The 562,500-nt window shown below is 43.6% G+C and overlaps 15 protein-coding genes, 1 long non-coding RNA gene and 1 pseudogene across 39 annotated transcripts; 8 read left to right on the top strand and 9 right to left on the bottom strand.

Annotated features, from left to right (window-relative positions):
- Positions 1–41,435: 41,435 nt before the first annotated feature.
- On the bottom strand, positions 41,436–90,668 carry rps6kc1 (ribosomal protein S6 kinase polypeptide 1). 2 transcript variants are annotated; one of them, XM_071413172.1, is made up of 16 exons: positions 90,466–90,668; positions 79,240–79,275; positions 63,754–63,874; positions 63,330–63,445; positions 62,820–62,913; positions 62,645–62,704; positions 62,104–62,535; positions 61,331–61,455; positions 61,095–61,193; positions 59,941–59,988; positions 59,106–59,238; positions 56,335–58,092; positions 55,365–55,454; positions 49,353–49,435; positions 46,279–46,374; positions 41,436–43,505 (listed from the first exon to the last, which is right to left on the bottom strand). In XM_071413172.1, exons 1-16 carry the CDS (start codon positions 90,565–90,567, stop codon positions 43,404–43,406), a joined length of 3,495 nt encoding a protein of 1,164 aa, XP_071269273.1. In that variant the 5' UTR covers positions 90,568–90,668; the 3' UTR covers positions 41,436–43,403. The 2 variants fall into 2 exon arrangements, with proteins under 2 accessions (XP_071269273.1, XP_071269274.1); XM_071413173.1 differs by lacking the exons at positions 79,240–79,275; positions 90,466–90,668 and adding an exon at positions 79,115–79,214.
- An 8,226-nt stretch (positions 90,669–98,894) lies between these two features.
- moxd1l (monooxygenase, DBH-like 1, like) lies at positions 98,895–105,102 on the bottom strand. The gene is made up of 12 exons (XM_071412333.1): positions 104,628–105,102; positions 103,716–103,862; positions 102,632–102,784; positions 102,041–102,124; positions 101,775–101,930; positions 101,570–101,672; positions 101,182–101,354; positions 100,900–100,991; positions 100,405–100,501; positions 100,112–100,302; positions 99,547–99,655; positions 98,895–99,458 (listed from the first exon to the last, which is right to left on the bottom strand). The coding sequence occupies exons 1-12, from the start codon at positions 104,892–104,894 to the stop codon at positions 99,261–99,263; spliced, it is 1,770 nt and encodes a 589-aa protein (XP_071268434.1). The 5' UTR covers positions 104,895–105,102; the 3' UTR covers positions 98,895–99,260.
- An 18,913-nt stretch (positions 105,103–124,015) lies between these two features.
- On the top strand, positions 124,016–159,515 carry snx9b (sorting nexin 9b). 6 transcript variants are annotated; one of them, XR_011676430.1, is made up of 20 exons: positions 124,160–124,323; positions 132,881–132,967; positions 137,033–137,107; positions 138,383–138,499; positions 148,305–148,382; positions 150,958–151,123; positions 152,336–152,459; positions 152,745–152,832; positions 152,981–153,106; positions 153,309–153,426; positions 153,608–153,738; positions 153,876–153,979; positions 154,069–154,172; positions 154,258–154,335; positions 154,460–154,536; positions 156,283–156,308; positions 156,822–156,911; positions 157,193–157,307; positions 157,457–157,548; positions 157,930–159,515. XR_011676430.1 is itself a non-coding variant. In XM_071413171.1 (20 exons), the coding sequence occupies exons 1-20, from the start codon at positions 124,312–124,314 to the stop codon at positions 157,975–157,977; spliced, it is 1,863 nt and encodes a 620-aa protein (XP_071269272.1). In that variant the 5' UTR covers positions 124,160–124,311; the 3' UTR covers positions 157,978–159,515. The 6 variants fall into 6 exon arrangements, 5 of the variants coding, with proteins under 5 accessions (XP_071269271.1, XP_071269272.1, XP_071269269.1 ...); XM_071413171.1 differs by lacking the exon at positions 156,283–156,308 and adding an exon at positions 151,566–151,601 and having other exon boundaries at positions 152,748–152,832; XM_071413168.1 differs by lacking the exon at positions 156,283–156,308 and having other exon boundaries at positions 152,748–152,832.
- Positions 159,516–164,790: 5,275 nt separating this feature from the next.
- On the bottom strand, positions 164,791–174,487 carry LOC139582353 (angiopoietin-related protein 7-like; annotated as a pseudogene).
- Positions 174,488–183,630: 9,143 nt separating this feature from the next.
- On the top strand, positions 183,631–191,269 carry LOC139582811 (pro-opiomelanocortin B). Its single transcript, XM_071413165.1, has 3 exons — positions 183,631–183,789; positions 189,414–189,546; positions 189,749–191,269. The coding sequence occupies exons 2-3, from the start codon at positions 189,427–189,429 to the stop codon at positions 190,307–190,309; spliced, it is 681 nt and encodes a 226-aa protein (XP_071269266.1). The 5' UTR covers positions 183,631–183,789; positions 189,414–189,426; the 3' UTR covers positions 190,310–191,269.
- A 9,472-nt stretch (positions 191,270–200,741) lies between these two features.
- LOC139582810 (protein EFR3 homolog B) lies at positions 200,742–262,394 on the bottom strand. 3 transcript variants are annotated; one of them, XM_071413163.1, is made up of 24 exons: positions 262,155–262,394; positions 261,332–261,481; positions 243,252–243,328; positions 240,601–240,728; positions 240,281–240,431; positions 236,246–236,367; positions 225,717–225,866; positions 221,863–221,997; positions 218,570–218,648; positions 218,048–218,183; positions 217,636–217,797; positions 217,313–217,424; positions 217,183–217,237; positions 216,851–217,023; positions 216,429–216,504; positions 216,140–216,301; positions 215,797–215,928; positions 215,637–215,704; positions 208,993–209,120; positions 208,557–208,648; positions 208,399–208,447; positions 208,124–208,230; positions 207,903–207,952; positions 200,742–206,832 (listed from the first exon to the last, which is right to left on the bottom strand). In XM_071413163.1, exons 2-24 carry the CDS (start codon positions 261,336–261,338, stop codon positions 206,727–206,729), a joined length of 2,457 nt encoding a protein of 818 aa, XP_071269264.1. In that variant the 5' UTR covers positions 261,339–261,481; positions 262,155–262,394; the 3' UTR covers positions 200,742–206,726. The 3 variants fall into 3 exon arrangements, with proteins under 3 accessions (XP_071269264.1, XP_071269263.1, XP_071269265.1); XM_071413162.1 differs by lacking the exons at positions 261,332–261,481; positions 262,155–262,394 and adding an exon at positions 259,903–260,602; XM_071413164.1 differs by lacking the exons at positions 261,332–261,481; positions 262,155–262,394 and adding an exon at positions 255,908–256,216.
- Positions 262,395–282,600: 20,206 nt separating this feature from the next.
- parp1 (poly (ADP-ribose) polymerase 1) lies at positions 282,601–295,876 on the top strand. Of its 2 annotated transcripts, none has more exons than XM_071413160.1 (21): positions 282,601–282,836; positions 284,301–284,463; positions 284,613–284,728; positions 284,961–285,175; positions 287,462–287,546; positions 287,718–287,834; positions 287,992–288,168; positions 290,146–290,308; positions 290,590–290,730; positions 290,868–291,107; positions 291,252–291,453; positions 291,672–291,867; positions 292,046–292,174; positions 292,318–292,524; positions 292,972–293,100; positions 293,205–293,303; positions 293,657–293,809; positions 294,044–294,171; positions 294,267–294,328; positions 294,460–294,574; positions 294,872–295,876. In XM_071413160.1, the coding sequence occupies exons 1-21, from the start codon at positions 282,714–282,716 to the stop codon at positions 294,951–294,953; spliced, it is 3,042 nt and encodes a 1,013-aa protein (XP_071269261.1). In that variant the 5' UTR covers positions 282,601–282,713; the 3' UTR covers positions 294,954–295,876. The 2 variants fall into 2 exon arrangements, with proteins under 2 accessions (XP_071269261.1, XP_071269262.1); XM_071413161.1 differs by having other exon boundaries at positions 282,608–282,786.
- On the bottom strand, positions 285,411–286,410 carry adorb1a (adenosine receptor B1a). The gene has a single exon (XM_071414871.1). It carries the CDS (start codon positions 286,344–286,346, stop codon positions 285,411–285,413), a length of 936 nt encoding a protein of 311 aa, XP_071270972.1. The 5' UTR covers positions 286,347–286,410.
- A 2,586-nt stretch (positions 295,877–298,462) lies between the features above and the next one.
- On the top strand, positions 298,463–315,056 carry lin9 (lin-9 DREAM MuvB core complex component). Of its 2 annotated transcripts, none has more exons than XM_071413155.1 (15): positions 298,463–298,557; positions 302,753–302,785; positions 304,933–305,018; positions 305,352–305,456; positions 305,703–305,833; positions 305,923–306,048; positions 306,335–306,492; positions 306,638–306,771; positions 307,059–307,184; positions 312,787–312,888; positions 312,975–313,055; positions 313,175–313,300; positions 313,598–313,780; positions 313,864–313,961; positions 314,120–315,056. In XM_071413155.1, exons 1-15 carry the CDS (start codon positions 298,530–298,532, stop codon positions 314,223–314,225), a joined length of 1,623 nt encoding a protein of 540 aa, XP_071269256.1. In that variant the 5' UTR covers positions 298,463–298,529; the 3' UTR covers positions 314,226–315,056. The 2 variants fall into 2 exon arrangements, with proteins under 2 accessions (XP_071269256.1, XP_071269257.1); XM_071413156.1 differs by having other exon boundaries at positions 298,475–298,557; positions 305,706–305,833.
- Positions 315,057–315,107: 51 nt separating this feature from the next.
- On the bottom strand, positions 315,108–316,505 carry mixl1 (Mix paired-like homeobox). The gene is made up of 3 exons (XM_071413159.1): positions 316,348–316,505; positions 316,029–316,240; positions 315,108–315,898 (listed from the first exon to the last, which is right to left on the bottom strand). The coding sequence occupies exons 1-3, from the start codon at positions 316,442–316,444 to the stop codon at positions 315,248–315,250; spliced, it is 960 nt and encodes a 319-aa protein (XP_071269260.1). The 5' UTR covers positions 316,445–316,505; the 3' UTR covers positions 315,108–315,247.
- Positions 316,506–319,619: 3,114 nt separating this feature from the next.
- Positions 319,620–328,499, top strand: LOC139582806 (Golgi resident protein GCP60-like). 2 transcript variants are annotated; one of them, XM_071413154.1, is made up of 8 exons: positions 319,620–319,958; positions 321,684–321,825; positions 322,234–322,374; positions 322,503–322,661; positions 322,803–322,977; positions 323,228–323,444; positions 324,311–324,595; positions 324,905–328,499. In XM_071413154.1, exons 1-8 carry the CDS (start codon positions 319,679–319,681, stop codon positions 325,117–325,119), a joined length of 1,614 nt encoding a protein of 537 aa, XP_071269255.1. In that variant the 5' UTR covers positions 319,620–319,678; the 3' UTR covers positions 325,120–328,499. The 2 variants fall into 2 exon arrangements, with proteins under 2 accessions (XP_071269255.1, XP_071269254.1); XM_071413153.1 differs by having other exon boundaries at positions 324,308–324,595; positions 324,905–327,923.
- A 3,839-nt stretch (positions 328,500–332,338) lies between these two features.
- On the top strand, positions 332,339–496,630 carry nhsl1b (NHS-like 1b). 7 transcript variants are annotated; one of them, XM_071413144.1, is made up of 8 exons: positions 332,339–333,184; positions 470,807–470,959; positions 475,624–475,748; positions 477,930–478,125; positions 479,448–479,579; positions 481,546–484,926; positions 486,941–487,064; positions 493,808–496,630. In XM_071413144.1, the coding sequence occupies exons 1-8, from the start codon at positions 332,848–332,850 to the stop codon at positions 494,472–494,474; spliced, it is 5,115 nt and encodes a 1,704-aa protein (XP_071269245.1). In that variant the 5' UTR covers positions 332,339–332,847; the 3' UTR covers positions 494,475–496,630. The 7 variants fall into 7 exon arrangements, with proteins under 7 accessions (XP_071269245.1, XP_071269248.1, XP_071269247.1 ...); XM_071413146.1 differs by lacking the exon at positions 332,339–333,184 and adding an exon at positions 409,971–411,359; XM_071413150.1 differs by lacking the exon at positions 332,339–333,184 and adding an exon at positions 430,404–430,776.
- Positions 496,631–497,918: 1,288 nt separating this feature from the next.
- On the bottom strand, positions 497,919–508,921 carry hebp2 (heme binding protein 2). The gene is made up of 5 exons (XM_071413152.1): positions 508,774–508,921; positions 508,456–508,591; positions 508,160–508,295; positions 501,687–501,867; positions 497,919–501,494 (listed from the first exon to the last, which is right to left on the bottom strand). Exons 2-5 carry the CDS (start codon positions 508,531–508,533, stop codon positions 501,311–501,313), a joined length of 579 nt encoding a protein of 192 aa, XP_071269253.1. The 5' UTR covers positions 508,534–508,591; positions 508,774–508,921; the 3' UTR covers positions 497,919–501,310.
- Positions 508,922–509,012: 91 nt separating this feature from the next.
- kif25 (kinesin family member 25) lies at positions 509,013–527,257 on the bottom strand. 2 transcript variants are annotated; one of them, XM_071413141.1, is made up of 16 exons: positions 527,149–527,257; positions 519,498–519,767; positions 519,166–519,231; positions 518,146–518,274; positions 516,623–516,764; positions 514,540–514,643; positions 514,334–514,419; positions 513,405–513,444; positions 513,227–513,294; positions 513,006–513,080; positions 512,520–512,663; positions 512,167–512,343; positions 511,526–511,680; positions 511,114–511,371; positions 510,814–510,969; positions 509,013–510,596 (listed from the first exon to the last, which is right to left on the bottom strand). In XM_071413141.1, the coding sequence occupies exons 2-16, from the start codon at positions 519,564–519,566 to the stop codon at positions 510,445–510,447; spliced, it is 1,821 nt and encodes a 606-aa protein (XP_071269242.1). In that variant the 5' UTR covers positions 519,567–519,767; positions 527,149–527,257; the 3' UTR covers positions 509,013–510,444. The 2 variants fall into 2 exon arrangements, with proteins under 2 accessions (XP_071269242.1, XP_071269243.1); XM_071413142.1 differs by lacking the exon at positions 527,149–527,257 and having other exon boundaries at positions 519,498–520,009.
- On the top strand, positions 527,162–529,796 carry ccdc167 (coiled-coil domain containing 167). Its single transcript, XM_071413143.1, has 4 exons — positions 527,162–527,321; positions 527,592–527,686; positions 527,757–527,809; positions 527,953–529,796. The coding sequence occupies exons 1-4, from the start codon at positions 527,274–527,276 to the stop codon at positions 528,057–528,059; spliced, it is 303 nt and encodes a 100-aa protein (XP_071269244.1). The 5' UTR covers positions 527,162–527,273; the 3' UTR covers positions 528,060–529,796.
- A 249-nt stretch (positions 529,797–530,045) lies between these two features.
- On the bottom strand, positions 530,046–546,122 carry cmtr1 (cap methyltransferase 1). Of its 6 annotated transcripts, none has more exons than XM_071413135.1 (24): positions 545,643–546,122; positions 544,972–545,085; positions 544,700–544,854; positions 544,403–544,561; positions 544,018–544,110; positions 543,856–543,927; positions 543,635–543,729; positions 539,657–539,729; positions 539,318–539,516; positions 539,092–539,210; positions 538,885–538,981; positions 538,676–538,808; positions 538,415–538,594; positions 538,275–538,331; positions 538,110–538,167; positions 537,879–537,947; positions 537,516–537,647; positions 537,257–537,382; positions 537,050–537,141; positions 535,758–535,826; positions 535,575–535,622; positions 535,356–535,468; positions 531,807–531,915; positions 530,046–531,466 (listed from the first exon to the last, which is right to left on the bottom strand). In XM_071413135.1, exons 2-24 carry the CDS (start codon positions 545,081–545,083, stop codon positions 531,331–531,333), a joined length of 2,496 nt encoding a protein of 831 aa, XP_071269236.1. In that variant the 5' UTR covers positions 545,084–545,085; positions 545,643–546,122; the 3' UTR covers positions 530,046–531,330. The 6 variants fall into 6 exon arrangements, with proteins under 6 accessions (XP_071269236.1, XP_071269239.1, XP_071269238.1 ...); XM_071413138.1 differs by having other exon boundaries at positions 544,978–545,085; XM_071413137.1 differs by having other exon boundaries at positions 545,911–546,122.
- A 9,953-nt stretch (positions 546,123–556,075) lies between these two features.
- Positions 556,076–556,595, top strand: LOC139582798 (uncharacterized). The gene is made up of 2 exons (XR_011676428.1): positions 556,076–556,319; positions 556,426–556,595. It is a non-coding gene; the product is annotated as an uncharacterized lncRNA (long non-coding RNA).
- Positions 556,596–562,500: the final 5,905 nt, after the last annotated feature.

The raw sequence follows: 562,500 nt of genomic DNA, 5'->3' as shown, positions 1-562,500 counted from the left end.
AACACCACTGGCCAGTCACACACACTAACACCACTGGCCAGTCACACACACTAACACCACTGGCCAGTCACACACACTAACACCACTGGCCAGTCACACACACCAATACCATCACAATAACATTGTCCAAATCAATAATGACCCCAATGATGACAACTACATGAACACATAGATGTACACATAGCACAAGATAATCAGGTATCAATATACTGTGTATCTCTATCTGTGATATAAGTATAATCACATGGACATTTTCTCTGATGTCTTCACATACATACCTGGTTAAAAACCTGTTCCCTTTCCATCTCTCCCTCCACACATTTCACTCCATGATGTTCTTAGATCACAGCGTGGTCTTATTCTGAGTGAACATCTCCTCCATTGTTTCCACTCTGTCCTTTTCCAGTGATACAAACCCACTACCTCACAAAGACCAAACTGGCTGTAGTGAAGGGCTACAATAATTGTTTTTAATAGACCCTCCACTTCTAATGACAAGGGTGCAGTGATGTGTTTTGGGGAGACGAGAGCGCGGGCTTTGTGCCTGGGTAATTTTCTTTCTCAGTGTAAGTGGTCAAGGTCCGGGCTTTTAAATGCAGGTGAGTAATATGGTGTTCAGCTCGTATTGTTTCAGTCGATAGACGGTTGTTGATGCTCCAACATCACAATCCCTGTCCGTTTGGAGTGCAGAACACTCCTGGGTACTTGAGGAACAATGGAACATACTTCAGAGACGCTGCATATGAAGGATGTTATGAGTGTACTTGGACAAAAGGACAGCGTTACACAAGACATGTGTTTCAGGATGAGAGAAATGAGGTGTGCTGAACCTTGACATTCACTGATAATTAAAACTCATTGACAGGGAGAGAGACAGATACACTTGTGATGTTTACAGCTCCACACACGTCATGAAAGGAACTGTGGCTGCCATTTTGAGATAAAGAGTCGGTTTGGAATTATGGACAAAACTATAATTAGTATAATCATTAGGGGTGATTTTGAGGTGAAAGAGTGCAACATTGGGGCGCGGACCCATGTTGAGTTAGCCTTTTGTTGTAGCGAAGAGCTTCAGATGTGACTATTGGCCAGGAGCTATGCCAAGGCACACAGGTGTCATTTGGGATCTGGTCCCATGCCACAGAGATGAGGCCTAAAAGCCTGGGGCTCGCCTAGAGGCATCCCCCTGTCAAGAGGTCCTCCTCTGTCCACAGCACTTAGAGAGGGGGGGGGGGGGGGTATGGACATAATGGGTGGGATGAAGATTAGAGAGGGATGGGGAAGGAGATAGCATTTATTAGAGTGACTGTGTGTGTGGTAGGGAGATAGAAAGAGAGAGAGAGAGAGAGAAAGAAAAAGAGGCAGGCTTTGTGGTTGCGGGAGTTCACCTCTGTCACAACTACTATCTGATTTTCATTATGAATTATTATGAGGGGGAAAAACTGTGAGGGTAAAAGAGAGAGAATATTTTTTCTTCCCTTCATTTCAAGGTTCACCCCAATTTGTTGGCCATTTAATGATATGTTAATGGTTCTCCGGTCTCTCCCGTTCCATCAAAGGTGTATATTTATACTGAGAGAATGAGAAAAACACAGCAGAAAGAACAAAATGCCTTTGGTTAGGTCAGAGTGTCTTCTAATGGCCCAATTTACTAACAACAGAGCCTTGAACCAGGCAGGCAGGCAAACACACAGCACAGCAAGACAGCCTTCATCCCAGTGTGATAGAGATAGGGGTAGAGGGGAAGGGAGGCAGAGAGAAATAGGGAGGAATAGAGAAAAAAGAGAGAGAATGTTGGGAGGAGAGAGAGAAAGAGAGAGAAAGACAGAGACACAAAGAGAGATAAACTGTGAGGGAAAGAGAGAGAAAGAGAGGGAGAGAAAAGAGAGAGAAAGAGAACTGCAATCAAACAACACAAACAGAGTGTCTGTGTGACTGCTCAACCTTGCCAAAGAAAATAGGTTACCTCTGTTCCTCGACGCGCCCAGGGGACTAAGAACTAACTGGCAGGAGAAGTGCCCCCGCTCCATCCTGTAAACATTTAACCGCAAAACAACAGCCCTGCAACCGCTAAACACTACAGACAACACTCTACTCTACTCCCCTCCTACTCCGCTAAACACTACAGACAACACTCTACTCTACTCCCCTCCTACTCTGCTAAACACTACAGACAACACTCTACTCTACTCCCCTCCTACTCCGCTAAACACTACAGACAACACTCTACTCTACTCCACTCCTACTCTGTTAAACACTACAGACAACACTCTACTCCCCTCCTACTCCGCTAAACACTACAGACAACACTCTACTCTACTCCACTCCTACTCTGTTAAACACTACAGACAACACTCTACTCCCCTCCTACTCTGCTAAACACTACAGACAACACTCTACTCTACTCCACTCCTACTCTGTTAAACACTACAGACAACACTCTACTCCCCTCCTACTCTGCTAAACACTACAGACAACACTCTACTCTACTCCACTCCTACTCTGTTAAACACTACAGACAACACTCTACTCCCCTCCTACTCTGCTAAACACTACATACAACACTCTACTCTACTCCACTCCTACTCTGATAAACACTACAGACAACACTCTCCAAATCTCCCCCCTACTCTGTTAAACACTACAGACAACACTCTACTCCCCTCCTACACTGCTAAACACTACAAATGACATTCTACTCTACTCCCCTCCTACTCTGTTAAACACTACAGACAAGACAATACTCTACTCTACTCTCCTCCTACTCTGTTAAATACCACAGACAGCACTCTACTCTACTCTTCTCCTACTTTGTTAAACACTACAGACAACACCCTACTCCCCTCCTACATTGTTAAACACTACAGACAACACTCTACTCTACTCCCCTCCTACTCTGTTAAACATTACAGACAACAATCTACACCCCTGCTACTCTGTTAAACACTACAGACAACACTCTACTCTACTCCCATGCTACTCTGTTAAACACTACAGACAAGACAAGACAAGACTCTACTATACTCCTACTCAGTCAAACACTACAGACAACACTCTACCCTACTCCCCTCCTACACTGTTAAACACTACAGACAAAAATCTACTCTACTCTACTCCTACTCAGTCAAACACTGCAGACAACACTCTACTCTACTCCCCTACTCTGTTAAACATTACAGACAACACTCTATGCCCCTCCTACTCTGTTAAACACAACAGACAAAACTTTACTCTACTCCCCTCCCACACTGTTAAAAACTACAGACAACAGTCTACTCCCCTCCCTTGCTACTCTGTTAAACACCACAGACAACATTCTACTTCCCTCCAACTCCATTAAACACTACAGACAACACTCTACTCCCCTCCTACTCTGTTAAACACTTCAGACGACACTCTACTCTACTCCCCTCTAATCTGCTAAACACTACAGACAACACTCTACTCCCCTCCTACTCTGTTAAACACTGCAGACAACACTCTACTCCGCTCCTACTCTGTTAAACACTACAGACAACATTCTACTCCCCTCCGACTCTGTTAAACACTACAGACAACACTCTACTCCCCTCCTACTCCGTTAAACACTACGGACAACACTCTACTCTACTATCCTCCTACTCTGTTAAACACTACAGACATCAATCTACTCTACTCCCCTCCTACTCTGTTAAACACTACAGACAACACTCTAGTCTACCCCTACTCTGTTAAACACTACAGACAACACTCTACTCTACTATCCCCCTACTCTGTTAAACACTACAGACATCACTCTACTCTACTCCCCTCCTACTCTGTTAAACACTACAGACATCACTCTACTCTACTCCCCTCCTACTCTGTTAAACACTACAGACAACACTCTACTCCCCTCCTACTCTGTTAAACACTACAGACAACACTCTACTCCCCTTCTACTCTGTTAAACACTGAAGACAACACTCTACTCTATTCCCCTCCTACTCTGTTAAACACTACAGATGACACTATACTCTACTCCCCTCCTACTCTGTTAAACACTACAGACAACACTCTACTCCCCTTCTACTCTGTTAACTTTTTAGGGATAGGGGGCAGCATTTTCACTTTGGATGAATAGCATGCCCAAATTGAACTGCCTCCTACTCTGTCCCAGATGCTAATATATGCATATTATTATTACTATTAGATAGAAAACACTCTGAAGTTTCTAAAATTGTGTGAATTATGTCTGTGAGTATAACAGAACTCATATGGCAGGCAAACTTCCAAACAGGAAGTGGAAATTCTGAGGCTGGTGTTTTTTCTACTCATCGCCTATTCAAATCCCAGGAAGATATGGATTTGTTTGCACTTCCTACGCCTTCCACTAGATGTCAACAGCCGGTAGAACGTTGAATGAAGTTTATACTGTGGGGTGGGACCGGATGGGAGGTGGTTTCAGTCAGTGGTCTGGCAGATTGCCAGTTCCTGGTCACACGCATTCCTCATGATATCGCCTTGCGTTCCATAACTTTTACAGACACGAAGGAATGCTCCGGTTGGAACGTTATTGGATATATATGATAACAACATCCTGAAGATTGATTATCTACTTAGTTTGACAAGTTTATTCGACCTGTGATATAACTTTTTGAAGTTTTCGTCCGACGATATGCGTCACTTGCACGAGCGTTTGGACATGTGTACCAAAAAGTAGCTATTTGGACATAAATAATTTACATTATCGAACAAAACAACAATTTATTGTCGAACTAGGATTCCTGGGAATGCATTCTGATGAAGATAATCAAAGGTAAGGGAATATTTTTGATGTAATTTCGTATTTCTGTTGACTCCAACATGGTGGAGAAATGTTATTTATATCTGAGCGCCGTCTCAGATTATTGCATGGTGTGCTTTTTCCGTAAAGTTTTTTTGAAATCTGACACAGCGGTTGCATTAAGAACAAGTGTATCTTTAATTAAATGTCAAATATGTATCTTTCATCAAAGTGTATGATGAGTATTTCTGTTATTTGACGTGGCTCTGCAATTTCTCCGGATATTTTGGAGGCATTTCTGAAAATGGCGCCAATGTAAACTAAGATTTTTGGATATAAATATGCACATTATCGAACAAAAAATACATGTATTGTGTAACATGATGTCCTATGAGTGTCATCTGATGAAGATCATCAAAGGTTAGTGATTCATTTTATCTCTATTTCTGTTTTTGTGACTCCTATCTTTGTCTGGGAAAATGGCGGTGTGTTTTTTGAACTTTGTGGTGATCTAACATAATCATATGTTGTGTTTTCGCTGTAAAGCATTTTTTAAATCGGACACGATGGGTAGCTTGGATGAAAGGTGCACAGAGGTGCCCAGATTTCAAAATAACTTTACGGAAAAAGCAAATCATGCAATAATCTGAGACGGAGCTCAGAACAATAGCCAAATTAGCCGCCATGTTGGAGTCAACAGAAACCAGAAAATACCTGATAAATGTTTCCTTACCTTTGATGAACTTCATCAAAATGCAGTCCTAGGAAACCCAGGTCCACAATAAATGCTTGATTTGTTCGATAATGTCCGTTATTTATGTCCAATTAGCTACTTTGGTTAGCGCGTTTGGTAAACAATTCCAAAGTCACAAAGCGCGTCCACTATAACGTGACGAAATGTCCAAAAGTTCCATAACAGTCAGTAGAAACATGTCAAACGATGTACTGAATCAATCGGCTTCCACTATTTGTGCTATTTGTGGCTCCTCTCTTTGGCTGGAAAAATGCCAGAATTTTTCTTTGAGTTGGTGGTGACCTAACATAATCGTTTGTGGTGCTTTTGCTGAAAAGCCTATTTGAAATCGGACACTTTGGTGGGATTAACAACAAGATTACCTTTAAAATGTTGGCTGTTGTCATATCGATCCCGTTACCGGGATTGCAGCCATATTAAGTTAATGTTTATCTTTAATTTGCTGTATTGGACTTGTTATTGTGTGAAAGTTACATATTTCTAAAAAATATTTTTGAATTTCCCGGGCTGCCTTTTCAGCGGAATGTTGTGGGGGGGTTCCGCTAGCGGAACGTGTGTACTAAAAAGGTTTTATACACCGCAGAAAACACTCTACTCTACTCTCTTCCTACTATGTTAAACACTACAGATAACACTACTCTACTCCCCTTCTACTCTGTTAACTTCTTATGGCTGGGATCCCGTTAACGGGATCGATATGACAACAGCCAGTGAAAGTGCAGGGCGCCAAATTCAAACAACAGAAATCTCATAATTAAAATTCCTCTAACATACAAGTATTTTACACCATTTTAAAGATAAACTTGTTGTTAATCCCACCACAGTGTCCGATTTCAAAAAGGCTTTATGACAAAAGCACACCAAACGATTATGTTAGGTCAGTACCTAGTCACAGAAAAACACAGACATTTTTCCAGCCAAAGAGAGGAGTCACAAAAAGCAGAAAAATAGATAAAATTAATCACTAACCTTTGATGATCTTCATCAAATGACACTCATAGGACTTCATGTTGCACAATACATGTATGTTTTGTTCGATAAAGTTCATATTTATATCCAAAAATCTCAGTTTACATTGGCGCGTTATGTTCAGTAGTTCCAAAACATCTTGTGATTTTGCAGAAAGCCACATCAATTTACAGAAATACTCATAATAAACATTGATAAAAGATACAAGTGTTATGCATGGGATTTTAAATCCACTTCTCCTTAATGCAACCGCTGTGTCAGATTTCAAAAAAGCTTTACCGAAAAAGCACACCATGCAATAATCTGAGTACAGCGCTCAGACAACAAAACAAGCCATACAGATATCCGCCATGTTGTGGAGTCAACAGAAGTCAGAAATAGCATTATAAATATTCACTTACCTTTGATGATCTTCATCAGAATGCAATCCCAGGAATCCCAGTTCCACAATAAATGTTTGAAACGTTCGATAAAGTTCATCATTTATGTCCAAATACCTCCCTTTTGTTCGTGCGTTTAGTACACAATCCAATCTCACGAGGCGCGGGCAAGTCCAGGCGAAAGTTCAGACGAAAAGTCATATTACAGTTCGTAGAAACATGTCAAACGAAGTATAGAATCAATCTTTAGGATGTTTTTATCATAAATCTTCAACAACACTCTACTCCCCTACTCTGTTAAACACTACAGACAACACTCTCCTACCCTGTTACTCTGTTAAACACTACAGACAACACTCTTATCCCCTTCTACTCTGTTAAACACGACAGACAACACTCTACTTTACTCCCCTCCTACTCTGTTAAACACTAAAGACAACACTCTACTCCTCTCCGACTCAGTTAAACACTGCAGACAACACTCTACTCCCCTCCCCTTCTACTCTGTTAAACACTACAGACAACATTCTACTTCCCTCCAACTCCGTTAAACACTACAGACAACACTCTACTCCCCTTCAACTCTGTTAAACACTACAGACAACACTCTACTTTACTCCCCTCCTTCTCTGTTAAATACTACAGACACAACTCTACTATACACCCTCCTTCTCTGTTAAATACTACAGACAACACTCTACTCTACTCCCCTTCAACTCTGTTAAATACTACAGACAACACTCTACTCTACTCCCCTTCAACTCTGTTAAACACTACAGACAACACTCTACTCTACACCCTTCCTACCCTGTTAAACACTACAGACAACACTCTACTCTACTCCTTTCCTACTCTGTTAAACACTACAGACACCACTATTCTCCCCTCCTACATTATTAAACACTGCAGACAACACTCTACTCCCCTCTACCCTGTTAAACACAACAGACAACACTCTATTCCCCTCGTACTCTGTTAAACACTGCAGATGACACAATTCTCTACTCCCCTTCTACTCTGTTAAACATTACAGACAACATTCTACTCCCCTCCTACTCTGTCAAACACTACAGAACACACTCTACTCTACTCCCCTCTTACTCTGTTAAACACAACAGACAACACTCTATTCCCCTCCTACTCTGTTAAACACTACAGATTATACAGATTACACCATACTCTACCCCTCTCCTACTCTGTTAAAAACTACAGACACCACTCTACCCTACTCCCTTGCTACTCTGTTAAACACTACAGACAAGACAAGACTCTACTCTACTCCCCTACTACTCTGTTAAACACTGCAGACAACACTCTACTTCCCTCCTACTTTGTTAAACACGACAGAAAACACTCTACTCTACTCCCCTCCTACTCTGTTAAACACTACAGACAACACTCTACTTCCCTCCTACTCCGGTAAACACTACAGATAACACTCTACTCTACTCCCCTTCTACTCTGTTAAACACTGCAGAAAACACTCTACTCTACTCTCTTCCTACTATGTTAATCACTACAGATAACACTCTACTCTACTCCCCTTCTACACTGTCAAACACTACAGACAACATTCTACTCCCCTCCAACTCCGTTAAACACTACAGACAACACTCTACTCCCCTCGTACTCTGTTAAATACTACAGACGACACTCTACTCTACTCCCCTCTACTCTGTTAAAAACTACAGACAACACTCTACTCCCCTCCTACTCTGTTAACACTACAGACAACAATCTACTCACCTCCTACTTTGTTAAACACTAAAGATAACATTCTACTCCCCTCCGACTCTGTTAAACACTACAGACAACACTCTACTCCCCTCCTACTTTGTTAAACACTACAGACAACACTCTACTCTCCTTCTCTTCTGTTAAACACTGCAGACGACACTCTACTCTACTCCCCTACTACTCTGTTAAACACTACAGACAACACTCTACTCTGCTCCTCTCCTACTCTGTTAAACACTACAGATAACACTCTACTCCCCTTCTACTCTGTTAAAAACAGCAGAAAACACTCTACTCTACTCCCCTTCTACACTGTCAAACAATACAGACAACATTCTACTCCCCTCCAACTCCGTTAAACACTACAGACAACACTCTACTCCCCTCCTACTCTGTTCAACACTACAGACGACACTCTACTCTACTCCCCTCTACTCTGTTAAAAACTACAGACAACACTCTACTCCCCTCCTACTATGTTAACACTACAGACAACACTCTACTCACCTCATACTCTGTTAAACACTACAGACAACACTCTACTCCACTCCTACTCTGTTAAACACTGCAGACGACACTCTACTCTACTCCCATCTACTATGTTAAAAACTACAGGCAACACTCTACTCCCATCCTACTCTGTTAAACACTGCAGACGACACTCTAGTCTACTCCCCTCCAAATCTGTTAAACACTACAGACAACACTCTACTCCCCTCCTACTCTGTTAAACACTGCAGACGACACTCTACTCTACTCCCATCTACTATGTTAAAAACTACAGGCAACACTCTATTCTACTCCCCTCCTACTCTGTCAAACACGACAGACAACACTCTACTCTACTCTCTTCCTACTATGTTAAACACTACAAACAACACTCTACTCTACTCCCCTTCTACTCTGTTAAACACTACAGACAACACTCTACTCCCCTCCAATTCTGTTAAACACTACAGACAACACTCTACTCTACTCCCCTCCTACTCTGTTAAACACGACAGACAACACTCTACTCTACTCTCCTTCTACTCTGTTAAACACTACAGACAACACTCTCCTCTCCTCCTACTCTGTTAAACACAACAGACAACACTCTACTCCCCTCCTTCTCTGTTAAACACTACAGACAACAATCTACTCACCTCCTACTTTGTTAAAGACTAAAGACAACATTCTACTCCCCTCCGACTCTGTTAAACACTACAGACAACACTCTACTCCCCTCCTACTCTGTTAAACACTACAGACAACACTCTACTCTCCTTCTCTTCTGTTAAACACTGTAGACGACACTCTACTCTACTCCCCTCCTACTCTGTTAAACACTACAGACCACACTCTACTCTCCTCCTACTCTGTTAAACACTACAGACAATGCTGTAATCCCCTCCTACTCTGTTAAACACTGCAGACAACACTCTACTTCCCTCCTACTCTGTTAAACACTACAGACAACACTCTACTCTGCTCCTCTCCTACTCTGTTAAACACTACAGATAACACTCTACTCTACTCCCCTTCTACTCTGTTAAACACCGCAGAAAACACTCTACTCTACTCTATTCCTACTATGTTAAACACTACAGATAACACTCTACTCTACTCCCCTTCTACACTGTCAAACAATACAGACAACACTCTACTCACCTCATACTTTGTTAAACACTAAAGATAACATTCTACTCCCCTCCGACTCTGTTAAACACTACAGACAACACTCTACTCCCCTCCTACTCTGTTAAACACTACAGACAACACTCTACTCCCCTCCTACTCTGTTAAACACTGCAGACGACACTCTACTCTACTCCCATCTACTATGTTAAAAACTACAGGCAACACTCTACTCCCCTCCTACTCTGTTAAACACAACAGACAACACTCTACTCTACTCCCCTCCTTCTCTGTTAAACACTACAGACAACAATCTACTCACCTCCTACTTTGTTAAAGACTAAAGACAACATTCTACTCCCCTCCGACTCTGTTAAACACTACAGACAACACTCTACTCCCCTCCTACTCTGTTAAACACTACAGACAACACTCTACTCTCCTTCTCTTCTGTTAAACACTGTAGACGACACTCTACTCTACTCCCCTCCTACTCTGTTAAACACTACAGACCACACTCTACTCTCCTCCTACTCTGTTAAACACTACAGACAATGCTGTAATCCCCTCCTACTCTGTTAAACACTGCAGACAACACTCTACTTCCCTCCTACTCTGTTAAACACTACAGACAACACTCTACTCTGCTCCTCTCCTACTCTGTTAAACACTACAGATAACACTCTACTCTACTCCCCTTCTACTCTGTTAAACACCGCAGAAAACACTCTACTCTACTCTATTCCTACTATGTTAAACACTACAGATAACACTCTACTCTACTCCCCTTCTACACTGTCAAACAATACAGACAACACTCTACTCACCTCATACTTTGTTAAACACTAAAGATAACATTCTACTCCCCTCCGACTCTGGTAAACACTACAGACAACACTCTACTCCCCTCCTACTCTGTTAAACACTACAGACAACACTCTACTCCCCTCCTACTCTGTTAAACACTGCAGACGACACTCTACTCTACTCCCATCTACTATGTTAAAAACTACAGGCAACACTCTACTCCCATCCTACTCTGTTAAACACTGCAGACGACACTCTACTCTACTCCCCTCCTACTCTGTTAAACACTACAGACAACACTCTACTCCCCTCCTACTCTGTTAAACACTGCAGACGACACTCTACTCTACTCCCATCTACTATGTTAAAAACTACAGGCAACATTCTACTTCCCTCCTACTCCGGTAAACACTACAGACAACACTCTATTCTACTCCCCTCCTACTCTGTCAAACACGACAGACAACACTCTACTCTACTCTCTTCCTACTATGTTAAACACTACAAACAACACTCTACTCTACTCCCCTTCTACTCTGTTAAACACTACAGACAACATTCTACTCTACTCCCCTCCTACTCTGTTAAACACTACAGACAACATTCTACTCCCCTCCAACTCTGTTAAACACTACAGACAACACTCTACTCCCCTCCAATTCTGTTAAACACTACAGACAACACTCTACTCTACTCCCCTCCTACTCTGTTAAACACGAAAGACAACACTCTACTCTACTCTCCTTCTACTCTGTTAAACACTACAGACAACACTCTCCTCTCCTCCTACTCTGTTAAACACAACAGACAACACTCTACTCTACTCCCATCTACTCTGTTAAACACTACAGACAACACTCTACTCTATTCCTCTCCTACTCTGTTAAACAATGCAGACCACACTCTACTTTACTCCCCTCCTTCTCTGTTAAACACTACAGACAACACTCTACTCTACTCCCCTCCTACTCTGTTAAACACTACAGACAACACTCTACTCTACTCCCCTCCTACTCTGTTAAACACTACAGACAACACTCTACTCTACTCCCCTCCTACTCTGTTAAACACTACAGACAACACTCTACTCTACTCCCCTCCTACTCTGTTAATCACTACAGACAACACTCAACTCTACACCCTTCCTTCTCTGTTAAACACTACAGACAACACTCAACTCTACACCCTTCCTTCTCTGTTAAACACTACAGACAACACTCTACTCCCCTCCTACTCTGTTAATCACTACAGACAACACTCTACTCTATTCCTCTCCTACTCTGTTAATCACTACAGACAACACTCAACTCTACACCCTTCCTTCTCTGTTAAACACTACAGACAACACTCTACTCCCCTCCTACTCTGTTAATTACTACAGACAACACTCTACTCTACTCCCCTCCTACTCTGTTAAATACTACAGACAACACTCTACTCTACTCTTACTCTGTTAAATTTGTATTTATTTAAACTTTATTTAACTGGGCAAGTCAATTAGGAACAAATTCTTATTTACAATGATGGCCTGCCAAGAGGCAAAAGGCCTCCAGCTGGGACGGAGGCTGGGTAAAAAAAACTTTAAATGTAGGACAAAACACACATCACGACAAGAGAGATACCACAACACTCCATAAAGAGAGACCTAAGACAACAACAGACAACACTCTACTCCCCTCCTACTCTGTTAAACACTACAGACAACACTCTACTTTACTCCCCTCCTACTCTGTTAAACACTAAAGACAACACTCTAACCCCTTCCTAGTCCCCCACATCTTTGGATATATTATCAACAACCTGCTACAGTACCTCGCATTCAAACACTTCACTGATTTAAAACACCTTCCCAATGGTCATGTTACCATACTGTGCATTTATCTGAATACAATTAAAACAATGATAGTGAAAATAAATCTCTGTCACTCCTCCCTCACTTCTCCTGCTCTGAGTAACAGTAAATACAATTCCCAGAACCATCCTTCCATCTGAGCGGCACTAAAGCCCGTCTTAATCTTCTCTTCTGCAATCACGGAACAAAGAGCAGAGTGCTGGCAAAGCACCTCACTGTTTTTATAACTAATGTCGATTACATATTTGATAAACATGCATTAGCATTAGCCGCGGTCAGGATTAGCGCCTTTCATCCTCAAACTGTTCTGTTCTGTCTCACTGCTGTCTGTTTGTAGATTTTTTTTTCTGGGTCTTTTTTGTGTGTTTGTGGCCATCTGAAATCCTAAAGGACACAACTCGACATGAGCTACGATGCTGGAGCAAATATTTGAGAGGGTGATTAAAAATCGTTTGGGAAAACAGATTATTGACTGTTCTTTTTTAATCAATTTGTAAACATAAACAGAATGCTTTAAGGAGTCAAAAAGGGTAAAAAAATAAAAAATAAACTGGACACATAAACAGAGATTGTTTCTGTCTGATGTTTTGGTTGGGTTTGTGGAAAGTCCTTTGCTGATGTTAACAACTTTTTTCTCCCTTCTGTTAGTAATGTTTACATTATTTTCAGGTGTCATGGAAACATTTTGATCCCTTGTTATGTTATGCAGTCAAATATTTGGAACACACAAAAATGTATATTTCATAAACTGTTGAGGCAACTGTAGACAAAAAAACTGCTTTGTAATTTATAGACTAAATGTCTTGCCATTTCCTAAAGCTTCTTAGTTTCTGAGTGAAAGAATTGAAAGGAAGAATGAGTTTACTCCTCAGACCCCGTCGGCAGCTCAGGAAAAGTTTCAAGTGCTTCTGTTGACCGCACACAAAGAAACTGATCTACTTAACAGCTTTAAAACCCTCTTCTACTTTCTGTTTCTCTTCATCCTCCCCCTTTCTATTTCATTATTTCTCTCTGCCTCTCTCTTCCTAAAACCCGCTTTACCCCCCACACACTCCCCACCATCCATCTCCTGAGCAACAGATCCTAAGAAGCTGCGAGGCCGCAGACGACGGGCCCAAATCATTAGTGGTCCTGATTGTGAATTAGGATCTTAAAGACCTGTCCCAGCCACCTATTAAACAGCTTACAGCACAGTAATGGAGCGTCAGACTCTCCTCCTAAACAAGCTTTTAAAAGACTAATTGTTTCTCCTGCCACCGAAGGTCATTTAATCCACAGGCTTAAGAGGCATACAGAGGAATGGTCTTTCTCTTTTTCTCTGGCTATTATAATAAGATCCTTCCCTGTATTAAAGACTCCTGGATTAATCATCCTTCTATTAATGCTAATCAAGCCTTTGTTTTAATTTCTTCCATTCTGACAGAGATACACTTTGTTTTTGTTTCTCTTTTCCCTACGGCTCTTTTTACGTTATTTGGAGTTAGAAACATGACTTCGTACTCATATTAAGCAATTTCAAGAAATAGAAAGAGAGAGAAACATGAAAAGACGAGAAAATGGAGCAATTTAGTGTATTTTCTTTCTGTTTATTGAGACCATTGAAAATCTATTGTAGCCCCAGTTTACACTTGCTGCTTGCTACAAGCTCTGCTTTTGAGAACTCAGGGATGAATTCAAGGCCTGCATTGGATCTGCATTATGAAATGCATTTCATTAGTAAAAACCATATGACATCGTTCTGCTCGGAACAAATCAAGGAGTTCATGCACGTCAGTGTTAATCATCCATTATTAGAGTTGTTCATGCTGACTCGTGGATAGCAAACTGTCTCTTGTTCTGAGGAATTAGTCAGTGACCATCTCCAACTGCACGTCCACTTGTCCATGGCTTAATTGGAGAGATGACAAAACACTGCTGTGGATGGAAGTCTGCTCATTGGAAGATGATTTAAAGGCCTGAGTTGCAGGGAGGAAACAGAGAAGAAACAAGGCATTCTCTCCTTAATTGACATTAGTTTGTCTCTTAGCTTTCCTGGCTGGGCCCATTACAGTAGTACCCACCCATTATTCTTATCAACGCAGGCAGCAAAGCTTACCCAAGATTCTTCCTAATCATGTAGAGATGTGACATGGAACACAAACAAAGAAACAAAGACATGGATTTGGTTGATTGAATTAAGCGCACCCATGAGTTTCTGATCTTTTTGGGGGTCTTGGGTAGGAGCTGGGGCCATGATGAGGGTTTGACTCATTAGCCTTTTGACCTGAGGACCGGCTGAGTATGTTCTATGTGCCACTCCACCCGAGCATGTAATGGTCTCCCTTTGGGAGAAAACTATGTTTGATTTCTCATTCATTCATTTGACTTCTTTCTTTTACCAGGTTTCCAGAGTAGTTGCTTCTTTTGAGAGAGAAACCTGTTTAGATGACAGCAGCATGTGACATACTGCAACTCTGAACCCAACTGGACTGTAGAAATTGAGAAACGGGGCCTAGATCATTCAGTCAGAGGAGAAATAATTAACAACGATAACTTGAGAGACATATTTGACCATTTACATAAAGACAAGTACACCTCAACCACTGTATTTCTGTCACAGAGGGACTTAAACCAAATAAAGCCAGTTGAGAGATTTTCAATTGTTCAATTAGCTCTCATTAAACGTGAGTGATTGGTCGAAATGAAATCCCGGCTCTCCGGTTGGGTCTCCGGGGCTTGGGTCAAGGGCTTTGAAAGAATGTGATTGGCTGTCTCCCTCCAAGTCTTCCAATGGCTGGTCCTTATGGTGAACTCTGACCCCCAGCCTCCTCATCCTCCAAACTCCACGGCTCCATTTGCAAACAGGATCTGGTAAAGGACTGCTAAGTTGTACTTCACCAGTCCTCCAGTCCAATCACTCATTTACCTCAAGTGATTTTATCACTCTCTAGAGATAATCAGAGAGGGTAAAAAACAAAGTGGTTGGTTGTTGCATCGGGATGAACAATTAACAGGTTATGGAACCTTGTCCTGCTCTTGTTGTTATGTTATAACATGTTAATAAGGCAATAACAACACAATTTGGCCAAAAACTTGCTGTATTTAGATTATGTTGTGTAAATAAATATTGTTTGGTTAAAACTACACATTAGACTCAACGTAATGGACAGTGAATATCCCCTCCAGATGGATTTCTCCCAGTCAAGTGGCTCTAAAAGGTTTTGGGATTTGTGGAGTGAGGAGGCTGGTCGGTGTGCGGTGCATTTTGGGTCCCGCTCTCACAGTGGTTGGTCTGAGGGGAGATTTTAAGAGGGGAATTATCAGGACTGGAGAGGGTGAAAGTAAAGGCGATTTGGGTGTTTGGTGTGTGTGAGTGTGTGAGTGCATGTGTGCGTGTGTGTGTGCGTGTATGCTCGTGTGTGCATACATGCAGGCATGGGTGCGTGCGTCCCTGCATGCGTGTGTGTGCTTCAGTGGTTCCTGTGGTGACTGACGTGTAGGCTGTCAAAAACCCACCCAGCTCCAAAACACCAGGGCCTTTTGAGAAGCATGCCTGCATCAGCTTTGGTCCAATCTGCTCTAATCCCTCCCTACTTGAACCTTAGTCCACCACAATCTGCATGCTAACAGATTAACACAATACGCAAAGATAATTCAGCCGAACCTCCCCTGGATGGACAGTGATCTCACAAATCTCTGAAAGGCCGGGAGAAGATGCCTCCCAAAACCCGGATGAAGTCCATGGATCTGGAGTCTTAGACCCTCTCAGGGCTTATATTAGCATTACCACTGGGCACTTTATATATTTATTATTCTGATTTTAAAAACAGATAATGCAGCCCAGGCCCGGTCAGCTGACAGTCTGACAATCTGGAGAGATGGATGGAGGGATGGGACAATATCCAGATTGAGAGAGAGATAGAGAGAGAGTGACAGAGTGAGAGACAGAGAGTGAGAGAAAAAGAGAGAAAGAGAGAGAGTGAAATAGAAAGAGAGAGAGTGATAGAGTGAGAGAGAGACAGAGAGAGACAGAGACAGAGAGAGAACTCTGTAATCCATATTATATGCTTCCCTGACCCAGGGAATTATTTAAGAAGGTCTTTGTTTGTCCTTTTCAGAAACAGTGATTTGGGGATGATCGGATGGCGGACGCTTCCATTCTGTAAAGATTATGTGATTTCAATTAAGAGGCTGAAGATTGAAGATTGGTGAATTATGCCTGATGTTGGCATCAAAAGAGACAGGGAAAAAGAGAAAGGAGAAAAGGCCGAAAAGGATAGGGAGGGAGGAAAAGAGAGAGAGAATAATATAGCGAAATTTAACAAATGAGAGTTAGATAAGAGAGTGCTAAAGGGAGAAAACAGAATACAAGACAGAAGGCAACAGTAAATAGCATTAGGAAGAACATTAGAGTGAGAGAAAGAGTTCGAGAGAGAGGCAGAGAAGAACAGATACTGCACACAGAACGGGATCCCAATCTCTCGTCGGCAGGCAGGCAGTCTCTAAGGGTACCAAACTCCAAACTCCAATTGGTGCTGAAGTTGCCAAACTCCTACCATTGTGTTTTCCCAGGCGGCGCTGTAGCTGCTGAAATAGTTGGAGAGCTCGTGGTGTTCCCGCGGCGCCAGGCTGCGGCCCTTCTCTGCCGCGCTCGAGGGCCCTTGAGGCGGCCATTATCTGGACGTCCGCCTCGCCGAGGCATATGGGTAATTACTGAGCTAATAGAGTGATGGAGGGAGAGGCAGAAGCAGGAGCCTCGGCCAATTAGATGATGCATTAGTGCTCTGTCTTTTGTAAGCACCTAATGTGTGGGGAGGGTGGGGTGGGAACGTGTCATTTTGGAAGGGTCAGGATCCTTGAGAGAATGCAAACAGTCTCGCTTTCCTGGATAGACACACACACACGCACATGCACGCGAACAGAAGGACACACACTCACACAAACACACTTACAGTATACGCTTTCCAAATATCCACAGATGCATCCCTCCCACCTTCCCACACACCCACATAGACACACAAACACACACACTCCGATCACCATGCTTTGTTTTGCTCTTTTCTCTAAGTGTCTAAAGAGTGTGAAGTTGTAATTATCACAGTCTCTCTCTCTCTGCTGACACAAACACACACACACACACTGACACTCCCTGTGAATACAGATGAGTCCAAACAAGCGGGGGGACCCTGCCCAGTCTATTGAGGTCTGATATAAGAATCCACTCCATCAATTACATTAAAGAGGCTCGTGTTAATGACGGCCACAGCTGTAATCACACAGCACAAGCTTTTGTCGTCGCACTGAACCATTTCTACTAGGACGCCTCTTTGTTTTGAGCTGTTATCGTCCAACCCACAAAAGAGAGAAATGTAAGCTAAAGCATCGGCTAAAGCATCGGCTAAAGCATTGGCAGAATGTTTTGAGTTTACTTTTTGACATTTGAGTTTTGGTTGTTGTCAGGGAGATTAAAGATGTTTGTTGGATAGTCAATTTCAAGACTGCGCGTGCTGTAGTCAAAGACAGACCAAAAAGTGCTTTATTGTATTTCCCTTCATGTTACATCTTTTACAAAAAAAACACAGCACATTCCTGACTAGCTTCCTGACATCCTAGCCTCATACAAACAGCAAGGGAATAAGTGATTCAATAAAACAACCTGGACTCTGAGCAGAACATTTATATGTTAATAAAATCCATGTACTCCATTTAGTATGATATATTCCGTTACGCTAGGTTACATTACAATAGAATACAAATCATAGGATGTATAGTATGTTGCGAATTCCAATTCGTATGTTACAAATTGCAATTTGTACAATATGTTACGAATTTGCAATACGTATGACATGTTGTGAATTCCAATTTGTTGTTGCTAACGTTAGCTAGGTGACTAGGTGGCTAATGCTAACGTTAACTAGGTCGAATTAGGGTTAGGGGTTACAGTTAGGGTTATGGTTTGGAGTTAGGTTAAAGGGTTATCAAACTTAACATATACTAAAACGGGTCAAATAATGTAACCTAACTTAACATATCATACTAAATGAAGTGGCAGGAAATTTCGTAACATATAATACGTTTTGCTCTGAGATCGGGCAGACTAAAAACACATCTAGCCGTAAATAGCAGTGTAAACATATTCACCTCAAATAAAGCTACAATTCTGTAGCATTACCCTAATTATTATTCCACTGTACAATTAGCATAAAAATAGACTCACCAATAGGTCGAATCAAACACATAAGACCGCATAGCGTGAGTTTACCTGCCGGGGCAGTAAAGCATATGATTAACTGTTCAAATGGACTTCATTGTTAGAGTGTCCGTAACAATAGGAAGAAAAAGCCTGTAGGTTCCCCTCAATATAGCCTTTCCCTGACCCCTGTCCACTTACACACGACCCCCACAATTAGCAACATATGTGTGTTCTATTCTAATAGTGAATAGTGCATAGAGACTTATTATTCATTCAGTCCCAACAGATGAAACTGTTGTAATAACCCAGTACTATTCATTCCTGTCAGAAAGACCCCCCACCCCCCCACATTATCAAACAAAAGACTCTATCACTGGTATCATTATCAACATTATTTTTGCTTTCAGCGTTTAAATGACTTTATTCCGCATGGCCCCTCCGTGATATTTTTCTGTTGTCGTGGAAGCCATGTAACTTTATCCCCAAAGGTCGGCTCACAGGCTTTGACCCCTGTGCTGTTGAGTGACAAGCTGTGGAGTTATGATTATGATTATATGGGTAATGGTAATACTGTGACATTTTTATCTCACAGCTTTTGTTTTAGCCAGAAACTGGAAACACCTTAATTGCATCTAATTCGGGTGTACCTTTGATGAAGAGGGATTTTCAGCAGCGCTCGCATATCGGCCGGCCTTTTGTGCAGACGGTACTTGCTTCAGGGGGGCTCAAAGATATCCCCGATCTCTGGATCACCTTGAGGAGGTTGCTCTAGGCGATCCTACCTCCCCTGACTGCCAAATGAGGGGGGTTGACACCAAAATATGGTGGAAAGAACCTCTAATTGGAACAAACTCAGTGACTACCACTAAAGCAACCCCTACTAACAGTCTCCACACAAATATATTGAACAACATATTGTATGTGTATTGAATAGAGCTGAATTTGACCACAGAGTGCCCAGAGGTATTGGATGATTTGACTGACTGAGTAAAGGCCTCCCAAAACGACTGAGAGCAAAACAAAACAAATGTAAATTGTGTGGCTGGGCTCTTAAGCACCCGGGTGAGACAGGGACGTGCGGCTCTCAAGTGCTGCCAACCTGGTCCTTACTCCATCAATGGGGGGCCCTCTCTCTATGCCATCTCCTCACATTCATACAGAGATCCATCTATCCATCTATCCTTCCCTCCTCCAGACAGAGGCCCTCTCCTCTCCTCCAACGCCCTCCACCGTGGCCCCTGCCCTGGGGAAGGCCCCGTCTCCCCATCCCTCAAGGGCCCTTCAGACGTCTGCTGAGAAAGAGCAGAGAGGCTGGGAAAAAGAGAGGAGAGAGAAAGGAGACAAGAAAGAAAAGCTGGACAGAAAAAAGAAAAGAAAAACGTTAAGAGAGGAAGAGTTAGTGAGAAGAGGATGGAGAGGAGATGCATATTGCATTGGGCCCTTGAGGGCGGTGGTCGGTTGGGGGGGGGGGTCATATTGTGTATTAATGTGTGAAGCGCTAGCATTCTCTGTCATGCTAATCTCCCTGTGTGTCTTTGTTGTGTTGGCTGGTCTCTGTTGGTGTCACAGACACTCGTCTTTCCTCTCTTCCCTCGCTTTCTTCTCTTTCATGTGCACCCCTCTCTTTTGGAGTGGATGATCAGAGGGAGTAATAGAGAATAAACACTGCTGTTGTCTAAAAGGATCACATTTGAATCACTAATACATCATTAGTATTAGCATATATAATTTAGAAAGGAAAAGGTGTTAGCCATTTTCCAAATCCGCACAGCGATACAGTATGGTAACTAAGAACTGCGTCCAGGAATTCTTGCACATTAAATACCATTAAATACCATGAAAAGGAAATTAATCTACACGCTCAAAGGGAAGTGACTTGGAGCCTCATTGATTCTGCGCACTTCGGTGCAACTACAGTAGAAAGTCTTTAACTGATGTTGCATTATGTTCTGGAAAGATCAACAGCACATTTTCTAGGTGGTACAGTAACAAACAAACCACTGCAAGCGGTCTACTTTTCATCTTGATTAAGCTCTATCAGGCTGAAATCAGCCAGGATATCTTAGAGGTTCTGTGGCACTCTGGTCTCTGTTGGTATGGATGGGGGGATTGAGAGAAGGAGGAAACCAGAGAGAATCTCTTCCTGCATGTTTATCCACAATAATCAGGCTGTGATGCTGGAGCTGGAGAGGCTGGCTTGGCTTGGCAGTAGGAGGCCACTGCCACATTAGAGAGGAATGAATACGGATGCATGGCCAAGCCTGGCCAGAGCTAGAGAACACCACCACATCAACACTGGAGACAGCAAGCATCCTTTCTGATTTGGTCTAACTTTAGAGAGCGGGAGGGAGAAAAAGAGTGGGCAGGGGAGAGAGAGAGAGAGAGAGAGAGACAGAGAGAGAGACAGAGAGAGAGAGAGAGAGAGAGAGAGAAAGACAGACAGAGAGAGAGAGAGAGTGAGAGAGAGAGAGAGAGAGAGAGAGAGAGAGACAGAGACAGAGACAGAAACAGAGACAGAGACAGAGACAGAGAGACAGAGACAGAGAGACAGAGACAGAGAGAGAGAGAGAGACAGAGAGAGACAGACAGAGAGACAGAGACAGAGAGACAGAGAGAGAGAGAGACAGAGAGAGAGAGAGACAGAGAGAGAGAGAGACAGAGATACAGAGAGAGAGAGAGAGAGAGAGAGAGAGAGAGAGAGAGAGAGAGAGAGAGAGAGAGACAGAGACAGAGAGAGAGAGAAAAAGAGAGAGAGAGAAACAGAGAGAGAGAGAGACAGAGAGAGAGAGAGAGACAGAGAGACAGAGAGACACACAGAGAGAGAGAGAGAGAGACAGAGACAGAGAGACAGTGGCAGAGAGAGAGAGAGAGAGAGAGAGAGAGAGAGAGAGAGAGAGAGAGAGAGAGAGAGAGAGAGAGAGAGAGAGAGAGAGAGAGAGAGAGAGAGAGAGAGATAACTTGAGACTGTTATTCTCTTGTGTAAACTAGACAAACATTTCAGTTGTGTTGTTGTTGTGTAGTTTTTTCTTCCTCTCTATGAACTTTAGCATCAAAGCGATGGGGAAGAACAAAAGGAGGCAGGCTGGGTTGACAAAGACGAGAATGGATGGTATGTGAACGCCGAGCCGCCATCTGCTCTGGAGGACGACCAAAATCTTGACACACTTCAGCAATCCCACAATCCCCTGCTCCAGGAGCGTTCCAGCTAGGCGCCCCATTCATACACTCCCCAGCTCCCAGAGTCGGTGTGATTTTTCCTTTTTCTCCTCCTCAATTAAGTCATTAATTCCTTTCTTCACTCCCCTCTTAATGACCACCGAGGCACAAACAAGCCCCGGTCGCTTCCTATTGAGGCCCTGTGATTGGCCGTAATTGCAGCGAGGGCCTAAGTATGGGGGAGTGGAATTGGGGGGGGGGGGGGGTTGTTTTTGGGGGAACTGGGGAGGGTTAGGTGAGACCCTTCCTCTCTTGACCTGTACTACATTAGTGTCACTGGTCATTTGCCAGAACCTTGATGGAGCCCATGAAGAAGATGAATTGATCAAGTCCAACCCCTCAAAAACAAAAAAGAAAGTACTAAAATTCTGCCTCCTCTGAAAACCTTGGGCACAGCATAAATTTGCATGTTAAACAGTAGCTCCTTTTGTCCGCCGGCCCTAGAAATTATTATGACACATCATGCCTTGTTTAGAACCGGCATCTTGTCAAACGCTTGTTGATACTGGAGCAAAAATCTTTTAGACTTATATTTTGTGTGAAAATGGAAGATAATTGGGCCACATGGCCACTAAATATTCTCTATGATTATTAATAATGATAAATCAAACATAGCACTTGGCAGGTCATAAAGTGTTTCATGTTGAATTCAAGTTGGGTATCACCATCAACTACAATATGCTACCTGAGGGATAAACGGCAGCCATTTTACATTTAAACTCTGACCACACTTTCATGTCCATTACCTTGGTTTGAAACACTCTCCCTCATTCTTTGGGCTGGGCCTTGTTCCATCTTCAGGACTGAATGCAGTTGGTGCTACTGGCTCCATGCTATTGGAGCCAGCTTGACTGTTTTGCACGTTATTTTGAAATTAATACGTGTCACATATCCGTTTGCAGACAATGTAAAAAAAAATACACAAAAATATATATAAAACAAAAAGAGGTATCTTTATTGAGTAAGGCAACTCCAAATGCAGGTGTTTCAGCCTAGCTCAGTGCTTTCTGTGGTGGTGGCGCAGCCAGCGAAAATACGGAGCTAGGCTGAAACAGCTGCATTTGGAGTTGCCTTATTCAATAAAGATACCTTTTTTTTGTTTTATATATATTTTTGTGTATTTTTTACATTGTTTGCAAACTGATATGTGACACGTATTCAGTAGCAGTGATTGGCTCAGTGTTCTGTCACTCATGGGGACACTACTTCACCGCCAAGTCTAAGAGTAGACTTAAAAAAATTCTAGCCCCTTGGGTGCTGCCATAGAGTTACATTAGAAGTGCCCATCCAAGAAGGCTCAAGGTCATTGGCCACAGATAAAATGACGTCAAATCACGATATACAGTATTGTCACGTCCTGACCATAGATAGTCCTTATTTTCTATGGTGGAGTAAGTCAGGGCGTGACTGGGGGGTTAGTCTAGTTTATTATTTCATTCTAGTTTTCATGTTTCTATGTTGGTGATTTGTATGATTCCCAATTAGAGGCAGCTGGTAATCGTTGTCTCTAATTGGGGATCATATTTAAGTAGTGTTTGTTCCCACCTGTGTTTGTGGGATATTGTATTTTGAGTAAGTGTATGTAGCACCGCTGTAGTCATGGTTCGATATTAGTTTTTTGTTCATTGTTTTTGCTAAGTTTCACTATTAATAAATTATGTGGAACTCAACATTCGCTGCGCCTTGGTCCGTTTCTACAAACGAACGTGACAAGTATGTACAGTAGCTTTGATTGGACTGATCATGTCAACATCATACTTTCAAAATCTTAGCTAGCAGTCATCATGAATCAAGTCAAAAACCTACTGGCAAATCCTTTTAAATTCTTGTCATATGAAGAGAAATAATGAAGAGAAATTATAGATAAAACGTATCAGTGCTCATCGGCCATTGGACATAAACATTACACAACAAGTTGGAAATCGCAAATTCAACAATGAGTGGTTTGGAAGGAATCAGTGACAGTGGCTATGTGGTCCCAAATCTAAGATTAAGGGTTTATTTTCCAAGTTTAAAATGATAAACATTCAACATTGGCCATGCTGTCAATGAAGCATAATTTGTGCCGCACTCAAAACAACTTAACTCGGAACTGCGAATAATTGACTTCAGTGAGTTCAAGACAACTGGGAAGTCGGGAATAAACGAGCTCCGACTGGGAAAATACATTTTGAACGGTCATCCAACTCGGAATTGTAAATCTGGCCTCTTTCTACAGCTACAACCTGAAGATCAATGACGTCATCACGATTCGACCTTGTTTTCCCCCCCAGAGTTCCCAGTTGTTTTGAAAGCACCATACATCCAGAGAATGCCAGACTTTGATGACAAAATTTGTCAGCGAAGGACAGCCGCGCCACCTTCCTGTTCAAGTGAGCACAGCACAACAAGGTGAGTCCAAAAATCTATTGTATGCTGCTTCATAAATGATGTAATATGCCAGGGAGATATGTATACTGTAGCTAAGAAAGTAATAATAAGTGTATGTTGTGTAGTAAGAGGTTAGTAGCCCATGTGCCTCACCCTAATAATTTGGTCTATTTACCCCTCTTAATTTTGCCTACTGTTCTGACTTAGTGGTGCACATGTAGCCTATAACCTGTTTTAGAGAAATGTAATCAAATCAAATCAAATTGTATTTGTCACATGCGCCGAATACAACAGGTGTAGACCTTACAGTGAAATGCTTACTTACAAGCCCTGAACCAACAATGCAGTTTTAAGAGAAATACCTAAAGAAAGTAAGAAATAAAAGTAACAAATCATAATCATTGAATATTGTAAGAGCTTTCATTGTCTGCTTATATTCCCCTTTTATTTATCCTACGGTTCTGACTTGGTGTACAGGGAGAACACTGTAAGAACGGCCCATGTTCTGAATTCTGTCACTGTACATTTCAATAGTGCTAAACAAATAGTTAAATTGACTCGTCCATCCTAGCTTGCTCATTAATGTCTTAATCGAAATTACGGATTGCCTCTTATCCGCTTGTCGTCCCCTTATACCATCTCAATTGTCATTAGAAACCACATTTGTTTAAGCAAGTCAGCCATATCAGCTATATTTTTTAAAAGTCCAAAATGAGGCTGAATTAACTGTTTCACTGCCAGACAAGGCTCCGCTGATAGCCAGGTGCAGCAGCGGTAAGACGTTGGGACTGCTGTTGGGACAGCTTCATGTAGGCCCTAACAGTTAGCAGGCACCGTCTGTCACCGTTATAGTGCCATTAATGTATTGTTTAGTGTTGTGTAGTGGCTTTGCTGGCATGCATCCCACTTTCTTTCTTTTTTTTGCCCCACCAAGATTTCCTTGCTAAAATCGCCACTGCTAACAGCTAGCGGCTAACAATATAGCATCTTCACCAAGGAAACCCTCCATGAGATAGGCAAGCAAGTCCAGCGCTCAACACTAAAATCAGCCGTCTTGTCTGGCTGATTTTGCATTATGTGACCATCTGCAAATGTGTGTGTGTGTGTGTGTGTGTGTGGGGTGGGGTATTCACAGATTGGTCCATTTACAGATATGAGACAGAGAAGCAGAGGGAGGGAGATGGATATAGAGATATAGAAAGAGAGAGGGAGAGAGAAAGAGAGAATAAATCTCCAGATTAGAGATTAGCCGTAGCGGCAGCTTTAACTGGGTGTCTGGGCCAGGGCCAGGGTGCTCAGGCATCTATCTGCCTTCTGCCGGCCTGGTCTGGCTCTAGCCATGGCCCTTCTAAGTAAATCACAGAGCAGAGTTGTACTATGTACTGCAGCACAGCAGCGCTGTGCAGTGAGGCCTCCTGGCTGGCTGTGGCTCTGTTCGCCACGCCTCACTACAGAAGACAAAAAATTGTGGAGGTTCTCTCTAAATAAGTCATAGACAGGGGAGGGAGGGGATAACGTCCACCCTTCCTGGCCCTATACTCACACATGCCAAGTTTTAGGGCTGAAACCCTTTCGCATGGTTTTTCCCTGAAATAAAACTGCAAAGCCCCCTTGCTAATGTCCAGATCAGAGGAGCAGTTAAGCACTACGACGGATGGCTCAGTTTGTGGGGGTTTTGAGAGGTGGGCAGAGGGAATGGAGGACTAGAAAGAGGAGGGGTGGGGTATTTACTCATTTTAAATGTGTGATGGAGGGCCAGGGAGGGCTTGCGTGATACAGGGAGATGTTCCCCCTGCTGCCTAATGATTATCTTTGACGTTTTTAGGCCTTAAGCACTTCTTATTAGGAACTAATTCCTGTTTTTACATGGGTGTAAGTAATCTGCAGTAATCAGCACACACACACACACACACACACACACACACACACACACACACACACACACACACACACACACACACACACACACACACACACACACACACACACACACACACACACACACACACACACACACACACACACACACACACACACACAGACTAGTAGAAACTACGTTAGGCTCACCCATGTGGTAAATCCTATTCAGGACCAAAGGTTGCTAGAGAGGGTAGAGGTTTGTGATATTTGATATTTTAACTTTTAGCCCCAATCGTTTAACCCTTTTACGTTGCTAAGCGGGTTGGGGTGTGTTTAAAGATAGACATTTGTGCAGCTGTTTTGGTACCCAAATCTCTCCCTTACCTCTGACATCATCGTCAACAGCTGGAGACAACTGTGACTAAACTGATACTTTCATTTGACTTGCAAAAGAGCTATTACACTAGGGTTAAGGTTAACAATTTAATCCGTTCAGGCTTTAGGGACATTCCATATATTTTTTTATCCTCATTGAAAATATATTGCACTTATATTACAGTAATATTATTATTATAATTTATGAGGATTTATTATTTATTATTTTATTATTTTCTTAAATTGAGCCCATCCCTATAGCCCAGACATTTATACCTGTGAGCAGGTATGTGTTGTCCTCTACATTCCGCTCTAAACTCCTCATGGTCCAGTCCTGGTTACACTTAGGGACGGGATCTTGGAGAGGCGTTTCCCTGGACTGGGAAAGCGCTCACCACTGATTTGTGAATAGTGCTTTTGGACGTTGGATCTGCTTTGGGGGTACGAGACGCACCCCTAAAGACGCAGAGACACAATGAGAAATCACAGCTCTTTCACTCGGCGTCCATCTGCCCGCTACTGAGCACGCTCAGTGTGTGCCACTTGGCTTAAATCTGTCCCATCAGCCATCACAAAAGCCCTGATCCAATCAGAGGCTGATCGAAGTCTGGCCAAGACCAGAGAGCAGGAGCCAAGGCCCAGACCAGAATCAACAACCTATTCTCCAAAGATCACAGACACAGAGAAGGAGGGGGAGAAAGAGAGGAAGGAAACATATTCACAGAGAGAAGAGATTCAGAAGATGAGAGCCATTGAAGAGAATAAAGAAGGGAAAGAGATGGATTCAAGCCTTGTCATTTACTGTAAACATCTACAACGGTCAGTCAGCACTAAACTCAACGAATGTCATGTGAAGAATGTGTATTTACAAATGAATCAGCTGGCATACAGAATCAAACCACAAATCCCGAACTCTCAGAGAACTCTTGTCTCTTAATCACAAATGGAAATGCAAAATCAAGTCTCTATTTCAGTTGAGCAACAATGTTGCTGTGCATCAAAGAAAGAAAATGTTAAATCAAATTCCGTCCCTGCTGCAAGAAATCAGATCAGCTGTGCAGTTCAGTATAATATTCAAAGGAAAGTAGTCCACAGAAGAGAACCCCAACATAAGTAGACCTTGGAAATAGCATTCCAAACGTTGGTCTTCAGAAGCAATAGTCCACAGAGGAAACTTCACATGATAATCAATACAATAAGGGCAACTGAACACAACAAAATTACTTCTCTGGTTGAAAACAGCCTATGTGGCATCAATATTAGTCAGAAACATTTACTCCGGAGCCAAAATTGACAAAATAAAAGTGTGAGTAGGATCATTTGTGTCATAAAGTCAGTGTATTCCAAAACTGAGTTTCGTGAGATTTGTCTAACTCAGGTCGTCACGATTTACACGAGGGTTGAGTTTGGATTACAATCATGCCCACTTGCCCACTAACACGGGATGGTAATGCCTAGGGAGAGTTGTCATGCATGGAGAACTAACTGCGGTGATTGCGCTCTATCTAATCATAACAGCCAGAGTCTGCCAGTGTTTGTGGCAAAAATGTAAGTAAATTCAAGACGACGCGCACTTGCATTCTAACAATCATGTTACAAAATTTTAAACCTATTCGCGAGCATCTTGTCTTCCACCGTGACCTGTTTTGTAAAACGATTCACTATGAAACACTGTCAGACAGACACTCTGGTAATAGAATAGTTTTTCATGCACACTTTTTTTAGACTGCACCAAACAGCCAAAATTAATAACAGATATCTTGATTTATCTTTACATTTTCTCCCCTTTTCTCCCCAATTTTCGTGGTATCCAATCGCTAGTAATTACTATCTTGTCTCATCGCTACAACTCCCGTACGGGCTCGGGAGAGACGAAGGTCGAAAGCCATACGTTCTCCGAAGCACAACCCAACCAAGCCGCACTGCTTCTTAACACAGCGCGCCTCCAACCCGGAAGCCAGCCGCACCAATGTGTCGGAGGAAACACCGTGCACCTGGCCCCCCCGGTTAGCGCGCACTGCACCCGGCCCGCCACAGGAGTCGCTGGAGCGCGATGAGACAAGGATATCCCTACCGGCCAAACCCTCCCTAACCCGGACGACGCTAGGCCAATTGTGCGTCGCCCCACGGACCTCCCGGTCGCGGCCGGCTGCGACAGAGCCTGGGCGCGAACCCAGAGATTCTGGTGGCGCAGCTAGCACTGCGATGCAGTGCCCTAGACCACTGCGCCACCCGGGAGGCCTAATTCTGACTATTTTGAGAACAGTAGTCGATATGTTATTGCTATAGTGCCTCAAGAGACAAAAAAATACAATAACCATAAATCTTCTTTTTCTTAATGAGCAGCAGAAAAACACATGCGGAATCGGTGAGTTCAGCCACTCTTTAAAAAAGTATTTGAGAATGTTATCCCTTGTATGGAGTTTAGAATCGAGTCTTTTAAACTATAAAAATGTTTCTACTGTAGTTACAAACATTTCTGATCACACATTCAATCAAGAAGGCTTCACCCTTCCTGGCAAACCAGGAAGTGCTTATGGGCATGGCTGGGGAGTGACCAGTGTGAAGCCCACAGTCTAAACTATACACATCTCAAGAAACTATGGAACCTTGTGGGTCACACATTTACAGTATGCACCTCTTCCCTCCTACCAACTAGGCCTACTCCCAAACCATAGATTTACATTTACAGTATGCACCTCTTCCCTCCTACCAACTAGGCCTACTCCCAAACCATAGATTTACATTTACAGTATGCACCTCTTCCCTCCTACCAACTAGGCCTACTCCCAAACCATAGATTTACATTTACAGTATGCACCTCTTCCCTCCTACCAACTAGGCCTACTCCCAAACCATAGATTTACATTTACAGTATGCACCTCTTCCCTCCTACCAACTAGGCCTACTCCCAAACCATAGATTTACATTTACAGTATGCACCTCTTCCCTCCTACCAACTAGGCCTACTCCCAAACCATAGATTTACATTTACAGTATGCACCTCTTCCCTCCTACCAACTAGGCCTACTCCCAAACCATAGATTTACATTTAGAGTAAATTCTAGGTAAATAAAATGCAAACAATATATATAAAGAAAAAGACAAATGAAAACGTCCACACATTCCCAGAAGGCGTGTGTCAGTGCAGGTCTCTTTCCGAGGGCAGTCCTCTCAGTAGCTGCTAATTGTGTGAGTACAGGTCATCAGCAGCAGTACATTACAATAATGGAAATAGATGGAGGAGTCCCACGGATCGGAACACAACTCATCATGTCCATTTCCATGGTTCTGTACTCCCGGACGATTATGTAATTATCAAAGACCTCTGTATGCATGTGTGCAGGGTGACAGGTGTGGAAGCAAAACCATTTACATCCAAGGAGTTCCAGAACTCTCCCTCTCTCTCTGCCTCTCTCTCTCTGTCTGTCTCTCTTCTGTTTCTTTCTCTCTGAAGGCTACATATAGGCTACAGTTCATTAGGTACACCACCCCATTCACGACAATAGATCGCTCCTATAAACAATGAGTCACGAGCCAATGCTTGCTATGTAAAGCAGGCAGACAGGCATCGAGGCATTAATTTACTGTTCGATTGAATGTTAGAATGTGTAAAACAAGTGACCTAAGCGACTTTGAGCGTGGTATGATCGTCGGTGCCAGACGCGCCGGATCCAGTATCTAACAAAAGGCCAGCCTTCTAGGTTTTTCACACACAACAGTGTCTAGGGTTTACAGAGAATGGTACGACAAACAAAAAACCTCCAGTCAACGGCAGTCCTGTGGGCAAAAACAGCTTGTTGATGAGAGAGGTCGAATGAGAACAGCAAGAATCATGCAAGCTAACATGAGGGCCATAAATTGACAAATAATGGCGCAGAGTGAAGAACGGCATCTTGGAGCGCACAACTCGAACATTGTCACGGATGGGCTATTGCAGCAGGCGACCACACCGGGTTCCACTCTTTTCAGCTAAAAAGGATAGAAGAAGCGGCTCCAGTGGGCACGCGACCACCAACACTGGACAATTGAGGTACAGCCGTCCAATCTGCAGCAACTGCGATATGCCATCGCGTAAGCATGTACCAACATCCCTGATGAACGTTTCTGACGTTGTTCAGGCTGTTCTGGTGGCAAAGAGGGGTCCGACCTGGTACTAGATGAGTGTAACTAATAAACTGTCCGGTGAATGTATGTACTCTGTTTTTCTCTCTCACTTTCTTGCTATTTGGTATTTATAGTGCAGCAGGAATGAGCTGCTCCAATATACAGTAGGCATCATAAATATTCACCCCCTTAGATTTTTTCATGTTTTGCTGCAATTCAAAGTGGGATTGAAATAGTTTCCATTATTATTATTTTTTGTTATTTATCTACACAAAATACTCCATAATGTCAAAGTGAACAGAAAATTCTACACATTTTTACAAATGAATATACAGTGGGGCAAAAAATGTATTTAGTCAGCCACCAATTGTGCAAGTTCTCCCACTTAAAAAGATGAGAGAGGCCTGTAAATTTTCATCATAGGTACACTTCAACTATGACAGACAAAATGAGAAAAGAAAATCCAGAAAATCACATTGTAGGATTTTTTATGAATTTATTTGCAAATTATGGTGGAAAATAAGTATTTGGTCAATAACAAAAGTTTCTCAATACTTTTATATACCCTTTGTTGGCAATGACAGAGGTCAAACGTTTTCTGTAAGTCTTCACAAGGTTTTCACACACTGTTGCTGGTATTTTGGCCCATTCCTCCATGCAGATCTTCTCTAGAGCAGTGTGGTTTTGGGGCTGTTGCTGGGCAACACGGACTTTCAACTCCCTCCAAAGATTTTCTATGGGGTTGAGATCTGGAGACTGGCTAGGCCACTCCAGGACCTTGAAATGCTTCTTACGAAGCCACTCCTTCGTTGCCCGGGTGTGTTTGGGATCATTGTCATGCTGAAAGACCCAGCCACGTTTCAACTTCAATGCCCTTGCTGATGGAAGGAGGTTTTCACTCAAAATCTCATGGCCCCATTCATTCTTTCCTTTACACGGATCAGTCGTCCTGGTCCCTTTGCAGAAAAACAGCCCCAAAGCATGATGTTTCCACCCCCATGCTTCACAGTAGGTATGGTGTTCTTTGGATGCAACTCAGCATTCTTTGTCCTCCAAACACGACGAGTTGAGTTTTTACCAAAAAGTTATATTTTGGTTTCATCTGACCATATGACATTCTCCCAATCTTCTTCTGGATCATCCAAATGCTCTCTAGCAAACTTCAGACGGGCCTGGACATGTACTGGCTTAAGCAGGGGGACACGTCTGCACTGCAGGATTTGAGTCCCTGGCGGCGTAGTGTGTTACTGATGGTAGGCTTTGTTACTTTGGTCCCAGCTCTCTGCAGGTCATTCACTAGGTCCCCCCGTGTGGTTCTGGGATTTTTGCTCATGATCATTTTGACCCCACGGGGTGAGATCTTGCGTGGAGCCCCAGATCGAGGGAGATTATCAGTGGTCTTGTATGTCTTCCATTTCCTAATAATTGCTCCCACAGTTGATTTCTTCAAACCAAGCTGCTTACCTTTTGCAGATTCAGTCTTCCCAGCCTGGTGCAGGTCTACAATTTTGTTTCTGGTATCCTTTGACAGCTCTTTGGTCTTGGCCATAGTGGAGTTTGGAGTGTGACTGTTTGAGGTTGTGGAAAGGTGTCTTTTATACTGATAACAAGTTCAAACAGGTGCCATTAATACAGGTAACGAGTGGAGGACAGAGGAGCCTCTTAAAGAAGCAGTTACAGGTCTGTGAGAGCCAGAAATCTTGCTTGTTTGTAGGTGACCAAATACTTATTCATTATAAATCCTACAATGTGATTTTCTGAAATGTTTTTTCTCATTTTGTCTGTCATAGTTGAAGTGTACCTATGATGAAAATTACAGGCCTCTCTCATCTTTTTAAGTGGGAGAACTTGCACAATTGGTGGCTGACTAAATACTTTTTTGCCCCACTGTACATGAAATAACAAAAATAAAGTCGTTGCATAAATATTCACCCCCAATGTTTAGACAAGCCTAAATAATTTCAGGAGTAAAATTATGATATAAAAATCACATAACTGACATGGCTCACTGTGTGAAATAATAGGGGTTTACATGATTTTTGACTACCCCTTCCTCTGCCCTCCATACATACAACATTTGTAAGGTCCCTCAGTCAAGTATTGAATTTCAAGCACCGATTCAACTACAAAGACCAAGAAGTGCAATGATTGGTAGATGGGTAATTATAACAAATCAGACAGTAAATATTTCTTTAAGCATGGTCAAGTTAATAATTATGCTGTGGATGATGTATTAAACCACCCAGACACATCAAAGATGTAGTCGTCCTTCTGAACTGAGCTGCAGGACAGGAAGGAAACTGCTGAGGGATGTCACCATGAGGCCATTGGTGATTTTAAAACAGCAAGAAAGTTCAATGGCTGTGATAGGAGAGAACTGAGGATGGATCAACAACATCGTAGTGACTCCACAATAAGGACCTAAATGACAGATTGTAAAGAAGAATACAAATATACAGAATATTCCAAAACATGCATCATGTATGCAACAAGGCACTAAAGTAATTTACCCAAGAAGACTCACTGCTGTAAACGCTGCCAAAAGTGTTTCTAGCATGAATTGACTCAGGTGGGTTAATACTTATCTAATCAAGGTAAATTTGTGTTTTTCATTCATCTTTGACATTAGAGTATTACAGAGTAAATAGTGTATTTTGTGTCGATCGTTGAAAAAAAATGACAATTAAATCCATTTGAATCCCACGTTGTTACACAACGTGAAGAAATCCAAGCGTGGTGAATACTTATGATAGGCACCGTGCGACAATCAACGTGCTGAGGCTATTTTGCAATTAAACTACAATAAGTTCCTGTGACTCGTAATATCAGGAGAGGAGCTCTTCCATGTTCCAGTTCTGTCTGTGCCTCAGGATGATCCCCCAGCCTCAGCCCACCACCTGGACCCCTCCAGCCCCACCGCCCGGTGACCCTGCTGAGCCGCAGGAGGAAGGAGCCCCCCCTGGTCTGATCTGCTGGATGGAGGGGTCCAGGTGGTGGGCTGAGGCTGGGGGATGGAGGGGCACACAAAAAGGAAAAAGATTTAAAAAAAATATTCAATGACAGCCTCTTCCCTCCTGTCCCCCCTCCACCCCTTTAACGACCGAGGAATGGCGGATGTAACTGGACCTCATTAGGAAGGCAGGACTTAAGACAACATGGCAGAGAGGAGAGGACATCGACCTCTGACCCCAGCATGTGTCCAGCGTATCCGGCGTACATGTCCGACACTTCCTGTTTCTCATCAAGACGGGGAAGAGCAGACCACCTGCACAACCTCCCGCTGTCACCTCGGTCATTCTGACTGGTGTGTGTGTGTCTGTCTATATTAGGTTCTTCCTTACGCCTTAAGCCATACATATACAGTACCAGTTAAATGTTTGGACACACCTACTCATTCAAGGGTTTTTCTTAATTTTTACTATTTTATACATTGTAGAATAATAGTGAAGACATCAAAACTATGAAATAACACATATTGAAATATGTAGTAACAAAAATGGGTTAAACAAATCAAAATACATTTTATATTTGAGATTCTTCAAATTAGCCACCCTTTGCCTTGATGACAGCTTTGCACACTCTTGGCATTCTATCAAGTAGCTTCATGAGGTAGCCACCTGTAATGCGTTTCAATGAACAGGTGTGCCTTGTTAAAGATAATGCATTTGAGCCAATCAGTTGTGTTGTTACAAGGTAGGGGTGGTATACAGAAGATGTTCTTTTACCAAATAGGGCTAAGTCCATATTATGGCAAGAACAGCTCAAATAAGCAAAGAGAAACCGCTGTGTCTTTGTGAGACGCAGAGTATGTGAATAGATGATCTCCGCGTGTGTGGTTCCCACCGGGAAGCATGGAGGAGGAGGTGTGATGATGTGGGGGTGCTTTGCTGGTGACACTGTCTGTGATTTATTTAGAATTCAAGGCACACTTAACCAGCATGGCTACCACAGCATTCTGCAGCGATACGCCATCCCATCTGGTTTGCGCTTAGTGGGACTATAATTTGTTTTTCAACAGGACAATGACCCAACACACCTCCAGACTGTGTAAGGGCTATTTGACCAAGATGGAGAGTGATGGAGTGCTGCATCAGATGACCTGGCCTCCACAATCACCAGACCTCAACCCAATTGAGATGGTTTGGGATGAGTTGGACCGCAAAGTGAAGGAAAAGCAGCCAACAAGTTCTCAATACATGGAACTCCTTCAAGACTGTTGGAAAATTATTCCAGGTGAAGCTGGTTGAGAGAATGCCAAACGTATGCAAAGCTGTCATCAAGGCAAAGGGTGGCTAATTTGAAGAATCTGAAATATATTTTGATTTGTTTAACACTTTTTTTGGTTACTACATGATTCCATGTGTTATTTCATAGTTTTGATGTCTTCACTATGATTCTACAATGTAGAAAATAGTAAAAATAAAAAATAAACTTGAATGAGTAGGTGTGTCCAAACTTTTGAATGGTACTGTACATATATAATAGCAATGCATTACATTCTTTGTTTTATTTTACAGGAATTATTTAAATAGTGACATGTACAATGGTATGTTAACGTCAATATTTATATTAGCGTTGATAATAAAATTGCCTCTAATGAATGTGAATAACAAGAGCCCATTAAAACCATTACCACAGTCTCCAGGCTTCTGGAGTGCCAGAGCTTTTCTGAAACATGCATTTATCTCAGTAACGCCAGGCATTGTTGAGGGAAGGTGTGAGGTCTTTTTTTGTATGAAACCTCTTAGCGTCACATAATCAGGAGTGATAATGTGTCTCATTCAATGCTAATGTGTGTGTTTTACACAGCAATCAGGTGACAGGTGATGATAGCACGCCGTGAGAGGTGTGTGTGTCTGTGTCTGCGTGTGTGTGTGTGAGACACCATTAGTGACTTCCCAGGTCCTCTTCAGGAATACAATGGGCGGTGAAATTGCTTTAATGGAAAAAGGCTAATGTGAGACACAATTCACACAAGCGCGTGCGCACACACGCACACACACACACACACCTCCTCAGCTACTCACTCAGGCTCGGAAGAGGAAGGTAACTAGGGGATGTATTACTTACAGAGAAATACTTAGAGCCGCTTCGGTAATATACAGCAGCTTTTGAGAGTGACAGTGGGCATGTGGGCTTGGAACCTACAGTCCTAAACTACTTAAGTTCACATTTCACATTCTGAACTTTGGCTCATTATTACCTAAATAACCTTTGTGACTCATTCTCTCAAGCTCACATCTTCAATCTTTTGCAACATCATGCTCTAAAAAGTACTAACAGATGTACATATTGGGAAGTGATTATTTCCTCATCAAAAATCCTACTGTATGGCACTGTGGTTTGTTTAAGCCATGTTTCTTTTGAAGGGCATTATAATCACACACACTCTCTCTCCTTCCTTGGTAAGACAAGGCACGTCCTCCCCTTCTAAACGGTCTCATCTGTGCCCTACTCAAGGCTGGCAGCATCTGTTTCCCTCCAGGCCATGCCATAAGGTGTCAGGGCACCAAGGAACCTCCGTGTTCCCTCAAGAACCCCCTCACGACTGCCCTCTAACCCCCACCTCCTGCCCACAGACGCAACTCACCCCCCACCAACCCACTCTTGCCCTCTCCGCTCAGCCCCCCAACTCCCCCAGGTTGCACCTTTCTCACTCCCTCCTTACCAGCCTCTAACCTCTGCCTCTCTCTTCTAACCTCCTACCCCACCCACCAGACACCCTCACCTCCTCCCTCCTCTCTAACCTCCTACCCCACCCACCAGACACCCTCACCTCCTCCCTCCTCTCTAACCTCCTACCCCACCCACCAGACACCCTCACCTCCTCCCTAACCTCCTACCCCACCCACCAGACACCCTCACCTCCTCCCTAACCTCCTACCCCACCCACCAGACACCCTCACCTCCTCTCTAACCTCCTACCCCACCCACCAGACACCCTCACCTCCTCCCTCCTCTCTAACCTCCTACCCCACCCACCAGACACCCTCACCTCCTCCCTCCTCTCTAACCTCCTACCCCACCCACCAGACACCCTCACCTCCTCCCTCCTCTCTAACCTCCTACCCCACCCACCAGACACCCTCACCTCCTCCCTCCTCTCTAACCTCCTACCCCACCCACCAGACACCCTCACCTCCTCCCTCCTCTCTAACCTCCTACCCCACCCACCAGACACCCTCACCTCCTCCCTCCTCTCTAACCTCCTACCCCACCCACCAGACACCCTCACCTCCTCCCTCCTCTCTAACCTCCTACCCCACCCACCAGACACCCTCACCTCCTCCCTCCTCTCTAACCTCCTTCCCCACCCACCAGACACCCTCACCTCCTCCCTCCTCTCTAACCTCCTACCCCACCCGCCAGACACCCTCACCTCCTCCCTCCTCTCTAACCTCCTACCCCACCCACCAGACACCCTCACCTCCTCCCTCCTCTTCTAACCTCCTACCCCACCCACCAGACACCCTCACCTCCTCCCTCCTCTCTAACCTCCTACCCCACCCACCAGACACCCTCACCTCCTCCCTCCTCTTCTAACCTCCTACCCCACCCACCAGACACCCTCACCTCCTCCCTCCTCTCTAACCTCCTTCCCCACCCACCAGACACCCTCACCTCCTCCCTCCTCTCTAACCTCCTTCCCCACCCACCAGACACCCTCACCTCCTCCCTCCTCTCTAACCTCCTTCCCCACCCACCAGACACCCTCATCTCCTCCCTCCTCTCTAACCTCCTTCCCCACCCACCAGACATCCTCACCTCCTCCCTCCTCTCTAACCTCCTTCCCCACCCACCAGACACCCTCACCTCCTCCCTCCTCTCTAACCTCCTTCCCCACCCACCAGACACCCTCACCTCCTCCCTCCTCTCTAACCTCCTTCCCCACCCACCAGACACCCTCACCTCCTCCCTCCTCTCTAACCTCCTACCCCACCCACCAGACACCCTCACCTCCTCCCTCCTCTCTAACCTCCTACCCCACCCACCAGACACCCTCACCTCCTCCCTAACCTCCTACCCCACCCACCAGACACCCTCATCTCCTCCCTCCTCTCTAACCTCCTTCCCCACCCACCAGACACCCTCACCTCCCCCTCTCCCCATGCACAGAATGTGAAAGATGTCACCTGCCTTCCTTTATAACCTCCCCCTATTTCCCCCTTCCATCCCCCTTGTATGTGAGAGGTGCCATCAGCTTCACTACCCTATCTCCTTTTCTTCCCCCTCTCCTCTCCTCCTAGATGTGTGAGATGTGGTCTGGGGCCCCGGCGGTGCAGTGACAGAATGCGTCTCGGCGCCAGGAAGAGTTCCCCTCGGAGAATCACAGATTAGCGCTGTGTCGCTCCCAGCCCGCCTTCCTGGGAATGCAGCTCCTTAACAGGCGTCACATTCCCCTCCAGGAAGCCTGCGGCACCCGCGACAGCCCAAGACACGGAGGGGAAAGTGATCTGATGGCACTCTCTCCCTCCCTTTTTCTCTCTCTCGTTCTGGCTGTCTCTGGAAGTCAAGGACCCGTGCCTCTGAGCCGTGACCGGCGACAATGACACAGAGAGGGGGGAGGAAGTGCTAACACGGGCCCCTGCTGCGGCCTCCTCAGCCCTGGCCTGGAGCGAGAGCAGAAAGGAGAGAGGCAGAAAGAGAGAGAGGAGATAAAGGAGGAGAGGAGGACTAATGAGCGGTGCTGCAGAGCCACAGAAGGTGTGTGTATCGGAGCGTGAGCAAGCTGTTGAGACAGCGCCGGGCCATTGAGTTGACCGGGAAGCTAATGCTATGTTACTGGGACGCTAACGGCATGCCTAAACACACCAGAGAGTGCTCCACACTCATCACACACACTGCCACAACAACAAAAGGAGACACCTCAGGTCTAGGGGGAGAGATTACTTGTGACACGTGTTTTGGGAGCCAGTTGAGACTTCCTTAACATCTGACTCAGTCCATATGACTCACGGATGGATATAGTATTATATAAAGTCCTCCGTCTGCATATTCAATGTGACACAGAAGGTGAGGTAGAATAACCAGCGCTCAGGGAGAAAATAACCGCCCTGTCTACCTGGAGTAGTTAGAGGACGTTTCACAGAGTACCCTGGTGTAACTCAGCTTGAAGAGAGCAGAGATATCTCCTAGGGTTAGTGTCTTGTTCTCTTTCATGCACAAACTGAAAAAAAGCGCAGCCCTGCAAGGTGTGTTTTAATTGGCATATGTAGGCATGTAAAGTAGAATACAATAATTTTGAGAAAAAAATGTATTCAATTGTGTCATTGCTTATGCAATAACCAATAGTATGATTTATTTTTCAGGTTACGAAGTGTGGCCTGTATAAGTATCACAGGTTCAATGGTCAAATACTGTATATCTATAAAGTATTCCACACCCAACATTCCTACAATTGCTAACAACGATGACCCGGACGACTTGTAATGTTTACGCTGAACTCCCTTTGACCTTGTGAAATTGTCTCCGGGAGCAACTAGTGATCTACACCGTGAGGCTAAGGGACTGTCACAGGGTCACAACGTGCCCTATATGTCCCTGTGCCCCAATGTAAGATGCTACCCTGAAGTGCAGTTAACAGTTAAGATCAAGGTCATGTTATCTGATCCTAGATCTGTGATTGGGCCAAATACTGCAGTCTTGACCCTGTCCTGTAATTGTTATAGTGAAACAGGGGAATGAGACAGTGGAACACCTGCTACTATACACTTGGTGCCTAACCTCAACCGTTTCTATTATACTGTAGTCCTGTAGAGCCCCCGCATCCTTCCTCATATCACTACTCTGACCATGTAGCATATATCCCAAGAGGTGGAAGTCGGTGTGAGTGTGATGGGGTGGATGGGGGGGTACATGGTGTGATGGGGGTACTTTGTGTGCACTTGTCAGCAGCTGTGGCATCACCAAATGTTCATCAATGGAGCACCTGTACCTACGGAGGGGTGACTCTTGGAGGGGACCGTCAGAAAGGCAGGTGTGTTGTCTGTCTGCTTTTAATGTGCTTTGAGATTCTTTTGAATAATAATGAATAGCGCTACACAAGTTAAATTCATTTTTTAAAATTATTACTAAAAGCTTTGCGTCTCTTCATTATAACATCATGGCTCTGACAGAAGCTGGAGAAGATGCCCGGGGATCGTAAGCGGCAGAACTCTTCAGCTGTGTGTCCCACCCTGGGCTATTTGGAGTCCTCCTGTGCTTTGTGGAGGAAAGTCAAACCACCAAAGACAAAAACAAAACCTGACCACCAGCAGTATGACGCAGAGGGCAAGCCAATTGGCTGCATGCATGTATGGGAGAGAGAGAGAGAGAGAGAGAGAGAGGACACCAGAAGGGAGTTACATACAAAAAGGAGAGGATGCCAGGGTGTAGGACAGAAGAACAGTGGATGCCAGATAGTGAGCGAGAGATGGATAGAGGGAGAGAAAGACAAAGAGAGAGAGGAAGAGAGGGATGAGTGGAACAGTAAGTTGCTGGGGATCAGAGGTTGATCTCCTCCCTGCAGGTCTTGGTGGCGCTCCGCTCTGAGGCTTGAGCTGATAGCATTCTGTTGCATCATGGGAGGACCTTGGCATGTCCTCTTAATCTAGCCCCTGACTAGATGAGTCCTTCCCTGTGGCACGCACAAACACACGCACACACACACAGGCATCAGGGTCCTTTGTGTGTGAGGAGCCATTGTTCCCAGGGCAAGGCGGCTTTGAGAGGATTCTAGAATGTTCCAAGGGCAGGACAGTTCAACAAACTATGCTGTACAACATGAAAACAATATAGGATAGCAATAAGGTCCATAAGGTGAGACATGTAGTAAGCACTGTAAGGAACATCATTTCTCTCCTTTGAAGACATCACACCTGGAAAGGCTTGATACACTTAGTGGATTGTGTCCCAACTGGAAAAGGGACTATATTCTGAGACTTTTGTAAGCAGTGGATAATTCCTTTACAGTCTCTCACACACACACACACACACACACACACACACACACACACACACACACACACACACACACACAGTGGTCAGTGCAGTGGAGTGAACCTCTCACCCTGTGTGTAACTAATGAGTCAGGTCTTGATATTAACCAGCAAAACCCATAATCAGTTCTTACTAAGGCACAGCCAGGAACTAGAGTCACTGAACCTGATACACTGGCAATTCTAAAAACTCCTTACTTGTGTGTGTGTGTGTGTGTGTGTGTGTGTGTGTGTGTGTGTGTGTGTGTGTGTGTTGGCTTCTATCAGGGTCAGGGTGATACTCAGCAGGACTGACAGCAGCTCTTTAGGAGTGTCATCACTCCTACTGATCAGAGAGAGGGACTGTATCCCCAGAAACACACACCCGGCAGATCCACCATGAACTGAGTACAAATGGCAGATGATAAACCACTGACTAAAACCACTTGTCCACTACAAAACACACACCCAGTTATATCCACACATACAGGACTAAGAAGCAGATCCCCACCACTGATAGATGATCCAGATGTGTGTTTATTAAGTTGTATTCCAGAGAAGACAGACTAATACATAAAACATGTGTAAGTGAGAATAGCTAGATACAGTAAGAAACATACAAAACCAACTATTGTAGGCATACATACATCTCTCACTGGTAGTGTTTGGCATCTCAGAGAATAGGTCATTGTAGGACATGGATAGTGACTAAGTGTACGGCTAACTGCTAGGTCCATGCCATGCCGTTAGTCAATCAATTAACCAGAGAGCCAGAACAAAATAGAGGAATCAATCAGGTTTGAATAGGGATTTTCAAATCATCAAGGTGTCCAAGTACTGGTCTATAGTCAGTTTTTCCTCTGAGTAGTTTATGGTTATATTGGGTTAGTGTAAGCTGATCCTAGATCTGTGGTTAGTTACAGGCAGTATGTGATGCGCAGGAGGCAGTATGTGATGCGCAGGAGTTACATTGGGGGTGACAGTGTTCTGCCATTTTAACAAGGCAGCATACAGTGGGACTTGTAATAGGCGGAGTCTGTCAGGTCATCCGATGGGAGCTCTACATTCATTGTAAAAAAAAATGTGTAGAGGCAGTGAGTGATTGAAAATAGTAGGTATTGGTCAGAGTAGAAGTGGACACCAATGAGGATTGGGTGTAAGACAGATGAATATAAATTACATTACAAGTTACCTTGACAACACACAGATGGGGAGTTTTAGGCTACATGACAATGGACATGACGAGATCAATGCATGAACATCAATTATTGAATCTATAATAGTTGTCTTTTCATTAAATATGATATATAATATATTATCAAATGCACAGAAGAACACTGATGTACAGTACAGTGGGTTTCTCTGGCTAAAAAAAAAACGCACCTTCGACTATACCATTCAGACAACCCTACAAAAACATTACTCAACCATAATCCAACCAATATTCACCCTTCATTCAACCATGGCAACTGTTATACAATGCATCTCCCGTGTACAATGCCAGTGTTTCCCCTATATTCATCTAGCAGTGGCCAATCGTTGTCAAAACTCCCAAAAATGTAGTTTTTTTTTTTTTATGCAAAAATTCAAATAACTTTCAGGATAAAATGTTTTCAGTGTAAACGGAAATGACTAAAACCAGATATAAAAGTAGGTAGAAAAGCTAAGAGCTATATATTTTAAAATAAGATCATCTTTGAGAACTAACAATCACCAAAACAAAAACTAGACAGTCCGGGAGAGTCTAAAAGTCAAAAAATGGCATGGGGCCCCCATAGATGTTATGTTTGAGTCACTCAAATGGCTTATGCCGTGTTCTTATGCTATGACAAAATGTGTAGAATTGCAGGAAACTAGCTTTAAAAGTAAAAAATGTTCTCACCGCCCCACAGCAAAATGTGTTGAATTATGTGTAGAATTGTAGTAAGTGTAGAATTGCAGGGAATTAGCTTTAAAACAGTAACATTTTCAGTTCGCCCCATGGCAAAGTGTAGAATTGCAGGATATTAAGGTTTAAAACAGCAACATTCTGGCTCTGCGGCCAAGAGGAGGGCATCTACAATTTTAGGTCGGAGAAAACAGTATGCAACCTATCAATACAGGGGAACGTACATGGACTGTGAAATGTCAGAAGACCGTTGGTTGTCTTGTTGAAATAATAAAACGTTTCATTGACTTTGTGAACCACCCTTCCATAAAAGCACTAGTTAGTTTATTGCACCACATGCATCATGTCTCAACAGTCTAAGCTGGTCAACATGAGGAAAAAGAGAACGTCAGTGAGAGTAACATGTACAAGGTAGGTGTGTAGACGATTTGACCAACTCCCCAACAAGAGTTCACTTGTTGACACTGGCCATGTCTGGGTGTACGTGTGTGTGTGTGTGTGTGTGTGTGTGTGTGTGTGTGTGTGTGCCCACCCTGTCAGCAGCTCGATCCGCCCAGAGCATTCATTTCTGACCTCCACCGTCCCACAATGCACTGGGCTTATTTGGGCCAGTCCACTCGGCCAAAGAAGGGATGTGATTTGATGTCCTCTGCTCCTGCCACCCCCGCCCCCAGCCTCTCTATGGGGTTGAACTGGAGAAGCTACACCCACAAAATATAAAAACAAACGCTATTAACACTCAAGCGGTGGAGAACAAACTATTTCGCTGATATCTCACATAGCAAACTAAGCAAAGTGAAAATCAGTGAAGAGAGCTTTCCTGATCTAAAACAGGTCATATAACGTGCACACATAATATACATCTGGGTGATTCCACGCCAGCATGAACAGAAAACATTTTTGGTATCTTAGATTGTTCTGGAAAAACTCACATAGAAACTTGTGTTTGACATGCTTTTTACATTTGTGTGTATATATATATATATATAAACCTGCAAAATCGGCAGTGTATCAGGAGAACAAGCATTTGATACACTGCCGATTTTGCAGGTTTTCCTACTTACAAAGCATGTAGAGGTCTGTCATTTTTATCATAGGTACACTTCAACTGTGAGAGACGGAATCTAAAACAAAAACCCAGAAAATCACATTGTATGATTTTTAAGTAATTAATTTGCATTTTATTGCATGACATAAGTATTTGATACATCAGAAAAGCAGAACTTAATATTTGGTACAGAAACCTTTGTTTGCAATTACAGAGATCATACATTTCCTGTAGTTCTTGACCAGGTTTGTACACACTGCAGCAGGGATTTTGGCCCACTCCTCCATACGGTCCTTCAGGTTTTGGGGCTGTCGCTGGGCAATACGGACTTTCAGCTCCCTCCAAAGATGTTCTATTGGGTTCAGGTCTGGAGACTGGCTAGGCCACTCCAGGACCTTGAGATGCTTCTTACGGAGCCACTCCTTAGTTGCCCTGGCTGTGTGTTCCGGGTCGTTGTCATGCTGGAAGACCCAGCCACGACCCATCTTCAATGCTCTTACTGAGGGAAGGAGGTTGTTGGCCAAGATCTCGCGATACATGGCACCATCCATCCTCCCCTCAATACGGTGCAGTCGTCCTGTCCCCTTTGCAGAAAAGCATCCCCAAAGAATGATGTTTCCACCTCCATGCTTCATGGTTTGGATGGTGTTCTTGGGGTTGTACTCATCCTTCTTCTTCCTCCAAACACGGCGAGTGGAGTTTAGACCAAAAAGCTCTATTTTTGTCTCATCAGACCACATGACCTTCTCCCATTCCTCCTCTGGATCATCCAGATGGTCATTGGCAAACTTCAGACGGGCCTGGACATGCGCTGGCTTGAGCAGGGGGACCTTGCGTGCGCTGTAGGATTTTAATCCATGACGGCGTAGTGTGTTACTAATGGGTTTCTTTGAGACTGTGGTCCCAGCTCTCTTCAGGTCATTGACCAGGTCCTTCCGTGTAGTTCTGGGCTGATCCCTCACCTTCTTCATGATCATTGATGCCCCACGAGGTGAGATCTTGCATGGAGCCCCAGACCGAGGGTGATTGACCGTCATCTTGAACTTCTTCCATTTTCTAATAATTGCGCCAACAGTTGTTGCCTTCTCACCAAGCTGCTTGCCTATTGTCCTGTAGCCCATCCCAGCCTTGTGCAGGTCTACAATTTTATCCCTGATGTCCTTACACAGCTCTCTGGTCTTGGCCATTGTGGAGAGGTTGGAGTTTGTTTGATTGAGTGTGTGGACAGGTGTCTTTTATACAGGTAACGAGTTCAAACAGGTGCAGTTAATACAGGTAATGAGTGGAGAACAGGAGGGCTTCTTAAAGAAAAACTAACAGGTCTGTGAGAGCCGGAATTTTTACTGGTTGGTAGGTGATCAAATACTTATGTCATGCAATAAAATGCAAATTAATTACTTAAAAATCATACAATGTGATTTTCGTTTTAGATTCCGTCTCTCACAGTTGAAGTGTACCTATGATAAAAATGACAGACCTCTACATGCTTTGTAAGTAGGAAAACCTGCAAAATCGGCAGTGTATCAAATACTTGTTCTCCCCACTGTATATATATATTTTTTATAATGATGAAAGTGGCCATGTTAGGCCCTTTTCAGACCTATACATACCTCCTGTAAGACCCTATGATCCGTACATGATACAGACAACATCTTGCTGTCATTATACTCCAAGATGTATCATGTACGGTTCACGGATCATAAGGTCTTAGAGGGCATATATAGGTCCGAAAAGGGCCTAAAATGGCCACTGTCATAATGATATTCAAAAAAAATTAACGCATGAAAAGCATTTCATAAAAGCATTTTGTAAAAAGCATTTCAGACATCCTTCCTCCCAATGAAGTTTCTATGTGAGAATTGCCAGAACAATACGAGATACTAAAAATATTTTCCGCTCACACTGGTGTGAAATCGCACATCTGCCATGTATTCATTAGCTCACTCATTATAGCATCTATGCATTCATTAGATAATGTATTTGTGACATAAGACAGTTTAAAAATGTGTGTAATGGCTGTTCTCCATGCCTATCATCACACCATAGGACATTCCATAGTAATCCATTATTAAACCCGGGCATGAGCCAATCAAAATGTCAGTCTGACTGTCATTAGATGGTGTCTTCTCACTTACGGGGTACCAATTGTGACTTTTTATCATAACGCATCACACACGCTGTATTAGATAGATAGACAGGAGCAGTATGAATGCTACCCAGTTTATATTAAACATTGGAATGAGGAATTAGCAAGGGAACTCTAGCCTTGTGCGAGCTACGTTAAATATAGGATGTATTTATACACAGTGCCTGTGTTTACTTTAGTACATGAAGTACTCATCAGTACAGAGGAGAATAGAAGAGATGAGTAGTCAACAGAAGGAGGAGCAGCCACAATGTGTATTATAGAACAGAAGAGTACTGACCTCCACCAGTAGCGACATGGCCTCCTCAGATACAAACTCAGGGACGTTGAGGGCCGTGTGGCGACTGATACCAGCTGGGTGGCACTGCAGCAGAGACTGGGGAGGAAGAGAAACGCACATTATGCACATCAAAAACATGCTCACACAATTACACGTATTTATTTGACACCCGGTCGGATCATATTATTCTAGCTCGGTGTCATTCAGACGGTGAAATGTTATCCAGCCTGGATCAACCTCCATGGTCTCAGATACACATCAGACAAACCCCAGTTTATTTATCTGTTTCCGTCACTACAAAAGCTGTTCAAGTTTCGGCTACTCTCTGTGTGAAGCTGCCACAGAGGCAGACAGAGACAGACCCCCAGCCTGCGGAGGCCACTACAGGAGAAAAGCTGACTGGATAAACAGAAGACAAGAGAGAGGGAGAAAACACCTGAAATAATACTGATCATAGCAGAGATAATATCAGTGTGATTTCACTGGGCTGTTGCTCTTCCTTGTGACCTAATGGAAAAGGTTGTTTTTCACATGGGGAGAGGTTAGTGGAAGAGATGGAAGGGGGAACTCAGACAGACAGTTATTCTGTTGAAGTCACTATAAACATGCGTTACAAAGGGAAGAGCTCTATGCAAACAGAGTCAGGCAGGTGGTAATGTAATTGGGTGTGTGTGCACCTACACCACAGGTAGTCATAATTACTGTGTTACAACAAGCCCTTGAGATTTTACTTAAAAACCCAACGCAGCCCTATTGTGGAAAAACATAAGCCAAGTAAATACACTGAACAAAAATATAACCACAACAAGTGTTGGTCCCATGTTTTATGAGCTGAAATAAAAGACCAGAAATTTTCCATTAGCACAAAAAGCTTATTTCTCAAATGTTGTGCACAAATTTGTTAACATCACTGTTAGTGAGCATAATCCATCCACCTGACAGGTGTGGCATATCAATAAACTGTTTAAACAGCATGATCATTACACAGGTGCACCTTGTGCTGGGGGAAACATAAGGCAACTCTAAAATGTGCAATTTTGTCACACAACACAATGCCACAGATGTCTGAAGTTGAGGGAGCGTGCAATTGGTATGATGACTGCAGGAATGTCCACCAGAGCTGTTGACAGATTATTTAGTAAGATAATTTGGCAGTACGTCCAACCAGCCTCACAACCGCAGACCCATCCGTGTATGGCGTCATGTGGGCGAGCGGTTTGCTGATGTGAACATAGTGCCCCATGAGGGCGGTGGGGTTATGATATGGGCAGGCATAAGCTACGGACAATTAACACAATTGCATTTTATTGATGGCAGTTTGAATACACAGAGATACCGTGACGAGATCCTGAGGCCCATTGTCGTGCCATTCATCCAGCGCCATCACCTCATGTTCCAGCATGATAATGCACAGCCCCATGTCACAAGGATCTGTAAACAATTCCTGGAAACTGAAAAATGTCCCAGTTCTTCCATGGCCTGCATATTCAGACATGCCACCCATTGAGCATGTTTGGGGTGCTCTGGATCGACATGTACTACAGCGTGTTCCAGTTCCCGCCTATATCCAGCAACTTCGCACAGCCATTGAAGAGGAGTGAGACAACGTTCCACAGGCCACAATAAAAAAAAACTATGTGAAGGAGATGCGTGGCGCAACATTAGGCAAATGGCTGACTGGTTTTCTGATCTAAGCCCCTACCTTAATATATTGTTTTAAGGTATATGTTACCAACAGATGTATATCTGTACTCCCAGTCATGGGAAATAGATTAGGGCCTAATTAATTTATTTCAATGGACTGATTTCCTTATATGAACTGTAACTCCGTTAAATGTTTGAAATGGTTGAATGTTGTTTATATATTTTTTCAGCATAAAATATTTGTATGTGTGCTTCCCCTTATACAGTCATTTGTGTGTGTGTGTGTGTGTGTGTGTGTGCGTGCGTATGTGAGATTAGCATGGAAAAACCCTGTTAGTTCATCAGTTAGATCGGTTGCTCTTTCCAACACATGCTGCAGGAGATATGGCTCAGATCCCAGCAACAGTCAAGATCGCCCTGGGCAAAATCTTATCCTGCAAGGATCAAGAGCTCCTCTGTGTGTGTGTGTGTGTGTGTGTGTGTGTGTGTGTGTAATATACCTCAACTAAAATCCTCAAAAGAGAAATCTGTGGGTTTGTTGAAGTTCTGCCAGTAAGTGTATTCACAATGTTAAAACAAACTTCCAACCTGGCTGTTCGTTTCATCTGTTTCAGCTAGTGATGGGAACTAAAGATCGTTCAGATGAAACTACGCCACTGGCAGTCAGTTAGGATTTATTCAAATTTAAGGACAATTAAAAGTTTGAGGAGTGTTCTGGACCTGTCACGAGTGTGTGTCTGTGTTCTAGAAGACAGTGATATCACCCTCCTCACCAGTACTCGTCTACCCCTGACCCAGGAACAGCCACAGCAGTACATCACCAAGAGATCTGCCCTGTTCTCCCACCTCTATACTGATCTAAGGTCAGTCAGCTCAGCCCAAGGAGTCCTGAGAGCTGGCTCTCTCTTCCATCCCAGCCCTGATCCAGGGACAGAGAGCCAGGAGAGGGCCCAGGGAGAGGTGACCCCCTGCCCCAGCAGATGGAGCCCAGGCTGGGGGAGAAAGTCACACCGCTGCCCCTGGCACCAGCCGAGAACCAGGGGGAGAGACGGGAGCCAAGACGCAACTACACACAGACACCTCCAAACACACACACACACACACACAAACAACAGACACACACAGGCATATATGTATGTATGTATGTATACATACATACACACACACATCCACCCTGGCACAGCTAGCCAGCCAGGGAGAGAAGGGAAGATCCAAGACGCACCTACACACAGACACCACAAAACACCTTCCACACACACACCTGACAGAGATAGAGTCACATGTCCACCCTGGCACAGCGAGAGCGATAGCCAGCGAGAGCCAACATATACCACCACACAGATGTCTTCACTGCCCCCGCACACACACAGGCATCCATCTAACACACACACACACACACACAGCCACACTGATGCCATTTGTCCTCTTACCTTGCCTATGAGCAGCTCAAACAAGATGGCTCCCAAACTCCACCAATCACACGCTGCCGTCTCCTCGCTTATACCGCCCACCTCTACAACAAAGGAGAGAGAAGTGATAATAGGACATGTAGCTGACAAAACATCAGTTCTGACTTGTGATTAGCGCGATTCCTTTAAATTCACTATCCCAAAATTAAAATAGCACATAATAACACTATGAAATGACAACGACTTAATATTTTATTTAATTAACATATTACACACACAAACCAGTGAGGAGCCAAATGTGTGTGTGTGTCTCGTAAAGGGGTGATTTGCATAATAAAAAAGCAGTCAAATTGAGGAAACCGTCTGTGCTGCAACTTCACACCATCTGCATGACCTGACCTCACACACAAAAACATTTGAAAAGCGCACACACACCCCTCAGAAACCCACAGTAACACACACACACAAACACGGTACCAACCAGACACTCCTTCAGAAATGCACACACTTCTCCAGTCCAGAGACACAATACATGATAATACACTTCCACTTAAAGCCTTCGTCAACATTTCCCTCCTGCCCTCCATTTCATCCTCATGTTAGTTCCAGCTGCCTTGTATTAAACATCACTGGTCTGTCATCCTGTCTGTTAGTTCCAGCTGCCTTGTATTAAACATGACTGGTCTGTCATCCTGTCTGATAGTTCCAGCTGCCTTGTATTAAACATCACTGGTCTTTCGTCCTGTCTGTTAGTTCCAGCTGCCTTGTATTAAACATCACTGGTCTTTCGTCCTGTCTGTTAGTTCCAGCTGCCTTGTATTAAACATCACTGGTCTGTCATCCTGTCTGTTAGTTCCAGCTGCCTTGTATTAAACATCACTGGTCTTTCGTCCTGTCTGTTAGTTCCAGCTGCCTTGTATTAAACATCACTGGTCTTTCGTCCTGTCTGTTAGTTCCAGCTGCCTTGTATTAAACATCACTGGTCTGTCATCCTGTCTGTTAGTTCCAGCTGCCTTGTATTAAACATCACTGCTCTGTCGTCCTGTCTGTTAGTTCCAGCTGCCTTGTATTAAACATCACTGGTCTTTTGTCCTGTCTGTTAGTTCCAGCTGCCTTGTATTAAACGTCACTAGTCTGTCATCCTGTCTGTTAGTTCCAGCTGCCTTGTATTAAACATCACTGCTCTGTCATCCTGTCTGATAGTTCCAGCTGCCTTGTATTAAACATCACTAGTCTGTCATCCTGTCTGTTAGTTCCAGCTGCCTTGTATTAAACATCACTGCTCTGTCGTCCTGTCTTCTATTGTTTTCAATTCAATGCTATTTTCCAGGCAGGTCTTCTGGAACTGCAAAAGCAAAACCAAATCCACAAACATTAAATTCCCACCTCTATACCGTATCTCTTGTTCCGTTAGTCTTTCTGTTCTACCACTGAAGACAAACCTCCATGTTCCCCCTACACTGTAAGACCCTGTCAAGGTGAACGTGGTGTCGGCCGTGCGTCCTTCCTCTAACCCCACCTCCCTCTCTCCCCCCCTCTCCCTCTTGTTCCATCTCTTCCTCCCTGGGCTCTCCAGGCCCCTGGCTCTCTCTCCCACAGAGGAGGTTAGGGGAGCAGGGACACACAGCCGGAGTGACAGGCAGGTCGGCTGGGGGGGCCACTGGTGCATGTGCCATTTGTGTGTGGTGTATGTGTGTGTCAGTGCTCTTGTCTGTGTGTTTGTATGTGGGTGTGTGTTTGTCCGTGCGTGTGTGTGTGTTTGTGCGTGCGTTCCACTGGGCACCAGATGGCCCCTTGTGTCTCTCTCCGCTCCTCTCTCCAGAGGGGGGCCTGGTAACCCTGGGGCCGGGGCCCAGGAGTCAGAGCGCGTGTGCCCAGCGACCAGGCTCCTCAGCTGGGGAGGAGGAGAGACAAAGCTCCCACTCCTCCAGGATGATCCAGGGGGTTCTCTTTCAGCCAAGGTTAGAGAGCCCCAGTTGGGGCTATGATACTCCTCGCTCTGGCCGCCCTTAAAGGAACATCCAGCCAGCGCTCGCTCACACGCTCTCGCTCACACGCTCTCGCACACAACTGAGCAACCAGTCTTCAGGGCTCCCCATGACCACCGTTTTGACAGCCAAGGAGAAGAGATCGTCATTGAACAGACTAGTGATACCTGCGTGGGTATGAGCTTGGGGGGAGGATACTGGACACACACGTCTCACAGCAAGGTCAATTGTCATCACAATGGATTAATGTCTGAGGAGCTGCAGGGAGAAGACAGCGGAGCTGGCTACACTTACCGCTCTGTCAGAGCAAGGCAGGAAGAGAGAGAGAGGGAAAGAGTGGGTCACTAACAAAACCCACTCGTACAGTATGCCTCCGTTTTATATGACTATAATACACACGTGAGTTCATTAAAAATGGCTCCTTTCCACCTTGTCTTTCTTATTTCATCTAAAGGGATGGGAGCCTCTGCTGATCTTTACAAAAAGAGTGAAGTCAAGGGAAGGCCAAGCCAGCTAAGAGACAGTGAGTGGAGCCACACAGTGTTCTCAGCCCAGGTGTGATGTCTAACGGCAGAATCGGAACACAACTTCCCTTTTCTCTACAGCAAAGGAGTTCCCTCTTCCTCGGTCAGTTGTTTAAGAAAAGCACTCTCTCCTCTCATCTCTTAGGGCCAGGAGGAACATTCTCTCTTCTCCTCTCTCTTCTCCACTTCCCCAAAACCAACCGACTGCCATTGTTCGAAGGGGAAGTGATGTAGGAGGAAGTGAAGAGAGGAGGGCCGGAGAGTCTGGAGCTTCTCACGCTTCAGGTAGAAGCAGTTAACGTTAACCACAGATGTACTTACTGTGGTGTTGAATACAATAGGGAGAAGGGGAATCTAAGGCCTATCTTTAAGTGAATCATACAATAAGTGACAATGCACATATTATTATCAAAACCATTGTCACTAAATAACATGCTGTTAGTTTGATGGGGAGGAGGGATATAAAAGAAAAATAATATTTTTGGGGGGGATTTTTTAAATAAACAGAAAAGCACTCTGGTGTTTACAGAATCAGTTCTAATCTCAGTTAAAGAGATAATAAACAACTAATAGATCAAAATAAAATAAATACTTTCCCAGTCCCCTCCTATGTTTTTGGGTGTGAGTGTGTTGAAAACATGTTGTCTCTCTCTCTCCCTCTTGACACAAACACACACAGCGCCCTGTCACAGCAGGCACCCTGCAAGCTCTCTGGCAAACAATCATAAATCTGTCATCAGGAATGAACCATAGCTGGGACTGACCCTGTCTGGGTAAACAGCAATACATAAGGGGGTGGAGTAAGTACATCTGTGGGAGGGGGATTACAGAATGACATTGAGGTAGATAGAATGAAAGACAGAATGGAAAAAGAGCGTGAGATTGAAAGAGAGTGAAAAGTACGAGTTAAAGTGAGACTTAGAGAGAGAGAAAATGAGTGAGAGTGAAGGCTATAAAGCAGAGATAGGTAAGTCAGACAGACACTCACAGACAGAGCATGAATCCCCCTGCTGGATCCTCATGGCTAATACAACTACCACATGCTGCCCAATGAACAGTGCTCAACCAGATGCGGAAGTAACCACCGACACATAAATGAGATGCACTTTGAGATCTGAGATACACCTATAATGGACCTACAAGTCCATCTACGCAGAAGCTAATCGGTAGTCACCACACCCTTTTAAAATAACCCAATATCTTTCACAAATGAAAGTAGTACAGCGAACAGCTGACCTACACACTCCCTAACCTCTGCCTGCTTATTCCTCCCTCATCTGTCCTTAGTGCCTCTCCTGCTGACCTCTGGGGCTTGATCATTTGACATACACTGAGCATACAAAACATTAAGAAAACCTTCTCTTTCCATGGCATAGACTGACCAGGTGAAAGCTATGATCCCTTATTGATGTCAGCTGTTAAATCGACTTCACCCAGTGTAGATGAAGGAGAGAAGATAGACTGAAGAAGGATTTTGAAGCCTTGAGACAATTGACACATGGATTGTGTATGTGTGCCATTCAGAGCGGGAATGGGCAAGACAAAAACGGGGTATGGTAGTAGGTGCCAGGCGCACCGGTTAGTGTCAAGAACTGCAACGCTGCTGGGTTTTTCACACTCAACAGTTTCCTGTGTGTATCAAGAATGGTCCACCACCCAAAAGACATCCAGCCAACTTGACACAACTGTGGGAAGCATTGAAGTCAACATGGGCCAGCGTCCCTGTGAAAGGCTTGACACCTAGTAGGGTCCATGCCCTGACGAATTGAGGCTGTTCTGAGGGCAAGGGGGGGGGGGTGTGCAACTCAATATTTGAAAGGTGTTCTTAATGTTTGGTATACTCTGTGTATGTCCCTCGGTGTCGATCTCCATTATAATGCCTTAACACACGGACGGTGTTCTGCTGCTCTGGACTGCCTGCCCGTCTGCCTGCCTGTCTGCCTGCCTGCCTGGGGCTTCTGGAATATAACATGAGTGGAAAGAGATGGAGCTTTGCTTTCATACATATTGCACTCTGCCATACATTTGGTTTGGACAAGAAGGATTGGGAGGAGGGGGTGGGAGAGAGAACTTAAAAGTATATAAAAGTATATACATCTGTCATTTTTGCTTTAATCCAAAGCGACACACACAGTATGTTAACTATATTTGTTGCACGTCGTCTGGTGTTCCAGTACAGCGTCATGCGCCATCAGTGTTGCACGTACGCACGCACACACATACAAGGTGCGGTAGAGTCTTGTGTGTAACAGCAGTGTGTTTAGTCAGCCTTTAAACAGCATGCCAGGGCTTCCACAGGCATGCTCAGGCCACAGGAGAGGTCAGTCACACCACACCAACACAGGCTGGCGCCATACTACCCTCTACAGGACACCCCAGGAACTACATTCAGTTCCTAAATCTATACATTTTTTTCAGTCCATTTTAAGCCTTTTAAAATATGTCAAAACTATAGATGACAGTAATCGCGTGTCATTAATACTCACAGAAAAGGTTGGTCTTCCGTGCATCTGTGACTAGATTTAATTCTCTGGGAAACGTGTTGGTTTAAAACTTGTTCATGTTATGAGGCGGCAGGTAACCTAGTGGTTAGAGCGTTGGGCCAGTAACCGAAAGGCTGCTGGATCGAATCCCTGAGCTAGGTAAAAATCTGTCGTTCTGCTCCTGAACAAGGCAGTTAACCCACTGTTCCCTGGTAGGCCGTCATTTTAAATAAGAATTTGTTCTTAACTGACTTGCCTAAAGGTAAAAAAAGAAAAGACATCACTGAATGAGAACTCTCAAGGCATGCACACCAAAACGACGTGTGTTATCTGTAGATCTACACGTATGAATGAATTGGCTCTACTGCCATTTAAACCCACTTTCCCGAGGCCCCACATACATAGTGAACTGTTTACGTGGCCTTGCTCCTGTATGAATGAGGCCTTTGTGGGAGATGGGAGGGAGAGTGGCCTACTTCTGCATAACATGAACCTCTACACAGCCTCACTACTAAACTACTGAGGCCTTCTGCTCTGGAAACACAAGCACACATTCTTTAACAATTGAGTACCACAGTCATAAAACCCGGAAATGGTTCCAATCGTTTTTTGCCTCTGGGATTTCAGAACTACTTCATATAATGTTTGTAGGCTTACCCAGGCGTGACGTTTTGAGAAGCGCGGAAATCTCTCTCGGATAAGGTCACTTCAATCAATAATTAGCATAGCACATTTTTGTGAGTAAATTCAGCCCAATATATTGATGAAAGTCACCTTGTCCGAGAGAATTACACGGCTATCAAAATGTCACGGCAAGCCTACACCAAACACACAAATGTATTTTTTCGTAAAATTCACAATGTGAAAAATGAACGGCGGAAAAACCATTGGAACCATTTCTGTGGTTTTATGACGCGTCCACTGAGGCGGACTATTAGGAAACACAACATGAATGCAGTCAGGTCAAATGGAGGAAACTGCTTTGAAAACTTGGCTAATGTGTTGCCTTGATCTGATCTCTCTGTGTGTCTCTCTCACCTGGTGCACTGTACATGTTAGCGATGGCCTCCCTGTCGTAGGAGTCCTCCACGTCACTCCAGCTGCAGAAATACGTCAGCTCAACATGGCCTAGGAACGAAGGAGCGAGAGAAAGAAAAATGAGTCATGTCAACAAACCCAAAAAAGAACCCTTTCCAACTTATGTCAACACGTACACACACACATCTCCAACTTCCAAAAACAGTGTTTGTGTCACCCTGACTCCCTCGCTCTCTCTGCACACAACAGTCCACTCAGCTGACCTCTAGAACACTTACACCCCTCTTTACCTCCTCTCTCTCTCTCTCGAACAGAGCTATTCCAGCAGCACACGGCCCCAGTGATTACTCCTGTTTAGCTGCTAACGGCTACCAGTATCATTAGGACTAATGTTGCCATTAGCTAGCCGGTGGCATCAGCCGGAGTTAACCAGACTGATGCACTACACTACTCCTAGGCTGTTGATAGCACTTCAGAACAATAATTACACACAGAGGGGAACACAGGGAGACCAAAACAGCCACTCAGATAATTAGACAAGTGTCCATAACAAGGTACAGAGAAATGATGGGACTAGAAAGGGAAGGAGAGATTCAAGCTTCGGTCGGTGTAAAACAAAGATAATGCTTTGGAGGGAGTTTCCAAACCACTGGTATCAGACAGATAGGCGTATGAGTGGCGTGTCCTATCTATATGAATATATCTGGCAGAACTTTAGTAGTTTAAGCTTTGAAGGAAAAGTGAAAGATAATGAAAATTCCCCACCAGTGTGAAATACTTAGTACTTTGCTTCATAACTTCTCTTCTAGTCGACAGAGGAACTTAGATTGAGGCCTGCATATTTCTCCTAACGCATATAACTGGGTCTACACAACACGTATGATGGGCGTTCACTTTTGATGGATAAACGCTATATACAAACACCCATCACAAAGCCCTGTTGCTTCAGTAGAGCTGTGTGACCTCTGACCTTTGCTGTTGATGAGGATGTTGTTGGGGTTGAGGTCCTTACAGACGATGCCCTCCTGATGGAGTGAGTCCAAGGCAGAGACCATGTCTACCGCCCAGCACCTCACAAACTCCTCTGGAATCCTGGCCTGGGACGCTACAGCAGACAACTGGTCAAGCTCTGCAAACAGCCGAGACACATCCTTATCTGACTCTACCATGTCCTCCACACCAAACACACCAGCCTTACAGGCCTGGAACTGGGACTCAACGCCTAGTGCACTCTCTGCCCCAGAGCTGGCCCCTGTCCCATCCTGACCACGGTTGGAGCCAGCTATCGTCCCGTCTGGGTTAAGAACCAAACTGTCAGGGTGTACCTGTGGGTTCAAAATGGCTTCTAATCTTTCAGGAAGTGAGCTAAGTGAGTCAGCGAATGGAATGTCTGTGTTGGAGGAAGAGAGCGGGGCTATAGACACAGCGCTGGCAGGGAGGAAGTCCTTATTCGGGAGTACAGGAGCTCCGGAAGCCATTTTGGCATCTTGTCCGAAGGCCAGGCCACAGTCGTCCCCCAGGGAGGCGCAGGGAGAGGAAGAGGTGGTGTGTTTGTCCCTCGAGGGGAGGGCCCGCACCACAGCCAGCTCCTCCCCCTCCTCAAGTTCATGGTGGAGCTGCAGCACGTCCGGCTGGGTCAACTTAGGGGAGGTTTTGGCCTCCTGGGCCAGACACACCCCCGAGGACACCAGCTCCTCCTGTAGGGCCTCCACTTCCCCAGTTACCCCCACCAACCCCTCCCCACCCATGACCCCAGGCAGGTTGACCAGGAGGTCAGGGGGTCGACCCTCGTCCTCCACCACTGCCTCTTTAAAGGAGATGACTGGTACCGACTCATTAGAGCCCTGGTCACTACCATCCAGACCCCACCGGTCAGACCCACCTCCATGACCTTTCACCTCCTCCACAAAGTCCGACAGGTCTGTGACTTCAGAGCCCAGGTCAGAGGTGGACAGGAAGGGGAGTGGCTTGGAAGGGTCTGGTTTGGGCCTCAGCTCGGCCGAGTCAGGACACCACGTCACCTCGCTAGCACTGTCCTTACTATCGATACGGAAGAACTCCATGGGGGTGCGTTTGGACTGGTCCAACGAGAGGGGAACGGCGGGGGAGAGCAAGGGGCTGAACACCTCGCCGTGGTCCTGCCCGATTTCCTGGCAACGCCCGTTGTTGTGATCCCCGGCCGTCTGAGTAAAGAAACGCAGCTCCTGGGCGCTGATTGGAGAGCAGAGGCTGTCGTTGCTAAGCAGTGAGCGAGTCCTGGAGGAAGTGGTCGTCGTGGTGACGGTGACATCCAGCGACGATGCTTCCTGTCCTCTCGACACACACCCCTCTCCCTCCTTCTCTTCCCCCTCTCCTAGAGCTTCTGGTTCTACCTTTTCTTGCTCGTACTCATTACAGAGATTCAGATAACTGTCGGTGCACTCCTCTAACTCAGAGGTCGCTCCAGAGTCCGGCTGGGGCCTAAGGCGGTCAGCCAGTCCAGGAGGCAGAGCACTCTTCTGGGGGAGGACAAGAGAAGATTCCTCTTGCCTCTGGAGCACACATTCAGAACCAGATCCAGCTCCAGGCCCAGACCCAGAGCTGCCAGAGTCCAAGCCCAGCTTGGGAGCAGCATGTTGGGCAGAGTAGACTGCCGTAGTGTGGCTTTTCTGAATGAAGGGAATGTCGAAGCTGTCCTCCGGGCTGGAGTTACGCAGGAACTTCCCAATGTGAGACCACAGCTTCCCACCTGGACAGAGGAGAGGGAGAAAGAGAGAAGAGACAAAGAGATGGGGAGAATTGAAACTTGTTTAATGATCAAAGTAAGAACGTTTTGGTTGGCAAGGTGGGTTGCTCAAAAGGTAAATAGAAGGAAAAAACAACATTATGGTGAAAACAGTTTAATTGTTTTGGGGACTCAATTACCTCAAGGGTCATGATAACATTTAGAAACTGTCCTTGGCAGGCAGAGACGGGCACACTCCTCCCCAAACACACACACACTCACACACTCTAATCCAGCTGTGGTGTGAGTGATTGTAGGACAGCATCTGTTGTGTATGATGAGACTGAATAGGGTGTGTGCTGCTGGCGGTGATAATGATAGTAGGGCAGCACGATCACTTAGGAGGAAAAACAACCACATGTTGGACTGGAGAATGTCACTCAGGTCACTGCCTCCCTCTGTCTGCTCTCAACTACTTTGCTGGCTGTTTGTCTGCTCTTCCCATGTGGGACAGATTCACTATACTGTAACGCACTAGTTTCAGCTGTGCTTTTCTTAGACTTGGATTGTATCTACCATTTGAAGCATCATATCATTTTATCTAGTTTTCCAAATCAAATATTGCGCCAGCCAATCAAATATTTGAATGCCATATGAAAAACGCATTCATTTTCTAAATGATGGTAAACAAAAATCAATAGGTGCATAACATTTTTTTTATTTTTTATAAATGTCTCTTTTCGCAAGTAATACAAGTGTGAGGATAGCAGTTACTCTAACTGCTATCAGAGTCTGTCTCTTTCACACACACACGTTGGTGAGTGGAAAATAAGGAGGCCCAGGTGTTAGCATAGCTAATGAAGCGCAGCACCACCTGGTATTCAGAATAATGACCTGTGACATACACCCAACTCTATCAAACATCTGTCTACAACAAGGGTAGGCAGGCAGGCAGGGAGTGAGTGAAGGGAGGGAGATAAAGGAGAGAAGAGATATGAAAGATAGAGTGAGGGAGACAAAAGAAGTGTGCATCATACCCTCAGCGTAATGTAGCAGAAGAAACACAGTGTCCTCTGAGACAATGAACTTCCTCAGCCGCACCATGTGGGGTACAGAGTGAGGCATGATGGTCCGCTTGGGTCTCCCACAGTCACTGCTCTTCCTCAAGCCCTGAGGGAGGGAGGCCAAGAGGAGGGATGAAGGAGAAACATTGCATTGAGGTTGTGCAAACATTGCCCTGCCAACCCGACTCCCTGTGTCTGTATTCATTAAGACGTATACAGTACATCTGAGTTATTCTAGGCTTCAGTGCAGAAATGAGTGAGAGTGTGTGCGTGTGTGTGTGTTTGTCGTCTGTGCCTGTGGCGTGCTGTTGGATGGCATCTGGCACACGTCTCGCCCCAGAGCAGGAGAGCTGACAGGGACACGGCCATTAGAATCAATTACACAGGTCACACTCAGGGCACATGGTGACTCTCACATACACACCGTTACACTCAGGGCACATGGTGACTCTCACATACACACCGTTACACTCAGGGCACATGGTGACTCTCACATACACACCGTTACACTCAGGGCACATGGTGACTCTCACATACACACCGTTACACTCAGGGCACATGGTGACTCTCACATACACACCGTTACACTCAGGGCACATGGTGACTCTCACATACACACCGTTACACTCAGGGCACATGGTGACTCTCACATACACACCGTTACACTCAGGGCACATGGTGACTCTCACATACACACCGTTACACTCAGGGCACATGGTGACTCTCACATACACACCGTTACACTCAGGGCACATGGTGGCTTTCACACACACACTAGTAGGACTACTAATTCACCACATAGACTTACTTTCAAAATAAAGGTCTCCTGGGTTCTCTTGTCCATAACCAGAAGAACCTGAGGGGAAAGACTAAATTAAAATCCAGACATAACATTGCAGTATCCCTCCATCTCTTCCCTGCCTCCCTCCCTCTTAAATCATGTCCGTTTCACCTCCCTGCACCCCCCCCCTTCCTCTCTCTTTCCTGACATCTTCATTTCTTTTCTCCTTCACTTCTCCTCCTCTCTCTGACATCTCCATTTCTCTCCTGCTCCCTCTCTCAGGGGAGAGCTGGAGCATATGTGGCGGGGTGTGTGTGTGTGTGTTTTATTCTCTGTGACCCTGGCTGGGCCCAAACAGGTGCAGGCTAAATGGATATGAATGGAGTTGTGAGTAAACAGAGTGAAAGTGCTAGCCAGGACGCTAATATAATTAACACACCAACATCAGGGACGGGGGAGAGGAGAGGAGGCGCAGGGGTGAGGAGCTCTCTCCATCTGTCCCCCTGTCCCCAATTAAAAGTGAGAGAAGGAGGGAGGAGAAGGAGAAGAGCTGTGTATGTCATTGTCCATTAGGTGAAAAAAACTGTTTTTGTTGTCTTTCGTTGGCCGCCATTTTTATATGCACAGAATAAGGGAGCAAATACCCGCAGGTGCTTAGTTGTGTTGCTGAGTTGTGTGCAAACATAGTATGGTTTTAGTTGTGTGTAGGGCTACACTAACACATGTGTTACACTGTGTCCATTTGATATGTGTTTGGTTGTGTAAAGAGCTGTGGCTCTGGCCTGTGCTGAGCTCCATTGATTCTGTGTTGTGCGATGTCCGCTCTGCCTGCCAAGTCATTTCATGCTCCAGTGCTGGAGTCACTTTGCCAGCAGCTGTTTGAGAGGACCAGTAACCTAAACTGACCTTGTGGCACCCCGACACACACACACTGGCTTCCTTTCCTCGTCTCCTTTCCTTGATCCTAGCTGATTTTAAAAAGACATGGATAGGTGAAAACAGGTAACACAGTAGTCTTTCTACTTAGTTCCAGGAAAGGACATGAGGAAACCACTTCAAACTGATGATAACTGCCCACAGGATGCTTATCTATAGTCTAAAGTGGCTTCCTCTCCATCTGCACCAACCTAAAACAAACAGTCTATATGACTGCTCTTCAACCCATCCTTCCCCAGACTGACCTTATCGATGACCCCCAGCACCATGTAGGCCCTGAGCTCCTCGGCTGGACTCTGCTGACCCCCTCTGCATGTGGCGGTAGAGCATTGTGCCCCCATGGCCTGAGATAGATGGACAAGATTGATTTTATATAACCTTATATAAAGCCAGGCAAGTCATTGAGAAGAAATGTTGTCTTTTACAATAATGATTATAAGGGTGCATCAGTGAGCCAATGAGATTGTTTGTAGCCACTGACCACGGTCTGTGTTGACCCTTGACCCATGCTGTTTCTCAGATGCTGATTGGATATCTGCTCAGCACGCATCAGATACTCAGCCGTCCTTCTCTTCACAGCCTCCCGCCTCGTAGGGCTGGGCTCGCCTGGAGAGAGAGGGGGAGATGGAGGGAAGGAGAATTATGTAAGATACAAACACTAGCCAATAGAACCAGCCAATTCAGATTGCAAAGCCAATCAATCAAATTGTGACGGCAGGTAGCCTAGTGGTTAGAGCGGTGGACTAGTAACCGAAATGTTGCAAAATTGAATCACCGAGCTGATAAGGTAAAAATCTGTTGTTCTGCCCCTGAACAAGGCAGTTAACCCACAGTTCCTAGGCCGTCATTGAAAATAAGAATTTGTTCTTAACTGACTTGCCGTGTTAAATAAAAGTTAAAATCAAAATGTAAAAAATTTAATCACGTGCCGCATTTGCACCAATACACAATTTCCCCCTAATCGGGCAGAACTCTGAGGGAGTGCAAGTGCTTGTATGAATACGAGCAAGAGCGAAGACAAGAAAGAAAGGGAGCGAGAAAACGAGAGAGTGTGAGAGGTATTGTGTAGTGTAGCAGTGTGTGTCTGGACTAAGAGCTGTAATTGACGTTTTAAGGGGTGTTGAGTTAATAACAGTCATTAGTGACAAATGGCTGGCCATCGCTTCCTCTCAACAGATTAACACAGCACAACAAACAAACAAACATATTGTCTCCTCAACAAAGTACCTAGTGTTTCCCTCCAAGGTACCTTACCTTGCACCCCTTGCAGAAGCAAATCCACCCCGCTCCTGTAGTAGGAGAACGCTGATTGGTAGTCCTGCTCTGCTTCCTTCTGCACAGCCAATCGGATGTGTTCGCTAGCCCTGTCCAGGTAGTCTCTCTTGGTTTCCCTGGCGTTAGCGTTACCTCTCCTCAGACTGGAGGGGAACAGCGCTGTCCTGCTGGTTCGGCTGACCTCGGGGGCTGGGGAGCCGGGGGCTGGATTCGAGGTGTGCTGCTGATGGTGGTGCTGCTGGTAGTCATACAGGGGGGGCAGAGAGGGGCTGCTGTGGGTACTGGTGATGGTGCTGGAGCCTCCCAGTGGCTGGTTGGGCGAGCTACGGCCAGAGGCCATGCCATCGTCCAGCTCAGCCAAAGAGTCTATGTCTACGGCCAGGGAAGTCAGGTCACTGTCACTGGACGGACCTGGGGAGGGGACACATAGACATCAGTACAGACAACACACAAATACAGGAGGGTAGACACACACACAGACAATGTTTGTAGAAACACACACACACAATATTGTTTTTACCTCCATATTCAGACTGACTGGTAATGGTCAAATCATCTACTCCACCGAGATCCCTCTGAACTGGGGAGAGAAACACACAGACAATGAGTGATACGAGGGTAGGTGTCCTTTTCCCTCAAATATGAGGTTAAACTGGGATGAAACTGTAATGAATACTCCTCAGGTCCCGCCCTACCTTCAGAGCCGCAGTCTGATAGGCTGTCAGCCAGGAAGTCCAAGAAGGGTTCGGCCGGACCAATAAGCTCTGAGCCGTCGCTGACCTCCCCTCCCTGAAACACAACCAACAACCAATCAGAGAGGGAGCCCATTGGACAGTGAGCCTATGAGGAGTCAGGGACAGATGTTTATTAGCAACGTGATGCTAGGTGGACCAATACCTTGAAGGTTTGTGTGTGTGTGTTCATGCGTTTCAGTGCAGTGAAATGCCTTTTTTGGCTAGCTCTAACCCCAACAATGCAGTAATCAATAACAATGTAATACTAAAACTAACAAGGTATAACAAAAACACACCAGATATAAAAAATAAGAACACAAGAAAGTAAGCATACTATATACAGGGTCAGTTCCAGTACCATGTGCAGGGATACTGGATCGATAGAAGTAGATATAGGGGTAAGGTGCCCACGCATCAGGATAAACAGAGTAGCAGCAGCCTTTATGATGAGTGTGTGTGTGGTGTGTGTACCTTGAAGAAGTCCTGAATGTGCTGGCTGCTGTAGAGGGCTGGGATGTTAGCAGAGAACTGGAGCAGATCTTCTGAGCACTGCCTCCTCTCCTCAATCACCGTCTCATCAAAACGACCTACACACACACACTTATTACACTGGGTTTATTACACACACATCACGTCATGTAATATGTTATTACACACATCACGTCATGTAATTACACTGTTTATTACACACGTCATGTAATATGTTATTACACAGTGTTTATTTTACACACACACACACACACACACACACACACACACACACACACACACACACACACACACACACACACACACACACACACACACACACACACACACACACACACACACACACACACACACACACACACACACACACACCATGTCAGGTAATATGTTAATAGCGGCCCCTTACCAAACACTTTGGCCTTGGCGAAGGGTGGGAAGAGCTCTGATTGGCTGAAGAGATTCCTGTGTAGCTGCCAGAGGTCGTGATGAAGTTTCCGGAAATCACTGTACCTCTTCCACACCGTGATCTAGAGAGAGGGAGGGAGAGGGGGAAGAAGAGAGGGAGAAGAAGAGAGGGAGAGGGGGAAGAAGAGAGGGAGAGGGGGAAGGAGAGAGGGGAAGGAGAGAGAGAGAGAGAGAAAGGTCTTAGCAAGAAAAAAAGTAAGACTCAATATCACTACTCTAGGAACACACACACACACACACACAATGAAACCTCCACACACACACAATGAAATCTCCACACACACACACACAATGAAAGCTCCACACACACACACAATGAAAGCTCCACACACACACAATGAAACCTCCACACACACACACACAATGAAACCACACACACACACACAATGAAACCTCCACACACACACACACACACAATGAAACCTCCACACACACACACACACACAATGAAACCTCCACACACACACACACACACAATGAAACCTCCCCACGCACACACAATGAAACCTCCCCACGCACACACAATGAAACCTCCCCACGCACACACAATGAAACCTCCCCACGCACACACAATGAAACCTCCCCACGCACACACAATGAAACCTCCCCACGCACACACAATGAAACCTCCCCACGCACACACAATGAAACCTCCCCACGCACACACAATGAAACCTCCCCACACACACACAATGAAACCTCCCCACACACACACACAATGAAACCTCCCCAAACACACACAATGAAACCTCCCCAAACACACACAATGAAACCTCCCCACACACACACAATGAAACCTCCCCCCACACACACAATGAAACCTCCCCACACACACACAATGAAACCTCCCCCCACACACACAATGAAACCTCCCCACACACACACAATGAAACCTCCCCCCACACACACACACACAATGAAACCTCCCCCCCCACACACACACACAATGAAACCTCCCCCCACACACACACACACAATGAAACCTCCCCCCACACACACACACACAATGAAACCTCCCCCCACACACACACAATGAAACCTCCCCCCACACACACACACACAATGAAACCTCCCCCCACACACACACACACACAATGAAACCTCCACACACACACACAATGAAACCTCCACACACACACACAATGAAACCTCCACACACACACACACAATGAAACCTCCACACACACACACACAATGAAACCTCCACACACACACACAATGAAACCTCCACACACACACACACACACGATGAAACCTCCACACACACACACACACACGATGAAACCTCCACACACACACGATGAAACCTCCACACACACACGATGAAACCTCCACACACACACGATGAAACCTCCACACACACACACACACACAATGAAACCTCCACACACACACACACAATGAAACCTCCACACACACACACACACACACACACACAATGAAACCTCCACACACACACACACACACACACAATGAAACCTCCACACACACACACACAATGAAACCTCCACACACACACACAATGAAACCTCCACACACACACACAATGAAACCTCCACACACACACACAATGAAACCTCCACACACACACACAATGAAACCTCCACACACACACAATGAAACCTCCACACACACACACAATGAAACCTCCACACACACACAATGAAACCTCCACACACACACACAATGAAAGCTCCACACACACACACAATGAAACCTCCACACACACACACAATGAAACCTCCACACACACACACACTGAAACCTCCACACACACACACTGAAACCTCCACACACACACACAATGAAACCTCCACACACACACACAATGAAACCTCCACACACACACACACAATGAAAACTCCACACACACACACAATGAAACCTCCACACACACACACAATGAAACCTCCACACACACACAATGAAACCTCCACACACACACAATGAAACCTCCACACACACACAATGAAACCTCCACACACACACAATGAAACCTCCACACACACACACACAATGAAAACTCCACACACACACACACAATGAAAACTCCACACACACAAACGATGAAAACTCCACACACACAAACGATGAAAACTCCACACACACACACACCTCTTATATAAATCTCCACACAAGAACATTCACATCCCCCCCTTCTGTCTCTCTACAGACAGACACACATTCACTAACTCCAGTAAAACCCCTCTACCCAACCTGAACAGCCCCAGACCAGCTCCAGACATCCAGGCCCAGGTCCAGAGGTAGTATAGGGCAGACAGAGAGGTCTGAACCCCAACTCGGACTGCTCTGGTCTGGGCTGCCGGTCCAGTGCGTGAGGGACACGAGACACAGCACCACTCCCAGAGAGAAGGACTACTCAACAATGGAGCTGTGTGTTTTCCCATTTCTCTCTCTCCCGACCACACACACAAAAGTAATTGGGATCATGCCTGCTGTATTAGAGCGGGCCTCAGGGCTGTGTGTGTACAGGCACAAGCTGCAACCTTTTCCAGCATATCTCCTACCTATAGTTCTATATGCATTAGCTGTGTGTGGGTAAAATCAATGGGGAAGCTAAGCCAAAAAATACAAATAAAAAGCCATTACAACCGGTGTTGTGATAATTGTGTTGTTTTCTCTATAACCTGTTAGTTCATATTAGAGGTCGACCAATTATGATTTTTCAACGCCGATACCGATTATTGGAGGACCAAAAAAAAGTCGCTACCGATTAATCGAACAATTTATTTATTGTTTTTGTAATAATGACAATTACAACAATACTGAATGAACACTTATTTTAACTTAATATAATACATCAATAAAATCAATTTAGCCTCAAATAAATAATGAAACATGTTCAATTTGGTTTAAATAATGCAAAAACAAAGTGTTGAAGAAGAAAGTAAAAGTGCAATATGTGCCATGTAAAAAAGCTAACGTTTAAGTTCCTTGCTCAGAACATGAGAACATATGAAAGCTGGTGGTTCCTTTTAACATGAGTCTTCAATATTCACAGATAAGAAGTTTTAGGTTGTAGTTATTATAGGAATTATAGGACTATTTCTCTCTATACGATTTGTATTTCATATACCTTTGACTTCCGTCCCTCTCCTCACTCCTACCTGGGCTCGAACCAGGAACACATCGACAACAGCCACCCTCGAAGCAGCGTTACCCATGCAGAGCAAGGGGAACAATTACTCCAAGTCTCAGAGCGAGTGACATTTGAAACGCTATTAGCGCGCACCCCGCTAACTAGCTAGCCATTTCACATCGGTTACACCAGCCTAATCTCGGGAGTTGATAGGCTTGAAGTCGTAAACAGCGCAATGCTTGAAGCAGAGCGAAACGCACGAAAGTGCTGTTTGAATGAATGCTTACGAGCCTGCTGGTGCCTACCATCGCTCAGTCAGACTGCTCTATCAAATCATACTTAATTATAACATAATAACACACAGAAATACGAGCCTTAGGTCATTAATATGGTCGATTCCGGAAACTATCATCTCGAAAACAAAATGTTTATTCTTCCAGTGAAATACGGAACCGTTCCGTATTTTATCTAACGGGTGGCATCCATAAGTCTAAATATTCCTGTTACATTCCTTTTTAGCGAATGCGCACCGCATCGATTATATGCAACGCAGGACACTAGATAAACTAGTAATATCCTCAACCATGTGTAGTTAGCTAGTGATTATGATTGATTCATTGATTGTTTTTTATAAGATATGTTTAATGCTAGCTAGCAACTTATCTTTGCTTCTTACTGCATTCGCGTAACAGGCAGGCTCCTCGTGGAGTGCAATGAGAGGAAGGTGGTTAGAGCGTTGGACTAGCTAACCGTAAGGTTGCAAGACTGAATCCCCGAGCTGACAAGGTAAAAAATCTGTCGTTCTGCCCCTGAACAAGGCAGTTAACCCACTGTTCCTAGGCCGTCATTGAAAATAAGAATGTGTTCTTAACTGACTTGCCTAGTTAAATAAAGGTGTAAAAAAATAATAAGTAAAAATAATTTTTAAATAAAAAAAATCGGCCAAATCGGTGTCCAAAAATACAGATTTCTAATTGTTATGAAAACTTGAAATCGGCCCTAATTAATCGCCCATTCCGATTAATTGGTCGACCTCTAGTTCATATGCCTTGCGACCGTGATATATAGGCCTAAGGCCGAGACAATAAGGAGACACACTGGCAGAATAAATTCAACCACACCTTTATTTCATCACAAAACCGGAGAGCCACATTTGTCCTGTGAAGTCCACAAAGCATATTGCATATAACAAAGTTACATCACCTACAGAATGTTCAAGCAAGTTAATGTTTCCGACATTTTTGTACCATTAAACAACTTGATTTAGAACCAGAGTTACCACAAGTCCCAAAGAAAATAGGAGCTGCCTCTGTAACAGTATAACTTTGCGTCCGTCCCCTCACCCCGACCCGGGCGCGAATCAGGGACCCTCTGCACACATCAACAACAGTCACCCACGAAGCATCGTTACCCATCGCTCCACAAAAGCCGCAGCCCTTGCAGAGCAAGGGGAACCACTACTTCAAGGTCTCAAAGCGAGTGACGTAACCGATTAAAACGCTATTAGCGCGCACCACCGCTATCTAGCTAGCCATTTCACATCCGTTACACCTCCACTATTCCAGCACCATTTCAAAGTCATAAAATCACCTCTGCGTAGTCTAATACAGTGACAACTAAAAGATACCAAAAACAATTCAGTCCAATCAACCAAAGCTAAATATGATGTGGCTGTCCATGATTTCTGTGCGTGCATGTAAGTAGAAAAAACATGTTGACTCACCCTACAAGTAGAGAAACGCCGATGCCATCCTCACTTTCATGTTGCCGAAACGGTCTCTGACTGTCATACAGCACACACTTTTAGTTGTTGTTGTCCTAGGCAAATCATTGTACCATCTAAACCCCTGTGAAATATATTTTCAGCTGTTTAAAGCTGGTGTACAAAACTAAAAGTAAAAGATGCCAAAACTAAACTTGAGAACGGGAAGCATAGAAATAGCGCACATAAATCAGATTTACCGCTTCTCAGACTTGCTTCCAATGAACATGACAGATCTATAACTCACATTTCTGTGGGAATTTGGTCGGTTCACCTAAAAAAAGTTAGATACTGCAGCTTTAACATTAATCTACATCTAGCTACATAGTGAACTTCCATTCTCTCAGGCCAGGGGCACAGTGTATGAATTTATGGTTGGATCAATCGCCGTTATAATCATTGATCAGTACGGAGAATTTTTTTAAATATATTTTTTTCTGTCAATAACGTTTGGCTTTTGATGTGAAGCAAAATCCAAAATGGCTATCCTGGACACTTTATTTTGTGTGCCAGGACTCAGTTTAGCTCAACGCTGATTGGCTATTAGCTTTATTTTTTAGGGAGGCCAAATTCGCTTAGCTTCCCTTGCATTCATTCAATGCTACGGGCGGCAACAATGTCATACTCTTTTTGGCCAGACAGCATCAGACAGATGGACTATACATACAGAGACAAAGGGGCACTGTTTTGCTCGCTCGGATGCAGCCACCGGTGAGATAAATTCAGTCTCTTGCGAATTGAAGGAAAAGTATAACAGAGACGAGAGCGACGAAAGATATAAAATTAAATGTCTTAGTACATTTTTGAAGCCTGGCTTCCCATGGCATCCATGAATACGCACCACCGTCTAAATAACAGCAATTGAACGTTATCTGCCCACAACTTATGGCCTTTATTCCCTCTTTAGGTATGCTGACGCTAACTTAGCGGTCACAGAGCTATATAGCTTAACCGCGAGACATTGATACTAACAGATTAAGTAGCTAGTACTAGAGTGGATGTATGTAAACACTTACTAATAGGCTCTGCTAAACCGTGACTCTCTGACTGACCAGGGTTCACACCAGGGTTGGAAATTAACACCCGCCAAATGCGGGTAGATTTTGTCATTGGCGGGTAACGGCCAGTGTACACTAGGAACTGGTAAATTTCTGCGTGCCGAGGCGGCCGCCCAGAGTGGCTCGCCTGTGGGCATGCTGGCAGCACGTTTGTTTGTGCATCAATAATTCAGTATAGCAAGTTTGTATGAAGGTCTAGTTATTAAATGGGTAAATAGTTTAATCCATCCTCCTTTTCATTAATTTATTCACAGTAATCTGCTCTAAACCACTCGATGACAAACTTACTTTCTTGCCCTGTTTCCAATCGTCCATGGCTGGGAAAACCTATCCACTTAAGTAAATACATTTATTTTAAAAAACGAACAAACATATTATTAGCTAGCTAGCTACAGTGCAGGACAATTCAAATGTGACTCGTTTCAGGAAACTAGGCGTATGTCGCGCATCACTACTTCACAGGAGAGGCATTTGATCTTTTTTTTTATCAAAATGCTTTTTTTGGCAGAATTACCTTCTGGAACCTTCTGAAATGTGACCTTTCATGTGCCTTAAAAACAAACTTGTATGCCATCTGTAAACACAAATAAAATTGTAACATTATGAGCCTAGCTGATTTAGCCCCAGAAAAAGTCAGGAACCTTCTCGCTAGCCATGATTGGCTGAGTTAATGGATGGGCTGGACATGCCGAGAGATGAGTTTGGATTGGTCTGCCATGTAGCACGCTTCAGTCTGTAACATGAGCTGCTTAGTATGTGCAGGTAAGCAGCTTTTTTGAGAGAGATCACTAACTGCACAAGTGTTGCTAATGCTCTCCACCTTCTGGAGGAGCGAGTTTTGAAATCAGTGCAATGCCCAGTGGAAGCAGAGCATGACAGCTAAGGAGATGGAGAAAATTCAGGCGTTTGATTGCAAATGGTTAGCTTTAGCTACCTGTAGATTCATGCAGGGTAGTATCGTTATGAGTTGGGATAATAGTTCATTGTTTAGCTAGCTAGCTACAGGTCTAAACAAAATACTCCACTACGCAAGTAACCATTTCACTGTACCGTTTACACCTTCTAACAAGCTAAACTCAGCAAAAAAAGAAACGTCCTCTCACTGTCAACTGCGTTTACTTTCAGCAAACTTAACATGTGTAAATATTCGTATGAGCATAACAAGATTCAACAACTGAGACATAAACTGAACAAGTTCCACAGACATGTGACTAACAGAAATTGAATAATGTGTCCCTGAACAAAGGGGGGGTCAAAATCAAAAGTAACAGTCAGTATCTGGTGTGGTCTCCAGCGGCATTAAGTACTGCAGTGAATCTCCTCCTCATGGACTGCACCAGATTTGCCAGTTCTTGCTGTGAGATGTTACCCCACTCATCCACCAAGGCACCTGCTATTTCCCGGACATTTCTGTGGGGAATGGCCCTAGCCCTCACCCTCCGATCCAACAGGTCCCAGACGTGCTCAATGGGATAGAGGTCCGGGCTCTTCGCTGGCCATGGCAGAACACTGACATTCCGGTCTTGCAGGAAATCACGCACAGAACGAGCAGTATGGCTGGTGGCATTGTCATACTGGAGGGTCATGTCAGGATGAGCCTGCAGGAAGGGTACCACATGAGGGAGGAGGATGTCTTCCCTGTAACACACAGCATTGAGATTGCCTGCAATGACAACAAGCTCAGTCCGATGATGCTATGACACACCACCCCAGACCATGACGGACCCTCCACCTCGATCCCGCTCCAGAGTACAGGCCTTGGTGTAAGGCTCATTCCTTCGACAACAAAAAAGCGACGTCAGTGAAGAGCACTTTTTGCCAGTTCTGTCTGGTCCAGCGACGGTGGGTTTGCGCCCATAGGCAACGTTGTTTGCCCGGTGATGTCTGGTGAGGACCTGCCTTACAACAGGCCTACAAGCCCTCAGTCCAGTCTCCCTCAGCCTATTACAGACAGTCTGAGCACTGAAGGAGGGATTGTGCATTCCTGGTGTAACTCGGGCAGTTGTTGTTGCCATCCTGTAACGATCTTGTTCAGTTATCGTTACATGTGGCCACTGTGAGGACAATCAGCTGTAAATTATTTCCCTGGCCACATCTGCAGTCCTCATGCCTCCTTGCAGCATGCCTAAGGCACGTTCACGCAGATGAGCAGGGACCCTGGGCATCTTTCTTTTGGTGTTTTTAAGAGTCAGTAGAAAGGCCTCTTTAGTGTCCTACATTTTCATAACTGTGACCTTAATTGCCTACTGTCTGTAAGCTGTTAGTGTCTTAACGACCGTTCCACAGGTGCATGAATTGTTTATGGTTCATTGAACAAGCATGGGAAACAGTGTTTAAACCATTTACAATGAAGATCTGTGAAGTTATTTGGATTTTTACGAATTATCTTTGAAAGACAGTTAAATTTTTTGCTTTTGAGTTTAGAAACGAACCAAAAATATTGTTGAGAAAGTTGCTTTTAGTTGCCTGGTTTGCTAGATTGACATATACTAAATTCATTTTTAAACCTGATGGGTTTATTGGTGTTAAAATGCACCAGTTATGCCATTTTGGACCCCCAGGCTGCTGATGTCATGCAGCCTGTCGTTTTTGTGTGTACTTTTTCCATAACGACAACTTTAATGTCGGACGACAATAGAATGTTCATGATGTCACTGCAACAACTGTATACAGACATTTCGATAGTAGTAGTATAAACCAGCCTTTAGTCATGAAATCTTTGGTTGTACACTTGTACTCACTGTTTAGCACATGGTCTCACATGTGAATCGTTAAAGAGATGGGTGGGGCTAAGGATCAAGAGGGTGTGAATGATGCTGAGTGGGTGTAGACAAAGAGCTCTCCAGTAGGTGTACCAAAACATTCAAAGGCACATTTTCTCAAAAGTGGTGTTACAAGTTTATCAACTTCCAAAGCAGAATTACTTTCCCATTTGTTCCTCAAATGCAGTATATGATACAATTTTCTATCTATGAGCCTCTACTTTTATCCAATGTAAATAACACCATTTCAAATTTTGCTACATAAGACCGAATCGAGGCGGTCGATCAAATTAGCTACTAACATAGCTAGCTAACTAGCCAACATTAAATACTGTATAGCTAGCTAGGTGAATTAAATAACTTCATATTAGCTAGCTATCTTGATGTATTTATAATTGTAAATTAAAAACAAACAAATGCATTTGTAGGTAGCTAGCTAACAGCCATGAGAGGGTGAAAGGGCAGCAGCTCCAGCTGTCAAATAAGTTTCTGCCTTAGCACTACAAATGATCAACTCATCAAGCTTCAAGTGGTATTTATGTATTAATTTTCCTTGATATGATCCTGCTGTCATATGCACACATGCATCTATCTATCCAATGTTATCATGATTTGTTATAAGATATATTATACTTTAGTAATACACAATGACCTGCTGATGTAAAAGTCTAATAATGACATTACCTTCCATATTCCTACAGATACCTTGCAACTGGAGATTCCTTCAAAACGATGACCTACAGTTACGGTGTAGGGGACTTCACAGTTGGGTGCATTGTCGCGAGTGTGACCAGGGCCACCTGGGAATGGTGGAATTCAGGCATGTGTGAAGGCTACCTGTGTCCTGCATAACTTCATGATGGACATTTTAATTTTTTATTTCACCTTTATTTAACCAGGTAGGCCAGTTGTGAACAAGTCCTCATTTATAACTGCGACCTGGCCAAGATAAAGCAAAGCAGCGCGACACAAACACAGAGTTACACAAACATACAGTCAATAACACAATATAAAAAAATCTATATACAGCGTGTGAAAATGAGGACCAGGAGGGGACATGCAGCTCTCCGCCGTGTGCCAGACCAGAGGTCTGCTGCTCTACAGGATGTTGCACGGACGGGGCCAACAATGCAACACGGGAGGCAATCAATGTGGAGGAGATCTTCACCTCCTACTTCTTCAAAGAGGGTGCTGTTCCCTGGCAACACCATAGACTACACTATGCACAACCAAAGGCTATTTTAAGAGACACCCACATTGCAATAAAGAGTATTCTTTACATTTAATAAGCTGTGTCAACTCCAGTTATTACAATTCCCAGTTTCTCTCCCTTTAATTTCTACTTCTCAGATAAGGGTGATGTCTGCACAAAAACAAAACAGGCTGTTAATAGTCACCCATACTGAAAATGTTTATCAACAATTAGACGCCCTACAACCCACACACTGGTATATCAATCTGATTGATGCAGTAAGCAGGTTCAGGTGTCCACCCACCTTCAAAGAATAGGCAAGAGGACCAACCATGGAGAATATTAAGACATCTCATTATTTATATTACTACGCTATATTGTTTGTCCTCGGGTGTCTGTGCATGTTTTTCAGTATAAAGTACTCTGGAGCCATTCAGTGTGGACACTGGACACCAGGTGAGGCCACACACACACAGATTCCTGTTGAACACTGTCTCTTTTGAACAGTCTCTTTTTATATGTGAACCCCTTCCACTTCTGAACTGCTTGACAGAGGGAACAGTATGATCAGAGCTGAGAGGTCACTTGGTCGGGTCAACATGAAGCACTATAAAATAGATGCTTTACATTGAAATACAGATAGAGATGTAGTAGTCCCAGAGTTAATGATCCATGGTCAGTTTTGCATTTCACCTCCTGATGATTATGATGACTGACATATTGTTAGAATTAAAAAGACTAGGCTTAATCATCCCATCTCTCTCTCTCTCCCTCTCATCTGCAGGTATCTTTTGATGTGAGAGAGGATACCAACCCCCAGTCGCATCATCACCACCTCACCCACATTAAGATAACCCTCGGGCCAACTGGGGGTCCAAGGATGGTTAGAGACGGTTAGAGACACTTAAGTAATTCTGATGACCTGAGAGAATGACGTTTGGTAGCACTGTAATTCATTACTCATGTGCAGTCTTCCCTGCTCCTCTGTTCTCATCTCTTTCCCCTTGTCGGTCACACTCACACCTCCCTCTCTCCCCACCTCTTTCTTCCTCTGTTTTATAATTCAGACCAGATGTGCATTGAAGTACCGATTGAACTTGTATTTATAAAATAATATTTATAATGCATGAATTATGTATTTATAACACTTGGATAAAGAACTTTTCAATAAAGCTTTTCACATTCTCTACTGGTTGAAATTAAGTCTCTAATTTGATTAAATACTACACCTATCCTGTGTCCTCAGATCAGTGTAGATTAAGGAAATGAGCTGGCGAGAAGAACCTATTTTACATTATTTATTTACATGATGCATAGGAAGTGTGGTGTACTGTTTTTGTAATTCTGGTCCTATATGTATGAATTACAAATCAGCCTTTAACTAGTTAAATAATCTGCTCTAGTCTAAGGCAATGTTACAATGTGTAACCATTGATGTCCTAGGACCAGGAATGGTAAACACTGTTGAAGTGTATAATTGTAATAAATACAGTGCATGCAGACACAGCATCATTCAAAGACTGGAGTTTGATACTCCTGGTTTTGGATATGACTGAAAAAAGAATGTCTCACAGACATTCATACCTGAACCACACCTTTATTTGCCAAGATAGAGTACAAGATCAGAGAATACATTCAATGTATGTGGGGAACTCATGCTTGGTAATAACTACATGTATATACGACTTGCATCCTTGGCACAACAAAGTTATATTATATTCTACTCAATCCATAGGCTTCATTGATGCCATTCAGAATGTCTTGAAGTTAATACAACCGGCTATGATTGCTGTGGTTCATAGCTAGCTAGCTAATATTGACATTATAATATTAGCATGTAACAGTCATGTTGTCACGTTCTGACCATAGTTCTTGTGTGTTGTGCTTGTTTTAGTGTTGGTCAGGACGTGAGCTGGGTGGACATTCTATGTTGTGTGTCTAGTTTGTCTGTTTCTGTGTTCGGCCTAATATGGTTCTCAATCAGAGGCAGCTGTCATAGTTGTCCCTGATTGGGAATCATATATAGGTGGCTTGTTTTGTGTTGGGGATTTGTGGGTGGTTGTTTCCTGTCTCTGTGTTTTCTCTGCACCAGATAGGGCTGTATCGGTAAGCCACATTTGTTATTTTGTATTTGTTTAGTGTTCAGTATTTACGTAATTAAAATCATGTTGAACACGAGCTACGCTGCGTCTTGGTCCGATCCCTGCTACACCTCCTCTTCTCATGAAGAGAGGGAAGGTTGCCGTTACACATGTGTGTAACAGTAATTTTCTGCAATTTCTTGGGGATTAATGATCAACTGGTGGAAGCAATTAAAATCACTGTTCTGAACTAATATGTATACCAAATGTTTTAGGGTCTACACACAGATCGGCTACAAAACTAGTTACACATCCATAGGCATACACCTGCATTGCTTGCTGTTTGGGGTTTTAGGCTGGGTTTCTGTACAGCACTTCGATATATTAGCTGATGTACGAAGGGCTATATAAAATAAACTTGATTTGATTTGCATACAGGTATTTTTATCCTCCACTACGCAATAAGAAAAGAGTTAGCTAACTACATTACTTTAGCTGCATTGCATAGCAAATATCAGCAAGACAGGCTTACAAAATTGTACTTTAAATTTGCAGTAAATGCTTTAGCTAGCTAGATTCTTTACATCGACTCTTTCCCAAGACAACAGCCTGGTTTTCTCAGGAATCCCAAAACATTCAACAACAAAAAACGCTCATAAAGCTACCTGGCTAACGTTAGCTAGTCAGCGAGCTTGCTAAAGATTTTTCCTAAATTAACTTTGACACAAATTCATGCATAATCGTCTCTACATTAACTTATTCCTCTCGACTGTACATTTTTTTCATAATTAGTTATGACATTATAATTACTTACATTTGCTTCCATTCTAGTATTTTTGTCAGCCATCTTTGCTGAAGAAAGTCTCTAGCGTTGGGTCGCAGAGAGTCAAATTCGTCATGGGAACCACTCGATATGATTGATCGTTGCCCAGCGTTAGCCGCTGGTGATTTCATAAAGTTGGGAAATGCATTACTTTTTCACCGCCTCCCACGGCACGTTCCCGCCACCCAACGGTCCCCAGACCACTCCGCTTCACACCGTGTTCCTTCCATTGAAAATGAATGGGAAGCGGGTTCACTGCACAGTGTACATGGGCCGTAAAAATGTAAATTTCACCAGCCACGTTGGCAGGTGGGCACATAAAGCATTTGCGATTCTTATATATTTCTTTTTAAGCCCACATGTAGAAGTTGGTCGAATTGACAAAGGCTACTAAAGTGTAACTTTGTTCTCATGTTTCTTGGACAGTTACATAATTTTGTTCACATGCTAGGTTGTATTTCAATGTAAGTATGAGTTTGCTGCAACTGTCTGCTGCTAGGAAGACATCGCAGTCAGATTATTTTCCATCACAGACAAGCGAGTGCCCAAGTTATCATGGTAACGGCCTGTCCATTAAAGTTCCAGTTGACAATGTGTCTCACCTAATTGTGCTTGATTGAGCATAGATCCCTCCTAAAAGTCATTGTTATCCTAGATGTATGTGTGTGCTTCTACATTTCTACTTAGGAGCACATCATGCACTCCTTGTAAAAAAATATCAGCGTAGAGACCTGAACTATACTAATAAATAGCCTGCATCACTCACTCACTTTTGTGACAGGGCAGGCACTTTGTTTACTCTTGATGGTCAGTTGTTGAAGTGCTTATTTGTTTTTATTATTGGATCTAAATGATTTATTTTAACTTGTTTGGGATAGGGGTCAGCATTTTCACTTTTGGATGAATAGCGTGCCCAGAGTGAACTGCCTCCTACTCAGTCCCAGATGCTAATATATGCATATTATTATTAGTATTGGATAGAAAACACTCTGAAGTTTCTAAAACTGTTTGAATGATGTCTGTGAGTATAACAGAACTCATATGGCAGGCAAAAACCTGAGAAAATCCAAACAAGAAGTGGGAAATCTGAGTTTTGTAGTTTTTGAACTCACCCCTATCGAATACACAGTGGGATATGGGTTCATTTTCCCTTCCTAAGGCTTCCACTAGATGTCAACCGTCTTTAGAACGTGGTTTCAGGCTTCTCATGTGAAGGGGGGCCGGATGGGAGCTGTTTTACTAAGGGGTCTGCCTACAGCCTCGTTCTCAGTCACGCGCTTTCACTTGAGAGTTAGCTCTCATTCCATTGCTTTTCTACAGACAATGGAATTCTCCGGTTGGAACATGAATTAACTTTTATGATAAAAACATCCTAAAGATTGATTCTATACTTAGTTTGACAAGTTTCTTCGACCTGTAATATAACTTTTTGAACGTTTCGTCCGAATCGACCAGATCGCGCTTTTGGATTTGTTTACCAAACGACCTAACAAAAGAAGCTATTGGACATAAATGGACATAAATGATGGACATTATCAAACAAAACAAGCATTTATTGTGGAACTGCGATTCCTGGGAGTGCATTCTGATGAAGATCAAAGGTAAGTGAATATTTATAATGCTATTTATGAATAATGTTGTCTACCCAACATGGCGGATATTTCCCTGGTTGGTTTGGGCTCTGAGCACCGTTCTCAGATTATGCTTTTTCCGTAAAGTTTTTTTGAAGTGTATCTAAAGTTCCATGCATAACACTTGAATTTTCATCAACATTTATAATAGAGTATTTCTGTGAATTCATGTGGCTCTCTGCAAAATCATAGCATGTTTTTGAACTACTGAACATAACACACCAATGTAAAATTAGATTTTTGGATATAAATATGCAGTTTATCGAACAAAACATACATGTATTGTGTAACATGAAGTCCTATGAGTGTCATCTGATGAAGATCAAAGGTTAGTGATTAATTTTATCTCTATTTGTGCTTTTTGTGACACCTCTCTTTGGCGGGAAAAATGGCTGGGTTATTCTGTGACTTGGTGGTGACTTAACATAATCGTTTGTGGAGCTTTCGCTGTAAAGCATTTTTGAAATCAGACACTGTGGCTGGATTACCGAGAATTCTATCTTTAAAATGGTGCCTAATACTTGTATGTTTGAGAAATTTGATTTATGAGATGTCTGTTGATTTGTATTTGGCGCCCTGCTATTTCATTGGCGGTTTAACATACATTTGACAGGTTTAACATACATTGGTTAAAAGACACAAGTCACAAAATGAAATGAAATTCAGCAATATACCACATTATTCTTACTGGTAATACATTAGAAAGCATACTCATTTTTGTGATTTTTTTGTGTAATTATGAAGAAAAATATTTTGTCTGGTAAAAAAAATCAGAGTGGCTGTCACAGTGGCTGGTGGACCAAAAATGTAATTGGTTTGTGATAACAGTTGTTATTGTCACAGCTACTACAAAGGTCAACATGGTCACCACCATTATAACCGTGGTCACTAACCTCTGCAACATGACCAGCCATAGGAGCAAAATCCAAAGCCCCTCTCTCGCACGCGTTCTCAGTTTTCCCTCTATCCCTTTTCTCACTTTCGTCCCATCACTGTCAGATAATCCTGTAGTTCTTACCTCTTGGACGTCCTCCGGGTTCTTTCTGGAGATGATCTGAGCAGGAGAGAAAAAGAGGGGTTAGGATCAGCAAGCAACCTTAAGCCCCACCACCATCATCGCCACCAAAAGTTATTCTTCTTCACTGCACTACAGACCGAAAATGGGGACCCTGGATGGATGGGCCCTGTAGAACTGTAGTAGACATTCCCTGTTCTGCTGTGGAGAGCGGAGTCATTCACAGATAGCGGAGGGGGGTTCAGAGTTCTAGCCGCTGGACAATGAGGACATTATACAGCGACACGGTGGGGGAGCAGTGCACAAACGAGATGTCACCACACGAGCGCGCACACGCACGCTCAGGGCACTATACATACACACACCACAAAGGGGCAGCAACTCCCCAAGATCGCTGGATGAAGGAAAACAGCTTTATCAAAAGGCACACAGACAACCTAAACATTTGTTTGCGATACCTTCAATAAAGAGTCATTGGTATCATGGAAAAAAATAACTGCTATACAGACATTATAGCATATTATAAACCGGGTGGTTCGATCCCCAAATGCTGATTGGCTGAAAGCCGTGGTATATCAGACCGTATACCATGGGTATGAACAAAAATGACTTTTTTCTGTTCTAATTACATTGGTAACCAGTTTGTAATAGCAATAAGGCACATCGGGGGTATGTGGTATATGGCCAAACAGCTATATCCAGGCACTCCGAGTTTGTCATGTTCACTGGACGTGGTACCTTGTCCCAGACCTGCTGCTTTCTACTCCCTCTCTCTAGGGTACCTGCCATCTCGAACTCTGAATGCTCAGCTACAAAAAGTCAACTGACATTTACTCCTGAGGTGCTGACCTGTTGCACCCTCTACAACCACTGTGATTATTATTATTTGACCCTGCTGGTCATCTATGAACATCTTGGCCATGTACTGTTATAATCTCAACCCGGCACAGCCAGAAGAGGCCTGGCCACCGCTCAGAGACTGGTTCCTCTCTAGGTTTCTTCATAGGTTCCTGCCTTTCTAGGGAGTTTTTCCTAGCCACCGTGCTTCTACATCTGCATTGTTTGCTGTTTAGGATTTTAGGCTTGGTTTCCGTATAGCACTTTGTGACATCGGCTGATATAAAAAGGGCTTCATAAATCAATTTGATTGATTGTCTAAGAACACTCCTTAGCCGTGGTATATTGGCCACATTTTTTACCAGCATGTCACATGTGCAACCAGAGAAAAAAATTCAAATAATCAAACACCAACTTTACTCCACACACAGAGATGCATACAAAGCTCTCCACCGCCCTCCATTTTGGCAGATCTGACCATAATTCTATCCTCCTGATTCCTGCTTACAAGCAAAAACTAAAGCAGGAAGCACCAGTGACTCGGTCAATATGGAAGTGGTCAGATGATGTGGATGCAACGCTACAGGGCTGTTTTGCCAGCACAGACTGGAAAATGTTCCGGGACTCATCCAATGGCATTGAGGAGTACACCACCTCAGGCATCAGCTTCATCAATAAGTGCATCGACGACGTCGTCCCCACAGTGACTGTACGTACATATCCAAACCAGAAGCCATGGATTACAAGCAATATCCACATCGAGCTAAAGGCTAGAGCTAACGCTTTCAAGGAGCAGGAGACTAATCCGGACGCTTAAGAAATCCCGCTATACCCTCAGACGAACCATCAAACAAGCAAAGCGTCAATACAGGATTAAGATTGTAGTAGGATTCACCGGCTGTGACGCTCGGATGTGGCAGGGCACGAAAACTATTACGGACTAAAAAGGGAAACCAGACGCGAGCTGCCCAGTGACACAAGCCTACCAGACGAGCTAAATGCCTCTTATGCTCACTTTGAGGCAAGCAACACTGAAGCATGCACGAGAGCACCAGCTGTTCTGGACGACGTGTGATAACGCTCTCGGTAGCCGATGTGAACAAAACCTTTAAATAGGTCAACATTCACAAAGCCGCTGGGCCAGACGGATTACCAGGACGTGTACTCAAAGCATGCGCGGACCAACTGTTAAGTGTCTTCACTGACATTTTCAATCTCTCCCTGACCGAGTCTGTAATACCTACATGTTTCAAGCAGACCACCATAGTCCCTGTGCCCAAGGAGGCGAAGGTAACCTGGTACTGCCCCGTGGCACTCACGTCAGTAGCCATGAAGTGCTTTGAAAGACTGGTCATGGCTCACATCAACAGCATTCTCCCGGACACCCTGGACCCACTCCAATTCGCATACCACCCCAATAGAGCTACAGATGATGCAATCTCAAATCGCACTCCACACTGCCCTTTCTCACCTGGACAAAAGGAACACCTACAGTGGGGAGAACAAGTATTTGATACACTGCCGATTTTGCAGGTTTTCCTACTTACAAAGCATGTAGAGGTCTGTAATTTTTATCATAGGTACACTTCAACTATGAGAGACGGAATCTAAAACAAAAATCCAGAAAATCACATTGTATGATTTTTAAGTAATTAATTTGCATTTTATTGCATGACATAAGTATTTGATACATCAGAAAAGCAGAACTTAATATTTGGTACAGAAACCTTTGTTTGCAATTACAGAGATCATACGTTTCCTGTAGTTCTTGACTAGGTTTGCACACACTGCAGCAGGGATTTTGGCCCACTCTTCCCTACAGATCTTCTCCAGATCCTTCAGGTTTCGGGGCTGTCGCTGGGCAATACGGACTTTCAGCTCCCTCCAAAGATTTTTCTATTGGGTTCAGGTCTGGAGACTGGCTAGGCCACTCCAGGACCTTGAGATGCTTCTTACGGAGCCACTCCTTAGTTGCCATGGCTGTGTGCTTCGTGTCGTTGTCATGCTGGAAGACCCAGCCACGACCCATCTTCAATGCTCTTACTGAGGGAAGGAGGTTGTTGGCCAAGATCTCGCGATACATGGCCCCATCCATCCTCCCCTCAATACGGTGCAGTCGTCCTGTCCCCTTTGCAGAAAAGCATCCCCAAAGAATGATGTTTCCACCTCCATGCTTCACGGTTGGGATGGTGTTCTTGTGGTTGTACTCATACTTCTTCTTCCTCCAAACACGGCGAGTGGAGTTAGACCAAAAAGCTCTATTTTTGTCTCATCAGACCACATGACCTTCTCCCATTCCTCCTCTGGATCATCCAGATGGTCATTGGCAAACTTCAGACGGGCCTGGACATGCACTGGCTTAAGCAGGGGGACCTTGCGTGCGCTGCAGGATTTTAATCCATGACGGCGTAGTGTGTTACTAATGGTTTTCTTTGAGACTGTGGTCCCAGCTCTCTTCAGGTCATTGACCAGGTCCTGCCGTGTAGTTCTGGGCTGATCCCTCACCTTCCTCATGATCATTGATGCCCCACGAGGTGAAATCTTGTATGGAGCCCCAGACCGAGGGTGATTGACCGTCATCTTGAACTTCTTCCATTTTCTAATAATTGCGCCAACAGTTGTTTCCTTCTCACCAAGCTGCTTGCCTATTGTCCTGTAGCCCATCCCAGCCTTGTGCAGGTCTACAATTTTATCCCTGATGTCCTTACACAGCTCTCTGGTCTTGGCCATTGTGGAGAGGTTGGAATCTGTTTGATTGAGTGTGTGGACAGGTGTCTTTTATACAGGTAACGAGTTCAAACAGGTGCAGTTAATACAGGTAATGAGTGGAGAACAGGAGGGCTTCTTAAAGAAAAACTAACAGGTCTGTGAGAGCCGGAATTCTTACTGGTTGGTAGGTGATCAAATACTTATGTCATGCAATAAAATGCAAATTAATTATTTAAAAATCATACAATGTGATTTTCTGGATTTTTGTTTTAGATTCCGTCTCTCACAGTTGAAGTGTACCTATGATAAAAATGACAGACCTCTACATGCTTTGTAAGTAGGAAAACCTGCAAAATCGGCAGTGTATCAAATACTTGTTCTCCCCACTGTATGTGAGAATGATATTCATTGACTACAGCTCAGCGATCAACACCATAGTGCCCACGAAGCTCATCACTAAGCTAAGGACCCTGGGACTAAACACCTCCCTCTGCAACTGGATCCTGGACTTCCTGGCGGGCCGCCCCCAGGTGGTAAGAGTAGGCAACAACACGTCTGTCACGCTGATCCTTAACACTGGGGCCCCTCAGGAGTGTGTACTTAGTCCCCTCCTGTAATCCCTGTTCACCCACGACTGCGCACCAAACACAACTCCAACACCATCATTAAGTTTGCTGATGACACAGTGGAACAGTGGTTCCTTCTTTAAAAGTAGCGTCATACTGCGGCACACCTTTCCTTTCTGTGAATTCACAGAATTCTATGGCACATCCTTAAAATGTCTGCCATTTTTTCTGTTACTGCAAGTTTTGACCACCAGAGGGCATCTTTGAGAAGCATTTGATAGTATTCCGTATTGGCATTACCAGAGAACGTAAAACCTTTTTTGTAATAACATTGTATATGGGATTGATTTAAATGTGGCTTAACTTGATTAATATTATGGTGTTTCTATTCAGAGAAAAACTAAAAACTAAACCCTTAGGGTTTCCGTTCGAATGGAATGGAAAATATGGTGCTGTACAACGTTACGGTAGAGTAGCCTACAGGAGTGGAGGATTCTAAATAGTTTGCCTTCATTAGACAACTTTGTTCCCATATTCCTGTAAATCAGTGATATTTATTCCCATAGTAATTTGTTATGGATCCATAACTAAATCAACATCTGCAATTTGAAAGAGTATTTTTTTATCAATATTTTATTAACGAAATGTGTTTATTTGTTTATTAGGCTACTGTGCAGTCTACAATACACACTGTAGTAAACTTGGGAAAGTGCCTAAATCCTTACATAAAGGAGAGCAGGCCAAGTCTGTACTACAGAATGGAGACAGTGTTATTTCATAGTTGTTGAAAATAGTAAAAATAAAGAAAAATCCTGGAATGAGTAGGTGTGTCCAAACTTTTGACTTGTACTTGCTTAATTAATTTGATTAATATTATGGTGTTTCTATTCCATGGGGGGGGAAAAAAAAACCTGGGGGTCACCATTAGGATGGAACAGAAAATATGGCGCTGTACAACGTGGCGCTCATAAATTCAGAGCATTGTCAGATTGTTTGTTTGTAAAAAATCAGACCGTTTCGCTCTCGGAGCGCACACTGGATGTTCGGGCCGAGGAGTAGGGTTGATTTGAGCGTTCTGGCCTTACAACGGCAGTCAAGCACCCACGCTAACATTGGCTAGCTTGCTAGCTACTTCCTAGACACAAATGAGATCACGCTGACCATTTTACGACCATATTGAACTGGTGTTGAGCGCTCGTAAATGTATTATTCTGCGCTCTGGTACACTCAGACGAGAGTGCTCTGAAATCGATGTAGATAGCCAGAGCGAATTTACGAAAGCACCCGAATGTCCATTGAGAACGCACAACAACTATAACATTTAGCTAAGCTAAGAATGACGGGAATAATCAAGTCAATAAACGTTGGATAGTTAGATAGCCTATAGTTAATATACTGGCAAGTTTGATGTCTAACTACTAACGTTAGGTAGCTAACTAACATACCGGTACATAATGCTGTAATATGCTCTGTGGTTCGTAAGGACAGCGTAGCTAACAAATTGTCAGCCAACATAACGTGTAAGGTAACTTATTTGAAAGGTCATTACTTTATTACATTGAGTAGCAAGCTACCCCCTGGGCATCAGGGCAAATCTGGTCTGTGATAGGGGGGGGGTTCACAACTAGCTCGGCTATTAGACTATTCTTCAGTAAAGCTTGAATAGTCTATTGTTCAGCTATTATCCCCTCTCCCCAACTTGCAACAAATTGTTGTTGTTCCCATCTTGTTCATCATTCTGCGCCTGAGTGGCTCGCTTGTGGGCGTGCTGGCAGGATATTGTAGCATCTTCGGTTGTGCATCAAGAATTCTGCATACAGTAGAGAGTTTGTATGAAGGTGTGGTTATTCACAGGCAAATTGTTATATGCTATGGAGGTACATTTGTGTATTTTTGTCGAGAGCAAAACTTTTATTTTCAATCAAAAATAATTGTTCTGAAAGCAACCTTTTTCCGACACAAAGGAAGTCATAGCGGACACCTACGAAGAAGGACTGTGTGATGATGGCATCTCAGGTAAGCAGCACTGGGCGTTCTTCCATCCAACTTTAACATAGCTAGTAGTTATGAACCGACACTGAATCGTTGGAGCTAACATTCTACTGTATTACATACATACCGTAGAATGATAAATCATGCAATTATTATTCTCAAGCTAACCAAAAGCATTTAGCTACGAACGCCTGTTAATCTAACTTTCTTTCATGGCAACTCATAAGCAGGCTATGTCATATGTTTCATAGTCGATATATAATCATATTTCATGACAGTGTAACGGTTAGCTTTTTTACAGAAGGATGAAAGAACACAATATGTCTGTCACGAAGAGTTAGTGAGTCTTTGCAGCGTGTAGATGGTGCAGGTATCATTGCATATTTCCCATCACTTAATGAACAACCACAATACCAGCCTGGTATTAAGCTTTCTACGCTGTATTGACGTATCCTGAAAATTACATCTGCTGCTTTAGATTGAATGGTCATATCTGTTATTGTTTTCATATCTACAAAAAATAAGCTATCTTCTTTACTTTCATAGAGCGAGCTGATCAAGGGGTCGAAATTGTAGATATTGCCAGATGTTCACTGTCCGAGGAACAGGCCGTGGAAGCTTTATTGCTGGCAAAAGTGTCCATAACCAGAGGTAATTAAACTGTTCTGTGTTCTTTTTCCCCTCTTCATCTCTGCCTGCCTTGTAGTACATGGAACCTGTCTCACATGCATTCATTTTTTTTTTTTTTACTTAAGATGTCAGCTGCTAATTTTCAAATTTACACCACATAAACACAGCCATTTTCACTGGACTATCTGTTGCTGCCAAGTCATGATTTCCCTGGGCGTTTGTTAGCATTGCAATAACCAAGTGGTGAGACACATAGCCCTCTATATTTAAATGTTTCAGGTTCACTCTGATAGGTGTCTGGGTCACATACAGTATCTTCTATTGACATTATCTTCTATTGTTTGTCCTCATGTGTCTGTTTTTCAGCATAAAGTACTCTGCAGCCACTTCGTGTGGACATCAGGTGAGACCACACACACACAATAACAGTCTCCTCTTCTTCACTTCATCCCTCTCCCCCTTCTCCCTAAATCCTCTAAGTTATATCAGCGGTTTTGGTGAACCCGTCCCTCATCTGAACTGGCTGACACAGAGGGCACTGCATTATAATAGGTGAGAGGTCACTTGGTTGGGTCAAAAATAAGTATTATTAAAGAGATGCTTTACATTGAAATACAGACAGAGGTTTTTACATGACCAAATGCATAATGAGTGCTCTAACTCCCCCTTGTGGTGGTCTGGAGCAATGACGCCGGGACGCTGGGTACCTCTAAGTCCCGCAGTGCAAGCACGCAACTTTTAAAGGAGGAAGCACTGTAGGCCTGATAACCAACAATGATGAGACAGCCTATAGGGAGGTCAGAGAACTGGCAGTGTGGTGCAAGGACAAAAACCTCTCCCTCAATGTGAGTAAGACAAAGGAGCTGATCGTGGACTACAGGAAAAGGCGGGCTGAACAGGCCCCCATTAACATCGACAGGGCTGTAGTGGAGTGGGTCGAGAGTGTCAAGTTCCTTGGTATCCACATCACCAACAAACTATCATGGTCCAAACACACCAAGACAGTCGTGAAGAGGGCAAAACCTTTCCCCCCTCAGGAAACTGAAATATTTGGCATGCGTCCCCAGATGCTCAAAAGGTTCTACAGCTGCACCATCGAGGTGCACCACTGATTGCATCACCGCCTGGTATGGCAACTGCTCGGCACCTGGCTATAAGGCGCTACAGAGGGTGGCGCGAACGGCCCAGTACATCACTGGGGCCAAGCTTCCTGCCATCCAGGACCTATACAATAGGCCAGAGGAAAGCCAATAGAATTGTCAGAGACTCCAGTCACCCAAGTTATAGACTGTTTTCTCTGCTACCGCACGGCAAGCGGTACCGGAGTGCCAAGTCTAGGACCAAAAGGCTCCTCAACAGCTTCTACCCCCAAGGTATATGACTGCTGAACAACTAATAAAATCGCCACTGGACAATTTACATTGACCCTCCCCCCTCCCTTTTGTACACTGCTACTTCTCGCTGTTTATTATCTATGCACAGTCACTTCACCCCCACCTACATGTACAAATTACCTCAACTAACCTGTACCCCCGCACACTGACTCGGTACCGGTGCCCCCTGTATATAGCCTTGTTATTGTGTTACTTTTTGTTTTCATCTACCTGGTAAATATTTTCTTAACTCTTCTTGAACTGCACTGTTGGTTAAGGGCTTGTAAGCATTTCACGGTAAAGTCTAAACTTGCTGTACTCGGCGCATGTGACAAATAAAGTTTGTTTTGACTTTAGCGTTTTTTGGGGTAACCTAAGTCCAAAGAGCGTAAAAAAATATGTTTTATTAATTTTCAGGATAGAAAAACACTGAGTTTCAACTTAAACCACTAAAACCAGTTATAAAGCATGTAGAAAAGATAATGGACATATATATTTTTTTGGAATATAACATTTGAGAACTAACAATCACCCAAATAAAAGCTAGACAGTCAGAGAATTGAAAATGCAAAAAAAATATGAATTTAGCAATATTCCTTTTATTATTATTGTCGAGCAAAAGAACAGCAATAGACATGGCAAAATGCAAAGAATTACAGGAAACTAGCTTTAAAATTGTTAAATTTTCTCTCAGGTGCATAGCAAAATGTGTAGAACTGCAGGAAATTAACTTAAAAATTTACTAAATATCTCAGCTCCATGGAGTAATAGTAGAATTACAGGAAATTGTCTTAAATGCAAAAATGTCTCTACAGCGCAAAGTTGGGGGCCTCAAATTCTTTCTTAAATGTAGCCGCGCAAACAACCAATTATGCTCATTGCCCTGCACTCTGCCACGCCCCCTGTCACACCCACCGCCTAAGCCCATTTCTGATACAGAAAAAAACTGCAGTAGTGGGTATGGAAGCATCTATTTATTCATTCTTTCTGTCCCTCTCCTTAGAACATTGTGGGCAGACTGACGACTCATTCTGTCTGATAGTGTCCCAGTTTCAAAACCCTGTAGTGTTCTGACCTCCTGCACCACTCACAGTGACAGAGCCAGACAGACGGACAACGGAGGAAATTATATAAACATTTCTCTCTCCCATCAGCACCTTTGAGACAAAAATCAACCCTTTTTCATTTGTATGGGTGCACGTGTCTGACACTGAACTGGTTGTGTGGTATTGTAGCCATTGGAAAAACTTGATATAGTTCCCTTTGGAGAATAATCTCTGATAGTGTTAAATCTGTGTTGCTGGGATGTGACCTTTCTGAATCGGATGTGAAATACAAACTAAAAGGTAGAGCGTCAACATCTCTGGGAGTGGGTCTGGATGCAACGATGATGATTACTTTTGCACAATGGGTAACTTTGGGTCGTTGCCATGGACTTCCTTTTGCTAGACAATAAATTGCATAAACTGCAGTTTCTCTCATGCTGCATAGACATACTTACTGAGACTGATTAGTAAAATGTATGCAACTAGATGCCCCAGTATCTGTGTATTAGAAATGTCGACGATGAATGAGTATGACGTGTCTCCTCTCTAACACTCAGGAAGCTCTGATTGAAACTCCCATTAGACAGCTCTGCAAGCGTCACGGCCAGTATGTACTTTGTACTTCCAAATAAGGTCTAAATTAAACTGTATAGGCACTCATGTCCCAAGGATTCTGAGGAGCAAAAACCTTACTGTTAAGCACAGCTCGAAAGTCTACAACACCCCAACACATTAGAGGTGTCGAGGATCAGTGGTGCAAAGTACTTAAGTCGTTTTTTGGGGGCAACTGTACTTTACCATTTATATTTTTGCTAACTTTTACTTCACTGCATTCCAAAATAAAATGTACTTTTTAATCCATACATTTTCCCTGACACCCAAAAGTACTCGTTACATTGTGACTGGAAAATGGTCCAATTCACTTATCAAGAGAACATCCCTGGTTATCCCTACTGCCTCTGATCTGACAGACTCACTAAACACAAATGCTTCATGTGTAAATTATGTCTGAGTGTTGGAGTGTGCCCCTGGCTATCCGTCAAAAAAAAAAAATATTAAAATGTTGCTGTCTGGTTTGCTTAATATAAGGAATTTGAAATGGTTTATACTATTAGTTTTGATACTTAAGTATATTTTAGCAATTCCGTTTACTTTTGATACTTAGGTATATTTAAAACCAAATACTTTTAGACTTTTACTCAAGTAGTATTTTACTGAGTGACTTTTACTTGAGTAATTGTCTATTAAGGTACTGTATCTTTACTTTTACTCAAGTATGACAATTTAGTAGTTCTTCCACCACTGCCAAAGAGGCATTTTTCAGTTGCTTGTAAATTTTTTCGGTTGCTTGACCTTTTTGGAAGTATAAACCAGCCATAACGGGAGTAAATTAAGATAGTTACTCAGCGAAACCCCATATTTGGTGAGTAACTAAAGTATTTTGACATTATAACGCATGCGGAGTTATCTAATGGAAATTTGAAATGGGGGCTTCCTGGGCTTTAGAGAGGAGACACGTCATACTCATCGTCGACAGTTCTAAAGGCTTGCACAGATACTGGGGCAGCAGTAAGTTAGATTTATAAGTGGCAGCTTCTTACTGGTCTCATGATTGCACACTTCAGTTAACTAACTGTTATTGACAATAAAGCTAACTGACGTTAGCTAACTACCTAGTTAGCATATAGTGGTATGACAGAAGGTGGCATTCAATGTAATCTCCTCTCTTGATCTTGTTATCACCGAGCTTGGCTAACTAGGCAGCTTTCTATCTCCATTGTCAGACATAAACGAGCTAGTTATTAGTTAGCGCAAGCTAGGCACTAGTTTGACAGCTAGTTAGTTAACGTTAGCTGAATAATGGGAGCAAGTTAGCAGGTGAACTGAAAAATGTCACACATATAAGCAGCCAACATAAGGTTTACAATGTCGTTATTTATCAACTACAACATATCCGTATGAATAGTATTCGCAGTTGTAGCTACGACAGGATAAAACAATGATAACGTTAGCTAGCTAGCTGCTAACTAACGTCACGGTAGCCGCCTGTCAACAACACAGCCTCTGTCAACTTACCCTTGCAGTGACTTTGTACACTGTATAGCCTTTCTTATGCTTTTTAGGGTCCGTAACAGTATAAAAACGTGCGAGTTCTCCTCGTTCCCGCTGCGATATCATTCTGATTGAAGCATAGCCATTAGCTAGCCAGTCTAAAAAGCCGGGGCTGCTTTGCTTCGTTCCAGATAGCCGCTGCTACACAGAGATAGAACAATGAGCCAGATAATTCACCGGATGTAGGAATGTGAAGTATCCGGTGGGCGTTTCCACTCACAACCAAATATTGGGACGAGAATAAACCCAACAACTGTGGTCAGCAGTGGAAGAATATGGAGTGAGATGGATTTTTGCCGACATTCAGATAATTTTCTCATCGATGAAACATTTAATCTCCATACAGTTTCCAAAACTGTTTCCGAAACTAAAATCTGTAACAAACAGATAAAAAAATGTGTCGTTTAGGAGTGCCAGGGCGAACTGAGTTATTGCACACGCACACTTCAAAGTAGGCGTTCCCTAACGGAAATTTGCGAATAAATGCCAATAGGATCTCATTAGTTCGTGCTTGGCTCTGCCCACCTCCTTGCTTGCATGGCCCACTATGACAGATTTTTATAACTATCTTGCGTTAGTTATTCAAATCTTTGGCTGCAAATCGCAAAATGACACACCGAAAGATCGGCCCCTCAAATTCTTCTTCTTCTTCGGTACTATGGCAGTCTGCAAACAAAAGTTAGAGCTGCATTCCCACACCAACTGGACCAGGGATGAAGGGATAAATTCATAAATTAAAAGTAAATTCCATTACAGGAAGATAAAAAATTACATTAATTCACAAAAACTAAAAAGTATTATCAGGAAAAATCTTCCCACTCCTTCAGTCATTCGATAACTCAAACTTCCCTACTCAGGCTGGGACTACTTGAGACAGTACTCCATGGAGCTCTTCAGATGTGAAATCTTTTAATCCCAGATATTGTTCAGCTGCAGAAACAATGATGTCGATTTTTCTTGACTTATTTCAAACTTGAGCAGTATTTACTACCATCTCATCTCCACCCGCTCCTTCAGCTATTTCCACAGCCTGCGACCTTCTTCACCCTTACAGGTAGTCCCAATGTGGAGATGCTTTCCATTGCCTGTCCAGGCTGTCCAGCATAGCCACGCATTATAACATAGAAGAAAACCCAAACATCCCTTGTCTGTCACAAATACTGAATACAATTACATTTGAATTTACTCTGTCGATTGTCTGTGGGGTTGGTTCTTAATCGGGTTGAAATTTGACAAAAACCACTTGAAACCCGTGAACCCCAAGGGACTCAGATTAACATTAATAACTTGGTTATTTCACGAAGGATAGAGAGGAAGGCTCCACACCACTTTCTCACTTGAGTATCTTGAGTATCTTATCTTTCTTCTGATAATCTCATTTTGCTCTTTTGTAGCTTTGTTATTAAGTGTGTGTGTGTGTTTCCTATCCCTGTTCACTTCTCTCCCTGTAGGTTGTACAGACACTCCCTACCCCTTGGCTACAACCCTTCTAATTTAGTGTATCCTGCTCGCACAACCCATGTGGAATTTCTAGTCCCCGGCAGCGTTTGGAACTGCCGATTTGCGGTCAAGAAGACTGAGTTAATCTCAGCCTATGTTGCCCATAAGTCCTTACACCTTTTGGCTCTGACAGAGATGTGTATTACCCCAGAGAACACTGCTACTCCACCTGCTCTCTCGTTATCTGACTATGTGTTCTCTCATAGTCCGAGAGCATCTGATCATTGCGGGGGTTGGCACAGGGCTACTTATTTCTCTTAAGTGGAGATTTTCTATTTTCCCACTCTCACCTGTCTATCTCCTCATTTGAATTCCATGCTGTCACATGTCCACTCTATTGCCAACCAGGTTCCCTTGGAGTGTTAAATTAGCTTGACATCTTGATAAGCTGATCCTGACGATGGCTCACCACTCATCGTACTGGGCGAATTCAACCACCCGACGCCTGACTTCGAATCATTTCTTTCCAACTTTTTCTTTTGTACATTGAGACTTGGGAAGTTAAAATGTGGATGTGTCAAGTATGACCCAGGATGACAGCCTCACACCCAAACCTCCCTGACCTCCTGACCAATGAGCTCAATGCTTCCTTCAATACTCTTCAATACAATGCGTCTGAAGGTCTGATCCTCCATCAGAGCCACGTAGTACCTTTCTAGACAATGTGCCGGATGGTAACTATAGATGTGGCGGATGTAACCAATGTAACTTTACGAACAAATGCACAATGTTTAATCACCCTATTACGAGCAAGGCCATTAAGATTAAGGGAATCATTACATGTCTCACATAAAAAATGGATATACCTGATCAAGTGTATTTGTGGTCTATGCTATGTAGGAAAAACAAAACGAGCTCTGAAAACAAGGATAGCAGAACACAGGAGTAATATCAGGACTAGAGGTCGACCGATTAATCGGAATGGCCAATTAATTAGGGCCGATTTCAAGTTTTCATAACAATCGGTAATCTGCATTTTTGGACACCAATTATGGCCGATTACATTGCACTCCACGAAGAGACTGCGTGGTAGGCTGACTACCTGTTACGCGAGTGCAGCAAGAGCCAAGGTAAGTTGCTAGCTAGCATTAAACTTATCTTATAAAAAACAATCAATCTTAACATAATCACTAGTTAACTACACATGGTTGATGATATTACTAGTTTATCTAGCTCTTCCTGCGTTGCATATAATCGATGCGGTACCTGTTAATTTATCATCGAATCACAGCCTACTTCGCCAAACGGGTGATGATTTAACAAGCGCATTCGCGAAAAAAGCACTGTCGTTGCACCAATGTGTGTGTACCTAACCAACAGCAATATTTAGACTTAGGGATGCCACCCGTTAGATAAAATATGGAACGGTTCTGTATTTCACTGAAAGAATAAACGTTTTGTTTTCGAAATGATAGTTTCCAGATTTTACCATATTAATGACCTAAGGCTCGTATTTCTGTGTGTTATATTATAATTAAGTCTATGATTTGATATTTTGATAGAGCAGTCTGACTGAGCGGTGGTAGGCAGCAGCAGGCTCGTAAGCATTCATTCAAACAGCACTTTCCTGCATTTGCCAGCAGCTCTTCGCAATGCTTGAAGCACAGCACTGTTTATGATTTCAAGCCTATCAACTCTCGAGATTAGGCTGGCAATACTATAGTGCCTATAAGAACATCCAATAGTCAAAGGTATATGAAATACAAATGCTATAGAGAGAAATAGTCCTATAATTCCTATAATAACTACAACCTAAATCTTCTTACGTGGGAATATTGAATACTGATGTTAAAAGGAAACACCAGCTTTCATATGTTCTCATGTTCTGAGCAAGGAACTTAAACGTTAGCTTTTTTACATGGAAAATATTGCACTTTTACTTTCTTCTCCAACACTTTGTTTTTGCATTATTTAAAGCAAATTGAACATGTTTCATTATTTTTTGGAGACTAAATAGATTTTATTGATGCATTAAGTTAAAATAAAAGTGTTCATTCAGTATTGTTGTAATTGTCATTATTACAAATATATATATAAAAATCGGCTGATTAATTGGTATCGGCTTTTTTGGTCCTCCAATAATCGGTATCGGTATCAGCGTTGAAAAATCATAGTCAGTCCACCTCTAATCAGGACCCTTGACCAGAGAAACCCTATGGCTGCGCAATTCATGGAGTCTCGTCACAACATTAGCTCTTTGAGATACATTGGCATCGAACATGTTTAGACTCCTGGGGGGGTACTGATAATCTATTATTTAGAAGAGAATTGTATTGGATTCACCATTTGTGTACCGTGTCTCCTAGAGGTCTGAACCAAGAGTTTGATATCAGACCATTTCTTACATGAATATGTCACTTTGATTTGTCTTGCCTTCCAGCTTACCCACTTGGTATTTTTGTAAATATATATTATTTTCTGGAACTACTACATGTACACATCTCAATGTTATTAAATTATTAGAGATACACAAATAGTTTTTGCAACTGTAACCGATGTGAAGTGGCTAGCTAGTTAGCGGTGGTGCGCGCTAATAGCGTTTCAACCAGTGACGTCACTCGCTCTGAGGACCTTGAAGTAGTTGTTCCCCTTGCTCTGCAAGGGCCGTGGCTTTTGTGGAGTTTTATTTTATTTATCTGTTATTTTACCAGGTAAGTTGACTGAGAACACGTTCTCATTTGCAGCAACGACCTGGGGAATAGTTACAGGGGAGAGGAGGGGGATGAATGAGCCAATTGTAAACTGGTGTGGGTAACGATGTGTGGGTAACGAGTGATGGGTAACGATGCTTCGAGGGTGGCTGTTGTTGATGTGTGCAGAGGGTCCCTGTTTCTAGCCCAGGTTGGGGCGAGGAGAGGGACGGAAGCTATACTGTTACATTGATGCCGTGACCCGGATCGCTGGTTGCTGCGGAAAAGGAGGAGGTCAAAAGGGGGGTGAGTGAAATGTGTATATTCTGGGAGCACTCAGTTTGTTGGACCAGACAAAGATCTGTTTCGGATCGGAACATTGTCAGTAAATCGGTGAATTGGGAGCTTTAACAGTGTGCGGGCCTTCTTGTTCTATACTTTGACCTCACTCTTTCCCAGTCCCCTACCACTCACAAGGCATGCAATATGCTTGACCTCATCTTTACTATAGGCTGTTCACCTACAAATCTCACTGCAACCCTCCTCCAGGTCTTTGATCACTACTTTGTTTATTTTTCTCACCATTTCTCCTCCAACTCTACCCACTCAGCCCCTACCCAGATGGTCATGCACCATCGCAATCTTTCCTCTCTCTCTCCCACTACGCTCCACTTCTATCCTATAATTTCTCCCTTCTGCTAATTCATTCTCCCTACTGTCTCTGCCTCTTCGATCCTACTCTCCTCCCTTTCCGCATCCTTTGACACTCACTGTCCTCTTTCCTCCCGACTGGCTCGGTCCTCCCCTACTGCTCCGTGGCTGAGTAACTCACTAAGTACTCACAGAACACGGCTGCAGTCATCTGAGCAGAGATGGCGGAACACTCCATTTCCGGAGGACCTATCATCCTTTCACTCCCTCCTCTTCCTCTGTATTTACTGTTAAAGCCGTTTTCTATCAATCAACATTTCAAGCCTCTGCCTCCAACCCTGGGAAACTGTTCTCCAGGGGTTGGAACCGGTTCAGGGAACAGAACAGAAAACCAATTTTTTCGAAGAACAGAATCAGCACTGGAAATGAAAGTGATATACACTGTTCCAGAAAATAAAAGTTATTTGAAAGCAAGGAAACCAGTTAGTCACTCTGTCACTCAGAAACGTATTCCAGTGTCTTATTTTAGCATAGTCTATTAGCCTACTACTGACGTTACAAGCGTGATTCAGTATTTAAGACAAGAAAGGATTAACTTTTTCAACGCTGGTTGAGTATACTACATTTCACATTAGATTTATTCACTTCAAAAAGGTAAGACGTGTTTTTATTTTAATTCTGGCGCCGCTGTGCACACACAAGCTTGTTAGCTATCTAGCTAGTTTTGGTCCATCGTTAAGCCAACTCTCTGAAGTTCAATGACATTCAAAATTCTTTCATAGAAGCCAGTCCTACGTAGGTATAATTCTGTGGGCGTAATTCAGATAATGCATGTCATAACAACAAGATGACCTCCATCCTCTCTCACTCTCTCCCCACTGCAAAATTTCAGTCACATCTCTTGCCCTACACTTCTCTGTCCAATGCATGTAAATAGCTTGCCCGCTCCATAGCAAGCTGCTCTATCCGCACTGATTGTGAAGTAATTTAATGTTGAGCTAAATGTAAAAAAAAAATAACAGAAAGGAACAATTCAACCTGTCAATTTTGGGGGTTTGAACTGGTTCAGAACTTTGTTTTAGTGGTCGGAACAATGGAACGGAACAAAAAAATATAGAATTAAACGATTGGAAAATTATTTTGGTTCCAACCCCTGCTCTTCTCCTCTTTTTCCTCCTTAATCCTCCACCTCCTCCATCTCTCAGCCTACTGAGTCCACTGGCCTCACTCACACAGTACTACCCTACGCCTTGACCTCTTTCTTCCCTCTCTCTCCAGATGAAATTCTGTGACTAGTGAAGTCTGGCCGCCCGACAACCTGCCCACCTGACCCCATCCCCTCCTACCTTCTCCAGACCTCTCTGCAGACCTTCTCACTTCCCTCATCAACTCATCCCTGACCATTGGCTGCGTTCCCTCTGACTTCAAGATGGTCAGAGCCGCTTCCTCTTCAAGAAAACAACACTCAACCCATGTGACATGAAAAACTATAGACCATTATCCCTTATTTATTTTCTTTCCAAAACACTTGAGTGTGCTGTCTATGACCAACTCCTTTGTTATCTCTCTCAGAATGATCTTCTTGACCCTAATCAGTCAGGCTTCAAGGAGGCTCACTCAACTGACACCACTCTCCTCTGTGTCACATAGGCTCTCCGCTCTACCAAAGCGGACTCTCTCTCCTCTGTTCTCATCCTCCTAGATCTGTCCACTGCCTCGCCACCGTTATCCATCAGATCCTTCTCTCCACCCTCTCAGGACTGGGCATCTCATCTCATCCTGTGTAATCCTGTGTCTGCACCATGGGTTCGTACTACAGGGCTCAGTTCTAGGCCCTCTCCTCTTTACACCAAGTCACTCGGCTCGATCATAACCTCACATGTCCTCTCCTATCATTGCTATGCGGATGACACTATTACTTTTCTCATCCTCCCTTTCTGATACTCAGGTGGCAACACGCATCTCTGCGTGCCTGCCGGACATCTCAGCTTGGATGTCAGCCCACCACCTCAAGCTCAACCTCGATAAGACAGAGCTCCTCTTCAATTCCACCGTGGGGAGGCAGGAATAGCTAGTAGCAGTAGCTAGCATGCCTTAGTTAGCTAGCCTGGTTAACATGCTTTGCAGTGTTTATCTAACCTTGTCTCTACAGTCTCATAGAACCAGATCACTGAGGCGAGCCGACCCTTCTTTGACCAAGTCTGGGAAATTAGGAAAGTGGTGCTTTACCAAGGCAGGCACAGAAGGCAGGGTGTCCCCACCGAACCTGGCCGACCTCTCCCTTCAAGAGTATCCTCCCGCAACCGGCGACAATGCGCACAAGACCCAGGTTAAGCGAGGGCAGCTTCTGCATGCAACAAGCCCAGGCTAAACAAGACATTTGATCCGACCAAAGACCCAAATCCATCCTGCATCCCTCAACTCAGACTCAGCCGAGGTACAGGCCTCCGGGAGAGGACGGTCACTATTGGAAACACCAAGCAGCCGGTGACAATGTGCACGTGAACTGGTTCAAGCAAGGGCAGCCTGAGCATGCACCAAGCCGAGACATACAAAACAACAAACATGAGTATCTTTTGTTGATATGGTGTAACCGCATGACCGGGCGCATGGTCGCTAACCTGAACCCGGTTTGTTGGCCTTTGTCGTTTCGTTCGCGTTAGCAATCTCACTCTTTGCTTTAGCCAGGCTTAGCAACCTGAAGAATAACTAATTGGTTGCTAGGTAGGAAACTATGAAAACAAAATACAAACTCTAGCACAGAACGTCCAAAGGGGGGCTCAACCACAAAAGGAGAGATTAGTTGGAGCAAAGTTTGATAGACTGTTTGTTTAAGTAGCTGAATTGTTCTGCTCAGCTCAATGTGAAGAGCAGAATTGAAGGAATGAATCAGAGCCTCAGTGTTATCACCTGTTGAAGGCGGGGCTTCTAGCGAGGCACGGCTTTCATTTGCCTTGTCAGGCTTGATTGTAAGTTCTTCAGTCGAGCTCGTGAGAACGCGACTCAACATAGTTCTGTGTTCTACTGAGGTAGCCTAGCGGTGAAGTGTGTTGGGACAGTAACATTGGTTCGAATCCCTGGGACGACAAGGTGGAAAAATATGCTGTTCTCCCAATAACGACTGCTCCCTGGGCATCGATGACGTGGACGTCAATTAAGGCAGCCCCCGTAACTTTCTGATTCAGAGGGGTTGGATTAAATGTGGAAAACACATTTCGGTTGAATGCATTCAGTTGTGTGTCTGACTAGGTATCCCCTTTCCCCTGAAAGGGAACAGATAGACAGAAAGAAGGAGGAAAGTCTATCATTTGGGTCAAGTGACTTGCGTCTACCCCTCCTGGCATGTTCATCATGCTTTATCTTGGCCAGGTCGCAATTGTAAATGAGAACGTGTTCTCAATTTGCCTACCTGGTTAAATAAAGGTGAAATAAAATAAATAAAAAATCATAAACCATGAAGCATCAATGTCTGACGAGATGCCAGAGATGACACCTTTAATCTGTGCTTTACTCCACTTAATGAGTCAATATTTTTCTCAGCCACAATGCACGTATGATTTTGATTTTTAGACCAATGAGATAAAACAGAATAGAAGACAGACACAAAGAGAGTCAAGGTGATGAAACACATTTTAATCTAATCACAAAAGTACAGAAATATGCAGTAAAATTGAATAGACCTACTTTACAGAAATAACATGGAAGCTCCAGGCTAATATTTATTGCCATGAATAAACAAAGACCTGTCATCAAAATCAAAGTTTGGTTGATTTAATGTAGCGCAATCAAAGAGCAATCAATGCTAAATAGGCATAGCCAGTGGCTATTTTGATTAATTGATTGTAATCATTAGAGCATGAATGGGGGCAAAAGAAATATGTATATAATGGACAAAAAAACATTCAGGGACCTACCCAGAGCAGGGCAAAATGTAATACATATGTTGATGTTTTTTCTCATCTTGGCCTGGACCGATTCTTATAGCATTGTCATCCAGAGCATCAGCAAGACACTTCCAGCAGCAGAGGTCACGACCCAGGAACTGCTTCCTCTGGGGGACGTGTTGTAGTTAAATGGCTTCAAGGGCCCAGCCTGTAAGGATGGATCACTCCTGCAACTCACTGAAAGAGTAGCTGTCATGTTGCGGATGTTTCCCTCATACATGGTGTAGTTTTTCTGTAGAAGGAACAAACATGACATGGATGGAGAGGATGTTTTGAAATGACAGCATGAGCATTTACATTTTTATTGAGTGGATGCTTACATTGACATCTATGATGAACCCAATCTGAGGGACCCTCTTCATTGTGGCCTCATGCACGGCAGTAGACGACTGGTCCCAAGCTGCAGTCTTAAACATCTCCTCAATGTCTCTGTGGGGCACACACAAAGTCATTCTGGTTTACATGAAACAACTTAATATAATATATGCCATTTAGCAGATGCTTTTATCCAAGCGACTTACATTAATATGATTTTACTGCTCTAGGGATGTAATTATTCTTTCGATTACCTTATTTACTATTATGTATTGATTTACTTATTATATATTTTTTCACCCTTTATGTGATGCACAATGCAGAGAACGCCGGAAGAAGAATTATCATTTAATTACCACAGTGATTTTTTGTAATGTTAGTTTTTGTGTCAAGTAATCCCATAAGGGATGGGTTGCCAATTTGACACAAAAATAAAATGTTATTCATTCATTTAATTAATTAATTCATTCATGCAGTCATGCGTAACTAGCCACTAAAACAAACAGGCACAGTACCAGTCTAAAAATGTAAATGTGTGGGTGTAAACTGTGACAATGTGAAGGCTCTTACTGGTTGACTGTCTTCCCCATCATGGCCATGTATGCATGCATGTCAGGGTGGCTGCAGCAGCTGGTGACGGGGATGGCTGGGTAGTAGAAGACAAAGGCTAGACACATCTCATCAGTGGTGGCAAGCCCTAACTGTGTGATTCCTTCGCGATTGGTTGTGTTATAGGTGCACTCCACAACAATCTCATCGCCCTGCAGTGGGGAAGAGATACTGCTTTAAGAAAGATCTAATGACTAACAATACCACTCATCCATGACAACCATTTGAAATACAGGAAGTACATGGATGCTTACTGGTTTGATGGTCTTAATATTTCCCAGATTGGTGGTCTGCTGCATCTCAAAGTTGAAGTTCTCATCCAAGCCCAGGAAGTCAATCTGCTCTCCATTCCTGTGGAGGTTAGAATCAAGAGCACATCAGTGGTGAGAGTGAAGAATCATCCAGAAAGATCATCAAAGCTTATCGCTAATTATCCAGACAATGACACCACGTATTGGTCATATCATAGGCTGGTATCATGATCATATTTTGGGGTGTCCTCTCTCCGGGGACACAACTTTGGTTTTAGAATTGGGGGGGACATATATATACATAAAAATATATATATTTGTTTGTTTTTTCCAGTCGGATAAACACTTCAAACAGCCTACCCAATCACTCAGAGGCGTCCGCATGGTCCTAAAGCGCACCGTTGCACTGTTTTGTATCACATTCCAATGATAGAACTGGGGGGGGGACAAAAATGCAATTTCCCAAGTAAAAGTTGCGACCCTGCCGCTCTCTCTCACCTGATGTGGCCAGCTTGCACCTTCCTCCCAGCCAGGTGAGTGTGCAGTGCCACGGAGAACACAGAGAGGTCAGGGACAGGGTCAGGCAGGATCTGGGGAAAGCCAGAAAGCAGGGTCATTTTGAACAAAATCCTGTTTTGTTGAAACAGAGATGGCTATGCATAGTATACCAGAAAGGAAAGAGTTAGCTGGCTCTTTCCTTTTTTGATGACAATCTGCTCTACAATGTCATCAACATCAGCCATCCTTCTTCAATCTAGTGTCAAAGGGCACTGAGCGTACGTCTGAGAAGTGTGATGTGTTACAGAGGCCGTAGCTGTGGAATGCTGGGGCATTGGGCGGGATAGTGTAGCCCCAGCCAATGGCCACCATTAGGCCTGTAGTCATGATGCCCACATCATGCTGCCTGAGCTGGGCAGTGTAGTACAGCCTCAGGCCTGAGCTATCCCTCCGGCCTGCAGGGGGAGACAGAGGAGAAGACGTGATGATGGGGGCTTTAGATGATCGCTAAATTCAATCAAAGTCCTGGAGAACCTCAGGGTGTGCAGGCTTTGTTCTGTTCAAGGACTAGCACATGGTTCACCTAATTATCAAGATTGGAGCAGGGTAAACCTGTTAATCCTATATTAGTGGATTGTAACATTTTAATTACTAGCTAGTGAATGGTTACCTGCTTCTTGGGCCAGGTTGTTGTAGTGGATTTCCAGCCTGTAGAACTCATCATTATTCTGTCCTCCAATAGGGATCCCAGCTATTTCTGGAAGCTCAAAAGCCTGGAATGGAGAAGACAATGTAGAGACAGAGATCAGACTAGCATGTGTGTCCATGCATGCATGCGTGTATATTAATGTTTTCAGAAGGGGGCAGTCTCTCACCCCTCCTCCCACCCCCCAGGCAGACACCACTCTGATGCAGTCCTCCCCTGATCCTTCCGTGTAGCATTTCTTCTCGTAGGTCTGGTTCACAGAGGAGGGGCAGCCATAGAGAAGCATGTGGTGGACCAGGTCCAGGTGCTCAATCACCGGCTCAATCTGAGCGACAGGGAGAGAGAAGCAGGGAGAGGGAAGAGATGACTCCAATGACAAACTTATGATGTAATTGCAAAATGATTAGACCATGAAATGATAGAGGGCTCATTTACCCGATAGATATGATTTTTGCCGTTGAGCTTTGGCACCTTCATGACCTTGCAGTGGTAGTATGTACGTTCGGCAGGGACAGTAACCTGCAATGGAAGAAGGACTACTGTGTTAACGATGCAGTCCGGGATCTTAAGTACAACAGATTTGTAACATATTGTATGAATTGGATTCATAACCTATCATACGAATTGCAAAAAAAATAACAGATGATAATAATAATTTGCAGGACATAACATATCATACAAAATGGATGAAGTAGTACACAAAAAACAGGGACCCGTCTTGGCTCGTGAGCACCACTTTCAAAACTACTGGCTGAAATTATACAGAAGTTCTGGAGCATCACTTTAATAGTATAAGTGTTGCCAGTCCATTCTGTTCCACAGTCACATGTTGTAGACTAAAGATACCACCTCCTGTATATTCAATATCACAATCTTAATTCAAATTCATTTAATTCATTAATCTTTGACCTGTTCCACCCCAGGAGTAAAGTAAAATATTTTACTTCAAACTAAAAGTCCTGCTGTGCCTGATCTAGAGGAAATAGATGATCCCCCTTCAGGACATGTGTGTGAGGTCACTCTTACATTCTCCACAACGAAGTCTAGATAGTTGCTGTCTGGGGGGCTGGATCTGGGCATGAACTTGAGTAGATTGACCTCCTTGGTCCCCCTTCTACTGGCATGGTACCTTATGTCATCAGACGTGCCATAGGCATAGATCAGCTTCACTGGACTGTCCTATGAGAAGAGGAGGGGGATGGAACAAAACAACATCAATTGACATAAAACATACAAGAGCACAGAAGAACAAAAATCACAGAGTGAAGACTAGGTGTGAAGAAAAGGCCTAGAAGCCAGTAGACACTTAGTAGGGTCTGCATCATTTAGTGACATTGGTGTTTTGACACTTGTTATGTCACCATTGTCTTTATTAATGCTGTTTTTGTGAACCATCTAGGGTTACAACTGCTCACTTTGAAAATGTTTGCCTGCCTCCCTGTGTATAGGCCATTGTTCCAATCACCGGATTATTTGTGTTGAATTACTCTAAATAAAATAATCAGTAGGTGCATGTAAACCAGAGATGGTCTCCAGAGTGCTTTCAAAGAGCAGGTACATTAGATTGAACACACTGAACAGAATATAAATGAATCAAGGGATTAGGAGGAAACTGGAGCTTTGCATGGAGGCCTGTAGTGAGATTATGAGAAGATGTAAAAGTACAAACAATGAAGCACAACAATGAAATGCTAGACCACAATATAGTGTAAAAAGATTGTGGTCCAAACAATGGAACGTATCACACCTTAATCTAGACATTGAACCATGGGAACGGCCATAGGAGCAGATCCTATTTCTCAGGGGTGTGAACGCCTAAAGACCATACCATTATTACCATGGCAACAGATGGGGAAGGATATTTTGGCCCACCATCACTTGAGAAACTAACGAACTCTATGTTTGTTATAAAGAATACATTTATTTAGGTTAAAAGGGAACAACTCTCAAACCCGGCTTAGGTTGCTTAGATATTTGTAAACTAACCTTTTATGAATAGAAATAGTCAATCATGATAACGGAACATGATCTTCCTCTTCAATCCTTTCAAGACTTTTAGTACAGATTACTTGTTAACAGTTTGTGTCTCTGTGTGAAACAGTTGACTTACGGTGATGTGGAAGTCTTCCTCGTCACAAGACTGGATGGACCTCCTGAAGGTCATGGTGGTTTGACCATCTGCTTCGGTCAGGGACAGGAGGGTGTAGCTCTGTTTCTTATCCACCAGGGGAAATGAGTTCCCTGTGGCATGATAATCCTGAAAGACAGACAACACAGAAATACTGAAGTTATCTGGAGTCTATATGAAGGTTAATAGAGTTCTGTGTTATTAAACAAAAATGTTGTGGCGTTTCTGAAGGAGCAACACATTCACAGGTAACTTTAATGAGTCATTTAATCTTCCAACGGTTTGCAGGTGTTGAAAACCAATACACCTACAACTCCTCCTTCTTTGGGTCGGCAGGTAGCCTAGCGGTTAGAGCGTTAGTCCAATAACCAAAAGGTTGCTGGATTGAATCCCCGAGCGGACAAGGTAAAAATATGTCGTTCTGCCCCTGAACAAGTCAGTTAACCCATTGTAGGCTGTCATTGTAAATAAGAATTTGTTCTTGCCTAGTTAAATAAAGGTTTAAAAAAACTCCATATGACTAGATCAGTGTTCCCCAACAGCGCACATTTTTGCTGTAGCACCCCAGACAATCACACCTGATTCAACTTTTCAACTAATCAAGTCCTTAATGAGTTGAATCAGATAAGCTTGTCCAGGGCAACAACAAAAATGTGCTGTTGGTGGTACTTGAGGACTGGAGTTGGGAAACACTGAACTAGATAATCATGATTACTGCTACTACTATAGCCACTTTACTGTTACAGTAGCCTACTTCTATCCCTACAATATAACTACTGCTATTCCTGCACGTAACAGAACAACAACTACTACAATACATTACCACTCGTTCTCTTGTGTCTAATAGTAATGATTAGAAACTAGTTAATAATAACAGGTTAATAGTTTAGATACCATGAAATAGGTGCCATTTGGTCCGACCCCTCCCATAACGATGTCCGATGCAGCCATGCCTCCATTTGGGCTGAACCCGAATCCCAACCAGCCAGTGGTCTTGACGGTCAGCTGGAACATGATGGTGCCCTGGACCTCACTGAACCCCCACTTCAGAATGACGTTACTGTCTGCGTCAAGGTTCTCCATGAAGGGCATGAGTGTGTCCTGCTGTGCCCCTGTCCCTGGAGGCCAAGCCAGGAGCAGGGAGAGGAGTAGAGGGATCATACTGTCTTGTCACCCACAGATAGACCCTGAGACCTCTACCTGATGAGAGACACACACTCCCAAACAAACAGCTGTCTAGCTACGGAGCACCGCTAAGATTCTAATACACACTCACTCACTCAAACAACAGAGTCCTTCAGGGTCGTTACACACTCACACACACTCCCTAGCTCTAACTTTTCTGAGATGTTCTCTCTCCTTTTGCCACCCTCCTCTCCTCCTCCTTAGTCGTTCCTACCTCCTCCCTCATATAAACCTGTTCCTACACAAATTACACTGTCAGTGGATTACTGGAAGTCCTGAGTCTGGAGTCATATACTGTAGGAGTGATATATGATATGAGGAGGAGAGGAGGGATGCCTTTGTTTTGGAGTTGGAGAACAGGTGAACAGTTCTGTAGGTTTTGATCCAAAAGAATGGAAGGAATTCCAACAAACATGTTCACATTGGGACAATGCACCTTTGCTCATAGGTTCCACATTACCCCCAAGGCATGAGCCGAGTGTGGGAAACCCATATCTGGTGATGGCAGCCCCCATCTTTTCTCAGTAAACATTGACACCAAAATTCTGTACATTGGCACTGTACAGAATTCCGCCTCCTGGACATTATGGGCATACAGTGTTTCTAGCCTCTGATTGGCCAGTTGGTCCGACCTATGCTCTTACAAGGTTATAAATAGATCCCAGTCCCGGACCGTCCTTTGTCGCTGTGTGATTTCTTGTGAGAGCATGGTCAGACCTATGCCTTTGGGATGCGTAGAAAAACATAAGTTCACTATTGTTGCTAGCATTGTTATTATTGCAGTGTGTGCTAGCTTAGCTGGGTTTATTTAGTTAATCCTTGTTGTTATTGTGTTATTGTTACCTTCAAAACAAAGTCGTTTGATATTGGGGACGCTGACGTAGATAGATGAAGTTAACAAGCTAGCTAGTTTCATAATTATTTTGATCGTGGTATATGGCGTTGGTGTTTGCTAGTGTGATATATTACTGGTTCACTGATTTGGCCATGAGAATGTTGTCATAGCGTTGATATTTTCCACGGCAAACTAAATTGTGTTAAGCCATAAGCACAGCTGGTTCTCTAACAACAACTAGCTAACTCAGGAACGCTTAACTCCGTTCTCTTATATTGAGGCGGTTCGGAAAGTATTCAGACCCCTTGACTTTTTCCACATTTTGTTACGTTACAGCTTTATTCTCAAATTTATACAATAATTTCCCCCCCTCATCAATCTACACACAATACACCATAATGACAAAGTGAAAGCAGGTTTTTAGAAATTGTTGGAAATTAAATCAAATTAAAAACAGAAATACTATATTTACATGAGTGCTCAGACCCTTTGCTATGAGACTCGAAATTGAGCTCAGGTGCATCCTGTTTCCATTGATTGCTATATAGAGTAGGCAGACAGTCATTGAGGCATTCAGTTACTGTTCGATTGAACATTAGGCTGGGCAAAACGAGTGACCTAAGCGACTTTGAGTGCCAGGCGCGCCAATTCCAGTATCTAAGAAATTGATGGCCTCCTGGGCCTTTCACGCACGACAGTGTCTAGGGTATACAGAGAATGGTGCGACAAACAAAAAACATCCAGTCAGCAGTAGTCCTGTGGGCGAAAAAAGCTTGTTGATGAGAGAATGGCAAGAATCGTTCAAGCTAAGAGGTGGGCCACAAACAGGAAAATAACGGCGCAGTACAAGAATGGTGTGCAGAACGGCATCTCGGAACACACAACTCGTGGGTCCTTGTCACGGATGGGCTATTGCAGCAGACAACCACACCAGGTTCCACTCCTATCAGTTAAAAACAAGAAGAAGAGGCTCCAGTGGGAACGCGATCACCAACACTGGACAACTGAGGAGTGGAAATCATCCCCTGGTCCAGAGAAATCTCAGTTCCTGTTACATCATGCAGAGTCAGGATTTGGCGTAAGCAGCTTAAGTCCATGGCCCCATCCTGCCTGGTGTCAACAGTACAGGCTGGTGGCGGTGGTGTAATGGTATGGGGAATATATTCCTGGCACACATTAGGTCCCTTGACACCAATTGAGCAACGTGTCCATGCCCCAAAGAATTCAGGCTGTTCTGGGGGCAACCTGGCCGACCCGGTACTAGATGAGTGTAATTAATAAACTTGCCACTGAATGTATATCAATATAAGAGAACAGAGGTGAACATTCCTCAGCTAACATCTAGCTAGTTAGACCTGTTTACAGTGAAGGGTCCTGAGGATCCCCATTGTTTTTTGTTGTATACTTGCCTGTGAAAGTGATTATCTAACTAACTCACCGTTTGAACAGTTTGTTGGTGGGTGGAGGAGGTCTTTTGTAATATTTTAGCTAAAACGGTGTTGCAGCTGGTAACGCAAGTACATTATTATTTCTGTTACAATCATATACATAACATAGCTATCCATAGCCTACACATTTGTATGATAGCTAGCTAGATCTATCCAGCTGGGCTGTTGGATAGAGCTTCAAAGGGAAGCACAACCGAGAGCTGCCCAGTGACACGAGCCTACCAGACGAGCTGAATAACTTCTATGCTCACTTCGAGGCAAGTAACACTGAAACATACATGAGAGCATCAGCTGGTCCGGATGACTGTGTGATCACGCTCTCCGCAGCCGATGTGAGTAAGACCTTTAAACAGGTCAACATTCACAAAGCAGCGGGGCCAGACAGATTACCAGGACGTGTATTCTGAGCATGCGCGGACCAACTGGCAAGTGTCTTCACTGACATTTTCACCTCTCCCTGTCTGAGTCTGTAATACCAACATGTTTCAAGCAGACCACCATAGTCCCTGTGCACAAGAACACTAAGGTAACCTACCTAAATGACTACCGACCCGTAGCACTCACGTCTGTAGCCATGAAATGCTTTGAAAGACTGGTCATGGCTCACATCAACACCATTATCCCAGACCCAGAAACCCTAGACCCACTCCAATTTGCATACCGCACCAACAGATCCACAGATGATGAAATGTCTATTGCACTCCACATTGCCATTTCCCACCTGGACAAAAGGAACATCTATGTGAGAATGCTATTCATTGACTACAGCTCAGCGTTCAACACCATAGTGCCCTCACAGCTCATCACTAAGCTAAGGACCCTGGGACTAAACACCTCCCTCTGCAACTGGATCCTAGACTTCCTGACGTGCCGCCCCCAGGTGGTAAGGGTAGGTAACAACACATCCGCCAAGCTTATCCTCAACACAGGGGCCTCTCAGGGGTGCGTGCTCAGTCCCCTCCTGTACTCCCTGTTCACTCAGGACTGCACGGCCAGGCACAACTCCAACACCATCATTAAGTTTGCTGATGACACAACAGTGGTAGGCCTAATCACCGACAATGATTCGACAGCCTATAGGGAGGAGGTCAGAGACCTGACCGTGTGGTGTAAGGACAACAACCTCTCCCTCAACGTGATCAAGACAAAGGAGATGATTGTGGACAACAGGAAAAGGAGGACCGAGCACCCCTCCCCTTTCTCATTGATGGGGCTGTAGTGGAGCAGGTTGAGAGCTTCAAGTTCCTTGGCGTCCATATCACCAACAAACTAACATGGTCCAAGAACATCAAGACAATCGTGAAGAGGGCACGACAAAATCTGTTCCCCCTCAGGAGACTGAAAAGATTTGGCATGGGTCCTCAGATCCTCAAAAGGTTTAACAGCTGCACCATTGAGAGCACCCTCACGGGTTGCATCACTGCCTGGTATGACAACTGCTTGGCCTCCGACCACAAGGCACTACAGAGGGTAGTGCGTACGGCCCAGTACATCACCAGGGCCATGCTTCCTGCCATCCAGGACCTCTGTACCAGACGGTGTCAGAGGAAGGCCCTAAAAATTGTCAAAGACTCCAGCCACCCTAGTCAAGCGGTACCGCAGCACCAAGTCTAGGTCCAAGAGGCTTCTAAACAGCTTCTAACACATATGGAATCATGTAGTAACCATAAAAGTGTTAAACAAATCTAAATATATTTTATATTTGAGATTCTTCAAAGTAGCCACCCTTTGCCTTGATGACAGAGGATGGAAGTTCAGTATGTAGCTAGATGTAGAAGGCTAATGTTAACTACAGTAGCTAACATTGCCCATGAATGGAAGAGACGCTTGCGAGCAAGCATTTTAGCCAGGTAGCCTAGGACAACAACAAATAAAAGCGTGTACTGTATGACAGAGTGATAGACGTTTCATCAACATGAAAGAGAGGCGGATGGCATTGGCATTTCTCTACAAGTAGGGTGAGTCAACTTGCTACCTGCATGAACGCACACACAAACACACACGCACACAGAAATCAGAACCATGGACAGCCACATCATATTTAGCTTAACGTTGATTGGACTAAATTGTTTATGGTATCTTTAGTTGTCACTGTATTAGACTAAGCAGAGGTGATTTGATGATGTTGAAATATTGAAGTTGAAATGGTGCTGGAATAGTGGAGGCAGTGCCTGTTTTCATTGCGACTTGCCGTAACTCTGTGGTTCTCAATCAATAGTTGTTTAGACCTGCCTAAGATAAATAATGGATTTATTGTGATGGTGTATATTCAACTGCTTTAATAGACTTTTAAAATGTAGATGTTCCAAAGGCGCGCATCAACGGCTTGTATGTGTGAAGGCCTGGAGATGCTAAACGTGTTTATGTTAGTATGTTAGTTAGTCTTTTGCAACATAATAACCGGCTGACACAATTTCATGGACTACCACAGCCCTACTCTGAGCTCCTTGACTACCTGGGTAAACAATGACGATCACTTTTTTTTTTTTACCTAAAAAAAAATATATATATACTGTATTATGGCCTGTATGTTTTGTTTATTCCATGTGTAACTCTGTGTTGTTTTATGTGTCGAATTGCTATGCTTTATCTTGGCCAGGTCGCAGTTGCAAATGAGAACTTGTTCTCAACTAGCCTACCTGGTTAAATAAAGGTGAAAAATAAAATAAATAAACTCAGTCACTGTGTTTCTCAAATACTTCACCATAACCCACCAGTGTTATTACTCCGTGAGGTAGACATTCATCATGCAGTCAATTCTCCAATCAGTCAGTGTTATGATTTATTATATGTTTCCTTAACTCAAGGTTTTTTGTCACTACCTAGATGCTAATCCATTGAAGTAGTACATTCTTCACATTGTTATTGATATGTTTCGTCATTATGTTGTCTCTCTTTCAGACTCTCAGGACAGTGGCTGTCTGTGCTTCTGTTTCTGTTGGTTACTGATCTGAGTTCTCCTTCGAGAACATCCTGTCCCTTTGTGAGTTGAATGGATGTGGGCGGATACTACTGTACAGTACACACACACACTCACATACGTAACACTCATTAGAAACACTCACATGTAGCCGACACACACAGCATGGAAAAAAACACCCATATCTTTACAATACCAGGAAACACAATGTATGCGGCTTGTATGTAAATGAATATACACTGAGTTTACAAAACATTAAGAACGGCTCTTTCTACGACAGACTGACCAGGTGAAAACTACAATCTCTGATTGATGTCACTTGTTAAATACACTTCAACTAGTGTAGATGATGGGGAGAAGCAGGGGCGCAACATTCAATGGGGTCATGTCCCCCCACATACTGAAATTGCATTTTTGTCCCGCCCAGTTTTATCAAAACAATGTGATACAAAAAGAGGCAATGGTGTGCTTTAGGACCATGCGGACGCCTAGAGCGGTCGGGTAGGCTGTTTGGAGTGTTGAGATGGCTGGATTTTGGACTGAGTGGACACCACAGAGTGGCTGATAGGCTGTGTGAAAGCAAAGCTTCTGGAAGTCTGGCTGGACCAGCAAGGGAGAGTTGAGCATAGTTCAGTGTGTATGTGTTGCGCTCTTTCACCGAGTTGTAAAAGTAAGCAGAGCAGAAACTGGCTACTCTTTAGTTGACTGCTGTAGCTGGCAAGATAACTGCTGTTTAACTTAAAACCTCTTAAGGATCGGCTCCTTTTTTTCCATTTTTGCCTAAAATGACAAACCCAAATCTAACTGCCTGTAGCTCAGGCCCTGACGCAAGGATATGCATTTTCTTGGTACCATTTGAAAGGAAACACTTTTAAGTTTGTGGAAATGATAAAGGAATGTAGGAGAATATAACACATTAGATCTGGTAAATGATAATACAAAGAAAGAAAAAAAAAACGTTTTTTTGTATTTTCATTGTACCATCATCCTCTTTGAAAAGCATGGCCATAATGATTTATTTATCCAGTCCAGGTGCAATTTAGATATTGGCCACTAGATGCCAGCAGTGTATATGCAAATTTTCTGTCTGATCCAATGAGACATTGCATTTCTGTTCAAAATTTTCCATCAAGACTGCCCAAATGTGCCTAATTTGTTTATTAATAACTTTTCATGTTCAAAACTGTGCACTCTCCTCAAACAATAGCTTGGTATTCTTTCACTGTAATAGCTACTGTAAATTGGACAGTGCAGTTAGATTAACAGGAATTTAAACTTTCTGCCAATATCAGATATGTATATGTCCTGGGAAATGTTCTTGTTACTTAAAACCTCATGCTAATCGCATTAGCCTACGTTAGCTCAACTCTCCCGCAAGGGACCCACCAATCCTGAAGAAGTTTAACAGAAAAAAACTAAACTAGTGTTTATTGACAGCGCTGAGCTAGTATTTTAACTGTCATGTAACGTTAGCAAATGTTTCATCCCCTCTCAACTGGGGAGAATGAATTAGCTACGCTAGCTAGTACAGCTACCACAGCCAGGTCTAGCCTCTAGCTATATGTCAGATAGCAATATGAGGTGGCTATTACTACTATCTAACAGCTGTTGTTTGTTTGGACATGCTTTGAATCCTTTGTTTTGTCCAGTTTCAACAAAAGTAAATGAACTTGGCTAGCTTTCGCCAGTTGATGTACAGTTAGAGAGAGAGCTGGCCAAAAGTTGGCAAACGTTAGCTATTATTTTTGCCACAATCACACTAGACTTGAATCAAACGATGAAACCATAGGCCAAACGATTGAAGATTGATATTGTGATGTTTTTTCAGTGCAATGTGAGTTTTTATTAGTCAGTATGGCAATGTAATGTTATTAATCTGTCAGTTTCCCCAGCTAATGCCCTACTTTTCACACTGACACAGTAATAAACAGCTCTAACTTTACAGGCTTCACTGTCATGGTGTACAGTAGAGGTCTGCGCCGGACCGATTTCTTCATCCTGCACCTGCCTGCACCTACAGCTTTTCATATTGCACCCGCAGACTTCCTGTCCAACTCCCACCCGCTACCTCAAGAACTGGTCCCAAACCCAACCACAGTCCCGCAATGTTATTTTAGGCGTATGTGACACAGCTCACTTGCCAGCCATTGTCCCAGCAATTTTGCGCCCTATAGGCAATATCAAATGCACAAAAATAACTTAATAAATAGGTTAAATTAACAGAGATTCTTACATGGCTCTTATATTTGGCTATCTGTATTAGTGGGCTAGATCAGTCAATATGCTGGAGGTACAGTACCAGTCAAAAGTTTGGACACACCTACTCAAGGGTTTTTCTTTATTTGCCAAGAGTGTACAAAGCTGTCTCAGGGCAAAGGGTGGCTACTTTGAAGAATCTCAAATGTAAAATATATTTTGATTTGTTTAACACTTTTTTGGTTGCTACATAATTCCGTATGTGTTATTTCATAGTTTTGATGTCTTCACTATTATTCTACAATATAGAAAATAGTAAAAATTAAGAAAAACCCAGGAATGAGTAGGTGTGTCCAAACTTTTGAATGGTACTGTATGTAATAATGATTTCTTACCTAGCTTGATGACTGTGGGCATTTTTACATTTAAAAAAAGGGCCAACACTGATTTTGAAGTTGCAGGTGGGGCTACCTCATTACGTGACCTTGAGCAACCATGACCGACTCATGTCCGCTACACACTGTATGAACTAGCTTGACTGATTTTGAAGTTGCAGGCGGGGCTACCTTATTAAGTAACCTTTTGGGCTCATGGCCAACTGTAAGGGGTGCGTAACTGGTGGCAGGGAAGTCAGACGCAGGAGAGCAGAACTAGGTAATAGCCGGAGCAGTTTACAACAAACAATTACACACAAAGACATGGGAGGAACAGAGGGTTAAATACACAACAATAAATGAGGGAAATGAAAACCAGATGTGTAGGAAAACAAGACAAAACAAATGGAAAAATGAAAAGTGGATCGACGATGGCTAGAAGACCGGTGACGCTGACTGCCGAACGCCGCCTGAACAAGGAGAGGAACCGACTTCGGTGGAAGTCGTGACACCAACACTGATTTTGAAGTTGCAGGTGGGGCTACCTCATTACGTGATCTTTTGGGTTAATGGCCAACACTGATTTTGAAGTTGCAGGCGGGGCTACCTCATTGCGTGACCATGAGCAACCATGACCGACTCAAGTCCACTACATATAAATTAGCTTGATTGCTAATTCCAGAAGTTAGATGTGTCGATTGTATCCCCTGAACTACTATCTTCAACCCCTAACTATGTTAGCTAGCTAACAGGCTAAGAAGCTAGCTAGCAAGTTGATTCACACAAATGTCTGTGGTCATTTAGCTAAATAGCTGCAGTGCAACATAACCAAAGCCAAAACCAACTTTTTCTAAACACATCAATCTATGAATATATATCCAGTAACAATATCATCAGAGTAGATTACATAACCTTGGCCTTAACATTCTTTGAGTAGTTGAGTTAGTCCTCGGTGAGGCAGTTAACAAAGCTGTTTCTTAACTCAATACTGTTAAAGCTGCAAGACATGAGGTGTTATTGCAGGTTTTTCCTTGCTAATGTAAACTGGAAATTGAGAGGCATAAAGCAGATAACAGTGTTCAATTAATTCATTGATTTGTCATGTCCATACCGATTTGTCATGTCCATACCGATTTGTCATGTCCATACCGATTTGTCATGTCCATACCGATTTGTCATGTCCATACCGTAGCAATCAGTCTGCACAATTAACCATCACAAATTATTTGATGAAGGCTGTACCCCTCACTGTACACTTGGAGATCTATGATAGAGACATTGTCCTACAGGTAACACTGTTGTTATTGTTCTTAAAATAATCACTGGTGTTCAAGAAACAGGTTAGAATTTCAACTAGTTTACCTTGATAATGATTTACAACATAAGATTGGAAGAACTTCACGAAAGAACAAGAACATTTTTGTATTGAAAAAGTATGTGAACCCTTTGGAATTACCTGGATTTCTGCATAAATTGGTCATGTAATTTGATCTGATCTTCATTTAAATCACAACAATAGACAAACACAGTCTGCTTAATCTAATAACACACAAACAATTATATGTTTTTATGTCTTTATTGAACACACCGTGTAAACATTCACAGTGCAGGGTGGGAAAAGTATGTGAACCCTTGGATTTAATAACTGGTTGACCCTCCTTTGACAGCAATAACCTCAACCAAACGTTTTCCATAGTTGCGGATCAGACCTGCACAACGGTCAGGAGGAATTTTGGACCATTCCTCTTTACAAAACTGTTTCAGTTCAGCAATATTCTTTGGATGTCTGGTGTGAACCACTCTCGAGGTCATGCCACAGCATCTCAATCGGGGTGAGGTCAGGCGTATTTTCTTCTGTTGATGCCATTCTGTTGTTGATTTACTTCTGTGTTTTTGGTCGTTGTCCTGTTGCATCACCCAATTTTTGTTGAGCTTCAGTTTGCAGATAGATGGCCTTACATTCTCCTGCAAAATGTCTTGATAAACATGGGAATTCATTTTTCCGTCGATGATAGCAAGTTGTCCAGGCCCTGAGGCAGCAAAGTAGTCCAAACCATGATGCTCCCTCCACCATACTTTACAGTTGGGATGAGGTTTCGATGTTGCTGTGCCTTTTTTTCTCCACACATAGGGTTGTGTGTTCCTTCCAAACAACTCAACTTTAGTTTCATCTGTCCGCAGAATATTTTGCCAGTAGCGCTGTGGAACATCCAGGTGCTCTTTTGCGAACTTTTGCGAACTCTCCTTTTGGAGAGGAGTGGCTTCTTCCGTGGTGTCCTCGCATGAACATCATTGTTCACACTTGTTTGGTGTTTTACGTATCGTAGACTCGTCAACAGAGATGTTAGCATGTTCCAGAGATTTCTGTAAGTCTTTAGCTGACACTATGATTCTTCTTAACCTTATTGAGCATTCTGCACTGTGCTCTTGCAGTCATCTTTGCAGGATGGCCACTCCTAGGGAAAGTAGCAACAGTGCTGAACTTTCTCAATATATAGACAATTTGTCTTAACGTGGACTGATGAACATCAAGGCTTTTAGAGATACTTTTGTAACCCTTTCCAGCTTCATGCAAGTCAACAATTCCTAATCTTAGGACTTCAGAGATCTCTATTGTTCGAGGCATGGTTCACATCAGGCAATGCTTGATGTGAATAGAAAACTGACATTTTGTGAGTGTTTTTTAACATTGCAGGGCAGCTCTAACCAACATCTCCAATCTCATCTCATTGATTGGACTCCAGGTTAGCTGACTCCTGACTCCAATTATCTTTTGGAGAGCCTAGGGGTTCACATACTTTTCCCAAGCTACACTGTGAATGTTTAAATTATGTATTCAATATAGTTTAAGCATATTGTGTTTGTCTGTTGTTGTGACTTAGAGGAAGATCAGATCACTTTTTTGACCAATTTATGTAGAAATCCAGGTAATTCCAAAGGGTTCACATACTTTTCCTTTCAACTGTATTTGCAGAATTATTGAACATGTGACTAATGGCTAACAAATTGACACTGTAAACTTGACTGAACACAGTTCAGTAGCAATGGATACCCTTACAAAAGTAAATTTTAGCTGCAAACTTCCAGCAAGTTTGTGGCAAATTTGCTGCAAACTAAATGATGTGCCACAAAATGTTGCCATAAGTTTGCAAATGTTGCCACTAGTGGTGAATCTGCGGCAAACCTTTGGCAACAATAAAATGTATTGGCACTAGTTGCAAACAGTTTGACATAGTTTTTTTCTGGCAAATAATTCTCTCGAGATTCTGTTTCAATCTGTGGCAAAAATGTGGCAACAATATGTATTGCCACAAGTGGCAAACAGTTTACCAGAAGTACACATGTGTTTCAAGACCAGTAACCGTTGACGACCAGTCAGGGGAGAAGAAAAATCTGTTGGAAATGTAAATGAAGTGATCTATGTACCTACCAAAGTTGTCAGGTGAGTGTCTAACTTATTCATTAAACTTCCCAATAAACTTTCAAATGTTATTGTCTGATTGATACATGGTTAGCAATGTCACATTTTATGGGATAGCGTGAAACTAAATGAGTTTCAACTTGTCTGCGCCACTGACTGGCTAGCTAGAGCTAGTTAACATTAGTTAACAAGTGCAGACCATTGGAAGAAGGTGTTTAGGGCACTAAGGCATTTTTCTGCCATTTTGGTGCCACTCTAGCCCTTGCTTCCCATGGGAGAGCATCCTCACCTGGCTGATGGGGGGCGGCTTGGTCAGCAGCATCTGGAAGGCAGGAGGGGGCAGTCTGCTGGAAAAGCTGCTGTGGTTTGCCTGCACACAACAATGACGTTAGCAGAGAGGAAGAGGCGAAGCAAGAGGTTTCACTTTTGAAAAAATCTGTCCAAAATAAGCCCAATGTGTTTCTATGGGCTTATTTTGGACCTATGGGCTTCTTCCCTGCCTTCCCGCTTTTGGGACAATGATTCCCATTGTTAGGGCGGAGACATAAACATCTCGTCATTATATAGGCCTACAGATCTTTGACGTTAGTCAGGTGAACCACTCCCTTCTCATAGTTTACAAAGGGTAAGATCACAAAATAGATGAGTTGAAAAGCACAATGTAAGGTCTGGACTGGAGCAAAGAAGTGAATATAGGAAAGGCTTTTCTTCCCCAAAAATGTTTTGTACCCTTTAGACAACAGAAATTCAGAAGAATCAGATTGATTACAGTCCATATCATAGATCAGTCCCCTTACAGAGTCTCTGGTATTGTCCACTGTGAGATATAATAACTCACTACTGTAGTGTTGACAATTGACAATATTTACTACTGTATGCAAACAGAAACTTTACTTGCAAACAAAATGTCACAAGAACTGTGGTGGAGGATGGGACTACAATAACCTGAACACTACCATGCTGTAGAGTAGCATTTACATCCAGAATATTTTGCTGTAGGCTTCAGCTACAGGACTAGGCATAGAAGGTGGTTGAGAGAGCACTGTAGGCTTCAACTACAAGGGCTCTTCTCCACCCTTCTCCTGAAGTGTGCATTTGCACACTCCTCGTCATGGATTTAAAAGCATAGGATAGTTTCCAGCATTGCTTTGCTAAATCTGTACAAGAAAGTGTGCTTTGGGAAAAAGGTGGGGAATCGGGATGCAATTCATACAGTAACATTACATTTAGGTCAAACTCATATTAGTACTGCCTATGAGGAGAATCAGTGCCAAGTAATGACTTGCAACGATAGAATTAGATACTGTAGACATTATCTACCTTTATCCTCCACCTCCTATCTATCCAAATAGTAGTAGTGAAGAAAAGGACTAGGGCAAGGACAGACTGTAAGCTAGTTTCAGGACTGTTGTTTCCACCATAGCACATTGGTCAGAATGCAAATGAGGAGATTGAGCAGGAATCCAGGTTTAGGGGTATTTATTACACAAACACACTTGAACACGTTAGAGGAGTTAGAGCCCAACATAGATAGGGCTCTAACTCCTCTAGCCCCACAATGAAATAGGGTGCAGGCCAGGCAGCAGGCTGTTAGCCAACCTGCCAGCTTAGTGGAGTCTGCCAATAGCACAGTCAGTGTAGTCAGCTCAGCCATACCCATTGAGACTGTGTCTGTGCCTCGACCTAGGTTGGGCAAAACTAAACATGGCGGTGTTCGCCTTAGCAATCTTATTAGGATAAAGACCTCCTCCATTCCTGCCATTATTGAAAGAGATCGTGATACCTCACATCTCAAAATAGGGTTACTTAATGTTAGATCCCTCACTTCAAAGGCAGTCATAGTCAATGAACTAATCACTGATCATAATCTTGATGTGATTGGCCTGACTGAAACATGGCTTAAGCCTGATGAATTTACTGTGTTAAATGAGGCCTCACCTCCTGGTTACACTAGTGACCATATCCCCCGTGCATCCCGCAAAGGCGGAGGTGTTGCTAACATTTACGATAGCAAATTTCAATTTACAAAAAAAAAAATGGCGTTTTCGTCTTTTGAGCTTCTAGTCATGAAATCTATGCAGCCTACTCAATCACTTTTTATAGCTACTGTTTACAGGCCTCCTGGGCCATATACAGCGTTCCTCTCTGAGTTTCCTGAATTCCTATCAGACCTTGTAGTCATAGCAGATCATATTCTAATTTTTGGTGATTTTAATATTCACATGGAGAAGTCCACAGACCCACTCCAAAAGTCTTTCGGAGCCATTATCGACTCAGTGGGTTTTGTCCAACATGTCTCTGGACCTACTCACTGCCACAGTCATACTCTGGACCTAGTTTTGTCCCATGGAATAAATGTTGTAGATCTTAATGTTTTTCCACATAATCCTGGACTATCGGACCACCATTTTATTACGTTTGCAATCGCAACAAATAATCTGCTCAGACCCCAACCAAGGAGCATCAAAAGTCGTGCTATAAATTCTCAGACAACACAAAAATTCCTTGATGCCCTTCCAGACTCCTTCTGCCTACCCAAGGACGTCAGAGGACAAAAATCAGTTAACCACCTAACTGAGGAACTCAATTTAACCTTGCGCAATACCCTAGATGCAGTTGCACCCCTAAAAACGAAAAACATTTGTCATAAGAAACTAGCTCCCTGGTATACAGAAAATACCCGAGCTTTGAAGCAAGCTTCCAGGAAATTGGAACGGAAATGGCGCCACACCAAACTGGAAGTCTTCCGACTAGCTTGGAAAGACAGTACCGTGCAGTACCGAAGAGCCCTCACTGCTGCTCGATCATCCTACTTTTCCAACTTAATCGAGGAAAATAAGAACAATCCAAAATTTCTTTTTGATACTGTTGCGAAACTAACTAAAAAGCAGCATTCCCCAAGAGAGGATGGCTTTCACTTCAGCAGTAATAAATTCATGAACTTCTTTGAGGAAAAGATCATGACCATTAGAAAGCAAATTACGGACTCCTCTTTGAATCTGCGTATTCCTCCAGGGCTTAGCTGTCCTGGATCTGCACAGCTCTGCGAGGGCCTGGGATCGGGAGAGACACTTAAGTGTTTTAGTACTATATCTCTTGACACAATGATGAAAATAATCATGGCCTCTAAACCTTCAAGCTGCATACTGGATCCTATTCCTACTAAACTGCTGAAGGAGCTGCTTCCTGTGCTTGGCCCTCCTATGATGAACATAATAAACAGCTCTCTATCCACCGGATGTGTACCAAACTCACTAAAAGTGGCAGTGATAAAGCCTCTCTTGAAAAAGCCAAACCTTGATCGAATCTTCCATTCCTCTCAAAGATTTTAGAAAAAGCTGTTGCGCAGCAACTCACTGCCTTTCTGAAGACAAATAATGTATACGAAATGCTTCAGTCTGGTTTTAGACCCCATCATAGCACTGAGACTGCACTTGTGAAGGTGGTAAATGACCTTTTAATGGCGTCAGACCGAGGCTCTGCATCTGTCCTCGTGCTACTAGACCTTAGTGCTGCCTTTGACACCATCGATCACCACATTCTTTTGGAGAGACTGGAAACCCAAATTGGTCTACACGGACAAGTTCTGGCCTGGTTTAGATCTTACCTGTCGGAAAGATATCAGTTTGTCTCTGTGAATGGTCTGTCCTCTGACAAATCAACTGTACATTTCGGTGTTCCTCAAGGTTCCGTTTTAGGACCACTATTGTTTTCACTATATATTTTACCTCTTGGGGATGTTATTCGAAAACATAATGTTAACTTTCACTGCTATGCGGATGACACACAGCTGTACATTTCAATGAAACATGGTGAAGCCCCAAAATTGCCCTCGCTAGAAGCCTGTGTTTCAGACATAAGGAAGTGGATGGCTGAAAACTTTCTACTTTTAAACTCGGACAAAACAGAGATGCTTGTTCTAGGTCCCAAGAAACAAAGAGATCTTCTGTTAAATCTGACAATTCATCTTGATGGTTGTAAAGTCGTCTCAAATAAAACTGTGAAGGACCTCGGCGTTACTCTTGACCCTGATCTCTCTTTTGACGAACATATCAAGACTGTTTCAAGGACAGCTTTTTTCCATCTACGTAACATTGCAAAAATCAGACATTTTCTGTCCAAAAATGATGCAGAAAGATTTATCCATGCATTTGTTACTTCTAGGTTAGACTACTGCAATGCTCTACTTTCCGGCTACCCGGATAAAGCACTAAATAAACTTCAGTTAGTGCTAAATACGGCTGCTAGAATCCTGACTAGAACCAAGAAATTTGATCATATTACTCCAGTGCTAGCTTCCCTACACTGGCTTCCTGTTAAGGCAAGGGCTGATTTCAAGGTTTTACTGTTAACCTATAAAGCGTTACATGGGCTTGCTCCTACCTATCTTTCCGAGTTGGTCCTGCCGTACATACCAATACGTACGCTACGGTCACAAGACGCAGGCCTCCTAATTGTCCCTAGAATTTCTAAGCAAACAGCGGGAGGCAGGGCTTTCTCCTATAGATCTCCATTTTTATGGAACAGTCTGCCTACCCATGTGAGAGACGCAGACTCGGTCTCAACCTTTAAGTCTTTACTGAAGACTTATCTCTTCAGTAGGTCATATGATTGAGTGTAGTCTGGCCCAGGAGTGTGAAGGTGAACGGAAAGGCTCTGGAGCAACGAACCGCCCTTGCTGTCTCTGCCAGGCCGGTTCCCCTCTCTCCACTGGGATTCTCTGCCTCTAACCCTGTTACAGGGGCTGAGTCACTGGCTTGCTGGTGCTCTTTCATGCCGTCCCTAGGAGGGGTGCGTCACTTGAGTGGGTTGAGTTACTGACGTGATCTTCCTGTCTGGGTTGGCGCCCCCCCTTGGTTTGTGCTGTGGTGGAGACCTTTGTGGGCTATACTCGGCCTTGTCTCAGGATTGTAAGTTGGTGGTTGAGGATTTCCCTCTAGTGGTGCGGGGGCTGTGCTTTGGCAAAGTGGGTGGGGTTATATCCTTCCTATTTGGCCCTGTCCGGGGGTTTCTTCGGATGGGGCCACAGTGTCTCCTGACCGCTCCTGTCTCAGCCTCCAGTATTTATGCTGCAGTAGTTTGTGTCGGGGGGCTAGGGTCAGTTGGTTACCTGGAGTACTTCTCCTGTCTTATCCAGTGTCCTGTGTGAATTTAAGTATGCTCTCTCTAATTCTCTCGTTCTCTCTTTCTCTCTGAGAACCTGAGCCCTAGGACCATACGTCAGGACTACCGGGCATGATGACACCTTGCTGTCCCCAGTCCGCCTGGCCTTGCTGCTATTCCAGTTTCAACTGTTCTGCCTGCGGTTACGGAACCCCTACCTGTCCCAGACCTGCTGTTTTCAACTCTTAATGATCGGCTATGAAAAGCCAACTGAGATTTATTCCTGATTATTATTTGACCATGCTTGTCATTTATGAACATTTTGAAAATCTTGGCTCTCTCTAATTTTCTCCTTCTCTCTTTCTTTCTCTCGGAGGACCTGAGCCCTAGGACCATACGTCGGGACTACCGGCCGTGGTGACTCCTTGCTGTCCCCAGTCCGCCTGGCCTTGCTGCTATTCCAGTTTCAACTGTTCTGCCTGCGGTTATGGAACCCCTACCTGTCCCAGACCTGCTGTTTTCAACTCTTAATGATCGGCTATGAAAAGCCAACTGAGATTTATTCCTGATTATTATTTGACCATGCTTGTCATTTATGGAAATTTTGAAAATCTTGGCTCTCTCTAATTTTCTCCTTCTCTCTTTCTTTCTCTCGGAGGACCTGGGCCCTAGGACCATGCGTCGGGACTGCCGCCCGTGGTGACTCCTTGCTGTCCCCAGTCCGCCTGGCCTTGCTGCTATTCCAGTTTCAGCTGTTCTGCCTGCGGTTATGGAACCGCCACCTGTCCCAGACCTGTTGTTTTTCAACTCTTGATGATCGGCTATGAAAAGCCAACTGAAAATTATTCATGATTATTATTTGACCATGCTTGTCACTTATGAACATTTTTGAACATCTTGGCATAGTTCTGTTATAATCTCCACCCGGCACAGCCAGAAGAGGACTGGCCACCCCTCATAGCCTGGTTCCTCTCTAGGTTTCTTCCTAGGTTTTGGCCTTTCTAGGGAGTTTTTCCTAGCCACCGTGCTTCTACACCTGCATTACTAGCTGTTTGGGGTTTTAGGCTGGGTGTCTGTACAGCACTTCGAGATATTAGCTGATGTACGAAGGGCTATATAAAATAAAATTGATTGATTGATTGATTGATTGAACACAGGAACAAACAGAGGCACGTTGGGAGAGGGTTTGGAATGGAGGTTTTGTAGGGCTTGTAAGGCCGGTGGGAAGGTTAGGAAGGATGTTTTAGGAGTGGTGGCTTGTAAGGCCTTGGAGATAGGATGTGGATAACAAGGATGTGATGATCTGGACGGAAGATACAAAAGGGAAACTTTATCAACACATAACATAGAAGTGCAGACATGACAAAGTAGTGCCAGGTGACTATGGGGAATTGGCTTAACATATAACATCCAACCCAGGAGACTGCCAGGATAAACATAACAAAGGAGTAATTCGCATTATCAAACTGATGACATGGGTATCAAAGGGATATAACGTAGGGCAACAAATATATATACTGTATATATATTATTATTTAGTGCTTACATTTCTCCAAACAGTACAATAACAAGGGGCACGTATTTCATCATATCACACACATTGGAAGGAGTAAGGATAGGGCCGCCCCGTGGCATCACCAAGCATAAACTGAACTGGGCTCAACGTTGAGCCGCCCCGTGGCATCACCAAGCATAAACTGAACTGGGCTCAACGTTGAGCCGCCACGTGGCATCACCAAGCATAAACTGAACTGGGCTCAACGTTGAGCCGCCCCGTGGCATCACCAAGCATAAACTGAACTGGGCTCAACGTTGAGCCTCCCCGTGGCATCACCAAGCATAAACTGAACTGGGCTCAACGTTGAGCCGCCCCGTGGCATCACCAAGCATAAACTGAACTGGGCTCAACGTTGAGCCGCCCCGTGGCATCACCAAGCATAAACTGAACTGGGCTCAGTTTCCCAAAAGCATATTAAGGCTACGTTCATCGCTAGAACCTTTGTTCTAACAGGAATAACTATTCAACTATTAAATTACTTTCCTCCCAATATTTGTATTACATTTCCAGAATCTACCTATAACTATTACTCAAAATCATTTTAAACAGTGGGACAAACTCCTGAGCAAACTCATCTAGGAAGGAAGAAACGCCTGTGTCAACCTTAAAACAATTTGAATGGGTTTCTACTGGACTGACACTGTAAATTCATTAGGCCTATGGACCTTTAACCATACTTCTGTCCAGCAGATGGCGACATTGGATTTTATTAGTCCTCTTTTGAACAGCGCCCTTCACACCTTTATGTCATGTGCTGTCAAACTGTCAAAACTTTTTCACAAGGATACATTGTAACAATTAAATTATTATATTGAAACATCATGGCACTAACCAATTCTTATTTGAATCTAATTTGACATACAATTAATGCTATTCACTGATCCTTCTGTATGATAAATACAATTTCAAAATAAAAGACAACATACCTAAATGTATTAAAATAAATTATTATTATTAGAAGTAGACGTAGTAGTAGCGCTAGTATTATGTTATTATTAGGCCTTACTATTATTGTTGTTGTTAGTATTATTATTATTATTATACGTTTGATTATTATTATTGTTTTTTAGCTAGGCCAAGGCTACTAGTGATAGGAGAGTCCTGACCTGGATCTGCAAACTCACACAACTAACTTGTCATATACATAGCCTATGGGCCTGCTTGTCTTGAGAGAACCATTGGACAGAGCCCACTATCTTTCCGGTTTCTTACTACCGGTAGGCTACAGGAATCTTGCTCCCCGGGCTCTGGAGTCAATTCAGCTATAAAGAAATGTCAAATTTGTGTTGACTGGATATACTCAATTGGGATTGACTGTCGCGGATTTTTTTCGCACTCAACCATTTTAGCTGTCTCTCTCAGGTTTGAGGTTAAAGGGCATCTTGTATTTAGTGATGTATTAAAATTTGTTCTGCGACGACTCGCCCCAAGAAGTACCTTGTTTTCGCCCAGTTGAGCTGCGAGGAAATGTCTGGCTGAGGATTTGTAACCCACGAAAACCTTGGCCCGTTTTGTAATGATAGATTAATGCACCGACAATGGCAAACAAGGTAGGATGACATCTTTACAGAAGTGTTTTTTTCTGAAAGCTGGCGATCTATCCATTTGAAATTATTTTAGCACCAGAGTTAGTCGGAGAAGGAGAATATCAGGGCTGGGAGAGTTCTATTTTCAGTCTGGCGCTCACCTCGAAATGTGTTACATTTGTGAACTATTTCCCCGGTATTAAGACAGGGGAGAAGACATTTTATTTTCTCTGTTGTTCGTACTTCAAAATGGCTTATGAACACTTTTATATAAACATGGAAAATATGTATCATTAAAAAGTGTCTTGTGACATTTTATTACCCTTCCAGTGCGGGTCATTTCTTTACGCTAAGAACTCTGGGAAGTGTAGTGCTTTGAGCACAGAACTTTGTGGCAGAGGGTGAAAATGTTAAACGCTTATTGATACACATAAAAGCCCACTAAAGATAACTAAGGTACCAAGCTACTAACATTGCACTATGCAGGGTACTAGGTAATCTATAGCTGTTATTATTATGTGCAAAATGCTACGATGAGGCTAGGCATGAAATGGACTGGCTTCCTCCTCTAACATTCTATAATGGAGCATCCTAGAATTCTATGGAGGTGTACGTTGTATAAAACATGCTGTCTTTTGAGTTCATCTTTGGTGATTTCTCTTGAGACTGCGTGCTTCCTTTTGGGGTAGCGTTTGAATGACAGAATTGAAATTGATTTCACATTCTAAGGAATCTTGACTATTTGGATCCGCCTTTCTATGGAGTATTCAACTGAAACATGTCAGCCATTCCTGTACTTTTATCATCAGCAAGAGGATGTAGGCTACACGAAGGCCACATCAAATAGATCCTATTATATAGCCTAAGTTCTGCATTCCATTTTATGGTCTGTCCAGACATTCCAAAGAATGTTGGCTATTTGCTTCCACCCTCTCGTCTCATTGTAATCCATTCTATGAATCATTAGGAATGTTGTATTAACCAACGCTATTCTCTTCCATCAGCTTCAGTGTGTAGCCTAACTGTAGATCCAGACACTGAGCTAAAGAGCAGCCAAAAGTCTTCTGACAACTTGCATTGCTGCCAAAACTGACTGACTCACTCTGTCTACGGTATCATTCTTTCTTCCTCTCCCTCTCTATCCCCCGTCTTCTCCCGGTCTCGTGGAAGTTGGCTGGGAGGCTAACATTAAAATAGACCTCTATTCAGAGGCTGAAGGTGTTAACAGACAGACAGACAGAGACCGAGACAGACAGGGGCATTTCCATCGAAAAGGACCCATGAGCACCAACATGTGAAATTCATAGGAGCATATCAAATTGGGTGTCAAATGAAAGTATATATTTTGGGGAAATGAAGGCATAGATATGGTTTTCAACCATTTTCCATCCTAAAAATGAGGAATAAGTAAGGCTTTGATTTCTGGATAAACAGATGGAAAATGGGTCTTAGAAAACATCTACCAGAAAGTCTTAAAAGGTATCAGAAATAGATAAAGACCGCTGTCAACTAATATCAACGCTTATATTTTGTTTTTGAGAAATTCCTTACCTTCTGTAAATTCAAGACCTATTGCCTTGTGCCTTTAAATTCCGTTACCAAAAACCCACATACTGTATCTTTAAAATATTTTCTAATTTCATGCCCTTATGAAGAGGGACAATAATGAAAGTTCATAGAAGTAACAAATACAGTGTCTTCAGAAAGTATTCACACCCCTTGACTTTTTTCACATTTTGTTGTTACACATTCTGAATGTAAAATTGATCAAATTTAGATTTTTTTTTTTGTCACCGGCCTACACAAAACCAGGGAAGTTTTCCAATGCCTCACAAAGAAGGGCAACTATTGATAGATAAATAAAAAATCTAACATTGAATATCCCTTTGAGCATGGTGAAGTTATTAATTACACTTTGGATGGTGTATCAATACACCCAGTCACTACAACGATGCAGGCATCATTCCTAATTCAGTTGCTGGAGAGGAAGGAAACCGCTCAGGGATTTCACTATGAGGTCAATGGGGACTTTAAAACAGTTACAGGGTTTAATGACTGTGATAGCCAAAAACTGAGGATGGATAAACAACATTGCAGTTATTCCACAATAGTAACCTAATTCACAGAGTGAAAAGAAGGAAGCCTGTACAGAATAAAAATATTCCAAAACATGCATCCTGTTTGCAACAGGGCACTAAAGTAAAATTGTAAAAAAGGTGTAAAAAGCTATTCACTTTTTGTCCAGAATACAAAGTAATGTTTTGTGGCAAATCCAAGTACCACTCTGCATATTTTCAAGCATAGTGGCTGCATCATGTTATGGGTATGCTTGTAATTGTTTAGGACTGGGGAGGGTTTCAGGATAAAAAAGAAACAGAAGGGAGCTCAGCACAGGCAAAATCCTATAGGAAAGCCTGGTTCAGGGTGCTTTCCACCAGACACTGGGAGATGTGCGCCAAATCTACACTGGAGTTGCTTACCAAGAATAGAGTGAATGTTCCTGAGTGGCCGAGTTACAGATTTTCCTTAAATCTACTTGAAAATCTATTGCAAGACATAAATGGTTGTCTAGCAATGACCAGCAACCAATTTGAAAGAGCTTGAAGAATTTTGAAAATAGTAATGGGAAATGTTGCACAATCCAGGTATTGAAAGCTATTAGAGACTTACCCAGAAAGACTAACAACTGTAATCGCTACCAAAGGTGCTTCTACAAAGTATTTCCTTGGCTGTGCATGCTTATGTGAATTAGATATTCTGTATTTCATCTTCAATACATTTGCTAACATTTTTTAAAACATGTTTTCACTGTCATTATGGGCTATTGTGTGTGTATATTGGTGAAAAACTCAAATGTAATCAATTTTGAGTTCAGGCTGTAACACAACAAAATGTGGAATCAAGTCAAGAGGTAGGAAGACTTAATGAAGGCACTGTAATAGTAGACCTACCAATTAGTTATAGAAATTTTACTGATAATTTTACTCCTCTTTGTTTGAATTATTAAGTGATTCATTACTAAATTGTTAACGGAATTACCAAAAAATCAGTAACGGAATTACTGCAACTGAATTTGCTACAATGGGAAATCATAATAGTCACAAACCACAGTTGGGTTACCTGTACTGTCCTCCCTTCCATTGGCATACTGTTCAGCTCATAATTGTTTTCTTTGAAGAATCTCAAATACAGCACCAGTCGAAAGTCTGGACACACCTACTCATTCAAGGGTTTTTATTTAATTTGTACTATTTTCTACATTGTAGAATAATAGTGACGACATCAACTATGAAATAACACATGGAATCATGTAGTAACCAAAAAACTGTTAAACAAATCAAAACATATTATATATTTGAGATTCTTCAAAGTAGCCACCCTTTGCACACTCTTGGTATTCTCTCAACCAGCTTCATGAGGTAGTCACCTGGAATGCATTTCAATTAAGTGTGCCTTGTTAATTTGTGGAATTTCTTTCCTTAATGCGTTTGAGCCAACAGTTGTGTTGTGACAAGTTAGGGGTGGTATACAGAAGATAGCCCTATTTGGTAAAATACCAAGTCCATATTATGGAAAGAACAGCTCAAATAAGCAAAGAGAAATGACAGTCCATCATTACTTTAAGACATGAAGGTCAGTCAATCCGGATCATTTCAAGAACTTTGAACGTTTCTTCAAGTGCAGTCGCAAAAAGCTTTCAAGCGCAATGATAAAACTGTCTCTCATGAGGACCACCACAGGAAAGGAAGACCCAGAATTACCTCTGCTGCAGAGGATAAGTTTGGTAGAGTTACCAGCCTCAGAAATTGCAGCCCAAAGAAATGCTTCACAGAGTAACAGACACGTCTCAACATCAACTGTTCAGAGGAGCCTGTGTGAATCAGGCCTTCATAGTTGAATTGCTGCGAAGAAACCACTGCTAAAGGACAGCAATAAGAAGATACTTGCTTGGGCCAAGAAACATTAGCAATGGACATTAGACCGGTAGAAATATGTCCTTTGGTCTGATGACTAAAAAATCTCAAATTTGGGTTCCAACCACTGTGTCTTTGTGAGACGCAGAGTAGGTGAACGGAGGATCTCTGCATGTGTGCTTCCCACCGTGAAGGATGGTGGAGGAGGTGTGAGGGTGCTTTGCTGGTGACACTGTCAGTGATTTATTTAGAATTCAAGGCACACGTAACCAACATGGCTCCAAAGCATTCTGCAGCAATACGACATCCCATCTGGTTTGCACTTAGTGGGACTATCATTTATTTTTCAACAGGACAATGACCCAACACACCTCCAGGCTATGTACGGGCTATTTGACCAAGAAGGAGGGTGATGGAGCGCTGCATCAGATGACCTGGCCTCCACAATCACCCGACCTCAACCCAATTGAGATACTTTGGAATGAGTTGGACTGCAGAGTGAAGGAAAAGCAGCCAACAAGTGCTCAGCATATGTGGGAACTCCTTCAAGACTATTGGAAAAGCATTCCAGGTGAAGCTGGTTAACCTTTTGTCAATAGGGGGAGCTGTTAGCATTATTTTTTTTTTTACATTTCCAAATTAAACTGCCTCGTACTCAATTCTTGATCGTACAATATGCATATTATTGTTATTATTGGATAGAAAACAGTCTATAGTTTCTATAGGAGTTGAAATTTTGTCTCTGAGTGGTACAGAACAATTTCTACAGCACTTTTCATGACAGGGTTCAGATTTCAGAAATTTTTACCTCTGATCTGGGGTCTGTTTATAAGGCCACAGTGAATGCTATGAAGAAACCGACACTACCTACGTCTTCCTCTGGGTGTCTGTACGTCATCACGTTTTCAATGAAGTCTATGGGACGTTCAGAGCCATTATAAATGACAAAAATGTACAGAGACCCCTCTTTCTCAACGTGCGCCTCAAGCGTGAAGGCCATCGGACCTGCCTCGTTCCAAATCGTTTTCTAACCAGCAGTATTTCTCCGGTCATGTTTTCAGTCGTTATAGTTGTTAAAAACATCATAAGGTAGTGAATTTTAACCGTTTTATAGCAATTTATATCCGTTTAGTGCGATTCTGAGGAATTTATTTGTCGTGCACTTTCTAGCTTTGGGAACGTTTCGCGGTCTCGGTCGTTGTTAGTGGACATTTCGAAGGACAGAGGACATCTATCGACCAAAAGACGTTTATAACATAGAAAGGATACATTGCCCAAGAATATGATGGAAGATCAGCTCAAAGTAAGCAATATTTAATATGATAAACCGTGTTTCTGTCGAAATATTTTAAACGCATACATCGCCATTTTGTTTGGTATAGCTTCACTTGGCCAACCCTGTATTGAAAAGTAAGGATAATTTTAAAAATGTAAATCAGCGGTTGCATTAAGAACTAATTTGTCTTTCGATTCCTGTCAACCCTGTATTTTTTAGTCAAGTATATGATTAGCTTTTAATTAAACTAGATCACTCTGATAGATGACGTCAGACATATTGAGGCTTGATTTCCTAGTATTTTCATTGTGTAACCACGGTTTTGTATGGCTAAATATGCACCTTTTCGAACAAACTGTATATGTATGTTGTAAAATGATGTTACAGGAGTGTCATCGGAAGAATTCTGAGAAGGTTAGTGAAAAAATTAATATCTTTTGGCGGTGATTACGTTATAGCGCTCTTTGCCTGGAATCGATGCTCTGGTAACGTTTTCACATGTGGTATGCTAACTTATCGATTTATTGTGTTTTCGCTGTAAAACGCTTAGAAAATCTGAAATATTGTCTGGAATCACAAGATCTGGGTCTTTCCATTGCTATGCTTTGTCTATTCTTATGAAATGTTTTATGATGAGTAAATTGGTCATACACGTTGCTCTATCTAGTAATTCTAGTGGATTTGTGATGGTCGGTGCAATTGTAAACTGTGATTTCTACCTGAAATATGCACTTTTTTCTAACAAAAACTATCCTATACCATGAATATGTTATCAGACTGTCATCTGATGGTTTTTTTTATAGGTTATTGGCTATCAATATCTTAGTTGAGCCGAATTGGTGATAGCACCTGAAGGAGTAAGAAACTGATGGAGTTAGAATAGTGGTGTATTTTGCTAACGTGTTTAGCTAATAGATTTACATATTTTGTCTTCCCTGTAAAACATTTTAAAAATCTGAAATGGTGGCTTTATTCACAAGATCTGTATCTTTCATCTGGTGTCTTGGACTTGTGATTTAATGATATTTAGATGCTACTATCTACTTCTGAAGCTATGCTATCTATGCTAATCAGTGTGTGGGGGGTGGGGGGTGCTCCCGGATCCGGGTTTCTGAGGCAGTAAAAGTTAAGAGTGTGCAAAGCTGTCATCAGGGCAAAGGGTGGCTACTTTGAAGAATCTAACATATATTTTCATGTAACACTTTTTTCGTTTACTACATGTGGGCGTCACTACAGACCCTGGTTCGATTCCAGGCTGTATCACAACCGGCTGGGATTGGGAGTCCCATAGGGTGTCACACAATTGGCCCAGGGTTGTTAGGGTCATTGTAAATAAGAATTAGTTCTTAACTGACTTGCCTTTTTAAATAAAGGTTAAATAAATAACATGATTCCATATGTGTCATTTCATAGTTTTGATGTCTTCACTATTATTCTACAATGTAGAATATAGTAAAAATAAAGAAAAACCCTTGAATGAGTAGGTGTGTCCAAACTTTTGACTGGTACTATATGTTTCACAAGTTTGGACAGTACAGTGAGTAGAGTACAGTATTGAGTACAATACTGTCAATAGAGCACTGTCAAATACAGTACTGAGTACATTACAGTACTGTACAATAGTGAGTAGGGCACAGCAATACAGTATAGTGAGTAGAGTACAGTCCAATGTGGTATAGTACAGTATATTGGACTGTATTGAACTATGCTCTACTGTACTGAACTCTACCCTACTCTGCTGTATTGTACTGCACTCTACTGTGCTCCGCTGCACTGGGCTGTGATGTCCAAAGTTACAGATCAGGGACCCATGATGTAATTCCGTTACCATAATTCTGTTGCAGGGTGTAAATCCACTTCACTTACTGTAGTTCAATAACCAAAATATATATTTTTTTACTCAAGGTGCCATGTCATTGCTGACACATCATTCTTTCTGCAGACATCTTTGAATCTTAATTTAGAGTACATCAAAAATCTGGTCCCATTAAAACCTGATGGAGATTTTACCGTAATTCCATTACCAAAGTTTGCGTTGGCACAGTTCTTCCACTAAATTAGTTTTTCTAACATTTTCTGTGGAAGTTATTAAGTTGTTGAACTTTGGAATCAATGTTTTATTTTTATTTTATTTTACATTTTAAAGTGAAAAAACTGAGTCAGTCTAATTCCGTTACCGTGGAATTGCCCACAGACATTTCCTTAGTCTGTCTAAGCGATACGCTAGCTGCCCAAGCACTGACGTAGCTCTGTGAATTCTACACCATTATGACAATAGCATTCCCTCTTCTGTCCGAGACTCTCATCCCCTCTTTTATCTTCTGTACATAGCATAGGCCAGGAGGTTTCCCTGACCATGTGATCTAACCAAGAATAACTCTTGGCCCTAGCTATGGCTTCCTAACTCTCCCAGAGGCCATTCATACTGAAATGCTACAACGTTCTTTGTAGTTACTGCTGTAGCCTTGGGGTTACCAATAGACCAATCTGTGCAGAGGTCAAGCTGAGCTGTCTAAAAACAGCGTCAGTGAAGAAGTGAAAGAGGTTAATCTTGGAGTGATATGATCACTTGTTTCTTTCTCACTTCCCTCTTAGAGAGGCGTAGAGGGAATTGGGGGGGGGTTACTGTTTCTTGAAGGAGCCCCTTGTCAAGAGCACTGTTCCCACTGTCAGATCCCCCCTGCACACGCGCTTATTTCTATGGGCACAAGCTCTGTTTATCTCACAAACTGTTCACACCCCTCTTGTTGGCAGAGAGAACATTTAGCAGGTTTAAAGCTTATTTCCTTTACATTTTGTCATGGGGTGCATAGAACATTTTAAAAATTTTAAGCTAATTCTGCACATTTTGCCAAGTCTAATGTGTATTCATGTGACATTTGAGTGACTCAAACATTACAACAATCTATGGGCAAAAAATCATAGCTAAATAACATTAACATGGGCTAGTTGACCTGGACATTTCTGACAAGTTATAAATATCTCTAAATATATAAGTATGCAATGACTGACATGACAAGAGGAACTGATTATGCACTACCCAATTTAGAAATTGCACCTTGTGCATTCTACTATTACAACTTTCAAGAGTAAGTATATAAACCCCCACCCCCACAGTTTGAGAACCACTGGTCTAGTGGACTGAGTCACTAGGGTGAGTTAAGGCCATCGAAATGGGCCTATCAGGGTTCAAGCTCTGTGTTTGAGATGTATATACAGGTGCTGAGGTCGAGTCAGCACAGCAGAAGTCCTTGGCAGCAGAACTAGTTCAGCTTGTTTGAGGTTGAGATTTCCTCAATCCACTCCTCAGCAGATAAACGATGATGTGTGTCTGTGTTTGGCCTGATTGCCCTGGCCCTGATTGTGTTGACTCTTGTTGTGTTTCTCTCAGGTACAGGTTTTGTATGACTTCACTGCTGAGCCTGGAAACAACGAGCTGACCGTGAGAGAGGGAGAGACAGTCACTATCACCAATCAGGTGAGCACGTGACTGACCCCCCCTTCATTACCCCGTTTCTCTCTTTCTATACCTATCGTTACCCATCTCTTTTTCTATCGCTCTCTTTCTCTTCCACATATCTCTCCATCTGTCTCCTATTTTTGTCCTCATACAGTATCTTTTTCTCTCGAACCCCCTTTCTCTCGTGCGCGCTCTTACCCCCCATCTAACTTTCTCTCATCTTTCCCCCTGACACCACACTACGCACATCATCAGTTCTCTGTGCATTTATGTGAGTATAAAAATATCATGTTTTGCTGGCTCACCTATATTCTGTGTCCTGTTGGAATTACATCAGCCCTGTAAAGTCACATGATCAATATCTCACATGATCACATAGACAATAAAAGCTCCTCTCTGTAGTATGAGCCAACGTGATGTCACTGTTATCATGTGGGGACGGCAGTTCAAAGGTCACTGCAGTGACTGTAACTGTATCATCATCAAATCCAACATCCGGCGCCGGAAAGAGATGGCCGCCTCGCTTCGCGTTCCTTGGAAAATATGCAGTATTTTGCTTTTTGATGTGTTATTTCTTACATCGGTACCCCAGGTAATCTTAGGTTTCATTACATACAGTCGGGAGGAACTACTGAATATACGATTAACGTCAACTCATCATCGTTCCTACCAGGAATATGACTTTCCCGAAACGGATCCAGTGTTTTGCCTTCCACCCAATACAATGGATCTGATCCCAGCCGGCGACCCTGTGCGACGCCGTAAAAGGGGCAAACGAGGCGGTCTCGTGGTCAGGCTTCGGAGACGGGCACATCGCGCTCCACTCCCTAGCATACTACTCGCCAATGTCCAGTCTCTTGACAATAAGGTTGATGAAATCCGAGCACGGGTAGCATTCCAGAGAGACATCAGGGATTGCAACGTGCTCTGCTTCACGGAAACATGGCTAACTCAAGAGACGCTAACGGAGTCGGTGCAGCCAGCTGGTTTCTTCATGCATCGCGCCGACAGAAACAAACATCTTTCTGGTAAGAAGAGGGGCGGGGGGGTATGCCTTATGATTAACGAGACGTGGTGTGATCATCATAACAACACACAGGAACTCAAGTCATTCTGTTCACCTGATCTAGAACTCCTCACAATCAAATGTCGACCGCATTATCTACCAAGGGAATTCTCTTCAATCATAATCACAGCCGTATATATTCCCCCCCAAGCAGACACATCGATGGCCCTGAACGAACTTTATCTGACTCTTTGTAAACTGGAAACCACACACCCTGAGGCTGCATTCATCGTAGCTGGGGATTTTAACAAGGCTAATCTAAAAACAAAACTCCCTAAATTCTATCAGCATATCGATTGTGCTACCAGGGCTGGGAAAACCCTAGATCATTGTTATACTAATTTCCGCGACGCATATAAGGCCCTCCCCCGCCCCCCTTTCGGAAAAGCTGACCACGACTCCATTTTGTTGATTCCAGCCTACAAACAGAAACTAAAACAACAAGCTCCCGCGCTCAGGTCTGTTCAACGCTGGTCCGACCAATCTGAATCCACGCTTCAAGACTGCTTCGATCACGCGGATTGGAATATGTTCCGCATTGCGTCCAACAACAATATTGACGAATATGCTGATTCGGTGAGCGAGTTCATTAGGAAGTGCATTGACGATGTCGTACCCACAGCAACGATTAAAACATTCCCAAACCAGAAACCGTGGATTGACGGCAGCATTCGCGTGAAACTGAAAGCACGAACCACTGCTTTTAACCAGGGCAAGGTGACCGGAAGCATGACCGAATACAAACAGTGTAGCTATTCTCTCCGCAAGGCAATCAAACAGGCTAAGTCCCAGTACAGAGACAAAATCGAGTCGCAATTCAACAGCTCAGACACAAGAGGTATGTGGCAGGGTCTACAGTCAATCACAGATTACAAAAAGAAAACCAGCCCCGTCGCGGACCAGGATGTCTTGCTCCCAGACAGGCTAAACAACTTTTTTGCCCGCTTTGAGGACAATACAGTGCCACTGACACGGCCCCCTACCAAAACCTGCGGGCTCTCCTTCACTGCAGCCGAGGTGAGTAAAACATTTAAACGTGTTAACCCTCGCAAGGCTGCAGGCCCAGACGGCATTCCCAGCCGCGTCCTCAGAGCATGCGCAGACCAGCTGGCTGGTGTGTTTACGGACATATTCAATCAATCCTTATCCCAGTCTGCTGTTCCCACATGCTTCAAGAGGGCCACCATTGTTCCTGTTCCCAAGAAAGCTAAGGTAACTGAGCTAAACGACTACCGCCCCGTAGCACTCACTTCCGTCATCATGAAGTGCTTTGAGAGACTAGTCAAGGACCATATCACCTCCACCCTACCGGACACCCTAGACCCACTCCAATTTGCTTACCGACCCAATAGGTCCACAGACGACGCAATCGCAACCACACTGCACACTGCCCTAACCCATCTGGACAAGAGGAATACCCATGTGAGAATGCTGTTCATCGATTACAGCTCAGCATTTAACACCATAGTACCCTCCAAACTCGTCATCAAGCTCGAGACCCTGGGTCTCGACCCCGCCCTGTGCAACTGGGTCCTGGACTTCCTGACGGGCCGCCCCCAGGTGGTGAGGGTAGGTAACAACATCTCCACCCCGCTGATCCTCAACACTGGGGCCCCACAAGGGTGCGTTCTGAGCCCTCTCCTGTACTCCCTGTTCACCCACGATTGCGTGGCCATGCACGCCTCCAACTCAATCATCAAGTTTGCGGATGACACTACAGTGGTAGGCTTGATTACCAACAACGACGAGACGGCCTACAGGGAGGAGGTGAGGGCCCTCGGAGTGTGGTGTCAGGAAAATAACCTCACACTCAACGTCAACAAAACAAAGGAGATGATTGTGGACTTCAGGAAACAGCAGAGGGAGCACCCCCCTATCCACATCGACGGGTCAGTAGTGGAGAAGGTGGAAAGTTTTAAGTTCCTCGGTGTACACATCACGGACAAATTGAATTGGTCCACCCACACAGACAGCGTTGTGAAGAAGGCGCAGCAGCGCCTCTTCAACCTCAGGAGGCTGAAGAAATTCGGCTTGTCACCAAAAGCACTCACAAACTTCTACAGATGCACAATCGAGAGCATCCTGTCGGGCTGTATCACCGCCTGGTACGGCAACTGCTCCGCCCACAACCGTAAGGCTCTCCAGAGGGTAGTGAGGTCTGCAGAACGCACCACCGGGGGCAAACTACCTGCCCTCCAGGACACCTACACCACCCGATGTCACAGGAAGGCCATAAAGATCATCAAGGACAACAACCACCCAAGCCACTGCCTGTTCACCCCGCTATCATCCAGAAGGCGAGGTCAGTACAGGTGCATCAAAGCAGGGACCGAGAGACTGAAAAACAGCTTCTATCTCAAGGCCATCAGACTGTTAAACAGCCACCACTAACATTTAGCGGCCGCTGCCAACATACTGACTCAACTCCAGCCACTTTAAAAATGGGAATTGATGGAAATTATGTAAAAATGTACCACTAGCCACTTTAAACAATGCCACTTAATATAATGTTTACATACCCTACATTACCCATCTCATATGTATATACTGTACTCTATATCATCTACTGCATCTTGCCATCTTATGTAATACATGTACCACTAGCCACTTTAAACTATGCCACTTTATGTTTACATACGCTACAGTACTCATCTCATATGTATATACCGTACTCTATACCATCTACTGCATCTTGCCATGCCGTTCTGTACCACCACTCATTCATATATCTTTATGTACATATTCTTTATCCCTTTACACTTGTGTGTGTGTATAAGGTAGTAGTTGTGGAATTGTTAGGTTAGATTACTTGTTGGTTATTACTGCATTGTCGGAACTAGAAGCACAAGCATTTCGCTACACTCGCATTAACATCTGCTAACCATGTGTATGTGACTAATAAGATTTGATTTGATTTGATTTGAAATCTGTCATCAGCCAATCACGTCATATCATGAAACCCACTTTCTTCTCACAAAGCCAATCACAGTCTCTCTTGTTGGTGTGTTTTGTTTCAGGGTGTTGGAGGAGGCTGGATAGAAGCACAGAATTCCAGAGGAGAGGTTGGACTAGTGCCAGAAGACTACATTGAGGTTAGGGAGTGGCTTGGAGTGTTGTTGATGGAACTAGCTTCATTTACACTTTATATCAATGTCTTATTCCTTCTCATATATTGTTTCACCGTTTTTAAAATATTCTATGTATAATTAACTTTAATTATAATTAACTATTTTTTTTACCAGCTGCAATCACCTTGTAGCCTGAACCTGTTAGTAGTTTAACTACAGTGTTACTACACATGGATAAGCAGCTTGTGTAGTGTTACTGGGATTTTCAATGGGAATGGGCTCAGGGTTGTGGAAGGGGGTCAAGGAAAAGGCAGCACTCGCCAAGTTTCTCTGTTTTTAGGAAACCAGGACAGGATATACCTCCTTCAGGACTGGGGGTTGTATCACTATGTTTATGTAATGCAGTGGTGTAGGGACCCTTCTGAGTGGTGTGTTTCTGTGATCCAGAATCAACCTCAGTATGGGGTGAGTCACTCTGTGGTCTTCTTAAAGACAGAGATGTGAGTTCTGTCCAGTCAGTCGATGGCAGAGAGAGGAGAGGTCTGCTAAACAGTTTAGTCTTACTCCAAACAGCACCGAGTAGTCACAGCATTAACAGATCACGCTCTGTGTGTGTGTGTGTGTGTGTGTGTGTGTGTGTGTGTGTGTGTGTGTGTGTGTGTGTGTGTGTGTGTGTGTGTGTGTGTGTGTGTGTGTGTGTGTGTGTGTGTGTGTGTGTGTGTGTGTGTGTGTGTGTGTGTGTGTGTTTGGAGGACCAGTAAAAACACATCACCCTAACTGCTCAGTGCTTACTTTCTTTATTCACAAGATGGAAGTGCGTGTTTGTTACTATTGGGCAGACTCCCACCAGCTATTTCACCCTTAGTTACCTCCCCAGCTGTCCTAGACAGTTTTGGTTCCACACAGGATCATAATATTCCCATTGACAACTGATATCCACATGCTGTTATTGTTCTCTTCAGTGAAAACAGCAGGACTAAAGTTCACTGTGTCTCTAAAGCAAGTGGTATCTATCTCCGTACACCAGGCTACAATCTGGGGGGAGGTGTATACAAAACAGGGCTACTTCTGCTGAGTCTAAAGAGTTAGTTAGGATTTGTTTTTGTTTATCAGTGTATGGCTACTCAATTAGTTTCACTATACCATTTCAGTGGCCTCCCAGGTGGTTAGCTACTCAACCTCCTATAAATCAACCATAACTTGAGCTTAGAACTTGAGGGTGTAAAATGTGGTTGTTTGTAAATATGTTTGTCTCTCTCTCTCTGTCTCTCTCCTTTGTCACTTCTCTTCTGTCTGCAGCTCCCAGGAGGAGGGGGAAATGTAGGACATGTAGCTGCCCCAGTAGCTGCCCACGCCCCAGACCTATCGTTCTTTGACGCCTTCGCTGCACCAGCCAACAACACCACTCAGAACCAGGTAGCACACAGAAGAAGTAATGACATGTTTATCCACAGTGAGAAAATATTTAATTTCAAATAGGAGCTAATGTCTTTTAAATCATCATAATTATGGTGTAACCTCATGTCTCTGTCTGCCTCTGGGTTTTTGTCACAATACTTCTTTATATCATACTTCCCTTGTCTCTTCTCCTCTGCTTTTACATGTGACTCACCCCTTACAATTCTTATCACTCTATACTAGTCCCTCCCTGCTACAGTGGCCTCTGTGCCAGCTAGACCACAATGCACTGCTCCCAACGATCCCATGGTGGTGTGATGTTTTGAGTGAAAAAGATAGCAGAATGCAGAATTGAGGGATGACCTCAGTCTTTTATTAATCTAATGAATATTATTCTACCCATCCGAACCTCGAAATGACGAAGCAAGAGCAGCTGCTGTGACTATTTCTGCACGGTTGTGGGTTTTAAATTATCCCTGTTTTTAGATATTGGTCTAGGACTCAACAAAAGACAAGGGTTACATTGTGTGATTGTGTATGTATTGAAAAATACAATAGAATGTCAGTATGAGTGAATGGGAACTACAGTGCCTTGCAAAAGTATTCACATCTCTTGGATTTAATTTTGTTACAAAGTTGGATTAACATTTATTTAATTTCCATTTTGTTGTCAATAATCTACACAAAATACTCCTGTCAAAGTGGAAGAAGAATTATATATATTTTTTGTAAATTAATAAAATAACTAAAATATAGTCATTGCATAACTATTCAGCTCCCTGAGCCCATACATGTTAGAATCACCTTTGGCAGCAATTACAGCTTTGAGTCTCCTTTGGTAAGTCTCTAAGAGCTTTGCACACCTGGATTGTGCAATATTTGCCTATTATTCTTTTAAAATTCTTCAAGCTCTGTCATGCTGTTGGGGATCATGGCCAGACAGCAATTTTCAGGTCTTGCCATAGTATTTCTAGCAGATTTAAGTAAAAACTTGGCCACTTACAGTAGGAACATTCACTGACTTCTTGGTAAGTCAGTGAAGATTTGGCCTTGTGTTGTAGGTTATTGTCCTGCTGAAAGGTGACCTCTCCCAGTGTCTAGTGGAAAGCAGACTGAAGTAGGTTTTGCTTTAGGATTATGCCTGTGCATAGCACCATCCCGTTTATTTTAATCCTGGAAAAACTCCCCAGTATTTGCTGATGTCAAGCATACTCATACCATGATGCAGCCACCACCATGCTTGAAAATAAGGAGGCAGTTACTCAGTGATGTGTGGTGTTGGATTTGCCCAAAGGCCAAAACGTGTATTCATTTGCCATGTTTTTTTTCAGTATTACTTTAGTGCTTGTTGCATACAATATGCATGTTTTGGAATATATTTATTTTGTATGTTTGTGTTCTTCTTTTCACTCTGTCATTTAGGTCATTTATTGTGTAGTTATTACAATGTTGATCCATCCTCAGGTTTCTCCCATCAGTCATTGAACGTTGTATCTGTTTTAAAATCACCAATGGCCTCATGGTATCATTCCCTGAGCAGTTTCCTTCCTGTCCTGCAGCTCAGTTCAGAAGGATGACTATCTTTGAGGTGTCTGGGTGGTTTAATACATAATGCACAGCATAATTATTAATTATACAACGGGTGGTTCTAATAGTGAATGCTGATTGGTTAAAACCACATTCCAGCCAGTGTCTATTCCACAAGTTACCACCGGCTAAATCTATGACTTTAAAATGCCTATTTACTCTTCCATCTGACTGCGCAATCCACTGTCTCATCAGCCCAGCCAGGCAATTTATAAACTTGATTTCCACTATAAAAAGTATCTAGACATTATCTCACATTTCTTTTAGACTAACATTTCGTTTTCAACAGCAGAGATTTGTATAACCTTGCTGTCTGTCTCTCTGACATTTGCAACATTGTTTCAATATTCCAATTCGATCTCCAGCTGTTCCATAGTAATAAACGTGTCGGGAGAAGAAACGAGACACAAGCAGGCAGCGTTTCTCAGCCAGTCGAAATCATGAATAAGCTGGCATCATATTTATGGATATATACAAAGAAATGTCAATTGATAAAAGGTAGAACATAAACGAAGGTCAGCTAGTTTGCGGTCTTTCCAGCTTCAGTTTGAAGTTATTGTGTTTAGGTGTGTTGTTGGCTAGCTCCTCTGAATAACGAGAGACCATATTTTCTATGCCAGGCGAAATCGTGCCTCATTAGCTAATTTTTATGGATGTATCCAAATAAATGTCACTTGAAAACAGCTTAAACAAATGCAGCTACTGTTGTTAATCTGTCTGCATTGTTTGATGTGACTGTAAGTTAGCCGTAATTTGGCTAGCTAGCAAGCAAGGGATAAGAACGTTGCCAGCCAGTATGGAAATGGAACATTTAGAACGAACGACTGGGTCAAAAGACTGAAAGACTGGGTCATGTCTCTGGCAACCAAACAAATAGAACGAACGACCAGCCGGCTTGGGTAGCAACCCTAGATTTGTTTCGGGACTATATCTTGTTGAAGGATGAAATAGTATGAATAAATTCATAAAAATAACGTTTTTAATGAAAATATGTCAGTCATTATTTGAATATGTTGGTAAACCGTTGTATAAAAGTGATAATGCCCTCGAAGATGGTGTTTAGAGGATATATTGGCACGGTTTGCCAGGACTCGACTTTGTCTCGGGCTTAACAACCACCATGCCAATATATCCTCCAAACACCATATTCGAGGGCATTATCACTTAAATAGACCATGCTTAAAGAGATATTCAATGTCTGATTTGTTAAGAGAAAGGGGGATACCTAGTTAGTTGTACAACTGAATGCATGCTGACCCCAATAAGTCAACTGGTCCATTTGTTTGGTTGATACGCTGTTGGTCGGCCAAGATTTCTTTTTTTGTCGAGCAGTAGCAAATGTATATTATATTATTTGTTTTATTATTTGTATTTTTTATGGCATACTAGACACTTGTCTTACTAGACACGCACCCATCTAGGTGAACTAATCGATTGCAGAGGCCGTGGGGATGGTACAGTCCAAGAAGAAGGGTAGTGTGGCTAAGATGCACATCTCTGTCCAGAATGCACTCTCTCCCGCCAATTATGCACTCAATAATTATGCACTCAACTATTCCAGTCTTTTGCTGTTCGCATTGTCGGAGTGGACATGTTGTTTCCAGAGTGCACAACCTATGCTACACTTGTGAGAAACACTTTTTGGTTCATTTCATTCCACTTACAAGTTGTCAATTTAGTCATTGTCTTTTGTTTGGAGTGCTCCTGTCAATGTTGATTACCCAAAGAACTAGGCCTATAGGCTACCTGGCCTGCGCACTAATGTAGGCATATAAATGTGCCAATTTGGGGATCTGATAGTAATTCTGATTGGCTTAATAAACCACCAGTAATGAGCTGTGGAGCTTCTCAAAGTAATGTTTTCCTCACCTCAAACAGCAAACAAGCGAAGTCTGTTTTTACATCCATTGAGAATGACAATAGTTCCTCAATGTATTTAAAAATGGCTTATTTGTTGGCTGTGTAGGCTATTTTTACGTAGTTGGCATGGTACTAAATGGTAAGATAAATTGGCATTCCACATGAGAAAGGTTGCAGTCACGGCAGAATCTGCAAAAGCCAGTAGGAGCGGGAAGAGGATGGTCGGGTCAGGCTAAGATTTTTTTTTCTTCTTCTGGTTATCTTAATCTCCGGCTCCCTCTTTAGTCATTTGTGTCTTATTTCATCAAACAGTGGGCTTAAAGCGTCAGACAAGCTCAATGTTGATTTTATTAAAACACAAAGGGTGTGTCTAGGGCTGTTGTGGTGACTATTACCGCCACACCGGCGGTCACAAGTCATGAAGGCAGTCAAATTCTACATTTAGTCACGGTAATTAGGCTTCTCCAAGCTCTGATGCTGCTGATGGTCATTAGTAGCCCTTCAAACTTGCTAACTGCCTGGTACTCAGCACTCTATTGGCCCTCTAATCACTCTGACATCAATGCAAATGGTATAGAAAATCAAATAAAACATGGGGGAAAGCATCCTCCATTCGCATTTTAAGTGCATAGATGACATGTATTTTTTCCCCGCTGCCCCTGTGCGTGATAATGGTCTATTCTATATCGAAACAAATGTCACACATGTATTATTTAGTATATGTAAAGACAATATTAAATCAAGAATAGTCTGATGGGTGACAATATTAGCCTATTACTGATATGATATATTATCACTTGTAAATGATGCCCAGCATAAGAATCAATGCCTTTTTTTGTGACTTTTTCTAATCATAGTCGCAAACCTCATGTAGCCTAGCCCACAGGCCAAATGTTTTAAAGGTTTGTATCACAACTAAAGTGGCCAAATAACTTCTTAAAATTATGCACGTTAATCTGCTTTACAAGGGGTGTAGAGCCTAACGTGTGAGTTTCAAGTTTGGGGAAGATAATTTTCAGCATAAAAATGCACCTTTTATAATAAAAGCATTACATGCATATTTGCATTTTGCGGTCACTTTTGATAATGGTGTTTTCCCGCTAATGGAAAATTTGCACTTATAGCCTACTACCATGTGCGCATTGCTGCGCTTTTAATGTGAAGAATTAGCCTAATAGTTTATCAACATTTTAAGCTAAATGTTCTGATCCGTTGCATTAGCCACATTGCATAAAACGTTTTTTTGATGCTATTGGTTATATTAATGTGGGATCTATCGCATCCCACAACTGTCTAATACTATGTTTGGAATATTTATTTATTACACAAAATAGAATAGGTCGACTTTTGTGCTATGGGGGATAGTAGATTGACATAGGCTAGTGCTTTTGCCGTTCGTTAGGCCTACTCATCTTGTTGGCTGACAAAGTAAATGAGGGCAGTTATTCTATTATCTTCAATATGCACCTCGGAATTGGATAAGGACGTGCGTAGTTGCGTTCCCGATGTGTCTGTCTTCACTTGTAGCCTGTGAGAAAGATCAGATCATGTGACGGAGAGCCATGTGAGTGAGAGGCACATCGGATTGCGCAGAAGACTCAGGGAGAAGGGAACAACGCAGCACTCCGGCCCGCAAAAGGCATGGATTTTTTTAGGATGCATTACGGCCACAAAGGGGATGCTGCTGTGAAATTCGAGGCATTATTATGTGCTTGTCAAATTGTGAATGAGAGACTATTGTGGTGTGTACAGCCTGCACAAAAAGCCTGTTCAGAAAAACAAAGCAGAGATCATGCCTTTCAAGCAACTTTTTTCAAATCATCATTTGTCTAATCATGCAGCCTTACAATGTATTACATTTTTTTTTTAAATATAGCCCAGCGTTTGTAGAACAACTAAAGTTACATTAATAACTCTATATTAAGCATATAGGAGTACCTATTTCTTTGTTAACACCTCAACACAGAATAGGCGCATATGCACACTCCCTCAAATCGTTTGGAGAAAATATTTATATTTTATTCCGCTTTGTTCAATTGTATTCTTCATACTATAAAAAAATGCCATGGAATTATAAGCAAATCTTGTCTGCTAAATGAACTAGTGTAGCCCACATCAAGACCTAACATAAGGACAACTCAGAGTATGCTATTCTTTTCTTCTGAATTAGACTACATTTTCGTCATATCATGCTTCTTTAGAACTGTCTAAAATAAATAATGGATTTATTGTGTAGGTGTAGACTATATTACATGGATTTATTGTGAAGGTGTAGGCTATATTACATGGATTTATTGTGTGGGTGTAGGCTATATTACATGGATTTATTGTGAATGTGTAGACTATATTACATGGATTTATTGTGGTGGTGTAGGCTATATTACATGGATTTATTGTGGTGGTGTAGGCTATGTTACATGGATTTATTGTGTAGGTGTAGGCTATATTACATGGATTTATTGTGAAGGTGTAGGCTATATTACATGGATTTATTGTGTAGGTGTAGGCTATATTACATGGATTTTTGTGTAGGTGTAGGCTATATTACATGGATTTTTGTGTAGGTGTAGGCTATATTACATGGATTTTTGTGTAGGTGTAGGCTATATTACATGGATTTATTGTGCAGGTGTAGACTATATTACATGGATTTATTGTGCAGGTGTAGACTATATTACATGGATTTATTGTGCAGGTGTAGACTATATTACATGGATTTATTGTGTAGGTGTAGACTATATTACATGGATTTATTGTGAAGGTGTAGGCTTTATTACATGGATTTATTGTGAAGGTGTAGCTATATTACATGGATTTATTGTACTTTTTAAAATGGCTTGCAGGCTGTGTGGAAACCAGGAGATGCTAAATGTGTTTGTCAATTAACGGTCAATTACCGTGAGACCGACAGTTATTTGCTTGACAATCACCAGCTGACCAAATTTCGTGACCGCCACAACCCTAGGTGTGTCCAATGTTCCCTCAATTGTTTTCCGGCACTGAGCAAATTTCAGGTATGCCGAGTGCAAACTTGAACGTTGTGAAAATTCTGTTCAACTTCCAGTGCGCGTTTACTGTGAACACTGAGGCTGTACCCGCTTTAAGTTACAGTTTTAACAGTGACCATGGCTATTTCATCATGATGTAGGCCTACCATAGCATCAAAAATAATGGAGAAAATGCATCCCATAACATTTTAACATGGAAATCATTCAGCCTACAGTAGCAGCCACTGTGTGGTGTTCAATGTAGGCCTACATTCCATGAGACTTTTGGGGAAAAAAGAATGCAGGGCTTGACATTAACCTGTTTATCCAGTTGTCCTTCAGACAAGGTGACTGAAAGTGTTGTGTGATGCAAGAAACCACTTTACAAAATAAAATGCATTATTATTCCCATACCATTATTACAGAGAATCAGACAAATTATGCTACCCTCTGCCTACTGGCCTCTTAACTTATTCAAGACTGTCTCAAAATACAACACTTCCTGTTTATGACAACAAAAAGCTCTTTACCTGTCTAGAAATGTACACATTTTGTGCTCTTGTAGGAAGCTATCACTCCCCTATTGCTGACTACAAATGATCTATAACTGGGCTAATAACTCAGTAACTAGCAAAGGATATGAACAAAATGTGCACACGTGGCTACATGCAGCTCTCACTTTGATCTCAAAACAAGCGCATCTACTCAACCGCTCATGCTGTAAACACAGTCCAGTTCAAAGTAAATAGCACAGATCCATATACAGTGCATTCAGAAAGTATTCAGACCCCTTCACTTTTTCCACATTTTGTTACATTACAGCTTTATTCTAAAGGGGATTCAATTGGTGAGGGAAAAAAACAATCTACACACAATACCCCATAATGACAAAGGAAAAACAGGTTTTTAGAAATGTTTGCAAATTAAACTGAAGTATCACTTTTACATAAGTATTCAGACCTTTTACTCAGTACTCTGTTGAAAGACCTTTGTCATCGATTACAGCCTCGAGTCTTCTTGGGTATGACGCTGCAAGCTTGGCACCCCTGTATTTGGGGAGTTTTTCCCAATCGTCACTACAGATCCTCTCAAGCTCTGCCAGGTTGGATGGGGAGCATTGCTACACAGCTATTTGCAGGTCTCTCCAGAGATGTTCGATCGGGTTCAAGTCCGGGCTCTGGCTGGCCCACTCAAGGATTTCAGAGACTTGTCCCGAAGCCATCCCTGCGTTGTCTTGGCTGTGTGCTTAGGGTCATTGTCCTGTTGGAAGGTGAACAATTCTCCCCAGTCTGAGGTCCTGAGCGCTCTGGAGCAGGTTTTCATCAAGGATCTCTCTGTACTTAGCTCCGTTCAGCTTTCCCTCGATCCTGACTAATCTCACAATCCCTGCCGCTGAAAAACATCCCCACAGCATGATGCTGCCACCACCGTGCTTCACCATAGGGATGGTATTGGCCAGGTGATGAGCAGTGCCTGGTTTCCTCCAGATGTGATGCTTGGCATTCAGGCCAAATAGTTAAATCTTGGTTTCATCAGAACAGAGATTCTTGTTTCTCATTGTTCGAGAGTGCCTTTTGGTGCCTTTTGGCAAACTCCATTTGGCCGAGCGTCTTAGTGGAAAATGCTTTATTCACTCAATATTAGAATAAAGGTGTAACGTAAGAACATTTGAAAAAGTTAATATGATCACACCAGTAATAGATTCGTTGTTGTATTACTTGTGAAGCACAGCTGAGTGAGCATTTAAATAATTCGCTTTTTATTAAAACTTTACTGGGCTGGTGGTGCCTGCATCTGATGGTCAGTCTCCGCAGAGGGAGAGAACAGCAGACTGAGGGTCCACTTCTCAACATCCCTCCACTCTTCCTTTCCTCCACTGACCAAAAAGGCACACTGTCTTCCAGCTGATGGCGAAACTCGAGTCGCACCGCATTATTTATGCCTCATCCACAGATTCATCTTGTTACTCCTATGAACAGAGAAAGTGAAATATTCCTCGATATTAAAAAAGACCCAAGCTGTTAATAATGCAATCCTATAGATACACTTTCCTACTCGTTCATTACTGCTGCAGTGCTTGTTGTAGCGCTGAGTGGAAATAGGAAGAACGTGCATTTTATGGTTTATTAAAGTGTTGAATACAAAGTGTTGACAGTGCTGAGTAAGAACTTAAACATGAGCTCACTCATAAAAACAGCAGCTCTTTGCTGTATTCGTTAACAGTCTCTTCTAGTCATGGTTTTAAACGTTGTGAAATCTCACTGTATCAACTTTGCTATAGCTTTCTTGTAATGCCTGCTACCTTACTGTAGACACGGTCATCTGAGCCATCCGATTGGCCAGCGGTAGGCCTATAGTGCACTTAATTTACTCTCTGGTCACGCCGGGAAGGCAGAGTTTGTACCTTCAGACACATGAAATGGTTCAAAATGGCAACAGTTCGCCTACCTGGCGCAGGGAAGCTAAATCGGGTGCACCTACCGCCAACAGCCTGAGACAAATACAAAAAAAAGAGGAGAACAAGGCTTTATCCTTTATTTTATTTTTTTACAGAAATGTTTGGCGATCGACTAGAAATTCCTTGGAGATCAACCAGTCAATCGCGATCGACATGTTGGTGACCACTGCTGTAGAAAGTGAAGTTTAATCTTGTGCTTCTGTCTGTGGGCTGGTATTTCTGGCCAGTCTTGGGCTACTGTTTGCACGTGTGCAGCTTGGAGGGCACATTGGGTGTGTCTATATATGCAAAAATACATGTTTTAAAATTTCAACCAATCGATTGTTTGAAAGAACAGACTACTTCCGGTTGACAATGATTTTTTATTTTTTTATGTTGTTGTCGGCCACAGCCCTATATTTGTTACCCATCTACCAATCTTATTATTTAACGCAAAGTGAATCCATGCAACTTTTTATGTGATTTGTTAAGCCAAATTTGACTCCTGAACTAATTTAGGCTTGCCTAAACAAAGGGACCGAACACTTATGCAACAACTATATTTTAGTTATTACATTTTGTATTCAGAATGTTTTTTTTTTAACTTATCCACTTTGTCATTACAGAGTATTTTGTGTATTTTATTGACAAAATCTGACAATTAAATCCATTTTAATCCCACTATGTAACACAATAAATCCAAGGGGTCTGAATACTTTTACACTGTATGCTAGATGCAAGCTATTTATTTTTCTTGGAAAATGGATAGCTATACAACTGTGAAGACATGGTACCCCTATTATAAGTTAGAGAGGAGTCAACAACAGAACATCAAATTACTCTCTCATCAAATATTCTTACTTCACTGTGGCCCCTGCTTGGGGTCCGCGTTGCCCAGGTTACCCTTCACTCGCAGGCGCTTTGTGATGATGTCACCCTCTCTCCCCTCAAGGTGGATGTTGGGGCTTGTAGTCCTCAGCCGGACACCCCCGACACCCCGGCCCCCCCTTCCTCCTCTTCCCCTGACGAGGTAACCAGCACTGAGCGGTGGTCAGGGGCACGAACATGGCCCCGTCCCCTACCTCCCATCTCAAATCTTCCCCCCTGCAACCCACCCCCAGCTCAGCCTGCAAGAGCATGATCTTACATTGTACCACTCCCACCCTCTCCTACACCCCACTCCCTAAACCAGGGTCCACTTACTTTCTGCCCATCAAACTACAACTGACCTGGAGCCAGTTGATAAGGGTAAATGTTAACTGGAACCTGCAAATCAGAGGCCGAATCAAGCCTACCGACCCCCTACACCTCCAGACACGCATCCCATCACAGATGAATAAACTTGATCAGCACATCTCTGATACAACATGCACCGCTATAGATCAATGTTTCTTATTACCAGCACATCTCTGATACAACATGCACCGCTATAGATCAATGTTTCTTATTACCAGCACTAAACACCAAACGAATGATCTCAACATTCATGGTTCCCTATAACCAATCAATTATTACAGTGATTAGTGAACAAGCTATTCCCACCAAGCAAGAGCCAGAAATCATTTGTCTCAATTCTACCATTGTTTTTATATGTTGTAAACAAAGTGTTGGACAATTCAGCAGAATAAGTCAAAACTCCTGCAGTTTGTTTTGTGGTAACACACTACAGCTGCTATGAGCCTGTGTTCCCCACCACTGTGGTCCTCTAATGTACTCTCTCTCCCTCTGTTTGTTTTGTGGCTTACTGTAAGTAGCCTATGATGGAGATGTTTGGTCAGCAACTTCCTATCCAAACGCGCACACATCTCACATACACACACACAAACACACCATCCACACAGGGCTCTCCAACCCCATCTTGGAGAGCTACCGTCCTGTAGGTTTTCACTCCAGCCCTATTCCTGGAGAGCTACTGTCCTGTAGGTTTTCACTCCAGCCCTATTCCTGGAGAGCTACCGTCCTGTAGGTTTTCACTCCAGCCCTATTCCTGGAGAGCTACCGTCCTGTAGGTTTTCACTCCAGCCCTGTTCCTGGAGAGCTACCGTCCTGTAGGTTTTCACTCCAGCCCTATTCCTGGAGAGCTACCGTCCTGTAGGTTTTCACTCCAGCCCTATTCCTGGAGAGCTACCGTCCTGTAGGTTTTCACTCCAGCCCTATTCCTGGAGAGCTACCGTCCTGTAGGTTTTCACTCCAGCCCTATTCCTGGAGAGCTACCGTCCTGTAGGTTTTCACTCCAGCCCTATTCCTGGAGAGCTACCGTCCTGTAGGTTTTCACTCCAGCCCTATTCCTGGAGAGCTACCGTCCTGTAGGTTTTCACTCCAGCCCTATTCCTGGAGAGCTACCGTCCTGTAGGTTTTCACTCCAGCCCTATTCCTGGAGAGCTACCGTCCTGTAGGTTTTCACTCCAGCCCTATTCCTGGAGAGCTACCGTCCTGTAGGTTTTCACTCCAGCCCTATTCCTGGAGAGCTACCGTCCTGTAGGTTTTCACTCCAGCCCTATTCCTGGAGAGCTACCGTCCTGTAGGTTTTCACTCCAGCCCTATTCCTGGAGAGCTACCGTCCTGTAGGTTTTCACTCCAGCCCTATTCCTGGAGAGCTACCGTCCTGTAGGTTTTCACTCCAGCCCTATTCCTGGAGAGCTACCGTCCTGTAGGTTTTCACTCCAGCCCTATTCCTGGAGAGCTACTGTCCTGTAGGTTTTCACTCCAGCCCTATTCCTGGAGAGCTACCGTCCTGTAGGTTTTCACTGCAGCCCTATTCCTGGAGAGCTACTGTCCTGTAGGTTTTTCGCTCCAACCCTAATCTAGCGCACCTGCTTCTAATAATTTGCTGGTTGATGAGATGAATCAGGTCAGTTACAACTGGGGTTTGAGTGAAAACCTAGAGAAGGGCAGCTCTCCAGGAACAGCCCTGATCTACACACACATGCTTGCGGCATGGCCAACGTCTGCCCCATACACATGGCATGCAGTTGTCCTGTGGATTGTCTTGATGCAATGACTGACTGACTGTAGAACGCATGAGATGTGTGTCTGTTCTGCTTGTGTTGTCCTTCACCACATGTAGTCCTCCAGCCATGGAAATGACTGGGAGAAATGCTTACAGTGACATGTTGCATCCTGCCGTGCCTTGGCATGATCTGAATGGTACAGTGCAGCACGTCACAATGCTGGACTTGAATACGAGGCATGAATTTCTCAATTATTTAGATAAGCGTGACAGTGGCATTGTGCGAGAGAGATGTTTTTGCATCATTTTGTGTGACTTGAGGAAACACTCTGTACCTTCAAGTCCAGGGTTCAACTTCCATACCATCCAACACATAACCACACTGTGTTGCCTGACTCTGTATTTTGAGTGGGATGTGTGGGGAGGGAGTCTGACAGGTAAGGGTTGGAGTGAGAACACCATCTTTTCTTCCTTGTTTCATGTTTTATGTCAATTTTTCTCAAGCAGTCTTATATTCAAATTTCTATCAAGTCAAGTTATATACCCTGTCATTTCTTTCCCTGACAAGTCATTTAAAACCAGTATTGGTTGATTGTTAAAAAGGCTGTCCTCTACCCCTACCTATTTTTCTCTCTCCTCTCTCTCGCTCCTCTAGGCGAGTAACGGTAAAGACCCGTGGTCGGTATGGAACCAGGACACCACGGGAGGTTCCTCCAACAACTGGGCGGCCCAGCCAGAGGGCACCGTTACAGGCAAGAGTGCTGCCCCTGACCCCTGGGGCTCCACAGCACCGAGCCATCCTCAGGCCTACCAGGGCCCAGGTAAGTCACTGTTCTAGAGGAACTAAATGGCAATGAGGGCCCCTTTATGGACCTTAACACTTTGGTAATAATTTGCTAGTAATACTGTAGTAAAGACCTACTTTAGCAAGTTTCTGGCAAAAGACTTGCAGAAAGATGTCTCCAGAAATGATTCCCCCCCTCTTTTTAGGAACTTAATCCATTGTTACTATCTATGTTTTGGGTTTTAAGAATATAGCCTTTGGCATACATGAAGAGTGGTGTTTTGCAATGCATTTTCTAGGTGTGGTCTTAAACAGGGGAGGGTGATGTCATCGATAGTTATGAGATCACTTGCCTTTGCAGAGTTTTTGCTGGCTTTGGTTTTTCACTTCCTGTTTTTACAACTATTTATATCCTGAGTAAAGAAGTGACTGATTGAATAAACGAAATAACAAAGTGCCTCTTCTTTTTCCTTCCAAAGATATCTATCCATATCCCTACCTTATTGACTGGTCAGGTATCCCACCATGCATTGCCTGCTGGGAGGGTTTCCCTGTTTGTGCGAGTGTTGACTATTTTTTGTTTTAAGAACATGTCTGGCATGTGTATAACCAGTAAATGTACATTATTTTCTCTATTGCAGGCATGTGTTTGCATTGTGTGTATTTTCTCTCAAGAAAGCTATTCACAGTATTTATAGCTTAACACTTAATTGGTTGGTTTTGAGGATATATCTAACTGATTATCTAGACTGATATAATAGGTTTGTTGTTTCTGTTTGGATACATACTGTACAGTATATTTATAATTTTTCTCTCAAAACATAGCACGGGGTAGTGCAGTGCAGTGGTCTTCAAACCTCTCATTGGGCACCCAAGATGTTTCGTTGTAGCCCTGAAGTAGCTCACCTAATTCTCTAATCAAGGGCTTAATGATTAGTGATTGGAATCAGGTGTGCTAGCTCTGGAATAAGAATGTCTGGGGGTACTCGAGGAGAGGTTTGAAACCCACTGGTCTAGTGCATGTTCTCTGATCTCGGTTTTAGGCTTTTTATGCTGTATGGTCTCTCTTCCATGTATTTGGTTACTAAGGGGGCGGTGTGTGTGTGTGTGTGTGTGTGTGTGTGTGTGTGTGTGTGTGTGTGTGTGTGTGTGTGTGTGTGTGTGTGTGTGTGTGTGTGTGTGTGTGTGTGTGTGTGTGTGTGTGTGTGTGTGTGTGTGTGTGTGTGTGTGTGTGTGTGTGTGTGGGTAGGAGCGGAGGACGATGAGTGGGATGATGAGTGGGATGATGTGAAGTCGAACTCTGAGTCTGGAGATGGAGGGGCCATCCAGAGAGGAGGGGCTACTGGCTCCTCCATGAAGATCTCCCTCAACAAGTAAGACAGCTGACTACTACTCCAAACCATCACACTGAACCCACAAACACTAGCCATGACCTAAAGACCACTTTTACCCAGATTTTACCCACGATAAACATTGAGTCAATATACAGAGTTTGGCCATCTTAGTTTGCGGTTTAGAATCTGAGACGTTTGGTGGAGGATAGTTAGCCCAACTCTGTTAAACCATTGCCGTTGGATTTCCAGACAGTCAAGTGGCCCTTTCTACCTAACCCCTGACACTTAACCCCTGACCTTTACCCTTGTTTGTTCCTCTTTGAGCAGGTTCCCCGGGTTCTCCAAGTCTGGTCCTGAGGTGTTCCTCCTCTGCAAGCAACCACCCAAGGGAAAGGAGAAGATAACCATCTATGTGAGTTGGTGGAGGACTTTCATCAGTACTGGACATTGAATGGAGAGTGGTTGGCTGTGTTGTTTAGCAATCTTTTGTACTGTAGTCTTCAAATTGCTGTAGGATTTATCTTGTAGGATTTAGTAGGGTTGTCTCTGCTCCGTCTCAGATGGGGGAGGTTGGTCCAGTGTGGTCCTATCCAGAGGCTCAGCTGGACTGTGTCGTAGCCGACCCCAAGAAGGGCACCAAGATGTACGGCCTGAAGAGCTACATCGAGTACCATGTCATACCCAACGTAAGTGTCTGTGGGACCACTACTAGTATCAATGTGAATGGTCATTCATGTTTCTGGCTTTATCATTTCTAGGGACAGATATATTGTCCAAATGCCTGATATAACGAGCTGTCTCGGAGAAAAGCTGCAGTTGCCGAAAGCCAATATTATGCCAACCCATTGGCATTATAGTGCATGTTAACTTTGTGTGATTGGTTTGCAGACCACAAACAGACCTGTCAATCACCGATACAAGCACTTTGATTGGCTGTATGAGAGGCTACTGGACAAGTTTGGTTCAGCCATCCCCATCCCCTCTCTACCGGACAAGCAGGTCACAGGTGAGAGACTGACCTGCTAACCTCTCCTCTTCTCTCCTCCACTGAGAAACCTTCTGTCTATCCTATAGGAGAGGAGTTCACTTAATGTAGGAAGGTATATGGGGAGCCTGGGGTGCTCCTTTCAATGCACACCGCTTATATCTGCTCTCTCTCCCTTTCCCCCTCCCTCCCTCTCTGCCAGGGCGTTTTGAGGAGGAGTTTATCAAGATGAGGATGGAGAGGTTGCAGGGCTGGATGACCAGGATGTGTCGGCACCCTGTGGTCTCCAACAGCGACGTCTTCCAACTCTTCCTGACCTACAAGGACGAGAAGGTACAGTAGGAGTCTTCCTCATCTCCTCCCCCAGGAACAGCAGAGGGGTGCAGTATCAGACTGGACATGGAGCTCTGACTGTACAGGACTGGTAGTGACACTGAGGATTGGCTACTGAGCACTGTGTGTTGTTGCAGGACTGGAAAACAGGGAAGAGAAAAGCAGAGAAAGACGAGGATGTGGGAGTGATGATCTTCTCCTCCATAGAGCCTGAAGCCCCCGACCTGGACCCCATCGAAGTGTGAGTGACATCACACCACTCTGCAGCAGACATACACAATATGAAATGTTATGGGCTGTTTTTCTTCATTTGTTTCCATTGCGTAACAGGGAGCAGAAGTGTGATCAGTTCAGTCGTTTCACCAAAGCTATGGATGATGGTGTGAAGGACCTCCTCACAGTGGGCCAGGAGCACTGGAAGAGATGCACAGGACGTATGTATACACTACATAAACACTACACAGCAGCTATGCAGGCTACATAGTTATGACACATGACCGAATCTGTGTATGTGCTCAGCTTTGCCCAAAGAGTACCAGAGGATTGGCAAGGCCTTCCAGAACCTCTCGTCTGTCTTCACCAGCAGTGGATACCAAGGTAGGCCTGCTTGGACAGACATTTACTCCACTAAATGGGATATATATAGATCTCTGTATGTTTTAGATTGTTCAATATAAGTGTTGTTGCGTGTAATGTAAAAAACAGGTTCTTGTATCTGCAGGAGAGGCCACCCTCACCGATGCCATGACTTCAGCAGGAAAGACCTATGAGGAGATAGCTCAGATGGTGGCTGAGCAGGTACAGTACCAGTACAGACGTGTCATAACCTGCAGTTCTCTCTCTTAACCCTGTATCTCCTCTGGGTTAAAAGAAATGATCAGAATGTGTGGTTATTTTCAGTGTCAGAATTGAATTTCCATTTTATTTTATTTTATCATTTAAAAAAAAAAGATACTGTTAGGTTCTGAACAAACAGAGTAAAAACTCAAACGGATGACTAGGAAAAATCTCAAACCAAGTTTATTCACCCACTGGGTCATACAGCTGCAAAGACAAAGCATGATTACACAAGCACATATATTTATAACATCCTACTAGGCAGGGTCAACTCCTTACACGTCTAGACAGCCAATACATCTCTGTCGCTAGGCAGGAACTTAATTGGTTTCTCTCACTGGTGTAGCCATGGCCCTTCCTGATGCTAGAACCTTGGTGGGTGTGTATGTGTGTGAGATAGGACTGTAGTAGGAGGGTCGTTGTGGTGGGCCCCTCTGGCCCCCCTCCCAGAGGTTTCTTCTCACTTCATCTGTTGACTTAACCTCGAGCCGAATTCCACACTCCTCTCTAGTTCCGCAGCTGGCCTGCCTTAACAGAGACTAACTACACTGTTGCCCTTTACCTCCCTCCTTAGGAACAGAATATGAACTTTCTGCACTCACTCAATAAATTTCCATACAACAGATTCCTATCCACCCTTTATTGACTCCAACATATACATTCCTTGTACATGTAAAGTATCAATACGTTTTAGTATAGTAAAATGAATAAGTATATTTCAAGCTAGAATCCAACAATATGCATACAAAATGATTGAATTGATTAAGAATCATTGAGGATGAACACAAAAAAGCACAAAGGTCTATGACTTATTTCCATTGTGGTCCTCTTTCATGATAGTGTTTTGCATAATGTGGCAGGATAAAAAAATATATATCTAAATTGGCAGGTCAATTTGGTTACTTAGTCATAAGAACACACTATACACAAAGGAACTCTATTTGGTCATCATCATTGGGCTAGGAGGGATTGTTCACATAAGCACACTATCCATTAACTAGGATTTCACCTTCCTTTTAATGCTACTCAGAGTGGGAATAGTTTTAACACAGACAGATTATTCCACTCAGAGGCTGCTGAAGAGTCTCCTGTTGAGAGTGTAGTTGCTCAAGGGCTGTAAATAAGTTTATTAGTATTTCAAAGGAAATGTGTGCTATACATCAGACGTAGCCTTGTTTTTTTGGTCTCAGTTGTTGTTGAGGCCTTGGAATCCAAAATAAGCCTTTGAGGGAATGTACACTTTGAGGAGCAGCTTTGGGCGAGGGGGGGGCAATTTCCTGTTGCTCTGTGTACTTCCTGTAGCCCCAGAGGCCTTGTGCTCTATTCCCGTTCCTTTGGTCTCTCTTTTCTCTTCATCGCCCCAAGCGGCTCCTGTCTGATGTCACTTCCTGGATGTCCGCGTGCGTTTCCTGTGGCTTCACAGTGTCTGTTTTATATCCTAGTTCTGGCCTTCTTTTGACCCTTTCACTAAGCATCCTGTGTGTGAGGTGTGTGTTATCTGAAGGGAAGAGGTCAAGACTTGTATGATTACTCCATGACATTCATTTAAGGCCACCAGCACTAACCAGAGCAAAATATGTTCCCTACGTTCCTCTGATAGTTCAGTTGAACATAATGTTTGAATATCAGTTCTCTGACTTATCTATGATGGTGTAGTGTGGTTTGTACTGAAATCAAAGCCCCACCCTGTTTTTGATGTTGTCGCAGCAGCGTCCACATGGAGGACTCCTCTGGTAAGCATGTGTTGCTCCAGTCCAGAGGTTTCTGTCCTTGGTCCAGACTCTGTTTGACTTCTTTTTGACCTCCACCAATCATTAGCATTAGCTGTGTACTTCCAGTCCTGGGTAGTTACTAGCACTCAGACACAGTGCTATATATATATATACATTATATATATATATATATATATATATATATAATGTCAGTTCCAAATGTTTGCATAATGCAAAAAATAGGAAAACACAAAAAATGATTGTTTTCCCTCCATGGTTCTTTATTATCTCTGTTTTTGGTCATTTTTCTATCGTTTTTTGTGTTTTCCTGTTTTTTGCAATTTGAGACATTGCTATTACATTTCTTTCTGATGATGTCACAGTTGTATTATTGTACTCATCTTGTTCATTGGCTTTTCTGTCTCAGTACTAAAAGTGTTATGCGAATTGGCTTTTGCTCTGTTTGCAGGGGATATTGGGTTGTGCGGCTGTGTGTGTGATTGATATGTAATTGTCCATGTTCTCTCCCTGTAGCCCAGGAAAGACCTGCACTTCCTCATGGAGAACAACAATGAGTACAAAGGCCTTCTGGGATGTTTCCCTGACACCATTGGAGTACACAAGGTAGGCTCCTACAGGGGAGGGAGGGAGAGAAGGAGGGAGAGAAGGAGGGAGGGAGAGATTGGTATTCACATGATACTGAGCCTAGGGCAGAGGAGAGAGAGCGAGAGAATAACAACCATATGAAAATAACATTGCTAAAAGAACAAAACCATTTTATTTTGGTTAGGACCTATAGTGTCTTTGCTATTAATGTAGATCCATGTTTAATCCAGTATAGCTGTAAAGTTGAATCCCTAGGATTTTGTGTAAAGCTGAAGACTGCTCTGTCTTTTCACTGTTAGGCGGCCATAGAGAAGGTGAAGGAGGGAGACCGGCTGGTGGCAGCTAGCAAGATCACCCCTCAAGACAAAGTGACCATGGCTAAACGTGTTGGCACCATGTCATATGCACTACAAGGTAAGGCTACTGGGCTAATGCTAAATGTGTTAGCGGTGGTTAAATGTGCTAGCACAAGGTACTGTAAGCCTGTGGCGTATAAAGAGATGGTTCCATCATCTATACTACATCACGTGACAGTGGATTTCCTGTTTTCTCCCCGCCCACAGCTGAGATGAACCACTTCCATAGCAACCGTATCTACGACTACAACAGGGTGATGCAGCTGTACCTGGAGGAGCAAGTGAAGTTCTACGAGACGGTAAGAACAGTCATCCAGACCACCCTGTACAAAGAAACATTCCCACATAGCCAGGAAACACAATTTTAGCTAAAATGTCAGTAGCTTCTTCTCAAATAGAAAACCTATGAGTTCTTTGCCTGAATGACAGTGGATCTAAAGCAAATGAGTATTGCTAGCATTGAAATTATATTAATGAACGGGTCATTTCCACATGCTTACATGCAATTGTCTCCGACCCTGGTCACAAGGTCCGCTATGAGAGGGACTGCTATGAATAGATGCATCTGTACATACAAATAGTAGTCCATCAACAATGCTCCAATCTGATGAATGTTTTTATTTAGGCATTCAGCACATGGCTTTCAATGGGATCTTTCTCTTTATTCCTGGTTTGGGCAGATTGCTGAGAAGCTGAAGCAAGCACACAGTCAATTCACCACCATGTAAACCTGCCTCCTAAGACTGAAAATGCAAGAAACAGCTCAACACCCAAGAGATCTCTCTTTTTCTATTTCTCACTCTGTTGCTTTTTCCCTTTGCGCTCAGTGCAATTTCATTTCCTGCAGTCGTTAGCTAATGATGCTAATGTAATCTGTTTTAAACAGTCTAGGAACTGTTTAGGAAGAGGTGTAGACAGTCGAAACCCAGATGGGTGGATTACAGCAGTGCCTGATGCACAGTGGGTGCCACATACAACACCAAACAGCCCAGTCCCACAGGAAACAACACTGACTTCTTCCTGTGTCTCAGGTCAGGGTAACATGACAAACATTCAGGCCCTCATTGAACATATTGCACAGTTAAGCATTGCCCTCACTGCCTCAGTGATTCACTCAAAATGCAGAGGTCAAAGAGCAGCTCTCTTCCCCTGGCAAAGAGGATACTGTTTGCATTTCCTTGTTTGACTGAATCCATGGGCTAGTCATGACTTCCTCAGTTCCACATTATAGTAAACCTACAGTTCCCTACCTTGGTTCCCTGGTAATGTTTGGATGGATGTGTTATGGATCTCTCCCATGACCAAGCACGCCTTTGTGGATGTTGTTTTTTGCTCCATGGTTCTTTATTATCCCCTGGTCATCTTTTGGACCTTATCACAGCATTTTTTAATCACAGCATTTCAACAGAATTTTTTTTTTTTTTTTTGTGTGTGATTGAAACACACTCACAGTTCAGAGTAGAGATGTTGCATTATGCCTTGTCAGTTAAGTTCCAGCAGATATGAGAGAGAATGTCACCACGCCCCTTGCTTGTGAGTGTGTCTGAACACTGCTGGCAGTGCCCCGCCCCTTCCTTCACTCACTTCCTCGATCTCTAACAGGAAGCTCGACCCTTTCCTGCCACTGTGCCTTGTTGACGTTCTGTAGAAAATAGAACTGCATGCTTCGCTCATTCCCCCCTGCCTGATTTTTTTATTTTTTTACTTTTCATATCTTTCCCAAAACATGGAGTTCTGCTTTTCTCCCTTCTGGAAGGACAGATTCCGATGGGGAATGTTAGAGGTTATGCAATGGGAGCCTACTGCTCGTCCATGGAAGCCAAACATCAGCGAGCCAATGTTTCTCCCAAAGCCAGTGCCAAACATGGTGGCTGGGTCCCAATACTCATAAATTGCTTCCTTGTTTTCTGTCCTTCAAAAACAGCTGAGCGGTTTCACAATGTTGCTTTCACCTATCGAATCCTTACATAGCAGTGGTTAGTAAGGAAATGTGTTAAGACAATTGGGACACAGCCATGCCTTTATCCAGGTGTCTATGACAGCTCTTCTCTGCCTCACTCCACTTAATACCGCAGTGCAATCTTCAATCATTATTTAATCTCCCTCTTTCTATTCTCGTCACATAAATACAAAGAAATCTATATTCTATCTGATGCATGTGCTTTTTGGTTGTTGAGGTATTTTATGTATAGAAATATTTGCGATACGTTGTCACCCAGAAAGAGGAGAAATTAAGTTTGATTTAATAAAAATGATTTGTACTCTCCGTGTACACGTTTGCATTTCTTTGAGTGTGTTTGTGGGAGTGAGTGTGAGTCATGTCTTGTTCTGCCGGACTTGTGTATTTGGGACGACACCCACCCACACACACTCATATACACACACAGCAGGCCCCTTATTCCCCCGTCTCAAAATTCTGTAGAGATGGATAGGAATGAGAATGAGTTGGTCTATAAGCAGAGCGGAGCGTCAAAGAGTGTGTTTGTGCTGATTATGAGGGTGGAATGAAAGAGGTCTTTCACCCTGTACTCTGCCTGCACCCAGCTCTGACTGAAATCAGGTGCAGCTGGGTCTCTATCTCTACACCCAGAAAGAGTTAAATATTTCACTCTATAAAGAGTTAAATACGCTATATATACAGAAGTATGTGGACACCTCTTAAAATGTGTGGATGTGGCTGTTTCAGCCACACTCGTTGCTGACGGGTGTACAAAATCGACTACACAGCCATGGAATGTCCATAGAAAAACATTGGCAGGAGAATGGCCTTACTGAAGAGCTAAGTGACTTTCAACATGGCAGTGTCATAGGATGCCACCTTTCCAACAAGTCAGTTTGTCAAATTTCTGCCCTGCTAGTGCTGCCCCGGTCAACTGTAAGTGGTGTTATTGTGAAGTGGAAATGTCTAAGAGCAACAACGGCTCAGATGTGAAGTGATAGGCCACACAAGCTCACAGAATGGGACCACCGAGTGCTGTAGTGCATACAAACTGTCTGTCCTCATACAAACTGTCTGTCCTCGTACAAACTGTCTGTCCTCATACAAACTGTCTGTCCTCGGTTGCAACACTCACTACCGAGTTCCAAACTGCCTCTGGAAGCAAGGTCAGCACAAGAACTGTTCATCGGGAGCTTCATGAAATGGGTTTCTATGACCGAGCAGCCGCACCACGCACACAAGACCAGTAGTGATTTTAGCATGTAAATCTTGATGGGGGAAAATAAATCAAAGTGGGATGCATGCCAGCAAAGCCACTACACAACACTACACAACACAACACTAAACAATACATTAATGGCACTATAACAGTGACAGACGGTGCCTGCTAACTGTTAGGGCCTACACAAAGCTGTCCCAACAGCAGTCCCAACGTCTTACCGCTGCTGCACCTGGCTATCAGCGGAGCCTTGTCTGGCAGCGAAACAGTTAATTCAGCCTCAGTTACTGCCTTTTAAAAAAACATAGCTAATATGGCTGACTTGCTAATACAAATGTGGTGTCTACTGACAATTGAGATGTACAAACTATGGTATAAGGTGATGGCAATCTGTAATTTCGATTAAGACATTGAGCGAGCTACAGTAGGACGGACGTAGTCAATATAACTATTTGTTTAGCACTATTGAAATGTACAGCGCCAGAATTCAGAACATGGGCCGTTCTTATAGTGTTCTTCCTGTATACCAAGTCAGAAGAACCATAGGATAAATAAAGGGGGCATATAAGCAGACAATGAAAGCTCTTACAATATTCAATGATTACATTTCTCTAAAACAGGTTAAAGGCTACATGTACACCACCAAGTCAGAACAGTAGGCAAAATTAAGAGGGGTATATGGACCAAATTATTAGGGTGCGGCACATGGGCTACTAACATCTTACTGCACAACATACACTTAGTATTACTTTCTTAGCTACAGTATGCATATCTACCTGGCATATTACATAATTTATGCAGGAGCATACAATACATTTTTGGACTCACCTTGTTGTGCTGTGCTCACTTGAACAGGAAGGTGGCGCGGCGGTCCTTCGTGGGCAAATTTTGTCATCAAAGTCTGTCATTCTCTGGATTTATGGTGCTTTCAAAACAACTGGGAACTCTGGGGGGGAAAACAATGTCGAATCGTGATGACGTCATTGATCTTCAGGTTGTAGCTGTAGAAAGAGGCCAGATTTACAGTTCCGAGTTGGATGACCGTTCAACATGTATTTTCCCAGCCATTTATTCCCGACTTCCCAGTTGTTTTCGCAGTTCCAAGTTAAGTTGTTTTGAGTGCTGCACAAATTATGCTTCATTGACAGCATGGCCAATGTTGAATGTTTATCATTTTAAACTTGGAAAAGAGCACCTTAATCGCAGATTTGGAACCACACAGCCACTCCACTGAATAGCAGGCTAGTGATTGGTTTGCAATGCTTGCCGTTAGCCACTGTCACTGATTCCTTCCAAACCACTCATTGTTGAATTTGTGATTTCTAACTTGTTGTGTAATGTTTATGGCCGATGAGCACCAATACGTTTAATCTATCATTTCTCTTCATTATTTCTCTTAATATGACAATAATAAAAAAATCTCCCTCACTAGCTTTAAGCACCAGCTGTCAGAGCAGCTCACAGATTACTGCACCTGTACATAGCCCATCTATAATTTAGCTCAAACAACTACCTCTTTCCCTACTGTATTTATTTATTTTGCTCCTTTGCACCCCATTATTTCTGTCTCTACTTTGCACATTCTTCCACTGCAAATCTACCATTCCAGTGTTTTACTCGCTATATTGTATTTACTTCGCCACCATGGCCTTTCTTTTGCCTTTACCTCCCTTATCTCACCTCACTTGCTCACATTGTATATAGACTTATTTTTCTACTGTATTATTGACTGTATGTTTGTTTTACTCCATGTGTAGCTCTGTGTTGTTGTATGTGTCGAACTGCTTTGCTTTATCTTGGCCAGGTCGCAATGGTAAATGAGAACTTGTTCTCAACTTGCCTACCTGGTTAAATAAAGGTGAAATAAAATAAATACATTTAAAAAAAGGATTTGCCAGTAGATTGTCGACTTGATTCATGATGATGACTGCTAGCTATGATTTTGAAAGTATGATGTTGACCGTGTTGACAGCCGAGTCAATTCCTGCCAGCCTGCACAGCACGATATCAACCCAGAGCATATCGGACTGCTTTTTCTCTACCACATCTCCGGATTACTACCACAAGCTCTGAACCTTTACACCGGATCATCGCAGCTAACTAGCTGCTATCCAAGTGGCTACTCCTGGCTAACGTCTCTGTCCGGAAGCAAGCACCAGTTAGCTTGGAGATAGCCTCGAGCTAGGCCCATCTCCTGGCTAGCTGAAGAGGTCCATCAGCCAATTTCTTGGGCTACAATACTTATTTTGCCAATTGGCCTGGACCCTTTTACTGCCGACACGGAGCCTCGACGATCCATCACAACTGGTCTGCCGACGTAACCTTCCGAGGCAGTCTCAACAGGCTCTACCGTCGCGACATCCCCAGAAGACCCTTCTGCTAGCCTGCTTTCCCCGGCCCGCTAGCTGTCTGAATCGCCGTGTCTCCAGCTCGCCTAGCTACTCACTGGACGCTATGATTACGATGTCTTATTTCGATGTAGAGCCTCCAGCCCTGCTCAATATGCCTCATCCATCCCTTTTGTTTCACTCCCCACCTCACCTGGCTTAAATGGTTCCTCGAGAGACAAAACCTCTCATCGTCATTCAATGCCAAGGTTTACCTCCACTGTATTGATATCCTACCATACCCTTATCTGTACATTATTCCTTGAATCTATTCTTCCGCACCCAGAAATCTGCTCCTTTTACTCTCTGTTCCGAACGCACTAGACAGCCAGTTCTTATAGCCTTTAGCCGTACCCTTATCCTACTCCTCCTCTGTTCCTCTGGTGATGTAGAGGTGAATCCAGGCCCTGCAGCACATAGCTCCACTCCCATTCCCCATGTGCTCTCATTTCTTGACTTCTGTAACCGTAAAAGCCTTGGTTTCATGCATGTTATCATCAGAAGCCTCCTCCCTAAGTTTGTTTTATTCACTGCTTTAGCACACTCCGCCAACCTACTAACCTAATCTACTGCAGAGAGAGCCTGCAGAGCTGTCATACTATCCAGGTCTGTTCCCAAACAATTCGGGCTTCTACTTTTAAAAATCCACCTTTCCAGAAACACGTCTCTCACCGTTGCTGCTTGTTATAGACCTCCTTCAGCCCCCAGCTGTGACCTGGACACCATATGTGAAATGATTGCCCCCCCATCTATCTTCAGAGCTTGTGCTGCTAGGTGACCTAAACTGGGATATGCTTAACACCCCGGCCGTCCTACAATCTAAGCTCGATGCCCTCAATCTCACACAAATTATCAAGGAACCTACCAGGTACAACCCTAAATCTGTAACCATGGGCACCCTCTTAGATATCATCCTGACCAACTTGCCCTCTAAATACACCTCTGCTGTCTTCAACCAGGATCTCAGCGATCATTGCCTCATTGTAAAACTGACTATCCTACCGATCCTTGACTTTGGCGATGTCATTTACAAAATAGCCTCCAACACTGTACTCAGCAAACTGGATGTAGTCTATCACAGTGCCATCTGTTTTGTCACCAAAACCCCATATACTACCCACCACTGCGACCTGTATGCTCTCGTTGGCTGGCCCTCACTACACATTCGTCGCCAAACCCACTGACTCCGGGTCATCTATAAGTCTATGCTAGGCAAAGCCCCGCCTTATCTCAGCTCACTGGTCACCATAGCAACACCCACCCGTAGCACGCGCTCCAGCAGGTATATTTCACTGGTCACCCCCAAAGCCAACACTTACTTTGGCTGCCTTTCCTTCCAGTTCTCTGCTGCCAATGACTGGAACTAGTTGTAAACATCACTGAAGCTGGAGACTTAAATCCCCCTCTCTAACTTTAAGCATCAGCAGTCAGAGCAGCTTACCGATCACTGTACCTGTACACAGCCAATCTGTAAATAGCACACCCAACTACCTCATCCCAATATTGTTACTTATCGTCTTGCTCTTTTGCACCCCAGTATCTTTACTTGCACATCATCATCTGCACATCTATCACTCCAGTGTTAATGCTAAGTTGTAATTATTTCGCTTCCATAGCCTATTTATTGGCTTACCTCCCTACTCTTCTATATTTGCACACACTGTACATATATTTTTCTATTGTGTTATTGACTGTACGTTTGTTTATGTGTAACTCTGTGTTGTTGTATTTGTTGCACTGCTTTGCTTTATCTTGGTCAGGTTGCAGTTGTAAATGAGAACTTGTTCTCAACTGGTCTACCTGGTTAAATAAAGGTTGCATTACCATTAGACTTGGCGGTGACATAGTGTCCACATGAGTGACAGAACACTGAGCTAGGCTGAAACACCTGCATTTTGGAGTTGCCTTACTCAAGAAAACAAAAAAGACACTGTGTTTGTATACAGCTTTATTAGTAACATGCTCCCCCAATTATAATTTTTTTAAATGTATTTGTTTTTGCTAAAAATGTTGGCCTCAAAACAGGTTTCCAGCATTTCCACTGCACAAGACTAAGATCACCATGCCAAGCGTCAGCTGCCCAAATGCATAGTGCCAACTGTAAAGTTTGGTGGAAGAGGAATAATGGTCTGGGGCTGTTTTTCATGGTTCGGTTTAGGCCCGTTACTTCCAGTGAAGGGAAATCTTAACGCTACAGCATACAATGACATTCTATATGATTCTGTGCCTCCAACTTTGTGGCAACAGTTTGGGGAAGTCCCTTTCCAGTTTCAGCATGACAATGCCCCCGAGATCCCTGACCTTAACCCCATCAAACACCTTTGGGATGAATTGGAACGCCGACTGCTAATCGCCCAACACCAGTGCCACTCCTCACTAATGCTCTTGATGCTGAATGGAAGCAAGTCCCTGCAGCAATGTTCCAACATCTAGTGGAAAGCCTTCCCAGAAGAGTGGAGGCTGTTATAGCAGCAAAGGGGGGACCAACTCCCATGTTAATGCCCATGATTTTGGAATGAGATGTTCGACAAGTAGGTGGCCACATACTTTTGGTCATGTAGTGTATCTCACTCTACACACACAAATAGTTAAATATCTCATTCTGCACACAAGGCCATAAACACCCACACTTCCTTGTGTTTGAACGCTAACTGCAGTTTAAGAACTGCGGCAGTTAGCCTGGATAGTAGTGTTGGGCCAATAACCGAAAGTTCGCTGGTTTGAATCCCCAAGCCGACTATGTGAAAAATCTGTCTGTGCCCGTGAGCAAGGTACTTAACCCTAATTGCTCCTTTAAGTCAGTCTGGTTAAGAGCATCTGCTAAAATGTAAGAGCGTTATATTTAAATTAATCTGAGTTTTGTGTTTTTCTAGTTGGGATTCAGCCCTTAGTCTTCACACTAACACACATTGCAGTTTAAACAGTTTAAACAGTGTATTTTCTCTTCTATATATTATGTATGGTATAATATATAGCATGGTATGTACTGTATAGTATATTGTCCACCTGACTGTGGATCTATAGGAGGGAAGTTCCCCTTCTTCCCTCCAGCAATAGGCTGTTAGTTTGGCACAGTCATGTTATTATAGTACAGGACTGTGGAATCTATATAACTCCAGCCATCTTCTAGACAGGTCAACACACACACAAAGGACTACTCGACGTGTGCCACCCCTTCCATTCAATACTTGTTTCTCAGAGTTCACTGGACAATATCTGTTGTTGTCTGTATTGGTCACAACATGCCACAGTATCCAGGACTGAGCTTCTCACTGAGCACAGGTGGCTGATGGTACCTTCATTTGGGAGGATGGACTCAGTAATGGTTGGAACGGAATAAATTGAATGGTATCAAACATGTGGTTTCCATGTGTTTGATACTATTCCATTCACGCCATTCCAGACATTATTATGAGCCGTCCTCGCCTCACCAGCCTCCTGTGCCTGTCAGTCTGTTGCTCTGTTTCACTGAACTTCAGGCTTATTGGTGGCATGGCCACATATGCAAATGTAAACATTATGCAAAAATATATCCACACACATTCAAAAATATGTGCACACTTTGAAAATCCATCTCCTTGTCCAGACCAGTGAGTAAGGTTACAGCACATTTCACTGTAAAAGTGTGGAGCATGTACGTCTGTGGTGATGTCATCAGATCAGACGGGCCATCATGGAGCCTGACTGTCATCAGGGGTGGTTGTCATGGCCATGCGGTGGTTTCTCAGGGCGACATGCGTGGGCGGAAGGTACGTGGGCGGATCATCATACTGACTTTCCTTAGAGAGTAGTAGTCCGAGTCCTTCCAGGAATACCACACGATTCCGTCTGGTCCTAGAGGGTTCTTCCCCTTGGGGGAATACCGGCCTCCCTGTGGGGTCACAAACACAGTCAGTCAGCGGTCAGGGTGGTAACAGGGAGGAATACCGGTGACCAGATACCTATAGGTCTGTAAATATCTGTAAAGCACTTTGTGACAACTGCTGATGTAAAAAGGGGATTATAAAAAACATTTGATTGTTTGATTGGTTATGAATATACTTTTGATTATCATTACACACATACCTCTATCAAACATTCACATACCATTCACATTCTATCTGACAAGGTAATTTATTGTGCAGTGTGTGTGTCTGTATGGGGAGGTTGTTACTCTGTAGTAGACTCCGTTGAGGTTGGCGTAGAAGCACTGGTTGTACCACCAGCCTCCGTGGGATATCTCAGCACAGATGTTGCCCGTGTCGGGGGTGCTGAAGCCCTGCTTGTCATGGTACCAGCTGAATGAGTCCTCCGTCGTCCCACTGAACCCAGACACATGGAGACAGTACTGGCTGTCCTCCCCATCCACACTGTATGGAGATACGGACACGGACAAGCAGAAGTTAAAATGCCACCCAAAAGAGAATGTCTAGGTCATTCCAAATCCCATTAACAGTGTGTGTTTTCATTCAAACAAAAATGGAAAATTCGCAGAAAATTACCATTTTGAAATGTCCAAAATTACCACTCAACCCCAAGATTTTCCCAAGTTTTCACTATTGTTGTAAAGCCCTGGTTATTTTGTTGCTTTGGACAAGTAATTTCTGAGGTTTTTACTTATTTAAAGTGATTAATTAACATTTGTCCCTCAGGTTTAAGGTCTACCCTGAAACGTGAACTGGACTCTCGTTTTAATATGGTAAAACTATTTATTTTGAAAAAGGAACATTGAACATTAATAGTCAAATCATAGTGTAGAAGCAGGTGAGATGGTTCTACAATTTTTGGGGTGTTTTGTGTTGGAAAACTGACTACATCGAGTATAACATGTCAACTCTGTTACCCATTATAGGCTAGAAATGTTTTAACAAGTTAAAATATTGTTGTTAAGCTTGCATACAATTCCCCTTCCTGTTCCACACAACAAGCTTCCATTCCCCCTGTCACATGGGGAGTTACGGCTGATAAAGATTCAATTGTCAACCCAGTCACTTTTACAGTCCGTTTTCTAGAATTTTTCTTAATTTAACGTCTTGAAGTTGGAAATGTTTTCTTAATGACAATGTTCAAATTACACTACCCATCACACTACCCAAAAGGCACTCTATTGGTAGAATGTTTGTGTGTGATGTGGATGCATGCCTAGGCGTGTTTGTCTCTAACCCCCACCTGAAACTCTCGTAGAGGACGTGTTTGTCTCTAACCCCCACCTGAAGCTCTCGTAGAGGGCGTGTTTGTCTCTAACCCCCACCTGAAGCGCTCGTAGAGGACGTGTTTGTCTCTAACCCCCACCTGAAGCTCTGGTAGAGGGCGTGTTTGTCTCTAACCCCCACCTGAAGCTCTCGTAGAGGACGTGTTTGTCTCTAACCCCCACCTGAAGCTCTCGTAGAGGACGTGTTTGTCTCTAACCCCCACCTGAAGCTCTCGTAGAGGGCGTGTTTGTCTCTAACCCCCACCTGAAGCTCTTGTAGGGGACGTGTTTGTCTCTAACCCCCACCTGAAGCTCTCGTAGAGGACGTGTTTGTCTCTAACCCCCACCTGAAGCTCTCGTAGAGGGCGTGTTTGTCTCTAACCCCCACCTGAAGCTCTTGTAGAGGACGTGTTTGTCTCTAACCCCCACCTGAAGCTCTCGTAGAGGACGTGTTTGTCTCTAACCCCCACCTGAAGCTCTCGTAGAGGGCGTGTTTGTCTCTAACCCCCACCTGAAGCTCTGGTAGAGGGCATGTTTGTCTCTAACCCCCACCTGAAGCTCTCGTAGAGGGCGTGTTTGTCTCTAACCCCCACCTGAAGCTCTCGTAGAGGACGTGTTTGTCTCTAACCCCCACCTGAAGCTCTCGTAGAGGGCGTGTTTGTCTCTAACCCCCACCTGAAGCTCTCGTAGAGGACGTGTTTGTCTCTAACCCCCACCTGAAGCTCTCGTAGAGGACGTGTTTGTCTCTAACCCCCACCTGAAGCTCTCGTAGAGGGCGTGTTTGTCTCTAACCCCCACCTGAAGCTCTTGTAGGGGACGTGTTTGTCTCTAACCCCCACCTGAAGCTCTCGTAGAGGACGTGTTTGTCTCTAACCCCCACCTGAAGCTCTCGTAGAGGGCGTGTTTGTCTCTAACCCCCACCTGAAGCTCTTGTAGAGGACGTGTTTGTCTCTAACCCCCACCTGAAGCTCTCGTAGAGGACGTGTTTGTCTCTAACCCCCACCTGAAGCTCTGGTAGAGGGCGTGTTTGTCTCTAACCCCCACCTGAAGCTCTCGTAGAGGGCGTGTTTGTCTCTAACCCCCACCTGAAGCTCTCGTAGAGGGCGTGTTTGTCTCTAACCCCCACCTGAAGCTCTCGTAGAGGACATGTTTGTCTCTAACCCCCACCTGAAGCTCTCGTAGAGGGCGTGTTTGTCTCTAACCCCCACCTGAAGCTCTCGTAGAGGACGTGTTTGTCTCTAACCCCCACCTGAAGCTCTGGTAGAGGGCGTGTTTGTCTCTAACCCCCACCTGAAGCTCTCGTAGAGGACGTGTTTGTCTCTAACCCCCACCTGAAGCTCTCGTAGAGGGCGTGTTTGTGCTTGTTGCTCCAGTCCTCCAGGTCGATCCTGAGGCTATAGTCTCCCTGGCTCGTAAGGTCATGGATGTGGTCGTTACCCAGCCAGAACTCAGAATGCAAATCACCAAACCCGTCCTTATACTCCCTCCAGCTCCGGTCAAAGGTCACAGAGCCATCCACACGCCGCTGGAGCATTGTCCAGCCACCACCTGGGAGAAGGAGAGAATACGTATACATTAAATATAACATACACTACTGGTCAAAAGTTTTAGAACACCTACTCATTCAAGTTTTTACTATTTTCTACATTGTCGAATAATAGTGAAGACATCAAAACTATGAAATAACACATATGGAATCATATCATATCATATACACCAAAAAAGTGTTAAACAAATCAAAATATATTGTATATTTGAGATTCTTCAAATAGCCACCCTTTGCCTTGATGACAGCTTTGCACACTCTTGGCATTGGTAGTGTACAAGGTATGCAAACACACATTATGAGGAAGCGTTATTGACTGATCAAACTGGTTCTTCAAACCAAAAACCAACTCTGTTCATGTGTGACACTTGTGAGTGTATATAACCCTCACCCTCTGTCTCCATGTCACAGTAAACCTCGACAGGCATGACCCCCAGTGAAGGCACCACCGTGTACAGACCAGAGCGCCTCACACCATTATAGTAGATAGACGCACAATCTATAGGACAGTTCCTCACATGCTGCACCTCTGGCGGACAGGGAAAACATAGAGTGTTTCATCAGTATTTGACACAAACTTAAAAATGCAGTATTTGAGCAGAGATGAACAGTGGGATATTGGGCTCAGAGAATACTTTTAAAGAGGCTTGTCTCCCCCTACTGGTAAATTGTAGACCTTGGCTCCAATGAATTGTAGATATGTTAAATAAGTCCAAAATAAGGCAATAAAATGTACTTATATATAGCTGATAGTGTGTGTGTGTGTCTGTCTGTTTATCAAGAATGGGTGTATGTGTACCTGGATGCAGGGCCTCCTCTGAACTCATCTGAGGGCTGGTACCGACAATGTTGATCATACAGCCAGGGTTCCTCCGTACGCTCTCTACCAGCCGAGACAGGTTATGGATCTGGGCCTAGAGAGACAGGCAACAAGCTCTCAACATGTTTGAAAAATGTACATAGATTATTACATTACTGGTACTATAAGATGTGTACTATACTGTGTACCTGAAGGTCGTAGATGAGGGTCCCTTGTAAGTGCACTAGTGTGGTGGCCTCGGCATAGTGCGTCTCCAATTCATGGAAACGATGCTCCAAGGATGAGTTAATACGGGTCTTCTCCTCGCTCTGATATATATATACACACACACACACACACATTAAGACAACAATGCATGGATATGTACACAGCAAAGAATAAACTCCACAGCTGGCCATTTCAAAATCCATTCAAGTAATGGAACAATGCTTGAAAGTGTTGATTGTTTGAAATATCTGGGTTTGAGGATATATTCTGAATGATCTTTTGAAAAGCACAATGATTATATTCGAAAAACAATGAACTATAAGCTTAGATTACAGATCTAAGAATTGTTTTACTGTATCCATTAGAAAGACCTTAGTAACCCAACTGCTGCTTCCTATAATAGACTATGGTGACATCATCTATAAAAACACAACCAAGACCTTACTTTATGAATGAGATGTCATTTATATCCATCTTTGAAGATTGATTCCTGGATGCCATTATAAGACACATCATTGCACAATGTGTGAATCACTAAATGGTCTGTCACTGTCTAACAGAAGACAACTGCATTGGTACCAATTTCTTTCTATATGTATCTATTTAAATCTCTCTGTATCAGTGGAGGCTGCTGGGGAGGAGGACAGCTCATAATGTCTGGAACGGAGTGAATGGAATGGCATCAAGCACCTGGAAACCATGTGTTTGATGTATTTGATACCATAAATTCCGCTCCAGCCATTACCACGAGCCCGTCTTCCCCAATTAAGATGCCACCAACCTCCTGTGCCCTGTATATACTCACTTTACAAGACACACTACTCCTTTCAACAACAGTAGCAATCACAAATTCTTAGGGTATATCATGAGGTTGGAGTAAGATCTTTCAGATACAAAGGTGCAACTGACTGGAATAATTTACATACCGAAATCAGGACATTACAATCACACAGTGAATATAAGAAAAGCCAAAAAGAACAAACTGTTTGTGTTTTTATGTAGTAAAAGCATCACTATGTGAAGATGTTTGTAAATTGTATCTATGTATTATAGGTACTTAGTTGTATTACTTGTATTAGTAGTGTTAGCAGTAGTTTTTATTAGTTGTAGGCCTATTAACTTTTTTATGGTGTTAATGTACTTTGTTTTGTTATTATTTCATTTTTATTATTTTTAGACCGTAGTTGCCATATTATTCTTGTTATTAAGTATTGTTTGTTTGTTTATTTTTTATTTTTTGGACACGAGATGGTGCATCTCAAGAGATTTCATCCTTGAAAATATCGAATAAATAAATAAGTACATTTTCATAAAACAAAGATGTTCTGTACATGCTAAGAAAAGTCTGCTATGCAGTAACTGCTATGCCCTTTTCCCCTGTAATAAAGTGAGAAGTGTTGGGATATAGTACTGGGGCAATATACTGTATGACCCCAGAAAAAGAGATTTGCAGAGAGAGTGAGAGAAAGGAGTAAAAAGGGAAATGACAGAGACAGACAGACATACAGAGGGGATTCAACCACATATTATGGTGGAAATTACAAGATTATGTTATAATACTTTTATTGCGTCAAATGGTTGTTTTATGCAACAGAATAAAGGATTTTTATAACTATTGTGTGTGTGTTCTACTGAGGATGGGCCTCTGGGAGATAACACTGACAGGAGATTTATGATGTCTTTTGGGTGATAAAACCTAAAGAGACTGCATTCCAGAGCATGAGTTAATGTTTCTGTTCTATATGCTACCAGGGAGAGATGACCCCAGTGCCAGACACTGGTCTCTACACAAACATAACTGTTTTTACAGCAGATACTGTCTGCTGTGAATTATAAGTATCTTTCATACAAATCTTAACCTTGTGACCCATTCTATACATCTGTTGTTTATCATGTAGGTTGAAAGGGGTGTATCTTAGCTATAAAATACCTTTGTACTTTTGTCTCAGGGCTCTCAACGAGTCATCTGAGGGTAACTCGACGACCAGCCATCATTATCGTAGATCATTCAATCGATTTACTTTATATGTGTGCGTTGTATTGACCTACACCCTTATTAATAAGTGATTAAATATTTAGTTTAAGTATAACTCTGACTTGTGTGATAAGTTTGTCTCTCCTCATTTGATAGTAAAGAAACCATCCCACCTACAGGTGCTATATTCCCAGCCCATATCCCAAACCACATCCCAATGGCACTACCCCCTTTCGTCAAAGACCAGGTAAAAGCCATGGTTAGCCAAAGGGCTGAGTCCCAGTGCCACAGGCACACGAGGCAGCACGTGGTGGAGAAGGGCCAGGAGAGCCAGGCCAGAGTACCCAGGGCTAATCCCCTTAGCGCCAAGGTCAAGGACTTGCTAGGAGGGAGGGACACCTGGGGAGATACCGTACGCTACCGGCTGCCACAGCATAGGGGGAGTAACAGAGACAGGTGTCAGTGTGCATGTGTGTGTCTACAGCATGTGTGTTAGTTGGCTGAAGTCCTCCTTTATGACGTAGGGTTAGAGCGTGTTCCGGAGGCTTTTACCATTCAGTTTAACGTAAAGTAATCACAGCAGTATCTCAAGAACAGTTGCTCACCTGCAGTTCTAGACCACTGGCACATGTCCTGCTCTGAGTCTGAAGCAGTGGCTCACCTCCAGCCTTACACTCTCATACAGAAACTAGAGCACTGTGTCTCAGTCATTGAACTTTTATTTCCATGAAGCTTTATAACCCTGGCCTACTTGTTTTTCCCTGAACTCTAGTTCTAGAATTTGAACACCATCTATTTCTCTACACCATTAGCCTATTCCTCCAGTTCTATCTCTAGAACCCACCTGCAGCTCCAGAACCTTGACACGGTGCCTGTGGTTCCTCAGCTCCTCCTGAAGCTCTGAGATGGTCTCCCTCAGCGACAGAATCTGCTGTTTCCTCTCCTCGTTCTCATGCAGCCAATAGGAGACTTCGTCTGTGCAACGGAACATGTCTGGACAGCGCTGGTCCTCAGTCTGGGGCAGGGTGGCCACCAGACGGCACATCCCATCCTCCATCACCTGGTTACTGTAGTCCCCGCACTGGGAGCCCCCGCCACCACCGCCAATCTGATGACTAGTAGGGTCTTCTCCATGGACCTCCCGGACCAGGAGGAGACACAGAGCCAGCCACAAGCCCAAGAGGGGGGTACAGTGAGGGGGTAGAAAGGCCATTGTTCTCCTCTGGTTGGAACGTCCTAGCTTGGTCAGAGAGAGTGGTCTGTCTGGCTCTGGAGACTGGCAGGTTCAGGTTCAGGTTTAGCTTTCTCTCTGTAGGAATAGCAAAAAAGCCTTAGTACTATAAAATCACTGCACACTGGTAGGCCTACATGTACCACCAGATCATCATTACATTACTTAGCAGATGTTCTTATGCAGAGCAACTAGGGTTAAGTGCCTTGCTCAAGGGCACATCAACAGATTATTATACCTAGGCAGCTCGGGGATTCAAACCAGCGATACTTCAGCTATTGGCCCAACGCTCTTAACCAATAGGCTACCTGCCGCCCCATCGTAGTCCAGACACTTATGTCTCACATATTCATAGTTCACACCAATGCCCACCTCCCAACCACAACCTTTGACCTGCTCTAATAGCGTGTGAACTCTGAGCACTGAAATGACTACTAGGTGAACCTACCATGTTATAATAGTTGAATTGCATCATAACTGATATACATGTTTTCAAATGACTGAGTAGCATTTACTGACACACAAATACATAGGCCAATGTATCTCAAACCCCCCTCCAAAACAACATACTATTTAGTCATTCTATTTATTCATACAACACAACACAATAAAACCCAACAACAAACCCAGTATAGAACCCCCCTGTGCATGTACAGAGTTAGCTACAGAGCTGCTGTAAACAAAGAAGTTTGGTATTTCTTTACCTCTCTCCTGGCCAGTCTCTCGCCCCTGTCCTTACACCATCCTGGTCGTAAGACCCTCCCCATTCCTCTCCTCTCCGTCTCCGTCGTTCCTTCTCTCCTCCAATCTCCACCTCTCTTTCTCTGTCTATCTCTCCGTGTGAAAGAGTGATTTAGAGCAGTGTGGCTGTAACACAGTGGACATCTTATCCCCATAATCCACCTTAGAGGATTCCCCTGAGGGAGAGGGAAAGTGAGGGAGGGAGGGAGGGAAGGAAGGAAGGAAGAAGGGAGGGAGATGCTGTGAAATTAGGATTAGGGATGAGCTGGGATGTGGACATGAAGCTAGGGTGAGGGGTAAGGTTAGGGATGAGCTGGGATGTGGACATGAAGCTAGGGTTAGGGTTATTGATGAGCTGGGATGTGGACATGAAGCTAGGGTGAGGGGTAAGGTTAGGGATGAGCTGGGATGTGGACATGAAGCTAGGGTTAGGGTTATTGATGAGCTGGGATGTGGACATGAAGCTAGGGTTAGGGTTATTGATGAGCTGGGATGTGGACATGAAGCTAGGGTTAGGGTTATTGATGAGCTGGGATGTGGACATGAAGCTAGGGTTAGGGTTATTGATGAGCTGGGATGTGGACATGAAGCTAGGGTGAGGGGTAAGGTTAGGGATGAGCTGGGATGTGGACATGAAGCTAGGGTTAGGGTTATTGATGAGCTGGGATGTGGACATGAAGCTAGGGTTAGGGTTATTGATGAGCTGGGATGTGGACATGAAGCTAGGGTTAGGGTTATTGATGAGCTGGGATGTGGACATGAAGCTAGGGTTAGGGTTATTAATGAGCTGGGATGTGGACATGAAGCTAGGGTTAGGGTTATTGATGAGCTGGGATGTGGACATGAAGCTAGGGTTAGGGTTATTAATGAGCTGGGATGTGGACATGAAGCTAGGGTTAGGGTTATTGATGAGCTGGGATGTGGACATGAAGCTAGGGTTAGGGTTATTGATGAGCTGGGATGTGGACATGAAGCTAGGGTTAGGGTTAGGGATGAGCTGGGATGTGGACATGAAGCTAGGGTTAGGGTTATTGATGAGCTGGGATGTGGACATGAAGCTAGGGTGAGGGGTAAGGTTAGGGATGAGCTGGGATGTGGACATGAAGCTAGGGTTAGGGTTATTGATGAGCTGGGATGTGGACATGAAGCTAGGGTTAGGGTTATTGATGAGCTGGGATGTGGACATGAAGCTAGGGTTAGGGTTATTGATGAGCTGGGATGTGGACATGAAGCTAGGGTGAGGGGTAAGGTTAGGGATGAGCTGGGATGTGGACATGAAGCTAGGGTTAGGGTTATTGATGAGCTGGGATGTGGACATGAAGCTAGGGTTAGGGTTATTGATGAGCTGGGATGTGGACATGAAGCTAGGGTTAGGGTTATTGATGAGCTGGGATGTGGACATGAAGCTAGGGTTAGGGTTATTAATGAGCTGGGATGTGGACATGAAGCTAGGGTTAGGGTTATTGATGAGCTGGGATGTGGACATGAAGCTAGGGTTAGGGTTATTAATGAGCTGGGATGTGGACATGAAGCTAGGGTTAGGGTTATTGATGAGCTGGGATGTGGACATGAAGCTAGGGTTAGGGTTATTGATGAGCTGGGATGTGGACATGAAGCTAGGGTTAGGGTTAGGGATGAGCTGGGATGTGGACATGAAGCTAGGGTTAGGGTTATTGATGAGCTGGGATGTGGACATGAAGCTAGGGTTAGGGTTATTGATGAGCTGGGATGTGGACATGAAGCTAGGGTTAGGGTTATTGATGAGCTGGGATGTGGACATGAAGCTAGGGTTAGGGTTATTGATGAGCTGGGATGTGGACATGAAGCTAGGGTTAGGGTTATTGATGAGCTGGGATGTGGACATGAAGCTAGGGTTAGGGTTATTAATGAGCTGGGATGTGGACATGAAGCTAGGGTTAGGGTTATTGATGAGCTGGGATGTGGACATGAAGCTAGGGTTAGGGGTATTGATGAGCTGGGATGTGGACATGAAGCTAGAGTTAGGGTTATTAATGAGCTGGGATGTGGACATGAAGCTAGGGTTAGGGTTATTGATGAGCTGGGATGTGGACATGAAGCTAGGGTTAGGGTTATTGATGAGCTGGGATGTGGACATGAAGCTAGGGTTAGGGTTATTAATGAGCTGGGATGTGGACATGAAGCTAGGGTTAGGGTTATTAATGAGCTGGGATGTGGACATGAAGCTAGGGTTAGGGTTATTGATGAGCTGGGATGTGGACATGAAGCTAGGGTTAGGGTTATTGATGAGCTGGGATGTGGACATGAAGCTAGGGTTAGGGTTATTGATGAGCTGGGATGTGGACATGAAGCTAGGGTTAGGGTTATTAATGAGCTGGGATGTGGACATGAAGCTAGGGTTAGGGGTAGGGATGAGCTGGGACGTCATCCTGGTCTCAGAACATTTCGTTTTATTCTGTACGTAAATACGTAACACTCCATTTCGTATTATGTTACATTTTTGACTCTATGTATTAATTTGTGGATATCCATCACCCATTTCTTATATGTTACAAATTACAATTCATATTATAAACTCAACAAAAAAAGAAACGTCCTCTCACTGTCAATTGCTTTTATTTTCAGCAAACTTAACATGTGTAAATATTTGTATGAACATAACAAGATTCAACAACTGAGACATAAACTGAACAAGTTCCACAGACATGTGACTAACAGAAATGGAATAATGTGTCCCTGAACAAAGGGGGGGTCAAAATCAAAAGTAGCAGTCAGTATCTGGTGTGGCCACCAGCTGCATTAAGTACTGCAGTGCATCTCCTCCTCGTGGACTGCACCAGATTTGCCAGTTCTTGCTGTGAGATGTTACCCCACTCATCCACCAAGGCACCGGCAAGTTCCAGGACATTTCTAGGGGGAATGGCCCTAGCCCTCACCCTCCGATCCAACAGGTCCCAGGTGTGCTCAATGTGATTGAGATCCGGGCTCTTCGCTGGCCATGGTAGAACACTGACATTCCTGTCTTGCAGGAAATCACGCACAGAACGAGCAGTATGGCTGGTGGCATTGTCATGTTGGAGGGTCATGTCAGGATGAGCCTGCAGGAAGAGTACCATATGAGGGAGGAGGATGTCTTCCCTGTAACGCACAGCGTTGTGATTGCCTGCAATGACAACAAGTTTAGTCCGATGATGCTGTGACACACCACCCCAGACCATGACGGACCCTCCACCTCCAAATCAATCCCGCTCCAGAGTACTGGCCTCGGTGTAACGCTCATTCCTTCGACGATAAACGCGAATCTGACCATTACCCCTGGTGAGACAAAACCGCAACTTGTCAGTGAAGAGCACTTTTTGCCAGTCGTGTCTGGTCCAGCGACGGTGGGTTTGTGCCCATAGGCGATGTTGTTGCCGGTGATGTCTGGTGAGGACCTGCCTTACAGGCCTACAAGCCCTCAGTCTAGCCTCTCTCAGCCTATTGTGGACAGTCTGAGCACTGATGGAGGGATTGTGCGTTCCTGGTGTAACTCGGGCAGTTGTTGTTGCCATCCTGTACCTGTCCCGCAGGTGTGATGTTCGGATGTACCGATCCTGTGCAGGTGTTGTTACATGTGGTCTGCCACTGCGAGGACAATCAGCTGTCCTTCCTGTCTCCCTGTAGCGCTGTCTTAGGCCACATCTGCAGTCCTCATGCCTTCTTGCAGCGTGCCTAAGGCATGTTCACGCAGATGAGCAGGAACCCTGGGCATCTTTCTTTTGGTGTTTTTCAGAGTCAGTAGAAAGGCCTCTTTAGTGTCCTATGTTTTCAAAACGGTGACCTTAATTGCATTCCGTCTGTAAGCTGTTAGTGTCTTAACGAACGTTCCACATGTGCATGTTCATTAATTTTGTATGGTTCATTGAGCAAGCATGGGAAACAGTATTTAAACCATTTACAATGAAGATCTGTGAAGTTACTTGGTTTTTTACTAATTATTTTTGAAAGACAGGGTCCTGAAAAAGGGCTGTTTCTTTTTTTGCTGAGTTTATGTTACGCGTTTGCAAAAATATAAAACATTTCATCATGTTTTGTATTTTATGAGACCAGGATAGGTTAGTTTTTTTACCTTTATTTAACTAGGCAAGTCAGTTAAAAACAAATTCTTATTTACAATGATGGCCTACCCCGGCGACACTGGGCCAATTGTGCGCCGCACTATAGGACTCCCAATCATGGCCGGATGTGATGCAGCCTGGATTTGAACCAGGTACTGCAGTGACTGAAATGAAGTGTCTTAGAACACTGAGCCACTCGGGAGCCCATAAAAAGGGTTAGGGGAAGGGAGGAGCTGTGATGTGGACATGAAGCTAGGGGTAGGGCAGTGGCGGCCCGTCATTCAGGGCAGGTGGGGCTGTTTGAACCCCACATTTTTTGCAAAAAATAATAATAAAATAAATGTTTTGTTAAAAAAAGTGGGTTTGCCTGTTTTGCATGTTATTTTAGAATTAATACGTGTCACATATCAGTTTGCAAACAATGTAAAAAGAAAAGTACATATCATTGAGTTAATAAAGCTGCATATAAACATTCTCTCTTTTTAGTTTTCTTGAGTAAGGCAGCTTCAAAATGCAGGTGTTTCAGCCTAGCTCGTTGCGTCGTGAATGGTTCAGTGTTCTGTCACTCATGGGGACACTCCATCACCACCAAGTCTAAGGGTAGAGCTAAAAAATTGTTGCCCCTTGGCTGCTGCCATTGAGTTACATTAGAACTGCCCATCCAAGAAGGCTCAAGGTCATTGGCCACAGATAAAATGACGTCAAATCACGTTATACAGTATCTACAGTAGCTTTGATTGGACTGATCATGTCAACATCATACTTTCAAAATCTTAGCTAGCAGTCATCATGAATCAAGTCGACAACCTACTGGCAAATCCTTTTAAATTCTTGTCATATGAAGAGAAATAATGTAGAGAAATTATAGATAAAACGTATCGGTGCTCATTGACCATTGTACGTAAACATTACACAACAAGTTGGAAATCGCAAATTCAACAATGAGTGGTTTGGAAGGAATCAGTGGCTAACTGTTAGCATTGCAAAGCAATCATTAGCCTGCTATTCAGTGGAGTGGCTTTGTGGTCCAAAGTCTAAGATCTATGGGTCTATTCTCCTAGTTTAAAATGATAAACATTCAACATTGGCCATGCTGTCTGATTTGTGCCGCGCTCAAAACAACTGTTAACTTGGAACTGCAAAATCTGACTTTAGTGAGTTCAAGACAACTGGGAACTCTGGAAAAATTAGCTACGACTGGGAAAATACATTTTGAACTTTCATCCAACTCGGAATTGTTTATCAGGAACTCGGGCCTCTTTCTAGAGCTACAACCTGAAAACCAGTGACGTCATCATGAGTCAACCTTTTTTCCGAGTTCCCAGTTGTCTTGAAAGCACCATAAATCCAAAGAGTGACAGACTTTGATGACGAAGTTTGATGACAAAATTCGCCCATGAAGGGCCGCCGCGCCACCTTCCTGTTCAAGTGAGCACAGCACAATAAGGTGAGTAGCCCATGTGCCTCACCCTAATAATTTGGTCTATTTTCACCTCTTAATTTCACCTGCTGTTCTGACTTGGTGGTGCACATTTAGCCTATAACCTGTTTTTGAGAAATGTAATCATAGAATATTGTAAGAGCTTTCATTGTCTGCTTATATGCTCCCTTTATTTATCCTACGGTTCTGACTTGGTGTACAGGGAGAACACTGTAAGAACAGCCCATATTCTGAAGACAAGGCTCTGCTGATAGCCAGGTGTAGCAGTGGTAAGGATTCAAGCCATGGTGCTGAAAATAAAGCTCTGCTGTTGGGACAGCTTTATGTAGGCCATACTGTAACATTGTGGGCATCATTTGTCACCGTTTTAGTGCAATTAATGTATTGTTTAGTGTTGTGGATTTGCTGGCATGCATCTAAAATAATGTTGGAGGGTTTGTCCCACCAAGATTCACACGCTAAAATCGCCACTGTGGTAGGATTTAGGGACGAGCTGGGATGTGGACATGAAGCTAGGGTAAGGGTTTAAAAACCTTAACTCTAGTTTCATGTCCACACCATGGTTCAAATCCATCCCTAGCCATAACCCCAATCCTAACCCTTAAAACTTTACAGGCTGTCATGTAAAGAAGGTTTCCCTATCCCTGAGTTTATAGGGCTCTTAAATCAACCTGAAATATTTTGTTTTGATGGCTCATAATAAAGCATATACAGGTGTAAGATCTTAATTTGATCAGTTTCTCACAGCAGGAAAATAATCATGCAGCAACAGGAAATGTGAATTATTATGTGAATTATAATTAATGGACATTTTTGTAGGGGTTGATACATTTTTTGTTAGGGCAAATCAAGTCTGACATTTTTAAGTGGGAATTGCAAAATTTAGAAGCCTTTTTAAACCTTGAATACACTACAAATGTGCAGAAAATTTCCAGCAACAACAAGGTGATCAAATTAAGATCCTACGCCTACAGGTTATGTTGGAGCATTTTGACATTTCCATGGGATCAATGTAGATTACCCACTTCACACTTAGTTCATGTTCAGACAAGCTTGCTGCTGAATAACTATTTGACAGAGCACAGAACAACTTTCCTAGAAATGCATGCCAAATATCAAAGTGTGTGTTCATCTGGTTTCATGTACATTTGAGTAACCAAACATTAAAAGCCTCCTAACCCAACCAAAACAAACAGACGCGCACGCGCACGCGCACGCGCACACACACACACACACACACACACACACACACACACACACACACACACACACACACACACACACACACACACACACACACACACACACACACACACACACACACACACACACACACACACACACACACACACACACACACACACACACACACACACACACACACACACACACACACACACACACACACACACCAAGTTCAGGTCTTTGAGCTAATGGTAGGCTTTTCAATTTAAAAAAAATCCATTTTGAAAGTGGCAATCTGCAGTAGCTACATCCATGTTTGGACTTGTAAATTAATTATATTATATTCGTTGAAATGTATCTTATACATGCCTCACACCCCATCAGAACCCCAAATATAAGCATGTTTTACTCCGATGTTTGTAAACTAGGTAAATGTAAACAAACACTATATAGCCTCAAAAACTTGGTTAAAACTCTCATTTTAATATCATGGATGGCCATAGCCATGCATCCATAGCTCTGTCAATGAATTTGAGAGTGGGTACATTTATCCAACCTCATCCATCCCTCAGCTTTCAACCGAATCAGAGGCGGAGGTAAGCTTTGTTAAAGTTTCAACTGCTGATGTCCCCTTTAAAGCAAAAAAATACAATTGTTCAATACTCTTTTCAATATACGTTTTGCAACATCAAAGCAACATTTTATTGGAGAGAGAAAAGCGTTATGTTTGGAATCCACCATGTCACCCTCTGACATTCTGTGGCTAGCCTAAAGTTCCCTTTCTGTTTACAAATCAATTCCAAATGTACTGTAAAGTGGGTAAAACCTTTGTTTCTAGAAAAATCTGTCAATAACTAAGTGTAATTGCTTTCTTTCTCCAGCCCCTAACAGAGATTTCTGTGGTATTTTTCTGTATCTTGTTTCCTTTAATTATATGGAGCAGTCACAATGGTGTATTCAGGTCATCATCCACTGCAATGGAAGCCATTGTTTTTCACAATGTGTGTGTAGCACAAGAGGTTGGTGGCACCTTAGTTGGGCAGGACAGGCTTATGGTAATGGCTGGAGTGGAATACATGGAATGGTTTGAATAAATCAAACACATGGGTTTCATATGTTTGATGTCATTCCATTCGCTAATTTCCAGCCATAATTGTGAGCTGTCCTCCCCTCAGCAGCCTCCACTGATGTGTAGGGTTACAAAGGGAGGGTATACTGTATTACTGGTAACTTTATAAGTTTATAACATGTCAAATAAATTACATCGTAAATTAACACAATTTTAATATTTACATTTTTTTTATGACAAAAGCTGTACAACATTATCCTAAATATAACCCATCAACTTTATAAATACCGTTGGTGTTAAAAGGGAGGGCTTCAGCATGAAATATCCTTAATATTTTGACGTGCTTTTACTTATTTTCATCTGTCAATATGTGTTTGCTGTAAATGCAAAATAGGGTTGCAGAGTTCATTGGAATTTATTTAATTGTTGATTAGATGCTTTTTTTAATTAATTAGGCTGTTTTCTCTTGATCATAATGGTCTATCCACTAAAAACTTGTGGACAATAATATGGACACAGATATAAATACATGAATACATGAATACATTTAAAATATATATATTTAAGAATAAATTCCTAGTTACCATAGATGGCCAAAATTATAGATAATTCTGTTTTGCAACCCTACAGTGTGTGTGTGTGTATGTGTATGTGTGTGTGTGTGTGTGTGTGTGTGTGTGTGTGTGTGTGTGTGTGTGTGTGTGTGTGTGTGTGTGTGTGTGTGTGTGTGTGTGTGTGTGTGTGTGTGTGTGTGTGTGTGTGTGTGTGTGTGTGTGTGTGTGTGTGTGTGTCTGCTTCAATCCTGCATCCCTCTACAACCCAACTTCTAAATGTTTATTAAGGTGTAGTAATGATGTGTGATCATCAATGAGTCAGATTTCTGATAAAAATTTGATCTGGCCTTAAATGTTATCCTTGATGAAAACCAATGGAACCAACTCAATCTGCACGCTGCCTGCTGCTGCCCTTTCTCCTATGAAAACATGTTACTCCACATCACTCCTACGTAGCTGATTAGGTAGCAGTGTTTAGCACCTCTTTGAGTATCCATCTACTGACAATAGGGGCTGGAGAGAACCTCAGATGTCAGTGTCACCTTTTAAACCCAGAAAGAGATGTGTCAATTTTCCAACGTACACATATGATTCAAAAACTGATTAACGCAAAGAAACACAACGTTAGTTGCTATGACATGACTCAACAAGTGGCAGCTATCTGCTAAGACCTCACCTGTCATCCTGTAACGTGAGCCAGCATCGATTAGAGAGAGAGGGGGAAAGTGTGTGAGTGTGGAATTTCCTATGACCTCCCCACCCCTAGCCCCCTACCCACCCACACGTGTCTTTGGCTACAGTATAAAAGGAGCTCCCACCTCACAGACATAGACACAGGACAAATTCCTACAAAGAAATTGATCAGACAACCAAGGGAAGAGAGAGAGAGAGAGAGAAGGAGTGATTCCATTCTGCGCTGTGAGATCCTGCAGAGTAAGACAGGAGACCTGTGGAAGAACAAAAGGAGAAAGTGAAAGAAGGTAAGAAAGATGAACCTGCTGAAGAGCAACAGCAAACTTCTGCATCCTTTTCCATTCATGCTCTGAATTAGCTGTTGTCTTATTTTGTTGAGAATTATTAGTAAGACTTAGCACTAGGTTGTGAGCATAAGTATGATTTTAGATAATTGCACAGGTCTATTGCATGTTAACATTCCTACCCTGAATATTAGCGGAGGTAAGCTGACTAATCTGCTTATCTGCAATATATATTTCATTATGTTTTAAATAGATTTGTTGGATAAATTTAAGGCTGATAATGTTCATCTCTATTAAACACAGATTAGTAAATTGGCATTTAAATAAACATCGAAAATGTACTGTATATCAACTAAGATAACTAATATTCCAATTATTTAGGACACAAATGATTGGACACATCCAACACTTGTACTATCAAATAATGATGAAATCAATGTTAAGTTATAAGTAAGAATTCAAATTTGGTAACGTTTAAAGTTTCCTGACAATTTAAACAAAGTTTAACGAAGTTCTTGCAAGGTGCATATCAAAGGTTTAATAAAAACTGCTCCTGATAATAATAATTTCAAACAATAATGTAATGCACTACTATACTGCTGTGTATGTGAGCGTCTCCTTGGAGAGCGAAGCTTAGTGCTAGAGGATGGTTTATAAAAGGTACATACTGTAGAAGGCACAGACTGTTACTGTGACTGTGAGGTCTGCCCACATACCATCTATTCATTACAATAGCGAAGAAGGTGTGATTATTCAATTCCAATACAATCAAATCTGTCTAATACAACACCAAATCATTCAGTGAGATTATTGTCGTAAAGTAGAGAGATGAGAAATATTGATTAGGTATCAATTGATCAGGGAGAGGAAATATGAACATGCATGCATGGACTACCAACTCATAACATCACTTTTTGTAGTAATAATAATAAAAAAAATATATAAACTACTTTGTTAGTAATTAGAAGAATATTGGGGGAATACTTATTTTACTGTAACTTTCGGACACAAAGGTATACTTGTGTGTTAATGTATTTGTCATCATCAATTGAGTAGAGTTGAAAAGTTACTGTAAAATCAATGGTAATTTCCCCCCAAGATAACCTTTTTTTGAGCAATTCAAAAGCAAATGGCATTTCCTCCTCTAGTCTTTCTGACGAAACAAGTGGCTGACCTTTCTGCAATGCAGAGCCTAACTTATTCTCAGCAAACCGGGAACATTCCCAGGACATTAGTTAACATTCCCATTCAATTCTTGTTAAGGTTTGAGTTAATCATCTGATACCATCCCACGTACATTCTAAGAATGTTTTTGATCACCAAATAGAGTATATCCTTGGAATTTTCTCCAACACATTCACTAACATGTTGTGCACAACACCTGTTAAAACTACTACAGAACATTCCCCCAAGGTTCTCATTAGGTTGCCAGGGAATGTAATAACACAATGTTCCGGTATATTCTTAGAACATACTGCCACAACAAAATGTGGGAGCAATAGAAAGGGTTCTGAGGAAACATTACAGGAACATTCTGCTTATTTTGATGGATATGTGAAAAAAAAAGAAGCAGGGAATATTTCTACAATGAATGGTCTCATAAAGTTAGTGTGACGTTATGACCTTATGTTCCAAAAGAATTCCTTGAACATACGTCAGGAAATTATGTCTGGATACAGTTGAATTGGTTATGAAAACATTACAGGGCCGTTCTGCTAATGTCCATGGAGACTCTCACATAGGTACAGTGTCATGTGTCCATTAGCGTTCCCTGAACACACTTCAGCAATAAAATGTAGGTGAAATAGAAAATGTTGGAGAACATTCCTGGAATTCAACTAATGTTGGTGGATATACAGTATTACTACTAACACCTACAACAAACAAACAAGAAACATTCCTGTGAGACTGTTATAAAGTTATTCTGCAAATTCATGACATGATGTTCCAATACATCCAGTACATCACTGAGCCGAGCTTCCTGCCATCCAGGACCTCTATACCAGGTGGTGTCAGAAGAAGGCCCTAAACATGGTAAAAGACTTCAGCCACCCATGTCATTGACTGTTCTCTCTGCTACCGCATGGCAAGCAGTACCAGAGTGCCAAGACTGGGACTCCTTAACAGCTTCTACTCCCAAGCCATAAGACTAATGACCAGTTAATCAAATGGCTAACCCCCCCCCTATATTTTATTTTCTGCACTGACTCTCTTGCACAGGCTTGATGTACACTCACTGGACTCTAACCACACACTCACACATGCACTACACGGCCAAAAGTACGTGGGCACCCCTTAAAATTAGTGGTATTGGCTATTTCAGCCACACCGTTGCTAATAGGTGTATAAAATCGAGCACATAGCCATGCAATCTCCATAGACAAACATTGACAGTAGAATGGCCCCTACTGATGAGCTCAGTGACTTTCAACGTTGCACCGTCATAGGATGCCACCTTTCCAACAAGTCAGTTCGTCAAATTTCTGCCCTGCAAGAGCTGCCCCGGTCAACTGTAAGTGCTGTTACTGTGAAGTGGAAATGTCTAGGAGCAACAGAAGCTCAGCCTCGAAGTGGTAGGCCACACAAGCTCACAGAACGGGACCGCCGAGTGCTGAAGCTCGTAGCGCATAAAAATCTTCTTTCCTCGTTTGCAACACTAACTACCAAGTTCCAAACTGCCTCTGGAAGCAACGTCAGCACAATAACTGTTAGTCGGGAGCTAAATGAAACGGGTTTCCATGGGCGAGCAGCTGCAAACAAGCCTGAGATCACCATGTTCAATACCAAGCGTCGGCTGAAGTGGTGTAAAGCTCGTGCCATTGGACTCTGGAGCAGTGTTCTCTGTAGTGATGAAACACGCTTCATCATCTGGCAGTCCGACGGACTAATCTGGGTTTGCCAGGATAATGCTACCTGAATTCATAGTGCCAACTGTAAAGTTTGGTGGAGGAGAAATAATGGTCTGGGGCTGTTTTTCATGGTTCGGGCTAGGCCCCTTAGTTCCAGTGAAGGGAAATCTTAATGCAACATTATACAAAGACATTTTAGAATATTCTGTGCTTCCAACTTTGTGGCAACAGTTTGGGGAAGGCCCTTTCCCATTTCAGCATGACAATTCCCCTGTGCACAAAGCGAGGTCCATACAGAAATGGTATGTCGAGATCGGTGTGGAAGAATTGTTCCAACATCTAGATTTTCCAACATCTAGTTGAACGTCTTCCCAGAAGAGTGGACGCTGGTATAGCAGCAAAGGGGGGACCAACTCCATATTAATGCCCATTACTTTGGAATGAGATGTTCGACGAGCACGTGTCCACATACTTTTGGACATGTAGTGTATCTCACTACACTGACACTCCAACACACAAACACGGGGACACACACATATGCATTTTGACGCCACACGCACATGCATTCACATTCTTCACATACACTGCTGCTACTCTCTGATTATTATCTATGCATAGTCACTTCACCCCTACCTACATGTACATATTAAATCGATTACCTCAACTAACCCGTACCCCTACACATAGACTCGGTACCGGTACCCCTTGTATGATCATTTATTAGGGTATTTTCCAAACATAGTTACAGCTTTTTTAAAGAAAGGTCATCAAGTAGAATTGAACCAGCAATCTGCTATCTTACAGCCCCCTAGGCTGCTTAGTCTGCTAAGCCACCAGGATGGAGCTGTTTCATTCTTTACATAAAGCTGTTCAGGCACAGACACAGCAGGGGTTCAACCTGTGGAACCCAATTCCTACATTTGAATATAAACATTTATTTTATCAAACAAAACTATGCTACATTTTATCTCTGGGACCCTCAGGATTAAAAATCAGAGCAAGATTACTGAATGTAAGTACATTATTTACCTTCAGAGGTGAATGTATCAAACCAGCTGCCGTGATAAAAGTTTTTTTTTGTTGTGCACTCTCCTCAAACAATAGCATGGTATTTTTTCACTGTAACAGCTGCTGTAAATAGGACAGTGCAAAATTAGATTAACAAGAATTTAAGCTTTCTTCCCATATAGGACATGTCTATGTCCTGGGAAATGTTCTTTTTACTTACAACGTCATGCTAATCATATTAGTGCACGTTAGCTCAACTATCCCACGGGGGGACACCGATCCCGTAGAGGTTAATCAAAGAATTATGTCTCATATTTGCCTTTGCAATTGAGATAGAAAAATAATTAATTTAATCGTCTCTTTCTTTCAAATCCTAATGTTTCCATTGGATTTCCCTTTGCAAGATTCAAATTATGGCTATAAGATTCCAACTACGGCTTACTCTTAGTACATATTCACATCTATTTACACCTCACCACAATCTATCATGCAATAATACAAATGTAATATGATTTCTGAAATCACGTTTGTAGGGAACTAAAAGTACTGTATATATAATTGATTGGTAGAGTAAGAAATAATAAAGGGTATAACATTCTGATTAAGGCGAGACAAGTTTCCACAGACGTAGATCTATTGAGTTTGTCAGAGAACTCCACAGCAGTAAGAATGCCATGACAAAACACTCACAGTTAAATTGTAACTCAATACTTTATTCATTTTTTCAGTCACTGTTTTAGTATGTTCAGTAAAAGTATGTTGTATGTTCAGTAAAAGGTGTTTCGTTATTATTTAAGGCAACACATTCCTGCCTTCATACAGTACCTGGTGTTAGTACAGTATGTTCGGAACATTCTTGCAAAATCAGAGGTATGTTTTTAACATCCTAATACAAAGATTGTATAATCATCAACACAACTGGACAGATTTTGTGTTATTATAATTTTTGAGGGGAATGTTCTTAATAATATGTTCTGGGAACATTTACAGAACCAGTTATGGTTTGCTGGGATCTTTTTCTGAATGAAAATACATAATTGGATGTTGTAGGTTCTATTATAGAACACCTGTATGGTTATCAGTGATGGGATGACTGAGGTACAGCCACAAGGTTAAGGATATAGGGAACAGGAGCAGTGGTTTGTCAACTTTAACATGTGCTAACTGCTAACTTAAAGATAACAGGGGGCAGTAGACTAGGGGAGATGCGTCACAAGGCCATTGAAGGCTGCCTCCCATTCAGAGACTTCCTTTGCACATCTTCCACAGTATTTTATAGAAAATGTTCCAGTGTATGTGTGGGACAGGTGCATGAATGAGCTCCATATCTGTGTTGTGTGTGTGTGTTCACAAGGGCACTGATATATAGGAGCAACAGATTAACAAAGGTCAGTGAAGTCATCCAAGAAAAGAATGTCTGAGCGTCACATACGTTGGGTGATAGAATTCCAATGGTATGGGTTCTAATCCATCCTTCTTATAGTTTGCCCTTCACCAGTTTACCTGTGAATACTGCATTCATTCACTTTTGTGTCATACATACTTTTTATTCAATGTAAGGGCTTATTTCAGATTGATGCAGGACAGGAATAAAGTTGATCAAGAGGAAGTAGAACTGCTGGTGAAATGACCACAGACTCAAGCCCTATTCCTCTATGCGCCTCATCATCTGCAGTCTATTTTCATGACGTGTTTCTGATCAGAATTCAATAATTGTACATGTCTTTGTCATTGGCTAATCCTCCCTGTGCCTCTGTGTGTCTTGTGCAGTGATAGGTTGAATATGGTGTGTGCGTCCTGGCTGTTAGCGGTGGTGGTGGTGTGTGTGTGCAACCCCAAGGTGGGGGGGCAGTGCTGGGATAGCTCCCACTGCAAAGACCTCCCTTCAGAGGACAAGATACTCGTGAGTCAGAGTTAAAATCATCACCTTCATTCATTAATCATCATCAAAATCAGTATAAGATTTAATCATCACTTATAGCAATTTTCGTCACTCACTATTCATGGATTGTTCTTTAACCCATCCATCCATATATCACTAAACACTGTTCCTGTCCATCCATTTGTATTGAACTCCCGTCTCCTGTTCTTCTTCCGTCTGGCAGGAGTGCATCCACCTGTTCAGGTCTGGGCTCCAGGACGAATCCCCAGAGCCCAGATCGGCTGCCCAGCAGTCCACTGAGGAGAGCCTCTCCCTGGGCATCCTGTTGGCAGCCCTGACCTCTGGAGAGAGAGCCCTGGATGCTGACCCTGAGCCCCACAGCGACAAGAGACACTCCTACTCCATGGAGCACTTCCGCTGGGGCAAACCTATTGGGCGCAAACGCCGCCCCATCAAAGTCTATGCCTCCAGTCTGGAAGGGGGGGACTCCTCCGAGGGCAACTTTCCCCTGCAGGCACGCAGGCAGCTGAGCAGCTGGGAGGACGAGATGGCGGGAGCTCTGGGTAACCAGGGGGCCAAGGCTCAGACCAAGGTAGTACCCAGAACCCTCACTGTGACGGGGCTGCAGGATAAGAAGGATGGGTCCTATCGGATGGGTCACTTCCGCTGGGGCAGCCCAACCGCTATCAAGCGCTACGGTGGCTTCATGAAGCCATATGCCCAGCAATCCCACAAGCCCCTGATCACGCTGCTCAAGCACGTCATCCTTAAGAACGAGCAGTAGAGGAGGGCAGCAAGAACAAGGGATAGAGGGAAGGGAGGGGAGGGGAGGGATGGGATGAGTGTAGTAAAGAGGAAAAGAGGAAAGATGAACTGAATGTTTTGAAGACCAGTGGCAACTGTTGAAAACTAAGGGTCGTATTTAATCTGTAGCCAAGTTTCCAGAGTAACACAAAAAACGAATTATAGCTCCGCAATATAAAACAATGAAACAACAAATAAGTCAAAATCATCTTTCTTATATACATTTCAGACAATTTATGGTATGTTACCTGTAAAAAAGATAAGGCAATGTTTATATGGCCCCCCTTTCAAACAGCCCCTTATTTACAACTTATTTGCAGGTATGCCCTTTTATACATATCAGTGGGTAACTGGCAAATTGGGAGGGTAGGTGGTGCCGTTAAACAATGGAAGTGTTAATTAATTTGCCTGCAAAGAAGCGGAGAACCATACTGTACACAGACCTGATAGCTGTATTTTGGTTAGAGGGTCTGTGAAAATACAGTAATCATGACTAGGTCTTTAGCTGGGTTTTAAATTAACATGTTTTTTTTACCCTTACCCCTTTCAGATTGACAAAAAAAAGCTTGTACTGTATAAAAAGCTGGCATGGTAAAAGTGGGATTTTTGTCTGTATATGAAAGGGATATTAGCATTGCCCTAGATAGCCCATAACGGTTTTGATTGAATAGGACCATTGATAGCTGTAGAATTCATTTATGGCCTTGGCTTGAATGCTGTATGAGAAAGTATAAATTGAAGGAAGTACTTAGAAAGTCTTCAGTAACAGTGACCATACTGAATACTGTGTATAGATGACAGACTGGGGTAGGGAGTGGGTATGAGAGAAGATCATTTCAAATGGAATACTATTTTTCCTCATTATTTTTATTGAGATAAATTGTACCATATTGTAAATGTATATATTAAACAGATACTGCTTTGTGGCAAGCAACACAAATGACTTCTTTTTTTGTACTGTACATTACGTTTATTTGAGGTCTACCAAACAAGCAACCAAGATAAAATCAATGGTGTTGTCAATATACAGGTATAACCAGTGGCGATTTTAGCATGTAAATCTTGGTGGGGCAAAAATAAACAAGTGGGATGCATGCCAGCAAAGCCACTACACAACACTAAACAATACATTAATTGCACTATAACAGTGACAAACGGTGCCCACAAACTGTTAGGGCCTACATGAAGCTGTCCCAACAGCAGAGTCCCAACAGCAGTCCCAACACCTTACCACTGCTACACCTGGCTATCAGCGGAGCCTTGTCTGGCAGCGAAACAGTTAATTCAGCCTCATATACTGCCTTTAAAAAAAATATAGCTGATAATGGCTGACTTGCTTAAACAAATGTGGTTTCTAATGACAATTGAGATGTATAAACTATGGCATAAGGGGGCGACAAGCGGATAAAAGGCAATCCGTAATTTCGATTAAGACATTAATGAGCAAGCTAGAACGGACATAGTCAATATAACTATTTGTTTAGCACTATTGAAATGTACAGCGACATAATTCAAAACATGGGCCGTTCTTACAGTATTCTCCCTGTACACCAAGTAAGAGCATACAATACATTTTTGGACTCACCTTCTTGTGTTGTGTTCACTTGAACAGGAAGGTGGCGCGGCGGTCCATCAAAGTCTGACATTCTCTGGATTTATTGTGCTTTCAAAACAACTGGGAACTCGGAAAAAAACAAGGTCGAATCATGAGGACGTCATTGATCTTCAGGTTGTAGCTTTAGAGAGGCCGGATTTACAATTCCGAGTTGGATGACCGTTCAAAACTTATTTTCACCGTCGGAGCTTGTTTATTCCCGACTTCCCAGTTGTCTTGAACTCACTGAAGTCAAGTTTTCGCAGTTACGAGTTAACAGTTGTTTTGAGCGCGGCACAAATCATGCTTCATTAACTTGGAAAAGAGACCCTTAATCCCAGATTTGGGACCACACAGCCATTCCACTGAATAGCAGGCTTGTGATTGCTTTACAATGCTTGCAGTTAGCCACTGTCACTGATTCCTTCCAAACCACTCATTGTTGAATTTGAAGGTTTATGTCCAATGGCCGAATACGTTTTATCTATCATTCCTCTTCATTATTTCTGTCACGTCTGCTCCCGCTCTTCCCTCCCCTGGCGCTTGAGGGCGCCAGGCTGCCCTGCATCACTCACTCCCGTCATCCTGTCGCGCCTCACTCCTCACTCCTGTCGCGCTTCAGCGATATTGGACTCACCTGGACTCACTTATTATCTGTTTATTACCTCCCCTATATTTGTCAGTTTCCCTGCTCTGTTCCCTGCTTATGCATCGATTGTTTTTTGTCTTTGTTTTCTTGTATGCTGATGCTGTTCCTGTCTCGTTCCATGTCCGTTCCTTATTAAATGTTTGACTCCCCGTACCTGCTTTGTCTCTCCAGCGTCAACTCATGTGACAATTTCTCTTCATATGACAAGGATTTAAAAGGATTTGCCAGTAGATTGTTGACTTGATTCATGATGACTGCTAGCTAAGATTTTGAAAGTATGATGTTGACATGATCAGTCCAATCAAAGCTACTGTACATATAACGTGATTTGATGTAATTTTATCTGTGGCCAATGACCTTGAGTCTTCTTGGATGGGCACTTCTAATGTAACTCTATGGCAGCACCTAAAGGGCTAGAATTTTCTAGCTCTACCCTTAGACTTGGCGGTGACATTGTGTCCCCATGAGTGACAGAACACTGAGACAATCATGGCGTAATGCTCCGTATTTTCTGCTGGCTTGCCCCACCACCACAGAATGCACAGAGCTAGGCTGAAACACCTGCTTTTTGGAGCTGCCTTCCTCAAGGAAACAAAAAAGAGACGATGTTTGTATGTGGCTTTATTAACTCAATGATATGTACTTTTTTTTTTACATTGATTGCAAACTGATATGTGACACAGTCTAACATTCTCAGGCCTTTTATATATACTCTACAGTTAGTGAAAGTCTAAACACCCCTTGCACAGTCTTCACATTTTGCTGTCTTAAAACTAAATCCAAAAACTGAATATATTTTTTTCCTACTGATCTACACAACCTACTCCACATTTTGTTCCTTAAAAGTTATGGGACCATACATTTTTTATTTCCCATTGGTTCTGGGAACGAAGCCATACAGTGCATTCGTAAAGTACTCTCAGACCCCTTGACTTTTCCCACATTTTGTTACGTTACATTTTTCCCCCCCATCAACCTACACACTATACCCCATAATGACAAAGCAACAAAAAAAACAGAAATATAACATTTACATAAGTATTCAGACCCTTTACTCAGTACTTTATTGAAGCACCTTTGGCAGCGATTACAGCCTTGAGTCTGCTTAGGTATGACGCTACCAGCTTGGAACACCTGTGTTTAGGGAGTTTCTCCCATTCTTCTCTGCAGATCCTCTCAAGCTCTGTCAGGTTGGATGGGGAGCGACGCTGCACAGCTATTTTCAGGTCTCTTTCCAGAGATGTTTGATCTGGATCATGTCCGGGCTCTGGCTGGGCCACTCAAGGAGTTTCAGAGACCTATCCCGAAGCCACTCCTGCATTGTCTTGGCTGTGTGCTTAGGGTTGTTGTCCTGTTGGAAGGTGAACCTTCGCCCCAGTCTGAGGTCCAGGTTTTCGTCAAGGATCTCTCTGTACTTTGCTCCGTTCATCATTGCCTCGATCCTGACTAGTCTCCCAGTCCCTGCCTCTGAAAAACATCCCCATAGGTGCCTTTTGGCAAACTCAAAGCGGGCTGTCATGTGCCTTTTACTGAGGAGTGGCTTCCGTCTGGCCACTCTACCATAAAGGCCTGATTGGTGGAGTGCTGCAGAGATGGTTGTCCTTCTGGAACGTTCTCCCATCTCCACAGAGGAACTCTAGAGCTCTGTCAGAGTGACCATCAGGTTCTTAATCACCTCTCTGACCAAGGCCCTTCTCCCTCGATTGCTCAGTTTGGCCGGGCGGCCAGCTCTAGGAAGTGTCTTGGTGGTTCCAATCTTCTTCCATTTAAGAATGATGGAGGCCACTGTGTTCTTGGGGACCTTAAATGCTGCAGAAATGTTTTGGTACCCTTCCCTAGATCTGTGTATCGACACAATCCTGTCTCGGAGCTCTACAGACAATTCCTTCGACCTCATGGCTTGGTTTTTGTTCTGACATGCACACATTTGTCAACTGTGGGACCTTATATAGACAGGTGTGTGCATTTCCAAATTATGTCCAATCAATTGAATTTACCACAGGTGGACTCCAATCAAATTGTAGAAACATCAAGGATTATCAATGGAAACAGGATGCACATGAGCTCAGTTTCGAGTCTCATAGCAAATGGTCTGAATACTTATGTAAATTAGTTATTTTCTGTTTTTTATTTGTATTAAATTTACAAAAATGTCTAAAAACCTGTGTTCGCTTCATCATTAAGGGGTATTGAGTGTAGATTGATGAGGAAATGCTTTAATTTAATCAATTTTAGAATAAGGCTGTAATGTAACAAAATGTGGAAAAAGTCAAGGCCTGAATACTTATTAACGCTTGTTCGCTTGCCCGGTGCAAGTAAAAAAAAAAAAGTAATTGACAAGAATAATATACATTTACGTTGTCCGGTGGACAAAAGCAACAATATCAAACAATTAGGCTACTCCGATCAGAATTGGATCAGTATCTTCCGAATGCAAAGGGTTGCACACTATTGTCCCAATCTCTGCAGAGCGCATCGGAGTATAATTATTGTAGGCCTGCATTGACAGGCTAAAGCGGCATTTCAATCATGGAGTCGCAAGATGCGTTTTTGAGATAAAAGCATGCCTAGTTTAGTTAGGTCAGCAATGAAAATCCTGGAAAAATCATGGTGTGTACGTCACCTGCGTGTGCGAGTGGGCCGTTGCCAGAGGAGAGAGAACGAGAGAGAGACATTGTGCTGGAGGTAAAATAATTATATACAACAAATAAAATAAAATGTTATTTGCCACATGCGCCGAATACAACAGGTGTAGACCTTAGTGACATGCTTGCTTACAAGCCCTTAACCAACAATGATTTAAAAAAATAGATAAGTAAAAAATAGAAAATAAAAGTAACAAATAATTAAACAGCAGCAGTAAAACAACAAGCGAGGCTATATACAGGGTGCACCGGCACAGAGTCAATGTGCAGTCGAGGCAATTGAGGTAATATGTACATGTAGGTAGAGTTAAAGTAACTATGCATTATAAACAGAGAGTAGCAGCAGCGTAAAAGAGGGGTCTGGGTAGCCCTTTGATTAGCTGTTCAGGAGTTGTATTGCTTGGGGGTAGAAGCTGTTACGAAGCCTTTTGGTCCTAGACTTGGCACTCTGGTATCGCTTGCCGTGTGGTAGCAGAGAGAACAGTCTATGACTAGGGTGGCTGGAGTCTTTGACAACTTTTATGGCCTTCCTCTGACACCGCCTGGTATAGAGGTCCTGGATGGCAGGAAGCTTGGCCCCAGTGATGTACTGGGCCGTACGCACTACCCTCTGTAGTGCCTTGTGGTCGGAGGCCGAGCAGTTGCCATACCAGGCAGTGATGCAACCAGTCAGGATGCTCTCGAAGGTGCAGCTGTAGAACCTTTTGAGGATCTGAGGACCCATGCCAAATCTCTTCAGTCTCCTGGGGGGGAATAGGCTTTGTCATGCCCTCTTCACGACTGTCTTGATGTGTTTGGACCATGATAGTTTGTTGGTGATGTGGACACCAAGGAACTTGAAGCTCTCAACCTGTTCCACTATAGCCCCGTCAATGAGAATGGGGGCATGCTCGGCTCTCCTTTTCCTGTAGTCCACAATCATCTCCTTTGTCTTGGTCACGTTGAAGGAGAGGTTGTTATCCTGGCACGACACGGCAAGGTCCCTATAGGCTGTCTCATCGTTGTCGGTGATCAGGCCTACCACTGTTGTGTCCTCGGCAAACTTGATGATGGTGTTGGAGCCATGACCAGCCTTTCAAAGCACTTCATGGCTACAGATGTGAGTGCTACGGGTTGGTAGTCATTTAGGCAGGTTACCTTAGTGTTCTTGGGCACAGGGACTATGGTGGTCTGTATTACAGACTCAGTCAGGGACTGGTTGAAAATGTCAGTCAAGACACTTGCCAGTTGGTCAGCGCATGCTCGGAGTACACGTCCCGGTAAGCCGTCTGGCCCTGCGGCCTTGTGAATGTTGACCTGTTTAAAGTTCTTACTCACATTGGCTACGGAGAGCGTGATCACACAGTCATCCGGAACAGCTAGTGCTGTCATGCATGTTTCGGTGTTACTTGCCTCGAAGTGAGCATAGAAGTAATTTAGCTCATCTGGTAGGTGTGTGTCACTGGGCAGCTCACGGCTGTGCTTCCCTTTGTAGTCTGTAATAGTTTGCAAGCTCTGCCACATCCGACGAGCGTCGGAGCCGGTGTAGTGCGATTCAATCTTAGTCCTATATTGACGCTTTGGCTGTTTAATGGTTTTTCGAAGGGTATAGCAGGATTTCTTATAAGCTTCTGGGTTAGAGTCCCGCTCCGTGAAAGCGGCAGCTCTACCGTTTAGCTCATTGTGGGATGTTGCCTGTAATCCATGGCTTCTGGTTGGGTTATGTACGTACAGTCACTGTGGGGACGACGTCATGGATGCACTTATTGATGAAGCCAGTGACTGATGTGGTGTACTCCTCAATGCCATCGGAAGAATCCCGGAACATATTCCAGTCTGTGCTAGCAAAACAGTCCTGTAGCTTAGCATCTGCTTCATCTGACCACTTTCTTATTGACAGAGTCACTGGTGCTTCGTACTTTAGTTTCTGCTTGTAAGCAGGAATCAGGAGTTTAGAATTATGGTCAGATTTGCCAATTTGGATTTCTTTCTCTCATTTTGTCTGTCATAGTTGAAGTGTACCTATGATGAAAATTACAGGCCTCTCATCTTTTTAAGTGGGAGAACTTGCACAATTGGTGGCTGACTAAATACTTTTCTGCCCCACTGTACAAATAACGCAAAAAAACATACAGAATAGCACAATTGGTTACAGGATTGTAAAATGGAAGCCATCTCATTCGGCGCCATTATGCTCAGACTAACTAGATAGGCAATTCAAAACATAGTGCAGTTTGGCTGGTTCTCTCGCTAGTTAACTATTTAGCATGTATCAATGTCATTGTCATGTCCGATGTCCTAAAATAACTTTCCACTGGCACTCGTGTATATCTGCAAATGGCAGACACACAGTTGATACGGGTGCGCAGTTGATGAAACCAATGCTGCATACGCTGGTTGTAAAGCAGTCTCTCCAATTCTCAAAATTTGCTAGGATTCTCCTTTAATCAATACTATGTAATTCTGACAAAGTAAAAAAAATCAAATCTTAGAATAGCCTAATTGACAAGTAACTCCTATGCTTTCAAGATCTCCCTTGAACACTGAATATTTTAACCTTACAAATAGATAAACATCTTAACTAGCTACCATAGCCATTTGATCCCTGGTTCATTGAATGAGGGAATTATTTTATAAACACAAAAAGTATTTGGTTGTAGTTGTAATGTTGCAGGGTGTGCAGGCCTTTGATCTAGCCCTGCTCGAACACACCACATTGTAAAAAATCAGCTGCTCAACAGGACCTTGATAAGCTGACTGGTGACTTTGAGCAGGGTTGGATCAAAAGCCTGCGCACCTGGTAGCTTTCCAGATGGAAAGTTGACGGACCGCGTGTTTTATACAGTAGTCAATCAGTGCAGTATTTTACTTTGTGGGGGGTTAAATGCCTTGCTCAAGGTCACAACGGCAGGTTATACTGTATAATACATGGGATCCGAGACTAGCAGCCTTCCATTGTCAATACCAGTGATAATAATGAATGTTATTTTGTGAAATGTTTCCTTGCATCATACAACACAATTTTCCATCACCTTTTTGGCCCATGGTGTTACAGACTTTAAATTGGGAACAAGTGACTTGAGCTTTTGGACAAGCCCTTCATAAGTTTCCTGACCGGTCAAACGGAATGTTTTTTAAACGCCAGTTCTGGAAATTTAAATGTTTTGGTTGCAGGGAAGTGTTTTAAAAATGTTTTACTATGGTCCTCTGAAAGTTTGCCTGGGAGGTTTTATTAATGTTAAGAGAACAGAAATTATAGGTTATTTGAAGGTAATTAAATAACTATCTGAGAACATGTTTCAATAATACTTTTAATAACACTGCTAGCTTAATTTAGGTTAACTGTTTTGAACTCCAAGCACAGCTACTGTAGGACACATGGGCTGCGTTTACACAGGCATCCCAATTCTGATATTTATTTCACTAATTGGTCTTTTGACCAATCAGATCAGCTCTAAAAAAAGATCTGATGTGAAAAGATCTGATGTGATTGGTCAAAAGACCAATTAGTGGAAAAAAGATCAGAATGGGCTGTCTGTGTAAACGCGGCAATGGAAATGAATTTGCTTAGGCATTAATCATGCAAACACATGTATTTTTTATTGTGGCACGGCATCAGTGAGGAAGTGAAGGAAACAAGCACTCATTAAGATCAGGTGTGGCCAATTAGTGGGCACGGCCAACACACTTCACAAGACAGAGGATAGAGAGTTCTGTTGATGCTGAGAACAGAATGTATACACTACATAATCAAAAGTATGTGGACACTTGTTCGTCGAACATCTAATTCCAAAATCATGGATTAGTCCCCCCCTTTGCTATTATAACAGCCTTTACTCTTCTGGGAAGGCTTTCCACTAGATGTTGGAACATTGTTGCAGGGACTTGCTTCAATTTATCCACAAGAGCATTAGTGAAGTCTGGCACTGATGTTGGGCGATTAGGCCTGGCTCACAGTCGACGTTCCAATTCATCCCAAAGGTGTTCGATGAGGTTGAGGTCATAGCTCTGTGTATGCCAGTCAAGTTCTTCCACAAAATCTCGACAAACCATTTCTGTAAGGACCTCGCTTTGTGCATGGGGGCATTGTCATGCTGATACAGGAAAGGGCCTTCCCCCAAACTGTTGCCACAAAGTTGGAAGCACAGAATCGTCTAGACTGTCATTGTATGCTGTAGCGTTAAGATTTCCCTTTAATGGAACTAAGAGGCCTAGCCAAAAGCATGAAATTCCTTCTCCACGAAACTTTACAGTTGGCAATATGCATTCGGGCAGGTAGCGTTCTCTTGGCGTTATAAGGCTATTATACTGCCAATGTTTTTCTATGGAGATTTCATGGCTGTGTGTTAGATTTTATACACCTGTCAACAACGGGTGTAGCTGAAATAGCCGAATCCACAAATTTGAAGGGGTGTCAACATACACTATATATACAAAAGTATTTTGTAAATAACATTCTTAAGACTGTTCTTTGAACTTTACTGTTTTCTTGTGGTTTTTATTGAACATTTTATTAATGTTCTGAGAACATGACATTAACTAGAAACATGAAGAAACCTGCAGAAAACATTATGCCTGCAGAAAACCGCAGAAAGAATTCACACCTAAGAAACATATGGTTCTCAGAATGTTATGTGCAAGCTTCACACCCAAGATAATTCTTAGCGGAAACAGCTTTGGCTGGCATTACCACCAACTTGGCACAACTCAGGATCAAAGGAAATATAAAAAGAGAAAAGCACAGATAAAAGTTTGAGGAAACCCCACCTCTGTCTTCTAAATAATTAACCCTGGTATAGTTATATTTTTCAGAGACAATTACAAAAAAATGTATGCCAAAGACATACCAGAATGGCTTCCCAATATTGCTTTCCATCAATGACTCCCAACCAAATTTACTGAGCAATTTTTGCAAAAACAATAGGTATATGTTGCCCTAAGAGTTGTGCCAAGTTGGTCAAATGTTATTCAAAATGATTCACAGCTGAAATGGCTACTAAAAGTGATTCCACTAAGTATTTACCCTGGGGTGTGAAGACATACACAATCGAGAAATTTGTTTAATTATTATTTAAAAAAAAAATTTTTTTTAAACATACTCTATAATTGTTCTTTCACTTTGAAGATGTGAAGTAGGTTGTGTACATCAGAAAAAAAAAATCTAAGTTAACAAATGTTTTGATTTCATTTTAAGGCAGCAAAATGTGAAGACTGTGCTGCAAAAGTTGTGTAGACTTACATCAGGCACTGTATTTCTCTTTTCCTCTGAAGCAGAGTACATTTTCACTAATGAGGTGAGAAGACCGTGTGCTGTACTGGTGGACAGTCTCTCATTCCTCAGAGACACACTCGTAATTATATTCTTAAATCCTTAGTCTTAAGAGTCATTCTTCACTCAGCTGTCAGATATACAGCAGGCTACCCAATAGAGCACTGTCCTACCCTCAGTGGGTATGGTAACACCCTTTAATGCTACAATATGCGTTAGAGCTGCTGCCATCAGGATTACCTTTACAGATTCAGAAAGAAACACCATACCAGCATATTTTGGCGACGCCAACATTCGTAAAGTTAATTTATTTGACAACCAATCAAATGACAATCAGGATGAAAAAAAAAAACAGCTGAGCAGGACAAACATTCAGGATCAGGAGGATACAGTCAGTCAGTCAGTTAGTTAATGCTGCACAGTAGTGTTTTAATAACAATACAAACATCACATACTGCAGTCTATCAACCTATGGAGAGAGAACACCTCACCTATAGTCTGACAATCAGTCACACACTACCGCATGCTGTTGTATTGTGATGGAAAAACCTACGACTGTTTGAAACACTGTAGCCTATTATACATAAATAATTCAATTTCATCTGAAAAAGCTAGGTGAAATCACAGGGAGACATTCTACCACAGTCGAGTCTCACTTCTGAGATGAGTTTTTCTCAGAGATAGAGGACTTATCTTTGTATCTGTGGCATTGTAGCGTCTGTGACAGCATGGGCAGCACCATTTTGAAGTAGTCAATTCTCTTCACGATTGTCTGATCTCTCCTGATCACCTGGTTGGACATGACTCCAAGAGTCACCAGGAGGGATCAGCCAATGAATTTGGACGTTCCACCCAGTTGACTACATTAAAATTGGGGAAGTCCTCAATGTCACTGCCAATGCTAAGACGGTCTCTTCTTTTACTAATTGGCAATGAACTATGCTGATTTCTACTACGTAGCTCTGTCTGTTAAAATGTTGCTGTATGTACACCAACTGTGTGGGCGTCCTACTGTATTTGACAATATGTCTACATCTTACGACATTGGTACTGAGAGACATGGTGCTTCTACAACAGCCATACTACATACAGTTCAATTAAAAAGTATGTGTTTTTCTTATAATTTCAGCAATAAAGGTTTCTTCGAAACAGAACATCTTCAGTGCAATTGGCAAAAACAAAATTAAATGTTTAATGGAAATTTGATCAGGAAGAAACAGTAACATACATATATTCAGCTAGACGGTCATTGAACTGTACGTAGCTACATCACTAGCATGCAAAGTCAGGTCCAGCACTCATCATAAGGCATTTTCTCCATGTACAAGCTGCCTCTGTCACTAGGGAATCCAGTTTAAAGTGCAAAGTTCACAGATTAGATAGTTTGACCTACAGCACTACAATGTAAAGAGCTACATTTACTATACAAGGAAAAGGAGATGAGTGGACAGAAAGGTGTAACAGATCTAATAAGCATTAGATTTACACCAAGCAGAACTGTTGTTTAGTTCCTAAGAAATGTACCCACATGAAAAACATAAGTTTACTATAGAATACTACAGTACTTACTATACTACACAATGTAGTATCCCCCGATCATGTGTAGTACTTACTATAGAATATTGAAGTACACTATAGTAAATACTACAGTATTATCCGCCAAAAAAACACTGTAGTGTTCATCTGTTACTGTGACTTGTTATTGGCTTCGTTGGAAGGATAGAGAGCTGCATGATGCTGATTACATTGTTCTTCATGAGAAGGAGGAAGAGGAGTTAATGGACTGGGTTGTAAACTGGGTCTGATCATTAGTTTGGTCTTGGGGTGATGACTGAATACACAAGCACACACATATGCACACACGAATGCACGGACGAACACACACAATGACAAAGTTACTCAGTAAACATGAACCTTGTAAAAATTGACACGTCAATGGACAATCCGGTAAACTACTGGCATGGGTTGACAGAGACAATACATAGTAGAAACAAAACCTACAGAACACTGCATAATGGGCAGTTAACACTAATCACAATATGACATTTTGTCAGTGACAGACATCAACTGGTTATGACAGTGACACATATAGAGCACGCCCAGTTTACACTAGCACAGTTTACACTAGCACAGTTTGGGAGTCAGTTTACACTAGCACAGGAAGGAAGGAGTCTCACAATGTCACGGGTACAGAAGGTGTCACAGTACCGTCCAGGTACAGAAGTAATTTATTAAAACACAGAATATGGACTATCTTCAGATGGGGCTATTTCAGCCTGGAAGGCCAGTCTGTTTCAGAGTTGGCTAAACTGGACTGTAGACTGCCTGATCTGGCTAGTTCAGAAAACCTCAAACCATCATAAGACTTATAATTATTGCCATTGTACTTCGTTTTGCGACAATCTGTAAGAGCATGAGCTGAAAGTACGAGCCCCAGACACACCGGCAGAGGCGTATTCTTAGGAAGCTACTTCTGTGACCAGTATCTACTGTCCAGTCCAGGCTCGTCTCTCTCCACTCACATACAAAGGGCTAACAATCATAATGATGACGTCATCAGTAGGGAAAGGATGAGGAGGACCTGATATAATAACGTGGCACTATCGTTGGACTAAACACACTGACTGTAGTTGTAATAAAGGATAATAATGGCAGTATGATTACAGGTAGGGGGGGTATGTTGCTAACTTGCTTTCCCTCCTGCAACATCTCTCTGGTGTATTACAGACGTTAAGATGTCTGAGGGAACTACACACTAGATCATCTCTAACGTCTCTGTTTTTAAAACAGCCTGTGTGGCATCAATATGAGTCAGTAACATTCATTCTAGTGTCAAAATTGATTACAAAGTGTAAATAGGATAAAACCTAGTTTATGAAGTAACTTCCTGAAGGGTTGGGTATGGATTAGGATCATGCCCACTAGCAGCCAGAACCTCCAGTGAGACAGACCTGCCAATTACGCAGCGCCTCAGATTTGTTTACATAAGACAACCCGTCAACAACGTTATGTTGAAATAACCATTGGCCCTAATCCCTTTAAGGACTGGCCACATGCGGATGTGTTTGAAAATGTCAAACCCCCGAGTCTGCCACTTTTTTGGGGCAAAATGAGAATTGAGACGATCTTGTATCGCACTTGTATCCCATCTGTAACTCAATTTTGAGTGACTTAATAAGCTGATTGTGGCCTGGCTGCTCAATACGCCTTCTAGCTACTACTTGCTAGCTTCATTGACAAACAGAGTTGTAATTTAGCTGGAAAGTGATTTTGGGCACTGATAAACAGCTTGCAGATGGATGAAGTTGAACACAAGTTATTGTTCTCAGAAATCAGTCCTGAGCTCACAGCCAGACTTTCCCGACTCGATAATGCAGTGCACGGACTAGTTTTTCATGCACATTTATTTACTTGAGATATACTGCATCAAACACCTTAGCTAGATCTAAAATTGCACGACTAAATTAATTACAGATGTTTTTATTGATCTTAAATTAAATCAGACTATTTTGAAGAAGTGGCTGTGTTATTGTACAGTGCCTCAGGAGGGTCAAACAACAGTACCTGTCAGGATACGATTAAGTGAACATAACACACCCACATCAATCCACACCCCTAAGACAACTCTCATTTGACATCAGCCATGCCCACTAGCATTTCTTAATGAGCAATCTTCAAAATGAGGCTACATCAGGAAGTGCAGTCGCCCTTTAATATGTCTGAGGGAACTACTCCCTAGATCTTCATCACTCTCCTCTCCACTGCTCTCTGTCTGGCAGTAACTCCAAACATAATATTACAGTCTCTTTACAGGCCATCCCTGTTCCAGTCACAGTCTGTCCTGATTTGATGCCATACTGGTTAGTTCTCATATATATACTCTTAAACATTTAGTAGAGATTTCCCTTAACTATGGCTAGTCAGTGCAATCTAAAATGATATTTATAGATCTATACACAAAACAAAAAAAACTAATTTACATCATGTTTATAGCTAGATATGTAATGTACTTCTCTGTATACACACACACAATCTTAATTTGACCCTGCTTCTCACAGCAGGAAAATAATCCAACAGCAACAGGAAATGTGAATTATAATTATTGGACATTTTTGTAAGGGTTGATACATTTTTCGTTAGGTCAAATCAAGTCACATTTTTAAGTGGAAATTACGAACTTTAGAAGCCTTTTTAAACCTTGAATACACTACAATTACCATTTCCTGCGACAACCGAGAGATAAAATTAAGATAGCAGATCTGTATATGACAAATAATAATGTGGGTTGATTAATTAGTCTATATGGGTCGTTCAACAAAATGAGCACCTTTTGAAATTGTGCATCAATATTCAATTTTAAAAGCCTGTTATAGTCAATGAAGTGCCATTTTTTATAGACCATATGGAGAACTAAATAAATATTTTTGTATATGAATAAAGACTTGCTAAAGTGCAAAAATTCTGCATTTTGACATGTCCTTCCATGCACCCTCTGACTTCCAGGAAGATTTTAACCTACTTAACCCCACAAAAGTTTTCACCATCAAAGCCCTTGTTGCTTTGACAAAGTCATTTCTGAAGATGATCATTTATTTCATGTGATTAGTGATTCATTTTAAGGTAAAAAAACAAAACATGCCCTCATTTTATGGTTAACCCTGTTATGTGAACTGAATATGGTGAAACTATTCCTTTGAAGAAAAAGAAAAAAACATCAAGAAATGTTGAACATCTAATAGTCAAATCATAATGTAAGAGCAGGTTAGCTGGTTCTACTCTTTTTGGCCATTTTCTGGTGTTTTGTGGTGAAAACTGAGTGGGTCGAGCATAACACGTAAACCCTGTGACCCATACAGACAGGCTAGAAATGTTTTAACAAAAAAATGTGAAGCTTCCATGCAATTGCCCCTCCCTGTTGCACACAACAAGCTTCCAATTCCCTTCTAACGGGATTTATGGCTGATTTAAGATGAAATCGTCAACCCTGTTACTTTATTTGGCACTTAATAGGCACTTACTATATATAGTATTATTATTATTTTTATCTCTTGCTCTTTACAACAATGTTAAAATTAGGTGAAATCAGAAGTGTTTTTTAACCAAGTTCCACATCTCAAAAGGCACCGTATTGATGGAACGACCCATATGCTAGTGTTTGAGCATGTAAACATAACTGTACACTCTTCAGATCCTTACAAAGTGGGAAAGCTATGACTGGTTTTATGAACGGTTGGACTGGTTGAATCTAGTTCTGCTGTCACCTGTAGGGCACTCTCACATTTCGGAGGACAGCACACACGTCACACACTTTAACCTTTGCAGTCAAATCATGGATTAAAATATACAACATTTAAAAAGGGGGTAAAAAATTGAAAATGAAGATAATTTGAGTCAGCATCAAAAGCACTCCCGGCTAACACGCAGCGATACAAAAAAATACTCTGGAGTTCTCACCCCAGAGACTTAAAATAAAAACCTAAAAAGACATGAAAAGCACCAAGCAAACACAATGCACCGTTGATTTAGAACTGAATGGTCTGAGAGCAGGGAGTGGGGATAGTGTTTCAGAAGTAGTCATCCCACTGAAAACTAAAACACTAGATTACCTACATTTTTCATTACAGCTTCCATTGCCAGGTACTTAACATTGTCCCTTTCCAGTACTGAAAAACAAAATAATTACAATACAATAAAACTAATGAGAACATTTGATTATGTTACATTTGGCAATTAGCCATTTTGTTGTTGGTGCACTTTGGGTAGTAATGCATCCAGTGAGGGATAAACTAGGACAACGACTAGACACTAGTAATGGGCTTAAGGGTGGTGTTTAGAGTGGTGGGCATGCAGCAAGTTAATCAGGGGGAAAAGGAGAAGGTTAAAACTGGGGATCACTATGTTCTCTCCTCCCTGTTCTATCCATCCTCAGTCCATCCATTGTTCTTCTCCACGGTCTTTCTGGCTACAGTCTAATCCAAGCCGGTGGCAGTCATATGGGAATTTTTAGGATGGGGGGAGGGGGTCGAGCAAAGGGTGAAGGGTCAATAGCTCACACTGCTGCCTTTTTGTTGGTCTATTTGATTTGTCTACGATCACAGTGCAAAAAAACACATTGTCAGTCATGTCAGTAGCTCTTGACAGAATGAGAATGGGGAGCAGGGGGAACAGGTCACAGTGTCTGTAGTTGTTTTAACACCGAGGGCTGCTGTAGCTCCACCCCCCGTTCCCCTCTCCTCCTAGGGTGACCCCTGACCTTTAGGGCTAGTAGACACAGAGGTCAGGGAACTTCATCTCGTAGACGGGCACCGAGCGGCTCTGGGTCTGGCCGTAGCCTGATGAGATGGTGCCAGACGGGCTGGGAGGGGGTCTGGGGAGGGCAGAGAGAGACAACTTCATCATCAAGAACATGGGGAAGGTGTTCTAAAACATTCCAAATTATGTTGCTCAAGTCATAGAGTGTGCCAGATATTTAACAGGACAGGTTGGAGGGTACAATTATATCATACTAAGTGCCTACGGGAATCCTCTGTTCTCTTGGCATGTGCACTGGCATACATTACAGTGGTGAGAAGTATGTATGTGTTTATGTGGGTGGGGAGGGGGTAAAGGTGTTAATTCCAATTGATGCTGTTCAAGTCATAGTGTGCCTACTTGTGCCCATACCAAGACTCCAGTATGCACCTAACATTATGATATAATTGTACCCTCCAACCTGGCCTGTTAAAAACATGCAGGTTGACATTTATTCAGATGAGTAATCTACCAGAGGCTGCACTATAGTGTTCAATAGCTGGCACAGCCACCGTGCCAGCTTAAACCTAACCCTAATACTTAGCCCTAACCTTCAATTAAGACCAAAAAGCACATTTCCGATATAGCCAATTTTGACTCCAGAGGAAACGTCTAAATTCTGCCTCCAGGGCAACACCCTGCCAATAAACGCTAACCTCCGTTAAATATCTGGCTCCTGAGCAACACCATCCCCCCCTCCACCCACACAAACACACTCCTCATGTCTACAATGTACACTCACCTCCATATGTATTTGGACAGTAAAGCTAAAATAAAAAATGTGTCTCTACACTCCAGCATTTTGGATATGAGGCTACAGTAAAGAATCTCACCATTTATTTGAGGGTATTTTCATGTCATAAGTACTGGGACACATTCACTCAGTGTATTAAAGTAGTCAAAAGTTGAGTATTAGATCCTATATTCCTAGCAGGCAATGACTACATCAAGCTTGCGACACTGCAAACTCGACGGATGCATTTTGCAGTTTGTTTTGGGTTACATTTTCACCCTAAGGAACTGAATGGTGAATGATAACTGAAGAAATGTTCTGAGTGAGTGGATGTTTCTGAGCACTTCTAAAGTGGGAATTACATCATCATAGCTTCTGTTTGGACTATTCTTTATTTTCTTCTTGTTTCTTACCGGATTGTGATCTCAAAGATCTGATTGAGTTTGCTCTGCAGCAATGTGGCCTGTAAAGAACAAGCAGAGACCAGCATCAGAGTCAGAAATAGAATGAAGCCACAAAATAAAAAATACAAAAGTAAGATAATGGATTGAAAAACTCAACAGTGATATTCAAATCATGCAACGGCAGAATTTAGGTTCTTTAAACATGGGGGTAGAATTATATATTTTTTTACCCTGGCACCGCAGTGGGCAGCTATCTCCTCGAAGGGGGCCTTCTGGAACTTCTCCACCACCTGCCTCCTGCGCTCTCTCTCCTGCTCCTCCATCCCCACACTGTCCACTGAGGAGACACACACACTTCGGTATTGTTGTACTACTGATACAATCACAATGTCCTTGGAGGGACAGATTGATAACGGTCCAATAGAACACTTTACTGTCTGCTAACTCAATGTCCTGCTGCCTGACCAAATGACTCATGAGTGATACAGCGCTGATGGGTACTTACCGATGGCGTTTTTCAGAGTTTCAAATGTGATCTCCTCTGCTGGAGTCCTCTGTAGAATGAGAGAGAGAGAGAGAGAGAGAGAGAGAGAGAGAGAGAGAGTGAGGGACAGAAGAGATGGGGGACATTTTTGGTGTGCATGTGTTTGTGTTTCTCCTTACCTCCTCTTTCTCTGGGCTGTTCCTAGACTCCACCTCCACCTGTAGTGAGATAGTCTCTCCAATGCTCTTCCTCTTGGACAGACGGTCCTCGTCTAGAAAGAGCACAACAATTTAGCTGAAAAATGACCCACGATGAGTACAATGGCTTGGGATTAAAGAGGCAATCTGGAATTCAATCAACAACTAAGTGGTCACCCAGTGACGAAGGTACAGTACACACTATTAACTCAGGTGCATTGTAGAAGAGGTGCAATTCACCTCTTTTTTATTTCCATTCACTCTACAGGCATGGATCAAAACACAGGCTGCGTGCATCGCTGTTCCAAAGGTTAACCATTTCAGTTGGATTACTCCTCATCACCCATCCTTATTGAAGCTACTGATCTTAGTAAGAGTTGAGCACATGTTCTCATGCATGTTGAAAGGTGTGTGTTACCTGTGAACTGAGGGATGTAGGGTGTGGCCAGCCTGTCTGTGTTGTAGCCGCTGCCCCCCAGGACTTCTGTGATCTTAGACTGCTGGAACAGAACATCCCCCTCCAACTTCTCCAGAGAGGCAGGGAGCCTGGGAGACAGGAAAGAAGAGACGCAGAGCACAGAGACCGAAGACAAACGGTAAGAGAGATGGGGGAGAAGAGAGATGAAAGAAGAGGGGGACAGGACAGTGACAGAAGACATGGAAAGACAGAAGGAAGATCAGAGAAGGACTAAACGAGAGGAGACTTCTCCATTTACTCCAGATCTTATTTACTCCACATCTTAAAAGACTGGGGAGATGAAGTATGAAAGCAATATATGGAGGAAAGTAACCCTGCATCCATAAGCTGCACCGCTTTCATCTGTAGAGTTCACAAAAGCCTTGAGGAAGTTCACAGAGCGACAAACAGCAAAGAGCACACAGATACACACACACACACACACACACACACACACACACACACAGAGAACTTAGAATAGCTCTCTTTAAATGCATCACTAAAAGGATTTACGGGTTGAGACGAAAAGGAAGGAAGGTCTGTTAAAAGCTGTGTTGACTGTGGCTGAATGCTTCATGAATCATAAGTGAAATGTCTTTCTAATGGAAAGAACACAAGAGGGCTGTGGGAAGAACAAGAACCCAGACTACTACTCCTATTCACTGAGTAGTGCTGAGCGATTAGTGAACTTCGAGGTCGGTTCGATTCAAAATTGATTTGAATTGGGGTGAACGCTGTAACACAGAATAAAACAATGAATAAAAGTCCCATGTTGGTAGTGACTGCCCATTACTGCTTATCACTAATTAACCATAATTTATTCACATTACTTTACAAAAATATTTCAGTTGTTGTGTATATTACATTTGTTTTAATTGATTAATTGATTATTTCATTCTAAGTCTCATATCTCATATCTATAGAGCTTTGGCCTATGCTGTCTGACAAAATCACAATTTTGTAGTTCTTCAAAGTAAATAAGGCATAACTTTTATAATCATGTATTTTCAGGTAGATACCTCGCGGCGCAACAGCTGCTCTATCTCCTCAAAATCTTGCATCCTTCTGTTTCTTCCGTAGGAGGCATAAAAGAAACACAGACCAGACAAGTAGATGCACAATGGATTATGCTTATTGTAGTTAATTACCACATTTTATGCGATAAACTATGTAGAATATTGGCCTGTTGGAAACTCCCATCGCACAGTTCAGGCTGGATCTGATTTATCTCTAGAGAAACTGTGCAATGTGTGAATTAAGCTTGCAGAAAAAAAGAGGATGAAATGGAATTCAAAATAATTGAACCAATGTCGGTCAATTAGTTGTTTAAAAAAAATTAAATAACAAACATTTCGGTTAATCGCTCAGAACTACCACTGAGACCTATAATATAATATCATACATTGCCTTCAGAAAGTATTCATACTCCTTGACTTATTCCACATTTTGTTGATTTAAAAAAAATCATAATAATTCTTACCCACCTACACATAATACCCCATAATGACAAAGTCAAAACATATTTATTTTTTGGCAAATTTATTGAAAATTAAATGCAGAAATATATCATCTACATAAGTAGTCACACGCATGAGTCAATACTTTGTAGAAGCACCTTTGGCAGCGATTACAGCTATGAGTCTTTCTGGGTAAGTCTAAGAACTTTGCACACCTGGATTGTACAATATTTGCACATTATTCTTGAAAAAATTCCTAAAGCAATTTTCAAGTCTTGACATAGATTTTCAAGCCAATTTAAGTCAAAGCTAACTAGGCCACTCAGGAACATTCAATATTGTCTTGGTAAGCAAACCATTGTATATTTGGCCTTGTGTTTTAGGTTATTGTCCCAGTGTCTGTTGGAAAGCAGACTGAACCAGGTTTTCCTCTAGGATGTTGCCTAGATGTCCACCACCATGCTTGGCTAGTACTCTGTGTTGTGTTGCATTTGCCCCAAACATTACGCTTTGTATTCAGGAAATGAAGTCCATTTCTTTGCCACATTTTCTGCAGTTTTGCTTTAGTGCCTTTTTGCAAACAGAATGCATGTTCTGGAATATTTTTTTCTTAGCTTCCTTCTTTTCACTGTCATTTAGGTTAGTATTGTGGAGTAACTACAATCTTGTTGATCCATCCTCAGTTTTCTCCTATCACAACCATTAAACTCTGTAACTGTTTTAAAGTCACCATTTGCCTCAAGGTGAAATCCCTGAGCGGTTTCCTTCCTATGAGGCAACTGAGTTAGGAAGGACACCTATATCTTCATAGAGTCTGGGTGTATTGATACACCATCCAAAGTGTAATTATTAACTTGACCATACTCAAAATGTGGGAAAGGTCGTAGGGTGTGAATACTTTCTGAAGGCACTGTAGATGCAAATGAATCACTAAATCACACAAAATAATTAATACACTTCAGAAATGACTGTCAACGCAACAAACGTGAGCAAGAAAAAGGAGCTGAACGTAGACTACAGGAAAAGGAGGACCGAACACGCCCCCATTCACATCGACGGGGCTGTAGTGGAGCGGGTCGAGAGCTTCAAGTTCCTTGGTGTCCACATCACCAACAAACTATGATGGTCCAAACACACCAAGACAGTCGTGAAGAGGGCGCGACAATGCCTATTCCCCCTCAGGAGACTGAAAATATTTGGCATGGGTCCCCAGATCCTCAAAAAGTTCTACAGTTGCACCATCGAGAGTATCCTAACCGGTTGCATCACCGCTTGGCATCCGTAAGGTGTTACAGAGGGTAATGCGTATGGCCCAGAACATCACTGGGTCCAAGCTTCCTGCCATCCAGGACCTTTACACTAGGCAGTGTCAGAGGAAGGCCGAAAAAAATGGTCAAAGACTCCAGCCACCCAAGTCATAGACTGTTCACTCTGCTACCACACGGCAGGTGGTACCGGAGCACCAAGACCAGGTCCAAAAGGCTCCTTAACAGATTCAACCCCGAAGCCATAAGACTGCTTAACAGTAAATTAACTGACTACCCAAACTATTTGCATTGGCCCCCACACATTTTTTTTTAATACACTGCAGCTACTCTGTAACGCTCGTCTTCCTCCTCATCTGAGGAGGAGCAAGGATCGGACCAAAATGCAGCGTGGGTTGAATACATAATCATTTTAATAATATCAACGAAGACGAAAAACACTTGATAAACTACAAAACGACGTGAACAGACCTGAACATGAGAACATAAAACATGAACGCACGAACAGGAACGAACGAAACGAAACAGTACCGTGTGGCGAACAAACACAGACACAGCAACAATCACCCACAAACAAACAGTGAGAAACAGTCTACCTTAATATGGTTCTCAATCAGAGGAAACGTAAAACACCTGCCCCTGATTGAGAACCATATCAGGCTAGTTGAATGAACCCAACATAGAAACACATAACATAGAATGCCCACCCAGCTCACGTCCTGACCAACTAAACAATACTAAACAAAGGAAATAAGGTCAGGAACGTGACATACTCGCTGTTTATTATATATGCATAGTCCCTTGTACCCTACCTACATGTACATATTATCTCGACTAACCTGTACCACTGCACATTAAAATCGGTACCCCCTGTTTATAGCCTCGTTATGGTTATTTTATTGTGTTATTTTTTTTAACTTTAGTTTATTTAGTAAATTTCTTAACTCTGATTTTCTTAAAACTGCATTGTTGGTTAAGGGCTTGTAAGTAAACAATTTACGGTAAGTTCTACCTGTTGTATTTGGCGTATGTGAAAAATACAATTTGATTTGAAAATAACTAGGGCTTTACAATGATGGTGAAAACTAGGGAGGAATTGTGGGTTTAAGTGGGTTAAAATCTTCCTAGAAGTTACACAGGGTGCAATATTGGGGAAACATTTCTACTTAAAATATCAAAGGGACGCAAAAGGCACTCGTAGTAGAACAAACCATATCTACATATACAAAAATATAAACACAACATGTGCTGTTCCCATGTTTCATGAGCTGAAATAAAAGATCCTAGAAATGTTCCATATGCAAAAACAGCTTATTTCTCTCAGATTTTGTGCATAAATTTGTTTACATCCCTGTTATTGAGCATTTCTCCTTTGTCAAGATAATCCATCCACCTGACAGATGTGGCATATGAAGAAGCTGATTAAAAGGCATGATAATTACACAGGTGCACCTTGTGCTGAGGACAATAAAAGGCCACTCTAAAAATGTGCAGTTTTGTCACACAACACAATGCCACAGATGTCTCAAGTTTTGAGCGAGTGTGCAATTGGCATGCTGACTGCAGGAATGTCCACCAGAGCTGTTGCCAGAGAATTTAATGTTCATTTCCCTACCATAAGCTGCCTCTAATGTCATTTTAGAGAATTTGGCAGTACGTGCAACTGGCCTCACAACCGTAGACCACATGTAACCACACAAGCCCAGGACCTCCACATCTGGCTTCTTCACCTGCGGAATGATCTGAGACCAACCACCCGGACAGCTGATGAAACTGAGGACTTTTTCTGTCTGTAATAAACCCCTTTTGTGGGGAAAAACTCAATTCTGATTGGCTGGGCCTTGCTCCCCAGTGGGTGGGCCTATGCCCTCCCAGGCCCACCCATGGCAGCGCCCCTGCCCAGTCATATGAAATCCATAGATTAGGGCCTTATGCACACTCTTGGCACTCTCTCGGATTTGTTTAACACTTTTTTGGTTACTACATGATTCCATATGTGTTATTTCATAGTGTTGATGTCTTCACTATTATTCTACAATGTAGAAAATAGTAAAAAATAAAGAAAAACCCTGGAATGAGTAGGTGGGTCCAAACTTTTGAATATACACTGCTCAAAAAAATAAAGGGAACACTTAAACAACACAATGTAACTCCAAGTCAATCACACTTCTGTGAAATCAAACTGTCCACTTAGGAAGCAACACTGATTGACAATAAATTTCACATGCTGTTGTGCAAATGGAATAGACAAAAGGTGGAAATTATAGGCAATTAGCAAGACACCCCCAAAAAAGGAGTGATTCTGCAGGTGGTGACCACAGACCACTTCTCAGTTCCTATGCTTCCTGGCTGATGTTTTGGTCACTTTTGAATGCTGGCGGTGCTCTCATTCTAGTGGTAGCATGAGACGGAGTCTACAACCCACACAAGTGGCTCAGGTAGTGCAGTTCATCCAGGATGGCACATCAATGCGAGCTGTGGCAAAAAGGTTTGCTGTGTCTGTCAGCGTAGTGTCCAGAGCATGGAGGCGCTACCAGGAGACAGGCCAGTACATCAGGAGACGTGGAGGAGGCCGTAGGAGGGCAACAACCCAGCAGCAGGACCGCTACCTCCGCCTTTGTGCAAGGAGGTGCACTGCCAGAGCCCTGCAAAATGACCTCCAGCAGGCCACAAATGTGCATATGTCAGCATATGGTCTCACAAGGGGTCTGAGGATCTCATCTCGGTACCTAATGGCAGTCAGGCTACCTCTGGCGAGCACATGGAGGGCTGTGCAGCCCCACAAAGAAATGCCACCCCACACCATGACTGACCCACCGCCAAACCGGTCATGCTGGAGGATGTTGCAGGCAGCAGAACATTCTCCACGGCGTCTCCAGACTCTGTCACGCCTGTCACATGTGCTCATGTGCTCAGTGTGAACCTGCTTTCATCTGTGAAGAGCACAGGGCGCCAGTGGCGAATTTGCCAATCTTGGTGTTCTCTGGCAAATGCCAAACGTCCTGCACGGTGCTGGGCTGTAAGCACAACCCCCACCTGTGGACGTCGGGCCCTCATACCACCCTCATGGAGTCTGTTTCTGACCGTTTGAGCAGACACATGCACATTTGTGGCCTGCTGGAGGTCATTTTGCAGGGCTCTGGCAGTGCACCTCCTTGCACAAAGGCGGAGGTAGCGGTCCTGCTGCTGGGTTGTTGCCCTCCTACGGCCTCCTCCACGTCTCCTGATGTACTGGCCTGTCTCCTGGTAGCGCCTCCATGCTCTGGACACTACGCTGACAGACACAGCAAACCTTTTTGCCACAGCTCGCATTGATGTGCCATCCTGGATGAACTGCACTACCTGAGCCACTTGTGTGGGTTGTAGACTCCGTCTCATGCTACCACTAGAATGAGAGCACCGCCAGCATTCAAAAGTGACCAAAACATCAGCCAGGAAGCATAGGAACTGAGAAGTGGTCTGTGGTCACCACCTGCAGAATCACTCCTTTTTTGGGGGTGTCTTGCTAATTGCCTATAATTTCCACCTTTTGTCTATTCCATTTGCACAACAGCATGTGAAATTTATTGTCAATCAGTGTTGCTTCCTAAGTGGACAGTTTGATTTCACAGAAGTGTGATTGACTTGGAGTTACATTGTGTTGTTTAAGTGTTCCCTTTATTTTTTTGAGCAGTGTATATATATTATTACATATTTCTGCCATTGGCTCAATGACTGGAAGTCTATGGGAAAAGCTAGCATGTCATTGTGCAAACGCCATTACCAAACACCCCCTCTCCCCCCTCCCCCCACTACCCTCGTCACCACTGCTGTCAAAAAACCTAGGGGAAACACAGCTTTACCTATACCAATCTTAACAAATACCAAAGTGATGTAAACCTACTTGGGGTTTTCTATGAAGACATCCTCAGGGAGAAGGAAGGGCACCTCCTTCTGTCTCATCTCAATCACCTGGGAGGGAGTGAGCAACACACAAGTCATTCATTAGAGGAGTCCTACATCTGCACATTGCAGGCAGAGAGTGGTCTGATGCACACAGGTACCTCGTGTATGTGCTGACAGAAGGTGGGGACGGTGGTGAGTTGACAGATGAGGTTGAGGTAGGCAGCAGAGAGGGCATGGACAGCACAGCGGTTATAGACTGACAGAGACTCCTCGTTGGTTTGAGCCAACTCCTACAGGAGAGAGAGAGAGATCACACTGATAACCTTGGTCCTGGGAGGCTTAAATGTGAGTGAGTGAGTGTGTGTGTGTAGTTACGAGTATATATATATATGTGTATGTGTGTGTGTGTGTGTGTGTGTGTGTGTGTGTGTGTGTGTGTGTGTGTGTGTGTGTGTGTGTGTGTGTGTGTGTGTGTGTGTGTGTGTGTGTGTGTGTGTGTACCTGCAGGGCCAGGGCCAGTCTGATGAGGTCCACCACCACCTCTTCGTTGGCCAGTTCCATGCTGATGAGGGCCAGCAAGGTGTAGAGCGTCTCAAAGTGCTGCGGACCACTGCTCTGCTCCTTACACGCCAAGTAGATGTGGCGGTACAACTGCTGTGCATGCTGGGCATTAGAGAAAGAGAGGAGAGTGAGGCAGGAGGGGGTGGCAGATGGAGAGAGGGAGAGAGAGAGTGAGGAAGGTGGAGAGAGATGGTGATAGAGAGAGCAAGCTGGTGATAGAGAGGTTTACCTTTTTCATGAAAAGGTTGTCCTGTCGAGAGCACTTATCCACTTTCAGTTTGAGAACAGAGATATCTGATATAATGCTGTAGGAGGAGACAGGAAACTAGCATTATTATATGGACAGATACAGAGAGAGTGAAAGCATAGCGCAGTGCTTCTGTAAGGACAGGTCAAGAAGACAAGATGCCTCAAAATGACAAGTGCAAGCCTGAGGAAAGAATGATAGTGACAGAGAGAGAGAAGGGATGACAATCAAAGAGAGACAAAAGCCTGACAGTGAGAGTGAAAGATAAGGACAGAGGGATAGAGAGAAGGACAGAGGGATAGAGAGGTCTGTCTGAGGGGCAGAAATAAAGACAGATTGGGGGGAAGCGAATGAGAGAAAAAGTGAAAGAGTCACAAAGAGCTTGGCCTGAGGAGTGTTCTGACCTGATGCTGGAGAACTTGGGTGTGTTGTCGTGTCTGTCTATAACACTGAGGAGGATGGTGAGCACCAGCAGTCTGACCTCCGGGTCCTCCATCAGAGAGAAGGACAGCAGCGGCTCCAGGAACGAGTTGGGCAGCGCCGTCAGCATGTTGGTGGTCTGGAACCCTGTCGTCACCTGGGGAGAGGGAGGAGAGAGCGTGGGGAGGGGAGGGAGGAGGAGGAAGAAAGATTTAAAGAAAGAAAGAGGAAGATTGATGTAGGCCAGTTGACAGAAACCTACACATGCACACATAGTTTGGTGACTACTGAGAAGTCTCTAATGTTAATGTCTCACCTGAACCAGTGACTTCAGCAGCATGATCTGGATCATCCTGGTCCCTTCACAACCCCTTCAAATAAAAAACGTTGTCAGGAAAGTGTGAGAGTGTGCGTGAGTGTGCGTGTGAGTGTGTGTGTGTCCTCACCCTGAGCCTGCGTTGGTGAGTGCGGGGTGTACCCCTGGTACAGGAATCTTGCCCATGATGAAGAGCATGACCTCGGAGCGCTGGTATGTAGGGAGGGTGTTCGCAAACGACCCTGGAGAGTTACAAATAGTTCAAATGAAAGTCAATATTTTGGTAGTTATAGATCTTGAAAACTTGACTGCTGACATGCAAAACATTTTGGGACTATATCAGCAATGGACTAATGAAACAAATACCAAACATTGTTTTTGGGTGGAATTTTTCTTTAAGGAGAGACTGGCTGCAAATCTAGTGTGTGTGTGGACAATCACACACACACTGACCAATAGTCCTGATGACGGCTTCCTGTAGCTGTCTCTCCTCATGTGTTTTGATGATCTTGATGCCAATGTTTCCGCTGGCGTCGTAGGAGCCAGTCAGCTCGTAGTCCACACTGAGACGCAGCTGCCTTAGCAGAGTGTTAAACACCTCCAACACAGTGGGGCCTGACACACACACACACACACACACACACACACACACACACACACACACACACACACACACACACACACACACACACACACACACACACGAGAAAGAACCCCATACACTTTCAATGATAACACACCTCTCTCTGGTGGACAGATTATAATAGTGAATGAAGTGTGAAGAAAATGTGATCTGGACACGCAAGCCAGGACAAGGTGTGTGTGTGTGTGTGTGTGTGTGTGTGGCAGACCTCTATCTACCCACCTACAGAGCCACTGGAAGCAATGGCTGCAGCCTCCAGGAGGACCTCCACTATCCCAGCACGCACTGTGGCTGAATTTTTACTGTTGGCATCCAGGTGACCTAGCAGCTGCTGGATGACCAGGTGAGAGTGCTGCGACTGGAGGAGGGGGAGAAAGTGAGAGGGAGCGAGAAGGAGCGAAACAGGGCAAAAGAGGGAGAGAGAGAGAATTAATTTCCAACCACTTTATTGGGTCAATATAAAAACAGCCGTACATCAAAGCAACACAGAGAGTGGGAGTGAGAAGTAACTAGGATTTCAGTTGAATTGGGGTGAAAGTATGAGGTTGTTCTGAGAGATGGGGGAGGATACAAAAAGCACTTTAGGTTGACTGACTTTTCTGCTATTTGACCATCCAAAGGTAACAGCTGCCAGAGAGAGGGAGGGAGGGAGCGAGAGGGAGAGAGGGAGGGAGGGAGAGAGGGCGGGAGGACAGAAGGAAGGAACGGAGAGAGTGAGGAATAGAGGGAGTAGAAGTGACTCACCTGGATAGAGTACATGATGATCTTAAAGCAGCGGACTGCAAAGGTCTTCCCCTCCCACAGAGAGTGGTTATCTAAGTGCCTGGAGTGAGAGAACAAGCGTGAGAGACAGAACAGAGACAGAAAGAGTCAACGTGAAAGTTACAAAGTACAGACAGAAGACAGACAGACAGAGAGAGAGATAACTGGCTCTTGACAGAACATTCCCCACAGAACCATGCTGCATCTTAGTCACAATGTGACAGCGATACACCGCACTAGTCCACTAATACACAGCAATAGTCCGCTAAAACACAGCACTAGTCCGCTAATACACAGCACTAGTCCGCTAATACACAGCACTAGTCCGCTAATACACAGCACTAGTCCGCTAATACACAGCACTAGTCCGCTAATACACAGCACTAGTCCGCTAATACACAGCACTAGTCCGCTAATACACAGCACTAGTCCGCTAATACACAGCACTAGTCCGCTAATACACAGCACTAGTCCGCTAATACACAGCACTAGTCCGCTAATACACAGCACTAGTCCGCTAATACACAGCACTAATCCACGAACTAATCCACGAACTAATCCACTAATACACAGCACTAGTCCACTAATAAACAGCACTAGTCCACTAATAAACAGAACTAATCCACTAATAAACAGCACTAGTCCACTTATAAACAGCACTAATCCACTAATAAACAGCACTAGTCCACTTATAAACAGCACTAATCCGCTAATAAACAGCACTAGTCCGCTAATACACAGCACTAGTCCACTAATACACAGCACTAGTCCGCTAATAAACAGCACTAGTCCGCTAATAAACAGCACTAGTCCGCTAATACACAGCACTAGTCCACTAATACACAGCACTAGTCCACTAATACACAGCACTAGTCCACTAATACACAGCACTAGTCCACTAATACACAGCACTAGTCCACTAATACACAGCACTAGTCCACTAATACACAGCACTAGTCCACCAATACACAGCACTAGTCCACCAATACACAGAACTAGTCCGCTAATACACAGCACTAGTCCACCAATACACAGCAATAGTCCGCTAATACACAGCACTAGTCCGCTAATACACAGCACTAGTCCGCTAATACACAGCACTAGTCCGCTAATACACAGCACTAGTCCGCTAATACACAGCACTAGTCCGCTAATACACAGCACTAGTCCGCTAATACACAGCACTAGTCCGCTAATACACAGCACTAGTCCGCTAATAAACAGCACTAGTCCGCTAATAAACAGCACTAGTCCACTAATACACAGCACTAGTCCACTAATACACAGCACTAGTCCGCTAATACACAGCACTAGTCCGCTAATACACAGCACTAGTCCGCTAATACACAGCACTAGTCCGCTAATAAACAGCACTAGTCCGCTAATAAACAGCACTAGTCCGCTAATAAACAGCACTAGTCCACTAATACACAGCACTAGTCCACTAATACACAGCACTAGTCCACTAATACACAGCACTAGTCCACTAATACACAGCACTAGTCCACTAATACACAGCACTAGTCCACCAATACACAGCACTAGTCCACCAATACACAGCACGAGTCCACTAATACACAGCACTAGTCCACTAATACACAGCACTAGTCCACTAATACACAGCACTAGTCCGCTAATAAACAGCACTAGTCCACTAATAAACAGAACTAGTCCGCTAATACACAGCACTAGTCCACTAACACACAGCACGAGTCCACTAATACACAGCACTAGTCCACTAATACACAGCACTAGTCCACTAATACACAGCACTAGTCCACTAATACACAGCACTAGTCCACTAATACACAGCACTAGTCCACCAATACACAGCACTAGTCCACCAATACACAGCACGAGTCCACCAATACACAGCACGAGTCCACTAATACACAGCACGAGTCCACTAATACACAGCACGAGTCCACTAATACACAGCACGAGTCCACTAATACACAGCACGAGTCCACTAATACACAGCACTAGTCCACTAATACACAGCACTAGTCCACTAATACACAGCACTAGTCCACTAATACACAGCACTAGTCCACTAATACACAGTACGAGTCCACTAATACACAGCACTAGTCCACTAATACACAGCACTAGTCCACTAATACACAGCACTAGTCCACTAATACACAGCACTAGTCCACTAATACACAGAACTAGTCCACTAATACACAGAACTAGTCCACTAATACACAGAACTAGTCCACTAATACACAGAACTAGTCCACTAACACACAGAACTAGTCCACTAACACACAGAACTAGTCCACTAACACACAGGACTAATCCACTAACACACAGAACTAATCCACTAACACACAGGACTAATCCACTAACACACAGAACTAATCCACTAACACACAGAACTAGTCCACTAACACACAGAACTAGTCCACTAACACAGCACTAGTCCACTAATACACAGAACTAATACACTAATACACAGCACTAGTCCACTAAGGCACAGCACCAACGCGCAGCACTAGTCCACCAACGCGCAGCACTAGTCCACCAACGCGCAGCACTAGTCCACTAATACACAGAACGAATACACTAATACACAGAACTAATCCACAGAACTAGTCCACTAAGGCACAGCACCAACGAGCAGCACTAGTCCACCAACACGCAGCACTAGTCCACCAACGTGCAGCACTAGTCCACCAACACAGCACTAGTCCACCAACGTGCAGCACTAGTCCACCAACACAGCACTAGTCCACTAATACACAGAACGAATACACTAATCCACAGAACTAGTCCACTAAGGCACAGCACCAACGTGCAGCACTAGTCCACCAATACGCAGCACTAGTCCACCAACGTGCAGCACTAGTCCACCAACACAGCACTAGTCCACCAACGTGCAGCACTAGTCCACCAACACAGCACTAGTCCACTAATACACAGAACGAATACACAGAACTAGTCCACTAATACACAGAACGAATACACTAATACACAGAACTAATCCACAGAACTAGTCCACTAAGGCACAGCACCAACGTGCAGCACTAGTCCACCAACGCGCAGCACTAGTCCAAAGTACTAGTCCACAAGTCCACAGGACTAGTTCACAGCACTAGTCCACAAGTCCACAGCTCTAGTCCACAGCACTAGTCCACAAGTCCACAGCCCTAGTCCACAGCCCTAGTCCACTAGTCCACAGCCCTAGTACACTAGTCCACAGCCCTAGTACACTAGTCCACAGCCCTAGTCCACAGCCCTAGTCCACTAAAACAGAGGGGACCAGGTCTTACATGAGTACTGGTGTGACAGCGTTCTTGATGTTGCCGTAGGCGGCCCGTCCCAGCAGCTCTCTGAAACAGCGCTCCGTCAGCTCTGCCGGACTCTCCTTCTCTTTCTCTGACGCCTGCAGGGGAGAGGGGGAGCGGCTAGAGAGACCGAGAGAGAGGAAGGGAGGGTGAAAGGAAGAAGGTGAGAGAGAGACCGAGGGTGAAGAAGGTAGGACGAATGAAGGAGAGGGAGAGAGGAGGCAGGGAGAGAAGGAGTAAGAGAGGAGGCAGGGAGAGAAGGAGTAAGAGAGGAGGCAGGGAGAGAAGGAGTAAGAGAGGAGGCAGGGAGAGAAGGAGTAAGAGAGGAGGCAGGGAGAGAAGGAGTAAGAGAGGAGCAGAAATATATTTGAGTCAACGAAAACACTTTCACACGCTTTCGACACACACATAAAAATCACACAAACAAGGGTGTTGTGTCCTTGCTGGCGTATACCTGCCTGAGGCACTTTTCCCTCTCTGTTGCTGTTTGTAATGAGGACAGAGTGTTTATGGTGACTGCACTTGAATTGGTGAGCGTGTATGCGTGTGTGTGTGTACACGTGAATGTGAAAGAGAGCAAGAGTGTGTGTGAGCATAAAGTGTTAATGTGCTTGTGTGTATGTGCAACAGTATGTTTGTATAATTTGCATTGAAGCCCTCTTCTCCCTCCTCTCTCTCCCTCTCAGGCTTTCCATAGTTAAAGCGTTCTCCTCAGCTGAGCGGAACTCTTCTCTGTTCTACTCTCTTCCACGCCTGGCATCAGGTGGTCCTCCAATAACATAATTTATTAACCACACACGCCTTTCTTCTCGCCCCCCCACCACCAGCACCACTGAAGAAGAGGTCATGGGACTTCCCGTCTCTGTATGGGTCCCGTCTCTGTAGAACTCCCTCATTAGCAGCCATGCTCTTACTGTAAACGTCCCCGAAAATATTAGATATCAAACATGCAATTGTAAATTATTCAAAACAAAACAAAATCTGCCACAACACATGGATAGCAGCATTTTCATCTATTCAACATGTGGGTAATGCTGTATGAAGGTAGAGAAAATAAAACGATATGTTCCTCACCATTAATGAACCAATAAATACACCAAGAGAAGGTACACAGCAGATTGGTATCAGCGACCTTTCAATAAGCCTAGCATTTCCTTAACAAGTTAAAAACAATCAGTGAGTGACGAGATAAATGTCTCTGTCCTCACGTTTACCTGTATTTATTTATTCATTCTGCAAGTCCGCTGAGAGGACAATCTCTTTCTTGTGGGAGACCTATTTCCAGCCTTACAATAAATTAAGATTTCTAGTTTGAATGTCCTTTGAATTACATGATCAAAGGAAGACATAACCACATTGTAGAAGTTAATTAGCTAGTGTGCTAGCCCCTGCAGGCCTACTAGAGCTGGCCGATAAGGACAAAAAATGATATCACGATAAACTGACAGAATTTTTTACGATACTGATAAATTGAATGATAAATGTATAACATGAAATGTGCACCAGTAACTTCTTTATATTACCATTAAAACGACTACTACTGGCTACTTTGAATGATGTGCTTTCAATTGTCCTGTTAGCAATAGTCCATATGAGCAGACTTCTTTCCTTTCTAACGCCACAGTCCTCTAATAAAGGCTACACAGATGACACAATCGCTAGTGCGCGCCACACTGCTCTTTCCCACTGGGACAAAAGGAACACTACAGACACTGGAGGGCTGAGCACGCCCCCATTCACATCCACCAAGTTGTGGTGGAGACGGTCGAGAGCTTCATGTTCCTCAGTGTCCACATCACTAAAGATCTATCATGGTGCAAACACACCAACACAGTCGTGAAGAGAGTACGACAACGCCTCTTCCCCCTCAGGAGGCGGAGAAGGTTTGGCATGGGTCTTCAAATCCTCATAAAGTTCTACAGCTGCACCATTGAGAGCATCTTGACTGGCTGCATCAATGCTTGGTACGGCAACTGCTCGGTATTCGACCGCAAGGCGCTACAGAGTGTAGTGCGTATGGCCCAGTACATCACTGGGACCGAGCACCCTGCCATCAAGGACCTCTATACCAGGCTGTGCCAGAGAAAGGCCCTAAAAATGGTAAAAGACTCCAGCCATCCAAGTCACAGTCTGTTCTCTCTGCTAGCGCCAGAAGCCATGAGACTGCTAAATGGCTTGCCGGACTTTCTGCTTTTCACCCCCTACCTACATGGACATCAATCAATCAATCACCTAACCAAACCTACATATTATCTCAATCAATCACCCCAAGTACCTCGTGCCCCAGTACACCCGCTCAGTGCCGGTAATCCTTGTATATAGCCTCGTTATTGTGTTTCTATTTTCTTTTGATCTATTTGTAAAAAAATATATAATAATTGAACTGCATTGCTGGGAAAGGGCTCGTAAGTAAATATTTCACGGTAAAGTCTACAGTTGTTGTATTCAGTGCATGTGACAAATACAATTCAATTGTATTTATCGTGGTTATCGATATCAGTAAAATGCCTGCGATAAACGGTCGGTTCTGTCAGTATTGATCATTTTTGGTTTATAGTCCAAGCTCTAAGACCTACTGCTGTTGTCTGTGGCCAGTAATAATAGTTATTAGCCAGTATCATAGTCCCAGTACTACTGCTGTTGTCTGTGGCCAGGAATAATAGTTATTAGCCAGTATCATAGTCCCAGTACTACTGCTGTTATCTGTGGCCAGTGATAATATGGAGAGTTCAGCAGGAGAGCTATTGGAGGACACAGCAGGACCAGACAGGGGACTGACGGATCTACTGAGGCCTAAGGAACAGAAGGAAATGGCCTAGGCTCTTTCTAGGTTAACTGTTTGCGCCATCTTTCCTTTGCTGACTATCTTTCATTCTTTCTCAAAAAATCTGAGGCTCTCTCTCTCTCAATTCAATTTCAATTTAAGGGGCTTTATTGGCATGGGAAACATATGTTAACATTGCCAAAGCAAGTGAAATAGATAATAAACAAAAGTGAAATAAACAATACAATTTAACAGCAAACATTACACTCACAAAAGTTCCAAAAGAATAAAGACATTTAAAATGTCATATTATGTCTATATACAGTGTTGTAATGATGTGAAAAAAGGGAAAATAAATCAACATAAATATAGGTCTCTCTCTCGGATTTATTGGCGTCAGTGTGATTCAGTGCATGTGGAGACCTGCCAAAAACTGGATGGAGGCAGTCTGGCTCTACACTACCCTCTCCATCCCCCTCTCCCTCTCCCAGCATCTCTGCCACATTGCTCCCTCTTTCCTCTCCAGGACTCATTTGCTCCCTCAGTATTGTAGATGCATTTAATTATTTGTCTCCATATTTCTTAATCACTTTGAGTCAATCATTACCTACCTCTCTCATCTTCTCTTCCTCCATTCCTTTCCCCATCCCTCCATCTCTCCCCCCCTCCCACGTTTACTCTGTTTGTCCTTGGATGCAGTGCTGAAGACATGGCCTTGAGGTAACTGGACTGTCAGTGACATCAATCACAGATGAGTGGATAACAGCTGGCTGGCAGTGTCAACACAAACACCACCTGACCTGGACTAGCACACATGCGCAACCACCCACCCAAAGCTACAATGACTCATCAACAGCAACTCCACTCTCCAGTCCTTGTAGGCCTGGACTTTCAAACCTCTCGCTCACAACATGGATGAGCTATTTGAACATAGACATATGTCTTCCTGTCAGGCGGTCACTTCTCTACAACCTCTTCGTAGTTTTCTAATATAATTAACTACCAAGGAAACGGTTACTAATGACCCTGCCCCTGACCGCTAGCCTCTTGATAACCCCTTACATTGACCCCTCACCTCTCAGTGCCCTCTCCACTCTGCAGGTTGAAGAGCAGTGAGGGAACGATCTTGTCCATGTGCTGGGGGTCCCAGATGTTAGACTGTAGGTCATCATTCACCGTCTTCCTCACAACCCCCTGCAGACCATTTATCCCAGCCATACGGATCCTGTAGAGAAGAGAAAGGGGACAAATGAATGAATCAACCAACCAATTAGTCAGTCTCTTGATATTAATCGAGGATAATTTAATCTTAAAATCACTCTCCCCATCAGGAAGATTTGTAACAAAGTAATCAAGTATAAGACAGTACAGGTACATCGATCAATATCTACAATAGGGCTGATCCCATTTAGTCAACTGGTCGATTGTTCGTTCGATAGGCTGTTGGTCAACCGAGATTTCTTTAGTCGAGCAGTTTTTCATGGCACACGAGACACCGGTCTGATTCACGCCCTTCTCTGTGGACTAATCCATTGAGGAGGCCGCGGGGATGCGGGGATGGTCCAAGAATAAGAGGAGTTTACCGTTCTCATTATCGGAGTGGACACGTTGTTTCCAGGGCTCACAACCTTTGCTACACTTGTGAGAAACAAGATTAGGATTATTTCATTCCATTTAGGAGTTTTGTCAATTTATTCATTGTCCTTTGTTTGGAGCGCTCCTGTCTATGTTGAGTACATTTACATTTGAGTCATTTAGAAGGCACTCTTATCCAGAGCGACTGACAATAGTGAGTAGTGAGAATACATTTGTATTTTTTTGTACTTTTCCATACTGTAACGACAAGCACCTGATTACACATATAGAAGTATGCCTAGGCAACCTGGCCTGTGCGCAAATGTAAGTCTATAAATGTGCCCATTTGGGGATGTCTGATAGTATTTCTGATTGTCTTAACTCACCACCACTAAATCAGTTGTGGAGCTTCTCAAAGTAATTTTTTCTTCACCTCAATTAGCAAGTAAACAAACTGTTTTTAGAATGACAATAGTTCCTCTAGGGCGGACCCCGTTTAGTCGACTGGTCGATTGTTTGGTTGATAGGCTGTTGGTCAACCGAGATCTCATTAGTCGAGCAGTAGCAAAAAAATATTATAATAATCATCATCACGGTGTACAAGAAACCTGTCTGATTCGTGCATGTCTGAGCGGACTGATCCATTGTGGAGGCTGTGGGGATGGCACAGTCCATCAGTCTAAAAAGCCATTGGTGGGCCTGTGAGGGCACAGGTCCACCCACTTGAGAACCAGGTCCACCCACTGGGGAGCGGGCCCAGCCAATCAGAATGAGTTTTTACCCACAAAAGGGCTTTATTACAGACAGAAATAATCCACAGTTTCATCAGCTCTCCGGGTGGTTGGTCTCGGATCATCCCGCAGGTGAAGAAGCCAGATGTGGAGGTCCTGGGCTGGTGTGGTTACACGTGGTCTGCGGTTGTGAGGCCGGTTGCACGTACTGCCTAATTCTTGGCTTATGGTAGAGAAATGAACATTAAATTCTCTAGCAACAGCTCTGGTGGACATTCCTGTAGTTAGCATACCAATTGCGCGCTCCCTCAAAATGTAGGCATCTGTGACATTGTGTTGTGTGACAAACCTGCACATTTAAGAGTCGTCTATTATTGTCCCCAGCACAAGGGGCACCTGTGTAATGATAATGCTATTCAGCTTCTTGATACGCCACACCGGTCAGGTGGATGGATTATCTTGGCAAAGGATAATTGCTCACTAACAGGGATGTAAACAAATTTGTGAACAAAACTTGAGCGAAATAAGCTTCTTGTGCATCTGGAAAATGTATGCAATCTTTATTTCAGCTCATTAAACATGGGCTCAACACTTTATATGTTGCGTTTTATTTTTTTCCTGTACACACACACACACACACACACACAACACAGTAGCAGTCAAACGTTTGGACACATCTACTCATTCAAGGGTTTTTCTTTATTTTGACTATTTTCTACATTATAGAATAATAGTGAAGACATCAAAACTATGAAACAACACATACGTAATCATGTAGTAACCAAAAATATATATATTTTAGATTCTTCACAGTAGCCACCCTTTGCCTTGACAGCTTTGCACACGCTTGGCATTCTCTCAACCAGCTTCACCTGGAATGCTTTTCCAACAGTCTTGAAGGAGTTCACACATATTCTGAGCACTTGTTGGCTGCTTTTCCTTCACTCTGCAGCCCAACTCATCCCAAACCATCTCAATTAGGTTGAGATCAGGTGATCGTGGAAGCCAGGTCATCTGATGCAGCTCTACATCACTCTCCTTCTTGGTCAAATAGCCCTTACACAGCCTGGAGGTGTGTTTGTCATTGTCCTGTTGAAAAACAAATGATAGTCCCACTAAGCGCAAACCAGATGGGATGTCCTATTGCTGCAGAATGCTTTGGAGCCATGCTGGTTAATGGTTAAGTGTGCCTTGAATTCTAAATAAATCACAGACAGTGTCACCAGCAAAGTACCCCCACACCATCACACCACCTCCTCCATGCTTCACGGTGAACCACACATGCGGAGATCATCCTTTCACCTACTCTGTGTCTCACAAAGACACGGCAGTTGGAACTTAACATCTAAAATTTGGACTCATCAGACCAAAAGGACAGATTTCAACCGGTCTAATGTCCATTGCTCGTGTTTCTTGGCCCAAGCAAGTGTCTTCTTCTTATTTCTGTCCTTTACTAGTGGTTTCTTCGCAGCAATTCAACCATGAAGGCCTGATTCATGCAGTCTCCTCTGAACAGTTGATGTTGTGATGCGTCTGTTACTTGAACTCTGTAAAGCATTTATTTGGGCTGCAATTTCTGAGGCTGGTAACTATAATGAATTTATCCTCTGCAGCAGAGGTAACTCTGGGTCTTCCTTTCCTGTGGTGGTACTCATGAGAGCCAGTTTCAACATAGCGCTTGATGGTTTTTCAACTGTACTTGAAGAAACGTTCAAAGTTCTTGACATTTTCCGTATTGACTGACCTCCATGTCTTAAAGTAATGATGGACTGTCGTTTCTCTTTGCTTATTTGAGCTGTTCTTGCCATATGGATTGGTCTTTTACCAAATAGGGCTATTGTCTGTATACCACCCCTACCTTCTCACAACACAACTGATTGGCTCAAACGCATTAAGAAGGAAAGAAATTCCACAAATTAACTTTTAACAAGGCACACCTGTTAATTGAAATGCATTCCCGGTGACTACCTCAAGAAGCTGGTTGAGTGTGCAAAGCTGTCATAAAAGGCAAAGGGTGGCTACTTTGAAGAATCTAAAATATTTGATTTGTTTAACACTTTTTTGGTTACTACATGATTCCATGATTGTTATTTCATACTTTTGATGTCTTCACTATTATTCTACAATGTAGAAAATAGTCAAAATAAAGAAAAATCCTGGAATGAGTAGGTGTGTCCAAACTATTGACTGGTACTGTATATCTACAGAAATTAGCCTGTTTGAGTGTTTGTTTAATATCCTACTGATTCCGTGAGCTCTAAGCTGTGATTTATTTAACTGCGATTTATTTACGGGGGGTTCTCATCATATGGCACGCTTGCTGCTATTTTGGCTGCGTGGTGATAACATTATTTTATGTTCCTAGGCTACATGTATGCAGTATTCAACATATTGATTTAATTAAGGGGTATACCTATGCTAAGATCAGTATTTCTAATAAAATAGTTTGAGTGCATCAGATAGCCAGATGTATTTATTTATTTTAGGCTTACGCCACGTTTTAATTGCACTGTGCAATCAATATTGACCAAATAGCCTACAAGTTCTCTTTCTGTTTGACCTATTCCGATATTTTGATGAGAAAAACGTAACAAGCAGTGGACATCTGATGCGCTGTTCGGGTTGGTTGAGCCAAACACAGAGCATATTGGACTGATCTTGGAATTATTTATATGTGCCCTTTCTGTAGGTAGGCCTACTGTAAATTCACTAGGAACGTATCTCCTTCCATTCCCATAAAGGGTTAAAGCACCCCTGGACCATTATAATAACTTGTATCGTTTTAGAATTAAATGAGGCAGGCTGATGTAGCCCTCTCGGTGAATCTAAACAGCGCGTGCATGATGTTCCCGGGGTGGCTCGTGACATTCTTAAATACCCAAAGAGGAAAGGGAATAATGCACCCCTCAGCCTTTCTGAATTCTAAGAGAGAAGAGGCCTATGTATGTTGCTGTTATTCCGAGCGTGAGGTCCTGTTGGTTATTCCGCTTTATTATAGACTGACTGCACTCTCACCAGAGCAGGCCTATAGTATAGTTTAAACATTTCCTGCACCGCATAAAATATAGGCCAATATTGAGGTTGCCTAACTAGGACAACACAATACTTTTCTGTCCAACCATGTTTATTGTTTTATTGTCTAAAAGGTTTCAGAAAAATATCTATAACTGAATTTTCTACATGTGAATTTGTGGTTGTCTACAGTAAAGCCCTTGTAGAAAACGAGGGTTCACCTGGTTCAGTATTTTTAGAGAGAGTGCCATGCAGCAGGTCCCCCAACCAGAGAGGACTGGTATCTCAAGTGATTCTCTGCCCCATTTTAACCCATCTTGAATTTTACATAATTTTTTTAAATCTTTGAATTACCCTAGTTTGCACCTCATTTGATATTTTCAAAATACCAATAAAGTTGTCAGATAAACAATTTCACAAAATTTGCTACGCTGTTATAAAGGCTTGAGACTTCTTTTCATTAGAACAGCCTCTCTGGTATTATTCATAATTTATTTAGTGTTGTTTACACTGTTCCAAATTGCCAGACATTGTTTATAATAATAAATAACCCTCCTTTTCCTTGATCTCCTTATTTTTTATTATCATCATCATATAATAAGAAATGTCATTATCATTAGTATGCTTAGTATAACCACCACCAAGCTACAGGCCTAAGAGTGATTCTGTTTAGTATTAATACCGTACCTTACTTAGGCCTATATTTCAATACTTATATACAGTTGAAGTCCGAAGATTACATACATTTAGGTTGGAGTCATTAAAACTCATTTCTCAACCACTTCACAAATGTCTTGTTAACAAACTATAGTTTTGGCAAGTCGGGTAGGACATCTACTTCGTGCATGACACAAGTAATTTTTCCAACAATTGTTTACAGACAGATTATTTCACTTATAATTCACTGTATCACTATTCCAGTAGGACAAAAATTTAAAGGCACAGTCAACTTAGTGTATGTAAATATCTTGGAAAATTCCAGAAAATGATGGCATGGCTTTAGAAGCTTCTGATATGCTAATTGACATAATTTGTGTCAATTGGAGGTGTACCTGTGGATGTACTTCAAGGCCTACCTTCAAACTCATTGCTTGACATCATGGGAAAATCAAAAGAAATCAGCCAAGACCTCAGAAATAAAATTGTAGACCTCCACAGGTCTGATTCATCCTTGGGAGCAATTTCCAAAACACCTGAAGGTACCACGTTCATCTGTACGTACGCAAGTATAAACACCATGGGACCACGCAGCCGTCATACCGCTCAGGAAGGAGACACGGTCTGTCTCATAGAGATGAACGTACTTTGCTGCGAAAAGTGCAAATCAATCCCAGAACAACAGCAAAGGACCATGTGAAGATGCTGGAGGAAACAGATACAAAAGTATCTATATCCACAGTAAAACGAGTCCCATATTGACAACCTGAAAGTCCACTCAGCAAGGAAGAAGCCACTGCTCCAAACCCGCCATAAAAAAGCCCGACTACAGGTTTGCTACTGCACATGGGGACAAAAGTCGTACTTTTGTAGAAATGTCCTCTGGTCTGATGAAACAAAAATAGAACAGTTTGGCCATAATGACCATCGTTATGTTTGGAGGAAAAAGGGGGAGGCTTGCAAGCAACAACATCAAGACATCAGTCAGGAAGTTAAAGCTTGGTCGCAAATGGGTCTTCCAAATGAACAATGACCCCAAGCATACTTCCAAAATTGTGGCAAAATGGCTTAAGGACAACAAAGTCAAGGTATTGGAGAGGCCATCACAAAGCCCTGACCTCAATCCCATAGAAAATTTGTGGGCAGAACTGAAAGTGTGTGCGAGCAAGGAGGCCTACAAACCTGACTCCGTTACACCAGCTCTGTCAGAGGGAATGGGCCAAAATTCACCCAACTTATTGTGGGAAGCTTGTGGAAGGCTACCCAAAATGTTTGACCCAAGTTAAACAATTTAAAAGGCAATGCTACCAAATACTAATTGAGTGCATGTAAACTTCTGACCCACTGGGAATGTGATGAAAGAAATAAAAGCTGAAATAAATCCTTCTCTGTACTATTATTCTGACATTTCACATTCTTAAAATAAAGTGGTGATCCTAACTGACCGAAGACAGGGAATTTTTACAAGGATTAAATGTCAGGAATTGAGTTCAAATGTATTTGGCTAAGGTGTATGTAAACTTCAGACTTCAACTGTAGGCTTCTGTATCAATCAATCACTTATTTGTTCATGTCATCACACAAGTCATTCACGATTTGAAACAATTAACATAAATAAATAGGCCTAAACCGTTCCATTTCGGGAATTGCATTCACAAAGGAATGCAACTGTTTTTAGTCTTCGCTGTAATATATTTTATTTTGTGTTGTTTAAATTGTTCCAAATGGTCAGGAAAAGTATATTGTAATCTAACAACACCTGTTTGGGACATCCTTTCGATAATCACGCAGCAATAAAAGGGAAACATGCAATGCTCTGATCCAGTAGAAACGTCAAAAAAATACCTCATTACTTCTTATCCCTTGCACAAATAACCTAGAGCTGTGTCTGTCCTGAGCTCACTGGCGTGGGAAACTGAGGGCCCAGAATATTATATACAATGTTGCAAGTTTGCTAGCAGGAGCTTCAGGCCGGACACAGTTGATAGTTACAATTTTTAAGTTCATTGCAGACAGGCCATGCGTAGCCTGTGTGATTTAGAAGATACTTTCTTCCTGCAGGCTGCAATGTTTTTATTGGTTTGCTTTATGTAGGCTATTTTTACATGGTTGGCAATAGAAGTTATTTTTATTTAGATTCAGATAGAATTTAGATTAACCACATGACAATGATTTTGAGATACAAAGACTATTGTAAATTAAATGAAACTGTCCCACAAAAATGTACATATGAAAATCATAACTGGCACGCAGATCAGCAGAAATTCTAAGATAAATTGGCACTCGGAAAAGGTTCAAATGGAAAAGGTTCAGGAGCGTAACAGCAGAATCTATGAAGGCCAGCAGCAGCGGGAGGAGGGTCAGGAACAGGTTTTTTTCCTTCTGGTTAAGCTATCTTGATCACCGACTCCCTCGAGTCATTTGTGTGTCTTAATTATTTAATCAAACCGAGTGCTTTAACCCTTTGGCGCGTACCAACACACGGGTGTGATCATGCTACAGTGGTCCCTGCCTGTGTGATTAGAACGCTTATTTAGAACGTCCAGTTTCCATTGATACAACAGTCAGCGTTTGAGATGGCAACACTTATTTTTTTCTCTCACAGAAAACAGTTTGGACAAAGTCATTACAACATTATGTCCTAAATGTGACCAGTACATTTTTGGATGCAATGTTCAGACATTCACAGACGTGGCAACAGCATAACACAATCATCCAAACAGGAAATGTAGGCTACATTAGAGGGAAGATTGACCTAACACAAGCGACCATATTTAGCAAACTCTTGGCTGAAATAAACCATAATATGAATTAGCCAATAGAAATTATTATTTACAATTCATCACGTCCCGGGTGAGCTCACCATTGATCTAAATAATTGAGCAAAACACTTTCTAAATATCAAAAGTAATCCGACGATAGGTAGATTGTGCGCGCTGCGCTGCCATGTTTGTTTTTTTGAGTCAACCAATGATAAGAGAAAACAAGATGAGTTTAATCTGTTTGCAGAATGAATGTTGAAGAGGGTGTGTCGTCTACAATCATTCACTTCCAGAAGTTTACTCGAAAGATGAGTGAACCATCCCTCACCTCATTTTGTTATAACATCTTTTGTCAGACAGACGTTTAATGTGACACCCAGAATGCATTATATAATGTCAACAAATATGGCCCCGGCAAATAGCTCAGCATTAGCTCATCATAATTAGTGCAACCTTCAGAAAAGTATTTTCCACACATCATACAGTGCAGTCGGAAAGTATTCAGACCCCTTGACTATTTCCACATTTTGTTACATTACAGCCTTATTCTAAAATGGATTTAAAAAATACAGGTTAAAAAAATCCTCAATCTACACACAGTACCCCATAATGAGAAAGTAAAAACCGTCTCTTAGAAATGTTTGCAAATATTTACACTTATTTACATAAGTATTCAGACCATTTGCTATGACACTCAAAATTGAGGTCAGGTGCATCCTGTTTCCTTTGATCATCCTTGAGATGTTTCTACAACTTGATTGGACATGATTTGGAAAGGCACACACCTATCTATATAAAAGGTCCCACAGTTGACAGTGGATGTCAGAGCAAAAACCATGCCATGAGGTCGATGGAATTGTCCGTAGAGCGCCGAGACAGGATTGTGTTGAGGCACAGATCTGGGGAAGGGTACCAAAACATGTCTGCAGCACTGAAGGTCCCCAAGAACACAGTGGCCTCCATCATTCTTAAATGGAAAAAGTTTGGAACCACCAAGACTCATCCTAGAGCTGGCCACTTGGCCAAACTGAGCAATCATGTGGAGAAGTTCATGTGGAGAAGTGCCTTGGTCAGGGAAGTGACCAAGAACCCAATGGTCACTGACAGAGCTCAAGAGTTTGTCTGTGGAGATGGGAGAACCTTCCAGAAGGACAACCATCTCTGCAGCACTCCACCAATCAGGCCTTTATGGTAGCCACTCCTCAGTAAAAGGCGCATGACAGCCTGCTTGGAGTTTGCCAAAAGGCACCTAAAGGACTCTCAGACCATGAGAAACAAGATTCTCTGGTCTGAAGAAACCAAGATTGAACTCTTTGGCCTGAATGCCAAGCATCACGTCTGGAGGAAACCTGGCACCATCCTTACAGTGAAGCGTGGTGGTAGCATCATGCTGTGGGGATGTTTTTCAGCGGCAGGGACTGGGAGACTAGTCAGGATCGAAGGGAAAGATGAATGGAGCAAAGTACTGAGAGATCCTTGATGAAAACCTGCTTCAGAGCACTCAGGACCTCAAACTGGGGTGAAGGTTCACATTCCAACAGGACAACGACCCTAAGTACACAGCCAAGACAACGCAGGAGTGGCTTCGGGACAAGTCTCAATGTCCTTGAGTGGCCCAGCCAGAGCCCGGACTTGACCCTGATCGAACATCTCTGGAGAGACGTGAAAATAGCTGTGTAGGGACGCTCCCCATCCAACCGGACAGAGCTTGAGAGGATCTGCAGAGAAGCATAGGTGAAACTCCCCAAATACAGGTGTGCAAAGCTTGTAGCGTCATACCCAAGAAGACTCGATCGCACCCAAAAGTGCTTCAACAAAGTACTGAGTAAAGGGTCTGAAATCTTTTGTAAATGTGATATCAGTAGTTTTTTTATACATTTGCAAAAATGTCTAAAAACCTGCTTTTGCTTTGTCATTATTGGGTATTGTGTGTAGATTCATGAGGGGGAAAAAACTATTTAACACATTTTTTGAATAAGACTGTAACACAACAAAAAGGTGTAAAAAGTCAAGGGGTCTGAATACTTTCCCAATGCACTGTATGTGTCCATTACAATCTACACAAGAATCAGAATGCATGATTTGTCACCAGAACTTGAAAACATAAAAAAATATATCTTTTTTAAATACATTATGCTCCATACATACATACGGTATGCTACAGTAGAAACGACAACACGATATACAGAAAATAAGACACTACCTTTGATTGGAACGCACACATGTCCAAAGTTATTATTTGTAAGGAAAACAACAGCGAAAGCAATGCGAGCACCAGCCAGAAAATGTGCCAGGGGGGAAAGTTTGTGCTAGACTGCGCAAATGTCTGCATACTTGATCTGGGGAACAACTGGTGAGGTGCTTGGGCTCTCAGAGAAGTTTGTCCAGTTCAGTAAAGCCTCAAACATAAATTGGCCGCAACAATGAAATGGGCTACTTCTATGTGAATTAATACAACTTGTTATGAAATAATTTCAAATGAACATGTTGAAATATAGCCTATAGATAATTAGCAGGCAGCGTGTGTCTTGGTTTGAGGGCAGTGTGGGTTGACAGTCCTGTTTCATAACAATCCCATTTTTGAACAGTGAGTGCATTCTGACATCACGCGCATAAAAAAAATCTCAGGCTGGGGCGACCGTTAGAGATATTTGGATGAGAAAAGGTTAAGCATCAGACAATTCAGTACATATTGTTGATTTTATTAAAACACATAGGGTGTATCTATATAAGGAAAAATATAAATTTAAAAATTTCTACCAATCATTTGGTAGAAAGAAAAGACGACTCTCAGTCGACTAAGATTTTTTGTCGGGGACAGCCCTAATCTGCAACATCAATTGATCATCCATATAACATCCACTCACTTGGTGCGGATGTCTGGGTCCTCGTAGCTGGAGTGACACATCTCACTGAAGCGCGAAACAAAGAAGTCATAGCTGCGATGATAAGATGCAGTGTCCTCCTCAATGTTGGCAAACTTCACAAACTGAGGGAGGGGGAGAGAGGGAGAGAGAGAGGTAAATTAACATGAATCTCCATCTCAACTGGAGAAGAACGCAATAAATTGGTGTGTCTCTCTAACTGTCATATTCTTCCGCTTTCTTTGTCTAATATAATCCCAAATCCCAAATTGAATTTTGCTATTAATTTCTGGGAAAAGAGTAGCACAAAAGCCTCGTATTGAACTGCCAGGCAAAGAACAGATTCTGACTGCCGCTTTCAACTTTAACATTTTATCATTTCGTTTCACACCACTCCCCAATTAACAACTAAACAATGTGCTCCTCTTGGGAACGGAAGCCTTCCTGAAGCCAACCTGTGGTGATGACTTTTTAATTAGATGCCTGATTAAACCCATTCTGATGGACAAACCAAGCTAAACAACTGCAGGTGACCTGGACCGGACCAGACCAGACGCAGAGGCTAAAATAGCACCGGGGTTGTGATGTACCCAGGGCACTAGGATATCTGGTGCCACTGTTATTTCAAGTATGACAATGCAATGTAGTCTAGACTAATGTGTAGTGTCCATTTAAACACAGATAAATACAAGGAATCTGCATACATAGAATGGATATTTGAATTGAACTGATTTAGGCTCAGTGTATTGAGTAGTTTTAGGTGAGTCCTAAACAGAACAGGAGACCTTCAGTAGCTATCCTAGACCACTATGACTGTGGTGATAATCTATTTCTAATCCTCTCCTCCCTCCCTTTCCTCCCTTCCTCTGACTCTCCCAGATAAACACCACAGCATGAGGAAAAGACTGATGTGCTGGCTGGTGTATTTAGTAATCATAGATAAACAGTGCGTCTGTGTATGTATCAGTGTGTTAGGCGACGTCCCCTTGTCCTGTCCAAACAACGTTGATATAAAGGACACATTGCTAGGCCTAAACAGTGTTAGGCCTAGTTCTTTTTTATCTAGTCTAGGCTGCAATGATTTTCAAATTGGTAGGGCTATGTTTCTGTTGTCCATAAAAATACTCAGATATCAGTTATATAAGCCTACCTTTTAAAAAGGGATATTATAACTGTATCAAGTGTATTCTATTGTTATTTCATCTTGATCATCTGGGTAAGTGCTTATGCAACATTCTTCCATTAGGCTACTTTCTGACAGTTTCAGACTGTAAAAAGGATTTCACTATTACATAGCCTGCCTTAGTAACTACAGTATAGCCTGCCTTAGTAACTACAGTATAGCCTGCCTTAGTAACTACAGTATAGCCTGCCTTGGTAACTACAGTATAGCCTGCCTTAGTAACTACAGTATAGCCTGCCTTAGTAACTACAGTATAGCCTGCCTTAGTAACTACAGTATAGCCTGCCTTAGTAACTACAGTATAGCCTGCCTTAGTAACTACAGTATAGCCTGCCTTAGTAACTACAGTATAGCCTGCCTTAGTAACTACAGTATAGCCTGCCTTAGTAACTACAGTATAGCCTGCCTTAGTAACTACAGTATAGCCTGCCTTAGTAACTACAGTATAGCCTGCCTTAGTAACTACAGTATAGCCTGCCTTAGTAACTACAGTATAGCCTGCCTTAGTAACTACAGTATAGCCTGCCTTAGTAACTACAGTATAGCCTGCCTTAGTAACTACAGTATAGCCTGCCTTAGTAACTACAGTATAGCCTGCCTTAGTAACTACAGTATAGCCTGCCTTAGTAACTACAGTATAGCCTGCCTTAGTAACTACAGTATAGCCTGCCTTAGTAACTACAGTATAGCCTGCCTTAGTAACTACAGTATAGCCTGCCTTAGTAACTACAGTATAGCCTGCCTTAGTAACTACAGTATAGCCTGCCTTAGTAACTACAGTATAGCCTGCCTTAGTAACTACAGTATAGCCTGCCTTAGTAACTACAGTATAGCCTGCCTTGCGCTAAATTATTTTTAAATGATGGCTGACTTGGGAAAGAAAAGCAGGTCTTCGGTTTCATGCCGAATGATAAAGGTGAGTCAGCAGACCTGACTGAAGTCACTTGCAGAATTTGCAAAAAGATGATCAAGGCAAAGGATGGACGGACAACAAACCTCCAACATTTACAAGTCCATCATCCTGCGGAGTTCGCTACTCTGAACATGCTGGTGTTCCTTACCAGAAACCTTTAGGTAGGCCTAAGACAAGGTCAAAAAAAATGTAAATACTAGCTGTGCCAAACCTTGAGACTTATTAACACTTTGTTTTTTGGCACTAATTTAGGTCATTTTTTTACTTATTTTGTTTAGGCTACTTTATTTTGTAACGTCTAGGCATATATTTAGGATTTGTACAGTTCGATAGCAAATGGCATATCCTAATAGGCCTATTCGTTTTAGAATTAGCCATTGTTAATTTGTTTAAGTGTTATAAAGAATATTATAAATAATCATTTGTTTTATCTGATTGTATAATTATGATTTGTACAGTTCAATAGGCACAAGACAGACAAAGGATAATAGGCCTATTTGTTTTTAGTCTAAGTGTTAAGCTATAAAGACTTATAAGCTACATAATCATTTGTTTTATTTGATTGTTGACATTTATATGAACGCACAATTTCTAAGCTGTTCAAAATAAAGTAGTTTGTGAGACATGTATGACACCAATTCATCATTTATTGATGTTTGTTTTCACTTACTGAAAGTGTTGCTGCGGGAGCTTATGCCACGATTGCCCGTTGTACAATTCAAGGATATTAATAAATATTTAGAAAATATTATACAAATAAAATGTATAAGTTTAACTTGTATTGACAGTAACCTATGTGTAGGCCTATATTATTGTCTGTTTGGTTTGCAAGGAGGGATTTTCCGACGGCACAATTTATTTTGCATACATTTTGGTCAAGTAAAGCAGAAACGTACCAGGTTTAAACAAACTTTCTATTTGATTAGTCTATCTAGCAGATGTTTGTTTTCTCTCTCATTATTACGAGTGTTTTTATTTTGGCTATTTGAAAAAAACTTTTTGAGATGGAACTCTGAGACCTATAGATTCATTCAATGGTTGATCATGAAATAGTAGGCTATGCCTATAACAACAAGTCACATTCAAATCGAATGGGGATTGGGGAGAAAAAGGGAAAACAACGGAGTGTTTGCTCAAAAAGGCCCATGATCATCCAACATTGGAAAGGACAGGGAACAAAACATGATAGGTCCCATCTGAATTTTTGCACTGCTTTGGTGCTCTCCGCTCTTTCTACAATCTACATTGTTCTCTTGCAATGTGTTAGTCTAACTACCTCATGTGTATTGAACATTTAGGCTATGGCAAATGTGGAATAGGCCATTTGGCATGGCGCCCTGCTGTGTGCTCACTGCGCTGTTGTGCGCTACCAGACTCCAAAGGTGCAGTCAAATTCAAATATGCTAAACCATCGTTTGTGAAATCACAATGTCGTCACCATCGACGATGGCTGTCAAACATCGTCGATAGACAATGTAATCGTAAAATCGTCGAACCCTAGTGTGTGTATGAGTGTGTGTATCAGTGTGTGTGTAATCCATGGTATCACTAGACAGCGTTGCCAGTGTGGTAAGTCTGTCTGTCTATGGATAATGTTATTTCCTTGATACTTCCTGTTCCCTCCTGACCCTGCTGCTCTGACAGCCCTGTCTGATAACACTGATAGCTGCTGCTGGCTGCTATTACACATCATCAACCAGATAACCATTCTCTCTCTATGCATACCCACGCTCTCCACCTCCTCCCTCCCTGGTAAAAATGTACATTTATGTTTAGATCACCGTCTGGCATCTTCTATTTACATGGCCGTTGCGACATGACATTTCCTACAGAATAGACCTGCAATTATATTTCTTTGCGATTCATTGGAGCCAGCTGCTAGTGTGTATTGTCAGATAAAACCAGACTGTTCATCAAGGTGGGCGTCTTCTATTCTACTCACAGAGTTGGTTCCCAGGATCTGTAGGTTGGGTTTGTCGGCCTCCAGCAGCTTACGGACCATCTTAAGGAAACTCTCCACAAACAGGTTGATGCTCTGACAGTGGCACGCCATCAGCAACTGATCCAGAGCCTCCATAGCTATACACACATACCTAAACACACACACGGTAGTTATGCCACACACCATATGTCTTAAGACCATTACATTCAACTAGAATGCAAATGAGAAAATAATAGCCATGGTGCATTTTGAGCCGACGACAGTTGACAGATGTCTGTGCAGTATATTCATGGCTCAGTTGTAACTGTGGTGTTGCTCACCCGTAGCGGTGCCTAGCCACGTCCCTGGAGAGCCTCTCTGACAGGTAGGCCCCGATACGGTCCAGCTTCTCTGGAGCTGACAGGGCATAGAACGTCAACTTCTCCATGTTAGCCTTCACCAACCCGTCCTACAGACAGACCGAGAGATCGAGGGTGTGTGGGGGGGGGGGGGGGAGAGAGAGGGAAAGACAAGAGAAAGGTGGAGGATGAAGGTAAAAAGGGTTAGGTTTGGGTTCTTGGTTCACTGTCTCCACAGGACAGGAATATACTCAAATCAAAATCAAGCTTTATTTATACAGCACATTTCAGACATGGAATGCAATGCAATGTGCTTTACAGGAAAAAAAAATTAAACAATGAAAATAAAAGATTAAACATTTACTACACAACAAACATAATATTTTTTTTTCCAAGAATGACAAACTGAATGACTAAAAAGCATCCTAATAAAATGCAAAGCTAAAAATGTGTGTTTTAAGTTCTCTTTTAAATCTGTCCACCGTTTCAGCCCCCCTCAGATTCTCTGGCAGGCTATTCCAGAGGCTGGGGTCATAATAACTAAAGGCTGCCTCTCCATGCCTCTTGGTCACTATTGTAAAGTGGCCGTTCCACTGGATGTCATAAGGTGAATGCACCAATTTGTAAGTCGCTCTGGATAAGAGCGTCTGCTAAATGACTTAAATGTAAATGTAAATGTCCTAGGCTTTGGGATAGTTAAAAGGCCAGTGCCAGAGGACCGGAGGGACTTACTGGGTAAATAACTTAAAAGCATGTCTGACATGTATTGGTGCACAATCGTGGATTGATTATAAACCAATAGAATAATTTTTAAATTAATTCTAAAACTTACAGGCAGCCAGTGCAGAGACCTTAAAAGCGGTGTAATGAGTGCTCTCTGGTCTTGGTCAGTACCCATGCTGCAGCATTCTGTATGTTTTGCAGTTGACTAATGGCTTTCTTGGGTAGACCAGACAGGAGACCATTACAGTAGTCAAGCCTGCTTATAATAAAAGCATGGATGAGTGTCTCTGTACCAACCTGAGAGAGAAACGGCCGCAACTTGGCAATGTTCCTTAGCTGGTAAAAAGCTATTTCGATTATATTGCTAATGAAATTTTGTACAGAATCTATAATAACACCTAGGTTTTTACCTGGCGTTTTATCTTTATTGCCATGGAATTAAAACGTGCGGCTCGATTCTCTCTCTATGCTTTGGCTCCAACAATAAGTACCTCGGTCATGTCTTGATTTAGCTGGAGGAAGTTGAGGGCCATCCAAGTATTTAAATCACTAATACAGTCTAATAATTTATCAGGGGAGCTAAAATCCTCTGGTGACACAGAAATGTAAAGTTGTGTATCGTCTGCATATCAGTGATAATCAATGCTGTGCTTTCTGATAACGCTGCCAAGGGGTAACAAATAAACTGAACAGTACCGGACCCAAAATGGAACCTTGTGGAACACCACGTGATATGTATTTTCTCAGAGTTATGTTCACCAAGGGTGACAGAAAAAAAGAAAAAGAGGACAACACAAGCATGCGGCCATGCCCACACGCTCGGTCACACCTACACACACCCCCTCCAGGTCAAACAGTCTGGGCTCAAGGACTAAAATCATCCACTCCAGATAGCCTCTCATTTACATTTAGACTAGTAATGATCCAATAAAATAGAATGAACTTTGCTCACAGGAATTGCCTCCATTGTATATTGTGTTTTGGTATTTTATTAGGATCCCCATTAGCTGTTGCAAAAGCAGCAGCTACACCTCCTGGGATCCACAAAACATAATATCAATAGACAAGAACAGCTCAAGGACAGAACGACATACTTTTTATAAGGCTTGAACTATAAAATGTGTGGTAAAGCATTGAAAATAATACACAGATAGAATTAAAATTCATTACCAGACAGAGCTATACATAACTCTATATGATAAACACATTAACCCGACTTTGGTCTATTCTCCCTGACTCTGGATTTAGTGTCTGACTCAACGTTATCTGAAGGCTCAGGTTGTACACTTAAGTCTTGCACAACACACACACATTTTGTCTCCACCGCAGCCGTGTGAATGTTATCGGAGAGCTCTGGTTAGTCTCACACACACATTCCAGACACACTGTTAGTGTGAATGAGTGGATGATAGAGGGTTGTGGGTTAGTCCCTGGGTGAGGGGATTAGATTAGTTACAGTCTCTGTTTCGGGAGCTTAGAACCCAAAATTAGAAACAGACTGGTTTTTGGGGCATGCAGCACACAATTGACATGCACACACAGCAGAGAAATTAGGTCTCTGCGTTCTGAAATCTCAGATGTGTTGCTGGCAACAGATCTGACAGGTAGACTGGGCTATTTTTATAACGTTCACAAATAAATGAATTCAATCAAGTCATTCTCCTTCACAGATATGGTGATATATGTAGAATATCTTCAATAGTGACTTTCTTCCTTGTCCTTCATATTCTCTCATTGTGACAGGACCGGTGAAAGTAATTCAGAGGTTGCCTGCCAGGAATTCACTTCTATCTGCCTTTTCAGATCAGTGAAGATGAAAAGAGACCTCTAGAAATATTGAAACAACAAAAAGGTCACAGGATGTAGAGAGCATTGCCACAGGAAACAGGAAGTGTCAGTTGAACTCTCACCTCTGGGTCCTCTGGGAAAATGTTGTCCACCAGTCTCTTGTAGCGGGGCCTCAGAGCCCCACAGCAACCACACACCCCTACAGCAGAGAGGGAAGGAGATACGGAGAGTAGGTGAGTGAGCGCGTGAGAGTAAGAGGTGGCAGAGAGACGTATGAATTAATAAATCATGTTTGCAACTGCAGATACCTGACCATGATAAACCATCAATAAAATAAGTCCTCCTTCAAAGAGAGTTAGTGAGACCACGGTAAACGCTCAGGTTGTTGCAGTTCTACATCAACGTCTGTCACCTAGTACACCTTAGTGTCAGCAGCATCCACCTCATGTTGACTGAAGAACACCGTTATTATTGACAAAGTTAAATAAGCCTTGCACAGCTCAAAGATTAATCAAGTTCAGACATCCATCTACCCATGGCTTGGGGGGGAGCGAGAGAGAGAGCGAGAGAGAGGGGAAAAAGCTTGGAAAGAACTACACAGCAGCGGAGACTAGAAAGCCTGTCCTTGCACAGTTCTTCAATACCAGTTTTTTCACACAGGCTGAGAAATAGATGCCTTTGTTCTAAGCTCCCTTTAAAAAAAGAGGTCAGACATCTGAAGAATGTGTCCACAAAGGCATTGGAGCACAAAGGCACACACTGAGACACGAAAGACTCACCAACATTTTTTTTTAAAGACATTGTACACACATTTTTCTCTCTCGAAAAGACAGTCACTCAGTGTGCGCACACACACAATCTATACATCACAGTCTCACAATTGACAACCTTCAGGAAAGTTGTGTAACACTGCGTGACTTTGCGGAGGGAACAAAGCTGCGAGAGAGAGAGAGAGAACGCGCTAGGAGCTGATTGGAGCAGAGAACTCGGCAGTGATGAGTCATAGGGCAGGGGCAGGCAACTAGATTCAGCAGCAGGGAGATTTTTTTCAGAGCGGATGGTCGGAGGCCCGGAACAGAATTAATCACAAAAATAAATTGTTATTTTCAAATACACCTTCATACCTTCATTACATTGAGACGAGATCTCATTTATTTTTTATTTGTGGGAATATTTGTGCACAGATTTCCTAAATTTAACTAATTCCTAGCTTAATTCCTGGTGAGTGTGACCCCCCCCCCTCCCCTCCCCTCCAAAACTACAGGAAGGAACATTCCAGTCCACCTGGATAAACACAGCTGGCTGACAATCCACTGGAATTCATTCAAAGCATTACCACTGGTTAATATATACGCTGTCAAATAAACAGCCTTTCTTATTCATTTTTTTGAAAATCTGCAGTGCACTCTACATAGGAAGACTTCCGGGGAGGCAATAGACAACCTTGAAATAAGCTTTTAACAATTTAAAATAAGCTTGCCTAACTGAATGAGAAAAAGATAGCTCCCAACAGTTTGAAGACAGTCAGGCTGTATACAGATCCTTCCTTCCCTTCCCTCATTCTATCCATCCTAGTTTATTTTCTTCCTTTCATGAAGATCTCCTTGAACTTTCCACCATATTGCTTTCACCTAGGCTACCCAATCATTATCAATTAATGGTTGTCAATCATCATCAGTGATCGCCTCATAGTAGAAAGATGCATTTCAAAATGACTCTCACTAGGCAACTGTTCTGTGTCTGTCTATCCTTCTGTCACATCTCTGAGGTGGTATCCTCAGTCATCCTAGCCTTGGGAGTTAAGATAAGATTTAGGCTTAGGGCCTCTGTCTGTGCGTCTGTCAGTAAAGTTTCTGTCATAGTGGTGTTAAACGCCCCCGTAAGGCTCTCCAGCTCTCTATCTGCCCTCCCTGCTGCTATTCTTAGCTTTCCTCCTCTCCTCCATCACTTCCAACTCTAAATGACTCTTCTCCTCTCCTTTACACCCTCCATCCCTTCCTCGCCCGTCTTGGCTGGGGGCCCTGGAGTAGGAGTCACCACTGAATTAATGACTGCATCAGGGTCCCCGGTGAAGAAAGCGGGGAGGATTGAGGGATGGGTGGAGGTGGGTCTTGTGAGTGAGTCACTGAGAAGTGCTACTGTACATTCTGCAAGTCTGTCCCCGGAGGAACAAACTTCGTGTGGAACACACACAGAGTAATATTACCAAAATATAATATCACGGTATTTAAAAAAAATTAAATACCGTCATAACGTAAATAATATATGTTTTTGAATAATAAAAGTTGTACATTTGCTTTATGAGTAGTGAGTGATCCTGGGGTATCAACACATACATTCTAAGTGATTTCAATGAGTCTTTCTCCATTCTGATTGTTTTTTTACTCTTCAATTCAACTTTAACCAAAAGTACATTTCTGTGTTTATCACTTCCTGCATTTCCTGCAATTATTTGAGAATTTCCACATTGCCATGTAGGGCTGCACGATATGGGCAAGCAACAATGTTGATGACAACAATGCTTTTTTCACTTTGCTTCTTAATATAAATCCACTGGTGCTCTATAATTACACTATTAGTTTGTGTTTTTTTACATCTGAAAATGGTTAGTTTGTCTTTTCTTAGCAAGTTGGACCTAATTTGTGTTAGCCGCTAATGCTAATCGCTAGTTACACTTTTTTTCCTACCCTGTCACAATAACTTCTCCCTGGCATTTTAATTCGCTGTCATGCCAAACAACTGTATTCAAAGTGCCCACTATTCTATAGAATTAGAATAATAATTCTATTTCCATGATTCCAACAGTTTACCCAAATGTTTTGCTCTAAATCACAAGTCAAATCACAATTGCAACATTTGGTAAACAATAAGGCCTAGATTGTAGCTGCATTGACCAGGCAGACTGAACACAAGTGTCTCGTGATTGAGGAACAACAAATGCACTCCTTGAGTGACAGGGGCGGGGCTAGATCTGTGTGGAAAGTGGCTTGGAGAGAGAGAGATCAGAGCGAGAGGACTCAAGTAGCAGAGTATACTACAAAAATGGACGTTACACACTTTGTGTCACATTTAACAAACCAAACATTCAAATACCGTTACAGAAGATGAAGTAAAAACCCAAACCAGTCCGTGCATTAATACCGGTATATAGGAAAATATGGTATACCGCCCAGCCCTAGCTGTGTGTAAGGGTGTATGTGTGCAGGTGCATAGTTTGGTTGGGGGAAAAGGGTTGCACATTGGGAAAGGGATGGACATCAGGGACTTCTGTTTTGTTGTTGAGGGGGGTGAATAAAAATGTGGTGAATAACAGTTCTCTTGACAGCACAGTGCAGCATATTGGTGGGTGGGCTATAGAGTGTGGGCTGGTTGGAGGCAGTACGGAAGAGGGAACTAGGAATGGTAGAATCGTCAGGAGAGTACAGGGGGTGGATGCTAGATGGTAGTTGTGACATTGCAGCACAGCGAGGGGTCTCTGGCTGTCCATTCACCCTCACAGTAAACAGCTTTATTACAGCTCTGCGTACGTCATGTTCCAATTCCATATGTTAACCCCCCCAGACGCACGCCATCAGTCCAGTAAAAAAAAAAAAAGCCAATTATTATGCTCACTTAGCTGTGCCTCAAGTAATACAACACATTATCTATTACCAGTGTTACCTTTATTTGTTTTATATAATTTCAAAATGGTCTGAGAAGAACAACATTGGAAGGGAAATTCAAGCATAGCCAATATGCAGTGATACAAAACTTTTTTAATTGGTTAACGTTACATAGTCTTAATGTTTTTTTTTTAATGTTTTTCTTTCTTTCATATGAGCGGTAGAGCTCAGCTTGCATTTTGACTCAGAAAGTAATCTAGAATCAGAAAAGGTTGCGGGTTTGAATCAGTGCAGAAGGAAATGAAACAAAGAAGAGGAGATGAGACCACTGTAGAGTATTGAGATGCAGCCCACTGGGAGCACCAGTGTGCTCTGCCTCAAAGTCTAACCTGACATGCGATACCCTGATCTTATATTCCTGCACACACTGCTGGGAGTGGGCAATTTTTTACATTTTATTTAACCAGGAAAAGCCCATTGCTACACAGGACAGAGGCTGTGACCTTTGAACTCTGTGGTAGAGGCTATGATATATCAGTTCTTACCGACAGCAGACGGAGATACAGATCTGGGCTAATATATATATATATACAGTTGAAGTGGGAAGTTTACATACATTTAGGTTGGAGTCATTAAAACTCGTTTTTCAACCACACCACAAATTTCTTGTTAACAAACAATAGTTTTGGGAAGTCGGTTAGGACATCTACTTTGTGCATGACACAAGTAATTTTTCCAACAATTGTTTACAGACAGATTATTTCACTGTATCACAATTCCAGTGGGTCAGAAGTTTACATACACTAAGTTGACTGTGCCTTTAAACAGCTTGGAAAATTACAGAAAAGGTCATGGCTTTAGAAGCTTCTGATAGGCTAATTGACATCATTTGAGTCAATTGGAGGTGTACCTGTGGATGTACTTCAAGGCCTACCTTCAAACTCATTGCCTCTTTGCTTGACATCATAGGAAAATCAAAAGAAATCAGCCAAGACCTCAGAAATAAAATTGTAGACCTCCACAAGTCTGATTCATCCTTCGGAGCAATTTCCAAACGCCTGAAGGTACCATGTTCATCTGTACAAACAATAGTACGCAAGTATAAACACCATGGGACCACGCAGCCATCATACCGCTCAGGAAGGAGACACGGTCTGTCTCATAGAGATGAACGTACTTTGCTGCGAAAAGTGCAAATCAATCCCAGAACAACAGTAAAGGACCTTGTGATGATGCTGGAGGAAACAGGTACAAAAGTATCTATATCCACAGTAAAACGAGTCCTATATCGACAACCTGAAAGACCACTCAGCAAGGAAGAAGCCACTGCTCCAAAACTGACATAAAAAAGCCCGACTACGGTTTGCTACTGCACATGGGGACAAAGATCATACTTTTTGGAGAAATGTCCTCTGGTCTGATGAAACAAAAATAGAACCGTTTAGCCATAATGATCATCGTTATGTTTGGAGGAAAAAGGGGGAAGTTTGCAAGCCACAGACCATCCCTACCGTGAAGCATGGGGGTGGCAGCATCATGTTGTGGTGGGTGGTTTGCCGCAGGAGGGACTGGTGCACTTCACAAAATAGATGGCATCATGAGGATGGAAAATTAGGTGGATATATTGAAGCAACATCTCAAGACATCAGTCAGGAAGTTAAAGCTTGGTCGCAAATGGGTCTTCCAAACGGACAATGACGCCAAGAATAATTACGAAGTTGTGGCAAAATGGCTTAAGGACAACAAAGTCAAGGTATTGGAGTGGCCATGACAAAGCCCTGACCTCAATCCTATGGAAAATTTGTGGGCAGAACTGAAAAATCTTGTGCGAGCAAGGAGGCCTACAAACCTGACTCCGTTACACCAGCTCTGTCAGGAGGAATGGGCCAAAATTCACCCAACTTATTGTAGGAAGCTTGTGAAAGGCTACCCAAAACGTTTGACCCAAGTTAAACAATTTAAAAGGCAATACTACCAAATACACTCAATTAGTATGTAAACTTCTGACCCACTGGGAATGTGATGTGTGACGACCCTCCCACTGTCTGCCGTATTCTCTCTTTGTTCTTGTTTCCTTATTAGGATGCCGGTGGGCGGAGTTGGGAGGGTCGTCAGCTACATGGGAAACACCTGGGGCCGGTGTCTCCCAGGATAAATACACCACTTCTCCATTCATGGAGTAGACTCTCTCCATGCAGACACCTTTATAGATTTTGTTGTGTTTCTTGGTGGTTTTTTGGTTGTTTGCTTTAGCATCTTTCAACACCCTGCATTATCACATTCATGCATGCAAAACACTCACTTACACTACTGATTACTGATTACACACACCATTGTATATTATACCTAGTTACTTTATTTAATAAATATATATTTTGTTACTCCTTATCTCCACGTTGTCTCCCTTTTGTTACGGGCTTTGAGCCGGTTCGTGACAGATGAAATAAATAAATAAATCCTTCTCTGTACTATTATTCTGACATTTCACATTCTTAAAATAAAGTGGTGATCCTAACTGACCTAAGACAGGGAATCTTTACTAGGATTAACTGTCAGGAATTGTGAAAAACGTAGTTTAAATGTATTTGGCTAAGGTGTACGTAAACTTCCGACTTCAACTGTATGTATATGTATGTGTCAGTGCATTCTGATACTCCTCATACTTTTCTCATTCGTTTGAGAAAGAGAGAGATTGGGGGGGAGGTAGAGAGGAAGAGGGGGATAGAGAGAGCTGGAGAGGGGTTGAAAGAAGGATAGAGAGAGCAGGAACGAGGGAGACAAAAATAGACAAATGGAAGAAGAGAAAGAGAGACAGATACCTAACCAAAAGAGAAATACATGGACTTAGTACAGACAGGGAGGGAATGTCATCAACAGCTCTTCTCGTTGTCTTATCTGCACCTGCTGTCACAAAGCTGCTCTGTGTTTTTCCAAAGACACGTGGCCTGCAAATGTGAGCAAGTATACCCTAGTCCCCATCAGACCTTTATCCTGCTATCAATATCAGGAAATAGAGAGCTTCTAAATCTCTCCATGGCTGTGCGTGTACATGTGTGTATGGTCTCCAAAGCCTTATCCATCTGCTACTTCAACAGAACTCACTCCCCTGCGTGAGATTGATTGTACTCTGCTATGTGTACGTCTTTAAATGTGTGTGTGTGTGTCTGAAGTCGACTATGTGAACTGGAGCGAAACTGGAGCGGAGCTGGAGCGGAGCGTGCCCAATTTGACTGGAGCGTGGAGCGAGATTCCCAAAGGATGGAGCCTCGGCCTTCTCGCCCGCTCCAATTTCACTCCAGTAGCGCTCACTTCAGGAGCTCAGGCATGCCCACCCCAGCATGCATTTGTAGTCTACTTGTGTGCTGCTATAGCCCCTTGCTTTAGCTACTGTCGTGGAGTTTGCTAAATATTTTCATAAAGAAACTGATAAAACACACAGGTGCTAAATCAAGGTGACATACAAAGATGATGACCAAGAGCAAGAGAGGGCGTGCAGTGATGTAGTGTCCACAACTAAAGAATCATTATAGAATCTGAAAAGACACTTATTAAATCTAATTTTATTTGAGCACCGAATGCAATAGGTGTAGACCTCAGTAAAATGCTTACTTACAAGCCCTTAAGAAAAATAAGTGTTAACTGCATTGTTGGTTAAGTATTTACTAAATAAACTGAAGTAAAAAAATCTAGAATGAACAATAAAATAACAGTAACGAGGCTAGATACAGGGGGTACCGTTAGAGTCAATGTGTGTGGGCACAATTTAGTTGAGGTAATTGCAGTAATATGTACATGTAGGTAGAGGTAAAGTGTCTATGCATAGACAAACAGAGTAAATTAACAGCCATTTGATTAGCTGTTAAGGAATCTTATGGCTTGGGTGTAAAAAAAAACTTTAAAAAAACACCTAGACTGCCACCGCCTGGTGTAGAGGTCCTGGATGACAGGAAGCTTGGCCCCAGTGACATACTGGGCCGTACAAATCACCTTCTGTAGTGCCTTGCGGTCGGAGGCCGAGCAATTGCCATACCAGGCAGTGATGCAACCAGTCTGGATGTTCTCAATGGTGCAGCTGTAGAACCTCTTGAGGATCTGATGACCCATGCCAAATCTTTTCAGTCTCATGAGGGGGAAATAGTCATTGTCGTGCCCTTTTCACGACTGTCTTGGTGTGTTTGGACCATGATAGTTTGTTGGTGTTGTGGACACCAAGGAACTTAAAACACTCAACCTGCTCCACTACAGCCCCGGCGATAAGAATGGGGGCGGACTCGACCCTCCTTTTCCTGTAGTCCACGATCATCTCCTTTGCCTTGAGCATGTTGAGGGAGAGGTTTTTATCCTGGCACCACTCTGCCAGGCCTCTGACTTCCTCCGTATAAGGCCGTCTCATCGTTGTCGGTGATCAGGCCTACCACTTGTGTCATCAGCAAACTTAATAATGGTGTTGGAGTCGTGCTTGGCCATGCAGACATGGGTGAACAGGGACTACGGGAAGGGACTGAGCACACACCCGAGGGGCCCCCGTGTCGAGGATCAGCGTGGCAGCATGGGAGGTATTTAGTCCCAGGCCCTTAGCTTAGTGATGAGCTTTGAGGGCACTATGGTGTTGAACGCTGAGCTGTAGTAAATTAATAGCATTCTCACGTAGGTGTTCCTTTTGTCCAGGTGGGAAAGGGCAGTGTGGAGTGCAATAGAGATTGCATCATCTGTGGATCTGTTGGGGCGGTATGTATGCTCACAGTACACGTCCTGGTAATCCATCTGGCCCTGCGGCCTTGAATGTTGACCTGTTTACTCACATCGGCTACGGAGAGCGTGATCACACAGTTGTCCGGAACAGCTGGTGCTCTCATACTTGCTTCAGTGTTACTTGCCTCGAAGCGCGCGATCCCGAAAGCATGATGGTTCGCTTACGTGCCCATGCTAAAAGAAAGGAACAAGGTTGATAGATAACTAAGTGGGTGTCATTGTACTAAAGTATTTATAAACAAAAAATGTGATCTCTGAAACGTTTAGTTAAATTTTCGTTCTGTTATCTATGTAACAGGCCATGATAGATTTTGGTCCAATAGGCCTGGCCTATTCCCACGTTCAAGGAGCTTTCCGTTTTGATTAGTTTATTTTGCCTAAAAACTTTTAGGCCTACGTATAATTATTATAATTTTTTTTAAATGTTCCTTCTCTGCATCTCTACCCAGAGTGGCCAAAAGGGTGTTTAGCATCCCCAGTGGCTCTGCCAGTGTAGAGAGGATATTCTCCACTGCTTGCCTGCTCTCCAGACACCATTGCATGAGCATGAAGCCACAGACTGGCCAAACTCGTGTTTCTAAAAATGAATTCAAAAAGGCACCAAGTTATTTTTTTGTTTAACTTGTATTTAATTCTAAGTCACAGCGTACAGTATATGCACAATTTATAGAATTATTTAATACAACGAAATGTTGATTAAATTCTGAGCTCTTTAGGTCCCTACCAGCCTATTGTGTCGCACTCGCAAATGCTTCAATGTATTTCTTTGCAGGCTATAGCCTTGAAAGAATAGACAAATAATTCATTTTCGTTCCTTCGTAGGCTCCCTGTCTGGCTCCTGACCGATTTAGAGTGTTTATATGCTGTTTAATATGACATGTAGCCCATTTGAAATGATATTCGCTTCTTAAAAATTCACTTTTTCATGTTTATTCAAATACTTTTCATTCAAATCCACATGGTTTGGCTTCAATACTTAAAAATCAATTGGTAGGTCCAGGTAGTCACAAAAATAGATGGGTGTTGGTTAAACTGTGATTTTAATGAATGGAACAAATTTGGAGCAGGAGTTTTTTTTCCTGTGAGAGCGGAACGGTTTTTAGCAGAGCGGTAGGAAAGGACTTGGAGCGCCAGAGCAGAGCAATGAGCGGGATTTCCAACCGCTCACATGGTCTGGTGTGTGTGTGTGTGTGTGTGTGGCAGGCCCATGTCCTGAGAAGTATCGTGACCAAATGACGTCATCACACACTCCCTACCTACTGTGCTCAGCACGCTTCACTGTAACCGGTGCATACTGCAAAGATAATCCAGCACATTATTGTATGCTACATGCATAGCAATCATATACACACTCTGTGCTCTGCTCACCATGATGGTTAAAAGCAGGGAGCCTTCAGGGCCATTACATAAGGAGGGAGGGGGGGGGGGGGGGGGGGGAGAGGGAGAGAGAGACACAGACCACTTCTTGCTATTTTTATCAGCACAGAGAGCAACCAAACGTCACTAAATCTACAGCCCCACCCACAGACCAAGTAGAGGAGAGTATAATGGTCTGTAGCTCCAGTCTCTGTTAAAGTCATTAATAGGAAATAGAGACAGAGTACCATTGAGTGCCACTCAGGCCACAGAGACAGACACAGAAACACGAGAGCCTCCGTCACTGTTTGACTTAGACTTCAGTGTGGCTTTTGACATTAATCGATCAAAGTCTGCTGCTGGAAAAACTTGTGTTATGGCTTTACACCCTCTGCTATATTGTGGATAAAGAGTTACTTGTCTAAACAGAACATAGAGGGTGTTCTTTAATGGAAGTCTCTCAAATATAATCCAGTTAGAATCAGGAATTCCCCAGGGCAGCAGTTTAGGCCCCTTGCTTTTTTCAATTTTTACTAACGACATGCCACTGACTTTGAGTAAAGCCAGAGTGTATGCGGATGACTCAACACTATACACGTCAGCTACTACAGCGACTGAAATGACTGCAACACTCAAAGAGCTGCAGTTAGTTTCAGAGTGGGTGGCAAGGAATAAGTTAGCCCTAAATATTTCTAAAACTAAAAGCATTGTATTTGGAACAAAACTCACTAAACATCAACTAAATATTGTAATAAATAATGTGTAAATTGAGCAAGTTCAGATGACTAAACTGCTTGGAGTAACCCTAGAATGTAAACTGTCATGGTCAAAATATATTGATGCAGTAGTAGCTAAGATAGGGAGAAGTCTGTCTATAATAAAGCGATGCTCTGCCTTCTTAACAACACTATCAACAAGGCAGGTCCCTAGTTGTCACACCTTGCCTACTGTTCAGTCGTGTGGTCAGGTGCCACAAAAAAAGGACTTAGGAAATTTGCAATTGGCTCAGAAATGGGCAGCGTTGCTGGCCCTTGGATGTTCACAGAGAGCTAATATTAATAATATGCATGTCAATCTCTCCTGGCTGAAAGTTGCGGAGAGAATCTTCATAACTACTTTTATTTATGAGAGGTATTGACATGTTGAATGCGCCGAACTGTCTGTCTAAACTACTGGCATACAGCTCGGACACCCATGCATACCCCACAAGAGGTCTCTTCACAGTCCCCAAGTCCAGAACAGACTATGGGAGGCACACAGGACTACATGGAACTCTATTCCACATCAAGTAACTGACGCAAGCAGTAAAATTAGATATTTAAAAAAACACCTTATGGAACAGTGGGGACTGTGAAGCAACACAAACATTGGCGCACACACACACACGGATTTAGTGCTGTAGATATGTGGTAGTGGTGGAGTAGGGGCCTGAGGGCACACAGTGTGTTGTGAAATCTGTAAATGCGTTGTAATGTTTTTAAAATTGTATAAACTGCCTTAATTGTGCTGCACCCCAGAAAGAGTAGCTGCTGCTTTGGTAGCAGCTAATGGGGATCCATAATAAATACAACATACTATCACTAGCAGACATTTCCACAACCAAACACACACACCCCGATCGTAAAGAAGATCACGGAACATACTGCACACCTCCAATTCACTGAACGTGTCAAATGCTGTGTGGGTGAGAGACAACATGCTGGATGAGCACAGTCCCTACTCTGAGCACAGCTAAACACGACACAATATCATTAGGCTATATGTACGTCACTCACTATCAGTTAAACTATGTACCTTCGGACCTGCATGAACATGATCCATACAGCTCTATAGTGTACAGTAATGCACTGAACTGAATGTGAGCTCAAAGAGAAGACTCTGCATGTGGCATTCATACCACAGGTAAATGAATGGCAGCATATTGAAGCACTATTGGAAAGAATGAAAAACATCCTGGATTAGCTAAATTAAAAGTGGATAGCCGTTCATTTAGCTAATGGACCAACCTCAATGGACCAACATCAATACAGTAATTTAGCTCAATAAACAACAGCCTCCTGGAACATAACAACCTCCACACACACACATCAATAGCCAGTGTGTGTGGTTGAAAGACAAAATGCCATATTAGCAGTACAGCTAGTAGGGCATGGAAATTGCCAGGGACCTAAAGATTCAATATTATCATGATACGATTTGTATTGTGATTCTCATGATTCTATATGTATCGCAATTCGATACTGCGATTTTATTGCGATTCGATGTTCCAAACACATTTCTCACCATATGTCTGTTGCAGAGGGACAAGAGAGCATGAGAAAACAAGTTGTATTCATCAGTCAGGGAAATACATAAAAGTGCAAACTATTTAAAAAGAAGATGGAGAATAATACCAGAGTTTTGGCTCAGGTACAGCAGACTAGCGCTAGCTAGCGCTCATATACATATATATATATTTTTTAATCAATACTTGGAGTCAAAGTACCAATATAATACTGTCCAAAAATAATATTGCGATAGGTAACTATGCATTTTCCCCCTGATCGTTCAGCAGGGTTGACTGTGTTAGGCTATTACACACACACAAACATGTATTAGGCAAGTGCAATAAGAGTGTGCATTACACACAAACATGTATTAGGCTAGTGCAATAAGAGTGTGTATTACACACACACACACAATGATGTGCCCACACACACACACACACACAAATATGTCAATATACTATAGAGCACCAGCAGACGTATACAACTTCAGGGACAGTATAAGAAGATGACGATAAGCAGCAACGTACATAGTTCACCTAGAACGTACATGATCAGACACAGCTGGACACCTCTTCAGTACCACCACAAAACTACAGTTAACGCTATTAGAGTACTATATTTTATACGGTTCCATATGCATACAAGTGACATACTAGTCTACATGCATAAGATATCCTACAGACTGTCCATAGCAGTGACCATCACTGGGAAGATAAGAAACCATGGAATTTAGCTCAACAGAGGATGATTGACATTGCGCAGGAGCACAGAGAAAGAGAAAAGGATACTTGGCATTCTTACCATACATCGATCACGATGCTGACGCGTTTCACTATCTGCCTGCAGCCTCTCTGATGCGGTCACGGTTATTCACACACACACGGCTGTGCAAACAAGACACCGAAAAATACACACACACGCACACAGTGTTCTCTGGGATTAATACATATGTGCACGGTCATATACACACACAGTCTTGTAGGCTCACAAGCTTGCTCCCTGCAATAAAAATGCACACACGCATGTACGAGAAGGCTGACAGACAGCATCAGCGAGAAGCGTGTTGCGATGACCTTGGATTTTCCCGTTTGCGCTCCCAATCGCTCAGTCTCAAGAGAACGACGCTGATTTCACACACACGCACACACACCTCCCATCCAATCACAATTCACACACAAGAGAGGGGAAGAGAGAGAAGGGGGGGGGGGGGGGAGCTCTGCACTTACAGAGGTTGTGAGGAAGAAACCCTCCACCCACTCACTCTTCTGCTCCCTCGCTCCCTCTCTCCGCCCTCTGCCTTCATCACCCCACCTCATCCACCATCAGTCTTTCCATTTCCTCACTTACAGAAACCCAGCTTAAAACCCCAAAGAGCAAGCAATGCAAATGTAGAAGCAACACAGATAGTCTATTATTGAACATGCAACTCCTGTAATGAAGCCGCTAATAAAACATCCTTTTCAAACATTTACCAAAAATGCAATTCTCAGGAACACACAATTGTAAACAGAACACCTAACGCGAGCAGTTCTGGGATAGAGATAAACATCTCCATTAGAAACTCCCTTAGGGATCTCATAGCAACAACTAGGATGGGTTGCTAATATGACTAGGATTGTGCCTTTGGCTTCTGGACAATGTAAGAAAGTTTATACGAAAACCAATAGAACAGGAGAGAAATTTTGGTTAATGGCATGGGGAAGTATTTTTAGAATAATTGCTTCCACGTTTCTATGGTTGGATTTTGACTAGACTACTTTGAAGCAAGGTAAGACACGCCTCATAATTTGAAGTAAAGTAAAACATTCAGGTTTCAGACAATTATACTGCCTCAAGCTGACATTGTAGTGGTGGGTGACGCACTGACTGCCTGCCTATCATTGTCTATAACCCATGGCGCTCTTTAATTACGAGTTCAGATAGAGAAATAAAAATAGCTCTTTTTAAATTGTGGCCATCTAAACAGTAAACATTGGATTGCATTTAGAATTGTTATTTGTTGCGCATTGACTGGGCTTATAAAAGCATGTTTCACTCCATTACTAGCTTTTTGAGGAGCTACTCTCGCGCTGTCTGACATGTGGTAGGCTATTCCGCTGCTCAAACTAGGCTCTGCATGATGTGCGTGTGTGATTAACAAGATACATGAAGACTAGGGATGCACGATATATCGGTGAACATATCGGAATCTAACAATATTAGCTAAAAATGCCAACATCGGTATTGGCCGGTGTCTAGTTTAATGCCCCGATGTGCAAAACCAATGTCAAAGCTGACGTGCATACCTATATAACGTAGGTACATGACGTAATGACGCCACATAAAATTTTGCGCTATATGTGCAACACAGCATTCCTAACCTAGCCCACAATGTCTGCTGTGTGGATCGAGCAGTCAACAAGTCGAGCAGTCATTTGAAAGAGGAACAAACTTTCAGCGAACCAACTCAAAAGGTGAAATCAATTAAAGCCAAGATAATGGAATTCATTTTCCTTGACAATCTACCGTTCTCTGTCGTGGGTGATGTTGGCTTTCGCCGACTGGTCGAACACCGGTACACACCACCCAAGTGCGCTATGTTTCAGATGTTGCCCTACCGGAGTTACACAGTGATAGCGTCGCTGCTATTAGCTTCATGACATACATACAATGGAACGCCGTTTGGGTCTTTGCATGTCAAAAAAGATACAGTAGCACTGTCAAAGCTGTACAAAAAAAGTCTGCAAAAAAGCAAAACCGGCCACGAACGATGTGTTTACAATACCACGTTGGTAATAAAGCATAATTTGTTTGACCGCAACTTCTGGGGTAGCTAGCTTTAGCTTGGTACCTAGCTAGCACCAATACAACCAGCCTGAAAACAATGACCAGTAGAACCTGCAGTCATTTTCATTATTCTTAGCAATGATTTAGGAATCCTTGTAAGTATTAGCTAGGTTGCCACTTGTTGTTCACCTATTGAAATTGAACTTCAATTCATGAAAATAAATAGCTAGTCAGCAACTTAACCCTGTTGCCCAAAGCTAACGTTATAAGCAGCCAGCTAGCTTCATCTGGCTAGTAAGGCTCGACCGCACCGGGTTATCGGTTGTGAAGCTAGCCACAACAAGGATTAGGCACAATAGTGGAATTTGAGGATTGCCTTCAAAATAAAAGTATGTCGTTGACAATAATGCAAATGAATACAAATAGTAGAATTATGCCATAGTTTTATTTTGAAGGCTAACCGCAAAGTCCACTATTGTGGCTAAACCTTATTGTGGCTAGCTTCACATAGATGGGTCCGACCACCATTAATCAAATAAGAACTGTCTTATAAATTAGGGTTATTTTAGATGATGACACCTAGCTATATAGTTAGCTAGCTAACCATAGCTACTGAAACAGATGTGTTATTTGACACGTCAATTAGTGTTATTTGACATGTATCTTTTTTGACACGCAAAGACCCAAACAGCGTTCCATAGAAATCTTGGTTGAGAATGAAACAACTGAACAACGAAACAGCACAGCAAGTAAGTGAAAGAAATAGGTTTTGATTATGCTTTACTGGTAATGGGGAAACACGTAAATGCCAACAAAATAACTTTTTGGTAAGTGTGGTGTAACCTTAATTTAACTAGGCAAGTCATTAAGAACAAATTCATATTTACAATGACAACCCGGACGAAGCTGGGCCAATTGTGCGCCGCACTATGGGACTCCCAATCACGGCTGGATGTGATACAGCCTGGATTCGAACCAGGGACTGTAGTGACACCTCTTGCACTGAGATGCAGTGCCTTAGACCGCTGCGTCCGTGTGTGTGTTAACTATTTAACTGTACTAGAATGCTTAAACGGCCGTTAAAATTGTGAATATCTGTATCGTTTTTTATGGCAAGGAAAATATCGGATATAGGTCAAAAATGTCATATCGGTGCATCACTAATGATGACTAATGAAAATACACCTTCGGCAATTTAATTCCACAAAATTATGACAATTAACCAATAGACCGATAAGCATGACCAGTCAAATGTATTTTGGGCAGTTAACCGATTAACATGCTTTTTACATTTATATCATAAACCATTTTTTCGAAAGTCATGATGAAAGTGGCCATTTTAAGCCTTTGAAGACCTACAGCATAGTCCTTATAGTGTGCTCTCAAATATGGAATGTCTAGATTCTGAAATACTATTTTTCAAATACATTAGTATGAATGTCTCAAAACAACCCTTTTTGATTTAGCTTCTTTTTTTTAATCTTTTTTTTATTACATTATATTGTTTGAAACAATATACTCTTCAGACACACAACATTTCCATAGTGGCTCTCTGGTTCTTTTAATGATATGACCTATTTTTCTTTTACATAGAAATGTATATTATAGGTTATAAACCAATCACAGCCCTCTTTAGGATTGCACATTCAGCAAATCACCAGCACAGGGAGTTCCCTTTGAATCCATTTACCATTCACTGTGTTGGTGGTTCTCATAAAATGGATCAGAACTTCAAAATTAGCAGAGAGCCCACTCTGCAAATGTGATGCACTTGTAGAGTTTACTGTTCCAAACAATACGTCTTAAAATGAACAGATTCAAAAAGGGTAATTTTGAGATATATTAATATTGTACCTGATTTATTTTTTTTAACTGCCCAGGTAAACAAGAAGAGAGTGAGTGTGGAAAAAGGCTGAGCCACAGTGAAACAAAAAGACAGTTGTAGGAGGAGAGAAGTGGGAAGAGAATAGAGGAACAGAGAAACAGAGAGACAGACACAGAGAGAGCGAGGTGGAGATGGGACCTCTTACCCCTGCCAACGCGATGATCCAGGAGGAAACGACAGTCCAGTGTCAGCCTCCGAGAGGCCGGGACTTCGGGCACAGGCAAGGGCATGGTGGGTACACACACACACACCGGCTCACACACACTCAAGCACACAGCCAGTCTCTCACACACAGAAGCAAATTCTTGCACAAAAACACACACTGATACGCTGGAACACATACAAACACATAGGCTAGGCTATATAAAATCAAGTTCCAATGACAAGAAAAAAAAAATACTCACTAGTCTTGCATACAAATCAGTCCTGTCGTAAATCTACACAACCGCTCAGAGCCTCAACCAAGCCTGTAGTGTCACTGACAACACTAACTAAAGACTGTTCATTTCTTAACACAGAAACACACATATCCATAACCCACCTTGTCAAATCCTTAACACATGGATTGACCACTAACAACACGCCCTTCACACATACGCACCAGCTTAAACCTCAGCAACAAAACACCACACACACACACCCTCCATAAAGCTCCAACCAATGTGAAGAATTTCACAGAAACACACTCACACAGCCCTTATGGCCTCTGCCGAAGACAACTTGTGTCTCCCTCAGAGTCTCTGTCTTGTGTTTCTTCTTCAGCTAGTGGAGGAGCTAACTGAGAGAACAGCCTGGGTGCCTTGGCTTTCAGTGCACTATGAGATTAGCGATTAGCCCCTTCTATTGCTGCTCTGCCTCCCTCTCTATCCCTCTCTCATTAATAAACATCTCACTAACACAATGGGCTTCACTATCCACCCTCTGTCTCTCTGTGTGAGAAAGAGAGGGAGGGAGAGAGAACAAGCTAGATTGCTAGCTGTTTGGGGTTTTAGGATGGGTTTCTTTATAGCACTGTGGCATCTGCTGATAAAAAAATGAAGCCCTTTTTATATTTAACTAGGCAAGAACAAATTCTTATTTACAAAGATGGCCTTTCGGGGAACAGTGGGTTAACTGCCTTGTTCAGGGGCAGAACAACATATTTTTATCTTGTCAGCTCGGGGGTTCGATCTAGCAACCTTTTGGTTACTGGCCCAACGCTCTAACCACTAGGCTACCTGCCGCCCCTCTCATAAATACATTTGATTGATTGATTGATCAGAGGCAGCCTTTCAGCTACTTGGCGAGAGGTTTGCCAGCAGACACCAACGCTGGGGAAACGTCTGGAAAGTTATCTTTGCATACACTGAACCTGTACACACAGACACAAATACATACACACTAGTACACACACAACCTATCACATAAGAGGGACAGGGGCACCTCCTTGAGTGATTCACTGAAGACTTTGATTAAGCAGCTCAGGGACTTTTCAGCCTCTGCAGCAGTTCAGCTTAGAAATGACCTCCACTGCATTCAGGATGCATAACCCTCTTGTGTACTACAGTATTAAAGCTATTGGGGAAATTGCTTACCAGTCATGTTCAATATTCGTCACCAGGCGTCGTTGTTCTCTACGAGCTGGTTCTGTCTAATCCAGTGTAGAGGTTTAGTTGGGAGAGACCCCCAAAGTAATGCTTTTCCGGGGGCAGACACAAAAGGAAAACCGCAGGATATCCTTAGGCCTGTGAAAAATGTTGTTAGGTTAGCCAGTAGCTAGGTTGTACAGTTGGCACATTACGCAACTACTGTAAGGAAATTATTGTTAAACATTTGCTATATGACAATCTGCCTTCTCTGTCCATAGGCTGTTTACACATGCACATTCTCACTGATGAACTGTCAGCTAAGCTAGCTAGCAGTTACTCTAACTGGTAACGTTAACCCATGTGTAGCTAGCTAGCATTTTAACAAGTAGGCTGGCAAGCTAGCTAGATTATGATTAACTAGAACCAACCACTTTATTAGCTAGCTATCTGACAGCATATTCGCTTGCAAAACAATTGACGTGAGATAGCTAACATATATTGACACATACGCTAGCCAGCTAGCTAGATGCTGCTGCTAGCCATCATTTGTCAGTTAGCTAATATTTTCCCCTCTTCACACCAAGTAACTAGTTAATATCAAAGACAGTACAGTAGGTTTGGAAACTCTGCTAATATTGTTAACGTCAATTTGCAAGCACCACGTTATTTTAGCAGTAGTTTGCTGAGCTTGCCACAACAACAGCATTCACACATTTGGCTAGCTAAGTAACGTTAGCTAGTTAATAACGTTAGTTCAAGCTGGCTCATTGAATCACTCAAAGACAACTACAATTGTGAATGAAGAAGTGGTCGTAAAAAACGTTCTCACCGTGGGTTGACTTGAGATCATGAAATTGATGACTAGCCGAAAAGTATCCCTAACTTGCTCTCCAGCTGCGTTGTCTATCTTGCTAGCTAGCTACCGTTTTAAATCCCCCGTAGCCTGAATTTGAAGAAGGGTCCACCCAGTTCATCGTGTCAGACAAAGTATACAGTCAAATTCTGTATGCATCCTTTCCCCAAACCGCTACGCACGCTCGAGCTTAGTTTACAAGAACAACGTGCACGTATTGGAGCAGTATCCTTGACATTCTTGACAGATGTTTTCAAGTCATAAATGGCTTTTTAAAACAAAAGTGTAAGATACATTGATAATAATGTAGATATTTAGCTAGCTGTATTATCCTGCAGCCTAACTAAGCATATTATTCGTTAGTTTTTTCTTGAACTTATTTAATTGTCTATCATAATATTTAGGATAAGAAAAATGCAATTGCTTTAGTTAATCTAATATTTATTTGGGCTGAACTAATGAAATGTGTATATGTCTGACAATACTGAAATACTGTATCTTCACTGGACCTTGGATGACGCACCACATCACTGACGGTACCTTGATTGTTATTCCAGCTGGGGGCAGTAGTGGGTTCAGCTGCTGCTGCTGCTGCTTCAGCTGCTGCTGCTTCAGCTGCTGCTGCTTCAGCTGCTGCTGCTTCAGCTGCTGCTGCTGCTGCTTCAGCTGCTGCTGCTGCTGCTTCAGCTGCAGTAGAGGTGGATAATAAGGATCCAAAAACACATAACACTGCCTTAATACATTACTGCTTAGTAACAGCATAGTAACTAATATAGACAGATATAGATATAGACCAATACTACACTCCTCCCCCATAGCTTTTAACTCCCAGAGAACAAGGTAAATACATTAGGGAAATACTAATGCATTATCTGAACAATGCATTCATAAACATTTGTCAACTACTGGTTTGAAGAAGACTTTCAAGAGCCCAGCACAAATCCAGGGGATTATTCTGCCCGGAAGATGGAATTTGTGTCCTAATAACTAGCCCAGGTAATGTCCTTTTTCTTTCCTTTTATTAAGTAAATGATAGAAGAATTTGTATGTTTAAGATAATGACTAAAGTATTCCACCCTGAAACCATATAATTGTATGAAATGTGTTAGAGTCATAATACAATAATGTGTGTGACTAGGCCATTGTGTTACTATTTCGCAATATGAGCTGGGTATAGTTGAGACATTCAAGGACAACTGAACTGTCGACTGGTGATAACGGTGAAACTAATAACTGGAAAGAGGCCTCCCCACCCTAGGGAGGAGAAAAACTGTTAGAAATGGCTAGGCTTGCAGAAGGGTGATAAACAATGTATGTGAACATTGGAAAAATACAGCCCACCTAAAGAGAGGTGGAGTTTCTACTGATGTGAGTTAATTTGTGTGTGTGTGTGTGCTATAAAAAGATTGTGTTCTCATTTTGAAGACAGAACGCTCTCTGAATAAAGAACTGATCATTGTAAGCTGGAACTCCGTCTGTTTCATTCAACCAGTACCTTACAAACTCTGGGTTACAGACTGAGTAGTTTATTAAAGTTGAGTTCAACCATTGAGATAGCAAAATTCTCGTGACAGTAAAGGTTAAATAAAAAAATAAAAAGTGTTTGTTTGTTTTACTGTTCATTACCTCCTGAAACAGCTCAACTCACAGGTCAAGCTTTTGAGGTGCCCTTCTCTGTCTAACAGGATATCTCCGCTCCTCCTGGGCTTCCGGTGGTGGGCCAGGTTCGGGTGGAAGGTCAGACTCTGTCTCTCCCGTATGTCCACAGTCAGGAGAATAGTCCTGGGGGTCATTATTGTTCTTGTTCTCTCGGCATGTCTCTGCTTGGGCGTTGGGCTGTAGCAGATGATCCACATGAACGTTGACATGGCGATGATCAACTTGGACTTGGTAAGTTAAAGGTCCTCTGCGTTGCAAGATCACACCTGAGTTCCACAGGCACCTGGGGTGTCTGAAGTCACGTATCATCACCCTCTCTCCCTTTTTGAATTCTCTGACAGTCTTTGTGTCTGTCATGAGCTTACTTCTGCTATAGCTGGTGCTTTGCCACAGTGTTTGACAAGTCTGATTTCAACAATGTCAGAGGGGTACGTGGTTGGAGTTTCGGAAACAGTTCAGCTGGTGTACGTTCCGTTACTGTGTGTGGTGTGTTACGGTAAGGAAACACGAAATGGGGAAGCCTTTGGTGGGTGGGCACAGACTGATCCTCGAGTCTAGTCCAGGCTTTCTTAAAGGTTTGCACGGCTCTCTCCGCTGCCCCGTTTGATGCCAGATGGTAAGGTGGTGACAGTATGTGCCTTACTCTGTTGTTCTTGAGAAACATTTTGTAATATTTCGGCGTGAAAGGTGGGCCGTTGTCCGAGACAAGCTCCTTGACTGGTCCAAAGTATGCGAACAGGTGTCTGAGAAGATTGACGGTCTTCTCAGCTGTGGTCAGTTGAGTAGGGAATACTTCCATCCACTTGGAATAGACATCGACGACAACAAGGAAGTTTTGCTTGTCAATCTCAGCGTAATCCACATGGGTGCGTTCCCATGGTGTAGCAGCCCAGGACCATGGATGGAGAGGTGCAGCAGCAGGCTTGTTGCAAACAGCTTCACAGGGTGAGCAGTGACCTACATGCTGCTGAATGTCCTGATCCATTCCAAGTCACCACAGATAACTGCGATCGAGCGTTTTCATTCGAGTGATCCCTGGATGTACCTCATGCCGGTCAGATAGCAGTCTCCTCTTGAATTTGTGAGGTACCACCACCTTTGATCCCCACAGAACACATCCTTGATCAGTAGACAACTGGTCTTTCTTGTCGATGAATGGACAAAGGTTTTGTTTACGAAGGTTGGCCAGACGGCCAATGTTAAGTCCAAGACTTTTGAAAGCACTGTTCGGAACAGGCCGATGAAACGGGGGGAAAGTTTACGGGACTCCACCCTTACCAGTTTCTGACTCCAGGTTGTAGGGTTGGCGGAGACTAGGCAGCGAAGAGTCGTTCCTAAGTTCTGGTTGGCCCGCTCCGACTTGCCGTTGGACTGGGGGTTGAATCCGGAGGACAGGCTGGCCGAAGACCCAATGAGCGTGCAGAATGACTTCCAGAACCGGGACGAGAACTGCGGACCCCGGTCGGAGACCATGTCCAAAGACTTGCTGCACCATAAGCTGGGCCATCTCCTTGGCCGAGGGTAGTTTGGGGAGAGGAATGAAGTGGGTGGCTTTGGAAAACCGGTCAACCACAGTCAAGATGGCAGTGTTGCCCTCAGATGGAGGGAGACCCGTGATGAAATCCAGGGATATATGGGACCAGGGACGGTGAGGGACATGCAGTGGTTGAAGAAGACCAGCCGGAGCTTGCTGAGGAGTCTTGTTCAGTACACAAACTGTGCAGGCGGCGACAAACGTGGCAACATCCAGAACCATAGTAGGCCACCAAAACCGTTGTCGCACGAAGGCCAGGGTTCGACGGGAGCCCGGGTGGCAGGCAAGCCTGGAGGAATGGGCCCACTCCAGGACCATGGAGGGGATAGCGTCAGGCACAAACATCCGGTTACCTGTCCCCCGCCCCCAGGGTTCGCCTGGGACCGCCGTGCCTCCCGGACCTGTTTCTATATACCTCAGTTGAGTGCCGTCGCCAGGCACGAGGTGGGAAGGATGGTCTCGGGCTCTGGGGTGGTAACCATGGGGTTATAGACAGGGCATCCGGTTTGACGTTCTTGGACCCCGGCCGGTAGGAGAGGGAAAAGTTGAACTGGGTAAACAGCAGGGCCCATCTCGCTTGCCTGGAGTTGAGGCGCTCGGCGGTGCAGAGATACTCCAGGTTTTTGTGGTCGGTCCACACAATAAACGGATATTCCGCCCCTTCTAGCCAGTGTCTCCATTCCTCCAACGCCATCTTCACCGCGAGAAGCTCCTGATTCCCCACATCGTAGTTCCTCTCTGTGGCGTTGAGGCGGTGGGAGACGAAGGCACAGGGATGCAGCTTAAGGTCCAGGGCAGAACTTTGGGACAGGACAGCCCCCACTCCGACATCCGAAGCATCGGCCTCAACCACGAACTGACAGGAAGTGTCAGGATGAACCAGGATAGGAGCAGTGGTGAAGCGGTGTTTGAGGTCCCAGAACACCCGGTCAGCGGCAGAGGACCACGTGAATCGAACCTTGGTAGAGGTGATTGCAGACAAGGGGAGGCCAGGGTGCTGTAACCCTGGATAAAGCGGTGATAAAAGTTGAAAAACCCCAGGAAGCCTTGCAGCTGCACCCTGGACGTAGACTGGGGCCAATCCACCACTGCTCTCACCTTCTCGGGATCCATCTGGACACTCCCAGCAGAGATGATGTAGCCCAGAAAGGGAATAGTGGAGCGATGGAACTCACAAGCCTTAACAAATAACTGGTTCTCCAAAAGACGCCGGAAAACCTGTTGGACGTGGAGCACGTGTTCTTGAGGGGAGTGGGAGAAGACAAGGATGTCATCAATGTAAACGAAGATGAACCGGTTCAACATGTCGCGGAGAACATCATTCACCAGAGCCTGGAACACGGCAGGGGCGTTGGTGAGGCCAAAGGGCATGACCAGATATTCGTAGTGGCCGCTGGCCGTGTTGAAGGCGGTTTTCCACCTGTCCCCCTCTCGTATCCGCACCAGGTGGTAGGTGTTTCGTAGATCCAGCTTGGAGAAAACAGTGGCCCCCTGGAGTGGCTCGAAGGCCGAGGAAATGAGTGGTAGCAGAAAACGGTTCTTCACAGTAATGTCATTGAGTCCCCAGTAGTCAATGCACTGGAGCAGGGTCTTGTCCTTTTTCTCTACGAAGAAGAACCCTGCGCCAGCCGGAGAGGAAGAGGGACAGATACATCCTGCAGCTAGGGAGTCCCCTATGTAGGTCTCCATAGCCTTGGTCTCTGGTCCCGACAGAGAGCACATTGTGCTAGGGAGAAAGTCAATCCCGCAGTCATAGGGGAGGTGCTGCAGAAGCGAAGTGGCCCAGGACTTGCTGAACACCTCCTGGAAGTCCTGGTACTGCGCGGGAATGGCGTCCCAGGACAGGTTGCGCCGACTTCAGACAATGGGCGTGGCAGAATGGACTCCAGCCCCTGATAGCACTCGTAGACCAGTTGATGAGGGGATTGTATCGCTGGAACCAGGAGAATCACAAAACCACAGGATTCTGGGGAGACTTGATGAGGAGGAATTGAATGGTCTCGCTGTGATTCCCTGACACACATAGGTTGATGGGAGGGGTGTTATGGGTGACCCCGGCCTATAGAGCGCCCGTCCAGCACTCTAACATCCATGGGAATGGAGAGGGACTGAGTGGAGACGTTCAGCTCGGAAGCCAGTGTGGCGTCCAAGAAGCTCTCATCAGCCCCAGAGTCAATGAGGACCCAGAGAGATTTGGACTGGTTTCCCCACAGCAGAATGGCACGAAAAGGGGTGCGAGTAATGGAAGCTGAAAAGTTTTTCCATATGGCCCACCAGAGTACTCGCTCCTACCGGTAAGCCTGGTCTTTTACCAGGCAAGAGGACACAAAATTACCAAAAGTCCCGCAATACAGACAACTCCTCGTGTTGATCCTGTGTTGCCGTTCCGCTGGCAACAGCCCAGTTCTGCCTAGTTGCATAGGCTCGAGAAACAGTGCCTTGTCCGTCTTTGGCGACTCACGAGAAAGGTCGGGAAACCTCGGCTGCTCTCGGCAACGGGACCGTCGGGGACTTCCAGGATGACTCGGAGGCGAGGTGGAATGCCTGGACGTGCGAGCGAAATTGAATTTCCTCTCCATACGTCGTTCCCGCAATCGCCCATTGATGCGGATGGTCAAAGCGATGAGGGAATCAAGATCCGTGGGTAACTCCCGAGCAGCAAGCTCGTCCTTAACCTCCTCCGAGACGCCGTGCAGTAACATGTCGAACAGTGCTTCCTGGTTCCACGCACTCTCCGCTGCCAACATGCGGAAATCCACTGCATAGTCGGCCACCCTGCGGGTGTCCTGCTGGAGCTGGATTAGTTTCCGGGCAGCTTCTCTCCAGGAGAATGGGGCATCAGAAATCTTCCTCACCTCTCCCACGAACCCCTCCAGACTCACACATATGGCCGGTTGTTGTTCCCATACGACGGTAGCCCAGGTGAGCCCTCCCAGACATCAGCATGATGAGGTAGGCTATCTTGGAGCGATCCGAGTGGAAGGAGGGGGGCTGAAGCTCAAAAATGAGGGCACACTGAGCTAAAAACACCCGACAGGTGCTCGGCTTTCCATTAAAACGTTCCAGGGGAGGTAAACGGGGCTCCCGGGAAGGTGGAGTGGCCAGTGGGGCGGCGCTGCTAACCGCTGAGTTACTGAGGGGCGGTGGGGTTACCACCGTGGCAGGTTGCCCCCCAGATAACCCGTGGAATTGCTCCAGCAGCATGTCCAACACCATGTCATGGTGCTCAGCTAACGTTTGGACCTCATGCTGCAGTTGACCATATTAGCAGACAGTAATCAAGATGGACAAGACCAGAGCCGGAACAACTCAGAGTCAGGACAGGCAAGGGCCAAAACCAGGAGGTCGAGAAAAGACAGACTGGGAAAAGCAGGAGCAGAGACAAAAAACGCTGGTTGACTTGACAATCAGACACACAGAGAATACAGGTATAAATGCACAGGGGATAATGGGAAAGATCGGCGACACCTGGAGGGGGGTGGAGACAATCACAAAGACAGGTGAAATAGATCAGGATGTGACACTTGCTCTTTAGTAGATGCTGTTTGCAAGTCTTGAATACTTCTTTGCATTGTTTTATTTGAATTAGTACATTTGTTATATTTCCTCCTTCCACCAGATGATATAGTCAAGGCAAAAACCAGTCTTTAGTTCTTATGTTTTTAAGTTTCTAACCAAACAGGCTGGTCTTTCATTATTTTTGGATGTTTTTACACAGTCGCTAAATCTATTCATTCCACGTTGGTATGCTAAACAAATAATTGGCATCTAGCTAGCTAGCTAGCAGAGTTTCAATGACGACAAGAGACAAAACCTTCAATAAATAATGATTTAATAAATAATTTATAAATAGGCAACAAAAACATCAACAAATAATGATTTGATAAATAATGTTTAAATAGGCAAAAACCAGCTGATTGTCAAGTCTATAAAGTTATGGAGAATAGCTAGGCTAACGTTACTTGGCTTTGCTAATTAGCTAGCCAACTGACGTTAAAGCTAACCCACAATCACATCAAGCAGCTGACATGAAAGAAAACTACAGTATGTGCATTTTCATTTGTTTTACCTTTGTTTTTATATATTGCCCTTTCTTTTAATATATCTATTATAATGATCCTAATAAATGAATTTGCCGCGCTCAGAGAAGCTGTCAGTCTTGTCACTTTCATACGCAAGGCACAGTGGAGATCAAAAAATGTATTTCAACATGTTGCACAGGTCAGATAGGCACACAGCGAGGGTACAAATCCAAGAGCTAGGCAAGATGCATGGGGAAATAATGTATAGATATTTTTTTCCGAAGAAGATTAAGTTTATGAATGCCTGGCTGGGCTATGGGACAGTGGATGCGCATTAACACTTGAAATGAAATTATGGCATTTGGTGGGAATTATCGTGAATAACTCCCTGCTATCAACCAATCATCATCCACGATTCAAACAACTGGTTTCTAATCATATATAATAGTTTTATGTAAATATTCTGTTCTATTTTTCAATAACTTAATGAGGGCAGATCAAGTTTTGATATCATTAATTGGATTCCTGCCTGTAAATTGATGAAAATCAGTGTTGTCAACAAGCTAGCTAATGCTAATTAGCCGGTGTGTGTTTTCATTTGAATTACACCTACTGACTTTGAGTTGTTTTTCACCAAAGTGACCCAAGAGGAGGCTATGCAAGCGGCGATGGCAGTGGGCAAGTTTTTTGATTGCTCTGGAGGATACTTCTGAAGTAAGGAGTGGGCTGTACTCTGTGGGGAGATAAAACTTAATCACAGAGTCCCAGTACAGAGAATCTGCAGAGGACGGAGAAGCCCTAATGACATCGAGCTGCCTTCCTAACTGCCTGATCTGACCACCACCGCCGCTGACCATCTGGCTATGTACTTCCAGATCCTTTCATGACCACAGCCGCCCATCTGCTGGCGGCTTCAAGAAGCACTCAAATTACTTGTTGTTTATTTTGCTTAACAGTTTAAGAAAATAAAAGTTGAATGAATTATTACTGGGCTAGCCTAACACTGATCTCATGATGCACATCGCCTAAGATCGAACATAAAAAACATGAACTTGTTAGTGTTTGTATGGCCTTTATCTACTGTATATCAAGCCTACATCTACAGGTTATCATCACGTTTTCTACCTGTGGCTGAGCAGTGTGTGTATGTATGTATGTATGTATGTATGTATGTATGTATGTATGTATGTGTGTGTGTGTGTGTGTGTGTGTGTGTGTGTGTGTGTGTGTGTGTGTGTGTGTGTGTGTGTGTGTGTGTGTGTGTGTGTGTGTGTGTGTGTGTGTGTGTGTGTGTGCATTTGTTTGTGTGTTTATGTGTGCGTGTGCCACTGCCAACCAATCAAACCCTGCCCGCTCTCACTCTCCTTCGGCATGACCTCACCACACACACATCTTACACTGCTGCTTCCAGGCTCAGAAATAGCCCTTTGTTATCCTGCTGGGCAGCAGACTGTAAGCAGGGCTTGTCTCGCACTTATAGGTCAGCTGGGGTTGCTTGGCCTAGGCTGGGGTGGGCAGGGCCAAGCTGGAATCCTGTGTATGTTAGAATTAGCTGAATTACGGACAGCTCCAATCCCATTAGCAAATAGACCCTGATGCTAATCAACTCCCCCTAGAGCCCCTCACAGAGCCTGGGTCGCTGGGGGATCTGCTCCGCCCTGACCCCACCCTCAGGGAGAGGCAGCCTCGGTAGGCCTCCAGGGAGAGGGAGATTAGGTTTTTATATGGATCCACATTAGCTTTTGCAGAACCTGCAGCTATTCTACCAGGTTTATACAAGTAATACAATAACAAAAATAATAGAAACAAAAAAATGATGTGTATGTTAAAGTGTGTCTGTGTTCGTGTGTGTGTCCCCTCACAGTCCTCGCCGTTCCGTGAGATGTTGTTTAATACGTTTTTTAAAGGTAATTTTCCTGTTTGCTTGGGTAATTGGCGATGGAAGGGAGTTCCATGCGATCATGGCTCTGCATAATACTGTGCGTTGCCGTGAAATCGTTTTGGTGTCATGTCTTGTGGTGTATGTATGTATAGGTGTCTGAGCTGAATCTTATTTGATTATGCAGACTCCGGCCTCCGAGAACTGGAGTTGCACATCCCTGATGCAGACAATCTGGAATTTTCCTCACCGTAATATTTCTCATAACAACTAGAAGAGATGCAGTTAATTTATCATCAACCCACAACCAGGAAAGACTGGTATGCATGTTGTTGATGTTAGTTCTGTGTGCAGAGAAAGGTAAGGCGTACTGCTCTGTTTTGAGTCAGCTGCAGCTTTGCTAGATCTTTCTTTGCTGCATTTGACCATATTACCAGACAGTAATCAAGATGGACAAGACCAGAGCCTGAACAACTATTACAGTTGATTTTTGTCTCAAAAAACACGGAACATATTTTGACATACCGCTCCCCATCTTCACAACAACTTTGTCAATATGACTTGATAATTGACCATCCAATGTTATACCTAGGAGTTTAGTTTCCTCAACTTGCTCAATGGTCACACCCTTTATGTACAACTCCAGTTGAGGTTTAGGTCTTAGAGAGTGTTTTGAACTAAACACAATGCTTTTATTTTCAGATGTATTTAAGACCAGTTTATTACCAATCACCCATTCTGATACTGATTGTAACTTCTTATTTAGATTTTCAGTGAGCTCACTGGCTTTGAATACTGAAATGTAGTGTGGAATCATACGCAGGCATACAGTGGTGTATAGTACTCGTGGACTACAGGAAACAGCAGAGGTAGCATCCCCCCCCCCCCCATCCACATCGACAGGACAGTAGTGGAGAAGGTGGAAGGTTTTAAGTTACTCGGCGCACACATCACGGACAAACTGAAATGGTTCACCCACACAGACAGCGTGGTGAAGAAGGCGCAACAGCGCCTCAAATTTGTCTTGTCATCTAAAACACTCACAAACATTTACAGATGCACAATCGAGAGCATCAGGCTGTATCACCGCCTGGTACGGCAATTGCACCGCCCTCAACCGCAAGGCTCTCCAGAGGGTAGTGCGGTCTGGCCAACACGTCACCGGGGAAAACTTCCTGCCCTCTAGGACACCTACAGCACCCGATGTCACAGGAAGGCCAAAAAGATCTTTGACAGCAACCACCCAAGCCACTGCCTGTTCACCCCGCTACCATTCAGAAGGCGAGGTCAGTACAGGTGCATCAAAGCTGGGACTGAGAAACTGAAATACAGCTTCTATCTCAAGATCATCAGACTGTTAAACAGCCATCACTAACATGGAGAGGCTGCTGCCTACATAGATACTCGAATCATTGGCCACTTTAATAAATGGATCACTAGTCACTTTAAATAATGCCACTAATAATGTTTACATATCTTACATTACTCATCTCATATGTATATGCTGTATTTTATACCATCTGTTGCATCTTGCCTATGCTGCTCGGTTATCGCTCATCCATATATTTATATGTACATATTCTAATTCCATCCCTTTAGATTTGTGTGTATTAGGTAGTTGTTTTGGAATTGTTAGATATTACTGCACTGCCGGAACTAGAAGCACAAGCATTTTGCTACACTCGCATTAACATCTGCTAACCATGTGTATGTGACCAATAGAATTTGATTTGAACAGCGCCCACAACCTTCTCTGTCATCGCTATCAACTTCGGCCTGGCCTCCACCGACATGGTGAGTACCGGCCAGGTTTGAGTCCATTTCATTTAAATTCAGTCATTTCCGGACTGGATTTTCAATTAAAATGCATTTATGAGCAAAATAATTATAAATAAATGGATGGCCTGGTATCAACTTATCATAGAAAGATATTATGAGCACCAATAGAGCTGAGAAAGATATGTGTGTTGAGTACTTGAAGGACAGAGTTTTACTCCTTTCATATCAGGAGCTGCATTACTCAATGTCCGTGCTTCACTCCTGCACCGCCCCACTCTTCTGGTGAAAATGAGAAACCTCATGAATTCTACTGACTGTTTTCATCATGTGTCTGATTTGAGGTCCAGCAGGACATGAGGATGGTGTTGTGTAGTTGACTGTCCTGCTTCACTCCTGTCTCTGTCTGCTCTGGTCCAGGTGTGGTGCATTCTGAGGGACTCTGCTGTAGCAGGGGACAGACAGGGCCAGCACAGATACAGACACACCCAGCCAATGGATTCTCACTGCCTGCACCTACCCAGAGGTTAGACAGACTTCTCTGAAAGACAAATGTGGAGTGTGGATTTATCACAATGTGATCTTACAAATTCTAATATATTTTCTCTAATATATTTTCACTGTTGAAGATTCACTACATACACATTTAGCCATTTAAGACAATAAATAACACTGTCTCTCGCTCTCTCTCTCCTGTGTTCTACAGTTTTTTTGTGCTGAGCGGGGTGATAGCCATGGTGACATGTGCAGTGTTCCTCAAGCTGAGTTCTCTGTTGAAGCTAGCTGTACTGCTATTGGTGGTAGCTGTCTACTCTTACTTTATACAGGTGGCATTCCACATCCTATATGTCAACGAGCAAGAGCAGGACCTCCTCCTACATAAGCACGCATACACATCAATATAACAAACATACCAATATCACATAGAAAGTATAACAAATAGCACATAACATATAACAAATATCAGGTATCAGGTGGCAGGTAGCCTAGCGGTTAAGCGCGTTGGGCCAGTAACCGAAAGGTCGCTGGTTTGAATCCCGGAGCTGGCAAGGTGGAAAAATCTGCCATTCTGCCTTTGCTCAAGGCAGTTAACCCTGCTGATGATGTGGGCGTTGGTTGGGTTAAATGTGGAAGACACGTTTCGGTTGAATGCATTCAGTTGTGCAACTGACTAGGTATCCCCCTTCACTCTAAATCAATATTGTGTGTGATTTGGCGATGAGTTGTCCATTACCATTTGAACACTTGGTTGATTTTTATCACTCAAATTCTGTTTCTGTCTCTTCCTTTGTGTGTCACACACACACACAGGTCTCCCTACCTCAGGAGGAAGGGCATCTCCATCCTCCTCATGACCATGTTTGTTGTTGCTGTGTTCTACAACAGAAGACAAGTAAGAAGACAGTAACACACAACAGTCCTTACCTTTTATTTCAGTAGAGCTCCCGAGGCATCTTATTGTGTTAATTAAGCAGTTATGTAGCTACAGCTGATGTGTCTAACTAATTCAAATTTATTGAGTCACCATCATCCCTCAGTAAAGTAAAGTCTATTTGTGATTGGCTGTTCCTTGTCATCCAGTGGGAGGCGACGGCGAGGCTGGACTTCCTATGGCGTCTGCAGGCTCAGCAGGAAGGGGAGGACATGAGGGAGCTGCGGGAGCACAACGGGTGTCTGCTGCACAACATCCTGCCATTGCATGTCACTAGACACTTCCTAGAGAGGTGCAGGAACAACGAAGTATAGAAAACACCTTGACACCGTATAGGCTACTGAATATCCTGATTCCAAACCAATCCCTTGCACATGTCCATTAGCCTGGTCCCAGATCTGTTTGTTTTGCCTTGTCAACTCCTATAGTCATTTTTTGGCAAGACAGCACAAACACATCTGGGACCAGGGTACCTATCCTCAGGTCTCTGTTGACTTCACATCACAGATCAGATAGGTTAAAGGAAATGCCAACAAAACAATCCAGTTCACAATCAACTTCTCAATGTGTGTACTATTTCCGTTCTTCAGGAGCTATACTCCCAGTCCTATGTGGGGGTGATGTTTGCCTCGGTTGCAGGGTTCACCGACTACTATGAGAAGAAGGAGAACAAACACGAGGGGGTTGACTGCCCCCGACTGCTCAATGAGATCATCGCTGACTTTGACGAGGTGAGGGGAGACAAGAAGGGGGTACGGCACAGGCAGAGTTTTGCAATATTTTGGAACACCAGATTTTTTTCTGTCACTTTCCATCCCAACAAATTAAGGTGGAACTGACAGCATTTTAACAACTTTGCAGATATGAAAAAAATATAGCTGTTGGACAGGTTCTATTTTCATGACATTGAGAAGATCAAGACCATCGGCAGCTGTTACATGGCAGCATATGGCTTATCTCCAGACAGACAGGTAGTGGAACATCCTTTAGTCATCTGGGTACCGAACCAAACATACATTTTTGGACGTGTCATCATAACTCTTCAAAGAGTGGTTGCCTCAGGGAAAGTAGAGAAAGGACTTTCCAAAAAATCTCTTTCCCTTATTGCTATCCTCTTGTTCTTTCTGTCCTGTCTCCCTCCCTCCCTCCCTCCCTCCCTCCCTCCCTCCCTCCCTCATACACACACACACGCGCACATTCAAAGTCGCAGTCCCAGTATGAATGGGTGGCACCACCTGAGTAAGCTGGTCCTGTTTGCCCTGGCCATGTAGGAGGCCCTGAGAGAGAACAACAAAAAATCTCACAACACCTTCCAGCTCCGTGTGGGTAAGAGACAACAGAATATACACAGAGAGACTATGCTCAGACAGACCTACGCAGACATATAGGCCTAAACTACATGTTTTATGATGCTCAATAATGATCGATCCGATGGTTGTTCTCTCTGTTTGAGATGATACAGTAGTTCAGTCAAGATGGCACTCTCTCTCACACAATACCCAGCTAGCGCACAACATTCTGAGAACCATATGTTTCTTAGAGTTTGGTTAGAACGTGGTTGTCCTATGGTTATTTTTGCATACAACCTTCCCACAACTTCTTGGGAATGGTGCAGGATAGTTGATTAGCTTTGGAACATTCTCAGCACATTTTGAAGAAATTGACAACCAAATATTATTTTCTTGCTATTTCAATACTTTACCAGAACATTTCCTAAAAGTTCAAAAATGGTTACATTTAATCAAATATTTGGTAATGTTCTAAGAAGGTTCTTCAACTGGTTTGACATTGGGTATGTTCTCAAATAGTTCAGTGAATGTAAAGAAACAATGTAATTCTGTGGGAATTTCACTACTTCAGTATAACGCTTCCAACAGATTTCCTCGTGGTTCTATTTAAAATGTTGTTCTCAAATTGTTCCAAGAGCGTTAAAAGAAAACGTTCCATTAAAACCTCAACTTTAGCAATGTTCAGAAAATGTTCTAAGAATGTTATTTAAAAACATATACATTCCATCAACAAAACTTTCTCTATCCTCTCTGTTGTTAAGTGTGTTCAGGTGTGTTGTCCACGCCCTCTAATTGGCCACAACTGATCTTAATGAGTGCTTGTTTCCTTTGATATGGATTTTAAAATGAACAGCTTTGTATGCGTAAAAAAACATGGCATGCTAGTTCCATCCTGGTGGTGCAGTGGATTAATTCCATGAATAGAGAACAGATTCAAATCTCACTGATGCTGTGTCATAATAAAAAAAATTATGTGTTTGCATGATTAATGCCTAAGGAATTGATTTTCCATGTGTCCTATCTGTGCTTGTAGTTCAAGAAAGTGAACCCAAAATAAGCTGACAGTGTTATTAAAAGTCTTATTGAAACATTTAGTGAACATTTTAAGGAAGTTACAAAAAAATTCAGAGCGTTAATAAAACTTCAGAGAAATTTAAGGAACCAGAGTAAAATGTTCCTAGAACCTCCCTGCAACCTCAAAATAAAAGTTCCCGGAACAGGCAAAATTTCCACTTATGTTCTCAGAAAGTTATTTTTTTTCTTTCAGTTTTACCAGTCAGGAAACATTTGGCTTCATTCCCACAACCAATGTGAAACCAAAAACATATGTTCCCACAACTTCCAAGGAACCAAATGTGCTAGCTGGGTAAATAATGATTACGGTGTAATAAGCTTAACTTTTACTAAGTCAATACTCATCCAATCAAGCCTCTCCACATTTATTTCTAACCACCACTCAGGCATCGCTCATGGGCCTGTGGTTGCCAGGGTGATCAGCGCAACCAAGCCTCAGTATGACATCTGGGGACAAAGGTGAACCTGGCGAGCCGCATGGACAGCACAGGCGTGAGCGGCCGCATCCAGGTGCCTGAGGCCACACGAGGGATGCTGGCTGCCTGGGGCTTCGTCCTGGAGCTGAGGGGACAGATCTACATCAAGGGGGTGTAGCTCTGTCCCCACCCTATACCCCACATTGTGCACTACTATTGTCCAGAGCCATATGAGGCTATAGTATATAGTACTGTACACTTTAAGAGGAATTCAGAAAATTAGGGTATTGCTTTCTATTCCTTTTATTTGTGTTATTGTGAGTGAGCGGCAGGGGAAGGTCCGGACTTACTTCATCTACAGCAGTCACACCCAAAGGGCCAGTAACGGGACTGGGGGGACGGTCAGGGGGGCAATCGGAGGGCAGGAACACCCTGGCAGTGGTGGTGTTTGGCCTGGTACAGTCCAGGAAGAAGGCAGAGAGTCCAACAGAGTGTTGTTCAGCTTGGCCCCTAACAGCGGAAAGTGCTAGCAGAAGATTCTAGAGAGACCACCAAAAGGCACTTCCTGTTTAGGGGGTCATGACTTCCTATGTTGTGAATCGTCCAGCCCTGGCTCTAAACACCACTGTGGTGGATTAGCTGGTTGATCCTCAGAGAGAGAGAGAAGATATACTGTATGAGATACTGTATGTAGTGATTCTCGTGAGAGAAAACTGTACAGAACATGGGACCAAGTACCCCAAGGGATTAAAGTATTTTGTTGGGTCGGTTCAAAGGACACATTGGGTGTCATATTAAACATTCTTCAGAGGACTTTCTATTTGGCCCACAAGACTCCATCTTGTTTTGAACAGGAGGATCCACTGTCAATCTTAATTCTACTGAGTTTTAACAATCACTGTTAGGATGATAATTGCTTTTTTCAATTATCTTATGCAGTACATATTTGTATCATGTGTTTTCATGTTTATTTATTACCTGACTGAGGCCAACACAGTGCACTACTCTTATAGAAATCACATCCGTGCAAGACAATTTGATTACTATAAGAATTCACTGTAAGCTGAGTACACTGTATTTACTTACTGATGTCAAAAACCCTGCAGTTTACATGTTCGATTAGAGTCCAGACCTCTAAGCCATGATAATAAATGCCTCACTTCATCATCACTGTACCGAGATTAACTGTGCAACATATTTTGTATCATAGACTTTCATTCGCTGGATTAATTTAGTGTAAATCGGTGCATTCAATTTTGTAAATGATACACAATTTTGTAATGTTTTTATTACGATGTATAATACGATTGTTAATCGAGAGAACACATTGTTTAAATACATTGTTTGATCTGTGTAGTGATAATAATAAGTGTATTTTGCTACACATTGTGGTGAAGAGTAATTCCACGATAACAGAGTGATGCTGAGACTCCGATTTGTCCCTTTAAAATGTATGTCAAACAAAAATCAATGATTGCAAAGTTAAACAAACCATACAACTCTATGCAAAAGGACTACTTTTAACATTTTCCACTGACATTTTTACAAAAACACATTACTTGAAGAACGGTGCAGATGCAAAGTTCGTAACAGAATGCTGGTTTGTGCTGTTGGTGCCGTCATTCTGTTACCACATTTTCAGTGGAAATTGTTAAAAGTCGCCCTTGTTCATAGAGTTGTATGGTTTGTGTTTGTTTGGGATACATTTTAAAGTGAAAAATCAGAGTCTCAACATCACTCTTAGTGTGTAATTGCCCTGAAGCTGATTTTATTTGGTTCTGTCAATGAGTGTAACCTCATTGGGCTTCCTTTACCTCTGTCGTAACGTGACTGTCATTAATGTGACGACTGCTATTTATCGAATAATTACCTACTACATTTAATTATTACTAGATTAAATTAATCATGTAACAATTAACTCATTAGGAATTTGGGGCACCACGGGAACAGTTGTTTACCAAGTTACTATCTCCCGATTTAAACTCTAAAGATTATCTAAATATCTCTTACATCAATAACAGTCAATTATGAATTATTACCTCATCAGTCTCATTCTGAACGTCGCATAATACTTGGATATCTGCACAAACCCTAACTTAAGTGATGAATCAGCGATACACAAATTGGCTTCATTGTTTATTTACTGACTAAATAATTAAAGAATCACACAGAAAAACAAACACACACACACACGCGGTATAGGTTATTGATTACTAACATAATGCAATGAAAATGGGTCCCTGGTGGACTATCAAAAGCATGACCATTTGGTTACGCAATGGAAAGGGAGGGGTGGTAAGGAGAGGGGGAGACAAAAAGAGTCAACTTATCGTACATACATTTGGAAGCTACGCTCACAGGAATATGAACATTTAGCACCCTAATAACCGCTCATTCGGATTAGAAATGCAATATAGATTTATGCGTAGATGTCTTTCTCTATCGTCTCTCTGTTGAAACCACTCGATCCGTCTATGGGGAGTAGTTCGAAGTAAGTCTCTGGTTGTCCACCAGAGGTCACAATGTCCTTCAGGTCATCTACAAGACCCTGCTAGGTAAAGTCCCCCCTTATCTCAGCTCGCTGGTCACCATAGCAGCACCCACCTGTAGCACGCGCTCCAGCAGTTACATCTCTCTGGTCACCCACAAAACCAATTCTTCCTTTGGCCGCATCTCCTTCCAGTTCTCTGCTGCCAATGACTGGAATGAACTACAAAAATCTCTGAAACACTTATCTCCCTCACTAGCTTTAGAGCAGCTCACAGATTACTGCACCTGTACATAGCCCATCTATAATTTAGCCCAAACAACTACCTCTCGCCCTACTGTATTTATTTATTTATTTTGCTCCTTTGCACCCCATTATTTTTCTCTACTTTGTACATTCTTCCACTGCAAATCTACCATTCCAGTGTTTTACTTGCTATATTGTATTTACTTCGCCACCATGGCCTTTTTTTTGTTGCCTTTAACTCCCTTATCACACCTCATTTGCTCACATTGTATATAAACTTATTTTTCTACTCTATTATTGACTGTATGTTTGTTTTACTCCATGTGTAACTCTGTGTTGTTGTATGTGTCGAACTGCTTTGCTTTATCTTGGCCAGGTCGCAATTGTAAATGAGAACTTGTTCTCAACTTGCCTAACTGGTTAAATAAAGGTGAAATAAAATTGTTCTTAGAATGGATACTTCAGGTTTTCCACACAGTGGTGAGCGGGACCTGTTCTTCCTTCTCGTCTTTGTCCTAGACTACTTTATGTACCCAGCTGCAGACTGTGAATGTTTGGTCTTTACCTTCTTCTCTCGTCGAAGGTTTCAGAGGGTCTTACCATTTTCTAGTCTTGTAGTTTTAGCCATTTCAACGTGTGGACCACGTCCTCACGTTCTCTGGTCTTGTAGTTTTAACCATTTCAACGTGTGGGCCATGGCCTCACGTTCTCTGGTCTGTATTTAAAATCTCAGCAAGTCCTTTGAAGCACTCTGGCCTGAAAGGTGGTTCCATCATGTTGACACGAACTCTGAGCTCACTTGGGCGTGGCTACGGACTGGGCACAAGTATGCAAGAAAAACAATTCTCATTTAGAAGGCTAAAATCACATTGCTATCTTTTCAAAAATAGTGTGAATAGGTGTGGTCAACCAGGTATATCTCACAGCTTATACTAACCGTACTATCTTTACTACAGAATTGTCCTTTGTACCTCAGCAAGTTGCAGCAGAAACATTGTGGCCAGTTTCCCCATTCTGCAGATCCTGATTCCTTCTGGCTGATTTAGGGCGGGGAGAAGGGTGCGGTATTCAGCATTGTAGTGCATTTCTGGGCACAGAAATGTTCCGTTTCTGCCCCATTTCAGCACAGTCAGCAATGTCCTGAAGAGCCCAGATCAATTTAATTTTCATGAAAAGGGAAACACTTTCCTTTGGAGCTACTCAATGACCAACAAGCAACAGCCTCCTATATAATAGCTCTTATGTTATTTGTTCCTGTTGATAGTGAATATTCTAGTCTGTGTTTTATATTGTTTTTATGATTTACACTTCAATGTTTGTTGTGTGTGTTGATATAATGTAATATGTTTGACAGTTTATCAACTGTTGATTTATGCCAATAAATATTTTGCTAAGAAATATTTCACTGCCTAATTTAGGATATTCATAGACATTCCAATTATTACCAGATTTCTTTGTTATACAATCTTTACTTGATCAGTATTTTGTTGGCTGCCTCTGATGATCCAGATGAGATATTGGTGAAGTGCGCCATCTAGTGGCAAATTATGTTTCTATTGTCTGCCATCACCATTCAGTACAAACAAACATAATTTAAAGCTAGAGTCCTTATTCAAACAATAACAATGCTGCCCCGCCTCTGTTTTGGTAAAAATCTGAGCGCTGGGCCTGGATAAATATAACCACTCTCAAATTCATAGACAGAGCTGTGGATGTAATGACTGACCATTCATTATATACAAATTGTAGTTTTAACCATGTTTTGAGGCCAGAAAGTGTTAACAAACATTGGAGTAAAACAAGCTTATATTTTGGGTTCTGATGGGGTACTGCTGCGTTCGTAACCAAGTGGGAAGTGGGAATTTACCACATATGATTGGGAAAAATCCACTTGAAAGGCCCTCCAAATGGTAATTACTTGTCGGAAACTATCATCCCGAACTCCCACTTTTTTATTTTATTTAATAAATTGTACCCCCTTTTCTCCCCAATTTTCGTGGTATCCAATCGCTAGTAATTACTATCTTGTCTCATCGCTACAACTCCCGTACGGGCTCGGGAGAGACGAAGGTCGAAAGTCATGCGTCCTCCGAAGCACAACCCAACCAAGCCGCACTGCTTCTTAACACAGCGCGCCTCCAACCCGGAAGCCATCCGCACCAACGTGTCGGAGGAAACACCGTGCACCCGCCCCACTTGGTTAGCGCGCACTGCGTCCCGAACTCCCACTTCTCCCACCTGCTGACCTCTGACATCATGTCACCTTCTAAGGAAAGGACCTCGATTACAGCCTTTCCAGGAGTTAAATGCAACAACAAAACATTATTTATAAAAAGCAATCTGTTCATGTTTTTTGAACACTTTTGGTCGGAACAATTCTTCAACCAGTAAGATTTTAGGTAGCTTTCTTCAACAATCAATCGGTATATATATTCTTAATTTATAAGTCCAAAAATAGATCTTTAAAATAAAACCTTAAATTACAAATACTATCATTAATAAAATGTTATTCTTTTGAAATAAAAATGTTTTTTTGAGCGTTGGTTATCGTACTCTGTATTTGACTTTCTATGTCTTTTAGTACATCTTCCTCGATTGCTCTTGTCTGCGTTTCTGCGCGGGTACTCTGCACGCGGGCTGCAACTACATTGTAGTGGCTACTGCCAAGCAAGTTAGATTTACATTCAATCAATCTCATTTTGCGTCTAAACTCAACAAAAATGGCAGATGCACAAGAGGACAAGCTTTACAAAGCTGAATATGCCAAAAGTGGACGTGCTTCGTGCAAGAAATGTAAGGAAAACATTGCAAAGGATTCGCTGCGGATGGCTATCATGGTGCAGGTAACGTAGCTAGAGCGTCTTGTGATTTCCGAGAAAACTGCATAAGTGTGGACAATCTCAGAATCACTTATACGGTTGTTGTTTCTGCACTAAACAGCCCATTATTGATATGTTGTGGATTTCCTTTACGAATATAGCATGTTTGTGTTGTCTTGATAGAACTCAATTGCGTTTAAATGGCTTCCGAAGGCTTAAATGAGAACGGGCTTTGATTCCTTCGCACCACCAGCGCATTCATTTTTCAATGATATGTCTCGGGCATGCATAGATGTGAAAGAAGTAAATGGAATGCAGACGGTGGGGAGAAGGAAGCAGAATTGTCGCAGGTTAAACATCTGTTCTAACAAAGTGGATATTCGTACAATCCGTCGTGATGTATGTATTGTAACAGGCCCGCAATGTGGCTACTAATATCCGATTAGGATATAATTGGCAGTTTTCGCTACATAACAGAAGTTTTCCCTTTTCTGGTTTAGAAGAATTGACTGCTAAGTCATTTCGCTTCGTATAAACTGGTAGCATAACTGTCATACAGAACTCGGTTGTGCTAGTCAAATTCGTTTTTATCTGTATTGCAGTTGATTGGTGACGATGCCATGAACATGTATTGGGGTTAACATCTGTGCAAGAATGATACTCTTTTTTTTTTTTTTTTCCTCAACAGTGTAAAATACACATCAATAACAGCCTAATAGGCTAATTTTGCTGGGGGCATTGAGGAGTTTCGTGTCTGTCCCCAACGGCATCTTTCCCAACGCGTTTCCATGGCAAATTTCCATTAGGTCGCGTTCCATTGACCTCTTTACCGCATCTATGCTACAGCTAGCGTTATGCCCTTGATTTCCAATAATTCAATTCAAGGACCTCTGGTAGCATCTGCCGCTTTAAAAACAATTCGGAACTTGGAAATCTCTGAATTTAGCGCGTTCATAACAACTGGTAACAACTTTTCTCCTACTGTAGAAAATCGTTTTGAATTGTCATCCAAGGTCCAACTCAGAATGCCAAGCTGGGAACTCGGGGCAGCTTTCTAGAACTCTGCCTTTCCGACCACAAGATCACTGGCGTCATGATTTGACCAAGTTTTTTCCGAGTTCAGTAGTTTTGAATGCACCATAGTAAGCTTGACCCATTTCCAAATTAGCTCAGGGAAAACTTCAGCAAGAGCGCTGAATGCAGTCATTTGTCATAATGACCGTTTAGGTACCTGTAATCTATACAATTTCTGAGCGTTGTGTGAATTGTGCCAAGAATTTCACATGAACCAATGTTTACACTTCACAAGTGAAATAAGTGACATAGCTTGCTAGATAAGATGGCAAGTGTGCCTGCTGGTGACAAGTTTTTTTTTTTTTTTTTTTTGTCACCCTGAGTCATATGAGCCTACCACCTGGACTATATATGTACAATGTAGTGTGATTTACCTTACCCACCATGACCCTCCAATTATTTTATTTTCCCCAGTCGCCCATGTTTGACGGTAAGGTGCCCCACTGGCACCACTTCTCCTGCTTCTGGCTGCGGGCGTCTGCCCATTCTCCTGCAGACATCGCTGGATTCTCTGACCTGCGATGGGAGGACCAGGAGAAGGTCAAGAAGGCCATCGAGACTGGGGGAGCTGCAGGAGGTCAGTCTTTAACCATTAACTTTTCTCCCAAGCGTGGAGTCATCTGTGTACCCCTTTGATGTCATTGAAATGGGACCCCAAAAAAATGTCATGCTCATTGACTGGAGGTCAGATTTCAAATAACACATTGTCTTCCCTCTTCCTCACAGGAAAAGGTGATGTGAAGGGTGGGGCCAAAGGAGAGAAGACTCTGAATGACTTTGCAGTGGAGTATGCCAAGTCAAACCGTAGCACATGTAAAGGGTGTGAGCAGAAAATTGAAAAGGTGAGGGATCAATATTTAGATCTGTTTATTTTTTTACATAGAGATGATCTGATATACACATGGCTGTAAAATGAATAGTTACAGTACAGCTATTCCTCAACATCTGTTCAGTGTAAAAAAATGAAAGTTTTAGAATAGATTGTCAATGTACATAAATACTTGAATAGGTATCCCACATAAACCCAAATATACACTATCATAACAGCCCGAACTCCTCTCCTCTGTGCTCCAGGACCAGATCCGTGTATCTAAGAAGACGGTTGACCCAGAGAAGCCCCAGCTGGGGTTGATAGACCGCTGGTACCATACCGCCTGCTTTGTGGGCCGCAGGGAGGAGCTGGTCTTCAAACCAGAGTACAGCGCCACCCAGCTCAAAGGCTTTAACACACTCAGGGTGGAGGACAAGGAGGAGCTAAAGAGAAGGCTGCCCGCCATCAAATCTAAAGGGTGAGGCTTTCTCTAATGAAGCAAATAAAGTAGTCTGGTGTCCACAAACTTTAACTTTACTGGAATGTACATAGTGGTATATTAACGTTAGAATATCAGGAACACATCTCCCATCTATCAGTTCTGTTTATTGTAAAAGACAGTTCTCTGGGCATAACGACCACCAAATGGTACATAATCCTCATCAGTTGAACATTAAGTAATGGCGAGTCAGACGGTACCAACGGGTCTTCGGTCAGGTCCGGTGGGTGGTGGTCCCCCCGCCATCGGCCGCGTCCTCCCAGTCCCCTAGAGCTCTACAGCAGAGGAAGATGGCCTTAAAGGTGTTCCGGAAGGTCTTCATCTTGTACGCGTACAGGAAGGGGTTAACGGCGGAGTTGGCGTGTGATAGGATAATGGCGGTGAGGAGGAGCTCCAGGGGCACAGGGCAGCCAGGGCAGAGCAGCAGGAAGCAGTTGATGACGTGCAGCGGTATCCAGCAGACAGTGAAGAGGAAGAGGACGAGGAACAGCGACGTGGCTGTCTTTATCTCCCTCTTCATGCTGGCCGCCCGGGCCGCCTGCCCCTCCGCACCCCCCACGCCGCCCCCGCGCTCTGCTGCGATGCGCCGTACCTGCCGCTTGACTGTCACGAAGATCTTGGCGTAGATGAGGAACATGACCACCAGGGGCGCCAGCACGCAGGCAAAGAAGTTGAAGTAGACCATATAGGTCATGTCCACCACGAACACGAAGAAGCAGTAGCCCGAGTCGGGTGGCGTTTTGTGCCAGCCCATGAGGGGCACCAGGCCAATGAGGAAAGCCAGCACCCAGGTCACCAGGATAACTAGGATAGCGTTGCGTGGCGTCATGAGCGTGTGGTAGCGGAAGGGCAGGAAGATGGCCACGTAGCGCTCCACAGCTACAGCTAGCAGGCTGAAGATGGAGCTCTGGGTTAGCATGATGAGCACACTTAGCATCAGCAGACACAGGTAGAGGTTGTGGCGGGGCACGCCAACGCCAGTGAGGATGGCGCAAGGGATGGCCAGTGCACCCACGCAGATGTCGGCTACGGCCAGCGACACTAGGAAGTAGTTGGTGACAGTACGTAGCTTCCTGTTGAGGCCAACGGCGGCACACACCAGCAGGTTACCCACGGTGGAGAGGGTTGCTATGATGAGTTCAGCCACCATGTACACAACGTTTGGGGACACCACCAGGTCAGGGGGAGGAGTGGTGGAAGCGAGGAAGGAGGAGGAGGAGGTCCAGAGGGGTTGAATGTATGGGGGGAAGGTTGAGTTGTCGAAAAGAAGGGAGGTTGAGAGGTTCAGTGATACTGTGATGGTCTCTGTCATTTTCCTGAAATTGAGAGAAAGGGAAGTCAGACTTGCTTACTGTAACATTGTGAAAATTGTCTTAAAGTGGTTCTGATTTTAAATGATTCCTTATTGATTTACTACATAAAAATGCAGTTTTGGTAAAGAAAGGGCTACTTACCAAACAGTAGCTAGTCAGAATAATGATGCTTAAAACGAAGAATGTCCGTCTTGTTCTGTGCCTGACTCTCCCTCTCTAATGAAGAGCAGTGTTTGTCAGGAGGACTTGTGAGAAAGGGAATGCATTAGTATTGATCTGCTGCCATCTCTACAAAGTACCACCTCTCTCCCAACAACTGCTACTGCTATGACCACACACAGGCTGAGTGTGTGCACAAGGCAGAGATGGGTCGTTTTTATAGATTCTATCATAGGAGGTGGATGTTTTTTGGTGTTTGTTTCCTGTCCTGTGAGTCAGGTGGTGACCACTATGGGACAATGTGTTTAAGGGGCAGTGATTGACAGATGTTTAGAGGGACAGGATAGGCCTCTGGGAAGCTGATTAATTTCCCTCCTGAAGGGGAGAGGTTGACCAGAGGGAGGGGGAGAGGGTGACAGGGTGACATCCTAATCACCCACAGAGTCACAGGGACTTGTAGTAACTTGAATCATCTCCAGAGACCGGGTGATGTGCGTCTCCACCGGGTGTCAGGACACTAATGAATCTCCCTGATTAATGAAGGTGTCAGGTTTATTTGACTAACCTTGGATAAGGCTCTGCTCCCAACAGGCCTCATTTACAAAGTTAATGGGGAAGTCAGTGCCTGTCAAGTTCCTTCAGGAAGTTTTCAACAGCAAAACTTTCTCTTGAATGATGAATTACAGAATGGTGTGATTTGAAATGTTGCTTGTAAATGTTTTGCTTGGTAGATAAATTGGTTCCTGCATAGAGAATGTAAACAAATAATTTATTTTCCCTGTTTTTCCCTCAGAAAGAGAAAGACTGATGAGGTAGATGGAGAAGGGGCATCGAAGAAGGATGAGGAGGAGAAGAAGAAAGTGGAGTTGCAGATGAAGGTTCACTCCTGAAAATTGTGGAAATGCCTTAACATTAATATTTCTTTACTTCATCAAATTAGTAACATAATGTCATTGTTGTCATTTTGTATGTGTGTATGCAACTATATGCCCATAGGTTTTGCGAGTGATGTTTTCCAAACCCCCTCTTGTGTGGTTGTGTGTGTACAGGAGCAGAGCCAGCTGATCTGGGGCATCAAGGACAAGCTCAGGCAGTTCTGTTCCACCAACGACATGAAGGAGCTGCTCATCGCCAACGGACAGGAAGTGCCCTCTGGAGAGTCCAATGTAAGGAGGCTCACTATGTATCTGTCTCAGTAGCTGTCTTTCTCTCTATCTGTCCATTTCTGCGGTCTGTCTCGTTTAACTGTGTAAACGTGTGTGGTTTGTGTGTTTGCGTGATGTGTCAAACAGCCAGTCAAATAGTGTGTTGTTTGATTGACAGGTGGTGGACAGCCTAGGAGACTGCATGGCCTTTGGCGCACTGAATCCCTGCGAGGAGTGCCAGGGCCAGCTGGTGTTCAAGAGCGACGCCTACTACTGCACTGGAGACCTCTCCGCCTGGACCAAGTGTGTGTTCAAGACCCAGCTGCCCAACCGCAAGGGCTGGGTCATCCCCAAGGTAGGCCCCCTTCTTTGGGTTCAGAGTGTCTGTAGAGTTTGATGTTCATGTACACTGCTGCTACTCGCTGTTTATGATCTATGCATAGTCACTTTACCTGTACCTACATGTACATATTACCTCGACTAACCTGTACCCCCGCACATTGACTCAGTACTGGTACCCCATGTATATAGCTTCGGTATTGTTTAGTTAGTAAATATTTTCCTAACTCTATTTTCTTAACCTCTCTGGGATATGTGGGACGCCAACATCAAGTGAAAATGCAGAGCGCCAAATTCAAATGAATTACTATAAAAAAAATGACTCATGAAATCACACATGCAATACACCAAATTAAAGCTACACTTGTTGTGAATCCAGCCAACGTGATTTCCAGATTTCAAAAAGGCTTTATGACGAAAGCACACCAAACGATTATGTTAGGTCAGTACATAGTCACAGATAAACACAGCCATTTTTCCAGCCAAAGACAAGTCACAAAAAGCAGAAATAGAGATAAAATTAATCCCTAACTTTTGATGATCTTCATCAGATGACACTCATAGGACTTCATGTTACACAATACATGTATGTTTTGTTCAATAAAGTTCATATTTATATCCAAATATCTCAGTTTACATTGGCGCGATACGTTCAGTAATGTTTTTGCTTCCAAAACATCCCGTGATTTTGCAGAGAGCCACGTCAATTTACAGAAATACTCATCATAAATGTTGATAAAAATACATGTGTTATGCATGGAACTTTAGATAAACTTCTCCTTAATGCAACCGCTTTGTCAGATTAAAAAAAAAAGCTTTACCGAAAAAGCACACCATGCAATAATCTGAGTACAGCGCTCAGAGCTCAAACAAGCCATACAGATATCCGCCATGTTGTGGAGTCAACAAAGTCAGAAATAGCATTAAATATTCACTTACCTTTGATGATCTTCATCAGAATGCACTCCCAGGAATCCCAGTTCCACAATAAATGTTTGATATGTTCGATAAAGTCCATTTATGTCCAAATACCTACTTTTTGTTTGCGCGTTTAGTACACAATCCAAACTCACGATGCGCGGGCAGGTCCAGGCGAAAGTTCAGACAAAGTCATATTACAGTTCGTAGACACATGTCAAACTAAGTATAGAATCAATCTTTAAGATGTTTTTATCATAAATCTTCAATAACATTCCAACCTGAGAATTCCTTTGTCTGTAGAATTGCAATGGAACGCAAGCTAACTCTCTCACGTGAACGCGCATGACCAGCTCATGCAACTCTGGCAGACCTCTGACTCATTCAGCTCCCATTCCCCTCCTTTACAGTAGAAGCATCAAACAAGGTTCTAAAGACTGTTGACATCTAGCGGAAGCCTTAGAAAGTGCAATATGACCCCATAGACACTGTATATTCGATAGGCAAAGAGTTGAAAAACTACAAACCTCAGATTTCCCACTTCCTGGTTGGATTTTTTCTCAGGTTTTTGCCTGCCATATGAGTTCTGTTATACTCACAGACATCATTCAAACAGTTTTAGAAACTTCAGAGTGTTTTCTATCCAAATTTACTAATTATATGCATATTCTAGCTTTTAGGGCTGAGTAGCAGGCAGTTTACTCTGGGCACCTTTTTATCCAAGCTAATCAATACTGCCCCCCTGTCCCAAATAAGTTAACTGCATTGTTGGTTAAGGGCTTGTAAGTAAGCATTTAACCGTAAGGTCTACTACACCCATTGTATTTCGTGCTTGTAACAAATAGAATTTCATTTATCTGGGTTGTGTTCAGTTGGGAAAACTATGCAAAAAGTTTTGCAACAGAAAATGAAAAAGCCATTTCTTATTGGACAAGTTCACATAGTACCTGCTTGTTTTGGACTGTTTTCTTCGGTGTCGTGCCTAATGAATTCGACAAAGATCTCAGATATAACTCACTATGCTCTTGTGAATGTCAAAAGCTAACATCTCCTCCTCTGATCTATTCCTCTGCAGGAGTTCCATGAGCTTCCCTTCCTCAAGAAGTTCAAGTTTAAGAGACAGGACCGGGTGTTCCCCAAGGTGTCTGCCGCCCCTCCCCCAGCCTCCTCTGCATCCGCTCCAGTCCCCAGTGCCTCCAGTGCTCCCAGTATACCCCTCCCAGAGGGAGCCCCTGCAGGTAAGCAGAAACCAGTAGGAGAATGTGGTGTAGTGGGCAAACTTGTTGGAATGACTTGAGTCATTATATCTTCTCATTGTGCTGAAGAATCTGGCCGAAATGGAGATGCCTCTTTTCGAGTAAAAGAACAATGATTTCACTCTATATTTTTGCTTCTCTATTCTACAGTGAATATATTCTCTTGTTCCTAAGTGCGATGCTAGAACATGACCAGCCCCATTCATAGTATTGGAATGGTAATTCTGTCTATATCGGTTCGTCTCCCCTCTCCTCCCCTGTAGATAAGCCTCTGACAGGGATGAAGTTGCTGACTGTGGGCAAGCTGAGACAGAACAAGGACGAGCTGAAGGCTGCCGTGGAGGAGCTGGGGGGGAAGATCACCGGCACAGCCAATAAGGCTACTCTCTGCCTCAGCACCAAGAGTGAGTAGCCAGTCAATCAGAGGGGGCTGTTGGATTCAACTTTTGCTCGCCCTTACAGTAACACATTTTCAGAAGGATAGGTTGGATTTCTTTGTTTTCCCTAGTTTGACATCTTTGGTGTGCTCTTTTTCTCACAGAGGAGGTAGAGAAGATGAGTAAGAAGATGGAGGAGGCGGAGGAGGCGGGCGTGCGCGTGGTCTCGGAGGACTTCCTCACTGACATCAAGTCCTCGGGCAAGGCCCTGCAGGAGCTGGTCTCCCTGCATGCCATCTCCACCTGGGGGGCCGAGGTCAAACTAGAGACCCAGGCTCAGTCAGCGGCCTCCAGGTCTGGAGCCATGGCTGGCAAGAGCACCAAAAGGGTGAAGGAGGAGGAAGGTATGGAATCGGAAGTAACATTGAGTAACTTAACTGACTGTTATCGTGGAGTATTTAGTTTTTACAGGCTGCTATGGTAGAGCGTATGGCAGTTGGGTCAATTCCACTTTTACAGTTGTAACAATCTAATTTCTGCTTTTTCAGGTGTTAACAAGGCCAGTAAGAAGATGAAGCTGACTGTGAAAGGAGGAGCAGCAGTGGACCCAGACTCATGTCTAGAGAACAGTGCTCATGTCCTGGATCAGAACGGCAAGATCTTCAGCGCTACGCTAGGTCTGGTGGACATCGTCAGGGGAACCAACTCCTACTACAAACTGCAGCTGCTGGAGGACGATGTGCATAAACGGTTAGTCTATCCTCTGGGTAAAAGGGTCCTGAAAGGGGGCCACTTCCTCTCATCCCTCTCTTTATCCTCCCCATTCACCACTCCTCTCTCCCTCATGCTACTCTCTCTGCTTTCCCTGTATTTCTCTTCCTCTTTCTCCCTTACCTCTTTCTTGTCCCCATTCCAGCTCATCTCACCCTTCTCTTTCCTCTCCCTCTGTCTTTCTTCTCTGTGTGTAGGTACTGGGTGTTCCGCTCCTGGGGCAGAGTGGGCACCACCATCGGGGGAAATAAGCTGGATAAGTTCCATGATAAGAACTCTGCCATGGACAACTTCCTGGGTGTGTACGAAGAGAAGACAGGCAACGCCTGGGGCTCTTCCCACTTCACCAAGTATCCCAACAGGTTCTACCCTCTGGAGATCGACTACGGTCAGGTACAGCTAGAACACACAGACACACACAGGACCATTTGTGTTCATATTTAAGAATTTGTGCATTTGACTTGACAGGCCTACTTTTAATTGAGAAATGTATACTGTGGCCTTCACTGGTTAACCCTGATTGGCCCATCCTATCTCTGTCCCATATCTGATTGGTTGTTTTCCCCACCAGGATGAGGAGGCGGTGAAGAGGCTGACAGCCAGTGCTGGCACAAACTCTCTGCTGGCCAAGCCTGTCCAGGAACTCATCAGGACCATCTTTGATGTGGAGAGCATGAAGAAGGCCATGGTGGAGTTTGAGGTGGGTACTGAGTTGGTGGAGAGTGTGTGTGTGTGTGTGTTGGTTTTTCTCAATGTGTATTTTTGTCCAAATGTGACCCCCATTTCCCCCTCTAATTTCTCTTCATTGAGAATGAGTCATTCATCTTTTGTCTTTCCTGTCAGATTGACCTGCAGAAGATGCCGCTGGGGAAGCTGAGTAAGAGGCAGATCCAGAGTGCCTACGCCCTCCTCAGTGAGGTGCAGCAGGCTGTATCGGACAGTTCCTCAGAGTCCCACATTCTGGACCTGTCCAATCGCTTCTACACCCTCATACCTCACGACTTTGGCATGAAGAAACCACCGCTGCTCAGCAACCTTGACTACATTCAGGTGAGGACACCTGTGTTCTCTCTCACGCTCATCCTCTCAATCAAATGAATTTATTAGCAATTGTCACAAAGTGCTTATACAGAAACTGAGCCTAAAACCCTAGAGAGCGAGCAAGGCAGATGTAGAAGCACAGTGGCTAGGAAAAACTCCCTAGAAAGGCAGGCTCTGAGGGGTGACCAGTCATCTTCTGGCTGTACCGGGTGGAGATTTTAAGAGTACGTGGTTATTAAGGCCAGAGTTTTCTGGCCTTAATGGCTCTCTCCCCAACCTAGAGAACTGGAATGGAGACTCGAGTCATACATTTTTCAGACCTCCAGCTCTAAGCGTACACAGTCAGTCAATTATCCTGAGGTACTTGAACCAAAGGAGTCTAGTTGAGTTTATTTCTATACTCTTTAGTAAGTGATGGTAGATGTTTTTAACCCTTTGTGTCCCACTACCGTCCAGGCTAAGGTCCAGATGTTGGACAACCTCCTGGACATTGAAGTGGCCTACAGTCTGCTGAAAGGAGGGGCCGAGGATAACAAGAAGGACCCTATCGACATCAACTATGAGAAACTCAAAACCAAGATTGAGGTACAGTAGGGCCTGGTGGTTTTTCAATGCTACTCTCTATTGTGAATACAGTGCTCTAAAAGTTATGAACTATGAATGTGTTGTATTTGTCATCCACCTTGCAGGTTGTTGACAAGACCACAAAGGAGGCAGAGATCATTCTGCAGTATGTCAAGAACACACACGCTGCTACACACAACACCTACACACTGGAAGTTGAGGAGGTAAGATTTTCCTGAGAAGCTCACACACACACATCACAACTGCTTCTACCAGACTCTTATTAGGACTGCTACATACTGCATAATTTAAACACTTGCCCCCTAATATCCCCTTCCCCAAAACACGTATAAATATTGGACTATAAGTTGTGCCTTCCTGTATTATACCTGTGATAAAATGTCTATTCTACTGAACCATTTACTCTATATTCCTATTCTTATATTTTATTATTTCTTACTGTTGCATTGTTGAGAAGGAACCTTCAAGTAAGCATTTCTATGGACGGTGTATACCATGTGTATCCCTTACATACGACTAATAAAACTTCTGTGGTGTCTCGCTTCCGCCCTCTCAGATCTTCAAGATCGTTAGGGAGGGAGAGTACCAGCAGTACCGCCCGTTCCAGGATCTGCCCAATCGACAGCTTCTGTGGCACGGTTCTCGTGCCACCAACTACGCTGGTATCCTTTCTCAGGGTCTGCGTATCGCCCCTCCTGAAGCCCCCGTGGTGAGTGTCCACCTCGCACTACAGCGCTAGCTAATGCTTGGGATGCATAGCGGAAGTTCCTCCTTTTGTTTTTTATTATAGCTGATCAACATGGTATTATTTTTAGCACCCGGTGACATGGTCTTGTATGCAGTCCATATTTATCATTATATGGCAACAGCTCCGGTTCAAATTCACCTTTACTACGTTGTGACATTTGAAAAACGCTCATGATGTTGTCTTGATACATTCCAGACGGGTTACATGTTTGGCAAAGGTGTGTACTTTGCCGACATGGTGTCCAAGTCGGCCAACTACTGCCACACCTCCCAGTCCGACCCAACTGGCCTACTTCTACTGGGAGAGGTCGCCCTCGGAAACATGTGAGTGACGGCTCAGGTTTATAGAATCCTTTTAATATTCCATATTCTCTGCAATCCCAACTATCGTTATTGATATTTGTTTATTTTTTGTACAGGCATGAACTGAAGAAGGCCTCACACATCACAAAACTACCCAAGGGTAAACACAGCGTGAAAGGTACGGCGATTTTAGATCATATTTACATAATTGAAAAGGCCGTATACAATCATGCAATATTTAGACACATTTATATTACTGTAACTTACTTGGCACTTAACTCATTATTTTCTTCCTTCTCTCCCTGTTAGGTTTGGGTCGAAACGCCCCAGATCCTAGTGCCACTGTCACTTTAGACGGGGTGCAAGTGCCTCTGGGAAAAGGAACCAACACCAACATCGACGACACGAGTCTGCTGTACAACGAGTATCCTTTGCTTCCTCTGAGGGCCTCTGCCTGTCTTCTGAATCTGAGTCTTATACTTTTGCCTATTTTCATCCAAGTGGGTTTGTGCACTGCCTTGTCAATAGAATTTAAAACCATCTCTACTACATTGTTATTACACATGTACGAGGTTGAGAGATAGATATGTGTCCTGTTATCAAGACGAGTTTACAATCTTTTGTTGTATTTCGGTTTTAGGAATGTAACTTGCATCGAATAATATGACATGCCCCCACACTGTTCCCTAGTTCCTATTTCGCTTAACCTTGCCTCCTCCAGATACATTGTGTATGATGTGGCACAGGTGAACCTGAAGTACCTGTTGAAGATCAAGTTCAACTACCAGAATTCCATGTGGTGAATGGGTTGTAGTTGACCACCACCGGCTCTCCAGAAGGATCCAGCCGACCACCCACCGCTTCCAGCCCCCACCCCACAACAAGAGACATTTTGAACCTTCCCAACCTAATACCGTGTTCTGTTTTCATTTTGTAGTTTAAAATCTTAGCCACTATACACATGGCTTATTGCAATAGCGGATAGCCTTAAATAGGATAGATGTATTGGCCTTGTTTTATGCACCTTAGTACCTGTTTGACTATACTAGGTTGGTATTGGTTATTAAGACTGTGGATCGTAAGGTCAGAGTTCAACAATCAGAATGGCTGAATTAAGGCACCTGTGGAAAGAGATTGTCATTGCAAGACAAGAAAAGCGATAATATGACCAACACTGGTCTGTTAAATGTTAGTTTTTTTTGGTTTACTTGTGTACCCATAGTCCAATGTAGTATTTGAGGTAAAAGCAATGCTGTTTTTTTTACAATTTTTTAATATTACTCTTAAAACTGAAATTTTTCATCTATGGTCAGTTTCAACGGGCATAATGAGATGTTTCCCAATGAGTCATTTCTCTTCACCCAGTCCACTTCATTCCAGCCAAAAGGTATTAGTTGGTATATCGGCACACCCTGTGAACACATACAAACCATGGATGACACTTTACTAGAACTTACTAGTAATAGAACTGTTAAGATAAATACTTTGTAGACTGTTCGTAAGGAGTCAATACTAAGTTTGACCTGTATAATATGCTTAGTTTTTTTCAGTCTCTCAATCTGTCTTTGTCAAGGTTGACCCTGTAAAAAATAGGTTTGTGCTGACAGCGTTTAGTCCACGTATTCTATAAATAAATGTTTGACTTGGAGTGGTGAGAGACTGTTGGTTTTGTTCTATCCACTGTATTTTTTCCCACCGCTCAGAATAAAGCATTTTGTTAATCTTACCTTCTTACAAATGGCAACTTTGAACTCCTGTATTTCCATTGTCTAAATTACAAATATTGTTGTGCAAAGCCAACCCATCACATGGCAGGCAGTCTTGTCATTACTTGCTTTATGATGTCTGGAGAATTCATGTTGGGAACTAATTTGTCATAAAACACCCCCAGTTGGCCCACTTACTTCATTTGGGTGTGTCCTCTGAGCCCTGTTTTACAAAGGGGAGGGGGGCAGATTTGTTTTCTTCTGCTCGTTGCTCTGCTGCTAATAAAGGACTAGTAAAGGCCCAGTGCACTACTTTTGTGCATTTGTAACTTGAGTCTGATAATTATCTGTACAAAACAGTTAATCCGATAATTGTGGAATATAAAAATACTTGCTTTATATTTTCAAGTGTCTTGAAATTAACTTATTTCTATGTGAGAACTGAAATGGTCTGTTCATTCCTTTTCCATTTTAGTAGATACTCTTATCCAGAGCAACTTACAGTAGTGAATGCATAATGTCATACTTTTTCATATGGGTCCCCCCTTGGAATCAAACCCACAACCTTAGCATTGCAAGCACCATGCTCTACCAACTGAGCCACATCACAAACCATTTGATTGCTCAATTACTGTTTTTGCATAGGTTTTTTTCAGTGATGGAAAGCCTACAGGTACAAACCTAGATGACCAGGCAATGTACAATACAGTAATGTATTACATTAAGTGGTTTATAAGGATGGAAAATTAATACTGCACAAAAAGTGTTTGTTTTCCATGTTATTTGATTAAAAAATATATATTTTGATGTGCATGTTTTGTGTCTTTGACCATAACTTTGCACCTTTTGATGTAAATGTTTGAGTACAGGGTTTTGTTATTTCTGTATTCCATTAGAATGACAGTTGCAGAGAAAGGGATGGGACAACGACTCTTTCAATTCCAACAACTGAATTCTGCAAGATACTGTTCTTAATTATACAAAGCATGCCAAAGCTGAGATGCTGAAATTTTTTTTTGCCTGCACTACTGACTTCTATATCGGTCCGCTAATACCAGTGGTGGAAAAAGTACCCAATTGTCATACTTGAGTAAAAGTATAGATACACTTTTACTTGAGTCATTTTCTATTAAGGTAAGTCAACCTGTAAAATACTACTTGAGTAAAAGTCAAAGTATTTGGTTCTAAATATACTTAAGTATCAAAAGTAAAAGTATAAATTATTTCAAATGACTTATATTAAGCAAAGCAGATGGCACCATTTTCTTGTTTTTAAAATGTACAGATAGCCAGGGGCACACTCCAACACTCAGACAAGTCCGCCAGTTCAGAGGCAGTAGGGATGACAAGGGATTTTCTTTTGATAAGTGTGTGAATTGGACCATTTTCCTGTCCTGCTAAGCATTCAAAATGTAACGTTTGGGTGTCAGGGAAAATGTAGGGAGTGAAAAGTGTGTTCTTTTTTTTAGGAATGTAGTAAAGTAAATGTTGCCCAAAACATAAATAATAATGTACAGATACCCCAAAAAACGACTTAAGTAGTTCTTTAAAGTATTTTTTACTTAAGTACTTTACACCACTGGCCAATACTAGTAAAGGCCTACTTTTGTGAAAAATATATATTTTTTTACATTTTTATTTTTTTATTCTGATTTTTCAGGGGGTGCTGCAGCACCCTAAGCATCCCTACTTCCCACAGCTATGGTTGATGAGCTTCTGCATGGTCCAGTAACTCATGAAGCCCTCTCATGAATGTATTATTGTCTTGTCAAGGTTAATTATACAGGGATATCTATGGAGTTTTTTCCCCTTCAGACAGCATGTTTAAGGTTAGCTCTCGAGAACTCCAAGGGGGCTTACAGCCAGTTCCCCTCTTGGGTTCTCAGCTGAAGGTATGGACCACAGCTGGCTCCATGTGAACTACAATCTTGACGCTCTGTTTAACATTTAGAAACGTTATTAATCCTCACTTGCGATACAGTTTTGGAAACCTTTGGAATGTAACTTTTATATAAGCGAGAACAAATATTTCAAATACAAAGATAAACTTAGTGTACTTGTACGTAGTTTAGCAAAGTTGCACCAGGCCTTGTTTTGACACAGCATCGGCTACGATACATCCTCATCTTGCCCTCGTATTTCCATTCTACCATTCCATTCAATATTTCCTGGTGCAATTTTGATAAACTGCGTACAGTAAGTGTATTTTTTGTATTTAAAGAAAATATATATTGCTCATATGAGGTATATTTGCATTTTAACAGAGCATTTGGCCAGGGCCGGGCATTTGCCTCATGCAGCATAATAGCTATGTGGAATGAGTGTTAGAGTCATGTGCTGCCACGCAGTCGAGGGTGAACAGGGAGTACAGGAGGGGACTAAGCACGCACCCCTGAGGGCCCCAGTGTTGAGGGTCAGCATGGTGTATGTGTTGTTTCCTACCCTCACCCTCTACCATTTCCATTGGCTTAGATAACTAAATGCATGTATTTGATTGCTACCCAATTTAAGCATCCCTTTCCATAAACAGTTTACATGATAATAATAATGTACCTGTTTATTATCAAGGTGTTAACATAAATTCAGTCCATAAAAAATTGCCCCGCAGACATACTGTCCCAGAATGCATCTTGACAATATGGTCTTTGAAAAAAGCAGCGCGGCTAATTCAAGATGGCGGAGATGGACCAGCTAGACGAGAGTAAGTAACAACACGAATTTAACAAGACTTTTAAACTACCAATATAATTATGTGAGGAAATGTTTACTTTAGAACCTTGTATGTGTAACTGTTATTAACTGAATACTTGTCGCACTTTTTCCCTGAAGTGTTTGTAAACTCGTTTTCTAGACGCAAAAGCTAGTGAGCTAACGCTTGTTAGCAAGTTAGCTTGGGAAGCTAGCTGCTTACCGAGCTAACAAGCGTTAGCTCACATTAGTACGCCAGCTAGCTGCTCTAAAAATAATTAGACGATTGTCATTATGGCTAACTAAAGGTTAGCAGGCTTGTTGCCCGTTAGCTAACAACCCAGAATTCTAACGTTAGCTAGCTGAGCTTTGTTTGTTTACTTGATTTCTGAATATTTGTATCTAACTTACTTAGCTACATTTAGCTAACTGTTAGCGAGTTACATACATTAAACACTGTTCCCTAAAATAAATCATTCGTGTAGGTGTCTTGCTGTTTAAAAACAAATCGCCTATTCAGCAGTCTTATCTGTCAAGACACTGACAGAACAGCCCTCTAATGGGTGATGTGAGGGGTCATACTGCCGGCTAGCTGTCATATTTTTCTGGTAACTGTTCTAGCCACAATAACTGCCAATTTCCTAGGTATTTAACAAACATCGATTGTAGAGAGTTGAAATATGAAAACTGTCCGACCACCTGCTATTCTTTCTATTTGTACCTAGCTAACTACCTTTGTCTAACAAAGTAGCCTTTCTCAATAATTGACCTTGGGTTATTGGGTTAATAAAGATTAAATTCTCTCCAATGAGCATTGTTTTGTCACAACACTTTTAGTATTTGCATATACAGATGCCCCTGGGCTATATGGGGACTGCTGACTGGAGCTCATCTCCTCCTCACTATGACACACCACATTTTGGATTTTCACAAATATGACATTTTATTTGACCTATGGGTTTTCTTATATAGTGCCTGTAGAAAGCCTACACCCCCTGCCCCCCTTTCAAAATAAAATGTTCACCTTTTGTTGAATTATAGCTTGAAAAAAATACATTTCCACCCCCATTGATCTACACATCCTACCACACAACTTCCAAGTGAGAGAAATATCCTGGAATGTTTTAGAAAATCAAACTCATAGATGGGTTGAATCTTAAATTAGCTCAGGTGTAACCAATCACCTTCAAAATCGCACACCAAGTTAATTAGCCTCTACCTGTGTTAAATTGTAGTTATTCATGTGATTTCAGGATGATTTCAGGATAAATTCAGCAGTTCCTGTATGTTCCCTCTGCTGGGTTGGACATTGCAGAGCAAACACTTAACCATGAGCACCAATGAGCTTTGAAAAGAACTCCAGGACAAAGTTGTAGAAAGGCACAGATCAGGGGATGGGTATAAAAATATCAAAAAAGTCCTAAAAAATATCCCTTGGAGCACGGTCGAGATGATTTTATTAAGTGGAAGGTGTATGGCATCGCCAAGACCCTACCTAGATCAGGCTTTCCTTCTAAACTGGATGACTGAGCAAGTAGGAGACTGGTCAGAGAGGCTGCCAAGAGTCCAAAGGCAACTTTGAAAGAGCTACAGGCTTTTATGGCAAAAAACTGGTCAAAGTCTGTAAAAAAAAAAGGGAAAGGGGATACCCTAGTCAGTTGCATAATGCATTCAACCGAAATGTGTTGAACACAATTTAACCTAACTCCTCTGAATCAGAGAGGCGCGGGGTGGCAAGAATGAAGCCATTACTCAAGAAAGCCCACCTTGAATCCTGTTTTCAAATCAAATTTATTTATAAAGCCCTTCTTACATCAGCTGATATATCAAAGTGCTGTACAGAAACCCAGCCTAAAACTCCAAACAGCAAGCAATGCAGGTGTCGAAGCACGGTGGCTAGGAAAAGCTCCCTAGAAAGGCCGGAACCAGGCTATGAGGGGTGGCCAGTCCTATTCTGGCTGTGCCGGGTGGAGATTATAACAGAACATGGCCAAGATGTTCATAGGTGACCAGCAGGGTCAAATAATAATAATCACAGTGGATTAGAGGTCGACCGATTTGTGATTTTTTTTTTTTTACGCCGATACCGATTATTGGAGAACCAAAAAAAGCCGATACCGATTAATCGGCCGATTAAAAAAAAAAAATTAATAATAAAAAATTATTTGTAATAATGACAATTACAACAATACTGAATGAACACTTATTTTAACTTAATATAATACATCAATAAAATCAATTTAGCCTCAAATAAATAATTAAACATGTTCAATTTGGTTTAAATAATGCAAAAACAAAGTGTTGGAGAAGAAAGTAAAAGTGCAATATGTGCCATGTAAAAAAGCTAAGTTTAAGTTCCTTGCTCAGAACATATGAAAGCTGGTGGTTCCTTTTAACATGAGTCTTCAATATTCCCAGGTAAGAAGTTTTAGGTTGTAGGAATTATAGGACTATTTCTCTCTACCATTTGTATTTCATATACCTTTGACTATTGGATGTTCTTATAGGCACTTTAGTATATAATAATACAATATAAATACATATATATATATATTTTTTTTTAATCGGCCGATTAATCTGTATCGGCTTTTTTGTCCTCCAATAATCGGTATCGGCGTTGAAAAATCATAATCGGTCGACCTCTAATCTCTACCGCTCCTGCTGTCTCTAGAGAGTTGAAAACAGCAGGTCTGGGACAGGTAGCACGTCCAGTGAACAGGTCAGGGTTCCATAGCTGCAGGCAGAGCAGTTGAAACTGGAGCAGCAGCACGGCCAGGTGGACTGGGGACAGCAAGGAGTCATCAGGCCAGATAGTCCTGAGGCATGGTCCTAGGGCTCAGGTCCTCTGAAAGAAAGAGAGAGTTAGAGAGAGCATACTTAAATTCACACCGGATAAGACAGGAGAAATACTCCAGATATAACAGACTTGGCCTAGCCCCCCGACACAAACTACTGCAGCATAAATACTGGCGGCTGAGACAGGAGTGGTCGGGAGACACTGTGGCCCCATCTGACGATAGGGCCAAACAGGCAGGATATAACCCCACCCACTTTGCCAAAGCACAGCCCCCACACCACTAGAGGGATGTCAAAGTGTTGTGGTCTGACGAAACTACAATTGAAATGCAAAGCGTTACGTTTATCAGGATGAAAGGAAAAATGAATCGAGCGATGTACAGAAAAGTCCTTGAGGGAAAACCTGCTGCCATCCGCAATAAAGTTGAAACTGGGATGGAAGTTCACCTTTTCAGCATGACATCACAATGACCCGATGCACACAGCCAAAGCTACGGTGGAATAAAAAGGTCAGCTAGAATTCTTCTGGGAATGGATTCTACAAAGTATGACTTTCAAATGTTTCTCAGTTGGTATCAAGGGACCTAAAGTGTGGCAGAAATGTTCCCCACGTGATTACACCATCGCTACCAGCCTGTACCGTCGACACCATTTAGGATGGGGCCATGGACTCATGCTGCTTATGCCAAATCCTGCCATCAGCATGACTCAATGGGATTCGTTGGCCCAGGCAATGTTTTTCCACTCCTCAATTGTGTTGATCATGTGCCCACTTGAGCCGCTTCTAGTTTTTAGCTGATAGGAATGAAACCCGGTATGGTTTTCTGCTGCAATAGCCATCCGGGACAAGGAAGGATGAGTTGTGCGTTCTGAGATGCCATACTGCGCCGTTATATGCCTGTTTGTCGCCCGCCTGTTAGCTTGCAAGATTATTGCCCTTCTCCTTCAACCTTGCTCATCAACATGCTGTTTTCGTCCACAAGACGGCCGCTGACTGGCGTTTTTTTTGATTGTCGCACCATTCTCGGTAAACTCTAGACACTGTCGTGCGTGAAAGCCCGGAGGCCAGCCATTTCTGAGATACTGGCGCACCTGCCACTGACCACCATACACGCTCAGTCTCTTAAGTCACTCGGTTTGCCCATTGTAACAGGCATCCAGTTACTGTTTGGTTGAACATCTGCCTGCTGTATATAGCAAGCCATGGTCACCTGACTCACTGTCTGTAGGAGTGAACCATTTTTGTGACTGGGGTGTACCTAATAATAAATCCAAAATCATGAATGAAGTCACTCAAGCCTCAAACCCCATTAAATGAGAGAAAGGATGAATAGGAATGCAGGATTTTTTTTAAAGTGGAGGACAAATTCCATGACAGTCTAGGATAATTCCCCCTCTTCTCTTGATTGCAGGCTCTTCAGCAGAGGCGCTAGTCAGTCTGAAAGGTACTGTAGCTTAACACATTGCATTTATTATCCCTGTCTGTGCATTTATTATCCCTGTCTGTGTATGTAACCTATGTATTGCATATAGTGCATGCCCACGTTGACTGTTTTTCCCAAAAGGTTGGAGATGTCAGTCCCTCATTGGATTAGGAGTCTTTAAAAGTCTAATTACAAGCTTAAAAATGCAATACACAGGTGATGTCAGACTCGGAACTAAGCCCATTTGAACTCTTAATTTGTCAATTGTGATAGTCTTAGACCATCAATGCGCTTTATTCACTGATGTCATTGTGTGATGTGGTAAGTATGTAGTTCTAAGTAGTTAACTCTCCTGTCCTGTAAGACTACTGATTGTAGAAGACTTAATAGGAGAAAACAATAATATGGAGACCAGTCCTTTCACCTATGGCAGGGCTTGACATTAACTTTTTTTAGCCATTAGTCCTTTGGACAAGTAGGACTGATTTTAGTTTTTTACTTGTCTGAAACCTCAAGTCACACCATGGGCCAAAAATGTGACAGAAAATGGTGTTGTATGATACAAGGAACCACTTCACAATAACATTCATTATTATTGACAATGAAAGGCTGCTGGTCTCTGATCCCATGTATAATACAGTATCTCCTGGTTATGTGGTCTTGAGCAAGGCGCTTAACCCCCCCCATAAAATACTGCACTGATAATCTGTCAACTCTCCATCTGGAGAGCTACCAGGTGTGCAGGCTTTGGCTCCAACCCTACTCAAACACACCAGTCAGCTTATCAAAGTCCTGTTGAGCAGCTGATTAAAAACATTTTTACAATATGTTTTTTTCTAGCAGGGTTGGCGTAAAAGCCTGCACACCCAGTAGCTCTCCTGGAATCTCCTGGAGGATGGTTGGCCACCCTGCAACATTACTTTTTATGTATTTAATAAAATAATTCCCTCATTCAATGAACCAGGGATCAAATGGCTATGGTGGGCGAGGAAGCGAACTGAGATGTTTATCTATTTGTAAGGTTAAAATGTTCAGTGTTCAGGGAAGATATTGACAGCATAGGAGTTACTTGTCAATAGGGTTGGGCACTATCCATACCTTCATACCGTGCCTTTTGCCACCCTGGGATATACGTTATTAATGGTAGTAATACCATAGGGGTGCTATTTTTGTATATTTTTTCAAATGTAAAAAAAAAAAAAGTCCCAAAAAGGTCACTTAACCGTATTTTTACAAAATGCTAACAAGTAACGTTACTTAGGAATCCCCATAGCGGATGCTATGTAAATACAGAAGTCCAGAGGAGGCATTTTAAGCCCTGTACAATACTTTGGCAGAATTACATGCCCAGTATTGAATAGAGGAGAATCACAGCCAATTTTGAGCGCTTGAGGGACAGTTTTACAGCTGGAGTAAGAAGCAATGGTTTCATCAACTGTGCCGTTTGCGGATATACAAGAGTGCCGGTGGAAAGTTATTTTAGGATATCGGACATGACAATGACATCGATACATACTAATAGTTAACTAGTGAGAACCAACTATACAATGTTTTGAATTGACCATTAGTTGAGTCTGTCATTATTTTACCTGCTACACAAATGGCTCTCCCTCTCCTCTGGCAACTGCCCACTGGCGCACACCAGGATTTTCATTGCTGACCAAAAATGTCCTATAACTGGGCAAATAACTCACTAATTAGCAATGGATATCAACAAATGTGCACACACTTTGATCTCAAACGCATCTCGCGACTGCATGATTGAAAGACCGCCCATGCCTGTCAATGTAGGGAGGCCTACAGTAATTATGCTCCGATGCAATTTGCAGAGATTGGGAGGACAGTGTGCAACACATTGCTTCCAGAGGATACTGATCCAATTCTGATTGAAGTAGCCACATGTAATTCTTTTCACGTTTTTTTGTTGCGTGAATTTTTACTTGTCCATTTGGACAACCATATTGCATTGTTTTTGTCTGACAATTTAATAACTTTTCCTGGCCAAGGGGACAAGTGTTAATTTTGAGCCCTGTATGGTCATGAAGTAAGGATACTAGGAAAGGAAGATATTTCTGAGTTTTGTGAAATAGACAATGAGAGAGCAGTGGTGATTTGTAAGATGCAAGTTTAATCTATTTTTGATAACGCCACATTTTGTGCATCTCCAGAGGGCAGTCTGTCAAATACTTTGAATGAGAAGCAAACAAAAGCTCACAACACGAGAGGAAGACACACCTTGGTGTCCATGGAAACGGTGAGATGGCCAATCTAGCCCTTCATCACATCTATCCTTTGAAACTCAAGGTCTCCTATTGATTTATCTGGTGATTCAATCACTGTTAATTAAGTGGACACTGATACTCTTATCAGCACTTCCCATGAACAGTTTGTCCAAGTTACCCTCAATGTTCTGATTTGCACAATCAGTTCTACCTTGACACTTAATTTTTGTTCTAAACAAATCAGTGCCCCTGTTTCATCATAGATGGGGTAGGTGTGTGCCATAAGCAATACTATCTGCACATTTGAGAAACATTTTTATTAAGCATTGACATTATTCTCACCGATATGCTGTCCCTCTGTCTAGCCCACACGGAGCTCCAAGAGGAGCAGACTGTTCAGAGAGGAGGAGGAGCAGCGCCTCCCATCCAGATCCCCTAGAAGGAGCCAGAGGGTCACCTCTGTACCCCAGGTATAGCTCCGGCTCACACAGCTGGGCAAAGCAAACCCTGTTGCTTCTGTAAAATAAATGCCTTCCTTTTGGCCAGCATCGTTGTCCTATCCCCCTCTTTGCAAATACACTGCTTTCTTTCAACCCAGAGGTGACAGCATTGCCTCCTATAGATCAACTTCTATAGCTCAGGATAACCCAGATGTGCTTTTGTAAACTATTTGGTGACTTCATTATTGTTAATTTGTTTTGATTGTTTTCTTTCAGAAGTTTGCTAATGTGACGACCCCAGATAAGAAAGTGTCTCAGAGAATCGGGCTGAGGTTGAGAAACCTTCTCAAGCTTCCTAAAGCACACAAATGGTGCATCTACGAGTGGTTCTATTCTAACATAGACGGGTAAGCTACACTACCACGACAGCTGTATAACTTACACACACACCCAGTGTGTAATTCCTTTGACCTCTGACACCTTTTCCTCCACCCAGACCGTTATTTGAAGGTGACAATGACTTCTGCCTGTGCCTGAAAGAATCCTTCCCCAACCTGAAGACCAGGAAGTTGACCCGTGTGGAGTGGGGTACAATCAGGAGACTGATGGGGAAACCCAGACGGTATTGTTCATTATTACAGCACATTCTCTTTTTAAAGACTGACCTTCCAAATCTGGTTTGCATTTATTTATTTTTCTGTTTCTTTTTGAAGTGAATAGATTGTCCCCATGAATATCCCTTTGTTTTTAATTATTTCGAGACACCAATGATACACATCTTATGGACACCATGGATTCTCAGGGAAATATCCTGGAATGTTAATTAAAGAAACCTTCCTTGGTTGTCTTTCACGCACACCAAGTATACCAACTTTTTGTGTCTGACTTAGTTAAATGTTCCCCTTTAGGTGTTCGTCTGCGTTCTTTGCTGAGGAGCGGACTGCGCTGAGACAGAAGAGGCAGAAGATGCGTATGCTGCAGCAGAGGAAGTTTTTCGACGTGGCACACTGCAAAGACCTCCCCGACGAGATCCCCTTGCCGCTCGTCATAGGAACCAAAGTCACCGGTAAAACACTGTAGTGATGGCAACCAAAATGACTTGTTAAATACCAGCAGCCCCTACCCTAAAAGTAGCTATCAGCAAACCTGTAGTCATAGCACCCAAAGTCCCCTTTTAAAGCTCCAGATTAGATGGATTCTGTGTGTTCCAGCTCGTCTTAGGGGAGTCCATGACGGCCTGTTCACTGGGCAGATCGATGCCGTGGATACGGGCGCTGCCACTTACCGTGTGACCTTTGACCGGAATGGGCTGGGCACACACACCGTGCCTGATTACGAAGTGCTGGTACGCCTGGTCTTCATTACTCATTCAGCATTGACATGTTAGAATGAGGGATTCTGACCTCGGCAAACATCAAACACACAGAGAAACCGGAGTCTGTCCATTACCAGCAGTGCTGTTATCAACTTAAAAAGCAAAACATTTAGAAAAATCCTTCAATCACACACATGCTACATGGAAATCAGTAGGAATTCACAAGGGAACAAGAAAAAGACGATGCCAATAAATTACTTCCTGCTGTATTACCAACGATATGGTTGATTTAATTATGTTGCTTTTTCCCCCTCCAGAGTAATGAGCCCAACGAGACCATGCCCATCTCAACCTTCGCACAGAAACTGAGACCCTCCCGCTTCCAGAACTTCATGACCCCTCCCAGAGTGACCTACCCCTCTGCCACCACACCAGTCCTCATGGTAAGAAGGAAATGGTGCACATTGTACAGCACCAGTCAAAATTTGACACACCTACTCAATACCGGGTTTTTCTTTATTTTTACTATTTTCTACATTATAGAATAGTGAAGACATCAAAACTATGAAATAATACATATGGAATACTGTAGTAACCAAAAAAGTGTTTAACAAATCAAAATATTTTATTTGAGATTCTTCAAATAGCCACCCTTTGCCTTGATGACAGATTTTCACACTCTTGGCATTCTCTCAACTAGCTTCATGCAGGGATACAAACTAGTCACCTTTCGGTGAAGTTCGCCTCAAAATAGGTGACCTACGTGATTCGTGTAGATCCGATGAGAAAAGTTTGTGCGTGGGTGCTTTGGATCACTACTGGCTGTAAGCGAACGAGTGATTCGCCTTTGGAGCAATACTGGCTGTATCCAAGGTTCAGCCAATCGTTCACATAACAATAGAATGCAGCATGCTACTGCGTGAGAGACGCGACAACCAATGTGCTAGTTACGGCATCAGCGCACGCTGAAAGAGCGGAGAGTGGCATGGCAATTTACCAGCTACAGCAGCGCTTCCCCTGAACGATAAGAGGTAGGTGAGAAGCCTGACCACCGAGATGGGGAGTGAGAAGGTGATGAACCGTACTTCATTCGCTGTAACCGAAAAACACCTGGCATTTGGAAAGTTTGAGCTGAGGGAGAAAGTGTGGCGGAACAAGTATTGTTTAGAGGGGAAAGAAACGCACACCTATTTAGGTGAGGTGATGGCTAGCGGAGTGGAACGCTTACAAAAAATAAAGGAGAGCCGCACACTAGGAGCTCAGATGCAAATATATTTATGTCCAGCGTTTCGACAGACAAGCTGTCATCATCAGGGTATAATGACAAACACTGCGGGATGACTCATTTATATAGTGTCAAAAGACACACAGGTGTCTAATCATGGCCGGGTGTGGTCTGATATCATTGGTTAATTCTCATATTAAAATAGCATACAAAAAACAAATGGACAGCGTACGATCATAGATACAATTTGGCTACATACGCCTACAAACATTTACAATAGCAAAATCACAAGAATGACTTCAGATCAAAGTCTACGTGGAGACTGAAGGGAGCAAGGGTCTTTAAATTAAAGATCCAAGCAGCCTCTCGTTTTAACAATAAATTGTCGAGGTCACCCCCTTTCCTAGGGAGGGTGACATGATCGATGCCAATATAACGTAGAGACGAAATCGAGTGGTTTTCTTCCAAAAAGTGGGCCGCAACTGGGTAAGTAGAGTTTTTGCAATGAATGGTGCTACGATGCTCCGAGATATGTACTTTTAATTCGCGCTTTGTTTTACCCACATCATTTTTACCACAAGGACAAGTTATAAGATAAATAACTACCTTAGTGGAGCACGTTATTACACCTTTGATTGGGATTTGTTTCCCTGTTTGGGGGTGTTTGAAGTATCTACATTTATAAGTGTCATTACATTGAGCACAGCCATTACACTCAGTCAAATACTTTCTATAGAACAAACTGCACGTCAGGATGGGCAACCGAAATTAATAACTAATGTATGTGAGTTATGTTAAACAGAGGAGGGAGTAAAATGTAGGCTGGGGGAGATTTTCGGCCCAACACGTTCCTCAAGTTATAACGTGTTAGTTGCATACTGGACCCTGGCAATCTGTATGAAATTTGGTCATGTTAGCGAACTATCTGTAAACTGTTTTCCCTCTACAGTATGTGGTTAATTTTCAGAATTAGAGAATTTGGTTAAAATGAGGCGTTGCTTGTGGATTCAGTGATGAAGTGGAGCTGGAGCTGGGCCTGGCTTAAGCTGGATGCCACTATAGAGTTGAATGGAACACCAAACACTTTCCCTCTTTCTCACTTTGTCAATACAGTGGATAAAAAGGGTATGCCAGGTGTACTCTCTGCCTGAAAGACATTAATTATGCCAACAAAGGGTATCTTGCTCTCTGGCACATTGTAGAATAAAGTCCAAAGGCAGAAAGTGTACGATGTAATGTGCATTGTAGCCCAAATATGTTTTTGTTGTGTTGAACTTGACAGTAACACTGTGAGGGGGGATTATTAAATGTTTTACTCTGTGAACATTATTTTTGCACACATGTAGCCTTGTGCACTTGATCGACATCTACTATAGTGGCAACTATAATAGAGCAAAAATAGAATGCCTGGTTAATTCTATTTCTACTTTAAGATATTTTTTTTCACAAGTGCAATATTTAGGTGTGTGTGGTCACAAGCGTTCTATTATAAAGGCTGTCATGGCTAACTGCAATATTAGTGTATTGTTTTTTTCTCAAGACTTGAGTGTCATTTGCAGTCTAGGCAACAAATAACATTGGATTGCTTTCTTTAAAAAAAATGTAGCTGTGAGTTAGGTTCACGTTAACCACTTTATTTTACACACAGACTGATCATGTAGATCCTATTCTTTGTTTAATTAGTTAACCTGCATTTCACCCTAGCAGAGATTATTTTTTTTATTTTTTTTGCATGTTTCAGTACAACAACAAAAAGTTGCCTTTTTGGGCCCTCACCAGTTTGCATCCCTGTTCATGAGGTTGTTGGAATGCATTTCAATTAATAGGTGTGCCTTTTAAAAGTTAATTTGTGGAATTTCTTCCCTTAATGAGTTTGATCCAATCAGTTGTTGTGACAAGGTAGGGGTGGTATACATAAGACAGCCCTATTTGGTAAAAGACCAAATTCATATTATGGCAAGAACAGTTCAAATAAGCAAAGAGAAATGACATTCCATCTTTACTTTAAGACATGAAGGTCAGTCAATCTGGAAAATGTCAAGAACTTTGAATATTTCTTCCAGTGCTGTCTCAAAAACCAATCAAGCGCTATGATGAAACTGGCTCTCATGAGGACCGCCACAGGAAAGGAAGACCCCGAGTTACCTCTGCTGCAGAGGAGAGTTACTAGACTCAGAAATTGATAAATGCTTCACAGAGTTCAAGTAACAGACATCTCAACATCAACTGTTCAAAGGAGACTGCGTGAATCAGGCCTTCATGGTCGAATTGCTGCGAAGAAACCACTAGTAAAGGACAGAAATAAGAAGATACTTGCTTGGTCCAAGAAACACAAGCAATTTACATTAGACGGGTAGAAAGTTATCCTTGGGTCTGGAGTCCAAATTTGACATTTTTGGTTCCAACCACCATGGCTTCGTGAGACGTGGTGTGGGTGAACGGATGATCTCATGTGTATTTCCCACCGTAAAGCATGGAGGAGGAGATGTTATGGTGTGGGGGTGCTTTGCTGGTGACACTGATTTTATTTAGAATTCAAGGCACACTTAACCAGCATGGCTCCAAAGCATTCTGCAGCAATACGCCATCCCATCTGGGTTGCGCTTAGTGGGACTATTATTTGTTTTTCAACAGGACAATGACCCAACACACCTCCAGGCAATGTAAGGGCTATTTGACCAAGAATGAAGGTGATGGAGTGCTGTATCAGATGGCATGGCCTCCACAATCACCTGGCCTCAACCAAATTGAGATGGTTTGGGATGAGTTGGACTGCAGAGTGAAGGAAAAGCAGCCAACAAGTGCGTAGCATATGTGGGAACTCCTTCAAGACTGTTGGAAAAGCATTCCTCGTGAAGCTGGTTGAGAGTGCAAAGCAGTCATCAAGGAAACGGGTAGCTACTTTGAAGAATATAAAATATATTTTGATTTGGTCATGGGTGAACCTCAGCCACGCTCAAGGTCCTTAACGATATAACTGCCATCGATAAGAGACCCTTACTGTGCAGCCGTATTCATCGACCTGCCTAAGGCTTTCGACTCTGTCAATCACAACAATCTTATTGGCAGACTCAACAGCCTTGGTTTCTTAAATGATTGTCTTGCCTGGTTCACCAACTACTTCTCAGACAGAGTTCAGTGTGTCAAATCGGAGGGCCTGTTGTCCGGACCTCTGGCAGTCTCTATGGGGGTGCCACAGGGTTCATTTCTTGGGCCGACTCTCTTCTCTGTATACATCAATGATGTCGCTCTTGCTGCTGGTGATTCTTTGATCCACCTCTACGCAGACGACACCATTCTGTACACCTCTGGCCCTTCTTTGGACACTGTTAACTAACCTCCAGACAAACTTCAATGCCATACAACTCTCCTTCCGTGGCCTCCAACTGCTCTTAAATGCAAGTAAAACTAAATGCATGCTCTTCAACCGATCGCTGCCTGCCCGTCCAGCATCACTACTCTGGACAGTTCTGACTTAGAGTATGTGGACAACTACAAATACCTAGGTGTCTGGTTAGACTAAACTCTCTTTCCAGACTAACGTTAAACATCTCCAATCCAAAATTAAATCTAGAATCGGCTTCCTATTTCGCAACAAAGCATCCTTCACTCATGCTGCCAAACATACCCTCGTAAAACTGACTATCCTACCGATCCTTGACTTCGGCGATGTCATTTACAAAATAGCCTCCAACACTCTACTCAACAAATTGGATGCGGTCTATCAGTGCCATCCGTTTTGACACCAAAGCCCCATATACTACCCACCACTGCGACCTGTATGCTCTCGTTGACTGGCCCTCGCTTCATACTCGTCACCAAACCCACTGGCTCCAGTTCATCTACAAGTCTATGCTAGGTAAAGTCCTGCCTTATCTCAGCTCACTGGTCACCATAGCAGCACCCACCCGTAGCATGCGCTCCAGCAGGTATATCTCACTGGTCACACCCAAAGCCAATTCCTTTGGCCGCCTTTCCTTCCAGTTCTCTGCTGCCAATGACTGGAACGAACTGCAAAAAACACTGAGGCTGGAGACTCATATCTCCCTCACTAGCTTTAAGCACCAGCTGTCAGAGCAGATCACTGCACTTGTACATAGCCCATCCAACTACCTCATCCCCATATTGTATTTATTTATCTTGCTCCTTTGCACCCCAGTATCTCTACTTGCACATTCATCTTCTGCACATTCTACCATTCGTGTTTAATTGCTATATTGTAATTACTTCGCCACCATGGCCTATTTATTGCCTTACCTCTCTTATCCTACCTCATTTGCACATGCTGTATATAGACTTTTTCTACTGTATTATTGATTGTATGTTTGTTTATTCCATGTGTAACTCTGTATGTGTCGAACTGCTTTGCTTTATCTTGGCCAGATCGCAGTTACAAATGAGAACTTGTTCTCAACTAGCCTACCTGGTTTAAATAAAAAATGTAATACTTTTGACTTCGTTAAATACTTTTTTTGGTTAGTACATGATTCCATATGTGTTATTTCATAGTTTGATGTCTTCACTATTATTCCAATGTAGAAAATAGTAAAAATAAAGAAAAACCCTTGAATGAGTAGGTGTCAACTTTTGACTGGTACTATAGTTTCATCACTTCTAATCATTCATTTCTGAATGATGTAATCTGGGATACTGGTTAGGTATTGTCTTTACAGTGTTATTTGTGATAATTTGAGATCACTGTGAATGGTACATGTACTTCTATTGCTATAACATGATTATGACTTACCCTTTGTCTCTCAATTGAATTCAATATTGCTTTGCTTATTTGCCATTGGAATTTACACATATTCCTGTGACAGGACAATGATCCCCTCATCAGCCAGTCTCCATGGAAAAACAAACTCCCTGGAGCGGACGGGGACACGCTTGGAGGGTTCCCTGTCAAGTTCCTCGTCCAAGTGGTCAGTCTTCCTGTCTTGGCTCTGCTTCTAGGATAATATAGCATAATGTGAAGGTAAATGTCCCACTAAGAATCTCTCCCTCCTAGACGAGGCTCTCCAAGATCCTCATGATCAAGAAAGAACACGTCAAGCACTTAAAGGATATGAACGCAGAAGCTGAAAAACTGGTAGAGTCCCAGAAAATACTAAAACCGTATTATGACAGAATATGTTCCTAACAGTGTATTCCATCATAGAAATTGTAAATATATACAACTTAACATTAAATTGTGTTGTGTGTTTGTAGAAGTCGTGCTCGATGCCTATAGGCCTAGAGTTCCAGAAGCGTTATGCCACCACAGTACTGGAGCTGGAGCAGCTCAATAAAGACCTGAACAAGGTGCTGCACGAGGTCCAGCAGTTCTGCTACGAGGTGAGGACACACTGGCACATCTTTCGGTCTTATCTCAGTAAAAGGGCTATATTTGATTTTCTTGCAGCTAGACGTGTAACAGATCGCCTTACCTCCTAGGAGTGTACTTAGCAAGAAGACATGAGACGAGCAAAACATCACCAATAGTCGTTTTTAGATTATCATCAATGAAGGGTGTCTAATGACTCTATACCGATAAATTGCATATTTTGTTTCCAAAGCTTAAATGAGCATCTTTCTCTTTGGCTGGTCCCAGAACAGTTTATACAAGAATGTATGTCCCTCTGTCCTCTCCAGCTGGCCCCAGATCAGGGCATGGCTCCTGTGGACCGGCCCACAGAGCTGCGTCAGCGCTGTGAGGAGGAGGCCAAGGAGATGGTGCAGCAGACCAACACCCTCCGTGACGACCAGCAGTGCGTCTCCAACGCCAGCCTCACACACCTCATCTCAGGCCTCACTGCCTTACTGCTGCAGATCAAGGTTAGTGTATGGTGCGCGCACACAGCATCACAGCACTACTCAATTTATTTGTTTGCCTGAGCATGTATTTGTTTGTGTTCCAGTGTCTGGCTGAGGGAGGAGACCTGAACTCCTTTGAATTTAAATCGCTCACTGACTCTCTGAATGACATAAAGAGCTCAATAGACCCCTCCAACCTCAGGTGAGTGCCTCTACAGTTCACATCCATTCTGCCCAATATTTCATCCTATTTAGTGCTATGAGGGGAGATGGATGACTGTGATGGAAGACTTCAGAGGAAGGGATAGAAGATGGTGGGTGCATGTTCACCTGGTCTTAATGTTTGTCCTGCCTGTGCAGTTGCTTCCAGAACAACGTAGAGATTCACGTAGCCCACATCCAGAGTGGTCTGAGTCAGCTGGGAAACCTACACGCCTTTGCAGCCAACAACACCAACACGGTCTGAACACACACAAAGAGAGCGGCCTGGTCAGCATCAACTAAGTGGAACATGCACACTATCTCGAGTGACTGAAAGAAGAGGTCGGTGTGTGGCTCCCCTGATCTGGCTCAACATGTAGGCTGTTTCTGAGGAAATATCCTTACTTTTCTCACAGCTGTTTGATTTTATTGTATATATGTCTTTGAAAATGACTTGTTTACTGTAATGAACACAGACAAAATGTCATGTCAAACCGACCCTAGTCTATAGACTAGACTTTGGTCACTGCAAGAATTCACAACCCAATTTCTGTTGTAGATTTATTCTATGGTCTCATGTGCCAAACAGTACTTCAAGCAGTTTCTATTATAATCCATATTTATTTTTAAGAGTTGGTGATAAAACAAGATTTACCATTTGGAGCTTCCCTTTGTGAGTCAATGTTTTGTGTTCCTTTACTCCACTGGTAGTAAGCACAGGGTAGGCTAAAGAATGTTTTGTAAAATTGTTTATTGTAGATATTTGTACAATACCTTTGAGTACTCTGATTTATCGTTAACATTTCTGTAACATACTCGGAGATGGCTTTTGTAATTGTGTGCACTGAAGAGATTTTTGTATTTTTGTAAAATGATAATTCTGGTTTTTGATGCAGTTGACGCAAATTGATTGGCAGCCTCGAATGGGGTATTGTTGAAGCATCAGACCGACATGTAACCTAAATTCAAACAATACTAAGGTGATAAATGTTTGTTTCCAGAATTTCTCCAGTTCACCTTTGTTTTGTAAATCTGTATATGGGAATTTGTAAATATTCCTTGCTCTCATTTTATATTAAACACATAGCCAAGAAAACTCATGATTTTGTGACAATTGATACGGATCAGTGAGGGAAAAAAATTGCACAGCAGGGGTAGATTAAATATAATATTTTATTTGGTAGCCTGTTTGAAAACGAAGACAATCAAAATAATATACAATAAATAAGTATCTTTATAACAAACTTACATCTGTTCATTTTGAAGTGATGAACCCATCAGTCAATTTCACATGAAGACACCAAAGCCAGACATGGCGCCATTTTCCCACTCTGAATCCGAATCAGAAAACTCTTGAGCCTTGCTGGCACGAATGGGAGAGAAGTGGCCAAAGTTATCAGGTCTTGTCTTAACCTGAGGATGCTGTACTTGGCACGCGATATGCTTTGGAGAGGACCTGCCTAAGTTGTTCTGTGAAGGAATAGGAGGGATAACAACTTTCATCTCGGGACCTATGGTCTTGTTTGGGGGAAAGTTGTCATATTCAACCAGAACATGTTTTGTACCTGCACTACCGCTTATGTTGCTCTGGGACTTGATGTAAAGTCCATTTCCCTTGTGATACGGATGAACGTTGTTGCACGGAACCGCAACGCTCAACTCATCTCGTTCGATTTGCTCAATTTTTCTTCTATTCCCATTTATGGATGCATCGTCAACATACGGGCTAATCGAGTGTTCGTAGTTACCCGTTTTCGTGGGTAGTGTGGTCTTGGCGTGCGTTTCTTCCGTCCGGGTGTGGAGTGATGGTCTGAAGTTGTGCATTCGGTGATGGAGTTGCGCGAATGGGGTCACGGGGGCGGCAACACCATTGAGCTTCATAGACATGGACGACCCTTCCAGGCGACGGGACTTTGCGCGTCGGTTCTGGAACCACACCTGTGGGAGATAACGTTTTTTTCGCATTTCAAGTTATTTTTTTGTGGGTAGGCCTAGAACATTTTGCAAAGATTTATCATGGAAACTCACTGTTTTGTGTCTTAGCAAACTTGTAAATCTGGTGCCATACCTGAATTCTGGACTCTGGTAGGCCGGTGAGAGCCTCAAGTCTCTCGCGAAGGTATATGTCGGGGTATTTGGTGTCGGAGAATACTTTCTCCAGCACCCCAATCTGCTGTTGGGTGAAGTTGGTTCTCTTCCTTCGATGGGTCATGCTGTCCGCTCTCTGTCCGGTGGCGTTTGCGGAGTTGAAGTAGTTTGCCCTATCCGCAGCACTATAATCTGTCAAAACCAAGAGCGATGCCATGAATATAAAATGTAACGAAGGTAGACAGTAAGATTGACAGAGATTGCGCTTAAAACTTGTGCGTAATTACACTGTAACCAACCTGAATGCGGCATGCTATTCCTCTCCATGTGTCCGTCGGGGTACATCGGGAATTGAGTTAGGTCTCCTACCCTCAGTTTTCCGTGGACGGCTGACATATTACTCCTCTAGTCTATTCCCAGAATCTGACTGACCACAACCGTCTGATCCCCGGTTTTATATCCGCCCTCATCTCCTTCTGATCAAAGGTGACGTCGGAATGTGTGAACTGCGCGGGCAATTAGCGACGGCTGGCACTGGAGACGAACATTGTTCCTAGCGCGTCTGATGGCTGGAGAAAGGTGTGAATCTGCGACACCCTGAACGGTAGTGGGCACAAGGTCGCTTGAAAAGGTCTACATGTCCAATACACAACTTGAGAAAGCATTTATATGCTTTTTGAAGAAATGGTGGTCCCCTTCTGAAGCAGTGATGGAGCAGTAGTCATCAAAGAGAGGATGTGAAAGGCTTCCACCATGCTGGGCATACACATTATATATATTTTCTGAAAAATATTTTTTACCTTCATTTAACTAGGCAAGTCAGTTAAGAACAAATTCTTATTTTCAATGACAGCCTAGGAACAGTGGATTAACTGCCTTGTTCAGGAGTAGAACGACAGAATTTTACCTTGTCAGCTCTGGGATTCGATATTGCAACCTTCCGGTTACTAGTTAGTCCAACGATCTAACCACTAGGCTACCTGCCGCCCATAATTATGAGTCCATACGTCTATATTCAGCAATGATTCCATTTTAACGGTAGCTGCAAACATTTGTTCACTTTTAAAATGTTTTTTTTTTTTTGCCCATTTATTTAATCTATTATTATATAGGTTATTACATTTTTTATTTAACCTTTAGCTCTGCAAGTCGGTTAATTAAGAACAAATTCTTATTTACAATGATGGCCTACCAAGGGGGGGGGGGGCTGGGATGAAAAACAAAACACACATGACGAGAGACAACACAACACTACATAAAGAGAGACCTAAGACAACAGCATGGCAGCAACACATAACACAGCATGGTCGCAACATGACAACAACATGGTAGCAGCACAAAACAGGGTACAAACATTATTGGGCATAGACAACAGCACAAAGGGCAAAAAGGAAGAGACAACAATACATCACGCAAAGCAGCCACAACTGTCAGTAAGAATGTCCATGATTGAGTCTTTGAATTAAGAGATTGACATATGGTGATGGAGGCAGTTTCAAACCAGACCTACATGGAAATACACTATAGTAAAATGTGTAGGCCTACTTTCTGTTGACCCAGTGGGTCTTATGAATTATAATGATGAATCATACCTCTAACTATCAACAAAGAGCATGTCAATACACAAACCCAGTTCAAAGGTGGTCATGAGGGTATGTTTGAGGTGAATGGCCTGCCTCCACATGGGCAGTAGGGGGTCAAGTCAAGAGGTCAACATCAAACTCACACTCATCCATATATGTGCACCAGTACAGAAATAGATGATTGAACGTATTTAACAACTTTGTTACAAATGCAGTTACCCTAAATCTGAAATAATTATGCATGTATTCTGAAATGTATTTATTGATCCATCTCACTTGGGCCCCCAGACAAGACATTGATTTGACATTGGATTCAAATCTGCTGGTGATCGAGTCCTATATATGGCGACACTTCACAAGCCAGGCTTTGTCTGAGGGCTCCAACTCCATTTGGTTACTGTCTGTCTGTGTGCCTCTAGAGTGTTATGCTAACATTGGGCTGTTGAGGTTCCTGATTTTGTGTAATGGCCTGAGTCAATGTTCTCAGGCTTCTTCTTGTGCATAATCTATAGTCTTCGTGAGGGACATATCTCAGATGTTTCAAAACGTCTCAGATCATGTTTCTTTTGCTTGCAAATCTTTGAATAATTCAAATTTCAGATACTCAAAAATGTACCTACACAAGACATTACAAAATTGGTGTTCTGCATCATGCAAGAGTCAGACACCCCAAGGCTAAAATACTTTGTCTGCTTTTGATGCAGATGTAGACCCCACAGCCATATGTAGGCTAACTATTCACAACAGACCTAACTGTCATACATTAATTAGGTTGTGAAAGTGTTTCGTAATGAAAAAAAGGAGGCCCATGAAGGAAGATTTAACAATTGTGTTCTTTCTTGTTGACTGTATGTCTAGCATAGTCAAAGACTGCCACTGACCCTACTGCTGATAAGATCTGTTAAATTAGATTAAAGGCTGGAGAAAGTTGATTAACTATTTTTTCTTTAAAACATCAAACAGCAGAGAGCGGCTGGCTGGTCCGAGCATCATGCTCAAGGCAGTGATCAGCTGAGCTGTGATAGGAGGCAGCCTTTGTAGATAGACCCATTAACACCCTGTCACCAGACAGACTGGGAAATGGACCACAGAGATTTACAAGGAAATGTCAAGCATCTTGATGTTCTGTTGTCTATTCTATTTAGGCTTGTAACCTGTGGGTGATGACATAGGATGATAGGATTCGTAGTTACTGCAATTCTTGATCTAAAACAGTACAACCAAAAGAGGACAGTTGATGTCATTTTATCCAAAAGTTCTTGAATGGGGTTAATTTGGATGCCTATTGCTTTTGGGGTAGGGGGGCGGGGGATTCGTAGAACTGGAAGTGTGTGTTGTGTCGTTTACGCTTTCCAGTTTGAATGGAGATGGACATTTGGGAGGTCTGGTTGCGGGAAATCGAATTCATAGCCCCAAGGTTCCCAGGTAGAAATAATTTAAAAAAGTAAGGCAAGTGCCCTGTTGTTTAGCTACCCGGTCTTGCGTCATTATTATTTACATCTTATAAAAGCCCTTACAAAAAAAGATTGCAGTTTTGAAACTGCAGTAAAAGTGCAGTATCTGCAGTCGATTGTGTTATTTTTGGTGCAGTAATTGCACAGTAACGGCAGTGTACTGCAGTTATACTTCACTGTAACTGCGCAGTTACACTTCAAAATTACTGCAGTAAATATATATATATATATCTATATATATATATATATTGGACGCAATATTTGAAGCATACTGCAGTTATACTGCACTCTTTCTGCAATATTTTTTTCGTAAGGGAGAATCTCTTTCCACTATTCACCACAGCCACAAAGTAAAAAATGGCTATATAGTAAACATTCCTGAAAACAAAAATGAGCTTTTTGGTCTTACTTTAAGGTAAGGCATAAGGTTAGCAGTGTGGTTCATTTTAGAGTTAAGAAGAGAAATTGAAGAAATGGGCGGGGTTTATAACTTTGTGTCTGTGGTAACTAGTGACGACCCAGAATCTCCAGGAACTTCCGCTAAATTAAATCGGAAGTAAGTACGTGGCCGCTTCAGGCAGCTCATATTCTGCATGATGGCGACAGAGGTTCAGAGCGGCGACCTCAACAATGGCAGTTCTAGCCGGCTCGAAGTTTCAATCGATGGCCTCACCCTCAGTCCGGATCCCGAGGGCGAGCAGGAGCAAGTCGTTGAACCGGACCCCGTGCCCGCGGAGCAGGAGACCGAGGACCAGAGCACCGCCGAAGCCACCGACGATGGGCAGGAAGGCGAGTCTGCCAAAACCACGATAGAGAGGAAATGGGGCTTTGGTTTGCTGGAGCTATACGGACTAGCATTGAAATTCTTCAAAGGTATTTTATATTTATTCGTATTTGATGCTAACAATGTAATGGAATTGAAATTGTGGTTTGGTATTACATGATGTGGCTAGCTAGCTGTTTCATCCCAGTTAATTTTTTTGTGCGGTACATTAGCTAACTAGCTAATGTTAGCCAGCTAGCCACTTGCTTAACTATGATGCCTAGCTAGCTGTCAAAATGCCACAGCAACTTGAAGATTTTAACAGAATCTCCGAATTATATATCTGCAAGATTGCTGGATGTTCTTTCAGGTTGTCTCTCGTTGACAGAATAGTTATTCAGACATCGAAAGAATAACGGCGTAGCTATGTCTAGTTTAGATGAGGCGACATTTAACTTGACATGTCATGTGTCGATATGGTCATGTGGTTCCTCCACGTAGCTACTAACTGCCAGTTTAACGTTACTCTAGTGAATGACAACCCAGTCACTAGCTAGTTTGACTGGTATGTAGCACACACCCTGTTATTAATACATCTATTCTCGCTACGGGCAGGGAGGCAGATTTGCATACAGCTCATAGACACAGATTTGTAGACGTCATAATACTACATTATGCTAGTGATTCATACTAAATAAACATTGCGATCAGCATACACACATGTTTACACCTGTCATTTCTGAGATCTTGAATTATTGATTACTGAACTAAAGCAGACAAGACGAGTCATTCAGGCATCAGCTAAAGTACACATCTTGCAAGCAGTTTACTTACTTGTACTGCTTAATTGTAGGATGACTGCCTTCCAATCTTCAGAATTCACATGCATTAACTGCACGTGGCTCCATCAAAATAAAGTGCTTAGGTTTCTTTTAATGGGCCATAGACTGCAGACTACACACACATTTCACAGCCAATGGATTAGTTTGGAAATGAGTCTGTGCAAATGCTATCACCATCACTTCAGATGTACACCTTCAATTGAGTAACAATAATTTGTCATTTTTAAAGCACACATGAATGCATTCTGCCCTGATTCACTGCTCCTCTGACAGGACTGAATAGCTAAAACAGTGTGACCGAAACAAGGTGAAGCTATTACTTACCTACACACCTACTCAATCATCTCAGATCTACGCTTGTGGAGTGAACAATGGCAGAGGGGATGGGATACATTTCTGGAATGAAATGCAGCCTAGATATGTAGAGGGAAGAGAAAGAATAAGGAAACATTGAAAGAGTAGTTTATTTCTCCCACATGGGTGTGTTCGCTAAGTAAACACTTTTGAATTGCATCCACCATTTCAAACATCCAATCCATTTTTACTGCTGGATTATTGTGAGAGCCCTCCAGGTGACTCTGGGCATTGTGCAAACTGGTTCTAAAACTGGACTCCTCCTATTCTTCAGTGAAGTTGTGCATTGCATGCATTGTTGATTTCTCCATGCATTTGCAATATAAGGGGCGGAGAAGGTAGAAAAACATGCTTTATGACCAAGCTCAGACATGGCTAAGTAGCTCCTTCGCTGACTGTACACAATAAAAGGGACATTTGTCAGTCATCATTCGCCAGCAACACACCAAGCAACAATCTATTCTGGAATGAGGAAAACAAAACAGAACATTCATTTTTAATGATCCATTTTATAGAGTGCCATTTCCAATATAGGCCTAAGTGTCTAGCAATGAATAATTGGTTAAATGATCAACAGATGACGTATTTGCCTTGCTAGTGTATTGCAGTATGGAATCTAGACTATTAGTTTGTCCTCAGATAAGGATGGGAAGGCCTTTCACCCCACCTATGAGGAGAAGCTTCGTCTGGTGGCCCTCCACAAGCAGGTGTTACTGGGGCCATACAACCTCGACGCCTCTCCAGAGGTGGGCTTCTTTGACGTCCTGGGCAATGACCGCAGGTAACCCCCAGCCCCCCCCACCCTCCCCATTGTGTGTGTATGACCTTTGAACTCCAGCAGCAGCTCCAGCCCTAGTGCTGCTGCTGTGTTCCAGTAAACAGGAAATATGAGCGAACAGATTGTGGAACAGATCTTTTCCTCCCTACATTTTATCAAGTTTTCACAGCTCAACACACACTTATCTACTGCCTTTACTGTAAATGTGCACCAATTGATGGCCCATGCTGACGCTCAGTGGTTGAACTCTTTACCCCTTACTGCATAATTGATGGCCCATGCTGACGCTCAGTGGTTGAACTCTTTACCCCTTACTGCAGACCACGTAAGCAAACCTTGGACTGAACTTTTTTTTCTTGTTATTTGTCCTAAGTCATTGTCCCATTGCCGCCAACTCTCTTCCTTCTGTAGGAAAGAGTGGGCTGCTCTGGGTAACATGGAGAAGGAGGAGGCCATGGTGGAGTTTGTCAAGCTGTTGAACAAATGCTGTAATTTATTCGCTCCTTACATCACCTCCCACCAAATAGAGAAGAAGGAGCAGGAAAGGAAACGGTAAGATGCCCAGGAAGACAGACATTTCTGCCCATGAGACAGACATGATGGGAACTTTACCCTAGTTTAGGATTTAGGGAATTCTCAAGTTTGTCTGGTTTTTGTCTCTTTCCTTCATCTCACCTCAGGAGGGAGGAGGAGGAACGACAGCGCCGGGAGGATGAAGAGCGGGAACAACAGAGACAGGAGGAGGAGAGGCGGAGGCTTGAGGAGGAGGAGAGGCTGAAGAGGGAGGAGGAGGAAAGGAGACAGTTGGATGAGGAGAGGCTACGGGTGGAGCAGCATAAGTGAGTACTGTGTGTGATAAGTCTCACGATCTAGATCTCTAGCTTCAGCTTTACCTCTATCTACTGTGTGTAGGAAGCTTTTTATTTGTTGAATGGTGCTGCATTGATGGTCTCCTCCATCCTCCCCCTCCCTGTCTGCAGACAGCAGATCATGGCAGCATTGAATGCCCAGACAGCGGTGCAGTTTCAGCAGTATGCTGCCCAACAGTATCCAGAGAGCCCTGAGCAGCAGCTGGGTCTCATACGCCAGCTGCAGGAACAACACTACCAACAGTACATGCAGCAGCTCTACCAAGTCCAGCTGGCTCAGCAACAGGTACACACACACACCCCACAATGTCCTATGCACTCCACATCTCAACACATATTTTTCAGATATAAGGTAATAAGCAGTACTAAGCCATTTTAAGTGTTCATTAAGTTGTTGCTCCTTTACGTCTTTCATTAGAGATGTCAACCAGGGTTTACCTTTTTATTTTCATGAGGAGAATTCAATGTAGAGATTATACAGAAATGTCTTTGTCATGTTGTCTTCCAAGTCATTGACCCTCGTCCTTCCCCTCCAGGCAGCCTTACAGAAGCAGCAGGAGGATGCGGTGGTGCAGGCTACCCTGGAGGTCACCAGTGAGCCTTTAGCTGCAGTGCCCCCGGCTAGAGAGGTCCCCATGCTCAACGGCCAGTCAGACTCCCACTCTGAGAGCATGGACAAAGAGCCAGAACCTTTCCAGCCTGCCGATGAGGTCACTGAGAATGGGCCCATGGGTACACTCACGCATCGACCAGGTACCAACACACACGTGCACACACACCGGCCAGGTATCATCAGCGATCACTCGAGTATGATTGTCCTCAATGCGCTTTTCTATTTGTCGGTCTTCAGATGGCTGTAAAAGCTGATGCGGGAGCCACATATTTTGGTGCAGGGGTGAGGTGTGGTTGGACCTTCCTGGTGTTGTCCATGCATAGCACTCACACCCCACAGACCAACCGGTATAGCTTCATTCCAACCGGGTATAGCTTCATTCCAACCGGGTATAGCTTCATTCCAACCGGGTATAGCTTCATTCCAACCGGTATAGCTTCATTCCAACCGGTATAGCTTCATTCAACCTGTAAATGTGTGATACCTTACACTCTGTCCTTGGGCATCAGAAAGGGAGGCATAGGTGTAAGGGATAGGTGAATGACTCCACCCTAACCCTCCGATTGGCTAAGAGGAGTTCCTGCCCATTGTGCTCTCATTGATACAGTTCTTTCAGGTCTCTGATGGAGTTCTCAAGGACAGAGGAGGCCAATTTCTGGTTTGGAATCAAGCCATGGAATTCATTAATCTTTAACAGCAGAGTATCTCTTTCTACTCTGTTCATGTGGGATAGAACAAGGAGACAGTATGCCAGTGTTGCCCGAAAGCCATTACTGCCTCATCGAGTTTCTTAAGATGCCACTCTATTTGAGAAAGGAAGTTTTATTTGAAAGTACTCAAAAGCAGAATTTTAAAACTATATGTTTTTATCCTCACTGAATCAGATTGGTCTTTTTCTGAAAATGTCTACCTGAGAAATGTATGTACATGGTGCTCAATCTGCCTGTTATATTTACACACCCCTCTGATACCTTCCTCCCCCCACTTTCCCTTCTCCATCCAGCAGACTCTCCCCCGGTCATCGCGGCTCCCTCCATGTGGACGCGGCCCCAGATCAAGGACTTCAAGGAGAAGATCCGACAGGACGTGGACAGTGTGATCACGGTGGGACGTGGCGAGGTGGTGACGGTACGCGTGCCCACCCACGAGGAGGGCTCCTACCTTTTCTGGGAGTTCGCCACGGACCACTACGACATTGGCTTCGGAGTCCTCTTCGAGTGGACTGATGCCACCAACGCCTCGGTCAGCGTGCACGTCAGCGAGTCAAGCGACGAAGACGAGGATGAGGAAGGTGAGGTGGAGCACTGTTAGATAGGCTGCTTGTGTTCTAATAGGATGTTACGTGTTGTTTAGTGAGACCCAGGATGCATTTCTACTGAGATGATTGTCCTAGCTTAATATAACCATTTAGTTAGTCCTCACCTTAATGGGGTTATTCCTGCTTGTTTGTCAGGGCTCATGTTCTTTTTGTATGTTTCCTCCTTATTGTTGATGTGTACGGTCCTTTCCTTTCACACATCTTGAATGCCACCTCAGACATTATGAATATTCAGTAGCTACAGACAGCCCTCCTGACGGTCTGTGTTCCCTCTATCTTCAGGGGAGCCTCCCAGGGAGGGGGTGAAGCATAAGAAGGGGGCAGGGAAGCCCCAGGTGGATGAGATAGTGCCGGTGTACCGGCGGGACTGTCACGAGGAGGTCTACGCCGGCAGTCACCAATACCCTGGCCGTGGTGTCTACCTGCTCAAGTTCGACAACTCCTACTCTCTCTGGAGGTCCAAGAGCGTCTACTACAGAGTCTACTACACCAGATAAGCCTGGAGATGGACTTGGGGAGGGTGGGGTGTGTCTGTACGTTAAGAGAGGAGGGGGGGGGGTGAGAGGATCTGTTCTGGACAAGACCACCCGAGGGCGACAAATGTCAGACTCAGTTTGGAGATGGGACTTCTATCTGTGTGCTGTGTGTGTTTGCATACACCTTGTCGGAGTTTGGGAGGGAGTTAACGCTGTAGTCTATTTGCCGACCTGTCTTTTCTCAGAGGCCACCTCTAGGACTCTGTTGTATTAATGTCTGTCTTCCCTGCCCAAACGTCATCTAACCCACAGTCTATGTTCTGTCATGTCATTGTTATGGCTGTGCTTCTATCTGACTGAGACACTTCTTAATCGGAGTTTACATTTTTCAAGCCCACCATGGGTTAACACAGAGCTGAAGTTCATACAGGGTTTTGTCCAATGAGGAAGTCATGGACAAATAGAGTCCGAACAGAGTGACACGCTACACTACAGCACCATGCCTTTGTACTATAGCAGGAGTCCCTTATAGACCAACACTGAGTAACACACTCAACTGAACACAGTCAATCGCTCCTGTAGTGGCAATACTGCTGCGGAAAGAGCTACACCCAGATCCACATGAACGCCTAGCCCCTACCATCTACACCCTTCTGGGATCTGAGACGGTTGGATTATAGGCATAAGCAATACGGCTTGCCTATCAGAGAGCAAGGTTATCGTATTGTTATTATCTGTGCAAACCGTACACATCTCCACAAGTGCATAGGGAGAAGGGGCTAGGGGTAGATTGGCCGCTATTCTACTGAACGAGGGATCATTGAGAAGTGGGGATAGGGTTAAAAGGGGAAAGGGTATTGGTGGTGGAAGAGGGGATATGACATGTACATTGGAAAGTATGGTTGAGGCCTTGTAAATTTGGGCATCGAAATGGAATGCTGAAAAAAAGTGATTGTCTAAAAATGATTTATTTATTTGCCCTTGCTATTCTTGTAGAGTAGGATAATTTTTTTTGTCTGTATAATATTTGGGTGTATTTCATCTCCAGTCGCCTCCCTGCTTCAGGAGACATGTCTCTAGTCTTTAGATCAGGGTTCCCAAATAGGCGGCCTGCAGATGATTTTTATTTTGTCCCCTAAGTTTTTCTGCTGTAGGACAGAAGACTAAAATCACCAGGAAATCAGCTCAAAGTGATTTTTAATTTAGGAAATCTGTTCCCAAGTATTCCCACACAAATATAGAAAGGGATACGATCACATATGCCAATGTAATCAAGGTTGAAAATATTCAGTTTGTCAAATACTTTATCTGTTTTGGATTCTTGCAGTCAATTTGCAGTGTACAAATTCTAACTATGTTCGGCCCCCCGACCATCCGCTCAAGGAGAACTTGTCCAATGGCTGAATGTAATAGGGACCCCTGCTTTAGATGCTTGCTTTTCTTTATGGCCGCTGGTCTCAGGACATGACAGGTGAAAATAAGGATGGAAACCTATTCTTCTTTCCCTATAAGAGAGCAAGGAAAGCAAGCCAGTAAAGAGTATTGGGACATACCGCATGTCTATTCTGAGGGAGACTGGACACTGTCCTATTTACCCTTCTGTGTGTTGAGTTTTTAACTAATTTGATTTGACTCATACATACGAGCTGACAGCTAACAATTCAATAAGATTTTTTCCTTTTGTTTTGGTCATTTCACTGTTACATCTCCAGCATTCTATCTTTCAGAAGTCCACAGCCAAACACAATATTGGCTGTATTTATATGTCATAATTTGATGGATTGATTCTGATTTGTCATCTCAAATATGGCTGTGGACTATCGCTAATGAACTCTGATCACGTCTAGCTCTCTGGTCATTCATGTCTCTGGTTCAGACTAATTAGTTATTGAGCTCAGACTGAGCTCAAAGTGTTTTTTAACTCTTATGGTTTCTCAGTTTATTTTGCTGGCATTATTTGGTATTGTTCAGACTGTTCACCTACCTTACATCTGCATGCTTTGTGTTTCACTTGAAGTCAGATGGCCACCAGGGTTTGTTGAGTTGTTCTTCTTTTGAAAGACTTTTCGATGAATCATACTGTTTGGTTTCTGATGGATTACCAAGTCTCCTTTCAAATGAGAGTTGTACAGGGGTCAGACTTTGGCTTGTCGGTAGGCCTGACTCTAATCACAACTCCCTCTCCTAGTTGGGTGTTCCTCCTGGTTGTTTTGTTCATTTGTTTAAAGTACTTTTGCTCACCAACTAGTAGCCTAATGATACAGATTGTTCGAGCCTTGTATGTAAATAATTATAAATGGAGTTTAAGTGTGGGTTCGAGAGATGGGGGAGGGGGGGAAGACAATGGGTTGAGAAGTAATGCACTGTAGTATGGTGAATGAGATTATGTATATTGTTTCCCCAAAAAGTCAAACTCAAGTGTAAACTGGAAGACAATGAAATGTGGAAAAATGCTCATCCATTTTTGTATTGCTTTGACTGTATGAGCTGTATTGATCTGTATGAGTTTGAAGAATCTGGGCATATATTTAACCTTGATTACATTTATGCTCATCTCTATTACCTGAATGTCTTCTCTCTTTTTTTTTTTCTTTTTTTTTTACACAATGTAAATGTTAAATTTTAGAGGTAAGTTTGTTCTACTTTTTGTTACAGTCCAGGTGTTAAGATTATGTAGTAGACCTTCATCAGTGTCATTACAGATGTTTTTTTTGCAATCTTTTAGAAATTATCATTTTATAAACGTTGCGTACACTCTGTCCCAAAACATGTGTGCCAGTTTTCATGCAAAATGTGTCATTTATAAAAATGAAATTTGAGGTGAATGTGCTTATCCTCCCTTTAGACAATGCATGTGCATAGTTTCTAGTGGTTCAGGTCTTGCATTGCAAGAAGGCAAAAGTAGTCTTGTGCAAATGGGGAATTCAGGATGAAACTCCTATTTATAACAAAAGAACAGATAGGCCTAGCTAAATATAATAACTTTCTATCAGTGAGAAGAGTAAAAAGTTATCTTTGCGTTCTAAAATAATTAGAATTATTTCCTAATTAATTTCCATGATCGTTGCAGAATAAATTCCTCACATTTTCTGACAGATGGTTTCATAGGCTACTTTAAAAAATAGTCTACAAGTTCGGAAAAATGGTATCCGATCTCTCATTTAAGTGACCCACTTCACAGTAAATAGATGAGCTATTTCAAGCAGGCTTTTTTTGTTGTTGTTGATCTATGTGCAGTTTAATGGTAGACCAGACGGTTCAGCTTTTCCATTGACGTTTGTAGGCTACATCTGAATAATGTAATGTGACATTTCTTAATTAATATGCATAAATACAGTCGTGGCCAAAAATATTGGCACCCTTGCACTTTTTTTCAAATAAATGCCCCATTTCTTCCAGAACTGTTGAAATTAAAAAATCTTTGGGTATCCACATATGTATGTCTTAGCTTTGCAGTTAAACCAAACAAATAGGAATAACTGACTAAATGTTAGCTTATTCCACAAAGAAATCCTAAAATGGCCCAGACAATATTATTGGCACCTTCTAGAAGTAGTTAGAAATAATTTGATTTCAAGCATGTGATTCTCCTTTACCTTGGAATTGATCTCACCTGTGGTGAGTTGGTGCCTGCAATATAAACATCACTCATTCAACCAGTTAGAACAGAGAAAAGGACTCATTCTCCTGTTTTGTGTCACTGTGTACTGCAATGAGCATGGAGAAAGAAAGAAAAATAGAGGATTATCTGAGGTCAGACACAAGATTGTAGCCAAGCATGGGCAATCTCAAGGCTACACGTACATCACCAGAGACCTTGATGTTCCTGTTTCCACCGTACGTAATGTTATCAAAAGGTTTAAGGCCCAAGCCACTAGCCAGCCGCACTGGACGTGGCCACGAGAGAGAACTTGATGGAAGATTGCACCGAAGGATTGTTCGAATGGTGGAGAAAGCACCGCGATCAACTGCCACACAGTTTCAAGCTGCCCTTCAGACAGAAGGTACGACCGTTTCAACTCGCACCATCCGTCGCCAACTCAATGAAAGGGAGTTATATGGTAGGAGATCCAGGAGGACCCCACTGCTGAGAGAGAAACATAAGAAAGCCTGACTGCAAATTGCCAAAACACACCTGAACATGCCAAAATCCTTCTGGAAGAATTTCCTGTGGACAGATGAGGCCAAAATAGAGGTTTTGGTAAAGCACACCATCTCTATGTTTATAGAAAACAAAATGAAGCCTTCAAAGAAAAGAACACCTTCCCTACAGTCAAACATGGAGGCAGTTCAGTGATGTTTTGGGGTTGCTTTGCTTCCTCTCACTGGGTGTCTTGAAAGTGTGAATGGCATCATGAAATCAGGAGAATACCAAGGGGGTTGGTGCCCCCCCTTGGGTTGTGCCGTGGCGGAGATCTTTGTGGGCTATACTCGGCCTTGTCTCAGGATGGTAAGTTGGTGGTTGAAGGTATCCCTCTAATGGTGTGGGTGCTGTGCTTTGGCAAAGTGGATGGGGTTATATCCTTCCTGTTTGGCCCTGTCCGGGGGTATCATCGGATGGGGCCACAGTGTCTCCTGACCCCTCCTGTCTCAGCCTCCAGTATTTATGCTGCAGTAGTTTATGTGTCGGGGGGCTATGGTCAGTCTGTTATATCTGGAGTATTTCTCCTGTCTTATCCGGTGTCCTGTGTGAATTTAAGTATGCTCTCTAATTCCCTTTCTTTCTCTCGGAGGACCTGAGCCCTAGGACCATGCCTCAGGACTACCTGGCATGATGACTCCTTGCTCTCCCCAGTCCACCTGGCCGTGCTGCTGCTCCAGTTTCAACTGTTCTGCCTGCGGCTATGGAACCCTGACCTGTTCACCGGACGTGCTACCTGTCCCAGACCTGCTGTTTTCAACTCCCTAGAGACAGCAGGAGCGGTAGAGATACTCTCAATGATCGGCTATGAAAAGCCAACTGACATTTACTCCTGAGGTGCTGACTTGTTGCACTGTCGACAACTACTGTAATTATTATTATTTGACCATGCTGGTCATTTATGAACATTTGAACATCTTGGCCATGTTCTGTTATAATCTCCACCTGGCACAGCCTGAAGAGGACTGGCCACCCCTCATAGCCTGGTTCCTCTCTAGGTTTCTTCCTAGGTTTTGGCCTTTCTAGGGAGTTTTTCCTAGCCACCGTGCTTCTACACCTGCATTGCTTGCTGTTTGGGGTTTTAGGCTGGGTTTCTGTACAGCACTTTGATATATCAGCTGATGTAAGAAGGGCTATATAAATAAATTTGATTTTGAAATTTGATTTTAGGAGCGCAATGTTGGAAAGTTTGTTCTCCGTTGACGGTCATGGGTCTTTCAGCAGGTCAATGACCCCAAACACACTTCAAAAAGAACCCAGGAATGGTTCAAGACAAAATGCTGGACTGTTCTGAAGTAGCCAGCAGTGAGTCCAGATCCAAATCCCATTGAAAACTTGTGGAGAGATCTGAGAACGGCAGTTGGGAGAAGGCACCCTTCAAATATAGGAGATCTGGAGCAGTTTGCACAAGAGGAGTGGGCCAAACTGCCAGTAAAGAGGTGCAGAAAGCTCATCGATGGCTATAGGAAGCACTTGATTGCAGTTATTTTGACCAAAGACTGCTACCAAATATTAAGTCTAGGATGTCAATCATTTTGTCAATGCCATTTCTGTTTATTTTCTGATTTTAAATTGATATATTAACTTCTGAATCAAAAACTAAGGTTCTGTAATATTAACAGTGAAATAAAGAATTGTGGAGAACAAATTCTTTGGTCAATTTCAACTTATTTTTAAGGAAATTTGTAAGATATCTTTTGGCCACGACTGTATTTCACAACCATTGTAGAATAGTTGACCCCCCCCCCCCCCCCCCCCGAGTAGACAATGTTTCAGGCAGTGCAGCATGTTTAGGTTCAGGAAAAAGTGAATGCAAAACATTGCATTCAATCGATCTGTTTACAGGTTCACGACAATCTGCAATTGATTTTGTCTTTCAGAAACTGTCAGATACAGCAAATGTCACTGCAAAAGAACATTCTGCCAACACCTCCACAGATATTTGATCAAGTTCACCATCCTTTAGATATTGTCTTGGCCTAATTCCAATACTTCCAAAGTATACAGCAAATAAGGGAGTTATTGTCACCATAAAAGGTGAATGATCGGCGTTTTTCAGGCAGAGTTATAATGCTCGTTCACTCGCGCAGTTTTACGACAGGTCTGATTTATAATGGTAAACATGGGTATTTTTGTGGTTGCGCAGTTTTTTACAGAAATGGCGCACGCAGATATGTTGTATTAAATTTACGCAATGGTTATAAACGAGGCTACTGGAGTTGTGTAATTGTCACCCAGTACATTGGTATTTTATGGCGCTCATTGGGTTTGGCCTTGGAGCATGTTTCTGGTCCGGTGACAGATGCGTCATCCACATTCTGTATTCCAGCTAAACCTCCTTTACTGTAGGGAGGATACAGGAGGGGAAGTGACTAACATTAGAGCCATTCAGACATCCTTTCCATATTCAACTAGGAAATTGCTACATAGATAGAAATGTCACCAGGAAAGAGAAGTGCAGAGTAAGCCTCCTGTGAAATCCTGTCTTGTTGGGTTGGCAACTTTTGCACAATTAGTCATGTTGATGTTGAAGACACAGCATTGAACATTGTTTGTTGGTTGATTTAGAATTAAAGTCGACATTTGGCAACATACCATGAACAAGTATGGCAACTTGATCTACCATAGTGCCAGTCAAAAATAATATGGTTCTCTATGCTGTTATGTTTGCTTGAAACCACAAGGGGGCGGATGAGGTGGACACAACTCATGTTTAAATAGTGATAGGAATGATTGCCAACTGCCAACTGGACATTGCGCTGCTCAGTTGAGGCTGCGTTTACTCGGGAAGCCCAATTATTATATTTTTTTCACTAATTGGTCTTTTGACCAATCAGATCTGCACTGAAAAAAAATCTGATATGAAAAAAATCTGATATGATTGGTTTAAAGACCAATTAGTGGAAAAAAATATCAGAATTGGGCTGCCTGTCTAAAGTCAACCTAGATATTTTACTTCTTCTGTGGACTCAGACAAATCTGAATGACTCTTATCAACAATAGCCTTGGAATTATTGTTGGATGTGAGTTTGGGCTTAAACCTTCTAGGGAAACCAGATGGTAGGAATATTGCCTACAATAGCCCTGGACATACAGTATGTGAGTGAAACAATGTTCCGAGAATGTTTAGAATTTTTCAAGTGTCCAATGTCTATCTTCACATTCATCTTTGAAACGGGCAAAAACCAAATGCACATTTCCGTGGAAAATAAATACTGTTGTCCTTCACATTGTACAGGGAATCCAGACCGGATTTTCCGTCCTGCTTTGGCAGCAGGGGAGGCAGGTAAACGTTTCTTACACATCTCGCAGATACAGAAAGCAGACTCCAGTTGCCACAGGTGGTTGTATTTTTCCGTGTTTTACTCGTACTTTCCCCCTACTTTGCTCGGCGAGTTGTTTTTCTATGCTGGATCTCGTTGGATTTGAATAGACTTTGGGAGCAACGTCTCCGTACGGCGGAATTTCGCATCTTTGAAAAATATGGCGGGATGTCAGGATCATGTAGCTTCACAAACAATAGCAGCATTGAATCTGTTTCTTGAGGTTTAATGTAGAGACCTTGTGACCGAAGTTTTATTGTTTTGTCTTCCCTGGAATTCGTAAAAATGCCGTTCCACCAAAGAATCGTGGAGCCGCGGCATTTGTCTCGGTTGCCCAGGAGGGATGGCAAAACTTTGGGCGAAGAAGATGGGACTTTCATAGTGGTGGATGGACGCAAACTTCGGAAGCCTGTTTTATTTACAGCCTTGGATGAGGTTTGCTCTCATACAATGATAAACATACTTCACCAACTTTCTGACCTATCACGAAATGCAAGCGACATATTTCTGGGGATTGAGATGGAGGCTGGAATGGTATTTCAAAGATCCTGCAGGATTCAAGTGCGCCTGGAAACTTTACACAATGCTGTCATCAAGTTCGATCACAAGAAAATCAAAATCCGTAAGTGTGATTGTGATGTTTTTTTTGGTTGTCGTGCATTTGACACTACATATTTTTGTTGTTGAAGCAATTTTTTTTTTGACTACCCAGTCAGTCCTAATGATGTTTAAATAATTGGTCAGTCTTTGTATATAGTAGTTTAGATTAATTGTTCAAAAGTAATACGTGTATCCATATGCTGTGTGTACAGCATCATAATAATAGTTTTGTAACAAAATGCAGCCATTAAAACGAGGTATTTTAATTAATCATGAGGAAGTGTTACTTTAAACTCTTAACGCAGCAAGCTACTTGAGGATAGCTAACGGGTTTGTTCATATTTGAATGAATTAATAACAGATTGTCACATAGTATTGGTAAAAACAAGAGGAGGGCGTGCCACTGTCGAGTAAACACATGGCGTGTGTTTGAGTTAAGTTTGAAGTTATGCTAATACCGTTATTCTACGGGCGTGAGTCCTGTCATATGTGATCGATTTCCAGCAACGCACTGGCCATCTGCGCGAGCTGGGGCGCCTGTGGCGTGGGGGCTTCAAAGCATGCTTCATAACGACATTTGGACCTCGGGGCGGGAGCGGCAACGACCAACCTTCACACAAGCCGAATCCTTCTGTCTCTAGTCCTCAAAGATGAACTTGAAATCAATTCCCTTTTTGATAGCCTAATTGTTGACTCTCCACAATCCACACACTATCTTATTTTGAGGGTAGGGACTTATGTTGAAGCTGACTCAATTGTATCTTCGATTTTTTTTAAATAGCATATGCTCGTATCCAGAGCGACTTAAGGTACTGAGTGAGTGCATACATGTTCGTACTTTTTCGTGCTGATGCTTGTCATTCACTTTGGCATGTTTTGCTGCCTTGTGCCAGCCAGGCAGCTATGTCACGATTGCAAAGATACTTGCCATCCTGCTGCACCGATATGGAGGAAATCCACTGAGTAAACAAACTGCTGTAACACTACTTTTTAATCACAGCAAACTACCTGATTGATTGCCTACTAGTAGTGTGTAAATGTTTTAGAATCTGCCAGGGAACTGTATCCCTGTTTTGTATTTATATTATTTTACCAAAAGGCAAATATTTTGATTCATTTACATTTCTTCAGCAGCTTGTTGGGGAACAGAGTTGACCACTTCAGGAAACATTCGTTGTCAGGTTGATGAATTTCCTCCTGGCTTTTACACATCACACACCTCTTTATGTTTGAATCTACATCCCATGCCAAAATCCCGGGTGAATCCTAATTCAATTTCCTCCCAGCAGTGTAAAACTTAGTCAAGAGGAAGTACAGTTTAACAGTCTTTTCTTTGTCTGACTTCATCTACTGAAACACCAGACATCATGACCACGTTCCTTTTGAGGAGGACTTATTCACCAACAGCTGTAGACTGACTGTAGCCTACTGCTTCCCCTCAAAATGCTCTGCTGTGTCCTCCGCCCCAGTGTAACACACACACACCACACACGAGTTAGACAGTTTATAGAGTATGTATGATGAGTAACAGACGGTAGGTTACATGCTGAACTTGATGGAATCAGTCATCATAATGATACTGAAAGGCAAGTGCTCCAGCTGGTATAAATCTACTGACATATAACATATTCACTCCCTAATACCAAAGACCAGATTCAACTTGTTGTCAGAAAGCCTTCTTAATTAAACCTCTATCAGATACCCCACCTTATTAACACTTTACACAGCCTGTGATACCAGATACTCTACTCACTGGTTAAGGCAACACACCAGAGAGACACTTTTAATAAACTTCAGATACCACATGATACTAAATACCACCACATAGCCCAAACTGTTATTACCCAACCTCATTCTCCCAGGGTGGAGGTTTATAGTTATAACCCAACCTCATTCTCCCAGGGTGGAGGTTTATAGTTATAACCCAACCTCATTCTCCCAGGGTGGAGGTTTATAGTTATAACCCAACCTCATTCTCCCAGGGTGGAGGTTTATAGTTATAACCCAACCTCATTCTCCCAGGGTGGAGGTTTATAGTTATAACCCAACCTCATTCTCCCAGGGTGGAGGTTTATAGTTATAACCCAACCTCATTCTCCCAGGGTGGAGGTTTATAGTTATAACCCAACCTCATTCTCCCAGGGTGGAGGCTTATAGTTATAACCCAACCTCATTCTCCCAGGGTGGAGGTTTATAGTTATAACCCAACCTCATTCTCCCAGGGTGGAGGTTTATAGTTATAACCCAACCTCATTCTCCCAGGGTGGAAGTTTATAGTTATAACCCAACCTCATTCTCCCAGGGTGGAGGTTTATAGTTATAACCCAACCTCATTCTCCCAGGGTGGAGGTTTATAGTTATAACCCAACCTCATTCTCCCAGGGTGGAGGTTTATAGTTATAACCCAACCTCATTCTCCCAGGGTGGAGGCTTATAGTCCCCTGTTAGCAGCTCAATCCCCAACAGATTTTCCCATAGAACCTGGAATTCCAACCGCGTCTGACAACACCTCCAGTTGCTGGCCAGCCTCTCCCTTTCCATCCTTTAGTCTAGTGTTTCCCAACTCCAGTCCTCCAGTGAATCAGCTGAGCTTGTCCAGAGCTACATCAACAATGTGTGCTGTTGGGGGTACTGGAGGACTGGAGTTAGGAAACACTAGTCTAAGCTACCTGCCGCTCCTAATGGGAAAACACCTGGCCCTACATCAGTCTACCTGTGGTGGTGTTTAAGCCCAACTAAGAGGTTAGTGAAGCCAGTGCAGGTCTTTTCTAGTTTGAGCCAGGAAGTTCTAGACAAGCTGTGAGAGAGAAGACTGGAATGTGGTTACATAGGGGAGCTTTAGTGTCCAAGAGAAGCACTGGCATGTTTTAAATGCCTGCCTTAGGTTCTATTACCCCCCCCCCCCCCACACACACACACTTTGTACATATATTAAAATAGGCTCGTTATGACAGTTCTTATTATTGAAATATTAGACTGAATAAAGTTGACCATAGTCTGTGCTCTCGCTAGGAAACTCTAGAGTCATTTAGTGCTGAGGTAGGCATTTATGCTACGAGAATGATTTTGTAAAGACACAAAGCCACTGTTGCTATGCTAAAGCACCCTGCTCTGGGTGCAGGTCTGCGTACAGAATCTCTGCATGGGAATGAATCATGTTACTCGTCAGGCGCAATAGAATAGCAACAAGCGGGGCCCCTAGCTGCTTGGTGCTTGACATTTAGGGAAGGGCATGTGTGTTTGTATGTGCGTGCGGACACGTGCTCCTGAGTTTGTCTGAGGGTCAGAGTTCATTGTAGTGGCATGGTCAGTGGTCAGCCTCTGTCTCTCTTTCTGGAGGGAAACACCTGAGTGAATCAAGAGTTAGGTTCAGCAAAGTCAAGTAGTTTATACCTGTTAGCACTTCAACCTTCAAACAGGTCACTGCCACGCCTCAACTTCAACCTTCAAACAGGTCACTGCCACGCCTCAACTTCAACCTTCAAACAGGTCACTGCCACGCCTCAACTTCAACCAACACAATAACAACTTCTGTCGCTTCTGATGGCTCAGTAGACATGGAGTTGTTGTATTAATTCCCACATGGGCTATACTCAATGATATGTTATCTATAGGCCCAAGTTGGGTAAAGATAAAAGCATCTGCTTAATGAACATGGAATTATTTTGGAGCTGTGCTGAAATTGGCACCATGTAATTAGATGGAATTAAATAGTGCATATCTTTCCCATTCATTCCCCTCATGCATCTAGCTAGATCAACGACACCACAGATGGCGTGGGAAATGGACTCCTCTTAACCGTAGATGACTTTTTATGGAGACTTCTGAGTGTGATTTAAGGGAGAACTATTTCTTTAAAGGCGCTACATGTAGAATGTCTCACCCACGTGGGAGCTAGGGAAATTTGAACAACACTTAGGTTGAATATAAACAATATTTGTGAATATTAACAATATTTGTTGTTATTGAAAAGATTTTGTTGTTATTGAAAAGATATTTCACATCGATTTAGATGGTGCAATTATTCCCAACAATATTCAGTGCTTGTTTTCTCACATAAACTGAAATTGAGCGAGGCGTGTAGAATTTTAGCAACCAGGAAATGACAGAGCGATGTCTACATTGGCCGCTTGCGCCGGTCTGCCATTGTTCGATGTGCTCGGTTAGGAGATGACCAGGCCTGTTAGTGAAGCCCATGTTATAGAGGGAGGGTGCAGTTTTCCCATCTTGATAACAGAAGCTGGCATGGCTTTTGTTGTCAAATCTAAAGTCTTCATTTTCAGATTGCGATTTTGCATTGGTCCAAAATAATTTTTATTTGTGAGAAAATAATTCTACTATTACTCCAGATACATTATGGATATTTACTGAAATTACAATGCAAAAATTCTACATCTAGCTCCTTTAAGTCTACCACATAATAAGCCAATTTCTGTCATTCGTTAGAAACGGCTCGGCCGAATATAGAGGGTTTGTCTTTGAGTAGGGAGTTGTGTGGGCTATTTTAATATGGAAAGTGTGTCAAACAGTATTGAAGGTTAATTGGAGTGTAGGCAGTGTTAGGGCCTCCCTTTTCAGATAGCTTAGGACACACACACACACTCTACTAGACTGCCTAGACACACACACATATTCAGATGCCCTGCTGATCACAACTATCTCACACACACATACACACACACACACACACACACCAAAGCGGTCACATTCCTCCCCTTATCCCTCTCTGATATTTATAGATGTGTATGTCTTTGCTCGTTCGCCCCTCTCATCTCTCACACGCTGTCATGTGGAGTGCGTGTGTCTGCCTGTGTGCTTCTCAAGGACCTTTGTGTGTCTGATTCTTGTCATGGAATCACTCTTGCTGAAGGACATGACAGCAGGTCTGGGCTCAGTCTGGTTCAGTCTAAGTTTAGACAGCTACTGTACTGCGTCTCTACTGTGTGCACACACTGTGGCCTATAGTACACACATACCTGCCTAATGGTAATAATAACGTAAGTGTTTTTGATAGATTGAGATGAAAGTGCTCTCTAAAGTAATGGTTATAACATAGTAGAGAGGAACACTGATGTGGCTCTAATTTGTTGTTCATGTTGTGAACCTTGTTTTCATAGTCCTGTACGCCCACCTGTCCAACTGGTTTCACATTCCAACCACACACACACACACACACACACACACACACACACACACACACACACACACACACACACACACACACACACACACACACACACACACACACACACACACACACACACACACGAACGAGGGTTAAGGGGCTCCTTCTCTCCTCCTGTTGACCTACAGTATTGGGGAAACGAGGTAACGTGATGTTATCCCTCTCTCACCCTTCTGTACCCTGGCATGGCCTGGATCCCTCTCTCACCCCTCTGTACCCTGGCATGGCATGGCCTGGATCCCTCTCTCACCCCTCTGTACCCTGGCATGGCATGGCCTGGATCCCTCTCTCACCCCTCTGTGCCCTGGCATGGCCTGGATCCCTCTCTCACCCCTCTGTGCCCTGGCATGGCCTGGATCCCTCTCTCACCCCTCTGTGCCCTGGCATGGCCTGGATCCCTCTCTCACCCCTCTGTGCCCTGGCATGGCCTGGATCCCTCTCTCACCCCTCTGTGCCCTGGCATGGCCTGGATCCCTCTCTCACCCCTCTGTGCCCTGGCATGGCCTGGATCCCTCTCTCACCCTTCTGTACCCTGGCATGGCATGGCCTGGATCCCTCTCTCACCCCTCTGTGCCCTGGCATGGCCTGGATCCCTCTCTCACCCCTCTGTGCCCTGGCATGGCCTGGATCCCCCTCTCACCCCTCTGTGCCCTGGCATGGCCTGGATCCCTCTCTCACCCCTCTGTGCCCTGGCATGGCATGGCCTGGATCCCTCTCTCACCCCTCTGTGCCCTGGCATGGCATGGCCTGGATCCCTCTCTCACCCCTCTGTGCCCTGGCATGGCATGGCCTGGATCCCTCTCTCACCCCTCTGTGCCCTGGCATGGCATGGCCTGGATCCCTCTCTCACCCCTCTGTGCCCTGGCATGGCCTGGATCCCTCTCTCACCCCTCTGTGCCCTGGCATGGCCTGGATCCCTCTCTCACCCCTCTGTGCCCTGGCATGGCCTGGATCCCCCTCTCACCCCTCTGTGCCCTGGCATGGCCTGGATCCCTCTCTCACCCCTCTGTGCCCTGGCATGGCCTGGATCCCTCTCTCACCCCTCTGTGCCCTGGCATGGCCTGGATCCCTCTCTCACCCCTCTGTACCCTGGCATGGCATGGCCTGGATCCCTCTCTCACCCCTCTGTGCCCTGGCATGGCCTGGATCCCCCTCTCACCCCTCTGTGCCCTGGCATGGCCTGGATCCCTCTCTCACCCCTCTGTGCCCTGGCATGGCCTGGATCCCTCTCTCACCCCTCTGTGCCCTGGCATGGCCTGGATCCCCCTCTCACCCCTCTGTGCCCTGGCATGGCCTGGATCCCCCTCTCACCCCTCTGTGCCCTGGCATGGCCTGGATCCCCCTCTCACCCCTCTGTGCCCTGGCATGGCCTGGATCCCTCTCTCACCCCTCTGTGCCCTGGCATGGCCTGGATCCCTCTCTCACCCCTCTGTGCCCTGGCATGGCCTGGATCCCTCTCTCACCCCTCTGTGCCCTGGCATGGCCTGGATCCCTCTCTCACCCCTCTGTGCCCTGGCATGGCCTGGATCCCCCTCTCACCCCTCTGTGCCCTGGCATGGCCTGGATCCCTCTCTCACCCCTCTGTGCCCTGGCATGGCCTGGATCCCTCTCTCACCCCTCTGTGCCCTGGCATGGCCTGGATCCCTCTCTCACCCATCTGTGCCCTGGCATGGCCTGGATCCCCCTCTCACCCCTCTGTGCCCTGGCATGGCCTGGATCCCTCTCTCACCCCTCTGTGCCCTGGCATGGCCTGGATCCCTCTCTCACCCCTCTGTGCCCTGGCATGGCCTGGATCCCTCTCTCACCCACCCTGGGGGGTCTGAGGTAGCGTGAGATGCCCACATGGACTCTTTCTCCCACTGCCCCCCAGAGCCATGGCTCTGCTGCTCCCTCCATTCTGTCATTGGACCATGGTTGCATTTTAGAACCCGTCTGGCTGCTTCCATTGGCTTCCATTGGTGGGAAAGGATTTGTGTATTCTCAAAACGTCCTGACTGTCTTTTGTCCCATTAGAGATGGCAATGACAGCATGGAGTGAAGTGAGGCCAGGAGACATGGAGTTAGAAAGAGGTGTGTGTGTGTGTGTGTGTGTGTGTGTGTGTGTGTGTGTGTGTGTGTGTGTGTGTGTGTGTGTGTGTGTGTGTGTGTGTGTGTGTGTGTGTGTGTGTGTGTGTGTGTGTGTGTGTGTGTGTGTACACAATGGGTCACAATGTGGAAAAGAAACCCAGCCGTCACCACTGGTAAAAGGGAGAAGTGACCCCAATGACTTTTTCTCTCACTTCCATGCTAATCTTTTGACTTTGTCATGTGACATTTCCTGTTCCTAACGGGAAAAAACTCCTAATCTGTCTCATCGGAAATTGATTTTATGCTGACGTAGGATGGCTGAACCGTGACGCTGTACTGTATTGTAAGACTTAAAGTAAATGGAAAGCCGTTTCCCCCCTTTTCTTTTGATGTAAGTATTAAATCCTAGTGTGTGTGTGGAGACAGTCCAGTAGAAACAGTCTAGTGGTAAGCCTGTGAGAGCTGTAGGATTAAGGGTTGGATCTAAACATGTATAGTTGTAGAGAGTGAGGGTGCCTTGCCTATGTCTTTCTATCGCTGTTTCTCCTGAACGTTCTCTCTCCTGAACGTTCTCTCTCCTGAACGAACGTTCTCTCTCCTGAACGAACGTTCTCTCTCCTGAACGAACGTTCTCTCTCCTGAACGAACGCTCTCTCTCCTGAACGAACGCTCTCTCTCCTGAACGAACGCTCTCTCTCCTGAACGTTCTCTCTCCTGAACGAACGTTCTCTCTCCTGAACGTTCTCTCCTGTCTCTTTTCTGAATCCAAGTCTGTCTTGTCAAACTCTGTCAGTGAGGAGATGGTCTTTTACGGTGAGATTACGTAGTGCCTACACACATTGTATGGATAACACACACACACACACACACACACACACACACACACACACACACACACACACACACACACACACACACACACACACACACACACACAAACTTTAACAAAGTGTTCTGCCATCATCCAGTCCAGATGCGTGCACATCAACATTGTGTCAACATCCGGCAGGGACACACACACACACACACACTCATCCCTGGTTCTATCCGTGGTTGGAGTACCAGAGCCAGGCTGACAGACCTAGAAGGGATGCTGACCAGTGTGTAATCTGGGGCTTTACACAGCCCAGGGGAGATGAGCATGATTTAATCCCCTCTAGGGCGGCCTGTCCCTGGGGTAGGAGCCAGTGAGGGAGTCGGTCTACTTCCATCTAGTCCCGTGTAGTTCAGTTGGTAGAGCATGGAGCTTGCAACACCAGGGTTGTGGGTTCAATTCCCACGGGGGACCAGTATGTAAATGTATGCACGCACTACTTTAAGTCACTCTGGATAAGAGCGTCTGCTAAATGACTAACATGTAAATGTCTCCACAATCACTACAGCGTCAATGTTTTCTCTCGCGTTTATCATACTCACTGTCACACACACACACACACACACACACACACACACACACACACACACACACACACACACACAGCTCATTGAAGGGTTGGTGTTAGTTCACCAAGGGTTCAGGCTACTTTGTTCTCTTATCCCTTTTCTAGAACTAGTGTCTTTTAGTGAAACCGACACAAGTAGAAAAACCAAAATGTCCAGATGTTCAAATTGATAACATTTGGGATGAAGACAGAAACAAACAAATACCAGAATGTAGAAAGAACATTGTTTCAAGTGTATAGCTGTATTACATAACTGCTATGCTGCTCCCGTAAATACAATATTTTGACTGTTGTTCGTCAACAGTGTATAATGTGTATAACACACTCTCCTTTTCTTCAGTAGTGTCCTTTTTTTTAAGTGCATCAATCGTCAATAAATCTAATTTATTCTTTACTCTATCCAGATCTGTTTTGAAGCCTCTCTTCCCCTCTCCCTGTTCTTTCATTTGGCTTCCAGGCCTGTCTCAGCTGTGTCTGTCCATCCCTCCCTCTGCCTGGAGCGTTGACGTCAGAACTGATACAGCCACTCTGGCCACTACAAAGACATAACAACAGGACACTCTTCCCTCCCCTTCATCTGTTCAGGCACTGAATGTACTGTTTCTCTCTCTTTCTCTCTGCCAGGTGCTGTTTGTTTGTCAGGTGTGGACGTTTGGTAGCAGGAAAGGTTCTCTAACTTAGGTGTGTGTGTTTGCCTGTGTGTGTGTTCGCCTGTTTCCACCAGCATGTGTTTCAGCACCTCTTAACCCTGGCTATTGTGACCGACTGTTTTACAGCTGAAACTCGCCCACGTTCCTCCATTTTTATTTCCCCTCAAAGACAACATGAGTGTGTTTTTCCATAGCTGTGACCCTGAGCTCTCTTCTGGACCAGTGACCTGTCTCAAGGTGTTGAGGGATGCTGATTGGTGCCTTGACTCAGTGCTCACTCATTCATCATTGTGCTCTGTAGCAGTGCCTTCAGGAAGTATTCACACACCTGGACTTTTTCCACATTGTGTTGTGTTACAGCCTGTATTTAAAACTGATTACATTTAGATGTTGTATCACTGGCCTACACACAATACCCCATATTGTCATATGTTTTTAGACATTTTTACAAATTTAATAAAAAATGAAAAGCTGAAATGCCTTGAGTCAGTACCTGTTCAACCCTTTTTGTTATGGCAAGCCTAAATAAGTTCAGGAGTAACAATGTGCTTAAGTCACAACTTGCATGGACTCACTCAGTGTTTATTTAATGGGGTTTTAACAGGATTTTTAAATGACTTGCCCATCTCTGTACCCCACACAATTATCTATGAGGTCCCTCAGTCGAGCAGTGAATTGCAAACACAGATTCAACCACAAAGACCAGGGAGGTTTTCCAATGGCTTGCAAAGAAGGGCACTTCTTGGTATAGTATTTGTCCGATTTCACACATGTACAAGTATGTATTAAAAAGCATGTGTGAATTGGAAATGTGTTTCCTGCATGTCCCAACTCCCCCAGAGACACCGTCGGAGAGCGGGGTCACGGCCAGGGTCTGTACATAATACATGAGATATGATAAAGGATTGTCACCCATGAATAGACAAGTGGATCAGGGAAATGATACCTACTGATTTTAAGATACACTGATAAAGCAACAAGTCGTGTGTGTGTGTGTGTGTGTGTGTGTGTGTGTATATATGGTATGTATCATTGGTTTGTACAGAAAACACTATTGTCCTGCCTACTACTCAGTTCAGAAAATAGGGATTTCATTATTTTGTTGCTAAGCAGCTAAATAACAGAAGTACTGTTTCCTCGACAACATGTTCAGTCATATGAATAAAAGCATTTGACTTTAAACCGAGAGCCACAATACGACTGACAGCTGATAATGGTATCACACAGAGGATTGCTGCTCCATTAGTGACCACACCGAGTTGTCGTGTTGTGACATTGCATCTTGTATTTATTGTTTCTCCAGTGTGTGTGCCTCTGTCCATACCCACTACTACTGATGTAGCTCATTTGTCCTGTGTTCATGTTAAAGAGAGGCTGACCACATGGAGGTGAACAGTGCTCTCAGAAGTCCAAACACTGGCACCTGTAGTCCTGTCTGTGTGTTATCTCTCTAAGTGCTTAGCCTGCTATTAATAAAGTTACCCTTTAAATAAGCGCAAACACGGTTAGACTCTGACCACACCCTGCTGTGATTGATCTCTCTCACACACACACACACACACACACACACTGCCTATGTGAGGTGTTGCAGTAGGTAGCTCATTTAACGTTATCTCTGTTAACCAGGAAGTAAAATCTTGAGTAATTTGACCAGCCGCGTGATTAACGTCTGAGTTCCGGTAAAAACCATGTCTCCACCCTTTCAAAAGGAAACTCCAAGCCAAAGCCTCCCTCCCAATCCGTGTGGGCACACGTGAAGCACATGAGGCGAAGCAGTTTATGCACCTCCTTCTCCCAATCCTGATACTTCCAATTAACCAGTAACAAACCCCAAAAGCGTAACTAGTGCTGGTCGTTATCTCATGCGTCCCATTCAGTCCCAGCTGATTCTTCGGTCTACACGCAGGATCTGCCCACGGGAGATTCATCTTACAGAAACACAAAGCTTCTACACTTTACTGCTTTTATGCATAAGGGAACACTGTAACAAACACACACATTGTGGACCCCAGGAAGAGTAGCAGCTGCTTCTGCAAAAGATAATGAGGATCCAAATACACACACAGATACACACACCGAGTTGTCGTGTTGTGACATTGCATCTTGTATTTATTCTTTCTCCAGTGTGTGTGCCTCTGTCCATACCCACTACTACTGATGTAGCTCATTTGTCCTGTGTTCATGTTAAAGAGAGGCTGACCACATGGAGGTGAACAGTGCTCTCAGAAGTCCAAACACTGGCACCTGTAGTCCTGTCTGTGTGTTATCTCTCTAAGTGCTTAGCCTGCTATTAATAAAGTTACCCTTTAAATAAGCGCAAACACGGTTAGACTCTGACCACACCCTGCTGTGATTGATCTCTCACACACACACACACACACACACATACACAGCAGGTGGAAGCTCATTTTACGGAAACACAAAGCTTATTGTTGTCATCCAGCTTCTATACTTTACAGATTTGATGTACAAGGGAACTTACTGTACACCACACACACTAGGGTTGGCACAATACCAGTATTGAGATGTAAAGAAGGTCCTAAACAGTCCTTATGTTGGAAAACACCAGCCTTATGTTGTCACATTTAGTTTATTATTCAGATTTCAGGCCCAGTGCAGTCAATTCCCTATCCCTGTCTTTTGTGTGATATTGTACAACAGCTCATGAAACAAAAGTGTGAAAACATTTGATCAGTGTTATTTCCTGATAGTTGCTGGTATAAAAATAATACAATCTACACAGGACCTTCTGATCAGCAGGTTTGCATGGGCGGGAGTTTGGGCTTTCCATGGTGATATCCACATGCAGTCAATTGGTTAATAGACCAAAAGCAAAGAGATCCAAACCTCTCTGCCAATAACAGTTAGTTTTCAGTTTTACCCTCCCAAATCTGACCACTCCCAGACAGTCCTAGCTAAATTCTTGCTTGAGAGAGTTTTTTTAGCTAAAAAGCCTTTTTTGCCCATTTTTTTAATGAAACGTATTACAATAAGGTACTTAATTGTTACCCAGAAAATATGTTTATATTGATATAAAAACAGCTGCATTGGGCCTAATTTAGTTGGGCCTTATCACTTAATTCCTCAATTGTAAACAAGGTCCAACTGAAGTTTGACTACAGCTTTTTCCCAACCCCTCTGAAAGACACGCCTACATGTACAGGTTGGAGCACTGGGCTGCCACACAGGGCGCCTATGGAGCAGTAGTTGTGGGGGATTAAGTGCCTTGTTCAAGGGCGCAATGGCATCTAGGATTTGATAACAGCAACACTGGTTGCCAGATCTTTCCCATCAGACCCGGGATTTGAACAGACAGCCCTTCAGTTTCTGGCTCGCCTCTCTAACCTCTAGGCTACCTTTGCAAGGTATAGCTCTACAATATTTGACATAAAGTAGGTTTTCAAAGGATCATGAAGTTAAGTCTGCTTTGCCAAGGAAAATCTGGGATTGTAGTATCGGGATACTGGTATCGTGACAACCCACACACACTGCTGAATGAGGACTGGCTCAGGATAAATAAACAGGGATTTTCTGCCACATCTGTCGCTAGTGCTATGACCCCCCCCTACCCTCTTTCCCTCAAACTCTGACACACACACACACACACACACACACACACACACACACAGAGAGAGAGACATCATATCCTCATGATTCGCATTCGAGCCTGTATAAACACACTGTAGTGAGCCTCGTCCTACTGTGCCCTCAGTCAGAGGAAATACCATTACATACACCACAGTCTATGGACAGGCTGTAAGGCCAGTTCCTCCTCTTGTACACGTTATTGAACTATGCTTTAGTCTTCAGTCTTCACTTCATTGGAGCTTGAGCTCCAGTGTTCCGTTGATATTACTGAATTGGTTCAGCTGTGATCAACTTCCTGGTTGAAAATGTATGTTTTTCCATCTCTCGTAACTTTGGTATTTCAGCTCTCGCTGACTTGTCAATGAGTGGGTCAGATGGGCCTCTTTGGCCACAGAGGGAGAGGGTAACATTATAACCTCCCCCTTTTTCCCGTGTAGTGACATGACATGATGACAGTCAGTGCCAGGGGGTTAGTAGTTGTGGAGTGTTCTCCCAGACCCGTGTGTGTGTTTAAACAGTCCCCACACCAAACGGTTGTGTGTCAACCAGGACAACACCCAGTGTGATCTGAATGCCTCCACTTCTCCAGGTCAGCCATGATGTTAGGAAGAGTAGTAGGCCAGCCCTCACACCATAAACCAGCATTGGGCTGAGGGCTCTATAGCTTAATGGGATCCTGCCTTTGTGTTAACAGTGCATGTCATGGATTCTCATTCACTAAAGTGATGAGTAGGCTGTCGTGTCGTCATGGACTGGGTAATTTGAGCAGTAACGCATTGTAATGTATATGTAATTGTAATGTTATACAATGGGGTTAGTAATGTGTTAGGGTTGAGGAAGACTGGAGTATAACTAAAAGGGATTGTAATAGGTTGGTATTGGCAGCTCTGCAAAGCATCTTCACTGACTATCAAGTCTTCCGGGAAAACATCCTCCGGAGGTCCTCTCTGACACAGAACACAGCTGTGTGTGTGTGTGTGTGTGTGTGTGTGTGTGTGTGTGTGTGTTTTGAGCGAGATAACGTTTGAGAGATCCCTTTCAGCATTTCTGTTGGCCAGATCCTGTCTTTCTGTCTCAGACCTTTTTTATTCCCTTGCTTTCTATTCTATGGGATCAGGATGGGTTGGACTAAAAATAAAATACTAGCTTGCCCTCTGTTTCCCTCTCTCTCTCTCTTTCTCTCGCTCTCTCTCTCTCTGCTGTGTTGTTTTATGTGAGTGTTTCCCTCTGTTCTCTCTCTCTCTCTCTCTCTCTCTTTCTTCCATCTCACTGGCCTCACTCTCTCTGTTTCCTTGGCCTGTGTGTTATACTGGAGGGGTTGAGGAGTGTGTTTTGTTTGGAGCTCTTTGACTGCAGCTGGACGCTGTCGTGTTCTAGGAGAGGATGGAACAGGGAAATTGGTGACAATATAGAACAGGATAGATTAAGATGCTATATAAAAGTGCTGGTAATCAATAGTTGAAGTTAAACCACAAGATCTCCCAGGCACACTTCATTACCTGTGGTATACGGTTTATTATACTGGGCTCCCGAGTGGCGCAGCGGTCTAAGGCACTGCATCTCAGTGCTAGAGGCGTACCTACACACACCCTGGTCCGTATCCAGGCTGTATCACAACTGGCCGTGATTGGGAGTCCCATAGGGCGGTGCACAATTGGCCCAGCGTCATCCGGGTTTGGCCGGTGTATGCCGTCATTGTAAATAAGAATTTGTTCTTAACTGACTTACCTAGTTAAATAAAGGTTAACAAAAATAAAATAATATAAAGAAATATATACCACGGCTGTCAGCCAATCGGCATTGAGGGCTCGAACCATCCAGTTTACAATATGCTTTGACTGCACTAAATAGAGTCAAACACTACTTGTTTCCAACTCTTTTGTTGATAATTCCTTGGCCTGAGGCAGAAACTGTCCCTGTCGTCCATCATGCCCCCCCCCAGAACACTGAGAACTCTGTGCGCTCCAGTGTGTATTACCTCGTATCTCTGCTGAGAGAATAGGGCTATATGACATACTCTAGGAATCTCTGTGTGTGCTTATTGTCTGCTTCCCATGTATCATACCCAGCTCTGTCTCTCTCTACAACGCCACTGACATAGTGCACCATTCTGTCAATGTCAAATCTGCACCTTGCTCATAGACGGGTTGGCGAGGCGTGCGCAGCTATGGGCCAAAACACACGGGGTTGGCTTGAATTGTTGACCTGTAAACTATATTTTGTCTCCAATTTTTTCATTGTGCAAATGAATTTTTGTTTTCAATGAGTAGATTGTTACTGTTGTTGGTTAGCTAGCTAGTGAATTTGAGCCATATTAGCATTGACAAGAAATCCGTCAACACCTGAAAACAAGACATTGTTTCATCTTGTTCTTGATACCATCTTGCTAGTAATCTGGCCATCAAGAATCACAACAACACTCTGACTTCTGCCCCATGGAAGCATGCACATTGCTTTCATGACGTTGGCAGCTAACCCACAGAAAAGAAGTCTGCTTAAACCTAGAGGAATTATTTTGACCTGTTGGCATGTTTAGCTAGAAACAGCTTGACCTCAACAATAGAGAGAAAACAGTCTGATTAAATCTGGAGATTTGTTTTGATCTCTATGTGCTTGACTTGTTGAGCTCCTAACAATCTGGCAGGATTGACCAGTATGTTACATTATGTTTGGCATGTGTGTCTGTAGGAGCTGGTCTGAGACCATGGTTATGTCATGTCTCTGGCAGGTCTGGCTGTCATAACTGGCCCCAGATCAGTGGTCATTCCTCTGCAGGGGTTTACTGACTGAGTGATGTGACGATGAAAGCAGATGTCTGTCAGTCCGCCCTATCCAAGCACTGGTCTTTACTACAACCAGATGTTCACTATCCTCTCTCTTTCTTGCTTGCTCTCGTTCTCTCTCTCTCTTTCCTTTCTTCCGTTATTCTCAGGCTTCCCCTGTCCTGTTCTTTACAACAACCACATGAGAGAGAGAACTCTTCGTTCTGTCTTTACTTGCATGCCCAAATGGCTAGAAGATGACTGAATGTATTTGTTTAGGAGTTTCCCTAATTACTGAGTGTGTAACATACTCACTGTGAATCTCTTCTCTGCCGCTAAGGCCCTGGTGTCTGGCGCGTAACTTTAGCGCGCTACACGTCGTTGATGAGTGTGGAAAAGAAAGAGGAAAATCCAAACCACCTGCTGCTCCCTGTAATGGCAACGACACACAGAAACAGGACTTTATAGGATGTAAGCGGAGAACGTTTATGGTTGTGATGCAGTTTATTAAACATGAAGGGACCATAAAGGACCGTGGAGGCTTAGAACCGCAGAGGAAAACATAGTGGTTATAATACTGAACTGTCGTGGCTAACACACACACACACACACACACACACACACACACACACACACACACACACACACACACACACACAGCATTTACAGAGCAGGACCGTGACGTAATAACTCACATTGCATATGCAGTGATCCATGTCATAACTCACAAAATGTCTCAAGTCTACTGTATCATAATAACCCGTTAAGTATATGCTGCTAGCTGGTTCATATTCATAATAGGCAGTAGCGAAATGGTTCTTCCTCTACAATGGAAATGTTTTCCCTCATTGTGCACTGAAGGTTGGGTCTACACAGTCAATCACACAGCGCTACCCTACAGCTTGTTGTTTTTCTGTAGGCCATATGTGAGATCCTTTAGCTGGGCCCTTCCAGGCCTTAAGTGGGGATTTTCAGAGCCAGTGGATGGAATTATGAATATGATTCTATAGAGCAGAGTATTGTTGATCTCCAGGACTTAAGCCCTGGTACAAGTCCTGTTACAGCATGTTGCTGAGGATGGCATGGCACAGAGGCATTAGAATGGGCTTTCATTCTTTACCTGTGGAAAAGTGGTGTGGTGAAGTGCTGTTGCTCTAGGGTGATGGCTCCTATTTGTTGATTTTGAGAGGTGTGTTCAGTACAGGCAAGAGTTGCTTGTTAAAACAAGAATAAGTAACCAACAACTGTTTCCACCAAAAACCCAGGCTAGACAATATGTGAAAGTGGCGTGTCTCATTTTTGGCGGTTTAAGTATAGTAGTTGTCTCACGTAGCTTTGAGATATGACCAGCTGTTTGTGTGTGTGTGTGTGTGTCTTTTGAACTTGGCCAGACTTTCTGTGTCTCCCAGATGTTTTATCCCCTTGGTTGATTCTGTGGGATGAGAATGGGTTTGACTAAAAATAAAAAACTGTGCTTTTCTCTGAGTCAGCTGGCTCTTTTTTATTTCAGCAGTTTTTCCCCTCTTTCTTTCTCTGCCTCGGTGGAGGTTTCTATTTGTTTGAGTTGGACTCTCAGACTTCAGGTGTTTCCTTCTGTGTAGAATGAGGGTCAGTTCCACTTAAGTCAGGAGTTGTCTTAAGGTGAAACTGAACTGTCCGGTATTGAAACTGAACTGTCCGGTATTGAAACTGAACTGTCCGGTATTGAAAAGGAACTGTCCGGTATTGAAAAGGAACTGTCCGGTATTGAAAAGGAACTGTCCGGTATTGAAAAGGAACTGTCCGGTATTGAAAAGGAACTGTCCGGTATTGAAAAGGAACTGTCCGGTATTGAAAAGGAACTGTCCGGTATTGAAAAGGAACTGTCCGGTATTGAAAAGGAACTGTCCGGTATTGAAAAGGAACTGTCCGGTATTGAAAAGGAACTGTCCGGTATTGAAAAGGAACTGTCCGGTATTGAAAAGGAACTGTCCGGTATTGAAACTGAACCTTTGAGAAAGCGTCAGGAAACTAAATGGAATTGAGCCCAATGCTGGTGTGTGGCCAGTGTGTGTGTGTGTGTGTGTGTGTGTGTGTGTGTGTGTGTGTGTGTGTGTGTGTGTGTGTGTGTGTGTGTGTGTGTGTGTGTGTGTGTGTGTGTGTGTGTGTGTGTGTGTGTGTGTGTGTGTGTGTGTGTGTGTGTGTGTGTGTGTCACTAACTGCCAAGGTTACAGGTGTGTTTGGCAGCAGTGATTTCAGCACCATATTTATAATACTGAAGGATATGATTCCTCCATCAAGAGTTTGGTTTTTGTCTGTTCTAGAGGATGGAATGAGTATTTGTGGGTTTTGTCTGTTCTAGAGGATGGAATGAGTATTTGTGGTTTTTGTCTGTTCTAGAGGATGGAATGAGTATTTGTGGTTTTTGTCTGTTCTAGAGGATGGAATGAGTATTTGTGGTTTTTGTCTGTTCTAGAGGATGGAATGAGTATTTGTGGTTTTTGTCTGTTCTAAAGGATGGAATGAGTATTTGTGGTTTTTGTCTGTTCTAGAGGATGGAATGAGTATTTGTGGTTTTTGTCTGTTCTAGAGGATGGAATGAGTATTTGTGGTTTTTGTCTGTTCTAAAGGATGGAATGAGTATTTGTGGTTTTTGTCTGTTCTAGAGGATGGAATGAGTATTTGTGGTTTTTGTCTGTTCTAAAGGATGGAATGAGTATTTGTGGTTTTTGTCTGTTCTAGAGGATGGAATGAGTATTTGTGGTTTTTGTCTGTTCTAGAGGATGGAATGAGTATTTGTGGTTTTTGTCTGTTCTAGAGGATGGAATGAGTATTTGTGGTTTTTGTCTGTTCTAGAGGATGGAATGAGTATTTGTGGTTTTTGTCTGTTCTAGAGGATGGAATGAGTATTTGTGGTTTTTGTCTGTTCTAGAGGATGGAATGAGTATTTGTGGTTTTTGTCTGTTCTAGAGGATGGAATGAGTATTTGTGGTTTTTGTCTGTTCTAGAGGATGGAATGAGTATTTGTGGTTTTTGTCTGTTCTAGAGGATGGAATGAGTATTTGTGGTTTTTGTCTGTTCTAGAGGATGGAATGAGTATTTGTGGTTTTTGCATGTGTGTTGGTGAGAGTTAGAAAATGTATATAGGTCTATTTGTGTGTGTATGTCAGTAAGTTTGTGTGCCTTAATGTGTGTCAGAGGCCTAAACGATGAAACACTCATCCTGAATTTAAACCTTTCACCTTTGAACTAAATTCCCCCCCATCACCCCTCCCATCCTTACCACATCAAACCCTACCCACAGCCCATTCCCCCTCCCATCCCCATCCGTTATCTTAACTCACTCTCTATGGTGCCTGAGGCCACCACATAAAAGCATATCACCCCCACCCCCTGCACTCAGCCCAGCACAGCCTCGATCCCCTTCAATGAGAGAGAGTGTGTGTGTGTCTGAGCCCCCAGAAATGTCCCTCTATGCCCCTATCACATTTTTTTTTATTTCTATTCAACCTTTATTTAACTAGGCAAGTCAGTGCACTGAATACAACGGGTGTAGACTAGAGGTCGACCGATTTAATCGGAATGGCCGATTAATTAGGGCCGATTTCAAGTATTTTTGGGCGCCGATTTGCCGATTTGATTTAAAAAAAAATATATATATATTTTAACACCTTTATTTAATCTTTATTTAACTAGTCAGTTAAGAACACATTCTTATTTTCAATGACGGCCTAGGAACGTTCTGCCTCTTCAGGGGCTGAACAACAGATTTTTAACCTTGTCAGCTCGGGGGATCCAATCTTGCAACCTTACAGTTAACTAGTCCAATGCTCTAACACCTGATTACATTGCACTCCACGAGGAGCCTGCCTGTTACGCGAATGCAGTAAACTAAGGTAAGTTGCTAGCTAGCATTAAACTTATCTTATAAAAAACAATCAATCAATGACTGTCATTGCTCCAATGTGTACTTAACCATAAACATCAATGTCTTTCTTAAAATCAATACACAAGTATATATTTTTAACCTGCATATTTAGCTAAAAGAAATCCAGGTTAGCAGGCAATATTAACCAGGTGAAATTGTGTCATTTCTCTTGCGTTCATTGCACGCAGAGTCAGTGTATATGCAACAGTTTGGGCCGCCTGGCTCTTTGCGAACTAATTTGCCAGAATTTTACGTAATTATGACATAACATTGAAGGTTGTGCAATGTAACAGGAATATTTAGACTCATGGATGCCACCCGTTAGATAAAATACGGAACGGAATAAACGTTTTGTTTTCGAGGTGAAGTTTCCGGATTAGTCAAAGGTGGTTGGTTTAGAGAGAAATAGTCGACGCGTTATAATTCCTGTAATAACTTGCGGCTGAACTTGAAAGGGGTTCCTTCGTTATTTTACCGTTCATGTCTTCCATAGAGAATGTCTTGATCTTCTTCAAATAAGGTCTGTGTTTCGTGCAGGCTTAAACCGCCTCGGCGTTTTGATACCCGTGTAAATCTCACTAAGGATAAGGTAACGTTTGTCAACAGATTTTCATATATCCACTCTACAAAAAAAATGATCTTCGCTTATATTTAGCCAATATTGATCAGAGTTACCTTGTCCTATGGATATCTACACAGTTATAAAATTGGCAAGGTGGTTGGTGTAAGCCTACACGAAACACAGACCTTATTTTAAGTGAATCTAAAAATATCCTATGGAATAAATGAAGGAACCGCTTTTCAGATTTTGCTAGAAGGTGTCATGGGAATTATGACTCGCACTTTGGTCGTCAATTCTTACCATGCCCATTATTAAAATAGGATTTCCTGCATATAGAAATTACAGTTTTTGTTTTCAACATTCATCACAGGTAACTTAAACTCTATTTTTATTCAAACAGTTGAGAGTATTTGTCTCCTAAGCAGACTCTTCAGTATCATTGTCACTTCAGAGCTGTGTGTGTGTGTAACGTTCGTCGTCTGGAGGAGAAGAAGAGGACCAAGATGCAGCGTGGAATGTGTCCATAATGTTTTAATAATAAAACTGAACACTGAAACAAAACAATAAACCGACAAACGAACAGTCCCGAAAGGTGAAACACAAAAACACTAAACAGGAAATAACCACCCACAAAACACAACAGAAAACAGGCTACCTAAATATGGTTCCCAATCAGAGACAATGACTAACACCTGCCTCTGATTGAGAACCATATCAGGCCAAACGAGAAACCCAACATAGAAACACAAAACATAGATAACCCACCAACTCACGTCCTGACCAACTAAAACAAAGAAATAACACAAGAACTAGGGTCAGAACGTGACAGTGTGTGTGTGTATTTATGTATTATATTAAGTTAAAATAAAAGTGTTCATTGTTCATTCAGTATTGTTGCCATTGTCACTATTACAAAAATGTGTGTGTGTGTGTATGATATATATATACAGTGGGGAGAACAAGTATTTGATACACTGCTGATTTTGCAGGTTCTCCTACTTACAAAGCATGTAGAGGTCTGTAATTTTTATCATAGGTACACTTCAACTGTGAGAGACGGAATCTAAAACAAAAATCCAGAAAATCACATTGAATGATTTTTAAGTAATTAATTTGCATTTTATTGCATGACATAAGTATTTGATCACCTACCAACCAGTAAGAATTCCGGCTCTCACAGACCTGTTAGTTTTTCTTTAAGAAGCCCTCCTGTTCTCCACTCATTACCTGTATTAACTGCACCTGTTTGAACTTGTTACCTGTATAAAAGACACCTGTCCACACACTCAATCAAACAGACTCCAACCTCTCCACAATGGCCAAGACCAGAGAGCTGTGTAAGGACATCAGGGATAAAATTGTAGACCTGCACAAGGCTGGGATGGGCTACAGGACAATAGGCAAGCAGCTTGGTGAGAAGGCAACAACTGTTGGCGCAATTATTAGAAAATGGAAGAAGTTCAAGATGACGGTCAATCACCCTCGGTCTGGGGCTCCATGCAAGATCTCACCTCATGGGGCATCAATGATCATGAGGAAGGTGAGGGATCAGCCCAGAACTACACGGCAGGACCTGGTCAATGACCTGAAGAGAGCTGGGACCACAGTCTCAAAGAAAACCATTAGTAACACACTACGCCGTCATAGATTAAAATCCTGCAGCGCACGCAAGGTCCCCCTGCTCAAGCCAGCGCATGTCCAGGCCCGTCTGAAGTTTGCCAATGACCATCTGGATGATCCAGAGGAGGAATGGGAGAAGGTCATGTGGTCTGATGAGACAAAAATAGAGCTTTTTGGTCTAAACTCCACTCGCCGTGTTTGGAGGAAGAAGAAGGATGAGTACAACCCCAAGAACACCATCCCAACCGTGAAGCATGGAGGTGGAAACATCATTCTTTGGGGATGCTTTTCTGCAAAGGGGACAGGACGACTGCACCGTATTGAGGGGAGGATGGATGGGGCCATGTATCGCGAGATCTTGGCCAACAACCTCCTTCCCTCAGTAAGAGCATTGAAGATGGGTCGTGGCTGGGTCTTCCAGCATGACAATGACCCGAAACACACAGCCAGGGCAACTAAGGAGTGGCTCCGTAAGAAGCATCTAAAGGTCCTGGAGTGGCCTAGCCAGTCTCCAGACCTGAACCCAATAGAACATCTTTGGAGGGAGCTGAAAGTCCGTATTGCACAGCGACAGCCCCGAAACCTGAAGGATCTGGAGAAGGTCTGTATGGAGGAGTGGGCCAAAATCCCTGCTGCAGTGTGTGCAAACCTGGTCAAGAACTACAGGAAACGTATGATCTCTGTTAATTGCAAACAAATGTTTCTGTACCAAATATTAAGTTCTGCTTTTTTGATGTATCAAATACTTATGTCATGCCATAAAATGCAAATTAATTACTTAAAAATCATACAATGTGATTTTCTGGATTTTTGTTTTAGATTCCGTCTCTCACAGTTGAAGTGTACCTATGATAAAAATTACAGACCTCTACATGCTTTGTAAGTAGGAAAACCTGCAAAATTGGCAGTGTATCAAATACTTGTTCTCCCCACTGTATATATATTTAAAAAATATTATTATAATTTTTTTTTAAACCGGCCGATTTAATCGGTATCGGCTTTTTTTGTCCTCCAATAATCGGTATCGGTATCGGCGTTGAAAAATCATAATCGGTCGACCTCTAGTGTAGACGTTACCTTGAAATGCTTAATTACGAGCCCTTTCCCAACAATGCAGAGAAAAGTAAAAGATTAGCAAAAAATAAAGGAAATACTAACACAATAACAATAACAAGGCTATATACAAGAAGTACTGGTACCGAGTCAATGTGCAGGGGTACGAGGTAGTTGAGGTAAATTAGATAATATCTACATGTAGGTAGGTAGGGGTAAAAGGGACTAGGCAATGAGGATATACTGTATAATAAACAGAGTAGCGGCAGCGTGCGTGCGTGCGTGTGTGTGTGTGTGTTAGTGTCGTATGTGTGGGTAGAGCCTGTGCAATAATCAAAAATTATTGAATAAAGGGGGTCAATGAAAATATCCCATAGTTGTGACTGGAGAGGGTTGTGCTTGGTGCGGAGGTGAAGAAGTAGGAGGGAGGTGAGCTGGGTTAATAAGCCCAGGACATGCTCCTGATCCTGGGGGAGCTGTGGTCCTCTGGGCCCCTGTACCCTGGAGGTGTGGAGATGGGGCTGGCTCTTTTGTGTTCTAAGACGGGAGGTAATGAGAGCCGCTGATTTAATGTCAGCCCCAGGCAGGGAGAAAGATCCATTCCTCTCTCTTTCTCTTTTATCACTTAATCTTTTATTCTCTTTTTCCTCCTGGCTGTCTCTGTCTTCCTCTGTTTGTTTTTCCCTATCTTCCTCTCTTCCCCCTCCCTTCTCTCTCTGTCATAAATAAATATGTAGGACAATGGAACACATACTCTGTCAGCCATGTGGACTGACGGATGGATGGTTTCCTGCTTGTCAGGGTCAGTGTGTGTGTGTGTGCGTGTGTGTGCCATTATGCTCTGGCACTGCTTCCCATCCTGTCTCGTATGTGCACACACACACACACACACACACACACACGCACACGCACACGCACACACAGGAACTCAACTCAACTGTAGTATGATATAGCGTCCCTATAAACAAGACTAGTGTCTCCAGCCTCCCCATGTTAGCAGAACTCAACACTCCCACACACAGCTCTGGCACGACAGACAGCTACTGGACTGTCTCATAACCTCTCTCTCCTCTGTCTCTTCCCCCCTCTCTCTCTTTCTTTCTCTACACACACTGAGTGTACAAAACATTAAGAACACCTTCCTGATATTGAGTTGCACCCCTATCCCCTTTTTCCCTCAGAACAGCAAGTGACTGTGTGACTGGCACCCGTTGTCTCTCTCTCCTCTCTGCTGCAGTGACCACCACACAACATCATCAGTGTTTATCGTGCTGACCATGTTGCTAAAGCTGCAACATAATTACAGCCATTTCTGACTGAAAAGTTCTGCTACCAAAATCACTCATTTGTTCAGGAAAAACATTCCCTATTCCCTCAACCCTTGCTCTCTTCACATGACTCATGTATGCATCACATGTGACCAATTGGGCCTGACCTATAGCATATCATAATCACATCAATAAATTGGTTATAACAAACTCTGAACACTGTAACACATGCGACAGCAAAATGGATGCAGAGGATGTGACAAACTCGAAACGGGAGAATGTTTACTGGTTGCTCAGGAGGTAAAGGGGAAGTCAGATGTGTGGAATGAATTTGACTAGTTGTGGAAAATAGTTCAAGAAAAATAAGGTGCAAGCTCTATGTGTACGAAACAGGTGCAGTTAGATTACAATATACTTTTTCTGTCCATTTGGAACAATGTAAACAACACTAAATACAGTTGAAGTCGGAAGTTTACATACCCTTAGGTTGGAGTCATTAAAACTCGTTTTTCAACCACTCCACAAATTTCTTGTTAGCAAACTATAGTTTTGGCAAGTCGGTTAGGACATCTACTTTGTGCATGATTTTTCCAACAATTGTTAACAGACAGATTATTTCACTTATAATTCACTATATCACTATTCCAGTGGGTTAGAAGTTTACATACACTAAGTTGACTGTGCCTTTAAAAAGCTTGGAAAATTCATGGCTTTAGAAGCTTCTGATAGGCTAATTGACATCATTTGAGTCAATTGGAGGTGTACCTGTGGATGTATTTCAAGGCCTATCTTCAAACTCATTCCCTCTTTGCTTGACATCATGGGAAAATCAAAAGAAATCAGCCAAGACCTCAGAAAAAAACTGATTCATCCTTGGGAGCAATTTCCAAACACCTGGAGGTACCACTTTCATCTGTACAAACAATAGTACGCAAGTATAAACACCATGGGACCACGTAGCCGTCATACCGCTCAGGAAGGAGACGCGTTCTGTCTCCTAGAGATGAACGCACTTTGGTGCGAAAAGTGCAAATCAATCCCAGAACAACAGTAAAGAACCCTGTGAAGATGCTGGAGGAAACGGGTACAAAAGTATCTATACCCACAGTAAAACGAGTCCTATATCGACATAACCTGAAAGGCCGCTCAGCAAGGAGGAAGCCACTGCTCCAAAACCGCCATAAAAAAGCCAGACTACGGTTTGCAACTGCACATGAGGACAAAGATCGTACTTTTTGGAGAAATGTCCTCTGGTCTGATGAAACAAAAATAGAACTGTTTGGCCATAATGACCATCATTATGTTTGGAGGAAAAAGGGGGAAGCTTGCAAGCCAAAGAACACCATCCCAACCGTGAAGCACGGGGGTGGCAGCATCATGTTGTGGGGGTGCTTTGCTGCAGGAGGGACTGGTGCACTTCACAAAATAGATGGCATCATGAGGATGGAAATTTATTTGGATATATTGAAGCAACATCTCAAGACATCAGTCAGGAAGTTAAAGCTTGGTCGCAAATGGGTCTTCCAAATGGACAATGACCCCAAGCATACTTCTAAAGTTGTGGCAAAATGGCTTAAGGACAACAATGTCAAGGTATTGGAGTGGCCATCACAAAGCCCTGACCTCAATCCCATAGAACATTTGTGGGCAGAACTAAAAAAGCATGTGAGAGCAAGGAGGCCTACTAACCTGACTCAGTTACACCAGCTCTGTCAGGAGGAATGGGCCAAAATTCACCCAACTTATTGTGGGAAGCTTGTGGAAGGCTCCCCGCAACGTTTGACCCAAGTTAAACAATTTAAAGGCAATGCTACCAAATACTAATTGAGTGTATGTAAACTTCTGAGCCACTGGGAATGTGATGAAAGAAATAAAAGCTGAAATAAATCATTCTCTGTACTATTATTCTGACTTTTCACATTCTTAAAATAAAGTGGTGATCCTAAGACAGGGAATTTTTACTAGGATTAAATGTCAGGAATTGTGAAAAACTGAGTTTAAATGTGTTTGGCTGAGGTGTATGTAAACTTCCGACTTCAACTGTAAATGATAAGAGTACCAGTGAGTCTGTAATGTTTTTTTGTAAAACCTTAATTACAGCAGACTAAAAACAGCTGCATTCATTCGTGAATGCAAATTAGAGATATTTAATGTTTGCGCTAATTATCCAATGGTCACTTTATTTTAAAACTAAAATAATTTATTTGCATTTCAAATCATGAATGACTCGTATGTAGCCTATTTAAGAATTTAAATATCGTCCGAAGTAAGTTACGGTATTAAGACTAAACAGGGTGCGCTCTTAGGCCTACAGCTTGATAGTGGTTATACAAGGCTGCTATACTAAGCCTACTTATGATAATGACTTTACTTATTATTAGTAATAAAACAATAGGGAGATCAGGGAAAACTGAGGTATATTATTCTTATTATAAGTAAATAAATATCAGACATTTTGGAACAGTGTAAACAACACAAAATAAATGAGAAATATTATCAGAGAGGCTGGTCTAACAAAAAAAGAGTGTAAAGCCTTTATTACAACATTGCGCAGATTTAAAAACAGCCAAATTTGTGAAATTGTTTATGTGGTTGTGTGAGGCTTGGTGTTCACGGAATTAGTAGGCTATTAAACAGACACTCAGATCCTACCTCTGTTGCCTGTTTGTCCTATTTCTGTACACATACAGAACCAGTCAAAAGTTTGGACACACCTACTTATTCCAGGGTTTTTATTTTTTTAAATGTTCTACATTGTAGAATAATAGTGAAGACATCAAAACTATTAAATAACACATAGGGAATCCTGTAGTAACCAGAAAGGTGTTAGAGGTGGTATACAGAAGATTATTTGGTAAAAGACCAAGTCTATATTATGGCAAGAACAGCTCAAATAAGCAAAGAGAAACAACAGTCCATCATTACTTTAAGACATGAAGGTCAGTCAAAGTTTCTTCCAGTGCTGTCTCAAAAACCATCAAGCGCTATGATGAAACTGGCTCTCATGAGGACCGCCACAGGAAAGGAAGACCCAGAGTTACCTCTGCTGCATAGGATAATTTCATTAGTTACCAGCCTCAGAAATTGCAGCCCAAATAAATGCTTCACAGAGTTCAAGTAACAGACACATCTCAACATCAACTGTTCAGAGGAGACTGGGTGAATCAGGCCTTCATGGTCGAATTGCTGCAAAAAAACACTACTATAAGGACACTAATAAGAAAAAGAGACTTGCTTGGTCCAAGAAACACAAGCAGTGGACATTAGATCGGTGGAAATCTGTCCTTTGGTCTGATATGAGATTTTTGGTTCCAACCGCCATATCTTTGTGAGACGCAGAGTAGGCGAACGTATGATCTGTGTGTGATTCCCACCGTGAAGCATGGAGGAGGAGGTGTGATGGTGTGGGGGTGCTTTGCTGGTGACAGTGTCAGTGATTTATTTAGAATTCAAGACCCACTTAACCAGCATCGCTACCACAGAATTCTGCAGTGATACGCCATCCCATCTGGTTTGTGCTTAGTGAAACGATCATCTTGTACTGGGTCAGTACTAGTACTGTTTTCACCCACAGGACTGCCGCTGACTGGAGGTTTTTGTTTGTTGCACTATTCTCTGTAAACACTAGACATTGTCGTGCGTGAAAAGCCTAGAAGGCTGGCCGTTTCTGAGCTACTGAATGATCATACCACGCTCAGTCGCTTAGGTCACTTTATCCTTTTCTATCGTTCAATTCGAACAGTAACTGAATGCCTTGATGCCCGTCTGCCTGCTTTATATACAGTGCCTTCAGAAACTATTTACACCCCTTGCCTTTTCACATTTTATTGTGTTACAGCCTGAATTTAAAATGGATTGTTTGTCACTGGCCTACACACAAAACCCCCGTAATGTCAAAGTGGAATTATGTTTTTAGAAATGTTTAGAAATGTTATAAAACATGGATAGCTGAAATTTCTTGAGTCAATAAGTACTCAACCCCTTTTGTTATGGCAAGCCTAAATAAGTTCAGGAGTAAAGATGTGCTTAACCAGTCACACAAGTTGCATGGACTCACTCTATGTGCAGTAATAGTGTTTATCATGATTTTTGAATGACTAGCTCATCTCTGTACCCCACACATACAATTGTTTTTAAGGTCCCTCAGTCAACCAGTGCATTTCAAACACAGATTCAACCACATAGACCAGGGAGGTTTTTTAATAGATGGGTAAAAATAAAGCAGACATTGAATATCCCTTTGAGCATGGTGAAGTTATTCATTACACTTTGTGTGGTGTCTCAATACATCCAGTCACTACAAAGATAAAGGTGTCATTCCTAACTCAGTTGCCGGAGAGGAAGGAAACTGCTCAGAGATTTCACCATGAGGCCAATTGTTACTTTAAAACAGTCATTGAACTTTTTGTCCTGAATACAGTGTTATGTTTAGAGCAACTCCAATACAACACATTACTGAGTACCACTCTACATATTTTCAAGCATAGTGGTGGCTGCATTATGCTATGGGTATGCTTGTAATCGTTAAAGACTGGGGAGGTTTTCAGGATAAAAAAGAAACAGAATGGAGCTAAGCACAGGCAAAATCCTAAACGACAACCTGACTCAGTTTGCTTTCCACCAGACACTGGGAGATGAATTCACCTTTTCAGCAGGACAATAACAGAAAACACAAGGCCAAATCTACATAAAAAATCTTTTATAAATTTTGAATTCAAGCTGTGACATAACAAAATGTAGAATAAGTCAAGGAGTTTGAATACTTTCTGAAGGCACTGTAGCAAGCCACAGCCACGTGACTCACTGTCTGTAGGCGCAAACCATTTTTGTGAACAAGGTGGTGTACCTAATAAACTGGCCACTGTGGTGTGTGTACACTGAACAAAAATAAAAATGCAACATGCAACAATTTCAAAGATTTGACTGAGTTATACTTCATAGAAGGAAATCAGTAAATTGAAATTCATTAGGTCCTAAATATATGGATTTCACATGACTGGAATACAGATATACATCTGTTGATCATTGTGGAAGTCCTGGGCTGGCATGGTTACACGCCAGCGTGGTCTTTAGTTGTGAGGCTGGTTGGACGAACTGCCAAATTCTTTAAAACGATAGAGGCGGCTTATGGTAGAGTAATGAACGTTCAGTTCTCTGGCAACAGCTCTGGTGGACATTCCTGCAGTCAGCATGCCAATTGCACACTCCCTCAACTTGAGACATCCGTGCCACTGTGTGTGACGTCTGCATATTTTAGTGCCCTTTTATTGTCCTCAGCACAGGGTGCACCTGTGTAATGATCATGCTTTTTAATTAGCTTCTTGATATGCCACACCTGTCAGGTGGATGGATTATCTTGGCAAAGGAGAAATACTCACTAAGAGGGATGTAAACTAATTTCTGCACCAAATTTGAGAGAAATAAGCCTTTTGTGCATATGGGACATTTCTGGGATCTTTTATTTCAGCTCATGAAACATGGGACCAACACTTTACATGTTGCATTTTTATATTTTTGTTCAGTGTATATGATATCTGTGTTATGAGTCAGCAGCAGGTGTTGTCAATCAGGCATGACTGGACTTGACTGTACCTTTCTATCATACCTGAAGACAGACAGACACACAGATGGTACACTATCATTTAAATCCCTGTTTCAGTGAATACTTCAATTTCAAACTTGTTGATGAACTAGTAGCTTGCTTCCCTCCCTCCCCTCTCCTCCCTTTCTCTCATTATCTCTGTTCTATGGTCCCTTCCAACCATGTGTTTAGCTCCTAGTGTGAAGGAATGGGCAGCCAGTCTTTGGTCTGGTCAGTCAACAGGCTGAAAAAAGAGAATCATTTATCTTGGCAGGCTAACTGGAACACAGAAGGTGTAGGCCGTCATTGTAAATAACAATTTGTTCTTAACTGACTTGCTTAGTTAAATAAAGGTTCAATAAAAAATAAATAAAAGAAGTTAGGCTATTCTACCAAATGTTACACTCCATTGATTTCATCAACACTGGAGAATGAGAGACAGAAGGAGGATAAGGTAGATGGGAAAAAGGAGGGAGAGCTGGGGATAGAGAAAAAAGAGGACGAGACCGAGGTAGAAAGAAACCAAGAGGAGGGAGGGAGATGAAGGGAGAGAGAAGTTGAGAGGAGGGTTTATGGTAAACAGTCACTAACGACATAACAGGGTGTCCTAATTGGCCTGTGTGTGTTGGTTAGGTGCTTCAGTGAACAGCTGGCTATGCGGCTTCTTTGGGCTGAGGGCAGCAGGGTCATGGAGAACCCCCTTTACTATCTCTCTCTCGCTCTCTCTCACACACACACACTGTCTCCGCACCACATGGGACCCACCCAGTAGGTTTTTTATGTGGTTGGTAAGGGGAGGTCATTTAGGGGAAGGCGGTCAGATACAGCACCAGTTAAGTCTTCACTGTCTTCCTCTCCTCTTTCTCCCCCTCCACTTCCCTCTTTCACTCCTCCTTCTTCCTGCTCCTCCTCCCCCTCCACTTGCCTCTCCTCCTCCCCCTCCGCGTCCCTCTTCTTCTCTCTGGTGTTATCGATAAGTTTCCTGTTTGAATTGGTTAAGTATGACAGTGTATTTTGGGTTCTGTAAGGAATTGTTCTGTTCCTCTCCCCCTGTTCTCCTTAGTCAGGGAGGGGTGTTGATGTGGCTGCAGTAAGTGATGCCATGTGTGGTTTTACGTTTACAGTTGGGCTGAAGGTAAAACAGGAGTCACTCGGTCCACACCTGGAGAACATCAGTCAGTGCGGTTTAGATAGCTACAGTATGCTATCAGTTGATGTCTCTCTCTCCATAGTATCTTGACCTGTAGCCTAGCCATATGCTACGCTAGCAGATATTTCACCTCTATGAAGTTTAGTCTGCAGCTGCTCATAGACAAAACAGGTCTCTTTCTCACACACACACACACACACACACACACACACACACACACACACACACACACACACACACACACACACACACACACACACACACACACACACACACACACACACACACACACACACACACACAGTAGCCTCATTGTGTTAGTTGAGGTCCCCCAGACAACCGGTCACACACACGTACACACATGCGTACGCACACACACATTGTCTGTGACTCCTCTGTGGCATCCTTGTCACCGAGTCTCTTTTAAAATGGGCTTTAAAAAGACTAACACACACAGGAATATTATACCTGGTTTCTGTGTGATGATATCAGTCCACCCTGGGTCACTCTCTCTGTGTCACTGTCTTTGATTGGCTCTCTGACTGGTATCCCATTTCCCCCTGCAGCATGTGTCTAAAACCTGACCACAAGGGATTCTGCATGTAGGTTACCCTCTCTTTCTCGCTCTCTCTGTATAATGTGTGTCTTGTGACGTATAGTACAGCAGCCATAACTGCCATGTCTTACTGGGCTTCTCTGATCCTTCACAGACACCACACAGCCCTGCACTGTGTCTCAGCTGTTCTCTGATCCTTCACAGACACCACACAGCCCTGCTCTGTCTCAGCTGTTCTCTGATCCTTCACAGACACCACACAGCCCTGCACTGTGTCTCAGCTGTTCTCTGATCTTCACAGTCACCACACAGCCCTGCTCTGTCTCAGCTGTTCTCTGATCCTTCACAGACACCACACAGCCCTGCACTGTCTCAGCTGTTCTCTGATCTTCACAGACACCACATAGCCCTGCACTGTGTCTCAGCTGTTCTCTGATCTTCACAGACACCACATAGCCCTGCTCTGTCTCAGCTGTTCTCTGATTTTCACAGACACCACACAGCCCTGCTCTGTCTCAGCTGTTCTCTGATCTTCACAGACACCACATAGCCCTGCTCTGTCTCAGCTGTTCTCTGATTTTCACAGTCACCACACAGCCCTGCTCTGTCTCAGCTGTTCTCTGATCTTCACAGACACCACACAGCCCTGCACTGTGTCTCAGCTGTTCTCTGATCTTCACAGTCACCACACAGCCCTGCTCTGTCTCAGCTGTTCTCTGAGCTTCACAGACACCACACAGCCCTGCACTGTGTCTCAGCTGTTCTCTGATCTTCACAGACACCACATAGCCCTGCTCTGTCTCAGCTGTTCTCTGAGCTTCTCTGAGCTTCACAGACACCACACAGCCCTGCACTGTGTCTCAGCTGTTCTCTGATCTTCACAGACACCACACAGCCCTGCTCTGTCTCAGCTGTTCTCTGATCCTTCACAGTCACCACACAGCCCTGCTCTGTCTCAGCTGTTCTCTGATCTTCCCAGACACCACCCAGCCCTGCTCTGTCTCAGCTGTTCTCTGATCTTCACAGACACCACACAGCCCTGCTCTGTCTCAGCTGTTCTCTGATCCTTCACAGTCACCACACAGCCCTGCACTGTGTCTCAGCTGTTCTCTGATCCTTCACAGTCACCACACAGCCCTGCTCTGTCTCAGCTGTTCTCTGATCTTCCCAGACACCACCCAGCCCTGCACTGTGTCAAGCCTCAAGTGGCTGTCTGGTCTCTGTGGCTGAGGAGGTGATGCGTCACTGCTGAGTCACTTTCATGATAAAATGGTGACCTTGTGTTACAGGTGAAATCCGAGGGTGTGTATTTCCTTCGATGCTCTCCCAGTCATGTTATGTACGCTTGTCTCTTCCTTTACCTCATTACTCACTCTCTCACTTCACTTCTAGTGTAAGTGGATCCCTCTACCAACTGTCTCTCTGTCTCTCTCTGAGTTTTGATCTCAGTAGCTGCTGATATCCTGAAGCTATGGTGGATCAGGTTATAAGAGTGCACTGCACAGCATGATTGCCTTTGATTATTGTGTCAGTATGTTGAAAAGTATATCTGTACGAAACTGAGTCAGTATCACTGGGGTCACAAAGGGAGAACAGGTTTAAGGCAGGATACTAGTGTGTGTGATTTTGTGCGCATGGATGGGTGCATTCTGCAGTCTTTACAACCCTGTTTCTAATGAGCATTTTAAACGCTTCTGAGACATTATGTTCCATTCTTCATGATGTAAGGTGAAACCTTTGCCCCATTTGATGTTGACACATAAAATCACGCACTGCAAACACAGTCTTCTCCAGTTGAGGTTTTTGTCTTGGAGGCTAGATGGGGGTTAAGGTTAGCTTTTAGGTTTATTTAGGTCATTCTCAGCATTCCCTGTGGTTACCATGGTGCCAGCCTTCTAGTCTGTAGTCCAACCTAAAGCCTGAAAACGGTTATGTGTGAGAGAGAGAGTGTGTATTTTGCGCGATTTAGGATACCAATGACGTTTCTCATGCTACTAACGCCTGTTAATTAGACATCAATTGGTTTGGACTGTGTGCAAGGAACTGATGGTAACAAACAAACACACATACACATACTGAGAGAGCATAAAGTAGCTGGTGGAGACACAGGAAAACCCATGTGGCAGTGTTTTCTCCCCTGCGCGTCGACTCATGCCTTCCCAACCACAGCCTGCTTCAAAGGCCGTCACTCACTGTGTGTGTGTGTGTGTTTTCTTACATATTCATACTCTATGTATTTGTTCTGGTTTTTGTTTCTGTAATGTATTCTAAGGCTGTATTTGCCTTTGTGTGCTTGTCTTTAGTGAATGAGGGTCTTTGTCTGTCAGTTGTGTGTGTGTGTGTATTATATGAGTGTATCCATCCATAGAAGAAGACAGGCGGTAAAGTGTCTCCCTAAGCTGTTTTTTGTCCTTGGGGGATTGAGGGATCACTGAAAAGACGTGGGAAACGTCCGAATGAAAAGGAAGGAGAGGAAGAAGGAGAAAAGGGAGGAAGTCCTTGTTCTGCATGCTATGAGTAGGTCCTGTTGGAACGTGTGTGTTGGCACAGTCGTTGCAACTCCGTCCTGCTTTTGGCACGTCCCAGACTGCTGGCGTACAACGACAGAGAGAAGTAGCAGGTGAATGTGAGAAAGGAGGAGTGTGAGACGGTCGCAGCTAAGGAGAGGGTTAGAAAGGAGCCTGAAGAAGTATGGAAAGAGGGACCCAACATAATGGGAAAGAGAGAGTGAACGATTGGGGGGTAAAGAATGCTAGAAAATGGTGAGAGAGGTGGATAAACAGCCCTGATATTGTGTGAATGAGTGTGAGGCGACAGTAGAGGTTATTAGAACTAGGAACAGTGTGAAAGACAACGTGCTGGTGTGAATTAGCGGGTTGAAATCAAGGAACTCTTAACCTCCCTCCCTCACTCTCTCTTTCCATGACTCTTTGTCCCTTTTTTTCTTTCTCCCCCTCACTCTGTTTCACTTTCCCTTGTCCCTTCATTTATCTTTCATTTATATGCCTTATTTCTCCCTCTCTCCTTCCCTTCTCTCTCACTCCTGTTAGTTGTTTCACCAGTCCAGAGAGACCTTCTCCTCCAGTGACATGTCTACCTACTTTCCCTCTGCTCTGGGTGACTGGCCTGGCTGGCTGCTCCTATCACTGACATCCTGTCCCCCCCAGTCCTAAACCTGTTTCCTCCCCTGTCCCTAAGCCTGTCCGCTCTGCCCCTCACCAGAACACCAGACCCCATACACACTCAAAAGAGGAGGTGCTCTTAATCTGACAGCTGTCTCAGCCAAACAGATCGCTCAAATCCCCCCCTTTGTCCCTGTCTGTCACAGCTTTCCGTGATTGTTACCTAGCACAGGATGTGACACGTGTTCACTGTCGTTTCCTGTTAAAGGGAAAATCCACTCAAAAATTATCTTTTGGTATTTTCTTTCATTAGTCCACTGTTGATACAGTCCCCAGATGTTTTGCATGTCAGCAGTCAAGTTTTCAAGATATTGGACTTTCAAGAAGCGAAGTGTCACCGGTCACATTATCATGATGATGCAGAAAAGAAGGGGGAGCATGGTGGAGTTAGGAAAATGGATTCAATAGCTTTAGGAAGTTGTCTTGTCTGTCTTCCTCCAAAACAACTCGTCTGTTCTGAATCTCTGCATATCTAACGAGACATGGGGTCTGCTGGTTTCTTCGATTGTTTTTCTGAGTCGGACATTGAGTGGTGTTCTCTGAGGCTGAGTGCAGTTTGAAAGCCGTCTAATTTGATCAGTGTGAGAGCACTCTGTATGATATGAAAGACGGTCTGTCTGTTGTGGCTAAGGAGGAGAAGAGGAGGTTGATGATAGGAGAGGATGAGAGGAACTACTTTTGGTTGACCAACGCTTGACCGCCAAAAAAACCTGCTTATCCTTTATCCCTGATATTGTCAACAACACACAGCCCACACTAACCTAATTAGAAAAGTGTTAAAAGAGTGTGAGGTTGAGGGGACGGGGTGCGCCCCTCATAATTGAAAGGAGTGCAGGGGGAGACCCCTTCAGCCTCCGTAACCCAATTAAGGAGGCGACGAGCTACACCTCATCCCCTTGACAACAACGGATAGCAACCACATCACCATAGCAACCTGGGGATTGGGGGGGTCACTGGTCAGGTCCTCTTGAATGTCCCACCCCCCTCACACACACCCCTCTGTATGTTACGGCCTATTTGATTGGCCTGTGTGTGTCAGTGTAGTGTGTATGGGATCTCGGCACGCGTGTGGTGAGGCGGCACAGAGGTGGCCAAGTGTGGAGAGTGTGTGTGTGTCTGTGTTGAGCACTGAAAGAGTGTCTGTTGGAGGGAAACTCTGCAGCGTTAGTGTTTGAGGCTACTTGGTGTGTGTGTGTGATTGTGCTAGGTTTTAACAGTACATGATGTCTATAACAGAATAGTGTGTGTCCCCTCTGTGTAGCTCAGTGTGTGTGTATATGGGCTTAGTGGACACAGTCATGCCTGCTAGAGGGATCAAGATTTGGGGCCACAAGAAAAGGAAGAACTCCTATGCAGGTAGGAAGTGTTTGCGTGCCATCTGTGAGCACACCTTGTTGTTGTTATGTGTGCCACTTGCTGTGGTGTGTACTACCGTGCTTGTTAACACATGTTCACAACATCACCAGAGTTTTGCCTTAGATCAGAGATGTAAATTAAGATGTTCACAGACAGACAGTCAGCGTGAGAAAGTGTGAACCAGAGGGAGAGGTAGATGGAGGAGGAAGAGAAAGTGTGATATGAGAGAGAGAGAGATAAATGAGATTAGCACTTAACGTATGTCTCAGTGATGCTGAGAGACTAGCTTGTGAGCTTCAATATGTAGTGTTGTTGGTAGTATGCAGTCATGTTCATAGTAAATGGAGTTACATTGATGTAGCTGTAATATTTACTTTTCTATTAGAATAGTAGTAACTTTCTTTGTGAGTGAATGGATTTGCACAGGGATGACGTTGAGTTTGAAGGAAGACACTCACCTGACATTGGAGGTAGGCTTTCACCTTCATTTACAATTAGACATCATCTGTTATAGACACCTTTTAACACACAGCTTTCAGATTCTAGCCTGCTATCTAAGGAGATATGATATTTTTTATTTGATATTTGTTGGAATATTATACTAAAATCTGCCAATAACTTTTTCTCAAGTCATGTTGTAGGACTTAATTTCATTTGTTTGGCCTAGAAGATGTGGCTACTATGTTGCAGTGAATGTTCTGGTCTGCTTGGTGATAGCCTTGAGATGGGCTGACTGTCCACTGCAGAACAGTACACATCGTTCTGTTCTGAGCACCATCATGGACAATACGGTGCCTTTAAGCTTTTCCGTATTAATTTGGTAAACATAACTAATTAAGATGATAAGGTTGGTTAACTGTATCTCTTTGTAAATAATGATTACTGACAGATTAAATAGATGTATGTGCAAGAATACAGTACATAAATTGATTTCTCATTGATGGAGTCTCAACAATAAACCTGAATGACTGGCTGTTGAGGGTCTCACTCTCAGGGGCAAGTGTGTGTGTGTGTGTGTTGGGATGATTTTATATAGTTAAATAAAATATTGTGATATTTGAAGTTGACAATATACAGTACCAGTCAAAAGTTTGGAGTACTCATTCCAGCATTTTTTCTTCTTTATTTTGACTATTTTCTACATTGTAGAATAATAGTGAAGACATCAAAATTATGAAATAACACATATGGAATCATGTAGAAACCAAAAAAGTGTTAAACAAATCAAAATATATTTTATATTGGAGATTCTTCAAAGTAGCCACCCTTTGCCTTGATGAAAACTTTACACACATCAAGGCAAAGGGTGGCTACTTTGAAGAATCTCCAATATAAAATATATTTTGATTTGTTTAACACTTTTTTGGTTTCTACATGATTCCATATGTGTTATTTCATAATTTTGGTGTCCAAACTTTTCACTATAATTGAACTTTACAAATCAAAACGGTTCAGTCTTATCAGTTAGGTTGTATCAATATGTTGATACAGCCTGACTTATTTTTTAAACCATATTAAGATTATATAATGAAAATATGACTATAATATCGTAAATAAAATTTAATAACATTATTATCTAGTTATTAACTTCGCAAAACGATTATACTGAATATCGCCATATTTTGAGTAGCGTATTGTAGAAGAGGTCTGCCCAAATCTCAGCCAACCCTAGTGTGTGTGTTTGTGAGTGACACACTGCTGATACCTCTTTTGTGTGATGGAGGAAAAGTAGATATTTGACTGATCTGACGTAGACAGCTTCACTCACCCCCCCCCCCCCCCCAGCATCCCTCAATTATCCCACATCATCTTACCCCCCCAAGCATCCCTCAATTATCACACACACACACACAGCTTTGTCCCTTCCATGCTACACTCCTGTAAGGTCTGTGATTTCTTGTCTATTATTGTACAGTGGTGTTCATTCATTAGTACTTCTAGTATCTCTCTCACTCACACCCCCTTCTTTTCCCCCACTCTCTCATTTACAGTGAGCTCCAAAAGTATTGGGATACCCCGCCCCCCACAAAAAAATGCTAACTTCTCCTGTTATTGTGATGGTGAGAGGTTAGCATGCCTTGGGGGTATGAAATTTGTGTGTCTAACTTTCTCACTCATCATTCTTCACGATTCATTCAGGACTATCCGTAATCATGGTAGCATCCACATTAATGTAGAAGTGTTAAAAGTGACTCAAATGGCACAATACATTATTTACCATTCATTTCTATTGGGCACAAAATAATCTGAAGCACAACCAAAACAAACAGCAAATGCATCCAACAAGTTTGTAGAGTCACAAGTTTGATGTAATCATTGTTTACTTGGAATATGGGACCAAATGCTAAACTTTTGACTATATATGGTCCCCTAAAATGGGGGGGACGGGACACTATGTACAAAAAGTGCTGTAATTTCTAAATGGTTCACCCGTTATGGATGAAAATACCCTCAAAATAAAGCTGACAGTCTGCCCTTTAACCTACATTTAACCTCCCGTTTTTGCATAATTTCAAATCCAAAGTGCTTGAGTACAGAGCCAAAACGACACAACATTTGTCCTTGTCCCAATATTTTGGAGCTCACTGTGGTCGTTCTTTTCTCCTCATGGTTCTCATTCTTTTTACTCTCTTTCTGTATTTATTTCTCTCCCTCTCCGTTTCTTTCTCTCTTCATGCCTTTTTCTTTGCATCTCTGTTTCTCTCTCTCTCTGTTTCTCTCTCTCTCTGTTTCTCTCTCTCTGTTTCTCTCTCTCTGTTTCTCTCTCTGTTTCTCTCTCTGTTTCTCTCTCTGTTTCTCTCTCTGTTTCTCTCTCTCTCTGTTTCTCTCTCTGTTTCTCTCTCTCTCTCTCTCCCTCTCTCTCTCTCTCTCTCTCTCTCTGTTTCTCTCTCTCTCTCTGTTTCTCTCTCTGTTTCTCTCTCTGTTTCTCTCCCCCACAAAGAAAGACCATGTGTCAGTCAGTAGGCACTAGTTTATTAGTACAGCATTACTGTATGTATGTATCATGATTCCAACTGAAAGCAATGAGAAGTTTTTTTAAATATTTTTTTTATTTAACTAGGCAAGTCAGTTAAGATCAAATTCTTATTTACAATGACGGCCTACCTAAAGGCGCCTGCGGGGACGGGGGCCTGGGATTTAAATAAATAAATAAATACTATATAAATATAGGACAAAACACACGTCACAACAAGAGAGACAACGCTACATAAAGAGAGACCTAAGACCACAACATAGCAAGGCAGCAACACATGACAGCACAGCATGGTAGCAACACAACATAACAACATGGTAGCAACACAACATGGTAGCAGCACAAAACATGGTACAAACATTATTGGGCACAATCAACAGCACAAAGGTCAAGAAGGTAGAGACAACAATACATCACACAAGCAACCACAACTGTCAGTAAGAGTGTCCATGATTGAGTCTTTGAATGAAGAGATTGAGATTAAACTGTCCAGTTTGAGTGTTTGTTGCAGCTTGTTCAAGGCACTAGCTGCAGCGAACTGAAAAGTGGAGCGACCCAGGGATGTATGTGCGTTGGGGACTTTTAACATACATTTAGAAGAACGTGGGGCCTAGGATTGAGCCTTGGGGTACTCTCTTGGTGACAGGCAGTGGCTGAGACAGCAGATTTTCTGACTTTATACATTGCACTCTTTGAGAGAGGTAGTTAGCAAACCAGCCCAAAGACCCCTCAGACACCAGTACTCCTTAGCCGGTCCACAAGAGTGGAATGGTCTACCATATCAAAAGCTTTGGCCAAGTCAATAAAAATAGCAGCACAATATTGCTTAGAATCAAGGGCAATGGTGACAACATTGAGGACCTTTAAGGTTGCAGTGACACATCCATAACCTGAGCTGAAACCAGATTGCATACCAGAGAGAATACTATAGACCTCAAGAAAGCCAGCCAGTTGATTATTGACAAGTTTTTCCAACACTTTTGATTAACAGGGCAAAATAGAAATAGGCCTATAACAGTTAGGATGATGATCTCCCCCTTTAAATAGAGGACGAACCGTGGCTGCCTTCCAAGCAATGGGAACCTCCCCAGAAAGGAAAGACATGTTTGGCGATGATAGGGGCAGCAACCTTAAAGAAGAAAGGGTCTAAACCCTTGTTCCCAGATGTTTTTTGGGGGTCAAATTTAATGAGCTCCTTTAGCACCTCGGACTCAGTGACTGCCTGCAGGGAGAAACTTTGTAGCGGGGCAGGGGGAAAAGAGGGAGAAGCATCAGGGATAGTCGCATTAGAAGGGGTGGGAGATGAGGAAATGTTGGACGGGCAAGGAGGCATAGCTGAGTCAAATAGGAATCCTGACTTAATGAAGTGGTGATTAAAGAACTCAGCCATGTGCTTCTTGTCAGTAACAACCACATCATCAACATTAAGGGACATGGACAGCTGTAAGGAGGAGGGTTTTATTCTCCAGATCACTGGAGAATAAAACTTTAACAGTTTTCCAGAACTTCTTGGGGTTAGACCCACAGAGATGTACTGGGGAAGTGATCTTGTCCCACTTCCCACACATGCTGGCAGATAATTTAATAGTCACATGTACAGGGCTCCCGATGTAATTACCATGAAATTCTTGGGCTCTGAGCTCCAACATTGCAGGACAAAGTAAAATGAAACAAAAATATAATGAAAATAGATCATAATAAAATTGAAACAATAATATATATACATTAACAATTGTGCAATGATTAATCTGTTGAGAGGGGGTGTGAAATCTATATCGGGGGAGCGGGTGGGGGGGTAAGAAGACTGGGGGGCAGGAGGGGGACAGGGGGAGCAGGTAGCTGACTATTGGTGGCTGTTCAGCAACCTAATGTTCTGGGGTTAGAAGCTATTGGCTAGCCTTCCAGTTTTTTCCATGATGTTCCTATACTACCCACGTACGTAGTATATGATGAAATATAGGATGAAAAAGAATATATATATATATATATATTCTTTTTCATGTTTCACCGAGTTGTGGCCGAAAGACGACATTAATAACATACAGCTGGCGGGGTTTACGCTGCATCGGCAAGATAGAACAGCCGCCTCCGGTAAGACAAGGGATGGCGGTCTGTGTATATTTTAAACAACAGCTGGTGCACGAAATCTAATAGTAAGAAAGTCTTGAAGTTTTGCTCGCCTGACGTAGAGTATCTCATGATAAGCTGTAGACAACTCTCTTGGTAAATAGTGTGTTCATCTATATTCTTCGGAGCTGTCTATTTCCCACCGCAAACCGATGCTGGCACTAAGTCCACACTCAATGAGCTGTATACGGCCATAAGCAAACAGGAAAACGGTCACCCAGTGACGGCGCTCCTAGTGGCCGGTGACTTCTACCAGCATGTTAAATGTGCAACCAGAGGAAAAAAGAATTCCAGACCATGCGTACAAATGCGTACAAAGCTCTCTCCCTTGCCCTCCATTTGGAAAATTTGACCATAATTCTATCCTCCTGATTCCTGCTAACAAGCAAAAACTAAAGCAGGAAGCACCAGTGACTCTGTCAATAATTGGTGAGATGACGCAGATGCCTAGCTACAGGACTGTTTTGCTAGCACAGACTGGAATATGTTCCGTGATTCTTCCGAATGCATTAAGGAGTACACCACATCAGTCACAGGCTTCATCAATAAGTGCATTGATGACGTTGTCCCCACAGTGACTGTACGTACATACCCCAACCAGAAGCCATGGATTACAGGCAAGATCCTCACTGAGCTCAAGGGTAGAGCTGCCGCTTTCAAGGAGTGGGACTCTAACCCGGGAAGCTTATACGAAATCCCGCTATGCCCTCCGATGACCCATCAAACAGGCAAAGCGCCAATACAGAACTAAGATTGAATTGTACTACACAGACTCTGACGCTCGTCGGATGTGGCAGGGCTTGCAAACTATTACAGACTACAAAGGGAAGCACAGCCGCGAGCTGCCCAGTGACACGAGCCTACCAGACGAGCAAAATTACTTCTATGCTCGCTTCGAGGCAAGCAACACTGAAGCATGCATGAGAGCATCAGCTGTTCCGGATGACTGTTTGATCACGCTCTCCACAGCCAATGTGAGTAAGACCGTCAAACAGCACGTGTACTCCGAGCATGCACTGACCGACTGGCAAGTGTCTTAACTTACTTTTTCAACCTGTCCTTGACTGAGTCTGTAATAACACCATGTTTCAAGCAGATCACCGTAGTCCCTGTGCCCTAGAACACTAGGGTAACCTGCCTAAATGACTACCGACCCATAGCACTCATGTCTGTAGCCATGAAGTGCTTTGAAAGGCTGGTAATGGCTCACATCAACACCATTATCCCAGAAACCCTAGACCAACTCCAATTTGCATACCACCTCAACAAAGCCACAAATGATGCAATCTCTATTGTACTCCACACTGCCCTTTCCCCCCTGGACAAAAGGAACACATATGTGAGAATGTTATTCATTGACTACAGCTCAGCATTCAACACCATAGTGCCCTCAAAGCTCATCACTAAGCTAAGGACCCTGGGACTAAACGCCTCCCTCTGCAACTGGATCCTGGACTTCCTGATGGGCCACCCCCAGGTGGTAAGGGTAGGTAACAACACATCCGCCATGCTGATTCTCAACACGGGGGTCCCTCAGAGGTGCGTGCTCAGTCCCCTCCTGTACTCCCTGTTCACTCATGACTGCATGGCCAGGCACGACTCCAACACCATCATTAAGTTTGCCGATGACACAACAGTTGTAGGCATGATCACCGATAATGATGAGACAGCCTATAGGGAGGAGGTCAGAGGCCTTGCAGTGTGGTGCCAGGACAACAACCTCTCCCTCAACATGATCAAGACAAAGGAGATGATTGTGTACTACAGGAAAAGGAGGACCGAGCACGCCCCCATTCTCATTGACAGGGATGTAGTGGAACAGGTTGAGAGCTTCAAGTTCCTTGGTGCCCACATCACCAACAAACTATCATGGTCCAAACACACCAAGACAGTCGTGAAGAGGGCACTACAATGCCTATTTCCCCTCAGGAGACTGAAAAGATTTGGCATGGGTCCTCAGATCCTCAAAAAGTTATACAGTTGCACCATCAAGAGCATCCGGACTGGTTGCATCACTGCCTGGTATGGCAATTGCTCGGCCTCTGACCGCAAGGCAGTACACAAGGTAGTGCGTATGGCCCAGTACGTCACTGGGGCCATGCTTCCTGCCATCAAGGACCTCTGTACCAGGCGGTGTCAGAGGAAGGCCCTAAAAATGGCCAAAGATTCCAGCCACCCTAGTCGTAGACTGTTCTCTCTGCTACCACACTGCAAGCGGTACCGGAGCCCCAAGTCTAGATCCTTAACAGCTTCTACCACCAAGCCATACGACTCCTGAACAAGTAATCAAATGGCTACCCGGACTATTTGCATTGTCGTCGCCCCCCCCCCCCCCCCCCTTTACGCTGCTGCTACTCTGTTTATTATCTATAGTCACTTTAACTCTACCTACATGTACATACAACCTGTGCCCCCGCACATTGACCCTGTACCGTTATCCCCTGTATATAGCCTCGCTACTGTTATTTTACGGCTGCTCTTTAATTATTTGTTATTTTTTACTTAACACTTTTTCTTAACTTTGTTGTTGGTTAAGGGCTTGTAAGTAAGCATTTCACTGTGAGGTCTATGCCTGTTGTATTTGGCGCATGTGACATACGATTTGATTAGATGAAGCGGAGAGAACAGGACATGGCTCAGGTGGCTGGGGTCCTGTAGATCACTGTGAGGGCCCTCGGGGACCTCAGCATCCTGATGTTGAAGAGGCTCTGTTGTGCCTTCTTCACCACGTGTAGTTTGGCCATTTCAGCTCCTCGGAGGGGTGTACGCCAAGAAACTTTAAGTTTTTGAACGTCTCCACGGTGGCCCTGTTGATGAGGATGGGGCGTGTCCAATCTGGTGACTTGTGGAGCTTTGTGGAGAGCTTAGAGGGCACTATGGTATTGAAGGTCGAGCTGTAGTCGACGAATGGCATTCTCACATAGGTGTTCCTTTTCTCCAGGTGGGAAAGGGCAGTGTGGAGTGCAATGGCGATTTGCCGTCCTCCATGAATCTGTCAGGGCGGTAGGCGAATTGGAGAAGGTTGAATGTGTCGGGATGGAGTAGGTGGTCTTTGACCAATCTCTTGAAGCACTTCATTATGACGGAAGTGAGTGCTACTGGTTGGTAATCATTCAGTTCAGTTACTTTCCCTTTCTTGGGCACAGGGATGATAGTGGACATCTTGAAGCAGGTGGGGATAGCGGCCTGAACTAGAGAGAAAATGTCAGCTGGTCTGCACATGCTCTGACGGCGTGCTCTGATATATACACACAGAGAGAGAGAGACAACACAGCATTCATTGTGTTCATCTCAGCCTGTCAAAGCTTCCTCTCCTGTTCCTGACCAATGTCCAGACAACGGCAGTTAAACATCTGACTGGATGACTGTTTCCGTAAATGCCAGTTACCGGAGGACATTTGCGGATTGAAGTTTGTTCAGGAGATCGTAAAAATGATATCCTGCTATTCAATGTCTATTAACTATTACTCTCCTCATGCTCCTCTCGGACCTGACCCTTGCCTGACCTCTCTTGATCCCGACCAATCTTCATCTGTATAACTCCGGTAAGTGCTTTTTGGGGAGAACAGCCAGTAACAACTTCACCTTTCACCCCTCCCAGTTTTTTTGGTTTATTCACTAGGGCACAATATTACAGAACATTTACTGTACGTTTACGCAGAAATACATAGAACTGACATGATTCTATGTCATGTCTCTTCTATACATTCCATGTCTATCTGCAACATTGTTATTCCCCAGAATATGTGACCCACCACTTCGATTCGGTCTTATGTAGCAAAACTTGAAACAGTTTTTTACATTGGATAAAAGTAGACTCAGAGCTGCGAAATGGTTTATCATACACTGCAGTTGAGGAACTGTGGGAAAGTAATTATGCTTTGAAACTTGATAAACTTGTAACCCCACTTTTGACAAAATGGCCCTAGAAAATGTTGGTACACCTACTGGAGAGCTCTTCTTTGTCTATACCTATTCAGCATCGTTCCCACCCTCTTAAGCCTTAGCCCCACCCATCTCTTTAAGGATTCACATGTGAGGCCAAGTGCTGAACAGAGTGAGTAAGGTAGTGTAGTAAACAAACAAAGTTTAAGACTAACAGTTGTGAAAGTAGTAGCCTATAATAACGAAACATTCCAGGTGAAAATACTTTATTTTGTCATTGGCCTGTATCCTAAGATGACTAAAGATTTCATCATTATTAGATGATGCTTACCCAGACACTTGTCTAAATTGATGGGTCATGTGAAATAAATGCTATAACCACCCCCAGCCACATCTAGCTAAGTGGATATTGTCTAGACATGTACACATGTTCATGAAATACAATTGAGGCCGTAATCACCCCTAGACACACAACTTGATGGGTCATGTAATCATTCACTTGTGAAGTGGAGTCTTTTGTTTAGACATGTAGCTAGCTAGCTAAACAATGAACCATAATCCCAACCCATAGCTACAGTACAAATTGATTGTTATAGCTAGCCACTATACATGACATTCTTAAGTATGAATTTGCAGGTAGCTAAAGGTAGCCAGCTAGGTTTAAAGTTAGCTAGCAATGCAAATGGATTTCTGAGATACAAATAATATTACTACACAGATCATACACGTAATGCTAGCGAACAGCTAGCTAGCGAACAGTATGCTTTAATTTGCAATGAAAACGGCTTTCTGCCAAAATTAGAAATGTATAATATCTGAAAATGTAGCTAGACTCTTACCCGTAAACATGGATGAACGCTTCAGGACAGCATGTCTTTTCCGTTTGGTTTGTAGCTACTACAGCTTGTTTTGCCCGTTGGTGTGTCAAGTCACTCTGGTTCACACTGAACTTGTGCAGAAATAGTCCATCAACTTTTTCCCACAGATCTTTGTTGATGGCACCTACTAAATTCAGGGCAGCAATGTTGTTGAGAGCAGTAGCAACACTTTTGCAGATCTCCATGGCTAACGTTTTATCTTTCAAAAAAGCTGCGGTAGCAAGGATTAGCTACACACACTGAGCAATTTTGACAATTTTATTTGTATTTACAGATGGCATACAAGTTTGTTATTAATATTTTTATTTGAATGTTTTACCTTTATTTAACTAGGCAAGTCCGTTACAATGACGGCCTACACCGGCCAAACCCGGACGACGCTGGGCCAATTGTGCCCCGCCCTATGGGACTCCCAATCACTGCCGGTTGTGATACAGCCTGGATACGGACCAGGGTGTCTGTAGTGACGCCTCTAGCACTGAGATGCAGTGCCTTAGACCGCTGCGCCACTCGGGAGCCCAGAGGAATTTCTGCCGAAAATAAATAAAAAACGTTCAAATGTCTGTTCTGTGAAGTAGTGCAACATACCCGTGCAACATACACCTAGCTTCTTGAAACAGGTCACAGTATTTAAAAGTAGAAGCCCCTGGTCTCTGTAGGGGTGTTTATCAAGAAGTGAAGCTAATTTCCCGGTGTGTGAACGGTACTGATGCAGTCAACATGATTTATATGTCAGGGAGCAGAAAAATGTATGTGGGGGAATGCTGTTGAGGAGGTGTATGTGCTTGTGCGTGTATATGCTGTGTGTGTGTATGCGAGCACATGAGTGTGTGTGTAACTGTCTACCTCTGTGTGTATAACCGGAGGGGTGTGCTCCTAACGTGGGAACACCAGGTGAAACGGTGTGAGATCACTAATCTCACTGTCTCCACAGAGCCCTGAGCTACACATTGACCCCTTCACCACTCCCACAGGGGAACATGACCTCATAACACACACCTAGAGGAAATGGAGATCCCGTGAAATACACCTTGAGAAGCTAGAGCTCATATTACCACTATCACCTTTATGACCGACCTATAGGCTCCATATAGAACGGCTCTACAGAGACGTTGCTATAGGCTCCATATAGACCGGCTCTACAGAGATCGTTACAATAGGCTCCATATAGACCGGATCTACAGAGACGTTGCTATAGGCTCCATATAGAACGGCTCTACAGAGACGTTGCTATAGGCTCCATATAGACCGGCTCTACAGAGATCGTTACAATAGGCTCCATATAGACCGGATCTACAGAGACGTTGCTATAGGCTCCATATAGAACGGATCTACAGAGATCGTTACTACAGGCTCCATATAGAACGGCTCTACAGAGACGTTGCTATAGGCTCCATATAGACCGGCTCTACAGAGATCGTTACAATAGGCTCCATATAGACCGGATCTACAGAGACGTTGCTATAGGCTCCATATAGAACGGCTCTACAGAGACGTTGCTATAGGCTCCATATAGAACGGATCTACAGAGATCGTTACTATAGGCTCCATATAGAACGGATCTACAGAGATCGTTACTATAGGCTCCATATAGAACGGATCTACAGAGATCGTTACTATAGGCTCCATATAGAACGGATCTACAGAGACGTTGCTATAGGCTCCATATAGAACGGATCTACAGAGATCGTTACTACAGGCTCCATATAGAACGGCTCTACAAAGACGTTGCTATAGGCTCCATATAGACCGGCTCTACAGAGATCGTTACAATAGGCTCCATATAGACCGGATCTACAGAGACGTTGCTATAGGCTCCATATAGAACGGATCTACAGAGACGTTGCTATAGGCTCCATATAGAACGGATCTACAGAGATCGTTACAATAGGCTCCATATAGAACGGATCTACAGAGATCGTTACTACAGGCTCCATATAGAACGGATCTACAGAGACGTTGCTATAGGCTCCATATAGACCGGATCTACACAGACGTTGCTATAGGCTCCATATAGAACGGCTCTACAGAGATCGTTACTATAGGCTCCATATAGACCGGATCTACAGAGATCGTTACTACAGGCTCCATATAGACCGGATCTACAGAGATCGTTACTATAGGCTCCATATAGAACGGATCTACAGAGATCGTTACTATAGGCTCCATATAGAACGGATCTACAGAGATCTTTACTATAGGCTCCATATAGAACGGATCTACAGAGATCGTTACTATAGGCTCCATATAGAACAGATCTACAGAGATCGTTACTATAGGCTCCATATAGAACGGATCTACAGAGATCGTTACTATAGGCTCCATATAAAACGGATCTACAGAGATCGTTACTATAGGCTCCATATAAAACGGATCTACAGAGATCGTTACTATAGGCTCCATATAAAACGGATCTACAGAGATCGTTACTATAGGCTCCATATAGAACGGATCTACAGAGATCGTTACTATAGGCTCCATATAGAACGGATCTACAGAGATCGTTACTACAGGCTCCATATAGAACGGATCTACAGAGATCGTTACTACAGGCTCCATATAGAACGGATCTACAGAGATCGTTACTATAGGCTCCATATAGAACGGATCTACAGAGATCGTTACTATAGGCTCCATATAGAACGGATCTACAGAGATCGTTACTACAGGCTCCATATAGAACGGATCTACAGAGATCGTTACTATAGGCTCCATATAGAACGGATCTACAGAGATCGTTACTACAGGCTCCATATAGAACGGATCTACAGAGATCGTTACTACAGGCTCCATATAGAACGGATCTACAGAGATCGTTACTATAGGCTCCATATAGAACGGATCTACAGAGATCGTTACTATAGGCTCCATATAGAACGGATCTACAGAGATCGTTACTATAGGCTCCATATAGAACGGATCTACAGAGATCGTTACTATAGGCTCCATATAGAACGGATCTACAGAGATCGTTACTATAGGCCCCATATAGAACGGATCTACAGAGATCGTTACTATAGGCTCCATATAGAACGGATCTACAGAGATCGTTACTATAGGCTCCATATAGAACGGATCTACAGAGATCGTTACTACAGGCTCCATATAGAACGGATCTACAGAGATCGTTACTATAGGCTCCATATAGAACGGATCTACAGAGATCGTTACTACAGGCTCCATATAGAACGGATCTACAGAGATCGTTACTACAGGCTCCATATAGAACGGATCTACAGAGATCGTTACTACAGGCTCCATATAGAACGGATCTACAGAGATCGTTACTATAGGCTCCATATAGAACGGATCTACAGAGATCGTTACTATAGGCTCCATATAGAACGGATCTACAGAGATCGTTACTACAGGCTCCATATAGAACGGATCTACAGAGATCGTTACTATAGGCTCCATATAGAACGGATCTACAGAGATCGTTACTATAGGCTCCATATAGAACGGATCTACAGAGATCGTTACTATAGGCTCCATATAGAACGGATCTACAGAGATCGTTACTACAGGCTCCATATAGAACGGATCTACAGAGATCGTTACTACAGGCTCCATATAGAACGGATCTACAGAGATCGTTACTATAGGCTCCATATAGAACGGATCTACAGAGATCGTTACTATAGGCCCCATATAGAACGGATCTACAGAGATCGTTACTATAGGCTCCATATAGAACGGATGTACAGAGATCGTTACTATAGGCTCCATATAGAACGGATCTACAGAGATCGTTACTACAGGCTCCATATAGAACGGATCTACAGAGATCGTTACTATAGGCTCCATATAGAACGGATGTACAGAGATCGTTACTACAGGCTCCATATAGAACGGATCTACAGAGATCGTTACTACAGGCTCCATATAGAACGGATCTACAGAGATCGTTACTATAGGCTCCATATAGAACGGATCTACAGAGATCGTTACTACAGGCTCCATATAGAACGGATCTACAGAGATCGTTACTATAGGCTCCATATAGAACGGATCTACAGAGATCGTTACTATAGGCTCCATATAGAACGGATCTACAGAGATCGTTACTATAGGCTCCATATAGAACGGATCTACAGAGATCGTTACTACAGGCTCCATATAGACCGGATCTACAGAGATCGTTACTATAGGCTCCATATAGAACGGATCTACAGAGATCGTTACTATAGGCTCCATATAGAACGGATCTACAGAGATCGTTACTATAGGCTCCATATAGAACGGATCTACAGAGATCGTTACTATAGGCTCCATATAGAACGGATCTACAGAGATCGTTACTATAGGCTCCATATAGAACGGATCTACAGAGATCGTTACTATAGGCTCCATATAGAACGGATGTACAGAGATCGTTACTATAGGCTCCATATAGAACGGATGTACAGAGATCGTTACTACAGGCTCCATATAGAACGGATCTACAGAGATCGTTACTATAGGCTCCATATAGAACGGATGTACAGAGATCGTTACTACAGGCTCCATATAGAACGGATCTACAGAGATCGTTACTACAGGCTCCATATAGAACGGATCTACAGAGATCGTTACTATAGGCTCCATATAGAACGGATCTACAGAGATCGTTACTACAGGCTCCATATAGAACGGATCTACAGAGATCGTTACTATAGGCTCCATATAGAACGGATCTACAGAGATCGTTACTATAGGCTCCATATAGAACGGATCTACAGAGATCGTTACTATAGGCTCCATATAGAACGGATCTACAGAGATCGTTACTACAGGCTCCATATAGACCGGATCTACAGAGATCGTTACTATAGGCTCCATATAGAACGGATCTACAGAGATCGTTACTACAGGGCCAGGAAGTTGTCCTGAGCATCTGACCTGACTTTTCTCTCAAGGTGTATTTTGAACTAGAACTCCAATCAACTAGGAAGCTTTGAAGTCTCACCTGTGTGAACTGTAGCTTATAACTCTTGAAACGACTAGTATAGATAGAATCTGTTACAAGCAGACGTGTGTATGTGTGCTCATTGGCTGGTTGGGGGTCCCTTAGGGCTAGCTTCCATCTTAAATGAGGTCATTGTGTGTGTGATGCTGTAGGCTACATTTTGACTCCTATTCTCTCGGTCCAACACGTTGTTAACTCATATATTATCCTTTATCTCAACCTTGGGGCGAGAACTAAATTAAGAACGCTTCATTCTCTCTTTCTCTCTCTCTCCCCCGTCTCGCTCTCCCTCCCCCTCTCACCTCATGTACGCTAGCTACAAACAAACCAGGTGATGGTTGAGTAACATCCCTCAGACAGTCTGGTGACGCAACAACAATCCTCTCACTGCTCACAAGCTTGACTTGTTCAATAATTCAAGCTACACTGAACAAAAATATAACGCAAAATGTAAAGTGTTGGTCCCATGTTTCCATACGCACAAAAAGCTTATTTCTCTGAAATGCTGTGCACAAATTTATTTACATCCTTGTTAGTGAGCATTTTGCCTGTGCCAAAATATGCCACACCTGTCAGGTGGATGGATTATAAAGAAGCGGATTAAAACGCATGATCATTACACAGGTGCATCTTGTGCTGGGGACAATAAAAGACCACTCTAAAATGCACAGTTTTGTCACAGCATAAATTCTCAGATGTCTCAAGTTTTGAGGGAGTGTGCAATTGGAATGCTGACTGCAGGAATGTCCACCAGAGCTCTTGCCAAATAATGAAATGTTCATTTCTCTACCATAAGCCGACTCCAATGTCATTTTAGAGAATTTGGCAGTATGTTTCAACCGGCTCACAACCGCAGACCATGTGCAACCACGCCAGCCCAGGACCTCCACATCTGGCTTCTTCACCTGCAGGATCGTCTGAGACCAGCCACCGCTGATGAAGCTGTGGGTTTGCACAACCGAGGAATTTCTGCACAAACTGTCAGAAACCGTCTCAGCTCATCTGCATGCTCGTAGTCCTCACCAGGGCCTTTACCTAACTGAAGTTCGACATTGTACCTAGTTCAGTGGGCAAATGCTCACCTTCGATGGCCACTGGCACGCTGGAGAAGTGTGTTCTTCACGGATGAATCCCGGATTCAACTGTACCGGGCAGATGGCAGACGTGTATGGCGTTGTGTGGGCGAGCAGTGCCCCATGGTGGCGGTGGGGTTATGGTATGGCAGGCATAAGCTAAGGATAACAAACACAATTGCATTTGTTGATATTAATCTGAATGCACAGCCATACCGTGATGAGATCCTGAGGCCGATTGTCGTGCCATTCATCCGCCACCATCACCTCATGTTTCAGCTTGATAATGCACGTCTCCATGTCACAAGGATCTGAACACAATTCCTGTAAGCTGAAAATGTCCTAGTTCTTCCATGGCCTGCATACTCACCAGACATGTCACCCATTGGGAATGTTTGGGATGCTCTGGATCGACATGAATGACAGCGTGTTCCAGTTCCCGCCAATATCCAGCAACCTCGCACAGCCATTGAAGAGGATTGGGACAACATTCCACAGGCCACAATCAACAGCCATCTGATAGACTCTATGCAAAGGAGACGTATTGCTGTATGGACTTCAATGACATTGTTATTGTGCAGTGCATTCGGAAAGTATTCAGAGCCCTTGACTTTTTCCACATTTTGTTACATTATAGCCTTACTGTAAAATTGATTTAAAAAATGTTCTCACCAATCTACACACGCTACTGTAACGAACGTCTACTTCGTCCTCCTCCTCAGACGAGGAGAGGCGAGAAGGATCAGAGGACCAATATGCAGCGTGGTAGTTTGACATAATTAATTTATTAAACAAGACGAAAAACGAACTACACTTGATAATTAACAAAATAACAAAACGACGTAGACAGACCTGGACATGAGAACTTACATACAACGAAGAACGCACGAACAGGTACAGACTACAAACAAACCAAAACAGTCCCGTGTGGCGCGACAAACACAGACACAGGAGACAACCACCCACAACAAACAATGTGAAACAACCTACCTTAATATGGTTCTCAATCAGAGGAAACGTAAACCACCTGCCTCTAATTGAGAACCATATCAGGTAACCCAACATAGATACACATAACATAGAATGCCCACCCTAACTCACGCCCTGACCGACTAAACACATACAAAACAACAGAAAACAGGTCAGGAACGTGACAGCTACCTCATAATGACAAAGCTAAACAGGTTTTTAGAAATGTTTCCAAATGTATCAAAAAATATAAACTGATATGACATTTACGTAAGTATTCAGAACCTTTACTCAGCACCTTTGGCAGCAATTTACAGACTCGGGTCTTCTTGGGTATGACCCTACAAGCTTGGTACACCTGTATTTGGGGAGTTTCTTCCATTCCTGTCTGCAGATCCTCTCAAGGTCTTTCGGGTTGGATGGGAAGCGTTGCTGCACAGCTGTTTTCAGGTCTCTCCAGAGTTAGAGGTCGACCGATTTAATCGGTATGGACGATTTTAATTGGGGCCGATTTCAAATTTTCATAACAATCAGTAATCGGCATTTTTAGACGCCGATTATGGCCGATTACATTGCATTCCACGAGGAAACTGCGTGGCAGGCTGACCACCTGTTATGCGAGTGCAGCAAGGAGCCAAGGTAAGTTGCTAGCTAGCATTGAACTTATCTTATAAAAAACAATCAATCTTCACATAATCACTAGTTAACTACACATGGTTGATTATATTACTAGGTTAACTAGCTTGTCCTGCGTTGCATATAATCAGTGCGGTGCCTGTTAATTTATCATCGAATCACAGCCTACTTCGCCAAACGGGTGATGATTTAACAAAAGCGCAATCGTTGCACGAATCAAATCAAATGTATTTATATAGCCCTTCTTATATCAGCTGATATCTCAAAGTGCTGTACAGAAACCCAGCCTAAAACCCCAAATAGCAAGCAATGCAGGTGTAGAAGCACGGTGGCTAGGAAAAACTCCCTAGAAAGGCCAAAACCTAGGAAGAAACCTAGAGAGGAACCAGGCTATGAGGGGTGGCCAGTTCTCTTCTGGCTCTGCCGGGTGGAGATTATAACAGAACATGGCCAAGATGTTCAAATGTTCATAAATGACCAGCATGGTCAAATAATAATAATCACAGTAGTTGTCGAGGGTGCAGCAAGTCAGCACCTCAGGAGTAAATGTCAGTTGGCTTTTCATAGCCGATCATTGAGAGTATCTCTACCGCTCCTGCTGTCTCTAGAGAGTTGAAAACAGCAGGTCTGGGACAGGTAGCACGTCTGGTGAACAGGTCAGGGTACCATAGCTGCAGGCAGAACAGTTGAAACTGGAGCAGCAGCACGGCCAGGTGGACTGGGGACAGCAAGGAGTCATCATGCCAGGTAGTCCTGAGGCATGGTCCTAGGGCTCAGGTCCTCCGAGAGAGAGAAAGAAAGAGAGAATTAGAGAGAGCGTACTTAAATTCACACAGGACACCGGATAAGACAGGAGAAGTATTACAGATATAACAAACTGACCCCAGCCCCCCGACACATAAACTACTGCAGCATAAATACTGGAGGCTGAGACAGGAGGGGTCAAGAGACACTGTGGCCTCATCCGATGATACCCCCGGACAGGGCCAAACAGGAAGGATATAACCCCACCCACTTTGCCAAAGCACAGCCCCCACACCACTAGAGGGATATCTTCAACCACCAACTTACCATCCTGAGACAAGGCCGAGTATAGCCCACAAAGATCTCCGCCACGGCACAACCCAAGGGGGGGCGCCAACCCATGTCCCTAACCATAAACATCAATGCCTTTCTTAAAATCAATACATAGAAGTATATCTTTTTTTACCTGCATATTTAGTTAAAAGAAATTCATGTTAGCAGGCAATATTAACTAGGGAAATTGTGTCAGTTCTCTTGTGTTTATTGCACGCAGAGTCAGGGTGTATGCAACAGTTTGGGCCACCTGGCTCTTTGCGAACTAATTTGCCAGAATTTTTCATAATTATGACATACCATTGAAGGTTGTGCAATCTAACAGCAATATTTAGATTTAGGGTTGCCACCCGTTCGATAAAATACGGAACGGTTCCGTATTTCACTGAAAGAATAAACATTTTGTTTTCGAAATTATAGTTTCCGGATTTGACCATATTAATGAGAAAGGCTCGTATTTCTGTATTTATTATATTATAATTAAGTCTACGATTTGATATTTGATAGAGCAGTCAGACTGAGCGTTGGTAGGCGGCAGCAGGCTCGTAAGCATTCATTCAAACTTTACTGTGTTTGCCAGCAGCTCTTAGCAATGCTTGATTCACAGCTCTGTTTATGACTTCACGCCAATCAACTCCTGAGATTAGGCTGGCAATACTAAAGTGCCTATTAGAACATCCAATAGTCAAAGGTATATGAAATACAAATGGTATAGAGAGAAATAGTCAACGCGTCATAATTCCTATAATAACTACAACCTAAAACTTCTTAACTGGGAATACTGAAGAACTGGGAATATTGTTCAGAGCAAGGAACTTAAACGTTAGCTTTTTTTACATGGCACATATTGCACTTTTACTTTCTTCTCCAAGACTTTGTTTTTGCATTATTTAAACCAAATTGAGCATGTTTCATTATTTATTTAAGACTAAATATCGGCGTTCAAGTCCGAGCTCTGGCTGGGCCACTCAAGGAAGCCACTCCTGTCTTGGCTGTGTGCTTAGGCTCGTTGTCCTTTTGGAAGGTGAACCTTCTCCCCAGTCTGAGGTCCTGAGCGCTCTGGAGCAGGTTTTCATCCAGGATCTCTCAGTACTTTGCTCCGTTCATCTTTGCCTCGATCCTGACTAGTCTCCCACTCTCTGCCGCTGAAAAACATCCCACAGCATGATGCTGCCACCACCATGCTTCATTGTAGGGATGGTGCCAGGTTTCCTCCAGACGAGCCAGAGCTCGGACTCTTTGGCATTCAGGCCAAAGAGTTCAATCTTGGTTTCATCAGACCAGAGAATATTGCTTCTCATGGTCTGAGAGTCCTTTTGGTAAACTCCAAGCGGGATGTCATGTGCCTGGAGTGCTGAAGAGATGGATGTCTTTCTGGAAGGTTCTCCCATCTCAACAGAGGAACTCTGGAGCTCTGTCAGTGACCACGGGGTTCTTGGTCACCTCCCTGACCAAGGCCCTTCTCCCCTGATTGCTCAGTTTGGCCAGCTCTAGGAAGAGTCTTGGTGGTTCGAAACTTCTTCCATTTAACTATGATGGAGGCCACTGTGTTCTTGGGGACCTTCAATGCTGCAGAAATATTTTGGTACCCTTCCCCAGATCTGTGCCTCGACACAATCCTGTCTCGGAGCTCTACGGAAAATTCCTTCGACCTCATGGCTTGGTTTTTGCTCTGACATGCACAGTCAACTGTGGGACCTTATATAGACAGGTGTGTGCCTTTCCAAATCATGTCCAATCAATATAATTTACCACAGGTGGACTCCAAATCAAGTTGTAGAAACATCTCAAGGATGATCAATGGAAACAGGATGCACCTGAGCTCAATTTCGAGTTTCATAGCAAAGGGTCTGCATACTTATGTAAATAAGGTATTTATGTTTTTTTTTTTATTATACATTTGCAAAAAATTCTAAAAACCTGTTTTCGATTTGTCTTTATGGGATATTGTGTGCAGATTGCTTAGGAAAAAAGTGTTTCATCCATTTTAGAATAAGGCTATAACGTAACAAAATGTGGATAAAGTTGAGAGGTCTGAATACTTTCGAAGGCATTGTATGTGGATCGTGTACTATGTTTGGCATGTACTTTTGTGATGTGCAATTATATATGGGACTGAGGTTTAGGATTTGAATTGGAGAAAAACATTTTTCTGCGGTGACTCGACACGGAGTTTCTCTCATTCTACATCTCCTTGGGAAAAGGAAATCTACAGCTCTTTCTCAATACTAGGGCGTTGACTTTGAATGGCATATTGTATACATCTGGTTGTCTTAACCTATTCCTTATCAGTCCCTGAGAGGGCTTTAGGTTGGAATGTGCTGCTATGTTGTGTTCAGAGGCACAGACAGACATTCCTCTCCTGTGTGTCCAGACCAGCAGCAGTTATCCCTCATTTATAATCACCTCATAAATCCTCATAAACAAGGAAGAGAGTAACTTTTGAATAGGGCTTTTCACAGCTCTTCAAGCACTGTGCCATAGTTCTGACTGAAACTAGCCTAGCAGTCCTTTGTCATTTAACAATTCACAGCATTTGAGTTGATGGCATCACAAAAGGCTGTAAGAGTTGGACATTCTAAGTCACAAAGGACTGTTCAACATAATGATGTGAGCACAAAAGGTTTTGAAATGTTACTGTTTCAGTTCTGGTGTGGTAATACAGTACACACAGCTATTTGTGGTCTAAATATGCACACAGAGGTTATGCACACAGAACAGGACCAACAAACCAATGGGCAAAGGTGTGGGGTGGGATAATATGTAACAGACACCAGTTGGTTTGGCTACTGTACAATGTGATGATTTGATTGGGATAAAAGTGTCCAGACACATGCACAGGCCTACACACACACACACACACACACACACACACACACACACACACACACACACACACACACACACACACACACACACACACACACGAACACACAGACACAGCCAGTCTCAAGAGGCTCATTTCATAGTGGGTGGGGCAGTGGCCTTTGGCTTTCTGTCTGAGGTGGGACGAGAGTTTGTCCAACTCCCCCTCTACATGGACACAAAGAAACACTGTGTTTGAGAGAAAGAGAGGGAGGGGAGAGACTTGGTGAAAAGGGGAGAGGGAGAGAAAGAGAGGGATGGGAGAGACTTGGTGAAAAGGGAGAGGGAGAGAGAGGGAGGGGAGAGACTTGGTGAAAAGGGAGAGGGGGAGAAAGAGAGGGCGGGGAGAAACTTGGTGAAAAAGGGAGAGGGAGAGAAAGAGGGAGGGGAGAGACTTGGTGAAAAAGGGAGAGGGAGAGAAAGAGAGGGAGGGGAGAGACTTGGTGAAAAAGGGAGAGGGAGAGAAAGAGAGGGAGGGGAGAGACTTGGTGAAAAGGGGAGAGGGAGAGAAAGAGAGGGAGGGAGGGGAGAGACTTGGTGAAAAAGGGGAGAGGGAGAGAAAGAGAGGGAGGGGAGAGACTTGATGAAAAGGGGAGAGGGAGAGAAGCAGTTAGAGGGAAACAGAGGGATAGAACATTGGAGGCAGAGGAAAAGGAGTGAAGTTAGAACTGATGGAAGGAGAGAGTGACTGGAAGAAGAGGAAGACAGAGAGGTTCTGGTCTGGGTGAAAGTGAGGGGGAAGGAATGTGGAGAGAAAGAGAAAGACAGGGAAAAAAGAGGGAGAGATGGAGGGTGGCCAGATGGAACTCAGCTCAAACTTCTGACAGCTTGTGGGAGGAATTTCTATGGGGGTGTCTATTTTAGATCATCCCCGTGTGTGTGTGTGTGTGTGTGTGTGTGTGTGTGTGTGTGTGTGTGTGTGTGTGTGTGTGTGTGTGTGTGTGTGTGTGTGTGTGTGTGTGTGTGTGTGTGTGTGTGTGTGTGTCACAGACTTGTGTATGCTAGCCCATATAATAATAAAACCAAAACGGATATGGAATCTCTGTGCCACGCTGTGTATGTTTACTACTGTGTGTGTCTTACACCCTTTGTTGGAGTGCACAGTCTGTTCACTATGCAGTGTATGTGTGTTCTGCTCCACATTACATACAAGGCTTCCCTATAATCTGCCTGAAAACCTCTCTTTATCTGTAGAATCCAGGCTGGCTCTGACTGGGATACCACTGATCTGGATTCAGTTTTAAATAACTCCATGTAATGTAATGGTTCATAATGTAGTTTATTTTGCTGTTCTAGAGTCTGCATTAAGGCAGGTGTAATCCTGTGTCAGTGGCTTATGGAGATTTGGCTGTTCTCTGTACAGTTTAGTTGGGAGGTTTGTATAGTGTAGTACAGCGGTTACCAACCTTTTCCGTTCCAAGGACCACCATTCATGGAGAAGCGGAAATGTTTAACATGAAATATCTTGGCAGTCAAATTTAGTCAATCTTATCAGTGAGTGTAACAGATTAAAGGATTTAATAATAATATTATTGTAAACAATTAGCATTGTGAAAGTAATGTAAAATTGATTATAATACCATTAATACTCCCAAATGTTATTATTTTTGGAAGATTTTAATAATTTTTTAAAAATAAATAAAGATAAATAATAATAATACAAAAATTGCGTAACTCCTGCAGTACCCGTCGGACCACAGGTTGAAAACCACTGGTGTAGTGTCTCCTGTGTTGGGGATATCTGCTGTAGGATTAGTTGGTGTGAGTGTGGCTGAGAGGGATGAGCACTATGCAACGGAAGAGCCTGCCGTATGAACGGTAATGTGTGTCTGTCTGTGTGTTCAGAGCAGACAGCACACAGCTGTAGAGGGCAGAGCGCCAGCCCCAAGTCAGCATCCCATTGTCACGGTAATGGCTAGGCCTGCCGACCAACGTCTGCTCAATCAGCATAACAGACACTCTCTCTCTCTCTCTCTCCAACTCAGTGTTGATGTGCAGGCTGAGTGCCTGGTCGTGTGGGGGAAGAGGGAGAGTGTGTTTCTGGGGGAACTAACTATCCCCATCCCAACCCTCTCCCCTCTTCACATAGTCTCATGTATTTACACAGGCCAGAGGGGTTGGGCAGGCTAGAGGTACTGCTACTGATTCTCACAGCTAGGGGTTTTATGATTGCTAGAGACTTTTGCTACTGCACCTCATAGCGACACACACTGACTGCACAATACCAGAAAAGAGAGAGAATCAATATCTCTCTTTTTGTGTCTCTGGATCTCTCAAGCATTCACACAAAGCTCTGCATTCACTGCACACAGACTCACACCTCCCGTCAGAGCCGGTTGGGCAGACTGCAGCACCTGTAAACTCTCCAGAGGGACTGTCAACAAATGTACGGAACCGTGCTTCTTTGCCAGACTCATTCTCCTCAAGATTCCGAAGACTGGCCCTCTGGGCAACTGCTCCTTTAGTATGTTAATCCCAAACCAATGCTGCATCGTTTATAATCTGTATTTTTACAGTGACAACCACACGAATACACACGCCCAAAGCACTTCATATGTGGCACGAAAAGACAAAAGAGATATTTTGGTCTCAGTGTATTTAGACAAGGATTTGGTTGTATGTGTACAGAACACCATGGGAGATGGATGTGGAGTGGACTAACCTGCTCTCTGTGTTTTTGTCAGCAGTTTAGGTTTGTTGAGGAATCTTAGCTCTGTGTTTTCACAGCTCGACAGAAGGAAGTGGCACAGCATAAACCACACACACAAGCAAAACATGGAAACTTTCCAGAGGCTAAAGTCATGGTCTTTGTGTGTGTGTGTGTGTGTGTGTGTGTGTGTGTGTGTGTGTGTGTGTGTGTGTGTGTGTGTGTGTGTGTGTGTGTGTGTGTGTGTGTGTGTGTGTGTGTGTGTGTGTGTGTGTGTGTTAAGCTCCCCCTATGGTGGTTGTCAGTGGAACTGCTGATGTTGCAGGTGTAAAACACCCAAACAGCATGGGACTCGGCTACTGTTGACTACCAATGGGAAACAAACAGGTTTTTATGTACCAAACACAGCTGAACACTGACACTTGTGCAGCAATATTTCAGCTATGTAGAGGACACTGTGATTCACCTAAATGCATGACTCCCTGGTCCTCGGCCTGATGCTGTGGCTGATGGGCGTAACGGGGAGCTGCTACACTGACTCACCTGCTGTCTATGAGCACAGTGACCTGGGCTGGGTACTGTGTGATTAGTACTAATGTCAACATTTTAAGGATTACTGTGGAAGAGTAAAATACAAAGACCTGAGCACTGAACTGTTCCAATATGATAGGTAGGGCTGGCACAATTGACATAAAACCATGCAACCAACGGTTATGCATGAAGACTGTCATTAAAATACAATAACCGTCCTAACAGTTTTTAGAAAAAAAGACGATATGATAAATTATATCATTTTATGTTGCTGCCCTTCCTTTTGGCTCACCAATAACCAAGATTCCATGATCGTCACAGCCCTCATGATAGGTTACCTTTGTTGAAGCAAGACACTGTTCTGATCCAAATGGATCTTTGTCAGTGGAGAATAGTGACTTTCAGTCCCATGATCCCTAATCTCTTCTGCCGGGCAGGCACCCTGTTGAACAGGTAACAGGACGAAGTTACACACTCTTAGTTAATGTTGTCTAGGCTAAGACTACCTGTAAGGGGTTAATGCTGGTGTTGTCCTACAGGCTTCAGGGTCAGTCCAGTGTAAAGCATTGTGGAGCTGAAAGTTTGCAACCTGACTCTTTTCAGCCACCCCAAGTCTTTTTTGACTGGTTCCTCTCGAGCGTGACTGATCAGGAATTTACTGAGGGGACCACACCCTCTCCCCCTGGGCCCCAGCCTCCAGTGCGCGTGCGTGTTTGTGCGTGTGTTCATGTGTGTGTGCAACTGTGCACGTATGCAGATTGTTTCAAAGCCCTCCTCTGATTACTGCTGCTCATTTGTCTTGCACGGTTTCTCCTCCTTTCTCTCTCCTCCCCCTGTAGTATCAATCTGTTCTTTCTTTCTCTTTTACACCACTGTACAATATCTCAATCTATCCGTTCTCCTCCCCCTGTTTGTCCTCATTCAGACGGACAAACTCCTCATCGTATACGTCTACAGCAGAGCGAGGGAGGAGTTCTCCTCCCCCTGTTTGTCCTCATTCAGACGGACAAACTCCTCATCGTATACGTCTACAGCAGAGCGAGGGAGGAGTTCTCCTCCTCCTGTTTGTCCTCATTCAGAAGGACAAACTCCTCATCGTATACGTCTACAGCAGAGCGAGGGAGGAGTTCTCCTCTCCCTGTTTGTCCTCATTCAGAAGGACAAACTCCTCATCGTATACGTCTACAGCAGAGCGAGGGAGGAGTTCTCCTCCCCCTGTTTGTCCTCATTCAGACGGACAAACTCCTCATCGTATACGTCTACAGCAGAGCGAGGGAGGAGTTCTCCTCCATGTGACTGCACTCAGATGCTACACACACTCAGTCATACGTTCGTATGCACAGGTACCCACACAAATGCTTACACACACATAGACACACATACACATATCCGGGCATGCATACATACAGATGTTCTGCAGGCCTAGTCCCTATTTACACATGTAAGTTGGTGAGTATTAAAGTATTGTGTGTATGTGCTAGAAAGGCTGTCTGGTTGTTTTTTAAATGCATTTTCTCTGCTGTCACTAATGACAACATCCTCTGGAATCACACACACACACACACTGATAAAGCCTTACTTGCGGTTTGGGATTAGGAAGCACTGCTGCCTGGGGTCAGGATAGAAAGGTCAGGGTTCAACACCTGCTTCACCTTTCCTTTGTCTCTTTAGTTAAGCTGCTTCCCAGAAGAGGCGCCATCTGAGACTCAACACACACACACACACACACACACACACACACACACACACACACACACACACACACACACACACACACACACACAGAAGAGGCGCCGTCTGTGACTCCACAGAAAGGCTCTCTTAGCTAAGCTCCCAGCTTTTGTATGGAATAACGGTATTAAGACACACACACACACACACACACACACACACACACACACACACACACACACACACACACACACACACACACACACACACACACACACACACACACACACACACACACACACACACACACACACACACACACACAGCTTTACTATGCAATAACAGACTTGAAGCACGTGGACAGAGGAATGGAGGGGATTGGAGTGTTAACTTTCATGAATCCTCAAGTTGACAGCATTTTCTTTTTTACTGAGGCTCAGCTGTAACAACCCCTCTGGCTGTACAGTCAGCCAGCTCTGGTAGGGTTCCACAGTCACTGCCTATCTAATTAGATCGATTTTAATCTGATTTAGCCGTTTATTTCTAAACCAGTCTGTGTGGCTTGTTTGTTCGGCGGCCTGGTAAATGAATGGCTTTGTTTATTGACTGTAGTGTGATAGCAGGGAGACAAACAGCCTTCTTTCCGGACCATTTCAACATGTGGTAATGACCCAGAGTTATCAGAGACAACCTGCTGAACAGACAAGAGACTCTCATTGGCTGTTATATGGCGCTCCCCTGTGGTACATAAGATCCATTACAGTTTCACTGTGAGTCAATTAGGCTTTTTGTTTATGGAGATTTTGGGGGAGGTTGTTCCCCACATAGCTGTGCTTTTCTTGTTTTATTGTGGGTTGTGTGGCCTGTTCAAGATCTTTACATTTGAGATTTTAATTACCTGAAGGTTTTGTAGTTTGTGACTGAATGGATTGTTTTATTGGATATTCTCCTGTGTTTCAAAAGGTTTCCCAATGACCTACAACCCTCTCTCATTGAATGCATTCTGTAATGTATGTATTTATGTCTCTCCTAGTAACTGGCCCGGAAGTTTAAACATTTATTGCTGAGAGCAGTAGAGCAGTCAGGCCTACACAGCTGGAGGCCCCAGAGGATCCAGGAGCCACTACCACAATGACTCTCTTCCCCGCCACCAGAGGGCCGTTGCTGGGCTACATCATCCTGCTTGGCCCTGTTCTGCCCTGCTCTCTGGAGGTCTGGGGTTGCTAGGCAGCCCTTCTAATAAATGGAGATCCGGAGATGACCTGTTAATTATTTGTGTTATCCCATTTACCCTTTTTCTCATGCTCTGTTTGTCTGCTCTCTTCCCTCTCTCCCTCCTTAAGAAGGTGTCCATTTTTAACTTACCTGTACAGTAAAGCATCTTTAATATGCATCTGTCTCTCTGTGCAGTGTCCACTCTCACACCACTTTAGTAAATGGTCTGGTAAACATTGCTACACCTTTCAAACTCGCCCAACCCCCAACATCTCACGGTTGGTGGCAGTTTGAGTGCATCAATGTGACCAGATTAGGTCCCTTATGGTTTGTGGGGACCTACGGGACCCTATGGGGACTGCTAATTCACTGAGTGGCTCCTCTGCCCCCAACCTGTCAATCACCTGTCTGTCACGCCCACCCCCATAGCCCCCTGGGTAATGCTGTCAGCATGGATGACACATTGCAGCACCGCAAAGCCACATGGGAGTCCGCTGAAGTGACGACCCCCACACATATGTGCACACAGACACGCACACACACTGGTGACAGTCTGACCCCAGCTGGGGCGATCTGTCACCTGGAAGGGCGATCTGTCTTGTGAATTACATTAACCTTTGTTCACTTAGCAAACAGAACGACTTATAGGCCAATGTGAAATGGTCTACATTCTTTCAGTGGATACAATGCTAAAAGGAAGGGGGGGGTTAAAAATGTTTTGATCTCTCCATGTTTTGTTGTTAGGTGTTCAGTAAGAAATGCGGTACTCAGAACAGAAGTGGGAAGACATTTTAGCTGGAGTAGTACTTGTGTTAACATTGAACAGTGCTACAGTGAGAAGAATCATAATCTGTGAATCTTAATATTCATGTTATTCATATTCATCTTTGACAGAACACTTAAATTACCTCGGCTCCCACCTTTATAACGAGATGGGGATTTTACCTCGGCTCCCACCTTTATAATGAGATGGGGTTTTACCTCGGCTCCCACCTTTATAATTAGATGGGGTTTTACCTCGGCTCCCACCTTTATAATGAGATGGGGATTTTACCTCGGCTCCCACCTTTATAATGAGATGGGGTTTTACCTCGGCTCCCACCTTTATAATGAGATGGGGATTTTACCTCGGCTCCCACCTTTATAATGAGATGGGGTTTTACCTCGGCTCCCACCTTTATAATGAGATGGGGATTTTACCTCGGCTCCCACCTTTATAATGAGATGGGATTTTACCTCGGCTCCCACCTTTATAATGAGATGGGGTTTTACCTCGGCTCCCACCTTTATAATGAGATGGGGGTTTTACCTCGGCTCCCACCTTTTATAATGAGATGGGGTTTTACCTCGGCTCCCACCTTTATAATGAGATGGGGTTTTACCTCGGCTCCCACCTTTTATAATGAGATGGGGTTTTACCTCGGCTCCCACCTTTATAATGAGATGGGGTTTTACCTCGGCTCCCACCTTTATAATGAGATGGGGGTTTTACCTCGGCTCCCACCTTTTATAATGAGATGGGGGTTTTACCTCGGCTCCCACCTTTATAATGAGATGGGGTTTTACCTCGGCTCCCACCTTTATAATGAGATGGGGTTTTACCTCGGCTCCCACCTTTATAATGAGATGGAGTTTTACCTCGGCTCCCACCTTTCTAATGAGATGGGGTTTAACAGCATAGTCGAGGGATGGAAGGAGGGAGCGAGAGCGGGATTCTGTGAGGTGTTTAGTATCATGTCCAGTATTCTACCTCTCCCAGGCTGTTAAAAACACGTGATCCATAAAGGTTTTCTTGGGTGCGTGAGATTGAGTTTTTTTTTTTTTTTACACTACTGTATAACCAACCAACCTGGCTTTTATGTAGCATTTTATGTAGAACTGGTTTACTGGGTGTGTCCACATGCCAATCTGGGTTTTATACAGGCATATATATATATATCTCAGCAAAAAAGAAACGTCCTCTCACTGTCAACTACATTTATTTTCATCTCAAGTATTTGTATGAACATAACAAGATTCAACAACTGCGACATAAACTGAACAAGTTCTACAGACATGTGACTAACGGAACTGGAATAATGTGTCCCTTAACAAAGGGGGGGTCAAAATCAAAAGTAACAGTCAGTATCTGGTGTGGCCACCAGCTGCATTAAGTACTGCAGTGCATCTCCTCCTCATGGACTGCACCAGTTCCCGGACCTTTCTGGGGGAATGGCCCTAGCCCTCACCCGCCGATCCAACAGGTCCCAGACGTGTTCAATGGGATTGAGATCCGGGCTCTTCGCTGGCCATGACAGAACACTGACATTCCTGTCTTGCAGGAAATCATGCACAGAACGAGCAGTATGGCTGGTGGCATTGTCATGCTGGAGGGTCATGTCAGGATGAGCCTGCAGGAAGGGTACCACATGAGGGAGGAGGATGTCTTCCCTGTAAAGCACAGCGTTGAGATTGCCTGCAATGACAACAAACTCAGTCCGATGATGCTGTGACAAACCACCCCACACCATGACGGACCCTCCACCTCCAAATCGATCCCGCTCCAGAGTACAGGCCTCGGTGTAACGCTCATTCCTTCGACGATAAACGTGAATCCGACCATCGCCCCTGGTGAGACAAAACCGTGACTCGTCAGTGAAGAGCACCTTTTGCCAGTCCTGTCTGGTCCAGCGACAGTGGGTTTGTGCCCATAGGCGATGTTGTTGTCGGTGATGTCTGGTGAGGACCTGCCTTACAACAGGCCTACAAGCCCTCAGTCCAACCTCTGTCCGCAATAGGCTGAGAGTCTGAGCACTGATGGAGTGATTGTGCGTTCCTGGTGTAACTCGGGCAGTTGCTGCTGCCATCCTGTACCTGTTCCGCAGATGTAATGTTCGGATGTACCGATCCTGTGTAGGTGTTGTTACACGTGGTGTGCCACTGCGAGGACTATCAGCTGTCCGTCCTGTCTCCCTGTAGCGCTGTCTTAGGCATCTCACAGTACCGACATTGCAATTTATTGCCCTGGCCACATCTGAAGTCCTCATGCCTCCTTGCAGCATGCCTAAGGCACGTTCACGCAGATGAGCAGGGACCCTGGACATTTTTCTTTTGGTGTTTTTCAGAGTCAGTAGAAAGGCCTCTTTAGTGTCCTAATTTTTCATAACTGTGACCTTAATTGCCTACCGTCTGTAAGCTGTTGGTGTCTTAACAACCGTTCCACATGTGCATGTTCATTAATTGTTTATGGTTCATTGAACAAGCATGGGAAACAGTGTTTAACTTTTACTTGGTACTCATCCCGGATCCGGGAGCACCCCCCACAGTAAAAAAGCTGACTAGCATAGCCTAGCATAGCGTCACAAGTAAATACAAGCATCTAAATATCATTAAATCACAAGTCCAAGACACCAGATGAAAGATACAGATCTTGTGAATCCAGCCATCATTTCTGATTTTTAAAATGTTTTACAGGGAAGACACAATATGTAAATCTATTAGCTAACCACGTTAGCAAAAGACACCACTTTTTTTACTCCACCAGTTTTTTACTCCATCAGTAGCTATCACTAATTCGACTAAATAAAGATATATATAGCCACTAACCAAGAAACAACTTCATAAGATGACAGTCTGATAACATATTTATGGTATAGGATATGTTTTTTTAGAAAAATGTGCATTTTTCAGGTATAAATCACAGTTCTACATTGCAGCTGCAATCTGAAATAGCGTTGGAAGCAGCCGGAATAATTACAGAGACCGACGTCAATTACCAAAATACTCATCCTAAAACATTTCTGAAAAATACACAGCCTACAGCAATTGAAAGACAAAGATCTTATGAATCCAGCCATCATTTCTGATTTTTAAAATGTTTTACAGGGAAGACACAATATGTAAATCTATTAGCTAACCACGTTAGCAAAAGACACCACTTTTTTTACTCCACCAGTTTTTTACTCCATCAGTAGCTATCACTAATTCGACTAAATAAAGATATATATAGCCACTAACCAAGAAACAACTTCATAAGATGACAGTCTGATAACATATTTATGGTATAGGATATGTTTTTTTAGAAAAATTTGCATTTTTCAGGTATAAATCACAGTTCTACATTGCAGCTGCAATCTGAAATAGCGTTGGAAGCAGCCGGAATAATTACAGAGACCGACGTCAATTACCAAAATACTCATCCTAAAACATTTCTGAAAAATACACAGCCTACAGCAATTGAAAGACAAAGATCTTGTGAATCCAGACAATATTTCAGATTTTCTAAGTGTTTTACAGGGAAGACACAATATGTAAATCTATTAGCTAACCACGATAGCAAAAGACACAACTTTTTTTCTCCACCATTTTTTTCCTGCATCAGTAGCTATCACTAATTCGACTAAATAAAGATATATATAGCCACTAACCAAGAAACAACTTCATAAGATGACAGTCTGATAACATATTTATGGTATAGGATATGTTTTTTTAGAAAAATGTGCATATTTCAGGTATAAATCACAGTTCTACATTGCAGCTGCAATCTGAAATAGCGTTGGAAGCAGCCGGAATAATTACAGAGACCGACGTCAATTACCAAAATACTCATCCTAAAACATTTCTGAAAAATACACAGCATACAGCAAATGAAAGACCAACATCTTGTGAATCCAGCCATCATTTCTGATTTTTAAAATGTTTTACAGGGAAGACACAATATGTAAATCTATTAGCTAACCACGTTAGCAAAAGACACCACTTTTTTTACTCCACCAGTTTTTTACTCCATCAGTAGCTATCACTAATTTGACTAAATAAAGATATATATAGCCACTAACCAAGAAACAACTTCATAAGATGACAGTCTGATAACATATTTATGGTATAGCATATGTTTTTTTAGAAAAATGTGCATTTTTCAGGTATAAATCATAGTTTACCATTGCAGCCACTATCACAAAACTCACCAAAGCGACTAGAATAACTACAGAGAGCAACGTGTATTACCTAATTAATCATCCTAAAACATTTCTGAAAAATACACAGCCTACAGCAATCGAAAGACACAGATCTTGTGAATCCAGACAATATTTCAGATTTTCTAAGTGTTTTACAGCGAAAACACAATATATCGTTATATTAGCATACCACATGAGCTAACATCACAACAGCATTAAATCAAGGCAAAGGGGGCGATAACGTTATCGCCACCAAAATATATTAATTTTTTCACTAACCTTCTCAGAATTCTTCAGATGACAGTCCTGTAACATCATATTACACAATGCATATAGAGTTTGTTCGAAAATGTGCATATTTAGCATCACAAATCGTGGTTATGCAATGTAATCTGTCAAAACATGGCATGCATTCGGGCCGGCGCCATCTTGGAAAGGCACCTATATTTACGATTATTTATCGATTAGATTGACAAAAAAAATACAGGTTGGACAGCTAATGAAAGATGCATTGGTTATTAATGCAACCGCTGATTTAGATTTTTAAAATTTACGTTACTAGACATACATTGTGAGTTACAGCCAGACTAGTGCCGCAAAAAATGGCTGACAACTGCGTTTACATTTTTCCACATAAATACAGAATAAAATCATAAATAACTCTTACTTTTGGACGAGCTTCCATCAGTATCTTGGGCAATGTGTCCTTTGTCCAAAATAATCGTTGCTTTGTTGTAAAACGACCTCCTCAACTTCGGAACTAGCAGCTAACGATAGCTACACGGCACACACATGCCCAAATCCTCAAACGCAATACTAAGGAAATTCAGAAAAATAGCAATATACTCGCATAAACTGATATAAATCGGTTTCAAATAACTTCGTTATGATGTTTCTAACACCTATATCGAATTAAATCACAGACGGATATATCTTTGATCAATAACGAGAGCTTTTGAGCATGCGATTCTGATGTCCTCCCTTGCGTCCTGGCGAGCGTCCAAAAGAAGGGACATCTCACTCCATTCCCTTTTAAAAACTCTGACAAACACGTAGAGACACCATTCCACTTCTCATTGGTTACTGACATCCAGGGGAAGGCGGGTGCAGTTCATGTCAAGCCATAGGGCACACACAGAGTTTTAAACTGATCCGAGATCAGAGACTATTTTTCAGAGCTTCGCATGTCCTGTCATGAGTTTCGCTGTAGAAAGAGTTCTGGTTCACCCACAGACATAATTCAAACGGTTTTAGAAACTAGAGATTGTTTTCTATCCAATAGTAATAATAATATGCATATTGTACGAGCAAGAATTGAGTACGAGGCAGTTTAATTTGGAAATGTAAAAAAAAAAATTATGCTAACAGCTCCCCCTATTGACAAAAGGTTAAACCATTTACAATGAAGATCTGTGAAGTTATTTTGATTTTTATGAATTATCTTCGAAAGACAGGGTCCTGAAAAAGGGACTTTTCTTTTTTTGCTGAGTTTATATATAATGACTTGCATACCAGATAACTAGATGATAGACCTAGAGGGTTATGAGCCTTGTTCAGTTGAGACGTGGCAGAGCTGTCACAGCTGATCCAGGATCTGTCAATGGACGCGTGTGGAGTAGTGACACATTTGACACAGCAGAGGATGAATACGAGGATACATGTGACTCTCTCTGTCTCTCTTCACCATGTGTATAGCTTTACTCCTGTACCCTGTAATACAACATGCTGACCTCACTGCATTCTACAGGAACCTGCTTTGGCTTACACCTGCTCTCCAAGGGCAAGGAGTGGGGGATAGATATGTTGAGAAATGGAGGGAAGGAGAAAGCAAGTAGAAAGATGGAAGGAGAGATGGGGGGGTGGCAGATACAGAGGAAGGGGAGGGGGGGAGCCTCCTGTGATGAAAGTTAAGGTTAGTACTCGTGTTCAGAAGGAAGGTCAGAGGTCATGGGGGTCAGTCTGTTAGGCTGCTGTTGAAGATGGTTTTGTCATGCTTGTCCAGGAGAGATGAGAGGATTTTCCACCTCGCCTTATTCTCACTCCTCTCGCTTCTCAATCTTTTTCTCTCTTGAGTTCCTCTTCCTTCTCCAATACCGCAGTCTCATTAAGGCCTTCCCATTCTCCAGTCTATACTGTCTACTATTTTCCATGACGCTCTGATTTTCTCCTGTTAAAGCTGTGTTGTCCTTGTTGTGTTTTAAAGAGCTGGACGCTTTTCGGTTTTATAGAAATGTGATAGTCTTGATTAGACAGGTTCTGGCCAACTCTGGATTGAGGGAGAGAGAGATTGGGGGTCAGGGTTGGATGGATGGAGGGAGAGAGGGGGGGGGCAGGGATGGAGGGAGAGAAATTACAGAAGAGAAAAATGTGTTCATTAAAATTGTTAATGTTGCCCTCATGTCACAGATGCTCCCCTCCCTTCATCATTCCATACAAACGGATAACTAAACCCAATACAAACTGTGAGAAAGAGGGAGTAGTACCCTGGTCCCCGGCCTCTACCCTTTCTATCAAAATACCACCAAAATACCAACACCTCCTCCTAGACCATTAAGAGTGCTCCATGTGGCCTTCAAGCCACCACCCAATTTAGATAGTACACACTCAACCACATACGTGAAAACACACTCACGCACACACACACTTATAAACCCCTTGGGATGGAGACTAATAAAACTCTTCCTTTATGGCGTCTCCTAACCCCCTGTATTTAGAGCATTCATTAAAATGTTATTTCTGTGGCCAGCACAGTGTGCAGCTCCACTTACTGTGGAATGGAGGTTGGCACTAGGGCTGTTACGGTGACCGTATTACCGCCACACCGGCGGTCACGATTCATGATGGCAATCAAATTCCAGGTGACAGTTTAGTCACTTTAATTAGGCTTCTCTAACCTTTATGCTGCTGATGGTCATTAGTAGCCTACCAAACTTGCTAACTGCCTGATACTCAGCGCTCTATTGTCCCTCTAATCACTCTGACGTCAATGCAAATGTATTCAAAAATCGAATCAAACACTTCATGAGAGCCCATGAGCTCACGTTGCACAACATTTCTGTAGGCTATGCAATTGTGTGATAAAACACCAGTGATGGCCTCTATTAAAAATAGGAGGATCCCATCAACTTTCTATAGGCTAGGCCTACTATATTTTTTTCTCAACTTTCCTAATATTAAGCACATTGCTTCTCTTTAAAACAGGAGTATAGTCTACCTGACTAGCGTGAAAATGAACCACGGGAAAAGCATCTTCCATTTGCTATTTAAGTGCATAGATTACATGTATTTTTTCCCGCTGCCCCTGTTCCCGAGACAGGTGCATGATAATGATCCATTCTAAATCCAGACTTATGTCATATATAATTTAGTATATGTGAAGACAACATTAAATAAGGAATAGTCTGATGGGTGACATTATTAGCCTATCACTTGTGATTTTTTTTTATTTTTTTTATTTCACCTTTATTTAACCAGGTAGGCTAGTTGAGAACAAGTTCTCATTTGCAACTGCGACCTGGCCAAGATAAAGCATAGCAGTGTGAACAGACAACACAGAGTTACACATGGAGTAAACAATAAACAAGTCAATAACATGGTAGAAAAAAAGAGAATCTATATACAATGTGTGCAAAAGGCATGAGGTAGGCAATAAATCGAATAATTACAATTTAGCAGATTAACACTGGAGTGATAAATCATCAGATGATCATGTGCAAGAAGAGATACTGGTGTGCAAAAGAGCAGAAAAGTAAATAAATAAAAGCAGTATGGGGGGTGAGGTAGGTAAATTGGGTGGGTAGTTTACAGATGGACTATGTACAGCTGCAGCGATCGGTTAGCTGCTCGGATAGCAGATTTTTAAAGTTGTTGAGGGAGATAAAAGTCTCCAACTTCAGAGATTTTTGCAATTCGTTCCAGTCGCAGGCAGCAGAGAACTGGAAGGAAAGGCGTCCAAATGAGGTTTTAGCTTTAGGGATGATCAGTGAGATACACCTGCTGGAGCGCGTGCTGCGGGTGGGTGTAGCCATCGTGACCAGTGAACTGAGATAAGGCGGCACTTTACCTAGCATAGCCTTGTAGATGACCTGGAGCCAGTGGGTCTGACGACGAACATGTAGCGAGGGCCAGCCGACTAGGGCATACAGGTCGCAGTGGTGGGTCGTATAAGGTGCTTTAGTAACAAAACGAATGGCACTGTGATAAACTGCATCCAGTTTGCTGAGTAGAGTGTTGGAAGCTATTTTGTAGATGACATCGCCGAAGTCGAGGATCGGTAGGATAGTCAGTTTTACTAGGGTAAGTTTGGCGGCGTGAGTGAAGGAGGCTTTGTTGCGGAATAGAAATGATCCCCAGCTTATGCAGTAAGGCAAGAAACAGTGCATGCTGTTTTTTTGCGATCTTTTTCAAATCGTAGTAGGTTTGTATCAGGTTTGTATCATAACTAAAGTGGCCAAATAACTTCTTAAAATTAAACACATTAATCTGCTTTACAAAAGGTGTAGAGCTTAACTGGCATACATAAGCAGCGCGTGAGTTTCAAGTTTGGGGAAGATCATTTTCACCATAAAAATGCACCTTTATAATAAAAGCATTACATGCATAATCACATTTGCAGTCACTTTTGAGAATGGTGTTTTCCTGCTAATTGATTGCATTATGGAACATTCAGGCTTATAGCCTACTGCCGTGTGTGCATTTCTGCGCTTATGTGAATAGCCTAATAGTTTATCAACATTTTAAGATAACATTTCTGATCTGTTGCATCCGACACATTGCTTTTAAACTTTTTTTTGATGCTAGTGGTTGTATTAATTTGGGATCTATTGCATTTCATAACTGTCCCAGACTATGCTTGAATATTTATTTCTCTCACGGAATAGAATAGGTCAACTTTTGTACTATGAGGGATAGTATATTGACATGGGCTAGTGCTTTTGATTTTCGTTTGGCCTAAATCTTGTCTGCTAAATGAACTAGTGTCGCCCACAGCCATATGGCATAGCCAGATCAGGACCTAACAGGACAACTCAGAGTATGTTCTGTTCATCTAAAATATAAATTTTCTTCATATCATGTTTGTTTAGACCTGTCTAAAATAAATAATGGACTTATTGTGATGGTGTAGGCTATATTACATGGATTTATTAGACTTTTTAAAATGTAGATGTTCCAAAGGTCTGCATCAGTGGCTTGTATGCTAATGCTTGGAAGCCAGGAGATGCTAAATGTGTTTATGTTAATTAAGGGTCAATTACCGTGAGACCTGCAGTCTCATAGTATATTTTGCTTGACAATCACCGGCTGACAAAACGACATGACCGCCACAGCCCTTGTTGGCACTACCTGATTTTTCAGTTCCTGAATAAGAAGTTAGTCACTTTCTAAAATGGAATTGACTCCAACACTGTGTAATGCACAGCCATGGTCATTTCACTGCAGGCGTAGGCTGACTTTCTGAAGATTTACACATGTACTGTATGTTGTGTAATGGTCGCATATATTAATGGCATGCGCTCTCCACTGATGTCTGGTTACCAGGCAATCAGACCCTGGTGCTCTCATCACCTAGACACCTACCCAGAGTCATGCCAATGGTTTCTCACTGCCACAGGGTGTGAGTGTGGTTTAAGAGAAGTATGTTTCTGTACTTATACCAGCCAAAGTTCCTGTCCTTTCCCTCCGTTTCTCTCCTCTTCCCTCCACCCCTCAGCTGTCCCTGTGGTGTGTATGTGTGGAATGTTCCGACCGGGCCAGAGAGGGAGTAGGGCTTCACAACAACATGTTGGGGGTCACCAGCTAGCATTCCTCTAAGCATCATTACACCCCCCTGATGGTGCATGTGTTTACATGCAGGACCCACCAACATGATACTACTCTATAACGTAGCTGCTAGCGTCTGGAAGCTGCCCCACTGACTGAGACGGTAACATAGCTGCTAGCATCTGGAAGCTGACGAACTGACTGAGACGGTAACGTAGCTGCTAGCGTCTGGAAGCTGACCCGCTGACTGAGATGGTAACATAGCTGCTAGCATCTGGAAGCTGACGAACTGACTGAGACGGTAACATAGCTGCTAGCATCTGGAAGCTGACGAACTGACTGAGACGGTAACGTAGCTGCTAGCGTCTGGAAGCTGACCCACTGACTGAGATGGTAACATAGCTGCTAGCATCTGGAAGCTGACGAACTGACTGAGACGGTAACGTAGCTGCTAGCGTCTGGAAGCTGACCCGCTGACTGAGACGGTAACATAGCTGCTAGCATCTGGAAGCTGACGAACTGACTGAGACGGTAACGTAGCTGCTAGCGTCTGGAAGCTGACCCACTGACTGAGATGGTAACATAGCTGCTAGCATCTGGAAGCTGACGAACTGACTGAGACGGTAACGTAGCTGCTAGCGTCTGGAAGCTGACCCGCTGACTGAGACGGTAACGTAGCTGCTAGCGTCTGGAAGCTGACCCACTGACTGAGACGGTAACATAGCTGCTAGCATCTGGAAGCTGACCCACTGACTGAGACGGATATTCAATATTTTTTTGTGCTAATGTATTTCCTCCACTCTCCTGGTTCATAATTTGTTTTGTTCAGTCACTGTTCAGTGGTTTTTAAAATTCTATATGGGGGGGGGGTTCAGTTCAGCTTTTGGGGAATGTCTGTTTGGGGGAGGGGGTCAGGGGATGAAGCAGGAATAAAGTTGACCTTTATACACCGACCTTTCACCTCCCTTGGGGGTCAAACAGCACTTTGCTTAAAACAGCTCTCTGTGTTTGAGGTGAAATCAATACTCTCCTCAACGGTCTCTCAGCCTATACACGAACACTTCAGTCAGCATCACTTAACCTATAGGACACCTAGGCTCAACACAGCTATCCCAGAGCTAATTTTGAGCGCATTGAATCTCCTTTTCACAGTGCTCTGCTCAGCTGCTCTGGACTAGTGGACACTAAAAAAGTGTTTGTGGTTCACTCCCATTCAGAAATAGAGGCTAGGGAGAGTAGAATAGGTTTGTATCTGAACTTCCACAGGCCTGTGTATTTCTTTAGTATGCATCGGTACACTTTCAAGACATCCATCTTTTATCCTTCCATCCCTTCATCCCAGCGCTGTGGGAGAGCAGGGCTGGTTAATTATTAAAGGAGTGTGACTGGCCTTTGGTTTCACCGATGGGGACAAAGGTTCACACACTCAGCAAGCAGTGTGTGTGTGTGTGTGTGTGTGTGTGTGTGTGTGTGTGTGCGCAGTCCTACGTGCGTGTTATAACACCAGCTTGTGTGAGTGTGTTTGCCAGAGAGAAAGGAGGTGGTGTTATTGCTAGTGTTTTATCAGGTAAACCAGGACCCAGTCGTGTAGCACGCAGCAAACTGCCAGGGATTAGTTGTCCCAGGTCAGTCAATATGTGTACATCAGAAGTGCTGGCACCATAGATTCTTTTCACTGTGGGAAAATGAAAAGGGGAGCAAGGACAGAGGGGAGGAGGGGTAACATTACGTGGTGTTATCTATCTCTCTGAGAGTTAGTACAGGGTAGGCTGGGACAACCCGACACTGGAGTTGCATGGAGAAGACACCCCACGAGGGTGTGTGTCCTAGGAGGGTGGTACCGCAGTGAGGGCTGTGACTGGGGGATTCAGTTACTCCATGGAGAGAAGAACAACCCTGCCTCGCCCTTCTCCTGGGAGCTCATTGTGGTGTTGGAGGAACAGTGTGGGTACCTTGGAGGGAGAAGGGCCCTTGAACCGCCTCATACACACCCCGGCTCCGTGGTTTGTTTGTGGTCCCTCCTTGGTAGTCACACAACAAAAACTACTGGGAGGTGTGGCTTTCCCACCCATGTGTGACCACAAACAACCCTCCATGATGCCTCTCTTACTTGTCAGCTTACACTAATATCCTGTAAAGACAGGCCACTGTGGACAGGGTTGATAAATTATGCTGTGTCAGCCAGGCTGTCAAACTTCAAAATGCACCTGTTGTTTTTCTGTACCTTCTCTGTTTCTTCTCTGCTTCTCTGTTGTTTTTCTGTACCTTCTCTGTTTCTTCTCTGCTTCTCTGTTGTTTTTCTGTACCTTCTCTGTTTCTTCTCTGCTTCTCTGATGTTTGTGTCTTTAGGGCACTGTGTACACTGTCTGCTCAACCTGTTTGGTTGATGGTAAGACTGTGTGTTTCTGTGAGCTACATGCCCTAGACTCTAGACCTCAGGGGACAACACAGACAGAGAGGGAGGGAGAGAACTGGAAAGAGGAGAGCGGTGGATGAAAGGAGTGGAGAGGTGGAGAGCCCTCCCTCCAGCCCCTATGGTTGCCATGCCGGCGAGCGAGGGGAGGGCCACAGATCAGAGATCAAAGTGGAGCGAGGGAGGGAAAGAAGGAGAGAGGGATGGGCCTTCTCGTGTTTCAGCCGAGTGGCTGGGGTTGGGTGTAATTCTAACCCCACAAACACACAGAGTCCCAGCCCTTCAGAACACACACAGTACATACACAGAAGGACTACCAGTGGAGCAGAACGTCTGGATGACCCTTGCCGTCTCACACAGTAACTCCAGACGGTTCGCCAAGCTAGCCTTCGTCCACCCTTTCCCTCTCTCTCTGTCTGTGTGGGCAGCAGGTGAGTGAATCCCTCGGTCTGTCTCGCTCCCTCCTTTCTCTCTCTCTCTCTGGCCATGTGGGAGTAGAACAGATAAGAGGTCTCAACGGTTGCAACTGTTCTTAGATATCGCTCTCTCGCCACCTGAGCTACTCTCTCCATGCCTGATGAATGTAAATATAGCAGACCAAGATGCCAAGGAGTGTGTTGACGCCACACACACCTTATTGTGCCACCCCTGACCTGGAGAAGAAGAAGAACGAGTGACTACACACAATCCTCTGGAACCCACATGCAGTGACATCACTTCTGGCGGAGTGGCGTGAGTCAGCGTATGACGTGCGACAAAAGGTCTCTGTGAGTGTGTGTGTGTGTGTGTGTTTTAAGCAAATCAGCCTGGGACCTGGGAATGGATTGGAGGATGCTGAAACTGCATAACCCTTCGTCTGCTGGCTGTCGGCCTGAGTGTCAGCTGGTATACACAGATAAACTGAAACACTGATAAACCGCTGGAGGACCGTTGGCTTGTTGTTGTGATTTAAACCCAAACGTGACCAGGAAGTCTCGCCCTGCCCTGTTACACCCCAGAGGAATACCTTCGTCTTTACCGGCGTGTGTGTGTGTGTGTGTGTTGGAGAGCAGGAGCAGTGTTTTTCCAGATCGTTGGATTGCCTAATTGCCTCTTTGGATTTGGGAAGTGCGCCCTGGATTTTGAAACACAAAGGACGAGAGTAAGGGAGGAGTTTATCTTGTTTGGCTCAATGATAGAAGAATGAAATGGAGCGAATTTGTTGAGATATGATTGGGAAGCAGGACTGTGGAACTACTGGAGAAGAAGACAGCAGGAAGAAACTGTCATGTCAAATGACCTTTTACTATCACATATAGGGAAATTGACTTTGAATTAGATTGTTCCTTCTACAGCTCCACTTTGGATGTGGGACTTTGGATTCAGCCTCTATTTTTGTTTCTTTTCAAAGTATTTTTTTGTCTCCCAGAGTGAGGATGAGGAGGGACAGGAGTTCGGGGTCTTTCCGTAAGGATCGGAAGGAGAAGCCAGGGGGTCTCTCCAGAGCTCTGAGCTGGCTGAGTGTATCCTCTCTATCTAGACAGACCCGACGCATCTTCCGCAGCCAGTCAGAGCTGCACACACACTTCCACACACATTCCCGCTCACACACACACCTGCACCCAGGGGAGGCAGAAGATGATGAAGACTGGGTGTATGAGCCGCAGCATCGCACAAGAACAGGTGAGACCTGAAGGGTGGCAAACCATCCGCCATGTTGGCACCAATATCGGGACATGACAAGTCTTAAATGACATGGTGGAAACCTGTCCAGCCCTTTCACATATCAGTGGCCACTGGCCAAAATCCCCAGTCTGTTTGTATGTAGTCTGCATCTCTCTACTTTGACTCTACCTCATTTGAATAGATTTCCATTATCTCCCTCTGCCTTCCTCTGTACTAGCATCAGGAAGTGAAGGAGATAGTTGTTTACATGTGGAGACAGAGAAGTGGGTCACTGTCTTCTTACGGCCCATTATTGCCTGCCTCTTTGCCACAGGGGGTCAAAGTGCAGTGTGTGTGTGTGCGCGTGCGGGTTGGTTCTTCTATCCTTGTAAAGTCCCCACAAGGATAGTAAAACATGGGGGAAAAAAGCTATTTTAAGCTAGAGGTTAGGGTTACAATTTAAGTTTAGGGCTAGAATTAAGGTAAAGGGGTAGGGGTAGGTTTATGGTTAGGGAAAAAGTACATTTTAATGGAAATAGATTTAAGGTCCCCACGAGGATAGAAGATTGTGTGATAGTAATGTGACTTTCCGGAAGTGGGTGATGTCATGGGCTGGTGATGTCATAGGCTGGTGGTGATCTGAGCGCGTGGTCCTGTGCCAGGGAGGGAGAGAGAGACTGTTTGTGAGAGTGTAACATAGTGTTTTCCACATTATTGAGCAGAGAGACAAAGAGCACAGGCTAGTTCTACATTGTAGAATATTGATATTATTGTCTCATTCATATTTATCAATATGTTATTGATTTGTTATGTCAGAGAATAGGTTTTCTGGGGTGAGGTAAGCATGACATCTATTTATAGTTCTACCAGTGTAGTTTATCCTGATTGACGATATTATCAGTTCATTAGCTTCTTGCGTGTCGCACATACTGTTACACTGCGTACGTGAATGTGTGTGTGCGCGTGAGGTCATTGTTGTCAGTGAGTCGTTGGGTACATTGGTTGTAACTCAACCCTTGCCATCACCTGCTGATGGAAAAACACCAGCACTGCACTATTGTGTTAATGTGCACCAGCCACCATTAACACTGACCTGGTCAGGGCATCCCAAAATACTGGCATGGCCTTCAGTCAACTCTTCAACCAGACAGACGGGTAGAGGAATAACACAATTAAGCTCTGTGTGTTTGTGCACGTGTGCATGCGTGTAGATATCTGCAGCGATCTTGTCATCTTCAGATCTGTGTCTGTATACATATTGTTCCTCTGGTTTGATCTCTTACGTAACGTTATCCAACTTTTGGTGTCCACCTTGATCTGGCTCCCTTTTCCATATTTCATCTGTGATCTTTTTGTTGTGTATTTTCTCATCGCTATTCTCAGAAAAGCTTTGCCAAGCTAGTGGTCATAGTTTTCCATTTTCATAATCTAGAGAGTATTGATTATTAGCGATTTAGATATTTAGTCTGATTTATTCTCTATTGAATGTTTCACGGTCTTAGAGGGGAGTCCTGATTAGTCAATGATACTGTGGTAAATCCCATTGGGAAAGACGCAAAGCTTATTGTTCATTGATTTAAGGAAACAATAAAACATAACAGGATATCATGTTGGTTATATGGGTCGATTTGTTTTTGTAAAACAACTGTGAGAAGCTCAATTTTTGTGATTTTTTTTAAACTACATTTTACTCAAATGCATGAAAATTAAATGATGTTGGCGCCATCTGAAATATAACTGATGCGCACCACTACACTGTAGAAGGGAGATGATGAGCAAGTGGTGGCTGTGCGCTTGTGGCTCTCATTCGCGCTACTGCTCGCTCTGTTTGCTACAAATATTTTGTTGTTGTAACTAGTCACTAATCTTAAAGGGATGAGGTGAGATTTGGCAATAAACCCTGTTTCTACTTACCCAGAGTCAGATGAACTCATGGATACCTTTTTTTATGTCTGTGTGCAGTTTGAAGAAAGTTGAAGGTAGTCCCCTTTTCATTCGGTCACTCGGTATAACATACTATGAGGAGTCAAAGACCAATCTTATTCACCTGAAAACTGAAATTGCGCCCAATGGACCAATGGATGCCTAGCCCGCCCTCAGAAGCCCCGCCTGCCTGGTTATAATTCCGGGGCTCGCATTCGTTTCCTTAATTCTTTGCTCTTCAGCTCGCCTGAAGGAAGAACTTGTCACGCAAATTATTAACTTTTAAAGCACACGAAGACTATGAGATTCGGCTCCAACTTAGGTGTCTGTTAGTGGGTAGAACGTACTCGTCCCCCTAGGTCCCTCAAACTCACCTGGATCACGAAGCCAGTTCCAAAGCATTTTTTCATTGTTCCCCTCTAATCAGGTACTGATTTTAGACCTGGGACACCAGGTGTGTGAGTTTTGGGTCTTGGTATCGGTTTTTGGTTTCAACTTGCGTTGGGCTGACTGTGAGAAAGATTGTGGCTGCTGGCGAAAGGTCTTCCCTACTTGGCTATAGAGAGTTTTCAGTGCGAATCGGATGACATCAGTCCGGGCAGCCCAAAGTCCCGGCTTTGGATTCGGTGGGGGAGAGTGAACCATTGGTGGTTAATGCGCCTTTGATGGAGCTGTGTCATAGGGCTGCAGATCACCTGGCGGTGGATTGGCCGTCTTCTCCCCCACAGCAGAGTTCCTTCAGGTTTGGGGGAAGGTATTTATCTCCTGTCCGTGCAGCGATGAAGTGTCGCTTACACGTTTAAAGATTTTGCCAATGAACTAAAGGCGATCTGGGATTCCCCTCATTCAGCCAAGTTGGTGCTACCAGGTTATGGCGAGTTCATGAATGTAGAGGTTATGGAGGATGGACGTGTGGCTTGTTAGCAAACCGCCGATGGATGGAAAGCTGGCGAGTTACTTCATTCCAGAGGCTAACAAGGGGGCTAATCCTAGCATTGGTGGGATTAACAACAATATTCTATTTAAAATGATATAAGACACATGAATGTCTGAGGAATTTTAATTATGAGATTTCTGTTTTTTGAATTTGGCGCCCTGCACTTTTTCTTTTTTGTTTTGTCATATCGATCCCGTTACCGGGATTGCAGCCATAAGAAGTAAAGTTTTTTTTTTTGGTATCTGTACTTTACTATACTATTTTTATTTTTGACAACTTTTACTTCACTACATTCCAAAAGATAATACTGTACTTTTTACTCCATACATTTTCCCTGACACCGAAAAGTACTCATTACATTTTGAATGTTTAGCAGGATGGGAAAATGGTCCAATTCACACACTTGTCAAGAAAACATCCCTGGTCATCTGCCTCTGATCTGAGAACTCACTAAACACAAATGCTTTGTTTGTAAATTATGTCTGAGTGTTGTAGTGTGGACCTGGCTATCCATACATTTAAAAAAAGAAAAAGAAAATGGTGCCATCTGGTTTGCTTAATATAAGGAATTTGAATACTTAAGTACATTTTATCAATTACATTTACTTTTGATACTTGAGTATATTGAAAACCAAATACTTTTAGACTTTTACAAGTAGTATTTTAGTGGGTGACTTTCACTTTTACTTGAGTCATTTTCTATTAACGTCAGAGGTGTAGACTCGAGTCACATGACTTGGACTCAAGTCAGACTCGAGTCACAAATAAGATGACTTGCAACTCGACTTTGACTTTAACACCAATGACTCGTGACTTAACTTGGACTTGAGCCTTTTGACTCGAACTGACTTGATACCCTCCCCAAGCCCAAATATAAAAAGTGTGCTCTTAAAAAAAGTGTGCATCGCATCAACTCTTGATTTTACGGATTACAGTTTGAATCGGACAGCAGCCAATCAAATTTTGCCAGCTGAGAAAAAGTTGTGCGTGGCAGTGCAGAGGAACGTTGGCGGGTGAATTCAGATGGAGCCCTTGGAAAGATGATACTCAAAATTATTATTTTCGGATATAAAGACTACGCTGTATCAACAAACAACGGATTGCAACTTGCAACACATGCAGGAAGAAAATGACAGATGGAGGCGCAAGAACTTCCAACTTTGTTCGACATTTGAAGCTGCACAAAGAACGCTAAGTCATGGCTAATAAAGCCGACAGGTATATCATTCATAACTTTGCTAGTGTAAATGGTTTAGTGTAGCATGTTGGCTAACGTAACGTTAAATCAATGAGCCTCCACACAGTCAGTCAGTGCGGGAACGTGATCATTGCACCCAAGATTAGCTACAACTGGTTAGGCAGTTGGTAGCCTAAATCCTGCCTGATGTTACTGCTGTTCCTAAAGCAATTGACATACGTTAGCCTACTGTAACCACACACACAGTGTGTGTGTTAAGGTTGGGCGATTGTGTACAAGCCTACATCGCCCGATTGCGATCCTCGATCGTCGATCGCTATTGGGAGGGGGGGGCTTTCTTATGGCTACCCATGTATTTCCATGGAAATATAGTTTATTTGGAAAGTAAAAAATATATTTTTAAAGCATTTATGACTTGGAACTTGAGTGCCAAGACTTGAGACTTGTGACTTGTAAAACAATGACTTGGTCCCACCTCTGATTAACGTATCTTTACTTTTACTCAAGTATGACAATTGTGTACATTTTCCACCACTGCAATTAAGTGCAGGAAATGTAGTGCTGAAATGTGTTTTGGTTCAAATTGAATTGAAGAGTAAAAAACAATCAGAATGGAGAAAGACTCATTGAAATCACTTAGAATGTACAGTGGGGAGAACAAGTATTTGATACACTGCCGATTTTGCAGGTTTTCCTACTTACAAAGCATGTAGAGGTCTGTAATTTTTATCACAGGTACACTTCAACTGTGAGAGACGGAATCTAAAACAAAAATCCAGAAAATCACATTGTATGATTTTTAAGTAATTAATTTGCATTTTATTGCATGACATAAGTATTTGATCACCTACCAACCAGTAAGATTTCCGGCTCTCACAGACCTGTTAGTTTTTCTTTAAGACGCCCTCCTGTTCCCCACTCATTACCTGTATTAACTGCACCTGTTTGAACTCGATACCTATATAAAAGACACCTGTCCACACACTCAATCAAACAGACTCCAACCTCTCCACAATGGCCAAGACCAGAGAGCTGTGTAAGGACATCAGGGATAAAATTGTAGACCTGCACAAGGCTAGGATGGACTACAGGACAATAGGCAAGCAGCTTGGTGAGAAGGCAACAACTGTTGGCGCAATTATTAGAAAATGGAAGAAGTTCAAGATGACGGTCAATCACCCTTGGTCTGGGGCTCCATGCAAGATCTCACCTCGTGGGGCATCAATGATCATGAGGAAGGTGAGGGATCAGCCCAGAACTACACGGCAGGACCTGGTCAATGACCTGAAGAGAGCTGGGACCACAGTCTCAAAGAAAACCATTAGTAACACACTACGCCGTCATGGATTAAAATCCTGCAGCGCACGCAAGGTCCCTCTGCTCAAGCCAGCGCATGTCCAGGACCGTCTGAAGTTTGCCAATGACCATCTGGATGATCCAGAGGAGGAATGGGAGAAGGTCATGTGGTCTGATGAGACAAAAATATAGCTTTTTGGTCTAAACTCCACTCGCCGTGTTTGGAGGAAGAAGAAGGATGAGTACAACCCCAAGAACACCATCTCAACCGTGAAGCATGGAGGTGGAAACATCATTCTTTGGGGATGCTTTTCTGCAAAGGGGACAGGGCGACTGCACCGTATTGAGGGGAGGATGGATGGGGCCATTTATCGCGAGATCTTGGCCAACAACCTCCTTCCCTCAGTAAGAGCATTGAAGATGGGTCGTGGCTGGGTCTTCCAGCATGACAACGACCCGAAACACACAGCCAGGGCAACTAAGGAGTGGCTCCGTAAGAAGCATCTCAAGGTCCTGGAGTGGCCTAGCCAGTCTCCAGACCTGAACCCAATATAAAATCTTTGGAGTTAGCTGAAAGTCCGTATTGCCCAGCGACAGCCCCCAAACCTGAAGGATCTGGAGAAGGTCTGTATGGAGGAGTGGGCCAAAATCCCTGCTGCAGTGTGTGCAAACCTGGTCAAGAACTACAGGAAATGTATGATCTCTGTAATTGCAAACAAAGGTTTCTGTACCAAATATTAAGTTCTGCTTTTCTGATGTATCAAATACTTATTTCATGCAATAAAATGCAAATTAATTACTTAAAAATCATACAATGTGATTTTCTGGATATTTGTTTTAGATTCTGTCTCTCACAGTTGAAGTGTACCTATGATAAAAATTACAGACCTCTACATGCTTTGTAAGTAGGAAAACCTGCAAAATCGGCAGTGTATCAAATACTTGTTCTCCCCACTGTATGTGTTGATACCCCAGGATCACTCACTACTCATAAAGCAAATGTACAACTTTTATTATTCAAAAACTAAAAATACCGTCATACCGTCCAATTTAAAAAAAAAAAATACTGTGATATATTTTGACCGTATCACCCAGCCCTAATGTCTGGGTCTGGGAGTGGGTGTTAGGCAGTGCGCAGGTCGCACATTTACCCTGGTTACCACAGTTGCCTGGGGGTGCAGCATCAATTAGTGTGCATTATCAGGGTTACCACAGTGTCCTGTGTGTTTGAGCCTCGGGCTGCCGTGGCAGCGTGCGAGTACACAGTTTCCAGGTTACAGCAGGTTTCCTGTGGGTTTGAGTCTCAGGCTGCCATGGTTCATTGACTCTGGTTGATTCTATGCAGCGCTTGTCATGACAGGTGTTCTGTTGTTTTGGACTTGAGGTTCCTTGTACGAGTTCTGACATTTCAGGCTCGCAAGAAAGTATTTTTCTTGGAACCGTGGGGTCTATGGACTTTTGCGCATAGCCAAGTTGCAGCAGGTTTGGTTCCCTATATGGGGCTCTGACAGGCTTCTCGGGTAAGTATTAGGAAAAAAGGTGGCTTCTGTAACCCGTTTTTGGAGCTGGTTGAACTTGTGTGTGCTTGGGCTGCCGTGGACCTCTTAGTTTGGTATCCTCTGAGCTGGCTTGGGGCATGATTGTATGTCCCCATAGTATGTTATACCGTGTGACTGACTGAAGGGGAACGTACAGTTATGAATATAACTACTGTTCCCTGAAGGAGGCAACGAGGTATAACATATTTGGGCCCCGAGCGTCAGGGGATTTGGGCTTGCTGAAGAGCGGTACTGAAGATCCTCCTTCAGGGACCAGTAGTTATATTCATAACGGTATGTTTCGCAAGACATTGTTAACTAGCAGTAGCATAATGACTAGAAGTCTACAGGAACAAGTAACGCTAGTTAGCAATTGCGCTAACGCTAGTTAGAAACTTCCTTCAAACTGCATTCAGAGACATAAAAATGGTATCCATGAGTTCCATCTGACTACGTTGGTCGAAAAGTGGCTTAATTGCCACAATCTCGCACAATCCCTTTAAAAGCGCATCTCGACAGAAAAAAAACAACAAAAAAAACTATATTTTTCAGTCAGAATAAGTGTACTTATATATAACATCTGGCAGTGACTCCAGCTTCCCTGCCAGACCAGTTAAAGCCCTATAGGCTGCCACGCACCGGGCCTGTGTGTGTGTATATATAGCTCCTAATGACTGGCTCTGGGCTGCTGTTTGCAAAGCAGCAATTACAGCGCGGTTGCCACCGGTGATCGGTTGGATGTTTTCCTTGGTTGCCATGGCAGTGGTAGGAGGCGGTGCAGACAGCGAAGCGGAGAGTTCTGGTGCTGTTCCGTGTGATCTCCCTATTGTGAACTCACTCAGCCAATCAGAGCCGGAGAGACACACCCTTGTTGTCATTGGATGCACCAGGGAAGGTTGAATGAACTAAAACTCAGAATAATGAAAGGAGCCTAGCTATATCCAGGACATATTATGTAGATGTCGTATCTATGCTATTAGTTTTTATTGTTACACATTATAACACATGGCCTAATGTTTTGCACACTTTCTTACGTTAACATAGGTTGAGAGCACTAAGTCAGCTGTTTTTCCAAATAGGATAGAAATTACCAAGTGTCATTATGCCAGGGGCCTGTAGGTGGCGACAGTGAGCTGATAGTGTTGTCCCATATACTTTCAGCTCATCTCTTATCTGTCCATTAGGCCTAACTCTTCACTGTCCTTATCACTGTCCTTATCACTCCCATAGCCACCATGTTCCCACTTTCACTGGACATGGACAAACCAATCACCTCAATCATTTACATTGAATACCAACTTGCTTTACTGGACTTCACTAATGAACCAATCAAGGACCGGACATGTTCAGTAGAGAGGGATCTTGTACAGAAGGATTGAACACTCAGGCTCCAAAAGCCAATATCTGTCTGGTGCATCATCCTGGGAGGGACCAAGCCAGAATAAAGACAAGACCAGTCCCATAGCTTCTCCATGTTAGCCAGTCAAATCTCCTTTTCCTTTTAGTAATATGAGTTTTCTATGTAAATCGTAATATGGGTTTTACAGTACCATGTTAGCCGCAAGGCTAATATGGGATTTGCAAGTGTGTCAATGTTTGGGTTTACCAATCTGAATGAACGGTGATTTGGGATAGCACAGCACATTAACCCAAATAAACATGCCAAACCAGAATTGGGTCCTACCATGTTATGAAAGGTTATAAGTGGGATATGAAAGGTATTTAGGTTCATATTCTATGTTGGAGTGATCTGCTGTAACTCCTGAGAGGCTTGTGATGATGCCCTCATAATTGTCTTTTGGTTTTGGACAGACAAGCACATGTGCGTGCACACACATACAGTACATGTACACACACACACACACACACATACAGTACACACACATTTTGGGGTCTGTGGCCCAAGCCCAGTTGTCCTGTAATTCCAGATTAACAGAACTCAGCAATAGTGAGACAACATTGGCCCACTACTCCTGGCCTAGCTCTGATGTTACAAGACTGAGCTGTCATTAAGAGATAGACGTGTGCCATCTGCCACTGTGGCTCGAGACCTAGGACCAAAACACACACACACACACACACACACACACACACAGTCACACACACACATAGTCACAGTGCAATTTGATAAGGCTTTCCTCTTCTGACTAAATTATAACGGGGCTGTCATATGCCGTATTGTATTATATTACTGATGCTGGCTGAGTATACATGGTCTTTAACGACCTCTCTTTCTCTCTTTCTGCCTCTTCTATGTGCTGATAATGATGACTGACTGGGGATCATATTCAGGTAAGTCAACCCTCTCAGTTTTAACCTCTCCAGCAGTTCCTGGATTGGTCCTATGTGACATTTCAAAGCCCTAAGCTCCCACAGACCATGATGGCTCAACTGTTATCTGTCATTTAAGAGCGTTACTCCCATTTGAACCAAACTGAAGCTTTCCCCTGAGCCATTTGCTAGAATTACACTCAACTTACGTAACAGGGCACCTTTTCATAATCATAACTCCACATCTTATTGTCTGCTCCCTGGCATCCTCTTATCTTGGTATTATGGGATGTATCCATGGACGCCATGACTCGGACCTGAAAGAGGATCATCAACATTGTGATAAAGGGGATAGGGGAATAGGCTTATGTTTGGTATTTGGTATTTTATTAGGATCCCCATTAGCTGTTGCAAAAGTTCCTGGGGTCCACACAAAACATGAAACATGACATAATACAGAACATTAATAGACAAGAACTGCTCAAGGACAGAACCACATACATTTAAAAATGGCACACACAGTCTACATAGCAATACATACACACTAAATATCTAGGTCAAATAGGGGAGAGGCATTATACCGTGAGGTGTTGCTTTATCTGTTTTTTTTAAGCCAGGTTTGCTGTTCATTTGAGCGATATGAGAGTTATATGAGTTAATATGAGAGTTCCATGCAATAATGACTCTATATAATACTGTACGCTTTCTTGAATTTGTTCTCGATTTGGGGACTGTGAAAAGACCCCTGGTGGCATGTCTGGTGGGGTAAGTGTGTGTGTCAGAGCTGTGTGTAAGTTGACTATGCAAACAAATTTGGAATTTTCAACACATTAATGTTTATTATAAAAATAAGTGATGCAGTCAGTCTCTCCTCGTCTCTTAGCCAAGAGAGACTGGCATAGATAGTATTTATATTAGCCCTCTGATTACAATGAAGAGCAAAACATGCCGCTCTGTTCTGGGCCAGCTGCAGCTTAACTAGGTCTTTCTTTGCAGCACTTGACCACATGACTGGACAGTTATCAAGATAAGACAAAACTAGAGCCTGTAGGACTTGCTTTTTAGAGTGTGGTGTCAAAAAAGCTTCTTTTTTATGGACAGACCTCTCCCAATATTTATTACCATTGAATCTATATGTTTTGACCATGACAGTTTACAATCGAAGGTAACACCAAGTAATTTACTCTCCTCAACTTATTCAACAGCCACACCATTCATTACCAGATTCAGCTGTGGTCTAGGACTTAAGGAATTATTTGTACCAAATACAATGCTCTTAGCTTTAGTGATGTTTATTATTGGCCACCCATTCCAAAACAGACAGCAACTCCTTGTTAAGGATTTCCGTGACTTCATTAGCTGTGGTTGCTGACACATAAATGGTTGAATCATCAGCATACATGGACACAGTCTTTATTTAATGCCAGTGGCAGGTCATTGGTAAAAATAGAAAAGAGCAGAGGTCCTAGAGAGCTGCCCTGCGGTACACCATGCCCAAGATGTTTGACATTAGAGAAGCTTCCATTAAAGAAAACCCTCTGAGTTCTATTAGATCGATGGCTCTGAATCCACGATATGGCAGAGGTTGAAAAGCTATAAAACATGTTTTCTCATCAACAGGTTCTGGTCAATAATATCAAAGGCTGCAGTGAAATCTAACAATACAGCTCCCACTCTTCTTATTATCAATTTCTTTCAACCAAACTTTATTCATTTGTGTCAGTGCAGTACATGTTGAGTGCCCTTCTCTATAAGCATGCTGAAAGTCTGTCAGTTTGTTTACAGAGAAATAGCATTGGTATATATATTAGTGCCATCGTAAAGTATTCAGAGCCCTTGACTTTTTCCACATTTTGTAAGGTTAAACTTTTTCTAAAATGGATGAAATAAATAAAGATCCTCAGCAATCTACACACAATACCCCATAATGACAAAGCGAAACGGGTTTTTAGAAATGATTGCAAATGTATTAAAAATGTTTAAAAAATATATTATTTACATAAGTATTCAGACCCTTTGCTATGAGACTCGAAATTGAGCTCCAGTGGATCCTGTTTCCGTTGATCATCCTTGAGATGTTTCTACAACTTGATTTGGAGGCCACCTGTGGTAAATTCAATTGATTGGACATGATTTGGAAAGGAACACACCTGTCTATATAATGTTTCACAGTTGACAGTGCATGTCAGAGCAAAAACCAAGCCATGAGGTCGAAGGAATTGTCCATAGAGCTCCGAGACAGGATTGTGTTGAGGCACAGATCTGGGGAAGGCTACTAAAAAATGTATGCAGCATTGAAGGTCCCCAAGAACACAGTGGCCTCCATCATTCTTAAATTGAAGAAGTTTGGAACCACCAAGACTCTTCTTAGAGCTGGCCACCCGGCCAAACTGAGCAATTGGGGGAGAAGAGAAGGGCCTTGGTTAGAGAGGTGACCAAGAACCCGATGGTCACTCTGACAGAGCTCTGGAGTTCGTCTGTTGAGATGGGAGAACCTTCCAGAAGGACAACCATCTCTGCAGCACTCCACCAATCAGGCTTTATGGTAGAGTGGCCAGACTCCTCAGTAAAAAGCCACTCCTCAGTAAAAAGCACCTGACAGCCCGCTTGAAGTTTGCCAAAAGGCAGCTAAAGACTCTCAGGCCATTATAAACAATATTTTCTGGTCTGAAGAAACCAAGACTCGAACTATGATTAAACTCTTTGGCCTGAATGCCAAGCATCATGTTTGGAGGAAACCTGGCACCATCCCTACAATGAAGCATGGTGGTGGCAGCATCATGCTGTGGGGATGTTTTTCAGCGGCAGGAACTGCGAGACTAGTCAGGATCGAGGCAAAGATGAATGGAGCAAAGTACAGAGAGATCCTTGATGAAAACCTGCTCTAGAGCACTCAGGAAATCAGACTGGGGCGAAGGGTCACTTTCCAACAGGACAACGACCCTAAGCACACAGCCAAGACAACGCAGGAGTGGCTTTGGGACAAGTCTCTGAATGTCCTTGAGTGGCCCAGCCAGAGCCCAGACTTGAACCCGATCTAACATCTCTGGAGAGACCTGAAAAGAGCTGTGTAACAATCCTCCCCATCCAACCTGAAAGAGCTTGAAAGGATCTGCAGAGAAGAATGGGAGAAACTCCCCAAATACAGGTGTGCCAAGCTTGTAGTCATACTCAAGAAGGCTTGAGGCTGTAATCGCTGCCAAAGGTGCTTCAGCAAAGTATTGAGTAATGGGTCTGAATACTTATGTAAATGTAATATTCCTGTTTTTAATTATTTATAAATTAGCATACATTTCTAAAAAACAATCTCAAGGATGATCAATGGAAACAGGATGCACCGGAGCTCAGTTTCGAGTCTCATAGCAAAGTGTCTGAATATTTATGCAAATAATATATTTCTGTTTTTTATTTTTAATACATTTGCAAACATTTCTAAAAACCTGTTTTTGCTTTGTCATTATGGGGTATTGTGTGTAGATTGGTGAGGAGAAAAAAAAAGATTTTTAATATATTTTAGAATAAGGCTGTAACCTAAAAAAATGTGGAAAAAGTCAAGGGGTCTGAATACTTTCTGAAGGCACTGTATGTATAAACATCTTCCCCATACGCATTCCTGTCTCTTCTATTAATGTTATATCCTTGTATTGCTACTGCTGTATCATCAAATGAATTTTCTAAGTGAGAATCAGAAATGGCTAATATATGAATGTTATCTGATATTAACAAGTTATTGATTTCATTAACCTTATTTCTAATGCTACATATACAGTGGGGAGAACAAGTATTTGATACACTGCCGATTTTGCAGGTTTTCCTACTTACAAAGCATGTAGAGGTCTGTAATTTTTATCATAGGTACACTTCAACTGTGAGAGACGGAATCTAAAACAAAAATCCAGAAAATCACATTGTATGATTTTTAAGTAATTAATTAGCATTTTATTGCATGACATAAGTATTTGATCACCTACCAACCAGTAAGAATTCCGGCTCTCACAGACCTGTTAGTTTTTCTTTAAGAAGCCCTCCTGTTCTCCACTCATTACCTGTATTAACTGCACCTGTTTGAACTCGTTACCTGTATAAAAGACACCTGTCTACACACTCAATCAAACAGACTCCAACCTCTCCACAATGGCCAAGACCAGAGAGCTGTGTAAGGACATCAGGGATAAAATTGTAGACCTGCACAAGGCTGGGATGGGCTACAGGACAATAGGCAAGCAGCTTGGTGAGAAGGCAACAACTGTTGGCGCAATTATTAGAAAATAGAAGAAAATAGAAGAAGTTCAAGATGATGGTCAATCACCCTCGGTCTGGGGCTCCATGCAAGATCTCACCTCGTGGGGCATCAATGATCATGAGGAAGGTGAGGGATCAGCCCAGAACTACACGGCAGGACCTGGTCAATGACCTGAAGAGAGCTGGGACCACAGTCTCAAAGAAAACCATTAGTAACACACTACGCCGTCATGGATTAAAATCCTGCAGCGCACACAAGGTCCCCCTGCTCAAGCAGGCGCATGTCCAGGCCCGTCTGAAGTTTGCCAATGACCATCTGGATGATCCAGAGGAGGAATGGGAGAAGGTCATGTGGTCTGATGATTCAAAAATAGAGCTTTTTGGTCTAAACTCCACTCGCCGTGTTTGGAGGAAGAAGAAGTATGAGTACAACCCCAAGAACACCATCCCAACCGTGAAGCATGGAGGTGGAAACATCATTCTTTGGGGATGCTTTTCTGCAAAGGGGACAGGACGACTGCACCGTATTGAGGGGAGGATGGATGGGGTCATGTATTGCGAGATCTTAGCCAACAACCTCCTTCCCTCAGTAAGAGCATTGATGATGGGTCGTGGCTGGGTCTTCCAGCATGACAACGACCCGAAACACACAGCCAGGGCAACTAAGGAGTGGCTCCGTAAGAAGTATCTCAAGGTCCTGGAGTGGCCTAGCCAGTCTCCAGACCTGAACCCAATAGAAAATCTTTGGAGGGAGCTGAAAGTCCGTATTGCCCAGCGACAGCCCCGAAACCTGAAGGATCTGGAGAAGGTCTGTATGGAGGAGTGGGCCAAAATCCCTGCTGCAGTGTGTGCAAACCTGGTCAAGAACTACAGGAAACGTATGATCTCTGTAATTGCAAACAAAGGATTCTGTACCAAATATTAAGTTCTGCTTTTCTGATGTATCAAATACTTATGTCATGCAATAAAATGCTAATTAATTACTTAAAAATCATACAATGTGATTTTCGGGATTTTTGTTTTAGATTCCGTCTCTCACAGTTGAAGTGTACCTATGATAAAAATTACAGACCTCTACATGCTTTGTAAGTAGGAAAACCTGCAAAATCGGCAGTGTATCAAATACTTGTTCTCCCCACTGTATATTGACATGGGCTATTTTCCACCCTTTCTTCGGTAGCTTCTCAGATTTAAACATGCTCCTATGAACTTCCTATGTTGCTGCTCATGGGTCCTTTTACATGGAAAATAACAAAAGAAGCCTTTTCAAACCTCAAATACACTACAAGTTCTCCTGCAACAGGGTGGTCAAATGAAGATCCCACATCTATAGGTGTCAGAGGATTATACCTGCCTGTAAAGACAGGATGTCTGACCTGATGATGTCATACAACATGGATGACATTATGTAGGTTTATTCAGGTTTACTGAGATGATAAATCCTCTATGATTATCTATTAATTCTCTTGATTTAATCTTTATTTATCTAGGTTAGCCTCTTTGAGATAAAATGTCAATTTCAAGAGAGAACTGTTCAGATAAATCCTACCAATGCCAGGTACTGTCTCTTTGTGTGACAAGTTATGTTACTAACCAGAGCGCTATATCAGTTAAGCAGCTAAATGTCAGCTACAGCTAGCCCAGCTAAGCCTCGTGCAAGGCTACTTACTTTACTTACTAGCTCATCTCTTATCTGTGTGTATTAGTGTTATCATTTCACATTGTTCCCTACAGAAATACTACACTGTACGTTTTATCTGTGAATGTGCATTCTGGTACAGTACTGTACAGTACAATACAGACGTCTGAGATAGGGACATGGTAATTATTGTTGTTATACAGGGCCATTGGAAGAGGGGCAATTCCACAGTAACGGAAGATGGGCAATTCCACAGTAACGGAATTGCGCTGCCAAACAAAAAACATTGATTTCAAAGTTTAACAAATCATACAACTCTATACACAAGGACTACTTTTAACAATTTACACAGAAAATTGTACAAAAACACATTTACTGGAAGAACTGTGCAGATGCAACGTTTTTGTGTCCATGTTTTCCAAAACTCAGAATTAAGATTTGACGATGTCTGCCAGATATAATGGTGTGTCATATATGACGTGACAGACTTTGAAAAAATCTATTTTGGTTATTGAACTACAGTAAGTGAAGTGGATTTACACCTGGTAACAGAATTGCGGTAAATGAATGTCATTCCTGATCTGTACTGCACAGAAATGCGTCATGATGGATATGAAGGTCATTCTCTTCATGGTGATGTATCCTAAATAGGAACACAACGGTAGAAATGTACAATATCCTCCTTTGCATATTTGGGTATTATTCTACACACTGGCTATTCATTTAATGAGCTCTGCCCCCAAACAAGACAACGGACCAAATCTGAACAAATAGTAGACGTCTATGTTTCACAAATTTGGACCTCAAAGTAAAGTATAATAGAGTCACAGTATAATAGAGTCACAGGAAATTGGTGGCACCTTAATTGGGAAGGACGGGCTCATGATAATGGTTGGAGTTGAAACGGTGAAATGGCATCAAATACATCAAACACATGTTTGATGCCATTTCATTTACTCAATTCCAGCCATTTTATTATGAGCCCTCAGCAGCCTCCTGAGTAGAGTACAGAGCACAATACATTATAGTGTACTCAACTCTAGTGTGCTCTGTGTACTATACTGTATTGTGCTGAACTGTATACTACTTTGCTGTACTGTGCTGTCCAAACTTGTGAACCCAACTGTGGTTTGTGACTACTATGATTTCTATGTAACCAGTTCAATTGCGGAAATTCCATTTACCGATTTCTCTGAAAAACACTAATTAATTGATAGGTCTACCTTTACTTGTAGGCTCTGTGAACTTTCATTATCCTCCCTTATGAGGGAGAGAAATTAGAAAATATCTTGAAGATGTGTAGATTTTTGGTAATGAAATATCAAGGCACAAGGCAATGTTTCTTAAACTTACAGAAGGCAGAAACATTTATTAGACACTGAATATATGTGTTGATATTAGTTGCCAGTGGTCTTTACTTCAACATTGTTGTTTTGATGTATTTCTGATACCTTTTAAGACTTTCTGGTAGATGTTTTCTAAGACCCCTTTTCCATCTGTTTATCCAGAAATCAAAGCCTTTACTTATTCCTCATTTTTAGGATGGAAAATTGTAGATTTTTTTTATATGCCTTAATTCAAAAAAGTATATATATATACTCTTAGCTTTCATTTGACACCCAATTTGACATGCTCCTATGAACTTCCTATGTTGCTGCTCATGGATCCTTTTACATGGAAATGACCAGAGTTAGATGTTGTGACGATCAGCTAGAAATATAGGCTGTTGGACTGTCTTTAATGCATTCTTGCTTCCTCCATTCCTTTAGTGAACCACTGATCTGTACATGATTGGATTAGAAAAGAGATTTCCACACCTCCAAACCTATTGCCTTTCCCCCATTCAGCCATGTCAGATCAGTGATCACTTTCAAGGAGGATGCAATTTTGAAGGTTTGAGCAGACCCCTGTTCAGTTTCCATTTTGGAAAATTATGTCTCATTCGTGGTACATTTTTACTGGTGTGTTTGTTGGTCTGTTCCAAGTTTGTGTATTTGTAGCGGTGGGTTATTTTCAGGGTTGTGTTTTTTGTGGAATTCTCATTTCACACACTCGCTCATGCAGAAGAGCCCTCTCACACACACGAATCAGACGGTAATGGACAGCACCTGGTACTGGCAGACGTATCACAACATGCAACCTGCGCCACCGTGGGATTGACACACACACAGGACCTTTTTCTCACAGGACAAATCTCATGTGACATTTTCTGTGTGAACACACACACACACACACACACACACACACACACTTCTTTACAAAATAGGACACAACATTTTGACATTGTCGTGATGTGAGCACAGTGCTTTGGGCTTTTAGTCATTGATTTCTCCTCTTCCCCAAATCCCCCTCTGGGTGTGACAAACCATTCCACAAAGCATGCCCACAAAACCTTCTCAACTATTCTGATTCTAGGAGGATCCATTGTGCTTCTCTACCATTGTGGTTGGCGCAAACTCATTGTTGAGTGACATTAGCATTTAAGATAGAAAATTAGCATTTAAACTAGTTTAATACCCAAACCAGTTGATTATGTCTGCATCTGGTTATTTCTCCTAACCGACTAACTAATTAATTGTGAATAGTGTTGTGGAGCTCTTAGCTCGCATAACAAGCTGCTGGTATAGCTTCACCTCTCCACCATGTTAGAGACAGCAGCTAATGGGTTCACGAGTCTAAGAGAAGGCCATTAGAGGTTCTCATTGGAAATCAATGTCTTGTCCAGTCAGCGTTTTAGTCCACAGGCAAACACTGTTTTAACCGACAGTGACACTCCATGATTCATACACTATTTTTCTGTTTTCATCTTTGTTCCTGGCTGTTTAGGATGCTTGCCTTAGTGTCCATTTATGCCCATTGTAGATTGGACATTTTTACTGGGTCATGTTCCATCCCAAGGGTGCATATTCGGCTTCTAAGGTCTCAGCTAGAGAATGGATGGTTGTTTTGTCTCGATGAGGATGCAAGTGTGGATGTTTGGTGTCCTAACGATGCTTACTGTTATGTCCGCTATGCCTCATGATATACACCACTCAGTCCCCTTCCTCTGAAGGGCGAGAGTGTGTGGCATTCCTCCGATCAGCTTTCACATGCCACAGCCAGCTGGGGACGTTTTGTCACAGCACACCAAGGTACAGTAGCTGTCAAAGGTGAACCCTCAGCCTTTCTAGTGGACCTCCTGAGGAAAATAACCAGAAAATGGAATCAGTCATTGATAAACTAACATGGTCATAAATTTGTACAGTACCACAATACCACATTATGTTCAGCCAAAATATTGTGGCAGAGAATATTAATAACCCTAGGCTATTGGGTATACTTTGGACACATCTTACACACTCAGGCTAACATTAACTGTCAATACGAAAGGAAACTAGTTGAATCCCAGGGTTTTGAGACGGTCATGTGACCACGGTCAATCAGTGAGTCAGTAAGTACTGTCTCTATTGCTCGTGTGGCCAGGCTGTACTCTGTATGTTTGGCTCTGAGCGCTGAGGTCCCTGGATGCGGCAGTGGACGTGGCTGGTTTTGATAACAAACAGTTGAGTTGGGGGGATTAAGCGATTATGTTTGATCACAGCACAATGGTCAGGCTCGAGCCGGGCCCCCTGCCAACTGCTGACGGACCAACTTCAGAACAATCACACACCCCAGCCAACCCCAATGGTTGTGCGTGTGTGTATGTCTGTGGGTGTGTGTGCGTGCGTGTGTGAATAACTGGTGTGTGTGTTTGTGTGTCCAAAGTGTGTTTGTCGCATACACAGTTTAGCAAATGTTATAGCGGCTACAGTGAAATGCTTGTGTTACTAGCTCCTAACAGTGCAGTAAAATGTCAAACAAGTACACAAATAACACTGTGTGCTTAAATGTGTGTGATAAAAGGGGGATGGGATAGTTGGAGCTTTGAGCCTTCTATCTGCCTACTTTTTCAGTTAGGGGGAGGGGTAGAGATAGGTGGATTGTCAGTGTGGAAGAGGGGGAGAGCGATGGGAAGGGGAGAGTGGGGTTTGTAAAGCAGTTTCCTGCGGTGCATGCGTTGGCTGGCTGCCACTGTGTGTGTGTGTGTGTGTGTGTGTGTGTGTGTGTGTGTGTGTGTGTGTGTGTGTGTGTGTGTGTGTGTGTGTGTGTGGGAGAGAGAGAGATGGGGCGAGAGAGAGAAGAGAGTGTGTGAGTGTCTGGGTCCGTGGGTCTGTGTGTAAGCACTTTGACAGAGGGGTGCAGAGTGAGGGAGAGCGAGTGAGAGAGGGAGGGAAAGGGAGGGAAAGAAGGGGTTAAAGAAAAAGAGAGGACAGAAAAGTAGGGAGTAGCTCAAGGACTGGGTCTGACCACTTCATTCAACACCACTGTGGATGTCTGTGGAACTTAAGGAAAAGCCATGTTCTGTCTGAAAGGTAGGACCAATCGTGTGTGTGTGGAGCGGAAGATTAACTTAACGCAAGCTGAGTGTGGAACTTTTTCATCCAAGTTCGTAGACAAAGGGAAGGTTTAACCCCATCTCTTTTCCGGATGGAAAACTTCTCTCCTTTCGGTCACAGTGGTTTCTTCTCCACATGTCTTCCTTTGTTTTCCTTTATACTGTAGGGAGTTTACTTTCTTTCCTTCTCTCTTTCTATGTCATACTCTTTCTCCATCTCTTCCTATATAGAGGGAAGTGAGGAAGAGAAGTTGAGTAGATTCAAGTTGTAATCTATTAAGTGTTGCTTTGATCAGTTGTTAGATTTTTATGTGAACATCTGTCTAGTGTGTCTGTTTAAACTTGAAAGTACGTTTCAGCGCTGTCTACTATGGAATGTGTTGTGTGTGTGGTCAGCATATGTGTGTTCAATATGTCCGAGTTAAGTAGAATGGAGGGTATTTTAAGTGTAGTGTGGACTGTGGAGTGTGTGTTCCTCTTTCACATTGGCAGCTGCCAGGGAGGGAGGGCAGCAGTTGCTGTAGTGCTGTCCTGTGCTGCAGAGTGGCGCCATGTGTTGGCCAGGCAGCGCTGGGCTCAGCCGGGCAGGGCAGAGCAGCAACAGAAAGGACAACAGAAAAGCTCTACACTCACAGCTCTCTGCTTTCTCTATAGATCGGTCTTTCTCTCTCTCCTTCATTCAGTGTTTTTTTTTATACCTCTGTCTCATTCTCTAATTGATGTCTTTTGTATTATCTTTCTCCCTCTCGCACTCTTTTTTTGGGTCAAATTTCTTTCTTTTTTTCTCTGTTACAAACACACTGCCATAGCGAGGCAGAGCAGACATGCGCAGGCATTGATTTGATTGGCAGTAGGCACTGGGTCATGTAAAAACTGGTCACACTGGCAAACTAGTGGCACCTCGGTTGGCACCTCCTGTGGCACATGGCCCAAACAGTTCAATGTTTCTGAATGGCAGCGTCTGCCACCTCTGTATCTGAAGAGGCTGAGCTGTGATTGGCCGAGGTGGCAACGAGGTCACCATCATCTAATCCTGCTTTGATTTTAGAATGTGAAGTACTCTTAAACTGTCTGTCACAGAACCCCAATGTACTTTACATTATGACAACAAACCAGACGTTATCAGTAGCACTGTACTGATTATCTATTCTACATCACCCGTCAGCTCTTCCTCTTTTCCGTCTACTTGGACTGGCCCCACCAGTCTGGGTTTGAGCTAGCTGACTTAACTCTACTCCATGGTGAAGGAAGTTTCTGATTACCTTTCCCAATGGCGTGGAGACGAGACCAGGCTTTGTAGAATTTGGTTCCGACTACATCGATTCACCCATGGTCAATACTTCAAAAAATGTAAATCATGAAATGCCCAACTTTTCCTCTGTCCTCTGTAGTTGTGTGCCTTTGTTTCCTGAAATCCATACCTTTTCAATAAACTTTAAACAAATAGAACCACTGACTGTTTGCTCATTGCTGTTGCTCTAAGATGGCAACTCAGTGCAAATGTGCCAATTAAATCTCAACAAGGGAACGGTCGGTGGTTGTATTTGATTGACGTTTATTGAAAAATTATGGATTTCAGCAAACAAAGAAAGGCACGCAACTACAGAGGACAAACATAGATACAAGGTGGGCGTTTCATAATTGTACGAATCGATGTAGTCGGAGATCGATTCCACAAAGCCTGGTCTCTGCTCCACACAGTTGGTGAATGTTCAGAGCCATTTGGGTTGCCAGGTTAGAGCCATATGGGTTGCCAGATTGAAGATGAGGGGTGTTTGGGGCTGTCGCCCTACATCTTTCCACCCCAGAGCAGGAGTAAGGCTGGTAATGTTAGTTAAAATGCGGTTATCTATCCTGACTTGACTTTACCCCTCAGTACCACGGTAAATCCCAGCTCTTTAATTTACTGTAAGCTCTTGGCATGTTATGGGGAATGGTTGGCTTCATAAGTCTGTATTTATCACATTACCTACCGTGTCTCGTACAAATGTAATATGGTGGTTGTGTAGGGGTTAGGGGAATGGACTGGTGGCCAAGGAGTTGATGGGTTTTATGTTAGACCCCATCAGGCTGTTGTATCCTAGAATTGAACATTTACAGCAAGTAATCCAGAAGCTCCAGGTTGAGCATGCAACATGTCTGCCTTGTAAAGTGAATCTCATTTTTTGTAGAACTAAGATGTCACCAGATGTTCCAATCCAGATGGTACTGAAGGCAAATTATTCTGGAGGCTCTGTCCAGGCTAGGACAACAAGTGAAACTAGATGAGACTGGCAGCTCTGTCCAGACTTGGACAACAAGTGAAACTAGGACCATATTGCTCTTTTCTCACCAATCCAGGCCTTTATTATGTGAACACCAAAGACAGAAGGGGCTAGGGACCAAAAGGGAACTGGTCTGTGCTTGGTGTTGTGTTTTTAGTTGCCATCTAATTAAATCTGTCTATTTTACTTTGATTGGGTGATGTTTCATTAATCCTGCTGATGTGGCGGTCTGGTGAGCGCAAAGAGAGGGCAGATGTTCCCAGTAAAGGAAATACAGGAAATCTCTCTCCTCTGCCCCTTCTGCCATGTGGGTTAAGCTGTCTAGTGGCTATTATGTAGGCAGGGAATAGTTAAGATGGGTTTTATGTAGGGATGCAAGATATATTGGTAAGCATATCGGAATCGGCCGATATTAGCTAAAAATGCCAACTTTGGCATCGGCTCTATGTATAGTTTAACGCCGATGTCAAAGCTGACGTGCATGCCTGTATGACGTAATGACGCCACGAAAAGCATTCCTAACCTAGTTCACAATGTCTGCTGTGTGGATCTATTTTGAAGTTTCAAAGGAAGATAACAAAAAGGCCATAAGCAAAATTTGTGCTGCTATTATTTCCTGAGGAAGGGAGAAAGTGAAATCTTTCAATAACACAAACCTAATTACTCATTTGAAAGTGCTTCACCCCCAGACGTTCAGCGACTACGTAGAACAAAAGCAGTAAAAAACTAAGCACACACTTCCAACAACTAAACAAGTTCAAGTCCAGCAGTCATTTGAAAGTAAGAAAATTTCAGCGATACAACTCAAAGGCGAAATCCATTAACGCCAAAATGGATGATGTTAGCTTTCGCCGACTGGTCGAGCACCTCGAGCCCTGGTACACACTACCAAGTAGGCGCTATTTTTCAGATGTTGCCCTACCGGAGTTACACACTTGTTGAAATGCACATCCATGAGCTACCTGCTATTAGCTTCCCGACTGACATTTGGACCAGCGATGACAGTCTTTGTAAGAATGAGGAGTCGACAGTTTGCCATGCATGGCACACACGCTGCTACTGGCTGTGAACGAAGGTGTTTTGGCCCAACGCAGCATATCTGACACAGTGGCAACAGGTAGTAAGATAGTGCGTCATGTTAAACACTCACAGCTAGCATACAGCCAACTGCAAGCAATACAGGAGCAGCTTGGAGTGAAAACGAAAGCAAGACGTTTCCACCAGATGGAACAGTACTTTTTACATGGAGAGCCTGCTGGAACAAAAACGAGTGCTTGGCGTGTACACAGCTGACTGAGTTACCTGCAACCGTCAGTATAAACCAGTGGTCTATCATTGAAAACATGAACACACTCCAAGCTCCATTCGAACAACTGACTAGAGAAATGAGCTCAACAACTGCATCTACAGCAGACGTGATACCCTCTGTCATGGCATTGAAACTCCTGAACAACAACTGCCGACACAGACCGTGGGGTTAACTTGCAAAAGTACTCGAGGCTGTGAACAAGCGATTCGGTGCCATTCTGTCTGAGCCTCTTTAGTGTCGCCACCATGCTCGATGCTAGGTACAAGGACCGCTACTTCAATGCAGACAAGAAACAGGGTTTACGTGAAATGTTACAGACACAGCTGGACAAGATGGAAACGGACACAGTGACAGTGCTCACCAAGGAAGAGGACCCACGACAGAAGAGACCATGGACAGACAGAACTAAATCTTCACTGCTTGACATGTATGATGAAATCCTGGTTGAGAATGAAACGACTGAACAAATGAACAACGAAACAGCACAGCAAGTAAGTGAAAGAAATAGGTTTTGATTATATTTTACTGGTAATGGAGACAAATGTAAATGCCAACAAAATAACTTTTTGTGTGTTTCAACTATTTAACTGTACTAGAATGCTTACATTTTAAATATCCGTGTCGGGTATTTTGGCATGAAAATATTGGATATTGGTATCGGCCAAAAATGTCATATCAGTGCATCCCTAGTTTTATGCTACTATGGTTAACCCATTGTATTAGTGATCACAGCTTAGACCAACACTGAGTGTAAAAAACATTAAGAACAACTTCCTGATATTGAGTGGCACCCCCCTTTTGCCCTCAGAACAGACTCAATTCATCAGGGCATGCACTCTGCAATGTGTCAAGCGTCCTACAGGAATGCTGACCCATGTTGACTCCAATACTTCCCACAGTTGTGTCAAGTTGACTGGATGTCCTTTGGGAGCTGGACCATTCTTGATACACACGGGAAACTGTTGAGCATGAAAAACCCAGCAGCATTGCAGTTCTTGACACAAACCGGTGCGCCTGGCACCCGTTCATAGGCACTTCCATCCTTTGTCTTGCCCATTCACCCTCTGAATGGAACACATACACAATCCATGTCTCAAGGCTTAAAAATAATTATTGAACCTGTGTCCTCCCCTTCATCTACACTGATTTGAAGTGGATTTAACAAGTGACATCAATAAGCGATCATAGCTTTCACCTGGATTCACCTGGTCAGTCTATGTCATAGAAAGAGCAGGTGTTCATATGTTTTGGACACTATATTTTTACAAATTAATTCAAATGTATAAGCTGAAATCTCTTCAATCAATAAGGGAAAGGAAAGGTGGATGCCTAGTCAGTTGTCCAACTAAATGTATTCAACAGAAATGTGTCTTCCGCATTTAACACAACCCCTCTGAAGCAGAGAGGTGTGGGGGGCTGCCTTAATCGACATCCATGTCTTCGGGGAACAGTGGGTTACTGCCTTGCTCAGGGGCAGAAAGACAGATGTTTTTACATTGTCAGCTCGGAGATTCGATTCAGCAACCTTCCGGTTACTGGCCCAACACTCTAACCACTAGTGTTCAACATCTTTTGTTATGGCAAGCCTAAATAAGTTCAGGAGTAAAAATTTGCATAACAAGTCACATAATAAGTTGCATGGACTCGCTCTGTGTGCAGTATTGGTGTTTAACGTGATTTTTGAATGACTATCTCATCTCTGTACCCCACACATACAATTCTCTGTAATGTCCCTCAGTCGAGCAGTGAATTTCAAACACAGATTCAATCACAAAGACCAGGGAGGTTTTCCAATCCCTTGCAAAGAAGGGCATCTATTGGTAGATGGGTTAAAAAAAGCAGACATTGAATATCCCTTTGAGCATGGTGAAGCTATTAATTACACTTTGAATGATGTATCAATACACCCAGTTACTGTAAAGATGCAGGTGTAATTCCTAACCCAGTTGCCGGAGAGGAAGGAAACCGCTCAAGGATTTCACCATGAGGCCAATGGTGACTTTATAACAGTTACACAGTGTAATGGCGGTGATAAGAGAGAACTGAGGATGGATCTACAACATTGTAGTTACTCCACAATACTAACCTAAATGACAGAGTGGAAATAAGGAAGTTTTAGAGGATGAGGGATGAGTTTTAGAGTGATGCGTTTTAGAGGATGAGGGATGCGTTTTAGAGGATGAGGGATGCGTTTTAGAGCATGAGGGATGCGTTTTAGAGGATGAGGGATGAGTTTTAGAGGGATGCGTTTTAGAGGATGAGGGATGAATTTTAGAGGGATGAGTTTTAGAGCTATTAGAGTGACCCGACGTGTTGATAAGCTTTGACTTTGTTTTTATTTAGCTTATTCACTTTCAGTTCACCATTTTAAGATGCTACAGAAAGTAGGTTAGACTACTGAGGTGAAGTTCCAAAGACAATGGATTACTTCTGAGTTCTGTAGAACAAGTTCTACCTATGGATGAGTCCTGTAGACTACGAAGGAGTTCTAGATAATGGATGAGTTCTGTTCGCTACAGTTGGTTAGAGACCATGGCTAAGTTTTCCATAGTCCTCCTGTAGACAATGGATGGAGTTTTTTTTCCATAGTCCTCCTATAGACAATGGATGTTTTCCATAGTCCTCCTGTAGACAATGGATGGAGTTTTTTTTCCATAGTCCTCCTATAGACAATGGATGTTTTCCATAGTCCTCCTGTAGACAATGGATTGATTTTTTTTTCCATAGTCCTCCTATAGACAATGGATGTTTTCCATAGTCCTCCTGTAGACAATTGATGGAGTTTTCCATAGTCCTCCTGTAGACAATTGATGGAGTTTTCCATAGTCCTCCTATAGACAATGGATGTTTTCCATAGTCCTCCTGTAGACAATTGATGGAGTTTTCCATAGTCCTCCTGTAGACTGGATGGAGTTTTCCATAGTCCTCCTGTAGACTGGATGGAGTTTTCCATAGTCCTCCTGTAGACAATGGATGAGTTTTGTTAGCCTGAGCTCCTTAGACAATAGCTGACTCTAACAGCGGATGATTCTTCAGACAAACAGAACACAGCATGCAGGTGTTTTCCCACTCTCCCTACATTCAGCCCCTCTGGGTCTCCCTGGAAACCATTGTCCCTTTTCTCTGAGACTTCCGTAATATCCCCCTGTACAAACACACACAAAGGCACTCACGGGCACGTACACACACACACACACACACACAGTGGATGAGCTCTTCCCAGTGTGGACCCGCGTGGGCATCAACAGCATTGTCTGGGAGGTGTAGTCACACACACACACACACACACACACACACACACACACACACACACACACACACACACACACACACACACACACACACACACACGCTCACCTCCTGACTGACTACCCATAATCCCCATTCAGAACCAGTGGGCTGTGAGAGCCCGGCCGCCCTGCATGTTGGGCCGGGGGGTTACCTACCCATGCAGTACTGAACCCTGACTGACTCACACACTGTCTGTCAGGGTGTCTGTGTGTGTGTGTGTGTGTGTGTGTGTGTGTGTGTGTGTGTGTGTGTGTGTGTGTGTGTGTGTGTGTGTGTGTGTGTGTGTGTGTGTGTGTGTGTGTGTGTGTGTGTGTGTGTGTGTGTGTGTCTCTCTGTCTGTCTGTCTGTGCCGGTCACTGTGTCAGTTTGAACCCCCCACTGTTTAGTTAGTTCTGTCAAAGGCAAGGCTGCTAATGTGTCTGTGTGTTGGTCCAAGTGACCCATATTGTGCTGATGCTACCACTAATGTATGTGTGTCCACTATCCGCATCACTCTATACCCCCCGCTGGGCATGTGAAAATGTTGAACCTAATGCACGCAGAGAGAGTGATTGTGTATCTCTCAGATACGTAGCTACATGACCGAGGGACAGAGTATGTGGTTTCCAACACCCCTCTGTGTTGATGAAACTGTATATGTGTTTGTTCTGTACTTACATGGTTTAGAATGGGAACAGAGGGAGGGGTTAAGTACACAGTCAGACGTGCCTTTTAGTTAGGTGTTTGGCTGTGGTATTAGTGTTGTCAGTGTGGCTTCGCTATGGAAATGATAACCTCTGTTAATGGCTCTGTGAACCCGGCTATCTGCTGTGGGTTTGGCAGGGCACACACTGACCATACTTCCATATGGTATTTGACCTTTATCCATCGTTTCACTCCTCTCTATATTTGTTACTGTTCAGTCTGCTTGTTTGTGTGTCTTTACAAGCTAATCAGATCCTTTGACAATGTAAGAATACTGGTTTCCTGTTCAGTGTCCTGGAGCTAGAACCATGTCTGTCTGTCTGTCTCTGTCTGTCTGTCTGTCTGTCTGTCTGTCTGTCTGTCTGTCTGTCTGTCTGTCTGTCTGTATCTATGCATGTCTGTCTGTGTCTGCGTCCATGCATGTCTGTCTGTCTGTCTCTGGCTGTGTCGATGCATGTATGTCTATATCTGTCTGTGTCCATGCTTGTCTGTCTGTATATGTCTGTATCCATGCATGCATGCATGTCTGTCTGTCTGTCTGTCTGTCTGTCTGGCTGTCTGTATCCATGCATGCATGCATGTCTCTCTGTCTGTCTGGCTGTCTGTATCCATGCATGCATGCATGTCTGTATCATGTCTGTCTGTATCATGTCTGTCTGTCTCTGTTTGTCTGTCTTTGTTTGTGTGTCTGTCTGTCTCGTCTCTGTCTGTCTCTGTGTCTGTCTGTCTGTCTCTGTCTGTCTGTCTGTCTGTCTGTCTGTCTGTCTGTCTGTCTGTCTGTCTGTCTGTCTGTCTGTCTGTCTGTCTTCTCAGAATCAGAACCTCACCTCACCCTTACTTTACTGTACCTTATAAAGACAGACAGAGGAACTGTCGGGAGTGCCCATTAAACACACACTGCTAGATGAGGTTATAGTGGAGTTACTTTCAGTGGGAGTCCGGTTTCTCTACCACAGTACTCCATACATGGATCCTTGAAGTGGCGATGCGATATTGTACCACTAGATGGAGCTGCTGTGTGGTGTTTGTTTTTTCTCATTTAGTTACTACTGTGAATCCCTCCCTGCCTCTGCATTTCTGTTTCTATCTGCCCTTTCCTTTTCTGCCTTGCATCAGTTCAGGGTTGTCAGTAGTCTTTTTGAAGAGGCTCTACCCGCAACATTTTGGTGTATGTGTGCATGCATTTGTCTATGCTTTTATATGTTTTCTAATCTGCCTAGTCATCATTGCTGTGGTGTAAATAGAATAAAGTCTGTGTGTTTCCCTGGCCAAGCATTCTATCTCCTCTCCCCCTCTGCTTGTCAGCAGCTCTGTCACTGCTCTAAGCTCCAATGCCCCCAACAATCTGATTAGTAATGATTGATCCATATGATACACACAACTCTATGTGTAGTGGCCTAGTCTAGAATAACACACAACTCTATGTGTAGTGGCCTAGTCTAGAATAACACACAACTCTATGTGTAGTGGCCTAGTCTAGAATAACACACAACTCTATATGTAGTGGCCTAGTCTAGAATAACACACAGCTCTATGTGTAGTGGCCTAGTCTAGAATAACACACAGCTCTATGTGTAGTGGCCTACTCTAGAATAACACACAACTCTATGTGTAGTGGCCTAGTCTAGAATAACACACAACTCTATGTGTAGTGGCCTAGTCTAGAATAACACACAACTCTATGTGTAGTGGCCTAGTCTAGAATAACACACAACTCTATGTGTAGTGGCCTAGTCTAGAATAACACACAACTCTATGTGTAGTGGCCTAGTCTAGAATAACACACAACTCTATGTGTAGTGGCCTAGTCTAGAATAACACACAACTCTATGTGTAGTGGCCTAGTCTAGAATAACACACAACTCTATGTGTAGTGGCCTAGTCTAGAATAACACACAACTCTATGTGTAGTGGCCTAGTCTAGAATAACACACAGCTCTATGTGTAGTGGCCTAGTCTAGAATAACACACAGCTCTATGTGTAGTGGCCTAGTCTAGAATAACACACAGCTCTATGTGTAGTGGCCTAGTCTAGAATAACACACAGCTCTATGTGTAGTGGCCTAGTCTAGAATAACACACAACTCTATGTGTAGTGGCCTAGTCTAGAATAACACACAACTCTATGTGTAGTGGCCTAGTCTAGAATAACACACAACTCTATGTGTAGTGGCCTAGTCTAGAATAACACACAACTCTATGTGTAGTGGCCTAGTCTAGAATAACACACAGCTCTATGTGTAGTGGCCTAGTCTAGAATAACACACAGCTCTATGTGTAGTGGCCTAGTCTAGAATAACACACAGCTCTATGTGTAGTGGCCTAGTCTAGAATAACACACAGCTCTATGTGTAGTGGCCTAGTCTAGAATAACACACAGCTCTATGTGTAGTGGCCTAGTCTAGAATAACACACAGCTCTATGTGTAGTGGCCTAGTCTAGAATAACACACAACTCTATATGTAGTGGCCTAGTCTAGAATAACACACAGCTCTATATGTAGTGGCCTAGTCTAGAATAACACACAGCTCTATATGTAGTGGCCTAGTCTAGAATAACACACAGCTCTATGTGTAGTGGCCTAGTCTAGAATAACACACAGCTCTATGTGTAGTGGCCTACTCTAGAATAACACACAGCTCTATATGTAGTGGCCTAGTCTAGAATAACACACAACTCTATGTGTAGTGGCCTAGTCTAGAATAACACACAACTCTATGTGTAGTGGCCTAGTCTAGAATAACACACAGCTCTATATGTAGTGGCCTAGTCTAGAATAACACACAGCTCTGTATGTAGTGGCCTAGTCTAGAATAACACACAGCTCTGTATGTAGTGGCCTAGTCTAGAATAACACACAGCTCTGTATGTAGTGGCCTAGTCTAGAATAACACACAGCTCTATGTGTAGTGGCCTAGTCTAGAATAACACACAACTCTATGTGTAGTGGCCTAGTCTAGAATAACACACAGCTCTATATGTAGTGGCCTAGTCTAGAATAACACACAGCTCTATATGTAGTGGCCTAGTCTAGAATAACACACAGCTCTATATGTAGTGGCCTAGTCTAGAATAACACACAGCTCTATGTGTAGTGGCCTAGTCTAGAATAACACACAACTCTATGTGTAGTGGCCTAGTCTAGAATAACACACAACTCTATGTGTAGTGGCCTAGTCTAGAATAACACACAACTCTATGTGTAGTGGCCTAGTCTAGAATAACACACAACTCTATGTGTAGTGGCCTAGTCTAGAATAACACACAGCTCTATGTGTAGTGGCCTAGTCTAGAATAACACACAGCTCTATGTGTAGTGGCCTAGTCTAGAATAACACACAGCTCTATGTGTAGTGGCCTAGTCTAGAATAACACACAGCTCTATGTGTAGTGGCCTAGTCTAGAATAACACACAGCTCTATGTGTAGTGGCCTAGTCTAGAATAACACACAGCTCTATGTGTAGTGGCCTAGTCTAGAATAACACACAACTCTATATGTAGTGGCCTAGTCTAGAATAACACACAGCTCTATATGTAGTGGCCTAGTCTAGAATAACACACAGCTCTATATGTAGTGGCCTAGTCTAGAATAACACACAGCTCTATGTGTAGTGGCCTAGTCTAGAATAACACACAGCTCTATGTGTAGTGGCCTACTCTAGAATAACACACAGCTCTATATGTAGTGGCCTAGTCTAGAATAACACACAACTCTATGTGTAGTGGCCTAGTCTAGAATAACACACAACTCTATGTGTAGTGGCCTAGTCTAGAATAACACACAGCTCTATATGTAGTGGCCTAGTCTAGAATAACACACAGCTCTGTATGTAGTGGCCTAGTCTAGAATAACACACAGCTCTGTATGTAGTGGCCTAGTCTAGAATAACACACAGCTCTGTATGTAGTGGCCTAGTCTAGAATAACACACAGCTCTATGTGTAGTGGCCTAGTCTAGAATAACACACAACTCTATGTGTAGTGGCCTAGTCTAGAATAACACACAGCTCTATATGTAGTGGCCTAGTCTAGAATAACACACAGCTCTATATGTAGTGGCCTAGTCTAGAATAACACACAGCTCTATATGTAGTGGCCTAGTCTAGAATAACACACAACTCTATGTGTAGTGGCCTAGTCTAGAATAACACACAGCTCTATGTGTAGTGGCCTAGTCTAGAATAACACACAACTCTATATGTAGTGGCCTAGTCTAGAATAACACACAGCTCTATGTGTAGTGGCCTAGTCTAGAATAACACACAGCTCTATATGTAGTGGCCTAGTCCAGAATAACACACAGCTCTATATGTAGTGGCCTAGTCTAGAATAACACACAGCTCTGTATGTAGTGGCCTAGTCTAGAATAACACACAGCTCTGTATGTAGTGGCCTAGTCTAGAATAACACACAGCTCTATATGTAGTGGCCTAGTCTAGAATAACACACAGCTCTATATGTAGTGGCCTAGTCTAGAATAACACACAGCTCTATGTGTAGTGGCCTAGTCCAGAATAACACACAGCTCTATATGTAGTGGCCTAGTCTAGAATAACACACAGCTCTATGTGTAGTGGCCTAGTCCAGAATAACACACAGCTCTATATGTAGTGGCCTAGTCTAGAATAACACACAGCTCTATATGTAGTGGCCTAGTCCAGAATAACACACAGCTCTATATGTAGTGGCCTAGTCTAGAATAACACACAGCTCTATGTGTAGTGGCCTAGTCTAGAATAACACACAGCTCTATGTGTAGTGGCCTAGTCTAGAATAACACACAGCTCTATGTGTAGTGGCCTAGTCTAGAATAACACACAGCTCTATGTGTAGTGGCCTAGTCCAGAATAACACACAACTCTATGTGTAGTGGCCTAGTCTAGAATAACACACAGCTCTATGTGTAGTGGCCTAGTCTAGAATAACACACAGCTCTATGTGTAGTGGCCTAGTCTAGAATAACACACAGCTCTATGTGTAGTGGCCTAGTCTAGAATAACACACAACTCTATGTGTAGTGGCCTAGTCTAGAATAACACACAACTCTATGTGTAGTGGCCTAGTCTAGAATAACACACAACTCTATGTGTAGTGGCCTAGTCTAGAATAACACACAACTCTATGTGTAGTGGCCTAGTCTAGAATAACACACAACTCTATGTGTAGTGGCCTAGTCTAGAATAACACACAACTCTATGTGTAGTGGCCTAGTCCAGAATAACACACAGCTCTATATGTAGTGGCCTAGTCTAGAATAACACACAGCTCTATATGTAGTGGCCTAGTCCAGAATAACACACAGCTCTATATGTAGTGGCCTAGTCTAGAATAACACACAGCTCTATGTGTAGTGGCCTAGTCTAGAATAACACACAGCTCTATATGTAGTGGCCTAGTCCAGAATAACACACAGCTCTATATGTAGTGGCCTAGTCTAGAATAACACACAGCTCTATGTGTAGTGGCCTAGTCTAGAATAACACACAGCTCTATGTGTAGTGGCCTAGTCTAGAATAACACACAGCTCTATGTGTAGTGGCCTAGTCCAGAATAACACACAACTCTATGTGTAGTGGCCTAGTCTAGAATAACACACAGCTCTATGTGTAGTGGCCTAGTCTAGAATAACACACAGCTCTATGTGTAGTGGCCTAGTCTAGAATAACACACAGCTCTATGTGTAGTGGCCTAGTCTAGAATAACACACAACTCTATATGTAGTGGCCTAGTCTAGAATAACACACAGCTCTATATGTAGTGGCCTAGTCTAGAATAACACACAGCTCTATGTGTAGTGGCCTAGTCCAGAATAACACACAACTCTATGTGTAGTGGCCTAGTCTAGAATAACACACAGCTCTATGTGTAGTGGCCTAGTCTAGAATAACACACAGCTCTATGTGTAGTGGCCTAGTCTAGAATAACACACAGCTCTATGTGTAGTGGCCTAGTCTAGAATAACACACAGCTCTATGTGTAGTGGCCTAGTCTAGAATAACACACAACTCTATATGTAGTGGCCTAGTCCAGAATAACACACAGCTCTATGTGTAGTGGCCTAGTCTAGAATAACACACAGCTCTATGTGTAGTGGCCTACTCTAGAATAACACACAGCTCTATGTGTAGTGGCCTAGTCTAGAATAACACACAGCTCTATGTGTAGTGGCCTAGTCTAGAATAACACACAGCTCTATGTGTAGTGGCCTAGTCTAGAATAACACACAACTCTATATGTAGTGGCCTAGTCCAGAATAACACACAGCTCTATATGTAGTGGCCTAGTCTAGAATAACACACAACTCTATGTGTAGTGGCCTAGTCTAGAATAACACACAGCTCTGTATGTAGTGGCCTAGTCTAGAATAACACACAGCTCTGTATGTAGTGGCCTAGTCTAGAATAACACACAGCTCTGTATGTAGTGGCCTAGTCTAGAATATCACACAGCTCTGTATGTAGTGGCCTAGTCTAGAATAACACACAGCTCTATATGTAGTGGCCTAGTCCAGAATAACACATAGCTCTATATGTAGTGGCCTAGTCCAGAATTACATACAGTTGCACCATTGTTGCAGAAGAGGCAAAACCTTTAACTGTTGTCTAGATGTGTCTGTGTGTCTCTTTGTCTGTTTCTGTCCTTTTTTGTCTGTCTATTTGTCTGTGTTTTATCTGGTTCTATTTGTATCCTCCAGGTCACACTTGTAATGACTGGCAGTTGTCGTCTGAGGTGCCACACACCAACACACGCTGGCAGGCTGACCGTTACACCAGGGTTAATTAGCAGCAGGATGGCGTCCATCTGTAGTGCTCTCCGTGTCTGCTGTCTCTGTAAAGGGACTAGGACTGGATAATCTGGAATTACAGATTAGTCCTATAAAGGAGAGGAGGAGGGGGGAGAGGAGGAGAGGCCAAGGGGCAAAGCTGATGGTCAGTTGGAGAGAGAGAAGAAAAGGAGGGGGAGAAACTCACCTCACGATACTCATCCTTCACACACTTTATGCTGGAGAGTTGCTACTCATCTATTCACCAGGGGTATCTCTTTTCATCATCTCTTGCATCTGTTCTAGAGGGTGTCTCCGTCCCACATACACCCTGACTGTGTTTGAGAGAGAGACTTTTGAGTTCTACACACTTCGTTGGAGTATTGAAAACCACTGAGGAGCGTTTTGGAGAAAGTAAAAATTGTGACGTGAGAAGAACCATGTTGTAACCTCAGCTATTTCCTGCTGGGGCGTGCAGACCTTTGTTTAAACACTTTTACACATCCTCAGAATATTTCACCACATTTCTCCTGGTCTTTTTGGAATTGGCGTCCAACTTTCTTTTTTTTTTCAAACCCAAACTCCCGACTTTGGGTTTTTGCTAAGTCGGATTTGGTGTTGATGTTTTTGAGGTGTGCTGGATTTTGGAAGATTCACCGTATTTGTTTTGGAAATTGAGCTTGTAATCTGACACTGCATATTCCTCCCTTTTGTCAGGCAAATAAATGCAAGTCAATAGAAGCCCCTGAGAGAGGGAGAGACAGACAGAACAAAAAGAGAGGAGGAGAGTGGGAGGGGGAGAGGCTGCCTTTTGGAGATTGTGGTCTGGAGGGAGGAGAGTGTCCCCTGCGGGTTGCAAAAACTTAAAATCATGAAAACCAGCCCCTCCCATCCCTTCATCCTTCCTGGAGAGAGGGGGGTGAGAGAAGGGGGAGTCCTATTGAGGGTCTAGGGGCTAGAGAGAGAAAATAGGAGGGTGACACACACACGCACACACAAGCCCCTGTCCCAAGTGGGAGGGCCAAGAGGGGGGCTCGAGGGTCTTAGAGACAGAGAGAGGATGATCGCATATGTGCAGTGCCTTTCCTCCAAGCCGGTGGTCAGCTGCTGGCAGAAGGCCGCCTGCTATGAGGACTCGGGAGGGAAGAAGGCTTTCCACACCACCTCCGAGATGGGCAACAACCTACCAGTCCAGCCCCATGCTTCAGGGCCCATCCGTAGGCCCGAGGGCAGCCTGCGACGACGCCTGCTCTCCACCAAGGTTCACCAGAGACAGGACTCTCTGTGGACGCCCAAACCGGGACTGCTAGGACCCGAGACCAAGGGCTCCTTGGGGGACACACACACCTACCAGGACGGCCAAGGTAGAACTTCTCGCCAAGGTAGAACTTCTCGCCAAGGTAGAACTTCTCGCCAAGGTAGAACTTCTCACCAAGGTAGATCAGAACACACTACTCAGACTGGAGTCGGTCGGCTTTAGAATGAGGGTTTTACTGGTTGTTATGTGACAGAAACAGTAGTGTGTTGTTGGGTTCAGGCTGTTGTGTGCTGTTGAGACACACGTGGTTGGAACTGTTGGACTGCAATGGTAGATTACACTGCTCTTCTGCCTCTATGGACTGGTCTCTGGGCTTTAGAGTGACTGTTTTTCTAGTCAGTCCTGGCAGGAGGAGTCTCTGGGGCTTTGGACTTGTCTGTAGTGCTTTGCTTTATATTCTAATCTATACTATAGTGTGAATGCAGTGTTTCCCCTATATTCCACCGCTGCTAAATCATTGCTGCCACTCCAAAAAATTGGGATGGTAAAACATTTTCAGTGTAAACTTAAACTACTAAAACCAGATATAAAGTATGTAGAAAATATTGTAGAGTTATATATTTTTAATAAGAGAGAACTAACAATCACCAAAATAAAAACTAGACAGTTAGGGAGAATCTACAATTCCAACAAGGTAATGTTCCCCCAAAGAAATTGTCACTCAGGTAGCATAAGCCATTGCAAAATGTGTAGAAATTATCTTTAAAACTGCACATTTTCTCTCAGCCCCATGGCAAAATGTGTAGAATAATTGCAGAAATTAGCTTTAAAACAGCAACGTTTTGTTTCTGTGGCCAAGAGAAGGGCCTCTAAAATGTTGGGTCAGAGACCGCCCATTGGCTACGCCCACTTCGACAACCCCTCCCCATACCCTACGCTAACTTGCCACTGCTGCTGAAAAAAATCCTAGGGGAAACACTGGAATGCTCATAGTGGCTTTGCTACAGACAGAGACAAATCTGTTGTTGTGAACAGATCTTGGCAGTAATGTTGTTTTAGACTATCCTGTTTGAACAGTGTTAGTGTGTTTCTATGGGAGACATGTGGTACAGCCACTCTCAAGCCGGTGCTTTGTCTCCTCCCATTATGTGATTTGTAGTAGTTGGAATTGTGTGATCTGTGCCGTCTGTCCTTGGTTTGTGTGAGGGTGTGTGGTGTGTGAGTCAGAGCGAGTGTGTGACTCCTTTGTTGGGGGTCATTTGTTGTGTCATCAGGGTGTGCTGTGGTGACCTCTAACCTTTGACCTGTGAGTGGTGGCAGAGGTACTGGCGGCCGAGCTGAGGGCATCAGGGAGTTAGTTACACGACCTCTGGGAGCAGAACCCAGATATTATCATTCATTGATAGCACATAAACATCCCATCCATGATAAAAGTCAGTCTTAGTATTTTTCTTTCTAGGCCTTTCTCTTCCTAAATTCTAGAAATATGCTGAATGTTTTGCAGTTACTGTAATGTATGGGTGCCGTGTGTGTATTTGAACCCGAACATGTCAATGCGTGCTGAGTGCAGACACCGGACATCAGAATTTACAGTAAGATACACAAATAAAGAAGCACCCGTCCACCCCACCCTTGGGAACCCTGAACATTAGCCAGCTGCTGGGGGTGATGGGACATCCCTGTGTTGGACTGTGACAGAGATGACAGGATGTGGTGACGTGGGGGACAGTAGTAGGTAACAGAGGTGACTGACTTTCACCTTGGAGAGTTAATAAAGAACCCATCGAATGGGGTGAGGAGAGAGGAGGTTTTTATAGTCATTGGTCAATAAACAAAATGTTGTTGTCTTTTAACGCAGCTAGCCTAATACTGTACTGAGTCTTTATGATATTGCGCTTGTGTGTGTGCATGCCTGAGTGTGTGTACAAGCGTGTGTGTGTGTGTGTGCACGCCTGAGTGTGTGTGTGTGTGTGTGTGTGTGATGAATCACTTATTCTTATGCGTTTAGCGTAACAATGCGAGCCAGACTAGCGTCCCTGCTCAGGCCTGTTTTGGTTAATGCGCCGTGACAGCTCAAGATGTTGCCCACATTGGTACAGTATTGTGCCTGCGCTGTACGTTGTATTAACACTCTAGTCACGCTGTATTTACACTACGGTGAACAGATGGCAGCTGACACAGAGCTTTGAGGCTAGGTGTAATTCATTCCTGTCTCTCTTTACATCTCTCTTCCTCTATGCTCTTCTTCTCTCTTTACAGCTTCCACTTTATTCACCGTTTTCCTTCCTGTCTTACAGTATCCGGTCTCTACCCATTCTATCTGTCTGTCTCTCCCTCCCTCCTCTCTCATGTTCTTTAGTTACCAGTTTAGATGTGTAGCAGGTGTTCTCCAGATCCTCCATAAGCCCCCCAGTGGGCATACACACGCAGGTCCAGGGTTTGACCAATCCCAGCCAACAGGTCCCCTGGGGGCCCAGAGGACCTCTGAGTGGCAGAGGAGCAGGCTTCCTTCTGGAATAGTAATGGGAAATGGAAATAGGCCCTAATGAAATTAGTGGGATTTTTTGAGAACTAGAGGGAGGTGAGGGAAACCTGCATGGGGAATTTGACTGCGGTTAGTGTAAATGAGAGTGCTTTGTCTCGTATCATGCCTTACATATACATAACATAACTCCGGAAAAGTATTTGCCCCCTTTCAAATGTTCAATTTTTGATACTGAATGTTATCAGATCTTCAACCAAAACCTGATATTAGATAAAGGGAACCTGAGTAAACAAATAACACAACAATTACCTATTTATTTCATAAACAAAGTGATGCAACACCCAATTCCCCTGTGTAATTGCCCCCTTAAAGTCCAGACCTAATCCCAATTGAGACGTTGAGGCAGGACTTGAAATGAGACGTTTATGCTTGAAAACCCACAAATGTTGCTGAGTTAAAGCAGTTCTGCATGGAAAAGTTGGCCAAAATTCCTCCACAGCGACGTAAAAGACTGATCAACAACGACAGGAAGTGTTTGGTTGGAGTCATTGCAGCTAAAGGTGACACAACCAGTTATTGAGTGTAAGAGGGCAATTACTTTTCAAACAGGGATGTTGCATAACTTTGTTAATTCAATAAATAAAATAAGTATAATGTTGGGGGTATTTGTAAACTCATGTTCTCTTTATCTAATATTAGGTTTTGGTTGAAGATCTGATAACATTCAGTATCACAAATATGCAAAAATAGAGAAAATCAGAAAGGGGGCAAATACTTTTTCCCTGCTCTGTACATCTCCTTTTCTCTCTGTGATCTGGTTCAGACTGTAGAGTTCAATTTACCTTGACCTAGTTAGTCATATCTCTGTGACATGACTGAGGCTGACTCCACGCTTTAAACACGGTCAGCAACACACCTTACATCGGACCGCATTACCCGTTTGGTCAAGCACCTCTCCTTTATCTAGTCATGGATTAGCATGGTTTATAGCTATACATACACAGCTATAGAAGAGGTGATCGCTGAGGAGATGGAAACAGAGGTTGAGATGAAGGATAAGAGGATTTATTTCATCGTTGAAAACTAGACAATGGTGTCAACCCATGCCCCAGAAGTGTGTGTGTGTGTGTGTGTGTGTGTGTGTGTGTGTGTGTGTGTGTGTGTGTGTGTGTGTGTGTGTGTGTGTGTGTGTGTGTGTGTGTGTGTGTGTGTTTAGATGGCCCCTGCTGAGAGAGGGGAACACAAAAGTAGTTGTCCTTCCTCTGCCTGATTAACTGTGGGATTTGAACAGGAACAGTCACAAAGACACATTGTTACACATTAGTCCCACCCCCTACAGACACACACAGTTTCCCTGAATCCCACCGTTGGCAGGTTGAGGACAAAGTTTGAGAAAGTGTGATAGCTGATCTTGGTGGGATAGAGGATTTAGCCCAAACAGTTTATTTTTCTCTCGCTCTCTCTTCCCCCCCCCCCCCCCCCTCTTATTCTCTCTTGCTCTTTGTCTTTGTGTCTGTCTCTGTGTTTCTCTCTCCCCCCCCCACACACACACACAAACAATCTTGACTCCAAAGTCACGAATGACCCATAATGGAAGATGTTTGTTCATAAAATCTTATAATTTCCCCAAGCTTACATGTCTCTGATGAAGTGTGTGTGTGTGTTAACCCGCCTGTGTGCCTCACCAACCCCACGTCCCTTCAAGCCTAATTCAGTTACCCTGGCTCTGCCCCTCGGCATTGAATGAAGGAGTAATTGGTGCTGCATGGTTAGTTCTGTGAGTAATGGAGGGACGCCTGCCTTGTTAAGCTCTAATAGGTGACAGTTCCATCATGTGTGGCTAAGACCTGAGTCCTCCTGTTGGTCTGTGACAGGTAGTGGGGCTGCACACTGTCACATCTGTGTGACTTTTACTTAAGGAGTTGATTACATTATTAGGGATAACCCTGTGGTTTATTTTCTAAGCTTGGCTGATACCCCTGTAAAGGATGGAGAGCCGTAAAGGATGGAGAGCCCCCTAGTGGTGTAGTGTGTGTATGGCTGGAGCCTGATCTTATGAATTATATTTAGACAGCGTTGCAGTGATGACATACAAAGGGCTTTGGGTAAGTCAGACCCTATCGGTATAATATAATAATATATGCCATTTAGCAGACGTTTTCATCCAAAGAGACTTACTCACGCGTGCATTCATTTTACGTATGGTTGGGCCCCGGAATTGAAACTTCTACCCTGGTGTTACAAGTGCCATGCTCTCTGCCAACTGAGCTACAAAGGACACCCTTACCCCTTGGGGTCTCCCTCTACACCTCTACCTCTTTCACCCCCTCCCCTTCCCCCTCTCCTGGGCTGTGCCCCTATCACCTGTCTTGTGTTAAGTGGGGATGTTTTCCAGATGATCGTGTGTGAGGTGACATTCCATTCTGCCCAGCGCTGACACATTGCAGAGAGGGTTGAGTTGAAAGGCCATACAGAGTTAATCTTTACTGACCTGCTGTCTAATAGTATTAACAGCCTGAATATGTGTAGCTAGGTGGAGAAGCCTGTTTACTGCTTGTGTGAGTTAATTCCGAGTGCATGTGTGCGCGTGTGTGTGCGCTCAAGCATGCAGTCCTGTTTTAGGCCTGTAGTGTGCTTTTTGGAGCTTCATTTCCAGGAGGCTAGTAGTAATAGTAGGCTGATAGGATGGAGTCATTAGTGCAGTTTACATGTCCTCACTAGTACAGCCCGAGCCATATTTAATTCAACCGTAGTGCTGTGTGTTACCCTGTTTAATTTAGGCCTAGTACAGGATAACAGTGTTTAAGCACTAAATGGCCTGGCTCAAACTCATTTATTTAATTACTTCTCTGATCAGCTTGGGCTTTTATCAGCTCCAAGCTGCTTCCACTGAGGTCTTTCTGGGTTGCTCCCAGTCCTACCCCTCATACAATCAGATTGGGTACTGCATGTTTTAGTGGCTACAATTGGCTTCAGAGGAGAGTTGCATGATTATTCACAGTTGCGCATTGCCCTTTAATAAGGGGGTTGAATAGCATAATATTATCTTGTCTTATTCTTCATTCTCAACCCCGGTTCCATAGAGCCCCAGCCCTTTTCCTAGGTCCTCAGTCATAGAGCCCTAGTCTTAGATCCTCAGTCATAGAGCCCTAGTCCTAAGTCCTCAATCATAGAGTCCTAGGTCCTCAGTCATAGAGCCCTAGTCCAAGGTCCTCAGTCATAGTACTAGGTCCTCAGTCATAGAGCCCTAGTCTTAGATCCTCAGTCATAGAGCCCTAGTCCTAAGTCCTCAATCATAGAGTCCTAGGTCCTCAGTCATAGAGCCCTAGTCCAAGGTCCTCAGTCATAGTACTAGGTCCTCAGTCATAGAGCCCTAGTCCTAGGTCCTCAGTCATAGAGCCCTAGTCCTAGGTCCTCAGTCATAGAGCCCTAGTCCTCAGTCATAGTCCTAGGTCCTCAGTCATAGTCCAAGGTCCTCAGTCATAGTCCTAGGTCCTCAGTCATAGTCCTAGGTCCTCAGTCATAGAGTCCTAGGTCCTCAGTCATAGAGTCCTAGGTCCTCAGTCATAGTCCTAGGTCCTCAATCATATAGCCCTTGTCCTAGGCCCTCAGTCATAGAGCCCTAGTCCTAGGTCCTCAGTCATAGAGCCCTAGTCCTAGGTCCTCAGTCATAGAGCCCTAGTCCTAGGTCCTCAGTCATAGTCCTAGGTCCTCAGTCATAGTCCTAGGTCCTCAGTCATAGTCCTAGGTCCTCAGTCATAGTCCTAGGTCCTCAGTCATAGAGCCCTAGGTCCTCAGTCATAGAGCCCTAGGTCCTCAGTCATAGAGCCCTAGTGCTCAGTCATAGTCCTAGGTCCTCAGTCATAGTCCTAGGTCCTCAGTCATAGAGCCCTAGTGCTCAGTCAGTCCTAGGTCCTCAGTCATAGTCCTAGGTCCTCAGTCATAGAGCCATAGTCCTAGGTCCTCAGTCATAGTCCTAGGTCCTCAGTCATAGTCCTAGGTCCTCAGTCATAGTCCTAGGTCCTCAGTCATAGAGCCCTAGTCCTCAGGCATAGAGCCATAGTCCTAGGTCCTCAGTCATAGAGCCCTAGTCCTCAGTCATAGAGCCATAGTCCTAGGTCCTCAGTCATAGAGTCCTAGGTCCTCAGTCATAGTCCTAGGTCCTCAGTCATAGAGCCCTAGTCCTAGGTCCTCAGTCATAGTCCTAGGTCCTCAGTCATAGAGCTCTAGTCCTCAGTCATAGTCCCAGGTCCTCAGTCATAGAGCCCTAGTCCTATGTCCCCAGTCATAGAGTCCTAGCCCCATCACAAGCCTTAGAACCTGGATCCCCTGTACCCTTGTTTCAAACCCCAGCCATAGACCCTGTACCCTAGGGCTGGGAGTTGCCAGGGACCTCACGATACAATATTATCACAACACTTAGGTGCCGATAAGAAATGCATTGCGATTCTTGCGGTTCGATACTGCGATTTGATGTTCCAAACATATTTCTCACCATATATCTGCTGCGAAGAGACAAGAGAGCATGCGAAAACAAGTTTTGATCAGTCAGAGAAATAAATGTGCGGAAACATCTTGGCTGGAGAACACGCTATAGAAGATGGACAACGAGCTATAGAGTTTTGGCTTAGGTACAGCAGACTAGCGCCAGCTACCTCTACTTACAGTAGCAAAAACAATACAAAATAGACACTTGGAGTCAAATATCGATATAATAATGTCCCAAAATTATATTGTGATATGTAATTATCAATTTCCGCCCCCACCTATCAATACTGGACCCCCTACCCTTGTTTCAAACCCCAGATTATCCTCGGCCCCAGGCCCTTTATGAGTGAATCAGCTGGAGGCTCCATTAAGCCAAGCATCCTGAATATGCTGCAGCTCCCCTTTACGCTGTAGAGACTCATTAGAACAGAGGAGAGCGGGAAAGAGGGAGGGAAGGAGGAGAGTAAAGAGGGGATGCTGCTGTGTTTTTAAGAGGCTCTTTTAATTCCGCCGTGCTAATGAGCCATCCTCACCATGGCAACCCTCTTTTGAGGGCTTCCACGCCTCATGTGTAAATTGATTATGGTGAAAATCGTTGGGGTAAGAAAGAAAAGCACATTTGGTTGTCAGTGCAGAGGAATAGGCACACGTTATTATGGCCATGAAACTACAGGGACTCAGTTTACATGACTGAAGTTGGTGAAATAGCTGTAGCTTAATTAAACTACTTTTAAATGTTTTTAGATAACTTTAAACTTTCCAATTTTTTCCCACTTGATTATAAACAATGGAATTGCGTTCAGTACTTGTCGTTCCATTGGGTCTGCAGTTGCATGTTTCTACCACATGGTGGCACTACTTAACTTAACAGCAGCACCATTGTAGACTGCTCTTGTGTAGGGATAGTAGACCACTGTTGTCAAATGATTATAGTGCTGATGGGCTAATAGTGCTGATGGGCTAACCATGTGTAGCAATAAAGCATTTGGAAAAGCACCTTTAATTCACAGAAATGATTAATATAATTGAATTAACATATTCATAACATTATGTTAACTACCTTAGGTAATTAATCCAATGGTAATTTTCTATCAAATAGAACTACAGGTTTTTATAATTTAACCCCACACAGAAGTTTGGCGTCATGTCAAATTTAATTTCAAAACAACAGGGTCTTTAATTTGGGATGTTTGATCAGTGAATTACCCTTGTTTCCCTGGGGGACCATTATGGGGTCACACTCATTGTATTTGAATGGTGCCTTTCTCTATTAATCCTTCCATCCATAATGACTTGGATGTGACAGTGGGGTGTGAGGGAGGGAGCAGAGGGAGGAAAGGGTGAGAGGTTTTTTATTAAGCAATTTGGGGGTTGAATATGGAGAGAGAAAGGGAGGGACGGAGGGAGGGGTTAAGTGGATTTTAGGGGCTGCCTGTTTCCCAGACAAGGTCTAAGGATCCCCTCCCCCGCATCACACACACACAGAGAGCACCCAGACATAGATCCCCCTGTCACTTTGGACAGATGACACCAGTGATCCCAGAATGCTTTTAGTGTGCATGTTCAGTGATACTGATTCCATGTCGATGTGGTCCCAGGAGCTCTAATCTGTCTCTGGCCAGAAACACTCACTGACGTCACTATGTTACAGCCTGCTGGTACTACACCTGTGGTACAGTATGTTACTATACAGGTAATGGGCCCTATAGTCTTATCTGGGTTGTTACTGTGACTATTAGACAATCTCAACCCCTATGGTCCTAACATCAGGCTGACCTGGTTAGGTTCTGGTCAGATTCACACACACACAGATGGGTATAGAGACAGAGTCAATACAATACTGTATTTACAGTGTGGGCTGGGTTTGGCTAGACGGCTACTGCTGTTGTGTCCTATAATGTTACCTAATAAAGTGAGTGCCGTCAGAGACAGTGTAATCTGTTCCTATTTGCTATGTATGGGGACTGTATATGATGGGGGGGCTCTGCTAGGGGACTGGAACACTGGGTTGTTGTGTAGGAAGTGATCATTATGGGTTGGTTTTGGGTCATATCCTGTTGGCTGTATAGGCCACACACACACACACACACACACACACACACACACACACACACACACACACACACACACACACACACACACACACACACACACACACACACACACACACACACTCAGCAGGGGGGGTGTCAATGTGATAGGTTGGATAAATCCAAGGTCACACACACAGGATGACTGTCACAGACAGATCCAGCAGGGAGGGGTTCAATGTGATTGGCCAGACAAATCCAAAGTCAATCAAGCACATGGAGAATTATGGGAAATCAACACTGGTCACTGCCGGGCCACCAGACCCAACATCCATCCCCACTGATTGGTTGAATCACACAAGTAGGAAATTATCTGAATGACAAGCTCTCTTCCTGGTCCTGCGTGGATTGGTCCTCGTGTGGTAAAGGGGATTGTTGATTGGTTGTTAGGCCTGGTCCCCCATGACCGCCTGTTGTGGCTGATGAGAGGTGAGATGCCATGTTAAACTGGGTCAAATGAAAGTGCCTGCTCTCCCCTAACAAAGACACACCCACAGGATCTCCCTTCCTCTCTCTTCCTCCTACGTTGAAATGCCGTGCAGCCCCAAGTGGCTTGCTGCTCTGTGTCCTTGAGCTAGTGGAGGCACTTACCCTAAAGTAACCCAGTCTGTCTGGCTCAGTGTATGAATGAGACAAACGTCTCACTGTTAACCATGGAAGCTAACAGGCTACCTTGCTGTGTCCTGCATGGATACAGTAGTCTAAGCAAGGTCATCTATAGCTAGCTTGCTGACCACACCAATGATAGCTATGATAATCTCACTAATCATGACTCCCACTAATGCAATGATAATCACCTATGGGGCACTGGACAGTGTCAACTCTTACACATGCAGTATAATACTCTGTCTATACATTTTACATTTACATTTAAGTAATTTAGCAGACGCTCTTATCCAGAGCGACTTACAAATTAGTCATTTAGCAGACACTCTTACCCAGAGCGACATACAAGAGCAGTTAAGTGCCTTGCTCAAGGGCACATTGACAGATTTTTCACCTAGTCGGCCTGAGGATTCGATCCAGCAACCTTTCGGTTACTGGCCCAACGCTCTTAAACGCTGGGCTACCTGCCACCCTAAATGCTGTTCCAGACCCTGTAGACCCATACTAAAGCACTCATATCTGTGTGTTTGTATCAGATCAAATGTATTGTAGTGTGTGTGAGGTTAATTCAATGAATCTTGTTATGAGGCCCACCTCCCCTATGGAGAGTAGAGTTGACAGCAGTAGACTACATATAGACAGACGGAGCTGGTGTGAGATGTAGGTCAGCATCACTACAGCCAGCATACGCCCCAATAGAGAGAGGATGGTGTGTGTGTGTGTGTGTGTGTGTGTGTGTGTGTGTGTGTGTGTGTGTGTGTGTGTGTGTGTGTGTGTGTGTGTGTGTGTGTGTGTGTGTGTGTGTGTGTGTGTGTGTGTGTGTGTGTGTGTGTGTGTGTGTGTGTGTGTGTGTGTGTGTGTGTGTTATGTACAGAAGGAATGACAAAAGGGAGCCAAAAGAGCGATGAATCTGGTATGATTCTGCATAGTGACAAGGACGTGTTAAGACTGGGTTGCCGGTGGAAATGGAAAATGAAGGAGATTACAGAACTTGCCACAGACAAACACACACACACACCTCGTCTTGTCTTGATGTGATCAGTCCTAAGAGGATAGTGTAGTCATATTGATGGTTCTCAGATCAATATCTATGGAGCCAGACTGGCTGGCCAGTAATGTAGACTGGGCCTCTTTATGGGGTTTCTATGTCTTTATTGGACTAGATGATGCTCTAATGTAATAAACCAGTGTTAGACTATATTACACGGCCATTGGACTATGGTAATGGTCATTACGGAATAATAACAGTAATGCATTTTGTTTTAAGACACACTTCAAGACATCCAAGGAAACTGCTTTGTAAAATACAGCTCTAAACCACTGCAGAGGCTATGGACCACTCTGCATTGGAGCAGGACTATTAGGCTGCGTTTACACAGGCAGCCCAATTCTGATCTTTTTTTTCAGATCAGCTCCAAAGTAAATAAATTCTGATATGATTGGTCAAATGACCAATTAGTGGGAAAAAATGTCCGAATTGTGCTGCTTGTGTAAACGCAGCCTTAGAGCCTCCTTATTTGACTAGGCTACTTGCATGTGTGATAGTAATTGGCCTGGATAGGAGCGCTAAATGACTGAAATAGAAATGGTGGAAGGAGGACTAGTAGGATTAGGAGTTTCCCACCAATCCATTTTGGGGTCAAGAGGGGAATAGGCAAATGGGGTTAGATTTACATTCTCTAAAAGAGAGGGGGAGAGGTATGCACAAATCACGGGTGACGGGGGGCCGGGAACAGAACTACCAGCCTTTCCACTGGGACCGATACTGCAGATGGACAAAGCAGCCAGCTCATAAAATAACATTTTGAGAGGCTGCTTTACACAGGGACACATTTAAAGTGCAACACCTGTTTTATTTGACTCTATGCTAACATTTAAAGGTCCCCAGGTTTGAAAGTGTGTGGGACCCATTTAGGTGTTGTGCACCTCCCTGTTACTCTTGGTTGAGAGTTAACATTGTTTGTGCTTTTCTTTTCCAGACTCAGGGCATTGGAGCCTTGAGGGTTAATGTGATTCAGCTCATTGCTTGATTACACTAACGAGCTTCACGGTCTCTCCCTCAGGTATAGTGGAGTGGTACAACCTAGGTTTTAAAAAACAGTATCAAATCAAATGTTATTGGTCACGTAAACATATTTAGCAGATGTTATTGTGGGTGTATTGAAATGCTTGTGTTCCTAGCGCCGTAATGGAGACTGTTGTCCAGGAGAAGTAGAGGTGTTATAGTAGGCATTCTCTGAATGTCTAGCTAGTGATTGTAGGTACAGAAGTATTCCATTGGGAGTGGAGCGGGAGAGTAGAAAGAAGGTCCGTTGTTAGATAAAGCCCCTTTTTTGGGAATGAGGGGATCTGATACAGATCCTTTGTTCAGGGTCTCCCCAGAGAGAGATGGAGGTTGATGAGGAGGGGGAAGGAAGCTTGTTGGAGAGAACCCACTTTGGTCTGGATGGATGGATGACCATCCACCATGTGTACTAAATACCCAGGTGACCTTTAAATACCCTGCAGTCACCCATTGCACAGGCATCCACCAGGTCACACACACACGCACACTAGCTTGAATTACAAAGGGTCTGTAGGATCTGCTTGGGTCAAGAATTGATGGACAGCAATGAGTCATGAGCACTGACCCTGCTGTGTGTGTAACCCAGTTCTCACCTTTTAGGCTACAGGTGAGCGAACCCAACTCTATTTAACTAAGGTGGTGACTTGTTTTTTCACACTCATTCATGCAGACAAGCTTTGACCAATCTGTCTGTCTTCCTTCCAGTCCTTCTCTGTACAGGCCTTACCTCTCCTCTGACCTCTCTCATTCTATCCTCATTCCTTTCCTTTCTCTCAGTACACATGGCTCCTTTGTTCTTTTCAGCACTGAGTGCTTTTATGCCACATCAAGAGAACCTTGGCTTTGAAGTTTGAACAATTTTGCACTTATGCAGCTTTCCTCTGGTCTCTTCCTCACTCTTTTTTCCTTTTGATTCCATCTCTTTTTCAACTCTTTACGTCTTTACAGTTGATGTTATGTTTCATGTTGTTCTTTTACTCTTCAAAGGAGCATTTCATCTGTTCATGCTCACCTATTTGTGAATAGTTTTGTGTTTGAACAGACACAAAACATGTATCATTTATCTCCACTGCACCAATGGCTTTCTCTGTAGGCTAGATGAAATCCCCTCACATGCAGCTGCACATATGGAGGGACTGAATATGTTAGTGATGGTGTCTTTGGTCTCACGCTGCACTCAAAGCAGGGTGTCCTTGTCTGGAAGGTTTTCTCATGGAGTACAATAGAGGGGAGGCCTATAGAGGGAGGCCCCTCTCCCTTTCATAGAGAATAATACACACAATGCAGCCTCCACTATTGACTTGAATGCACATAAAACTCTCTAATTTGTACCAACTCAAGTAGCAGATAATATGTTCAATCTCTTCTAGCATTGCAACACACACACACAATGCGGCCTACTTAATCAACCTAAGCGCACAAAACAACTCCTCCACTGGAATGAAATGTTGGTGGTCTGAAGTAGATTTTCGCTGAGAGTACACACACACACACACACACACACACACACACACACACACACACACACACACACACACACACACACACACACACACACACACACACACACACACACACACACACACACACACACACACACACACACACAAACTCCCAGCATCCATCCTCTTCAAATGCCTGCTATTTCCAGAACATAGTACCTCCCTCTCTATAGTTATTCAATAGGTGGTGATAACAGATGGGTGTGTTCATAGGTGGTGATAACAGATGGGTGTGTTCATAGGTGGTGATAACAGATGGGTGTGTTCAATAGGTGGCGACAACAGATGGGTGTGTTCAATAGGTGGTGATAACAGATGGGTGTGTTCAAAAGGTGGTGACAACAGATGGGTGTGTTCAATAGGTGGTGACAACAGATGGGTGTGTTCAATAGGTGGTGACAACAGATGGGTGTGTTCAATAGGTGGTGACAACAGATGGGTGTGTTCATAGGTGGTGATAACAGATGGGTGTGTTCATAGGTGGTGATAACAGATGGGTGTGTTCAATAGGTGGTGACAACAGATGGGTGTGTTCAATAGGTGGTGACAACAGATGGGTGTGTTCAATAGGTGGCGACAACAGATGGGTGTGTTCAATAGGTGGTGACAACAGATGGGTGTGTTCAATAGGTGGCGACAACAGATGGGTGTGTTCAATAGGTGGCGACAACAGATGGGTGTGTTCAATAGGTGGCGACAACAGATGGGTGTGTTCAATAGGTGGCGACAACAGATGGGTGTGTTCAATAGGTGGCGACAACAGATGGGTGTGTTCAATAGGTGGCGACAACAGATGGGTGTGTTCAATAGATGGCGATAACAGGTGGGTGTGTTAAATAGGTGGTGAAAACAGATTGGTGTGTTAAATAGGTGGTGAAAACAGATTGGTGTGTTCAATAGGTGGTGAAAACAGATTGGTGTAATGCAGTGTAAAGACCTGATCTTTACTATGGTAAACACTGAAGAGTTTGATCTGGGCTATAAAAACACACAGTCACTGAGGAGCGAATGGCTCCACTGTGATTTGTAAACATGTTTGGGTGTTTTGGGTGACGTTAGGGTGTGTGTGGGGATGGAGGGGGGATGACAACATAATGATGTTTGTTTCAAAAATTAGGGCTGTTTTCCTAAAGAAGTTAAATCCGCTTCGTGTTTTGTTTCCTTACCACGATACTAACGAATATTGCGATACTGGTATCGTCCCGGCCCTGCTTACAATATGTCCTCTTCTCCTTATTTCATGTCAGATCCCCCTGGCTCACTTTGATGACATCATCCTATCCCCAGACACCCAGGGATACGGTCTGTGTCCTCCTGACTCACTCTGTGTCCCAGCCTGGTTTTTCTTTGGTTTCCCCTCTTTTTGTCCAACAACCAGCCTTTGAAGTTTTGTGAGTGTGTCGTGCGTGCAGTGCGCACATGTTTGTGTACGTGTGAGTGCTGACTGTGATGGAATCCCAATGCTGACCTCAGCCTGCACAAAAGAGCAGGTCAGTTGGAAAGCCCAGAAAAGGGGGAGAAAGGAGTAGAAGGGGTGAAAGAAAAGAAGAGTGGTGGGGACGGAGGGGAGAGTATGGACTAGGGGTCACTCACTGACCTCTGTCTGAGTGGCTTGCTGAGAACAGAAGGACATGTCACTCAAAATGGACTTTGAGAGAGGTGGTATAGCGTTCTACTCAGCCTCTTTGGTTAGGCCTATTTCTTTCTTGTGAATACCGTCCAAAAATGTTCAATTGTGTGTTTATTATGGTTGAGTGTTTCCAAGAGAGAGGGTGGGTGTGTTGTGGATGCATGGGAACCTAGCACCATGCTAAAGTCATTAACAGGAGAACAAGACTCATCAGAGAGCAACAGCATGTTTATTTACCTGGCCTGTGTGTGTGTGTGTGTGTGTGTGTGTGTGTGTGTGTGTGTGTGTGTGTGTGTGTGTGTGTGTGTGTGTGTGTGTGTGTGTGTGTGTGTGTGTGTGTTCCCTCAAAGTGTGTGTGTGTGTTCCCTCAAAGTGTGTGTACATGCGAGAGAATGTAGCCTAATTTTATTGCAACCTTCTCTCCCCCTCTTCTCTTTCTCTCTCCCCTCTTCTCTTTCTCTCTCCCCCTCTTCTCTTTCTCTCTCCCCCTCTTCTCTTTCTCTCTCCCCCTCTTCTCTTTCTCTCTCCCCCTCTTCTCTTTCTCTCTCCCCCTCTTCTCTTTCTCTCTCCCCCTCTTCTCTTTCTCTCTCCCCCTCTTCTCTTTCTCTCTCCCCCTCTTCTCTTTCTCTCTCCCCCTCTTCTCTTTCTCTCTCCCCCTCTTCTCTTTCTCTCTCCCCCTCTTCTCTTTCTCTCTCCCCCTCTTCTCTTTCTCTCTCCCCCTCTTCTCTTTCTCTCTCCCCTCTTCTCTTTCTCTCTCCCCCTCTTCTCTTTCTCTCTCCCCCTCTTCTCTTTCTCTCTCCCCTCTTCTCTTTCTCTCTCCCCCTCTTCTCTTTCTCTCTCCCCCTCTTCTCTTTCTCTCTCCCCTCTTCTCTTTCTCTCTCCCTCTTCTCTTTCTCTCTCCCCTCTTCTCTTTCTCTCTCCCCCTCTTCTCTTTCTCTCTCCCCCTCTTCTCTTTCTCTCTCCCCCTCTTCTCTTTCTCTCTCCCCCTCTTCTCTTTCTCTCTCCCCTCTTCTCTTTCTCTCTCCCCCTCTTCTCTTTCTCTCTCCCCCTCTTCTCTTTCTCTCTCCCCCTCTTCTCTTTCTCTCTCCCCCTCTTCTCTTTCTCTCTCCCCCTCTTCTCTTTCTCTCTCCCCCTCTTCTCTTTCTCTCTCCCCCTCTTCTCTTTCTCTCTCCCCCTCTTCTCTTTCTCTCTCCCCCTCTTCTCTTTCTCTCTCCCCCTCTTCTCTTTCTCTCTCCCCCTCTTCTCTTTCTCTCTCCCCCTCTTCTCTTTCTCTCTCCCCCTCTTCTCTTTCTCTCTCCCCCTCTTCTCTTTCTCTCTCCCCCTCTTCTCTTTCTCTCTCCCCCTCTTCTCTTTCTCTCTCCCCCTCTTCTCTTTCTCTCTCCCCCTCTTCTCTTTCTCTCTCCCCCTCTTCTCTTTCTCTCTCCCCCTCTTCTCTTTCTCTCTCCCCCTCTTCTCTTTCTCTCTCCCCCTCGATCTGTCTGTCTCTAGCTTAGCTGATAGATTATGAATGACGTTGTCCATTTCTCTAAGGGCTGGAAGGCACTGCAGGCTAGATCAAGTTCCTGTTTACTAACAGCTACACTTTCATTCAGAGACAAAAGGAGGAGGGGGGGGGGGGGGGGGTGGAGAGACGTCCGGCATACTATAAATAATTCACACAGAGAGAGGGAGGAGGGATACTGAGGAGAGTGGTCCGTGGTTTTGTTACTGTTCAGAGATATCAAAGTATGATATTGAATGTAGGCCTATCCCAGAGTTAAACATTATACCATATGTCATAAAGTTAGTGTCATTTGAGTCATGTGTCTGATACCGGGATCTACTTTCTATGGTTTATCAAGGTCATGTAGTTTCAGAGATACGGGATAAGAGCTGTAAAATGAACACAAGTTCCCCCCTCACATTTTCTTGCTTGTCTGTTTTCCCCACACCATTTTTCCTGGAGTTTTTGTTTTGCTGAAGAGGGGATGCAAGGTCATGGTTAGAGCAGGAGAACAGAATAAAGGGGGTGAAAAGAGGAGAGGAAGGAATCGATATAGAGGACCTTAGTAGGAGAGAGCGAGAGAGAATGCATGAAGGTGGAGATTGAAAGAAGGAAGGAGAGAAGGTATGGATTGAGATGTGACATTAGGTGATTGAGGTGGAGGATCCAGGCTACCTCGTGGTTTTAGGGCTCAGTGGGTCCTCTTCTCTTTTAGTCCAATTACAGAAATAAAGCTGCGCTCTGACAGTGGTGGGGGGCAGGGTGTGTTGAGGGATGCTTTGGGCATTTTACTGGAGGTTTTATAGTCTATAATGTTGAATGGGAAGAAGAGGGGGAGTTAGGGGGGGGGGGGGTTGGGTTCAGGGGTTGACTGATAGAATTGGGACTGGAGGGGATGGGGATTGAGGTTTGCGAGTTTGTCTGGGTAGCAAGGGGGTGCAGGAAGAGAGAGAGAGTGTGTGTTGCTGGAGGTTTCATCTCATTACTTGCTGCGCGTGCATGAGCACTGGGTAGTTGTGAAGACACGTCTGTCGGGTTGCGAAGGAGATCCAAATGAGGTGTGAAAATGGGACGGAATGAGGGAGAAATGGAGCGAGAGAAAGTGGAGCAGAAGACGGTCATCATTCACTTCAGCTTATTATCCATCTGTCAGCTCCACGTCTTTATGACTGCGGTTCATTCAACAATACTTGTTTATCTCTCGCTCTCTCACTCACTCACATCCTCTATTGTTCCTTATCGTTTGTTTAAGCAAGTGTTTTCCAATAGGCCTACTTTCTCAACATCTTGGGCTGTAGGCCTATATATCGGCTTTTAGTCTAATATTAATGAATCTGGTTTTATAAAGGGCTTCTCAGAAAGACTGAAGTTCTACACTTAGTCAGTTAGGAAGTCAATAGAAAACGTCAAATGAAATATTGTACAGTCAATGGTTGACATGTTGTGCCTTTTGGAAGGCGTCTTTCTCGGGTCTGATCAGCACCTCAGTCTGAGGTCCATACCTGATGCTGTGTGTTTGTCAAGCCGCGTATCAAAAGCAATCTCATTTTATTGGTCGCATACACATGTAGCTGATTTGCGGGCATAGCGAAATGCTTGAAGGATTAATATTCGTGTTGTTTTGGAGCGTCTCCTCTCCTCAAAGCATGTCTGTGATAGAGGGATGAAGCGAGGGATGAAGGATGGATGAAGGATGGATAGACGGGTGGATAAGCCTAATCCAGGAGATGTCTAGTTTTCTCCTCATATGGCAGATCTGTTAGCCGTGTCTACTGGTCCCTCTGTGTTCAGAACAATAGGTCCTGTAATCACTGCTGCCATGGCCAGCTTGCGTTTGCATGTTATCTTAATACTGTACGCATGCCAGATGGTGTGATGCTCACCCCAATCACAGAACAGGCCAGGAGCCCCACACCAAGCGTGGGGAGTCAGAGAGAGGGGGAGAGAGAGGGGGGGAGAGAGAGAGAGAGAGAGGGTAAGGTTTGCTGAGGAGAGAGAGAGGAGAAACTTGCAGAATGCTTCTCTGTGTGAATCTGGCACAGCCATTGCAGAACACTAGAGCATGGCAGTGAACCTGTCAAATACACAAACACACATACTCTACACACACACACACACAGCATTGTGAATGTACACTGCAAAAAGGTTCAGGAGAGGAGGAGACGAGGTTGGAAGGGGGGGACCTTTTACCCACAAATTCAACAATCATTTGCAATCCCATTCAAGCTCCAGTTTCAGCCCCCTCCCATCTCCATCCCCCATCCATTTGGGAAGACATAAAGGAATACGGGGCAGTAGTAGGGGCAGGCAGAGAATTGAGTTTGTGTGTGCACTTGTGTGTGTATCTCCATAGTGCTTTGTATGTATGTACGTGTGTGTGTCTGATAGAAGCTGAACAGAGTGGACAATAGGCGGATTGTATGTGATCTATATTCATGTGGCACAGATTCAGTGGCCGTGTGCTAACAGCAGGCTGGCTGATCAGAGAGAGGGAGGGAGGGAATGACGGAGAAAATGATCAGAGTTGTGGTGAGATGAAAAGGGACATACACACAGACATTCAGTCAGGAACAGTTGTTGGTCTCTAAGAAAAGTCAACAGTCCTTTCTTTGTGCATCAGAGTACAAAGCAGGTGGTGTCCCTAACTACTAAAGTCTACTACAGGAGAGGAAATATCAGACCAGCATAGGCCTCCTGGGGAAGTGAAGAGAAACTCACAGCAGAGAGGAGATGTGAGATTCAGACATGAGAGAGAGAGAGCGCGCTTTGGTAGGTCCCAGAGTGGGAGTGGTGGAGAGGGAGAGAAACACAGTAGGCTAGCCTATTTATTCTGTATTTATGAAATCCATATACCTTACAGTTAAATATAATTACTCCTGGTCATACTGTTACATCGTGTTTGAATCTTTAATCTTTAGTCCTGCAGAGAGAGAGAGAGAGGGAGAGAGAAAGAAAAAGAGGGAATAAGAGAGAGAGAGAAAGGGATAGGGAGAAATGAAGAGAAAGGGTGAGAGAACACCATGGTAACCAAAGCACAAGGGAACAGATTCTACACCCCTCCCGCTGTGTGTGTGTGTGTGTGCGCGCGTTCCTCAAAGGTCTGGGCAGCGCCTGAGATGGGAGGGGGTGGGCAGTGTGTGTGAGGGGGAGAGGCTCATTGTGAACACAGCAGACACACACACACACACACACACACAGAGCTGAGCCACCATATAGAGTGAGTGGAGAAGAGCGGCGGCAGCACTCGTTTGTCCTGTCCTCCTCCTCGTTCCCTCGCTCATCTGCGTCGCCTTTACAAGACCTTTCTATTAATATTATTATAGGAAAATAAAGACTGACTGGAATAATGGTGTTTATCGGGACCTCGTTAAAATCTGTCATTAAATACTTCAAGAGGAAGGGTAAGAGAGACACTTTGGTTTCATTTTCTCTGCCTTTCCTTCCCTTTATTAAATATATCATTCATTTCCCAGTTATGACAGATCAGGTGTCACTTTGAGAGGACTTTTCATAAAATGAGTTTTAAGTTGTGGATAATGTTACACAGTACGTTGTCATGGGGGGGTGTTTCTGTGATCTGACTGAGTACATACTGTTGTTCTCTGTTACCTAGTAACCAGTGGGAGAGGCATTTAAAGGGTTAACGTCTCGGCTAGAGTTAAGTGCCCTCTCTTTCATTTGAAGCACTCTCTTGGATTTTGTAGAAATTGGGGCAATTCTGAATGAATTTAGGATAGTAGGGTCTGTGTGTCAGGGGATTGGGGACGTGCATGTGAGAGTGCGCGAGAGGTGACATGCTCTTACTGAAAGCTGTTTGTGCTTATCCTAATCTCAGGTGTATCCTGTATTACCACTGTGTGTACTGTAATTCTCAGATCAACTTTGTTAATCCTTACCTCAGCATTTTCAGACTCCTTCCACACACCTGTGTAGGTAGAAAAGGAGGCGTGAACACTGATACAGTAGGTAACCTAAACTACAGAGGGGTGTTTTATGGAGTGATACGTTGCATGGATAGAAGCACCTTGCAGCTGTCACCAGACCCTATCAATGTGATGATGCAGAGTAATCAGTAGTAGATGATATCAGCCTCTGGCCCTGCTGCATACCTCCTCTCTATTCCTCTCTATCCTGCACATCACATGGGATTGTTTCTCTGTATGTATTGGTAGGTTATAGTGCTATATACAGGATTATAAACTGGGTGGTTTGAGCCCTGAATGCTGATTGGCTGACAGCTGTATACCACGGGTATGACAAAACATTTATTTTTAATGCACTAATTACGTTGGTAACCAGTTTATAATAGCAATAAGGCACCTCAGGGGTTTGTGGTATATGGGCAATAAACCACAGCGAAGGGCTGTGTCCAGGCACTCCTCGATGCGTCGTGCGTAAGAACAGTCCATAGCCGTGGTATATTGGCCATATACCACACCCCCCCCGTGCCTTATTGCTTAATTAGAAGTTGTCAATATGCACAGATTCTTTTTAAATATAGATTCTAAGAGGACCATGTTTCTGTGTGTGTTTCTGCAACTTTTGATTTTCTTTCCTCTCTGCGATAATTGTGTGCTGGTAGTGAGGGAGGTGTGCTTGGGGAGGTTAGGTGACAACTGAAAAGAGCCTGATGTGGACATTGTGGTAGCATGCGTGTTTCTGGGTGAGTGTGATGGGGTTCGGGGGTTGTCTGGGGCTGGGGGTATTGTACTAGTGAAAGGCCTGATGTGGAGGCTGATTCTGTGGGACAATACAGGCTTTATGTCCATAGTCCCAGTGGCCTTGGTCTGGCTCTGTGGCTCTGTGGCTCTGTACTGGCTCTATTCACCACATCAGGCCCCAGGGTGGGGGGAGAGCTAGCTACCTGCATGGACTGGGCTGGAGGATACTCCCAGCTGTGTTTGTGTATGAGACAGTGTTTTGACTAGGTTGTTTGGGACTAGTGGATACAAGTGCGTAACTTCATTTGTGTATTTAGAGTTGTGTGTAGGCCTATCTATGCACTGTTAGTCTGGTGCAACAGTAGCCCTTATGTGAGTGGTTAGGCATGTTTGGGTGTCTGTTGTCAACTCCTTCACTTTATGTGAGTGTATATTTGGAGTGTGTGAGCGTGTATGTGCACGTTTGCGTGTCCCGTTCCCTCTAGCTCTGTTCTCCTGTCCAGCGTTGTCCATTGGTCAGTGGTGTGGTCTTGTGATGTGCTGTCCGGTCAGATTGATCCTTTTTACGAAGGTCTTACACACTGGCACAACAGTGTGATGGTGATATGCAAGGATACTTATACACAGTTGGTCCGTCACACACACTGAGAGCTCACACACACTGCCAATGTGGCTGACATGTGGCAGCAACGGGTGTCATTCACCCTCCGATGATTCTCCCACTTCTCAACCACATGGTATGGTGGGTCTCCGTATTCTCAGGGTTTCCTTTTCCTACATGAGAAGGTTTAGCTGTGTGTGTTTGAAGAGGAGAACGGAGAGCGATGTGTTGGCGAGATGTGCCTAGCTGTTTGTAAAGAACAGTTGGTTAGCAAAAGAGCAAGGTCATGAAGGAATACAAAGGCTCCTCTCTCCCTGCCAAAGAGGTAGTTAACCGGCCATCTAAGAGGTGTCAACTTTAACTGCTGAAGAGAGGAACTCCAAACAGACGTCACGTCACACTCCAACGGTCGGCCCTGCCACCTGTGGTCCCTAGGGACTGGCACACTGGATGGCGCCTTCACACCTGTGGAAACATATAACCCCTGCCTTACACAAACACCCCCCCTCCCAAGTCCCTCATCTCATTTGCCTTTCCCTCAGGCCTTTTGCACCGTTCAAATGGCAGTTCAACTGTTGACATTTGGACAGGCCCCGGGGCCTTCTAATGGAGGACGTCAACCTGTTTAAACGTACAACATTTGAACACCATCCACCCCAGGGGATTCCAAGTGTTTCCGAGACTTTCTCCTTGGCCTTTTGGGCTCTCAACAGAGCCACTCAAAGGGCTGTGTTGGGGACAGGGTGGTAGTTGTAGGGACAGGACACACATTTCCTCTAATGGTCCATTAGCACATATGGGAATGAATAAGGGTCAAGTCAAAAGGACCCTTCACCCCCCTCAACCCCAAAAAACACACACTACCTCAGATGGCCCATTTGCACCTGTGGGAAGACTCCTTCATGCACCCCGCATCCCCACACACACACACCTCCTTCCTTAGCCTGCCCCTTTCCAGGATCCTCCCAACTTTCTCCTCTTTCTGTTCTTACTTGTCTGACTTTTTCCTGAGATAGATGGTCATGTTGTTAGTCAGTACAGGCACAGAACTAGAGAGTTTGTTTAGAGGAATGGAGATACGTGGTCTCCCAATCCCAGATAGTACTTTAGTCTGGATACAATCGCTCGGTAAGTCCAGTGTGTGTGTGTGTGTGTGTGTGTGTGTGTGTGGTGTGTGTGTGTGTTTTCTTGAAATGGGCAATGTAAACAGCAGATGGTGGCACTACTCGTTGTGTGTTTTTGTACCCTCTCTATTTCCTTATTGTTGAGATGTTGTGCAGGATGTGACCTGAGGATTGTGTTTGGACAATATTGGGTGACCAGGAAATAACCAAACAGGGTGAACAATGATTAGTCTGTGCTCCCGAGTGGCGCAGTGGCCTAAGGCACTGCATCTCAGTGCTAGAGGCGTCACTACAGACCCTGGTTTGATCCCAGGCTGTATCACGACCGGCCGTGATCGGGAGTCCCACAGGGAGGCGCACAATTGGCCGGGGTAGGCCGTCATTGTAAATAAGAATTTGTTCTTAGCTGACTTGCCTAGTTAAATAAAATAAATAAATAGGTAGAAACCTTCTTTGAACATTTGAGAAGTTGTTTGAGAGGCAATGTTTTGGAAGGTCTTCTTAGCTTGTTCGATTGGCAGTAGGCTAGTGTCTGAAACAATGCTCTTTGTGGGTTTTTGTGTTGAAGCCTGGTCTCTCAGTGGAGAACATGCTGTTTTGAAAACTACATTGAGTGTACAAAACATTAGGAACACCTGCTCTTTCCATGACAGACTGACCAGGTGAAAGTTAAGATCCCTTATTGATGTCACTTGTTAAATCCACTTCAACCAGTGTAGATGAAGGGGAGGAGACATGTTAAAGAATGATTTTTAAGCCTTGAGACAATTGAGAAATGTATGTGTGCCATTCAGAGGGTGAATGTGCAAGACAAAAGATTGAAGTGCGCAACTCAATATTAGGAAGGTGTTCCTAATGTTTTGTACACTCAGTGTCTATTGTAATGTTCTTCAGTTGGAACTTCTGACTAACCTTCCCTCCACTTTCCATTGCCCTCCACAGTTTAGTCATTTAACAGACTCTCTTATCCAGAGTGACTTACAGTAGTGAATGCACACATTTTCATACTGGTCCCCGTGGGAATCGAACCCACAACCCTGGTGTTGCAAGTGCCATGCTCTACCAACTGAGCTACACGCGACCATGCATCACAGTGGAGTGTTAAAGCTGTTTGTGTGTAGGGTCACACCTTCATACAAATGTCACTCCCTCCTTCCACTCCAACTCAAACAAGATTTATTAGCATTCCAACCTCCAGATAAATAACAGCTGGCCTATAGGCTGGGTAAGGTGGCAGGTAGCCTAGTGGTTAGAGCATTGGGCCAGTAAGCGAAAAGTTGATAGTTTGAATCCCCGAGCTGACAAGGTGAAAAATCTGTCGATGTGCCTTTTGAGCAAGGCCTTTAACCCTAATTGCTCCTGGGTCGCTTTTGATAATGGCTGTCCCTGGCCGTGACTCCACGGTTTAGAGTATATATTGAAAACAACATGGGGGGTTTCTGCTCGTTTTTATTTCAAAATGGAACATGAATTGCACCAGTGTGTCCTGAAGTTGACGGCTTGATTGAAGAAGAAGAAAAACATTTCCAATGAAATAGAACAAATATAAGCACCCACCAAGTTCTTATTTATTTCAAAGCATCGGTCCCTATCCCTGACATACAACAGTACCAAAACACATCTAGCCTATATTGTTAAACACGACTGCCTTTTTAAACTGTAAATCATTTAACTTCCTTCCCTCTCTCTCCTCCCTCCGTAGCGGTGTCTAACCTGGATGAGGAGAGCAAGTGGACGGCCCACTACACAGCCCCGTGGCACCAGCAGGAGAACGTGTTCCTGCCCGGCAGCAGACCGCCCTGCGTAGAGGACCTCCACCGCCAGGCCAAGGTCAACCTCAAGACCGCACTGAGGGGTAAGGACCACGACCATACACAAACATGACCATACACACACACACATACAGACACACACACACACAAATACAGTGTTTTTGGAATGTCACCGACCACCCATTGCATTTCATCACCCTCAATATCTCTTGATACTTTATTGATGTTCACGACGTTCCGACAACGTTGTAAAAAAAGAAAAAAAAGAAAAGAAACGTCCAAAGCGTTTGTTTGCCTAGCTGCACAACACACCCGTGTTAAGCCCTCCTGTGGTGTGTCCAGTATCTTTGAGGGGTGAACATGAAAGGTTCTCCCAAAGCAGCCACAACTAGTCACTTCCTGGTCTGTTCCCAAAGAGAAAGGTTCAGGTGTGGGAAAAGGCATGGGGGAGGAGTTGAGTTGGAGTGGGTGTGGATGGGGTTGGTCTGTGCTAGTTTGTGTTGATCAGTGTAAATGACAAGACATGCGGTCTGCCGTTCGTTCGCTTGCTGACGGCACGGTGTTATAGAGTCTGACTGACAACATTTTGGACCGTTTCTACGTGTAGAATCTGGTTGCACTCGGTTTTCAAAATATGGCTGCCATTCTATTCAGGGGTGCTAAGTTCTCTCGGCCGGCAAACGTGATCGGTGTGTCCGTGCCTTTAGAGAGATTCTCTGGTACTTTTGTATACTTTTTAGCCAGTAATTCTGAAAGTAGCACTGACTCATGAGCCAAAAGTGTGTACCACGTCACATATGTGCACCACGTTATTGCTCTCTCCCTGGCTCTGCTGTGTGAGCGTCTTGCTAACTGTCACTCAAATGGTGAGGGGCTGAACCACATTGGCTGCCTGGAACTCAAATTGCTATGGAGCTGGCCCATGTGGGGAAAATGTAGGGACAATGGCACTGCACCATTGCCAGTAAACAGTCGCTTTCAAACTAGGGATTTCGTGGCTAATTGAGGTAAGACTTGTAATTCTGCTCATAGATTATGCATGTATGAACTACACATTGGCACATCCAGCCCAAAGCGGGAGGTTTAAAAAAATACTTAGTCGCCAAAGTTCTGTAGCATGTCTTTAAGGATGGTGTGTGAGTAGGTGAGTGTGGGGCGGGGGCTTGTTATTTATGTGCTAGGTGAGCTTGTGTGCCAAGCAGAAAAAGAGAGAGAAGATAAAGGGAGAAAAAGGAGGAGAGAGAGAGAGGGGGAGATAAAGAAGAGGAGAGCAGAGAGAGGGAATAGGAGGAGAGGGACTGAAGACAATAGAAGAGGTAAGCTAATGCATAGAGTGTTATTAATTCACCTCCACTAAGATAATGCCACACACACTGTCTTTGTCCTTCTGTCCCATTGTCCTGGTTCTATGTGAGGTTATTGTCCATGTAATATGACACACACCCGCCATGCTACACACCGCATGGGTAATGGTATCCTTTGATCACCTGCCACCGTCCTTCTGAAAAAGCCCTTCCAACAGGTGTCTGGGGATACTGTCTGTGTTGGTCAGTCTGTTACGTCGTGGTGTGTGTTCAGCTGCTGCACCCATGTTCTCTTCCCATGAAGCTGCTGCTGGGATGCTCTGTTACATCATGGTCAGCCTACAGTCTGCTAGGAATAGAAGCAGTACACAATGTATACGTTCAAACTAAACCCTGTACAAAGCTGTAACACAAGGGGACCTAGAAACTGCCCAAAGCGCTGTTCTATGGCTGACCAGTCTGGTTAGAGTCAGGATATGAGTTGGTATAGAGAGAAACGTATCTGAGAGCAGCGCATAAGGTCTATCCACCACCGTGCCCCTGCTCCTGTGCTTATGAAGCCCCCTCTCATTAAATCAATGTTATTCCCGTCGGCCATATCACCAGGACAGAGACACAAAGAGAAGTTAGGGAAAATTCAATATCAGACCCTGCTTGGGTCTCAAAGCAATCGATATGTAATCAGCTGCTAGTGTCATCGGCACCACGCCCGAGTCTCTCAACAGTTAGGACAGGGTCATTACCCATAATGCCATTCGTCGGCACATTCTGGTGTCAGGTTGTGGTCGTGTGCGCACAAGGGTGACTGATTGGGAGGGAAAGCACAGACATATTGCGTAATATCAGACACATTATAGTCAATAGTGTTTGAAAGATTTGATCGAACATGTTCAATTAGTACCTCGCTCTCTTTCTACATCATTCTGGGATGGTGCCATGTGACCATAGCAATAAACCTCCATATTTCCCCTTCAGCTAAACTCCAGTCCCTGTTCTGCTCGACAACAGTCCTGGAAACGGAAACTGTGTAACACCTATTCCCCTCCTCATCTCAAGTGGCTTCTAAAACCCTTCTATTCCAGATCACAGGCGCAAACACTAACAGCCATCAGTAACTAGCTGCTCCATTAGGTTCCATTAAATGACAGTATTATACATGCAGACAGCGCCTCAGTGCCTGAAGAGACCTACTCTAATTAGCTATGTAGGCATTAGGACATGAAAGAGGAAAGTAGTCAGTAAGGTGTAGCTCTGTAGAGGGTACGAACACATCAAACCACTCCTTCACATGAATATGACAATGGGCAGATTTACATTTGTACATCAGTGATTTGACTAATTAGTTGCTGCTATTCAACACAAAAGACTAGAGGAGTAGCGAATGTCTTTGTCGCTATACACACATCAAACGGAGATGGCAGAGACTAGAGAAATGAATAGGCCGATTTGGTCGCTGTGGTAAAGAGCATTTGGTGTAAATGATCTATATATTTTTATTGAACCTTTATTTGGGCTCCCGAGTGGTGCAGCAGTCTAAGGCACTGCATCTGTGCTTGAGGCGTCACTACAGACCCTGGTTCGACCCCGGGCTGTATCACAACCGGCAGTGATTGGGAGTTCCATAGGGCGGCGCACAATTGGCCCAGCTTCGTTTCAGGTTATATCGACATAACCTGAAAGGCCGCTCAGCAAGGAAGAAGCCACTGCTCTAAAACCGCCATAAAAAAGCCAGACTACGGTTTGCAACTGCACAAGGGGACAAAGATTGTACTTTTTGGAGAAATATCCTCTGGTCTGATGAAACAAAAATATAACTGTTTGGACATAATGACCATCGTTATGTTTGGAGGAAAAAGGGGGACGCTTGCAAGCCGAAGAACACCATCCCAACCGTGAAGCACGGGGGTGGCAGCATCATGTTGTGGGGTTGCTTTGCTGCAGGAGGGACTGGTGCACTTCACAAAATAGATGGCATCATGAGGCAGGAAAAGTATGTGGATATATTGAAGCAACATCTCAAGACATCAGTCAGAAAGTTGAAGCTTGGTCACAAATGGGTCTTCCAAATGGACAATGACCCCAAGCATACTTCCAAAGTTGTGGAAAAATGGCTTAAGGACAACAATGTCAAGGTATTAGAGTGGCCATCACAAAGCCCTGACCTCAATCCTATAGAACATTTGTGGGCAGAACTGAAAAAGCGTGTGCGAACAAGGAGGTCTACAAACCTGACTCAGTTACAACAGCTCTGTCAGGCGGAGTGGGCCAAAATTCACCCAACTTATTGTGGGAAGCTTGTGGAAGGCTACCTCGACACATTTGAACTAAGTTAAATAATTTAAAGGCAATGCTACCAAATACTAATTGAGTGCATGTAAACTTCTGACCCACTGGGAATGTGATGAAAAAAATAAAAGCAGAAATAAATCATTCTCTCTACTATTATTCTGACATTTCACATTCTTAAAATAAAGTGGTGATCCTAACTGACCTAAGACAGGGAATTTTTACTAGGATTAAATGTCAGGAATTGTGAAAAACCGAGTTTAAATGTATTTGCCTAAGGTGTTTGTAAACTTCTGACTTCAACTGTAGCTTGAAAATCGCTCTGATGTGGACATGTATATAGCTATAGAATTATCTATAGCATTTTAGATATACTATTCAATCATGCATATATAAATATTATTTAATTAGAAATTATTAAGTTATGTATAATTAGTCTAGTACATAAAATTTCTACATCTCGTTAGTAGATGATGTGTTATTTAGTAGCTGATCTAGTTAGTCATGCAAATATGACAAAGGAGTCCCTGGTAGCAGTGTGTTGGCAGAGTGACTGAAGTGTAAATAGCCACTGAGGGAGGAGGTGTTTGAGAGAGAAGGACGATTCCACCATCTGTGTGTGACAGACTGGAAGGGATACCCCCTCCTAGCTCCCACACACACATGCATGTACACACACACACGTAGATTAGGAACACACACATCTCACCCCTCACAGCAGGGTCTAATGAGAGACGCTGTCAGCGCTGTCAGGTGCTGCTGCTGAGGCAGGGGCCACACACACACACGCACCCGCACACACACACACACACACACACACACACACACACACACACACACACACACACACACACACACACACACACACACACACACACACACACACACACACACACACACACACACACACACACACACAGGCTGCTCGTCTATATGCTGTGTGTCTCTGAACAGCTGCCTGGTATATTGCACAGGTCAGCTCCTCTGCTGTGCGTGTTCCCTGAGGTGTTGAGCTCTCGACAGGTGTAGACACCACTACCAGGGGTGTGGACACCACTACCAGGGGTGTAGATACCTACCAGGGGTGTCAGTCTGTGTGTGTGTGTGTGTGTGTGTATTAAGGTTTGTGTAACCCATTCCCTCCCTCTCTCTTCCAGAGTGTGACAAGTTAAGGAAGGATGGTTTCCGTAGCTCCCAGTACTACTCTCAGGGCCCCACCTTCTCTGGCAGGGCAGAGTCCCACAGCAGCCTGCAGGATGATGAGGACTACACAGACAAGAAGGTAACACACAGCGCACACGCACGCACGCACACAGCATGCACACACGCACGCTTACACGCACGCACGCATGCACACAGCACGCACGCACACACACACACACACACTCAGCACCCATAGAAAAATAATTGCACACACCAAACTGGTATCTGTCTGCCCTCCAGTGGTTTGATGCAGAAGTGCACCACCTCTCTGTATTTTCCTTTAACATTGCCTGCACCCCCCCACCTCTCTCTCTCTCATTACATTGTGTTCCTGCCATGGCTGGCTTCTCATGCGTGTACAGCCACTTGGAACTGTTTATCTGACAGGCCCTGATAGGGAACACTTGAGAGATTTATTCCAAATATCTAAATAGCATTGTTTTGATATTGGTTTAGACTTGGTGGAGCTGTTTTCACTCTAATGACAATAGACAACTTGAGAATTCCATGTGACTGACTGACACAGTGACAGTATGACATTATTAATTATCTTAACTAACCTGTGTGGTAGTGAGGTGGTATGACTGAGCTCCAGTTCTGGAACGTTAGGACTAACACGTGAATTGTCAAATAGTCAGAGAAGCCTTTTACAGGACGCTTACTTTCCTTGCATATCTCCAACCCCCTCACTCTTGTCCGCTTTTCTCTTCTCCATATTCCCACTCCTTCTGTAGTCTCTCCTCCCTCCACTTGACTCGTCCAATCGTGGGGGTCCTGATGGGTTCAGACGAGGTTGTTGAAGGGGGTCTTTCTGTTGTAGAATGAGGTGCCTCTCACCCCCTAACCCTGCTCTCTGTTGTCCCTCTCTCCAAACTGTCCCCTCTTTCCCTGGCCTGCCCCCACACCTCCTTTCGCTCTCATCCATCCCCTGCTTTTTCCTTTGGCCCAAGCCACCCTCAACCTTAACCCCCTTCCCCCACCTCTCTTGTTGCCCCCCTCTCCTCACCCCTGTTCTGTTTTCTCCAGGCTAGTGAGCCTAACTCTGGTTGACAGCAGCTCCCTCGCTCAAAGAAGAAACTGGGTTACTGTTTAGACCCACAATGGCCCCTAATGGTGGGGGCAATTCTGAAGGCTACAACATAACACATGGTTGGCTTCCTTATCCACCCTGCCCTCCTCTCCACCCTCTGACTATCCCATGTTTGAGCTGGTGTTGTCTCCCCCCCACCCGTTGGGACTGATAACATGACTGCATGCCCGCTCACAGTCTACCTGTAATTCTGCATTTGGGAATAGCATGATGGTGGTGTGGTGGGAGCTTCAAGAATTTCCCACTAACATAGGTGGGACATAACAGAGAGTAAACTTTCCCTGAGATGTTTTTACTGGACGGGTGGCACCTTGTCGAGTAAGTTCAAGTGAAGTGTGTCAGGCTGCGATGCTGTTGGAGAGGTAGGTATCTTTTGTTTTGAGATGGGAAAAGGAACCAATGTATATATTTTTTTAAATATTCTGGAATATGAATTTGATAATTGTAGATATGTGTCTAAAATATGTGTCGGCCTGTTTGGTTGATGCCCTGGGTTCTAGAGAAAGCCCAGGTGCTGCAGTGAGAAGTTTGGTGGCGCTGCTCTTCTCGTATCTCTGCAGTGTAGATGTGATTGAGAACTCACAGCCCGTCAGCACAGTTTAACGCATGAGAGCATCTCTCTCTCTCTGTTACTCTCATTTTGTTATCTCATTCTCTCACTCCTCCTTGCTGTCAGTTTGTCGGGGTGTGAGGGTGTGCATGTCAATGTGTGTATGATTGACCGTGAAACATGTTTATAGACTCTCTGGCTCAAAGGTCAGATTGCTGCAGTAAACATAGTGGTGTGTGTGGGTGTTTGGGCAATAATGAACACAATGCTGGAAGAGGTTTAAAGCGTTCATACAAAGGATGGCAGACCCAGTGGGGGCAGGTGCAACACATACACACACACACACACACACACACACACACACACACACACACACACACACACACACACACACACACACACACACACACACACACACACACACACACACACACACACTCCTTCCTCCTACAGGCTCAGGTGTGTTTCTTCAGGCTCAGTCTGAAGCTCATCTCTCCTCTTTCCCTCTCCTTCCCATCTCTCTCTCTTTTATCTCCCTTCCTCTCTACTCCTTTTCATTCCTGTGTACCCGTCTCTTCTTTCTTTTCCTCCCTCTCACTTCTCTCTCTCCTCTCCTCCAGTCCATGGCCTCGTCAGCGGAGGATGACAAGTCCCTGCACCCCATGAGGCCCCAGACCCCCCAGGAAGAGGAGGGGATAGATGAGTGTGACGGACAGGTGCGCTGCTACAAGGCCCCGACCCTCCCCACCCCTGAGGAGAAGATGAGGATGCAGGCTCAGGCCGTGCCCACTGACGTCATCCCTATCAACGTCACAGGTAGGCCACGCCCCCTGGCTGCCACACCCCCAATAGTGACCGTTGTATGTCCTAGGTTGAACATGCCCACAATTACCGATGCCATTCAACCAATGAAATAGGAGTCTTGGTCTTGAAGCAATCCTTTTTCGCCTCACTTTTAACCCCTCTGTGTGTTCGAATGGACATACTGGGAATTGCATCCACATGCATAGAGCATTGTGTTTTCTGTCTGTCAGTAGTATTATATTCCCCCTGTTTTTCTTCCATATTATTATCTCACTCTCTGACCATCCCCCTGCTAAGTGTGTGTTTGTGAGCGTGCTCAGTCCATCCCAGTGTTAGAGAGAGTGAGAGAGATTGCAGTCAAAGGTCAAAGCAGCTCCATGGCTGTATCTCAAACCATGGGGCGCCTGACAGAGACCGACACCTACGACACACACACTACATACACACACAGACACACCACCACCAGTACAAGGTGATGTAGATAACCACACGTCATCTCAGGACCCAACACAGACACCGTACTGCTCTATCTCCCACCCACTAATACATCAGCTCACTCAGCAGTCAGTCTGAGACTGCCCCCCCCCCCCCACATACACACACACACACTTTCTCTCCCTCTAACTATCTCTGTCAGCTCTGGCTCAGTGGTGTTTGTCCTGTCCTCTGACTCAGTTTGTCGCTAGCACACACCCGCTACAGGGCATAGAGAGAGAGCTGTCCGAGGCTAGATCCTGCCACAAAACACTGTAGCAAAGTAGCACAGACAGCTCCTAACAGTATCAATAGTCAGTTGGTGTTAACATGTATTTGAATACATGTAATTGTGAGACCTATTAAATCTGCAGGCTTCTTAACGCGGATTGGTTTAGAATCAGTGTTTTAAGTTAACAAAATGTCAACGTCATATCTAATCAAATTAAAAAAAGACTGTTTGAAATGTGAGCGTGTTAGACTCCATCTGTCTATATGTCAGTTTTCATATCACTTTCTCACCATCCATCAAAAAGAGCAGATTCACAGAGTCTGAACTAGTTTCAGACAGTCAGAGCAAGACACTGATCTGTCTGTATGTTTGGTCTTGTATGGCTGTGTGGGATACTCACTCTTTTAGTTTCTGTGTTTATCTGTGTGTCCCCCCCCCCCCCCCCCCGTCTATGTTATACAGCATGCTTTTCTATATATATGTGACTGTCTACTCTCTCTCTCTGTCACTCTGCCTGTCTCTAAACTCTGCATGTATGAACACAATTGCACGTGTGTTTGTATCACTAACGGGCTGGTTTTTGTTTGTCGCTGTTCTGCCTGCCTGCTCTCGCCCTCCCGGCCACTAGGGGCAACGTTTGACCGGCAGGCCAGCATCCGCCGCTCCCTCATTAACACTGACACAGTCTCCCGCCGGCCCAAGAAGGTCAAACGCAGAAAGACTATATCAGGGCTGCCTGACAACATCTGCACCGAACTAGGTATGGTATATACCCAGAGCTGTTCTGCATAAAGCTCTCACTAGTCCTCCCACCCTTCCCTCATCCCTGATCCAGACAGCTAGTCCATCCACCTACCTGCCTCACACCTCTGGCTGGTTTAGTGACTAGTTTGACTCCCCCTCATTGTTAAGTCTACCGTAGAACCACCACCATTGCTCATTCTCAAAGTCCTCTTCCCTATTCTAGAATTTCTACATCTGCTTTCTCATGCTAGAATCTTGACATTTGACATCTCTCTTCTAGAAACTCTTCATAAGCCCCCCACCCCCCGCCCCTCATAGTAAAATCTCTACTGGCATCTGTCATTGTAGGACCTTTACTTCCTCATATCTAGTAGTCCAGAGTCTGACATCACCCCGAAACACTCCGTTTCCCATGACCCCCATGGGCCCGGTCTCTGCGCTGTCCTCCTTCCTTAGCCATGATAAGTGTATCTAATGTGAACACAAAAAAAAAAACATATCTGGTGACTTACGAGAACGGCGCTGGTAACAAGTCTAGTGAATCTAAATGGGCACTTATTAGTATGTGTTAATCCCTGGGATACACTGATAATCTAAGCATGCCACAGTGTGTCCCACACACCCCACCACTAAACCCTGCATCTAATCCCAGCATTCCTACCACAGATGTCATTCTATCTTCATATTTCCACAACTGTGTAATGCACACTCGCCTATCATGGGGGAGTGGGGTTGGCTTGAGGCCAATGGAGGGAGGGGGAGAATGATGGGGGAGGTTAAGTAGGAAAGGGTATATGATGTGGGGTGAATGGACAATATTGGTTTTCTGTCACAATCGAAACAAACACACAGTCAAGCATACATGTCCTATTGTGGACTTCACTGTGAAATCGGTCTTAACCCGAACCCACCTCTCCTCTCCTCTGTCTCCCCAAGGCTTAGGGGATACGCCAGACGAAGAGGGCCTGAATGTTTCCATTTCCCGCCCCTGTGCGTTTATTGTCAGCTGCTGTTATGATAGCCCCACCCTTCTAACACCCCCTGACCTTTCACCCCTACTCCTCAGAACAGATGGGCTGAGGAACAGGGAGAGGGGTCAGGGTTCCTCACCCCTGCTAATAGCTATGTGCTACACTAAGTTAAGCTAACTCTATTAAGGTATGGGTGACTGGGGACTCTCCTTGCGTTAAGAGAATGTCATCTCGCTGTAGGATGAAATCAGTGCAGCTGATAGGCAGAGCTTTGAAGCCTTATTATACAGACAGACCGGTGTGAAAGACCAGACAGACAGGCTTGGAAGTCCTGATTACTGTTAGATGGTAAGTCCTTGCCTCAGTGAGTGAGATACCCAGGCTGTATGTGAAGTAGAAACCCGCAGCTTAATCTATCTAATACAGCAGTGCTGTCACTCTCTGCCTTAGGGAGGGGAGGTGTGTGTGTGTGTGAGCGTGAGCGTGTTTAGGGAGCATGAGCATCAACAGGCAGCCACCACAGATGGCTGATACATCAGATATCCTCTCCTATTTTACACCAGATCCTTCACTTTGTTTATTTATGTACGGGTGTGTGTGTGTGTTTGTGTATGTGTGTGAGCTGCCCAATGCCTTACCAGCTGCCCACACCCTGAGGACCATTCTCTTTCTGATCAGACGGAGCCAGAGTAGGAGGGAAAGCAGAGTGGGAGTCTTCCTTCTGGCGTCTGTCCTCTTCTCTCTCTGTCCCACTATTCCTCTCTCTCCATCTCTCTTTCTCTTTCTCTAACTCTATCCATCTCTGTCCTAATGAAGACGACCAGCGGTTATTAGCGCATCAGACGGGGCTGCAGAAAATCAAATTAATTAGCCTCTTAGACACAGCTAATCTGATCGACAGCCTGCCAGAGAGAGGGGGAACAAGGGAGAGGAAATTAGAGAGAGAGGCGGAAGCTGGAGGTATTTTGATTGCTCATAGGTTAAAACGCTCTCTCTTTCTCTCTTCTGCAGTGGCGAAAGGACGTGGGGGCGAGCTCCGGCCACATTCCATGTTCATCCCGGGACAGTATTCCACATTGGGAAGAGTCGGGAGCGGCAACTCATCGCTCAGACATTCCGAGACAAGGGACTCTGGTTGCCAGACTGAGGAGGTGAAGATCGTTCCACCGTCCATGCGGAGAATCCGGGCTCAACGGGGACAGGGAATCGCAGCCCAGATGGCCGGAATTTCCACTTCCTCGTCTACAGGAAGCATCTCCGTCTCCAGTAGCGACGGCTGTTCCGGAATGCTGGTCCTACCCCCGCATCTGAATGTAGATGCCCAGCGCTTCCACAGTCTTCCCAGACCCGGGCCAAGGGTGTCTCTCAGTGCTGAGCCCATCTACAGCAGCACCCCCATCAGGCTGGAAGACCACAATGCACCCCAGAGGCAGATCGGCAAACTGCAGGTGGACAACACCGTGGTGCATCTGAGAAACGCCCCCAGGACAGGTAATCTGAGGCCCAAGTCTCAGGAGGTGCGGGGGTCCCAGACAGGGGACTGGGGTGGTGGTCCGGCATGTGTGGTGTCCCCCCACGCTGCCTACTCCACATCCCTCATCCCCAACGCCACCATGTCCTGCTCTGCCGAGGTCGTGACCCTCCATACATCCTCCAGCCAGCACCCCGGGACGGCCTACCCCATCTCCAGGCCTCTCAGTCTGGCCACGGGCACCAGCATGGACCCCCTGAGCTCCACCTCCTTCACCCACAGGACCACCTGCCCCGCCCGGGCCACCTCCACACCAACACATACACATCCCCAAGACGGAGGGTTGACTGCCCCGGCAACGCCCAGCGAATCGGGTCGCTCGGATGGCAGCCTGCACAGCCACACAAGCACCATCGCCGCGACGACTCCGTCCTCGGCCGACGACCAGTGGTCAATCTATGACACACCGGAGAACGTGGTCCTGCCCCGGCGTCCTCTGACCTCTAGCTGCTCTACTCCCATCAACCATCTGAACAGCAGCATGGAGCTGTCGTCCCGCACCGACTCCAGCTCCCTGTACTCCCAGGACAACGACGGCTACTACACCTCCATGCATCTGGACTCTGGCCTGCGCTCCAGGAGCCATGGTAGCGGGCAGGGTCACGGGGTGGTAGCCAGCCGTACTGCCAGACACAGCATGTATGAGTGCCGTGAGCTGCCTAGCAACGAGGAAGATTCTAACAGTCTTTACAGCGACCGCTCACTGTCCCGCAGCATCTCTCTCCGCAAGGCCAAGAAGCCGCCGCTGCCCCCGGCCCGGACTGACTCCCTCCGCCGCAAGCCTGGCGCGAAGAAGCCCCTGGGTGGAGTTAGTGCAGTTAGCGTGAGTGCTAACGGATCAGTGCTGAACGAGACACTGATCGCTAGCCTGCAGCAGAGCCTCCAGATGGGGTTGAGAGATCGAAAGGGGAAGGGCGTGTCCCCATCCTCGCCCTCCCACAGCCCGTGCAGCGACTACGAAGACCCCTGGTTGCTGCGACCACGGAGCCAGAGCAGTGTGAGCGCCACCAGCTCCGCCACGTCGCTAGCGGCTAACAACACTAATAGTGGCGTAGTGGCTAATGTGTACTCGCTCTGTCATGTGACGCCAGCTCACAGCGACACCAGCAGCCTGCGCTCCGACTATGCAGAGTCCTGGGGCTACTACATGGATTACCCCCGTAACCATGGAGACCAGGGGCCGCAGTCCCCCTCCACGCACCAACAACTCCCTGCTGCTAACATTGTAGCGGGCACACACCCGAGGGGTCTGTCGAATGGAAGTGGGGGTCTCCACAATCACATCAATATCCAGGCCTCGGCCCCTCCAGCCCAGGAGGGAGGTGTGGCAGTCAAGCTCAAGACGGCCACCTCGTCCCCGGACAGGATCCATAGACTGACCTCCCCCTCCAGCGGCTACTCCAGCCAGTCCAACACCCCTACGGCCGGCACCCCCGTGCCCTCCTTCATGCGGTCCCATTCCCCCTCAGGACGACCCAAGCCCAAAGTGCCAGAGAGGAAGTCTTCACTCCTGTCATCTGTTTCTATCTCCTCCTCCTCCACCTCCCTCTCCTCAAACGCCTCTGACTCTCTCAGGAATTCTGGCCCCCCTCCTCCTCCCCCTCCTCCCCTGCCGCCCACCTCAGCACCCATCAGCCCCCCACCTCCTTTCCCTGCTCCTCTCCCCCCATCCAACCCCACTTCCCCCCCTCTGCCCCTCGCACCCCCGTTACCCACAACCCCTCAGGGCACCCCCATGAGCCCACCCCCTTACTCCACCTCTCCAGACTTCCCTCCCCCTCCTCCTCCAGATTCCCTCATCCACCCCAGCCTCTCCTTCAACAGGACCCTCAGTCCTCCTCCTCCTCCCCCTCCATTCCCCTCCATGGTCCCTTCTCCTCCACCACCTCCCCCCCTGCCTGCCCCTGCTCCACCCACAGCCTCCCCTCTCACTCTGAAGGCAGCAAAGAACGCTCTAAAACCAGCTACGGTCACAAACAGCCCTGCAGCCAAGGAGGCCAGGAAGTCCCCCATGCCCCTGATCACCCCATTCGCCCTGCAGAGTGTGCACCTCCGCTCAGTCAAGCAGCCAGAGGAGCAAGTCAACGGCAAGGCGGAACACACCAAAGCTCAAGAAACGGGGGGCAACCAGGCCTGGGCCCTCAAGCCCCATACGCCGGAGAAGATTAAGCAGCAGGAGCATCCCACCATGCTGCCCCTGATAAACTGCACCAGTCCAGAGGAAATCACCAAGGCCTCATCATCTGCTGTGAAGAAGCTCTTCGCTGAACTATGCTCAGACTACAGTGATTCTGAGGTGCTGCCAGGGGGCGCCATCACCAACGCTAAACCTAAGGTACAGAGCCTGTCCAACAGCTCAGCCCAACCAGATCAGGACGGGGAGCAGTCACCCCTCCCAAGCCTCGTGGAGGAGGCAATCAAAAGCCCCCCAGTCAAACAGAAACCCTCAGTGGCCTCCAAGAAGCCCAAACTATCCCTCATCACCCCCCAGTCTGTGGTGGGAGAGGAGACCGCCCAGACTACCACCACACTGAGCCCCCCGGATGAGTCAACCACCACAGAAGAAGACCAAGTGGACGCTAAAGTGAGAGAGGAAGAGACGAAAGAGGAGGAAAATGAGGAGCAGGAGGAAGATGAGATTTCAGAGAGTTCCTCAGCCCTGACAGAGAGTAGTGAACCTTCCACCTCCACGGTGAGCCCGGAGGAGACCCAGCCTCCGGCCACCGTCACGCAGGGGACAAGCCTCGCTGAGGGGCAGGAGCGGAACAACAGAGAGGCTGAGGAGGAAGACGAGGAAGAAGATGAGGAAGATGGGACCAGTAGTACCACTGGATCAGTCAGCTCTAAGGACGACGAGAGTGGTGAGTTAGATTTCATTTATATTATTAACAAAAAAGGACTAATTAAATTCAGATAAAGTTGAATGTTTTGAAGAAACAAAATGGGACATCTGTTTTGTAAATGACATTGAGGCAGCTTACAATCAAACTTTTGGTTTCTGAGTTCGAGGTCTAGTCTGTCATCATTGGCAGCTATTCAGTGCTGACTGAATTCAGTGCTGACTGGTGGCAGGTGTTTGTTAGCTGTGCTGACAGTTTGCGTTGGCTGAGGTAAAAGGCAGTTGAGAGAGGTTACATTGCTAGACATTAGCTGTGCTTAAGGCTAGGGGCTTTAGCTGGGGTTTCCAGCTGTCCCTTGGTCCTTCTTCAAATCCCACTTCAAGGCAGGACAAAGGGCAGGTATTGGGGCCAGCTTCCCTTAAGCTAGTCTTAGACTGCCTGCTGTCTCTCTGACTGTGAAGGTATAGAAAAGGTTTAGACTGAAGGCAAGGTTAGCAACACAATACAGATTCCCTTTATTGAATGTGATCAAAGGTTTAGGATCTTGCTAGAAGGATGCACAGGGAAGGCCTCCCTGGATCTCTGGTTTTAACTGGATCTTGAACTTGTTGTGAGAGTTGAATTACATCTAGAAGAAGCTGCCATCAGGGCTGGCGGGAGTCCGGACTGGCCACTTTATGGGATTTTAAATTGTGTCACATTTGGGGATTTTAAGTATAATCATTGGGTCTAATTGTCTCTGCAAACAGTGCCCTAAAGATAAATGGTCTCAAAACATAGTTTTCCCATTTAGTGCTAATGTAGCATGGTGCCACCTGGTTGTTGTCTGTTCTGTGTCATTGAGCTAGCCAGAGAGGCATCATACCTGCCTGCCTCCTCCTCTTCCCCTAAGTGAGAGCTCAGCTTAGTGAGGGACAGCACTGCGGCAGATGCCTGGATTTATCAGCTCTCTCAATTCAATTCAAAGGGGCTTTATTGACATGAGAAACATGTTTACATTGCCAAAGCAAGTGAAATAAACGCAACAAAAAAATATCTCCATCCTCACTTCATCTTCTCTTGTTCTGGTTTGTTTTATGCTGTCACTGTCTCATTCTAATCTATGTCTCTATCTCCTTTCTATTACTGGACTTTCTGTCTGCTTCCCCCTCGGTCTGCTTCCCTCTGTCTGCTTCCCTCTGTCCACCCCATCCATTCTTATGTCCAAGTATCTATTTTATACTGTACTCCTCTTTTTTCATCTGTCATTCTCTCTGTCCAGTTGTCTTCTCTCTCTCTCTCTCTCTCTCTCTCTCTCTCTCTCTCTCTCTCTCTCTCTCTCTCTCTCTCTCTCTCTCTCTCTTCTCTCTCTCTCTCTCTCTTCTCTCTCTCTCGCTTTCTTCTCTCTCTCTCGCTTTCTTCTCTCTCTCTCACTTTCTTCTCTCTCTCGCTTTATTTTCTCTCGCTTTCTTCTCTCTCTCTCTCTCTCTCGCTTTCTTCTCGCTTTCTTCACTTCCTCTCTCTCTCTGGGAGGTAGGGGGCATCTGTCCTAGTGGGAGGTCTGTTTAGTGGAGGGAGGCGGGGGAATGTGGAGAGTAGGGGGAGGGACCCACTGTACAGGAGGGGAGGGGAGATGTGGGGAGAGAGAGAGGGAGGGAGGGAGGGAGGGGGAGAGCGTAACATGAGATCGCCTGCAGCGGCACAGGCAGTCGAAGTGCAGACACGAGCGAGCAAGGGAGGAGGAGGAGAGAAGCTCAACTAGAAGAAAGAGAGCGGGAGAGAATGTAAGAAGCCAGTCACTCAGGTTACTGTTGCGGGATATCCGACCATCGGTTATGTGTGTGTGTTAGCTTGCTCCTCAGCTGCTGTCTGTGTGACGTGTGTCCTGTGTGCATGTGTTTTCATTTACCAGGTGAAGTGTTTGACTATTGTAGGGCTGTGTAATGCTTGTATTTGTTCCTCAGTCGGTGTGTATGTATTGTGTATGTGTTCTCTCATCAGCGTGTGTAACGTGTTTCTAAGGTGTGTGTGTGTCTAATATGTGTGTGTCTCCTAGGTGAGGTGTTTGATTCAAGCAGCACTCCTGAGTCTTCACCGGCCCCCAGGATCCACAGGCGGGGGGATATGGTGACCCCCACACGCCCCCGAACTACCGAGGACCTCTTCGCTGCCATCCACAGGTACGCAATGGCACAGTCTCCTCCTCTCGGTTAATCTCTCAACTCTCCATTTATTTACTCCCCATACCCCTCTAACCTCCTCACCCAGCTCTCTCTGTCTCGCTCTCTCACTCTCTCTCATATTCACAACACTCTCATCCCTCTCCTATCCTCCTCAACCACCCCACTGAAATATAGCTTTCTCTTACTGTTCCTTCTATCTTTCTCTCTCTCTCTCTCTCTCGCATTGCTTAAATGCAGCATGACACTCATCCTAACCCCTGTACCTTCCCTTCATCTTGCCATTCTCCACAGCCCATCAATCCTCTCTCTCACATAAGTTTAGCCAGGCTGTCCTTTTTTTATTAAAAAAAATCTTTATCTTTAACTCTGCATTGTTGGCAAAGAACCCATAATTAAGCATTTCACTGTTAGTCTACTCCTGTTGTTTATGAAGCTTGTGACATATACAATTCAATTTGATTTGTACTTTCGTCAGGCGGTAGGCAGATGTCTCTGGGTCTGGCAGCCAGGCAGTGGAGAGCTTTTCTCTGTAACGTGTCTGTTAGAGACGGGCTCACTGGGAAGGAAATCCAGTAGTAGTTAATGTGTGCTGTTGAAGGGATGGTAGATGGTAGCTAGTAGCTTAATTTAGCAATGAACATGCCCCGCCCACCTGAGGATCTGTGTTTTTCAGTTATCTATTTCCTGTGTTTGAGGGGTGCAAACACACCCTGGTAATGGCTGAAATGGGTTTAATGGAATACATTGTCTATCCGTTGCATCTATAAGAACACTAAAGCTTCGTCAGGGATTTAACGCATTGTCTCGACACTTACAGTGCATTCTGAAAGTATTCAGACTCCTTGACTTTGTCCACATTTTGTGACGTTATAGCCTTATTCTAAAATGGATAAAACAACTTTTTTCCCCTCCTCAATCTACACACAATACACCATAACGACAATGCAAAAACAGTTTTTTTTTTTTTTATGTTTGCAAATATATTAAAAATAAAAAAACTGATATCACATTTACATAAGGATTCAGACCCTTTACTCAGTACTTTGTTGAAGCACCTTTGGCAGCGATTACAGCCTCTGGTATGATGCTACAAGCTTGGCACACCTGTATTTGGGGAGTTTCTCCTATTCTTCTCTACAGATCCTCTCAAGCTCTGTCAGGTTGGATGGGGAGCGTCGCTGCACAGCTATTTTCAGGTCTCACCAGAGATGTTTGATTGGGTTCAAGTCCGGGCTCGGGCTGGGCCCCTCAAGGACATTCAGAGACACTCCTGCGTTGTCTTGGCTGTGTGCTTAGTGTCGTTGTCCTCTTGGAAGGTGAACCTTCGCACCAGTCTGAGGTCCTGAGCGCTCTGGAGCAGGTTTTCATCAAGAATCTCAGTACTTTGCTCCGTTAATCTTTCCCTTGATCCTGAAAAGTCTCCCAGTCCCTGCCGCTGAAAAACATCCCCACAGCATGATGCTGCCACCACCATGCCTCACCGTAGGGATGGTGCCAAGTTTCCCCCAGACGTGACGCTTGGCATTCAGGCCAAAGAGTTCAATCTTGGTTTCTTCAGACCAGAGAATCTTGTTTCTCATGGTCCGAGAGTCCTTTAGGTGCCTTTTGGCAAACTCCAAGCAGGCTGTCATGTGCTATTTGCACATTTTTGGGGGAAGGTTCTCCCATCTCCACAGAGAAACTCTAGAGCTCTGTCAGTGACCATTGGGTTATTGGTCACCTCCCTGACCAAGGCCCTTCTCCCCCAATTGCTCAGTTTAGCTGGGCAGCCAGCTCTAAGAAGTCTTGGTGGTTCCAAACTTCTTCCATTTAAGGATGATGGAGGCCACTGTGTAAACTCTCCTTGTGTTCTTGGGGACCTTCAATGCTGCAGAAATTTGTTGGTACCCTTCCCCAGATCTGTGCCTCAACACAATCCTGTCTCGGAGCTCTACGGATAATTGCTTCGACCTCATGGTTTGGTTTTTGCTCTGACGTGCACTGTCAACTGTGGGACCTTATATTGACAGGTGTGTGCTTTTCCAGATCATGTCCAATCAATATAATTGACCACACATGGACTCCAATCAAGTTGTAGAAACATCTCAAGGATGATAAATGGAAACAGGATGCACCTAAACTCAATTTCGAGTCTCATAGCAAAGGGCTTGAATACTTATGGAAATTAGGTATTTCCGTTTTTTATTTTTCATAAATTTGAAACATTTCTAAAAACCTGTTTTTGCTTTGTCATATGGGATATTGTGTTTAGATTGATGAGGATTATGTTTCTTTTAATCCATTTTAGAATAAGGCTGTAATGCAAGGGAGGGCAAAGTACGGCCCACGAGCCGTATCCGGCCCGCCGGGCACTTCAATCCGGCCCGCGAGACATTTTAAAAAAATTATAAAGATAAAAATAATTATGTATACTTTTTTTCTCTCCAGTTTTGTTGTATCCAATTGGTAGTTATAGTCTTGTCCCATCGCTGCAACTCCTGTATGGACTCGGGAGAGGCGAAGGTCGAGAGACGTGCGTCCTCCGAAACACGACCCAGCCAAGCCACACTGCTTCTTGACACAATGCCTGCTTAACTCGGAAGCCAGCCGCACCAATGTGTCGGAAGAAACACAGTACACCTGGCGACAGTGTCAGGTTGTATGCACCAGGCCCGCCACAGGAGTCGCTAGAGCTCGATGGGACAAGGAAATCTCGGCCTGCCAAACCCTCTCCTAACCCGAACGACGCTGGGCCAATTGTGCGCCGCCTCATGGGTCTCCCAGTCACTGCCAGCTGTGACACAGCCTGGAATCGAACCCGGGTCTGTAGTGATGCCTCAAGCACTGCGATGCAGTGCCTTAGACCACTGCACCACTCGGGAGGCCCCCGCAAATTGATTTTAACAAACAATTGGTCCCCCAAAAAATGTGTCCCTTTGTTGAATTTCGAAATCACGATGTGGCCCTTGAGCCAAAAAGTTTGCCCACCCCTGCTGTAACGTAACAAAATGTGGAAAAGGGGAAGGGGTCTGAATAAATTCCGAATGCACTGTATATCACAAGAAAGAGAACAAATATAACTTTGTTTTGATGGGTGTTCATTTTTTGTGGAATTGAAAAAAGTAATAATTTAATACAGTTGACATTTTTACAAATGAACTGGCTAAAATGAACACTCGGATTATAGTGATATTATGTCTGATCTCGCAAACAATATAAAGTATGCATAGATTGATGTAATTTAGAGCCAAGCGTGTTGATTTTTAATCCGAGGGTATCCTGCTATTGACACTTATTGAATTATGTAACAGAACTTGGCAACAACAGTAATCCATGAGTCAGTCTAGACAGTGCAGGTGAGTGCAGGAAGGCATAGAAAGAACACGTTTTTGGTGGTTTCATCCCTTTTAATTCCATTATGTTAATATATTCGTATATGCAAACGAGGCACATGATTTTCTTTATTTTATCACAAAATATTTTTTAAATACTTTCTACCATTAGAAAATGTTGTTACACAGTGTACAAAACATTAAGAACACCTTCCTAATATTGAGTTGCACCCCATCTTCTGCCCTCAGAACAGCCTCAATTTGTCGGGGCATGGACTCTACAAGGTGTCTAAAGCATTTCACAGGGATGCTGGCCCATGTTGACTCCAATGCTTCCCACAGTTGTGTCAAGTTGGCTGGATGTCCATTGGGTGATGGACCATTCTTGATACACATGGAAACTGTTGAGCATGAAAAACCCAGCAGCGTTCCAGTTCTTGACACTCAAACTGGTGCGCCTGGCTCCTACTACCATACCCCGTTCAAAGGCACTTAAATATTTTGTCTTGCCAATTCACCCTCTGAATGGCACACACAATGGCACACTCAATTTTCTCAAGGCTTAAAAATCCTTCTTTAACCTGTCTCCTCCCCTTCGTCTACACTGATTGAAGTGGATTTAAGTGACATCAATAAGGGATCATAGCTTTCACCTGGATTCACCTGGTCAGTCTATGTCATGGAAAGAGCAGGTGTTCTTAATGTTTTGTACACTCAGTGTATAAGTGCATTCAACAACAAAAAGCGTACATTTAACAATATGTTATACCTGAATTCCCACGAAAATCCCTGAACTCCATTCATTAATTATCCGAGCCAGTAAAATGTTTTATGTGCTATAATTCAGTCATTATCTGATGGATTAAAAACATTCTATACGTTTTGGAGTATCTTCATCCAGTGTCCAACTGTTGCATTATTTTTTTTTAAACCTTTTAACTATTTTATTTTGATGACTGTTGCTACTTCTTCTTAGTGAATGAAAAGCTGATGGTTCATTCATTATTGAGCTAGTTGAACCTAAATCAGAAGCCACATTCCTGATCTAGGTTAGAGGCTTCACTTAAGAGCTTTTCTGTCTCTAACTCTCTCTCTCGTACACTCTGCTCTTCCAGTCTGCATGTACTCTCTACGTTCTCACACATGTGCATGCGTTCAATGGAGCATACACACACATCATTTGCTCACGCAGCCAACCTGTGTGTGTGTGTGTGTGTGTGTGTGTGTGTGTGTGTGTGTGTGTGTGTGTGTGTGTGTGTGTGTGTGTGTGTGTGTGTGTGTGTGTGTGTGTGTGTGTGTGTGTGTGTGTGTGTGTGTGTGTGTGTGTGTGTGTGTGTGTGTGTGTATATATATCCTGGTCACGTGCAGCGGTATGATGCTCAGAGAGCTCCCGAGAATCACAGGATTTCATTTCAGGGGATTTTATTTCTACTGGCTTTTTTTTGTGTGTGCATTTGTGGGCTTTACTTTTCCTGGTGGATTTCTCCTAACTAATATCTTTGTGGGGTATATTAGAGGCAAAGACAAGTTAGGCCTTGTGAAGGAGGGAAGCCTACAGTGTGTATATGTAGACCTTAGGGCACCAGCTGTTACTGCTGACGAGAGGTAAACCCGGCACTGTTTGCCTTGTGCTCCCTCTACCCTCTCTACTCTATTCCTCTCTGCATTCTCTCCCTCTACCCTCTATACTCTATTCCTCTCTGCATTCTCTCCCTCTCACTCACTCAGTAACTGATGAGAAATGGAGGGAGAGTGATTAAAACCTGAATGGATTGTTATCACAACCACAGCCGGGGAAAGAGGGATTCTCACAATCAAACATTGTAGAGAGAGAAATCGATGCACCACTCAAAACCTGTGTGTGTTTGTATTTCTTCATACTTTGGATCAGTATTTCCCTTTTTCTCCATCTGTCTTTCTCTTATTCCCTTTGCTCTGTCTGTCTCTCTGACATTCATTTTCTCTCTCCCCACTCCTTTTCTCTCACCTTACCACCTTCGTTGTGTTTGTCCTTTATCTCTGTAGTTTGTGTGTGTCAAAAGAACAACATCAGTCTGGGGAGTTAGATGTGGTGTTGCCTGTGCCTGGTTAAATCAGGTGTGAGAGAGAGAGAGTGACATTACGTAACCCTGCTGCTATAACCTATGGGCTAATGTACTGCTGGAACTCTCATGGGACCCCACAGTCCCTCAAACATCCCAGCCTCAACTAACAGACTCCTATCCAGTCTTCTCTCATATCTGGATCTCTCTCTCTCTGTCATGGACATATCGTGCTTGTCTTTATTTCTTGTTCTCTGTTAAAGACAGTTGATTTACTTAAACCTCTCTGTCTTTGGACCTGATCTGAAGGATTAAATGTTGCGTCTGTCTGCCTCATTCACCCTTCCTCTATGTCATTAAATCCCTTCTGTCATGTCACTGTCTGTCCTCCACACTCTTCTAGCTCCACCTCTTCTTCTTCCTCCCTGGTGCAGCGGGGGAATGCAGAGTGAGCGTTTGAGCGCCCCTTGCCTAGAGAGGTTTGGCGTGGCAAGTAGCCCATTACTGTAATTGGCCGGTCCTGTATCTTCCCTGCAGTAACGCTAGCGCTGGATTAGCGCCATAATCCCCAAGCAGCCCCTGGACTCAGATTAATTATGCTGTTTTCCCCTGCGCTCATCTGATCTCCACTGCTAGCCACGGCTTTAGCACAACGCTTATGACTAAGGAACGCATTTCTACTTTTGTGAGTCTATGGTAGGTAGACATGGTGGTGTGGAGGAGTAGAATGGCAGCCCCTGCTGGCAAGGAGGCTGAACTGTCTTTAGATTAAAAAAAAGCTCTGGGCACTTTTCCCAGTTAGTGTTGTTGATGAATTCCATTGTGCCACCTCTTAGCGTTCCCGTAGAGTTGCAATGTGTGCAGTTTTCGCATTTGAATAAAATATTTAAAAGCACCAGCCCTCTCCTCCCCCGCTTCCCAGCCCCACTCACTCCCTCTATGTTAGATTATCCTCGCTTCTTCTAGGCTTCTGAAGCAATGCACCCTGGGATTGCTGGGGGCATTGTTGACATATGGCTGAATTGGGACAATGTTCAGAAGGGGTGTGTATGCCAACTGGCATGTCTTATTAGAAGAAAGCTTTGTTTTAAAAATAAAAGTTAGTACTGATGTTCCATCATTGGTTGAGCCATAGAGTAGTAGAGGCTGTTTCATTGAGTGTTGATCTGAGTAGATGTGTTTGAAGAATTGCTTCTGAGCTTTGGTCTGGACTCTGGACAGTCTCCAACCATGCGCTCCCTCTCTACTCCTCCACCCTCTGTATATGTCCTGTACCCGCTGTCCTCCTACCCAGCCTGCTCAATATCACTAACCCTGTTCTCCTATATATCCATCACTCCAACCTTAGCTTAATGTCTCTAACCAGGCTCTCCTCCTCTACCCTTAGGTCCAAGCGGAAGGTCCTGGGTCGTAAGGAGTCTGAGGAGGACAAGCCGCAGGGCCACTCCCCCTGTCCGTCTCCCCCCGTCACCCCCACGGGCGCCTCCCCCAGCCTAGTAGCCTCGCTGTCCATGGGCAGGCAGACGGGCTCCATTCAGCGCAACCTGCGTAAGTCTGCCACCAGCAGCGACACCTTCAAGGCTCTGCTCCTGAAGAAGGGAAGCCGCTCTGAGACCAGCTTCCGAATGTCGGCCGCTGACATGCTGCGTTGCACAGACCCGCGCTTCCAAAGGACGCGCTCCGAGTCCTCCCTGGACCCGCCATCCTCACCATCGTCGCCGACAACACCACACAGCCCTTGCGCTTCCCCAGGTCGCAGCAAGAGGGCGCCAGAGGAGTGGGCCCGCAACGAGGGCCTGTCCTACTCCTCCCCATCATCATCACTGAGCGGCATGAAGTACGGGCGATCGCGAACGCCGCCCTCTGCTGCCAGCAGCAAGTACAACGCCCGCAACCGCATTCTGAGCAGCCCTATGACGGTCATCTGCGAGCGTGAGGGAGAGTTAGCTGAGAGCGCAGAGTGCGGAGACGTCCCTGACAGCCAGCCCTGCCCCTTGCCCCTCCCCCTGCTCCAGGGTTCCAACGGCACTTTATCTGAGGAGAGCAGTAGTTAGATAGAAGGGACCGCCCCCTGGATACAGGGACTTGAACTCACTCATGGTCGCCGGGGAGGGGTGGGCCCAATGGTGGCCCCCCCACAGACTCATGTGCCCCCTGAGCCCCACCCCTGGCTCCAACCACCCCTGGTTCCAGATCCTGTAGATTTTGGACCTGGTTCTGAGGAAGCGGACCTGACTGGCCCTCAGACTGACCGGACTGTTCTTAGTCTGAAGTGGAGACCGACTCAGCTGCAGCTTTTCAAGACTAATTTTCCTCAATCACATTTCTGCATTTAATTTTGATAACCCATTGTTTGTGTTACAAAAAAAGTAATCATTGTTTTTTTCCAAAGACTGATTTTCCCGTTTTGTTTGTTTGCTCGTTTTAATAAAAAAAATATTCCTGTTAGAGCTTCAGAGGTGCTGATTGTATTCAGGGTTGGTTCCTGTAGTTTTTAGGTTTCTCTAAGGTTAAGTGAAAAGCTAAGGTGATATGAAGGTATTGAAAAGTGACAATTGTTTTTATTTTGGCTGCAGTGGTGCCATTAGTTAGTCAGGCGGTGGAATGTGGAACTTGAAGGTGTGCTAGGGGCTGGCTTAAATGCAGTGTATTTCTGCTCTGCTTGCTGTTCATCTCCTGTTATCTTGAGTCTTAACATACCATTGCTTGTGAGTATGTATGGTAAAACAATATAGAACATGTGGCAAACAGTAACAGAACGGTACACCAAATGGTTCCGGGACACAGCTCCAGCTTTGGTTTTTGTCAAGTTTTCTATCTGCTCTTTGAAGTGTGTGGTTTGCAGGGGCTGGAACTTTCAGTGGTCAAGGGGAAGTGCAGAGGGCTCGTGACTCTGCCCCATAGGGACAGGCCGGTGAAGAGACGCACATGGACAATGGCTAGGTCTATTCTACACAAGACACACAGCCAATATGATGGATTTAATATGGAGGTTTGGAAAACCTTGGATTTTTGGAATTTTAGTTTGTAGATTTGCACTGTCCATATGTGTTTCCTTTTTCTTTGTTTGTGTAATTTTAAAACCATGTGTTTAGAATTGTTTTATCATTAAGCCTGTGTTTAGGTATCCTCCTTTTCCCTCACATGTTTGGGAATTAAGAATTAATCTTTAAAAAAGTCAAATGAAAAAATATTAACTATAAACTGTCATTTTTATTTGTGATCATTTTGGTTACCAAAGAGCTAAACAATTAAATGTAGCCTGCTGTTTATGCTAATATGGATACAATCTGAATCTGTGATTAGCCGTACTGGACCGGACCTATTGACCGAGGTCCAGTATTGTGGAGTTTGATGAGATGACCTTCTAGGGTTTAGGATTACCATCACACAGTTTACGTTTCTACTAGGTTTCTCTCTCTTGCGCAGTTTTATATGGTTCTTTTTGTTAAAAAAAAGTTTTGAAAGACTTTGTAATTTTTTTGAGCCCTTGTTGAAAGGGAGTGTTTTCATTTTGTAGACTATTTATTTTAAAATAGTGAGGATGTGGTACTCCAACACCCAGCCAACCAGCAGTCAGGTACTCTAACACCCAGCCAACCAGCAGTCAGTACTCCAGCCCCAGACAACCAGCAGTCAGGTGGAGGTGAGGAAAGGTTTGGAGCAGGGAGGGATCGGGAGGTGAGGAAAGGTTTGGGGTGGGGAGGGATCAGGAGGTGAGGAAAGGTTTGGGGCAGGGAGGAATCGAGAGGTGCAGGAATAAGTGGAGAGCCTGGACCACAGTTCACGGGCTAGGTTTACAAAGCTAGAGCAAATATTGTAACATTTATAGTGGTATTAAAAACCTAAAGAGGTACAACAGTGGTTAACAAAAATATTCCACCCTGGTGCAAAAGCTCAGTAAATCTGACCTGATGTGTCATAGAGGAGGTGACAAGCGTGACTCTTCCTACCCTCGTAGAGCCTGTAACAGCCCAGGTTTAATCACCTGTGACCAATGGGTCTCGCAGGGTTCAGACCCAGCCATGATTCAGAGCTCGTCTCAGTCCGGCTCATGATGGGAGTTTATGAAGTCTCAATCTCAGCTTGCTGAGGAAGGAGGAGGGGAGGAGAGGGATGAAATAAAGGTGGGGGAGACAGTGGATGTAAAGGAGGCAGGCAGGCTAACCTCTTGTGTATATGTCTGTGTAATAAAACATGTTGATATTTAGTGTCTCGTCTCTCTCTCTACCTCTGTGTGATTCACGACCATCTGCCAGCCCGCCGCCCAAATCACCGCCTCATTAGGACCGTTGCCATGACACCCACTGTCTTCTGTCATCCGGAAAACTTCAGAGGCCATCACTTAGCCCCCACTTCCTCCTCCAGGTCATCCCTTATGCCTCTCACCTCTGTACGTCCCGTTAGAACTCTGCGTCACCTGGTGTCACATAATATTCCACTGTTGTGCCATCATAACTGTGTGACATATAGTGACACTGCATAAATGTCACCTCTTCTAATATTACATGAAGACATGTTGGTTTCTGTAATAGAGACCAAGTTATCTCCATAGGGACACTGGCTCGGCATATCCACCAATCCACACACTGTTATATGAAATGGTGCTATATAGAACAACAAAGCACCCTTAGTTTTAGCAGTTCACCCACTCTGACACATACACACATCATTGGGCTGACTGGTAGCCCACACCACTTGAATATTTAACTGTGTTACTCCATCTCCCCTTTAATATTCCAGACAGCAGTCCCAACATTTCACTGTCACATCAATCAATGCGACGCCTCTCTCCCTCCCATCATCATTCCAGTGACATGCTGTGCCTGCCCTCTTTCCAATACGCAAGTGTCACTACCCCATACCGACCCTAGTCAGCCAACCCATCTTCAGATATAAGATCATGGTACTGGGACACTTCCTATTGACTTGGTAATGCTCTTCATTATAAAACCTTGACTCAACATCTTTACATAGAATTCTTTACTGTTTTTTCCAATATGCATAATTTATTCAACGGTTCAATAATTTACTGTACATAAGTAATTAAAAAAACTGGGTGGGAAGCAATTCCTTGTGCAATTAATATACTCAATGTATGGTATCAAATACAATTTGATTGAAACCAGTGAAAAGATCTGAAGTCTCACAAAGCCACAAGGCATGGGACAGGTTTCTGACTAAGCAGCAGCAGACAAAACAGCAGTGACAACAGCAGTGTCCTGCCCCGGTTCTGCTGACCGTCTGAACATGATATTGGGAACAATTCTCCTAAAAATAAAGATGAGTACACATACACTGACCTGACTGAGAGGAGGATAGGAAAGAGAGATCGGGGGAGCGAAAGGTATGGATGAAACAGGATTTCAGCTGGCTGTGAAGGGTCATGACCTTCAGTTTGTAAGACATACAGATTTGTTGTGTACCTAAGGATTTCAACCTCCAAAAGCACTGCTCTCAGGAACTAAAGCCCAAACACAGACTACTCCATGAAAGTAGACATTTTAAATGTATTTAATCACGTTTTACATATATTGATTGTAAAATAGTACATCAATTAAAACATTTCACTATTACATGATTGTGGATGTATAAAGTATTCCTTCTTTGAATAATTGTATATATCATAGTAAAGAATGTAACACAATATACACTGTGTACAAAACATAAGAAACACCATCCTGAAATTGAGTTGCACCCCCTTTTGCCTCAATTCGTCAGGGCATGTACTCTACAAGGTGTCCAAAGAGTTCTGCATGGATGTTGACTCCAATCCTTCCCACAGTTGTGTCAAGTTGGCTGGATGTCCTCTGGGTGGTGGACCATTCTTGAGACACACAGGAAACTGTTGAGTGTGAAAAACCCAGCAGCGTTGCAGTTCTTGACAGAAACCGGTGCGCCTGACACCTACTACCATACCCCGTTCAAAGGCGCTTAAATCTTTTGTCTTTCCCATTCACCCTCATTGGCACACATATAGAATCCATTGTTTCATGGCTTAAAAATCCTTCTTTAACCCATCTCCTCCCCTTCATCTACACTGATTGAAGTGAATTTAACAGGTTACATCAATAAGGAATCATAGCTTTCACCAGATCAGAGACTGTTTTCTCTTCTACCGCACAGCAAGCAGTACCGGAGCGCCAAATTTAGGACCAAAAGGCTCCTAACAGCTTCTACCCCCAAGCTATAAGACTGCTGAACAATTACGAAAATCGCCACCGGACAATTTACATCAACCCCTCCCTTTTTGTACACTGCTGCTACTCGCTGTTTATTATCTATGCATAGTCACTTCACCCCTACCTACATGTACAAATTACCTCTAACCTGTACCCCCGCACACTGACTCGGTACCGGTACCCTCTGTATACAGCCTCGTTATTGTTATTGTGTAACTTTTTATTTTAGTCTACTTGGTAAATATTTTCTTAACTCTTCTTGAACTTCACTGTTGGTTAAGGGCTTGTAAGTAAGCATTTCACTGTAAAGTCTGCACTTGTCGTATTCGGCGCATGTGACAAATAAAGTTTGATTTGATCAGTCTGTCAAGGAAAGAGCAGGTGTTCCTAATGTTTTCTACACAGTGTATAATACATTTTTCCATTGATCCAGCTTCTGTCCCTTTCACAACCTAATATCAGTTTACATCATAATATCCCAACAAATGTGTCAACAAGATGCAGACACACATTACATTTTCACATCATCATTGAGTCTTTCTCACAGTGATCCATAGTTCAGCAATAGCCCATAAGCATGTCTAGTCATACAACGCAGCCCTCAGAGCTAAGCCACACTGCCAAGTCCTCCGTAAAATGTACATAGTTGCCACCATTAATTAGCAGTTTGAATATGCAAGGTGTCTACAATGAAAAGTACAAAGTAAAAGAGCACAATAAAAGTTGAAAAGCTTAAAACAAGTTAAGTGAGTCAGGAATTCAGTGTCAAAGTTCAAAGGTCTTCCCCGTACATTTCCTTTTCTGAAGAAGTGCTAATGTTAGCTTATATGAGTGCTTGTCATGCCAGCATCTAACGGAATTGAGTTCAATTATTTTTGAAGTCCCTTGTAGTATACAATGTAGTAGAAAGAAATGTCTCAAATAGCAGATACAGTACATCATCAGTCCCTTCAGTGACCTCAATATTAACAGCATCTAAAAAGCTCCTTGACATCTCCGTTTCTAAGTTTCTTTAAGTATTAATGGAAAGCTTATTACTGTACTATCATTATTACAAAAGGTCACAGACATTGCTTAGGCACTTGTGATTATGCTCCAAAAAGCTGCATATCTTTTTCTAATCATAGTGGGAATGGGTGCCATGCTGTTCAGTTCCTTACCTTCCTCCCCAATGTGTGCACCTGTTGACTCCCCCTCACAGATTGAAAATTAATAGACTGTTTTAAGATAGCTACACTACATGACCAAAAGTATGTGGACACCTGCTCGTCGATCATTTCATTCCATTCCAAAATCATGGGCATTAGTAGAGTTGCTCCCTCCTTGCTGTTGTATCAGCCTCCACTCTTCTGGGAAGGATTTCCACTAGATGTTGGAATATTGCTGCGGGGACTTCCATTCAACCACAAGAGCATTCGTGAGGTCAGACACTGATTTTGGGAGATTAGGCCTGGCTCGCAGTGGATATTCCAGTTCATCCCAAAGGTGTTCGATGGGGTTGAGGTCAGGGCTTTGTGCAGGCCAGTCAAGTTCTTCCACACCGACCTCAACAAACCATCTGTATGGACCTCATTTTGTTGCTGAAACAGGAATGGGCCTTCCCAAAACTGTTGCCACAAAGTTTGAAGCACAGAATTGTCTGAAATGTCATTGTATGCTGTAGTGTTACGATTTCCCTTCATCCCGTCAATGGAACTAAGGGGCTTAGCCCAAACCATGAAAAACAGCCCCAGACCATTATTCCTCTCCACCAAACTTTACAGTAGGCAATATGCATTCGGGCAGGTAGCGTTCTCCTGGCATCCGCCAAACCCAGATTATTCCGTTGGACCAGATGGTGAAGCGTGATTCATTACTCCAGAGAACACGTTTCCACTGCTCCAGTCCAATGGCGATGAGCTTTACACCATTCCAGCCGACGCTTGGCATTGCGCATGGTGATCTTAGGCTTGTGTGCTGCTCGGCCACGGAAACACATTTCATGAAGCTCCCGACAAACAGTTATTGTGCTGACATTACTTCCAGAGGTAGTTTGTAAGTGAGTCTTGCAACCGAGGACAGATGTTTTTTACACGCTACGCGCTTCAGCACTCGGGGGTCCCGTTCTGTGAGCTTGTGTTGCCCACCACTTCGCAGCTGAGCCATGTTGCTCCTAGACGTTTCCACTTCACAATAACAGCATTTACAGTTGACTGGGGCAGCTCTAACAGGGAAGACATTTGACTAACTGACTTGGAAAGGTGGCATCCTATGACAGTGCCACATTGAAAGTCACTGAGCTCTTCAGTAAGGTCATTCTACTGCCAATGTTTGTCTATGTAGATTGCATGGCTGTGTGCTCAATTTTTGTAGCTGAAATAGCTGAATCCACTAATTTGAAGGGGTGTCCACATACTTTTGTATATATAGCACAGGAGGTTGCTAGCACCTTAATTGGGGAGGATGTGCTCGTGGTAATGGCTGGAGCGGAATAGTTGCAAATACGTCAAACACATCATGGTTTCCATGTGTTTGATGCCATTCCATTTGATCTGTTCAACCCATTATCATGAGCCATCCTCCTCTCAGCAGCATACACTGATATAAAGTGAATCTGATCGGAACTCCCTCTATACTAGTCCATGCCTACACCAATCCAATACTTCTAAATAAATGAGTGTTCAAGTGCATACTTCGAGGAGAAAGGCAGGGACCCCTTTGAACCGTTACTATGGCTCTGTCTTCTGGAGGATCCAGACCTCATTTCTGCGGTTGACTAGTTTGAAGGGGCTGTCATAGCCACAGACGTAGTAGGGCATGTCCTTGTAGCGTGCCCCGTCCCTCTGGAGGCTCTCTAGCAGATTCAGAAGCTCCTCACGGCTCTTCTGCATGTTGGTGAAACCCCCATACGTCCTGCATGGAAAGACAGGGAGCATGACGAAGGATATATTTTTATGAGGGAAGGAAAGAAAGGATACTGGTGCCGTGGTCTATGGTCTAGTACTCACAGATGTGTTCATGAACACTAACTGCTGGCCCTATACGGCCTCACATTTCAAACGTCAGCAGGTGCTATTGTGAGTGAAACCTGTATTGGTCCATTACCTGACAAACACAGTGAACTCCTTTCTGTTCTCCAGGAAGACTTCTGGGTCGCTGGGCAGGGGCGGGTCGGCCTGGTGCTCCTCTGGGATATAGAAGGACACTGTGAAGGTGGTCTCACAGGCCGGGCCAGCCCCAGGGTCCACCAGACACGTCACTGGAGCTGTCATCTCCACGTTCTCCTCTGAGACACACACAAGCCAAAGATAGATGGCCAGATACTCAACACATAACCAGGACCAGGCACAGGCAGTTAGACTGTGGGTATGACAGACACACACAGTGACACAGATAGTGACTCCCTAATTTGAATACTGGCCATGTGTCTCTGACAGAGACATTAGATGGTAAGGATATCACATTTTCTAAACAGACACTAAAGCCACGACAGCCAACACAACACACCTGCCCTATGTACTTACTGCCCATATGTCACATGCCCTAAACACACAAAAATATGATGCACAACACCCTCGTAAAAAATATATGTGCACCTGCTATCATTTGAGACACACTTTGCCCTCTTTCGTCTGGCACTAGTTCCTACTTCACTGTAGGGTCGTTTTAATGTTGTTGTTTTTTAGAAATGCCTACATGATCTGTAAATACAGTATTTAAGCTCACAGAGCTGTGTGTCACATACATTGAGTGCACAAAACATTAGGAACTGCTCTTTCCATGATTGACTGACCAGGTGAAAGCTATGATCTCTTATTGATGTCACCTGTTAAATCCACTACAATCAGTGTTGATGAAGGCAGAGGTGACAGGTTAAATAATTATTTTTAAGCCTTGAACGGAGTATGGTTTGGACACACCTACTCATTCAAGGGTTTTTCTTTATTTTTACTAGTTTCTACATTGTGGAACAATAGTGAAGACATCAACACTTTAAAATAACACATATGGAATCATGTAGTAACCAAAAAAAGTGTTAAACAAATCAAAATATATTTTAAATGAGAGATTCTTCAAAGTAGCCACCCTTTGCCTTGATGACAGCTTTGCACCCTCTTGGCATTCTCTCAACCATCTTCATGAGGTAGTCACCTGGAATGCATTTCAATTAACAGGTGTGCCTGGTTAAAAGTTCATTTGTGGAATTTCTTTGCATCTTAATGGGTTTGAGCCAATCAATTGTGTTGTGACAAAGTAGGGGTGGTATAGAGAAGATAGGGCAATTGGTAAAATAAGTCCATATTATGGCAAGAACAGGTCAAATAAGCAAAGAGAAACGACAGTCCATCATTACTTTAAGACATGAAGGTCATTCAATCCGGAAAATGTCAAGAATTTTGAAGGTTTCTTCAAGTGCAGTCGCAAAAACCATCAAGCGCTATGATGAAACTGGCTCTCATGAGGACCACCACAGGAAAGGAAGACCCAGAGTTACCTCTGCTACAGAGGATAAGTTTATTAGAAATACCAGCCCAAATAAATGCTTCAGAGTTCAAGTAACAGACATCTCAACATCAACTGTTCAGAGGAGACTGCGTGAATCAGGCCTTCATGGTCGAATTGCTGCAAAGAAAACACTACTAAAAGGACACTAATAAGAAAATGAGACTTGCTTGGGCCAAGAAACATGAGCAATGGACATTAGACCGGTGGAAATCTGTCCAAATGTGAGATTTCTGGTTCCAACCACCGTGTCTTTGAGACACAGAGCAGGTGAACGGATGATCTCCGCATGTGTGGTTCCCACCATGAAGCATGGAGGAGGTGGTGTGATGGTGCTTTGCTGGTGACACGGTCTGTAAATTATTTAGAGTTCAAGGCACACTTAACCAGCATAGCATTCTGCAGCGATACGCCATCCCATCTGGTTTGCACTTAGTTGCACTATCATTTGTTTTTCAACAGGACAATGACCCAACACACCTCCAGGCTGTGTAAGGGCTATTTGACCAAGAATGAGGGTGATGGAGTGCTGCATCAGATGACCTGGCCTCCACAATCACCGACCACAACCAAATTGAGATGGTTTGGGATGAACAGAGAATGCCAAGAGTGTGCAAAGCTGTCATCAGGGCAAAGGGTGGCTACTTTAATAATCTAAAAAAATAAATAATAATGTTTAACACTTTTTTGGTTACTACATGAATCCATGTGTGTTATTTCATAGTGTTGATGTCTTCACTATTATTCTACAAATGTGGAAACTAGTAAACAAAGAAAAACCCTTGAATGAGTAGGTGTCCAAACATTTGACTGGTACTGTACATGTTTTGATAAGTTTTGTATCAGAACTAAAGTGGCCAAATAACTTCTTAAAATGAAGCACATCAATCTGATTTATAAAATGGTGTACAGACTAACGGGGTTTTAAGTTCGAGGAAGATCATTTTCACCATAATAATGCACCTTTATAATAAAGCGTTACATGCATAATCGCACTTGTCGTCACTTATGAGAATGGTGCAAATGCAATCGAGTATCAAATCACACACATCATCAAAACAGCCTCTAGTACTTTTTAAACTCACCTCACTGTGATGATCAATTTGAAGAAATAAGTTAAACAGCAGGTTGAAACAGTTTAAACGAAATGGACAGCGCTTTCTAAGGTGATGATTAATTAAAAACACCCATATGCATATTAGAGCTGATGCATATGAGCAGAGGCCCAGGAAAAAAAACAGAATTAAAATGATGTCATTATACAATACATAGTCTACTGCATATTATGCACTGCAGAAAAACAAAAAAATTATGTAAGATTTCTTTGATACATACTTGAGTGTGAACTGTATTATTATGCACACTAGATGGACTGGTTACCTTACGCTCCAAACTACAGTTGAAGTCAAAGGTTTACATACACCTTAGCCAAATACATTTAAACTCAGTTTCACAATTCTTGACATTTAATCCTAGTAAAAATTCCCTGTCTTAGGTCAGTTAGGATCACCACTTTATTTTAAGAATGTGAAATGTCAGAATAATAGTAGAGAGAAAGATTTATTTCAGCTTTTATTTCTTTCATCACATTCCCAGTGGGTCAGAAGTTTACATACACTCAATTAGTATTTGGTAGCATTGCCTTTAAATTGTTTAACTTGGGTCAAACGTTTTGGGTAGCCTTCCACAAGCTTCCCACAATAAGTTGGTTGAATTTTGGCCCATTCCTCCTGACAGAGCTGGTGTAACGGAGTCAGGTTTGTAGGCCTCCTTGCTCGCACACGCTTTTTCAGTTCTACCCACAAATGTTCTATAGGATTGAGGTTGGGGCTTTGTGATGGCCACTCCAATACCTTGACATTGTTGTCCTTAAGCCATTTTGCCACAACTTTAGAAGTATGCTTGGGGTCATTGTCCATTTGGAAGACCCATTTGTGACCAAGCTTTAACTTCCTGACTGATGTCTTGAGATGTTGCTTCAATATATCCACATAATTTTCCTCCCTCATGATGCCATCTATTTTGTGAAGTGAACCAGGCCCTCCTGCAACAAAGCACCCCCACAACATGATGCTGCCACCCCCGTGCTTCACGGTTGGGATGGTATTCTTCGGCTTGCAAGTGTCCCCCTTTTGTCCTCCAAACATAACGATGGTCATTATGGACAAACAGTTATATTTTTGTTTCGTTAGACCAGAGGACATTTCTCCAAAAAGTACAATCTTTGTCCCCATGTGCAGTTGCAAACCGTAGTCTGGCTTTTTTTGGAGCAGTGGCTTCTTTCTTGCTGAGTGGCCTTTCAGGTTATGTTGATATGGGACTCGTTTTACTGTGGCTATAGATACTTTTGTACCCATTTCCTCCAACATCTTCACAAGGTCCTTTGCTGTTGTTCTGGGATTGATTTGCACTTTCGTACCAAAGTACTTTCATCTCTAGGAGGCAGAACGCGTGTCCTTCCTGAGCGGTATAGCGGCTGCGTGGTCCCATGGTGTTTATACTTGCGTATTAATGTTTGTACAGATGGAGGTGGTACCTTCAGGCGTTTGGAAATTTCTCCTAAGGATGAACCCGACTTGTGGAGGTCTACAATTTTCTTTCTGAGGTCTTGGCTGATTTCTTTTGATTTTCCCATGATGTCAAGCAAAGAGGGACTGAGTTTGTAGGTAGGCCTTGAAATACATCCACAGTTACACCTCCAGTTGACTCAAATTATGTCAATTAGCCTATCAGAAGCTTCTAAAGCCATGACATCATTTTCAGAAAATTTCCAAACTGTTTAAAGGCTACTAGTCAACTTAGTGTATGGAAACTTCTGACCCACTGGAATTGTGATAGTGAATTATCTGTCTGTAAACAATTGTTGGAAAAATTACTTGTGTCATGCACATAGTAGATGTCCTAACCGACTTGCCAAAACTATAGTTTGTTAACAAGAAATTTGTGGAGTGGTTGAAAAACGAGTTAATGACTCCAACCTAAGTGTATGTAAACTTCCGACTTCAACTGTATATATATATATATATATATATCCATGAGTCTGGGAGAGAACCCATAGCCCTAGACCATGCTGTTGATTCATTGATTGTGCAGGGCGGCTTACAGTTAGTATACAATTAGTGAATTTGATTTTGAACAGCCTAGTAATAGGGATTGTTTTGTATTTTCATAATTAATTGAACACATTACCTTTAGCTATACAGAATTCCCTATTCGAGTCCATACAGAAGACATTTTCCCCCTGCCCATTTGATAATGGGCCATTCTAAATTGAAACTAATTTGACATATCAGTAAAGACAAGATTAAATTGAGAATAGTCTGATGGGTGAAAATCAGTTGATGAGAGAACAGATGTGCAGCCTGAGGCAAGGAACAGAGCACAAGCTTTTTCTGCTTCTTCCTCAAATCATCAATAGCCTATAGTCACTCCATGCAGCCCATATTTGTTTTTTTACATTTATTTAACTAGACAAGTCAGTTAGGAACAAATTCTTATTTACAATGGCGGCCTACACCGGCAAAACCCGGACGACGCTGGGCCAATTGTGTGCCGCCCTATGGGACTCCCAATCACGGCCGGTTGTGATACAGCCTGGATTCGAACCAGGCTGTATCTAGCACTGCGATGCAGTGCCTTAGACCACTGCACCACTCGGGAGCCCATATATAATTAGATTTCTAAGACATTCTAAGGTTTGTTTCATTCACAACTAAAGTTGCCAAATAACTCTAAATCTAGCATATAGGACCTGTTTCAAGTGATCATTTTTACGCTCAATATAGCCATGCCATACGCTCAGTAATGGGAAAAAAATATCCTTTCATTTTTTTTATAGCTAAGATCAATTATAATCTTCTTACTATAAACTCATAAAATAAATGCACGGGATTTATAAGCATATCTTGTCAGCTAAATTAACTAGCCTACAGCCGTTGGCATGGAGCATAGCCAGATACAGTAGGCCAACTGATATTCTGAAATATATTTTCTTCATATAATATTTCTTTAGACCCGACTACAATAAATAATGGATTTATTGTGATGGTGTATGTTAAATTGATATATATATATATATATATATCTGAAGTTGGAGACATATCTCCCTCACTAACTTTAAACATTAGGTATCTGAGCAGCTTACCGATCGCTGCAGCTGTACACAGCCCATCTGTAAATAGCCCATCCAACTACCTACCTCATCCCCATATTGTTTTTATTTACTTTTTTTGCTCTCTTGCACACCAGTATTTCTACTTGCACATCATCATCTGCACATTATCACTCCAGTGTTAATTTGCTAAATTGTAATTACTTCGCTACTATGGCCTATTTATTGCCTTACCTCCTTACACACACTGTATATAGATTTTTCTATTGAGTTATTGACTGTATGTTTGTTTATCCCATGTGTAACTCTTGTGTTTTATATATATATATATTCTTTTTTATGTAGATGTTCCAAAGGTGCACATCAGCAGCTTGTATGTGTGGAAGCCTGGAAATGCTAAAGGTGTTCATGTTAATTAACAGTCAATTACCGTGAGACCAGCAGTCTTTTGCATGACAATAATTGGCTGACAAAATGTAATTACCGCCACAGCCCTAGCCAGGCTCACCGGTTTGTGTCAAGAACTGTAATGCTGCAGGGTTTTTCACACTCAACAGTTTCCAGTGCATATCAATAATGGTCCACCGCCCAAAGGACATCCAGCCAACTTGACAACTGTGTGAAGCATTGGAATCAATATGGGCCAGTATCCCTGTGGAATGCTTTCGACACCTTGTAGAGTCCATGCCCCGACAAATTGAGGCTGTTCTGAGGGCAAAAGGGGGTGCAACTCAATATTAGGAAGGTGTTCCTAATGTTTTGTACACTCAGTGTAAATTTATCCAAAGGAACTTGGTCATGCTTGCATACATATTATGTATGGTTGGTCCTGGAAATCAAACTCACTATCCTCGCATTGCAAGCGCCATGCTCTACCAACTGAGCAATAGTTGAAGTGCCTGTAAGCATGTTTGTTTCTAAGAAGTTAGTAGCCTAACACCTAATGACTGGAAGTGTGACTCACTGTTGTGGTTGTTGCCCTGGATGTAGTTGAACAGGCGTCGGAACCCAGTGCTTAGCGCAGCCTGCTGCTCCATACCAGTCAGAGTAGTGCTTATCCAGTTGGTTGTCTGATAGGTACGGACCTCATAGTCAGGAGCCTGAACACCCCCCCACACACACACACACAAACAATTGGAGGATAGAAATTACTAGGTGTGATTGAGTGTACACACACACACGGTTGTTGTAAAATTGCACTTGTTCAACCAGAAAAGGTGTATCCATATCTAAGCTGACTGGGTACTAAGAACCACCAACCTTATTCTTCTCGTTAAGTGTAAACTTTGGATTCTGCAAAGTAGTCGAAAAAAGAGCTTGCCCAATTGTTTTCAGCATTGTGGGAGGTTTCTGATCAGTCCTAAAGTCCTTCTCATTCAATACTTGAAATTCAAAGCTAAAGAAAAAGGTAAAACTATGATAAGACAACTTCGCTGATCATACCACAAAACAACTAACGTTATAACTTAAAATCAATAATTCACAACCCGTTCCTAGATAGTCAATGTTCACAACAACTTGCCTCTCCCCACAACCAGGTAGCTAGCGAGATAAAGCGTCTAAAACGACAGTCCTTACCTTCTTCGAAATCACTGGTGTGGCAACGTGCTAGCTATGTATTTATCGGTTTTCCTGGATTGAAATTACAAAGTGGTCAAAAATTAGGTGTTTCATAACAAGGAGGGCGAGGTCATTGGGGGAGTGGTGCGTTTGTTGTTACAAAATCTCTTCGGTCACATGATATTTACGTAGCAACGACAGAAAAACGTGAATCCTGATTGGCTGCCCAGAGTTTTTGTAAACCATAAAATACAGTAAACGACAAAACATGTTTATTCAAAGTTTGAACGTAACAAAAATACATGTAACAAATATTGAGGCTTCCAAACACTAAAATAAGTGCATGGTTCATAAGAAAGGCATTAAAAGCAAGCCCACACAATTATAACACATTTATATAACAAATATATACTGAACAAAAATGTAAATGCAACATGCAACATTTTCAAAAATGTTACTGAGTTACAGTTCATATAAGGAAATCAATCAATTGAAATAAATTCATTAGGCCCTAATCTATGGATTTCACATGACGGGGCAGGGGCACAGCCATGGGTGGGCTTGGGAGGACATAGGAGCCAGGCCCAGCCAATCAGAATGAGTTTTCCCCACAAAAGGGGTTTATTACAGACAGAAAAAGTCCTCAGTTTCATCAGCTGTCCGGGTGGCTGGTTTCAGAAGATCCCACAGGTGAAGAAGCCAGATGTGGAGGTCCTAGACTGGCATGGTTACACAAGGTCTGCGGTTGTGAGGCCGGCTGGACATACTGCTAAATTCTCTAAAACGATGTTGGTATAGAAATTAACATTAAATTCTCTGGCAACAGATCTGGTGGACATTCCTGCAGTCAGCATGCCAAGTACACGCTCCCTCAAAACTTGAGACATCTGTAGCATTGTGTTGTGTGACAAAACTGCACATTTTAGAGTGGCTGATAATTGTCCCCAGCACAAGGTGAACCTGTGTAATGATCATGCTTTTTAATCAGCTTCTTGATATGCCACACCTGCCAGGTGGATGGATTATCTTGGCAAAGGAGAAATGCTGACTAACAGGGATGTAAACAAATGTGTGCACATAATTTGAGAGAAATAAGCTTTTTGTGCATATGGAACATTTCTGGGATCTTTTATTTCAGCTCATAAAACATGAGACTAACACTTTACATGTTGCGTTTTTATATTTTGTTCAGTATAAGTAAGCCCTCGCCTGTGATTTACCATCAGTCTAAGATTGAGCACAAATTAAAAAATTACTAGCCTAAATTATTTGTCCATCTATTTGAAAACAAAGGGAAATACTGCATCTAAGAATCAATTCTACAATGTAAAATAGGTGGTCAAGTAAATATTGTATACTATTTGGGTGGACATAAAGAGGGGAGATGGAGTTTGATACTGATAGATTAAAATTATTCAACATTTGTCCCCAAAATTTTTTTTAAACCAACCCAATTTGGTGTTCAAATAGCTAGATAAACATACAATTGTACATGTATAAGTAAAGCAACAACATAAGTTACTAAATAATATTTACATATATACAACATTTATGCCACATGTAACTCTGTTCAGCCTTCACTTGATTGAGGGGGACCTCTGTTCTACCTTTGACCATGCCATCACAGCCTGGGACCTCTCTCCTCTCTCCCTTCTCTCTTCTATACTCCTCTGCTCTGCTCTCCTCTCATTACTTCAGTTTGAGGGCAATGTTCTTCCTGCGAGGGGTATCTTTTTGGACCTGACGAGCCCGCGTGCCAAAGCCCAGAGACTGTAGAGACTCAGTCATATACCTCTGGGTGGGAGAGACACAAAGCATCACCAGCAGCTTCGCATCCCCACCTAGTGGAGAAGGAGAAGAGGATAGAGAAGAGAGGGGAGAGCGAGAGGAAAATGGTTAGTCATTATCAACTGCAGTCAAGGAAAACAACAAACTGTGTGTGTGTGTGTGTGTGTGTGTGTGTGTGTGTGTGTGTGTGTGTGTGTGTGTGTGTGTGTGTGTGTGTGTGTGTGTGTGTGTGTGTGTGTGTGTGTGTGTGTGTGTGTGTGTGTGTGTTACCGATGGCATCCTGCAGTAGGTGTGTGAGCTTGCTGTTTCTGTAGGGCACATGTGGCCGTTGCTCTGCCAGAGCTCCCAGTACGTCAGACAGAGCAGACAGACTGCGGTTTATACACGACGTCTCCCACAGGGCAGCGCCAGTCACCCCTGACATACCTACAGTTACACAAACACACGTCCAAACAGTTACACACACAGCATACACATAGTCATCCCCCCTACACCATCGGACAGAACACCGTTGCTACACAACAACCACAGACCATGGTGGATGAGTTTGGTGTTGTTTTCACGACTCACCCACACACTCGCTACCTGCAAGGTCCACCAGCTGTAGTTTGGTCCTGAAGGGAGCCTGGGCGGTGCTGGCTCTGGGGGAGGGGCAAGAGGAGTGAATGGGGGAGTGGCTGGGGGAGTGGTAGGGCGAGGAGGAGGAACTAGCGGAACGCTCGTCCCCCGATTGGCGGGCCATTGGGTTGGCACGGCGACAGCGGGGGCTCCACCACTCCTTCTGGGCCTTGCGCTGCATGTCTTTCTTGACACTTTGCAACCTACGAGCTAGACAGCACAGCACCACAAACACAGTCAATAAAGGAATATAGCAGCAAGATATCATGGCAAGAAATCAATCAATTAATAGCACTAAGACATTGTGTTAAGCATGTCATTTTTCATTTGTCAGTAATCAGATATGTTTGTGTGTGTGTCTCACCCAGGGCCAGTGCGTTGGGGCTCTTGGAGGAGACAGTGAGGGTGACTATGAGATGAGAGCGTGAGGAGTCTCTGTGGACCAGTGTAGGGCAGCGAGCCCTCAACCTCAGAACAGAACTGATCAGCTGCATCACATCTGCTGAGCTTCTCACCAACCTGGGAGGAGAACACAGTCAGCAATACAGTACTTCAACTCACATAAATCTCACACACACACAAACTGTCCCTATTCTATTACCAATCCAATAGATATGTCTCTGTACATAATTACTCGCTCAATTAATCACTCACATACGCACGCACGCACGCACGCACGCACGCACGCACGCACGCACGCACGCACGCACGCACGCACGCACGCACGCACGCACGCACGCACGCACGCACGCACGCACGCACGCACGCACGCACGCACGCACGCACGCACGCACGCACGCACGCACGCACGCACGCACGCACGCACGCACGCACGCACGCACGCACGCACGCACGCACGCACGCACGCACGCACGCACGCACGCACGCACGCACGCACGCACGCACGCACGCACACACACACACACACACACACACACACACACACACACACACACACACACACACACACACACACACACACACACACACTAAAGGACTACTCACACGTAGGAGAGTAAGGGCACCTCGCTGGTCCCTGTGCTGGTAGTGATGACGTCTCTCTTGGCGCCCATGGCAACCCCGTCCTCGTCTTTAGCCAGCAGATCCAACACCTCGTTGTTGTACACCTCCACCACTGACACCTCCACCGTGTGACTCTCAGCAGGTTTCTCCGATATCAGCCTGTCAGATAGCACACACACATACAACAATAAACAAGATAAAACAAGTATAAACATGCATGCATCAATGCACAAGTATAGCTCCTTCTCTCATCACCCTAACCCTAGTATGAACACCAAACTTTTAATTCTCTCTCTCCCTCTCCTTCCCTCCTTCCCTCCCTCCCTCCCACCCACCTGAAGAGTTCAGTGGCTGCTTTGGGAATAACGCCTTGCCGGGCCTCCCCCTGTGGTCCTGAGGGGTCCTCAGCCTGGGAGCCGATCATGGTGTGTGTCTTCCCACTGCCTGTCTGTCCGTACGCCATGATGCACACGTTATACCTGACCGAACAATAGGAGAATCAGTCTGTGAAATACAGACTTGCTGTTTCTATTAACTTAGCTGTTTGTTATTCAGACGTCGTCTCACTGAATTTGTTTCCTCATTCTGCTTCGCTCTATTTAATAACGTTTCACATTGTCTGCTTTGCCTCTGGTCCTGATCCAATGGAGCATTCAATCACAACACTAATTCTCTGAGGCAATCATCTCTACTGTAAATAGGAGGTACACAGTGTTGGCTTTTTTTATATTTTAGAAGTTCTGAGATGCTGTGAGGAAGGCAATAGAATTACATTAGCGATCAGTGTTTCCCCTTAGCAGCACAAGATCATATTAACTCACCCGTCCAGCAGAGATGTGAGGAGAGGCTTCACTTCCTCAAACACGACATCCTGGGAGTCCTCAGGACCATGCACCCTGTCAATCACATCACCATGGAAACACATGCTTGATAAACTTCATACATCTGAAGCTGTGACACATACTACAATACAACTGCTGACAGAATGTAAATATAGAATAGCAACAATAATCAAAGGAAAGTTATTATCATGTTATAATACCTCTCAAACTCAAACATCTTGTTCAGCCCCAGGTTCCCCATTCTAGTACAATTCACAACAACTGTATCCTGGAAAACAGGCAAAACAACAGTGAGGCAGGCAGGTGATTTCAGAATGACTCATTCAACCCAATCACAGACCTAACAATAAATAAGACCTTAAAACTGCATGTACTCACATCATTAATTGCCTGAACCACCTCTTCTGTTGTAGCAGGCCTGAACAGAAAACAATCATGACTATTATAAAACTGTACTGTTCTAAATTGTTGTTACTAAGAGGATGTTAAATGCACTAATTAAAGGGATACATCAGGATTTTGGCAATGAAGCCCTTTATCTACTTTTTTTTACCCCTCCACCACCACCCCCCCTCTTCGGAGGACAAATATCTTCGTTTTTTTACAGATTTTTTGCTACACATACATACATGTTACAAACACATTTTACATACATGGTACTTTTATATAAAGCAGTCACATAACAATAATACATGACCAAAAATCAGCTCTTTAATCCCACCCCTCAGCCACTCCCAGCCCATCCCACCAATCATCATAGAGCACCCTCGTTTGGTTTCCATGTGCCATATATTTTTCCATTGTGCTGTGATGTATTACAACATTTTTTAACCTTTCTAATCATATATTATCCACAGATTGTGAGCTAAAGATGAAAACCTTTTCTACGAGTATTATTATATTATTTATTGACTGACTACGGCTTTCCAAATCGCCCAACACTGCTATTTGTGGTGCATGTTATGACTTTTTAACCATTCCTGAACCTGTGACCAGAAACTGGCCCTTTATCTACTTCCCCAGAGGCAGATGAACTAGTGGATACCATTTGTATGTCTCTGTGTCCAGTATGAAGGTAGTATGCTAGTACAAACCCATAGACTTCCAGTCATTGCACTAGCGCTAATTAGCATTGGCTCGAGAAACTACATCTAACTTCCTTCATGCTGGACACAGAGACATACAAATGGTATCCACAAGTTCATCTGACTGCAGGGAAGTAGATAAAGGGCCTCATTGCCAAAATCCCAAAGTATCCCTTTAAAATGTACAGTACTGGTCAAAAATATATTATCTGACCAACTCACCCTATTGCTAATGTTGATCCCTGGCCATCGTCAAAGGGAAGGACTGGACGCACTCTGCAGTGGACCCTGATGTTCCCCCGCAGTTCCTGAAGAGCCACAATGAGAGAGAAAGAGAGAGAGTGAGAGAGACAGAGACGGAAACAAAGACAGAGACAAAAAAGAATGGCAGTCACTGTAGACTATTAAAATGTAGTCAAGATCCTCACCACCAAGGTGTTGTGAAGTATCTTCCTCCTCTCCCTCTCAGTCCTGCTACGCTCCTTCTCCTCCTGTAGAGAGCACTCTAGAGCCTCCATCTGAGCCTGCAAACCTGAGGACAGATACACAGAGAACAGGATAATAATAACAGCACCATCACATATAATAACCAAATTATGAGGGCTTTTTTGTTGTTGCTTCAATGGTGTTACACAAACCGTGACAGTAACATCATGCATGTGCCAGGCTAAGCCACTAAATGCAATGTCATGCCATGAGAAACACAAATAATTGTGCCTAGTCCAGGTAACACCTTTAGACCCAAGTCCTTAATCTCAGTAGAAACATGGATACACCCACTCACACACTCACACGCTCTGTGATGAAGCAATCAAAGCCATATAAGAACTCCTGGAATCCTCTGGACGACATGACATAAAACCTGACATCAAACAAGCGAATGGTGAACTCTAGTCTCAAGAGCCAGACCTCCTCACTATTCATTACTATTACATGTAACTAACCTCCTCTTAGAGAATGCAAACTACAACTACAACAAGCAGGGTAAGAGCTAAGGAAAGAGATCCCCTCCTGCTGCTGATGGTTATTGTATTTGACCTGTCCTGTTCATGAGCTAAGACTTAAGCCTGAGGGGTTATGTGTGTGCTCATTGTGCCGGACTTACAGGGACAGTTGATGGATTAATCTAAGTCATTGTTTTGATAGGAGGCTGGGTTGCTCAACCATCTGACATCCTTCCTGAATGAAGGGTAGCTCGAGATGCAACTGCAGGGTCCACTTGCGAGTATTCGCAAAAGTGAAATATTTATCCATTATCTATAAATGACATGAATAACGCTTCATAAATTGCAATAAATCATACTGGTTCATAAATACAATATTTGTGCCTACATTGACCTTTTCTCCAAAAGCTGACTGATTTGGGATCAGCGCTACTGCCTTACATATACATTAACTATTTCAAGCCAAACAACAAAAATGACCCTGGACCTGTGGTAAACGAAGCCAATAGGGTCAGGTATATATAGGCTAGTGGCTTTTCCCACAGGCCCAACAGACAGCCAGGTTTAACCAAGTGACGTGGGATAAGTTCCTCGAGCTTGTCACCGTGGCGACCAGGTGACGCAGAGGACAGGTCACACAACCTTTCCGAACCTCGCTGACAGAGTCGTATTGGAGGGCTGGGTGAAGGAGGGGTTAGAGGGGGAGAGAGGATTATCCCCAAGGCAACCAACCTCTTAATATACAGCCTAGGGGCACGGTAAATAAGATACTTGAGAATGGGAGAAAGACAGAGAGAGACATAGAGAGACTATGTACAGACTCAGTGAGCATAGCCTTGCTATTGAGAAAGGCCACCGTAGGCAGACCTGGCTCTCAAGAGAAGACAGGCTACGTGCACACTGCCCACAAAATGAGATGGAAACTGAGCTGCACTTCCTAACCTCCTGCCAAATGTATGACCATATTAGAGACACATATTTCCCTCAGATTACACAGATCCACAAAGAATTCGAAAACAAACCCGATTTTGATAAACTCCCATATCTACTGGGTGAAATACCACAGTGTGCCATCACTGCAACACGATTTGTGACCTGTTGCCACAAGAAAAGGTCAACCAGTGAAGAACAAACACCATTGTAAATACAACCCATATTTATGCTTATTTATTTTCCCTTTTGTACTTTAACCATTTGTACATCGTTACAACACTGTATATATACTGTACATAATATGACATTTGTAATGTCTTTATTCTTTTGAAACTTCTGTGAGTGTAATGTTAACTGTTCATTTTTATTGTTTATTTCACTTTTGTATATTATCTACCTCACTTGCTTAGGCAATGTTAACATATGTTTCCCATGCCAATAAAGGCCCCTGAATTGAATTGAATTGAGAGAGAGAGAGGCAAGAGAAAGGGAGTGAGAGAGAGAGAGAGAGAGAGAGAGAGAGAGAGAGAGAGAGACAGAGAGACAGAGAGAGAGACAGAGAGAAGCAGAAGTACAAGGGGATACGTGTGACATACATTGATTGAGTGATATCATAAATCCGTAGTCTACTCACTGTGCACATCATTGCCATGGTGGCCCTGGAGGGCGAAGCTGGCTTGGCCGACTTGTTCCAGCAGCAGCCTGCTCTGGTTCTCCAACTCAGTGGCGAAGTTCACATATACCGCAAACACCTCTCTCAGGTCCTGCTTCAAAATCTAGAATAACACATAAATAATACCATGAATGTGTGTTCGTGTGTTCAGGTCATCAATGACTCTAGAACAGTATTTCAACCTATATACACTACCGTTCAAAAGTTTGGGGTCACTTAGAAATGTCCTTGTAAATGATTATTGTAGCTGGAAACGGCTGATTTTAAATGGAATATCTACACAGGCGTACAGAGGCCCATTATCAGCAACCATCGCTCTTGTGTTCCAAAGGCACGTTGTATTAGCTAATCCAAGTTTATCATTTAAAAAGGCTAATTGATCATTAGAAAACCCTTTTGCAATTATGTTAGCACAACTGAAAACTGTTGTTCTGATTTAAGAAGCAATAAAACTGGCCTTCTTTAGACTAGTTGAGTATCTGGAGCATTAGCATTTGTGGGTTCGATTACAGGCTCAAAATGGCCAGAAACAAAGAACTTTTTTCTGAAACTCGTCAGTCTGTTCTTGTTCTGAGAAATGAAGGCTATTCCATGCGAGAAATTGTCAAGAAACTGAAGATCCCGTACAACGCTGTGTACTCCCTTCACAGAACAGCGCAAACTGGCTCTAACCAGAATAGAAAGAAGAGTGGGAGGCCCCGGGGCACAACTAGCAAGTGGACAATTACATTAGAGTGTCTAGTTTGAGAAACAGACGCCTCACAAGTCCTCAACTGGCAGCTTCATTAAATAGTACCAGCAAAACACCAGTCTCAACATCAACAGTGAAGAGGCGACTCTGGGATGCTGGCCTTCTAGGCAGAGTTGCAAAGAAAAAGCCATATCTCAGACTGGCCAATAAAAAGAAAAGATTAAGATGGGCAAAAGAACACAGACACTGGACAGAGGAAGATTGGAAAAAAGTGTTATGGACAGACAGATCTAAGTTTGAGGTGTTCGGATCACAAAGAAGAACATTCGTGAGACGCAGAAAAATGAAAAGATGCTGGAGGAGTGCTTGACGCCATCTGTCAAGCATGGTGGAGGCAGTGTGATGGTCTGGGGGTGCTTTTGGGGTGGTAAAGTGGGAGATTTGTGTACAGGTTAAAAGGGATCTTGAAGAAGGAAGGCTATCACTCCATTTTGCAACACCATGCCTTACCCTGTGGACGGCGCTTAATTGGAACAAATGTCCTCCTACAACAGGACAATGACCCAAAGCACAGCTCCAAACTATGCAATAACTATTTCGGGAAGAAGCAGTCAGCCTGTATTCTGTCTATAATGGAGTGGCTAGCACAGTCACCAGATCTCAACCCTATTGAGCTGTTGTGGGAGCAGCTTGACCGTATGGTATACGAAACCCCAATGGACACCATGTTGGCCTTCCTCTGAACTAAACCAAACAAAACAATACAGCTGTGTAACTCTGGAGTTGTATGTACCTGAACTTCAGACAGGAGTTTGGCCAGGGCAGACTGGGTGCTTTGCTGCACAACTCTCTGGTGTTGCCAACGCTTCTGGGCTTCTGCTTCTGCCTCTTCTGCATGATCCCGACGAAGTTTCCCCAGACACTGGAGAGGGAGAACAGGGCAAGGGGGAACCACCATTACCAAGACATACAGTGACAAGTCACCATTTTGACATCCAAAACCCACGTTTTGGTCCAGGAAGGACGTGGTAGATTTAAAAAATGACCAGCAACTCAGTGTTCATTTTATGCCTCTGTAACAGTTTAACTTTAGTCCGTCCCCTCGCCCATACCCGTGGTAGATTAAAAAAAATGACCAGCAACTCAGTGTTCATTTTATGCCTCTGTAACAGTTTAACTTTAGTCCGTCCCCTCGCCCATACCCGGGCACGAACCAGGGACCCTCTGCACACATCAACAACTGACACCCACGAAGCATCGTTACCCATCGCTCCACAAAAGCCGCGGCCCTTGCAGAGCAAGGGGAACCACTACTTCAAGGTCTCAAAGCGAGTGAAGTAACCGATTGAAACGCTATTAGCGCGCACCACAGCTAACTAGCTAGCCATTTCACATCCGTTACACCTCCATACTGTGCCCAATTGGAGCTATCCATGAAGTGAACATTGACAGGAATTATGTTAGAGCAAAAATAGCAAGCAAAAATAACATGTTTACAAATTGTTTTTAACTAATTCTAATTAAATTCTGCAGACAGTAAGCTTATCCATCTGTGGTACCCAACAATCCCAACTACAATCCTAATGCTCTTGTTTGTTCCTGACGCTCTGTCGAAATGCAAATGCACCACACTTGCAATACGGTTTTGGATATCTTTGGAAATTTACTTTTATATAAGCGAGAAATAATATTTCAAATACATGTGCTTAAATTGGGTACCACGGCCTTCGCTTGGCTACCTACACAACGGGCACTGATTTGGTGTTAAAATATCACAGTATATTAACATGTATTCTCCAATGACTCAACTCACATCGGCGAGCCTCAGGTGAAGAATGGCATTTTCAGTCTCCAACTCCAGAATGCGTTCTTCTTTGCTCTAGAAACGTTCGGGACAGATTAGCCAACGCTGCTAGTTTGACGTTGTAAAGTCAGTGATGTTCATCTGATTCCATTTAAATTCCTTTACTTAAGATACATAAATAAAATAGGGATTGTAATTAATCGAATAGTTATTATAGCTTACTAACTAAACGATAAACAATTATTCTCACAAAGTAACAACTAAACCTACCTAACCGACAATCGTTTTAGCTTCACCTGTCATACCTGTTGAATTTACAATAAATGAAAAAATAGACATACCCGCAGTTTGTGCTCCAGAAGGTGCACTTGGTGCGCAAATATCTGGTCTCGGTTTATGAAGAGTGGCATTTTAATCAATGAGAGAAAACAATTAAAAAGTACAGTAAAGAATATAATGCGACTGGGCTGTCAGCCTGCGTTTTTGCAGGTCAGATAATGCGATTACGCACGGACAACACTCTCCAAGCAGCTCTCCATCCGCGCGAATTTAGATGGCGTCCACTTGTCCTGAGACTTGCGTTCGGAATGGTGCCATGGGCTTTTGACAGGCTGGAGAGAAATATCAGCAACAGTATTTGAATGTGAACATTTGGGTAGTATATATCCATTGGGTTTGATCATTTTGCTCTCGCATGTCAAAGTCTGAATTTATGGATTAATGATAATCCTAAATCCTGCTGGCACAATTGAGTCTTGTATCCTGCATCTCAAGGACTGCGGTCAATTGAGCCGACATTCGCAAAACGAAGTCAAACCACCGCACTTCAGTTTCCGCCTGAATTTGGTGCGCAAATGCACAACACTTTTCTGGTAGGGGAACTGAGTTGGATGCACTCTCATGCACAGATACGAGACGATAGCTACAAAGTAGTTCTATTACAGTGAACTTTGATGACCCCTATGTAAAAATAATACCATCACTAAAAATGGCTGGTAGAGTATATTTGTATGTGTGCCAGTAGAAGTTAATTAATCTAGCGTGATGACTATTGCATGCCATAAAATGCCCATATTATGCCATCTTAAAGATGTTTTGTGATGTGTGCCACTAGTAGATAAATACTTGTTTTGTCCTATTATAGTGAACTTTGAGGTATTGTAATTCAATTTTAACGCAGTGGCTGGATGGTAAACACTTTGTGTGCTACAAGTAGATCAATAATCCATTATTATTAACATTGCAAACCATAACATGCCCATATTAAGCCAGCTACAAGATTGGAAAAACACTATATAATGTGTATTGGAGCTGGCATAATATGGGCATGTTATGCTTTGCAGTATTCATGACAATGGATTATTGATCTACTAGGGCACACATCTCAAAATATGTTTGGCAGCCATTTTGACAGATTTCTTTTTTTACATAAGGTTCATCAAAGTTCACTGTAATATTACTACTTAAAAAAAATAAAGATAAAGAATACTGGGAGAGACATGGTAAATGTAGTTATTTAACACTTAAAAAATATATACTACCATTCAAAAGTTTGGGGTCACTTAGAAATGTCCTTCTTTTCCATGAAAGCATACATGAAATGAGTTGCAAAATGAATAGGAAATATAGTTAAGAAGTTGACAAGGTTAGAAATAATGATTTTTAATTTAAATAATAATTGTGTCCTTCAAACTTTGCTTTCGTCAAAGAATCCTCCATTTGCAGCAATAGCAGCCTTGCAGACCTTTGGCATTCTAGTTGTAAATTTGTTGAGGTAATCTGAAGAGCTTTCACCCAACCTCCCACAAATTCGATTGGCTTGATGGGCACTTCTTACGTATCATACGGTTAAGCTGCTCCCACAAAAGCTCAAAAGGGTTGAGATCTGGTGACTGTGCTGGCCACTCCATTATAGACAGAATACCGGCTGACTGCTTCTTCCCTAAATAGTTATTGTATAGTTTGGAGCTGTGCTTTGATTTGGATTTTATTTGGATCTCTTTTAGTCCCCATTTGGACTAATCTTCCAAGAGTCCTTAAACATTCAAATACAATTTATAATACAAACACATTTTCACATATAACACACTATTACAAACATACATAATATACTAACATAATGACCCAATAAATACTCAATCTAAAAAAAATAGATTCTTCATCTACTATAGTCCCACAACATTTCTATGTATTATATTTAAATCGTTTTAAAATAATGTTTAAATGTATATATTGAACGGTTTCTAGTTTGCTCAGTTAATTTATTCAATTTCTGTATTGCTCTAAATCGAAATGTTATTTTGCCTATTTCTCTTTTCTGTCTGGATAACGCATAGATGGTGGACAATCTATTCCTAGTATTTACGGAATGTCTGTCTCTTACCAACTGAATACTGTTGTGAATAGAACTTGGCCGTTTTAAATTATGTATATTATGAAATAAAATAAGCATGTTTTTTTCAATTATCTTGTCGATTGATGACCAACCAAGAACACTGCGCATGACTGCAACAGAAGAACCATATCTCCACCTTAAAACAATCCTTGCTGCTTTATTCTGTGCATTCTGCAGCCTCCTAACTTCACTTGATGATGCATTTCCTTTGATCACAGAACAGTAGTTCACCTGACTCTCAATTAATGCTTGTGTTATTTGCTGAAGAATTTTTCCTGGTAAATATTTAGCTATCCTTCTGATTATGCATGCTGTTTTAATCATTTTTTTTTTTATACATAGATTAGTTATTTGAGACGGCCATGATAAGCAGTTGTCTAGCTGCACTCCCAATAGTTTGGTTTCTGCCACTTCTTCAATTTGTATTCCTCCCATACTTAATTGTATCCCATGCTGTTTTGGCCTTTTCCTAGTTGAACATACCAAAATAACTTTGGTTTTCTTGGTGTTTAAAACAAGTTTGTTTTGGCAAACCCACTCCCTGATATTCTACAAATCTCCTTGTAAAGCTTGCTGTACCTGTTGAACCGATTGTCTTGCTGCATAAATTGTAGTATCATCTGCAAATATAGTAGCTTGAGTTTCAACTAAGGCATAGGGAAGGTCGTTGGTATATATTAAATAAAGAAGTGTCCCAAGGCAGCTGCCCTGCGGTATTCCAGCTGTGCTTTGGGTCATTGTATTGTTGTTGGAGGAAATTGGCTCCAATTAAGCGCCGTCCACAGGGTATGGCATGGCGTTGCAAAATGGAGTGATAGCCTTCCTTCTTCAAGATCCATTTTACCCTGTACACAAATCTACCACTTTACCGCCCCCAAAGCACCCCCAGACCATCACGTTACATCCACCATGCTTGACAGATGGCGTCAAGCACTCCTCCAGCATCTTTTCATTTTTTCTGCATCTCACGAATGTTCTTCTTTTTCTTGATCCGAACACCTCAGATTTGTCTGTCCATAACACATTTTTCCAATCTTCCTCTGTCCAGTGTCTGTGTTCTTTTTCCCATCTAAATCTTTTATTTTTATTAGCCAGTCTGAGATATGGCATTTTCTTTGCAACTCTGCCTAGAAGGCCAGCATCCCGGAGTCGCCTCTTCACTGTTGACATTGAGACTGGTGTTTTGCGGGTACTATTTAATGAAGCTGCCAGTTGAGGACTTGTGAGGTGTCTGTTTCTCAAACTAGACACTCTAATGTAATTGTCCACTTGCTAGTTGTGCCCCGGGGCCTCCCACTCTTCTTTCTATTCTGGTTAGAGCCAGTTTGCGCTGTTCTGTGAAGGGAGTACACAGCGTTGTACGGGATCTTCAGTTTCTTGGCAATTTCTCGCATGGAATAGCCTTCATTTCTCAGAACAAGAACAGACTGACGAGTTTCAGAAGAAAGTTCTTTGTTTCTGGCCATTTTGAGCCTGTAATCGAACCCACAAATGCTAATGCTCCAGCTCTCAACTAGTCTAAAGAAGGCCAGTTTTATTGCTTCTTTAATCAACACATTTTTCAGCTGTGCTAACATAATTGCAAAAGGGTTTTCTAATGATCAATTAGCCTTTTAAAATGATAAACTTGGATTAGCTAACACAACGTGCCATTGGAACACAGGAGTGATGGTTGCTGATAATGGGCCTCTGTACGCCTGTGTAGATATTCCATAGAAAATCTGCCGTTTCCAGCTACAATAGTCATTTGCAACATTAACAATGTCTACACTGTATTTCTGATCAATTTGATGTTATTTTAATGGACAAAAAATTAGCTTTTCTTTCAAAAACAAGGACATTTCTAAGTGACCCTAAACTTTTGAACGGTAGTGTATATATAATCTAATTCAAAAGTCACTTGCACATCTGAGCTATCTTTTTTTGCAGGTGCATGGTAACAGTTGAATAAGATGAGAAAAAAGAAGAAACCAACACACTGCTCTTGCTAGTATCACTGCTTTTAATAAGCTTTACGTATCGGCCTCAAGTATCGTATCGGTGTAATGGCTCTCGTTTGTAGAAGGAGACCAAGGCGCAGCGTGGTAGGCGTACATCGTCTTTTTATTGATGACACCAAAACAAAATAACAAAGACAAAAAACAAAAGTGAACAGTTCTGTCAGGCACAGACACTAAACAGAAAACAAGATCCCAACAAAACCCAAAATTTTGTTGGGATCTGAAAACTTATATATGATCCCCAATCAGAGACAACGATAGACAGCTGACTCTGATTGGGAACCACACTCGGCCAAAAACAAAGAAATAGAAAACATAGACTTTCCCACCCGAGTCACACCCTGACCTAACCAAACATAGAGAATAATAAGGGTCTCTAAGGTCAGGGCGTGACAATCGGCCTCTTTTTAAAAAAATTTAGCACCCTTACAGTGAAGGCTCCTCAGAGGCGGAAGGGGAGGACCATCCTCCTCAGTGAATTTCATAAATTTTTTAATTGTAAAACATTGAAGAAGTTATCCTTTTTAAAACTATACTAAATATATTCACATCACCAAATAATTGATTAAAACACACTGTTTTGCAATAAAGGTCTAAAGTAGCCTCAACAGCACTCTGTAGGGTAGCACCGTGGTGTAGCCGGAGGACAGCTAGCCTCCATCCTCCTCTTGGTACATTGACTTCAATACAAAACCCAGGAGGCTCTTGGTTCTCACCCCCTTCTATAGACTTACACAGTAATTATGACAATTTTCGGAGGACGTCCTCCAACCTATCAGAGCTCTTGCAGCATGAACTGACATGTTGTCCACCCAATCAAAGGATCAGAGAATGAATCTAGTACTGAAAGCATAAGCTACCACTAGCTAGCACTGCAGTGCATAAAATGTGGTGAGTAGTTGACTCAAAGAGAGAGAAAGACAATAGTTTAATAGTTTGAACAAATGTATTTATTCAAAAATGAAGGAGAAGCAAGAGCGAGAGAGTCATTTTTTTTTCACTTTCAGTTTCACTTACTTAGCTGGGTAGTTTAGTTACTCAAACACCCGGCTCAAACAGCGTCATGCTATGTTAGCTAGCTGGCTATGACTATCCAACACAACACTGGAACTCTTCCAAATCAAGGTAAGCTTTTGGTTTTATTAATTTATTGCCACTGGGGACCGCCGGTGTAACTACTTACTGACTATACACTGTAACGTTACTGCATGATTGTAGTGGGTTTACTAACGCATTAGTTCTATTAGCTATGTTGACTAGGACATTACTTTAGCTAATATGGGGACAATGCTGTAGGCTGTGTGTAGCGGTTATGACATGGTTTGGAAAGGTTTTTTCACTTGGTCACATGCAGCTGATGTGTTGTTCATTGAAGTCCACAAATGAAGGGAAAAGGTGAGAGGAGGAGAGTGCATAGAGGCTAGAATGAATACAACGTGGCTGCTATGAAAGTGAACTGTGTTTATGCGTGATCAGGGGTGTATTCATTCCCAGCGATTAAAAATGTTTCTTAAACGGAAGCAAACAAAAAGGGGATAAAATAACTGAATTTGTCCAATAGAAACTCTTGATTGCAACTGTTGGATTAATGATTACACCCTAGATAAGGTTGATGCAGGCAAGAGTGTGCAAGGCGGTATTGAATGTGTCACTGTCTGTCCACGTGTCACTGTCTGTCATCTCAAATTGTTCTCTCTACCTGTGTGCACCTATGTTGTAAACTTTCATTCATAGGCTAGTTTGTAGCAAAATCATGATGGGTATAGGGAACATTTGAGTATCATGTAGTAGTCTAAACCTATTGATGTTACATTGAACTGGGTGAATGGAATATGAATAACAGTCATCCAACATGCTGTAATAGAAACGCAATGCTCATGAAAAAAAATCTTCCTCCCTCATCATAAACGGCACTGGGTGGATCTTATGTAGACATAGATCCACCCACATCCGTTCAATGCATCGAATGGGGTTGGAGTCGAGAGAAAATAAGAAAATGTGAAAATGTGCATTTCATAAATATTCGAATAAAGTGTGTATATAAAACGTATTAAACACGTCTGTAAATCCACATTGCGTACAAAGCAAGAAAAACGTCATTGTAATCTGAAGTGGAGGCATTAATTAATGTTCACATTTACAACATAACATACATATGCATTTCCTCATTAAGACCTTTAGGAAATAATGTCTGGAGGGTGAAAAAAACAAAAACAGTATATTTTGCTCAGGCATTATTTATATAACCTCCCCTGTCTGATATCTTATTAACTTTCTCTATGCCACAAAATTATGCCACAAAATCTAAAAGGTAGAAATGTCATGTTTTTGGTAATTAAAATATACTACGACTGGATAATCCCTGTCGTTTCTCCTGATTGAAATTTTATGTTCACTAATTCTGTGTTTGAGAGAACGAGAGGTTTTACCTTCATAACACAGCCCACGTGGACATTTAATCATGTAGATGACATGGGTGGTGGAGCACGTAATAATGTAATTTATTTGGAACCGTTTTCCTGTTTGTGGGTGGCAGAAATATTTACACTGTGCGCGACCTCTGCATTTATAGCTACCATTCGGAAGAGGGCGTTAAAGAGCCTGGCACTTTTTCTTTTGTGGCTGGCAGCTTCATAAAACATTGTACCCAATGCTTTATGAAAACTTGCTTGATGGGTCGATGTCCTTATTGTGGTTTTACAGACGTGTTTAATACGTTTTATGTACACACTTCATTAGAATATTTATGAAATGCACATTGTTATTTTACACTTACTTATTTTCCCTCGACTCCAACCTCATTCGATGCATTGAACGGATGTGGGTGGAGCTATGTCTACATAAGAGCGCTAATTAAAAAAACTCACAAAAGCTCTGACGAAGGCCTTGAGGCCGAAACGTAAAGCTTATTAAAGAGCAGTGAAACTAGTAAGAGCAGTGTGCGGGTTTTTTATTTTTTCAAAATATATAATCTAATGAAATACAAATCAAGCTCACTCAGATCTTGCTGTGTGTGTACTGTGATTGTATGTCATGACCGTAAACGCGTCTCGCTTTCACAATTTAACATTTGCTAAAACAGCACCCCCGGTTGGCTACTGCAGCCTCTGCAGTCTCAGTCTACCCGTGATATCAGTGATTTTTGATAAAACAAGAAAATGAAATAAACGATTTGGTATCGTGGAAGATTGAATAAGTGTGCTTGGAACGATTTGTAGCTATCGTCTCTATCTACAAGCAATTCGCTACACTCGCATGAACATCTGCTAACCATGCATGTGTATGTGACAAATACAACTATATATCTGTGCTGAGAATGCATCAGACCTAGTTTCCCTACTTGTTACCGTAAAGTGTGGTGTATTCGCGCATCCCAATTGAGGTAACTAACGCGCGCGAATGGCTGACTGCGGTTTACGAGTGTCGGCTCAATTGACTGCAATATCACAAGGGGCATCACTGGCAACAATATTATTTGATGTTTTATACGCACAGCAGCTCTAGAATCTAGATTAAAAGTGCAATAGTAGCCTACATTAATAAAGAATGGTTTGTATCGCATGTGCACAACATTCACCTTCGTGCACTATCGCTTACCCTCCACACAGCTAGGGGTGGCATTTTCCGAGATTAGATCCTCCCACAGAGTCGCAGAAACCTCAAGAATAATAATAATTGTACCCTCAGCAGGTCGTTTACTTTGGTGTGTTTTTTCTCACAAAATGACCAAATCTAAGGACAAGAGAGAGAAAGTCAGCGTTGCTAGCGAAGTAAGACACAAACTATTTGTAACTCTAAGGTTTCTTACGTGACGTGGAATAATGTTACGTTGCTCTGGAATTTGCAAGCTTAGCTAGCTAGCTACGTTAACTAACAAGCTTCATTCAAACGTTGGATACCATGCGTGAGCTCACCTTAGCCAGAGAGGAAGAGGCGAAGTATATTGCTACCATATTAGGGAGCCACGTTTGCGACAATTCACAGGTGTCACCCAATGTTATGGCCAGAGATATTTAATCGTTTATATGTCCCCTACACAGATTGATCGTGTTGAGGAGCGACGGTTGCGATGTCACGATAGTATCGAGAGGGCAGAGTTCAGGCGGCGGCGCGAGGAGCTCTCGGATCAAGACAGGTGACGATTATGATGACAACGATGATAATGGTGATGAAAGCACAATTCCTAATCTCCCTCTATTCGACAGACAATCGCTGGAGGATGAAATGACGATAATGAACGAAAGGATGCAAAAGTATGGTAAGGAAAACGTTTGTTTCATGGAAAATGTTATACACAATTCATATAGTAGAATTGTAGTATAAGTGTTATTGTGAAACTGGATCCTGAATGAATGGTGTGTGTGGTACATTGTGGACTAACGCTTGTTCCCTCTCATTTAGATAAAGAGCTGGAGGTGTTGAGAGGAGAGAACAGGAGGAATATGGTGCTCTCTGTTGCTCTATTGGCCGTCAGTGCTCTCTTCTACTACACCTTTATCCACTACTGAATAAGAATTAGCTCATTTTAGCACAGTTGACTGTGTTATGTTACATCTTCATCAGGACCAAATACTGCTTTGGCAGCTAAAAGCCTTAATGCAGCCATTTGTGCGAATTATATGGTGACATTTCGGGCCTCTTTCCCCCCCCCCCCCCCCTTAACCTTCTATATTTGCACCTGCTTGCAAGTGTTCACATTTTTTTTATGGGATAAATAGTAAAGACATGTCATTAACCAGTAATTTTTTTGTATTACCTTTTTCATTTGGCATCTAGTCATCTTATTGTCAAACAAATCAGTTTTTCTAAAGTAGGCTACCTGCGCATGTTCATCCACTCCAAAATAATTCCTGCATCCAAACAGTGCACTGTACACTCGTGTCATTTGATGAATGGAAAGTGAAATCTGTTACAAAACACCAAAAGTATAATGACATTTGGCAATTGTCATTGGGTCGACACTCTTGTAGCCTGAATTGATGTGTCTTGTTGACAAAATGACCTTTTCTGTAGAAAGAGAAGTTGGGACACTTGAAACGTAGCTGAAATATGTAACAGTCCCGGATGACAAGTGCAGCCACATGGAGGGGATAAAAAACAACATAATCCAGAGGTGAGGGTGTTCGTTTCATGTGGGATAAGCTTTTATTTTCATATTTACCACTATAGCAGTATACATTTCATTTTAAACAAATAGGATAATGGGTAAATTAGCATTATTTATTAGAGACCCCAAAGTTATGACTTTTTTAATTTAGGGGGGCTCATATCTCTTTCAGGGTTTATCCCCACTTGTAATTCACACTCTGCTCACAGGTACCTCTGCTCTGTCAAGCTTTGGTACTCAAATTACCTAATTTGTTGAGCCACTACAAATTGGATGTTCATTGCGAAGTCATCCACATCATCATCAACTCCTGGGCTGAGCTTTGCTTTCCCCTTCATACAGACTGTGGTATATTTTTACTACACTTCAATGGTTACTGATGGTCTCTTAAGGACCACTCATGAAAGCAAAATCATGCACAATGCTTATGCAAATCATGAACTCTTCATCAAGCGTGACAGAGTATACAATTCTTCCTTTGACTTCATTGCACGTTGTGCTCCTGCGTTGTGCTATGATGAGGGTATGAAGACACTACTTCTCAATGGGTTTACATAGTGCACCTTGGGATTGTGTTCTCAGACTGTTGCCAAAATGATGCTTTAGTTCTCATTGTGGTCAATAACCTTTGTTAGTTAAATCACCAAAACCTGAGACTGAGACTTGACTGGGCTTTATCTCTGACATAATTTTGCAAGGGTCTGTATTTACAAAGCATCTCTAATATGAGCACTCCTACTCAAGAGATGCTTTGTCAATATGGGCACAGGGCTACATATACTGTATACCATTAGAATAAGGAAGGGGTGTATATGTGTTTGTCCACATCTTAATTAATTCCAAGCCGTTGGTGCCAAAATGAATCTCCCTATGGCCTTTTTTTGTTCAGGCATTGCATTTTTAGCAGTGCCTGTGCATCTAAATGGTTTACATTGAGAATGTTTGATTACTCATGCACGCATTAAGGCCTTCCTACCTGCAGACAGCTTCACATCATTTTGATCCCTCACCCGAGGCAACAAGTTGATATATATTTACTGTAAATTAAGATAATTACATGCTTGGCATGTATGAACATTGTTCTTTTGTAATTATTTCTGAACATCCCAAAAACAAAATAAATGTATCTCTAAATCTGTTTTCTCTGGCTGACCATTCTATTGCTACTCAGAATCAACTATGACTAACTATGACATAGAGGCAAAGCTCTCTTCTACAAGCCTGTGATATAATGGATCATATTTATGTATCATGATGCATAGTCGGATAACTCAGTCACTGCCAATATGTAGCATCCAGACATTTTGTGGCATAAACATTCACATCAGCTATGGTAAAGGTAGAGGGCAGGAGTGATTGTGTGTGTAAAGGACAACTGGGCCTGGGGGAAAGGTTTCTGGGAAGAACAAACTTTTCTTTTTATTACTACATTATCATCAACAGGGTTTTAAACATAAAGAAAAAAGTGACCTCATCCTTAACATTTCACAAACTAAACAAAACTAGGACAGCGGAGCAAGGCAACAGGATGCAACAAAATAAACACGGTGACGACGAGTAGAAAGTCCCAAAACCTGAAACCCCCATTAATCCCCTAGACAGACAGGCTAGAATGCATGGAAGGAAAGGCTGTATTTGATATAACCCAGTTTTTCAATGAAGGCCAGGAGTTTTCCCCTGACCAGGGTTGTGGTAAATTTCAATTCAGGAAGTACACTACAATTCCAATTATTTTTGATGAAGAAAATGTGGAATTGGGTTTACTTTCTGAATTGAAATGGATTGGACCCCAACCCTGCTCTGGGCACTAGTTATGCTACATCTCACCACTCCCCATGTGTACAAAGGTTTAGTTGTTGCTGAAAGGAGAAGAGCTTGACTGGCTAGGCACTCCAGTAAAGATCTTGGAGGGTAAAAACAAGCTGGGTGGGTGAGATGATTGGACTCAGTTTTGAAAGTCAGGCATACCAGGACGTATAGTGCAGTGCCTTAAAGGGAAACTACCTCTAACTTCCTTCATACTGGACACAGAGACAAAAATGGTATCCATGAGTTCATCTTACTCTGGAAGTAGAAAAAGACCTCATTGCCAAAATCCCAAAGTATCCCTTTAAAAAAGGCACAATGGGAGGTTTTCAGTTCCAGACAAAAACATATGTAGTGTTTGAGCTTTGGAGAGAGGTTCTAAATTAGAGTACACCACCGCATCTTGTACACAAACACACTGCAAATCATGGAGGCATGGCATGAATACAAGCAAAGGGACGGGGGGCATGGAATCAATAGAAAAAACAGGAGCATGCAATGCAACACGTAATGTGACAGCTTGTCAATGTTGGTTTTCTTCATAAAGTATTAAAATCACTTCTAAGATGCATTCTGTACAGTGGATCTGATCTGATACATAGAGCTTGGGGCAGTAGAGAGGAGAGAGTGGTCTTTGTAACATAATTACAGGGAGAGCTGTCTCAAAGAGCCACAGAGTTCGGCAAACTGTCCTTCATGTTGGCACCAAACATTTTATTACAATCCAATTCTAACCGCCAATTTTTTTTCAAGCCAAAATAACGCCCATGAACATTTTGTGAATGCCAGTTTGCCAAACCATGTGCAGGGTACTGTTATCTGTCTATGGCAATATTCTATGTGTCTGGGGGACTCCCCCTGGTGGCTCAGGGCTGGTAGTGCTGGTGGATGAAGGAAAGCACATTGTCCTTAGACAGCTTCTCAGGGTCAACCCGCGTCTGAGAGTCGTGAACTCTGACCCCGTCCTCCCACGCCCAGAACAGACGCTCTGTATGGCAGACGCTGAGGAGACACACACACACAAATTAGAAACAACATATTCAGTTCAATAACCTTTCAATCAATTTCATACCGCTCCTTGGGGATGTCCAGCCGTTCCATGTATTTGATCTATTCAAGAGCTAGCACACCTGATCCAACTTCTCAACTAATCATCAAGCACTTGAGTTGAGGTAGTTCAGGGCTACAACACAATTGTGAAATGTCTGGAGGTCCCAGAGGAGGTTTGAGACCCCCTGTCTAGAGTAGACTAGGTTCAGATGCAAAAACATGCAGACAATTCCTTGTCGCACATATCCTAGTCTACCACACAGATTTGAGACCGGTGCATAGTGGTACGCACTGGAACGGAGCCACAGAGTTGGCTGGCAGGTCGTAAGTGGACTGTTTAGTCATCTTGTTGAAGAAAAACTTCCTCTTGGTGTTCTTACTGTACGCCATCGTCCAGGGATCTGCACGTCAGAGGAAGAGAAATGTCTGTGAGAAAACATCCAGACTCCTGTATCCTAGAGCAGAAATGCTCTACCTTGCTCTCTCTCACACACACACAACCAAAAATATACACACAACATGCAAACATTTCAAAGACTTTACTGAGTTGCAGTTCATTTAAGGAAATCAATCAATTGAAATAAATTCATTAGGTCCCACACGACACCATACACGTGGTCTGCGGTTGTGAGGCTGCCAAATTCTCTAAAACGATGTTGGTAGAGAAATTAAAATGTAATTCTCTGGCAATAGCTCTGGTGGACATTCCTGCAGTCAGAATGCCAATTGCACGCTCCCTCAAAACTTGAGACATCTGTGACATTGTGTTGTGTGACAAAACTGCACATTTTAGAGTGGCCTTTTATTGTCACCAGCATAAGGAGCACATGTGTAATGACCATGCTGTTTAATCAGCTTACTGATATGCCACACCAGTCAGGTGAATGGATTATCTTGGCAAAGGAAAAATTCTCACTAACAGGGATAACAAACAAATTTGGGCACAACATTTTAGAGAAATAACCTTTTTGTGCACATGTAAAATGTCTGGCATCTTTTATTTCATCTCATGAAACATGGGACCAACACTTTACATGTTGCGTTTTTATTTTTATTCAGTGTACATAAATCCACACTCTCCTACCATTGATGCTCTTTTATGATATACAGTGCATTCGTAAAGTATTCAGACCACTTCCTTTTTCCACTTTGTTACGTTACAGCCTTATTCTAAAATGTATAAAAATAAAAAATAAAATACTCAATCTACACACAATACCCCATAATAACAAAGTGAAAACGTAAAAAAAAGAATAATTTGCAAATAAGGTATTTCTGTTTATAATTTTTTATACATACAGTATCAGTCAAACATTTGGACACACCTACATTGTAGAATTATATATTTAATATTTGATATTCTTCAAAGTAACCACCCTTTGCCTTGATGACAGCTTTGCATACTCTTGGTATTCTCTCAATTAACAGGTGTGCCTTGATAAAAGTACATTTGTGAAATTTCTTTCCTTCTTAATGTGTTTGATCCATCAGTTGTGTTGTGACAAGGTCGGGGTGGTATACAGAAGATAGCCCTACTTGGTAAAAGACCAAGTCCATATTATGGAAAGAACAGCTCAAATAAGCAAAGAGAAACAACAGTCCATCATTACTTTAAGACATGAAGGTCATTCAATCCAGAAAATGTCAAGAACTTTGAAAGTTTCTTCAAGTGCAGTCACAAAAACAAGCGCTATGATGAAACTGGCTTTCATGAGGACCGCCACAGGAAAGGAAGACCCCGAGTTACCTCTGCTGCAGAGGAGAGTTACTAGACTCAGAAATTGATAAACGCTTCAGAGAGTTCAAGTAACAGAGACATCTCAACATCAACTGTTCAGAGGAGACTGCGTGAATCAGGCCTTCATGGTCAAATTGCTGTAAAGAGACCACTACTAATGTACACCAATAATAAGAAGAGACTTGCTTGGGCCAAGAAACACGAGCAATGGACACTAAACCAGTGGAAATATGTCCTTTGGTCTGATGAGTGCAAATGTGAGATTTTTGGTTCCAACTGCTGTGTCTTTGTGAGACGCAGAGTAGGCGAACGGATGATCTCCGCATGTGTGGTTCCCACCTTTAAGCATGGAGGAGGTGGTGTGATGGTGTGTGGGGGTGCTTTGCTGGTGACACTGTCAGTGATTAATGTAGAATTCAAGGCACACAACCAACATGGCTACCACAGCATTCCACAGCGATACGTCATCCCATCTGGTTTTAGCTTAGTGGGACTATCATTTATTTTTCAACTGGACAATGACCCAAAACACACCTCCAGGCTATGTAAGGGCTATTTGACCAAGGAGAGTGATGGAGTGCTGCATTAGATGAACTGGCCTCCACAATCACCGACCTCAACCCAATTGAGATGGTTTTGGATGAGTTGGACCGCAGAGTGAAGGAAAAGCAGCCAACAAGTGCTCAGCATATGTGGGAACTCCTTCAAGACTGTTGGAAAAGCATTCCAGGTGAAGCTGGTTGAGAGAATGTCAAGAGTGTGCAAAGTTGTCATTAAGGCAAAGGGTGGCTACTTTGAAGAATCGAAAATATATTTTGATTTGTTGAACACTTTTTTCGTTACTACATGATTCCATGTGTTATTTCATAGTCTTGATGTCGTCACTATTATTCTACAATGTAGAAAATAGTACAAATAAAAATCAATAATTTATTAAGTGTGTCCAAACTTTTGACTGTAAGTATTCAGACCCTTTGCCATGAGACTCGAAATTGAGCTCAGGTGTATCCTGTTTCCATTGATCATCCTTGAGATATTTCTACAACTTGATTGGAGTCCACCTGTGGTAAGTTCAATTGATTGGACATGATTTGGAAAGGCACACACTTATCTATATAAAGGTCCCACAGTTGACAGTGCATGTCAGAGCAAAAACCAAGCCATGAGATTGAAGGAATTGTCTGTAGAGCTCCGAGACAGGATTGTGTTGAGGCACAGATCTGGGGAAGGACACCAAAAAATGTCTGCAGCATTGAAGGTCCCCAAGAACACAGTGGCCTGCATCATTCTTAAATGGAAGAAGTTTGGAACCACCAAGACTAGTCTTAGAGCTGGCCGCCTGGCCAAACTGTGCAATCAACCTTCCAGAAGGACAACTATCTCTGCAGCACTCAACCAATCAGGCCTTTATGGTTGAGCGGCCAGACGGAAGCCACTCCTCAGTAAAAGGCACATGACAGTCTGCTTGGAGTTTGCCAAAAGGCACCTAAAGGACTCTCAGACCATGAGAAACAAAATTCTCTGGTCTGATGAAATCCAAGACTGAAATCTTTGGCCTGAATGGCAAGCGTCACGCCTGCAGGAAACCTGGCACCATCTGTACGGTGAAGCATGTTGGTGGCAGCATCATGCTGTGGGGATGTTTGTCCTTGATGGCCCAGCCAGAGCCCGGTCTTGAACCCGGACTAACATCTCTGGAGAGACCTGAAAATAGTTGTGCAGCGACGCTCTCCATCAAACCTGACGAGATTGAGAGGATCTACAGAGAGGAATGGGAGAAACTTCCCAAATACCGGTGTACCAAGCTTGTAGCGTCATAGCAAAGAAGACTTGAGGCTGTAATCGCTGCCAAAGGTGCTTCAACAAAGTACTAAGTAAAGAGTCTGAATACTTATGTAAATGTGATTTCAGTTTATAAAAAAAAAAAATGCTAACATTTCTAAACCTATTTTTGCTTTGTCATTATGGGGTATTGTGTGTAGATTGATGAGAAAACTAATTGTTAATCCATTTTAGAATAAGCCAGTAACAAAATGTGGGAAAAGTCAAGGGGTCTTAATACTTTCCGAATGCACTGTATGTCACCTTAGCTACAGTACATACCGTTTATAGTTTTGATGATGTATAGGCCATTCGGGAGGAAGTGGCGGTCGTCCCGGCCAGTGTAGGACAGACGAGGGACTCCTCCTGAACTCTTAGTCACCTTCATTTCCAGTCTAGGAGGTTGAGGAATATTCATTCATTTATTTATACATTCTTAGACTAATGCAAAGTTCTCCCTCTCAAATGTTGACTATGGCAATAGCATTAATCTTCTCATACCTGACAAAAATCTTGTCCATCTCCTCCAGCCTGTACACCTCTTTCACTCTGAGGAGAAAAGCAGAGAAACATTAGGACTTGGAGGAAAATAAACATTAGGACTTCCCAAAAAATTCCTCCAGATCTTCCCTTTATATTTATTCTTATTCAAGCAGAAAAAAAGTTAGAATGTAGGGTTGTTACCTGATAGGGTTCATGTCTGGTCGGCTTGGCTTGGCCACGGCCCTCACAAACTTCTCCGCCATCTGGATTCTGGAGACAGTGACCACAGTTCAGCAACAATACATGCAATCACCAGATAAGGTGAAGGCAGGGGTGAAAGTAAGCCGGTACGGTCTGGTACTATTAGGCCCAGAATCTTCTATCCAAAATGTTAATCTAGGCAGAGGCTGCGGCTCCATGGATCCCTTTTCCACAGAGCCGAAGATCCAAATCACGTTTTACACACGTTTCTTTACCTCTACATTAAACATACATTTGTATGGTCACCCTTCCTTTACATTTCTCACTGTCAATGGTGAAAGATAATTGTTCACTGTTTTACTGGTGAAACGTCCATGCAGCATCTGCATACCAACCATTTGATCTCAATCAGTTTCATGGGGATATGCATTTAGATCTTCTTGTGTTATACAGTGTTGATTAGAAGTAGCCCAGTCTTGTTTTGAATAATGTAAAATGATAGAATTTTAGAGCAGATGTTAAACTGTAGCATAGCCTACCTGTGTTTATTTTAAATATACAGCGCGTTCTGAAAGTATTAGGACGTCTTGACTTTTCCCACATTTTGTAACGATGTGTGCCTTTCCAAATCATGTCCAATCAATTGAATTTACCACAGGTGGACTCTAATCAAGTTGTAGAAACATCTCAAGGATGATCAATGGAAACAGGACGCACCTGAACTCAATTTCGAGTCTCATAACAAAGGGTCTGAATACTTATGTAAATAATGTATTTCTGTTAAAAGTATTTTTTTAAATAAATTTGCAAACATTTCTAAAAACCTGTTTTCACTTTGTCATTATGGGGCATTGTGTGTAGATTAATGAGGATATAATTTTTTTGAATAAAGCTGTAACGTAACAAAATGTGGATAAAGTAAAGGCGTCTGAATACTTTACAAATGCACTGTAAGCACACATTTTGCCTAGTGGCGCACTATTGAGTTTTGGCCACACGAGAGAAACATTTCACCATTCGCACAATCATACTATAATCTCATAAGAAATTAGGTGGTGTTTTTAATTTTACAGTAACGTTGTATGTGCTGATCTAACTTTAGTAAATGAGCACCATAGCAGAGTTGCCCGTTCTCTACGAGTAGAGCAGAGTCAGTAAGTAGAGAATCCCACACATGTGCAGAAGCTTCTGGACTTTAGCTGTCGGAAAGAGGGGTCCAGAAAAGTCAGATCCGTAGCCACTCCGTTAAATCTACTTTCACCCCTGGGTGAAGGTTAGGGTTGTTGCCTCACCGTTGGTTGAAGTGCTGGACCCGTACATCAGTGCCGTTGAGAACCAGGGCATCTAGCACATGTACCGCGTTAATCCTGCGCTGGGCTTTACCCTGTGTTCAACAAACATTTTAAAAAAGGTAAACAACCATAGTAATTACTTACTCTCTTCCTTCGCCTTCCCCTATTCAACCCCCCCCTCCCCCATCTCTTCCTCTCCTCTCTCACCTCTCCCTTCAGCTCCTGGACAATCTCTACACTGAGCAGGGTCTCTCTGGGCAGCTCCAGCTTGAAGTTCTCCAGCTTCCTCCAGCGCAGAGGATGCTTGCCGTCCCAGGTGTAGATCTGAGACTTCTGTAGAGAGAGAGAGAGAAAGAGGCATAAGAAGAGTGGGATACCCATGTCTATTTGTGAATAACAAGAGAACTTCTGCTGAGATGATCATGGCCCAGGTCCATAGTCCAGAGTGGTGTCTGCTCTCTCTCACCCCAAGACCTAACAGGAAGAGCTGTTCCCCTCCTCCCACAATGCACCGGTAGTCCAGGACATGGTGCACCTTGTCCAGAGTGGTGGAGCTCAGAGGGGTGGGCTTGGAGTTCAACAACTCGATGTCAGAACCCTGAGAGACATAGATAAGAGAGACATAGATAAGAGACAAAGAGAGAGTGAGACAGAGAAAGAGAGAACGTTACATTCTACTAATACATGATCAAACACATGGTGTTAAAAACACTATCACAATACAGACAATTAAATGCACACAGTTCAGTGTGACTATGTACTGCAGACTACCGTATCAAACACACCCTTTCCTTGATACTAGGTAAAGGATGGGAGGCCACAATCTCACCTTCATCAGCTCATAGAATTTGGAATTGGGGTCTGAAGAGACATGAGTGACTCTGGCCTTATCAGGAATCTAAAGAGACAGAAAGAGAAACACACACAGCGAGAGAGAGAGACATAAATAAACAAATAACTAGTGAGTGCTATGAAACTAGATGATTGAACTGCTGAACTGCTCAGATACCAGTCTCTATACACGCTGACCAGCCCTCACTAACTCCTCAGTACTACTCACCCCCCAAAGCTTCAGACACTCCTTCCGAATATCAGCCTGCCTGGCCTCTGACAGGGTCCTAACAATACACAACACAGTCAGATTGTACTTGCACATGCAGGTACACTACATTTCAACACGTTTACACTGATTTGAACAGTAGAAGGGAGGGGGTGGGTAACTCACGTGTCTAAGACGTAGGCATGGATCTTAGCCAGGGCTTTGATCTGGACTACACAGTGGCTGCAGGGAGACATGGATGATTATAAAGCCTTTGTTAATTTGTGTGTGTGTGTGTGTGTGTGTGTATGTGTGTGTCTTTCTACCTCTCGTTAGAGTTGATCATGTGGTTGTAGAACTCAGTGTCTCCTTTGATGAGTTCGATGGGCATCACCTCGTTGACGTCAGACTCCGAGTTCCTCAGGTGGTTGAGCTTCAGGTTGACTGTGAACATGTACTCCCTGACCGGATCTGAACCAGGCTTCAGACCGCGACACACAATGTATCTGAAAACCAAGGATGTAATGTCAGAACATAGCTAATAGGTCAAAGTATATAGTATTGGCCTCAACAGCATTTACACACACCTCTCGGAGTTGGCGGGCCTGCTGGTGATGGGTTTGAAGAGGGACACCCGGTCGAAGCAGAGGTAGAGCAGGTACACCAGCCCCACACTGAACGGTGTGAACAGGTCAAAGGTCTTACACACGAAGTGACCACCTGGGGGAGACAGAGAACACAAGTCACTCACTGTCCTTACACTTCTGGATAGTAAGAGACAGACAGACAGACGTACCTGTCCGGAGCACAGACATTGCGGTGAGGAACTGACAGAGCAGTAGTTGTTTGCTCAGAATCTCCTGGATGTTCTCCTGCCCCTCCACTGAGAACCCCTACCAACCAGGAAACAAAGATGTGCTCAACAACACACCCTACCAATCAGAACACATCTCACTAAGCCTTTGGCCAATGGTGACAGAGTGCGATGAAGACTCCAACTCACCCCGTCAGCCATGAGGAAGTGCAGTCCTCTCCTCTCTGTACTCTCCATGATGAAATTCCGGAAGGCACTGATGTTCTCTGGTCGAGTGATGTCACCATCCCCATCCACCCCGCCTTCCCCTGAGCCACAGGGAGGGTGAAAAGCGAAGACGATGACCATAAGATCTTATTCCAATTTGTTCAACCATATTTGACGATCAGCACATGGGAACCACCATGGTACATACCGTAGTAGGGTTCAAACAGTTCGCTGGGTGCAGCGTAGAAGTCTTCCAGTTTGAAGTCGCAGGGTCCTTTGAGGGTCATGCCGAATCCCTTGGCATGCCAGCGCCGCCTCCACAGGATGTATTCTGAGAATCCCCCCGGCCCCGCACACACATCCCCGAAATACAGCAGCTCCCCCTCGCGCTCTCGCGTCTGGGGCTTCTGCATGGGGAGAGACACGGACAAAAACACACCTTTATCACGTAACACCTGGAAATCCGTCACAAATATCTACTAAATATGCATTTGCTACATGTCACTTTCATTGACTAGATCAAGTGTGAATGGAAAGGGTCACTCACCCCTTGTGAATCCTTTGGGTTGGTGAACATGCTGTCAAAGACGTGATCCATGTTGGCCATCTTCATAGCCGCTCTAGAAAGAAAACAAACAAACAGATAAGTCAGTCATTATTATCAGATACTGTAAGTAAAAAGCCAGGGGCCTCATTTAGAACCTTGGTGTAAATTTGACACTTAATATCTGCGTGTGCCATTTCTGAAACGAATACGTACATCCAAAAATATTGAGATTTATAAACTTGGCGCACACTATACAGTCGTGGCCAAAAGTTTTGAGAATGACACAAATATTAATTTTCACAAAGTCTGCTGCCTCAGTGTCTTTAGATATTTTTGTCAAATGTTACTATGGAATACTGAAGTATAATTACAAGCATTTCATAAGTGTCAAAGGCTTTTATTGACAATTACATGAAGTTGATGCAAAGAGTCAATATTTGCAGTTTTTTACCCTTCTTTTTCAAGACCTCTGAAATCCGCCCTGGCATGCTGTCAATTAACTTCTGGGCCACATCCTGACTGATATCAGCCCATTATTGCATAATCAATGCTTGGAGTTTGTCAGAATTTGTGGGTTTTTGTTTGTCCACCCGCCTCTTGAGGATTGACCACAAGTTCTCAATGGGATTAAGGTCTGGGGAGTTTCCTGGCCATGGACCCAAAATATCGATGTTTTGTTCCTGAGCCACTTAGTTATCACTTTTGCCTTATGGCAAGGTGCTCCATCATGCTGGAAAAGGCATTGTTCATCACCAAACTGTTCCTGGATAGTTGCTCTCGGAGGATGTGTTGGTACCATTCTTTATTCATGGCTGTGTTCTTAGGCAAAATTGTGAGTGAGCCCCTCCCTTGGCTGAGAAGCAACCCCATACATGAATGGTCTCAGGATGCTTTACTGTTGGCATAACACAGGACTGACGGTAGCGCTCACCTTGTCTTCTCCAGACAAGCTTTATTCCAGATGCCCCAAACAATCTGAAAGGGGATTCATCAGAGAAAATGACTTTATCCCAGTCCTCAGCGGTCCAATCCCTGTACCTTTTGCAGAATATCAGTCTGTCCCTGATGTTTTTCCTGGAGAGAAGTGGCTTCTTTGCTGCCCTTCTTGACACCAAGCCATCCTCCAAAAGTCTTCGCCTCACTGTGCGTGCAGATGCACTCACACTTGCCTGCTGCCATTCCTGAGCAAGCTCTGTACTGGTGGTGCCCCGATCCCGCAGCTGAATCAACTGTAGGAGACGGCCCTGGAACTTGCTGGACTTTCTTGGGCGCCCTGAAGCCTTCTTCACAACAATTGAACCGCTCTCCTTGAAGTTCTTGATGATCCGATAAATGGTTGATTTAGGTGCAATCTTACTGGCAACAACATCCTTGCCTGTGAAGCCCTTTTTGGGCAAAGCAATAATGAAGGCACATGTTTCCTTGCAGGTAGCCATGGTTGACAGAGGAAGAACAATGATTCCAAGCACCACCCTCTTTTTGAAGCTTCCAGTCTGTTTTTCAAACTCAAGCACCATGACAGAGTGATCTCCAGCCTTGTCCTCGTCAACACTCACACCTGTGTTAACGAGAGAATCACCGACATGATGTCAGCTGGTCCTTTTGTGGCAGGGCTGAAATGCACTGGAAATGTTTTTGGGGGATTCAGTTAATTTGCATGGCAAAGAGGGACTTTGCAATTAATTGCAATTCATCTGATCACTCTTCATAACATTCTGGAGTATATGCAAATTTCCATCATACATTACATTTACATTTAAGTCATTTAGCAGACGCTCTTATCCAGAGCGACTCATACAAACTGAGGCAGCAGACTTTGTGAAAAGTAATATGTGTGTCATTCAAAACTTTTGTCCACGATTGTACATACGCAGTAATAAAGCTCTGCCTGGAAAACACCCTGCATTCACATTTTATGCTGACAATAACACCCTTTATTTGCTGTATAATTTGTCACTATTGGAATTAGGCCACACCAGTTTGTAAAAGAAAGAGCAATGGCATTTGATCACATTTCTGTAGAGGTGTGGCCAGTGACTTTTTCAAACTAAACATGCATGCTACCTATAGCGAGTGCCAGTCTGTTCATTCTGCAAGATTGACTGTACACTACACGAACAAAAGTATTTGGACACCTGCTCGTTGAACATCTCATTCCAAAATCATGGGTATTAACATGGAGTTGGTCCCCCATTTTCTGCTAAAACAGCCTCCACTCTTCTGGGAAGGCTTTCCACTAGATGTTGGAACATTGCTACAGGGATTTGCTTCCATTCAGCCACAAGAGCATTAGTGAGGTCGGGCACTGATGTTGGGCGATTATGCCTGGCTCGCAGTCCCCGTTCCAATTTATCCCAAAGGTGTTCGATGGGGTTGAGGTCAGGGCTCTGTGCAGGACAATCAAGTTCATCCACACTGATCTCAACAAACCATTTCTGTATGGACCTCGCTTTGTGCAGAGGGGCATTGTAATGCTGAAACAGGAAAGAGCCTTCCTCCAAACTGTTACCACAAAGTTGGAAGCACAGAATCGTCTAGAATGTCATTGTATCCTGTAGCATTAAGATTTCCCTTCACTGGAACTAAGGTGTCTAGCCCAAACCATTAAAAACAGCCCCAGACCATTTTTCCTCCTCCACCTAACTTTACAGTTGGCAACTATGTATTCGGGAAGGTGAGCTTTACACCATTCCAACCAACGCATGGTATTGCGCATTGTGATTTTAGGCTTGGGTGTGGCTTCTCAGCCATAAAAACCCATTTCATGAAACTCCAGAAGAACAGTTATTGTGTTGATGTTGCTTTCAGAGGCAGTTTGTAACTCGGTAGTGAGTGTTGCAACCAAGAACAGACGGGTTTTACGCGCTACGCGCTTCAGCACTCGTCGGTCCCGTTCTGTGAGCTTGTGTGGCCTACCACTTCGCGGCTGAGCCATTGTTGCTCCTAGATGTTTCCACTTCACAATAAGAGCACTTACAGTTGACCAGGGCAGCTCTAGCAGGGCAGAAATTTGATGAACTGACTTGTTGGAAAGGTGTCATCCTATGACGGTGCCAGTTGAAAATCACTGAGCTCTTCAGTAAGGCCATTCTACTGCCAATGTTCATCTTTGGAGATTGCATGGCTGTGTGCTCGATTTGATACACCTGTCAGTAACGGGTGTGGCTGAAATAGATGAATCCACTAACTTTTGGAAATGTAGTATATTGGAAACAATTTAAAAGTAGGCTACAGCCCACACTTTAATGCAAAGGACGAATTGTTGCTCAATATTTAGTTGATCAATAGATTATTGGGTTTCTATGTCCTGCCTTGGTATTGACTCAGATTAAATAGGCAACAACATCGCGCTCCTATCACACAGCAATACTGTCGCCTACCCATACTGTCAAATATTTGACATAAGCTACCAGTCTATTTACTTTATTGGCAGAATGTTTACGCTATATCTGGCAAAGGACTGTGACAGAAAGAGAAAACAACGGCAAATAGTTGTGGACCTGTTAATTCAACAATGTTTTGCATCGACTTTTCCCCCAACCTAAATATGCTGGACTGCCCGCGAATACTGAAACATTGTTTAGGCTACTAACAACAAATCGAAATTACAGTAGGCTACATACTAGCAAACCAGTCAAAAGTTTGGACACAACTACTCATTCAAGGGTTTGCCGTTAATGAGACGAGTGAAAATCAAGTGCTTTACTTTTGGAATCTAAACAATTAGACATAGGAATCTATTCCCTATTTATTTTTATAACCATTGCAGAATATATTCCTCACCTTTTCTGTTCGTGATGTGTTCATATTCCTGAAGTAGCCAATTACCATGTTTGAAAACTAGCGCAAGCATATTTTGGGGTATATTTTGTACGCAGTTAATAAATGAGGCCCCAGGGGCTTCATTAGCACAGTGTGAGCTAGCATGTGTTTGTGTGATGCTAGAACATCAGTGGGTTATTCAGTAAGTTCAGCTACCTGTTGAGGAAGAAGGCTCCTCTAATAGTCTCGTAGGGGTTGGAGCGTGTTCGAGCTCGCCTCATCTCCTCCCCCTCCAGATCGTCAAACACCGTCTGCAGACCACACACACTTTTTACTGCCATAACTTACTTATGCCATTATAGAATCAATATCCTGATGATGATGATGATGATGAGTTGTTTGCAGTTGAATAGAGGGTTGTTCTTTAGGTGGCTCACCTTGCACCTCAGAAGGCTGTGTAGAAGATCCTCTGTGCAAAACTCTGTCTCATCCTCAATCCTCAGTTTCCTCTGAGATAGACCAAAAAATATAGTGCACAAGTGAGAATCACAGATCGAGAAGAATGTGTGTTAAAAGTGAGTGCGCGCGGATGTGTGTACCGGTCCCACAGCCATCCACCCCCTCAGCTCATCTGCATCTGGGATCTCTGTGGAGCATTCTGGGAACCACTTCAGCTCTTCTACAGCACTGGGCTAGAGAGCGCGGGATATCAGAGAGATGGGGGAATAGAGGGGGGAGAGAGAGGAGAGAGTGGGATGGAAGAAAGGGGAAGAGAGAGAGAGAGGGGGAGATAGGGGAAGAGGATGAGGGAGGGGGCAGAAAGAGGTGTTGTTTACATTTGTGAGCGCATTCTTTTCTCCTGTAGACTGTACATAGAATTGGGAAATATCCCATACTAAAAGCCTATTTTAATCTGATGAGATGACAGTGTGACAAAGCTATCTGCTTGCTTATGTCTGTGATGATGTTGTTGTTGTGTAATACCTCAATTTCGTCTTGCCAGTCAACATTGAGCTCTCCCTGGAAGCCCTGCAGCGTGAGTCCCAGACCCCTCCTCCCTCTCTGAGTGGATGCCTCGATGATCTCCTTGCGCCCCTGGCCAAACTTACCTAGACCCTCACCTTCCCGGAAACCCATTTTGGCCTGGAGGTGGAAGAAGGGAACACAGAAAAAAAAATGTGAGAGAGAGATAAAGAGATGAGAAGAGGGATGGAACATTCTGGGATCCATGATCCCTCATAGTTTTATCTTTGTAAGTCAATGGGACACGTGTCATCTTACCATGAGTTTCTGCGACACGCTGTTGTACATGGTGAACTTGTTGGCGTCGCTCTGTTTGGCATCGTCTGTGGCTGATGCATTCTGGGATACAATGGGCATAGAGAACCCTGGTCTATGGTCCTCTGAGTCACTGTGGGAGTCACTCTGACTAGAGTCTGGGAGGAGGAGGCACACACAAACAAAAACACAGGTCATGTCCTGTGACATTCTGCCAAATCCTGAATATCATTGCACAGTGAGAACTATATATAAGGCAATGTGATGGCGATTACACTGACTGGTTGTCAGTAGCGGCGACTCCTCATCTGAGCTGGCTTCCTCAAGACGTTGTTTTTTAATCCGTTTCAGCGGTTCGGAGGCCGCCTCGCCCCTTCTCTTCATCATGGCTGAGGAGGAGGGATGGGGGGATAGATATGGTTAGAAATCTCTGGTGTAAAGTGGCTTCCTCTTCTCTATGTGCAATGATCTGAAAAGACTCGGATATGTGAACGCAACAGGCGAGGTAAAGACAAGGATAGCTCACACACTTTTTTTGTGTAGGGATGCATTTGCTTCATGGTAATCCACTACATAGTTCAAACCCACTGATTATATTTGCTTGGACATTGTAATACGATGGCAACTAAAATGTAAGGGAAGTTAATGAAGTAATTCAGTGTAAATGCCTATTCTCCATCAATAGCCCAGATATCGTTGGACGCCAAAAAACAATTGCTTGATTCTCCTATAATAGAATCACATAGGGCCACAATGATGAGGCTTATCCATCAAGTAAAATGCATGCATATACAAATAACATGAAGTCACTAGCGTGTATTGTCTTGATTATGATTAAATGCATTGGCTTGCATTTCATCTGTTTTAATTTTGCAGTAATATGCTACCTCATTGGAGATATTATACTACGCAATTACAGGTAGCTCTAAGAGAAGTAGGTATTTACCTCTTGTTTGCTGTGTTTGGCTAACTAACGTTAACAAGTCGGACCATTCCACAGCCCTAACGTTACTCTCCTACTTGCCGACTAAGCTTAGCTAGTTCCCGATTGCCAACTAAGCACGAGCACCAAGCTAGCTACTAGCAACGACAAACGGGAAGATTCACCACTTTTCTGATATAAATATCTGAAACGAAACTGAGTCCGACACCCCTCTGACGTGAATAGTGTCGATTTCACCCTCTGTAAGTGAGCGGGCTAGCTAGTTGTTTACCAGCTAGCTACGTGAAATATTTTCTTCTCGGCTAGAGAACCTCCACCTGTCATTGCAACGACACACTTTATTAGAATATATCCATTAACGTTTTATGTCTTCGTAGAATTCATTCCCATGCACAAAGTGTGATTATTGTCGCATAAAACGAGGTCAACGTTAATGCGCGTTCAAATTTCTGTTTTCTGAATTATCGTAAAGGTCCTTCGAATATGTATGACACACGTTAGTGACGCTTTTGGTGGCATGGGGCTCAAGATAAGTGCCTGATTCAGAAGTGTGCAAAACAACAACCCGACAACAACTACTGAAGCATTACTAATTTAAACAAAATTATTTATTAAATAGTTACAACATTTACAGCCGTGCCCGCGTCCTAGTTTTATTATTGTAGTCTGGAGAAACAGTACACAAGTTCACATCACTCAATCAATAACGCCCCTCTGTGGTTGTCAGCTAAATAGCAATGTTCTGAAAATAATATCCAAATCAATTTTGGGGTTTTGTGTTGTTTTGATAGAAAGAAAACAATACAATATATATCTCTATATACAGTCAGTATAGTTTTGTTGCTTATAATAGGGAACCCACGTCAACAAATGCAATAATTGTTTTGTTTTGCTATTGATGGAGTCAATGTCAATTGCATCGTCGTCGAGGTGATACATTGATTTAGATAGGGATTCTCAATATACTCCTACTGGCATCACGTTCGTGAGCTACTGCAATGCGCACTCCTGAGTCCTGACCTTAAGATGAATTAATTATGTCCTGTATTCAATTCCATGTCATTTTTGTCCTGTAAACAAGCGTATAGGCCTCGTGCGCTTTAGGAAATCCCTTCCTCTGAAGTTTAGCATGCCAAGCTGAAGTGCATGTCTCGTGAGTTTTGGTGACATTCAACCTTTTTAGGGCTATTGAAATTGTGTGACACATTATTTTTATTGTAGGCTTTTACATCTATTGAAAATTAATAATACATATCAAATTAAAATATGTCAACACTTCTCAGATGTTCATTTTGTTCATAGGGAATTACTAAAACGGGTCGGCAATAGTTGGCCCGCCGGCCAAAAGTGACCAGCTCAGCGTTCAGCACCATAGTCAAATCAAATCAACTTTATTTTATATAGCCCTTCGTACATCAGCTAATATCTCTAAGTGCTTTACAGAAACCCAGCCTAAAACCCCAAACAGCAAGCAATGCAGGTGTAGAAGCACGGTGGCTAGGAAAAACTCCCTAGAAAGGCCAAAACCTAGGAAGAAACCTAGAGAGGAATCAGGCTATGAGGGGTGGCCAGTCCTCTTCTGGCTGTGCCGGTTGGAGATTACAACAGAACATGGCTAAGATGTTCAAATGTTCATAAATGACCAGCATGGTCAAATAATAATAAGGAGTAAATGTCAGTTGGCTTTTCATAGCCGATCATTAAGAGTATCTCTACCGCTCCTGTGGTCTCTAGAGAGTTGAAAACAGCAGGTCTGGGACAGGTAGCACGTCCGGTGGACAGGTCAGGGTTCCATAGCCGCAGGCAGAACAGTTGAAACTGGACCAGCAGCAAGGCCAGGTGGACTGGGGACAGCAAGGAGTCATCATGCCCGGTAGTCCTGACACATGGTCATAGGGCTCAGGTCCTCCGAGAGAGAGAAAGAAAGAGAGAAGGAGAGAATTAGAGAGAGCATACTTAAATTCACACAGGACACCGGATAAGACAGGAGAAGTACTCCAGATATAACCAACTGACCCCAGCCCCCCGACACATAAACTACTGCAGCATAAATACTGGAGGCTGAGACAGGAGGGGTCAGGAGACACTGTGGCCCCATCCGATGATACCCCCGGACAGGGCCAAACAGGAAGGATATAACCCCACCCACTTTGCCAAAGCACAGCCCCCGCACCACTAGAGGGATATCTTCAACCACCAACTTACAATCCTGAGACAAGGCTGAGTATAGCCCACAAAGATCTCCACCACAGCACAAACCAAGGGGGGGGGGGCGCCAACCCAGACAGGAAGATCACGTCAGTAACTCAACCCACTCAAGTGACGCACCCCTCCTAGGGACGGCATGAAAGAGCACCAGTAAGCCAGTGACTCAGCCCCTGTAATAGGGTTAGAGGCAGAGAATCCCAGTGGAGAGAGGGGAACCGGCCAGGCAGAGACAGCAAGGGCGGTTCGTTGCTCCAGAGCCTTTCCGTTCACCTTCACACTCCTGGGCCAGACTACACTCAATCATATGACCTACTGAAGAGATAAGTCTTCAGTAAAGACTTAAAGGTTGAGACCGAGTCTGCGTCTCTCACATGGGTAGGCAGACCATTCCATAAAAATGGAGATCTATAGGAGAAAGCCCTGCCTCCAGCTGTTTGCTTAGAAATTCTAGGGACAATTAGGAGGCCTGCGTCTTGTGACCGTAGCGTACGTGTAGGTATGTACGGCAGGACCAAATCGGAAAGATAGGTAGGAGCAAGCCCATGTAACGCTTTATAGGTTAACAGTAAAACCTTGAAATCAGCCCTTGCCTTAACAGGAAGCCAGTGTAGGGAAGCTAGCACTGGAGTAATATGATCAAATTTCTTGGTTCTAGTCAGGATTCTAGCAGCCGTATTTAGCACTAACTGAAGTTCATTTAGTGCTTTATCCGGGTAGCCGGAAAGTAGAGCATTGCAGTAGTCTAACCTAGAAGTAACAAAAGCATGGATTAATTTTTCTGCATCATTTTTGGACAGAAACTTTCAGATTTTTGCAATGTTACGTAGATGGAAAAAAGCTGTCCTTGAAACAGTCTTGATATGTTCGTCAAAAGAGAGATCAGGGTCCAGAGTAACGCCAAGGTCCTTCACAGTTTTATTCGAGACGACTTTACAACCATCAAGATTAATTGTCAGATTTAACAGAAGATCTCTTTGTTTCTTGGGACCTAGAACAAGCATCTCTGTTTTGTCCGAGTTTAAAAGTAGTAGTCCCCTCCAAGCTCGGGACCCTGGGATTGAACACCTCCCTCTGCAACTGGATCCTTGACTTCCTGATGGGCTGGCCCCAGGGGTGGGGTTGGCAACTACATCTCCGCCACACTGACCCTCAACACCGGGGCCCCTCAGGGGTAAGTGCTTAGTCCCCACCTGTATTCCCTGTTCACCCACGACTGCGTGACCACACACGAGTCCAACACCATCATCAAGTTTGCTGAGGACACGACGGTGGTGGGCCTGATCACCGAGAGTAATAAGACAGCCTACAGAGAGGAGGTCAGAGACTTGGCAGTGTGCTAGCAGGTCAACAACCTCTCCCTCAACGTCATTAAGACCAAGGAGCTGATCATGGACTACAGCAGAAAGAGGGGAGAGCAGGCACCCATTTACATCAACAGGGCTATAGTGGAACGGGTCGAGAGCGTCAAGTTCCTTGGTGTCCACATCACTAAGGACTTAACATGGTCCACACACAGCTATAAAGTCGTGAAGAGCGTACAACAGCGCCTCTTCCCCCTCAGGAGCCTGAAAATATTTGGAATCAGCCCTCTTCTACAGCTGCACCATCGAGAGCATCTTGAGTGGCTGCATCACCGCTTGGTATGGAAAATACACCGCCCTCAATCACAAAGCGCTACAGAGGGTGGTACGGACGGCCCAGTACATAACTGGGCTCGAGCTCCCTGCCATCCAGGATGTCTATATCAGACGGTGTAAGAGGAAGGCCCGAAAAATTGCCAAAGGCTTATGGCACACAAGACATAGACTGTTTACTCTGCTGCCGTCCGTCAAACGGTACCAGAGCATCGGGTCTCGGACCAACAGGCTCCGAGACAGCTTCTACCCCAAGCCATAAGACTTCTAAATATCCATAAGACTGCTACAGTATATAGTTACTCTGACTATCTGCATTGACCCTATTTAGCACTGACTCTATGCACACTTACAAAACTATATATACCCATTCACACACACTATACTGACACTCTCACACAAAACCCACACACATTCACATACACTACACACACTCACACACATAAACACACACATCATATGCTATTGCTACTCTGTTATTTATTTTTACTCTTATTATTATCTATCCTGATGCCTAGTCACTTTACCCTGCCTTTATGTACATACCTACTTCAAATACCTTGTACTCCTGCGTATTGATCTGGTACAGGTACTCCCTGTATATAGATTCATTCGTCTTAAGGATCTCTACAGATCGGTGTTCCACCCTCGGGACGGTTGAACTAACGTGCTCTAATGTGATTAGCATGACGTTGTAGGTAACAAGAACATTTCCCAGGACATAGACATGTCCTATATGGGAAGAAAGCTTAAATTCTTGTTAATCTAACTGCACTGTCCAATTTATAGTAGCTATTACAGTGAACACATACCATGCTGTTGTTTGAGGAGAGTGCACAGTTATGTACTTGAAAATGTATATATTGACCAATTAGGCACATTTGGGCAGACTTGATACAACACTTTGAACAGAAATACAATGATTCATTGGAACAGTCAAAACATTTGCACGTACACTGCTGCCATCTAGTTGCCAAAATATAAATTACGCCTAGAGTCCTAAGTCAGATAATGACCTTTCTCTTGCATTTCAAAGATGATGGAACAAAGAAAATACAAAAAACACATTTTTTTCTTTGTATTATCTTTTACCAGATCTAATGTGTTATATTCTGCATTAATTTCACATTTCCACAAACTTCAAAGTGTTTGAAATGGTATCAAGAATATGCATACCCTTGCTTCAGGTCCTGAGCTATAGACAGTCAGATTTGGGTACGTCATTTTAGGCGAAAATTGAAAAAAAGGGTCCGATCCTTAAGGGGTTCTTCTTGTGTTACTATTTTTATATTTATAATTATTGGCATTGTTGGGAAGGACTCGTAAACAAGCATTTCATGGTAAAGTCTATACCTGTTGTATTCGGTGCATGTGACAAATACAATTTTATTTTATTTTGATTTTAGTTTTTTTAGTTTTTGGTCAAAAGAGACCAGGAATTCAACTAAAAATGTGTTTAATTTAGGAAATCTCCCATGTATTCACACACACAACAAAAGAGACATACTTTTGTGATTGTGTCTCAACGTGATCAAGGAATTAAATTATTGTTATTTTCAAATACAATCTCTTTTTGGACTTAGGCGTGGTCAATTTGCAGTGTACAAGTTATTATAATGATGTCCCCCCATCCCCCCCCCGACCATCCATCCACAATCTAGATTCAGCCATCGACCCATGTGTCACGAATCCCGCTTCCTGAGTCTGGGTTTGCCTGTGTTGTCTGTCCTGGAGTGTGTTTCAGGTGTCCTGGAACGCACCCTGTCTGGTTGCCGGGCGAATTAGCTCATTGGGAGATTGATTTCACCCGCACCTGTTTCCCGTCAGTAATCTGCACACCTGTCCTGATCATCATCTCTACCCTTCAAAAGCTCTGACCTGACTTCCATTCCCTGCCGGATCGTTAGCCATGACCAGTATGTTTTGCTCACGAACCAGTCTCCAAGTTATAGAGTTTGTTTTGTTTTGTTTTATTGTTTTGTACATCTGCTTGCCTTTAACTGACCTCCGTTTTGTTCTATCTACAGCCATTCTCCCGGAACCCATCAACCATCCCTGTCTGCTCGTCGCTAGTGTTTTTTCCTATCCTTTGGATCTGCTCATCCACTCCCATCAACCCACCTCCGCTGTCCGCTCCGCCACCCGGAACTATCTACCTCCACGTTCTCATCATTTAAATAAATTCTCACCATCTTCATACTCACCTTGTCCTGGTCTGCTTCTGGGTCCGATTTTTGTAAAGCGTGACAGAACGATCCGGCCAAGTATGGACCCAGCGGACCTGGACTCCGTTCGACATGCCATTTCCCATCAGGGGATGATATTGGGTCAACACAGCACAGCGCTACAGGAGATAGCGAGTTCTGTCCAGAACTTCTCTACCAGCTTGGCGAGAATCCAGAATCAGCTCAGTTTTCCGGCGGATTCTCCACCACCTGTTTCACCCCTCTCACCTGCCGCTTCTGGAGCGGTTTCCTTCCGTGAGCCCAAGGTACCGACGCCGGATAAATATGAAGGGGATTTGGGAGGATGCCGTTCATTTATTATGCAGTGTGGGTTAGTTTTTGAGCTGCAGCCCCACTCTTACGCCACAGACAAGGCTAGGATAGCTTTTGTTATTGAACTGCTGCGTGGTAGAGCTTTGGAATGGGCTTCAGCTGTTTGGGAACAACAGGACACCTGCATAGCATCATACCAGGAGTTCACGGCAGAAATGAGAAAGCTTTTTGACCATCCAGTCCGAGGTAAGGACGCAGCTAAGCGGTTGTTTTCTCTTCGCCAAGGAGCTCGTTATGTGGCAGACTTTGTGATTGAGTTTCGAACATTGGCTGTGGAGAGTGGGTGGAATGAGGAGGCACTACAAGCGGCTTTTTACCAGGGGTTGTCGGAGCAACTCAAGGATGAGCTGATTTCCTATCCGGAGCCTTGTGACCTGGACAGTTTGGTCGCATTATCCATTAGGGTGGATAACAGAGTTCGAGAGAGAAGGAGGGAGAAGCAGTGGGTTCGGTCCAATCTATCAGCTACTCGGTTACCATTCGGGTCAGGAGGGGAACCAGAAGGGGTTAATCAGGTTTCCTCACACGGGATTAATAAAGGAGTCCTGCCGCCAGATCCTGAACCTATGCAAGTGGGGCGGCACGGGTTAACTAAGGACGAGCGCCAACGTAGACGTGAGACCAACAGATGCCTCTACTGTGGTAGTTCGGGACATTACATCTCCGTTTGTCCTCAGCGCCCGTTAAACTGCTCGGCTCGTTAAGTTTGGGAGGGTTGTTAGCGAGCCAGTTTCAACCTCTCAAGATACCCGTCAGACCTCGTTTTCCTGCTACTCTCATAAATAAGGATCAGAGTTTAGCGATTAACGCTTTCATCGATTCAGGTGCCGATGACAGCTTCATTGATGCCGACTTAGTGGAACAGCTGGGGCTTTCCAAGGAGCAATTACCGGAAGCCATTGAAGCAACCACTCTGAACGGTAGTGTTCTGGCACGGATCACTATGAGGACGGAACCGGTTAAGATGTTGTTGTCGGGGAATCATTCAGAGGTTATTTCTTTTTTTATTTTGCCTTCCCCCCATGTACCTCTGGTTCTTGGATACCCCTGGCTAAGAGAACACAATCCTTCGTTCGATTGGGTGACTGGTAAGGTAACTAGTTGGAGCATTGAGTGCCATGCTAACTGCCTCAGGACTGCCTGTTCTCATGCGGTCCCCAGTCGGGTCAGTGAGTCTGCTCCTCCTGATTTGTCCCTGGTTCCTGAAACATATCACGAGTTGGGTGAGGTGTTCAGTAAGCAGAGAGCTCAGTCACTTCCTCCCCACCGACCTTATGATTGTACGATTAAGCTGTTCCCTGGAGCTGCCTTTCCCAAGGGACGGTTATACAGTATTTCTCGACCTGAGCGGGAAGCCCTGGAGACCTACATAAAGGAGTCTCTTGCTGCAGGTCTCATTCGTCCCTCGTCATCACCCCTGGGAGCTGGATTTTTTTTTGTTAGTAAGAAGGATGGCTCTCTTCGACCGTGTATTGATTATCGGGGGTTGAATGATATTACGGTCAAGAACAAGTACCCCTTGCCCTTGATGAGCTCCGCTTTCGATTCTTTACAGGGTGCTACTGTGTTTACGAAGCTTGATCTACGCAATGCGTATTATCTGGTTCGGATCAAGGAGGGGGACGAGTGGTTGACTGGATTCAATACACCTATGGGACATTTCGAGTACCTGGTGATGCCGTTTGGACTTTCCAACGCTCCAGCAGTGTTCCAAGGTTTGGTGAATGACGTGCTGAGGGATATGATCGGTCTGTTTGTGTTCGTTTACCTGGATGACATCCTGATTTTCTCCAAGGAGCTTTCCAGCCACATCCAGCATGTTAAGCAGGTCCTGCAGCGGTTATTGGAGAACCGTCTGTTTGTGAAGGCAGAGAAGTGTGATTTTCACGCCCACACTACATCCTTTCTCGGGTACATCATCTCCAGGGGAGAGATCAAGATGGACCAAGAGAAGGTTCGGGCGGTTCGGGATTGGGTCCAGCCCGGTACGAGATTGCAGCTCCAGAGATTCCTGGGGTTTGCGAACTTCTATCGGAGGTTTATCCGTGATTACAGCCGGGTGGCCGCCCCATTAACGGCTCTGACGTCTTGCACCAGAAGGTTCTGTTGGACTCCTGAGGCAGACCGAGCATTTCTGGATTTGAAGAGTCGATTCACCAACGCCCCGATTCTCTCTCAACCTGACACTTCCCGTCAGTTTGTTGTTGAAGTGGACGCGTCTGATGTGGGGGTGGGCGCCATCCTGTCTCAGCGTAGCTCCACTGACGGTAAACTCCATCCCTGCGCTTTCTACTCTTGTCGTCTTTCTCCAGCTGAAAGAAACTACGATGTGGGTAACCGGGAGCTTCTCGCTGTGAAGCTTGCTTTGGATGAGTGGCGTCACTGGTTGGAGGGAGCGGAGCAACCGTTTGTGGTCTGGACTGACCACAAGAATCTGGCTTACATGCAATCGGCTAAACGTCTCAACTCCCGTCAGGCCAGGTGGGCTTTGTTTTTTGGACGCTTCAATTTTTCCCTGACGTTCCGACCTGGGTCGAAGAACGGCAAGGCGGACGCCTTGTCCCGGATGTTCTCCAAGACGGAGGAGAGTGGGGCCAAGACTGAGACGATTCTTCCCCAGAATCTTGTCGTGGGAGCCGTTACGTGGAGGATTGAGGAGGATGTGATGGCGGCCCTTCGGACGCAGCCCGGTCCTGGTAACGGTCCACCCGGTCGGTTGTTCGTGCCTGAGTCGGTCCGTTCTGCTGTTCTTCAGTGGTCCCACGCCAGCAAGATAGCTTGTCACCCTGGCGTGGCTCGGACTATGGCGCTACTGCGCAGACGATTTTGGTGGCCTGCCATGGGAGAAGATACCCGGAGGTTTGTTGCCGCATGTCCTGTTTGTGCTCAGAACAAAAGTACCAATCGGCCCAGCTCTGGGCTTCTTCACCCTCTACCTATTCCTCGGCGACCTTGGTCGCATCTGGCCCTGGATTTTGTCACGGGATTGCCCCTTTCTGTTGGGAACACGGTCATTCTGACCATTGTGGACAGATTCAGCAAGTTTGCTCATTTTGTTCCTCTCTCCAAGCTTCCATCGGCTACGGAGACGTCTGAGATCCTGGTTAGGGAGGTTTTCAGGGTCCACGGATTGCCCAGTGACATTGTTTCTGACCGTGGTCCTCAGTTTACCTCTGCTGTTTGGAGATCTTTCTGTTTGGCCATTGGAGCTACAGTCAGTCTCACTTCTGGATTTCATCCTCAATCTAATGGTCAGGCGGAGAGAGCCAACCAGAAGATGGAGTCCACGCTGCGTTGTCTTGTCTCTTCTGATCCTACCTCTTGGTCATCTCAATTACCCTGGGTCGAGTATGCCCATAATACCCTTCCGTCATCTGCCACTGGGATGTCCCCCTTCCAATGCCTGTACGGTTACCAACCTCCTTTGTTTCCTTCTCAGGAAAGGGATCTCTCGGTTCCCTCTGTCCAGACCCACATTCGTCGTTGCCACCGGACCTGGCATCGGGCCAGGAAGGCTCTCCTTAGAGTGTCTGATCGGTATCAGATACAGGCGAATCGTCACCGTATTCCTGCCCCAGCTTATACGGTTGGAGATAAGGTTTGGTTGGCTACACAGGATCTTCCTCTACGGACGGAGTCAAGGAAGTTGTCACCTAAGTTCATTGGTCCGTTTGTAGTGGAGAGAATCATAAATCCTGTGGTGGTTCGACTCAAGTTGCCTGCAACACTTAGAGTGCATCCCACTTTTCATGTCTCCTGTCTCAAGCCGGTTCACCTCAGTCCTCTGTTGCCTCCTCCTCCTCGTCCTCCTCCTCCTCGGATGATCGGAGGTGGTCCTGTCTACACGGTGCGCCGCATCATGGACTCCAGACGGCGGGGTCGAGGGTACCAGTTTCTAGTGGACTGGGAAGGATATGGTCCAGAGGAGAGGAGTTGGATTCCTCGGCGACAGATTCTGGATGACGACCTGATTCGTGACTTCTACCGCCTCCATCCTGGCGCTCCAGGTAGTCCGCCCGGTGGCGTTCGTCGGAGGGGGGGTACTGTCACGAATCCCGCTTCCTGAGTCTGGGTTTGCCTGTGTTGTCTGTCCTGGAGTGTGTTTCAGGTGTCCTGGAACGCACCCTGTCTGGTTGCCGGGCGAATTAGCTCATTGGGAGATTGATTTCACCCGCACCTGTTTCCCGTCAGTAATCTGCACACCTGTCCTGATCATCATCTCTACCCTTCAAAAGCTCTGACCTGACTTCCATTCCCTGCCGGATCGTTAGCCATGACCAGTATGTTTTGCTCACGAACCAGTCTCCAAGTTATAGAGTTTGTTTTGTTTTATTGTTTTGTACATCTGCTTGCCTTTAACTGACCTCCGTTTTGTTCTATCTACAGCCATTCTCCCGGAACCCATCAACCATCCCTGTCTGCTCGTCGCTAGTGTTTTTTCCTATCCTTTGGATCTGCTCATCCACTCCCATCAACCCACCTCCGCTGTCCGCTCCGCCACCCGGAACTATCTACCTCCACGTTCTCATCATTTAAATAAATTCTCACCATCTTCATACTCACCTTGTCCTGGTCTGCTTCTGGGTCCGATTTTTGTAAAGCGTGACACCATGGCTGAATCTAGATGCCTACCCCTGGTAGTCCAAATGAGAGGGCAAAAGACCTCTGCTCTGAATGGTGTGGGTAAAAGTGGGAAACAATCTCAGCAGTTGCCCTGTGGATGGGATCTTATTGCTAACTACTGTCAGCATCACTGGCAGCATCACTGACTGTCAAAGGTTGTCTGTATCCCCAGAAAAATCTAACTGAAACAGTAGGCTAGTTCAGATCAATAACTGTGAATGATATACAGTACCAGTTTGGACACACCTACATTGTAGAATAATAGTAAAGACATCAAAACGATGAAATAACACATGGATTCATAACAAAGTAGTAACTGAAAAAGTGTCAAACAAGTCAATGTATTTTAGATTTTAGATTCTTCAAAGTAGCCACCCTTTGCCTTGATGACAGCTTTGCACACTCTTGGCATTCTCTCAACCAGCTTCATGAGTAATGCTTTTCCAACAGTCTTGAAGGAGTTCCCACATATGCTGAGCACTTGTTGGCTGCTTTTCCTTCACTCTGCAGTCCAACTCATCCCAAACCATCTCAATTGGGTTGAGGTCAGGTAATTGTGAAGGCCAGGTTATCTAATGCAGCACTCCATCACTCTCCTTGATCAAATAGCCCTTACACAGCCTGGAGGTGTGTTTTGAGTCATTGTCCAGTTGAAAAACAAATGATAGTCCCACTAAGCACAAACCAGATGGGATGGCGTATCACTGCAAAATGTTGTGGTAGCCATGCTGGTTAAGTATGCCTTGACTTCTAAATTAATCACAGACAGTGTCACCAGCAAAGCACCCCCACGCCATCACACCTCCTCCTCCATGCTTCACGGTGGGAACCACACATGCGGAGATCATCCGTTCACCTACTCTGCGTCTCACAAAGACACGGTGGTTGGAACCAAAAATCTCAAATTCGGACTCATCAGACCAAAGGACAGATTTCCACCAGTCTAAAGTCCATTGCTCATGTTTCTTGGCCCAAGCAAGTCTATTCTTCTTGTTGGTGTCCTTTTTGGTTACTACATGATTACTTATGTGTTATTTCATAGTTCTGATGTCTTCACTCTTATTCTACAATGTAGAAAATAGTAAAAATAAAGAAAAACACACGAAGGAGTATGTGTGTCCAAACGTTTGACTGGTGCTGTATATATTTTGCTTCAGATTTTTTCTCAAGTACAGTGAAGATCACATGTCCATGCGTGTCATCTCCCCAACAGCGGCAACTGCAAAACATGCCCCAATGGGATCATCTGTATTGCTACTAATTTGCCACTAATTGTTAACCTGCTCTCCCAGTAACGTCATTGCAGCATTGTTTTCTGACCCATTGATCCCCAGAGGGTGGCCCAGGGACAGTAAGGTAAAGTACATCTCTCTTGGTTCGTTAACCCACCATATTAGCTCTCTCCTTCTGTGCCAATGGCCTAATAATCTCTCTTTGAGAGAGAGGGAGAGAGGGAGGGATGGAGGGAGAGAAATGGCAACACACACGCAACACATTAACCATGTGACTCCTTACACAACCAATCCCAGGCTTTATATATCACCTGTAGGGATGAGTCTCTCAGGAGAGATCAAAACAGCCCTTGCAGGTGTGTGTGTGTTGGTGTTTTTGAGCAGGCGTGTGTGTTCTTCAGACACAGGAGAGAGCTGCCACCGCCGCACTCAGCCCAGTGGAGGACACCAGGGCCAGAGTGAGAGAAGGAGAGAGAGAAGGGACATAGAGCCAGGTTGCTAAAAAAATTAACTCCTCAGGGTTGTTGGAGAGTTGGTCTGGTTTCTACTGGGAAAAGGTTCTAGAGACTGCTAAGATGTTTTTCCGCATCCCTCGACTGACCCCTGGATACATCAGATACTTGCAGGTGCGTAAGCAGCTTGAGTGTGTTAATAGATGCTTAGATAAATATGCCTTTAGAGCACAGTCTAGAAGAGCCTGTCAATCAAATAGAACTCTCACACATAAAAAAAAGAATTCGATCACCTATTAATTGACACTGTTTTGCTATATTGTGGGACTCAACAATATGGAATGGAAGCAAAACTGTTTGATATTGAGTGCATGTTAACCTTATTGTACGATGTACAGGTAACTGCCAAAATAAAGGAGACACTTGAGTAAATGAGGGATACAAAGTATATTGAAAGCAGGTGCTTCCACACAGGTGTGGTTCCTGAGTTAATTAAGCAATTAACATCCCATCATGCTTAGGGTCATGTATACAAATGCCCTGTTGCCCATTATTTTAGCTAGGATGGCTAGAAGTGACTTTGAAAGAGCGTGCGTGTGTGTGTGTGTGTGTGTGTGTGTGTGTGTGTGTGTGTGTGTGTGTGTGTGTGTGTGTGTGTGTGTGTGTGTGTGTGTGTGTGTGTGTGTGTGTGTGTGTGTGTGTGTGTGTGTGTGTGTGTGTGTGTGTGTCTCAGTCACCAGATCTCAACCCAATTGACCACTTATGGGAGATTCTGGAGCGGCATCAGAAAAAACATTTTCCACCAACATCAACAAAACACCAAATGATGGAATTTCTTGTGGAAGAAGAGTTTTGCATGCCTCTATTAGAGTTCCAGACACTTGTAGAATCTATGCCGAGGCGCATTGAAGTTGTTCTGGCAGCTCGTGTTGGCCCAATGCCCTAGACACTTTATGTTGATGTTTCTTTTATTTTGTCAGTTACCTGTACATCTATCTAGCCATATCCTGTATTGTATTGTATAGACTAGTTAATGGTCTCGACAGTGTCACTGTCCAGAGCCCAGCGGGTGTCCAGTGTGTTTCCGGGTGAGCAGGATAAGCAGGATTAGTCCCCCCTGCAGCCTTTGAATGGATCTGCATTGACGACACAAGCTGCTTCAGGGTCAAGTTAATGTCCTCTTAGTAAGATCTACAGTCAAATGACCTGAGATCCATGCTCTCAATCGCCCCAAGGGTATTTTAGGACCATGCAGCTAGGTTTAGAAGGCTATTGCGTTTTTCAGGCGAGAAGTGTCAAGCCTGATTAACTGTGTTTGGAGCTCAGCAGTTAGCTAAATTAGATAACTCACAGGTTAGATTAAAATAAACATTCTCAGTCACAGAAGCTGAGTGGTGTCATAAATTTGCAATCACTCGTAAAAAAAATTATATATATTAGACTTCTATAATCTAACAACAAAGAGCTGAGATAAAATAATAACTCAATTTATATCTGATTTTATTTGACCCCCCCAAGTTTTCTGAGCAAATCTTTTTTTTAACGTTTTTTATTATTTATTGTTGAACATAAAAGACTGTAAAAACACCAGCAAATCAGCTCCAAGTGATTTTAATTTTGAAATCTGTTCCAAAGTATTCCCACGCATAATAGAGAGATATATCTGATCGTATATAAATGTAAGCAAGTTTTGAAATTATTATGTTTTAATCAAATATTATATCTGTTTGGGCTTCCTGCGGTCAATTTGCAGTTTACAAATTATTTGTAGTTATGTTCCTCCTCCCCCCCCCCCCCCCAGTAGCCCGGATCTTCCCCATGGTAAGACCATCACGGTGAGGAAAAAGATGCTTGACCACTGTCACATGTTTAAGGACTCCAGAATAGCACAGGCCAGATGGAAGGTTTCTCTGCCGTCGCCGTGGTGACGAGCCCTCTCTCTTGACCTTTCAGACTCAAGCTGCCCAGACCGTGCTGCAGAGCCGGGAAGGCCCCATGATGTCGAGGGTGGCCATGCTGCTAGGGCTGATGGGAGTTGGGATGTCTGGGTACAGCTCGCGACAGCTCACCCTGCACTGCAAGCCCTCCGCTAACCTGCTGAGATGAGGCAAGACACAACACCTCTGACCTTCCACCCTGTCGGAGGTCGCCAGACCCCGAGAAGACGACAACATGGATAAGATCGATCACTGGAGCATATCCAACATCCCTGGATTCCACTTACACTACAAGAATAATTAGTCTCTGTTTCCTAAAAAGGTTTTGTTTTAGTTTAGTTTTTGTTTGTTACCCTTGCCCCTTTGATTTCCCCCATTGTGGTTGAAGTTTGGGACGAACCAAGTTCAGATTCTTATTCTGAAAGGTTTGAGATTGAAGATCGATACTTTAAGGTTCCACACGCGCAGTTATGACCATATAAGATTATCCCTTCATTTAAAAAATTGATATTCTTTTAAACTACCTCTCCCTTTCAAACCAGTTAAAGTGTTATTCAGCCAACACACATCAATCCATTCTTATTGAGCTCTTAATGTTTTCTTGAGCTGGTAACATCCTCAACTTTAACCACCCATTTTCTTTTTTGTAATTCTGTGCCTTAAAGGGGGCGATCCATTAAAATCAGTTTAAAACACCAAATGGTGTTACCTCACGCTAACACAAGAAGACCAAAACCCAAGAAATAAAGACAATGCAATGGAGAAATATCAAATATGTCAAATATTTTTCAAACCTGCCGAAATTCCCCAGTACCTCTGTTTATTGCCATTCTCTTGTCTCTGTTTGGCAAGGCATGTACACAGAGCTTAGCACCTCTGTCTTAGGGAAGGTATCCAGTGTTTTCCTGAATAATGTCAAGCGTGGCAGGAAAGGAGAGCGAAATCAAAATGGTAGCATCTTGGAACTCCGAGAATCCAGTTGGTTTTAGGGATTATAAAAATGTTTTTTGTCTGTTATCATCAATGCTCTTGATTCTGGAGACAAGATTCCTTCATTTGGGACTTGCTTTACTTTCTTTGTCTGCTATGTTTGCATGCAAAGAAATACAGGAAAAATCCTTTGACCAAGATTCAAAATGTACTCAACCGACCTGCTTCCAATTGTATTTTCTAATTGTCTTTTTTTATTTGGTCAAGCCCAACTTTTTCCCATGGAACCTCTTTGATTTTGCACAGTGAAAAGATTGACATTTTCTACATACATTCTTTTCACCAAAACACTCTGACACTTTGCACTTTTTTAAGAATGTTTGTGTGTCTACATAATATGTACATAATGTACATATTTGAATATTTGAAGCTTGAAGAGATTAGTAGATGGTTAAGTGACATGGAAAGTGACGCCAGATTGGTTTGAGAACTAGTCTGGGTGGAATCCAGCTGGATTCACACACAGCACCACAGTTTGGTATCAGGCATCCAGGACAGCCACCCTGGATGGACCTCAATGGACGAATACCACCGTATGTGTGAATTCACCGAAATTCCTCCCAGTTGTCCGCCATGTTTGTCAGAATAGCGATGTTTAGATTAATGGCCTTATGGTCTCTTAACATAGCTAGCATGAAATACTATTTATATTTCCTTTAGATTCAGAACATACAATACACACTTTGTAATAAGGGAAAGAACTTTAACACGACAGCATATGAATGTATCACCGACACAATGAATGTTTCTTAGTGGTATACTGTAATTGTAAACATGAACGTACTGTAGGTTACTGTGTCATAACCATGGGATCCCACTAGTCTGGTTTAGAGGAAACAGTGGATGTAACCAGACCTTAGATTTACACTGGATTCTCCAATACAACAGATTACCATGCCGTTGGTAGTAGTCCAGTGATCCAGTGGTCTTCCAGTGATCCAGTGGTCTTCCAGTGATCCAATGGTCTTCCAGTGAAGACAGTCATTGCTGTTTAATAATTATAGTACACTACAGTACTGTTTGTTTTACAAGGTTACATTTCATACCAAAAGGCTTACAATAGGCCTATCTTTGTATTGTTGCTAAATGTAACAATGTTGTTTAGGAATGCCATAGTGAGTTGAAGCATTATGACTGCTTCACAAAGCACCTTTGAATATCTATTCATATTTATTGTTATGATACAGCATGTATCAATACTATGAATAAAACCTATAAACTGATGAA

The sequence above is a fragment of the Salvelinus alpinus genome, chromosome 8, assembly GCF_045679555.1.
Source record: "Salvelinus alpinus chromosome 8, SLU_Salpinus.1, whole genome shotgun sequence".
Taxonomy (NCBI): Eukaryota; Metazoa; Chordata; class Actinopteri; order Salmoniformes; family Salmonidae; genus Salvelinus; species Salvelinus alpinus.
This window is presented reverse-complemented; position numbering and strand designations above follow the sequence as displayed.

Coding starts and splice junctions, on each gene's coding strand:
- rps6kc1 (XM_071413172.1), bottom strand. CDS start 90,567: ATGATATCGCAGCGGGAACGAGGAGAACTCGCACGTTTTTATACTGTT. Junction 62,705..62,819: donor ATCAGACTGCGGCTCTGAAG/GTAGGGCGGGAC, acceptor TTCTCTCCCCAG/TTCAGAGGGATCTCGGTGGA. Junction 62,536..62,644: donor CAGTCAGTCTGAATATGGAG/GTAAAAACAATA, acceptor TCCCCTCCCCAG/GTCCGTCCAGTGACAGTGAC.
- moxd1l (XM_071412333.1), bottom strand. CDS start 104,894: ATGATCCCTCTACTCCTCTCCCTGCTCCTGGCTTGGCCTCCAGGGACA. Junction 103,863..104,627: donor CAAATGGCACCTATTTCATG/GTATCTAAACTA, acceptor TCTGTCTTTCAG/GATTATCATGCCACAGGGAA. Junction 101,931..102,040: donor GCAAAAATCATATCTATCGG/GTAAATGAGCCC, acceptor CCTGTCGCTCAG/ATTGAGCCGGTGATTGAGCA.
- snx9b (XM_071413171.1), top strand. Junction 138,500..148,304: donor ACAACACCACTCAGAACCAG/GTAGCACACAGA, acceptor TCTCCCCTCAAG/GTGGATGTTGGGGCTTGTAG. Junction 152,833..152,980: donor AGGAGAAGATAACCATCTAT/GTGAGTTGGTGG, acceptor GCTCCGTCTCAG/ATGGGGGAGGTTGGTCCAGT.
- LOC139582811 (XM_071413165.1), top strand. CDS start 189,427: ATGGTGTGTGCGTCCTGGCTGTTAGCGGTGGTGGTGGTGTGTGTGTGC. Junction 189,547..189,748: donor CTTCAGAGGACAAGATACTC/GTGAGTCAGAGT, acceptor TCCGTCTGGCAG/GAGTGCATCCACCTGTTCAG.
- LOC139582810 (XM_071413162.1), bottom strand. CDS start 260,098: ATGTGTTCCAGCGTATCAGTGTGTGTTTTTGTGCAAGAATTTGCTTCT. Junction 243,329..259,902: donor GGATCATCGCGTTGGCAGGG/GTAAGAGGTCCC, acceptor TCTCTGCTGTAG/GGGTGTGTGGTTGCTGTGGG. Junction 217,425..217,635: donor AGCCGTCATCAGGACTATTG/GTCAGTGTGTGT, acceptor GTAACTCTCCAG/GGTCGTTTGCGAACACCCTC.
- parp1 (XM_071413160.1), top strand. CDS start 282,714: ATGGCAGATGCACAAGAGGACAAGCTTTACAAAGCTGAATATGCCAAA. Junction 291,108..291,251: donor AAGGGTGAAGGAGGAGGAAG/GTATGGAATCGG, acceptor CTGCTTTTTCAG/GTGTTAACAAGGCCAGTAAG. Junction 291,868..292,045: donor TGGAGATCGACTACGGTCAG/GTACAGCTAGAA, acceptor TTTCCCCACCAG/GATGAGGAGGCGGTGAAGAG.
- adorb1a (XM_071414871.1), bottom strand. CDS start 286,346: ATGGTGGCTGAACTCATCATAGCAACCCTCTCCACCGTGGGTAACCTG.
- lin9 (XM_071413155.1), top strand. CDS start 298,530: ATGGCGGAGATGGACCAGCTAGACGAGA. Junction 302,786..304,932: donor GGCGCTAGTCAGTCTGAAAG/GTACTGTAGCTT, acceptor GTGCATCTCCAG/AGGGCAGTCTGTCAAATACT. Junction 305,834..305,922: donor TTCTATTCTAACATAGACGG/GTAAGCTACACT, acceptor TCCTCCACCCAG/ACCGTTATTTGAAGGTGACA.
- mixl1 (XM_071413159.1), bottom strand. CDS start 316,444: ATGTCAGCCGTCCACGGAAAACTGAGGGTAGGAGACCTAACTCAATTC. Junction 316,241..316,347: donor GAATAGCATGCCGCATTCAG/GTTGGTTACAGT, acceptor TGGTTTTGACAG/ATTATAGTGCTGCGGATAGG. Junction 315,899..316,028: donor TACCAGAGTCCAGAATTCAG/GTATGGCACCAG, acceptor TATCTCCCACAG/GTGTGGTTCCAGAACCGACG.
- LOC139582806 (XM_071413153.1), top strand. CDS start 319,679: ATGATGGCGACAGAGGTTCAGAGCGGCGACCTCAACAATGGCAGTTCT. Junction 322,978..323,227: donor TCCAGCTGGCTCAGCAACAG/GTACACACACAC, acceptor CTTCCCCTCCAG/GCAGCCTTACAGAAGCAGCA. Junction 323,445..324,307: donor TACACTCACGCATCGACCAG/GTACCAACACAC, acceptor TTCTCCATCCAG/CAGACTCTCCCCCGGTCATC.
- nhsl1b (XM_071413144.1), top strand. CDS start 332,848: ATGCCGTTCCACCAAAGAATCGTGGAGCCGCGGCATTTGTCTCGGTTG. Junction 479,580..481,545: donor CAACATCTGCACCGAACTAG/GTATGGTATATA, acceptor TCTCTTCTGCAG/TGGCGAAAGGACGTGGGGGC. Junction 484,927..486,940: donor CTCTAAGGACGACGAGAGTG/GTGAGTTAGATT, acceptor TGTGTCTCCTAG/GTGAGGTGTTTGATTCAAGC.
- hebp2 (XM_071413152.1), bottom strand. CDS start 508,533: ATGCTGAAAACAATTGGGCAAGCTCTTTTTTCGACTACTTTGCAGAAT. Junction 508,296..508,455: donor CACTTAACGAGAAGAATAAG/GTTGGTGGTTCT, acceptor GGGGGTGTTCAG/GCTCCTGACTATGAGGTCCG. Junction 501,868..508,159: donor CCAGGGCAACAACCACAACA/GTGAGTCACACT, acceptor TGTGTGTCTCAG/AGGAGAACGTGGAGATGACA.
- kif25 (XM_071413141.1), bottom strand. CDS start 519,566: ATGCCACTCTTCATAAACCGAGACCAGATATTTGCGCACCAAGTGCAC. Junction 519,232..519,497: donor TTCTGGAGCACAAACTGCGG/GTATGTCTATTT, acceptor GAACGTTTCTAG/AGCAAAGAAGAACGCATTCT. Junction 510,970..511,113: donor TGCAGGTAGCGAGTGTGTGG/GTGAGTCGTGAA, acceptor GTGTAACTGTAG/GTATGTCAGGGGTGACTGGC.
- ccdc167 (XM_071413143.1), top strand. CDS start 527,274: ATGACCAAATCTAAGGACAAGAGAGAGAAAGTCAGCGTTGCTAGCGAA. Junction 527,322..527,591: donor AAGTCAGCGTTGCTAGCGAA/GTAAGACACAAA, acceptor TCCCCTACACAG/ATTGATCGTGTTGAGGAGCG. Junction 527,687..527,756: donor GAGCTCTCGGATCAAGACAG/GTGACGATTATG, acceptor TCTATTCGACAG/ACAATCGCTGGAGGATGAAA.
- cmtr1 (XM_071413135.1), bottom strand. CDS start 545,083: ATGATGAAGAGAAGGGGCGAGGCGGCCTCCGAACCGCTGAAACGGATT. Junction 539,211..539,317: donor ACTGTTTGAACCCTACTACG/GTATGTACCATG, acceptor CCTGTGGCTCAG/GGGAAGGCGGGGTGGATGGG. Junction 537,648..537,878: donor AATTCTATGAGCTGATGAAG/GTGAGATTGTGG, acceptor TATGTCTCTCAG/GGTTCTGACATCGAGTTGTT.